The 430,667-nt window shown below is 40.2% G+C and overlaps 2 protein-coding genes across 3 annotated transcripts; both read right to left on the bottom strand.

Annotated features, from left to right (window-relative positions):
- Positions 1–52,904: 52,904 nt before the first annotated feature.
- On the bottom strand, positions 52,905–364,348 carry SRGAP1 (SLIT-ROBO Rho GTPase activating protein 1). Of its 2 annotated transcripts, none has more exons than XM_070370528.1 (22): positions 363,388–364,348; positions 211,033–211,228; positions 201,807–201,969; positions 177,775–177,837; positions 149,367–149,549; positions 148,765–148,893; positions 128,497–128,718; positions 126,436–126,537; positions 109,364–109,561; positions 108,827–108,911; positions 101,345–101,372; positions 95,936–95,969; positions 92,816–92,876; positions 92,586–92,663; positions 90,387–90,521; positions 79,637–79,742; positions 76,695–76,919; positions 74,101–74,180; positions 66,803–66,983; positions 65,621–65,755; positions 65,172–65,511; positions 52,905–57,989 (listed from the first exon to the last, which is right to left on the bottom strand). In XM_070370528.1, the coding sequence occupies exons 1-22, from the start codon at positions 363,452–363,454 to the stop codon at positions 57,612–57,614; spliced, it is 3,189 nt and encodes a 1,062-aa protein (XP_070226629.1). In that variant the 5' UTR covers positions 363,455–364,348; the 3' UTR covers positions 52,905–57,611. The 2 variants fall into 2 exon arrangements, with proteins under 2 accessions (XP_070226629.1, XP_005902595.1); XM_005902533.3 differs by lacking the exon at positions 95,936–95,969 and adding an exon at positions 96,479–96,581 and having other exon boundaries at positions 363,388–364,347.
- Positions 364,349–392,734: 28,386 nt separating this feature from the next.
- Positions 392,735–420,035, bottom strand: RXYLT1 (ribitol xylosyltransferase 1). The gene is made up of 6 exons (XM_005902534.3): positions 419,726–420,035; positions 418,195–418,350; positions 412,243–412,345; positions 401,609–401,923; positions 398,644–398,814; positions 392,735–393,172 (listed from the first exon to the last, which is right to left on the bottom strand). Exons 1-6 carry the CDS (start codon positions 419,892–419,894, stop codon positions 392,755–392,757), a joined length of 1,332 nt encoding a protein of 443 aa, XP_005902596.1. The 5' UTR covers positions 419,895–420,035; the 3' UTR covers positions 392,735–392,754.
- Between the last annotated feature and the right edge of the window lie 10,632 nt (positions 420,036–430,667).

Raw genomic sequence — 430,667 nt, 5'->3', positions numbered from 1 at the left:
GAGGCAGGTCAGGTGGTCTGGTATTCCCATCTCTTTCAGAATTTTCCACAGTTTATTGTGATCCACACAGTCAAAGGCTTTGGCATAGTCAATAAAGCAGAAATAGATGTTTTTCTGGAACTCTCTTGCTTTTTTGATGATCCAGTGGATGTTAGCAATTTGATCTATGGTTCCTCTGCCTTTTCTAAAACCAGCTTGAACATCTGGAAGTTCAGGGTTCACGTATTGCTAAAGCCTGGCTTGGAGAATTTTGAGCATTTCTTTACTAGCGTGTGAGATGAGTGCAATTGTGCGGTAGTTTGAGCATTCTTTGGCATTGCCTTTCTTTGGGATTGGAATGAAAACTGACCTTTTCCAGTCCTGTGGCCACTGCTGAGTTTTCCAAATTTGCTGGTATATTGAGTGCAGCACTTTCACAGCATCATCTTTCAGGATTTGAAATAGCTCCACTGGAATTCCATCACCTCGACTAGCTTTGTTTGTAGTGATGCTTTCTAAGGCCCACTTGACTTCACATTCCAGGATGTCTGGCTTTAGGTGAGTAATCACACCATTGTGACTATCTGGGTTGTGAAGCTCTTTTTTGTACAGTTCTTCTGTGTATTCTTGCCACCTCTTCTTAATATCTTCTGCTTCTGTTAGGTCCATACCATTTCTGTCCTTTATCGAGCCCCTCTTTGCATGAAATGTTCCCTTGGTATCTCTAATTATCTTGAAGAGATCTCTAGTCTTTCCCATTCTATTGTTTTCCTCTATTTCTTCGCCTTGATCACTGAGGAAGGCTTTCTTATCTCTCCTTGCTATTCTTTGGAACTCTGCATTCAGATGCTTATATCTTTCCTTTTCTCCTTTGCTTTTTGCTTCCCTTCTTTTCACAGCTATTTGTAAGACCTCCTCAGATAGCCATTTTGCTTTTTTGCATTTCTTTTCCATGGGGATGGTCTTGATTCCTGTCTCTTGTACAGTGTCACGAACCTCTGTCCATAGTTCATCAGGCACTCTATCAATCAGATCTAGGCCCTTAAATCTATTTCTCACTTCCACTGTATAATCATAAGGGATTTGATTTAGGTCATACCTGAATGGTCTAGTGGTTTTCCCTACTTTCTTCAATTTAAGTCTGAATTTCACAATAAGGAGTTCATGATCTTAGGCACAGTCAGCTCCTGGTCTTGTTTTTGCTGACTGTATAGAGCTTCTCCATCTTTGGCTGCAAAGAATATAATCAATCTGATTTCGGTGTTGACCATCTGGTGATGTCCATGTGTAGAGTCTTCTCTTGTGTTGTTGGAAGAGGGTGTTTGCTATGACCAGTGTGTTATCTTGGCAAAACTCTATTAGCCTTTGCGCTGCTTCATTCCGTACTCCAAGGCCAAATTTGCCTCTTACTCCAGGAGTTTCTTGACTTCCTACTTTTGCATTCCAGTTGCCAACATCCGCTGGATCATGGAAAAAGCAAGAGAGTTCCAGAAAAGCATCTATTTCTGCTTTATTGACTATGCCAAAGCCTTTGACTGTGTGGATCACAATAAACTGGAAAATTCTGAAAGAGATGGGAATACCAGACCACCTGACCTGCCTCTTGAGAAACCTATATGCAGGTCAGGAAGCAACAGTTAGAACTGGACATGGAACAACAAACTGGTTCCAAATAGGAAAAGGAGTACGTCAAGGCTGTATATTGTCACATTGCTTATTTAACTTCTATGCAGAGTACATCATGAGAAATTCTGGGCTGGAAGAAGCACAAACTGGAATCAAGATTGCCAGGAGAAATATCAATAACCTCAGATATGCAGATGACACCACCCTTATGGCAGAAAGTGAAGAGGAACTCAAAAGCCTCTTGATGAAAGTGAAAGTGGAGAGTGAAAAAGTTGGCTTAAAGCTCAACATTCAGAAAACGAAGATCATGGCATCCGGTCCCACCACTTCATGGGAAACAGATGGGGAAACAGTGGAAACAGTGTCAGACTTTATTTTTCTGGGCTCCAAAATCACTACAGATGGTGACTGCAGCCATGAAATTAAAAGACGCTTACTCCGTGGAAGGAAAGTTATGACCAACCTAGATAGCATATTCAAAAGCAGAAACATTACTTTGCCAACAAAGGTTCATCTAGTCAAGGCTATGGTTTTTCCTGTGGTCATGTATAGATGTGAGAGTTGGACTGTGGAGAAGGCTGAGCGCCAAGGAATTGATGCTTTTGAACTGTGGTGTTGGAGAAGACTCTTCAGAGTCCCTTGGACTGCAAGGAGATCCAACCAGTCCATTCTGAAGGAGATCAGCCCTGGGATTTCTTTGGGAGGAATGATGCTACAGCTGAAACTCCAGTACTTTGGCCACCTCATGCAAAGAGTTGACTCATTGGGAAAGACTCTGATGCTGGGAGGGATTGGGGGCAAGAGGAGAAGGGGATGACAGAGGATGAGATGGCTGAATGGCATCACTGACTCGATGGACGTGAGTCTGAGTGAACTCCGGGAGTTGGTGATGGACAGGGAGGCCTGGCATGCTGCGATTCATGGGGTCGCAAATAGTCGGACACGACTGAGCGACTAATCTGATCTGATCTGATAATGAAAAAGACATCTTTTTTGGGTGTTAGTTCTAAAAGGTCTTGTAGGTCTTCATAGAACAGTTCAACTTCAGCTTCGTCAGCGTTACTGGTTGGGGCATAGCCTTGGATTACTGTGATATTGAATGGTTTGCCTTGGAAACGAACAGAGATTATTCTGTCATTTTTGAGATTGCATCCAAGTACTGCATTTTGGACTCTTTTGTTGGCCATGATGGCTACTCCATTTCTTCTAAGGGATTCCTGCCCACAGTAGTAGATATAATGGTCATCTGAATTAAATTTACCCATTCCAGTCCATTTTAGTTCACTGATTCCTAGAATGTTGACGTTCACTCTTGCCATCTCCTGTTTGACCACTTCCAATTTGCCTTGATTCATGGCCCTTACTCTTTACAGCATTGGACCTTGTTGGTACAAAATAAATCGTGGTTTCATACCATGAATTTTAAATGATTGTAACTAGATTCAAGCACATCTTTGTTAATCAAAATAGGAACCATTACAATCAACACATTTTTGCCGATGAGAAATAAATTTGTTTATTCCTGTACCAGAAAAAAAAAAAAATCCATGCTTTGGGATTCAAAGAACTCTTGGAAAGCACTTTCTCCCTTCTGCTGTTTGTAGAAGTGTTTTGCCTGCAAAAAGTTGAGACGCTTGAAGAAGTGGTAGTTGGTTGGTGAGAGGAAGGGTGAATATGGTGGATGAGCAAACTCCACCATCATAGCCCAATTAGTTCAACTTTTGAAGCTGCTGGTTGTACAGTGTGTGATCAAGCGTTGTCATGGAGAAGAACCGGGCCCTCTCTGTTGACCAGCGCCAGCTGTGGATGTTGCAGTTTTCTCAGCAAATCTCACTGATTTGCTGAGCATACTTCACAGATGTAATGGTTTTGCGGGTAGCAGACCACCAGTGACCATGACCTTTTTGTGGTGCAAGTTTGACTTTGAGAAGCACTCTGGAGATTTTTCTCGGTCCAGCCACTGACCTAGTTGTTGCCAATCATTGTATAAAATCCACTTTATGTAGCACATCACAATCTGAGTGAGAAATGGTTCATTATTGTTGCGTAGAATAAGAGAAGATGACACTGCAAAACAATGATTTGTTTAATTTTTGGTCAGCTCTTGAGGCACCCACTTACTGAACTTCTCCACCTTACTGATTTGCTTCTAAAGTCAAATGACCATAGACTGGTCAATGCTGAGTTCTTCGACAATGTCTGGTGTAGTTGTAAGAGGATCAGCTATGATATTGCTCTCAGTTGGTCATTGTCAACTTCCTATGGCCAGCCACTATGCTCCTTATCTTCAAGGCTCTTGTCCCCTCTGCAAAACTTTTTGAACCACCACTGCACTGTACATTCATTAGCAGTTCCTGGACCAAATGTGTTGTTGATATTGTGAGTTGTCTCTGCTGCTTTATGACCCATTTTGAACCCGAATAAAAAAATCACTCGAATTTGCTTTATGTCTAACATCAGTTCTATAGTCTAAAATAAACATGAAATTAACACAAAGTAATAAGTCATTAGCAAAAACATAAAGCAAGAAATGCTCATTAACATGATGTATAACATAACCACATTTATTTAAGAATGCATCCCAATATCAAATGGCAAAGTTCAACAGTGCAAAACTGCAATTACTTTTGCACCAATCTAATATGTAAAACTTCAGGAGTGCTGAGCTTATCATCTGTTCACTTCTGTGTCTCAAGATCTGGAAGAGTTCTGCCAGGTGGCAGGTGCTTTGAACTATTTGTTGAATTAATCAAGACTTCTTGAGAAGACCATTTTCATTGGTCTGTAACATTCAGTTGTGCATGTTCTGCAAACCCATTTTGGAGGCGAGTCCTCCTCCTCCCTTCCCCAATTCCCCATATTCCAACTGCATTGCACTTTCAGGCTCCTCCCTTTGCAACTCTGGTGTTGTCCACTGGTAGTTTCTCAATATTTATGAGATGTTTTCAGAGCTGGAAAACATCAAGGAAGTTTCCCAACAGTAAACAAAAGCCCGGACTAGCTAGAGAGGAGGGTAGGCTGGGGTTGGAATAGATTTCTCAAGGTATCTCTGCTTCCAAGAGCGTGCCAGGAAGGCTCATGAATACATAAGCAGTCTGCTTTGAGCAAGCACCAAGCAAGAATATCAGCTGGAAAATGTTTATCTTTTAAAAACTCAACAGCTTTTCGAAAGGACATTTTTAAAAACCATTTTTGTGTTGTAAATCGTAGTTTATGTGCATATATAAATAAGAGTGCCACCACTTGCATGAGTCCTTCCCCCTCAGCCTGTTATTTTACAGGAGTGGCACTCCCCAGCCTCAAATTTCCTTGTAGTTCAGCTTGTCAGTGACCTCGTCAAACAAAGAAGGCAGCTTGTTGTCACCAGTGACCAACATCTGGTTTAGATGTGGGCAGCGTGCCTTGTTGCTTCAGCAGAGGGAATGTTGTCTTTAAACTGTGAGGCATGGTGAAGGGAGTATCTGTCAGCTATTACCACATTTTGGAAAATGAGAAAACACATGGTCTCAAATGTAGCAGTGACATAGGGGAGTATAACTGATATACACTTCTTGAAATGGTCTCATTCCAAAAAAAATATTTGGTTTAGAGAAACCCATGGGAGAACTGAAACACATTGGAAGGCCAGAAGTGGGTTGATGTGATGGCAGAACACCCTTTTCAGCATCCTTGTGCGGCACCTAATGGCTTCCACTGGTCACCCAATCAGAGAGCATGTCTTTAGACTAATGCTATTCAGCTGGTTACTATGGCAATGATGGAATACTAGTTGTCATGACGATGAAATGGAAATTGAGGGGACCAATCCCTTTAGAGGAGGTGGATTCATTAAGCTCCATCTTTTCTTCTTTCCTTAAAACTTGACCATATTGTACCGTACTTGTAAGAGGGGTCCATTTTCAAACTCTGTACATACATTTCAAGATTTATATTTTCGTATTCTTAGTTACATGGCTTAAGTCTTTTCAACTCTATGTTGAGAACAGACATGCTACCCCCACTCCCACAGTATTTTATAGCTCATGTTAAAGAATGACACCACAGAAGCTAGGTTTCTTTTTATCACCCTCAAAGCATTTCTGCCAAACTCCACTGAATTCCTCCAAAGTTAATCTGGTGTGAAATAGAACAGGGTCAAAATCAATAAAGTGGACTATAAATTTTAAAAGATATTTTCTTCCAGATTTATTGCGGTATAATTGATGTAAAAATGTACATGTTTAAGGTGTACAATGCCATGTTTTACATAATTATCCACTGTGAAATGATTACCACAATCAAGCTAATTAACCCGTCTGTCATATCACAGAGTTTGCTTTTTGTGTGTGTGGTGAGGACACTTAAGATCGATTCTTTTAGCAGTTTTAGGTACATAATACGTTGTGTGCTCAGTTGTTTCAGTCGTGTCTGACTCTTTGTGACCCACCAGGTTCTTCTGTCCATGGGATTCTCCAGGCAAGAATACTGGAATGAGTTGCTATCTCCTCCTCTGGGGAATCTTCCTGATCCAGGGATCAGACCCGCGTCTCCTCTGTCTCCTGCATCGCAAGCAGATTCTTTACCACTGCATTACCTGTGATTAACTATAGTCACTATGCTGTACATTAGATCCCCAGAACTTACATTCATCTTATTTTTTTTAATTTTATTTATTTACCGTTTAATTTGGTCACACTAGGTCTTCGTTGCTGCGTGCAGGCTTTCTCTAGTTGAGTGAGCAGGGGCTACTCTCTCTAGGTGTGGTGCATGGGCTCTCTATTGTGGTGTTTCCTCTTGTTGTGGAACACAGGCGCCAGGCACGCAGGTTTCAATTGTTGTGGTGAATGGGCTTAGTTGCCCCATGGCATGTGGGATCTTCCCACATCAGGGATCAAATCTGTGTCCCCTGCATGAGTGGATTCTTCACCACTGGACCACCCGGGAAGTCCTTATATCCATCTTGTAACTGAAAATGTATACCCTTTGGCCAGCATCTCCACATTTCCCTGACCCCCAGCCCATGGCAATGACCATTCTACTCTTGTTTGTTGTGCAGTGCCTCTGTTGTGTCCAATTCTTTGTGACCCCATGGACTGCAGCTTGCCAGGCTTCCCTGTCCTGCAGTATCTCCCAGAGTTTGCTCAAACTTATGTCCATTGAGTTGATGATGCCATCCAACTATCTCATCTCCTGTAGTCCCCTTCTCCTCCTGCCTTCAATCTTGCCCAGTGTAAGGGTCTTTTCTAATGAGTTGGCTCTTTGCATCAGGTAACCAGAATATTGGAGCTTCAGCATCAGTCCTTCAGTTTATACTAAGGGATGATTTCATTAAGGTTTGACTGGTTTTATCTCCTTATTTTCCAAAGGACTCTCAAGAGTCTTCTCCAACACCAAATTTCAAAAGCATCAGCTGCTCAGCACTCAGCTTTCTTTATGGTCCAACTCTCACATCCATACATAGCTACTGGAAAAACCATAGCTTTGACTAGATGGACCGTTGTTGGAGTGTTTCTGCTTTTTAATGTGCTATCTAGGTTTGTCATAGCTTTTCTTCCAAGGAGCAGACATCTTTTAATTTCATGGCTGCAGTCACCATCTGCAGTGATTTTGGAGCCCCAAAAATAAAGTCTCCCACTGTTTCCATCATTTCCCCATGTATTTGCCATGAAGTGGTAGGGCCAGATGCCATGATCTTCGTCTATTGAATGCTGAGTTTTAAGCCAGCTTTTTCATTCTCCTCCTTCACCTTCATTAAGATGATTCACCTCCTTCCTTCACCTCTTCGCTTTCTGCCATTAGAGTGGTGTCATCTGCATATCTGAAGTTATTGATATTTCTTCTGGCAATCTTGATTCCAGCTTGTGCTTCATCCAGCCCAGTATTTCCCATGATGTAGTACATGTATTTAGCTTCTATGCAGACATAGAAGTTAAACGAGCAGGATGACAATATACATCCTTAATATACTCTTTTCCCAATTTTGAACCAGTCCATTTTTCCATGTCCAGTTCTAACTGTTGCTTCTTGAGCTGCATACAGGTTTCTCAGGAGACAGGTAATGTGGTCCAGTATTCCCATCTCTTTAAGAATCTTCCACAGTTTGTTGTGTCCACATAGTCAAAGGCTTTAGTGTAGTCAATGAAGCAGGAGTATATGTTTTTCTGGAATTCTCTTGCTTTTTCTGTGATTCAGTGGATGTTGGCAATTTGATTTCTGGTTCCTCTGCCTTTTCTAAACCCAGCTTGCATATATCTGGAAATTCTAGATTCATGTATTGTTGAAGCCCAGCTTGAAGGATTTTGAGCTTTACTTTGCTAGCATGTGAAATGAGTGCAATTGTACAGTAGTTTGAATATTTTTGGTATTGCCCTTCTTTGGGATTGGAATGAAAACTAACCATTTCCAGTTCTGAGGCCACTGCTGAGTTTTCCAAATTTGCTGATTTATTGAGTGCAGTACTTTGACAGTATCCTCTTTTAGGATTTGGAATAGATCAGCTAGAATTCCATCACCTCCACTAGCTTTGTTTGTAGTGACGCTTCCTAAGGCCCACTTGACTTTGCATTCAAAGATGGCTGGCTCTAGGTGAGTGATCACACCATCATGGTTATTTGGGTCATTAAGACCTTTTTTGCACAGTTCTTCTGTATATACTTGACACCTCTTAATCTCTTCTGCTTCTGTTAGGTCCACACAGTTTCTGTACTTTATCGAGCCCATCTTTTCATGAACTGTTCCCTTGGTATCTCTAATTTTCTTGAAGAGATATCTAGTCTTTCCCATTCTATTGTTTTCCTCTATTACTTTGCATTGATCACGGAGGAAGGCTTTCTTATCTCTCCTTGCTATTCTTTGGGACTCTGCTTTCAGATGGGTATATCTTTTCTCTTCTTCTTTGCCTTTCACTTCTCTCCTTTTCTCAGCTATTTGTAAGGTCTCCTCACACAACCATTTTGTGGTTTTGAATTTCTTTTTCTTGGGGATGGTTTTGATCACTGCCTCCTGTGCAATGTTACAAACTTCCGTCAGTAGTTCTTCAGGCACTCTGTCTATCAGATCTAATCCCTTGAATCTATTTGTCACTTTTGCTACATTATATAACCATAAAGGATTTGATTTGGGTCATACCTGAATGGAGCAGTGGTTTTCCCTACTTTCTTCAATTTAAGACTTGCAATAAGGAGCTCATGCTTGGAGCCACAGTCAGCTCCCGGTCTTATTTTTGCTGACTGTATAGAGCTTCTCCATCTTCGGCTGCAAAGAATATAATCAATCTGATTGTGGTATTGACCATCTGGTGATGTCCATGTGTAGAGTCATGTCTTGTGCTGGTGGAAGAGGGTGTTTGTTATGCTCAGTGCATTCTCTTGGAAACTTTGTTAGCCTTCACCCTGCTTCATTTTGTACTCCAAAGCCAAACTTGCCTGCTACTCCAGGTATCTCTTGACTTCCTACTTTTGCATTCCAGCCCCCTGTGATGAAAAGGACATATTTTTGGGGTGTTAGTTCTAGATGGTCTTATAGGTCTTCAGAGAACCATTCAACTTCAGCATTAATGCTTGGGGCATAGACTTGGATTACTGTGATATTGAATGGTTTGCTTTGGAAACGAACTGAGATAATTCTGTCATTTTTGAGATTGCACCCAAGTACTGCATTTTGGACTCTTGTTGACTATGAGGTCTATTCCATTTCTTCTAAGGAATTCTTGCTAAGAGTAATGGATTTAATGGTCATCTGAATTAAATTCCATTCCCATTCATTTTAATTCACTGATTCCTAAAGTGTCAATGTTCACTCTTGCCATCTCCTATTTGACCACTTCCTTATTTACCTTGATTCATGGACCTGACATTCCAGGTTCCTATGCAATATTGTTCTTTACAGTATCAGACTTTAGTTTCATCACCTCTCTACTTCTGTGAGTTCAACTTTTTTGACTCCATATATAGGGAACCTTTGCATTCAATCCAATCATGTATTTGTCACTGATGTATTTATTAGAATCATACATGGAAGCGAATCCTTTTGAGAAGCAGCAGAAGCCTGGCTCTTTTCCCCTCCTTATGTTGATGGTGGTTTCATTCCTCTTGGCTTAGAGTCTGCCGTACAGGATCAGTGGGAAATGTGTGTTTGTCCACATGTTGCAGAGATGTGATTGACCTCTTTCTTGAATGCTGCTAAGTGACTCATTTAGACATTTATTTAGGGGTTCTGGAAAAATTGATAATATTAACATTTGGCTCAATTTTACTCTCATTAGAGAATTTAGGGAAAGAACATTGGAACAAATCTGAATTCATGGACTTTTCCATTTTTCTGAAGTTACGTTTGGTATATGAACATGAACTCTGTGGGAAAAGATTTTTGGTATATTTTTATATTAAGAATTTGCTTCTATACAATTTTTTTCATGTTATTTATGACAGTAATTCTCAAATGATCACAGGAAAATCCCCTTGAGAGTGTGTGAAATGCAGGTCCTTTTTAAAAAATTTTCCAGATTAAAACAATTTAAATATAATTAACAATAACATTTTTTAGTTTCAGGTGGTCAAGATAACTATATATATATGCTGCTAAGTCGCTTCAGTCACGTCCGACTCTGTGCGACCCCATAGACGGCAGCCCACCAGGCTCCCCCGTCCTTGGGATTCTCCAGGCAAGAACACTGGAGTGGGCCGCCATTTCCTTCTCCAATGCATGAAAGTAAAAAGTGGAAGTGAAGTCGCTCAGTCGTGTCCGACCCTCAGCAACCCCATGGACTGCAGCCCACCAGGCTCCTCTATCCATGGGATTTTCCAGGCAAGGGTACTGGAGTGGGGTGCCATTGCCTTCTCCAATATGTATGTGTGTGTATGTATGTATGTATGTATATATATATATTGAAATGGCCACTACAATAAGCATTCCAGACCTATTGAATCAGATTTGGGGGGCTGAGGTCAGGAATTTTCATTTACATAAATATCCCAGATAATTCTGAGGAAGTATGTGGTCCACATGATCATTAACTAACTGAAGTGCGAGGGAAAATGTGTCTCAAGTGGAGGGTGTAGGATGCTGGATGTGGAGGGAATCCTCCTCCCTCTGTTGCTGCCTTCCTCAGCACATGCAGGAAGGTGAGAGGGTTGGTCAGTCTGGCCTGAGGACAGCACCTGAGCTTTCACCAACACCCACAAGGGTTCCTTCCTCTAAATAATGAACCCAAGTAGTATCTTTATGTTCTTTCTTCCCTTCAGCAGATGTTGCTGGTGATATTTTTCTGATAGATTTGTTTCTTACAGGTTCATTGGGAGCCCTAAATGTACCAAGTCAGCCTAACCAAGATGAATGGTTCTCATCTCGTTAGTACCCCTTCACTTCCTGCTGGGAACTTCTAGCATGGTGTCTTACAGCCAGCATTGGCTTCACCTCTTTGAGCTGAAGCCAGTCTGCTATACCTTCTTTGAAGGCAAAGAAAGCTATTTTGATAAATCCCAAGAAGATTAGTTGGGATACAAATTCATGTCCTATAATCAGAGGCCAAAATAGCAGTACCTTATTTCGGTAGAAATGGCTCCCCCTACCTTGTTGCTCTGTTATACTCAACAAATGGCTTCCATATTGTTTAAGATCCATATTCCTTCCTTTCCTGGTTCCCTCCCTCCCTCCATCCCTCCTTCCTTCTTTCCTAGTGCAGTGTTGGGAGGCTGTAGATATGAGCTCAGTGTCAGTGGAAGCAGCAGTGGTCTCTTGACCTAGTCATTTTTGTGGCATTACTCTGATGGAGTTCTTAGATAGTTAATCGTCAAACTGATTATCTGGACTTCCTAGAGGTTCTCCAAGCTAACTATTCACCTTTAAGTAAATTCCCCTTTTGCTTATGTCATCCAGAGTGTTTCTTTTGCTTGTGATGATGAACTCTTAACAGATATCCTTTGTGCTCGGCACAGACTTATTGATCACTGAAAAGAAGTACTTGGGCTGGGGGTAGGAAAATCCCATGGACGGAGGAGCCTGGTGGGCTGCATTCCATGGGGTCGCTAAGAGTCGGACACAACTGAGCGACTTCACTTTCACTTTTCACTTTCATGCATTGGAGAAGGAAATGGCAACCCACTCCGGTGTTCTTACCTGGAGAATCCCAGGGATGGTGGAGCCTAATGGGCTGCCGTCCATGGGGTCGCACAGAGTTGGGTACGACTGAAGTGACTTAGCAGCAGCAGCAGCAGTGGCAGTGTCACAAGCCTAGGAAACTTGATATCCAAATTTCCAGAAAGATCCAGACCATATCTTAAGGAACCCTAGAGGATTCAGTCCCAAGATTAATTCCATCACTCTTCTTGGTAATAGCATCACTTCCTTGACTGAGGAGCCAGGGTTTTTCCTTAAAGTGAACAACTCCCTCCAACAGCAAGTGAAGCCCATTTCCCTTTGTTCTTTATACTTGGAACATGCTCACCATGGAGTTTCTGGCCATGAATGTCCAAGGTCTTATCAATAGCCTTTTCTTCTTTTTTCTGTAAGTAAGTATAAGAATCTTTTCAGGAAAGAAAAGAATTTCTCATGTTTCACACTTTTCTCTTGCAAAGAAAAATATAGCACCAACATCAGATTTAACTGGAGTACATTTATGGTCCATGCAGAAATAGAAGTCATTCTGAAAAATTATAGACATGCAGAGACTTTTAGAAATCATCAGTGCTGTTCCTGTATTGCTGGATTTTAAAAGTAGACTGTGCAAGTAACATGAGTTGGGGTAGGGGGTGTGGCACACAGAAGAACCCTATTATTGAAGTAGGGAATTGGAGACTGCCAGTGAGGGTCTATCTGTTGATTCTACAACCCCAAAGACATTCTGACTCTCCCCTCCATTCATTAAGTAATCCTTTAATTTTTCTTTTATTGAAAAGCTAGTAAATTTGTCAGTACTGAAAAACAAAGCCATGTAAGCAGAAAAGGAAAAGAAACAATAACCCATAGTCTCACCACTGAAGAGAATTACTGTTAATGATTTGGTGTCTGTACTAATCTGAATTCTAACTAATGAGAGAAACTCAACTCAAACTACTGAGAACGACAGAAACCCAACTCGGTAATGACAGAAATCTAACTCAAACTAGTGAGAATGACAGAAACCCAACTCAAACTATTGAATTAAATTAAAAAAAAAAAAAAAATATATCAGTTTTCAAAGCTGATAAATCCAGGGTTATATATTTAGGCTCACCACATTCAAGGGCTCACAATATGTCATTAAAATTTGGTTCCTCTGTCACTTTTTCTTTCCCTCCTGTGTCTATTTTCCTTGGTATTGGTGTCATTGTCAGATAGGGCTCCCTGAGGTTGGTGGCCCTTACATTCTGTTGGCCTAGCAACTGCAGGGGAAAAGAGGGCAACTGTTTAACAGAAGTGAAACCCACATCCCCAAACTGATCCTAATTTGGCCCAGTTTGGGCAATGTGCTGCTGCTGCTGCTGCTAAGTTGCTTCAGTCGTGTCCGACTCTGTGCGACCCCATAGACGGCAGCCCACCAGGCTCCCCCGTCCTTGGGATTCTCCAGGCAAGAACACTGGAGTGGGCCGCCATTTCCTTCTCCAGTGCATGAAAGTGAAAAGTGAAAGTGAAGTCGCTCAGTCATGTCCGACTCTTAGCGACCCCATGGAATGCAGCCCACCAGGCTCCTCCATCCATGGGATTCTCCAGGCAAGAGTACTGGAGTACCCACCCTCAAATCATTTAATGTGTGAGAGGGATAGAAAATTGTGATTGGGTAGGATTAGGTCCTGTACCATTACACATTCAGCTTATGTTGGGTCACCTTTCCTGCCCTCTATAAATCTTCCATCCCCCTTAGAAGAGAAACCAAACTCCTCACTGCAGTCTGCAAGGGCCCCCATGTCTGGTTCTTGTCTCACTTTCCAGCTTCATGATCTCCACTTGTGCCTTCCTACTCTGTCCAGTCAAGTTGGGTTCTTGCCGTTTTGCCGACCTCTCAGGCATGCCCCCTGTTCAGGAAACTCTGTTGTTAGTTCTCTCTGATTTGGAAAACCTTAGAAATTGCTTAGATATCAGTGTGATTTGTCTTCTTACCTCACTAGGGTTGTTTCCTCAGACAGGCTTCTCCTGATCCCCTGCCTAAAACAGTGCCCCTTGCCACCTGCTTTATTCTCTGTCATGGTGATTATTCTGGTTATTACTAGGTAAGGAAAATCCTGTGATCCCTTTCAGTTACAAACAGTCTTGATTCAGTCATTTCTAGTGTTTAGTCCCTGATAAGTAATATCAACTCCAAATTTATTTTGAATTAAACATTCTCTTTTCCAGCTCCAGCTGGGGTCAGCTGCAGAAGGGGGAGCTAGATCAAGTGGAGCAGTCAGGCAGGAGGAGAAAGGCAGCAGGAAGGTTCTTACTTGATGGGTACCATTTGCTTAAACTGGCTTTGTGCTTAAGGCACAGATTGAAATAAAATCTTTCCTTAGATAAGTGCTTTGAGTTTTCAGAGACTCCAACCCCATCATTTCTGTAGGATCTCTCCCAGAAATCCCCTCAATACGTCTCTCTTTCTAGCTCTTTGCTTACTACTTCCTTAGCACTCAGGAATCCAGCTCCATTCAGCTCCATTCTATTCTTTCCAGGCAGTCTTTAGACCAAGACATAGGATACCACTGATGCAGTTTTCTTCTGTATCCAGTTTGGCCCACCTCATACACACCTGACACATTCTGAAAGTGCAGGCAGTCTGTGCTGCTGCCTCTCCTTCACCTCTTCCATCAGCACATGTCCTTCAGCTGCAGGAGATATATACCACACTTTTTGGGAATTCCTATCGATGCCTTTCTCTTGAGGGTCGAGGTGAAGACCAGGCAATCCCCCCACTCTTCTCCTATGAGGGGAGCTCACGGCACATTCATGCTTCTCTCTCAAAATCTTCATACATCATTCTCCAATGGCAGCCCACTCCAGTACTCTTGCTTGGAAAATCCCATGGATGGAAAAGCCTGGTAGGTTCAGTCCATGGGGCTGCTAAGAGTCAGACATGACTGAGCGACTTCACGTCACTTATTATCCATAGTCTCTATCACTAAACGAGAGTGAGGCATTCACGAGCTTTTAGTGAAATCCTTTAAAAACTTGCATGTTGATTTGGTCTCATGCAATAGAATCTCAGGTACTTGGTGGAACTTCCATTTTATATCCTGTTATATAGGAGTAGGGGCTTCCGGGTGGCTCAGTGGTGAAGCATCTACCTGCCAAGCAGGAGACACAGGTTTGACGCCTGGGTCAGGAATATCCCCTGGAGGAGGAAATGGCAACCCACTCCAGTATTCTTGCCTGGGAAATCCCAATGACAGAGGAGCCTCAGTTCAGTTCAGTTCAGTCGCTCAGTCGGACTCTTTGCGACCCGATGAATCGCAGCATGCCAGGCCTCCCTGTCCATCACCAACTCCCAGAGTTCACTGAGACTCACGTCCATCGAGTCAGTGATGCCATCCAGCCATCTCATCCTCTGTCGTCCCCTTCTCCTCCTGCCTCCAATCCCTCCTAGCATCAGAGTCTTTTCCAATGAGTCAACTCTTCACATGAGGTGGCCAAAGTACTGGAGTTTCAGCTTTAGCATCATTCCTTCCAAAGAAATCCCAGGGCTGATCTCCTTCAGAATGGACTGGTTGGATTTCCTTGCAGTCCAAGAGACTCTCAAGAGTCTTCTCCAACACCACAGTTCAAAAGCATCAATTCTTCAGTGCTCAGCTTTCTTCACAGTCCAACTCTCACATCCATACATGACCACAGGAAAAACCATAGCCTTGACTAGACGAACCTTTGTTGGCAAAGTAATGTCTCTGCTTTTGAATATGCTATCTAGGTTGGTCATAACTTTCCTTCCAAGGAGTAAGAGTCTTTCAATTTCATGGCTGCAGTCACAATCTGCAGTGATTTTGGAGCCCAGAAAAATAAAGTCTGACACTGTTTCCACTGTTTCCCCATCTATTTCCCATGAAGTGATGGGACCAGATGCCGTGATCTTCGTTTTCTGAATGTTGAGCTTTAAGCCAACTTTTTCACTCTCCACTTTCACTTTCATCAAGAGGCTTTTCAGTTCCTCTTCACTTTCTGCCATAAGGATGGTGTCATCTGCATATCTGAGGTTATTGATATTTCTCCTGGCAATCTTGATTCCAGCTTGTGCTTCCTCCAGCCCAGTGTATCTCATGATATACTCTGCATACAAGTTAAATAAGCGGGGTGACAATATACAGCCTTGACGAACTCCTTTTCCTATTTGGAACCATTCTGTTGTTTGATGTCCAGTTCTAACTGTTGCTTCCTGACCTGCATACAGATTTCTCAAGAGGCAGATCAGGTGGTCTGGTATGCCTATCTCTTTCAGAATTTTCCACAGTTTATTGTGATCCACACAGTCAAAGGCTTTGGCATAGTCAATAAAGCAGAAATAGATGTTTTTCTGGAACTCTCTTGCTTTTTTGATGATCCAGTGGATGTTAGCAATTTGATCTATGGTTCCTCTGCCTTTTCTAAAACCAGCTTGAACATCAGGAAGTTCACGGTTCACACATTGCTGAAGCCTGGCTTGGAGAATTTTGAGCATTACTTTACTAGCATGTGAGATGAGTGCAATTGTGCGGTAGTTTGAGCATTCTTTGGCATTGCCTTTCTTTGAGATTGGAATGAAAACTGACCTTTTCCAGTCCTGTGGCCACTGCTGAGTTTTCCAAATTTGCTGGCATATTGAGTGCAGCACTTTCACAGCATTAGAGGGCGTTGTCCATGGGCGTGTAAAAGAGTTGGACATGACTTAGTGACTAAACAACAGCAGCAGCATAGCAGTAAATGCTATGGAGAAAAGAAAGCAGGAATTCCAATATATGTTATGTGCAGACAAATACTGTTTAATTTCACCTATATGAGGTACCTAGAACAGTTAAATTCATTGTCAGAAAGTACATCAAGAGATGCCGGGGGTTGGGGATGGAGGAGGGGAGGGGGAGTTAGTGTTCAATGAGGTCAGAGTTTCAGTTTAAGAAGGTGAAAAATCCAAGAGATGGATAGTGGTAAGAGTTGTACAACAATGTGAATTTACTTAGTATCACTGAACTGTATAGTGAAATATGGTTAAAACTTTAAAAAACAAAACAAAGCAGGGTAATTTGTGACAACATGGATGGACCTTGAGGGTTTTCTGCTAAATGAAATAAGTCAGAAAAGAAAGAAGATAAATACCATACAGTTTCATTTATACACAGAATCTAAAAACAGAAACCCACACCAGAAAACTGAGCAGATGTTTATAGAGAACAGATTGGTGGTCACCTGAGGTGGGGGGGGGATTGTGGGCAAAATGGGGGGAGGGGCCAACAGGTACAAATTTCCAGTTATGAAATGAATAAGTCATGGAGACGTAATGTACAGCATGGCAACTATAGCTAATGATTACTATACTGCATATTTGAAAGTAGCTAGGAGAGTAGATCTTGAAAATTCTCATCATAAGAAAAACCTTTTGTAGCTATGTAAGGGGTTGGATCTTAACTGTGCTTATTGTGGTGATCATTTTGCAATATACTCATATCAAATCATCATATTCCATACCTGAAAGCAATATAATGTTATGTCAAATAAGTCCCAATTAAAAATTTTTTACTTTGTTTTTGGTTACACTGGGTCTTCATTCCTGTGCTTGGGCTTTCTCTAATTGCGGCAAAAAAGGGCTACTCTCTACGTGTGATGCATCAGCTTCTCATTGCAGAGGAACCGAGAAATAAAAAGGAAATAAAGAATCATGGAATACAGGGAACTGGGAACTAGTTTTGTTTTATCGCAAAGTAAAAACCATTTAAAATTAATTTGGAAAGGTCACATGAGTCAGAATACAGTCACATGAATCAGACATAAAAATGTTCAGAAAGTCTTCTTCACATCTCTGTCCACCATCCACCTATTTTTCCCCACTCATTCCACCTAGGTAACCTCTGTAAATATGCTTTGTGTGTTTTCTTACAGAGTTTCTTTATATAAACAAGCAAATGTTGGGCTGAACAAAAAGTTTGTTTGGGGTTTTTCCAGAACATATTACAGAAAAACCCACATGAACTTTTGGCCAACCCCATACAAGCATATAATGTTATTTTAACTGCTCTTGACACAAGTGGTAGCATATACCACATACACCATTTTGCATTTACTGCTGTACAAAAATCATATGTTTTGGAGAGCTTCTCATATCAGTACTTGCAGATCTTCCTCTTCTTTGCAACCAAAAAGTAAGTAGCCCATTGTGTGAATGTTCTCTATTTAACCTGTGCCTTATTGATGAACATTTAGGTTGTTTGCAATCTTCTGTTATTCCAGATGATGTTGCAGTGAATAACCTTATTCATATATCATTTCCCATGTATATGAATTTACCTGTAGGATAAATTTCTAAAGCTGGAATTACAGGGACAAAGGGGATATGTGTTTGTGATTTTGATTATTGTTGTCAAATTGCCCTGCAAAGGGACAGAACAAATGCACATCCATCAACCTGTATCTAGGCTGTTAATTTAGTAGGGTTGGCGTTGCTTCTCTCTAGAGTTGACATTTGTGCAGTACTCTGATTGTCAAAAAGGAAAACCTAAGGGAGGATCATCCTAGGTAAAGGGGGCTAGAGTAAAGGTCTGAGGCAGGGACTTCCCTGGTGGTCAGAGGTTAAGACTCTGTGCTTCCCCTGCAGGGGGCATGGGTTCAAAGATTGAGTGTGTTAGAGGAACAGCAAAACTGCCAGTTTGGTAAATGTGTCATGAATAGGAGGGGGCACTGAGCACAATACAAGGTGAGAGGCCATGGCAAAAGCAGGAGCTGGATCATGTGGACTCAGGTTGAGAGTTTGCATTTTATTCTAGGTGGCATGGAAAGTCATTGTAAGGGGTGTAAGTGGGAAATGAGGTGATATGTTTTCTATTTTAGAAGAGTATATTAACTGCTTTAAAAAAAAGTCTTTAACTGTTCATCTTGTTTGTCAGAGGAGACCAAGTTCTTAAGTGCAACATAAATGTTCATTCTAAAAGCCTCTTCTCAGCAAAGATCTAAGAAAACTGTAGATACACAGAGAATTAAAGACAAGCAGATCCGGATGAGGTGCTATTCTGGCCTGGAGAATTCCATGGACTGTATAGTCCATGGGGTCGCAAAGAGTCAGATACAACTGAGCGACTTTCTCTCACACACACGCTAAGAGCTATGTCACGCTGTAGATCCCAACTACATAACTTAAAAAAGGTGGGGGAGGGCTTCCCTAGTGGCTCAGTGGTAAAGAATTAGCCCACCAGTGCAGGAGACATGGTTTCGATCCCTGATCCACATGCTTTGGATCAAATAAGCCTGTGTGCCACAATGACCAAGCTTGTGCTCCAAGAGCCCAGGAACCCCAACTACTGAAGCTGAGTGCCCTAGAGTCCGTGCTCAGCAACCAGAGAAGCCACTGCAGTGAGAAGCCTGTGCACCACAACTAGAGAGCTGCCCCTGCTCACTGCAACTAGAGAAAGCCTGTGCAGCAGCAAAGACAAAGCACAGCCAAATATAAAGAAATAAAGAATTTTTCAAAAAAGGAAAAGGATGGCCCCATGAATAGTGAAGACCTAGAACCATTATGAACCCGGCCTGCTTCCAACTGCACATAGAAATGTGACCTAAATGTTTTTTTATCATTTATTCCCTGGGTACTTGATTCCTTAACTGAAGGCAGAGATTCAGTAGTTCAGGGGAGGGCTTGACTGGAGCATACCTGATTCTTCCTCTTATTTTCTGTATCTATAATAAAATGACAAAAGGACAAACAGAAAACTTCCTTATTAATAAGTTAACTTTCTATATCTTGCATCATTTAAAACAACATTAAATTTTAGTTTAGGACTTTCCCCTAGAATAGCTGCAATAAGTATCGTGCATCATTTAAAACAGCATTAAATTTTAGCTTAGGACTTATCCCTAGATTAGCTGAAAATAAAATGATTTCTTCTGTGGTGTTGGTTGGATAAATTAGCAAATAATCACCAGCAAGTAACTGCTGAGGGAATAAGGACTTTGTTCACCCAAAAGGTCCAGTTAAGGACCTTTTTGTCTAGGTCCTTAACTTGTCAGTAGCTTGAGGTGTCCAAGCTACTTTACTCAAAGAGTAAATAAGCCCTTCAGTAAAAAGAGATGCCAAAGGTAATATATGTCAATGCTATGCTATGCTAAGTCACTTCAGTCGTGTCCGACTCTGTGTGACCCCATAGATGTTGGCAATTTGATCTCTGGTTCCTTTGTCTTTTCTAAAACCAGCTTGAACATCTGGAAGTTCACAGTTCACATATTGCTGAAGCCTGGCTTGGAGAATTCTGAGCATTACTTTACTAGCGTGTGAGATGAGTGCAATTGTGCGGTAGTTTGAGCATTCTTTGGCATTGCCTTTCTTTGGGATTGGAATGAAAACTGACCTTTTCCAGTCCTGTGGCCACTGCTGAGTTTTCCAAATTTGCTGGCATATTGAGTGCAGAACTTTCACAGCATCATCTTTCAGGATTTGAAATAGCTCCACTGGAATTCCATCACCTCCACTAGCTTTGTTCGTAGTGATGCTTTCTAAGGCCCACTTGACTTCACATTCCAGGATGTCTGGCTCTAGGTGAGTGATCACACCATCGTGATTATCTTGGTCGTGAAGATCTTTTTTGTACAGTTCTTCTGTGTATTCTTGCCACCTCTTCTTAATATCTTCTGCTTCTGCTAGGTCCCTACCATTTCTGTCCTTTATCGAGCTCATCTTTGCATGAAATATTCCTTTGGTATCTCTGATTTTCTTGAAGAGATCCCTAGTCTTTCCCATTCTGTTGTTTTCCTCTATTTCTTTGCATTGATCGCTGAAGAAGCCTTTCTTATCTCTTCTTGCTATTCTTTGGAACTCTGCATTCAGATGTTTATATCTTTCCTTTTCTCCTTTGCTTTTCACTTCTCTTCTTTTCACAGCTATTTGTAAGGCCTCCCCAGACAGCCATTTTGCTTTTTTGCATTTCTTTTCCATGGGGATGGTCTTGATCCCTGTCTCCTGTACAATGTCACGAACCTCAGTCCATAGTTCATCAGGCACTCTATCAGATCTAGGCCCTTAAATCTATTTCTCACTTCCACTGTATAATCATAAGGGATTTGATTTAGGTCATACCTGAATGGTCTAGTGGTTTTCCCTACTTTCTTCAATTTAAGTCTGAATTTGGCAATAAGAAGTTCATGGTCTGAGCCACAGTCAGCTTCTGGTCTTGTTTTTGCTGACTGTATAGAGCTTCTCCATCTTTGGCTGCAAAGAATATAATCAATCTGATTTCAGTGTTGACCATCTGGTGATGTCCATGTATAGAGTCTTCTCTTGTGTTGTTGGAAGAGGGTGTTTGCTATGACCAGTGCATTTTCTTGGCAAAACTCTATTAGTCTTTGCCCTGCTTCATTCCGTATTGAAAATGTTAGTCACTCAGTCATGTCTGACTCTTTGAGATCCCATGGACTGTAGCCCACCAGGCTCCTCTGTCCATGGAATTCTTCAGGCAAGAATACCGGAGTGGATTGCCATTTCCTTCTCTAGGGGATCTTCCCGACCCAGGGATCGAACCTGGAACCTGAGTCTCCGTATTGCAGGCAGATTCTTATGATCTAAGCCACCAGGGAAGCCCCAAATGACAATGAAGGACATTTTAAAAATGACATAACCCCCCAACTACAGAGTCTAAGAGAGATAACAACAGTAACAAAGTTTTGGAAAACAGAAAGGAAACAGAGTAACATTTAGCATCTGGAAAAAGTTGAATCCTAACCTGGAAAACTTACTTGCACTAAAGAAACTTCTTGATTGTACTTGTTATTTCTGAGGTGAGGCTCTATCAGGGAGATCTGTGGATACAAGAAGCAGTTAGGTCCTACTGTTTTCCCAGCCCCACATGCTCCTTCCTGCGTCAGCAGAAGATTTATTACTGTCATGAGGGAGGAAGGCAGAGTGCATTAGTCAGAACAAAGTGAGGCTGCTGTGACAGAGCTGAGAATGATTCAGTGGCTTAAAGGAGCTATCTGTTTACTTCTTGTAAAACAGAGATTTCAACTGGCTTGTGGGGGGTTATGGCTTAATTGAGATATAATTCACATGTCATATAAGTCACCACTTTAATGAGTATTGTTCAGTGGTTTTTTAGTATACTCAGAGTTGTGCAACCATCACCAAAATTAAATTTAGAGCATTTAATCACCTCTCCCAAACATCCCACATCCCTTAGGAGTCACTCTCCTCCAACTCCTGTCCTCTAATCTCTAGGCAACTGTGAATCTATTTTCAGTCTCTCTAGATTTGGCTATCTTGAATTTCATATAACTAGAATTGTATTTTAAAAGTTCATCCATGTGGTAACAAGTATCAGTACTTCATTTCTTTTTATTGCTGAATACTATTCCATTGTATGGTTATACCACGTTATAATGTTTAAAAATCTTATTGAAGTATAGTTAATTACAATGTGTTAATTTCTATTGTACAGCAAAATGACTCAGTTTTATATATACACACACACACACATATATATTTCTTTTTCATATTCTTTTCCATTATGGTTTATCACAGGGTATTGAATATAGTTCCCTGTGCTATGTAGTAGGTCTTTATTGTTTAAATGATGCTGAAGCTGAAACTCCAGTACTTTGGCCACCTTATGTGAAGAGTTGACTCATTGGAAAAGACTCTGATGCTAGGAGGGATTGGGGGCAGGAGGAGAAGGGGACGACAGAGGATGAGATGGCTGGATGGCATCACTGACTCGATGGATGTGAGTCTCAGTGAACTCCGGGAGTTGGTGATGGACAGGGAGGCCTGGCCTGCTGCGATTCATGGGGTCGCAAAGAGTCGGACACGACTGAGTGACTGAACTGAACTGAACTGATCCTATGTATCATAGTTGGGCTTTCCTGGTGGCTCAGATGGTAAAGAATCCACCTGCAATGCAGGAGACCTGGGTCCAATCCCTGGGTTGGGAAGATTCCCTGGAGGAGATCATGACAACCCACTCCAGTATTCTTGCCTGGAGAATCCCCATGGACAGAGGAGCCTGGTGGGCTGCAGTCCATGGGGTCACAGAGTCAGACATGAGTGAACGACTAAGCACATAGCACACACATATATCATAGCTTGCATCTGCTAATCCCAAACTCCCAATACTTCCTTCCTTCACTCCCCTCTCCCTTGGCAGCCGTGAGTCTGTTCTCTATGTCTGTGAGTCCGTTTCCTAGATATGGTCATTTATGTTGTCCTTAAGTTTCCACATGGAAGTGATACATATGGTATTTGTCTTTCTCTTTTTGACTTACTTGGCTTAGTGATGACCTCTAGGTCCATCTATGTTGCTGCAGATGGCATATTTTCATTCTTTTTAATGGCTAGGAAATATTCCATTGTATACATGTACCACATCTTCTCTATTCATCTGTCAGTGGACATTTTGGTTGTTCCCATGTTGTGGCTACTGTAAATAGTGCTGCTATAAACATATGGGGTGCATGTATCTTTTCACATTGTAATTTTGTCTGGATATATGCCCAGGAGTAGAACTGCTGAATCATATGGCAACTCTCTTTTTAGTTTTTTTAAAAGTAATTTTATGTATTTGTTTTTTGGCTGTGCTAGGTCTTTGCTGCTGCATGCGGGCTTTCTCCAGTTGCAGAGGTGGGGGCTGCTCTCTAGGTGTGGTGTGCAGGCTTCTCACTGCCACGGCCTCTCTTGTTGCATAACACAGGCTCTAGAGCACTCAGGCTTCAGTGGTTGCGGCACGTGGCCTCAGTAGTCGTGACTCCTGGGCTCGAGAGTATAGGGTCAGTAGTTGTGGCCCATGGGCTTTGTTGCCTTGCAGCCTGTGGGATCCTCTTGGATCAGGGATTGAACCTATGTCTCCTGTGTTGGCAGGCGAAGTCTTGGCCACTGAGCCACCGGGGAAGTCCCGTTCCTAGTTTTTTGAGAAACCTCTATGTTGTTTTCCATGGTGGCTGCACCAATTCATGTTCCCACCAACACTGTACAAGGGTTCCCTTCTCTCCATCCTCTCTAGCATTTATTATTTGTAAATTTTTAAATGATGGCCATTCTGCCAGGTGTGAGGTGATATCTCGTCACTTAATTTGCATTTCTCTAATACTTAGCCATGATATGTATCTTTTCATGTGCATATTGGCCATTGGTATATTTTCTTTAGAGAAATGTCTATTAGATCTTCTGCCCATTTTTTGACTGGACTGTTTTTTGTTATTGAATTGTATGCACTGTTGGTATATTTTAGAAATTAAGCCCTTATGGGTTGCATCATTTGCAAATAATTTCTTCTGGCTATAGGTTGTCTTTTCATTTTGCTTATGGTTTCATTTGCTGTACAAAATATTATAAGCTTGATTAGGTCCCATTTGTCTATTTTTGCTTTTATTTCTATTGCCTTGGGAGACTGAACTAAGAAAATATTGGTATGATTTATGTCAGAGAATGTCTTGCCTATTTTCTCTTCTAGGAATTTCATGATATCTTGCCTTATATTTAAGTCTTTAAGCAATTTTGAGTTTATTTTTGTGTATGGTATAAGGGTGTATTCTAATTTCATTGATTTACATGTAACTGTCCAACTTTCCCAATACCACTTGCTGAAAAGACCGTCTTTTCCCTATTATATAGTATTGCCTCCTTTATTGAAGATTAATTGTCCATAGGTGTATGGGTTTACTTCTGGGATTTCTATTTCATTAATCCATATGTCTGTTTTGGTGCCAATACCATGCTATTTTGATTACTGTAGCTTTGTAGTATAGTCTGAAGTCTGGGAGGGCTATGCCTTCTACTTTGTTCTTTTTCCCCAGGATTGCTTTGGCAATTCTGGTCTTCTATGTTTTCATATAAATTTTGGGGTTATTTGTTGTAGTTCTGTAAAAAAAAAAAATGCCATGGGTAATTTTGATAGGGATTACAATAAATCCATAGTACTTTAAGTACTATGAGTACTATGGCCATTTTAATAATATCAATTCTTTCAGTCCAAGAGCATGGGATATCTTTCTATTTGCTTGAATCATCTTCAGTTTCCTTTATTCATGTTTTTATAGTTGTCAGCCTGTGTCTTTCACCTTCTTGGTGAGATTTATTCTGAAGTTTTTTAAATTTAATTTTTATATTAGAGTTGATTTACAGTGTTGTTAATTTCAGTGTGTACAGCAAGGTGATTCAGTTAAATGAATACATATATCCATTCTTTTTTCAGATTATTTTTCCCATATAAATTGTTGCAAATTATTGAGTAGAACTACCTGTGCTATACAGAAGGTCATTGTTGATTTCCTATTTTATATGAAGTGGTATGTATATGTTCGTTCCAAAGCCCTAATTTATCTTTACCCCCATCTTTTGTCTTTGGTAACCACAAGTTTGTTTTTGAAGTCTATGAGCCTCTTTCTCTTTTGTAAATAAGTTCATTTGTATCATCTTTTCAGATTCTATATGTAAGTGATATCTATGATATGTCTTCTCTGTTTCTGTCTGACTTACTTAGTATGATAATCTCTAGGTATATCCATGTTGCTACAAATGGTATTATTTCATTCTATTTTATGGCTGAGTAATAATCCCTTGTATACCACATCTTCTTTATTCATTCCTCTGGATGTCCATTCCGTGAATGGACATTTAGGTTATTTCCATGTCTTGGCTTAATAGTGCTACAATGCAAATTGGGGTGCATGTATCTTTTCAAATTATGGTTTTATTCAGATATACATCCAGGAGTGGGATTGCCAGATCATAGGTAGTTCCATGTTTAGTGCTTTAAGGAACCTCCATGCTGTTCTCCATAGTGATTGTACCAATTTACATTCCCACTAACAGTGTCGAAGGGTTCCTATTTCTCTCAACCCTCTCCAGCACTTATTATTTGTAGACTTTGTTGATGGCCATTCTGACTGGTGTGAGGTGATACCTCATTGCGGTTTTGATTTGAATGTCTCAAATAATGAGCAATGTCGAGCATCTTTTCATGTGCTTTTTGGCTGTCTATAGGTCTTCTTTGGAGAAATACCTGTTTAGATCTTCTGCCTATTTTTTTATTAGGTTTTTTGTTTTTTGATATTGAGCTGCATGAGCTGTTTGTATATTTTGGGGATTACTCCTTTATTGGTCACATTGTTTGCAAATATATTCTCCCATTCTGTAGGTTGTCTTTTCATTTTGTTTATGGTTTCCTTTGCTGTGCAAAAAGGTTTTAGGTTTGGGACATCCCTGGTTGTCCGTTGACTAAGACTCTGTGCTCCCAACACAGGGGCCTGGGTACAATCCCTAGTTAGGGAACTAGATCCCACATGCTGCAAATCTCACATGCAGCAATGAAGACTATACAAGCAGCAAGTATGACCCAGTGTAGCCAAATAAATATTTTTTAAAAATCTCTTAGGTTTATTGGATCCTGTGTGCTTATTTTTGTTTCTATTTTCATTACTCTAGGAGGTGGAACCAAAAAGATATTGCTGCGATTTGTGTCAAAAGGTGTTCTACCTATGTTTTCCTCTAAGAGTTTTGTAATAGTATCTGGTCTTACATTTAGGTTTTTAAATCATTTTGGGTTTATTTTTGTGTATGGCGTTAGAAAATGTTTTAGTTTCATTCTTTTACATATAGCTGGCCAATTTTCCCAGCACCACTTATTGAAGAGATTGCCTTTTGTCTACTGTATATTCTTGCCTCCTATGTCATAGATTAATCGACCATAAGAGCACAGGTTTATTTCTGGGCTCTCTATTCTGTTACAGTGATTGATGTGTATGTTTTTCTGCTAATGCTATACTATTTTGTACTGTAGCATTACAGTATAGTGGAGAGTCAAGGGGCATGACACCTCCAACCCTGTTCTTTCTCAATCAAGATCGCTTTGGCTATTCAAGGTTTTGTGTTTTCATACAAATTTCAAAATTAATCTAGTTTTGTTAAAAAAAAGCCGTTGGTATAATATTTTGACAGGGATTGCAGTGAATCTGTAGATGGCCTTGGATAATACGGTCATTTTTAACAGTATTAATTATTCCCATTTAAGAACATGGTCTGTCTTCCCAGTTGTTTGTGTTGTGTTCAGTTTCTGTTATCAGTGTCTCATACTTTCCCGAGTATAGGTCTTTTACCTCTTTAAGTAGGTTTATGACTAGCTATTTTATTCCTTTTGATGAGATGGTAAATGAGATTACTTTATTAATTCTTTCCTGATAGTTCATTGTTAGTATGTAGAAATACAACAGATTTATGTATATTAGTATGTATATTAGTTTTGTATCCTATACCTTTACAAAATTTGTTAATGAGCTCTAATAGCCTTCTGGTGCTGTCTTTAGGATTTTCTATGTATAGTATCATGTAATCTGCAAACAATGGCAGTTTTACTTGCTCCTTTCCAGTCTGGGTTACTTTTATTTCTTTTTTTTTATGATTGCTGTGGCTAGGACTTCAAAAACTGTTGAATGAAAGTGATGAGTAAAAGGTGGGCATTGTTCCTGATCTTGTTCCTGATCTTAGAGGAAATGCTTTCAACTTTTCACTTTTGAATATGATAGCTGTGGTTTTGACATATGTGGTCTTTATTAATATTTAGGTATATACCCTCTATGCCTACTTTCTGGAGTTTTTATCATAAATGGATGTTGAACCTTATGAAAAACTTTTATGCATCTATTGAGACGATCATATAGTTTTTTTCCTCAATTTGTTGATGTGGTATGTTACACTGATTTTGTAAGTATCAAAAAAACTTTTTGATAAATAAAATCAAAAATAAAAAAGTATCAACAATACTTTTACTGTATTGTTGGATTTGGTTTGCTGGTATGTGTTGAAGATTTTTGCATCTATGTTCATCAGTGATAGTGCCATATAATTCTCTTTTTGTGATATCTTTGTTTGGTTTTGGTATCAGGCTATGATGGCGTCATATAATGAGTTTGAAAGTGTTTCTTCCTCTGCAATTTTTTGGAATAATTTCAGAAGGATAGGTGTTTACTCTTAGTTTGGTATAATTCACCTATAAAACCATCTGGTCCTGGAGTTTTTTTTGTTGGGAATTTTAAAAATTACTGATTGAATTTCATTACTGGTAATTAGTTTTTTCATATTTTCTATTTTTTCCTGGTTCAGTCTTGGGAGATTGTACCTTTCTAAGAATCTGTCCATTTTTTCTTTGGTTGTCCTTTTTATTGGCATATAATTTTTCATAGTAGTGTCTTTTGATCCTTTATATTTCTGTAATGTTGATTGTAACTTCTTTTACATTTCTAATTTTACTGATCTGGATCATCTCCCTTTTTCTCATGCTGAGTCTGCCTAAAGGTTTATTAATTTTGTGTATCTTTTCAAAGAATCAGATTTTAGTTTCACTGATCTTTTCTCTTATTTTCAGCCTAATTTCACTTAATTCTGCTCTGATCTCCATTATTTCTTTCCTTCTACTAATTTTAGGTTTTGTTTGTTCTTTTTTACTTCCTTTAGGTATAAGGTTCAGTTCAGTCGCTCAGTCGTGTCTGACTCTTTGTGACCCCATGAATCGCAGCACGACAGGCCTCCCTGTCCATCACTAACTCCCGGAGTTCACTCAGACTCACGTCCATCAAGTCGGTGATGACATCCAGCCATCTCATCCTCTGTCGTCCCCTTCTCCTCCTGCCCCCAATCCTTCCCAGCAGGTATAAGTTTAGGTTGCTTATTTGAGGTTTTTCTTGATTCCTGGGGTAAGCTTCAGTTCAGTTCAGTCGCTAAGTTGTGTCTGACTCTTTGCGACCCCATGCACTGGAGCACACCAGGCTTCCCTGTCCATCACCAATTCCCGGAGCTTACTCAAGCTCATGTCTATAGAGTCGGTGATGCCATCCAATCATCTCATCCTCTGTGGTCCCCTTCTCCTCCTGCCTTCAATCTTTGCCAGCATCAGGGTCTTTTCCAATGAGTCAGTTCTTAGCATCAGGTGGACAAAGTATTGGAGTTTCAGCCTCAGGCTCAGCATCAGTTCTTCCAATGAATATTCAGGACTGATTTCCTTTAGGATTGACTAGTTTAACCTCCTTGCAGTCCAAAGGACTCTTAAGAGTCTTCTCAGCACCACAGTTCATAAGCATCAGTTCTTCAGCGCTCAGCTTTCTTTATAGTTCAACTCTCACATGCATACATGACTACTGGAAAAACCATAGCTTTGACTAGATGGACATTTGTTGGCAAAGTAATGTCTCTGCTTTTACTCTAAACTTGCCTCTTAGAACTGTTTTTGCTGCTGCCCCATAGGTTTTGTATTGTGTTTTTGTTTTCACTTACTTCAGGTATATTTTAATGTCTTCTTTGATTTCTTCAGTTATCCATTGAGTATTTAGTAGCATATTGTTTAGCCTCTACTGTGTTCTGGGGTTTTTTTTTGCAGTTTTTTTTTTTCTTTAGTTGATTTCTAGTCTCATATTGTGTGATAGGAAAAATGCTTATATCATTTCAACTTTTAAAAATTTACCAAGGATTATTTTGTTATCCAGCATATGATCCATCCTGGGAATGTTCCATGAATACTTGAGAAGAATGAGTATTCTGCTGCTTTTGGATGGAATGCTTTCTATATGTTAAGTCCATTTGGTCTAATGTGTCATTTAAGGCTCATGTTTCTTTATCAATTTTATATCTGGATGATCTATCCATTGGTGTAAGTGAGGTGCTTAGGTTCTCGACTATGATTATGTTCCTGTCAATTTCTCCTTTTGTGTCCATTAATATCTGCTTTATACACTTAGGTGCTTCTATATTGGTGCATATATATTTATAATTGTTATATCTTCTTCTTGGATTGACCCCTTGATTATTATGTAGTGTCCTTATTTGTCTCTTGTAATAGTGTTTATTTTAAAATCTATTTAGTCTGATGTAAGTAGTGTTACTTTTTCTTGTGATTTCCTTCTGTTTGGAATACATTTTTCCATCCCCTCACTTTCAGTCTATGTGGTTCTCTAGATCTGAAGTGAATCTGTTATTGTTGTTCAGTTGCTCAGTCATGTCCGACTCTTTGTGACCCCATGGACTGCAGCACGCCAGGCTTCCCTGTCCTTAACCATCTCCTTGAGTTTGCTCAAACTCATGTCCATTGAGTCAGTGATGCGATCCAACCAGCTCATCCTATGTCGTCCCCCTCTCTTGCCTTCAACCTTTCCCAACATCAGGGTCTTTTCCAATGAGTAGGCTCTTCGCATCAGGAGGCCAAAGTATTCAAGTTTCAGCTTTAGCATTAGTCCTTCCAATGAATTTTCAGGATTGATTTCCTTTAGGATTGACTGGTTTGATCTCTTTGCAGTCCAGGGGACTCTCAAGAATCTTCTCCAACACCACAGTTCAAAAGCACCAATTCTTTGGCACTCAGCCTTTTTTATTGTCCAACTCTCACATCCATACATGACTGCTGGAAAAACCATAGTCTTGACTAGATGGACCTTTGTTGGCAAAGTAATGTGCTTTTTATTATACTGTTTAGGTTTGTCATAGCTTTCCTTCCAAGGAGCAAATGTCTTTCAATTTCATGGCTGTAGTCATCATCCACATTGATTTTGGAGTCCAAGAAAATAAAATGAAAGTCACTCAGTCGTGTTTGACTCTTTGCGAGTCCTGGAGTGGGTAGCCTTTCCCTTCTCTAGGGGATCTTCCCAACCCAGGGATGAAACCCAGATCTCCCACATTGCAGGTGCATTCTTTACCAGCTGAGCCACAAGGGAAGCCCAAGAATACTGGAGTGGGTAGCCTAACCCTTCTCCAGGGTATCTTCCTGACCCAGGAATTGAACAGGGGTCTCCTGCATTGCAAGCAAATTCTTTACTAACTGAGGGAAACCCACAAGAAAATAAAGTATCTCACTGTTTCCATTCCCCCCCTCCAACTATTTGCCATGAAATGATGGGACCAGATGCCTTGATTTTAGTTTTTTGAATGTTGAGTTTTAAGCCAGTTTTTCACTCTCCTCTTTCACCTTCCTCAAGAGGCCCTTTAGTTCCTCTTCACTTTCTTCCATAAGGGTGGTGTTGTCTGCATCTCTGAGATTATTGATATTTCTCTGAGGAAACTTGATTGCAGCTTGTGCTTCATCCAGCCCAGCATTTCACGTGATGTATTCTGCATATAAGTTAAATAAGCAAGGGGATGATAAACAGCCTTGACGTACTCATTTCCCAATTTGGAACCAATCCATTGTTCTATGTTAGTTCTAACTGTTGCTTCGTGACCTGTGTTCAGGTTTCTCAGAAGGTAGATAAGGTGGTCTAGTATCCCCATCTCTTTCAGAATTTTTCACAGTTTGTTGTGATCCATCCACACAGTCAAAGGCTTTAGCATAGTCAGTGAAGCAGAAAGAGATGTTTTTCTGGAATTCTCTAGCTCTTTCTATGATACAACTGATGTTGGCAATTTGATCTCTGGTTCCTCTGCCTTTTCTAAACCCAGCTTGTACATCTGGAAGTTCTCGATTCACAGACTGTTGAAGCCTAGCTTGAAGGATTTTGAGCTTTACCTTGGTAGAATGTGAAATGAGTACAATAGTGTGGTAGTTTGAACATTCTTTGGCATTGTTCTTCTTTGCAATTGGAATGAAAACTGATCTTTTCCAGTTCTTGTGGCCACTGCTGAGTTTTCCAAATTTCCTGGCATATTGCCTGCAGCATTTTAACAGTATCATCTTTTAGGATTTGAAATAACTCAGCTGGAATTCCATCACCTCCACTAGCTTTGTTTGTAGTGATGCTTCCTAAGTCCCAGATGACTTCATACTCCAGGATGTCTGGCTCTAGATGAATAATCTCACCATCATGGTTATCTGGATCATTATGATCTTTTTTGTCTCGTTCTTCTGTGTATTCTTGCCACCTCTTCTTAATACTTTTTGCTTCTGTCCTTTAGGACAGAAATTGTGCCCATCTTTTCATGAAACATTCTCTTGGTATCTGTAATTTTCTTCAAGACATCTCTAGTCTTTCCCATTCTATTGTTTTCCTCTGTTTCTTTGCGTTGGTCATTTAGGAAGGCTTTCTTATCTTTCCTTGCTATTCTTTGGAACTCTGCATTCAGATGGGTATATCTTTCCTTTTCTCCTTTGCCTTTCACTTCTTTTCTCAGCTATTTGTAAGGCCTCCTCAGACAACCATTTTGCCTTGTTGAATTTCTTTTTCTTGGGGATGGTTTTGATCACTGTCTCCTGTACAAGTAACAACCTCCATCCATACTTATTCAGGAACTCTGTCTACCAGATCTAATCCCTTGAAATTGTTTATCACTTCCACTGTATCATCATAAAGGATTTGATTTAGGTCATACCCAAATGGCCTAGTGGTTTTTCCTACTTTCTTCAATTTAAGTCTGAATTTTGTAAAAGGAGTTGATGATCTGAGCCACAGTCAGCTCCCGGTCTGTATAGAGCTTCTCCATCTTCAGCTACAAAGAATATAATCAATTTGATTTCAGTATTGGCCATCTGGTGATGTCCTTCTGTAGAGTTGTCTCTTATGTTGTTGGAAGAGGGTGTTTGTTATGATCAGTGCATTCTTTTGGCAAAACTCTGTTAGCCTTTGCCCTGCTTCATGTGTACTATAAGGCCAAACTTGCCTGTTACTCCAGGTATCTCTTGACTTCCTACTTTTGCATTCCAGTCCCCTATGATGAAAAGGACATCTTTTTTTGATGTTATTTCTAGGTCTTGTAGGTCTTCATAGAACTGTTCAACTTCATCTTCTTCAGCATTAAGTGCTTGGAGCATAGACTTGGGTTACTATCATATTGAATGGTTTGCCTTGAAAACGAATCAAGATCATTCTGTTGTTTTTGAGATTGCACCCAAGTACTGCATTTCGGACTCTTTTTGACTATGAGGGCTACACCACTTCTTCTAAGGGATTCTTGCCCATAGTAGTAGATATAATGGTCATCTGAATTAAATTTGCCCATACCTGTCCATTTTAGTTCACTGATTCCTAAAATGTTGATGCTCGCTCTTGGTATCTTCTGTTTGACCACTTAGAATTTTCCTTGATTCTTGGACGTAACATTCCAGGTTCCCATGTAATATTATTCTTTACAGCATCAGACTTTACTTTCACCACCAGATACATTCACAACGGGGTGGTGTTTTTGCTTTGGCTCAGCCTCTTCATTCTTTCTGGAATTATTTCTCTGCTATTCTCCAGTAGGACGTTGGGCACTTACCAACTTGGGGAGTTCATCTTTCAGTGTCATGAGTTCATCTTTTTGCCTTTTCATACTGTTCATGGGGTTCTCAAGGCAAGAATGTTGAAGCGATTTGCCATTCCCTTCTCCAATGGACCACATTTTGTCAGAACTCTCCACTATAACTTGTCCATCTTGGGTGCCCCTACATGGCATCTCTCATAATTTCATTGAGTTAGACAAGGCTGTTATCCATGTAATCAGTTTGTTTTCTGTGATTGTGGTTTTCCTTTTGTATATATAGATCTTGTTTTTGTATGCATTCAGCCGCTCTGTATCTTTTGGTTGGAACATTTAGTCCATTTACATTTAAGGTAATTATTGTTATGTATGGTCTTGGAGAAGGCAATGGCACCCCACTCCAGTACTCTTGCCTGGAAAATCCCATGGATGAAGGAGCCTGGTGGGCTGCAGTCCATGGGGTCTTGAAGAGTTGGACATGACTGAGCAACTTCACTTTCACTTTTCACTTTCATGCATTGGAGAAGGAAATGGCAACCCACTCCAGTGTTCTTGCCTGGAGAATCCCAGGGTCGGGGGAGCCTGGTGGGCTGCCGTCTATGGGGTCAACACAGAGTCGGACACGACTGAAGTGACTTAGCATGGTTTTATTGCCATTTTGTTAATTGCTTTGGGTTTGTTTTTGGAGGTATTTTTTTTCTTTTCCTTTCTTGTTCTCTTATGATTTGACTATATATTTTTTGAAATTTTGTTGGTTGACAATGTTAATTTTTGCTGTACAACAAAATGACTCGGTTATATCTGTATTTTTTTCCATTATGCTTTATCATAGGATATTGAATATAGTTTTCTATGCTATAGAGTAGGACCTTGTTATTTACCCATTCTATATATAATAATTTGTATCTGCTAATCCCAAACCCCCAATCCTTCCCTCTCCCATCCCCTTACCCCTTTGGAGCCACACATCTGTTTTCTATGTTTATGAATCTGTTGCTGTCTTGTAGGTATGTTGATTTGTGTCATCTTTTAGTTTATACATTTAAGTCATATGTATGGTATTTTTCTTTGTCTTTCTGATTGACTTTACTTAGTGGGATAATCTCTAGGTCCATCCATGTTACTGCAAATGGCATTATTTCATGCTTTTTTTTTTTTTATAGCTGAGTACTATTCCACTGTATATAGGTACCATATCGTCTTTATCTATTCATCAATCCATGGAAATTTAGGTTGTTTGTATGTCTTAGCTATTGTAAATAGTGCTGTAATGAACATAGGTGCATGCATCTTTTCAAATTATAGTTTTATCTGAGTATATGCCTAGGAATGGGATTGCTGGATCATGTGGTAATTCTATTTTTAGTGTTTTGAGAAACTTCCATATTGCTTTCCATAATGGCCACACCAGCTTACATTCCCTACCAACAATATAAGAAGGTTCCCCTTTTCTCTTTACTGTCTCCAGCATCTATGATTTGTAGACATTTTAATAATGGTCATTCTGACTGGTGTGAGGTGGTACATCATTGTAGTTTTATTTGTATTTCTCTAACAATTAGCGATGTTAAATATCTTTACATATGCTCTTTGGCAATCTGTATGTCTTCTTTGGGGAAATACCTATTTAGATCTTCTGCACACTTTTGACTGAAGCTGGTTTTTGGTTATTGAAACGTATATTTTGTATATTTGTATGTTTTGAAAATTAAGTCCTTGTTGGTTGCATCATTTGCAAATATTTTCTCCCAATCCATAGGTAGTCTTTTTGTTTTCTTAATGGTTACTTTCCTTTGCTCTGCAAAAATTATAAGCTTAATTAGTTCCATTTGTTTATTTTTGCTTTTTTCCCCTCTATTGTTTTGGGAGACTGACCTAAGAAAACATTGGTACTATTTATGTCAGAGAATGTTTTACCTATGTTTTCTTCTAGGAGTTTTATTTTGTCTTGTCTTATATTTAAATATTTAAGCCATTTTGAGTTTACTTTTGTTAGTGGCACAAAGATGTGTTCTAACTTCATTAATTTGAAGGCGACTAGCCAGTTTCCCAACAGCATTTGCTGAAGAGACTGTCTTTTCCCCATTCTTACCACCTTTGTCAAAGATTAATTGACCATAAGTATGTGGGTTTATTTCTGGGCTCTCTATTGTGTTCCACTGATCCATGTCGGCTTTTATGCCAATACCATGCTGTTTTAATTACTATTTGTTGTAGTTCATTTGCCCAGTCATGTCTGACTCTTTGTGACCCCCTGCACTGCAGCATGCCAGACTTCCCCATCCTCACTATCTCCCAGGGTTTGCTCAAACGCATGTCCATCAAGTCAATGATGCCATCCAACTATCTCATTCTCTGTTGTCCCCTTCTCCTGCCTTCAATATTTCCCAGCATCAGGGTCTTTTCCAAAGATTTTGCTGCTTTCATCAGGTAGCCAAAGTATGGGAGCTTCAGCATTAGTCCTTCCAATGAATATTCAGGGTTGATTTCCTTTAGGATTGACTGGTTTGATCTCCTTGTTGTCCAAGGGACTCTTGAGAGTCTTCTCCATTACCACAGTTGAAAAGCATCAATTCTTTGGCACTCAGCTTTCCTTATGACTACTGGAAAAACTATGGTTTTGACTAGACGGACCTTTGTTGGCAAGGTGATGTCTCTGCTTTTTAATATGCTGTCTAGGTTTGCCATAGCTTTCCTTCCATGAGGCAAGTGTCTTTCAATTTCATGGCTGCAGTCACCATGTACAGTGATTTTGAAGCCCAAGGAAACAAAATCTGTCACTGTTTCCATGATTCTCCATCTATTTTCCATGAAGTAATGAGACCAGATGCCATGATCTTAGTTTTCTGAATGTTGAGTTTTAAGCCAGTTTTTCACTTTCCTCTTTTACCTTCATCAAGAGGCTCTTTAGTTCCTTTTCACATTCTGCCATAAGGGTGGTATCATCTTGATATCTAAGGTTATTGATATTTCTCTCAGCAATCTTGATTCCAGCTTGAGCTTCATCTAGCCCAGCATTTCACATGATGTACTCTGCATATAAGTTAAATAAGCAGTGTTACAGTATACAGCCTTAACATACTCCTTTCCCAATTTGGAACCAGTCCATTGTTCCATGTCTGGTTCTAACTATTGCTTCTTGACCTGCATACAGGTTTCTCGGGAGGCAGGAAAGGGGTTCTAAGATCCCCATCTCTTTAAGAATTTTCCACAGTTTGTTATGATCCATAGAGTCAAAGGCTTTAGCATAGTCAATGAAGCAGAAGTAGATGTTTTTCTGGAATTCTCTTGCTTTTTCTAAGATCCAATGGATGTTGGCAATTTGACCTCTGGTTCCTCTGTTTTCTAAACCCAGTTTGTACATCTGGAAGTTCTAAATTCATGTACTGTTGAAGACTAGCTTGAAGGATTTTGAGCATTACCTTGGTAGCATGTGAAATGAGTGGAATTGTGTGGTAGTTTGCACATACTTTGGCATAGCCCTTCTTTGGGATTGGAATGAAAACTGAACTTTCTAGTCCTGTGGCCACTGCTGAGTTTTCCAAATTTGCTGGCATATTGACTTTAGCATTTTAACAGCATTCTCTTTTAGGATTTGAAATAACCCAGCTGGAATTCCATAACCTCCACTAGCTTTGTTTGTAGTGATGCTTCCTAAGTCCTAATTGACTTCACACTCCAGGATGTCTGGCTCTTGGTGAGTGACCACACCATTGTGGTTATCTGGGTCATTATGACCTTTTTTGTATAGTTCTTCTGTGTGTTCTTGCCCACTTCGTGTTGATCTCTTCTGCTTCTGTTACATCCTTACCATTTCTGTCCTTTATTGTGCTCATCTGTGCATGAAATATTCCCTTGGTATCTCTAATTTTCTTGAAGAAGTCTCTAGTCTTTCCCATTCTATTGTTTTCCTCTGTTTTTTGCATTGTTTACTTATGAAGGCTTTCTCATCTCTCCTTGCTGTTCTTTGGAACTTTGCGTTCAGTTGGGTATATCTTACCCTTTCTCCTTTGCCTTTCATTTCTCTTCTTTTCTCAGCTGTTTGTAAGGCCTCCTCAGACAAGCATTCTGCCTTGTTGCATTTCTTTTTCATGGGGATGGTTTTGGTCACCACCTCCTGTACAGTGTTATGAACCTTCATCCATAGTTCTTCAGGCACTCTATCAGATCTAATCCTCCAAGATGGCGGAGCAGAAGGATGTACGCTCATCTTCTCCTGTGAGAACACCAAAATCACAAGTAGCTGCTGAACAACCATTGACAGGAGAATGTTGGACAACCCCTCCAAAGGGTAACCTATGTCCAAGGACAAAGGATAAGCCACAACAAGATTGTAGGAGGGGCACAGTCATGTTAAAATCAAACCCTGTACCCACCAGAGATTCTTGGAGGGCACAAACAAAGCCTTGTGCATGCCAGGACCCATGGGAAAGGAGCAGTGACCCCACAAACACTGATCCAGACTTGCCTGTGAGTGTTTGGGAGTCCCAGGTGGAGGTATGGGTCAACAGTGGCCTGCTGCAGGCTCAGGGGCACTGGCAGCAGCAGTCCTGGGAGGTGGGGTGTGTTGGGATAAGTCCTCTTGGAGGAGGGCGCCGCTAGCCCTACCACAGGGACTACAGACTCCAGGACTAGGCCGTCTCAGGCCAAACTACAGGGAGGGAGTGCAGCCCCACTCATCAGCAGAAAATTGATTGAGGGCATGAGGAGAAGGGGATGGATGGATCCATCCAACAGAGGATGGATGGCATCATCAACTCCAAGGACATGAGTTTGAGCAAACTCTGGGAGATAGTGAAGGACAGGGAAGCCTGGAGTGCTGCAGTCCATGGGGTCACAAAGAGTCAGACATGACTGAGCAACTGAATAACAACAAAATAGCTTTGTATTATTGTCTGAAGTCTGGGAGGGTTATGCCTTCTGCTTTATTCTTTTCTCTCAGGATTGCTTTGGCAATTCTGAGGATGACTGTCTTCAATGTTATGTCTGGATTTATTTTTCTTTTTGTGTGTATAGTATAGATTTTTGGTTTGCAGTTACCATGAGGTTTTTATCTAGCACTCTCTATGTATGTGTGTGCACACGTGTGTATGTGATTAACTTGCTGATCTATTAATTTCAAGTGTGGTTTTAAAAACCCTACATTTGTACTCTCTTCCCCGCAAGATTACTGGTTTGAAATCATATTTTCCAGGTAGGTGTTTTGTGTATCCCTTAACTGCTTGATGAAAGTGAAGGAGAAGAGTGAAAAAGTTGGCTTAAAGCTCAACATTCAGAAAACTAAGATTGTGGCATCTGGTCCCATTACTTCATGGCAAATAGATGGGGAAAGAGTGGAAACAGTGTCAGACTTTATTTTTCTGGGCTCCAAAATCACTGCAGATGGTGATTGTAGCCATGAAATTAAAAGACGCTTACTCCTGGAAAGTTATGACCAATCTAAACAGCATATTAAAAAGCAGAGACATTACTTTGCCAACAAAGGTCCGTCTAGTCAAGGCTATGGTTTTTCCAGTGGTCATGTATGAATGTGAGAGTTGGACTGTGAAGAAAGCTGAGTGCTGAAGAATTGATGCTTTTGAACTGTGGTGTTGGTGAAGACTCTTGAGAGTCCCTTGGACTGCAAGGAGATCCAACCAGTCCATTCTGAAGGAGATCAGTCCTGGGTGTTCTTTGGAAGGAATGATGCTAATGCTGAAACTCCAGTACTTTGGCCACCTCATGTGAAGAGTTGACTCATTGCAAAAGACTCTGATGCTGGGAGGGATTGAGGGCAGGAAGAGAGGGGGATGACAGAGGATGAGATGGCTGGATGGCATCACGGACTCGATGGACATGAGTTTGAGTGAACTCTGGGAGATGGTGATGGACAGGGAGGCCTGGCGTGCTGCGATTCATGGGGTCGCAAAGAGTTGGACACAACTGAGTGACTGAACTGAACTGAACTAACTGCTTACTGTGGATATAGGTAATTTTACTAACTTTGTCTTTTAACCTGCCTACTAGCTTTGTGTTTGGATGATTTCCTGCCTTTTTTTGTATGTTTCCCTTTAGTGGTGAGCTTTTTTCATAATTCTCTTATTTCTAATTGTGGTCTTTTCTTTTCCACCTAGAGAAGTACATATATATGTGTGTGTGTGTGTGTGTGTGTGTGTGCAGTTATCAGCACCTGGAATTGTTTTACCAAAATAGTTTGTTGGCATGTTCAGTGCTTGTTACCTAACTGAACACTACACTTCACGAGACCAGGAAGCCTAGCTGTCGTGTTACGGCCATATGTCCAGAAGTGAGCCTGATTAAATGAGTGAAGGAATGCGGTAGAAATGGAGAATGGAGCGGTAAACACAAGCCAAGAGATATAAGGTGTAATATTTTAGTCGTGTTTTCAAGGATAAATGGTTTCATCAGGTAGATGTAAATGAGATAGGGGACATGCTGGGCTTCCCTGGTAGCTCAGCTGGTAAGAATCTGCCTGCAATGTAGGAGACCTGGGTTTGATCCCTGAGTTGGGAAGATCCTCTGGAGAAGAGAATGGAACCCACTCCAGTATTCTGGCTTGGAGAATTCCATGGACAGAGGAGCCTGGCAGGCTATAGTACATAGGGTCACAAAGAGTCGGACACGACTGAGTCACTTTAACAGAAGACATGCTGGGCTTAGGAATGGCCTAAACTATGGAGAGGAAGTTGTAGCCCAGCCTACTCAGGGAAAGTAGCCGGTTACAGCAGAACATAAAGGTTCTTGAGAGGAAGTGGTAGGCAGTAAGGCTGAAATGGCAGACTGCAAAGGTGGCAAATACTGCATTCATTTCAGTTTCATTACTTGGTTAATGACTTGTTAGGTTTGAAGATGCAAAGGTGAATGAGACATAGTTTTGGGTCTGTAATGGGGAGCAACATATGGTTTTGGAGCAGAGGAATGACTTGAGCATTGTACAGGGGTCAGAATGCAGCAGTGATCATAAGCAGAATCTCTGGGACCAGGTGGCTCAGAATCAAATTCTGGCTCTACCATTGGCTAGCTCTATGACCCAGGCAAGTTCTTAACCCCTTGTGGCTTAATTTTCTCATCTGTAAGGATGATAATAATTGTAGCTCCTGCTTGGCTGTCTTGTAAGGATCAAATGAATGAATGTATAATGAATGTATAAGTTGACACTTAGTACAAATTAGCTATTTTTATATGTGCACTCAGTTGCTTAGTCATGTCTGACTCTTTGCAACCCTTTGGATTGCAGCCTGCCAGGCTCCTCTGTCCATGGAATTTTTCAGGCAAGAATACTGGAGTGGGATGCTATTTCTTCTTCCAAGGGATCTTCCCCACCTAGGGATTGAACCCATGTCTCCTACATTGCTCTTTACCGCTGAGCCATCATTGAAGTTTATTTCTATCAAACAATGTCTAGTAGATAGTGAGTCTTCTGTGCTTGCTTGCGTGTTAGTTTTTTTACTCACTAGTTCGTTAGATTGTTAGTTTGTATTTTTTAAGAAAGATGATTAGCAGGAGTGTATAATCCTTGCAAAAGGGAGACAATGCACCCAGGAAAACTATGTGGAAAGATACTATAATAGTTATAGCAAAAAGGAATGAAGCCCAGAACTAGGTTAAAGCTGAGATAAAAATTAGTAGAACACTGAATACTGGGGAGAGGGGTGGAATATGTTTTGGAATACAAGAAAGTAGATTTAGTTTTTGGGTCTCCTGAGTTTAACATGTCTAAGGGAAAAATCTCTGTCTGCTGATGTTCAGCTGAAATGATAGGGAGGGAGAAATCTGAGACTGAGGACAAAGAGGTGAGTAACACAGGGGTTTCCACTCTGGAAATGAGGATGTGCACTTTAATAAATACTGAAGAATTTAGATCAAAATTTTAATTTACCTATTACATTGGTGGTGGCGCAGTTGGTAAAGAATCCTCCTGCCAATGCAGGAGACAGTGGTTCAATCCCTGGTCAGGAAGATCCCCTGGAAGAAGAAATGGCAACCCACTCTTGTATTCTTGCCTGGAAAATTCCATGGACAGGGGAGCCCTGCAGGTTACAGTCCACGGAGTCACAAAGAGTCAGATATGACTGAGCAAGTGCCTTTGGCAAAGGAACAAATGACATGATTGTAAGCTTGTGTTCTGTACTCTTATACTTTGCTGGCAGTAGTATAAATTTGTGCAGTCTTTCTAGAAAATAGGTTGGCAACATTTATCATGAGCCTTAGTGATGCTTATACCCTTGACCTAGTTATTTCCCATTTTGGAATCAGTGCCAAATTAATGATTCAAAATGCAGACAGTGATTATGTACAGAGCTGCTTACTTTGCAGAACATTCAATTAAAAAAACCTGCAAACAAGTGATAGGAAATGATTAAATTATGGTACATTTGTATGCTAAAATACTATGCAGCCCTTAAAAAATCATGTTTACGGAGACTTGTAATATGAACTGATTTGAGGGAGATAAACCTGATGCTGTGGCTGCTGCTGCTAAGTCGCTTCAGTCGTGTCCGACTCTGTGCGACCCCACAGACAGCAGCCCATCAGGCTCCCCAGTCCCTGGGATTCTCCAGGCAAGAACCCTGGAGTGGGTTGCCATTTCCTTCTCCAATGCTTGAAAGTGAAAAGTGAAAGTGAAGTTGCTCAGTCGTTCCTGACTCTTAGCGACCCCATGGACTGCAGCCTACCAGGCTCCTCTGTCCATGGGATTTTCCAGTCAAGAGTGCTGGAGTGGGGTGCCATTGCCTTCTCCGAAACCTGATGAGGATACACAATTATATGTAGAATACAAAGTCAACTCTGCTAAAAATAAGCATAGTGTAAGGATTAGAGAACATTGTACTAAAATGCTGCTGGGGAGTATTTCTGACTGGGAAATTGAGGCATGGGTTGATGATTTGTAGAATTCCAGTAACAGTGTGAATTGGGATCAGATAATAGATTTTTATCTTATTAAAAAATTTCCCTCTTCTTTTACTGTATATGCTAATATTCAGTTACTAATGTAATCATCTTTGGCTCACAAACCATACCTTCTATTATAAAACCTGACCATGTTGCCTTAAAAAAAAAAGGATGCAGTCCATCCACCAAAGAGTTAGAACCTCAAATCTCATTTTCAAATTAGTTAATATATCATTTATGATTTAGAATACTTCACCAACTATTGATGATGCTTCCCTCTCCCCTTGCAGACATGATTGTTCACTTTCATTTAGAGGGTCATGGACTTTTATACCAGAGATTCCCTGGATATATGAAAGACAAAAAGATTAGTACAATGCATCATCATTGGGAGGATAATTCATCAGTAGTTCTTCCTTCAGCTGCACACCCAAACCGCTAAAAGAGAGCCTATCACCCCAGGAGTACATTGGACAGAGAGCTGATGGTAAGAAGGGGGCACCCACTAGTTGCCAGAACTAGATGGCAAATATCTTGACCTTCTTCAAGATGTTAACACCGTGTACAGAATGTTGTCTCAGGGCTCCAGGACGACTGGTCTCTCTCTCTTAAAGACGCAGACAGTCATTTAGATATTCAACCTGGTCCCAGCTCTCTAGCCACTCCTGCTAAGGAGTTAGGTTCAGTTGTCGCTCAGTCACGTCCGACTCTTTGCAACCTCATGAATCGCAGCATGCCAGGCCTCCGTATCCATCACCAACTCCTGGAATTCACCCAAACCATGTCCATTGAGTCGGTGATGCCATCTAACCATCTCATTCTCTGTCGTCCCCTTCTCCTCCTGCCCTCAATCTTTCACAGCATCAGGGTCTTTTCAAATGAGTCAGCTTTTCACATCAGGTGGCCAAAGTATTGGAGTTTCAGCTTCAACATCAGTCCTTCCAATGAATACCCAGGACTGATCTCCTTTAGGATGGACTGGTTGGATCTCCTTGCAGTCCAAGGGACTTTCAAGAATCTTCAACACCACAGTTCAAAAGTATAAATTCTTTGGCGCTCAGCTTTCTTTATAGTCCAACTCTCACGTCCATACATGACTACTGGAAAAACCATAGCCTTGACTAGACAGACCTTTGTTGGCAAAGTAATGTCTCTGCTTTTTAATATACTGTTTAGGTTGGTTATAAGTTTCCTTCCAAGGAGTAAGTGTCTTTTAATTTCATGGCTGCAATCACCATCTGCAGTGATTTTGGAGCCCAGAAAAAGAAAGTCAGCCACTGTTTCCCCATCTATTTGCCACGAAGTGATGGGACTGGATGCCATGATCTTAGTTTTCTGAATGTTAAGCTTTAAGCCAACTTTTTCACTCTTCTCTTTCATTTTCATCAAGAGGCTCTTTAGTTCTTCTTCACTTTCTGCCATAAGAGTGGTGTCATCTGCGTATCTGAGGTTATTGATATTTCTCCTGGCAATCTTGATTCCAGCTTGTGCTTCCTCCAGCCCAGCGTTTCTCATGATGTACTCTGCATAGAAGTAAAATAAGCAGGGTGACAATACACAGACTTGATGTACTCCTTTTCCTATTTGGAACCAGTCTGTTGTTCCATGTCCAGTTCTAACTGTTGCTTCCTGACCTGCATACAGGTGTCTCAAGAGGCAGATCAGGTGGTCTGGTATTCCCATCTCTTTCAGAATTTTCCACAGTTTATTGTGATCCACACAGTCAAATGCTTTGGCATAGTCAGTAAAGCAGAAATAGATGTTTTTCTGAAACTCTCTTGCTTTTTCGATGATCCAGAGGATGTTGGCAATTTGGTCTCTGGTTCCTCTGCCTTTTCTAAAACCAGCTTGAACATATGGAAGTTCACAGTTCATGTATTGCTGAAGCTTGGCTTGGAGAATTTTAAGCATTACTTTAGTAGCGTGTGAGATGAGTGCAATTGTGCGGTAGTTTGAGCATTCTTTGGCGTTGCCTTTCTTTGGGATTGGAATGAAAACTGACCTTTTCCAGTCCTGTGGCCACTGCTGAGTTTTCCAAATTTGCTGGCATATTGAGTGCAGCACTTTCACAGCATCATCTTTCAGGATTTGAAAGAGCTCAACTGGAGTTCCATCACCTCCACTAGCTTTGTTCGTAGTGATGCTTCCTAACGCCCACTTGACTTCACATTCCAGGATGTCTGGCTCTAGGTGAGTGATCACACTGTTGTGATTATCTTGGTCGTGAAGATCTTTTTTGTACAGTTCTTCTGTGTATTCTTGCCACCTCTTCTTAATATCTTCTGCTTCTGTTAGGTCCCTACCATTTCTGTCCTTTATTGAGCCTGTCTTTGCATGAAATGTTCCCTTGGTATCTCTAATTTTCTTGAAGAGATCTCTAGTCTTTCCCATTCTATTGTTTTCCTCTATTTCTTTACATTGATCACTGAGGAAGGCTTTCTTATCTCTCCTTGCTATTCTTTGGAACTCTTATTCAGATGCTTAATATCTTGCCTTTTCTCCTTTGCTTTTCGCTTTTCTTCTTTTCACAGCTATTGGTAAGACCTCCTCAGATAGCCATTTTGCTTTTTTGCATTTCTTTTTCTTGGGGATGGTCTTGATTCCTCTCTCCTGTACAATGTCATGAACCTCCATTCATAGTTCATCAGGCACTCTGTCTAGCAGATCTAGTCCATTAAACCTATTTCTCACTTCCACTGTATAGTCATAACGAATTTGATTTAGGTCATACCTGAATGGTCTAGTGGTTTTCCCTACTTTCTTCAATTTAAGTCTGAATTTGGCAATAAGGAGTTCACGATCTGAGCCACAGTCAGCTTCTGGTCTTGTTTTTGCTGACTGTATAGAGCTTCTCCATCTTCGGCTGCAAAGAATGTAATCAATCTGATTTCGGTGTCGACCATCTGGTGATGTCCATCTGTAGAGTCTTCTCTTGTGTTGTTGGAAGAGGGTGTTTGCTATGACCAGTGTGTTCTCTTGGCAGAACTCTTAGCCTTTGCCCTGCTTCATTCTGTACTCCAAGGCCAAATTTGCCTGTTACTCCAGGTGTTTCTTGACTTCCTACTTTTGCATTCCAGTCCCCTATAATGAAAAGGACATCTTTTTGGGGTGTTAGTTCTAGAAGGTCTTGTAGGTCTTCATGGAACTGTTCAACTTCAGCTTCGTCAGCATTACTGGTTGGGGCATAGACTTGGATTACTGTGATATTGAATGGTTTACCTTGGAAACGAACAGAGATCATTCTGTCATTTTTGAGATTGCATCCAAGTACTGCATTTCGGACTCTTTTGTTAAGCATGATGGTTACTCCATTTCTTCTAAGGGATTCTTGCCTACAGTAGTAGATATAATGGTCATCTGAATTAAATTCACCCATTCCAGTCCATCTTAGTTCACTGATTCCTAGAATGTGAATGTTCACTCTTGTCATCTCCTGTTTGAGCACTTTCAATTTGCCCTGATTCATGGACCTAACATTCCAGGAGTAACTAAGGAGTAATCTTAATAAAAATCACCATTTTTCACTGTAGAAGGCAAGTTTTCTATCCACTGTAGAGATAAAGTCTACTGAAGAATGATGAACCTCACCGTGATTAATTTCCCAAAGGGATCATAACCCTATTTTCTAAAATCCAAAAGGGGATTTATGACCCGTGGAATGGACTTTGCCATAATTTTTGGCTTCCAGGAACTTTTGGGCATTTCAGATCAAGCTTGGGAACTTTCTGCTTGAGTCCCAACTACTCAAGGTAGGATCCAGAAAATTTCCTTTCCCTTCCTTCCTAATATTCTTACGAGATGCTGGCATATGAACAGTGGGAGGTGACAACCAGACATCCCCACGTGGAACTCTAATTCAGGAGGGAGGGGTGCAGGCACAGATTGGGAGGGTTGTGGCTGGTCGAGGCTCATGGATTGGAGGATAGTAGTGAAGGGTAAGCAGGACAGTGGGGCTTTTCTGGAACAATCCTATAGTCTGATTTGGGCATTTGTTCCTGTGGCGTGCATGTGTGCTCAGTCATTTCAGCTGTGTCCGACTCTTTGCTATCCTATGGACTGTAGCTTGTCAGGCTCCTCTGTCCATGGGATTCTCCAGGCATGAATACTGGAGTAGGTTGCCATGCCCTCCTCCAGGGGATCTTCCTGACCTAGGGATCAAACTCAGGTCTCCTGCATTGGCAGGTGGGTTCTTTACTACTGGTGCTACCTGGAAAGTCCTTGTTCTGTGGATCAGCCTCTAAATCCAACTCTCAGGTCCTAAAGTGGTACATACCTGCTTTCAGATAGGTGTTCCATTTAATGGCTAAGTTCAAAGTCATTCTATTATGTTTGGGGAAACATTTTCTTTAAATAGGTGGTCTTCCTTTCTTTTTTCATAAATTTGTCCATGTTTAGAGATTTCTGCATATCATTCCAAAAGTTTAATCAGGAAGTACTGAAGTATAACAGTAAGCATATTCATATAGAATTCTATACAGCCCAGAAATGGAGAAAACTACAGTTATATTTATAATGTTATGTTTATATTTATTGTTGTTGTTCAGTCCCAAAGTGAGTCTGATTCTTTGAGAACCCATGAACTGCAGCAGGCCAGGCTTCCTTGTCCTTCCCTATCTCCTGGAGCTTGCTCAAACTCACGTCCATTGAGTTGATGAAGCCATCCAACCATCTCATCCTCTGTTGTCCCCTTCTCCTCCTGCCCTCATCTTTCCCAACTTCAGGGTCTTTTCCAGTGATTTGAATCTTCACATCAGGTGGCCAAAGTATTGGAGCTTCAGTTTCTGCATCGGTCCTTCCAATGAATATTCAGGGTTGATTTCTTTTAGGATTGACTGTTTTGATCTCCTTGTTGTCCAAAGGACTCTCAAGAGTCTTCTCTAGCACCACAGTTCAAAAGCATCAATTTGTTGGTGCTCAGCCTTTTTTATGGTTCAATGCTTACACCCATAAATGACTAAGGGAAAAGCCATAGTTCTGACTATACAGACCTTTGTTGGCAAAGTGATGTCTCTCTTAATACACTGTTTAGGTTTGCCATAGTTTTTCTTCCAAGGAGCAAGCATCTTTTAATTTCATGGCTGCAGTCACTGTCCGCAGTGAGTCAAATGCTTTGGCATAGTCAATAAAGCAGAAATAGATGTTTTTCTGAAACTCTCTTGCTTTTTCGATGATCCAGAGGATGTTGGCACTTTGATCTCTGGTTCCTCTGCCTTTTCTAAAACCAGCTTGAACATCTGGAAGTTCACAGTTCATGTATTGCTGAAGCCTGGCTTGGAGAATTTTAAGCATTACTTTAGTAGCGTGTGAGATGAGTGCAATTGTGCAGTAGTTTAAGCATTCTTTGGCATTGCCTTTCTTTGGGATTAGAATGAAAACTGACCTTTTCCAGTCCTGTGGCCACTGCTGAGTTTTCCAAATTTGCTGGCATATTGAGTGCAGCACTTTCACAGCATCATCTTTCAGGATTTGAAAGAGCTCAACTGGAGTTCCATCACCTCCACTAGCTTTGTTTGTAGTGATGCTTCCTAACGCCCACTTGACTTCACATTCCAGGATGTCTGGCTCTAGGTGAGTGATCACACTGTTGTGATTATCTTGGTCGTGAAGATCTTTTTGTACAGTTCTTCTGTGTATTCTTGCCACCTCTTCTTAATATCTTCTGCTTCTGTTAGGTCCCTACCATTTCTGTCCTTTATTGAGCCTGTCTTTGCATGAAATGTTCCCTTGGTATCTCTAATTTTCTTGAAGAGATCTCTAGTCTTTCCCATTCTATTGTTTTCCTCTATTTCTTTACATTGATCACTGAGGAAGGCTTTCTTATCTCTCCTTGCTATTCTTTGGAACTCTTATTCAGATGCTTAATATCTTGCCTTTTCTCCTTTGCTTTTCGCTTTTCTTCTTTTCACAGCTATTGGTAAGACCTCCTCAGATAGCCATTTTGCTTTTTTGCATTTCTTTTTCTTGGGGATGGTCTTGATTCCTCTCTCCTGTACAATGTCATGAACCTCCATTCATAGTTCATCAGGCACTCTGTCTAGCAGATCTAGTCCATTAAACCTATTTCTCACTTCCACTGTATAGTCATAACGAATTTGATTTAGGTCATACCTGAATGGTCTAGTGGTTTTCCTACTTTCTTCAATTTAAGTCTGAATTTGGCAATAAGGAGTTCACGATCTGAGCCACAGTCAGCTTCTGGTCTTGTTTTTGCTGACTGTATAGAGCTTCTCCATCTTCGGCTGCAAAGAATGTAATCAATCTGATTTCGGTGTCGACCATCTGGTGATGTCCATCTGTAGAGTCTTCTCTTGTGTTGTTGGAAGAGGGTGTTTGCTATGACCAGTGTGTTCTCTTGGCAGAACTCTTAGCCTTTGCCCTGCTTCATTCTGTACTCCAAGGCCAAATTTGCCTGTTACTCCAGGTGTTTCTTGACTTCCTACTTTTGCATTCCAGTCCCCTATAATGAAAAGGACATCTTTTTGGGGTGTTAGTTCTAGAAGGTCTTGTAGGTCTTCATGGAACTGTTCAACTTCAGCTTCGTCAGCATTACTGGTTGGGGCATAGACTTGGATTACTGTGATATTGAATGGTTTACCTTGGAAACGAACAGAGATCATTCTGTCATTTTGAGATTGCATCCAAGTACTGCATTTCGGACTCTTTTGTTAAGCATGATGGTTACTCCATTTCTTCTAAGGGATTCTTGCCTACAGTAGTAGATATAATGGTCATCTGAATTAAATTCACCCATTCCAGTCCATCTTAGTTCACTGATTCCTAGAATGTGAATGTTCACTCTTGTCATCTCCTGTTTGAGCACTTTCAATTTGCCCTGATTCATGGACCTAACATTCCAGGAGTAACTAAGGAGTAATCTTAATAAAAATCACCATTTTTCACTGTAGAAGGCAAGTTTTCTATCCACTGTAGAGATAAAGTCTACTGAAGAATGATGAACCTCACCGTGATTAATTTCCCAAAGGGATCATAACCCTATTTTCTAAAATCCAAAAGGGATTTATGACCCGTGGAATGGACTTTGCCATAATTTTTGGCTTCCAGGAACTTTTGGGCATTTCAGATCAAGCTTGGGAACTTTCTGCTTGAGTCCCAACTACTCAAGGTAGGATCCAGAAAATTTCCTTTCCTTCCTTCCTAATATTCTTACGAGATGCTGGCATATGAACAGTGGGAGGTGACAACCAGACATCCCCACGTGGAACTCTAATTCAGGAGGGAGGGGTGCAGGCACAGATTGGGAGGGGTTGTGGCTGGTCGAGGCTCATGGATTGGAGGATAGTAGTGAAGGGTAAGCAGGACAGTGGGGCTTTTCTGGAACAATCCTATAGTCTGATTTGGGCATTTGTTCCTGTGGCGTGCATGTGTGCTCAGTCATTTCAGCTGTGTCCAACTCTTTGCTATCCTATGGACTGTAGCTTGTCAGGCTCCTCTGTCCATGGGATTCTCCAGGCATGAATACTGGAGTAGGTTGCCATGCCCTCCTCCAGGGATCTTCCTGACCTAGGGATCAAACTCAGGTCTCCTGCATTGGCAGGTGGGTTCTTTACTACTGGTGCTACCTGGAAAGTCCTTGTTCTGTGGATCAGCCTCTAAATCCAACTCTCAGGTCCTAAAGTGGTACATACCTGCTTTCAGATAGGTGTTCCATTTAATGGCTAAGTTCAAAGTCATTCTATTATGTTTGGGGAAACATTTTCTTTAAATAGGTGGTCTTCCTTTCTTTTTTCATAAATTTGTCCATGTTTAGAGATTTCTGCATATCATTCCAAAAGTTTAATCAGGAAGTACTGAAGTATAACAGTAAGCATATTCATATAGAATTCTATACAGCCCAGAAATGGAGAAAACTACAGTTATATTTATAATGTTATGTTTATATTTATTGTTGTTGTTCAGTCCCAAAGTGAGTCTGATTCTTTGAGAACCCATGAACTGCAGCAGGCCAGGCTTCCCTTGTCCTTCCCTATCTCCTGGAGCTTGCTCAAACTCACGTCCATTGAGTTGATGAAGCCATCCAACCATCTCATCCTCTGTTGTCCCCTTCTCCTCCTGCCCTCATCTTTCCCAACTTCAGGGTCTTTTCCAGTGATTTGAATCTTCACATCAGGTGGCCAAAGTATTGGAGCTTCAGTTTCTGCATCGGTCCTTCCAATGAATATTCAGGGTTGATTTCTTTTAGGATTGACTGTTTTGATCTCCTTGTTGTCCAAAGGACTCTCAAGAGTCTTCTCTAGCACCACAGTTCAAAAGCATCAATTTGTTGGTGCTCAGCCTTTTTTATGGTTCAATGCTTACACCCATAAATGACTAAGGAAAAGCCATAGTTCTGACTATACAGACCTTTGTTGGCAAAGTGATGTCTCTCTTAATACACTGTTTAGGTTTGCCATAGTTTTTCTTCCAAGGAGCAAGCATCTTTTAATTTCATGGCTGCAGTCACTGTCCGCAGTGATTTTGGAGCCCAGGAAAATAAAATCTGTCACTGATTCCACTTTTCCCCCATATATTCCCCATGGAATGATGGACCTGGATGCCATGATCTTAGCGTTTTGAATGTTGAATTTTAAGCCAGCTTTTTCACTCTACTCTTTCTCTCCTCAAGAGGCTCTTTAGAATTGTATCATCTGCATATCTGAGGTTATTGCTATTTCTCCAAGGCAATCTTGATTCCAGTTTGTGAGTGGTCCAGTCCTGGCATTTCACATGATGTACTCTGCATATACATTAAATAAACAGGGTGACAATACATAGTCTTGATGTACTCCTTTTCCAATTTGGAACCAGTCTGTTGTTTCATGTCGGTTCTGTTGCTTCTTGACCTGCATATAGATTTCTCAGGAGGCAGGTAAGGTGGTCTGGTATTCCCATGTCTTGAAGAATTTCCCAGTTTGTTGTGATCCACAGAGTCAAAGGCTTTAGCATAGTCAATGAAGCAGATGTTTTTTGGAATTCCCTTGCTTTCTCCATGATCCAACAAATGTTGGCAATTTGATCTCTGGTTCCTCTGCCTTTTCTAAACCCAGCTTGTACATCTGAAGTCTTCAGTTCACGTACTATTGAAGCCTGCCTTGAAGGATTTTGAGTATTACCTTGCTAGCCTGTGAAATGAGTGCAATTGTACGGTAGTTTGAACACTGAAATGAAAATTGAACTTTACCAGTCCTGCGGCCACTGTTGAGTTTTCCAAATTTGCTGGCATATTGAGTGCAGTCCTTTAACAGCATCATCTTTTAGGATTTTAAAAAGCTCAGCTGGAATTCTGTCACCTCCACTAGCTTTGTTCACAGCAATGCTTCTTAAAGCCCACTTGACTTCACACGCCAGGATGTCTGGCTCCAGGTGAGTGACTACGCCATTGTGGTTATCTGGATCATTAAGACCTTTTTTGTATAGTTCTTCTGTGTATTCTTGCCACTTTGTCTTAGTCTCTTCTGCTTGTTAGGTCCTTGCTGTTTCTGTCCTTTATTGTGCCCATCTTTGCATGAAATGTTCCCTCGGTATCTCCAGTTTTCTTGATGAGCTCTCTAGTCTTTCCCATTCTCTTGTTTTCCACGTTTTCTTTGCCTTGTTCACTTAAGAAGCCTTTCTTATCTCTTCTTACTGTTCTTTGGAATTCTGCATTCAGTTTGGTATATCTTTCTCCTTTGCCTTTTGTATTTCTTCTCTTCTCAGCTATTTATGAGGTCTCCTAAGACAACCACTTTGTCTTATTGCATTTATTTCCCTTGGGTTTGTTTTGGTCACCACCTCTTGTACAATGTTACAAACCTCTGTCCATAGGTTTTCAGGCACTCTGTCTACCAGATCTAACCCCTTGAATCTATTTGTCACCTCTACTGTATAACCATAAGGGATTTGATTTAGGTCATACCTGAATGGCCTAGTGGTTTTCCCTACTTTCTTCAGTTTAACCCTGAACTTTGCAATAAGGAACTCATGATATGAGCCACAGTCAGCTCCAGGTCTTGTTTTTGTTGACTGTATAGAGCTTCTCCATCTTCGGCTGCAAAGAACCTAATCAATCTGATTTCCGTATTGGCCATTTGGTGCCATTATAGGGCTTCCCAAGTGGCACTAGTGGTAAAGAATCCACCTGCCCATGCAGGAGATGCAAGACATGGCAGTTCAATCTCTGGGTTGGGAAGATCCCTTGGAGTAGTTAATGGTACCTAACTCCAGTATTCTTGCCTAAAAAATCTCATGGTCAGAGGAGCCTGGCAGGCTACGGTCCATGGAGTCACACCAGATTTGGACATGACTGAGCACACACAGTTATATTTAGCAACATGGACTCTCCTGAACATAAAATGTCAAGAAAAGAAGCCAGAGAAAATCTAAATATTGCAAGTCCATTTGTAGAAAAACAACAGACAAAACCAAACTCTGGTGTTACTCGTCAGGATGTTGATTAACTTTGGAGAGGCACAAGCCTAGCTTCTCGGAGGCTGTTACAATGCTGCTTCTTGATCTGGGGGTGGATGCAATAGGGCATCACTTTGTGAAAACTCTTATGCTAATGATTTCTATACTTTTCTCTCTATTTTATGCTTCAATAAAAGTTTATTCCCCTCCATTTATGTCATTTTTTTTTTACATCTCATGACTGTTCCAATCTGACATTTTGCTGATACAATCTGCACATTGCTGATACAGTTTTACAAAGCTATATTATGTATTGGTAGTCCTCAAGAATTCGGGGCAAAAAAAGGTAAGACTGAAGGTAAAATATCTATACGTGGGGGAACTCTAAACATAGTCTAAACCTGAGGATTGCATTTCTGCATATTCAAATGAATCCCAAAGTCAGCTTGACAAGGTTGACCATGTCAAAACTTCCTTCTAAAGGAGAAAATTCAATCTAGAATGTTTAGGACTGCTTTCTCAGCTGCTTAAGATCCTCCTGACCTGTTCTCTCACTACACAGGGGTCTCCAAACTATTCTAAAAAACCCTGGCTTCACAGACAAAGCCCTGTGAATGAGGCGCCATTTTCAAATTCACAAACAAAAATGAAAGTGAGGTGAAAAACATTAAAAAGAAAGGTAGTTTCACGTGATTTAACAATTCAAGGCAACTCAGCTCTCTAAAGGGTTAATAGTGACAAGAAAAAAAGAAATGGAAAAGTGCAGAGAATCAGACCCGACTGGAAGCAGACAAAGGCAGCCAGCACTATCTTATTTATTATAAAGGTACACCGTGGAGAACAGACCTGACTGGATACCAAAGCCTGGAATGGTACATGCGAAAATGTACAGTACTATACAGAAAAGTGCATTGTCACAACAGATTAACAAAACATTTGTTTTCCCTTCCAGAACTAGAAAAGCATCCCCCTTTACTTTCACCTCAGAGACAAGGAAATGTCATGGTAAGAGGCAGTACAGAGCCGAGGAGGACAGGATGGCCATCAGCAGCTCGTGAGCGGGAGAGGTGTCGGGGACCCAGAGAGTGACTGTAGGGAGGGAAAGGCACAGTCACGGCTAAGGGGAAAACGATGTCTGATGACCATGACCTGACCATGACGGACGAGGATGCAAGACTGGACAATACTGAGCACCGAGGCATAGAAAGGTGGGCATGGCGAAGAAGCTGGGAGAGAGTGGAGTTAAGTTTCAAAACACTCAAGTGGGCGAGGAATTGGGTGTCAGGGAGAAGTGTGTGGGGCAACAGTAAAGAGCAAGGCTAAGACTCCTCTAAAATAGAAAGGCACTTTCACATGTACATACTACAGATGTACATTGACACGATTAGGTAACAGTCACAAGCAGGAAGCCACCAGTACTGCAACTGATCAAACCAACAGGAAAGGACAATACTGATTTAATTACGTGGGCAGGAGTTAACTCTTAAGTCAGTAGGTAAATAGCAGTCTCTCCTGTCACACAGCCACTTACTATACTTTAAACGTCTATAATAACCATCACACTATACATTGAACTTGGAAGAATGTTCTAAAGGGGGGCATTCACAAATGCACGGTTTATATATTTTCTTTTACTAAACAGTTTCTAAGATAAGCATTATGGAACCCAGTACAATTATTTAAACATACAAAATTCCCTACGTAATTTTAAGATACAGGTACCATTTTGATTATAATACAGACTATTTTTTTTTTAAAAGAAAGTATACTAGGGTGGGTAAGTGAAAGCTCAATTTCCAGTTTGTTTTATTGATTTGAACAAAGCTGTGCCAGAGTCACCCTGCTCCATGCCTGACACCCCAGCCCAGCTGGAGGTTGGCTTTTAGTTCAGGTGCTAGCCTCCATTAGGGAGCTCTGTGGGAAGAGTCTCCACTTCTAAGCTGCCCCACAGTTCCAAGTCTCCATGGGAAGTAACTCAGAGCCGAGACTCAGCCCCCAGCGCACTTCCTGCATTCATGGCCTCTCATTACTGTGGTCAGGAATGACATCCCAAATCTGAAGTCTTCCAAACCCAACAGAACCATAGGCTCTTAAACTTTGGATTTCAGAGACTATAATTACCAAACTAAAGTTTCTTTAGTTTATAGACCCTAGAGGCTATGTCTCATTCCCAAATACTAAGGAGGCCTCCATGTCCCTGGTTTTTTTTTTTTTTTCCTTTTTCTTAAATTATGAACCCATTTTTGGGAATGGCAAAAGAACAAAGACAGAAAACTCATACAATTTGACCCTTGGTGCTCTATATCCATTGATCACTGCTTATATTCATTTCAGTAGATTAAGTGGGATCCTGCTATACATTATTCTATGGATTGCTCAAGGGGCATCAAAAGATTACATTGTGTGAAAACGTGCAAAATCGTTAAACAATGGCATTTATGCCCAACTTGAACATGGAGCTCTACAAAGGGCCATTCAACAAACTGAAATAATTTTCAGAACACTCATCAGAAAATATGTTTTAAGAACAGTTCACTCTATGCTAATGATTCACTGCAAGCATCCTCACCCAAACCCAAAGGCCAATTTGGTAAATCTACTTAAGTGAGTTCTATGGATGGGATGTGAACATTCAGTTATATCAGCTGTGAATACATATTCTTGTGTAAGTGGAGTCAGGTAATCTTTGTAGAACTATCATTTACCCATCACCAAAATGACTCACTTCCCAAACTGCACATGAGGATCTATGATAAGATTCTTAAAACTGGGGTATAATCTTTTAGGAACTTATTTTCTTTCTTCTCTTCCCATTCCTTGAGGGCTACACTTTGGCTGTCAAGAGGACCACTTGCAGGTAAACCCTCGAAGGAACTCATTGGGTGTTTTTTTTTGATCCTTTGTGAAGGGGCCACCTTGTCTTATCCTTGGAATCTTAGACTTTTACTAAACAAAGTAAGGATAAGTGAGTCCTTATTGAGTCCTTACTCACTCTGAGGTCACATCCTTTCCTGGGAATTGAAGGGGAAAAAAAGCCTCAGGTGACAACAGAGTAATAGCGAAGACGGAGACAGGTAAAGAAAGGGAGTGATGGGAGAGGGTTAGGAGCTGTTTCCTGGAAGAAGGCACAGCCTCTGAGGCTCTGAGGTCTGGAGCAGCGTGTCCTCTGCCTTCCAAGGCAGCAGAGTCCTGATGTGGAGGGTGGAAAGGCAGTCCTCATCCCATCACAGGTGTCAACACCAAAGGGACGAGACGCTGGGGAAGGTTACCAGGGAGAACTCTGAAGAAATGGCGTTGCACGAGTAAGATCTGGAACACTTAAAGCTTGTACAAGCACCCTCCCCAAATGAGTAAGTTCAAAACACCTCTTCTCTTTTGATGCCTCTTCCATCAAATAAGGAAGTGGCTTTATAAGAACCTTCTTTAATTTCTAAAAGATTTAAAGTTTCCTCCACCATTACTTCCACCCCTTTCTCTGTTTCTGTTTCCCTATTGGACAACAGAGAATTAAGAGAGCAAAGTGGAATCGAGAAAGAACTGGGAGATTATTCTTAAAAGTTTCGATGTTCCAGACATTTGGGAAGATTGTCCAGAAGGCTTGGTGCTACTCGGAGCTCAGTCCTGGCTGGGTTTCCACGGTTTCCAAAGGTGCTGAAAGGCTAATAAAGCTCAAGGAAAAGGTTGGGAGGGTTGCGCAAGATGCTGGGCTGGGCCTCTTTATCAAAATGGGTAAAAAGGATGGTTGCAAAAATTCAGAGGTTTACAATACCTGGAAATACCTGAAGTAATTTGTTTCACTATTTAGTCCATTTGTGAAATCAGGCTGCAGTCAAGCAACCAGCAGTGTGATTTTCAAAGGTAACAATACCTCATAAATGAAACCTCTCTTTGCATTAGAATGATCAGACTGGCAAACTGAGGTAGAGATCAAAGTAACGATCTTGATTTTAGTACAGATCCCCATTTTTTTCCACACTGATGCATTCCCCACTGAGCTGAGAAATCAAAGTCCATACTGTAACTCTTAGGTGGGCATGCGATTGGCTGCCAGTTTGAAATCAAAGTGTTCCAGAGGGATTAGTTCTGGCTATCCATTTTTAGGGGGGGGAACCCCAAAAGCAAACCAACCAACCCTCTTCATCAGTAAGTTCAGTGACAGAGTAGATACAATGCTTACAGATGGCATAAGTGGCTGCTGATAGAACAGCGGTGATCTGTACCTTAGGAAAAAAACAGAGTTCAAGGTATTCTTTTTAAGATAGAGGGGAAACCGAGCATAAATATGGGCTAAAGAAAGACTATGGGTGAGGATGTCAGAGAAAGGGGATCCCGATGGACTGGAGCTGACTATGTGAGTGATGTAGAGACCAGTTGGGAAAAAACAAAGCAAGCCCTGGTTCCAGGCTGAACAACTGGGAGATCATGCTGGAACCATGGGGTCGTCTTCCCGCGTTGGTCTGGCTCTTACCAGACCACAGCTCGAAGAGACAGCTGGCAAGGGAAGCTGGGGATTCAATTTAGGATCAAGAGGCCTCTGCAGCATGTTTAGGGGAACCCAGATCCTCTAGTCAGGGGAAGAGAAGGCCAGGTGAACCAAGCACTTTCTCCATTGCTGAAGAGGAAAAACACAGGGCTTCACGGGAGCTGGAAGTTATTTTCTAGGCAACAACAGATCTCTGAAGGAGTGGACAGAATAGGGTAACCAGAAAGTCTTGAAAATTAGACTGTTCTGGTCTGTGCTGAATGCAGCGGATGGACTTGGAAACCCTCCCGGGGCCTGATCAGGCTCAGGGGAAGAGTCCAGCAGGAGCTCTGGAGGACTGTCCCCCTCTCCTTTCCCAGATTTAGCTGGTGCAGTAACTGCAGAGGTTCTAGCGCCCCTTGCTAAGATTTGACCTGGGCCCAGGGAAACGACTGTTAGGAAAAAGACAATCCTACTCATTTGGGCAGTGTGCTGCAAATCCCACTGGGAACAGCCCACTGTGACAACAGCAAGTACGCAGCCTGGGCTGGTCTCAGCCCTGCTTCATGAGATCAGAGGTACTCACTGTCAGCTACTAAACAATACCATTGTCACCTTTCAGCATCACCCCAAGTGCCACCGACCAACACTGGTTACACTCCAGGGCCTGGCACTGAGATTCTCCTGCCTTGAGATGCCGGCGTTTCTGACTCACCGGCTACACTAAGCCTGAAGCGCTGTGCAATGTGCAGGGCAGAGCGGTGCTGTGTTCATTACAAACGGTGCAGCATTGGATTTTCAAGTAAGTCTAAGTGTTTCTATTGTCTTTAAAATGGCATATGTCCAGTTATTTAAAAAAAATTACAAAATACAAATGCCCGTGTTATTTAGCTAATCTCAGACATTACATTCGAGAACATAGAAAAGCCAAAAGATCTCCAGTTATAAGCACACGACTAACGCAAGTTATGGATCTATGACTTTTGTCACTAATCCGTCTTCTCTTTTTAATCATCACCCCAGATGACCATGCTCAGGTGGGTGTTACATTGTGCAGGACTTGTCTGCTGGACCTTGGGAAGGCGGGGCGGGCCCCACGGTCGGGTTTGTTTTTGGAAGAACAGCAGGTTTCGGCCGAAGGGCTGGGGGCTTCAGCTGCACGCCCATTCTGGGTGCCACTGCAGGCTTGAAAGTACTCAACGTGTCACTGGAGGAGCTAGTGCTCCGACGAATCTGAGGCTCTGAGCTCCTGAGAGCAACGCTGTGCAAAGGGCTGAGCGATTCCGTGGAGGTGGCGGGGGTGGGAGAGTTTTTCACTTGTTCTAAGGTATCCAGCACCACGTCGGGGGCATGCTTTGCTGTACTCTGTCTCTCCAGTTCTCGGAGTTCATTCAAAGCAGTGTTCATCGTCTCTTCAATATCCTGTTGAAAAACAAATGACAGATGGTAACCCAGACTTATCATGGCAATCATTTTGAAATGTACAGAAATGTGGAATCACTAGATCGTGTTATCCCTGGAGAAGGAAATGGCAGCCCATCCAGTATTCTTGCCTGGAAAATTCCATGGACAGAGGAACCTGGCAGGCTACAGTCCATGGGGTCGCAAAAAGTCAGCCATGACTGAGAACATCAGCACAGATTGTGTTATAGGAATTAGCGTTGCAGGTCAAGTATACTTCAAAAACAAACTCATAGAGAAAGGAATCAGATTTGTGGTTTCCAGAGGCAGGGGGGATGGGGCAACTGGATGAAGGCAGTTGAAAGAAATGAACTTCCAGTTATAAGATGAATAAGTACTATGGATGAATGTACAACATGATAAACATAATTGATACTGTTGTAGGTTATATATGACAGTGGTTAAGAGGGTAAATCCTAATGGTTCTCATCATAAGGAAACATGTTTTTTTCTTCTGTTTTTTAATTTTACATCTCTATGAGATGATGGATGTTCACTAAACCCTCTGTGTTAATCATTTTATAATGTGTATAAGTCAAATCAGTATGCTATACACTTTAAACTTATGTACAGTATTGTGTGTCAATAACTCAATTAACTGGAAAAAAGTAATCAGAGAGACAGATGAAGTTGATAATTAATGGTAATGTACAGAACCCATATTGTTGTTGTTGTTCAGTTGCTAAGTTGTGTCTGGCTCTATGGAACCTCATGGACTAGCATGACAGGCTCCTCTGTCCTCCACTATCCATACATGATCGCTGGAAAAACCATAGCTTTGATTATACGGACCTTTGCTGGCAAAGTAATGTCTCTGCTTTTTAATACGCTATCTAGGCTTGTCATAGCTTTCCTTTCAAGGAGCAAGCATCTTTTAATTTCATGGCTGCAATCACTGTCTGTAGTCATTTTGGAACCCAAGAAAATAAAGTCTGTCATTGTTTCCATTGTTTCCCCATCTATTTGCATGAAGTGATGGAACCAGATGCCATGATCTTAGTTTTCTGAATGCTGAGTTTTAAGCCAGCATTTTCACTCTCCTCTTTCACCCTTATCAAGGGGCTCTTTAGTTCCTCTTCACTCTCTGCCATAGAGTGATATCATATGCATATCTGAGGTTGTTGATATTTCTCCTGGCAACCTTGATTCCAACCTGTGAATCATCCAGCCCAGCATTTCACATGATGTACTCTGCATATAAGTTAAATAAGCAGGGTGACAAAATACAGCTTTGTCGTACTCCTTTCCCAATTTTAAACTAGTCTGTTGTTCCATATCCAGTTTTAACTGTTGGTTCTTGACCTGCATACACGTTTCTCAGGAGGCAGGTCAGGTGGTCTAGTATTTCCATCTCTTTAAGAATTTTCCACAGTTTGTTGTGATCCACATAAAAGTATAGTCAATGAAGCAGAAATAAATGTTTTTTTCTGGAATGTCCTTGCTTTCTACATGATCCAAGAAATATTGGCAATTTGATCTTTGGTTCCTCTGGCTTTTCCAAATCTAGCTTGTACATGTGGAATTTTTCAGTTTACATACTGCTGAAATCCACCTTGAAGGATTTTGAGCATTACCTTGCTAGAATGTGAAATGAGCCTAAGTGTATAGTAGTGTGGATATTCTTTGGCCTTGCCCTTCTTTGGAATTGGAATGAAAACTGACCTTTTCCAGTCTTGCGGCCACTGCTGAGTTTTCCAAATTTGCTGGCATATTGAGTGCAACACTTTAACAGCATCATCTTTTAGTATTTGAAATAGCTTAGCTGGCATTCCATAACCTCCACTATCTTTATTTGTAGTAATGCTTTCTAAGTCCCACTTGACTTCAGGATGTCGGGCTTTAGGTGAGTGACCACACCATCATGATTATCCGGGTTGTAAAGATCTTTTTTTGTACCGTTCTTCTATATATTCTTGCCACCTTTTCTTAATCTTTTCTGTTTCTGTTAGGTCCTTACCATTTCTGTCCTTTATTGTGCCCATCTTTGCACGAATGTTTCCTTTATCTCCAATTTTCTTGATCTCTAGTCTTTCTTTCCCATTCTATTGTTTTCCTCTATTTCTTTGCATTGTTCATTTAAGAAGGCTTTCTTATCTCTCCTTGCTAGTCTCTGGAACTCTGCATTCAGTTGGGTATATCTTTCCCTCTCTCCTTTGCCTTACACTTCTCTTTTCCTCAGCTGTTTGTAAAGTCTCCTCAGGCAACCACTTTGCCTTCTCGCATTTCTTTTTCTTGGCGATGGTTTTGGTCACTGCCTTCTGTACAACCTTACGAGCCTCCATCCATACTTCTTCAGGCACTCTGTCTACTAGGTCTAATCCCTTTAATCTGTCACATCCACTGTACAATCATAAGGGATTTGATTTAGGTCATATCTGAATGGTCTAGTGGTTTTCCCTACTTTCTTCATTTTAAGCCTCACAGAAACTCACATACTTCAAAGCAAGCAGACTAGCAAAAAGCATGACTGTTTTAACAGCAATGTGTAATGTGTATAAACTCAATGCTATTTCACATAACTACTGTGACTCTGAAGGTGCAGGAGACAGATGAAATGGCTCCAATAGCTCATGGAGCCACAGAGCAAGCACTGGCCATTCTGAGGCACTTGGCAGTCTTCTGGTGGTTTTGACCTTACATGCTGACATCTTATATAGAATTCTATCTCAGTCTATGGTAAAAGGTGGCTTAAATTTAGACCAGCAATTTCTTAAGAAAAGTGAATAGGCATGAAAAATCAGATTTTTTTGCATTCATTCAACAAATAATTTTTGAGCACTTCTTATATACTTGGCTAACTTCTATCAGTTCTTCAAAATTCACTTCAAGCCTTCCCTGATGCTTCTGTTCAGTAGGTGTCAATAGTAGTGGTACTGCTCCATAGAGAGCATTTCTGTAATATGGTCTGTTGTGTATTTTTAAATGTCCAAATAACTGGATAGCATTTTGTGAGCAGAGATATTGGATGTCTTAGATAATTTACATGCAATGAATTGCCCCAGATCTTGTTCAACTTTTTAATATCCTCCAGACATTTATGTAGGTGAAATTTTTTTTATAATAATCTGAGTCTAGAACTTAACTCTTTCTTATCTATCTTACATATCTTAACTCTTTTCTTATATATATATATTTATATATATATATATACATACACACATATATATTTATATAGTGTTGAGTTTTCTAAGAATGAAACCATCATGTAAATTTTACTCTGCTTTGGTTAGAACTGTATGACCACTAGTGGTAAAGAACCTGCCTGCCAATACAGTAGACGAAAGAGTCACACGTTCAATCCCTGGGTAGGGAAGATCCCCTGGAGGAGAGCAGGGTAACCCACTTCAGTATTCTTGCTGGAGAAACCCATGGACAGAGGCGATTGGCAGGCTACGTTCCATAGGGTCGCAAAGAGCTGGGATACAACTGAAGCAACTTAGCATGTCTGACAGAGGGTGGTCCACCACTTTAAAAAATCATATCACTCATGGGAACACCATTATGGAAACTGAGTTGAGACTAGTTACTACTCATTTCAATGTACATTAAAAAATTTTTTAATTCATTTACATATGGCTGTTCTGGGTCTTCATTGCTCCTTGAGCTTTTCTCTATTTCTGGTGTGCCAGCTTCTCATTGCAGTGGCTTCTCGTGTTGTGGGGCACAGGCTCTAGAGCATGCAGGCTTCAACAGTTGTAGCACATGGCTCACTAACTGCAGCGTGTGGGCTCTGGAGCAGTGGTTCAATAGTAGTGGTGCACAGGCTTAGTTGTTCCACAGCATGTGGGATCTTCTTGGATCAGGGATCAAACCCACGTCTTCTGCACTGGCAGGCAGATTCTTTACTACTGAGCCACCAAGGAAGCCCCTCAATATTCATTTTTAATTGTATTTATGGTAAGTCTACATGTAAGTGAAAGCATCTCACTATTTCATTTGTCTTCTAGTGTGCATGTGTGCTAAAGTCGCTTCAGTTGTGTCTGACCCTATGGATTGTAGCCCTCCAGGCTCCTCTGTCCATGGGATTCTCCAGGCAAGAATACTGGACTGGGTTGCCGTGCCTTCCTCCAGGGGATCTTCATGACCCAGGGACTGAATCTGTATCTCTCATATCTTTTGCATTTGCAGGTGGGTTCTCTACCACCAGTACCACCTGGGAAGCCCATCTTCTAGTTTAGTTAATCATTAACTGAAATACATTTGTTTTACTATTTCTATTTTTCCTTTTTATTGTATTTAGGGCTTTATATGTTTTTTTATATTCCATATAAATGGAATAAGCCAGTCACAAAAAGACAAACACTGCATGATTCCACTTATATGAGGTAGTTAAATTCATAGAAGGAAAAAGTAGAATAGTCATGGCTAGGACCTGGGCGGGTGGGAGGGGAAGATAGGCATTGTTCTCAAATGGGTACAGAGTTTCAGTTTTGCAGGATGAAAAAGTTCTGGAGATCTCTTACGCAGCAATGTGAATAGTTTACTGACCTGTACACTTAGAAAGGCTGGATGGCATCACCGACTCGATGGACGTGAGTCTGAGTGAACTCCGGGAATTGGTGATGGACAGGGAGGCCTGGCGTGCTGCAATTCATGGGGTCGCAAAGAGTCGGACATGACTGAGTGACTGAACTGAACACTTAGAAAAGGTGAAGGTGAGAACCTACTGTGTAGCACAGGGAGCTCTACTCAATGCTCACTGGTGACAAAGAGGGGATTTCTGTATATGTGCAGCTAATTCACTTTGCTATATGGCAGAAACTAACACAACACTGTAAAGCAACTAAATTCCAAAAAAAAAAAAAGTTAAGAGGATCTGTTGTACATTGTTTATTCACACACACACACGAGTATTGTGTGAGGTAGGTAGAGGGCCATTGCACTAGTGTGATTGAAATGCCTCTTCTCTACATTTTTAGGACTTCCACTCACCTCGAGCATTAGCTTGCGGCTCTGGAGAGCAGGAATTGATTTCCACACCCACCTCCCTCACTGATTTACAAGTACCTTCATGCAGCGACTGACCACTGATTTAACTCTGTCTATAACGTTTATCATGGGAGCTGCCATACAGTAAGTGCTCAATAAAGACTTGCTAAATGAATAAACAAAGATCCAGTGATCACATAAGGATAAGTCGCATTTTTAAAAAAGCTCTATCAGGGGTTCCACTTATTTACTGAAAGAATTTGCATGTTTTTGGTATGAATACCATGATGGCAGGCTCACTTATCCTCATGGGAAAATCTGAAGATGAGAGATGGAAAGATAAATAAAGGATACAGCTGGAAGCCATTTTGTGAGGATGACATCACTTTACAAGTGATTATTTTCATATGTGATTTCCATTTGGTGCTAAATATATGGATTTGTTTTTTACAAGTATTAGCCCCAGAGAAAACATGCAGAGCCTGGTTTATCTGTTGAGTTTTTGTTTTTATGATTTACAGTTAAAAGATTTCCTGGTTCTAGAAGCAAAAGGGTTAAAGTAGACCTTATTATGCCTTTCCATTACTAAGCTCCTAATTCCATGTCTCTCTTAGCAATGATGTTATGGATTTTTCAAATCATTAAATTCAATTATAGTCAAATATCACTGGTTCTAAATACACCTCAAATGACTCTGCATTGCCTTCTAAAATAGACAAAAACCCAAAAAGGTCAAAAGCCTTTTTGATTTTTGCTGAAAAATTATTGTGCACTTAAAATTGGATTAATTTTGTAAAAACACATTAAACTCTCCATGTAATCTAATTGCTTTCCAAAATTCTTTTTTAGTTAGGACAATTGAAAATAGCTTGGAAATTTGTCATATCAAAATGCAGCTTTCCTGGAGTGTTCTTTGTTAAAAATGACCCATCTTTAATACTTCCCCATGTTTGTTTCATTAATTTCTCACTCACTTTTTTAAGCTTCAGTGGTAGCTAGAAGGCACTTTAAGATTACTAAAATGGCGAACCCTGAATCTATTTCACCTCCTTTTTCACTGGCCATACATACATTTTCTTTTCTTTCTTTTCATTGAAGAATACTTGATTTACAATATTGTGTTAGTTTCAGATGTACAGGATAGTGATTCAGTTTTTTGTTTGTTTTTCTGTCATACGTATATTTTCTGATGGCTTGTGCTTTAAAAAGAGCCAGAGGAAAAAAATGGTAGAATGATGGAAAAATTTGTTAATATTATTTTACTTATACTTTGTCAATTGTAATCATTAGAAAAAAAACTACAAAGCCCTTCTCTGCAGTCATTTTTGGGAAGTGAAGATACATGTGCATTCAGGAGTGACATAGTAGCTGGACTTGGTGTTCTTCAAACAGCCAACCATTATTTTTCACTTCCTTTACTGACTAATCCTTCATTTCCTAAATTGAAAGTGTCACCTTTATCATACACTAAAAATGCTCTGTTTCAGGGTTCTTGATTCTGTTCCCTTGATTTGTCTGTTTTACTAGCTCAAGCATACGTTCAAGATCTGGGAGGGCTAGTCTTTCCTCATTCTTTTTTTCTGAATCTTTCTGGCCATTTAGGAGTGATGGGTTTGACTGTCCTCGGTCTTACATTTCTGCCATGTCTCTGTTTAAATCACTATGATACCTTGAGCTGGCCAAAAACCTCATTCTGATATTATGGAAAAACTACAATGAACTTTTTGGCCAACCCAATATCTGGGCCCTTCTTGTAACAAATGGCCTCAGTTCAGTTCAGTTGCTCAGTTGTGTCCGACTCTTTGCAACCCCATGAACCGAAGCATGCCAGGCCTCCCTGTCCATCACCAACTCCCAGAGTTCACCCAAACCCATGTCCATTGAGTCGGTGATACCATCCAACCATCTCATCCTCTGTCGTCCCCTTCTCCTCCTGCCCTCAATCTTTCCCAGCATTAGGGTCTTTTAAAATAAGTCAGCTCTTCGCACGAGGTGGCCAAAGTATTGGAGTTTCAGCTTCAGCATCAGTCCTTCTAATGAATATTTAGGACTTATTTCCTTTAGGATGAACAAATGGCCTCAAAGAATGAGCTAATTCCTGTTTTCTTTAGTTGGTTCTATACAAAAGATATGGCTCTAGAAAGTAACTCCTATAATGCCACCTTCATCATACCCTGGTACTTAGCATGCAATATTCTCTTCAAAGCAGCCTACCTGAGCGATTGTTTCTGGGTCCAGCGGCTTGTGGTCGTTGAAGCCTGAGTATTGCCCTGATGATGTGGACCTTCTAATAGGAGGGCTGTCGATCTTCTTGAGGGAGTCATGGCGGCTGATGTTGGTCAGGCTGCCGTGGCCTGGCCGACGCCTCCTCTCAGGACTGTCGTTGTTGAGGCCACGGTTCTGCAGCAGGCCCCGGGGATGACTGCCCAGGCTTGGGGACCCCAGGTCAATTGAGGAGTTGGAAAGACCATGTGGGGGATGGAGGGGGCAATGGCCATCACTGGTCCTGCCAGGACGCCTTGCTGGAGGGGGTGGCTCTCCCCTTTTTCTTTGTCTAGACAGAGAGAATAGCAGAGGTTGTCACACTAGGTAATTCTGCAAGGCTGTGGATGCCACAGCTCCTCAGAACCCCTGGAGAAGTGGAGGCTTGGGAGTCCACCTACCTGGCTAAATAGCCATCAGGATGTCGGTCTGTTGGGGAGTTCATGTCCTTGGATGAAGACTTGTCTTCAGTTACCGGCCCACTGCTGGCCTCGCTGTCAGCTTTCTGGCTCAGAGTGTCTGAAAATGTATCATCCCTGAGACAGTAAGAATCAAGAGTGAGGGTCTTTTGCTTGATGAATGGGGACAAAAGAATAAGTGATGGCATTTCTGTATGTAAATCTTTCTCTTACTAACATAACTTGTTTCTTTTCACTAGAAATATAGCATCATTTCATGGCAGGTAAATTGGAAAATTCAGATGACAAATCATCCATAATATAACATCCAGAGACAACCACTGTTTGAATTCTAGAAAATGTCTTTCTCAGCTTTTCTCCTCTGCCTGGCATACCTATCTATAAGAATGTCCACATGTATGTATAGTATTTACTGTATATATTTATATATTTCTGTACTTTAGGACTGTATGTTTGCATAACACACACACACATAATATTTCTTGGATTCTGAGAGACATTTTAACAGTTTAAAATTAGGCTGAATCAATCACTGTATCCATTTTATGTGGTATTTTTCTCTTTACCTCGAAAAGCTGTTCATAAATTGGTGCTGCATTGTGAAATACCATAGTCACAAAATTAAGATTATACTGTACATGTTATTTTGTATCTTGTTTCTTTCACTTAATATTAAGACCAGATGGGAAGATACCACTTTGAGTATTTTTGAAAGTAGAGCTTTCTCATAAGCAAAATTAAAAAAGAAGCCTGGAGATGATTCTCTTTAGACCTGAAGTCAGTAGCCTCTCTTTGGGGAATTTGGAATTAAAACAGACACCAAGGGAAGAGGCAGCACTGTTTTAGGAATTAGCCGTGCCACTTCAGCTCCTAAAACTAGCCTTTGCACAGGGTACTTTTCTAAGAACCTGAAAGCTTCAAAAGGTATCTCTCACTAGTCCTTGCTCCAGATCTGCTGGGAGAGCATGGGTCCTCGCTAACAGTACTTTCCGGCCAACAGGTTTTCATTTTCCATCAGCATGGTGAAGAACTGAGCCCAGCTCAGAAGTTTTTGCTCTGTAATCCCTTCTCTTTTCTCACAAGACCAAGGTGAGAACAATGTAAGAACAACAGCTGGAGTCTTCTCTTGGGAGCGCTCAGGTGACGGAAGCTGGCACTACTCACATATCCTGCACCACGATGTACTGGTGGGGCACAAGCCCGTCAACCCCGTTGTGCCTTCCTTCCCACCAGTCCTCCGACGCGCGGTGGTACAGCAGGAGAGAAGCACCCTTCTTGAAGGACAATTCTCTGGCAGACCGCCCAACGTAGTCAAACTTGGCTATCGCTTCTATTGGCTCACATTCTACAAAGAACACACCAGAAAACAGTGTCAGCAGGGTTGTCAGGAGGCGTGATACACTAACTGAAGGGTCTATATGAGGCTTTAGAAAGAAACAAGGTCGTTTTAATAACCAGACAGAACAAGGTAACAAATCAAGACAGTGAGAAAATGATGCTGTTAAAAGGGATAAAGAAAGGCATTCTCTTTCTGTCATCAGTTTCTCAGGCAAAGAAAAATTGAAAATTCGATCTTAATTTCTACAGCCTTGTACTAGAGAGATCATGACAGTCTAAGAAAAATATTTAAAACTTTGTAATATATAAAATCTCTCCTTGGGTTGTAATGTTCTCTGCAATAGCTCCAATATTACTTTGACATTGATGAAGTTTCCAGGCAACATGTTAATACTATTTATAACATGTAAGAGTCACTATTTCAGAACACCAAAAGTTTATGCTTTATTTGCCAATTTTAAAAACAAGTTTACAGATATCACCACATTAAATGTTGTTTGAATACATTTAATTTCCTTAGGTATTTTTTGGGCACTATCAAATCTTATCACCAAGTGTAAAGACAACTTCATTTTTTCTAGTATCAAAACCAAATTCTAGATATCGCTTGTGAAACAAGCATACCTACTTAAGATTCAAAAATGTCTTCTAGGATCAAAAGGTACTGAAAGGAATAATGGTGAGTGAGAAAAAGTTACATGTTGCACAAGGCCATTCATATGACATACTTGAAATGACCTAATAACTGAGATGGAGGATAGATTAGTGATCGCCAGAGGCTAGGGTGGGCGGGAAGCCATGGAAGGAAATGGCTTTGGCTAGGAAAGGGTAGCACAAAGGGGTCCCTATGATGCAACTGTTCTTGATTTTGACTGCGGTCACACAAATCTACTTGTGTGATAAAACTGTGTAGAACTAAGTAAACAACACAGGTGAGTCATGTAAAACTGGTGAAATGTGGATACAGTGGATGGAGTGTGTCAGTGTCCTCGTGATAGGAGCAACAGGGACGTAAGATGTTCGTTACTACTGGGGGGAAATGGGGAGCGGGGAGGTGTATGGCATCTCTCTGTAGCGTTTCTTACAGCTGCATATGAATCTACAGTGATCTCAAAATCAAAAGTTGAAAAGAGATATCAAACTCTGGGCCTAGAATTGGAATTTCAGCTCTATTTTAATTCTGACCACAACTATTGAAGGCAAATACGAGGACAAACCACTCAAAACAACTACAAGAGTTGCTTTTTGTGATTCAGGTTACTGCAAAAAGCCCAGCACTGGTGGCTCTGTGGTCTTTCCTCTCCTCTCTCACCATCACCCCATCCTTATCCCTGCTACCAACAACAGGTGAGTCAACTTCTAATCAATAAGAAACAGAACTAAAAAGGGTCAGTACAAGTGGTATTATCTTAGAGAACTCTCTGCAGTGAGCAGCCTCGTTTGTTAAAAACTGAACATGTATGCTGTTACTTTAGAAATGCTTTAGAACATAGGTACACATAATAGATTAAAAACTGTCAAATATTTTGTCAGGAACTTATTATTTTCTATTTCCCTTGGTGACAAACCTTTTCATTTAAAAGAGTTAATCTCTTCCCAAAGTTTAATGCAATAGCTTCAATATCTGTTATATGAAATAACTACAAATGAACTCTCTGGATAGTCAGCTAAGCTTCTTTCTCACTTGAAAAATGCAAACATTCTCTGGGACAGCATGAACATAAAAATCAACAAACATATTGAAAAAGCTTAGGATTTATCTTCTATGAAGGACCGGGGTGAATTTCTGCTATATATTTAAAATAAAGAGAAAAAAAGTCCCATCCTTTGCTAGTAGATAAGTAGATGCTTAAGTAAATAATAATTCATATGGAAGAATCAAACACTATAATCTGTACATGGTATACTTCTCAACAAGGTAGGTGTAAAAATAATTTTAAAACAATACTTTAAGTGTTTTAACAACTGACAATAACTTTTAGATCATATGTTAACACTCCATTATTCCATCCTAAAATATTTTAACATAAATAGCAGTTTTATTAAATATCCACAAGTCTGGTCATAGAGGAGGAAACAGAACTCTTTATTCAAGGGGACTGACTTTATACTTTGTTCTAAACTTGCACATAAAAAGTAAATCCTGCTTGAACCGAGATGACAGATACCAAATTTTTTACCCAGGTCTCCCTGAGGGACAGAAATAAACATGTCTGTGGTGTAAGGGACACAAATAAACATTCATGGAGGAATGAAGGCATGCCAATTGATTAAAAAGAGCGTCATGATATGCAGTCTGCACATTCTTATGTGCTACACCCATACGTTTAAACTGTTTTACTGAAAAAATGGAAATATAATAGCATAACAAAGTATACAACTCATGTACCTGTCAAAGTGAAGAGAGAGCTATTCATGTTCTTTAATGCCATTGGTCATCACTGGCCAAGGGCCATTTAAGACTGTTTAATAGATATGTACATATTTTATCATAATTTCATCATCATGCCATCTATGCTCACTACCTCTTTTTTGAAACAACTAGCAGCCAGATGATCAGACTTTGTTTATTTAGTTCAAAGGTACAGACATTATGAACGAATGACTGGATGAATCAGAAGTATATATATCAGAAGTATACTTCACTGGTGATCTTACTACATCAACTAGTAATTCTGAGCAATTTCATTATTTTGACTTCTTTCTACTCCCATGAGAGAAATTTCACAGTCAAGTGTCAATCAATAAGCTATTTATACACATCTCAGTCTAGTCATTGCAGAGCAAATCGATCTCAGGGCATGGCGATGCACCACACCCCTTTCATGTAGGGTCACACAGCCCTCTAAAGCCCTGCAGAGGCTTAGTAGAATGCTACTGCTACCAATAACAACAATGAGGGTGAACGTGATAACTTCATTTTCCTACGTGGCTATTATAATTTTGTGCAAGAGAAGGAACATTCAACAGAGCTGATTTTCTGACTGCCTGGTGCTATCAAGTCTTATATTTCCATTTTTTGTAATTTTATACAAAGTGCTAGTATATCACGCTATCCCTTTGGTACCTTGCTGTCCCTGACACTTTCTCTCCTACATCTGTTACCCCTGCCCTTGCAGATGATGATTTTGTTCTGTGACAGCCTCTCTTTTGGAAACAAAGGTTACTCTCTTTAGTGATACCATGACAGAGGGAAGAAAATGCAATACCTGGGTGATCAAAGAGACAGATCAATACTCGGGTTAATTTAGTTATAGGAAGAGTCTGGCTGCAGGCAAGAACATCTGTTCTTTGTAAGCAATGCTTTTCTCTCCAGCACTATCAGGTGAGCAAGATCAAAATGTTATCTCAAATACAGAGCTCTCAGCAAAGCTTCTCTTTTGTAGCCAAGAGGTAAGAACAGGTAAGAACTGACAGATGGTACAGTGGTGAGACTGAGGTTTGGGAAGAGAGATGGCTGGGGCTCTGTCGTGGGCTTTTCCTGCCACTGGAACAAGCAAGGAAACACTTAGAAAAGTCACCAGTGAAAAAAGAATGAATTATAGAGAAATGAAACTCAAGACAAAAGAAAGGAGAGAAGAATGTCAGAGGGTGGGCTCAGAGACTTTCAAAAGCAATCCCACAGAAATAGAAGTTGTCACTTTAAAGAGTTTCTTCCAACTTAAGTTTCTGAAAATGTCAATTTTTTTTTTTAAAGCAGAGGGTGGACTCTAGACACCTTGATAACCTTCCTGCTGAAATCAACTAAAAATGCTGGATTAAAAAAAACAAAAACAAAAAACTTCATAAGCGCATTAATCATGACAGTGAGGAATACTATACTTGATGAATGAAGGAACCTATGGACTTAAACAGGTCACCAGAATTATGAACACTAGAATATGTAAGTCAGAGTTTGCCTTGACAGCATTTTCCCCTGCCTGGTTAAGTTTATTTTAAACAAAAGACTAGGTCCAGGGGCTGCCCAGTATGGAGACTCTAAGCTCTACCAAAGTATCAAACTCTCAGTGTCACAGTGGGTTTCTAGTTCTGAAATTCTCCTCCCTTCTCACTCTCCACACTTCTCCATAGATGTAACCACTCTGACCTTGAATTTAAGGAAACAAATCTATCTGAAGGCTTGGGAAAAAAAAAATCACCTCAGAATCCCAACCACATTCTAGCCCTCAGGCAGGTTTGCATTTTAAGTTGATACTACCTGGGTGGCCTGAAAAAACCTCAAACTAAAAATCTATTGTGGTTCCAAGCTGGTTACGCCCCAGGCAGAAGTAAATGAAAACCTTCTCTGGAGGGACATACCTTTACCTCAACGTAAATGAATTCCATAAAGTTCTAAGAAATATGTAAAAAAATATATAAAACACATTGGAAATAAGACTCAGATGAGCAAAAGCCAACAAAAACAAATCTAGGAAGACTTCAGCTTTTTAGAATAATTAGACACATAATCTAAAACAATAGAAAGGATTAGTATTGTGAGTAAAGAGCAAATGACCAAGCAGATATGAAAGTGAACTGAATTTGGGAGAAAAATCAAAAATAAAACTGAATAAGTTTAAAGCAGGTTAGTCATAGTTAAAGAGGGAATAAGAGGATTATGCATATAGCTAAAGAGGTATTAAGAAAAAACTGACAGCTTTATATGTTCATATTAATAATGTCAAAAAGTAATGTTAAACATTAAACTTAAGAAGTTAGAGAAAAAAATGATTCCTACAGAGAAACGTATAAAAGTTTGTTGGGTGACATTAAGTAACTAGAAAGATGTTTGTGGACTATATATTATAAAAATATCAATTCTTTCCATATTAACATATGTAGAATCAGTGCAACTGCAATCTAAACCTCAACAGGTTTTTAGCTTTTTCTTGTTTGTTTCTAAGAACTTGAAAAACTGAATTTGAAATTTAAGTGAAATTGCAAAAGGTGAAGAACTGTTAAGAGGAACAAAGTCAGAAGTCTTGATTTGACAAACACTGAGATTTATTAAAAGGTATCAAAATGAAGACAGCAGTGTAGGGATAAACAAGTAGACCCATGGAAAAGAACAGAGACCAGAAATGGACTCACACAGAGAGGATACTTGATTTATGATAAAGGTGCGGGGCAGTAGAGAAAGGACAATTAAGGCTGGGACAGTGGAGACAGCTGTGCATCCATATGGAGAAAAGAGGAACAGATCCCTACCTCACACCATACCTCCAAATGAATTCCTGGTAGAATTAAGCCCTATGTGTGAAAAACAAAACCTGAAAGGATTTAAAAGAGACTATAGAAGAACTTCTACACTAACTTCAAGGCACAGAAGGATAAGGATCTCTTAAAGGAGACACAAAGTGAAACAACCATGAAGGAAAAGATGGGTAAATTCAGCTCCTTTAAAATTAAGATCCTTTGTTTGGCAAAAGACATAATAGGCACATGAAAGACAGGCTACAGAGCAGAAAATATTTGCAAAGCATATACTCAATAAAGGATTTGATCCAGCCTCATGAACTTTTACAAGGAACAACCAAAGCCAAACCAAACTAAACTAAACCAAGCAAAAAAAGCCCAGAGAAACTAACAGTGGGCAAACAGGCCCTCAGTTGGAAAAACATTTGATAGGAATTTTGCAAAAATAAATCTAAACATACAAAAATTAGTGTATCTGTAATAACCATGTTTTTCATTTTCTATAGTATGACCTCTGGGGCTTTGCTCGCTCCCTGGAGGGACTGTCCCTTCCAGGGTTGGCAAATGCCTAGTAAACAACTCATCTGGAATGTTCTTTTCAAATGCAAACCAACCAATCCAGGGCCCATACTCCAGCCACTTCCTTTCTGGGGCTCCCATACTTTAGGCCACTATCTCCCTGCTCCAATCACTTCATGGCCAGGTACCAACCAGAGACAGTCACAGAGCCCTCTGAAATTATTAAAACTAGGCAATCCTAACCCTGCTTACCCTGCCTTGCTTGTTCCTTCCTGTGGAAACCACCATAAAAATTCTTGGCCAATTGTCCTCCTGCCCGTCTGACTCTGGTGTTTTCCCTGGCCCCCTGAGGTGTGACGTGTCCCCTCCTCTTAGGAAATGTGAGCATCAGATTATCTTTTCAATGGCGATCATCTCCTGATCTGTTGGCCTTACCATACCCCCTTACCATACCATAAGTTTTCTATTAATATACTATGTTTTAAAACGTCTTCATCAGTAAGCAGAGAAATGCACATTAAAATCACAATGAGATACCATTAAACACTTGACAGTATTGGCAAAGACAATATTTGATAAACTCGAGTGTTGATGACTACATACAACTGAAAGGCTGAGACACTGTTGGTGGGAGTGGGTAGTCTTACAACCATTTTCTTATTTTTTGGCTGCTTCTTGTGATAGGTGGGATCTTAGTTCCCTGACCAGGGATTGAACCCATGCCTCCTGAAGTGGAAGCATGGGCTCTTAACCACTGGACTGCCAGGGAAGTCCCCTTACAACATTTTCAAAAATAGTTTGGCAGTATGTAGCAAGGTTGAAGACATGCTCACTCCTAGGTGTGTATATCTGAGAGAAACTCCTGTACACCTGCAGCAAGGTACATGTTCAAAATATTCATACCTGAACTGTTTTTTAATGGCGAAAAACAGAAAACACCTCATGTATTCACCAATTAAAAAAAAATACAATGGAATACTATACAGTGGTAAATAAATTATTCTAATTCCATTTAACGATGGGGATGACTTCAGCAATATAATACTGAATAGAAAACAGTGAAAGTATATATAGTATAATTCCATTTATAAAAAGTTCGAGAAAACGGAAAATGAAACAATAATCCATTTAAAAGCACAAACACAGAGCTTACCTTGAGGGGTATGGAAGACAATGGGTTCAGGAAAGTAAAACGGTAATGATACCTTTTTCTTAAATTTGGTGGTGGTTTCACAGGTGTTCCCTGCAGTAGTATTCTTTGTAGTTTACACGTATTTAGTAAATATTATTTTGTATCTACTGAATTCTTAATACAAGCAATTCTTGGTATACATGCTGCCAAAGCGAGTACAATATCAGTAATTCTTTAAAATGGTTATAAAAATAGCTATAAAGACTAGTTTTATAATAGCATGAGCATGAGGGCATACCGTCTTCACTGGTGTGCGGCTCTGTACCAGCGTCCTGATCCACTTCCTCCAGCGTACCGTGCTCACTGTACGGGCTGTCGCTGAGGAGCAGAAGTAGAAATCATATGAAGCCAAAGTGAATTTCAAAACTGAACAACTGCTACTATAAGGAAAAACAGAAGACTTCGGAATGGCAAAGGAGACCCTGGATAGCCTTTCAGTGGAATGCTGGAGCCTCCAGGACTGTGTAATCCTATAGGACTTTTTGTCCCTTCATCTTTGACATATTACAACTCTGTAAAGACGAAACTGACGTGTAGGAAACTGATAGTATTACAAATGATTCTTATGTGTAAAAATGAAAATTTGTTGAATTCTAGCGGAATATGATTATCACCCTCTAGATACACCAATTTTTGCAAATTCATTTCAGTATCCCCTACTGCATAAAAATGGATGGCTCTTTGATTTCCGCTTTGAACTGGCTATAGTATCTTTTTCAACTTTTCTTGACACATGTTCATTTTTATATCTGAGAGTTAATTTTATCCTTTAACATTACCACTATTACTTCTCAAATGTATGCTGATAAATGGAATGCATTGGTTACAAATACAAACCTGACATTGTTGTAAAAGCCCATTTGTATTGCTGGCATTGGGGGATGAGGATGATTACTATAATACTGACTTTCTGTTTAAAACAAGTGATGTCTACAGAGAATACCATGTGTGGGAGAAGACATAATCAAGCACACGTTACTGACTTCAAGACTCTTTATTATGGGGATTTTACCCTGTTTGTAAAAAAGGAGCAACCACAAAAAGTCTTAGAACACAAAACATTAAATAATATCCACCAGACATCCATATATTTCCTCTCTAATAAAGTGAATAAGACAGCACAACTTACTGATAGAGCCCTGTTGCTGCTGCTAAGTCACTTCAGTCATGTCCGACTCTGTGCGATCCCATAGACGGCAGCCCACCAGTCTCCTCCGTCCCTGGGATTCTCCAGGCAAGAACACTGGAGTGGGTTGCCATTTCCTTCTCCAATGCATGAAAGTGAAAAGTGAAAATGAAGTCGCTCAGTCGTGTCCGACCCTCAGCGACCCCATGGACTGCAGCCTTCCAGGCTCCTCTGTCCATGGATTTTCCAGGCAAGAGTACTGGAGTAGGATGCCATTGCCTTCTCCGATAGAGCCCTGAATATCTGTAAATACTAAACATGACTGACACTGGCCCTGAAACAAATACAGCTAGGAAAATAAAATTCTGAATTCTGAAAATAAAATTCTGAAAAACTCACCAGGACTGAGTTTTATTTGTTTATCTTTCCAGAGCCAAGCTGATGTCAGTATGTGCATATAGTAAGTATTTTAAAAATATGTAGCCCTAGTGGGCTACAGTCCATGGGGTTGCAGAGAGTCAGACACAATTGAGCGACTCACACACACATAGAATCTATCATGCTTTGTTGTTAATTTAGAAAGCAGTACTTCTGGAAATGGTCAATTCTGAATTTTCTTAATGGCATAAGAGCATTTGTGGTTTAAATTATACTGTGGTTTAAGTTAAAAAAAAAAAGTGTGCTTTCAGTTATTTAGATTTTTCAGCTACTTGTTCTACTTCTACTTAATCCCCATTAAGGCAGTGGGAAACAAAGTATCCTGCAGAGTCCAGAATGAAGGGCTTAGGCAAATCTATTTCCAGCTGCTCCTGAATCTGAGCTGCACAGGGCTGTTTTCGAGGGAGGCTGGGAGACAACTGCTGAGTGGGAAGACTTGTGTGGACTTAGGAATCAGACAGACTTGGGCTGCCTCCAGAAACCACTAGTCATTGGCCGGGCTCCTTGGCCTCTCTTAACTTACTTGGTAGAGTGGGACTAGAAGAGATCATATGCACCGGGAAGCTGGCACACAGGAGGACCTCAACGAATTAAAACCAGTTTTACTGTATATGATTTCTTAGAAGCTGGAACTCATATATCAAATAGTGAACATAAACATTTTGGGGTTTCCTTATCTTTGGATTATACATTTTTATCCTTCATTGGAAGGTGACTATATTGTCTTATTAAATATTTTGTATCCCAACAATATAATAATGTAATAACTTTGTTCAAAGTGACCATGACTTGTGTAATTGATTAGGACAATATTAGTAAGAATGGAAATGAAAGTAAGAATGAAAACATTTAGTTGACAGCTGCTCCTTTAAAATGAAATTTTTGAAATACTTTCCATAGAATCAAAACTATTTAGGAATGAAAATGAAGTCTGTTAATTCAGTTATCTTTTCTTGATATAACAGTAAAAATGTATACAGCTCTCTATTTAAAAACCATTCTCTACAAAAGTCATGATGGGGTAGGTGTATCTAAAAAGATGCCGTGCTCAGGGAAAAGAGAAATGAATATGAATTTCCATAAGAAGAAGCCAGTGCTGTCATGGGATTTAATATTCTAATTTATCTCAAGTGTTCCTGCTGCTTCTTTTTTTTAATTGGGAGCACTGGCATCTTATAGTCAGTTATTTTTTTAAAAATTAAGTTGATATCTGTACTTGTATAATTTTTTCCAGGAGGAGAAGGAAGGACTAAAATTCTTGGACTTACCAATACTCGTCTCCAGCCATACATTTTTCATAAACAGGGCCATCCAGCTCTTTAGCATCTGGGAAAATAGTCTCATGGTGGATGATGATGGTTTTGACAATCTCATTCACATGAGCCTGGCAGGACACTTGATCCTGTATCTCTGGGACAGGCATCAACGTAGGGCCAAAACAGATGGCCAGGTTATAAGGGTCCATCATGTTTTCATCACTGTACTGTGAAAGACTACGAAAGAAAGAAAGACAGGAGTTATAAAAGAACAGGGGGCGGGGGGAAAGAAAACACTTCATAGGATACTTCCTATTCTGAAAAGGAGTTTTCTTATTAGAATAAAATATTTCATCCTACTTTAAGGTGGCTCAGCAAATTCCAAAGAAAGTAAAGCAACTTATAACCTTTCCACTAGGTAGACATGGAAAAAGGAATATAAATCCTGTTTGCTTAATTCAGTGGCGTTTTTTTAAAGTCACAAGGGAGTTTAAGATAATCTCTAACACAATGGAGACCAGGATCAAGTAAAAGAGTTTCATCTGCAAACAGTATGATCATCTTTAAAACTGTCCTCCAACTAACCAAATACGTTTCAGCTTTTCCCATAAATCTTGAGGGGAGTCCTCAAGAAAAACAAAAGCACCTTTTCTTTGTACCCACTGAAAGAAAGCAAGCAACTCCAGGCTTTGTAATTTGCTTTTGGGCAAGATGATTAATATAAGGTGACAACTGGTGTCACAAAAGACAGTTACAAGGGCAAGTGCAGGGAAGAATCCTCAACTCTCACACTCCATTTAAAGCTGGTAAACTACAAACTTTGGGGAGATTTCCAGTTGTCTAGTACTAATTGTAAAATTCAATGGCTGTTGGTGACATATTTTCCACAGCGGACTGAGAACAAGAAGTTCTTTATGCTATGCCTCTAACACATGGGCAAGGTGCTGTTTCAGGGAGAATCTAGAGAATCTATCTTTCAGTGTATAGAATGTCAACCTTGAAAGGAAATGTAAAATCCAGGTGAACAGATGACAAACGGAAGGAGAGAAAAAGAGACTCAGCTACATTTGTGAGATGTTGACAGACACAAAGAAGCTGAGATACCGTGTGACAAGATACTTTACCCGGTGTTGGAAATAAGATAGCTGAGAAAGTAGAAAATACAAAAGTATAATTCTCACAGGCAACATATGTCTTTCCTTTCTGCCATTTCTCAAACATAAAATCTGAAAACAGTTCACAAATGACAGCCAATGATCATGTTACAGATCACCTTCAACATGAATGCAGGAAGGAAAAGTGAGATTCAGAGTAAGAATGATCTCATGTTCAAAAGACACACTTAAGCTCAATGGGGAGAGTCAGTCTTTCTGGGTCTTTAGTTAGTGCTGGCTTGAAGAGCAAACAGCGGATATAAAATTTTTGATTTTACAATGAAAAGAGAATAGCTTCTTTCTCTTTCCAAAAGTCCTGTTCCACATATCCTACTCCAGAGACTGGGCCTGGCCTCTGCACGAAGGCAGGTGCAGGAACCAGGGGACATCTCTGGGCAGAAATGCTGGAAGCAATCCTGATGTCTGGCTCATGCACAGTTGCTAGTCTGCTGAGATCCACCGTCAGTTAGATTCACCCTTTGAGAGCTTTCTTGATTCATGGTCAGTTTGCTTCCCTAGTCCACTGTGGTTGATTGGTTCACAGTGGGTTTCACTTAGGCGTGTCAAGAATATTTGGTAAGGACATCATGTAGAGCCCAGCAGGAATGCGAGGTGGTCCATGTTGGGGAAGGAGAGGCACGTGCAATTGGCAAACCTTCAGATTTTTACAACTACCTCGTGACTAGGCTTATTTAAAGATAAAAGTTTAAGGTATCATTTAACCTAAAAGAGTTTGCACCCATCTCTCTTGGTACTGCTTATTTCCAGGGGTGACTTCCATGCTTGTGTCATCTGTAGATGCTTTAGCTCCATTCTGCATGGGTCCCCTGCCAGCATTTCCCTATTGTAGGATACTTGGCTTGGGGGCTGGGGGTGTGTGGTCAGTCTGAATGGTATGATTTCAGGAAGAGGCAGTAGGGTTGTAGTGAATCCCCACGGCTTTTAAGAACTTAACACTCCTGGTGAAACAGAAGAAAAAATTTTCTAATTTTAAGAAGGGAGAGCTCATGCTTGAGTAAGAAAGCATTTCCTGAAGTTTACTCCACCTTTTTAAATTTAATTAAAAATATAATTTTTTAATTAAAAAAACAAAACAAAACAAAACCTGCTTAATTGAAATGTTAAAGAGCAAGGGGACTCAGAGCAGGGGAAGATGTTCTTATCATGGAGCCATGCACCTACAAGTGACACAACTGAAATCAATTTCCCTAAATTAAAAGAGTCAAGTTTTCTTGAAAATAATGCAGTGATTTTTAAGATTTCTGTGACATTGTTTTAAAGATCGCTTTAGAAATATCATCTTTTTGACAAGGTCTCATTATACTCAATTTGCAGACAATTCTTTTTTGGATCTGTGTACAAGTCTCACCTACAATTCCCTTCCTTCCCTGACTATAACATTAAAAATCACAGAAATTTTCTGCAGTGAGCAGGCGGTTTACATCATTTTGACAAAAACATTTATGACATTGGCTTTGGATGGAAGTTGGAAAAAAGCACATATTTCACTGAAAAGTGTTCTTTTTAGTAATATTTGTGCATTTCTGCATTTATGGCCAGTTTCTACATCTGGTGATGAGGTTTATTTAGGTCATTGTGTGACCTTATAAGGTAGGTCACACATGATGACTTTGATCTGCTGAGGAAAACTGCACCTTCAGTCTCTATTCAATAATCTTCTCTTCGACTCCACTAATAAAAGGAACCCAATGTACATTTTACAGAATCCAAGAACAAAGAATTCAGAGTGGTACACAGGGAATTAAAATGAGCATTTTGGCAAAGAATTGTGGTACTTACTGATTGAGGAAGGCAAAGAGGTACCTCATCACTATAAGGACCGACCTGGGCAAGGTCAGGAGCAGTTTGCGGATGTGAAGCGCCCTCTCATAGAGATTATCTATTCCTACAGACAGAAGAGGACATGGTTAGGATCCTTTTACCAGCCACATTTAAAGCAGAACATTGTAGCACCCAAATTCAGTACCTATCTGAACATAAGCAACACTTTGCCTTTAGGTGAGATGTAGTCGTAACCAATAAAGCAAATCAGTGAGTGATCTGCTTGGGTGTACTCGAGGACCTCTCTTCTGACTCATCACTGTTTTCTCTGATTTCCATGGGCTTGGCTTTGAGCAGCTTAGAGTCTTCTAAATTTAAAAATCATTTTCAGTTGTTGCTGTTTCCACATTTTGCATCTGATATGGTTTAAACTCCTTTTCGCTGCACATTAACTAAAGTAACTTTTGGGGATAGGATACCTCTCCCTTTGCATGACTCATTAATTCTTCACATATGTATTTGTTAATTACTGTGACTCAAGAGTCTCAGTAGGATCAAAGGACTCAATAATCAAGTCATCAACATTTCTACCTAACTCAGTCTCAAGAGTCCCAGAGCAATTGGTTTGTCTTTCATGACAACTTCACAAGACACTTGGAAAACCCACACTATACAGAGAGGGAAGATGGAATACCTAGAGATGATTCGCAAGGCACTGAGAGTTCGGTGTGGTGAATTTTGCATCTATAAATGCAAAAGGAACCACATTTAATATAGTATTGATCTTTAATGTTTGTCAAATTCCATAGGGGGCCTGTCATCTTTAGGTTAGAAGAATATACAGGTATTACTTCCAAGAGGCTTCATCTTAATTCAAAATCCTCTTGCCTCTAATTTCTGAGTTCTAAACTCAATTCCCTACTCCTTAAGGGTAGATTCAAAATTTTATTTAAAAAGAATTGGAACAGGTATTTACATATTAGTTTCACACTAGCATAATGCCTAATAGCCAATAGGTAGAAACGTCCATTGATAGATGAGTGGATAAACAAAATGTAGTATATATTCACAATGAAATATTATTCAGCCCTATAAAGGAACAGAATTCTAATACATGCTACAACAAGGATGAACCTTGAAGGCCCTATGCTAAGTGAAATAAGTCAGACACAAAAAGCCATACACTAATGTTATATAATTCCACTTATATGAGGTATTTAGAGTAGTCCATTTCACAGAGACAGGAAGTAGAGTGGTGACTGTCAGAACTCGAGGGAGGGGAATGGGGAGTTACTGTTTAATGGGCAGAGTTTCAGTACAGCATGAAAAAAAGAGTTCTGGAGACAATGGTAATAGCTGCAAAACAATGTGAATGAACTTAATGCCATTGAATTGTACATTAAAAAAAGATTAAAATGGCCAATTTTATGTCTTTTACTGCAATAAAAAAAAAAAATGGGGGAGGGGGTGCCCCGTGAGATGCCAAATAAAGATTTTAGGGGAGAAAAGCAACAGGAGTGTAAAAAAGTGACACCAAGAAGACCGGATAAAATTATGTGAGGTTGGCACTCCCTGCAGCTACAGTGAACATACACCAAAGCAAAACAGAAAGGCTGGCACTCCTGGAATAGAGCAAACGGATGTGTCCCAAAGGCCAGACCACGATATTACCTGGTTGGCAGCATGCATCCTACAAGAGTCTTGCTCTGGTACAAATGACTCATTTACTCTCCAGAGTCCAGTTAGCGTGTCAAAATTTATGTTTGCTATGGACACTCTAATGTGCATTTCTAGCTGGCTTTGAGTGTGGCAATTCATAATCTTTCAGAATTTTATACTGCGTGAAAAGACGAGTGTGTGTGTGTGCTCAGTCATGTCCAACTCTTCGTGAACCCTATGGACTGTAGTCTGCCAGGCTCCTCTGTCCATGGAATTTTCCAGGCAAGAATATTGGAGCGAGTTGCCATTTCCTATGTCAGATCATCTTCCTGACCCAGGGAATAAACCTGGGTCTCTCATTTCCTGCATTGGCAGGTGGGTTTCTTTATCAGTGTACCACCTGGTAGCCAGGAGGAGATTGTTAGTAGCATCGCTGACTCAATGGACATGAATTTGAGCAAACTCCAAGATAGTGGGCCAGAGGAGCCTGGCGTGCTGAAGTCCATGGGGTCACAAAGAATCAGACATGACTTAGCAAGTGAACAACCACAACATGAAAAGATCTTTTCCTCAGACAAGTTGTCAGTGAGGAAGATCATATTTCACCTGGATTTCTTTTATGCTGGGATTCTTTTTCATCAGCATCTAATGTAATTAGGTAAAAGTGGGATTTGCCCAATCTCAGTCACATGCTCAGAGCTCCCTTGGCTAATTTACGTTCCTTCCCTAGCACTGCAAGATTCCCATGTCAGCATACCAACTTCACAGCATGGAAGTTTGACAGCTCCATGTAAATGTGTGTGAAAAATTCACCACCAAACAGAAGTGAATTCAGAAAATGGCCAAAAGTTCAAATGGCCATTCCTCTGAAAATATCAGCTCTTCTGTGGCACTGTTTGTAAAGGTGTTTGTCAGAAAACAAATAAGAAAACATAAGATGCAGATTTATCCTTAAGGAGGAAGAAAGGGAAGGAAATTCCTTGGTAGTCACATGCAGAAATGGCTTATGTAAGAGCAGGCAAATATTTCTGAACTCCATAGCCCAACAAGCAATAATCAAGGGGAATTTAAAGGCGCTGGTGGTAAAGAACCTGCCTGCCAACGCAGGAGACTTAAAAGATGAGGGTTTGATCCCTCATCTGAGGGTTGGGAAGATCCCCTAGAGGAGGAAATGGCAACCCACTCCAGTATTCTTGCCTAGAGAATCCCATGTACAGAGGAGCCTGGAGGGCTACAGTCCATAGGGTCACAAAGAGTTGGACACGACTGAAGCAACTTATCATAGCATGCAGGATAGTTTTAGGTTCAGTGTTAGGTTTTAATAATGTCAAAGTATCAATCAGTTGTATGTGTAATAGTATATGTGTGTGAATGAAAAGGAAAGAGAAAAAGAGACCTTTTAACATATTGAATAAATCTTAGCCCTGAGATGATTTACCAGCTGTTCTTCTAGGTAAGAAATGAACTGCTTATAAATCTTTCTAATTAACCATTAATAGATCTACATACATTTAGGTAAATACACAGAGATACGAAGTAGATTAGTGGTTGTCTAGGGCTGAGGGTGATGGTGGTTTGAGTGTTTGCTAACTGGGGTTTCTTTCTGGAGTTCTATGAATTAAGCAATTGAGTTCTTTCCTAGTTAACAAGCAACATTATAGATATAAATATATAAATAATGTCTCTCCTTCTGCTGAATTATCAAATAGAAATTAGTAAAGAAACTAAATCTTAGCCTAAGGAGCCTTATCTGTTTCAATACTAAGCCTACTAATCATTTTTGCAGAGAAAAGGAATCTTTGAGAAAATCATTGTAAGGCAGCAAACAGAAATTTTGAGCTCAGAGAGAAAACTACTGTGTATGGCAATAAAGCTGAAGAATTTTTAGCAACAAAAACATACATTGGAACACCAGGAAAAGAGTTCAAAAGCTTTTTCCATAAAACCATCAGATATAGGAAACAGATTTATGTACCAAGAAGCTCATCATGGTATTTTTGTATAACTGCAAAATCACTTTTGGAAACAATCTAATTTTCTAAAACTAGGGAATTTGTTAAATAGAATAAAAAACATTATATGGACACTAAAAACTATATTTTGAAAAATAACTTAGTAATGTGAGAAAGTGTTAATAACATTAAATTTTAAAAATAGTTTATAAAGAGAAAATAGGGTATGATAATTTTTAATAAATTTTAAGATTTATTGAGATATAATTTATGTATTTTAAGTATACAATTTTATGGTTTTTAGTACATTTGGAATTGAGCAACCACAACTTCAGTCCATTATAGAACATTTTCATCATGTCTAAAAGAAATCTTATATCCACTAGCAGTCATTCGGCATGATGCAGCTTTTTTTTTTTTTAATCAAAAGTATGTAGTTATGGTATAGCCACATAATGGAATATTATTTGGCAATTTAAAACAAGTACTGACATACGCTACAACACAAATAAACCTTGAAAACATGCTAAATGAATTAAGCCCATCAAAAAAGACCATATATTGTATAATTTCATTTATATGAAATAGGCAGAATAGGTAAATACACAGAGATACAAAGTAGATTAGTGGTTGTCTAGGGCTGAGGGTGATGGTGGTTATGAGTGTTTGCTAACTGAGATTTCTTTTTGGAGTCATGAAAATGTTCTAAAATTGATTTTGGTGACTTTCCTAATCCTGTGATCATACTAAAACCCACTGATTTGTACATGTTAATGGATAAATTGATGGTATGAGAATTGTCTCTCAATAAGCTGCTTTTAAAATACATAGGAAAATGTGCTATTTGCAGAGACGTGAATGGACTAAAGACTGTCATACAAAATGAAGAAAGAGAAAAACAAATACTGTATATTAATGCATATATGTAGAATCTATAAAAACGGTACTGGTGAACCTATATGCAAAGCAGAAATAGAGACACAGATGTAGAGAACAAAAGTATGGATGCCACGGGGGGAAGAGGGGATGAGATGGATTGGGAGATTAGGACCGACATACATACACTGCTAGGTATAAAAGAGATAACTGATGAGAACTACTGCACAGCACAGGGAACTCTACCCAGTACCCTTTGGTGGCCTAAATGGGAAGAGAGTCCAAAAAAAGAGCGGATGCATGTGTATGTATGGCTGATTTGCTTTGTTGTACAGCAGAAACCACCACCACGCTGTAAAGCAGCTATGCGTGCATGTGTGCTCAGTCGGCTCTGACTCTTTGCAACTCTTTTCGATTGCAGCCCGCCAGGCTCCTCTGTCCACGGGACTCTCCAGGCAAGAATACTGGAGTGGGCTGCCATTTCTTCCTCCAGGGGATCTTCCTGACCCAGGGATTGAACTCATGTGGCCTGCATCTCCTGCACTTCAGGCAGATTCTTTACCACTGAGCTATTTTGGGAAAGCCTCAAAGCAACTATATTCCAATTAAAAAAATTTTAAGAAATACATAGGTGTATATATATGATCTAGCTGGGAAAATATTAAAAAAGTTAATATTATCTTTGTGCATAAGAATTCTAGATTTGTTTTACTTATTTTCTAATTTTTCTATAGTAATCACATGTTAGTTGCATATTAAGCAATTATTTTTAAAAAGCAGTGCTTGGCTATTGGATGATTTTAAGGAATTATTTTTTTTTAAGGTATGAAAATGGTTTTGTGCCTATGTTGTATAAAAAAAAAGAAGCATCATCTCCCAGAGATACACACACCCAGATGAAACGATCTGATGTCAGAGGGATGATAAAGCAATGTATGTGGGACAAATCTGGCTAACACATAGAAACTGTTAAAGCAAGGCAATTATATTATTTATATGTAAATATATCTTTATGTATCCTCTTGTAGACATCTGAAATTTCCTACAATAAATAAGTAAAAAAGAAGGTAGGTTACAAATGGGACAGTATAGTTCCACTTCGGCTTTTTAAAAACAGTGTGTGTGCATATGACTATACACAGGGATCAGAATGTGTACACACACACCACTGATTCTCTTTGGGTAGTGGCATTATGGGAGAAGTATTCTATGTGCTTTTTTTAAATACTATGTTTTCTATAATGACTAAATGTTGCTTTCGTTGTTGTTGTTCAGTTGCTAAGTCATGTCTGACTCTTTGTGACCCCATGGACTGCAGCACACCAGGTTTCCCTGTCCTTCACTATCTTCTGGAGGTTGCTCAAACTCATGTCCATAGAGGCGATGATGCCATCTAATCGTCTTATCCTCTGTTGCCCCATAGGTAAAAAAACAAAACAAAACACCCTCCTAAAAAAAGATGTTGCCTTTTGTAAAACCAGTCCCCTAAATAACAGCACATAACAAAGTACAAACGCTTCTTCTGGGCTCACAGCCCTGAAGCAGCCAGGAAAGACCGTGAATTGCTTGAGCTGCTCTACTAGAGCAAGTCGCTTGGATCTGTGCCCTGGGGAGCCTCAGAGCCATAGTACACGGACATTCCAGAAGCTGCCCGGACTGTGTGGGTATGATCTGGAGCAGTCACAAAACCATTCACAAAGTGGATGGTTGTTTAAAAACAAACAAACAAAAAAACCCTTGGGTGAGAAATGGAGACGCTATCAAGTTTATTTCAAATTTAGATTGCCTTTGATGTCTTTATCCAGATAATTTTTAAAAAGAAACTTGTAGTGAATTGGGGATGAACAGTGCACATTGGAAAAAAAAAGAGAGAGAGAGAATGCTAAGACAAATTTTCTTTTACTACATTTACAAGTTTCCAGAGAATATGGTATTTAGAGGCATATGAATAGCACAATAACTCACCCCCCACACACAGTCTTTCCAGAAACAATTCAAAAACAGGTAAGCAAAAGGTAGCAGGTGTTCCAGAGACTTATCTAAACTCTTAGAAAAGATGAAAAGGGAAAAACTCCTAGAATAAAAGATGAAAAGGGAAGTTTTTCTATACAAATATCACATGAAATTACCTTAATAGAGAAAATCAAATCCAATGAAGGCGATACTAGGAGATGACATGGACAACAGCAATCTATCTCCATGAGATCTCTCTCCACTAACATTCCTAAGTCTTTTGCTTCTATCACAAACTTAGACTGAATTTATTTGTAAATAAATATCTTATCTCTTCTAGTATATTTTAAACCTCCTGAATGCAAAAGTCAAGTCTTTGAATCCTGAGAAAGTTTTGCAACACTGTAGGCAATAATCATCAAAAGTCTGTAATATTAATGGAAGGATATAATAATGAATGACATACCATGTTCAAATTTATTGAAAATCCAGGAAAAATACAGATATATCAATCATGGTCACACTGGTAAGAGAAAATGCTTACCTAAAGGTAAATCAATAATAACCAGGAATTCCCTTTTAAATAGATTAGATGTTGGAAGAAATGGGGTTGCTATTCATGGTGCCATTAAGTGTTTTTGAAAAACATTCCATTCTGCAAAATTATGCACTAAAAACAACAGGACTTATGGGCAAACCACTGCACAACATCTAAGAATCTGTAACTAGAGAACTAACAAAAACATTAACAACACTACTTAAATTACTGGCATAGTTAAATCTACTGGTGTGTGCACCTAGCAACCGTAGCAGCCTTAGTCGCCAGGGGCTCCCACTTCTTTGAGATGTTGGTCCTGTGGGTATTCATTGCCAACAGAGACTATTTTCATACTAATTAGCCCAAAGATTATTAATCCATTTTTCATTAATTCATTGTTTAAATACAGGGGGAAATGTCTTTGCAGCTTCTTTATGTGCCCCTGTAGCATTTCATGTAAGGCATTCTTTGCAATAAAAGATATTTCTGTAGATTTTCCATTTTTTTCTTTATGATCTTCTTATTTTGCTTCACATCTACTTGTAAGAAAGCTTGTCTTTGATTGTAACACATTTACTGTGCTGGGAAAAGTCATTTCGGAACCAACACAATGTGTGGGTTAAACTAACATCATTTCTAAATGCTTGTGAAATAATTATAGCAAAGAAATACATATTTTGAACAGGTTAAGACTGGCAAATGGCTAACCCAGGTATTGGCATATGTGACCTGAGTTTGCAGTAGGAGTAACTGTGACAGTTGTAATAATGACAACATATACTGCAATATGTGTTGCGAGCAACATGTACTGAGGCTCGTTGTGTGCCAGGCATGATGCTACAAACACTTAGTATGGATTGTCTCCTTTTGCTTCACACAGACTCTATGAAGTAGATAAAGAAATATATATTTAAAAAGATTAAATATTGATCTCTGCCCAAGGTTACAAAGCTGCTAAGTGGTGAAGCTAGGATTTGAATCTAGATCTTTCTGCCTCCAAGGCTTCAGCTTTTAATAATCATAATGAAATAGTATTTCTCATTCATGAAAGTGTGATGTGAATCTGCAATAGTAACTGACAATGGAGCCCAGTAGTCTTTACCCAGCTGGTATGTGTAAACGTAAGTGTGGACGATCTATGTATGCAGAAAACCACTGAACATTAGACAGTGCTTATCATTTTTTGCAGATATAAACTTTCTGGCTAGGCTGGTGAGGAAAATCTTTGCACATGGCCAAAGGGGAATTCCAGAAGTGTGACAGCTTCTTCTCAGTTCTTTCCAGCTGGGTCAGAAGCTGCTGTGATGACTCAAGCTACGCGGGGGCCATCGAATGGACACACAGGCGCACTTCTGAATTCCACACAAGCATCAGACTGTACAGGGTGGGGGTGGAGGTAATTATGATTGGGGAATTCCTATTCAGTGAGATCTAGGACTCTAGGCATGGTTGCCAACAAAATGATTTTGGGGGAGGGGACCTCCCCGGTGGTCTAGTGGTTAAGAATCTGCCTTCCAATGCAAGGGACACCGGTTAGACAGCTGGTCAGGGAACTGAGATCTCAAATGCCTCGGAGCAAGAAAGTCAACACTCCATAACTAAAGAGTCCGTGTGCCACGACCACAGGGCCCATGTGCTCTGTGTACCATAACTAGAGAACCCGTGGCACCACAACTAGAGGGAGACAGCCATGCTTTGCAATCGAAGAGCCCGCACACTACAATAAAAGATCCCATAAGCCACAACTAAGACCTGATACAGGCAAAAATACAGACGGATATTTAAAAGCGATTTTGGTGGAATGTTGACTCCTAATTTAAATTCTATTTAACTATGCATTATGCCCTCATCATATGTCTGGCATTAACTATGCCAAGTGTTTGGGCTACAGAACATAATAGTCCATCACGACCTCACACGCCCGTGGAGCTAAAGGTAGGCATTGCCTTGAACAGATTCCACGCCAGGCGCTCTTCTTGGCATTTCATAACCCTATGATATATAGACTGATGTTCTCCTGATTTTATAGATGATGAAACTGAGGTACAGAGAGGTTAAAAAACTTGCTGGTGAGCAACGTGGACCTAGGATATGGACCTAGGCTGTTGGAATCTAGAACCTCTGTTCTTAGCCTCTTCTTACTAGCCTTCTTCCTCTTACTAGTTCTTCCTCTTCTTACTATCCTCTTCTCTGGTAGAAGGAGACAGAGTGGTTAAAAAATTGTAATGTGGGGCTTTAAGAAAAATTACAGACACAGGTACACAATGGAACATTAGTAGAGGAGAAAGTGACTAACGCTGCCTCAGGTGCGAGGGTGGATGGCAGTTTGGGAGGAGTGCCAGTTCAGCACATCCTTCCCTGTGGATGTCAAATGGTCACGAGGGGCAGCAGATACAGCAGCACCAGCAAAGGCACGGAGGTGGGAAATGGTCCAGCACGTCTGCAGGTTGCTATCATTGCAACAAAGTCAACCGAGCAGGTGGTAGGAGATGAGTGCACAAAAGGAGAGAGATCAGATGCAGGAAGAAATCTATACTATGAACGGGCCATACCAAGGAGTCTGTTTTCAGGTGGAAAATAATGAAATAGATTTTAAATGGGTGGGGAGAGGTGGGAGGTGGTGACGGAAATATAAAACTCAATCTGCCCTTCTGAACCTAGGCTTTTGACTCCAACAGCTTAGGTCCAAATCCTAGGTCCGCCTTGCTCACCAGAAAGTTTCTTAACCTCTCCGCACCTCAGTTTCATCACCTAGAAAATCAGGAGAACATCAATCCATCAATCATAGGGCTGTGAGAATGAAATGAGTTCATACATGTAAAGTGCCAAGACGAGTGCCTGGCATGAAGCATGTTAAGGAAAGAGGGCAAAACGTAGGAGTAGGATCTCCCAGTGAGAAACCAAAGCACTGGCGATGGGAAAGGGGAAGGGGGGGTGAGTGGAGAGATTTTCTGAGGTCATTCGGACTTGCTGATCCAGGTGGGTAGTGGGGGAGATGGGGGAGGAGGTTTGTTCGTTAGAGTAAAGTTTGTTCGTTAGAGTAAAGTTTGTTCATTAGAGTAAAGCTTGATTTTCACAAAAGCCCTCACTGTGTAATTTAAGTTAGTTCAACAGCCTTGCCTGGGAACATGGACTTAAAGGGACACTGAGTTTATAGACATATGGGATGTGGCTCATTCCCAGTATTATTTTCACCTTCTTTCCTATAGTGTCAAGAGTCCCCCACCCCCTGAAGAAAAAGCAATGGTTTGCTCTGCTGATTATGGGTTTCATAATACATCATACATGCTCCCAGAGCCACTCTGCCTATTATATTAGCTGGGGATGCCCACTGACAGATAATTACCACCTACTGTTCCTGTACTGTAATAATGATCATTTATCTCCTTTTACCTTTTTTTCCAAGTAACAAAGATGGTGGAAAAGACCAAGAGCCAAAAGCCAAAAAACAGTTAACATTTCCATGCTTACAGCTTCCTCCTTGCCTTCAGTGAGCTGGCATCTGTTTCTCTGCTCTGTCCCAGCTACTAAGTGGGAAGCTCTTGGGCTCTATGGAACCTGGGTAGTGTTCAGAAGCACAGCCCACTCAGCGAAGGGCGAGGCCACAGCTGGGTGGATGAGTCATGCTGGATCTAAGACAAGTGGTCTCAGAAATTTGGTGGTGATGGGGTAATGGTTGGGGAGGAAGATACGGGGCTGCTGCCTTTTCCAGGGAATTGGTTAGTCAAATAATTCTGGTGGGGAAAGAATTGAGGGAAAAAAAAAACAAACAATAACACAGCCCACTTACTGACACAAGAAATCAGATCATTAAATCTTTCCTTAGGAAAGAGGGGGTTTTCCAGCCCACGGAAGTAGAGCTTTAGAACGCCAGCAACTGAGTTAATATCACGGTTACTCTGATCATCAGCCAAAGGGTTTTCACCTAAAAAAAAAAACCAGCAAATTAGTTACATGCACATTGCTTCTCTTTTTATTTCTGAACAAAAATATGTTTCTATACTCACACACATTTCTATATATACATGTATCTTTTAATTACATACTACTAAAAGATTACATGCTACTAAAATTAAAATAATTGGTTTAGATATTCTACCCCATGATTAACCTAAAAATAGTTGGCCAAAATAAAGCTTTTTTTCTATCATATGCTACCAAATAATCCCTTACAAATTACCTAAAAACTTAAAATAAAATATTGTGGGATTTATAATTGGACCTAACTTTTTTTTTTTTAAAGCTAAAATCTGTAATCTTAGTTTGACATGAATTCAAATACTACATTCTGTGTCTTGCATCCTACTGGGGAAAAAGAAACAACATAGGTCTGTCTCGCTATGCGGTATGGATCAGGAAAATTTATCAGAAATATTATAGGACTCAACTAATTGTGAATACCATTAAATACCATTAAATAAGTGTTTCTCAAAGTGAATGGTGGTGTTTATAGCACATTTGAAAGTTGACTTCAGCAGTAGGAAATTTTGAAATCAGACAGGAATTTGAAAACGTACCCTTAACAATACCAAAGAATGTGTATAAAAAGTGGGAAATTTATATATCACAAACATAAAATCACATTATTCTTTATGGTGGGTGCTTTTAAAATATTAGGTCACGTTCCTGAGAACTAAACTGAAATAAAATTCTTAAGAAGTTCAACATAATGTGCAGCCTTAAATCAAACTCCGTTTTTTATTCATAGGTCTGCTCTTCTAAAGTTCACAAAAATTGTACATTGCATTTTAACTTTTCTTTGCCTCTTGGGGCAGTTTATTTTCAGGGACTTGTGGTTCCTTTTTCTCTGCTTCTAGGGCAGGAAATCACTGAACATGAATTCACCAAAACAAATTTTTTTTGCCCACTGTGAGAAAGCCTCACCCAAAGAGATCACAAACAAACAACAAATACCAGGGGAATGTCCAAGGAAAAGTAAGAAAACCATTTCTGCCTACAACGGTTGGCACAGGAACCTGATGCCGTACTATATTTCAATTTATCTTGAATATGGTCCATGTAAGAGACTTAGACACTTAAGCTCTTGAGGGGAGACTCCTCTGCTCTATACATCATATCACTCAGAGGATTTGGAAGAGGAAAAACAATCTGGCTCCAAGTTGACTTCTTCAACCACGGTTTCAAACTTGGCTTTGTACCAAGTCTGAGTCAGGACAAATAGGACCAAGAGAGGTGGCCCTGTCTCCAAGCCATGATGTCCCTCCCTCTGCATCCTTGGCTTGACTTTCAGGCAAGGGCAGGAAGGTGCAGATGTATCCAAAAGCAGACATAAGACAAATCATTTTAATAGGAGAGCATTATGAGCTAAGAGCCACCACTTAAGAGTTAAGCACTTTCATGGCTTATATCTATTTCTCACACTAATCCTAGAATTTTGCAGTTGAGGAAACTGAGGCCAAAGTAAGAGATTAGTCACTTGACCCAAATCACACAATTAGTAAATGCAGAAGTGTGATTTGATTCTAGGTCTGCCTGATACTCATCATAATGTGCGAATGAACAGTTCAGCAGGACTTATTTGACAGTCAATTGGGATCAAGAATAAGGCACCAACTAAGGTCACAGGGATGGAGTCTAGAGATGTCAATGAGAGGAAGAAGAGCTCCTGACAAAGGGAGTAGACATGAAGCTTGGATGAGTCACCTCAAACACTTGCTATGCAGGCCACAGCTGTTCTTGCCACTTTTCTAGAAGCCTTTCATGAGCCACCTTTGATAGCGTGCTGAGGATTACCAATGCTGGTCCTAAACCAAGGATACAAAACCCATATGCTTTTCTAGACTTGATAACAAAGCCTTATGAGTTTGGCTTCATTTCTCAGCTATTCTAAATAGATTCTTAATTCAACATCCAAAAAGAAAGAAATGCAGAGAAGGGTTTTAAAGACATATAGGATAAGTATGCCACTTTTCTCTACAGAAAATGATGATTTTTAACAGTTTGCTTATAGGTACAGATGTGCAATTACCTCTCTCAAATGAATTTTTAATATCATTGACTTCCACCTGGGAACCAGACACTCTGAAAATCCCCTGATGCTGAAGACCTAAAGAGAACAGAAGGGAAAGAGCATGAGAGATTCCATCACATCCTCCAGGTTCCCTTTTTCCCAACCATTAAGTATTAAAAGGAAAGACACATTTACTGCAAGATTCCTAGTAATTGTTTAAGGTAAGAACACTGCAGTTTAGGGCTTACCATAGAGATTTATGAACCGAATACAGCTTTCCACAATGAGGGGGATGATCTGTCCTGAGTCCTGGGTCAAGAGATGGAAACCAGTTAACAGCAGAGCAGAGGCACAAATCACACATAACAATAAAGCTTACAGTTAACCCTAATTAAGGAATGCATTTCATTCATTTAGATGATCATTTCCAAACACACTCCCACTAAAATATTCTTCAAGGGCCAAATATAGAATTATATATGACCAAAGGTATATTTCAGTTCTGAGGCAAACCAAATTAAATACGTTGAAGGCAATTCTGTTTCAACTCACTCTGCTATGCCTAAGGATGCCATAGCTAATTCACCTTTTCTAGTTGCATGTAGGCTCACATACCAAAATGAATTATGTAAATCACTTAATATTTAAAAAGGTTACTTACACAAGTATTAATCTAATGGACCTAAAAAGAGCTGAGTATATTCTAACCGTAGCATCTTAGGACTGACTGACTGTACTAGTCAACAAACACAACTGTTCAGCCATCTAAGGATCCTCTCTGTAGCACCCCCGAGAGTCCACCATCTAGATGATGACAGTTATAAAGGGTCTCTGTGTTTCCAGATGCATAACATGAGAAGTGCTTTATAGCTGCTCATAATGTGTCATGTATTTATTTAGTTTGCATCAGATCTGACTCACCCTCTAAAGATTTTTCATTGCTATATTTTCATGTTTTAAGGATGGAGAAAAAAAATGGCACCAATGTGCACCCCATTAGATCTTGTTTTCTTAGAAGGGACATTTCTCAGCCTTCTTTCTCTACATCTTGTAATACAGGCATCACACTCTACTGAACAAATGTGAATTCTGCAAATGTATTAAGACATGTATAGGATGACAAATGAGATGAAGGAGCTGCTGAGGTCACAATTAAATACGTGTCAATGCCATGCACTCCATGTAGTTAAAGAAGGTTACTGACTACGGAGTTATTTTTCATCTACTTTTCAGATTCTGCTCTTTCAGGAATTAGAGCTTTAAAGAAAGTATGAAGGTTTCAAACTTTAGCTGAAATTAGGCACTAATTCATGGGGAATTTTATTCTGCGACACAAGAAGAATTTGGTTGTCTCAATATGTTAGAACAATTACGAATCCACTGACCTTTCCAATTAAGAAAAGTGGAAGGAGTGGAAATAGACTGTAGTCCAGCAATCTAACTTTTTACTGTTCCTAGAATGGGTAATATACTTCTTGAGGGAGAGTTTCATTTTCAGTTTTAGGACAATATAAACAGTGTATAAACCAGTTAATGGCTCAATTACTTCTGGAGCCTGCATTAAGTTTCTCTAATTAGGCAATCTGTTTCAGGAGCATAAACTTTATTCATTTCTTAAAGAAGATCCTGAAGAATAACAATGCTTTTTTAATGTGAACTAGCTGGCTCAAGAATGGCCATATTATTTTATCAAAACTTACTAACTATGAGAGGGGATATTTTCTTTAGGATACAAGTTTGTTTCAGGTAATGTAACCTTTATATGAACAATTCCTATAACACTGTAATCTAGAAGAGCAACAAATATTTAAATGTAAATGATGAAAGGAGACTATTAGTTGGCAACCTGGCTGAACTTAGTATTAAAACAAAAAGGGAAACCAAGAATAAAAGGTTATTAAAAGAAAAATGTTTGCACTAAGAAAGTTCTAAATAGAAATGTCTTAGGTTTTCATATTATTTTAAAAATATTTTCATCTTTACTCAGCTAATTGCTAATCCTTCAGCTATCATTAGTATTTCATTTCATATAATGAATTTTGGAGCCAAGAAATAATGAATGTGCATGTTTTAATTTAATTTCACGGATGCCAGATGCTTTGGTAGAAAATATTTTACAGGAAGTGAAGCAATGGGCTATGCTCCACTGACCATTCAAACAAATCCCTTTGTGTCTCAGTTTCCCCATGGGAAATAGAGGAAAAATAGCTTTTTCCTTGTTGTGTTACAGTGATATTGTGGGGATCTCAACTGACGGAGCACTTTTCAAAAGTGTAGAGATCACGATACCTGTTGTTTCACTGTTGGGCCAAAGATTCTTTAACACTCTATCTGGAACCGAGAGGAGCTTACAGAAGTTAAGTTTTCCCTGCTAGGAGTTTGCTCCTCCTTTCATGCCTAAATTTGGTTTCCTTTAACTATTCTTAATGAAAAATCTTTCAAAAACATAATATGTGCCTTTCTATGATCTTAAGCAGTCATTCTTATACTGTGTTATCAAATATAATGGAATCATACGTCTACCTCTTCGAGCTGTTCTATATTCTCCTTCTCTGCCAGGCCATCAGCTGCACATCTCAGCGCTTTCATTTGATCGTTCCCTTCTCTCTACCTAATTTGCCCCTGTTTGTAAGCCCTGGGCTGGGAAACCAGATAATCAAATTTGACAATAATTTTATATTAAATTAGAGCCAATAAGGCTCTTCTGGGTTTAAGGCTAATAGCAACAGACTCGTGATTGCTCTTTAGGTTGTCCAGTGGCTTTCACTCAGTTCCAGGGTTAGGATTCATTTTTAAAGGTTGCCGGAGGCTTTAAATTTCTTCATGTATGTATGTTTGTATGGGTCTATCTATCCATATTCATGCACACACACATATTTTGTAATCATTAGTGTACATATTCAATAAAAGATATGTCTTTAAAGAAAGTAAGACACCGTAACATAGTATTAAGGGAGGTTACCAATGATGTAGTTTCCTATATAAATTCAGTCATCGGAAACATTGCATCCTAGGTCGTTGTTCTCTATTTTGTATAATTTACATGAGAGTCCAATATCCAGTATTAAATGTGCACTTGGTATTTAATATTGACTCTCTTATCAAATATATACAAAATTTGGTATATTTGCCAAATACATAATGTAAAACCTAAGCATTTATCCAGTTTTAGTAGAGGACTACTCCCCTTAAAATCAGTGTTTGATTTATATAATTCTTTTCTAAGTAAAACCGGTCTAATTTCCAACTGCAAACACTTTTCTTTTAAAGACCTTAAAAAATCCAGTTAAAGCCAAGCATGACTGTGATTTGAAAATGGTATCAAGAGTGAAAGAGGCTGTGCCCGCGACTTCCCTCGAGCACAGTACCTGATGTCTCGCGTGTGAATTCCTTCGTCCTCGGCTAGAAGCATTATCAGAAATACAGGGTGAAAAAGAAGACAGAGTAAACACAGCAGAGCTCCAGATACAGACCACACGGCCTTACAATTTGTCCAATATAATGAATTCCTCAAGTCATGGGAAATCGAAACTTGCTGTGCTTCAAAGCTAGCCTAACAATGGACTTTCAGATATATTTTGTGCCGTCTCATTTGCATGAGTAGAACTAAAGCATTTTATCAGGTAGCTCTTTTCCTTTTTGTACAAATTATGGCTTTTTTTTTTTTTTTTTAAGAAGAGGGCTTTCTCTTTTGCCAGTATAATAATACCCATGTTTATTCCCTCTTCTGAAGGCACTCAAACCAAACAGTCTTTCCTCTCTGACTTCAGGAAATATTATATTGATTTTCTGGGAAAGCAAAGAGCCCCAGGACAGACTTGGACATAATGACCTGCCTCCTTTTATGAGAGGCTGAGACCATTATAGTAAGAAGCGTGGAGATCAGCCACCCAGATGGCTGGTGCCAGTACCTTGATGAATGTTTCCAAATCCCCATTAAACAACTTAGCATTATACTGTGAGCGGGGTCTGGACTTCCTGTGTTTCTGGGGCTTAGGGGGAACATTTGGAGGCCTAAGGGAGGGAATATAATTACTGAGCATGGCAGAAATCAAACAACAAATGAAACACCCATAGGTCACATCAAAATTACAGGACACAGGAATTCTTGTGTTCCTTCCCCACCCCCACTCCCACCCACGGAGGAGAACAGTCCTTTCCCTTTCCCATTTATTTACTTTGATGGCAACCCCGCTCCAGTACTATTGCCTGAAAAATCCCATGGACAGAGGAGCCTGGTAGGCTATAGTCCATGGGGTCGCAAAGAGTCGGACACGACTGAGCGACTTCACTTTCCTTTCCTTTATGCATCAAAACCCATACCAGCTATTTAGTCACAGTATTCTTTTCTTGTAACTGACATTTGTTTGTTTGTTTTAAAAATGGTAAGCATCACCGAATGAAACTGCAAGCTCTTTGGCCAAGTGTTAGAAACCAACATCTGTGTTATTCGACTTGTAGGTCACACAAAAGACACAACATGTCGTAAAAATGCAGACTCTGAAAGATCCCAGTATGAGAAATTAAATGCAATATTTTTACTTACAACGTAATTCTTCAAGGCAAATAACATTACATCTATTTGATATTCCTCAGGTAGTTAATAGGATTTTATTTTATGTAAAATAAGCTATTAATGGGTCACAAGTGAAAAACAGAGTTTCGTTTCAAAGCTACTTCTAGGGGTAGTAGGTCCAGGCTCACATGAATTATTATTTCTTTAAAACAAACTAGTTCATCACCTAACTATCTGGAGAGAATTATGATGCACCTATTTATTCTGTTCTGAACTCTCTCCATCCCCAGTCTGCTTGCTGTGACAGACAAGTCAGTCTCTCTGGCATAGGCACATCCAGGGTACCATGTACGATATTTAGAAACCATGCACCATCTTGCTTTGTAACTGGAAAGAGGGAAACTTCTGTCCTCTCCCTTTAGAACAAAGAGATCCAGGATCACATGACTCAACTTCTACAACTCTCTTGCAAGGAATACATGGAAGAAGAGACTGAAGACCTTTCTTTGGACATTTCGATTTGAACTCCTTACTTAGAAGGCAGATATGAGGTTACATGGGCTTCCCTGGTGGCTCAGATGGTTAAGAATATGCCTGCAATGCAGGAGGCCTGGTTTCGATCCCTGCGTTGAGAAGATCCTCTGGAGAAGGGAATGGCAACCCATTCCAGTATTTCTGCCTGGAGAATTCCACGGACAGAGGAGACTGGTGGGCTACAGTCCACGGGATTGCAAAGAGTCAGACACAACTGAGTGACTAACACTTTCACTTTCGTGAGGGTATATACCACATTTGGAAATCAGGTAAAGCCCCTTATTAAGCTGCAAACTGTCTAGGAAGAACTTCCTTTTCAGTTCATTAAAGTTCAAAAAGACCAGTTTAAAAACAAAGACCCAAGAGTTTATGCGGAAGCCTGGCTACCTTCCTAAGATATCACTACAGCAATTGTGACAGCCAGGGGAACAAACTTGCTGATAACTGCCTTCCACAGCCAAATTTTAAGACTTTCCAACAGGTGGGCTCATATAACTGATAGGGTGTACAGCAAGCAATGCCTGAAGCTCCATGGTGCTTGAGAGGCTGAAAGGAGCCTTTGCAAGTGTCTAGACGCAAATATGGAAAATTCCACCAAGTAGAAAGTCATAAATTACCATTGCTGAAATTTCTGAAACTTCGTTTATACACTGAATTCTGTGCCATTCACTGAAGAAAGGATCTGGTGGGTATAAACAAACAAAACAACTGCCTCCCAATGAATTTAACCATATGTGGTTGACTTCATCCACTCTTTTCCTTATTTTATAAGTATTTTAAAATGCATAGCTTATTTTTATTCAAGTATGGTAAGGCCAACATATCGGAAGACAACTGTCATTGGAAAGATTGTTTCTTACTCACAGTTCCCAAGAGGTAGGGGCATGCTGCTGCATGGGGGTGAGGGGAACACGGGGAAATATCAGTCAGGAGGAAGAAACAGTGAGGGAAAATGTGAGCCTTTGCTGTGGTTCCCATGGGAAGGAACAGGCAAGGCAGGGTAAGCAGGCTAGTCCTTGAATGCAAGGAGATCAAACCAGTCCATCGTATAGGAAATCAACCCTGAATATTCACTAGAAGGACTGATGCTGAAGCTCAAGCTCCAATATTTCGGCCACTTGATGCGAAGAGCCAACTCACTGAAGAAGACCCTAGTACTGGGAAAGACTGAGGGCAGGAGGAGAAGGGAGGGAGAGAGGATGAGATGACTGGATGGCATCATCAGTTCAATGGATATGAGTTTGAGCAAATTTCATAAAATAGTGAAAGCCAGGGAAGCCTGATGTGTTGTAGTCCATGGGGTCACAAAGAGCCAGACACAACTGAGTGACTGAATGACAAGGCCTTGAATACTTTCAGTGGGCTCTGGGGGATGGGAGCTGTCCCTAGTTGTCTGGCAAACTGGCCTTCGGGTGACTGGGGAAGGTAAATAGCGGCCCTACGTATAAAGGCTTGAAAAAAGAGGTGGTTGAGGGTATGGGCTCTGGACTGGTTGCTTTATATACAAAAGGCACACTCGTAAGAAAGCCCTTTACTATCTCTAGGAACTGACTAACTGTTAGAGGGACAGTCCCTCCAGGGTCAGCAAGGCCCCAGGAAGACAAAGCATCAAATACAGAAACTAGAAAAATGTGGTTATTATGACAAGGTCCAACAGAACTTCACATCTGGTGCTATCTGGAGCAGGTGATGAAGCTAAACCCCACTCCAGTACTCTTGCCTGGAAAATCCCATGGACGGAGGAGCCTGGGAGGCTGCAGTCCATGGGGTCGCTAAGAGTCGGACACGACTGAGCGACTTCACTTTCTCTTTTCACTTTCATGCATTGGAGAAGGAAATGGCAACCCACTCCAGTGTTCTTGCCTGGAGAATCCCAGGGATGGGGAAGCCTGGTGGGCTGCCGTCTATGAGGTCACATAGAGTCAGACACGACTGAAGTGACTTAGCATAGCATAGCATAGCATAGCATAGCAAGGGAATAGGAACACAAGCTCATTCTGTTTGGTTACTTATTTGTGGGACAAGCAAATACTGCAGCTGGAGGCAAAGCCCTGGAGAATTATTCCCGCATAGCTGAGAGATGCAGAGCACCTTCTGGCTGAGGCTAACAGAGGAATGTCTTGAGTCTTCTACCAGAAGTCTGAGAAGTGCCTCTCTTGATGACTCTAAAGTATGAAGCAAATGTGAAAATACTAAAGCTGGGAGAGGGACCTGAGGTTAGAATAAACCGTCTGAGAGCTCATCAAGGTACTTCCCATGGCAGAGTTGGTTTGGCAGGCAGACTGGTGTACTGATGGTTCTGGCTCTACTATGTACACGCCAGGTGGACGCCAGACTCTACGTTCATTCAACATTTGAATTGGATGACTCGTTCTGGTCCTGTACCTGCCACACAATTTCTGGATAATCTGGCTTTCCATGTAGAATGCCCATGTGGATGAGAGGAAGTACCAGTCAGAAGAATGTGAACATTAAGTCTGCTGTGGTGGTTTAGTCGCTAAGTTGTGTCCAACTCTTGCAACTCCATGGACTGTAGCCCACCAGGCTCCTCTGTCCATGGTTTTCTCCAGGCAAGAATACTGGAGTGGGTTGCCATTTTCTTCTCCAGGGGATCTTCCAGTCTGCTGAGCAATTATATTAATAGCAGTCATTGAGAATTTACATATTTGTACTCCTGCCTTTAAAAAAATCTTTTAAAGGGGTACCTTATATGAATTATAATTTATAAACAGGTAAAAGAGTTGATACTGTAAAGGAGACATTAACTGTGATACAAGTGATATATAACATGCAGGAGTAATATGCCTCTTTGTTACTGACATAGGGAAGAAAAACCAGTATTTTCATAAAGTTTAGGTAAGTCAGTGGCTATATCTTTCTAGTTGGTTCACCAAGATATAAGAGGGGTTTCCTTTTGAATAAACTACCTAGCAAGAACATCACAGAATCTGAAAATCAACCTGACCATTACTGCAACAGACATACCAGTGTTCCAAATGCCTCCTACCTCAAAGAGAACTCAACTTTAAAAGTGCAATGTCTTGTTATGTCAATTAGAAGAATTTCTGGCTGTTGCACAAATGTTGGCAGAGAAAAAGAAAAGTTGCCATAAACTTTCCCGAACCCAAATCAGAATCTGCTTCCAAAAAGGCTTTTCCTTCTCAGCAGTAGCTTCAAAATCCTTCCAAGAATTTATAAAAGGGGGAAAAAAAGGAAGAACAAAAGGAAGTGCAATACTGTACTAGGCATTAAAAGTTAAAATTTTAAAGCAAACCGAACAGGGACTGAGCTAAAATCCAAGAATATTCAACACAGCTCTAGTTTTTATGACATACAGAAGCAAGAAGTAACTAGCCAGACACTGTACATATGCACATAATATTGCTTGTTAATTAAATTACCAAAAGTCTTATCAGACTCTTTTTAGAAACTTAAAGTGCTTTGGATTAGATAAATCAAAGCCATTCAATTTCTATCCTTTTTTTTTTTTTTTAAACTGATGCTACTCATTACAGAGCTTTACAATTCCAGTGGGAAACCCTCAGATCTGCCAGGGCAAATCTGGTTTCATGAGAACCCCAAACACTTCCTGTTACTGTCTTGTCAAGCCCAAACTATCCTCCAAGTTCATTAACAAAATATGTTCATTCTTGCAACATTTAATTGGTTGCTGGTTAAAAGAGAGAAGAGAGTGAGACACAATGAATATGTTAAAATATTTTCCTACCTTGTAGTCATATATTCAGCTCTATGACCTGCAGGAAAAAAAAATAAGTCAACTGAATGGAATCAGTGGAATGCATTTGGTAATCTTTTATATCATCTGTCCCTTGATTTATGATGCTGAGTTTATAATAACTCACACATTTTACGGTGGACAGCATGAAGACAGCATATAAAGACAGACAAAAAATTCAAAGTAAGTATTTCATGAAATCTATACATAAAACTTAATAAATTCCATAGATTAAAGAAATGTTTCACTTGGCAATTTGAGGCAGGGAGCTTTAGTTATTATTATTATTTTTTAAACAAGAAATAGCTGCTTGATCTTAACTGTAAGGTCAAAGATGAAATACAAATAAAACACAACCAAGATTTCAACGTTAGTTATTCCCTCTGTCTGGACTGATAACTGTGAGAGAGAAGCAAGGGGTCACATAGGGTTAGGAGAACTCAATTTCTTTTAAATTGGCATTCTTTCGAGAATATGAAATCAGGCAGAGAGGTTGTACTTTACAATCAGAAATGACATTTGCAGATATGAAAGTACAAGGACATTAAATTATGCTACATTATACCAACTAGTAAGCTAAAAGCCTTTCACAGAATTCCCTGTCATTTAAAACACGAGGTTCTTATGCATTCAGGCTTCTTGGTTTGTTTTAAGCAGCTCTCTTTTTGTGGTGCTGTTAACAATCTGAGCTAACTTCAAGCCTAAATATGTCTATGATGGCTGTCTGTTCTTTCTTATATTTAGGGTGGAGTAGTGGGAAGGGGTGTGGGAGAGTTGAACCATTCAACTGCTTTGTTTGCAAAATGATGATATGGTCTTGAAAGTGCTTGAAAATACAGCTGGCAGAGAAGTGTCATGTTGCAGCACCAACAGGTGAGGCCAGCCCATCAGATCAATGATTCAGGCTTCTAGGGCAAGGCCAATACAACAATGGTAAGAGAGTACTGGCTAGCTGGGAACTGTGAATGAATACTCCCAGGCTGCAACAGAATCTTTTACCCTACATCTGCTTTTGAATAACAAGTAACATAAAGTATTTGGTTAATATCTATTTATTAAATAGGAGGCACCAGTTCATATCAGAGCAAACCTGTCTCAACACAGATGCAGGCTACTGTAAATCTTGGTAGAATCTATCTTTGGCCAAGACTTGGGGTTAGGGAGTGGGAAAGGGAGATAAATCTGATTTTTTTCCTCCACTATCCAGTTCTACCTATCATTTAACTATAAGTTCCTTCCTTTTGCTGGCTTTCTGCTACTTTAAAAAGAAAAGATAGACACAGAACTCCAGAAGAATTTATAATAGTTATTTCTAAATGGATGGGAGAGAAGGTCTATGGGCAAGTGGAGAGAGCAGACAGTGAGCTGAATGTGATGTCCTAGAGGACGGCCTTCAGCAGGAAGTTGGCTGTACAGGGTTAATGCACAGTGAGAAGACAGGGCTGGAGGTTAATATTTAAGAGCTGCTACTCTTTGGATTGTGTTGGGGCCATGAGAGTGAGCTGAGATCACTGAGGGTCAGTCAGTAGAATGAACAAAGGATTGAGAGCCAAGGAAATAGCTGACTTATACTGTACTGATTGTCATGTTGCATACTTTATTACAACATAAAAGTATGACATAAAATACATGTATTAGTAACAACAAAAACAGCAATGATGTCTAACATTTATTGACACTGTTCTAAGCACTTTCTGTAGAGTAACACAATTTTTATAACTTTATGAAGTAGGTACTATAATATCGCTAGACTGAGCCCATAGAAGACAAGTGACTCGTCCAAGGTCGCATGGTCAGTATGTGGTGGGTCTGGCACTAACGCCCAGGTTTTTTTTAATTCTAGACCCAAGCTCCCACATATATTGTAAAATGTAAATCTTTTTCTCCCCAGCAAATACTCAGAAAAACCCTAGAAGGCAGGTAGAGATATCTGTCTGCCTCATACGGATAAAGCCAAATACAAAATACTGAAGATTTAATAAATTAAATACATTTTAAAAACAACTTTAATACCTATCAAATTAAAGAGAACCACAGAGGTTAATAACTTCCAAGTGATTCAAAAAGATGTTAATGATAATTCCTTAGAAACTAAATGCTTTTACAATGTTGAAATTTTACTACTTTTGTTAAAGTATCCTAACTGAATAGTCTCTAGATTTAGAAAATGATCATATATAAAATGGCTTAAAATCATTTTGTTCCATCCATCCATGGTTAATAGTATTTGATAAAAAATTAAAAACCTATAAGATACATTTTGATTAATGAATCAAGAGCGAGCTTTGTGAGAACCATCACTCACAGTATAAGCACCACCACCACATCCATTGTTTTTTTCTGCTAATAGTACTCAGTGTGTCCTAACTGATGAATGAGGTTTTATTTTTTAATCAGTATCATCATTAATAGATCAATAACACACAAGCTTAGAAGAAATCTGCTTCCCAGAGAAATGTGAAAGCTTCCAGTGGTCTGAGGATTAGATTTCAATCACTTTCTTTGGAAGGCTACTTAATTATTAAAAACAACAGACAACTCCTTCTTCTACCCCAATACAAGCCATTTGGAGGAAAAAAAAAAATGATCCAGGATTATCTTGTTCTTGGTACAAATAGCTACTTCGACTACTTTTAAAATTTACTCGAGAATTAGGAAGTGAATTATTTTTCAAGCCCAAATGTATTTTATGTCCACAGAGTAAAAGTGAAAAGCAAAATATAATTTGGTGGCAATCTGAGTCCCCAAACTAGATAAAATATTTAAAACGCACGCAGCTCGCACTGAATGGAGGCATCCTGGATTTTGTCCCTAATGAATGATTGATAAGGACTTGTGGCGTTACTTTCCAGCCCTTTATCTTCCTTAAAAGTACAACTACTGCAGTACCTTTCTAAAAAATATAATTATTCACAATCAGCTTTTCTTTCAAAAGTATATTTGTACTTTGACTCAAAGACAAAGGAGTGAGTGATGATAGTCTATTTAATTCCTATGTCCAGGGCTAAAAACAATATAACATGGAACTCAGGTTTCAGTGTTTGATTATCTGTGTTTAGCAAAAATTACACGGATGTTTACAACCCGTTAACTCCAAATGCTACACTCAAAGAAGCCATGTGAACACCAAGGCTCATTACTAAAATAGAACAAAATTTCTGTGCCTCAGTTTTACAGACATATAGCTCATTTTCCATGCTCGATTTAACATCTATTTCCCTAACCCTAACCCTAATCTGACCAGCCTAGATAGCATATTCAAAAGCAGAGACATTACTTTGCCAACAAAGGTCCCTCTAGTCAAGGCTATGGTTTTTCCTGTGGTCATGTATGGATGTGAGAGTTGGACTGTGAAGAAGGCTGAGCGCCAAAGAATTGATGCTTTTGAACTGTGGTGTTGAAGATTCTTGAGAGTCCCTTGGACTGCAAGGAAATCCAACCAGTCCATTCTGAAGGAGATCAGCCCTGGGATTTCTTTGAAGGAATGATGCTAATGCTGAAACTCCAGTACTTTGGCCACCTCATGTGAAGAGTTGACTCATTGGAAAAGACTCTGATGCTGGGAGGGATTGGGGGCAAGAGGAGAAGGGGACAGAGGATGAGATGGCTGGATGGCATCACTGACTCGATGGACGTGAGTCTGTGTGAACTCTGGGAGCTGGTGATGGACAGGGAGGCCTGGCGTGCTGCGATTCATGGGGTCGCAAAGAGTCAGACATGACTGAGCGACTGATCTGATCTGATCTGATCTTATTTAAAAACAAAGACATCACAAAATGATATAATGGTGTTGCTGAAGGATGAAGAAGATGATGATGACGCCTTTGGCCTTAACTCTTCGTGTGTTTTTTCTTTTCTATTTCAGTTGTTTTCAAAGATTTGGAATTCTGATATTTGACAGTGCCACTTTAAGAGCCCAATCTAGTTGCTCTGCAATGTTGTAAATCAAAGGACTTACTGGGTCACTGGTAGCCTGCCAAAAGCGAGCAGTAAGACAGGCCAAACACATGTCTGTAGTTACAGTTTCAGCTGTGTACGATCAACTGCTAAATCCCTGAGTTAGGCTCTATTTGTTTTACTATGAGGGCAGTTTTTGCAGCAATGAGCCTAGTATAACTCAGAGATGTGGTTTCTATATAAAAAGTCAAGACTGTCCCCAAACGCACTGTTTAAATCTGACCTTCTAACCTTAGTTAACCAACCCCAGAGTTGGAGCCCTTCTTAAGGGCTCGCCATTGGATAATCTCACTGTGGGACAGGCACCATTAACTTTCCTGGTCGCCCCTTGGTGTAAGCCTATTAATGTGAACAGGGCTTGTGTGGAAAGCTGAAGGGCTCACAAGAGCTGAAAGATGGGGCATGTCCTCCACGCTCAGTCTTTCGCTGGGCAAAGCTGCTAGCATCAAGGCCGGGCTGTGACCAATAGCTAGAGTGCTGCCAAGTCTGCACGTGGGCAGGGCTGGGGAGCAGAGAGGTCTGCAGCCAGTGTGTCTGCTGGCCCCGGATGAGAACAATCCAGTTTCTTGTGCAGAAAAAATCCAATTCAGTGAACATCTGGAATACCTGAACACAGCTTGTGTCACTAGGACACTGGAAACCACTGAAAGAAATTACAAGAGGAGAAATCCTGGCACAGAGTTCACCAGGCATGATATAGTTTTATACAATTCAGCAGCTAAAGACAGAATCTGGCTAAAATATAGCCTTAGCCAATAATGGCATATAAAATCATATCAACCAGTGGGGCTTCCTCTCCAGGAGACAGAAGGGAATCTATGTAGAATGAGTACCATAAAGGTTTCAGAATGTGATCAGAGTATTAACACATGTCTGCCTGCAGCGCCAAGAATGAATTCACCCACTACTTCATTCCCTGCAACTCACAATTTCTGAAGTGGTGTCTCCAGTTCTGTAAGTATTCAGCTGCACTTAAGATAATTTATGCTTTGGGATGGGCAATGACCTTGGGGCATCACTGAAATATAAGGCATTTGTGAAAAATGGAAAAAAAGAAAAAGACTTCACATGTTATGAGGAGAAAAACAAGAAAAAGACACAGTAGCTGAGGTAAGACAATTATTCAAAGAAAAAAAGGGCTTTTTCTAAGGTTCAAACTTCTGTTACAGAAAAACTGAAAGACTGGTACAGGGAACATTCTTATACCTTCACATAGATTTCCCAACTGGTAACATTTTACAATAATGACTTTATCTCCTCCTCTCTCCCTCATTCTTACATATGTCTTTTTTCCTGAACCATCTGAAAGTAAGTTGCAGAATTAGGACACTTAGCAAGCATTTCTTAATAATAAGAATATTCTCCTTCATAAGTTTATCATATCTAGGAAAATGAAAAATTCATTCAATAATACCATATAATATAGTCTATATTTAAATTTCCCCAAATATCACTAAAACATCTTTTATAACTTTTGATTTTTGATTCATAATCTAATGAATATTCACATATTATATTTAGTTACTTGATTTTTTGGTCACCTGACATGAAGAGCTGATTTACTGGAAAAGCCCCCTGATGCTGGGAAAGATTGAGTGCAGGAGGAGAAGGGGATGACAGAGGGTGAGATGGCTGGATGGCATCACCGACTCAATGGACATGAGTTTGAGCAAACTCTGGGAGATATTGGAAGGACAGGGAAGCCTGGCGTGCTGCATGCAGTCCATTGGGTTGCAGAGTCAGACATGACTTAGCAACAATAATTTTTTAAGACACTTTTTAGTACTTTAAGTGTTTTTTTTTTCTAAGTAAAATTGGCCTTTTATCTTAGAGTCTGGCATTCTAACTGCAATTCATGGTATTTCAGGTTATGAAGACCTTTCTACATGTGGACATTCCCTGAGGATAATGAGTCCTTTGGAGGAGACCAGGAGATAAGGTGATGGAAACACCTTGTTTTCTGGGCAGGAAAGTTCTAAAACTGGTCAACTCTTTTTAGCTTGAGTTGTTCACACAACTCGCTCCCTGATTTCCCTCTCCCATCTGTATTGTCTTTCACTTTTTATAACTTCCAGCAAGATCTAGTGTGAAAAATAAGAATTAAACGTGTTACCGACTGGTACTGAGGTACTGAGGACAGGGACCTGGTGGCTTTTTTCTCCTCTTTTTAAATTTCACAAAGATGAAAAGAGAAAAACATCTACACTATCCCCTTTGCTTGTAATCCTTTCTCTCTCCTCAGTTTTCCCATCTGTGAAAAATGGGGAAATTAACAGTGCTCAGTTAAATATACAGCTCAGAACAATGCCTGGCACACAGAGAGCTTTCTATAAGTGGTTGCTATTGTTTTTTTGTTTTTACTAGATATACTAATAGAATGAAACTATTTCTCAACTAAGACCAATCTTACTGGGGGGGGTTGGGGGGAGGGCACCCAAACTGGTTTAACTGGTTTCTAGAGTCCGATGGACATGGCAACCCACTCCTGTACTCTTGCCTGAAAAATCCAATGGATGGAGTGGCCTGGTAGGCTATAGTCCATGAGATCTCGAAGTTAGACATGACTGAGCGACTTCACTTTCACTTTTCACTTTCATGCATTGGAGCAGGAAATGGCAACCCACTCCAGTGTTCTTGCCTGGAGAATCCCAGGGACGGGGGAGCCTGGTGGGCTGCCATCTATGGGGTCGCACAGAGTCGGACGCGACTGAAGTGACTTAGCACTAGCAGAGTCCAAAAAGGCAATAGATGGGACAACAAATACCAGCCCATTTAAACAAAAGGGGTGGGACTGGAAGGGTGGGGAAAGTACACCAAGGACAGGAAGAAGTGGCTGGGGCAGAGGAGGGGGCTGTCAGCAGGTGGGAGCAGGCACAGTTCCTTACACTTCTGTACTCCTAGAAGCACTGGGGCTCTGAAGACCCTTCTTTGCAGCTCTGTGTTGGTTTTTCAGCCCTAGATTTCACTGCTCTGCCTCCAAGTTAGCATAAAGTTTATAGGGAAAATAATTTCGGAGAATTCCCTGGTAGTCCAGTGGTTGGCACTCTGCCCCCCTTACTGATGGGAGCCTGGTTCCATCCCTGATTGGGGAACTAAATCCCATAAGTTGGTGGTGTTGTTTAGTCACTCAGTCATGTCTGAGTCTTCTGCAATCACATGGACCCAACCCGCCAGGCTCCTCTGTCAATGGGATTTTCCAGGCAAGAATACTGGAGTGGGTTGCCATTTCCTTCTCCAGGGGATCTTTACAACCCAGGGATTGAACCCACGTCTCCTGCTTGGCATGAAGAACCACTGAGCTACCTGGGAAGTGTGGCACAGCCTCCAAAAGAAAAAAGGATAAAAGGAAATAGTTCCAGGGAAAATTTGATTCTTAAACAGATAAAGCCAAATCTAAACATACGCTGTTCTCTGCTTCTTCCAGAACAAATTCACACGGTTCATATTCTTCATGGAACACATACACAACACAAGATATAATCCAGGTCATCTCCCCAACTCTTTCAGATAACTGACCTTCTCCAAGCGTCCTCTGCAACAAGTCATGCTTGGCTTGAAGTTTTGTGATGAGATTACTACCCTCCAAATATTCTCTGAGTTTCTGCAAAAGGAAAGATACATTTTTAACTTTAAAAGAAACTATTTGATGTCAAGGAACTTCCTACAGGATATCTAAAAATCCAGCCATTCTTACCTCCTAGATCCTAGAATCTTGCTATGCAAAGTATGGTTCTGATGCAGACCACGGCATCAGCCTATTAGAGGTGTGAACTCTCAGTTACCCCCACGCCAGGACTATTGGCATCAGAACCTGCATTTTAACAAGCTCTCGTGGTGACATGTATGTTCATGAGATCCTTTAAAAGTTCTGTTTTAGAGCAGCCCTTTTTAACTTTGTCTGCATATCAGCACTATCTCCCATATCCCAGAATTGCTGAATTGGGAACTCTGGTCTTAATAAAGAATGCTAGATGATTCTGATGCAATTCCAAAAGCAGAGCTGGGGGACCCCAGATTGGAGACCCCAAGAGGTTGGGGAAGCAGCAGGCGTACCATGAAGTAGAACTGCTCGGTCTCCTGCTGGTTGGCTCTTCTCTTGGCGATGCTGGGCTTACTCAGATAGGTTTCAGAGACCGTGGACTTCACAGACTCTGTGGAGCGACTGTGCTGGAAGCACTCAGAAACATCGTAGTCCTCGATAGTGACCATATCCTGTATTGTCTGCAGGGTGGCCTCAGTCGTTTTCTTAACCTGGGAACAGGAGTACATCTCTCCAGTGAGTACCTTATTTCATGAATCCCACACTCAGTGAGAAACCACTCTGTCAGTCAGAAATGGGGGCACAGGCCCTCCCGTCCAAAGTTCAGAGTCCACTGGGGGAACAACAAGAGATCAAACCAGTCAATCCTAAAGGAAATCAACACTGATTACTCATTGAAAGGGCTGATGCTGAAACTCCAATACTTTGGCCAGCTGATACAAAGAGCTGACTTATTGAAGAAGACCCTGATGCTGGGCGAGACTGAGGGCAAGGGGAGAAGGGGGCGACAGGATGAGATGGTTGGATGGCATCACCAACTCAATGGACATGAGTTTGAGCAAGCTTGGGGAGAAGGTAAAGGACAGGGAAGCCTGGTGTGCTGCAGTTCATGGGGTCTCAAAGAGTTGGACACAACTTAGCGAATGAACAGTATCAACAGGGGAGAGAGACAGGTAAACAATACCTCATGTCACAAATATGAGAGGCTTTCTTCCAAATTATCCTAAGGAGGACGTCATTCATATATGAGTTCTTGTAAATCTCATGTATCACCGGGTACTCTCTCAATTACATTTTGTTTTAAAGAACCTTCAGTTTAACTGAAGTGAAATTACACACAGAAAGATGCATGAACAATAAGTATGACTTTATGAATTATCACTGACTGAACACATTCATGTGATTACCACTCAGATAAAGAAATCTAGTACATTATGAGTGCCCTCTGCTTCTCCCAATCACCACACATGCTTTTCTCCTCCCCAAAGGTAGTTACTAAGTACTATAGTATGTAGGATTTTTGTCTTGCTTCTTTTGCTCAACTTTATATAGTAAGATTTATTCATTTCTTATGAGTATCCTATTTCACTGCTGAATATTCATTGTAAGAATACATTGGAATTCATCCCTTTTACTGTTGATAGATGACTTATTTCTGACTTGGGGCCACTATGAATAATATTGCTATGAACACATTTTTGTTGGGCCACACATACGTGAGTAGACTTACTGCTTATTGGGTATTCCAGACTGTTTGCAAAGTTATTATTCTCATTTGTATTCCCACCAACACAGGAGGAGAATTCCTATTACTCCACATCCTCAACAATTGGTACTGCTAAGTCGCTTCAGTCGTGTCCGACTCTGTGTGACCCCATAGATGGCAGCCCACCAGGCTCCCCTGTCCCTGGGATTCTCTAGGCAAGAACACTGGGTGGGTTGCCATTTCCTTCTCCAATGCATGAAAGTGAAAAGTGAAAGTGAAGTCGCTCAGTCGTGTCCGACTCTTCACGACCCCATGGACTGCAGCCTCCCAGGCTCCTCCGTCCATGGGATTTTCCAGGCAAGAGTACTGGAGTGGGCTGCCATTGCCTTCTCCAAACAATTGGTACTGTCAGCTTTAAAAAATTAAACCATTGTGTTGATGGAACTTCCCTGGCAGTTCAGTGGTGAAGATTCTGCACTCCCACTGCTGGGTGCATGGGTTTGTCCCTGGTTGGGGAACTAGGATCCCACATGCCTTGTGGCATGGCCAAAAGAAAAAACAAAAACCAAATAAATCATTACACTGGTTGTGTAACTGTATCACATTGTGGTTTTAACATGCATTTCTCTGATGGTTGAGATTGAGCACATCATCACATGTTTAAGGCAATTTAGATTCTCTCTCTTGGACACAGTTTGTTAAATCTCCTGCTCAATCTTATAGTGGGTGATGAGCCTTTGTCTTACTGATCTGTAACAAGTATATGAGTTTTTTGTTAGCTATATGTGATGCAAATATCTTTTCCTACTCTATACTGTGGCTTTCTATAGTATTTAGACAAACAGTCTCTAGTTTTAATGTAATCAATTTACCAATCCTTTCCTTTGAAATCAGGGCTTTTTGTGCCCTATTTAAGAAATATTTTCCCATCTCATAAGTAGTCATAAGTGGCATACTATTTTATGCTATCTTCTGGGAGCTTTTCAATTTATCTTCCACAATTAGGCTGTACTCCACCTTTGCTTATCAGAATCTTCATAAATTGATAACTTTATCCTCTTCCCAGACAATGTACAGAGTTTGTTGTTGTTGTTTAGTTGCTAAGTCACGTCTGACTGTCACTTTTATGACCCCATGGACTGTAGCCTTCTAGGTCCTCTCCATAGGATTTCCTAGGCGAGAATACTGGAGTGGGTTGCCATTTCCTTCTCCAGAGGATCTTCCTGGCCCAGGGATTGAACTCGTATCTCCTGCATTGGCAGGTGGATTCCCTACCACTGAGCCACCAGGGAAGCCTGTAGAGAGTTTAGAACATCTTAAAACCATTCACTTTTCCTGAATTATATGCTTTTTTTGGTAATGTTTCATAACATGATATATATGTAAATATTTGTATACATTTATATATAAGACATTATTGTGATCTAGGCAGCATTCATTTAACTTTATCCATATAATTATTACATTCTTTGATTTCTATCTCTTACATTTTTAAGAACACATTTTAGAAGTTCTTTTTTTAAGAAAAATATAGTTGACTTACAATATTATGTTAGTTTCAGGTGTATAACAAAGTAATTCAGTTATATATATATACACACACATAGTTTTTTAGATTCTTTTCCATTATAGGCTATTACAAGATATTAAACATAGTTCTCTGTGCTATACAGTAAATTCTTATTGCTGCATCTGTATAACAATAAAGGAGAGGGAGTGACAGAAGATGAGATGGTTGGATGGGATCACTGACTCAATGGACATGAGTTTCAGCAAGCTTCGGCACATGGTGAAGGGCAGGGAAGCCCGGTGTACTGCTGTCCATGGGGTTGCAAAGAGACACAACTTAGTGACTGAATGATGAATATCTATTTTATACAGAGTAATGTGTATCTGTTAATCCCATACTCCTAATTTATCCTTCTTCTTTCCTTTTGGTAACCATAAATTTGTTTTCTATGAAGAAATTCTTTTTAGCATGAATCTTCTGGCAGTGAACTCAGTCTTTATTGATTTAAAAACGTCTTTTATTTCACCTTCTATTATGAAATATATCTTTTTTCCCCTGGTGGGCAGTTACTTTCCTTTAGTACATTTAAGATATCACTGTACTTTCTTGTGGTTTTCATGTTCCTGTTGAGTGAGAAGTTTATTGTCAGTTTATTGTACTTTGAAAGAACTCTGCTTTCTTTCTCCAGCTGCTTTTAAAGTTTTTTACAGTTTAACTATAATGCGTCTAGGTAAGGATTTTAAAAGCTTATTCTAAATATATTCAGACTTCTTGAATTGTGTGGTATTTTTCCAAAGCTATGATAAAACTTCAGATAAAATTACCTTTGCAAATATCAACTCTACTTTCTTCTCTTTCATTTTTTTCTGGGAGTTTAATTATGTCCTCTGTAGCTTACCATTCTCTTCATATTTTCTATCCTTTTGTTTTTCCGTGCTGCATTTCAATTACTTTCTTCTAATTTTTCTTTCATTTTGATAATTCACTCTTCAGCTGTGTCTAATCTGATGTTAAACCATGCACCAATTTATTAGTTTGGATTTTTCTGTATTTTGGTATTTCTGTACTTTGGTATTTTTTGGTATTTTGGTATTTCTATATTTCTCAACTCTAGAATTTCTGTGGTTTATTTTCAAACTATTTCACTGTTTAGAGGTTATAATAGTGCCCTGCTGAAATCTAAGCTTGGCTTTTATCTCCTTAAACACAGTATAGAGATCTTTTACAGTTTCTGATAATTTATTTCTATTGTCTATTATGTCTTCTGGCTACCACTCATTACATCTTGTCTCCTTATGTACCTAGTTATCTTTGCTGGACATTTTTGGTAGAATTATTTGAGCTCTAAGGTGAGATTATCATCCTGAGAGAATATTCGTTTATTTTTCCAAGTCATTAGGGGCACTAATAGTTCAAAATCACTAGATTTTATTTCTGTTCAAAATAATCTGATGCTCTTCCTTTTGGGAACATATGGTTCCTTACGTCATGGATTTCAGGCTCGGCTATGTACCTTGCCCTGGAGAGTGAAATGTTGAAAGAATCAGCTGAGTGACTCAGTCCATCGTTACAGAAAGTAGAAATATGTTCAATTTTTAAACAATATGTTTAGTGCAATATGTTTCTGAAATATGTTCAACTTTTAGTTGTTTATTTGAACAACAAAATATTGTTTAGAGAAGAAACACTAGCTATCAGTGCTATTTCAGAGGCTTAGAGAGGTCATGAGACAAAGTAAATTTTAAAAGGAGGCAAAAAATTTAACAGACTTAGTCATTATTCCTGAGGATATACACAATGCAAAGGATACTGGGAAAAAAGAATACTAATGATGACTTTAAAAATAACATTAGAAGTAGTTACTTTAAGTCATGATTATATATCTACAGGCTGAAGTAGAAGACTCACCATCTTGTAGGTGATGTCAGTGAGATGGTAGAATAAGCGGTCTATTATTCACATACCCCCACAGAAACAATACTCTGGCAGCCATCCATGGAGCTTTGGGGTCTAGGTGGGAGCTTGTAAAACCTCACTGGAGCCCACGGCTGACGAGGACTGACATGAGGAAGCTGTTGGCAGGCTTGCTAACCTTGGTCCTAGCAAGAGGACCTGGAAATAGCTCCGTTCCCTTGTAGACTCAGCTACAATCCTGTTTGGCATTGGTCCTGCCACCAGCACTATCTGCTAAGGGACCCAGGAGGGGTCAAGCCCACCTGTGCCCCAAATAACTTTGCTGATCCTGGCTTTAGCTGTGGACCGTAGAACAGCTCATGATGCAGTTGCAGTTCCTCCCAGCCTTGGTCTGAGAGCAGTCCTATTGCCCAGGGACCTGCCAAGAGGCACACCTGTGTACTGGGAGCAGGCCCGCCAACCTCAGTCCAACTGTGAATAATACAGTAGCCCTGTAACTTGGTTCCAATACCTATCAGCAATGGCCTATGAATAATTATAGCTACCCTAGGGACTCAACAAGAAATAAGCCCATTTGTGTTTCCAGAGGCAGGCCCACCAAACTCTGTCCAACTTTGGATCTTGAAGCAGCCCTATAACTTGAATCCAGTTCCTCTCAGTAGTGATCCAAGAGCAGTCCTGCCTACCTAGGAACCAGGAGAGAGACATGCCCATCTGTGCCCCCAGAGGCTGGCCTGCATGCAGACCTTGGTGCCAACTATGGACCCTATAGTGGACCTGTGACTCAGATCTAGCTATGGTCAGCTGCAGTCTGGGGCCAAGCCCTTGGGAACAGACCCAGAGACTATGGCCCATACTGTGGACCAGCAGTAGTCATGTGATTCCTTGTCAACCTCAACAAAACTATTTTTCTTTTAACTTCTTTCTGAGAAGTGTCAAGGTTAAATTTGGAACTGTCAGGAAGAATAAAGGATGTGACAGAAGCCATCAGACACAGTGGCTGGGACTATATATTATCCCATGGGATGTTCCTGATGAAGAACACTGGCTTCTGACACACACAGGCCATAAGTCACAGGGGAGAACATAATGAGACAAATATGAAACAGCTAACAAGAGGCTTGTAATGACTCCCCATCAGTAGCAGGCAGATGCAACTGGGTTTGGTAGAGGAAAAGCCAAAAACACGACAAGGAATTATGAAAAATCCTGAAGAACGTGAGGCACCAGGGGACTGTCCAGGTGGCCTGGACTCTTGAGATGCAGATCCAAATGAACGATGGGGGAGAGAATGTGGGCTTCTGTAGATGGGCACTTTGGCCTTTCTTCCCCAGGACATTACAATTATTAGAGAAAACAAGGAGTTCCCTTTTCTGAACACAGTGGTTTAGTTTTCTAGCACTGCTGTAATACAGTGCCACATACTGTGTGGCTTAAATAACTGAAACCTATTGCCTCATAGTTTTGGAGGCCAGAAGCCTGAGATCAAGGTGTGGGCAGGGCTGGCGCCTTCTGAGGCTGTGAGGAAGGAGCTGTCGCAGCCCTGCCTTCTTGGCGTATACATGGTCATCATCTTTGTCTTCTCTCCATCTGTGTTTCTGTGTTCAAATTTCCCCTTAATATAAGGACATCAGTCACACTGGTTAGGTTCACCCTAATGATGGCACTTTAACCTGACTGTTGTTTTGGTCGCTAAGTCGTATCCAACTCTTTTGGGACCCCATGCTCCCTGTCCATGGGATTTCCCACAGGCAAGAATATGGGAGTGGGTTGCTATTTCCTTCTCCAGGGGATCTTCCTGACTCGGGGATCAAACTCACATCTCCTGCATTGGGAGTGGATTCTTTACCACTTTACCACTGAGTCACCTTAACTTGATTACCTCTGTGACAACACCATATCTTCAAATAAGGTCGCCTTCTGAAGTACTGGGGGTCAGCAATTCAACATATGCATTTGGGGAGCGTATACAATTCAACCCCTAAACAGACATTATTTTATGGCACTGTGCCTGGTGTCTTGCACCTGCAGCAGGCCTATTCGTCCTTTAAGCCTTGTCGCTCCATTGGTAAAGGTAACTTCTGAGCCCTGTCCTACCTCCTCACTTAACTACTCCCTCCTTGCCAACACTGACCTTGAAAGTATTTCAATTACAGCACTGTATCATTTCAGATGTAGCAAAAGTTAGAAGAAAGAGACCACATACATCCACCCACACATATGAATTGGATTAATGCCATAGTTAATCGACCAAGGGTACAGAAACTTACTGCTGGCACAGGCCATATAAGGCAGGCACAGCGGCAGCATATTTCCTTTGCCCCTGGTACCTCAACAGGGGGCACAGATGCAGGTGACCTTATCAGTGCTGGGTAAGGTGTGGCCAGATTTGAAAAAGCAGTCCAACTTTTGCTACCCTTCCCCTTGGATAGGGAAAGGGTCACATTACCATTCCAGATGAATTCACACTAGCAATCTACCCACTTGCATTTAAGATGCAAGTTTAAAATCTACATGCTTGCATTTGAGACGCCTGTTTACAAATACCAGACTCTCCTGACTTCTGAGAACAAAATTTTCTGAGCAGAATTTATTCTCAGAAATGATACAACTTAATCTAAAGATGAGAACATCATCATTGCCTAGAGCTCTCTGAACAATGTCTCTGAGTCAGCCGCATCTGAGAAAGCCTGCTTTCCTACGGCTGCTAGACTCTGATTTAATGACCCATCTGGGTGGACCTTTTACCAACAGTGGTCTGATGAGCATGATCTCAAATCCATTTCTCATGAGCACCCATACCACACTGTATAGAAGGCCTCTGTCTTCTGTCTCCAGCGGGAGCACCTTGAGGTCAGGGACAGCTTATTAACCAGCACAGTGTCTAGAACACAGCAGATTCTCCAGACAGCAGTGAAAATGAACTGAATGGATGGTGGATGCTGAAGTCTTCCTCCTTCCAAATCGACAGACTCCAGAGGAATGCTTGGCAGACACCAATAACGCAGGGTCTCCTTACTGACAGTCATCCTGGGCTCTGACACTTTCTTCTGGATGTCCTAGACTGCTGATCACTTTTAGACCATTTGCAGAAACTCTTCTCATTCTGCTTGGTATTCTCCTGGATCGGGGCCCTCCCTCCAATAAAGTTAAAGCTTATTTGAAACAAAATACATACACACACACACACAGACCCCTTCTAAAAATACATGTTTACACACAAACACACACACACACCACAGACCCCTTCTAAAAATACATGTTTTCATTGAAAAAGTTGATCCTCTTTTCAATTTTGGGCAAGATGATGTTATCATTTAAAGGACAAATGGCAGTTAGCTTTTACTTGGGCTTTTATTGTCAAACTCATCAGTAGAAGGTTTTAGGCAAGTAAGAATCACTTAAATAAAGAAAAATGAAGCTAAAGCCACAGAGACCATCAGACACAGCAATCACGATTAAGTGGTTATCAAGCTTTACATCTTATACCAAGTCTTAGAAGAATCTGACAACTGCCCTTAAGAGTCTGATCAGTGATGGACATGACTTGGGATTCTGCTGCAGTCACTGGTATTAGGGGAAATGTGGGAGGGAGATGTGATTCTTCTACCACAGATAGAAATGTAAAGCAGATAGGTTAGGGGGTCCCCAGAGAAACACAACCAGGAATGAATGGCTTTCTTGACATAAGAGGAGCCACTGTAGCCTCAGCTATTTTGTGATCTAAGCCCAACGCTTGCCCTTGAACAGGTCTCAGTAATCCATGATCTCAAGGGAACACAGAAAAGTTTGTCAAACAGTAGTTCAGTGATAAGGCAGAGTTCTAGTCCTCCCTCAAGGAATACACATAATAATGTATCTTTGAGTTCTTCAGGAACTCAAAGGCTCCCACCCAGGTAAAGGACGGAATGAAGATATTGACCCTCCTGATCTCAATCAACTAAAGCTTGGATTCTGCTGACCTTTGCCCCCAAGTCTATGCTGAAATTCTCCTCTGCTTAAACCCCTTCACAATATGCATGTGCCTTTAGGCTTAAAATTCTCCAATTCTTGCTGTTGAGTAGACACTGTTTTGGGAAAGATTCTCAATGTTCTTACTTGCTGCAAGAAATAATAAATCTTCCTGTGCTTTGGTTTGGAAGTCTTTTGACATCCACCAAGAGGCAAATGCCAATTTTGGGGTAACAGAAAGTATAACTGGTAATAGAAGGTATAACCAAATTATCTCTTACTTTCCCCCTCAATTACCCATGCCATGAAAATTATCTCATGTGTTTGCTTAAAATACTATTCATTTTTCTTGAAAATATCCTATATAAAGACTGTATTTTGCGAATAGTCTGTGAAATAAACCTTCGTGAACTGTTGATGAAAGACTTTAAGCAGTGCAGCAAAATTTATATGTTCGTTAAACACTGATGCAATTTAACTGAAGAATTCATTATAGACTATTCTCTTTTCTATTCCCTTCAGGGGGCTAAATCTACTATAACTTAAGAGAGACTAGATGTTTTCGTATGTGTGACAGTTTTACTCATGGCATAGAAGTGCCACGCTTGTGAAAGCTATATTTACTGAACCAATATTGGTACAAATGGTCTGAAAAGGGGGCCAACAAGTTAAAAAAAAGGAAGACCTAATTGCTTTACTTATGCAATTCATTTCCCATTTCTTTGGCTTTGATAAATGTGAGACAGGAGGGAAGAGGGAATTGCACAACCATTCAAAGAATGACACAGCCATTGAAGATCCAACAAAAACCCAAACAATTGGGCCCAAGATGGCAGAAGATTCAACTCCCAGTACACCTTGAGCCTCATTATACACTCATTGTAATACATCCGGTTTGTTTCATTTCAGTCCCTCAGTTGCTTCCGACTCTTTGCGACCCCATGGACTGCAGCACACCAGGCTTCCCTGCTTATCAACAACTCCCAGAGCTTACTCAAACTCATGTCCATCAAGTCTTTGATGCCATCCAACCATCTCATCCTCTGTCATCTCCTCCTCCTCCAGCCTTCAATCTTTCCTAGCATCAAGGTCTTTTCTAATGAGTCAGTGCATCAGATGGCCAAAGAATTGGAGTTTCAGCTTCAGCATCAGTCCATTCAATGAATAGTCAGGACTGATTTCCTTTAGGATTGACTGGTCGGATCTCCTTGCACTCCAAGGGATTCTCAAGAGTCCTCTCCAACACGACAGTACAAAAGCATCAATTCTTCGGTGCTCAGCTTTCTTTATAGTCCAGCTCTCACATCCGAAGAAGCAAGAGAATTCCAGAAAAACATCTACTTCTGCTTTATTGACTACACCAAAGCCTTTGATTGTGTGGATCACAACAAACTGTAGAAAATTCTTCAAGAGATGGGCATACCAGACCACCTGACCTGTCTCTTGAGAAATCTGTATGCAGATCAGGAAGCAACAGTTAGAACTGGACATGGAACAACAGACTGGTTCCAAATAGGAAAAGGAGTATGTCAAGGCTGTATATTTTCATTCTGCTTATTTAACTTATGCAGAGTACATCATGTGAAATGCTGGGCTAGATGAAGTACAAGCTAGAATCAAGATTTATGGGAGAAATATCTATAACCTCAGATATGCAGATGACACCACCCTTATGGCAGAAAGCAGAGAAGCCTGTTGATGAAAGTGAAAGAAGAGAGTGAAAAAGTTGGCTTAAGACTCAACATTCAGAAAAGGAAAATCATGGCATCCGGACCCATCACTTCATGGCAAATCGATGGGGAAACAATGGAAACAGTGAGAGACCTTATTTTGGGAGGCTCCAAAATCACTGTAAACGGTGATTGCAGCCATGAAATTAAAAGACGCTTGCTCCTTTGAAGAAAAGCTATGATCAACTTAGACAGCATGTTAAAAAGCAGAGACGTTACTTTGCTAACAAAGGTTCGTCTAGTCAAAGCTATGGTGTTTCCGGTAGTCTTGTATGGATGTGAAAGCTAGACTATAAAGAAAGCTGAGCACCGAATTAATGCTTTTGAACTGTCGTGTTGGAGAGGACTCTTGAGAATCTCTTGGGAGTGCAAGGAGATCTGACCAGTCAATCCTAAAGGATATCAGTCCTGACTATTCATTGGAAGGACTGATGCTGAAGCTGAAACTCCAATACTTTGGCCACCTGATGCGAAGAACTGACTCATTGGAAAAGACCCTCCTGATGCTGGGAAAGATTGAAGGCAGGAGGAGAAGGGGATGACAGAGGATGAGATGGTTGGATGGCATCACCGACTCTATGGACATGAGTTTGAGTAAGCTCCGGGTGTTGGTGATGGACAAGGAAGCTTGGCGTGCTGCAGTCCATGGGGTTGCAAAGCGTCAGACATGACTGAGTGACTGAACTGAACCTAACAGTCAAAGGCTTTGGTGTAGTCGATAAAGCAGAAGTTTTTCTGGAACTCTCTTGCTTTTTCAATGATACAACGGATGCTGGCAATTTGATCTCTGGTTCCTCTGCCTTTTCTAAATTCAGCTTGAACACCTGGAAGCTCACGGTTCACATACTGTTGAAGCCTGGCTTGGAGAATTTTGAGCATTACTTTGCTAGTGTGTGAGATGAGTGCAATCGTGCAGTAGTTTGAACATTCTTTGGCATTTCCTTTTCTTTGGGATTGGAATGAAGACTGACCTTTTCCAGTCCTGTGGCCACTGCTGAGTTTTCCAAATTTGCTGGTATATTGAGTGCAGCACTTTGACAGCATCATCTTTTAGGATTTGAAATAGCTCAACTGGAATTCTATCACCTCCACTAGCTTTGTTCATAGTGATGCTTCCTAAGGCCCACTTGACTTCACATTCCAGGATGTCTGGCTCTAGGTGAGGGATCACACCATCTTGCTTATCTGGGTCCATCTCTGCATGAAATGTTCGCTTGGTATATCTAATTTGCTTGAAGAGATGTCTTTTCCATTCTATTGTTTTCCTCTGTTTCTCTGCATTGATCACTGAGGAAGGCTTTCTTATCTCTCCTTGCTATTCTTTGGATCTCTGCATTCAAATGGGTATATCTTTCCTTTTCTCTTTTGCCTTTAGCTTCTCTTCTTTTCTCAGCTATTTGTAAGGCCTCCTCAGACAACCATTGTGCCTTTTTGCATTTCTTTTTCTTGGGGATGGTCTTGATCACTGCCTCCTGTACAATGTCACGAACCTCCGTCCATAGTTCTTCAGGTACTCTGTCTGTCAGAATAATCCCTGGATCTATTTCTCACTTCCACTGTATAATCGTTAAGGGTTTTAATTTAGGTCATACCTGAATGGTCTAGTGGTTTTCCCTACTTTCTTCAATTTAAGTCTGAACTTTGCAGTAAGGATCTGAGCCACAGTCAGCTCTTGGTCTTGTTTTTGCTGACTGTATACAGCTTCTCCATCTTTGGCTAATTAGCATATGCGAATATGCAATACATTAGCATATGCTAAAGGACACATTCACAAGAACTGTGACCATTCTGAGGCCCAATTCCTGGAAATCCCTGCCCTTTGTCCCAAATAGAATACTCTTCCCACTTGTTAGCTATGAAATTATCCAGCCCATAAAAACTAATCATCCTGGGCTGCTTCTGCGACAACTGCATTCTGCCTATGGAATGTTTATCTCTGTAAATAAACTCTCTTTGACGTTACCTTTCCTCACTCTTGAATTCTTTCCTGTGTGAAGCCAAGGACCCTCACTTGGTGGCCCATTCTAGGAACTCGCCTGAAACCTGGGACATGACCATCCTCTCACATCCCATTTCCTGCAACAAAGGGAGAAATGAGGAACTCTAAGGAAGGGGAAATGTGATCTACTGGAAATTCCTCCAGAGGCTAGCTTTGAAACAAAGAAGCCTAAGCTGAAATGCCTATGACAAAGCCTAAAAGTAAACTTTTTCTTTCCCTTCCCTTTTCTTCCTTTTTTCTTTCTTTTTCCTTCTAGTTGAGATATAATTGGCATATATCACTGCATATGTTTAAAATACAGAGCATAATGATTTGACTTAACATACATCATGAAATGATTATCACAATAAGTTCAGTGAACAGGCATCATCTCACTGATACAAAAAAAAAGAGTTACTCTCTTAACAAATTTCATATATAACACACAGCAGTGTTAATTATATCAATCATGTTGTACATTACACCCCTAGTATTAAATAATAATTTATCTTATAACTTAGAAGTTTGTACCTTTTGATGACCTTCATCTAATTCCCCCTCCCCTCCACTCCCTTCTCTTTTTGTCTGTTTTTGAAGTATAATTGACCTACAGCATCATATTGGTTCTGGTGTACAACAGTGATTTGACATTTCCATACATTACAAAATGATCACCATCTTAAGCCTAGTTACCATCTGTCACATATCACAAAGATATCACATAGCTGTTGACTATATTCCTCATTCTGTACATTTCATCCCTTTGACTCATTTATTTTGTAATTGGAAGTCTGTACCTCTGAATCTCCCTATTTCACTTGAGCTGTAAACGTTTAGAAAGCGGACAAAGCTGTGTAACATTAGGTTGGAAAGAGTGTGGAAAATGTTTATAGTGAGAATGGTATAAATGATCATTTAGATTTAGGTTTCTTTCAAAGTGTTGCCTTTAATAGTAATGTTTATTAATATTTCACTTTAAAGTTTTAATAAAAAGTTATACATTTAAGTTAAAAAAAAAGAAGAAAAAATTGGGAGCTATATGGGCAGCAGGCCCTGCTTAATTCTATAGGCACAATAAATGGTGGACACTAACAAATATTTGTGGATTGGCTGACTAGAAGCTGGAATCATAAGACTAAGGAACAAGTTTACAGCATAATGAAATTACAAGCTCATTTAAAAAGGTTTAACAGGCAAATGTAAAGTTGTATATGAAGTCATTTCACAAATGCGTACTGCTCTTTTCTCTTTGTTTTAAGACAAGTGCTGAAAATTCAGATGTCTTTCAGGATGAGTTGAATAATGAAAATAGACAAATGGGCTGAGTGGTGAGCACGGCAAGTCGGAAGCATGAGTTCTATGTCTAAGGGGAATATATACTATTTAGCCCAAGTCAGTTACCATCCTACAGAAATGAAAGTCTAGTAATGTTAAGATCTCATTTTTACAAGCTGAAAAATCTATATTTTTAGGCAAAACTTCCAATTTTTAAATGACAGTAACAATTAAAAAAAAAAAAATCAAGCACTGTATAGCAAATAAAATTTGTGACCAGACATGGTCTGTGGGCTCTCCCTTTTAAGATGGTCTCCTATAGTTCCAAGGGGTGCCCTGTATTTATGGCTGTCTAAGATTGGGTACTTCACTTTCACTTTTCACTTTCATGCATTGGAGAAGGAAATGGCTACCCACTCCAGGGTTCTTGCCTGGAGAATCCCAGGGACAGGGGAGCCTGGTGGGCTGCCCTCTATGGGGTCGCACAGAGTCGGACACGACTGAAGCGACTTAGCAGCAGCAGCAGCAGCAAGATTGGGTAAAAAGAGTCATATTCTATCTAGCTCCCCTATCTAAGCTTTATAAGAGTGGGTGAAATTCTCCCTCAATTTTGATCTTTTCACTGGGCAGTCATATTATTTTTAATTAAACTCTTTCCAATGAATTTTAGACTTTATGAGTATATATATATAAGTTTGTACAGAGGCATAAAATTATACAGAATTATGCATGTGTTTCTTGTATATTTTGGTCTGTTGCTAAGGTGTCGGTTTTCTGTCCTTCTATCAGTGGAAGGTCAGAGGCAAATTTCTTATTCATGGTGGAGAAAAGTGCTGCACAGGGCCTTCAAACCAACAATGATTGCTGTGTTGTTCCCAAGTTAGTTCTCTTACGTTTCACATTGTATACATGACTTGTTATAGACTGCTTCTTCCGCTAGATACAAGCTAACTGTAACTTATTCATCTCTGTACTTTCCACACCTGGCAAAATATGTGGAAAGTAAAAGTCACTCAATAAATATTTATTGTACTGAAATGAACTGACCCACAGCATTAAAACTTCTTAAGTTGGCTCTCAATGCTTCTTGTTACATGATTTCAACTTCACCTTCAGTTTATCTCCCAAGGAAAGGCTGGGTGACAACTTAGACTAACAAAGTTAGTCTCCAACTTTGAAATATATTGAAACCTCTTTCGCTCTTTCTATACCTAAGGACATCTGCTGGTTGTCATAAATCCAATTTAAATCTTACTTTCCTTGGGGATTCCATTCTACTACAGTCTGTTCCAGATCCAGCCATCATAAACTACTTGTCATGCCCACAAGAAACTTCAGGACAATCTAATTCACTTGTTTCTACAGTAAATTAAAAAAAAAAAAAAAAAAAATCAGCCCTCAGAAAGCACTGTCTACTCTTATTAGTTTATAAAGATATTGTGCTTCTCCACTTTATGCCCATAGGAGAAGACCAGGGTCACAAACTCAAAGGGTTGCAGAGGCCAGACAGATAATGCAAATGGACTAGTCGAGTGGAAGAAAATCAGGAGCTGAATGACTACGGCCAAGAGGAATTCAAGTACCCCAGCCTTTCCCTTCTTGAGGCAGCACCGGGCCAGAGTTGCCACACTTTCCCATTTTTAATAGGTCTAAACTGTGGGAGCCAAACAAAACAGGTCTGTGCACTGCCAGTGTTGACCTTGTGTATAACACACTGTTTTCCTAGAGTTTAGAGGCTGTTTCCAAATAAAACCACCAGAGCATATGCATGAAAAAAAAAATTGGAAGTCTCTATGCATATAAACCCTAGGCCTAATAGGACCCAGTAAACTGCTATTAGGTGAGTATTTTGTGATGCCAAGCCAAAACCCTAAGCTCTAACAACACCTCAAGGAGAGCAACAGTTCTCCTTTGGAAAAGCTCATTAGTGGGACTTTACACAGAGACTGAAGTCTTAATCACACTGGCTGCACCTTAAATACCCATGTTTGAATAAGGGGTGGTTTTGGTTCTTTCAAAAAGAACAGAAGCCAAAAAAGGCTGCAATGGGTTTTGACCAAACTATTCTGGTGTAGAAACATGGTCCTCTTTCTTAACAGAAACAAATATACATTCACATATTCAAATTCACATGTTCAAAACATCTCAGTGAAATTAAAATAAAAGAGGGGCACTAAAGTGAATTTTGATTATTTTATCAAGGGCAAATTCTTGTTTGTTTTTTTTTCCCCTTTTTTGTACCATATCCCTTCCTTTTGGAAACTGCTTACCTCTAGAAATACATATTTCTGCTGGGGCTGTCAATCAAATGGTTCTATGAATGGGCACAAAAACTAGGCTGGCCAATGAGAGAAACCTATTTCCTGGATGTAACAGTTGAACCAAAAGTATGCATGACTTAGGTCAGGCCAATGGAAGATCCTACTTCGGAGACAAGGATGTTGGGAAGGGGTGAGATGGTAAACTGTAGGGACTATGTGGTCCTGGATCTCCCAGTACAGGACATGGAGAAAGACTTCCTACCAATACACATGAAGGATCCAATCACCAGTGAGGCCACTGTAAACACTGACCAATAAGTAAGCTGTGAGATTGGACTAAGTTTGATTTGGGTTCCTGTAAGTTACAAGTGAGTACCTTGACTAACACAAGAAACATTTTGGTTCCTATCTTTATTTAAGGAGAATGTGGATTCAATTAAATTAATTTCAGAAACAGGCTTTCTGGTTCAACATGTATTTATAATTCACATTTTATGTTCTATCCATTTAAGTCCACTAATGTCCACAAATAAACAGTTTTATACTCCCATTCAAATAGTTTTTTTTTTAACTTTTAATTGGAGGATAACTGTTTTACCACAAGTACTATTTTAAAATACTACTTTGTACTAATTGTATCAGTAATGCCATGTTCCGTATCAAAAATCTAAAGATATAAAAAAAGCATAAAAAAGTACTAATTAAAAAAATTAGGATTAAATTAATATATCAGGCATTTCTTTCCACATATTCATGTAGACTCTTGAAACATATGTTGGATTTGATAATCTATTGGGAATTATCTTCAGTATTTAAGAAGAAAAGGTGTGTTATGTAGATGTAGTTGAGTCCCTGGTAAAGTAGTCATCCATGGTCTTCCCTGGTGGCTCAGATGCTAAAGAGGTAGCCTGTAATGCTGGAGACCCGGTTTGATCTCTGGGTCAGGAAGATACCCTGGAGAAGGTAATGGTAACCCACTCTAGTATTCCTGCCTGGGAAATCCCATGGACAAAAGAGCCTGGTGAGCTACCGTCTATGGGGTCACACAGAGTTGGACATAACTGAGTGACTAATACTTTCATGGTGAAATACAGAACCTTTGCATTTATCCTCTATAAGGAGTATTTTAGGAACCCTGTTTTAGCTGAAAATGCATGATGAAGAGATTGCAGTTACACCGTTAAATGCCTAGGTCAAGTGAAACCGTCTTCCAATTTACATTGGAATTAGATTACTTGTGGGGGCAGAAAGCATGCTTACCTCCTCGTTCTCGATCTTGAGTGTGGCCAGGCGGGACTGCAGCTGTTGGTACCTGAGCATGAGCTCTGCTTGGACTGGCTGCTGGGCACTGACCTGACACACCTATCGGGGAATCAGAGACCACAGTTACAACAGGGCACCCTGCAGCCAGGCTCCCGAGGCACAGTTCTCCCATGTCAAGGCTGCAAGAATCGCGGATCCCCTCAAGATTCCAATTACATATTTTAACAGCCACCTCAACACTTCAGTGTTAAATATGAACTTGTTATATAAGTGGCGAGAGTGGGATGCAGCTGCTTGGCCTGGATAAGCCTGGGAAAAGAGCAGCTGTAGGAAGCCTCCCTTGAAGAACGTGGCAGCTGCTGGAGATGGAGCTCTGATGCTGACGCCTATCTTGTGGAATAAGTACCTGGCAGAGTGTGAAGGATGATCCAAACGCATGGTCATGCAGGCAAAGCAGGGCAGGCGGCAGAGCCTACCAATTATAGTCAGCTGGGTGACTGTGGTAAATTACTAAACCTCAGTTTCCTTGTCTGTAAAATGGGGACAGTGGAGTACCTGTGCCATAGGGTTGTGGCGGGGATGAAACAGGATGATGTTCATAAAGCACTTACAGCACTGCTTGGCACACACTGAAAACTCAGAAAAAGTGATATTTTTTGTATCTTTCATCCATGGCTTTTCTTGCCAATTATTAGCCAAATCATGAAACTGAAAAAGTCACCAGTCTTAGGCTTTGGTAGAAAGACATTTTGGCCACAATCTCAATTAGGGTAAAAAATAGAGCCTTTAATTATAGTAGAATCAGATTAGAAACAATTTCTTCTCATCTTTCTGGTCACAGAAATGGTCTTGGCAGATGAGGGTTTCCTTTTATGGAGTCTCTAAGACATCATAGACACTATCGCTCACAGGCAGAACGGGCCCTAAAAAAAGGGCAAGAGGCTTACTATATTAAAATAATAATAGCTGTTTAAAAAAAGTAAAAACGCCGAACCCAACTGAAATCACTTGCCTGTGACATTTTATCATTCTGTGTTTAACATATCCACCCATAACCAAAAGATTGAAACAGTAACCAACTGGTTTTAGAAACAAAACTCTGGGTGGGATAAGCCACTCGCCCATAAGCCACTCGCCCGTAAAGCTCATGTGCTATTGGCATAAAAACTGCTTACCACTTTTAATCAAGTAATTCACTCTATCAAGCAAAATAAAATTAGATTAGAAATATATCAGGTAAATACATACATATCTTTTAAATTTTAACATTAGGTGTTTCAAAGAAATTATGGCATTAAAGAAGAAATCTGCCATGGAAATTATAATTAACATCTATTTTTAAAAACATACTGTCACCACAATAAGCTAAAATTGAGTTTTTAATCTATGAGTATTGTTTTGCACAGCTGGGACACCGAGTGCTATATAGCATGCTCCAATAATTGGTTTTTCTTGTTTCCTCCTGTTCACAGACGATAAATATACCACTGTAACTCATAAATGGTTTAAATGGATTCTCTCCTTGCACAGAATAAGACAAAGCTAAATTCATATGAAGAACCTAAAGATAATACATCGTTTCTAATGCTCATTTTAACAGTCTGGAGATAACTTGAGTCTTAAAAAAATGTTTTGTATCTTTTTTTCCTCTCTTTCATTTTCCTGCCATTTGTAATTATTTTTCTTTATGGGGATCTTTAAATCAGGATTATAAGAAGTCTTCAGATAGCTTCTATTAGGCCAACAAAATGTTTTGTTTTAAACTTATATTTGAATATCTTGAGGGAAAGGAAGAACTCATTAATTATCCTTTAACAGTTTAGTGCTCACATGCAAGCCAGTTTGCACCTCCATCTCTTTGGCCTCTGGAGGCACTGGAGTGTTTGACCCTTGCTTTAAGAAGTGACAGCGGCTGATCACAGAGTATTATGCTAAGACCCCATGCAGAGGCAGGAGTGAGAAATCAATTGAGAATCCTTACAACTGCTGGGTACAGCAGGGAAAGAGTAACGTATGTTTAGAGAAAAGTCATTATTTTTAAAATACTCAAATACTGACCTCATCACCCATGTGAGACTGAAACTCAAACTTCATTGGTGGACAGAACGCAGCAGGGTACATCTCCATGAATCTCTGCTTATCACTCCTGGGCTCCAAATTGTCAACGGCATTCTCAATAATGTCTAAGCCCTCATGTCTGGAGGTTTCAAGGTTATACTCCGCAGAGAGATATGTTCTCAGGGCTCTGTTTAGGCTTGCATGGTAGCCAAGATCACAGCACTTAAAAAAATAAAAGGAAATCATATACAAAAATTAACTAAAAATGGATCAAAGACCACAATGTGACAGCTAGAAAACTATAAAATCCTTAGGAGTAAACGTTTCATTACCTTTCAACTGGCATTGGTTTCTTGGATCAGTATCAAAACACAATCAACAAAAGAAAAAATAAATTGGGTTTCATCATATTTGAAGGCTTTGCTTCAAAGGGCACTATCAAGTTAAAAGAAAACCCACAGAATGGGAAAAATATTTTTCTCATTATGTTATAAGAATTGGTATCTAGATAATACAAAGACCTCTGACGACTCAATAATAAAAAGACAACCCAACTAAGAAATGGGCAATGAATCTGCTAGCTATTTCCCAAAAAAGAAAAAAATATATATAAATGGTCAATAAACATGTGAAAAGACACTCAACATGATAAGTAATCAGGGAAATACAAGTCAAAACAACACTGAGATACCACTAAGAGGGCTATGATCAAAAAGACAGATAATAACAGGATTGGGGAGGATGTAGAGAAACTGGGATCCTCATACATTGCTGATGGGAGTGTAAAGCATCACAGCCACTTTGGAAAAGAGTCTGACAGATCAAAAGGTTCATAAACACAGAGTTAACATATGACTTGGTAATTCCACTCTTAGGTATATACACAAGACAAATACAAATATACTTTCACACAAAAATTTGTACATGAATGTTTATAGGAGCATTATTAACAACTGAATGGAAATAACCTAGATGCCCATCAACAAATTAATAAACAAAAGGAAGTATCATTGTTCAGTGGCTCAGTTGTGTCCAACCCTTTATCTAACCCTATGGATGGCAGCATACAAGTCTCCTCTGTCCATGGGATTCTCCAGGCAAGAATACTGAAGTCGGTTGCCATTTCCTTCTCCAAATGAAATATTATACAGCCATAAAAAGGAATGAAGTATTGATAACACGCTAGAACATGGATCAGCCTTGAAATAGTATACTAAGTGAAAGGAGCCAGACACAGGAGACCACACATCATATGGCTCCATTTATACGATGTCCAGAAGAGGCAAATTTATAGAGACAGAAAGTAAATTAGTGGTTGCTCAGAGACAGAAGATAAATTAGGGGATAAAGGATTTAGGAAGTGATGGCTAAGGAGTACAGGACTTTTTGGAGTAATGAAAATGTTCTAAAATTGTTTTGTGGCAATATACACACAAGTCTGTGAATATAATAAAAGCCAATTGTGGATTTTTAATGAGTTAACTGTAGGGTATGTGAATTATATCTCAATAAAGCTATTAAAAATACAAGAAGCAAAATCAAATATTGAAAGGAAATAATAAAAAAATAGCATTCAAGTTTGTTCATGTATACTGAAATTGATACAGTGATTTTCTGAAATCCTTCTAGGATGCAAACATACTAACTGTAACATTTTGATATCTGTATAATTTACTGAAGAAATATTAAAGTATACTCTTTCAGAAATGGGAAGAACAGGTTTGAAGCTGCCTAAACACCCCAGGAGTGCCTTCTTTCTTATCTCCAGAATAAAATTTTTAAATAAGAAATGATTGTCAAAGTCCTTTTACTGGAGATAGAATTTTGTTTAATATTCCTAGGCATACCAGGGCTTTGGCTTCTTGAATCTTCACTACCTTTGATTTATATTTATTTTTTCATGCTGCATTTTAAGGGTATACTTTTAAAATGAAAACAAGTCTGAATATTGATCAATTATAAATTACTGACAGGGTATTAAATCTGTACATAAAAGCAATACAAATATAAAACTAGTGGTTTTAAATATACAAAAGCAGGTCATCTTTATATAGTTCTAATGAAATTCAATCAATTCAATTTGATTCAATTCAGCTCAGCTCACTAATTGGCCATCTATAGATTCCTGGGCATTTGCTAGGCTTTAACTTATATGCAGAGTACATCATGAGAAACGCTGGACTGGAGGAAGCACAAGCTGGGATCAAGATTGCCGGGAGAAATATCAATCACCTCAGATATGCAGATGACACCACCCTTATGGCAGAAAGTGAAGAGGAACTCAAAAGCCTCTTGATGAAAGTGAAAGTGGAGAGTGAAAAAGTTGGCTTAAAGCTCAACATTCAGAAAACGAAGATCACGGCATCTGGTCCCATCACTTCATGGGAAATAGATGGGGAAACAGTGGCAACAGTGGCTGACTTTATTTTTCTGGGCTCCAAAATCACTGCAGATGGTGACTGCAGCCATGAAATTAAAAGACACTTACTCCTTGGAAGGAAAGTTATGATCAACCTAGATAGCATATTCAAAAGCAGAGACTTTACTTTGCCAACAAAGGTCCATCTAGTCCAGGCTATGGTTTTTCCTGTGGTCATGTATGGATGTGAGAGTTGGACTGTTAAGAAAGCTGAGCTCTGAAGAATTGATGCTTTTGAACTGTGGTGTTGGAGAAGACTCTTGAGAGTCCCTTGGACTGCAAGGAGATTCAACCAGTCTATTCTGAAGGAGATCAGTCCTGGGTGTTCGTTGGAAGGAATGATGCTGAAGCTGAAACTCCAGTACTTTGGCCACCTCATGTGAAGAGTTGACTCATTGGAAAAGACTCTGATGCTGGGAGGGATTGGGGGCAGGAGGAGAAGGGGACGACAGAGGATGAGATGGCTGGATGGCATCACGGACTCGATGGACATGGGTTTGGGTGAACTCCAGCAGTTGGTGATGGACAGGGAGGCCTGGCGTGCTGCAATTCGCAAAGAGTCGGACACGACTGAGCGACTGAATTGAACTGAACGGAGGAATATGAAGACTAAAAACAGGGGCCCCCAGGATCTAATGCCTGATGATCTGAGGTTGAGCTGATGTAACCATAACAGGAAAAAAGTACACAGTAAACATACTGAGCTTGAATCATCCTGAAACCATCCCCCGCTCAAGTCTGTGGAAAAATTTTGTCTTCCATGAAACCGGTTCCCGGTGCCAAAAAGGCTGGGGACCACTGGACTAGAACTCAGTAAAATATAATCTGCACTGTCAAGGGATTCAAGTTGTTCATTTGTTACTAAAAGAGTGTCAGTACTTGACCCTTAGTTAACACACAACTTGTTTCATGTTTTATGAAGGTACAGATTTAATCACTGGCCTGTCCTTGTTGATGTGTTAAGTCCCTTCAGTCGTATCTGACTCTTTGCGACCCTATGGACTGTTAGCTACCAGGCTCCTCCGTCCATGGGATTCTCTTGGCAAGAATACTGGAGTGGGTTGCCATGCCCTTCTCCAGGGGATCTTCCTGACCTAGAATTTAATCAATGGCCCGTCCTTAGACGTGCTAACACACTTGATTCCATACTCCCCCTCCAATTTTAGAATGCTTCAACTTGGAATTTTTACATAAACATATTCTAAAGTCTTGCTTTTCAAAGTGTGGTCTGTGGCCCAGCAGCATTAGCATCGCCTGGAGCTTGTTAGAAATGCAGACTCTTGGGCCCACCCCTGATAGACTGAATTAGAATCTAAAGTTTAAAAAGATCCACATGTTGATTTATACACACAGCAAATTTGAGAAGCACTGGACTAAAATAATCAAGGGTCTTGAACTCTGTCCTTTGGGGGTGCCATTTCTCCAGGTCAGAGAATCGACTTGATTAAAAATTTCTTGATGTAAAAAAGCAGACAGTAGTTGCCACATCACAATTACAAATGAAAGTAAAATACAGTTGTGAAATGCGACAATCAGCCTCTGCATTAATATATTTCCAGTGGAATCAGCTGCTCTCAAATATAGAGACTGATTTTCAGTTGATTAAAAAATTCTAGCCTTGGATGATCAAGTCCTCTTTTATTCCTCTTATTCCTCAAAAATACATAATGGTTCTGTGTAGCAGTTTTATATGCATCAGAGGGACTGAAAATTATTTTTTCAATAACACTTCATCTTAGGAAAACATGAATTTGTAAAGAAAATGGCCTCATTTCTTTGAGATATTCTAGTGCTTCAACATACCCTACCATTCTAAAAGAGTCAGATTCAACTTGATTTTAATGAAGCAGATCGTACAAGCTGTTTTATTTTATGAGGACTGATCCCAATGGAACTTAATATAAAATTGATAATGAGAGGAAATAAACAATCCAGAGAAAAAAGTTTTTTCCTCCTCTCCAAAAAAACTAACTCTCTTTTCACATAAAAGAGAAAGGAAAAAACAGGAGAATGAAGGAAAAAGAGGAAGAAGGAAATTCAACTCCAGCTATCTACTTGAATTACAGCTCTGAAAAATACATACCAAATTTTCATTATTTCCAGATTTAGTTCACTCCTCAAATTTCTAAGTGTGGTTTCTTTGGGGAGTAAATGTCAAGATTCTAGAAGTACCAGGGCCTGTTTCTACATCCAGTTCAGCCAGGCAAATCTGGTGGGTCTGGTCCCAGTAAGAGACCTTTGAATTCACTGCTGCTGCTGCTGCAGCGACTCTATACGACCCCATAGATGGCCCCCATCCCTGGGATTCTCCAGGTAAGAACAATGGAGTGGGTTGCCATTTCTACAGTTTCCTAATAATCTAGGGAGAAGCATGCATGCGGTTTAGTAACTGACCCAGGGGCCTCCCTGGGTGCCTCCGGGACTTTGAGAACAACACTTAGATTTCTGTGACGAACTTTGATGGAAAATTTCCTTCTCTGACCTTTACCGATACTTTTTGGTCTGTGAGGTCATGAAAGTGGCATGATTTTGTTACTTGTAATATGCAACATCTTCTATACTCCAGGTTTTTAAAGCATCCTGAACTTTAAAAGAAACAAGAAACAGGAATAAAATTCTTCTTCAAGGTCTCCTGAGACAGCAAGGCCTGTCACAATCATTTTTTTTTTTTTCCTAAATTGGAAGCGAAAATGACACTGGATATATTAAGATTCAAGATACTTGGTTAAAAGGCCTAAAGTAATTCTATGGAGCTTATGAATTATTAATAACAATATGAAAAGCCAGTTTTTGAACAAAGAGTTGAATTATAACCCAAGTGCATTTAATGATGAAAATACATAAGAAACCAATAAAATGTTTCATGAAAACAAAATAGTGTTGTTTGATGGATGAAAACCTCTGAATGGATATATTAAATTATGGATTAAAGCTGGGGAAAGAAAGACTGTTGGAAGTTGAAGGGTGTATTTTTTTTTTTTTTCCACATCCTATGAGCTGCCAAGACAGATTCCACTAGGCATTAGTCTAAATCACCACAGTAAGGCTAATTGCCTTAGGCAAAAGGGTTGCAAATAGGATAAAAAACGAAGATAAAATTTAGGTATTATGGCCTGTGACAAATACTTTCTCTTACCCCAAAGGTTGAGAGATCAATTGAAGTATATACTTGGTGGGTATAATGTCAGAATGTTAGGTATAACTGGATCACAGCTGTTGAGGGAGATAAATTTTTGGGGGGGGAAATAAACTCCATGACATGAGGAACCCTAGTGGGGTAGAAGTCTGGACTTAGACGGGATTACCATAATGGAACTTCATGGGAAATAAGTCCCACATGCTGCCAGAACAGTAATGGCCAATGTCATTTGCAAAGCAGCCTCCAGCCTGTGATTCCAAAATTAAGTGGTTGTCATGAGAATGGAGAGGGAAGCAACTCGTGCAGACGTATTCTATCTTAACATTATCACTCCTTTTAATAAGCTTGGCTTTGACCATTCCAGAACCATGGATATTGGGTAAGGACTTGGTCTACCCTGTCTTTTGAGTCTCTGAAAAATAGTGCAACCCAAGCAAACTGAACTTCAAAACACAGCTTTCACATGATGATGGGTAGTTTTCCAAGGACCGGAAATAAGACATGCCCAGCGCTTTTACAGTAGATGCCAAATGAAGAAAGTTGAGTTCTTCTTTGTCTTTCACTAATCTCTCCTCTAGCTTTCACCCCAGATACCACCAACACATTCTGTGACAGAGAGGCATCTTGTGGGGTTGAACTGGATGTCTAAACTACAAGCAACTTTTACAAACCTGCTTTCATGTCTGGGTACCCGACAACCCAGAGCTGACAATTTAATTCTTGTTCCAGCTCTAACAACTGCAGCCCAACATTTAGCAAAACTTGTTTGGAATTTCTCTTGAGCAAGGAAAAGGTCAAGATGGTACATCTGTGTGACAGGAATGGATACAAAGTAGGAAACAGGAGAAGGAGAACTGATATTGCATATGCTGGAGCCCAGGAGTAGACTGAAAAATCTTTTGCTGCCTAATACAGCTCACACCCATAGGGGCAATCATCTCCTTTAGAGAAGCTGTACTGGACTCATTTTTGCCCAGGCCAAACCTCTGTAACTACCCTGAGTCAAATCACAAGAGAGGAGAGAGAACAAATCAAACAAGTCCCAATAAATACAGGTCAGGTTAAACATGCCATGAAGAAAAAAGTCAGAGGAACAGGGAGTGCTGGGGGAAAGGGTGCTGCTATACAGGGCAGCTGGGTGCCACATGAAGGAAAAGAAGGAATCAGTCTTGGAAAGCTCTGAAACAAAGAGTGCTCTAGACAAAAAAGCGAGAAAGGCCCAGGCAAGAAAAAACTGAGTGTGTGTGGCTAACAGAAATGCCTGAAGCTCGGGGACTAAGGAGTGCTGGAAGAGATGACACGGAGTGGAAGGTCAGTGCCAGTTCACATAGGCTCTTGGTGAATAGCTTGAATTTTATTCTAATGAAGAGTTTTTAAATAGGGGTTACAGGTCTCATTTATCTTTTTAGTACTTTGGTTTCTTGGAAAGAGAATGAACTACTGATTGGAAGGTCTTAGTGAAGCTGGATGTCTTTCCTAAGGGCAGGTAAGAGATGAAGAGGCTTTGTTTAGGAGACTGAGAATGCAGGGAGTGAGAAATACCAAGGTTTGGGATATTTTGGATGTAGAGATGATATGATTATTTTACACGTGGGGAATGAGAGAACTGAGTTTTGGGCCTGGGCAAGTGAGTGGAATGTGGTATCATTTTCTGAGATGTAAAGTAAGAAAAAGTTATGTGTGCAAAGGATGATGATAACAGGGATAAACGTTCACGGTTAGAGATGTCCGGGGGCAGTGGATAAGCAAATATGAAGCCCAGAAAGATGATCAAGGCTGGTAGTAAAAATAAGATACCATAGGACCATAAGATAGTATTGAGGCAAGGGACCAAGAGAAAAAACACCCAAGGATCACGTCTTAGGCAACTTTGAACACTCAGAGGTACAGCCAAGATGGAAAAGCGAGCGCTGGAGTCTGAGAAATGGCAGCCTCTGATGCAGTGGGACCAGGTGGATGCAATTCTTTAACAAAGGCCCGTGCACCTGCCTTGGAAGGAATGTTTAAGGCCATCCACTTCGGTCACCCAACTCATTTCAGATACCCTTTCTTCTACGAAGGGATAAAAACATGCATACATCAATTTACATGATAACTACACTGGCCTAACCCATTTAACATGATCTCTTTATAATTTTTCTAATAAGAGTTCAGGCCTAATGGGGACTGCAATGTTAAAATGTGGCAGGTTTTCACAGATAAATCTTAATACTATTATGTAGTGGGGGAAAAGTCAAACTAATTAAGGAAAATCTGAACTCTGTGAATAAGTTGCTTTTTAATTAAATGTATGTGTGAGGATAAAAGTTTTAGGACAGCTGATGATTTAGAAATGATAAAAATAAACATGGCATGCAAAATATATAATCTGATTTCAATCTTCTTCTGTACAAATGGCTACGAAAACACACGACAGAAATCTCCACCAAGAAAACGAGCTGGAGTAGGGGGATTCTGGAACAGTAAGATTTATCCTTCAAGCTTCAGTGATCGCAAACTTTTATAGGGAGTAACTGGAGACTGTGAAACTGTACTGAAAGGATGACAAATATTTTATTATTACAGGGCAGGTGCTTGGGGACAAAGCATTAATAGAATCTTACTGTTGAGGATTTTGTTTCTCTGACTGCCTTTTGAGGGTGGGTAGGTATAGAACTGGACTGAGAGAGGTTACATTATCAGTTCTGCAATCTTAAAACCAGTTGTTTTAAGAATTTGAGATATACAGAGTGGTGAACGTGATTGCAGATCAGAGATTCCTAGCATTAAGACTTGTACTCTTGTACTCTCTTTTCCCTTAGCAAATCACAATCACTTAAAAATTTTAGCATCAATCAAAAATATTTGCTGCTTGTATGGTTTTTCTTCTGGTTGTAATACATTCTAATTTTTAAAGAATAATTAGCTATGGTCTCTTCTGCACTTAATGTTGGAGATATTTAAGGATAACAGACACAAAACCTATTATTTTTGAAACTACAATCTATTTTACTCTATGCCTTTAAACTCCCAAATCAATTAAATTTCCTTTGCCCTTGCAAATCATATTAATTTTTTAGAATTACATAATAAAAACCTGACTATAAACTTAACTTTGTTCATTTCCCAACTGATGCCAAAATAAGATACTGTTAACTCTACAAACTAAAATTTACTTAGAACTTTCTAGACAGAGGAATCTTAACAGTCTTCTGCTTAAGTGACCCTCTGGATTAACTAACCTTCAGTTCATTCTATAAAGCAGAGGTCAGCCAACTGGCCTATAAGCAAAATCCAGCCCATGACCTGACATAATTAATGAAGTTTGATTGCAACACAACCACGTCCATGTGCTTACTTACTATCTGTGCCTACTTCCGCACTAGAGTTCAGTAGGGACAGAGACTGTAAGGTTCACAAAGTCTAAAATATTTACTACTTGACCCCTTACAGAGAGTTTGTGAACTCCGTCTCTAAAGCATAGTGACAAATGCCAAAGCACTGTGAACATGTAGAGAACAGCTAACAGGCTCTCTCTAATGTGCTATGCTTAGTCACTCAGTCGTGTCTGATTCTTTGTGACCCCATAGATTGTAGACCCCAGGCTCCTCTGTCCATGGGGATTGTCCAGGCAAAAATACTGGAATGGGTTGCCATGCCTTCCCCCAGGGGATCTTCCCAACACAGCAATTGAACCCAGGTCTCCCGCATTGCAGGAGATTCATTGCTCAGATTCATTACCATCTGAGCCACCAGGTAATATTTTTGCTCAATTAGTCTAGGCTTTCAAGAGCTGACTTCACAGTATTTGTACCATTTTATTTATTATAATTAAATATTGAATGGATAAAATAGTTGAGAAAAGAGTTGTTGAAAGATAAGAGTAACAAAACTGTTATCAAATTAGTTATCAATTGCCAACTATAGAAGATTGTGAAAACATTGTAAATACGCACAATATTTTTTCTTGTATGATAAAAAACTCAAAAGTAGAAATCACAGATAATACACAATGGGAGTTGGTGTACAAAGGAAGACTATTTAAAACTCTGTCCAAAAAGATAAATCATAATTTAAAAACTGGCAAGTTCAAGTACATTGGTGTACTTTAAAATACTTAAGGCTGGTTTTTATGATGTTTTCTAACTCTCTGCTTTGTCTGTTTCTAACGCCCAAGGTAAGAGAAACCCAAGTAAGACGGTTGGTGTTGCAAGACGGCATCAGAGGGCAGACACACTGAAACCATACTCACAGAAAACTAGTCAATCTAATCACACTAGGACCACAGCCTTGTCTAACTCAATGAAACTAAGCCATGCCCGTGGGGCAACCCAAGATGGGCGGGTGTTGGTGGAGAGATCTGACAGAATGTGGTCCACTGGAGAAGGGAATGGCAAACCACTCCAGTATTCTTGCCTTGAGAATCCCATGAACAGTATGAAAAGGTAAAATGATAGGATACTGAAAGAGGAACTCCCCAGGTCAGTAGGTGCCCAATATGCTACTGGAGATCAGTGGAGAAATAACTCCAGAAAGAATGAAGGGATGGAGCCAAAGCAAAAACAATACCCAGCTGTGGATGGGACTGGTGATAGAAGTGAGGTCCGATGCTGTAAAGAGCAATATTGCATAGGAACCTGGAATGTCAGGTCCATGAATCAAGGCAAATTGGAAGTGGTCACACAAGAGATGGCAAGAGTGAATGTCGACATTCTAGGAATCAGTGAACTGAAATGGACTGGAATGGGTGAATTTAACTCAGATGACCATTATATCTGCTTCTGTGGGCAAGAATCCTTTAGAAGAAATGGAGTAGCCATCATGGTCAACAAGAGTCCGAAATGCAGTACTTGGATGCAATCTCAAAAACGACAGAATGATCTCTGTTCGTTTCCAAGGCAAACCATTCAATATCACAGTAATCCAAGTCTATGCCCCAACCAGTAACACTGAAGAAGCTGAAGTTAAACAGTTCTATGAAGACCTACAAGACCTTTTAGAACTAACACCCCAAAAAGATGTCCTTTTCATTATAGGGGACTGGAATGCAAAAGTAGGAAGTCAAGGAACACCTGGAGTAACAGGCAAATTTGGCCTTGGAATACGGAATGAAGCAGGGCAAAGGCTAATAGAGTTTTGCCAAGAAAATGCACTGGTCATAACAAACACCCTCTTCCAACAACACAAGAGAAGATTCTATACATGGACATCACCAGATGGTCAACACCGAAATCAGACTGATTATATTCTTTGCAGCCAAAGATGGAGAAGCTCTATACAGTCAGCAAAAACAAGACCAGGAGCTGACTGTGGCTCAGACCATGAACTCCTTATTGCCAAATTCAGACTGAAATTGAAGAAAGTAGGGAAAACCACTAGACCATTCAGGTATGACCTAAATCAAATCCCTTATGATTATACAGTGGAAGTGAAAAATAGATTTAAGGGCCTAGATCTGATAGATAGAGTGCCTGATGAACTATGGAATGAGGTTTGTGACACTGTACAGGAGATAGGGATCAAGACCATCCCCATGGAAAAGAAATGCAAAAAAGCAAAATGGCTGTCTGGGGAGGCCTTACAAATAGCTGTGAAAAGAAGAGAAGTGAAAAGCAAAGGAGAAAAGGAAAGATATAAACATCTGAATGCAGAGTTCCAAAGAATAGCAAGAAGAGATAAGAAAGCCTTCTTCAGCGATCAACGCAAAGAAATAGAGGAAAACAACAGAATGGGAAACACTAGGGATCTCTTCAAGAAAATCAGAGATACCAAAGGAATATTTCATGCAAAGATGGGCTCGATAAAGGACAGAAATGGTATGGACCTAACAGAAGCAGAAGATATTAAGAAGAGATGGCAAGAATACACAGAACTGTACAAAAAAGATCTTCACGACCCAGATAATCACAATGGTATGATCACTGACCTAGAGCCAGACATCCTGGAATGTGAAGTCAAGTGGGCCTTAGAAAGCATCACTACGAACAAAGCTAGTGGAAGTGATGAATTCCAGTTGAGCTAATCCAATTCCTGAAAGATGATGCTGTAAAAGTGCTGCACTCAATATGCCAGCAAATTTGGAAAACTCAGCAATGGCCACAGGACTGGAAAAGGTCAGTTTTCATTCCAATCCCAAAAAAAGGCAATGCCAAAGAATGCTCAAACTACTGCACAACTGCACTCATCTCACACGCTAGTAAAGTAATGCTCAGAATTCTCCAAGCCAGGCTTTAGCAATATGTGAACCGTGAAATTCCTGATGTTCAAGCTGGTTTTAGAAAAGGCAGAGGAACCAGAGATCAAATTGCCAACATCTGCTGGATCATGGAAAAAGCAAGAGAGTTCCAGAAAAACATCTATTTCTGCCTTACTGACTATGCCAAAGCTTTTGACTGTGTGGATCGCAAGAAACTGTGGAAAATTCTGAAAAAGACAGGAATACCAGACCATCTGATCTGCCTCTTGAGAAATTTGTATGCAGGTCAGGAAGCAACAGTTAGAACTGGACATGGAACAACAGACTGGTTCCAAATAGGAAAAGGAGTTCATTAAGGCTGTATATTGTCACCCTGTTTACTTAACTTATATGCAGAGTACATCATGAGAAACGCTGGACTGGAAGAAACACAAACTGGAATCAAGATTGCCGGGAGAAATATCAATCACCTCAGATATGCAGATGACAGCACCCTTATGGCAGAAAGTGAAGAGGAACTCAAAAGCCTCTTGATGAAAGTGAAAGAGGAGAGTGAAAAAGTTGGCTTAAAGCTCAACATTCAGAAAACGAAGATCATGGCATCCGGTCCCACCACTTCATGGGAAACAGATGGGGTAACAGTGGAAACAGTGTCAGACTTTATTTTTCTGGGCTCCAAAATCACTACAGATGGTGACTGCAGCCACGAATTAAAAGATGCTTACTCCTTGGAAGGAAAGTTATGACCAACCTAGATAGCATATTCAAAAGCAGAGACGTTACTTTGCCAACAAAGGTCCGTCTAGTCAAGGCTATGGTTTTTCCTGTGGTCATGTATGGATGTGCGAGATGGACTGTGAAGAAGGCTGAGCGCTGAAGAATTGATGCTTCTGAACTGTGGTGTTGGAGAAGACTCTTGAGAGTCCCTTGGACTGCAAGGAGATCCAACCAGTCCATTCTGAAGGAGATCAGCCCCGGGATTTCTTTGGAAGGAATGATGCTAAAGCTGAAACTCCAGTACTTTGGCCACCTCATGCGAAGAGTTGACTCATTGGAAAAGACTCTGATGCTGGGAGGGATTGGGGGCAAGAGGAGAAGGGGATGACAGAGGATGAGATGGCTGGACAGCATCACTGACTTGATGGATGTGAGTCTCAGTGAACTCCAGGAGCTGGTGATGGACAGGGAGGCCTGGCGTGCTGCGATTCATGGGGTCGCAAAGAGTCGGACACGACTGAGCGACTGATCTGATCTGATCTGATCTGAAATATAAAACACGGAGAAGGCAATGGCAACCCACGCCAGTACTGTTGCCTGGAAAATCCCATGGATGGAGGAGCCTGGAAGGCTGCCTTCCGTGGGGTCGCACAGAGTCGGACACGACTGAAGCGACTTAGTAGCAGCAAATATAAAACATGCCATATTTTCAGATAAGTGCCAAACATATGCAGTAGGCTCTCCATATCTGTAGGTGTCATATCCACGGATATCAAGGGCTGACTAACTGTAATGGATTTGAGAATCTTTGGAGTTTGATATCCACAGGGGGTCCTGGAACCAATTTCCCATGGAAACAAAGGGCAACTGCATTCTTTCAAATAAATAAAGCATTAGAGATATTTCATAATTCCTATGCCTCCCCTCTCCCCCAATGCAAACCCTTCCCACCTCCCTAAAGATAACACAGTATCTGGAGTATCCAAATTTAACATTGATAGGTAAAGGTGAAGTTCAACTAAAACAGAGAAAATTTGAATTATTAAATTAAAATAAAAACATTAGATCACCTCCATGTCTATAGGAAAGACTTGAAATTTACTATCAAAGTGCTGAATTATTAAAGTTTTTAGACCTGTAGGATTCTATTAAATAAGGTGACAAAGATATATAAGTTACAGGAAGCTTGGGGCTGGTGCACTGGGATGACCCAGAGGGATGGTATGGGGAGGGAGGTGGGGGGGGTTCAGGATGGGGAACATGTGTACACCTGTGACGGATGCATGTTGATATATGGCAAAACCAATACAATATTGTAAAGTAAAAAAAAAATAATAATAATAATTAAAAATAAGGTGACAAAGAAATATAAGTTAATAGTCTGAAGTACCTGAAAATATTTTCTTAAATTGTCATTATTAATTTATACTTTTCCCAAGGAGCAAGCTAAGATCATGGCACCCAGTCCCATCACTTCATGGCAGGTAGATGGGGAAACAATGGAAACACTGAGAGACTTTATTTTTTTTGGCTCCAAATCACTGCAGATGGTGACTTAAGCCATGAAATTAAAAGACGTTTGCTCCTCGGAAGAAAAGCTATGACCAACTTAGACAGCATATTAAAAACCAGAGACATTACTTTGCCAACAAAAGTCCACCTAGTCAAAGCTATGGTGTTTCCAGTAGTCTTGTATGGATGTGAAAGTTGAACTATAAAGCTGAGCACAGAAGAATTGATGCTTTTGAACTGTGGTGTTGGAGAAGACTCTTGAGAATCCCTTGGGGTGCAAGGAGATCCAACCAGTCCATCCTAAAGGAAATCAGTCCTGAATATTCATTGTAAGGACTGATGTTGAAGCTGAAACTCCAATACTTTGGCCACCTGATGCAAAGAACTGACTCACTGGAAAAGACCCTGATGCTGGGAAAGATTGAAAGCGGGAGAAGGGATGAGATGGTTGGATGGAATGAGATGAATGGATGAGATGGTTGGATGGAATCACTGACTCGATGGACATGAGTCTGAGTGAACTCCGGGAGTTGGTGATGAACAGGAAAGCCTGGTGTGCTGCAGTCCATAGGGTCACAAAGAGTTGGATAAAACTGAGCGACTGAAGTGAAATGAAGAAGCAAGCATCTTAATTTCATGGCTGCAGTCACTGCCCACAGTGATTTTTGGAGCTTGCTCCTCAGAAGAAAAGCTATGACAAACCTACAGAGCATATTAAAAAGCAGAGACTAGATGGACTTTTGCTGACAAAAGTCCATCTAGTCAAAGCTATGGTTTTTCCAGGAGTCTTGTATAGATGTGAGAGTTGGACTACAAAGAAAGCTGAGCACTGAAGAATTGATGGTTTCGAACTGTGGCACTAGAGGAGACTCTTGAGAGTCCCTTGGACAGCAAGGAGATCAAACCAGTCAATCCTAAAGGAAATCAATCTGAATTTTCACTGGAAGGACTGAGGCTGAAGCTGAAGTTCCAATACTTTGGCTACCTGATGTGAAGAACTGACTCACTGGAAAGGACCCTGATGCTGGGAAAGATCGAGGGCAGGAGAAGGGGACGACAGAGGATGAGACCATTGTATGGCATCACTGACTCAATGGACATGAGTTTGAGCAAGCTTTGGGAGACAGTGAAAGACAGGGAAGCCTGGTGTGCTTCCCTGGCCATGGGGTGGCAAAGAGTCGGATATGACTGAGTGACTGAACAATTTGTGCTCTTAAGAAAGCATTTCATTGACCAAGAGTAAATTATTGCTCAGATGTTGCTGAGTACCAAATTAGTAGATTCCCCTGAAGAAGGAAATGGCAACCCACTCCAGTATTCTTGCCTGGAAAATTCCATCAACAGAGGAACTTGACAGGCTACAGACCATGGGGTTGCAAAGAGTTGGCCACGACTGAGCACATCAGCAATTTAATAAAGTCCAAATTCAAAAGGTTTTAGAATACCCATAGTCTGTTGCAAGGAAAAAAAAACTAAACTATATGAAGCAGGAATCAGAGATATACCACCGTAAGCTACTGATCAGTTTCAATATTACTACTGGTGGGTTAAACTTATGTTGTTACATATCTACTTAAGATGCAGCAACACCACCCATGATGTATTCCGTTGCAAAGTGCTTAACTTGAATCCATAAAGTCTATGGATGTGTTTGCTTTGTAGGAAATATAGGGGATACAGACATGGGCTAAATAACGTCACAACAACTTATCACACAAATTGAGAGGCTGAAACTTTCTCTGAAACTACTATCTCCTCAACAACTGTCTCTTCAACAAGGGACTTGGCTGGATAAAAACAGACTGAAGGGACACATCACACAGATGCAATGTGTGATCCTAAACTGGATCTGGTCTTAACATACCAGCTGAGAAACATTTTTGGGAGTCACAAGTGAGAATATAGTCTGGTTATTAGATGAGATAGAAATTTTCTGAAATGGAAGGGTGGAGATCAATGACTAGACAAAGTGAGTTATAAAGCTGTATGTAAAATGTGATTTCCTACTCTCTGTATGATCTAAAAATGTATGCGTGGACACAGAAAAAGTCTACATTTTAATAGTGACCATTTTGGGCAGTAAGTATGTAATCATTTTATTTTTGCTTATCGTATTTCCTAGATTTCTATAATAATGTACTGTTTCTATAATAATACAAAGACTAACTTTAAAATATAAATTCTATGGAAAATTTATATGACTTTTTAAATATCAATCCATCATCATCTATCATAGAAAATGTATGAGACGGATACAGACTTGAGCAGAAGCCTAGAGAGACTGGAGGTTTGTATAAAAAAGGTGTCAACTTGAGTTCTTTGACTATGTATAATGCTTTGATCAAATCAAGATATTTAGTATCTTCTGTGTCCTTTCACATACATTAAATACATTTAAAGTGCATTAAAAACATTGTCTTAACTTTTTCTCACTAGAGTTAATAACGGCCCTTCTAATAATTATTAGAGAGCTCAGTATAAAAGGCGTTTTGCTAAATAGGCTCATAAAGCATAAAAGATTCTAGTTGCCTTTGCATTATAATCAGTTTCTTTTCCACCATGAAAGGTCAAGCTTAATGATTTTTAGGATTACCACTATATATGCAAATTGGAGTCCTAGAAAACAAGCAGCCACTTTAGAAAGTACAGAGCACACTCTGATAGCCTTAAAAGTGAGTCAACGAACAGGAATTACAATGTTCACCAAGAGTACTCAGTTTCTTTTGAATATGACAATATATTAATATCAATTTCATATCATCTTTTAAAATTCATAATTAAGTTGTATCACTTGAGAACTGTTCACATTTTAAATTTAAGGCTGATCCTTAAAAAAAAATTCAGCTATTTGAAAATAGCTGGCATATTTAACTATTATTTATTTAAAACAGAATTATTCCAACCTAGAGGTTAAAGTCTGAGTTTGAAATCCAACAATAGCTGTGTAACATTTGGGAAGTTACCCAGGGCAGCTAAGCCTCAGCCAGTTCTCTGAATCTATAAAACCGAGAAAATAGTATTTACCTCACAAAGTTATGATGATTAGAGGAGATTATGCTTAGAAACCTAGGTGCCTGTCACATAGGAAGAGGTCAATAAATGTCTACAAACACGATGGTGACTCATATAGACATGACATGTTCTTACCGTACATCTCCATATGGATGCCCCATAGGTATCTCAACCTTACCATCCATAGATGTAGCAGAATTACTGCTCCTTTCCAGGGTCCCCATCTCAGCAAAGGGTATTATCATTAACCTAGTTATTCAAGACCTGAGCTAGGAGTCATTTTTATCCTTTTTAAAAAACAAACAAACAAAACCCCCACCACTCTAATTTTCTCTTAGTTCTATTTTCAATACATTTTTAATCCAAACCTTCTCGCAGGTCTATCAGTATCATGCCAGTCCAAGCCAGCATCATCTGAAAAGCACAAAAGACTCTTGATATAGCTTGCTTTTTTCACACTTGTCCTCCTCACCCACCTTAGCCTATTTTCCAGAAGGCAGAGTGAGTCTTTCAAATGTAAACCAGGTGATGTCACTTCCTTGCTTAAAACCCTTCAATGGCTTCACCTCAAACTTAGAACAAAATCTAACCTATGTTCCTTGCCCCAAGGCCCCTAAATGATTGGGCTTCTGCCTCCCGTCTCTCCCAGCACCTTCTCCTCACTCGCTCCACTCCAGCCATCCTGGTCTCCTTTGCTATTCCTCAAGCACCTTGAACTTGCCAAACACACCTCCAACTCTATACCTGTAGCCTTGTCCAGTCTTTCTGTATGAGGGATTTCTTCCCTGTTGGCACTAAAGCTTGCAGCTCACTTTTCTGCTCAAACATCAGGCTTTTCTGACTACATCATCAAAAAAAGCACCCCCATGGCTCTATTTTATTTTTCTTCATGGCTGTTACTACAGTGTTACTGTTACTACTACAATGTACTATAATAAGTATTAATTTACATAGATATTAAATATAAATATTTCATATATGCCCATATTATACACATATCACATACAGATAATATATATGTGTACATTTTTTACGGCTTGTCTCCCCAGCTAAACACCACGGAGGTGAGGACACTGTTTTGTTTATTGCTGGATCCCCATTATCAAGAACAGTGCTTGGCACCTTGTAGGTATTAAAGAAGTACTTTTCAAGATCAGGGACTTCCCTGGTGGCTGAGATGGTAAAGAATCTGCTTGCAATGCAGAAGACCTGGGTTTTATCTCTGGATAGGGAAAACCCGCTGGAGAAGGGAATGGGAACCCACTCCAGTATTCTTGCCTTGGAGAATCACATGGATAGAAGAGCCCGGCGGGCTACAGTCCATAGGGTCACAAAGAGTCAGACACAACTGAGGGACTGACACTTTCACACTTCCTTTCAAGATTAACTTATCCTCGTATTAAATTGGCTTGGGTTTAGCCAAATACTCCAATCACTAAAATAAGCCCTAAACAAAGCAAGCAAGCCGAGTTGTTACACAGAATTAGTTCTCTATATTCCATCTATTTTGCAGAATCCTTAGAGATCTAAGTTTGAAAACAGGGGTCAGAATTTTTTTTTTAATTTTTATTCAGGAAAACTAATAGCAGTCTAGCAGAAAAACATTATTTCATCAGAGGGCTAGAAGAAAAAAAAATTTTTTTTAAGCTTCTGTATTTAAAATATTTAAGTGCAACTAAGACCTGATGCAGTCAAGTAAGTAAATATTTAATAAATAACAGCTAAATATGTGGACTTACTACAAAAATAGTTGCCTTAACCTACTATGTCTAAACTATGACACACTATAAGCCACAGAAAATAATTTTATATTATCATCACTGAATTCAATCACTGCAAAGCAGAATATGAGTAAAATTCCAGCAGATAACTCTGTACTTCTATCACTTTATCTGTTTTCCTTATGACACATCACTGTTTATCTTTTATTTGCAGATACTGGTGTTTTTGGACACAGGATTTTTGTCTATTTCATCTTTGCATCTCCTACAGTGTTAGCACAATGATTGGGCTCCTCAGTGGACAATTTCTGATTGAAAGGATGAATGATGCTGAGGGCGAGTTGGCAGTAAACATTATACAAATATAATAATCGTTAAATACTTGAAAAGTGAAAGTGTTGGTCACTCAGTTGTGTTTGCCTCTTTGTGACCCATTGTAGGCCTCTAGGTTCCTCTGTCCATGGAATTCTCCAGGCAAGAATCCTGGAGTGGGTAGCCATTCCTACTTGCAGATTTCTAAGTGAGCCCAATTAGTGTTTTTATATCATATTCTGTTAGATAATAAACGTGGTTTCTATGTATTCAATTTGCTTCACAGTATTTATCACCACTGTCATAAAGCAATCATTTGCATAGCCATTTGCTTCACACCTGGCTTTTCCACTTTAAATTCCAAGGAGTGAGAACTGTACATTTAGGGACTTTCCGGGTGATCCAGTGGCTAAGACTCTGAGCTCCCAACGCCGGGGGCCGGGGTTTGATCCCAGGTCCGGGAACTAGATTCCACATGCTGCAACTGAGAGTTCTGCATGCTGCAACTAAAAGACCCAGTGCAGCCAAATAAAGTAAAAAAAAAAAAAAAGAGAACTGTACATCTATAGCTTTTCAGAGCCTTAGCACCTCATAATAGTAGGGGCTCAATAAATATATTTTGAATCAATGAATGAAGTTAGGGCTGTGCTACTGAATCATTTGAAAATGCCTGGAGTCCCTTCCCAGCTAGTTTTCTGGATACTGACAGCTTCACAGAGCTCCCTGGTTTATTTTTCAGTGGTTTTAGTGTTTCACATGCATCTTAAAATTTGTAGTATCTTAGTGCATACAAGGAGATCAAACCAGTCAATCCTAAAGGAAATCAACTCTGAATATTCATTGGAAGGCATGATGCTAAAGCTCCAATACTTTGGCAACCTGATGTGAAGAGCCAACTCACTGGAAAAGACCCTGATGCTGGGAAAGATTGAAGGCAGGTGGAGAAGGAGATGAAAGAAGATGAGATGGTTGGATAGCATCATCACTGACTCAATGGACATGAGTTTGAACGAACTCTGGGAGATGATAAAGGACAGGGAAACCTGGTGTGCTGCAATACATGGGGTCACAAAGAGTTGGACACAACTTAGCGACCGAACAACCATAACAAATCCTATGTAGTATAATTTGCAGCATTTCCCCCCTGAGAATTACATAAAATAACATTGTTTTAAAAAATGATGGTATTTTAGAATCAAGGAAATAGGGTTATTGCTAACTCCACCTTGATGTGAAAAATATAAAAACTTCAAGTACTTACATCAATTAAATCTGAAAGATCATGAATATAATACTTGAAAACTGAGGCATTGGTTGCTTCAAGGGTTAGGAGATATTCATTCCGTGCCTTAATCGATTTAAGCTTGTTTTCCGAATATTTTGCTTGTCTCTGGAAATGAAGAAGATCCAGGAATTGGAAAAAACAATAGTCATTTTAAAACCAGACAGGGAAACATACATAAATTTCTATTCATCTAAACAATTTACTCTACATATACAAACGACCTTCCAAGTCCTTTGAGAAAAGTACAATTTGAATCTGATTTAAATAAATGAAAATTGCCCAGAGACGGAGAATAGCAACAATGTATTTGGGTGTCAGGCCCACTTGCAATGAAATCTGTTTTGTTAATATTCAAAATTCTCTACATTGTGTACTAGATACTTGGCATTTACCACTAAACAACGTCCAGCTGTTATTACATGATTTTTATGTTACTTAAACATTTTTCATCCCCACGGGAGGAAACGCATGTCATTTCACAGTAATTTACAACGTGTGTCCATCAGCTGTTATTCCACTGTTCTAGGTCTGTCACCTCCAGGGAGGGCAGAAGGGCTCTGCAGTCTAGTTTTACTTACTTTTTCCTTCATTTTTTCAATTTTTTTCACCGAGCTTCGCCGCTGATGTCTCTCTTCCAGTCTAATGTGGAAGACTGGATCACCAGACCTGCCAATTTGCTTCTCTTCTTGTTTCTCAGCCTCCTTCAGTTTGCTCTCTGCGCTGATGCTCTCGGCGTGATACATATGGTATGTTTTCATCACCTGTGAAAATGTGACCCAAACTGTTAAAAGATGTTTTTCTGAAATTAGGGAATGGAAACCAGTATATGACGTGTATGTTAAAGATATCACCTTCCAACTGGCAGAGGGAAAGCCAGATTGTTAGTAAAATAGATAACAGATATACTATTCCTTTTACATAAAGCAAACAGAAATATGCAAATTCACCTGCCAGGAAGAGGCATTTAGGAACAGACTGTGATGAAAAAATGATTGACAGGGTCTTGTGTGTGCTTTCAGTGTACTTAAAAAGTTCCTTCAAGCTTAAAAGTGTTTCTCTAAAATCTCCTCTGAATTATTGATTTGCAGAATAAACCATCATGGGTAAATTTTAGCTAAACTTCGGAATTACAAAAAACTCCAAATAAGTATAGCCCTTACTAAAAGGACTATATTGCTTAAAATCTACTTGTCAAAATATAAAACGTAAATGTAAGGTTCGTATATGGTTTTAGGGAAAAAAACTTTTCATGAGCACAAAGTAATATTTTATGTTCAATGTAGAAAACATGACAAAAAAAAGAAAGTAAAATAAAAAGTTAAAAATAAAAAAGCATATGATTTTGGTATACAGCTATCCAGCCTTTTTTCTATAAAAATACACACACACACACAGACACACACACAGACACACACTCTTCTTCATTTTAAAATGACATATATCACTTCTTCTTCAAAAAAACCTGGATCATACTGTATTTATAATTTTTAGTCTCTTATATCCTTTTCCACTTAAAAATATCAACATTTTTCTATGCCACAAAATATTCCTCTAAAAGAGCTGTATAATATTTCCTTATACCAATTCTCTATTATTGAACATTTTAGAATATTTCACTTCTTGCCTTTAATAAATAAAATTGTGTTGAAAACCCTTCATATATAGTGTATCTTATTTCTTCTCTTAGAAATGGTACATGTAATTTGCATTTTAATAGATTTAGGAATATACAGGAGATGAAATTTTATAATGTATTCTTCCCATGTATATTATATATAATTAACCCTAATTTAAATTCTTTTAATTAAAAAAATTTAAAGGTATGGTGATTCCAATGCAACTAATGTCTCAAAGAATATCTGAAAATTCAGCAACCAAGTAATCGGTGCAAGCACATTCTCAAAAATGATGTCAAATTCTCCTCCACATAAAACAGACTTTATTTCATCTGTAAATAACTGTAAGTTATCCAGAGCTAACTTTATAACTAAGGTATAATTGTGTTCAAGAAATTGATGTAATGTTTTAAAGTAAGGAACTTGATTTTTCTCATTTCAAAATATGAGCTTTAAAATAGTTTGAGGGCTGGAAGCATCACCAGAATAAATATATTTATTTAGGTGGAACCCAATTGCTTTTTTTTTGTAGGTTACATGTAAAAGGTAGAAAATCAGCACTTAGGGTTCAACTTAATGCACATCCTCCAGATGACTATTTGAAGAGTAAAATTTGGGGTTAATGAGGAGCCTTTCCTTGTTCTCATAAAATCTGATAAAATCTCATAAAATCATAAGCTAGCAAATTACGTCAAAGGCACTGCTGGACAAGAACAAAGTGTGGATTAAATCACAGAGTCAGGGCAACTTCTCTTAGCTGGGTGTAACTACAAAGTTGTCTGTTTTTAGTTAATTATCAAATCTGTCCGTAGAGGGGGAGTTTGGTTGGCTACTCCAGTTTGAAAGAAAAATAAGATAGCATTAGGAAGCAGCTGGGGAATGAAAAGGGAGTCACCCTGCAGCTGGGCAAACAGCAAGGTCAATGAATCTATTACAAACCTTGCATTTCTAGGCTTGGCTCTGTTTATATTCCCCGCCTGAAGCAAACCCACATGCCATTTGGGTCTTGGTTCCAGTTACATCTTTAAATGAGAGGGTGAAAAAAACCCATCTCACACACACACCCCCCACTCCCCTCCCCCCCACATGCAGTTGCTCAGCTGTCTTCTTGCTACTAGACAGAAAGGAAGAAATGAGAACACATAACTACCATCAAAGATGGATGAAAAGGCATCTCAGACAGACCAGGGTAACTGAGAAATCTTGATTTTAAATACTTTCTGAGGAAGAGACCTGAACTCCAGACTCTTGCAGAGGCTACTGTAAACAGGTAATTGGCACTAACTAAACTTTAGGGCTTCCCTGATAGCTCAGTTGGTAAAGAATCTGCCTGCAATGCAGGAGACCTCGGTTTGATTCCTGGGTCGGGAAGATCCCATGGAGAAGGGATAGGCTACCTACTCCAGTATTCCTGGGCTTCCCTTGTGGTTCAGCTGGTAAAGAATCCACCTACAATGTGGGAGACCTGGGTCTGACCCCTGGGTTAGGGAGGGAACAGTTACCCACCCCAGTATTCTGGCCTGGAGAATTCCACGGATTGTATAGTACATGGGGTTCACAAAGGGTTGGACATGACTGAGCGACTTTCACTTTCACATTTTATGAACTAAGGAACCCAAGCAGCCAGCTAGCATGGCGTTTGCTTAACTAGCCTGTGTTAGAAGGAAAATGTTTGAGTCTGACAACACGACTAGCAAGCAGAGGGTGTAAATATCATAATGTGGTTCAGCACAATAGCTGAGGATTCTCCACCCAATTCAATGGTAATTTCCAGAAAGGTAATCTCTTTGTTCCACTTTCCCAATTTGACTTAGGGTTTCCACTGTTCTCAAAAATGTCAACAGTTACAATGAATGAATTTTAAAAGTTGGGGAGAAAAACACTAAAAGCTTCTAGAGAACTCTAATTGCAGATAATGAATGCCAGTAAAAACTTCATTATTTAAAATGTAAGCTGTTGACAAAAGTTAAATGTGGTTTGTATTTAAAATAAAATAAAAGACAGTTCTCTCTTTTTCAGAGAAGTAAAAGAAAATGTTTGAATATATGCTGCAAAGAAAATAGCAGCTTCTCCATCAGCTTAATGCAAACACAAGCCTTTGCATATCAAATAACAGGACGGGCATATATTCATTTAAATGTACTCCAATAGCGTATTTTCCCAATTGAATACTTTTCTACCAAAACCTCATGCATAATTCTCCATTGAAAATACTCAATTTATCTTCCCTGCAAGAAGAATATAGTCAAGTAGAAAGTGACCACATCATACATTTCTTTGTGAGACTGTGAAATCCTGCACAAAAATTTTGGACAGAAACTTAGTATTTTTTTTCCTTACTGACAGACCTATACAATGGACCTGACATTGCTCTTGTACTTTAAATCAAAATAATTAAAATATCTGAAGTAAATTTCAATATTCAGTGTAAAGAAATCATGCTATATCTGAAAACTATCCATGCATTGGAGATGAATGGATTATGGGTATAAATTCTACTTTTTGACTTCCGGCTCAGAAGATAGAAGACATGGTCCCCAGAATGGATCTACCAGGTGTGAGGTGTGGACAGTTATTTAACACTTCTGCTTACCTTACGAGGTTGTTGCGAATACCCAGTTGTATGTGGCCCCTGTGTGTGGGTACAGTTGAAACCATACTGAGTATTTACTACATATGTATGTATATATTTATGTATACAGTCTATACCACTAATACATACGTGTACATATATATAATATATATTTAGCTAAACAAGCATTATATAATGCCTACTACATGCCAGACATTGTTCTAAGCATTTTCCAAATAATAGCTTCTTTAATCTTTCTGATGACATCACTGACTCAATGGACATGAATCTGAGCAAACTTGGGATATCGTGAGGACAGGGAAGCCTGGGTTGCTGCAGTCCATGGGGTGGCAGAGAGTCGGACATGACTTAGCAACTAAGCAACAATCCTTCTAAAAATGCTTATTAGGTACATACCTTTATTCACCTCATATTACAAATGAGAAAAGTGAGGCACAGAGAGGTTAAGTAATTTCCTCAAGGTCACACAGCTGGTAATTGGCAGAGCAACGGTTGGTACCCTAGCAGTTTGGCTCCAGATTCAGTGTTCTGGACTACTGTGCCACAATCTTTGGAAATTCGAAAGCACTGTACCAACAGAAAGCCTCTTTATCTGGGGGATATAGTTACTCTTGGTCATATTCAGAAATGGAGGAAAAAAAGGAATGAAAGATAAGTATTTATTCATCCCACTTTTGTAATGAAGACTTGGTTTCCAGGGTTCAGTTCAGTCGCTCAGTCATGTCTGACTCTTTGCGACCCCATGAACCGCAGCACGCCAGGCCTCCCTGTCCATCACCAACTTCTGGAGTCCATCCAAACCCATGTCCATCGAGTTGGTGATGCCATCCAACCATCTCATCCTCTGTCGTCCCCTTCTCCCGCCCCCAATCCCTCCCAGCATCAGGGTCTTTTCCAATGAGTCAGCTTTTTGCATCAGGTGGCCAGAGTACTGGAGTTTCAGCTTCAACATCAGTCCTTCCAATGAACACCCAGGACTGATCTCCTTTAGGATGGACTGGTTGGATCTCCTTGCAGTCCAAGGGACTCTCAAGAGTCTTCTCCAACACCACAGTTCAAAAGCACAATTATTCTGTGCTCAGCTTTCTTTATAGTCCAACTCTCACATCCATACATGACCACTGGAAAAACCATAGCCTTGACTACATGGACCTTTGTTGGCAAAGTAATGTCTCTGCTTTTTAATATGCTGTCTAGGTTGGTCATAACTTTCCTTCCAAGGAGTAAGTGTCTTTTAATTTCATGGCTTGCAATCACCATCTGCAGTAATTTTGGAGCCCAGAAAAATAAAGTCAGCCACTGTTTCCACTGTTTCCCCATCTATTTGCCATGAAGTCATGGGACCGGATGCCATGATCTTAGTTAGTGGATGGATAATTGAGTTGAAGAATAAGACTAGAGAAGTTAGCATGAACCAGATGAGAAGAGCCTTGATATCCCAACTACTTAAGCAGTATAGAATTTATTCTGTAGGTGCTGGTGAATCTACAGAAATGTAAACAGCATGGTCAAAGCAGTACCTTAGCAGTAATTCAGGGAAGACAGGCAGGATCGTTTAGAGTGTGAAGTGACTTCACTTAGCATGAAGACGAGGGAGTGGAAAGGAGGAAAGAGAATTCAGAATGGCAGCTACAGGGCTTTTTCTCTGTTCTCACTCTCTGATCTTTGCTTAAACTTGACTTGATGCCCTGCACCATGGAGTTCAAATGCTCTTACACTGTAGCTCTAACACCAGCCCAAGCAGCACCCTTGGGCTGGTGTTGGAACACAAGTGATCTGAGTCGATCACTTAACTTCTGCCTCAGAACACTTCGCTGCCTCAGTGGCCCTTCCGCCAGACAACCCAACCTTACTGCCTGGAATTCCCTTCCCCAGCATCCCTTCCTGGTACCATTTTGACTCATTCTCCAAGTCAAGGTCAAAGACCAACCTACTGCTAAGTGTTCCCTGGTTTCCCAGTCAGAGTGATCTTGTTCTTCTGACCTCCGAGACCTACTTCCTGACACCACCTGAGAATCTGCCATGTGTTACAGATGTGTGTGTACCATTCAGTATCATGGACTGTCCTGTAAATTCAGTGAACCCACTAACAGGATCTTGCATGCTAAGTCACTTTAGTCGTGTTTGACTCTTTTCAACCTTATGTACCGTAGCCCGCCAGGCTCCTCCATCCATGGGATTCTCCAGGCAAGAATACTGGAGTGGGCTGCCATTCCCTTCCAGGGGATTTTCCTGACCCAGGGATAGAATCTGCATCTCTTAGTCTCCTGCATTGGCAGGTGGGTTCTTTACCACTAGCACCACCTAGGAAGCCCCAGGTATCTTAGGCACCTCCAGGTTCTTAATACTACTTTACATACAGGAGGAATAAAATACGGATCTGGTGAGAAACAAATGAAGGACAGGAATCCTTTTATATTCAGCTGTCTATTCACTTAACAAAAATTATGTGACTGGCATTGTTCCTCTTCATCCCTGGTATCCAAAACAGTACCACCAGTAAATACCCAGGGCTGGCCTGATGGGATGGCAAGTAGTTCTAACTCATTTGTGAAATACACTTAGCATTAGAATTTACAGCATTTCAAAAAAAAAAAGAAAAGATGTTGCGGTTGGGGTTGGGGGGTGCTGGTGAAAAGCAGTATGCTAGTGACAGTATTTCCCAATTCCATCCATACGTGTGCAGGCTGTCACTCTCGTGTCCAACTCTTTGCCACTTCATGGACTGTAGCTGCAAGGCTCCTCTGTTAATGTGATTGTTCAGGCAAAAATATTGGAGTGGGTTGCCATTTCCTACTCCAGGGGATCTTCCTGACCCAGGGATTAAACTCGCGTCTCTTACATCTCCTGCATTGGCAAGCGGGTTCTTTACCATTAGTGCTACCTGGGAAGCCCAATTCCATACTCTGTCTATTGTTCTACTAAATCTATCAATCACAGAAAGCTCTTCATAAAAACGACACTCTTTAAATATCAACAACCAAAGGTAAAGATCCCTTTTCTATCAATATAATCAATACATGACTGGGCTCTAACTGTAACTGAGTTTCTGCCAGTGCCAGATTAACAAAACCATCAGTGTAGGACCATCACTTTGGAAGTCCATTCTCAGGAAGATCTCAGGTTCACGGGGAAGGCAGGGCTTCTGGTCAACCCTAGGCTGCGCTGCAGGCTGGCTCCTCCAGGGTCTCACAGAACCCCAGTTCCTCTGTCTAGGCTGAGGGCTCTGCTGAGCCAAGCTGTGTCTCTGGAGCTTAGTTTAGACAGGGGTGGTGGGCACAAACTACCTTTAGGAGAGCATCCTAACACTGCAGGCTGGGATCTTTATACCTACAACCTTATGCTTTCCTGCCCTGTAGCCAATCCTGGAGATAAACATAGAGCCAGGCAGACCTGGATCTGAGTTCTTGTGCTACTGGTTATCAGCTGGGCAAGTTTGTTAATTTTCTTGAGCTCCAGTTTCTCCAAGGCAAAATGGAGATTAAGTGATACAACGCATGGGAAGCACGTAACAGGGTGAGCAGTTCTTTCTTGACAGTTTCTAAGGTATGGTGTAGAAGCAGCACGCAGCCTCTGAGATCAGACTAATTGGCTTCAGATCCTGGCTCTAAGCAGAGAGCTGCAGGTCACTGCCCCTCACAAAGACAAAGCAGCTAGAGAACTAAGAACAACAAAAGCAGACCGGATGGAGGCGTCTCCTGCTGTTTCATATCGCAACTTGGCCTAGCCAAAACCTCTTAAAAACTCATGTACCAGTGATGAGTACCCCAGAGTTGATGGCACAGGTCCTTGCATGTTCATAACACATACCACCTGAAATCACACTTAGAAAGGCTTCTAGCCTCTTTGCAATGTCCCCTCATCATGTTGTTGCCATTGTTAGTCTCTCAGTCGTGTTGGACTCTTTGCCACCCCATGGACTGCAGCATGCCAGGCCTCTCTGTCCCTTACCATCTCCCAGAGTTTGCTCAAACTCAAGTCCATTAAGTCTGTGATACTATCCAACTATCTCATCCTCTGTCATCCCCTTCTCCTCCTGCCTCAATCTTTCCCAGCATCAGGGTCTTTTCCAATAAGGTGGCTCTTTGCATCAGGTAGCCAAAGTATTGAAGCTTCAGCTTCAGCATCAGTCCAGTGAATATTCAGGGTTGATTTCCTTTATGATTGACTGGTTTGATCTCCTTGCTTTCCAAGGGACTCTCAAGAGCCTCCAGCACCACAGTTCGAAGGCATCAATTCTTCGGCACTCAGCCTTTTCCATTGTCCAGCTTTCACATCCATACATGCCTACTAGAAAAACCACAGCTTTGATTATAGCTTTGATTGTGACCTTTGTAGGCAAAGCAATGTCTTTGCTTTTTAACACGCTCCCTAAGTTTGTCATTGCTTTTCTTCCAGGGAGCAAGAGTCTTTCAATTTCATCATGAGGACCCCCCTTTTTCTGTAAGCTGATAGTTACTGTAAAATTAAGGGTAATTTACTGGAAAATTACCCAGGTTTCAGAGAGCAGTGTATACTGATCTGTGTTTATTCATCCACCAAACAGCTACTGAGTATCCATAAACCAGGCATTGTCCAAGAGATGAAAGACATAATGCCTAACCAGTAAAGACACAGAGACAGGCCTACTCTGACTGAAGACAGATAGGAGGTAGGGAGGGAGGAGGTGGTGGACTTCCAGGTAGGCTGAGTGGGAGTCAAGTGGAGAAGGAATTCTAGGCTTCTTTTTAATCAGCTTATATTTAAGTCCAGGAGCTCAACTGGAGAAAAAGGTGGGGTGGCAGGGGCGTATATTTATATAAAGAATGGAAAGACAGGAGAAGCCCACCCAAAATGAATGTTAGTCAATGCCTAAAATGGGTCTCAGTTCCCATCCCAATGCCCTATCTCCCACTTAAGTCCTGTGAGTGACACTTAAAAATATTTTTTATCCTCATTTGTGGCATCAGGGATGGAAAGGCTGCTGATCCTGAAGGTAATGAGTTGTCAGTAGGACTGTTATGATGATGGACTTTTCCACCTTCTCTCCCCAGGCTGGTACAGCTGTCTATAAGTCAATGAAAGCAGAATTTACAAAACATAATTATATTTGAAAAGTAACATTTACAGGAGAACTCACTTTGAGAGCTAGTATACTGGTGGTTAAGGGCTTACATTCACCAAACAAGCCTCTTGGGCTCAATTGCCTTACTCTGTGATTTTGAGCAAGTAACTTAACCTTTCAGTGCCACCATTTCTTTACTGTGTTAATAGGCATAACATTATCACTGCATGCACAGGGTAGCTGGAAAGATAAGATATGTCAAGATATAAAGAGCACAGAAAGAAAAGCTTGACATATAATAAATGCATGGTGTCAGCCATCGATGTTTGAAAAAGAATTACCATAAAATATTTCATTGTAATAAATAGGTAATGATTTCTCCATGACTGAAAAGATTTTCACTTCCAACTAGTAAAGAGAAGGAAACAAGTGATAATTCCATTTATGTATACAGTAAGAATTTAAGCAAAGTGCTTTAGAAATGAGCAAATAGCTCAAGATGAACAATTAAATAGCATGCGGTCCTGTCTTTATAGGTAGTTTATCAAAGAAAATGAGAAGTATGTTGTGGATCCACTGAAATGAAATCAGTGTAACAGTCTAAATTTATCATCAAATTATATTTATAATCCAAACAAATGCTCTGGACAGAAGGCATTGTCTGGGACTCTGGACCCTACTGTGTGGGGACTGCCAACCAACCAAATGCCAGGGCAACAGAGATACAAGAATAAACAAAACAAATGGAAAAATACAGAACATATATGCAAAGGGAGGAAGTAAGGTATAGAGTAGTAAGGGAGATACAAGAATAAACAAAACAAATGGAAAAATAGAGAACATATATACAAAGGGAGGAAGTAAGGTATAAAGTCACATATAAGGTATAAATTCTGTTCTATTCAGCATGGTGTACAAGATTTTGTTTCAAGAGTGGAATGTTAATGGAAAGAGCTTAGGTCTATAAAATAGACCTGGATTTTGGTCCTAGCTTTAGCTGCAAAATACTTTTGCAACCTCAATCTTTCTGACCCTCAGTATGACCTTCAGCTAGTAGAGAGGACAATATGAGGCCTCCGGACAGGATCAAAATTAAGGGGCCAATCAAATTAAACTATGACCCTCAAATACTTTGAAAAGTGTGAAATGAGAGAAGTACAAACTAAAGGCTTATCACAGAAAGAAAACTGATTGTTGAACTAGAAGGCTTTTTTCTGTGAGAATTTGAATATATCCCCTGAAAAGGAGACTATTTGACAATGCTCAGAGGAAGTAACATGGGATGGCATCTAATCAGATCAGATCAGGTCAGATCAGTCGCTCAGTCATGTCTGACTCTTTGCGACCCCATGAATTGCAGCACGCCAGGCCTCCCTGTCCATCACCAACTCCCGGAGTTCACTGAGATGTCCATCGGGTCAGTGATGCCATCCAGCCATCTCACCCGCTGTCGTCCCCTTCTCCTCTTGCCCCCAATCCCTCCCGGCATCAGAGTCTTTTCCAATGAGTCAACTCTTCGCATGAGGTGGCCAAAGTACTGGAGTTGCAGCTTTAGCATCATTCCTTCCAAAGAAATCCCAGGGCTGATCTCCTTCAGAATGGACTGGTTGGATCTCCTTGCAGTCCAAGGGACTCTCAAGAGTCTTCTCCAACACCACACTTCAAAAGCATCAATTCTTCGGCAGTCAGCCTTCTTCACAGTCCAACTCTCACATCCATACATGACCACAGGAAAAACCATAGCCTTGACTAGATGGACCTTTGTTGGCAAAGTAATGTCTCTGCTTTTGAATATGCTATCTAGGTTGGTCATAACTTTCCTTCCAAGGAGTAAGCGTCTTTTAATTTCATGGCTGCAGTCACCATCTGCAGTGATTTTAGAGCCCAGAAAAATAAAGTCTGACACTGTTTCCACTGTTTCCCCATCTATTTGCCATGAAGTGATGGGACCGGATGCCATGATCTTCGTTTTCTGAATGTTGAGCTTTAAGCCCACTTTTTCACTCTTACTTTCACTTTCATCAAGAGGCTTTTGAGTTCCTCTTCACTTTCTGCCATAAGGGTGGTGTCATCTGCATATCTGAGGTGATTGATATTTCTCCCGGCAATCTTGATTCCAGTTTGTGTTTCTTCCAGTCCAGCGTTTCTCATGATATACTCTGCATATAAGTTAAATAAACAGGGTGACAATATACAGTCTTGACGAACTCCTTTTCCTATTTGGAACCAGTCTGTTGCATCTAATAGTCTATAAAAAAAGAGGATCCAGACTGTTATTCATGTTTTACTTTCCGTTGAAGATTTACTGTTCCCTTTCCATCTTCTACAAGAGCCTTCCAAGAGCCAGTGTTAGTGGAAGGAACTTCATATGCTACATATCCAAGGGTGTGTACCCTTGGTCTGATGTGTCCTGACTGTGACCTTGCAGCAAGGCTCCTTCTAACCCTGCTGGCCCACAGCATTCTCACCTATAAATCATGTCCTTGGATCGCTCAGGCCTTTTCCAGCTCTAAAATTCTATGAGTTCATGATTTCATTTATTTATCTTACAACTAAACAACACCATTAGAATTTATTATTTGGGGAAATACATATATCTCAAATATACTTCTCAATTGCTAAAGAGGTTGCCATAGGTAGATGGAAAATAAATTTTAATCAAAAGGAGAAACTAGTATAACAACAAATTATACTAATTATCTCTTGCTTCTGTTGACTGAGGCAGCAAAATAGTGCACCATGATATGCCAAGGATGTAAGATTCCTCCTAGAATTCTCCATGGGCTCTGAGGTCATAACTCATCTGCTTTGCTGCACAGAAAATGTCTAGAAATGAACAATGCCTGTATAGTCTAATGTACTATTGTATTGATGAATCTTAAACCGGGGTATCCATTACTCTAGTAACTTTAATTAGCTCTCAAACTGATTAGTGATCAATCATCAAGTGCTCATTAAGGAGAAATAATTTCTGAATTATCTGGTAGGTACAGGGTTGATACACAGATTTGCTATGTGCTTTTATCTTTGACTGTTATAATTTAGTTAAAGCAGGGTGTTAGTCTTCTTTTTCAAAGTGCTAAATTTAACAATATTTTTTACATGGCAATATAAATTACAATTAGTTTCACCAGATTTTGTTACTTTAATAAAAATATTTATGAAAAAGACTCACTTATCCTAAAGAGGATAGACTGTTTTCTGCCTTCTTAGCAAGAATATGTTTCTGTTTGTAAGAAGAGCAACCTATATTTATTAATCTTAACCTGGGCTATTTCTGTTTCCAGGAGTCACTAGAGGCAGCTTCTAATTCAAGTCTTTGAGTCATAAGCAGGGGTTATTAGTTTTGTATAGCTCAAATGAGCCCTTGAAGAACACTCACATTCAGCAAAAATTTCTTGAGTCCCATACGATGTACCACAAACAGGCACTGTTCTATTTGATTTCTTCACATTCTATTATTAGAAATCCAATCATATTTTATTCTCTATTGATTTATACTAGGTTCAAAAGGATAATTCTTCATGAGAGCAATGAACAATTTGGTATAAGATCTGCCCACTTCACAATGATCAGAGATTGTTAACATAAAATAAATGTGATTTTATCTAGGAACCTCTAATTTTGCAGTATATTTTCCTGTCTCATCTTTCAAGCACTTCATTTGTAGTAGGGTAAAGACAGAGTGGTAAGGACAGAGCTGAAGAAAGTCCAGATTAATACTCTTTTTATTCTGACATCAATGATTTGCTAATATTTGGGTAATATTTAAGTGGATGGAGTTCACTGCATAGGCAATGTGGTTTCATGTATCTGTGCTTTTGCTTATATGTAAATTGCTTTTTGTTTGTTTTTTGTTGGGGATGTTCTTCATTTTTTGACTACACTGCATGGCATGGGGGGATCTTAGTTCCCTGACTAGGGATCAAACCTGAGCCCCTTTCAATGGAACCATGGAGTCTTAACCACGGTTAAGTCCTTATGGTTAAGGACTTAATGTCCTCATGGTTAAGTCCAATGGACCACCAGGGAAGTCCCACAAATTTCTTTTCTGGAAGGCCCTTCCCACCCTTCCTTTTGTCACTAAAATTAGGTGTCATCTTCTCCAGGAAGCCCTTGGAGTGGCTCTGTGCTTACACAAAGCTGTGGAGACCTATCTCTAGCCCAGCACCCAATACCATATATGGAAATATCTCCCTAGTCTAGCTCATTGATGACAGGGCTGTTTGTCATCAATATGCTCTGGGACCTATAAATTTGTTGAAAGGCCTCTCCCAGCTACTCAGTGTGTATCACCTGGATGTAATAGAGATGATCCTCTAACAATTTTAGAGCTGAGGTGACTGTGCTTTTAGTACTTTCCATTCTACTGACTTAAAGAGACAGGGAACAGATTCTAAGATTTGGGACCAATACTGAATATTGTATTCCATAAACTCTAGAACTTGGAAATCATAAACCCACTCCACACACAGGCTGGGTAGCCAGCCTCCAAAGGAGGAGAGTACTGTCTTAAACCATTCCATTCCTCAACACCTCTAATGGTTAAATTCAGGAATCAGACTGCCTGGGTGCAGATCCTTGTTTTGTCTTGTCCCACAATTCTCTCACTGGTTATTGGGAACAAGAATCATGCCTCTAAGATTGTTGAGATAAAAAGAATTAATACACGCCAAACACTTGCAGCTCACACTGACACAGTGTTAAATGGCTGCTACAGAAATGAATAAAAATATCCCCCCTTCTATCATATCTTTGAAGCCCACAATAGGCTCAGCCAGTGCTTAGAATCAGCGCTCACCTGCTTACCCTCACACACCTGAAGGCTGAGAGCAGAGGGATGGTCTTTGTTCTATGGATCAAAGAAACTGAGCTGCAAAGAGACTTAATCCTTGCCCAACAAGTCAACAGAGAAAGTCAGAGATAGAGAAGGTCGTTCAAAAAGTCCTTGTTTCGTAAAGGGTTTTCATACAAAGTCTTCAGAGGCCCTGAAATACAAGTTTAAGCTACTGAAAAAAATAATGCCCTTGAATTGGCACTTGGAATACATATTAACTAGGGCCACAGTGAGCACAGTGGCAGCAGGAAGCAACAAAGGGAGGGTTTTGAACAGTTGGCAACGTTGAGGGGGAAAGTACATGTATAATGAAAGGCGAACTCATTTCCTAGAATTTCAAAGTCACCTGCAATTTTAAATAATTAATTCTTTTCAGGGAAATGCTTCACATGTCTTCAACATTATATGTGTGTATTAGACATTTAAGTTATAAACTTTAGTATATGAAATATTTAAGCTGAGGACACAAGACACTTGGAATTTTAAAATCATAAAAACCTTGAAACCTTTGGAATTGTGGCATCAGCTAAAATGGAAAGAATGATTTAGAGTCCTTTTCTTTTAATGAAAAATGGTTTCGAATTTGACACATAAATCTGTTTCTCAAATCTAATACTTCTCACTCCATTTATTAAAAAGAGGAGAGAAAAAGAGAAGAAAGGTGAGAGATCTTTGTTAATCTATGTAAGAAAGCTTTCTGGGTTTTCAAATTGCTTTTGACCAGATGTCTAACCATGTTATTGGTGCCCATGTTCTTTATAGGGCTTCCCTCGTAGCTCCCTGGATATAGACTCTGCCTGCTATGCAGGAGACCTGGTTTCGATCCCTTGGTCGGGAAGATCCCCTGGAGAAGGAAATGCAACCCACTCCAGTATTCTTGCCTGGAGAATCCCATGGACAGAGGAGCCTGGCAGGCTGCAGTCCATGGGGTCGCAAGAGTCAGACATGGCTTAGCCATTACACTACCACTACTATGTTCTTACAAACTCCTTTGGTACTCTCCTGAAATCTTCCAACTTCTGACGTTTTCCCTTTCTCTCTGCCTGTGGCTCCAGAAGGAAATTCTACGAATATGCCGCGTGTTTGTCCTAACTGTATGCGTTGGTTCACATCACTCCTTTTGCCTTAAAAACCTTCCCCAACTTTTCTCCATCTCTCCTCCTACTAGAATCCTGTCCATTTCCAGACCCTCTCCTCTTTGAATTTTTCTTAATCCTTGGTGTAGAGCTTTCTCTTTGGGTCTCCAAAGCCCTCTGCCTGAACCTTTCCGTTGGTATGCAATGGTCTGCCTTAAGTTAACAATCACCATTAAAATGGGAGTACAGTGTGGGAGCTGAGCCTTTTGACTCAGCTTGGTCCGAGACTTCTTAGCTGTGTGACCTTGGGCAAAGTATACTTAACCCTTCTGTGCCTCACTACTCCATAGGATTTAAGAGGCTGATTATATAAACTCCTCAAAATATTACCTGACAAAGATTAGCTGTTACTATTTAGTCATTGCATAGCTTTAATTCGCTAGACTTCAGGCCTCTTGGACTGGTAAAGCTCCCACCACAGCAGCGCATTCACAGTAGGACCTAACTGCTAATTTGAATTAGAATAAAACCGGGGTTATAGTTCCAACCTGGGACTCAAATTACTTAATTTGACTCTCTGTGAAGTTCTCCCTAAATGGGGTTAATTTGATCATTTCTAAAGGCCCATTCAGTGCTAAAATTCTATCAGATAATCATGTGAGTTAAGATACACTGAAACGGTTCACTCAGTTCAACAGATTTAGATCTTCACTCCTTTCACATGGCTTTTACATTTCTACTGGCCAATATTTCTAGTCCATTTTGAGACAATAAATCTAAGGAAAATATCTATGATTTACTCTACATGCAAGTATTATATATTTTGTTTTGATGAAAAATGATAAAGCTAAGTACCTTAATTACCCCAAAAAAATGAAACATTCTGATTAAGATGTCTGTTATGAAAGCATTCTAATCATTAAAAGTCATACTACTATATTTCAGGATGTAATAGTTGGGATAAAGTACTCTTTGACAAAGATTCTTGATAAGAAACATTCTTTAGGAATGTTTTGTTTTTACTAAACTATACTTTCTAACACTTTCTTTTCCATTTCTAAGCTGAATAACTGTTTCTGGTTCATATTGCTCACTTTTTTAAAAAGACAGTTTTATTTGTAGTTCATAACAACCAACCATAACTAATCTCAAATCTCAGAGAGAAAATAATTCCAAGCAGAAGTAGCTAGCATTTCACCTCAGGAATTAGCAGGGTATCCTAAAATATATTTACATATAAAGTTCTTATCAAACAGATGTCTGGGGTGGGGCGGGGCAGGGACAAATTAGGAGTTTCGATGGACATATATACATTACTAACAGATAACCAACAGGGATCCCATTGTACAGCACAGGGAACTATATTCAGTGTCTTGTAACAATCTATAATGGAAGACTGTAAAAAAAAAGTATATAAATATATGTATATCTCTGAATCTCTCTGTTGTATACCTGAAACTAACACATAAATCAACAATATTTCACTAACATTTTTTTAAAAAATAAAAAAAGACAGGTATCCTTAGAGAGTCTTCCAATGGAAGTTTTACTAAGTGCAATTGAGTTGGCAGGAAAATAAATACAAGTTCAACTACTGAACCTGGTCTCTAAAGCCCGTCTGTGTCATGGCCAAGATTAGAATTCGGAAGTTGGCAAGGAGTCATGTGATCCCAACACCTCTCTTTCTTTCCATCTAAGTGTCTAGTAATAAAGCCAGGGAAAAGATATATGGAAACACTTTGTCAGCCCAAGATCTCGAAATAGACTGCTTCTAAAAAAAAGTTTTCCAGGTGGCATCACGGAGACTGCGGTATTCCAGAGAGAGTCTCATCTGGGGGAACCTCGTGCATGTATGTCCTTTACACCGTATTCTTCTTTCTTCTGTGTTTTGTGCTGAGACCCAGACCTCTTTGTAGTCCCTCTCAAAGGAATGAATTTTCATTTTCACTGCAGAAATATATATTTCAAATACTTTAAATGCCCTTGAGCAAAAATAAATACTTAGCCAAAAAAAAACCCTCTTTGAGGCACAGAGAAAAATCTTCCCAAGGATCTCTTTCGAAATGACTTTTCAACCTTGCCTGGGGCACATTTCTTCACTCTAGAAGAATGCATTAACTCCTGGTTCAAGGGCGGCTCAGGGAGCCTGCAGTTCCTTGAGGCGGAGTTTTCAAGGAAGGGCTTGAAATAATAAACAGTGTCTTCCTTTGCATCTCCTCTAAAAAATAATTAGTTTCTTATTTTAACATTTTAAGGTGGTTCAAAGATCTGATGTGAAGAGCCAACTCATTGGAAAAGACCTTGATGCTAGGAAAGATTGAAGGGCAGGATGAGAAGCGCCAGAGAGGATGAGATGGTTAGACATCATCACCGACTCAATGGAGAGGAATTTGAGCAAACCCTGGGAGTTGGTGATGGACAGGGAAGCCTGGCATGCTACAGTCCATGGGTCGCAACGATCAGACATGACTGAGCGCTTGAACAACAAAGATGTGTAAAAGCCAGAAAGAATATCTGTGTACATTCAGGGATCTTATTTTCCAAATAACTCCAGTACAAGAGGTTCAGCATACTTGTGTTTGTACTGGGACAGCTTCTATCCTCTATTTACATTTGTCAGGCAAATGAGAGTTAGGGCTCCAAAAGAAGAAAACAAAGGTGTGTGGACTATCCAGTAACAGCTACTTAGCACCAATCCCTGTGTGTGAACACACAGCTGAACAGGTAGCGTTGACACATACAACACTGAAGCTATAGGAAAAGCTATGTTGTAAAAAGGCCCCCACCCCCCAAATGAACACATGATAATACTAAAGCTGGCGGTGCAAAGCAGTTTGGGTTTGCCACTTTTGTAACTGGCATCAACAATTTGCAAAGCTCTACTGGTGGCTCAGTTGGTAAAGAATCTGTCTGCAGTGCAGGAAACCCATTCAATCCTTGGGTTGGAAAGACAACCTGGGAGAGGGTATGGCGACCCATTTCAGTATTCTTGCCTGGAGGATTCCATGGACAAAGGAGCCTGGCAGGTCACAGTCCACAGAGTGTCAAAGAGTCAGACACTAACACATATCAAGTTTTTAAGGGCTTCCCAAGGGGCTCAGTGATAAAGAATTCACCTACCAATGCAGTAGACATAAAAGAGGCATGCCTTCAATCCCTGGGTTGGAAAGATCCCCTGGAGAAGGAAGTAGCAACCCACTCCAGTATTCTTGCCTGAAAAAACCCATGGACAGAGAAGCCTGGCAAGCTACAGTCCACAGGGCCTCAAAGAGTCAGACACGACTGAGCACACACACAAATCAAGTTTTTACAAGTGGCAATCAGAGTGTACAGTGTAAGAGTTCCAGCTCTGAGTTTTACCTATGAGATCAGGTTCCACCCTTTCTCTCTCCACCTGCCCTGCCCATCCTTCCCTAAGGCAGCTGTCCAGTGGGGAATTAATGGACCTTGGGGACAGAACTGGGCTGAAGTTTTGGAGCATTCATTTGCCATGTGAACCTGAGCTAATTATGTGGAGCCCAGGTTCCCATTAGTAACCTTGGGATCCCAAATATCTGGATCACTGGACTGCTGTGAGAAATGAATGGGATCCTGCATGTGCTTTATAGTAAGAGTTGGATAAATCTTCATTTTCTCAGTTCTTTCCTCTTAATTTAATGGAACTTGAGGATGGCTCTTGAGCCATGTCTTGAGTCTGGCTATGTGTGTCACTGATGTATGGAGAGAGTGAGCATCAATATACATAATTAACAATTTCTTATGGATTTATCATGACATCTGTGTTAATCTCCATTAGAATTTGCTTACTGAAGACAGTAAGTTCCTTGTGTTTTTTAAAAACACTGAGTATAATGCTGCAAAACCTACACAAAATAAAGAAATATTAACACAGGACAAATGATTGTTTTTCTCCTAAAATATACTATAACCTTTTGAGATTTTTTTATGAGGGGACACGTGTAACACTTCAAATCACCGTTTTATGACAAGCCCTTTACCACACTGTTGCAGTAAAAAAAATTTTGTTTTGAATATTCCTTTTAAGCTTTTGTGTCACCATTTTTCTGTTTTTGCCTCTTCACTTCTCCATTAACCCAGTCATAGTCCTGTTCATATTTACTATTGATTTGGTTTTCTTATAGAAGTTACCTTCCTTTTTCTTTATGTACAAAATACATACTCTTTATAAAGAAAAATTATATGTATGTGTGTGTGTGTGTGTGTATATATATATATATATATAGTTGTTTAGTCACTAAGGTGTGTCCTACTCTTTTATGACCTCCATGTAGCATGCCAGGCTCCTTGGTCCATGGGATTTCCCAGGCAAGAATACTGAGTGGGCTGACATTTCCTTCTCCAGGGAATCTTCCCAACCCAAGGATCAAACCCATGTCTCCTGTACTGGCAGACAGTTTCTTTACCACCGAGTCACCAGGAAAGTCCATGTGTAAATACATAGCTATGCCATTTGTGCTGCTGCTGCTGCTGCTAAGTCGCTTCAGTCGTGTCCGACTCTGTGCGATCCCATAGATGGCTGCCCACCAGGCTCCCCCATCCCTGGGATTCTCCAGGCAAGAACACTGGAGTGGGTTGCCATTTCCTTCTCCAATGCATGAAAGTGAAAAGTGAAAGGAAAGTTGCTCAGCTGTGTCCGACTCTTAGCGACCCCATGGACTGCAGCCCACCAGGCTCCTCCGTCCATGGGATTTTCCAGGCAAGAATACTGGAGTGGGGTGCCACTGCCTTCTCCTATGCCATCTATAATTACTGTTAAACATTACCATTGCTCTCCACCTTTACTCAGAGGCAGACAAGAAGCTGTTGCCATCCTCATGTCACCAATGATGGGGAGGGTGATACTGATGCTGAGGATGACGCTAACTATGTACATTCATTAGGCATCTGCCATTTGCCACGCACTGTTCTCGATGCTTCATCTGTATTAACGCAGCTTTATTTTTTTCTCCTAGCAGTTACACATGCCATACTATATATTTGTTTATTGTCTGCTTCTCCTTCCTAGAATATAAATACCTTGCGAGGAAGAAACATGGTCTGTTTTTATTTACATCCATATTGCCAGAGGATGAGATGGTTAGATAGCATCACTGACTCAACAGACATGAATTTGAGCAAACTCCAGGAGAAAGTGAAGGACAGGGGAGCCTGACATGCTCCAGTCCATGGGATTGCAGAGTTGGGCACAACTTAGTGACTGAACAACAACATGTCTTCAGTACATCTACAATTAGCTGGTTCGGTAGGAGGCATTAAAAAACTGTGGAATAAATAAACTAGCTTTCCTAATAGTGTGGGTGAGCCTCATCCAATCCAATGAGGGCCTGAACAGACTGAATAAGAGAGAATTTGCCCTCTGCCTGTCTTCGAGGTGAGACATGATCTGCTCCTGCTTTGGATCTGAACTTGGGCTGGAACTTACACCATCAGCTCTCCTGGTTCTCAGGCCTTTGGACTCGAACTGGAACTATATCCTGTCTCTCCAGGTTGCTGCCTGCTGATTTTGGGACTTCTTGCCTCCACACTGCATGAATCAATTCCTCTCTCATATAAATATATATCATCTCCTATTGGTTCTGTTTCTTCTAGACTAATACAGATGTTCAGATCAGTTAACTGAGCTGAGATTCAAGTACAAGTTCACTGCCAGTCCAGTCCATTTTGTTTCCTTAAAGCAGAGCACTGTCCTTGCTTCTTAACCCCACTTGAGTTCTCTTTCACATGTTAAGCCCAAAAGTAAGTTAGCTGGTAAATTAGAAAGGGAATCTGAGGATACTGATTCACTCATTTTTTAGCTGAATGAGTCCCATCTGTTAGACCTTTTTTTTTAAATTTTAATTTTTTAGTTTATTCGTTGTTTCTGTTTTTTCTTTTTCTTTCTGTTTGATCACAAGTTAACATTTCTAAGAAGTACAGGTTGTTATTGAGGCACATGTTCAATTTTTCACTTATGTTTTTATTAAAGCAACATTAATGCCTGTGCTGTGCTAAGACCTTCAATCATGTCTGACTCTTTCTGACCTTATGGACTATAGCCTTATGGACTGTAACCAGGAAAGTCCATGTGTAAATGGACAGGCTCTTACGTCCATGGGGATTCTCCAGGTGAGAATACTGGAGCGGGTTGCCATGGCCTTCTCTGGGATGATCGCACGGTCTGTGATCATCTCCTGCATTGGCAGGCAGGTTCTTTACGACTAGTGTCATTGACTTTAAAAAATATAAAGGTGATAAATGACTTAAGTGCTTTGTGTTGTTCTATTCAGTTCAGTTCAGTTCAGTTGCTCAGTCGTGTCCGACTCTTTGTGACCCCGTGAATTGCAGCACGCCAGGCCTCCCTGTCCATCACCAACTCCCGGAGTTCACTGAGACTCACGTCCATTGAGTCAGTGATGCCATCCAGCCATGTCCTTCTCCTCCTGCCTCTAATCCCTCCCAGCATCAGAGTCTTTCCCAATGAGTCAACTCTTCGCATGAGGTGGCCAAAGTACTGGAGTTTCAGCTTTAGCATCATTCCTTCCAAAGAAATCCCAGGGCTGATCTCCTTCAGAATGGACTGGTTGGATCTCCTTGCAGTCCAAGGGACTCTCAAGAGTCTTCTCCAACACCACAGTTCAAAAGCATCAATTCTTCGGCGCTCAGCCTTCTTCACAGTCCAACTCTTACATCCATACATGACCACAGGAAAAACCATAGCCTTGACCAGACGGACCTTTGTTGGCAAAGTAATGTCTCTGGTTTTCAATATGCTATCTGGTTGGTCATAACTTTCCTTCCAAGGAGTAAGTGTCTTTTAATTTCATGGCTGCAGTCACCATCTGCAGTGATTTTGGAGCCCAGAAAAATAAAGTCTGACAGTGTTTCCACTGTTTCCCCATCTATTTCCCATGAAGTGATGGGACCAGATGCCATGATCTTAGTTTTCTGAATGTTGAGCTTTAAGCCACATTTTTCACTCTCCTCTTTCACTTTCATCAAGAGGCTTTTGTGTTGTTAGGCAGCCATTAACATTTAGAGATGTTAGAGAATGGCTTCCCCAGATGATGGCCAACAGAGACAAAATGACACACCTGCAGAGGCTCTGGCACCAGAGCTGAACTTGAGCTCCCACTCTACTATTTATTGTGCAACCTTGGCAAGCCTCTCTGAGCCTTAGTTTCCTCATCTGTGAAAAGGAGATAATGACAGTAACTGCATCATAGAGACACTACGAGGATTACCTAAAAAAATGCAAGTAGTGTGCTTAGCACAACAACTAACCATATAATATAAGCATACAGTAAATGTTAGCTACTTTGAAAGGCATGACTAGTAACCTAAAAATATCTCCTCTTCTCTCTCAAATTGACAAAATCCCTAAATTTTAACTGGCTGCCAACAAGTCAGCCTATAATGCGGAGACTTCCCTGCAGCCTGGTGAAAGTGTCTTTCTAGAGTTTCCTCACTGATCAATGCAAAGAAATAGAGGGAAACAATAGAATGGGAAAGATTACAGATCTCTTCAAAAAAATTCGAGATTCCAAGGGATCTTTTCATGCAAAGATGGGCTCAATAAAAGGCAGAAATGGTAAGGACCTAACAGAAGCAGAAGATATTAAGAAGAGGTGGCAAGAATACACAGAAAAACTATACAAAAGAGAATTTCATGACCCAGATAAGCATGATGGTGTGATCACTCAACTAGAGCCAGACATCCTGGAATGTAACATCAAGTGGGCCTCAGAAAGCATCACTATGAACAAAGCTAGTGGAGGTGATGGAATTCCAGTTGAGCTATTTAACATCCTAAAAGATGATGCTGTGAAAGTGCTGTATTCAATATGCCAGCAAATCTGGAAAACTCAGCAGTGGCCACAGGACTGGAAAAGGTCAGTTTTGACTCCAATCCTAAAGAAAGGCAATGCCAAAGAATGCTCAAACTACCACACAACTGCACTCATCTCACACGCTAGCAAAGTAATGTTCAAAATTCTCCAAGGCAGGCTTCAACAGTATGTGAACCGTGAACTTCCAGATGTTCAAGCTGGATTTAGAAAAGGTAGAGGAACCAGAAATCAAATTGCCAACATCCGTTGGATCATCGAAAAAGCAAGAGTTTCAGAAAAACATCTACTTCTGCTTTATTGAGTATGTCAAACCCTTTAACTGTGTGATCACAACAAACTGCGGAAAATTCTTCAAGAGATGGGAACACCAGACCACCTGATCTGCCTCTGGAGAAATCTGTATGCAAGTCAAGATGCAACGGTTAGAACTGGACATAGAACAACAGACTGGTTCCAAATAGGAGAAGGAGTATGTCAAGGCTGTATATTGTCACCCTGCTTATTTAACATATGTGCAGAGTACATTATGAGAAACGCTGGGCTGGATGAAGCACAAGCTGGAATCAAGACTGCTGGGAGAAATATCAATCACCTCAGACATGCAGATGACACCACCCTTATGGCAGAAAGTGAAGATAAAGAGCCTCTTGATGAAAGTGAAAGAGGAGAGTGAAAAAGTTGGCTGAAAGCTCAACATTCAGAAACTAAGATCATGGCATCTGGTCCCATCACTTCATGGGAAATAGATGAGGAAACAGTGGAAACAGTGGCTGACTTTATTTTTTGGGGCTCCAAAATCACTGCAGATGGTGACTGCAGCCATGAAATTAAAAGATACTCCGTAGAAGGAAAGTTATGACCAACCCAGACAGCATATTGAAAAGCAGAGACATTACTTTGCCAACAAAGGTCCATCTAGTCAAGGCTATGGTTTTTCCTGTGGTCATGTATGGATGTGAGAGTTGGACTATAAAGAAAGCTGAGCACCGAAGAATTGATGCTTTTGAACTGTGGTGTTGGAGAAGACTCTTGAGAGTCCCTTGGACTGCAAGGAGATCCAACCAGTCCATTCTGAAGGAGATCAGCCCTGGGATTTCTTTGGAAGGAATGATGCTAAAGCTGAAACTCCAGTACTTTGGCCACCTGATGTGAAGAGCTGACTCATTTGAAAAGACCCTGATGCTGGGAAAGACTGAAAGCAGGAGCAGAAGGGGACGACAGAGGATGAGATGGCTGGATGGCATCACTGACTCAATGGACATGAGTTTGAGTACACTCTGGGAGTTGGTGATGGACAGGGAGGCCTGGCGTGCTGTAGTCCATGGAGTCGCAAAGAGTCAGACACAACTGAGCGACTGAACCGAAACTGAAACTGAAAGTTCTGGCCAATGAGATGTAGGTGAAAGTGTGATATGGAACCTTCATTAAGTCTTCGTAAGAGACAGAGGGCCTGCCCTTCTTTCCTTTCTCCTTCCTATTGGAGTCTTCTCTCTCCGTTTCAGAAATGCAGATGTAACAGCTGCAGCTTTAGCAACTACCTTGAAATATAAGGACAAAGATACAGATAGGTTTCTCTGAACAGTGTATTAGGAGTAGCCTGATTCTTCTATGGCTATATGTAACCTACATACCAGTCCTGGGCTGCCAATCTCTGAAATTCTTCTATGTGACAGAGATAATAGATGTCTGTCTTATTTATATCATTATTCCCTGGCATGATAGAGTACCTGTTAAAGGTCCAACTAATTCTAACTACTGTGGCTGGCTCAAAACCATTTTGAGGTCCCATTTCTATAAACAAAGGCCAGGTTGAGGCAAAATTATAGAAAAGGGGTCATTTCTTCACGGCCTTTCCTCTCCTTCCAGATAGCACTTGGATGCCACCATCTTCTCTCTCCTGCTCAGAGGTCCAGGTCTTCATGCCAGATGGATATAATCTGTTCTCAAAGGATCTGATAAAACCCAATTCAATTAAAATGTAAAATGATCATATGGTGTTTTTTTCTATTTGTCTTGGGCATTCGTATCTTATTTAAGACAAAGGTTTCTGATAGAATTATTAACAGACCTATTTGAGAATTACTTTTGGGCAGGGAAGCCCACACATAAGGTTACTACCCACTGCTAAGGCTGACTGTGTTGTAATATAAAGCAGCCCACTAGTTTAAGGCAGCTGCTGGTGCTGCTGCTAAGTCGCTTCAGTCATGTCTGACTCTTTGCAACCCCATAGACGGCAGCCCACCAGGCTCCCCGTCCCTGGGATTCTCCAGGCAAGAACACTGGAGTGGGTTGCCATTTCCTTCTCCAATGCATGAAAGTGAAAAGTGAAAGGGAAGTTGCTCAGTCGTGTCCGACTCTTAGCGACCCCATGGACTGCAGCCTACCAGGCTCCTCTGTCCATGGGATTTTCCATGCAAGAGTACTGGAGTGGGGTGCCATCGCCTTATCCCTGTCCATCATCAACTCAGTCGTCCCCGACTCCTGGCGACCTCATGGACTGCAGCCTACCAGGCTCCTCCGTCCATGGGATTTTCCAGGCAAGAGTACTGGAGTGGGGTGCCATCGCCTTTTCCGTTAAGGCAGCTAATGCACCTCAAAAAAGGAGTTCACCTTCAACTCCTAAGGAGTATCAAGGGTTAAGAGAAAGGGAGGAAACTAAAACAATACTGTAAAGTTTAAAAATAAAATAAAATTAAAAAAAAAGAGAAAGGGAGGAGGGAATTTGTTTGAAAAGGCAATTAATAGCATTCTCAGTTTCCTGAAGCTACATATTTTACACAAATTACTTAAACAATCATTATTACATCATCAGTTGTACAAGATTCTACGCATGTGGCTTTGCTGGTGGCTCAGTGGTAAAAAATCCGCCTGCCAGTGCAGAAGACACAGGTTCGATCCCTGGTCCAGGAAGAACCCACATATCGAGGAGCAACTAAGCCTGTGCACCGTAACTATTGAGCCTGTGCTTTAAAGCCCAGGAGCCACAACTACTGAAGCCTGAGCGCCCTGAAGTCCATGCTCTGCAACAAGGGAAGTCACTGCAATGGGAAGTCTTCACGCTGCAACTAGAGAGTAGCCTCTACTCTTCAGTTCAGTTCAGTTCAGTTGCTCAGTCATGTTCAACTCTTTGCAACCCCATGAACCGCAGCACACCAGGCCTCCCTGCTGCTACTGCTGCTAAGTCGCTTTAGTCGTGTCTGACTCTGTGCGACCCCATCAACGGCAGCCCACCAGGCTACCCCGTCCCTGGGATTCTCCAGGCAAGAACACTGGAGTGGGTTGCCATTTCCTTCTCCAATGCATGAAAGTGAAAAGTGAAAGGGAAGTTGCTCAGTCGTGTCCGACTCTTAGCGACCCCATGGATTGCAGCCTACCAGGCTCCTCCGTCCATGGGATTTTCCATGCAAAAGTACTGGAGTGGGGTGCCATCGCCTTATCCCTGTCCATCATCAACTCCCAGAGTTTACTCAAACTCATGTCCATTGAGTCGGTGATGCCATCTAACCATCTCATCCTTTATCATCCCCTTCTCCTCCTGCCTTCAATCTTTCCCAACATCAGGGTCTTTTCAAATGAGTCAGCTCTTTGCATCAGGTGGCCAAAATACTGGAGTTTCAGCTTTAACATCAGTCTTAGGAACTAGAAAGAAGCCCACAGCAATGAAGACCCAGCACAGCCAATTATAAAATCAATCTATCAATAAAATTATAAAAAAATTCTATGCATGATGCAACTCAGAGGGTAATTTATTTGTGACCAGTCAGTGGTTGAATAAAGAACCTAAACCACATTGCCCTAACCTCTGGTCCTCTGTTCAAATACCCACCTTTTCTTCTTTACTGAATGTAAACTGATTATGAATAATGGATAGATTTCATTTAAACAAGACAGAATGTATCTATCTGAACTTAAACAACAAGAGAGACAAAACAATCATTTATTAGAGTAAAAAGTTTGTGTGTGTGTAATAAGTTTTTCCCAAAGGAACATGACCTCTGACTGCGAATGTGCATGCTCTCTGGTTTGGTTAAAGTAAAATTTTCTTCCAAGAGCTCAGTGATCTACAGACTACCTAATGAAAACCTCACTGCCTGTCTCTTCTGTGCGTTGATTCCCCAACTGATTCAAAGATCAAATGACTGACAGGGTTATTTAAATGAAACTCTTGTGGCCTTTTCTAGAATCTGGCTCCTTTAGGCTTTCAGACTGATCCTGATGACAGGTCTGAGGAAATATCAACTTACTTAATTTAACTATAGTCTCCTAAATGTCTAATTGCACTTGATAGGCTGAATCCAGGAGAAATTTCTCTAGACACATCCCCATTGAGGTAACATTTTCATGACACTCTACTGACTTTTCTAATATTCAAGAATCAAGCTTATCTTTGCCACTTTTGCTTTGACTAGCACTGCTAGTTCCAGACCATAAACAACAGGCTCTTGTTTATGATGCCATGACAACCAGTAAATTTTTTAAAGTTTTAGAAACTGACTTATATTTTTAGGTAAAACAATGAGCAAGCAAAGGAAACCACAAGAAAAGTACCACAAAGCCCTCATCTGAAAACAGTTCAATACAAGAAGACAGAATTTCTTCTTCGTAAGTCTCAGAGGTACAATGCTCATTTAACTTTTAAATTCTATGTCCAGGATTTCTAGAAATGCTTGATACCTTTGGTTATCCGAAATTAACAAATGGCTTTTATCATCAAAAACTCAAACTCATTCAGATCAGATCAGTTGCTCAGTCATATCCGACTCTTTGCGACCCCATGAATCGCAGCATGCCAGGCTTCCCTGTCCATCACCAACTCCCGGAATTCACTCAGACTCATGTTCATCGAGTCAGTGATGCCATCCAGCCATCTCATCCTCTGTCGTCCCCTTCTCCTCCTGTCCCCAATCCCTCCCAGCATCAGAGTCTTTTCCAATGAGTCAACTCTTCACATGAGGTGGCCTGGAGTTTCAGCTTTAGCATCATTCCTTCCAAAGAAATCCCATTTATACGAGTACAACTTTATAACATGGTTTTTGCATGTGAAGTTAAAAGTTTCTAAAGAAAGCAGCAGCAATTAGAAGCTGTAAATTTAATGCAAAGCACAGGTGTAGCAAATATGCTGCATAAAAACAAATTTATCACACACAGAGAAAAACTGGAATGTGAGTTTTATAAAAATATCACTCCTTTTAAACTATAAAACTACAAGTTCTTTTAATTAGCAAGTATCAATGGAGCATTAAATGCAATTTAAAAACATAAAACTGCATTTTACACACTTGCTTTTTAGGAACAAATAAAATAATAAATCAAGAAACATTTTAATAGTAAGTCTCAGGTTTAATTTGCCTATAAAGGAAAATTCAAATTATCTTTTGTAATGAAAACACAAATATCTTTAGTCAGAACAAATTAATATTACTCAACTCTCAATATGCTGTTCTCTTATAAAAACTCATCAAGTTCCTTCAGAAGAAATTTGTATTTGATAATATGATCACTAAGTGTAAAACAAAATTTACATAGGCATATGACTAATCATTGATTTTTTAAAAATATTTAATAATTTAATTTCTTCTGCTTATATGCATTAACTTGAATAAAATTTATATTCAGAAAAGCAAATGATTGCCAAGAAGGAAAAAGAGATTACCCACCTCCACATATTCTGGGGTAGAATAAACAAACAGAGCACATATAATCCAACCATTTAAAAACATTCCTTTGGGGACAACTGTAGTCCCATTTCTTGAAGTGTTCTGACTGCATATATGTATTTACTTGAATACAGCCTCTTCAAATTGGCAGACAGCAGAAAAAGAATATCGTAGCGCACATGTCAGTAGGTTCCACATTGCAACCAGACAAGCATTCATCAACGCTCTAATTGGAATGAGTTCTAATAACAGAAGCGTTTGCACAAACCAGAATTCTAAACCAAAGATTTTTCCTAAAGAAAGATTATGCGCTCACCGTATAGAGCTCATTGAGAACCTTCATCAAATCCTCATGAAGCTGGAACGCAATCTCTTTGCTCTGTAATAAGAAGAAATTCAGAGTATTAAAAAATGTTACAGAAACTTGTTTCTTGGTGATTTACATCTTAAGAAGCTCAGACTGAAAATAGAAGAATGTCTGTAACGCAATGGAAGGCCAGCATGGCCCTGATATAATAAATATCTCCGACTAAATGGCCCGTTCTAGCTACTCAGTGTATGCACCCAAGATCACTGTAGGTTGGACAGAAGCAAACACGTGGACAGGGTGAGTGGCTCTCCCACCATCCAAATCAGACTTTATCAAGAAAGGAGGGAAAAAGTAAGTAAGGTGAAGCACCGGGCTTGCTCAGAAGTTGAGTGGCAGAACTTAAAAGTCAGAAGATGATTTCTAGCTCCTAGTCTCCCATCTCAGTATCATCACAAGGGAATTATGCAGTGTGAATCCTAAAAAGTTAAGTCAGAAACCAAAAAGGAAATTAACTCTCCCTTTCCAAAATAAATATTTGACTGACTACGAATATTTTTTTAACTGAAGCACAGTTGATTAACAATGTTGTGTTAGTTTCTGGTATATAGCAAAGTGATTCAGTTACACACATATATAATATACACTTTTTCAGATTCTTTTCCTTTACAGTTTATTGCAAGATATTGAATATACTTCCCTGTGCTATACAGCAGGATCTTGTTGTCTATTTTATATGTAGTAGTTTGTGTCTGCTAGTCCCAAACTTCTAATTTATCCCTCCTGACCGCTTTCCCCTTTGGTAAGCATACATTTGTTTTCTATGTCTGTGAGACTGTTTCTGTTTCATAATTAAGTTCATTTATATCATTTTTAAAGGTTCTACATATAAGTGATAGCATACGATACCTGTCTTTCCCTTTGACTGACAACAATTTTAATTTTAAGAAAAAACTTTCAAAGTAGTGAATTGGTAAGGCCACTTATGATCCACATATGTTTTGCTCTGCATTTATTATTGTTATCTTTTCATTAAGACAAAAAAGAGAGTTTCACTCTTTCACTCAGTTGGTCAATGACAGCATTAAAGATATTTTTCCCTGGGTTAATTCCGAGGGTTTCACAGAGAAGTATTTTGATTTTTTTTTTTCCAGGAAAATCTGTAAGCTACTTTAAAGGAAATCATATATCCAAATTACTTTTCTTGTTTTGAGCTCCTTTAGTCAGCTACAGAGAATGAAAAAAAAAAATGTGTAGCATGGTTTAATCTACGGTTTGAGATAATAACAACAATATCCATGGTTGACTGATGTGTCTCCAACAGACTGCCGGATATGATAAAAGGCTGTATCTTTAGCAGTTCTGTGATCCTGGGGTCCTGTACAGTGCGTGGGCTCAAGGCCAGAACTAGGTGAGGCAAGTGAGGTGATGAGGGTATGGAATTTAAGGAGACCCTAGGCCAGGTTCTGCTTCAGCACACAGAAAGCTTCCCATCAACACTTGCTAAAAGAATCTGTACGTTGACATACTGTTTGTGTAACTGCTGAAGTGGTTACTACCTTTGCTGAAGGCTGGTCACTCCTAAGAAGGCAGAAAACAAGGACCTGCAGACCACCCTTAATAAAGTAATAGGACCTAGATGAAACAGCCCATCTGTAAACACATGGTCATTGGGATAGGCCTCCCTTAAGAAAGGCCAAATGAGATGAAGCAAAAATTCGCGAACATAAAATACTGTGGGAAGGTGAGAGCAGAGGTTACACTTTGAGAAATTCCAATTCAGTAGCAGCATTTGTCTCGAGTTTTCCTGGAGTGATAAGGATGCTGTTTATCAGACTCTGAGAGTTTAAAAATCTCTACACTGGAGTTAAGAGAGTTTGTGTTTTGCTGTGCTCCTGCTATGTGAAGAGGTGGGTTAGGAATCACTGAAGAGTGAAAGGAAAGGCACAAACTGAGCAAATGAAGCCAACTGAAACTCATTCTATTTGCCTTAAATCCTGGCTATTCTGACTGTATACGTTACACTGCAATCTCCTAGGACCTCAGTTTGGTGTTATTTTAATATCATATTTCATTTAAGGATCTGAGCTGCCAATTGAGAACTCTCGAATGGGATCAAAGGCCACCAAGTAACTCTGCTTGACTGCCTACATTTCAGGTAGCAAGTCTGAAAAGAAAATATTTCTTGGCTAAGGCTTTAGAACAATAACAGAAAAAAATCCCTCAGGTCCAATTAATCCCAAGCCAAGAAAATTTAGGATCAGAAGTCAAGTATCCAAGTATTCAAGTCAAGTATCTTTGGAACAGCAAAAAGATTCTTTGCATATCTCATATTTTACAAGATTTCAGGTAACAAGGTAGAAGAAATTTGGCATTACATACATACTGTCACATTTTTCCTTGTTTACCTTTGCTCAGAGGCCCTGAAATTAAAAAAAAAATTTTTTATCTGGGAGGCAGTATAGAATAATGCTTAAAAGCAAGGACTCTGGAATCAATGCTGGGATCAAAAGCTGAAAGGCTTTGAATCCCCTTGTGCCTCAGTTTCCAAACCTATTAAAGGAATGCAGTCCTTGTACCTATGTCATAGGCTTGATCACAGCATCAGTCCAATGACAGACATTGCACTCAGAACGGTACCTATCACATAGTAAACATCCCATAAATGTTTAATTATTTAATTCTTTCCTAAACACTATAATGCTAACTCCCTTGAGGGAAAAGGCCACGTTGTATTTTTCCTTCTTTTGGTCTCTGTGGATACTTATTCCATTGACTTTCACGTAGAAAGTGCTTGGCAGATCCTGGCTGAAATGAATTTGATGTCCCCCTCCCCCACCCCACGCCCTGGCCTGGCCTTTAGATCCATCTAAGTGACCCCTGATTCAGAAGGACCTCAAGCACTGTGCTCTAGCCCCTGAACCCTTCTTACCCTTGCCATACGTGTTCACTGAACTTACCTATGTTTCATTTTCATGGAGGTCCTATTACTACTGGTATCAGATGAATTAATCAAACATCCACTAAGAAATGGATAAGCCAATGCAGTAAGATATATACGACTCATGAAAGAGGCCCTCAAAGGGCCAGGCTCCAGTGTGAACTTTAAATTTTGTGAAAAGTTGGTGGAAAATTATTTTCAGGTAGGAAGACCCCCCTGATTACAACACATCACATCACCGAAGTTTCCACCTACTTGTTTGCTTTGAATGACAATTTAAACCCCCCATGATATAACTAGTAACCTCGAAATTAACCATTTTCTCCCCACCACCAGAGATGGTAGGGAGATGGTTGCTTGCACAGATGCTTAAAGAATTTTGCTGTGTGTGAAACCCTAGACCATGTGACTAAAGAGTGAAACATGAATTTGCACACCCTTTTGTTCACAGACATTTGGCTGGACAATATCAAGACTGAGTCTGAGTGCTGGGGGCTTGGTCACTGTTCTTACGGCATGTAAAAAAGTGAAAGTCACTCAGTTGTGTCCAACTCTGTGAACTCACGGACTGTAGCCCGCCAGGCTCCTCTGTCCATGGAATATTCCAAGCAAGAATACTGGAGTGGGTTGCCATTCTCTTCTCTCATGACACAACAAAAGATCGCTTCATGTTGTCCCCTCCCTCAACTTTAAATGCTATTCAATTTATTACAGTAACAGAGAAAAGGGAGCGTTTCTTCTAAATATGACTCTGGACCCAAAAATCTTAAACCAAAACACATTTGCTGCGGCACACAGTATGCTGACCTACTCAACTAATGCACTGAAGTCCTTTAATTAGAAAGTATCTGGATTATCAGAGTCCATCAAAATTCAATAGGTTAAGTACACCTCTGGATTCTCTTTCATTAAAAATTTGAAAACCAAGAGAACAGACCCTTGACCAAGAGCTGCTAGGTAAGAAAAATGATATGAGTATTCAGGAAAGCAATCAATGTTCCCTTTGTACAAGAGGAAAAAATAACTTTATGAAACGCTATATGTGTGAAACAAAGTTTTTTCTATGTTATTTGAGACTGAGTGATTACTTTTGCACAGGGAAGGTGAGTTCTCTCCAACTGCTTCAAGTATGAAGTTGGAAAAGCAGAGTTTCTCCCCCATTCTGTGGGCCTACATAAGTTCAGATGATGGTAAAACTTCTAATGCATTGCAATAGGATTCTAAGATTCTAACCAAAGGGGACGGAAAACTGATTAGAGCTTCCATTCAGTTGACATTTATTTAATGTCTACAATGTCTAAACCCTGACTTGAATACTAAGTCAATTTTTAATTGTTTCCTATTTATTGTCACTCAAACTTGTCCAAAAGGTACAGTCCCAAAGTGTCTACCTTCTTCCGTTATGAAAACAAATTAAGTATATTGAAGAACATTGGAAAAGTAGAGAACAAAAGGATAAAATGGCTCAGATGGGAAAGAATCTGCCTGCAGGACACCTGGGTTTGATCCCTGAGCTGGGAAGATCCCCTGGAAAAGGGAATGGCAACCCACTCCAGCATGCTTGCCTGGAGAATCCCATGGATAGAAAAGCCTGGTGGGCTTCAGTCCATGGGGTCGCAAAGACATGACAGAGTGATTTTCACTTTTACCACCATTATAATTTGATCAGTATATTTCCTTCAAGTTTGTTTATCTACACATAGGTCTCAGTTGTAATCATTCTATAGTAATAAAGTATCTATTTTACTCTGCTTTTTTTCAGTTATCAAACACTTTTCTATGTGCTTATATAATTTTCTGAACATTACTTTTGATTTATAACTAGCCAGTGAAGGTATGTTAACCATTTTTCTATTATGGTTTCCATTATTTCCACTATTTTCCACTATCCAATTCCTTACTTATTCATTTAACTTCACCAATATATTTTACGCACTCTGAACTATCATGAAAGCTGTTCTGAATGCATTCTTGCATTTTATGTTGTTTCTTTGATATGAATTCCCATACGTGAAATTAAGACCCTTGATTCATATCAGAAGAGTACTTTCTAAAAGGGTTATAATGAACTTATAATGCTTCAGGACAATAGGGTCACTCATGTCAGAATCTGGGGTTTATCCAAGACTTGAATCGTCTCTTTTGAAAGAGAAGCCACCAATCCCATCTATTCTGATTGATGTGTTTTTCTGTATGTCATTAGAATTTCTTTTTAAGATAAAGATCTAACTATGTCCTTCCTCTGATTAAAACCCATCAAATGCTTGTTATAATATTTTCAGGATGGAGTTCCAATTTCTTAAATCACTCATAACCTCCTCTGTCAAATCAGTCTACCTTTCCTTCCACAAATCTCAAACCACATCCTTCACACTGTTCATGAACTGCTCATTCCCAGGTCCTGCATTCACATCTCTGCTTTTCCCACGCTGCCCCCCGTGCCTGACCTCCCCTTCCTTCTCTGGCCTGCTACAGTCTTACATGTGACTACTCTGTGAAGACTTACTGTACTTTACCACGTCCTTCAAATAAAGAAACTAGACCCTCCCTTCTCTATGACTTTATAATACATTCATTTGTCATCAATAGATGGGTAAACAGTGCAAACAGTGTCAAACTTTATTTTTCTGGGCTCCAAAATCACTGCAGATGGAGACTGCAGCCATGAAATTAAAAGACGCTTCCTCCTTGGAAGGAAAATCATGACCAACCTAGATAGCATATTCAAAAGCAGAGACATTACTTTGCCAACAAAGGTCCGTCTAGTCAAGGCTATGGTTTTTCCAGCGGTCATGTATGGATGTGAGAGTTGGACTGTGAAGAAAGCTGAGCGCCGAAGAATTGATGCTTTTGAACTGTGGTGTTGGAGAAGACTCTTGAGAGTCCCTTGGACTGCAAGGAGATCCAACCAGTCCATTCTGAAGATTAGCCCTGGGTGTTCTTTGGAAGGAATGATGCTAAAGCTGAAACTCCAGTACTTTGGCCACCTCATGCGAAGAGTTGACTCATTGGAAAAGACTCTGATGCTGGGAGGGATTGGGGGCAGGAGGAGAAGGGGACCGACAGAGGATGACATGGCTGGATGGCATCACCGACTGATGGATGTGAGTCTGAGTGAACTCCGGGAGTTGGTGATGGACAGGGAGGCCTGGCGTGCTGCGATTCATGGGGTCGCAAAGAGTCGGACACAACTGAGCGACTGAACTGTACTGATGTGCTGTATGATTTAGTGGTTAAATGTTCAAACTATAAAACTGAACACCTGTTTTCAAACTCTTGTCTAGGCATAAATTAATTTTTTGAGTTTCCTCAATGGCAAAACAGAGATGCCAATAGTCTCTACATCATGGGGTTTTATTCAGATGGTTCTCATTTTATTAAAGTTTTTTTGATATGGACTATTTTTAAAGTCTTTATTTGTTACAATATCGCTTCCATGCTTTGGTTTTTTGGCCAAGAAGCATGTGGGATCTTAGCTCTCCAACCAGGGATTGAACCTGTACCCCCTGAGCTGAAAGGTAAAGTCTCCACCACTGGACTGCCAGGGATGTCCCCGTGATGGTCCATATTAAACACCTGACACAAAACCCAGCATTCAGTAAGCATTAAACTGATGCCGCCTATTATTATTACACTCATCATGTTTCTATTTTTCTTCATAAACAGAGGTTTTTTTTTTTTTTGAAAGCAGGGATTCCTAGGGACTGCTCTGGTGCCTGGCACACTAGGTACTTGATAAACTTTGGATGAATGAACGGGACCCAGAGCTGAGTAAGTATGGCTTCTGCCCTCCAGAGTTCATAGTCTCATGGAGGAGGTAGATGGGCCCAAGGCTTCCTGTATGGAGCCCTGTGATAAGTGCTATGCTGGGTGGATCCTGGCCAGATCACTATTCCTAGAACTGCAGGCTTTTTCCCTGGAACCTCCCGGAAAGGAGAGAAAGGAGGGCAGAAGAAAGAGCATAATTAAAACAACAATAATTAAGTACATTGAGCAATCAATCAAGTAATCCACATGGTTGTATTAAATGACCAATTCAGAGGGCCTCTGGCCTCTCATGGAGTTATTTTATAAAGTAAATCTATTGTGATGACCAGTCAAGAAATCCTAACCTTATGCTGAGTCAGAGTTAGGCTGAGAGAGAAAGAGAAAAATCAGATTAAATATTTAATAAGAGGGCTGCATATGATTTTAGTGTCTTACGCTTGGTTGAGTTTTGGATGTGAACTCTGGTTAAAAGGGTCAGGCCGTACTTCCACAGTGTGTGTGCTTTTACATTTCCAAAAGCTCGTGTTCATGTGCTCTTATAATAATAGGATCTCTTAATTCTTGTAAACTCTAAAGACAGCAGCAATAGCATCCTCCCAAATGCCTAATGGAAAAAGTTGGGTTGGGCTTAATGGCCTGAAGCAAACTTCGGGATCATATTAATAGCATTTCTGCACATTTCCTTTTTATTTGTCAAGGGACATCATTTTGTACTTGTTAAAGTGACAACTAAATATCACTACATGGAATCAGCCTCACGATCTACTTCATTTCCAAGAAGAAAAATAATAAACATTCTTTTAGATAAAATTCCATGTCACTAGAAAATGTGGGAAAACTAGGAAAAGCAATAGTAGATATAGGGGAAAGGGTGAGTTGCTCAGTTGTGTCCGACTCTTTGTGATCCCATGGACTGTAACCCACCAGGCTCCTCTGTCCATAGAATTGTCCAGGAAAGAATAGTGGAATGGGTTACCATTCCCTTCTCTGGGGATCTTCCCAACTCAGGGATCAAACCCAGGTTTTCTGCATTGCAGGCAGATTCTTTACCATCTGTGCCACCGGGGAAGCCCAGTTATAGGGGAACCACAGCTTAATTTTGAAATAAGACAAAACTTCACCTTACAGGAACTATCTGGGGTATCTCCTAGAATGTTTACTGATGTAATTGCTGGCCAATGAGGCATTGCCTGTGAGCAGGCAAAGGTGCAAAGTCAGGTACACAGTGTCACTCATAACTGCGCAGGTACAAAGAGTACTTGAACAGATTAAGCAGTAAGTCAAGACTGAAATTTTAAATCCTACAGGGAATAAAGTAAATGAAATAACTATTTTCATGTTCAGCTTGTATTACTTTAACTCTTCAAGAAGCACAATGTTTCATGCTAGAAATATTTCTCCACTCAAAATGGTGATACACTGGAAACAGCACTTTAGTGTCACTAAATGAAGAGACATTCAAGCACAAACTCTCAAGAGCTGATGTAAATAAGCCAACCTAACTAAAATTAGAATGTGTCATGAACTCCAGTCGAGACTGTAATAATTAACTAAAAAAAATCAGGGACATATTTCCAGGCCACTTTTAAATATGCTGAACCTTACAAAAACATAATAGTTCAGTTTTATTATTCCATAAGCCTCTTGTCCTTCTCCATCAGAGGGCAGAGAGACTGAAAACCACAATCACAGAAAACTAACCAGTCTGAACACATGGACCACAGCCTTGTCCAACTCAATGAAACTATGAGCCATGCTGTGTAGGGCCACCCACGATGGCTGGGTCATGGTGGAGAGTTCTGACAAAAAGTGGTCCAATGGAGAAGGGAATGGCAAACCGCTTCAGTATTCTTCCCTTGAGAATCCCATGAACAGTATGAAAAGGCAAAAAGATAGGACACTGAAAGATGAACTCCCCAGGTCGGTAGGTGCCCAATAACTGGAGGTATGTGGAGAAGTAACTCCAGAAAGAACGAAGAGATGGAGCCAAAGCAAAAACAACACCCCACTGTGAATGTGACAGGTGATGGAAGTAAAGTCTGATGCTGTAAAGAGCAATATTGTATAGGAACCTGGAATGTTAGGTCCATGATTCAACGTAAATTGGAAGTGGTCAAACAGGAGATGGCAAGAGTGAACACTGACATTTAGGAATCAGTGAACTAAGATGGACTGGAATGGGTGAATTTAACTCAGATGACCATTATATCTGCTTCTGTGGGCAAGAATTCCTTAGAAGAAATGGAGTAGCCGTCATGGTCAACAAGAGAGTCCAAAATGCAGTACTTGGGTGCAATCTCAAAAACGACAGAATGATTTCTGTTCGTTTCCAAGGCAAACCATTCAATATCACAGTAATCCAAGTCTATGCACTGAAAAGTAATGATGAAGCAGAAGTTGAATGGTTCTATGAAGATCTACAAGACCTTCTAGAACACCCAAAAAAGATGTCCTTTTCATTATAGGGAACTGGAATGCCAAAGTAGGAAGTCAAGAAAAACTGGAGTAACAGGCAAATTTGGTCTAGGAGTATAGAATGAAGCAGGGCAAAGGCTAATACAGTTTTGCCAAGAGAACGCACTGGGAATAGCAAACACCCTCTTCCAACAACACAAGAGAAGACTACACATGGACATCACCAGATGGTCAACACTGAAATCAGACTGATTATATTCTTTGCAGCCAAAGAAGGAGAAGCTCTATACAGGCAGCAAAAACAAGACCGGGAGATGACTGTGGCTCAGACCATGAACTCCTTATTGCCAAATTCAGACTTAAATTGAAGAAAGTAGTGAAAACCACTAGACCGTTCAGGAATGACCTAAATCAAATTCCTTATGATTATACAGTGGAAGTGAGAAATAGATTTAAGGGACTAGATCTGCCAGACAGAGTGCCTGAAGAACTATGGATGGAGGTTCATGACATTGTACAGGAGACAGGGATCAAGACCATTCCCATAGAAAAGAAATGCAAAAAAGCTAAATGGTTGTCTGAGGAGGCCTTACAAATAGCTGAGAAAAGAGAAGGAAAAGGCAGAGAAGAAAAAGAAAGATACACCCATTCGAATGCAGAATTGCAAAGAATAGTAAAGAGAGATAAGAAAGCCTTCCTCAGTGATCAGTGCAGAAAAATAGATGAAAACAATAGAATGGGAAAGACTAGAGATCTCTTCAAGAAAATCTGAGATACCAAGGGAACTTTTCCTGCAAAGATGGGCTCAATAAAGGGCAGAAATGGTACGGACCTAACAGAAGCAGAAGATATTAAGAAGAGGTGGCAAGAATACACAGAAGAACTATACAAAAGAGAACTTCATGACCCAGATAAACACCATGGTATGATCACTCACCTAGAGCCAGACATCCTGGAATGCAAAGTCAAGTGGGCCTTAGGAAGCATCACTACGAACAAATCTAGTGGAGGTGATGGAATTCCAGTTGAGCTATTTAACAGTTTGTGAACCCTGAACTTTCAGATGTTCAAGCTGGATTTAGAAAAGGTAGAGGAACCAGAGATCAAATTGCCAACATAATCAAAAAAGCGAGAGAGTTCCAGAAAGACATCTACCACAGCTTTATTGACTATGCTAAAGCTTTTGACTGTGTGAATCACAATAAACTAGAAAATTCTTCAACAGATGGGAATACCAGACCACCTGACCTGCTCCCTAGAAATCTGTATGCAGGCCAATAAGCAAGAGTTAGAATGCGAGATTGAACAACAGACTGGTTGCAAATCAGGAAAGGAGTTATGTCAAGGCTGTATATTGTCACCCAGCTTATTTAATTTATATGGAGAGTACATCATGAGAAATGCTGGACTGGATGAAGCACAAGCTGGAATTAAGATTGCTGGGAGAAATATCAATAACCTCAGATATGCAGATGATACCACCCTTATGGCAGAAAGTGAAGAGGAACTCAAAAGCCTCTTGATGAAAGTGAAAGATCAGAGTGAAAAAGCTGGCTTAAAACTCAACATTCAGAAAACGAAGATCATGGCATCCAGTCCCATCACTTCATGGCAAATAGATGGGAACCAGTGGAAACAGTGGCAGACTTTATTTTTTGGGGCTCCAAAATCACTGCAGATGGTGACTGCAGCCATGAAATTAAAAGATGCTTGCTCCTTGGAAGAAAACCTATGACCAACCTAGACAGCATAATAAGAAACAGAGGCACTACTTTGTTGACAAAGGTCCATCTAGTTAAAGCTATGGTTTTTCCAGCAGTCATGTGTGGATGTTAGTATTGGACCATAAAGAAGGCTGAGTACGAAGAATTGATGCTTTTGAATTGTGGTGCTGGAGAAGACTCTTGAGAGTCCCTTGAACAGCAAGGACGTCAAACAAGTCAGTCCTAAAGGAAATCAACCCTGAATATTCATTGGAAGGACTAATGCTAAAGCTCCAAAACTTTGGGCACCTGATGTGAGGAGCCAACGCATTAGAAAAGACCCTGCCACTGGGAAAGATTGAGGGCAGGAGAAGGAGGGGACAACAGAGGACAAGATGGTCGGACAGCATCACCGACTCAATGGACATGAGTTTGAGCAAACTCTGGGAGATGGTGCAGGACAGGGAAGCCTGGTGTGCTGCAGTCCATGGGGTCGCAAAGAGTCAGACACGCCTGAGCGACTGAACAACAACTGCGATAGTTGTTCGCTGTCTTGCAGCTAGTAGTATGGAGGACACTTTGTTTATAACACTTCCAGAGCTGGAAGCTAAGATCTTGGGAGGACTAGGAGACAACATACACCTCTCAGTGACCTGCATTGCTTGCAATCACGCTGTTTTGTAGAGATGGTCCAAACCCACATTTGCATAGTTAACATAAGCCTAAGAATCTTGGAATTATGGTTAGATTTTTTTTTCCCCTCTAACAGGCTAAAGAGCCATCAGATAAAGGAGTAGAAGCTTTTAAATCTGATTAGGATGGACTGAAAAACAATGTCCTGGTTTTAAATTTCCATCAGACCTTTCATAAAATAACAACAAAAAGCCATTTGATTCATTCTGGATCTACATGAATGAGAACTTTTAGAAGACAATATTGTAAGTATGGAAATACTCTCTGGCCATAACTTATGACAGAGCAAAAACCATCACCCACATTACTCATGCACCAGCTCACTAACTAGTTTCCCCAAGACTGTTTTTTTTTTTCCTCATTCCAATATATTCCTTACACTGCTCTCCAAAAACAAAACTGATGATGTCACACCCTGATGCAAAATCTCTCTTTGCTTCCTTTGTTGCTTAGATGTGTGTGTGTGCTCAGTTGCTTCATTTGTGTCTGCCTCATTGCGACCCTATGGACTGTAGCCTGCCAGGCTCTTTCAGTCCACAGGATTCTTCAGGCAAGAATACTGGAGTGGGTTGCCATGTCCTCCTCCAGGGGATCTTCCTGACTCAGGGATCGAACCTGCCTCTCCTGCGGCTCCTGCATTGCAGGCAGATTCTTCACTGCTGAGCAAGTGGGGAAACCCCTCTAGTTGCGTAGATGACAACAACATACCAACTGCTCACACTGGGAATCAAAATTTTTGCACGCCTGCAGCCTTCACCCCCATCAGCCATTTCTAGAGCTCAGATAGGTGCTACTCCACTATGTACGCTTTGCCACGTTACAGGCTACACTCCTAATCCCAGCCAGCTGTGTAACTGATACGAGCTTTAGGTTCAAGCCAAAAAGAGGTGGCCTACAATGACAACTGTAGTCCATGGAATTCTCTAGGCCAGGATACTGAAGTGGGCAGCCTATTCCTTCTCCAGGGGATCTTCCCAACCCAGGGATCGAACCCAGGTTTCCTGCATTGCTGGTGGATTCTTTACCAGCTGGGCCACAGGGGAAGCTCAAGAATACTGGAATGGGTAGCCTATCCCTTCTCCAGGGGATCTTCCCGACCTGGGAACTGAACTGGCATCTTCTGCATTGCAGGTGTATTCTTTATCAACTGAGCTATCAGAGAAGCCCAAGAAATGAAATTTTAATGGGAATGTTTATTCAAGTCAATGCATTAGACAATTATGGTTCTGTGTTCCACTGGACACTACCAAAGTTTAAAAAGTGACAGTGATGCTTGTATTTATTCACTATCAATTACTGAATATTATGGAATTTTCTCAATTTATATAGTTCACATATCCAGTGTCAAATGTTGTTTTACTTTTTAAGTTTCTAGGTTGATCTGACAAAGTATTTTGTTGGTAAAATTTCTGCTTATTTCTATGTAATTGCTTCTCTAATAATGAGAAAAGCTTTTTTTTCCCCTATGAGATTTAAAAGGTACTGAAATCAATCTGTCAGCCACATTCAATATCTCTTTGTAACTGCATATTCTGGGTTCGATCCCTGAGTTGGGAAGATCCCTTGGAGAAGGAAATGGCAACCCACTCCAGTGTTCTTGCCTGGGAAATTCCATGGACAGAGGAGCCTGGCGGACTACAGTCTATGGGCTCACAAAAGAGTTGGACACAACTTAGTGACTAAAGTACAGTAATAACAAATAAACTGGAACTGAATATGTATGTGTGTGTGTGTGTGTGTATAGTATGCATTACTATTATACATACATTTATTCTTTTTTCAAAAGTCTCTTGATAGGAGATAAGAGATTGAGAGTCTTTACCCTACTCATATTTGCTAATTTAATCAAGAGTTATAAATCAGGTAATTGAAAAGCAAACCAAACTGGAAAATTTCTTTTAAACAATGTTTGGAAAAATGGAAAACTCAAGTTGGATTAATGGTTCTTGACTTCTCCCCCAGGGGACATGTGGTAACCTCTGAAGGTATTTTTAGTTGTCACAACCAATAAGGTGCTACTGGCATTTAGCAGGTAGAGAAACCCACGGTCATCCAATTGTTCTTCCATCAGTAATGTGTCATTTTTCTCCAATTGCTTTCAATATTTTTTTTGGTTAGCTTTTTCTTGATTATGATGTATGCAGGTATGGACTTCTTTGGATTCCGCTAGCTTGGGTTTTGCTGGCTTCTTGAATGGGTAGGTTTATCTCATTTGCCAAATTTGAGAAGCTTTCCTGCAATTATTTTTTGAAATATTTTTTCTACCTACTCTTTTTCTCCTCTTCTTCGGAGACTCTGCTAAAATGAATTATCAGACCTCTTGGTGTTGTCCCAAAGCTCCCAGAGGCACCGATTATTTTTTTCCCAATCTTTTTTTCTCTCTGTTGTTCAAATTAGATAGTTTCTACTAACCTACCTTCAAGATGAACAGAAACTAATCTCTTTGTCTGTTATCCTTATTCTTCTATTGAAACCCATGTAGTGAGTTTTTAGTTTTGATTACAGCAAGGAGATCAAAATGAGTCAATCCTAAAGGAAATCAACCCTGAATATTCACTGGAAGGACTGACGCTGAAGCTAAAGCTCCAATACTCTGGCCACTTGATGCAAAGAGCCAACTCATTGGAAAACACCCTGATGCTGAGAAACATTGAGAGCTGGACAAGAAGAGGTGACAGAGAATGAGATGGTTGGATGGCATCACCAAATCAATGGAGATGAGTTTGAGCAAACCCTGAGAGACAGTGAAGGACAGGGAAGCCTGGCGTGTTGCAGTCCATGGGTTTGCAAAGAGTTGGAAATGATTTAGTGACTGAACAACTACATTTTTCAATTCTAAAATTTCAATTTGGTTATTTCTGTTAATATTTTTTTTTTCCTGCTGAGACGTTATCTTTCCATTCATCTCAACAGTATTTGCTCTCACTTTTCGGAACATTTTTATCATGGTTGCTCTACAAGTCTTTGTTAGATAATTCCACCATTTGTATCATTTATTGTCTTTTCCCCTGCCAGTTGGGGTTTTCCTGGTTCTCTGTATGCTGAGTAATTTGGATTGTACTCTGGATATTTTGAATATTATGTTATGAGACTCGGTCTTATTTAAACCACATGTAGAATGTTAATATTTTTGTCTTATCAGGAAATCAACCTAGTTGAATTCAGGATAGTGGTTTGTTTCAGTATCTGTTCTAACACCTTTGTAGCACTATTTGGATCTGACCTGTGCATGCAGCGTCCAGTGGCGAGTCTGGAGCCCAGGCAGCAGTCTATCCCCTAGTTCAGCTCCCAAAGTCTTTGGGAGGTATACTGCTGAAGATCAGACCCGAGCATGTGCAAGTCAGAGCAAGCGCAGGAGTTCATAAAGAACTTTATGAGATAGCTTTTTAAATCTACACCCTAGGACTTTTTGGTTCTTTTGCCACCCCCTTTCAGTCTGCAGCTCAGAAAGCTGGAGGTTTAGCTATTCTATCATGTCACGAACTTGTCATGACTCATTTCTCCTCTAATTCTCTTAGGAAGTAGACAGCATGTGATAGTGTTACGCAAATACAGCCCCATCAATATGGGGTCTTGCTGAAATGCCTTGAAATTTCTGTTATGTGGATGACACTCATCTCTGGCTTCTAATACAGATGTTAAGTGTTGATTATTTAGTCATTCAATAAATATTTACAGAGTAACTACTATGTGCTAGTCACTGTTTCAGTGAAAAATACAAGGTTCCTTCCTCTCAGAAACTTACATTTAAATCGAGGCGAGACAGAAAGTGAATAAACAATAAGCAAATACGTAACATGTCAAAAAGGGGTAAGTGCCAGAGAGAAAAATACAGTTAGGGAAGGGAAGTGGGGGTACAGCCTTCTATTTAGAGTTAGGTGTGAGTCCATAGAGTGAGCAGAGTAATGGGATCTGCTTGAAGGTAAAAGGATTGTGCCACTCTTTCCTGTTTATACATTTCATTAGTCATGGCAAAGAGATCTTGCGAGGTAAGGAGGCTGCAGGCCTGGGGCATGCTGCGATCTTGCTCGGTCGGTCCCTGATTTCATGTCTTTTCATTTTAAGCATCCTAACGCTGTATAGCCAAAGCACAGTTTTCATGTGTACCTAGAGAATAGGCTAATTCTCCATTAACAAATAGCATCAGGTCTGAATTAGTTACTGGATATTGCTCCCCATTCCTCTGTGGTAAACACTGGTGTACTTGGGGCCAAGTTTCTTTAAGGCTTTAGTTTACAATAAATGTTTGTTTTCTTTGGGCCTTATACAACATGTTTATTGTACAAAAACCAGAAATTATGGGCAAGCAAACAGAAGAAAATAAAAGTAACTTAGAGATACCCATTTAAAATAATTTTGTTCTATACACTTCTAGATTTCTTTTTTTTTTTTACCATAAATAAGTTTCAAGTGCTTTTTGAAAATTATTCTCAATGCAATTATGGGTTCAACTACTATAGACAAAATGTACAGTTTATCTGACCTCGGGTTTTTTAAGATTATGTCACTTTCCAAGGAGAGAGACACATAACATCTGCTTAATGTTCTAGTTAAAAGTCTTTAACGGGGACTTCCCTGGCAATCCAGTGGTTAAGACTGCTTCCTCTGCAGGGGGCTGGTCAGGGAACTAAGTTCCCACATGCCCTGTGGTGTGGACAAAAAAAAAGTCTTTAATAAAGCTTGTAAACTGATGGTGAATGCTCTTATATAATAACTCACCTGCTAAATTTATGGCTAGGTCAATCACATATGTCTTAGGGGAGATATGTACACATATAGCTGATTCATGTTGTTGTACAGCAGAAATTAACAACATTGTAAAGCAATTATACTCCAATTAAAAATATTAGAAAAATCATTATGGCCTGTTGTCACTAGGTAATAAAAGGCAATAACATAAATGCAGGAACAGCAGCACTAACAACTGCCACTTACTAAGCACTTAATATGTGCCAGCTATCCTGTTAAGCAATTTATAAATACAAATTAAAAAGTTTCTAAAATATTTCAAAAAGTGCATCACTGTAAGAAACCATAGCTTGATTTTGATTTATTTCTAGAAAAATGAGCTAACTGTAGAGCTGGTAAAACTCAGGAGAACCAGCTGGTAGTGTTAGCCTGAACTATACTCACTTATTTATCCAGGCCTCATCAATAATTAAGCTGTCCCCTGAGGTCACCAGAATACCATTTAATTCTTCTGCTACACTGCACTGAAATGCTTTGAAAACGTTCCTCTTGTTATATTATTTACCACTGATGCAACAGCATGCTAAATCACACTGGTACTTCTCTGCTAATAACATAGTCAATTTATTTTGCAGAGGCTAGATTACTCTTCAGTAAATCACAGCCATGACCATCTTTACTCTAGAAAGGCAAAAAGTAAGAATTTCATCCAAAGCATGAAATTCTAATACCATTCTCTGACCTAATAATTCTGTTTCAGTGATATAAGAAAAATATCAAAGATGTGTGAAAGATTTAAATGTCCAATAACAGGAAAAGAACATGGCTGTACTGACAGTGAAACATTATGCAGGCACCAAGTATCCTGTTTTAAAAGATTATGTTAGGGCTTCCCTGGTGGTTCAGTGGTTAAGAATCTGCTGTCAATGCAGAAGACATGGGTTTGAACCCTCGCCCAAGACAATCCAACATGCTGTGGGGCAACTAAGCCTGTGCCCACAAACTGCTGAGTCTGCCTCCTCTGCAACATGAGAGTAGCCCCACTGGCCTCAACTAGAGGAAGCCCGTGTTCAGCAATGAAGACCCAGCACGGTAAATAAATACAATTACATTGAAAGAAAAGATTTCTTCCACACATAGGAAATGCTAACAATATTTTCCATGAAAAGGGCAGGTTCCCAGGCTATCTGCAATGAAATTTCAATTTTGTAAAATACATATATATTAATATGCATATGTTTGTCTAGTATACATATGAATACAGAAAAGATACAGTCAGGAATACTAGCAGTAGGTAGTATTAATATGGGTAACTCTTATTTCCAGTTTTATATCTTTTGGTGTTTTCTAAATTTTTACAATGAGTATATATTTTTACATTCAAACAGAAATAAGACTCATTTATATATAGATTTGCAGGTTTCAGATTTTTTTAAACTTACGAACTTTTTCTTCAAAACAAGGTTAGAGCCTTAGAGATCTGTACTAGATTAGTAACATTTATTAACTTAAACCATCTGTGTGAATATTAACTTATTTTAAATAAGTCTAATTGAAAACACCGGTCCCACCTCCCCACATGAAATATCTTTCTACTAAAGTATTTCTACTTTCTACTAAGGTATTTAAATAAAATAGGATTTTCTTTCTACTAAGAAAATTTAAATAGAATAAGATTGGCTTGATCATAATTTTAAAATGACTAGAAATTTCCAAATCTTACTAGTACTCTCCCCTTCCTTTCAGATTATGCCACAAAATCAATGATACCAAAAGCGGGTTAATTTCATTCCTGTGAGTCTCAATCTGATAATCTAAGGCATTGAGGCCAAAGTGAGGTAATTCTCAGTGGCTTGCAGCCAGTCTCTGCTGCTTTGAACTTCTGTCTATAACTCGGATGACTGACAGATTTTGCTGCCTCATCCAGGACTATCTTTCTTCAGGATTTTCATTAGAAAGGAATAGGGCCAGGAACCACAGTGTTCCAGTTCTCGGAAGTTTCTATCCTGTGCATTCTGTAACGTCTCAAATGACCACTGAAAAACACCAACAAAGTTACAGTAACTATGAACTATCTAAGACCCACAGACAAAGACAAGAAAACATATGAGCGAGCCAGGCTCTGCAAGTTATAGCTGAGTCTTTTGCTTCCTCATCCCTGAAATGTGACTAATAATCCCTGTTCTCTGGGCAACTGTGAGGGTGCATGAGTTAATGTGTGGAAAATGCAGGGCACAGAGTGAAAATTCAGTAAAGTGGTAGCTAGAGTACTTTATGTCATTACTATCGGTGAAGAAACAAAATAAATTATACCAGTACACATATCTATGCAAAGTAAGGATAAAAACATTAATAACTTGAAAACAATCCATGGGGAAATGATAGGCTTCCTTGATGGCTCAGATGGTAAAGAATCTGCCTGCAATGCAGAAGACCTGGGTTTGATCCCTGGGTTGGGAGGATGCCCTGGAGGAGGAAATGGCAACCCACTCCAGTGTTCTTGCCTGGGAAATCCCATAGACAGAGGAGCCTGATGGGCTACTGTCCATGGGATCACAGAATCAGACACGATTGAGTGGGTAACACTTTCACAGATAATTTAACATATTTGAATGCTACTTTTTAAAGTTTCTTGGCCACATGGCATGTGAGATCTTGGTTCCCCAACCAGGGATCGAACTCAGGCCCCCCGCACTGGGAGCACACAGTCTTAACCACTGGTTTAGTCGCCAAGTCGTGTCCAACTCTTGAGACCCCATGGGCTGTAGCCCCCAAGCTCCTCTGTCCATGGCAAGAATACTGGAAAGGGTTGCCATTTCCTTCTCCAGGGGATCTTCCCCACCCAGGGATCAAACTCGGGTCTCCTGCACTGCAGGCAGATTCTTTACTGACTGAGCTATGAGGGAAGCCCACTGGGCCACTGGGGAAGTCCTCAAAGGCTACCATTTTATGGGGCTCCCTTCTAAACTACACACTTGTATTAAACATTCTTAGTGTTGATAATGAAGATCATGTGATAAAGTGCATAAATAAAGTGATTACTGCATGTTAGCTGTGGTCTTTGCTATCACAATGGTGAACTGCTGACATTAATTACATTTTTATGTGTAGCATACAAACTGCACATTTTCTGGCTGCAGCACCAACCCAGATGCTGACCACTCTTCAGTCATGAGTAATGGAAAGAAGGCAGCAGAATCTCATCCTTCCAGGAGGCAGGGCTGGAGCACAGGGCAGGAGGCACCTCACCACCCCTTGTTCTTCAGGGAAGAAGTGAGGACTGGTCAGGCTTCAGGGCAACTAATCCCCAGCACCACAACCAACTAACTCCTCCCCCCAACCAACCGCTCTAGGGTCTGAATGCTGCAACAAAAGTTTCTATTTGGCACAACTAAGATTCAAGACCTGAGGCAGCCAAATACACAAATATGGGAAAAAAAAAAAAAAAAAAAGACTGCCCAAGTGAAATAGCAGTCGGGGACTTGAGAGGCACAGAGGAGCTCTCCAACACAGGTATTCACTGGGTTATCCCTAACTTCCCATTAACTGTTGAAATGCAAGGACCAAAATTTTAATTCAGCTACAAGAAAGGATATTGGAGCATTTCTCAGTCTGCTTAGAAATATGTTTTGGAACTTGATAAAAAGTGATACACAAATAACATGTGATGATCTGGATGTGGTCTTCACAGTTGTGTTACATAGTCTCTTTAAAATGAGGACATATTTAGGATAATGTCTGGTGTAAGCTCATATTACATAATTATTGTAGGTGTAGGAAATAAGTGTTTACAATAAAGATAATAACAAAGATAACAGCTAAAAACTAGTTAGACTGTATTAGTATTAAATTCAGACGCTGGGGTAAGTAGCTTTCCATGCACAAGTCATGAGTTTTCCATACAAGTATCTGAAATAAGTGACTATATGTACTTTACAGACTTATAAACTGAGATTTAAGAGGTTTACCAACACTTCCAGGTCCACATAGATAACAAGAGAGACAAAATCAACATTCATACCCAAAATATCTGATGTTAGAGCCTTACAAATGAATCAGTATGTTATTCTGATCAACCATACAGCTGTGTAAGAGGTTGCATCTGTCAAGCGCTTAGCATCTATCTGGATCTTCATATAGATGTGGGGTTATTTTTGAAAAATGAGGAAGTCGCAAAATCCCCTGAAAGAAGAACAAGCATTATGCTAAGGACTTCACAGAAGTTCTAAAGGTTATTTCAGACTGGTTCTAATCACTTCCTTCTATTTTGACAAAAAAGTATGCTTCTGGAACCACAGTAATAGAAGAGCTGGAGAAGGAGATGGCTTGGCAATTTTAAAAAAGCAGAAAACACTAGTCTTGGTTTTTAACCTAAAGGGATATGAAGTTCTCTAGACTTGACAGATATGGGTCTTGGCTTCCTACCTTCCTACATTTGCAGATGACAAATGTGTCCTAGTGGGCTGATCTGGCTCCTCAAGACTTTCCAGTCTCTCACTCTCTTGTTCTTAATTTTTTCAGCAACAATATACATGAAATGGTGAGGTATGTCATCTGCTGGGTTTGCTTGAGGTGCTAGAATTTGATACCTGTCATTGTAATGACCGTTAACTTTCCAGCTGATCGGCAATAGAGGTGAGAACACTGTTCACTCTACTAAATGCTGAAGCAACCAGGAGTCTGCTATAAATAGGCAGCTTCTAAGGAGATGAGTCCCAGAAAATCTGGATAAGACGACGACTTCTAGGCAGCAAACAGGCAGGCATGGTGTGTGTGTGTGTTTACCGTACATTCCTCAGGCCCTCTCTCAAGAGCTATATTTCCCCAGCTACTGGGAATATTGGCTGCTGGCTGATGAAACTCACAGCTGATCTCGCTCTTGGAATCTCTGTTGGGAATTACCCTCCAGCAGTGGGAGCTGCCTCACCCCCAAGATTACTTAGCCCCTCCCCAAGGGCAGCTCAGATGTAATGTCTGCAAAACAAACATAAGGCCTCCTTGGTGACAAACTCCAAAGGGCCATCCCAACCTCTGAGCACCCATTGGCTTACCTTCCCCTTCTGCCAGTCCCTAGCCCTCCCTCCCCACTCCTGGAGATAGAGGAGTGTACTTTCTTAAATCATCTCCCAAGATCACAAAAGCACAAAAGTTGGGATTCAAGTCCAAATCCATTTGACTCTCAGCTCTAAGTTTCCATCAACTTTAAGAAGCCCTTGACTTTGATTTACAAAACACAAATCCTTATAGCTTAGCAAGACATGCAAAGTGGAGCTAGTGGTAAAGAACGCGCCTGCCAATGTGAGAGATGTAAGAGACCTGGATTCAATCCCTGGGTCGGGAAGATCCCCTGGGGGAGGGCAGGGAAACCCACTTCAGTATTCTTGCCTGGAGAATCCAGGGACAGGAGCCTGGGGGGCTATGGTCCATAGAGTCACAAAGAGTCGGATGTGACAGAAGCGACTTGGCACGCACGCACGTCCTTTCTAGCCTCACACTCCATCACTCAATCCCATACAATCTCTCACCAAACTCACACCAAACTCTTTCCTCTTCCTGAACACGTCATGCTTCTCCTTTCCCTGGAACAGTTCACTGTCCTCATCTGCTTGATGACCATCTCCTTCTCCCACCGGTTTGTCTGTAGGTGTTTCCTCCACTGGGAAGAATTTCTTGGCCCCTCAGGAAGGTTAGGGATTCCCAGGTGGCTCAGTGGTAAAGAGTCCTCGTGCAACCCTGGAGATGCAAGAGATGTGGGTTCGACCCCTGCGTTGGGAAGATCCCCTGGAGAAGGGAATGGCAACCGACTTCGGTATTCCTGCCTGGAGAATTCCATCGACAGAGGAGCCTGGCCGGCTATATTCCATAGGGTTGCAAATAGTAGGATACAATCGAGCAAGCGCGTGCGCATGCACGCACACACACACACACACACACACACACACACACACAGAGTGTAAAGCAGAGGAGCCTGGCCGGCTATATTCCACGGGGTCGCAAATAGTAGGATACAATCGAGCACCTGCGTGCGCACGCACACACGCGCACACACACACACACACACACAAAGAGTAAGGTTAAGATCTCCATCCCTCAAGTTTCTAGAGCAGGTTGTATGTTCCCTAATCGTAGTGACTGTTAACTTTTTAAGTGATTCTGTGCAGGCAGGAATGTCTTTTAACTCTGCTTCCCAGCCTGGCATTTAAAGATGCTTTGTTGAATGGATGAATAAATGAACTCAGCTGAGTTGCTGGTCCCGGAGGCCCAGACTGAAAGGTTGCCAGCATCCCTGTGACTTGGAAGCATTATATATATAGCATCATACAAATTTGGATAAACTACAACCTCCTTGAGCATGAGGACTAGTTTTTCTTTATTGAAGTAGCCTTTCCAAGACCTGACACCATCTCCCACTCATAGATGATAAGATCCAAAAAGTCCACTGAACCAAATGAAGACTTAATAGAAAGGACTGACATCTGAGAAAATTACTTCACTTTCCTAGGTCAGTCTAAACTATTAAGATACACAAGATATTTCTCTGTTTTCTTAATATGCTCTTATGTCCAAATTTTTAAAAAATTTCTCCTTTGTTTGAAACATGCTTCCCTCTATTTAACAGAACAAAAGACAACTTCAAGTTTGCTAAATTCCAGTTCTAGGTCGGGGATCAAATCTAATGTGGAGATATCAAACATGACTAAGAAGTTTCCCAGCTGGCCTGCACAGCGCCATATTGTTGTCCCTTTGAGACATAAATATACTTTTAATCTACAAGGGGCTTTCCTCCCAACTTTCTGAAACTAAGACTTACTGACTAGAGGTACAGATATTAGTACAGACACCAAACACCCCAAGTATGATGCTTAGGATGTGGGGGAGAACCACTGTCCTATAAACATAAAAACTGAAAGCCAGTTTTACTGGGCAAGTAGCTGCCTTCTCTACACAGGAAATGGTCCAATTTTGTTATTGCTCTCAACAAAGATGTCCAAACAACAACAACCTGCTGAGAGTTGGCTGAGACGGGTAACAATGATAAGAAGTCTTAAAAACCCGGCTCCTTTGTTTTTTAAGTGGATTTGGGAAGGAGGAACCTCTCTGGCATGTAAGGGACTGAATTTCCGTGCCCCGTGGGATTTTTTTTCTCGTCAGTCTCTCACAGCCTCCATTGCTAGTCTGGTGGGAATGAGAAAAACCGTGATAACATTTTCCCAAGAGAGCACCACATCTGGTTATCTTCTTCACAAGTCTCTGATCATGTGTGAGCCTAAAACACAGTTCTTAAGGCTTCTCCTCTCTGGTCTGTTTTTTTTAATAACCTCAGGAAGTCTATTTCTAAGGACAGAGGTGCAATTTGCAAGTATACCTCATTTCAAAATCCTGCTCACATCATTCAGGTCACAGATTCGGTGTTCTACAACTCTACGAGTGTGCCTGCTCAACTTTTTATTGTGTCTTTAAGATATCTGGTGTGTGTGTGTGTGTGTGTTAGTTGCTCAGTCATGTCTGACCCTTTATGACCCCATGGACTGTAGCCCTCCAGGCTCCTCTGTCCATGGACTTCTCCAGGCAAGAATACTGGAGTAGGTTGCCATGCCCTCCTCCAGGGGATCTTCCCAATCCAGTGATCAAAGCCAGGTCTTCCGCACTGCAGTCAGATTCTTTACCGTCTGAGCCACCAGGGAAGCCCAAAATATGTTCGCTTATTTATTTTTTGAATGTAATCTCTATTAAATACCACTAAGTATTTAAGGCACCGGACCCTTCCCAGTCTTGGTTACAGGCTCAGTGGGTATAGGGAAGCAATCTCTGGTGGGACAGATGGAAGATACCTTTTTAAACATCCTGGTGGAATCCTCACTTATCTGCATGAACCGCATAATCACGTTGTTCAGATAGATGTCACTCAAGGTGGCGTGGTCTTTGCTTTCTCGCCTCACTTGGTTCAGGAGCAAATACCAGCAGTTCACTGGAGACAATAAGTTCTGGTCTTTCCTAAGAAGTGAAGAAAAGAGAATTAGCATCAAGTTCAAAGCTGATCCAAGCAGCTGAGGGACGTCACAGAGGCAAAACCAGGAGCCACAACACATGGGCGGCTCTTATTTCTTCTCCTCTGGGCATAGCTCTTAGCAAGACACTCAACAGCACTGGGCTTGGAAAAAAATACTTGGACCAAGAACACCAGTCAAAACCTATAATCCTGACAAGGGCCCAGAACCTGAACACACACACACTCACACACACTACTCAGGCAGGCCTTCAGCTTTAATCACCTCATTGAAGAAAGCAGTTTATGTTTACATAAAAATCTATTGACTACTATCTCACAGACAGACTGTGGTTTGCCACTGAACACAAAGCCTGCTTTGAATGTCCAGTATGCTGCTGGAAGAGATTTGGCTAGGTATACTTTCCATGGGACATAAATGTAAGGATGATTTACTAATCCCCTGATACTTAACCTCCAGCCTCCCAAAAAGTGTTCCTGGGAAGCAGAACTTTATAGCATTGTCTCAAGACTCATGAATAGAACCAAGAGGTTCACTGGCTTATGACCTGTCACATGTCCTTTTTAAGCTCACTGAGCTGTTTCCTTATTTTATTCCAGGTAATAAAGTGAAAAGTGACTATAAACCACAAAAGGCAACTTGCAAAAAATCTTACCAAAAAACTCCAAAGAAAAGCAATGACTAATAGAGACATTACTGTTTTAAAAATATATATATGATATTTGTTTTTGCTTTTTACTTAAAAAATCTAACTATTGGAATTTCCCTGAGTGTCCAGTGGTTAAGACTCTGCATTTCCAAAGCAGGGATTGTGGGTTTGATCCCAGGTCAGGGAACTAAGATCCTACATGACATGTGGCATGGCCAAAATTTTTTAAAAATTATATTAAAAAAATAATAAAAAACTAACTCTAAAATGGCAAAATGGCACAGAATGTTTTTCTCCTAACTTAGAGACACTAGTGCAATTTTCTAAGACATGTTATCCTCCTACTAGTCATGATGATTCATGATTCTGAATATTAACTAAATTAGAAAACAAACGATTAAATAGGTCTTTCAGTCCTTACGTCCCTCAGAGTCAGGATTTAAGAGCGCATCAAGTCACGGACGGAGGAGCCTGGTGGGCTGCAGTCCATGCGGTCGCGAAGAGTCAGACACGACTGAGCGACTTCACTTTCACTTTTCACTTTCATGCACTGGAGAAGGAAATGCCAACCCACTCCAGTGTTCTTGCCTGGAGAATCCCAGGGACGGGGGAGCCTGATGCGCTGCCGTATATGGGGTCGCACAGAGCTGGACTCGACTGAAGCGACTTAGCAGCAGCAGCAAGTCAAAACGCTCTTCAGAAGAAAAGAGGAAGTAGGAATGGGTATAAGGGTAAAAACCCCTGATCTAGGGTCCTAACACTTATAACCACAAGACAAGACTTCCATTCTTCCAGCTGAAGTAATAAGAATTACACCCCAACCCAGAGAACCTTCTTTTCCTTTCAAAGCCATTGGGCATGGGGCAGTGGTTTCATGGCAGAATACTGAATTCTTTGTACTCACATTCTCTGCCACCCAGCCCAAAACGTAAATGCTACCTTACATTAACTTACCTATATACTCTTTGTGCTGAAGTAAACCATACATTCTTTGAGAATGTGGCATACTTTTTTTGTATCCTCATGGCCCTGCCCATGTTCAGCATTAAATACATGTTTTTTCATTCACTGAATAAACATTTTTTATTGTCCTAATATTACGTAATAACAGTATTGACAACAACAATAATAACAAAGATGGCTAAGTTATCATTTACTGAGCATCTACTGAGTACACAGGTTAAGTTCATAGAATATGGATCCACACCATCTCCACTTAAATTCCAAAATCATTACGCACTAGCTAGGAGATCGTGGCCAAGTTATTTAAACTTCTCTGTGCCTCTGTTGCTTCATTTATAAGATGGGTAAAGTAGCAGTACTGATTTTATAAGATTATGAGGATTTTTGAGTTAATATATATATTTTAATATTTACTAGAATGCCTTAGATTCATAGCAAGTGTTATATAAAGCTGGGATCTTCCTGATGGCTCAGATGGTAAAGAATCTGCCTGCAGTGCAGAAGACCTGAGTTTGATCCCTGTGTAGGGAAGATACACTAGAGAAGAGAATGGCTACCCACTCCAGTATTCTTGCCTGGAAAATTCCATGGACAGAGGAGCCTCATGGGCTATAGTCCATGGGGTCGCAAAGAGTCGAACACAACTGAGCAACGAACACTACACTATATAAAGTTAGTGATTTTTATCTAGCAGTTGGTCTAAAACCTACACATATCAACTACTTAATTCTATAATTTAAGGCAGAGATATTTAGATAGATCCCCTCTATCAATGATGGAACTTAAGCTTTAGCAAGGCACAATGATTTGTTCTAGAACAAAACTAGTATCGGAGAAAGTCTTTGAGTCCAGGGAGGCTGATCCAAGCCTTGGTATTTCCACCATGCAGCGGTCAGTTCAGGCCAAGGATTATCCTACAGGACAAGCATCCCAAAACTGAGGCCTAGCTTAAATGACTGGTAAAGTAACAGTGCCAAAGACGTAACATTTTTGTCGTGAGGAGAAGGAATACTGAACGTGTACCCGATGTCAGCTCTCAGTTGCATCAAGGATTTGTCATGTTTCTCATTTGATGGTCACAAAATCTCATTTTACAAGTTAGGAAACCAAGGCTCAGAAATACTGACTCTACTGACCAAGGTCACACAGCAGAGCTAGTATTCAAGCCAGGTCTGTTTGACTCTTAAAGCTTGTCTTTGGTTTTTGTCCCCCAAACATGGTTTGCCCTTTCTGTAGACTTATTATCTTATCTGCAGTCCCATAGTCAATAATAAACTTAAGGAAAATTCCAAGCTACGTACCTTTTTAACAAAACTAGTGAACCAGCCAGGAGAAAGAAAAAGTGGCAGCTGCTGCACTCAGGGATCAGACTAAAGTGCATGCGCCCATGGATGTTTTCAGTTCACAAGTGATTCCCAAGTACAGAACACACAAGGAGACACTCAAAAATATTTACTGTATAAACCAATGGGCTGTCTTCTTATTTGCAATTACTTTTAAAAAGGGACAGTTTCTATAAATGCAGATCTAGCACTGGCTCCAGTCTCTGTCAAGCACGTGTGACATCTGCTCACCCTGGGAACCATCACCAAAATTTATTTCTATGCCGGACCAACACTACAGGTTAAAGTGCGCCCAAAATAAAAACGAAAAAAGGTATTCTGCAAAAGAACCCCTACTCTCTTTTTTTTCTGCAAAGTTCCTACTTTTTTTTTTTTCTTATGATGAGAAGAGTTAAAAAAGTTTTTTTTATGGACATAGAGTTGATGTGCAATATGTAAGTTACAGGTATACACTTACAATATTATGTAAGTTACAGGTGTACATTAGTGATTCACAATTTTTAAAGGTTATACTCCATTTATCAGATCACATTAGTCGCTCAGTTGTGTCCAACTCTTTTCGACCCCATGAATTGCAGCACGCCAGTGAAAGGTTGTTGTTGAATCACGTGAATACACCGGGATTCTTGGCCCCCGGAGGAGAAGAATTCAATCCGGGGCCAGAGACGAGGCTTGATCACTCAGAGCTTTTGTGTAATAAAGTTTTATTAAAGTATAAAGGAGATAGAGAAAGCTTCTGACATAGGCATCAGAAGGGGGCAGAAAGAGTACCCCCCTGCTAGTCTTCGGCCTCCCTGTCCATCACCAACTCCTGGAGTTCACTCAGACTCACGTCCATCAAGTCAGTGATGCCATCCAGCCATCTCATCCTCTGTCGTCCCCTTATCCTCCTGCCCCCAATCCCTCCCAGCATTAGAGTCTTTTCCAATGAGTCAACTCTTCGCATGAGGTGGCCAAAGTACTGGAGTTTCAGCTTTAGCATCATTCCTTCCAAAGAAATCCCAGGGCTGATCTCCTTCAGAATGGACTGGTTGGATCTCCTTGCAGTCCAAGGGACTCACAGGAGTCTTCTCCAACACCACAGTTCAGAAGCATCAATTCTTCGGCGCTCAGCCTTCTTCACAGTCCAACTCTCACATCCATACATGACCACAGGAAAAACCATAGCCTTGACTAGACGAACCTTTGTTGGAAAAGTAATGTCTCTGCTTTTGAATATGCTATCTAGGTTGGTCATAACTTTTCTTCCAAGGAGTAAGCGTCTTTCAATTTCATGGCTGCAGTCACCATCTGTAGTGATTTTGGAGCCCAGAAAAATAAAGTCTGACACTGTTTCCCCATCTATTTCCCATGAAGTGATGGGACCGGATGCCATGATCTTCGTTTTCTGAATGTTGAGCTTTAAGCCAACTTTTTCACTCTCCTCTTTCACTTTCATCAAGAGGCTTTTGAGTTCCTCTTCACTTTCTGCCATAAGGGTGGTGTCATCTGAATATCTGAGGTGATTGATATTTCTCCTGGCAATCTTGATTCCAGCTTGTGTTTCTTCCAGTCCAGTGTTTCTCATGATGTACTCTGCATATAAGTTAAATAAACAGGGTGACAATATACAGCCTTGACGAACTCCTTTTCCTATTTGGAACCAGTCTGTTGTTTCATGTCCAGTTCTAACTGTTGCTTCCTGACCTGCATACAAATTTCTCAAGAGGCAGATCAGGTGGTCTGGTATTCCCATCTCTTGAAGAAATTTTCCACAGTTTATTGTGATCCACACAGTCAAAGGCTTTGGCATAGTCAATAAAGCAGAAATATATGCTTTTCTGGAATTCTCTTGCTTTTTCCATGATCCAGCAGATGTTGGCAATTTGATCTCTGGTTCCTCTTCCTTTTCTAAAACCAGCTTGAACATCTGGAAGTTCACCATTCACATATTGCTGAAGCCTGGCTTGGAGAATTTTGAGCATTACTTTACTGGTGTGTGAGATGAGTGCAATTGTGCGGTAGTTTGAGCATTCTTTGGCATTGCCTTTCTTTGGGATTGGAATGAAAACTGACCTTTTCCAGTCCTGTGGCCACTGCTGAGTTTTCCAAATTTGCTGGCATATTGAGTGCAGCACTTCCACAGCATCATCTTTCAGGATTTGGAATAGGTCAACTGGAATTCCATCACCTCCACTAGCTTTGTTCATAGTGATGCTTTCTAAGGCCCACTTGACTTCACATTCCAGGATGTCTGGCTCTAGGTCAGTGATCACACCATTGTGATTATCTGGGTCGTGAAGATCTTTTTTGTACAGTTCTTCTGTGTATTCTTGCCATCTCTTCTTAATATCTTCTGCTTCTGTTAGGTCCATTTATAGTTACTATACTATATTTATACTTATATAAATATAATATATAGTAAATATATATATTTATAGTAACATAAATATATATATTTATAGTAAATATATATATAGTAAGTATAAATATATAGTATAAATATATAAATATAAATATTATATATAGTATAAATATATATATATATTTCAAATGGAAACATTTCATTCTTTTTTTATGACTGAGTAGTGTCCCATTGTGCGTCTATATCACAGCTTCTGTATCCATTCATGGACACTTAGGTTGTTTCCATTCCTTGGCAGTTGTAAATAATTGGGATGCATGTATCTTTTCAAATTAGTGTTTCGTTTTTTTGGGTATATACCCAAGAGAACAATTGCCAAAGAAGACACACAGATGGCCAACAGGCACATGAAAAGATGCTCAACAGCATTCAGTTCAGTTCAGGCGCTCAGTCGTGTCCAACTCTCTGCGACCCCATGAACTGCAGCACGCCAGGCCTCCCTGTCCATCACCAACTCCTGGAGTTCACCCAAACTCATGTCCATCGAGTCGGTGATGCCATCCAGCCATCTCATCCTCTGTCGTCCCCTCCTCCTCCAGCCCCCAATCCCTCCCAGCATCAGTCTTTTCCAATGAGTCAACCCTTTGCATGAGGTGGCCAAAGTACTAGAGTTTCAGCTTTAGCATCATTCCTTCCAAAGAACACCCAGAACTGATCTCCTTTAGAATGGACTGGCTGGATCTCCTTGGGGAAATGCAAATCAAAACCACAATGAGATATATCACCTCACGCTTACCATGATGGCCATCATCAAAAAGAACACAAATAGCAAATATTAGAATGGATGTAGAGAAGAGGGAACCCTCCCACACTGTCAGTGGGAATATAAATTGGTGTAGCCACTGTGAAAAACAGTATGGAGGGTTTTTTGTTTTTGTTTTTTTTTAAGAAACTATCCTACTTTTTATGTAGGAGCCAAGGCCACAGAAAGGTATAAAATAAAACTGCAAAGTCAATGGTGAAGACTGATATGTGCTTTTCTGCAACCTCCTACCATTTGGAGCCCAGGAGCATTTGGCCTTCCTTATTGTCCCGTGTGTGTGTCGGGGTGGTGGGGTGGGTGGAGGCAGGTGTGAGTGATTTTCTTTTTTAGAAAAAATTTTTTTCTTGAGGTATAGCCAATTAACAATGTTGTGACAGTTTCAGGTGAACAGCAAAGGGACTCAGCCATAGAAACACATGTATCCATTCCCCCTCAAACTCCCCTCCCATCCAGACTGCTATATAAAATTGGGCAGAGTTCCCTGTGCTCTACAATAGGTCCTTACTACTGGTTATCCATTTTAAGTATAGCAGTGTGTACACGTCCATCCCAGACTCCCTAACTATCTGTTCGCCTCATCCGTGTGATGTTCTGCTCTACTGTTTCACAGAGACAGCAGTTCTGCTGCCCCTGAATTTGGGCTGGGATGCTGTGCTATAGGATGGTGATGAGCAAGTCCTCACATCCAGCTCCCTACCCTACACAGGCCTCCTCTTCTGTCCCCACGTGGGATACAATCACCACTCAAGTTTTCAGTTCCCTTTTCCTTTCTAGGCCACTGGAAATTTCCCCTACTTTCCTGTGAGTTCAGTTATAGATTTACAATGATGTCTATTATATTTTTGTCAGCATTTCCAGGAGTTTTGTAGCAGAAATATTTCTCATATTATCTAGTTGTTGAAAGACTGGGTTGCCTTTTTAACATCTCCTAAACGATTCTATTTCTACCTGCCATGTGGCTAGTTCATGCCATCATGGTGAAGGCCTTCTGCCTGGTCTCCCTCCAGACTCTGCCCATGTCCTCCTCCAGCCCACAATCCTGTCTACAGTTTTCATTTCAAGATGCAGGTCTGAGCTGGTCATCCTTCAACTTAAAAGCCTCTACAAAGGCTTCTCAAGCCCCGAGGATAAAGTCCAGACTTCCTGGTATGGTCTACGGGCCTCTGTGATCAGGCACAACACACATGGGGAGCCACAGAGCTCACGACCTCATTACTCACTCCCACTGGATTACCTCCTGCTCTGCAAAGCTGCCCTGCTCCCCTTCCCTCTGGCCCCTTCTGCACGATGTTCCCTTTGCTTGAATGTCCTGCTCTGGGCCCTCACCTGGCTAACAAGTCCTTCAGGGCTTCACTTATGTATTTCTTCCAGGACCTTACCTGGACCTTCCCGACCCCACCTCCACTACAGAATGGATTTCCATCAGGTCTCCCTGGTAGCTTGCACTGACATCTTTCAGACTGCCTATATACTCTATTGGAGTTGCTTGCCTACTTGTCTCCCAGATTTAAATTCTAAAGTAAATCTGAATATCGAAAAACTTGCATGTATTTTGTTTAAACAAATGAAGTACAGCTGAACCCTGAACAACTAGGGTTCGAACTGTGCAGGTCTACTTACACACAGATTTTTTTCAATAAATGTAATAGCTGTATTTTCATTTTACATATCTTTAAATTAACTAGGTACAGGGAATAGTTTCTGTTCAATTAGAGATCACAATATGTAGAACTTGGGTCTGAGCCCTGATTCTATCCACAACTGTTCAGCTTCCTGCCTTTGGGCGAGTCATGTACCAATTCCTTTGTTTTCGAGGCAGAGATAACAGTAAACCGACTTGGACGGCGCAGGGGGTTGGCAACCTAACCCTTGTGGTTGTTCAAGGGTCAACTATCAGTTAATTAAGCTAGATCATAAGCATTTTATCAAAGGCCCTTGTTTTAAGTCAGTCTCTACTGCAACAACCACAAATACTACTGGGGCAGAGTATGGGAGTGCAAATTTAAGCGGCCCTCATTGATTATTTTCATGTAAGATCACTGCAAAAATCCTGAGCTCTCTGCATGAAGAATCAGCTATTTAAAATTTGCCTATCCAAATATCTATCTGCCAGTTTTAGAGTGAAGTTAGGAAAAGAAAAACAAATGTCATACATTAACACATATATGTGGAATCTAGAAAAATGCTGCAGATGAACTTATTCTCAAAGCAGAATTAGAGTCACAGATGTAGAGAACAAACATATGGAGGCCAAGGGGGAAGAGGGTGTGGGATGGATTGGGAGACTGGGATTGGCGTATATACACTAGTGATACTATGTATGAAATAGATTCCAACAAGAACCTACTGTATAGCACAGGGAACTCGACTCAGTGCTCTCTGGTGACCTAAATGGGAAGGACATTCAAAGAAGAGGGGATATATGTATATGGATGGCCGATTTATTTTACTGTATAGAAGAAACTACCACAATATCGTAAAGCATCTATACTCCAATTAGAAAAAAATTGGCTTGAATCACAAAAACAAACAAAACCAAATATCTACTTGTGTTAGACATCAACTCCTAGTGTATTTATCAGAAAGAGAAACACATCAAGAGAATACTATTAGTTTAATATGTAATACATTTATGCTCATAAATTATAAATGCAGAAGGTTGTTTTTATTTATGGGGATATATCAATCAACAATGTTTCAGACAAAAAATGGAAAATTCTAAAACCAATAAAGGGCTTCCCTTGTGGTTCAGCTGGTAAAGAATCTACCTGCAGTCCAGGAGACATGGGTTCAATCCCTGGGTTGGGAAGATCCCCTGGAGAAGGGAAAGGCTACCCACTCCAGTATTCTGGCCTAGAGAATTCCATGACTGTACAGAAGACAGGATATTCTCTTGGAAAGATGAATTTGAGTCAAGCCTCTCTTACTTGTACTGTTGATGATCCTTAGTGCTTCTTGTTTTAGCCATGAATCTTTCTGCTAACTTTTCTAAGTTCCGAGAATAATCCGTCTCAATTTCGGCTTTTTTCCGGAAGAAATCTTGCAGGTCCTGCAGAAGCTGAACTCTCATCTCTGTCTGCTGCTCCAGGCATTTCTGTTGTTCTACCAGTTGAGCTCGAATTTCTAAGGAGAGAAGAAGAGAACCCATTTGATGATTTCATGAAAATAACTGAAGTGCTCTGGTATGTGCAAGATAAAAATACTGAATCCTATCATACATTTAGCTCTGCACTGGACCTTTACGAGGCTGCTGTGTTCAGGCTGGGTTTTTAAATAAAGATATCTGCTTACGAATCTATGGTTGCCAGGGGGGAAAGATCAGGGGAAGGGATAGGGAGTTTGTGATGGACATGTACACACAGCTATATTTAAAATGGATAACTAATAAGGACCTACTAGAGAGCACATGGAACTCTGCTCAATGTTTTGTGGCAGCCTGAATGGGAGGGGAGTTGGAGGATGGATATACGTATATGATTGGTTGAGTCCCTTTGCCCTTCGCCTTAAAATATCATAACACTGTTGATCGGCTAAGTGCTTAGTCGCTCAGCCATGTCTGATTCTTTGTAACCCTAGGGACTGTAGCCTGCCAGGCTCCTCTGTCCATGGAATTTCCCAGGCAAGAATACTGGAGTGGGCTGTCATGCCCTCCTCCAGGAGATCTTCCCAACACTGGGATTGAACCCAGGACTCCTGCATTGCAGGCGGATTCTTTACAGTCTGAGTCACTGGGGAAGCCCGTTAATCGTCTATATCCCAATACAAAATAAAAAAATTAAAAAAAAAGAGATATCTGCTGACCCTTTAAAAGAATGAGCTAAGCCTCAGGAAAGAATGTAATAAATTAGATTAGAAACATGGATTACATTTGCAACACCACAAACATGCACGGAGTCATGAGGGGGGAAAAAGTAAAGGCTTTCAGATAACAATTTGTAACATATGACATCTTTGGGTAGCTGAGGACACTGTAGTTTTTTAAATAGCGTTTTACCTCAACTATCTTTTTTGAGTTTGAATGGCAGAGAAGTGAGCACCATTTCTTCCAGAATTCTGAACCTTCTCAACTTCTTTGCCAGCTGGCACATACAAACACTGACATCTGGTAATTTTTATTTAGTGCATAAATTTCTAGTTTGTAAAACACATAGCTGTAGGGTTTATAGGAATGCCACGCCTAAAAATAATTTCTTTCTACATCCAAATAATCTACTCATTATGGGGTAATCCCTGGATTCTGCTTTATTATTTTGATCACAAGATCAAGAGTTCTTCAATTGGGCTTTTCACATTTTCCACATTGTCCCAACTAACTAAGCTTTATCACATATATAATCCTGAAAAGAATCCTTTGACAATTTTAACATATTAGGAACACGAACGTTAGTCATGTAGTGATTTAGTAGAAACACAAAAGCAAAAATGTGTCATGCAAAACTATCTGCAAATGACTGTAACAATGAACCATGTGTGTTTTGGAAAAGGAGATACAGTAACTAATAACTACTGACTTGTTTTTGTTCTGAGACTCAGGGCTAACCTCCAAAGACAAGAATATTCACACTGGAAAACTTTATTTCATCTTTCCCAGTGTCAGTGCATATTCCCTAAAAGTAAGGGCTGAATCTAACTCAGTGGATTTAGTAGAAATTGTGTCCAAATAACACCTCCTCAATTGCATCCTACTCTTCAGTAACTGAGCTGACAATACATACCCACATACTTGACCACGTGTAATCAGGGTCATTAACAGCAGGGCAATCCAGTTCTGAATGAGGAGTCAGGAAATTTACTCAACTTCATAATAGCTAATAATAATTGAATACTTGCTGTTCTACACTCTACTGAAGTAGGTACTAATATTATCCTCATTTTGCAAAGAAGAAACTGAGGTTTAATGAGATAACATCCTTCATCTAGAGACTTCAGCTAGAAAGGACCACCCTCAGGAGGTCTAACCCAGGTCTGTCCATCAGATTAATCTTGATAGAATGCTTCTGCCTGCCTTTCATCCATGCAACATGTTTTAAGAGCGTATAGTGTGCCAGGCCAATATCCTGGCAAAGAAGATACAGCAACTATGATCCTGCTGCTGCTAAGTCACTTCAGTCGTGTCTGACTCTGTGTGACCCCATAGATGGCAGCCCACCAGGCTCCCCCGTCCCTGGGATTCTCCAGGCAATAACACTGGAGTGGGTTGCCATTTCCTTCTCCAATGCATGAAAGTGAAAAGTAAAAGTGAAGTCGCTCAGTCATGTCCGACCCTCAGTGACCCATGGACTGCAGCCTTCCAGGCTCCTCCATCCATGGGATTTTCCAGGCAAGAGTACTGGAGTGGGGTGCTATCCTGGCAAAAAAGATACAGTAACTATGAAACAAGTTCTCAGCTCTCAATCAGGTCATATCCCAGCAGCCCGGTTTTGGAGGAGTCCCAGGAGAAGATAGGAAAGCATTTCTCAAGTGTCCTCTCTTGGTTTTTCCACTTGGAGATTGGGGGACTCTGTTACTCATCTCACAGAAGTGTGGTGAACACCAAAATGAAGACAGATTACAGGTTTTTAACTACCACAAACAGCAGCTGAATTTTAGTCAATCAAAGAAAAGTGTTTTTCAATACAGTATTATAATCAGCATGTCTGCTAAACTCTTTCCTCCACAAATACAGACCTAGTTTTATTTCATAAAGAAAAAAAATCAAGGGAGGGGTATTTCTCATTCAAGAATCCTAGCAAGTCTTTTATGATGAAGTAATTTTAGCTCATCTTGCTGTGCTAGCTGAAAAAAAAAAAAATCAATCATCTTAAGCTGTCAACTAGTTCTGTTTTGTTTTTTAAAGCTGTCTTGGTGCCAAAAAAGAAATAAAAGTAGGTGAGAGTACGAATCTCACCAGAAGCACACAAAAATTACGCGGGCTTCCTTCTTGGATCTCATTCTTAGATTTTTCTCTTGTTTGTTTCCTTCAGGGTTTAAAATCAAGAGTAAGGGAATTTTGAGAAGGACGATCCTATTTTAAACAGTTAAAATCCCAACCTCATTTTGCAGGGAGTAACAGTTACTTTACATTATCTGTCATTTTCTGGTCACTATAGTACACTGGCAACATTTTCAATACCAAAAAACTGGAAGGACAGAAACTAGAGAAAAAGTACGTGCCAAAAATTAGAGAAGAAGAACATGACTGATTACTTTTAATTTAGAAAAGTTTGACAAATGAGGAAAAGGTCACAAGGGAAAAAAAATCATGATATAAGTACTAACATAAGAACTCTCCATTTAGGAAGGGAAAACCTTTGGATACCTCATATCACATCAGAGTTGTTAAGCAGCACAATTCAGCAGGTCACCTTCCTGCATATATGCTGTGCCTCTATTAACACGACTTTATCAGATTTGAGCTCACTGAGTACAGCACCATATTTTAAAGATTTTTAAACAAATGAATAAAACAAATGCTGGTCATATTAATCTTAGTTCACTGATTAGAACAGATCAAAGAAGCCTGTGGAGCACTGGGGCCTGAAGTGAAGTATTAGTCGCTCAGTCGAGTCTGACTCTCTGCAACCCCATGGACTTTAGCCTGCCAGGCTCCTCTGTTCGTGGAATTCTCCAGGCAAGAATAGTGGAGTGGGTAGCCATTCCCTTCTCCAGGGCATCTTTCTGACCCAGGGGTCAAACCCTGGGTCTCGTGCATTGCAGGCAGATAGATTCTTTGCAGTCCAAGCTACCAGGGAAGCCCTACACTGTACCAATCCTGTGATGAGAGCACAAGTGGCTATTAGCTTTCTTGAATTAGTACTGACTGGATTTTTCCCCCTCAGGTCCAAGCCTCATGTTAATTTATTATAGTTGACCAAGCTTTTACTGAGCTCCTATTTTGTGTAAGGCAGGGTCCTAGGCTGGACCCTGGAATTACAAAAACGTGTTTAATGCAGCTTCTTTGGGTAGAGAAGGAAATCCTAAAATGAGAGTATCAATATACCGTGCTCAGCGCTCATAATAAAGGAATGGAAAGAGGAGCTGACTCAGATGGTAAAAGAGCCTAGAAGATGTCACAACCTTAAGAATAAGAAGGTTTTAAGACAGACAGCTATAACTACAGAGAATGGGAGAAAATGTTTGCAAATCATATACTTAATAAGAAAGGGCTTTCCTGGTGGCTCAGTTGGTAAAGAATCCACCTGCAATGCAGGAGATCCAAATTTGATCCTTGGGTCAGGAAGACCCCCTGGAGAAGCAAATGGCAATGCCGCTCCAATATTCTTGCCTGGGAAATCCGATGGACAGAGGAGTCTGACAGGCTACAATCCAATGGGTCACAAAGTCACACACCAGTGACTACACCACCACCACCACCAAATAACTAACTTGTATATAGAATATATAGTAACTCTTAGAACTCAATAATAAAAACAGAAATAATCCAATTTAAAAATGGGCACCAGATCTCAATAGACATTACCCAAAAGAGGATATACAAATGGCTAACAGCACACGAAACGGGATTCAAAGTCAATCGCCATCAGGAAGATGCGAATCAAAAGCACGATGAGATATGACTTCACACTCACTAAGATGGCAATCATCAAAGACACCACAAGTGCTGGTGGGGGCTGGAGAAGCTGGAACCCTCACACACTGCTGGTAGAAATGTAAAATTGTACAGCCATTTTGGAACAAATCTGGCAGTTCCTCAATGTTTGACATAGACTGAGCAAATCTCCTCCTACATATATACCCAAGAGAAAACATATTTCCACACAAAAATGTATAGACAAACGGTTGTGGCAGTATGACTCATAACAGCTGAAACGTGGAAATAACCTAAATGTCCTTCAGTGGAACAGAAAAATAAAATGAGGTATGGCTGCAAACTGGGGTGTTATTCATTCATAAACAGGAATGAAGTAAAGATTCATGCTTACACTGAAAATATAAGCTTAGTGAACAAAACTAGTCACAAATGGAAAGTGTGATTACATTAATGTGAAATGTCCAAAAGAGACTACTCCATAGAAACGGAAAGTAGATTAATCGTTGACTAGACAGCTGGAGGTGCTGGAGGAAATGGGAAGTGATGGCTAAGGGGTGCAGGATTTTTTTTTTTGGGGGGGGTGATGAAAATGTTGTAAAAGTGACTGTAGTGACAGTTACAAAACAGTGAATATACTAAAAAGCAATTGTACACTCTAAATGGATATACTGAATGAAATAAGACATAGTTCAATACAGCTGTTACATTAAAAAAGAGACTGCCATATCGCAACTCCATGAAATTATGGTTGAGACATCTCTGAGAACGATAACAGCAGTAACAACAAGATGACTCCTATTTTCACAAGTAGGACTTTTTAGTGGTTTATCAAATTAGACAACATGGGGCAAGCACGTTAAAATGATGTCTTCATAAAACGACTCTTGCTTCAGTATTTTCACTTCATCTCAACTTATCTATGATCCAGAATGGTACAGAAAAGATTAACCTAATACAACACTGAGAGCTTTATCACCATGGCTCCCAGACAGCTGCACAGAACAGTACAAACTCTTTCAGGCAGAAAAAGGCCACCTCAGAGGAGTCTCCAAGCAGCCATTATTTAAATCTAGGGCAGGACCTACTAAATACTAATAATGGCCATTTTAACGGAGCTAAAATTTACTTTTTTTTTTTTAATGACTGTTATTTCATTCCTGTTCTACTAGCACATCACCACAGAATGAATCAACATCAGTAAGCCAATAAGAATAATACACAAAAAGATGATGCTTTCAAACTACTCAGTTTGGGGAAAAAAAAAAAAAGGTTGAAATAGTTCCTCTCTTAGCTATAAAAATCTGCTGACTAACACTTACCAAATAAAATGGAACTGCCTAGGAAAGGAGGAAAGAGAGGCATTTCTTGCTATTGCCCTGATAAAGGGAAGTCCTAACCCTTAAAATAAATTTGTGTGAGACCACAAAGTATGATGCATATTTCATGGAAAGATTGAGGCCAGACTGGGCTGTTTTGCTAATATGTTACTGACTGATTAGGACTAGGACATAAAACTGATAGACTGGGTGTGAAACTTGTGATCATACAGCAAAAAATAAAAACACAGTAACACTTCTAAAGCATCACAAACCATCTCAATTATTTCATAGTGTCCTTTGGTCAGATCTTCCTTATAATGTCAACAAAATACATATCGTGTGTAAATTTATCAGTACATTTATCCAAAGGATATAAGGAACTTCCCCAAATGATAGATGAGAACCCCTGGAATGTCTTGAAAGAGAAGAACCCAATGAGATTCTAACTGGTTCCCTTAATTTTTCACATAGTCACGTGAATATGTATACAACCTAGCAGCTACTGCTTAGCTGAACACTAGGTACAAACTCGTGAAATAATGCTGAAAAGCCTAAAAAAGCTAGAAATTTGGAGCAAAAGATCCATGTGAACTTTATTTTGTGTGTATGTGTGAATAAGCAAAGGCCATTTCCTCACTAGAAATCTGAACCCAAGATTTAAGCTTCTTTTGCACCCTGCACCTTGTGGACTTGTATTGGCGTTACCGTGTCACTTATTACAAGTCACGTGACATGGGCCAAGCTGCTTAACATCTTGAAAAATAGGAGTTCCACCTCACGAGATTGTGGTGAGACTTAGACGATGCAAGCGAAAAGCATGCTGCAATCTGCAAATCACTATGAAACAGATGGAGATGTTATTATTACTGGTATCATCAGGCTTTCATGAGAAAAATATTTATTGACTATTACCGTGTGCCAGATTCCCTTTGACTCATTGGAAAAGACGCTGATGCTGGGAGGGATTGGGGGCAGGAGGAAAAGGGGACGACAGAGGATGAATGGCTGGATGGCATCACTGACTCGATGGACGTTGAGTCTGAGTGAACTCCGGGAGTTGGTGATGGACAGGGAGGCCTGGCGCGCTGCGATTCATGGGGTTGCAAAGAGTCGGACACGACTGAGCGACTGAACTGAACTGAACTGAACTAACAGACTACAAAGGACAAGCCCCATTCTCAGTGAGGAGACAGCCCAGGCCAACAGATGGTGAGAGTGAGTGACCTCCAGGGCTTCGAGTCACCAACGTCAAGGAGCAATGTAAAGTGTGGGGAGGAAGTGTGTGTGCCCCGGCAAACAGGCCAGCACTGAGGAGGTGGTCCTGAGGCTACCTTGGCAGTAGGCTGGCAGACAGAGGGGAAGGGCATCCCAGGCTGAACGAAGCTTACGCACAGGCGTGAAGAGAACCTGGCCAAATACTTCTCTGCGCTACAATCTAACTCTACTTGGTAGCAGGCCTAGTCACAGGCTAGGTCAGAAAGGACCCCACATGGTAGGCTAAGGAGTAAAATTTTATCTTTTAGGCCAGTTTTCCCAACTGGCCTGATGGTAAGAGCCACCAGGCGAGCTTACTAAAAATACCTATCTGATTCTTTTGGTCTGACAGGACCAGGAACAGAGGATATCCAAGTACCCAGGGTGAATCTTATCACTGGGCAACCTTAGGAAACACCAGTGGGGAGGAACTGAACAATTCTGAACAAGGAAGACACATAGTCCGATTTGCATTTCAGAAAATAGCACGCATAAATGAATAAATGAAACAAAGGCTAAATATCTGATAAATATGAAATATTTTCATACTACTGAAATATTTCAGAGAAGGCAATGGCACCCCACTCCAGTACTCTTGCCTGGAAAATCCCATGGATGGAGGAGCCTGGTAGGCTGCAGTCCATGGGGTCGCTAGGAGTCGGACATGACTGAGTGACTTCACGTTCAATTTTCACTTTCATGCATTGGAGGAAGAAATGGCAACCCACTCTAGTACTCTTGCCTGGAAAATCCCAGGGATGGGGGAGCCTGGTGGGCTTCCGTCTATGGGGTTGCACAGAGTTGGACACAACTGAAGCGACTTAGCAGCAGCAGCAGCAGCATTGAAATATTTTCAAACTATTTATGACATAGTTTCTTTTCTAAGCTACGTGGGTGTGTGTGTGCGTGTGTGTCCCACTTAGTCGTGTCCCACTCTTTGTGACCCCATGGACTGTGGCCTGCCAGGCTCTTGTGTCCATGGGATTCTCAGGCAAGAATACTGTAGTAGGTTGCCATGCCCTCCTCCAAGGGATCTTCCCAACCCAGAGACTGAATCCGTGTCTCTTACGTCTCCTGCATTGGCAGGTGGGTTCTTTACCATTAGTGCTACCCGGGAAACCCAAAATTCTGTATCACTGCAGCCTGCCAGGCTCCTCTGTCAATGAGATTCTCTAGGCAAGAATACTGGAGTGGGTTGCCATGCCCTCCTCCAGAGGATCTTCCTGACTCAGGGATCGAATAGGGGTCTTCATTTGAATTATGAATTATTGGGCAAAACAAACCACCACCACTGACAAAAACCCTCATAAGAATGAATGGTATCCATATTTTTCTGTGCCTAAGCTTATTATTTTAATTAGTTATGAATCACCCATTTCCGTCATCTGGTGTGGAAGTAATGAGTATTTCCCTGTCATCTGTTATCAGAGAGGAGAAGCTGATTGTCAACCACACTGGAGAAAAAGCTTTAGAGCTGTGCTGTCCAATGCAGCCATGTGTCACACTGAGCACTTGAAACGTAGCTGGTCCAAACTGAGATGTGCAAGTGTAAAATACACAGAGGATTTCAAAATCCTAGTGTGTGTGGAAAAAAAGAACATAAAAGCATCTTATTAATATTTTTATATTAATGCTAGAATTAAGCATTTTAGACATACTCAGTTATAAAGATATTAAAATTAATGTCACCTGTTTTTTTAACGTGACTGTTAAAGAACATTTAAAATTGGAAATGTAGCTCATCTATAGGACAATTCTCTAGTGATGAAGTTTCTGATAAGTGGAATCTGAAAAGTTCTGTAAGTGGAGTCAGAAAAGGTCTTTGAAGAGTTGGCTGACTTGATCGGAAGCTACGATTTATACACAAGGCAAATATGGGCTAGAATACAGAGTATCAGGACACTGGTTCCAGTTACAGAAATACGACCTTGGAATAGTAATCATCTCTGTGGAACTTATATTTCCTCAACTGCAAAATGATCACTGATCATAACTGCTATATTCCCCTCCCAAAGGCAATGGAAGGCTTCAATGAGATGAGATATACAAAGACTTCTTCATCATGTCAAACACTGTAACGGCCAATTATCATATGATGTGGACTGAGAAAAGAAAAAAATTTAGGTTCTAGATTTGATGGTGTCAATTATTCACACTAAAGGACTTTCAGAAAAGACTACAGGCAACTGGAGTCAGTAGTGACAGCTTCAGCGGTTGGCCCCACATTGACTTTAAAGGATATGTAACATATGGAAGGCTCTGGAAACCTGGCAGAATGAAAAGTAGTTCCTTAAATAAATAAACTAAAAATAATAATTCTTGATACCCTGGCCCAGAAGAGTAACATTCTGAAGAAGGAAGCTTAGGGTGGTTGGATCAAATAGACTCTTTCAGGTTACTGCTTCACGAAATACATAACTCCCTAAAGTCTATTTCTGGCATCAGGAAAAGACCCTGATGCTAGGCAAGATTGAAGGCAGGCGGAGAAGGGGATGACAGAGGACGAGACGGTTGGGTGGCATCACTGAGTCAATGGTCATGAGTTTGAGCAAGCTCCAGGAGACGGTGAAGGACAGGGAAGCCTGGCGTGCTGTAGCCCATGGGGCTGCCAAGAGTCGAGCACAACTGGACAACTGACCAAGAACACCAAAGTCTTTTCTACTTCTGACTTGTGAAATCACCAACTACTTAAGCAAAATAAATAGCACAGACATATATGAAATTGGGTTGCCTCCATTCTAAGCTCAAAGCGTGGATTCCTCCTAGTGCGCCAAGAGATAATTTGAATATCTGGGTGGGGGGGGGAGGAGAGTTATAATGAATCCTTTAGAAACAAAATAAGAAAGTGTCCTCTCAGCGCAGTTAATCCTCACTCCATGGATATGAAAGTAAAGTCAGTATCACAACATTTCCTACACTTACAGACTGTGTTTATTTTTCTAAGTTCTCATAATATCTTCATTTGAAATGACATTTACCTCAGTATTATCAGGACTTCCCTGGTGGCTCAGATGGTAAAGCGTCTGTCTACAATGTGGGAGACCTGGGTTTGATCCCTGGGTGAGGGAGATCCCCTGGAGAAGGAAATGGCAATCCACTCCAGTACTATTGCCTGGAAAATCCCATGGACAGAGGAGCCTGGTAGGCTACAGTCCACGGGGTCGCAAAGAGTCGGACACGACTGAGCGAAGGCAATCAATCTAATCAGTATTATCTCAGAATAAGCTCACTACAAAAGTTTTCATAACTTTTGACAGCCAAATATTATATTCTGGCCCAGATAACATTTTAATGTAAAGTATAGAAACCAAATTTGCACTTATTTTTTTTTTTTTCAGATGAGAGCTAGCCAGGATGAAAGCCAATAAATTCAGGTGGTCAATTATTGCAGTTTAACTACATTGTTGGAAAGGCCAGTTTAAGGAAGTACAGATCTGAATGATTCAATTTAGTGCTTTTATTTAGAATGCGCAAGAGGCAGAACTTCATTAACTTCCCCATAATTAAGCAAGGACATTTAAAACCATATTAGTAGATTGATTTTTATTACCAGAAAAAGACAGTGTATGGAAATCACTGATCTGTAGAGTCCAGAGATTTACATTTTGGAATGGCTGTGTCACTGACAAAAGTTCAAGGCATTCTTTAAACGGTGACTTTCTTTGCTGAAATAATTCAACATGAAGTCTCATGGCATAAACATGTTCCACATATGTTTTTCTCTAACTAAGTTTGAAGAATGAAAAACTTTTAACTAGTTTAAATCTTTTGTACAGAATTAATCGCAAATTGAGTCTTTTTAAAATTAAGGTTATTTCCCAAACAGTAATTACAATTTTAAAGCATCTACTAGAACACACTTTAACTTCCCAAGCAATTTACCATTTACATTGAACACGAGACTATTTATTGAATTCTTACTATGTTCCAGATCCTGTGATAAGTACTTGATGTAGTTTAGCTCATTTAATTCTCACAGCAATCCCATTATGTAATGCTTCCATTCCATACATGAAGAAATCAAAGCAAGAGATTAAGTACTTTGTCCAAAGTCATACAATGAATAAGTACTAGAGCTTAGATTCCCATTCAGGCTTGTCTAACTCCAAAGTTCATGATGCAAATTTATAACATTCCACAGTTACACACAATGTGCAATTATACAAAGCAAGTCCAAGTGATCCAGGCCAAGCCTTAGTGATAATTTATAGAATGTATACAGATGCTGTATATAACTATTAATGCATCAAATAAAAGTTTAAGTGCAAAGTGTCTACAGCATCATTTAGAAAAGCAACAAAAATTTCATGTCTATCATTGATATTTAAAAACCTAATATTTTACAAAAACTAGCTCAGCAGCCAACGCTAATTCTCTAGTACTTCTAAATGTCCTGGTTTTATGGGAAACTATGTATTTAAGTCAATTACTTTTGTTTTAAATCATTATTGTTACTGCTATTATGTTCCAATTACTGTAGAGTTTTGAACTATACAGATTATTAATCTGATTACCAATATCATGTCTCTAAATTTCCATACAGCACATAATAGATTCTCAATAACTATCTCTGATGAATGTTTGCTTCTGTAAAGATAGTTAGTTTCTAAAATGCTTCATTCTGCACATTTGGATGTAGGACTCAAATTCTGCTAATTCATGAAATGGGTTTCCTGTCTCCTCTCTCTGCAACCCTCCACCCAAGCCACGGTACCTCTTCATTCTTTGCTCCACGTGGCCCTGCTGGTATCCAGCCCTACAAGGTTTCCTCCATAAACAATGCTCTACTCAGTCAACAGTAGAAAAAACTCCAGTTAAATCTACTGAAAATCACGTTTTAAACATCTCTCGATTAAAGAGATCTTTTATGTGTCTATTTCCACTGTAAGAGAACACCTTCATCTAGGAAAATAACAAAGGAAACACTAATCATTTCATTTAAGTTTCCTTAGACTTCTATTAGAGACTTTGATGGGATTGCTATCGGCAACTTCATAGTCAATAACCTCTGGCTCCAAGTGAACCACCTGAACTCTGATTCAGGAGCTGACACAAGGAAACCAGAAAGTAGCCTGGTTACTTGGGCTTCCTTAACATTCATTTCACAGCTGGAGGTCACAATTCTGGATTACAGAATAAATATCTTTCAACCCTAGCCTACAAAATTCTTAAAAAGAGATGGCATTAAAAAAAATCTTATCGCTATATGTATATATACACACACTCCTGACACCCGACACTTGGGCTTCCCAAGTGGCTCAGTGGTAAAGAATCCACCTGCCAATGCAGTAGATGTGGGTTCAATCCCTGGGTAGGGGAGATCTCCTGGAGGAGGACATGGCAACCCACACTAGTATTCTTGCCTGGAAAAATCCCACGGACAGAGGAGCCTGATGGGTTATACATAGTCCATGGGGTTGCAAAGAGTTGTATATGACTTACTGACTGAGCACACACAGCATATATTTTATATATGTGCATATCTTTTAAGGTTTTTCAGGCCTAAGCAAATACTGAACATCAGTCAGCTTGTTGAAATGGCAGAACTACTCATTCCCTTCTTGGGATGTCCTTGGTGGTCCAGTGGTTAGGACTCTGTTTCCATTGCAGGGAGCACAGGTTTGATCCCTGATCAGGGAATTAAGACCCTTAAGCTGAGAGGCACAGCCAAATAAACAAAAATCCTCTTCATTTCATCCTTCAAAATATCAAAGAAAATGTCCAATTTGAGAGAAAAACCTATGTATAATCATAATATTCTTCTATTTTATCCTCTTATAAAAGCCAAATCCTATAGTAAAAGTTATTTTTGGTCCTGTACAAACATTCAACCTTTACCCACATAATCTGCAGAAACTGATTCAACAACATTCTCTCGTTGTCTGCTCAACCGGCAAAGGATTACAAAAATGCTTGCGTTTCTCATCTGACAAACACTGAGTACCTTTCAGATGCTGTGCCCTCAAGAAAGAAAGATAAACCCATTGCTTTTTGCCCCCAAGGCCTCCCAAGGTAGCTCCTGGTCTACAGACATGTAAAAATAACTTGTTTTTTAATGTTTCTTTTTTGTGTGTGTGTGCTGGGGCTTCCCAGGTGGTGCTAGTGGTAAAGAACCCACCTGCCAGTGCAGGAGACACAAAAGATGCGGGTTCAGTCCCTGGGTCAGCAAGATCCCCTGGAGGAGGGCATGGCAACCCACTCCAGTATTCTTGCCTGGAAAATCACATGGACAGAGGAGCTTGGTGGGCTATAATCCATGGAGCTGCAAAGAGTCAAACACGACTGAAGTGACTTAGCATATACTGCACCTTATGGCCTGTAGCCTGCCAGGCTCCTCTGTCCATGGGATTCTCCAGGCAGGAATACTGGAGTGGGTTGCCATGTATTTCTCTAGGAGATCTTCCCAACCCAGAGACTGAACCCATATCTCTCTATCTCCTGCACTGGCAGGTGGATTCTTTATCACTGTGTCACCTGGGAAGCCAGGGCAGTATTGTAAATCCTGCAATGGAAGCATGAAGAGAGTGCTGAGAGGACAGAGGCAGGAACAGTAAGTTCTTCCCAGGTCAATCAGGGAAGGCTCTGATATGACACAGGAGCCAGTACAGTAGCTAAGTAGAAGGATGTCAGTTGAGGATGTGTGTGAGAAGGGTATTATGGGTAAAAGGAGTAGCCTATGCAAAGGCCCCAGGGTATGACTATCTGGAGAGTTCAGGGAGTTTACCAGAATGGCAGTTTGTTACATACTTCAGGGTCATAAGGTAGACAGGGGCTGGACCAATTATTAGGGGATTTAAAAGTAAATATTCTATAATGATATGGAGTGTTATCTTTACTCAGCTCTCATTATTGAGAATGCTTCAATTTATTTATTTAACAAGTTAAAAACAAGTGCATATCCTCCCCTCCCACCTGGGAATGTAATGTACAGCACAGTGAACATGTCAATAATACTATAATAACTTTGTATGGTGACAGACGGGTACTAGACTTATCTACTGTGGTGATTTTTTGGTAATGCATAAAAATATCGAATCACTGTTGTACATCTAAACTAATATTTTAAGTCCATTGTATAATTTATAAAAAGAAAAAATGCATATTAATCACATTTAGAAAAGATAGCTGTAAAAATATAACTGATTATCGGAAAACATTTCCTGCCAAATATTTGACAAGCTTTTTTTAAGTGTTTAATACTAATTTAGATAAGAGAAGATAGTATCAGCTGCATTTAGTAGAATACTGAGGATATGGAACGGAAGGATTTATAAGTACCATAAGGTGATGAGATTGCCTTTCATTTCACTATAACTGGACTTATATCTAATTCTGAATTAAAGTAGTTTAAAATGGACTTCCCTGGTGCTCCTGTGGTTAAGAAGGACCAATGCAGGGGATACAGATTAGATGTGTGGTCCAGGAAGATGCCTTGGGGCAACTGTGCCTGTTCACCACAACTACTGAGCCCACCTGTCACAACTGCTGAAGCCCATGTGCCCTAGAGCCTGTGCTCGGCAACAAGAGAAGCCACCGCAATGAGAAGCCCGCACACCGCAACCAGCGAGTAACCTGCACGCAGCAGTGAAGACTCACTGCAGCCAAAATCAGTGCAGCCTAAAGCAAGTAGTTTAAAATATTTAAAACACCTATATTTTACCTTTCTTACAAACTCCGTGGTCCACTGTCTTGCAATTTACTTTGGAAAGTATACCTTGTAAAAGATACTGTATCACTGAATCTTTACAAAGCAGCCGTCTAAAAAGGTAAAAATGCTAGCTAGCATTTTCTCATCTTGCTGCTGCTGCTGCTAAGTCGCTTCAGTCGTGCCTGACTCCGTGCGACCCCATAGACAGCAGCCCACCAGGCTCCCCCATCCCTGGGATTCTCCAGGCAAGAACACTGGAGTGGGTTGCCATTTCTCATCTTACACCTCTCTATAAGCACTTGGCCATGCGTGTGTGCTCAGCCGTGTCTGACTCTCTGCGATCCTATGGACTGTAGCTCACCAGGCTCCTCTGTCTATGGAATTTTCCAGACAAGAATACTGGAGCAGGTTGCCATTTCCTTCTCCAGGGCATCTTCCCAACCCAGGGATCAAACCTGTGTCTCCTGCATTGACAGGTGGGTTCTTTACCACCTGAGCCACCAGGAAGCCCTATTATAAGCTCTTTACAGGATTTCAAACACAATATTAGCTTTACAGCCTCTGCCACATCCACTCTTTCTTAGCTGCTCTAACCTGGAAGAGATTCATTTTTAAACAAGATCAGATGCACGAACAGCTCTGAGCGCATTACTGAGAAACAGTAATCCTGCTCCCTTCAACACCCAGGATCAGCTGGTTTCTGCCTACTGTCCCCCTCATCACGCATCTACAATCTACATGTTGCTTTTGACTGAAACTTCCTTCCCAGATCCTTGCTCACACTGTGTATCCCCCTCTCTGTTAAGTTTCCCCAGGGTTTCGGTAAGAAGTGGAAGTACTAAAAGGTGAAGACAGAAGACAATGGGCTGATGGGCTGAGGGAAAGAAAGCAGGTAGGAGTAGGAGAAGGATAAGGGGAAACAGCTTACTGAGAAAACAAAAGAGAAAAGAATCAAGCAGAGAAGAGAGATAAGAGAGGAGCAAAGGGGGACCGCCCTGGAGGTCCAATGGTTACGACTTCACCTTACAATGCTGGTGGTGTGGGTTTGATCCCTGGTCAGGGAGCTAGGAGCCCACATGCCTTAAGGCCAAAAAACAAAACAAAACATTAAAAGCAATATTGTGACAATTTGATAAAGACTTTCAAAATGGTTCATATTAAAAAATGTTTAAAAAAAAAAAGAGAGAGAGAGAGAGAGAAAGGAGGAAGGTAGGTGAGGGAGGCAAGGGAGCAGGTGAAGAAAATGAAACAAGTGTCAAAGGCCTTCGGATTCACAAATCAGACTTGGGCACCAGAGGAACTTGGAGAGGCTTTGGTCTCCTCAAGCCTGTCTTCACGCTGTCAGATTTTTGAAGAGCACATCTGCCTTTAATAATGCCAGATATCAGAATTCTGTCGTGGGCCAGCATAAGAACAAAATTTCAAGGTCAAACAAAGCAAAATTCTTTCCTTATGAGAACCAAAGTATATGTTGCCTCAGATTTGTAAGATCCCCTCCCACCCCAAAACACACCCCTTTAAGCCTTTTAGAAAGCCAAGTGAAATCACAGTTGGTTATGAATGTGTGTGCTCAGTCGTGTCCAACTCTCTGTGACCCCATGGACTGTAGCTCTCACCAGGCTCCTCACCATGGAATTTTCCAGGCAGGAATACTGGAGTGGGTTGCCATTTCCTTCTCCAGAGGGATTTCCTGACCCAGGGATCGAACCTGCATCTCTTGAGTCTCTTGCTTTGGCAGGTGGATTCCTTGCCACTGCTCCACCTGGGAAGCCCCTTGTTACCACTGTCACCATCCTAATTTTGGCCTCAAGGCTACAGAGAGCTGATATCAGAGAGAAGGAAATGGCAACCCACTCCAGTATTCTTGCCTGAAAAATCCCATGGATGGAGGAGCCTGGTGGGCTCCATAGGGTCGAAAAGAGTCACGACTGAGCGACTTCACTTTCTCTCACTGCAGAGAGCTGAAGATGATAGAAGCTTTGCTGCATTTTATTCTGTAGTCCCATTGTGACTCCCTGATACAGCATCTGGTGATAAGCATTTTACATGTGTTTACTGAACAATCAGATGAACATAACATTTAATGGAAAACCCTGAAAAGCTGGTAGAGTCCCTCAGAATTCTTTGCACCATCTTCCTTCTCTGTAAACATGAGCCCGATTCAGTAAGACCATAAGCTTTCTGCATCGACCCACAGTACAATTTTATTTTCCTTTGAAGTTTAGATGTTTCTGGCGAGAACCCACACTACTCACAGGCACAGCTGATGTTCTCTTGGCTGCCGGCATTCAGAAAGCTGTCTGAATGCATGGCACAGAGCCGTCTGCCACTCCACTGGATCCGTCTCCGGCACAGGTGCCAAGTCACCCTAGCTTAGACCAGCCCCAGTCTGCAGGGCACTTCAGGCCCTGTCGCCTAGCCTGTGGCTCTCCTGAATGCCAGCAGTCCAGTACAGGATGAATACATTATTTCTTCTTCCCTCTGGTTACAGGGTTGGCTGGCCGGGATCCTCCCAGAGGCAGAGCACTCTGCCCAAACCCAATGAAACACTTCAGATTATTCTGCAGTCCCTTCCTGAGGTTGAAATAAAGAGCTCATTACAGTCTTCAGACCTGTGCGTGAGCATTACTTATAGAGGAAGGGTCACAAACTTATCACCTTCAAGGCCAGACCAGTCCCATAAATGAGTGAATCAAGCTGGGTATGTAAACACCAAGGAAAGATAAGGATTGCTTAAGCAGGAATACATCTCATCCAGCCACCAAACTCCAGGTAATGACTGCTGTATAGGATGCCTAATGCAGTTATATGCCAAATCTGACCTTTTTAGAGAGAAGCAAGAAATCTGATTTGGGGGGTAAAATCACCAAATTTTAGAATATCAGCAACTAATGAAAACAAAACAAAACTCTGTCCAAACCATTGAAAATCCATCCTTGTGCCAGATTTTGCCTCTGGAATACCATTTTGTGATCACTGACAGAAATTCTAAGCTTTGTAGATAAAATTAATACCTTCCCCAGTTGTCAGAAATTGAAGAGAAACAAGATTCAGATTAATGATAACTTTTGGGCCCTCACGAGTGAGGCAACAATGTAAATGATACATGGAAAACCAATCAAAATCATTTAAGGTGGCATATTTAGTGAATAATATTTTTTCCTGGCTTTTTGTAACCTGGATGTGAAGTGGGACTTCTTCTAAAACTCTCATACTCATTTTTTCGGAATTGAGAAAATTCTCTCCTGGGGCTCAGCCTAAATCTGGAAGATGGTCTGAAGTCTAATCTTATTGGAACAGTTTCTCAAGATGAGAACTGTCCATGCTGACACTGGGAATCAGAGAAAAGCACAATTGCTCCCGGTGCTGGTACAAATCCCATTAACCATCACTGCTATCAATGGCTCTAGTGGACAATATGCAATTCCCATTTATATTTTGTTTCTCTCCTCTTTGGACACGTGTTAGACAAAAAGAAGAATTACAGAATCTCAAAGGTACAATAAGCTTAGAAATCACTGAGTCTAGTGATCAAACTCCCCCCGAATCCAAGCCTGCCCAGAATTTACTATCTCTTTCCCAAGAACAGTGTGTGCTACTGTCGGGCAACTCCAACCCTTAGAGAAGTCTCCTTGAACTGAAACAAGAACCCCTCCACTGGTTCAACAAAAAACATATCAAATGCCAACAATATGACTCATGCTAGTTGCTTTTATATAAAGATGAATAAACTGGGGCACCCTACCCCCTCTGCAAAGAACTCACAGAAATACTTTTCCAAATTAAATATCAAACTTCCAAAGATACTGTGTACGAGTAAGCGCACTTAAGAGACAAGGCAAAGTTAACCAATTAAAAAGTTCAGTATGTAAGACAACTCATGAGAAATGAATACTTAAAGGAAAAGAAAAGTTTAACAGTTATGGGGAAATGGTTATGAATACTCATATGAAACTTCTTTCAAAAACCATCTTTTTCTAATCACTCTGGAAACCAAAGGCTAAAAGGAAGACTACTGCCAAGTTCATTACCTACTACAACAGGAGCAGATTTACTCACCCATAACCTCTGTACTTGAATCTCTGTACAAATCCAGATCTCAGTATCACCACCTTTTTTCACTTAACAAACCTTTCCTTTCATTAACATCTGTAACCTTGTTCTGCAATGCTCTCCCTTAAGCTTAAATCAAGTAAAAGATATTCAGTCAACATCCTACCCACTTCTCTAAAATCTCAAATTGCCCAATTAAGAGAAAATCAAGAAAAAAAATTTAGTATATGGTAAAGTTCACATGACAGTTAGCTGCTGAGAAGAGTTGGTCCAATATAAACTTGGTCATAAATTTGGCAGAAAGCTTTATTTCTCCCACTGAGCATAAGTGAAAATTTCCTCTGTTACTAGGATCATGCTACTATGATTTGTTTTTCCTTTGAAAGGCAAGTTCAATTCTGAGTCTTGACCTTAGGTAATTTACATAATCTTATTTCTCAATTAAATCCAATTTCATAGGGTTGTGATGAAGATTAAAGTAGCTAATGCATGGGAAAAAAAAGCTTCCCATAGAAAACTCTCCACAAATGGTACCTATGATTATTGATATTATTATTACAACTGTTGGTCACAAAACATCTTCACACGTTTCTCAAGAATACATATTTTTGTGAGTTCTAACACACTGTATACTCCATTTAGGGGGTGGTGATCATGCCTATTAAAAATCTACTTTTATTTTCTCCATCATTCATGTAAAATGTACTCATTTTACAAGATTATAAAAGTAGAAAGAAGGAGGGAAATTACCCATCTTGTGAATACAGCTGTTAATATGGCAAAATTACTTTCGTGCTTTTTAAAAATAGACGTGCTATGTTCTAAGTTGTTCCAGTCATGTCTGACTCTCTGCAACCCTATGGACTAAAGCCCTCCAGGCTCCTCTGTCCATGGGATTCTCCAGGCAAGAGTACTGGAGTGACTGTCATGCCTCTCTCCATTAAATTATACAGATGATTCTTTTAACTTAAAAACAATTGTTTATTACAACAAAAGCAGACACATAAATTGCAGTATGTTAGAAAATGTAATTTTAAAAACCTACTTAATTTTCTATCCCCAAGAGATAAATGTTTATAGCACTTTGTTGCATACTCTTCCAAATATTTTCTTATATGTAAAGCTCTAGGTTATGTTCATTTTGATTTTCCAACCCCTAGTGATTTCTTCACACATGTTTTTTGGTGTAGAAGACAATACAATTCCACCTGTACACAGGTAAACATTTGACAGCATCTCTAACAATCATCACTGGTCCCCTCCAAAGGGCTGGCCTCTTTATTATATTACTTCTAATCCTTACAATAGCCCTGCAAAATATATTCCAATATCCTTATTCTGCAGGGCTAGGCTTCAATCCATCTTTGACTCCTATATTTTCTCTCCTTGTAATAGTATAAAGTTAAAGGAGATTACATATTCTATATCTGAAAACAACTAAATAAACTCGGTTGATCCAAATCCTTATTAGGGGAGCAGAGAAAATAATAATGGTTCTCATTTTACAAAATTTTACAAAGTTACATAGTAAAGATGTATAGGGTTGAGTCTTAAAAAGTTAAGTGTGTTGAGGACACCACCATTTTAACGCAGAGATAACCCTCTGCTGAGAAATATTTAGAGTTGGGATTTTACATAAAATAAAAACACCCCCAAGCCTTCTGCAAGCAATCACTGGTGAGTTGTTCCTGCAGTTTATTTCAAAGAGAAAACTCATAATGTAACTAGGGAGTTTCAGAGCCTCAGTGTATAATCAGTGTAACTTCCCCTGGGGTTTAAAAGCCCTGCTTATCAGGCTATTGGGAAAGATAAACTGGTAATCAATCCATTGACCTGGATGAGAATCCCAGTTTTGTCACTAAATTCCTCCATGACCTTGGGCAAGTGCCTCACCCTCTTCTGGGCTCAAGTGACTTTATCATGAAAACAGGGTATAAAAAAATACCCATCTTCATTTCAGTTCAGTCAGTTGTATCCAACTCTTTGTGATCTCATGGACTGCAGCATGCCAGGCCTTCCTGTCTATTACCAACTCCCGGAGTTCACTCAAACTCATGTCCATTGAGTTGGTGATGCCATCCAACCATCTCATCATCTGTCGTCCCCTTTTCCTCCTGCCTTCAATCTTGCTCAGCATCACGGTCTTTTCCAATCAGTTGGCTCTTTGCATCAGGTGGCCAATGTATTAAAGCTTCAGCTTCAGCATCAGTCCTTCCACTGAATATTCAGGACTGAGTTCCTTTAGGATGGACTGGTTGGATCTCCTTGCAGTCCAAGGGACTCTCAAGAGTCTTCTCCAACACCACAGTTCAAAAGCATCAATTCTTTGGCATGCAGCTTTCCTAATGGTCCAACTCTCACGTCCATACATGACTACTGGAAAAACCATAGCTTTGACTAGATGGACCTTTGTTCGTAAAGTAATGTCTCTGCTTTTTAATATGCTGTCTAGGTTTGTCATAGCTTTTCTACCAAGGAGCAAGCATCTTCTAATTTCATGGCTGCAGGTACCATCAGCTGTAATTTTGGAGGCCAAGAAAATACTCACACTATTGTCAGAAGGATGAAGTTACGAGTGACAAACAGCTTAGAAAATTTAATTTTCTATTCATATGTAAGATATCTAATAAAAGTAATGACAACTATAATAATAATGTATTACCATAGTGAAACATTTGGAGAAGGCAATTGCAACCCACTCTAGTACTCTTGCCTGAGAAATCCCATGGACAGCAGAGCCTGTTGGGCTATACAGTCCGTGGGGTTGCAGAGTCGGACACGACTGAGCAGTTACCCATAGCCATATAGTGAAACACGGTTGAGTGAATATTATGTCAAGCATTAATCTATTTTACATGAATTAACTCATTTAATTCTCATACCAATTCTAGTAAGTAGTATTATTACCACAACTGTAAAATTAGTTTATTTGTTTATGTTTGGCTGCACTGGGCCTCCCCTGCTCCTTGCATCGCGCAGGCTTTCTCTGGTTGTGGCACACAGGGTCCATCCTTCGTTCTGGTGCACGGGCTTCTCACTGTGGTGGCTTCTCCTGTTACAGAGCACAGACTCTAGGTGCTTGGGCTTCAGTGGTTGTGGTGTATGCGCATAGCTGCTTCAAGGCACGTAGAATCTTCCTGGACCAGGAATCAGACTTGTGTGCCCTGCACTGGTAGGTGGATTCTAATCCACTCTGCCACCAGGTAAGTCCTATTACCTCAGTTTTACAGAGGAGTAAACTGAGGCAACTTGCCCATGGTCACTTGGCCAGCAGGCAAAGCTGAGTTCTGAATCTAGGCTACCTGACTCTTCAATTATATGCTTTTAATTATATGAAAAGGAGATTCCTAGCATTTTCTTTTTATTTATTTTGTCAAAGTATAGTTGATTTACAAAGTTGTGTTAATTTCTGCTGCAGCAGAATTTTTTACTTCCTCTTTTCCCACTTCTAACAGCCCCTGTGCCAGCCCCCCAGGGAAAAAAATAATACCAAAATATATCCTATTGCTTTGGCAACTTTTGGTGTTTCTAATTATATAATTTTCTTTATAAAACAAATAAAACAAGAAAATAATCTTGAAGCTATCCTGACAAATCTGTTGATTAAAACAAAACTGATATGTCTTTTCCAGTGCTATTATATTTAGGCACACCAGGTAATATTATTAAAAAATTTTTTTAAGGATTAAAACTCTTTCAAATACTAAATACTATTTTAAAGATGGTTTTCATTAAAATCTCTCCCCAATGATCCTGAAAAATTACCCACTGCTCTAAAAGGGATGACACTATCTTAAATTTTCAGTTCTGGGAAAATCCTGAAAAGAGGCAAAGTATGCAATAAAGTTCTAAAACAGATAACAGTCACATTTCAAAGAACTCATTAATCTACTGAAAAGCGTCATCTACAGTCTTTTAACTAGTGGTTCCTGTGTAGTTAAATATTATATGAGCTAGACACTGGTCTGTGGTTATCAGTGAATATATTCCTTGTCCACATTCTTACTCTCTCCCCAAGGCATCACAGCCAAATGATATGCTCAACGGCAGACAAGCACCCTCAGAAAGTAAGCAAGTAAAAACAGAAAATGAACTACAAATGTAGGCCACATATGTGATTTTAAATTTTCTGGTAGCTACATTGAAGAAAATAAAAGTAACTGATGAAGTTAATTTTAAAATATATTGTATTTAATCCAACATATCAATATATTGCAATTTCAACATACAATCAATACAAAAGTTAATAATGAGATATTTTGAAATTTCTTGTATTAAACCTCCCAAATCATGTGTGTATTTTAATTTTATAAGATAGGATCAGATCAGCCGCTCAGTCGTGTCCGACTCTTTGCGACCCCATGAATTGAAGCACGCTAGGCCTCCCTGTCCATCACCAACTCCCGGAGTTCACTCAGACTCACGTCCATCGAGTCAGTGATGCCATCCAGCCATCTCATCCTCTGTCGTCCCCTTCTCCTCCTGCCTCCAATACCTCCCAGCATCAGAGTCTTTTCCAATGAGTCAACTCTTCGCATGAGGTGGCCAAAGTACTGGAGTTTCAGCTTTAGCATCATTCCTTCCAAAGAAATCCCAGGGCTGATCTCCTTCAGAATGGATTGGTTGGATCTCCTTGCAGTCCAAGGGACTCTCAAGAGCCTTCTCCAACACCACAGTTCAAAAGCATCAATTCTTCAGCACTCAGCCTTCTTCACAGTCCAACTCTCACATCCATACATGACCACAGGAAAAACCATAGCCTTGACTAGACGAACCTTTGTTGGCAAAGTAATGTCTCTGCTTTTCAATATGCTATCTAGGTTGGTCATAACTTTTCTTCCAAGGAGTAAACGTCTTTTAATTTCATGGCTGCAGTCACCATCTGTAGTGATTTTGGAGCCCAGAAAAATAAAGTCTGACACTGTTTCCACTGTTTCCCCATCTATTTCCTGTGAAGTGGTGGGACCGGATGCCATGATCTTCGTTTTCTGAATGTTGAGCTTTAAGCCAACTTTTTCACTCTCATCAAGAGGCTTTTGAGTTCCTCTTCACTTTCTGCCATAAGGGTGGTGTCATCTGAATATCTGAGGTGATTGATATTTCTCCCAGCAATCTTGATTCCAGCTTGTGTTTCTTCCAGCCCAGCGTTTCTCACGATGTACTCTGCATATAAGTTAATTAAACAGGGTGACAATATACAGCCTTGATGAACTCCTTTTCCTATTTGGAACCAGTCTGTTGTTCCATGTCCAGTTCTAACTGTTGCTTCCTGACCTGCATACAGATTTCTCAAGAGGCAGGTCAGGTGGTCTGGTATGCCCATCTCTTGAAGAGATTTTCCAGTTTCTTGTGATCCACACAGTCAAAGGCTTTGGTGTAATCAATAAAGCAGAAGCAGATGCTTTTCTGGAACTCTCTTGCTTTTTCCATGATACAGAGGATGTTGGCAATTTGATCTCTGGTTCCTCTGCCTTTTCTAAAACCAGCTTGAACATCAGGAAGTTCACGGTTCACATATTGCTGAAGCCTGGCTTGGAGAATTTTGAGCATTACTTTACTAGCATGTGAGATGAGTGCAACTGTGCAGTAGTTTGAGGATTCTTTGGCATTGCCTTTCTTTGGGATTGGAATGAAAACTGACCTTTTCCAGTCCTGTGGCCAATGCTGAGTTTTCCAAATTTGCTGGCATATTGAGTGCAGCACTTTCATAGCATCATCTTTCAGGATTTGGAATAGCTCTACTGGAATTCCATCACCTCCACTAGCTTTGTTCATAGTCATGCTTTCTAAGGCCCACTTGACTTCACATTCCAGGATGTCTGGCTCTAGGTCAGTGATCACACCATTGTGATTTCTGGGTCATGAAGATCTTTTTTGTACAGTTCTTCTGTGTATTCTTGCCATCTCTTCTTAATATCTTCTGCTTCTGTTAGGTCCATACCATTTCTGTCCTTTATTGAGCTCATCTTTGCATGAAATGTTCCTTTGGTATCTCTGATTTTCTTGAAGAGATCCCTAGTCTTTCCCATTCTGTTGTTTTCCTCTATTTCTTTGCATTGATCGCTGAAGAAGGCTTTCTTATCTCTTCTTGCTATTCTTTGGAACTCTGCATTCAGACATTTATATCTTTCCTTTTCTCCTTTGGTTTTCGCTTCTCTTCTTTTCACAGCTATTTGTAAGGTCTCCCCAGACAGCCATTTTGCTTTTTTGCATTTCTTTTCCATGGGAATGGTCTTGATCCCTGTCTCCTGTACAATGTCACGAACCTCATTCCATAGTTTATCAGGCACTCTATCTATCAGACCTAGGCCCTTAAATCTATTTCTCACTTCCACTGTATAATCATAAGGGATTTGATTTAGGTCATACCTGAATGGTCTAGTGGTTTTCCCTACTTTCTTCAATTTAAGTCTGAATTTGGCAATAAGGAGTTCATGGTCTGAGCCACAGTCAGCTCCTGGTCTTGTTTTTGCTGACTGTATAGAGCTTCTCCATCTTTGGCTGCAAAGAATATAATCAATCTGATTTCGGTGTTGACCATTGGTGATGTCCATGTATAGAGTCTTCTCTTGTGTTGTTGGAAGAGGGTGTTTGTTATGACCAGTGCATTTTCTTGGCAAAACTCTCACCCACTGCATTCCATTTCAGTTCGGTGATTCCTAGAATGTAGACATTCACTCTTGCCATCTCGTTTGACCACTTCCAATTTGCCTTGATTCATGGACCTGACATTCCAGGTTCCTATGCAATATTGCTCTTTACAGCATCAGACCTTGCTTCTATCACCAGTCACATCCATAGCTGGGTATTCTTTTTGCTTTGGCTCCATGCCTTCATTCTTTCTGGAGTTATTTCTCCACTGACCTCCAGTAGCATACTGGGCACCTACTACCTGGGGAGTTTCTCTTTCAGTATCCTATCATTTTGCCTTTTCATACTGTTCATGGGGTTCTCAAGGCAAGAATTCTGAAGTGGTTTGCCATTCCCTTCTCCAGTGGACCACATTCTGTCAAATCTCTCCACCATGACCCGCCTGTCTTGGGTTGCCCCACGGGCATGGCTTAGTTTCATTGAGTTAGACAAGGCTGTGGTCCTAGTGCAATTAGATTGACCTTATAGCACACTGCAATAAGAACTAGCCACCTCTGAGGGTTGATTAGCCACATATGGCTAGTGGCTGCCATGTGGGACAGTAAAGTTCTACAGAGTACTTTTAAGAGCATAACAAGGATTAGAGATTCAGCCAGTTTCTTACTCCCAGTCAGCAATGCATAGGTTAAGGAGAAAAGTTACAAAAGATTGATAACTGTTTAAGACATACATGGTGTTTTAGTGTAAATGTCCTCTTCAACTAGAACTTAAAAAGCTCAGATTGTAAGTATGTGTGTGTTCATATACACAAACACACAGTATTAGTATCTAAGTAATAATCAGATAATAAAATCATGGCCAGTATGGACACCCAGTGTGACTATACAAAGGGAAGTAATGGGAAAGAATGAAAGAATGCAGGCATTGTACTTTTGGGGGACATGCTCTTAATGATAGTGATTAAAACTGTACCCCATATTAAGAAACAAAAAGATACATGCACTCCAGTGCTCACAGAGGCACTATTTACAATAGCCACGACATGGAAACAACCTAAACATCCATTGAGAGATGAATGGATACATATTCCAATATTCCACACAAAACAAAATACTGGAATATTACTCAGTCATCAAAAGAAATTCTGCCATTTGTAGCAACATGGATGGACCCAGAGATTATCATACTGAGATTATCATACTAAACTTATTATACTAATAAGTTTGACATATTAAGTAAGTCAAAGACAAATACTATATGATTTACTTATATGTGAAAACTCAAAAAAAAGGTACAAATGAACTTATTTAGAAAACAGACTCACAGACATAGAAAACAAACTTATGGTTACCAAAGAATTTATATATATCCTATTGCTGCTGTAACAAAGTACCACAAATTCAATGGCCGAGCAGCACAGATTTATTCTACTACTGTTCTAGAGGTTAGAAGTCCAAAACAGTCTTTAGGAGCTAACATCAAGGTGTTGGGAGGGCTAGCTCCTTCTAGAAGCTCTATAGGAGTATCCATCCCATGCCTCTTCCAGCTTCTAGAGGCTGCCAACATTCTTAGCATTCCTTGGACCTGCACTGGAAACAGGCTCCCATCTCTGCTTCTGTTGTCACATCGCCATGCTCTCTCCAGTTAACCCTCTTGCTTCCCTCTTGTGATTTCACCTGGTGATCTCACAGTGAGTCCATCTGGATAATCCAGGATAACCTTTCCCATTTCAAGATCCTTAACTTAGTCACATCTGCAGAGTCCTTCTTACCATATTGGGGAACACTCACAGGCTCTGGTGATGTGGATATTTTTGGAAGAGCATTATTCAGCCTACCTGGATTACTGAGTGCTATAGGAGATTAGGAGACTGAAAGAGCAGAAGAGAACCAGAGAAGGCCTTTCATCAGGAGAGGCTTTTCACACGAAAAAGATCACTCTGGCGGCAAAATGACTGGAGAGACGTCAGACTGAGGGCAGGGAGGCCAATGAAGACACTGGACGGAAAGAGTATAGGTGAAAGAGAAGCTCAGAGCCAGTTAGGAACGGTAGGCAAGGAGAAGAAAGTAAGAGGGTGAGAAGTATTAAGGAACAACACTCCAGAATCCCCAGAGGGAAATCCTGGCCCAAGGGGAGGTCGGCAGGAAGGACAAAGTGAGAGAATTTTAATGCTAACCTCTAGGAATTTCAGTTGAGGATTTAGAATGTTTGTGTCGTTTTCCTGTCTTATCAGTGTTGCCTTAAACTCATTCCACTAACAGACCAAGATATGAAGGCATTTCCTATTATATGAAGTGTTTAAAAAAAGCATCATGTAAGAATTTTCATCAGATGTTCAAAGATGTGGACGCACATTGAGTCCGTTTGAACTTCAGAAGGGTTTTGGTCATTTCAGCTTAATGCCAAGGCATAGTCATCAGGACATAAGAGTGTTTTAAAAGGTGTAGTATAGAGTTTCAAAGCCAGAAAATAAACCTACTGGGATCATGTGAATACTGGAGAGAGAGTAAGCCTGTGTGTGGGCTTTGATATCTCACAAAGCTGGGTTCAAAATCTGTCTTTACCACAATATTACCTTTGTGGAACCTACTTAACCCTCTGAACACTATTTTCTTCATCTTTAAAAGGAGAGAAAATAATGCATATTATCCTATTTCACGTCCAACACAGTTTAGGTAATCAATGTGTGTGTGTGCTTAGTCGCTCGGTCATATCTAACTCTTTGCAACCCCAGGGACTGTAGCCTGCCAAGCTCCTCTGTCCATGGGATTCTTCAGGCAAGAATATTGGAGTGGGTTGCCATGAGCTCCTCCAGTGTATCTTCCCAACTCTGGGATGGAAACCAGGTGTCCCACATTGCAGGTGGGTTCTTTACTGTCTGAGCCACCAGGGAAGCCGAAGAATACTGCTGGGGGTAGCTTATCCCTTCTCCAGGGCATCTTCTCGACCCAGGAATCGAACTGGAGTTTTCTGCATTGAGGGCAGATTCTTTACAAGCTGAGCTACCAGGGAAGCCCCTAGGTAATCAATAAAGGTAATTATTCTTTATTAACTGATAGCCCTGTTTGAAACAATCATCAGAAAAACACATTGTTTCTTACTAATAAATCTAGTAAGGCTCTCCTAAACAGTAAAAACAAAACAAAAAGCAACCAAACAAAAAACTCACACAGAAAGAAATTTCAAATCTGGAAAGAAAGCACAGAAGTAAATCCTCATGAAATAACTACGGATAATCTAATGACATGGTTTTAAAGCTTCAGGATAAATGCCAGCTGAACTGAATTTTTTAGTTTCTATCCCAGCTTTAAATGATCCATCAGGCTTCACTAGTGTTTTAAGGAACACAGTAAAACTCACCACAAGTTAACCAGCATCAATACATTAAGAGAAAAATTAAACATACAAGTACTCTTAATTTGCGGCCTAGCTATGTCCCTGAGAAAAAATATATATCCTGCAAAGTAGATCTCAGTGATCAGAACTTACTTCCTCAGGTTTCCCTGGTGGCTCAGTAGTAAAGAACCTGCCTACCAATGCAGGAGACTTGGGTTCAATCCCTGATCCACGAAGATCTCACATGCCACAGAGCAACTCAGCCTGTGTGCCACAACTATTGAGCCTGTGCTCTAGAGCCCGGAGCCACAGCTATTGAGGCCACATACCATAAATACTGAAGTTCGAGTGTCCTCAACCCTCTGCTCCACAGCAAGAGAAGCCACCGCAATGAGAAGCCCCGGTACTGTAACTAGAGAGTGGCCCTCACTCTCCACAACTAAAGAAAAGCTTGTGCAGCCATGGAGACCCATCACAGACAAAAACACACAAATAAAATTATAAAAAGAAACTTATTTTCCCAATGAAATTTCAGAAACTTACTTCTCTGGAAATATGCAGTAACATTTTTTGGGGAAGCAGCCATAGGATTAGGATAGGTGGTATTTGTTTTTCTAGCATGAGTGAAATTAAACAGATTGTGCCACATTAAATTTTGGGTCTTGCCAGGGTCACATTTTGACTGAAGTGGCAAAACAATCTTCACCTCCTGGTCATGAAAAAAAATCCCACCTTGTCTCTGACAAACCGGAGGATGGTCTACCTAAAGTATATGTATTTACATTACCTTCCTGGGGCAAGACATTTCATTTACAATGAAGACAGCAGTTCCCCTTCTTCAATAAATGTTTTAGCTAAATGGGGCAACTTCATGAGCTGATGAACAGACACACTGTTAATCTGAAACACAGGGACAAAAAAGACTGGGAAGGGGATAATGGAGCTTAAATATTAGAAATTATAAATTCAGCATTCTGTTGATGAAGCCTATAGTAGGGTGTGGTGTATGCTTTTTTAGGACTGAATTCAAATGCATAGTTGTGTTTTTAAAAATAAGGTAATAACTATTGAAAGAAAAAAAAAACTTAAGATACAGCCTGCCAAAGGAACAGAATTTGCCCCAACAGCCTTCTATTTGCAAACTCTATAATTACCAAAGGACAGTGAATTAAATGCTCACCTTCACTAACCACAAACAATATTTTTTCACGATATCCTCTGGACCCCACTTTACCTTATTAAACACTCAGTGAAGTTTCTCACAAAGTCAAGTCATTCAACAAGGACGATCAATCACAGTTAATGGTCACTATGAAAACCAGCCTGCAACTCTTACAAGACAATTTCGCAATTAGGAGCAAGCGTGGGATGCAGCCTTCTGATGAAGAGTCTTCTGGGGAGTGAGAAGGGAGTGATGAGGAGTAAGCAGAGGGATCGCTCAAGACAACAAAGTGTGCCTGGGAAGCATGGGGGTGGGAGGTGGCCCTGAGCAGGACAGGCAAGCAGAAGACTTTCCAGGGCTCTTCAAAGTTTCTGAAAAGGAACCCAAGGGCCACAGTGACTGTACTGGGTGCCGGGGTGTTTTCTTGCAGCTGCCACTCATCCAATCCCTACCAAGCTTGTTCTGAACCATTTCACAGTGACACTTGGGCAAACTCAGCCCCTGCATTTGCCTAGCATAAATTCGGGGTCAGAAAGAAGGTAAGCTCAGAAGATCTCAAATAGGGACTCAGAGACTGTTCTGCATCCTCCTCCACCCCCGAAACTGCACCCTCATTGCTGTGGGGAGCAGCTTCTGATGGCCACTCTCTTTGTCCTCTTGGGGGTTCACAGTGGCCACTGCACTTAGCCTTTTCCAAGACTCAGCGCCCACTGAGCCATGGAGAATGGAGATGCAGTGCCAACCAAGAGACCACTTCTGGGGATTTTTTAATACTGCATGTCTCATTCAAGACTAAATCATGCAGAGGCCAAAAAAACAAGTCAAGCTTCTAAGAAGAAAATTGATGAGACGAAAAAGAGCACATTAAGAAGTCGGCAGACGAGTAACAAAGACAAGCAGACGGGTACTGCAGCCCCGTCTCTCTCTGCCTGTATGTTTTACCTCACACCCATATGCTCGCTCTCAGTTCCCATATGGTTTATCTTTCTCAGTATGAAGTGGGGGGTGGGGGTGGGGGGACGGTGAAGGCAGGGCAGGAACAAGTGCACATCTACTTTGTTTCGACAAAAGTTACCAGACGCCAGGAGAACACCACAGACAGAAAAGCCCAGTGAAGTGAAGGACCCCTGCCAGGCTGTGTGATGCCCATGACTCTGCTCCTGCTCGCTGTACTTGCTCAAGGTCAGGTACAGAAGATACCCTATCATGGGCAGAGTTACAGGCTGTGGACGGTGCTCCTATTCTGAGGCCTGAGCAGCTGACTGATGAACGTGAATTGACCAAGAAGGAAAAAGCCCAGAAAAGTCACCAGTGTAAAGTGGCCTGATGTCCTGCTCCGTAGCTGAACCAGGTAGGGTAACGGTGAGGACCTCCGACCTCTCGTTCCAACAGCGGTAAGAGCCTGTGGTTCATAATCCTGATGATAATGTGACCTGACAAAGTATTGTGCCTTCAAGTGTTCACAGCAGCATTATTTATAATAACCAAAAAGTGAAAACAACCCAAATGTCCACCAGCTGATGAATGGATACATACAATGCTGTGCATGCATACAGTGAAATACTGCTTAGAAATAAAAAGGAAAGAAGGACTGGTATATGCTACAACATGGAGAAACTTTGAAAACATCATGGTAAGTTAAAAAAAAAAAAAAGGCACAAAAGGTCAAATATTATATGATTCCATTTATATGAAGTATCCAGAATAGGCAAATCTATAAAGACAGAAGGTAGATTACTGGTGGTCTAGCGCTGGGGGGCAGGGAACAGGATGGGGAATGATGGCTAATGATCAGGTTGTCACTGTTGTTTAGTCACTAAGTCGCGTCAGACTCTCTTGTGACCCCATGGACTGTAGCCCACTGGGCTCCTCTGTCCATGGAATTTCCCAGGCAAGAATACTGGAGTGGGTAGCCATTTCTTTCTCCAGGGGATCTTCCGGACCCAGGGACTGAACCCGGGTCTCCTCTGTCTTTTGCACTGTGGTCAGATTCCTTACTGCTGATGTTAACATCTACATAATGAATCAAGTTTTTTTAATAGCTTTTTATATTGGGAAAAATGTCTTAATGCTTTGCTACATGAAGATCTGCAAATGCCACACTAGAGTAGATGTTTATTTGTCACCTAAGATCTTCCCAGTTTGGATAATGTGTCTGTGTGATTTTCCCATTAACCTTCATTTGGATCTCCATGAGGCCCACACTGAACCCACTGTGGGTTGAAGTGAGTGTGTGTATCTCCTCTTGAGAAGTCCAAGCTCCACAAAGACAAGAACTATATTGCAATCATATATGTATCTTCCTTATCCAGCACATGGCCCACACATTGCTATAATCCAGTAAATGTTTGCCACTGTAGTTCATGAGTAATGTGCATACTGCTTAAAAAATAATTTTAAAAAAACTTAAAAAATAAGTTCTTTTAATCTATTAATTGTGGAACTGTCACTGACTAAACCAAATAAACAAAATACCTTCAATTTTATTTTTTAGCACTTCATTTTTAGAAATGATAAATCTGAATTTCAGAAACTGGTGAAATTTCATTCAAAAGGAAACCTTTCAGGAAGTCCTGTAGTCAGCCACACTCAACTAGCTACACTCAAATCTTCTCCATCTGTCATATTCATGAATATCTTCAGATGTCAATATAAAAACTTGAACAAACAAATGCCTGGTTAACACTGGGGTCAGACTGATTACAAGGTACTGCAATTAAAAAAAAATCCACTTAATCTATTTTACAAGGACACTTCACTGAAACAATTTACTGTTACCACTATAACTGTATTTAGTAAAGTAGGAAAGGGTCCCCTCTCTAGTCTTTGCTCTACAGAATTCATTTTAAACACAAAATCTAAAGCTATCTTTTCAAACAGAAAATAAGATCATGTCACTTCTCTTTTGAAAATACACACCATTCTGGGTGAAAGTCGAGATTTGCCTCATCCACCATTCTAATGCAGGATTTCCATGCGGCTCTTTCTCTGGAGCTCTCCATCCCCGTTCCCTACACTCCAGAAAGGCCAGGCATGTGCTATGACCTTTGTACTGGTCATTCCCTCCTCACCTGGAAGGCTTCTCCTCAATCTCCCAGAGGCTTGCTTCTCACTTTATTGACATCTCAGCTCAAACTTTACCTTCTCAGTGGGATCTTAATTGATCCTCATATCCCAAAATGCAACAACATGCTTGCCCAAAGGAACTCCTTCAGTTCAGTTGCTTAGTCGTGTCCAACTCTTTGCGACCCCATGAATCGCAGCACTCCAGGCCTCCCTGTCCATCACCAACTCCCGGAGTTCACTCAGACTCATGTCCATCGAGTCAGTGATGCCATCCAGCCATCTCATCTTTTGTCGTCCCCTTTTCCTCCTGCTCCCAGTCCCTCCCAGCATCAGAGTCTTTTCCAATGAGTCAGCTTTTCGCATGAGGTGGCCAAAGTACTGGAGTTTCAGCTTCAGCATCATTCCTTCCAAAGAAATCCCAGGGCTGATCTCCTTCAGAATGGACTGGTTGGATCTCCTTGCAGTCCAAGGGACTCACAGGAGTCTTCTCCAACACCACAGTTCAGAAGCATCAATTCTTCGGCACTCAGCCTTCTTCACAGTCCAACTCTCACATCCATACATGACTACTGGAAAAACCATAGCCTTGACTAGACGGACCTTCGTTGGCAAAGTAATGTCTCTGCTTTTCAATATGCTATCTAGGTTGGTCATAACTTTCCTTCCAAGGAGTAAGCGTCTTTTAATTTCATGGCTGCAGTCACCATCTGCAGTGATTTTGGAGCTCAGAAAAATAAAGTCTGACATTGTTTCACTGTTTCCCTATCTATTTCCCATCAAGTGATGGGACCAGATGCCATGATCTTCATTTTCTGAATGTTGAACTTTAAGCCAACTTTTTCACTCTCCACTCTTACTTTCATCAAGAGGCTTTTGAGTTCCTCTTCACTTTCTGACATAAAGGTGGTGTCATCTGCATATCTGAGGTTATTGATATTTCTCCCGGCAATCTTGATTCCAGCTTGTGCTTCTTCCAGTCCAGAGTTTCTCACGATGTACTCTGCATATAAGTTAAATAAGCAGGGTGACAATATACAGCCTTGACGAACTCCTTTTCCTATTTGGAACCAGTCTGTTGTTCCATGTCCAGTTCTAACTGTTGTTTCCTGACCTGCATACAGATTTCTCAAGAGGCAGGTCAGGTAGTCTGGTATTCCCATCTCTTGAAGAATTTTCCACAGTTTATTGTGATCCACACAGTCAAAGGCTTTGTCACGGTCAATAAAGCAGAAATAGATGCTTTTCTGGAACTCTCTTGCTTTTTCCATGATCCAGCAGATGTTGGCAATTTGGTCTCTGGTTCCTCTGCCTTTTCTAAAACCAGCTTGAACATCAGGAAGTTCACGGTTCACGTATTGCTGAAGCCTGGCTTGCAGAATTTTGAGCATTACTTTACTAGCATGTGAGATGAGTGCAATTGTGCAGTAGTTTGAGCATTCTTTGGCATTGCCTTTCTTTGGGATTGGAATGAAAACTGACTTTTTCCAGTCTTGTGCCCACTGCTGAGTTTTCCAAATTTGCTGGCATATTGCGTGCAGCACTTTCACAGCATCATCTTTCAGGATTTGGAATAGGTCAACTGGAATTCCATCACCTCCACTAGCTTTGTTTGTAGTGATGCTTTCTAAGGCCCACTTGACTTCACATTCCAGAATGTCTGGCTCTAGATGCATGATCACACCATCGTGATTATCTGGGTTGTGAAGATCTTTTTTGTACAGTTCTTCTGTGTATTCTTGCCACCTCTTCTTAATATCTTCTGCTTCTGTTAGGTCCATACCATTCCTGTCCTTTATTGAGCCCATCTTTGCATGAAATGTTCCCTTGGTATCTCTAATTTTCTTGAAGAGATCCCTAGTCTTTCCCGTTCTGTTGTTTTCCTCTGTTTCTTTGCATTGATCGCTGAGGAAGGCTTTCTTATCTCTTGCTATTCTTTGGAACTCTGCATTCAGATGCTTATATCTTTCCTATTCTCCTTTGCTTTTTGCTTCTCTTCTTTTCACAGCTATTTGTAAGGCCTCTCCAGACAGCCATTTTGCTTTTTTGCATTTCTTTTCCATGGGGATGGTCTTGATCCCTGTCTCCTGTACAATGTCACGAACCTCATTCCATAGTTCATCAGGCACTCTATCTATCAGATCTAGGCCCTTAAATCTATTTCTCATTTCTAGTGTATAATCATAAGGGATTTGATTTAGGTCATACCTGAATGGTCTAGTGGTTTTCCCTACTTTCTTCATTCTCCACAGCACTTACCACCATCTGACACACCATGCAGTTTACTTATTTAACTATTTATTTTCTGTCCTTCCTCCTCTGGACTATAACCCCACGAGGGCAGGAATATGTGTCCTAACACATGAAACAATTTATATAAAAATTTCAACAACCAAAGTTTTCTGGTATTCAAGAGAGATTTCTGGTTAATCTCCTGGTCTATAATTAAACATTATTATCAAAATTTTCAAACATATCACCCGTTTGCGAAATAGCATACCATTTTTAGTGGTTCCCATCCCTTACAGACCTAGGTTGCCTAAGAATATGAATCATTCCTATGTCATGCAAATGGGGCTAACAACATCAGTAACTTGTCAAAGTCATATTACACAATCCGTGGCTCAACCATAACAAACTCTGAAGTACATGTTCCCGTCTTGGGGTCTTTTTAAAGAGGCCCACTATCTTGGCTAGGCCTCTGATTTCTTTAGATGGAGAACACAAAGTTCTTTTAGGGCAGTGATTTGTAATCAGACCTGTACATTTTCAAGTGATTTTAAATAAATTGGTTCAAGCAAACTAATACTTACTAAAAAAAAAAAAAAAAAATTTGCTTGCTACTATTCTTAGTTTGTTTTACTTTTTTGTTTTTCCTTATCCCAAACTGAAATGTCCATGAGCAGTTCATTATTTCAATTCAAAGAAAACTCAGTTTCAGGTACCTCTTTAAAAAAATTAAAAAAACAAAAAGTGGGACTGTCATCTTTTCTACCATCTGATTTTATATTTCAGTGTGTTTCTCAAAGTTATATTTTAACTTGTCCAATTTAGTAGGTATTTATTAAGCCTTACGAACAGCTGTACATAGGAGTCAAATATTTAGAAAGAAGGTGAAAGGGAAGGAGGAAAAAGTACTAATACTCTTGATATTTGGGCGTAGGTCACCTCACTTACTCTTTTTTTTTCCTCATTTACTCTTTTAAACAGCCTTGAAGGTAATTCCTATGCTCATTTTAGAGTTAAAAAAATCCTAAGGATCTAAGAGGGTACGTGACTTGCTTCAGGTCCCCACAAATTAGAAAGCAGCAGAGCTGGGGTTCAAGTCTACATCTGTGTAGTTTGAAAAATCTTTCCATGACAACAAATTGTCTCTACTAACACTGAATATTGTTTTTCTCTTTAATGAGAAAGATAAGGGCAAACTCCATCAAAATAAAGCAAAAAAGAAAAGTAAAAAAAATTGCTGGTCCAAGAAAAGTTTTTCTGGAAAAGCAATTAAATAAACAACAAGCAAATACATTAAATTTCCTGTGACACTAATATGTTGACCTACTAAGACTTCTTCCTAATAGAAATATATAGCACTACCTCCTTTTTTCCTAGGCGGGGGTTTGGGGGGGCGGACATATAATTTGGAGCTACTCTCAAAGCACACCTTAATCAACAAAATAATACAGGAAAAAATTTTTTGCAAAATTTTATAGATCATTCAGACATGATATATGTCATGGTCTGTGCTAGCAAGAAGACACGTTTGTAATATACTGAAAAGAATTAGTGAAATGTCTTATATAACAAAAATGGTTGACAATGAAGAAAATAGAATTTCTCCCATATTCATTTATGGGAAAGAATGGTCATTGACATAGCTTAGGGCTCAGAAGGAGACCAGTGAAAAAGCCCCCAAATGTATTCATGCAGTTAACAGCAGCAGCACTGCTGGAAATGGTGACACAAAGCTAGGTTCATGTTATTTTAAATAAATGCTAGGATGGTGGCTGTAAGGATGAAAGTCTTAGAGGGACAGGTTCTCTTTAACTTCATGTGGAAGAGTATAAACCAAATCAATCTTTACAAAGTGATAAGGCATCTTCTCCTTTTCAAAGACTGTAAGTTTAAAGAGAGAACATATAATGTCAAATCCTCTGCCTATGGTTCACCCTCAGTCTCAAGCCCTGGGGCACACATCACTAACTGATTAAGGCATCCTTTCTGTGTACTTTCTGATCTAGTCTTAACACACTATAAATAGCTGCCAACCATAAACCTTAGGCAATCTGGTGTAACGGAAGAAAAGGCTTTGCACCCAGGGAGATGTTGGTTTGAACCCCACCCCTGCCACTGACCATGTAATTTCAGGCAAATTACCTATCCTGTTTGTGTCTGAGTTTTTCTTCTGGAAAATGGGAACAATATCTGCTACAAAGGTTGTTTTAAAGATTAAATGAGATAAATATGCAAAGTGTTTTTTAAAATATTAGCACCTTTATCTCCTTTTCCTTCTCCACTTACCCCATGTTAAACAATTTAGCTTTACTCAATACCCCCGTAACTCTCTGTAAAGGCTTAATCAATATATTTCTATCTCCAAAGAGAGAGAAGACAAACTGATCAACCTGGGGCTTACTTCCATTTGATGCTCCAAATGTATTACGTGTTTTTTTCTCATCTAGAAATCACAAGGCAGGCTCAGTAGTGTGGATTTTATTTATTTATCCCAATTCACAACATTTGGTTCACAAGGACAATAGAAAGCAGAATTGTGTGTGTGTGTGTGTGTGTGTGTGTGTGTGTATGCACGTGTGTTGGGTATAAGAGGAAAAAAAGAGTGTGTGTTTAAAGTCAAGAGGACACAGATCCTAAAATTGTGACTTGTCCTAGATGATAAAGCTGTCCGTTCTCTCTAAGAGCTATAGGATACTAGCTGTCCCCTTCCTACTCCCAGTTACATGTAGTAAAGTTGGCCACATATAACTTACCAAAGGACAAATAAAAGTAGGATCTACTGAACATCTCTGAGAGATAAAATGTTTTTAAAATTTCTATAAATAGGCACATATGTTTATCAGTTACTATTAATAAGTTAAAAAAACAAAACAAAACACAGATTCCTCTCCCCTCTCCCAACAACAGTCTTTAAATGAGAAAATACACAGCATGCCTGCAGAACTCAAGTGTATATAAAAAAAGTTCATCTTCATACCATAAACATTAACATTTTGAAAGTCAGCTTAAAAAATAAATTAAAATTCGGATAAAAATGAAGAGCCACAGTGGAAGAAGCTTTCTGTTTAAGTTTAATCAGTTTTTTGTAAATAAGATGTATAACACTTAAAGATATCTGCCCAAATTTTTCATTTTAAGAATGCTATATGAATTTAATAAACATAATTATATTTTGCAGACAAGGTTCACTGTTGTGGCTGCTGGAACACATTATTAACCACGCATATAAGGTGAGGTCAGTAGTTAAACTAGTTCTAAATGTATGGACTGGTCCACTGACAAACATGGATTAAACACCTACCATGTGTCAGATACTTGGGTAAGATACCTGAGATAGGAAGAATGGTGAACGGCTCCTCTCTGACCTCTAGGAACTCCGTTAATTAAAAGACATCACCATGCAAATCAAAACCACTATGAGGTACCATTTCACACCAGTCAGAATGGCTGCGATCCAAAAGTCTACAAATAATAAATGCTGGAGAGGGTGTGGAGAAAAGGGAACCCTCTTACACTGTTGGTGGGAATGCAAATTAGTACAGCCACTATGGAGAACAGTGTGGAGATTCCTTAAAAACTGGAAATAGAACTGCCTTATGATCCAGCAATCCCACTGCTGGGCATACACACTGAGGAAACCAGAAGGGAAAGAGACACGTGTACCCCAATGTTCATCGCAGCACTGTTTATAATAGCCAGGACATGGAAGCAACCTAGATGTCCATCAGCAGATGAATGGATAAGAAAGCTGTGGTACATATACACAATGGAGTATTACTCAGCCATTAAAAAGAATACATTTGAATCAGTTCTAATGAGGTGGATGAAACTGGAGCCTATTATACAGAGTGAAGTAAGCCAGAAGGAAAAACATAAATACAGTATACTAACGCATGTATATGGAATTTAGAAAGATGGTAACGATAACCCTGTATGCGAGACAGCAAAAGAGACACTGATGTATAGAACAGTCTTATGGACTCTGTGGAGAGGGTGGGAAGATTTGGGAGAATGTCATTGAAACATGTGAAATGTCATGTATGAAACGAGATGCCAGTCCAGGTTCAGTGCACGATGCTGGATGCTTGGGGCTGGTGCGCTGGGAAGGCCCAGGGGATGGTATGGGGAGGTTGGGAGGAGGAGGGTTCAGGATGGGAGCATGTTTTTTTTTTAAAATAAAATTAAAAAAAAAAATAAAAAAAAAAATAAAAAAAAAAAAAAAAAAAAAAAAAAAAAAAAAAGACATCACCAGACAACAGGGTAAATATGACAGCAACAGGCAGAAAAGGGTAAGAAAACACAGATGCAAGACGTGTAACACAGTAGGGAGGGATGGGGGCTGAAGGACAGGCAGGCGGGTCATGTTAGAGATGAGCCATATAACGAACATTAAAGAATGGTTCAGTGCTTGAAAGAATAAATCCTAAACAAGGTTTCCAAAACACCTCAAATGTCTCTGCTACATTGCTGGAATGTAAAAAAAAAGCCCTCTAAGGAATGTTAAGGCTTGTACAGCCTTTATCACTACCTCATTTAAACTCAAAGACTGTGGTGAAGACGGTGAGCGCCAGGGTGAAGCGAGAGCACGGGGTGGGAGTGAGATGACAGAAAGGTGTGAGCCTCTGGAAACTAACAGAGAACACTGCCCCAAAGAACCGCAGTGGGAGAGACCACACGCACGTTGTGAGCCAGTGAGCCGGGCCCCTCGAGCACGCATGCACCGTGTGCGGAACCAGAGATGGGACCGAATAAAAGTCAAAGAGAAACAGCTGAGTCGCACAAAGCACAAAGGCTTTCAGGATTCACACATGTCCTTAAAGAAGGAGAAGTCAGAAAGAAAACCACACTCCTTGGTGCGGGGATTTCACAAAGAATCAATCTCTCAAGTTGAATCTTACAAAAGAGCTATTTTCCTGAGTTGCTGAAAACATCCCTCTTTGACACTTGAAGATGCTCTCAGAAAAGGTAAGTAGAGGCTCGGGGGGCAGGCAGACAGCAAGGAGGACATTAGTAGGTTGAGGACTTTATTCATCTCCTTCTTTGAGAAGATATGTCTCTCTTTCAGTAAGAAGTTTATTCACATTCTAGCCAGCTGCAAAACACAGTTGAGAGCCAAGTTCCCATTGCCAAAGTTCACTCTTCAAACCGGCAGCCTGAGGTCTGATAACCAGTTAAAATGCTCAACACAATCACTGTCTTTTGATGGAAAACAGAGGCTCCATTGTTTAGAGATACATTTTCAAGTTTAACTTTTCTAGAATTATGAAATTCAAAACAAGAGCTATTAAGGTCAATCAGTATCAGAATGAAGGGAATTTTTTGTGTATTGTGGTTCGGGTTCCTTTCTTCTTTTTGTCTGCCCCAAAGAATAATTGGAATACTCTGATAATAAATTATAAAATAAATTGTCACTAACTATGAATACTCAACAAACTGAAAAGCTGCTTCTAAGTAAAATTCTATGTATCGGATCCATCACATTTTAGAATATGTTATATCCTTTAAAATAAAGACCTCTAATCCAAGACTCTAGGTTTCCTAAAAACCAATGGCAAAAAACCCCAAACCAAAACAACAACAAAAAAACCTATTGACACACCAGCTATTATAGGATTGTTCTTGTTGTTTAGTCATTAAATCGTGTCAAACTCTTTAAGACCCCATGGACCTCAGTCCACCAGCCTTCTCTGTCCATGGGATTTCTAGACAAGAGAACTAGAGTGGGTTGCCGTTTCCTGCTCCAGGGGATCTTTCCGACCCAGGGATTGAACGCATGTCTTGTGCATTGGCACACGGATTCTTTAACACTGAACTACCAGGGAAGACTATTATAGAATTAAAGAACATTTATGAAAGTGGCAGTAAGAACATATTCTCCATTTGTATTAAAGATATATTATTTAGTATTAAATATGTATTTATGGAAACTCAATGTTACCATCTACTCATTCAATAAACACATGTAAAGTGCTCGTCACAAGCACTATGTTAGTGAGACACTATGGGAATACAAAAATAAATGCAACAAAGGTTGTATCTTCAGCTTTCTACAATCTTGGGGAAAACACGAAATATAAACAGACATAGGAAAAAAGTGTGATAAGTGTCCTACGGTATAAGGACACAGATATGGGAAATGACCATATTCAGACAGGATCAAGAAAGGTGGGAATGGGCTTTCCTTAGACAGAGATGCATTGTGGGAAATGCATCTGCTACTGAGCAGATGAACCTTATCCTGAGGGTAATAAGGAGCCAGTGATGGTGTCTGATATGAGAACAACTAACACCATGACCAAAGGTGTTCTTTAGAAAGGTTTTTCTCTCATCAAGACAGGAAGGGAGAGAGCCTAAGTGGGAAAAAGGTCAAGAAGCTAGACTATCCATCCAAATTAGATGTTATTAAGGCCAAAATTAAGATGGTGACAATGGTAACCAAAGGAGAAAATGGAAGCTAGGTCTTAATCATTTTGTTACTTATTCCTGGCTTTACAGTAAGAAAAATTCCATTTCATTATGTCATTTAGGACAAAAGAAATTAGGTGGAATCTTCAGTTGAAATGATGTGTTATATTGACAAGGTGATGTCTACAGAATAAGGTAGAAAAACTACATGATCATTAGTAGATGAAGGGGAAAAAATTGTTTGACAAAATTTAAATCCATTTACGGAGAAGGAAATGGCAACCCACTCCAGTATTCTTGCCTGGAGAATCCCATGGGCAGAGGAGTCTGGCAGGCTACAGTCCATGGGGTCGCAAGAGTCGGACATGACTTAAGTGACTAAACCAACCAACCAACCAATGAAAAGAACTCTTAGCAAACTAGGAATAAAAGAAAACTTCTTCATCCTGATGAAGCATCAATGAAAAATTTACAGCTTAAACTACATTTAGTGGTAAAAAAGACTGCAAGCGTATTCCCTAAGGTTAGGACCTCTTCACTCATTGTTTCTAGTCAGCATTGAACTGGAGATTCTGGCCAGGGCAATAAGCTGATTCTGAAACTAATGGAGAAAAATAAAGGAACTAGAATAGCCAAAACAATCTGAAAAAAGGAAATAACCAAAGTTGAAGGACTTACACTCCCTGATTTCAGGACAACATATAGTTACAGTAATCTGAAGTGTGGTATCAGCATTTAAATGTAAAGATCAATGAAACAGAATACAGTCAGAGGTAGACCCACACATACATAGTCAATTCATTTTTTATAAAGGTTCAATAGGTAAAGAAAAATCTTTTCAACAAACAGTGCTGGAACAAAAGGTATCCACATATTAAAAAAATTAAACCCTCACCTAATACCATAAATCAAATTAACTCAAATGTATCATAGACCTAAGTGTAAAAGCTAGAAAACATATAACTTTTAAAAGAAAACATATGAGAAAAAAAAATGTAGTGACCTTGGGTCTAAGGAAATGACAGTTGAAACCACAGTGAGGTATCATGACAGACTTATCAGACTGGTACAAATTTAAAAGGCTCACACTACTAAGCGTTGATGATATGGAACAAATGTAACTCTTCTAGGGCTAGTGAGATTGTAAAATGGGACTAACACTCTGGAAAACAGTTTGGCAGTTTCTTTTAAGTTAAACATAGCCCTACCATGTGATCCAGCCATTCTACTCCTAAAGTGCCCAGGTGACACTGGATGTTCACATAATGACTTGCATACACATGTTCACAGCACCTTTATAGGTAGTAGTCTAAAGAAGAAACAATTTAAACGTCTGTCAACCAGGCTTCCTTAGTGGCTCAGATGGTAAAGAATCTGCCTGCAATGCAGGAGACCCAGTTTGACCCCTGGGTTGGGAAGATACCCTGGAGAAGGAAATGGCTACCCACTCCAGTATTCTTGCCTGGAGAATCCCACGGTCAGAGGAGCCTGGCGGGCTACAGTTCATAGGTTCGCAAAGAGTTGGACATGACTGAAACACACACACACACAACTTGGTCAATGGAAAAACAACTTGTGGTATATCTACGCAATGGAATACTGGATATAACAACATGAATGAATCTCAAAATAATTATGCCAAGTAAAAGAACCCAGAGTCTTTACTCAAAAAAGTAATAATAATAAAAAACCCTACATGATTCTATTTATATAAAACTACAGAACAGAAACGTAGTGACAAAAGCAGATCAGTGGTTGCTTACAGTTAGTAGAACCATGAGAGAGACCAAAGGGAGACTTACAAAGGGGCAGGACAGGGACTTCTTTGGCAGTCCAGTGGCTAAGACTCTGTGCTCCCAATGCAGGGGGCCCAAGTTTGATCCCTGTTCAGGAAACTAGATCCTATGTGCTGCAACTAAAGACCTTGCCTACTGCAACTAAGATCCAGCACAGTCAAATAAGTAAATATAAACAAAGCAAAACAAAGGGGCATGATAAAATTTAGGGCTGGCAGTGATAGAAATGTTCACTCTCTTAATGGTTTCTTAGGTGTGTGCATATGTCAGAACTAAAACTGTACATTTTAAATATGTATAGCTTACTGTATGCCAATTATATCTCAATAAAACTGCAAAAAAAAAGTTTTTTTTAAAAGAAGGTGGTAGAGGGAGAAGCCAGTCCATGAATCCCAAGAGAGGCAGTGAAGGCCAAAATTAGGATGGTGACAATGCTAGTTATAAAGGAGAAAATGGAAACCAGATCTTCCCCCATTATTATGTTGACTTGTTTCTATTGTTCATTACAAAGACTTCCAGTTCATAATGCAGTTTAAGGTAAAAGAAGATAGGTATTTTTAGTTGAAAAGACTCCTTATTTTGCCAAGATAATTTCTACAAAAAAGACGTCAGCACTTGAGGAGATCAGGGTGCGGTGACCTGACAGAAGCAGAGGATTGCTGTAATTCTGCCCAGATCTCAACTACTGGCTGAAGCTCTCACCTTCTACCCCCTCTACCTCCCCCACTCTCGGCTGCCAGGAGTGTTGGCTGTGGATGCTCACAGCTGAGTCCCTCCCCAGTCACTGTTCACTGTCGTTGGCTAAAGGGAGCCACCCTGCCCAAGAGGCCACCCCTCCCGACAGCCATCCCAGCTCCTGAATTCCTTATAGGATCATTAGGTGCCGATTCCCAAAGCACCACACAATAAACTACCTGCACACAAATCTCTACCTGTTTCCCAGGGAGCTATACCTCAGACAGCTCCCCAAAGTGGCATGGAAAACAGCTGACATATGGGCGAGGGTGAAAGAATTTTTTTCAGTTGGTCAGAGAAAAGGAAAAGCATCCCAGACAGCACCCTTTTCAACAGAGAATATGAATGATCCTTATTATCATTGACAGACGATAAAAACAAAATGCACAAAACAGGACATACGTGTACTACAGTGACAATGTTCTTCAACAAGCAGACATGCCTAGAGTCATGACGAGGGCAACAACACTGTGCAGATGGTGGGACCATATGCTGAGTCAGCAGAGACGTGGGGCAGGAAGAGTCTGGGGAGAACACGGCTATTAGGAACTCAGTTGAACACCAGAGGGCTTCCCAGGCGGTGCTAGTGGTAAAGAATCCTCCTGCCAATGCAGGATCCCTGGGTTGGGAAGATCCCCTAGAGGAGGAAATGGCAATCCACTCCAGTATTCTTGCCTGGAGAATCCCATGGACAGAGGAGCCTGGAGGGCTACAGTCCATGAGGTCGCAAAGAGTCAAACATGACTGAGCAACTGAGCGCGTGCACGCACACACTGAATACCAGAGATAATAAGTGAGGAAGCGGGGAGGGAGAGAAGCCTGTGGCCTCCAAGAAGAATCCCCAATTACTATTAATGGCAATAAAGAGTTAAAGTCAAAGTGCTGAATCCAAATTTCTGCTGTCTGTCTTGAGGGGAAGGGGTGGTCAGAAAGAGGATGTCAAAATAGGGGAATAGGAAGAGCTGTGTTTGTTTTGTTTCCTGGGGCTGGGGGGGTTGGGGCACTTCCTGAGGGCTCTGCCAGGAAGTCATCCTTTCTGCCTGAGAAACTGGGAAGCTGATCAGCGGTCCTCCCATGTCACTGCGCAGTCAGGGAAGGTTAGAGGCAGCCTGCCTAGGGAACAGCGCTCACTGCCTGGGTAGGAGGAGAGCAGCCTGAGGGCAGGTGAAGGAGCTGGGGTGCTTTGTTGTCGCTCACCCAGCAAGCACCCGGTCTCCTGCCCTGCTCCACAACTATGGCTGTTCTTGGGTTCGTTCATGAGTATCACGGGATGCTGGTAACACTAGTCCTCAAACTGTTCTCCGATGGGCTATTCCTTCCATGTACTCCTAAAGGCAACCAGAGTCTTCAGCTGCTTAGTCTGGTTGTATGCTTGTGAGAAGAACCACACTTGTTTCTCCAGTAGAGCTTCCACACCCATCGCTGCTCCTGTGACTCCACTCTGTGCTGGAGAGGCAGAAGCACAGGGCAGAAAACACAAGGGCTTGGCTTTAAACCCCAACTCTGCCACTTCCTACTTGGCAGTCTTGGCACATCACTTAATTTTCTGAGACTCAGTTTCCTCAACTGTAAAACGGGAATAATAGCACCTTCCTGGAAAGAGTTGGGAGACCCAAGATGACGTGTGCCCCCAGCACATCACTGACTATTATAAAATGAGAAAAATGCTCATTACCACTCATATCTTCCTTTATGCATGTGTGTGCTCAGTCAAGTCCAACTCTGTGTGCCCTGTGGATGTAGCCCGTCAGGCTCCTAGGTTCATGGGATTTCCCAAATAAAAATACTGGAGTGGATTGCTACTTTCTTCTCCAGGGGATCTTCCCGACCCAGGGATCGAACCTGCCTCTCCTGTGTTTCTTGCACTGGCAAGCAGATTCTTTACCACTTCCTAGGGCCACCTAGGAAGCCCCAAATTAGCTGAGCTCAATTCTAACATCTAATATGTATACCAACATCCAACTGCCAGAGGGTTACAGATCTTCACCTATACTATATGAACTTCCAGTGGTGATATCTTTACCGAACTATAATTTAATATACATCCTGGAACTTTGTTTTTGAAAGTAGACTTTTTAAATGTATTCATCTCATACATTTCATAGACTTTCTCCTTATGGCTTCTTATACCAACCATGTGCTGCTAGCACTTAAAAAAATTGCCTTAGTGTTGGCCTAGATCTCGCTGTATACCCCACAGGCATCTACATTTTTGATACTGTCAGGCAACGCAGATGCAACATATTCCAAACCAATCATCTCTACCTACCTCCAGTCCCCACAAATCTGTTCCTCTTCTCTTTCTTATACCCCGAGAGGCACTACAGAATAGCTGCTGAAAGTGTGGGCTCAGGAGCCAGTCAGCCTTACATGGGTTTAAATCCTGGCTTTTATTACTTACAGGCTATAGAATCCTGGGGAAATTATTTAACTTCTCTTAGCCTCAGTTTCTTCCTCTGTGAAATGGAGAAATAGTATGAACTGGATAAGAATTAACATGCTAATACATATATATACTCATGTTCCTGGCACACAGCTCACAGTTCAATGAATGTTAATTATTATTACTATTAACTCACTCTGTGGGGTACGATAAAAGACTTTTCTTTGATGGCAGAGACCATGTATTTCTTATTCACCTTTGTATGATCAGTTCCAGCACTGAACCTTGCACATATTCCACGCTCAATTCATTTTTTTTAAACCGAGAAAAAAACTTCCGCAGCTTACTGTAAATTACTATGACACTGTCAATTACTTTGTTGAAGGGACAACCATATATACAGAAACAAGTTTTCAGGAAAAAAAAAAAATTGTTCCTCCTGGAGCACTGGCATGCTTCCTTCCACGAGATGAGGGATGATCAATTCACTGTGCCTCCCTTTCTGAAACATTCAGGAAGCACAGAGTTAAAAAATCTGGGACTCATTTGCAGTAACTAGATTTAGTCTAGATTTCCTGGTACCTATAATCTCCCAGTTACTTTGCAGGGCTCCTTTTCTTTTTTTCTTATTTTAATGTTTTTATTGGAAGCTTGCTAAAATAATTTTTGGGTGTATTCATTCATTAAGAAACAAATCTATCCTTCCAGCTATCTAACAAGCACTTTTACATGTCAGGCATTGTGCTAAAAACAAAACAAATGGGTGAACAATGAAAAAAGTGCATGCTGGGAGGTGGCACAAGAGAAAGGACAGATGGAAGGCAGTGCAGAGCAGTACAGAGGAGGGGAGAGAGGACAGGCTTACAGGAGGAGAGCCCACAAGCCGAAGGCACTAACAATGCTCAGGGGCAAGCTTTCAGTGATGGTAATGATGGTTCATTTAGATGTTTGCTCAAGCAGTTAGGGAGTAACTATGACACTCACTACGAAGAGGGAAAAGGTCTACTGAAGATGCAGCCCAGCTGACCCTCACCGGCAAAATCACCATGGCTTAATTAGGAATGAAAAAGAACTATAGCACCTGGCCAGAAATCTGAAGCAAAGAACAGAAAAAAATTCCCCCTTGCCTAGTGACCCCGAAACAACATTGGCTTGCACTTTGCGGGTGTACCTGTACATATATATATATTTTTTTTTCCAGTAGTAAATACTACAGTGCTGCATGATCCATGGTTGCTTGATACAGAGGTTCAGTTCAGTCGCTCAGTCGTGTCCAACTCTTTGCGATCCCATGGACTATAGCACACCAGGCTTCCCTATCCATCACCAACTCCCAAAGCTTACTCAAACTCATGTTTATCTAGCCAGTCATGCCATCCAACCATCTCATCCTCTGTCGGCCCCTTCTCCTCCTGCCTTCAATCTTTCCCAGCATCAGGGTCTTTTCAAATGAGCCAGTTTGTCACATCAGGTGGCCAAAGTACTGGAGTTTCAGCTTCAGCATCAGTCCTTCCAATGAATATTCAGGACTGATCTCCTTTAGAATAGACTGGTTGGATCTCCTTGCAGTCTAAGGATTCTCAAGAGTCTTCTCCAACACCACAGATCAAAAGTATCAATTCTTCGGCGCTCAGCTTTCTTTATAGTCGAACTCTCACGTCTATACATGACTACTGGAAAAACCATAGCTTTCACTAGATGGACCTTTGAATATGCTATCTAGGTTGGTCATAGCTTTTCTTCCAAGGAGCAAGCATCTTTTAATTTCATGGCTGCAGTCACCATCTACAGTGATTTTGGAGGCCAAAAAAATAAAGTCTACAACTGTTTCCACTGTTTCCCTATCTACTTGCCATGAAGTGATGGGACCGGATGCCATGATCTTAGTTTTCTGAATGTTGAGTTTTAAGGCAACTTTTTCACTCTCCTCTTTCACTTTCATCAAGAGGCTCTTTAGTTCTTCTTTGCTTTCTGCCATAAGGGAGGTCTCATCTGCATATCTGAGGTCATCGATATTTCTCCCGGAAACCTTGATTCCATCTTGTGCTTCATCCAGCCTGGCATTTTGCATGATGTACTCTGTATATAAGTTAAGTAAGCAGGGTGACAACGTATAGCCTTAATGTACTCTTTTCCTGATTTGGAACCAGTCTGTTGTTCCATGTCCAGTTCTAACTGCAGCTTTTTGACCTGCATACAGATTTCTCAGGAGGCAGGTCAGGCGGTCTGGTATTCCCATCTCTTTCAGAATTTTCCACAGTTTGTTGTGATCCACACGGTCAAAGGCTTTGGTGTAATCAATAAAGCAGAAGCAGATGTCTCTCTGGAACTCTCTTGCTTTTTCAATGATCCAACGGATGCTGGCAATTTGATCTCTGGTTCCTCTGCCTTTTCTAAATCCAGCTTGAACTTCTGGAAGTTCATGGTTCACATACTGTTGAAGTCTGGCTTGGAGAATTTTGAGCATTACTTTGCTAGCGTGTGAGATGAGTGCAATTGTGCAGTAGTTTGAACATTCTTTGGCATTGCCTTTCTTTGGGATTGGAATGAAAACTGACCTTTTCCAGTCTTGTGACCACTGCTGAGTTTTCCAAATTTGCTGACACATTGAGTACAGCACTTTCACAGGATCATCTTCTAGGATTTGAAATAGCTCAACTGGAATTCCATCACCTCCATTAGCTTTGTTTGTAGTGATGCTTCCTAAGGCCCACTGGACTTTGCATTCCAGGATGTCTGGCTCTAGGTGAGGGATTACACCACCATGGCTATCTGGGTCATGAAGATCTTCTTTGTATATATCTTCTGTGTATTCTTGCCACCTCTTCTTAATATCTTCTGCTTCTATTAGGTCCATACAATTTCTGTCCTTTATTGAGCCCATCTTTGTTCGAAATGTTCCCTTGGTATCTCTAATTTTCTTGAAGAGATCACTAGACTTTCCCATGCTATTGTTTTCCTCTATTTCTTTGCACTGATCACTGAGGAAGGCTTTCTTATCTCTCCTTGCTATTCTTTGGAACTCTACATTCAAATTGGTATAACTTTCCTTTTCTCCTTTGCCTTTACCTTCTCTTCTTTTCTCAGCTATTTGTAAGGCCACTTCAGACAACCATTGTGCCTTTTTGCATTTCTTTTTCTTGGGGATGGTCTTGATCATTGCCTCCTGTACAATGTCACAAACCTCCGTCCATAGTTCTTCAGTCACTCTATCAGATCTAATCCTTTGAATCTTTTGGTCACTTCCACTGTATAATCATAAGGGATTTGATTTAGGTCATACCTGAATGGTCTAGTGGTTTTCCCTACTTTCTTCAATTTAAGTCTGAATTTGGCAATAAGGAGCTCATGATCTGAGCCACAGTCAGCTCCTGGTCTTGTTTTTGCTGACTGTATAGAGCTTTTCCATCTTTGTCTACAAAGAATATAGTCAATCTGATTTCGGTGTTGACCACCTGGTGATGTCCATGTGTAGAGTCTTCTCTCGTGTTGTTGGAAGAGGGTGTTTGCTAAGACCAGTGCGTTCTCTTGGCAAAACTCTATTAGCCTTTGCCCTGCTTCATTCTGTACTCCTAGGCCAAAGTTGCCTGTTACTCCAGGTATCTCTTCTTACATTTGCCTTCCAGTCCCCTATAATGAAAACGACATCTTTTTGGGGTGTTAGTTCTAGAAGGTCTTGTAGGTCTTCATAGAACCGTTCAACTTCCGCTTCTTCAGCATTACTGATCAGGGCATAGACTTGGATTATTGTGATATTGAATGGATTGCCTTGGAAATGAATAGATATCATTCTGTTGTTTTTAAGATTGCATCCAAGTACTGCATTTCAGACTCTTTTGCTGACTATGATGGCTACTCCATTTCTTCTAAGGGATTCTTGTCCACAGTAGTAGATATAATGGTCATCTGAATTAAATTCACCCATTCCAGTCCATTTTAGTTTGCTGATTCCTAAAATGTCAATGTTCACTCTTGACCACTTCCAACTTACCTTGATTCATGCACCTAACATCCCAGGTTCCTATGCAATATTGCTCTTTACAGCATCGGACTTTACTTCCATCATCAGTCACATCCACAACTGGGTGTTGTTTTTGCTTTGGCTCCGTCTCTTCATTCTTTCTGGAGTTATTTCCCCACCAATCTCCAGTAGCATCCTGGGCACCTACAGACCTGCAGAGCTCATCTTTCAGTGTCCTATCTTTTTGCTTTTCCATACAGTTCATGGGAATTCTCAAGTCAAGAATTCTGATAAATAGGATGGGCTATAAATTATACATAGATTTTTAACTGCACAGAGGGGCCAGTGCTTTTAAACTCCTGCCCCTGATATTTAAGAGTCAACTGTATTACTAAATCTTCCAAATAATTTGAGATTACTTACAATAAAAAGCAATTAACATTTAATTTACAATGATATACTTTATATGTATGTCATGAGTTTGGAAAGACTATATAAAGTCATATTGTATATAGTTAGTCTCAAGTATGTCTTCTCTAATTAAAGAACTATGGTGAGGTGGCTTTTTGTTGTTCTTGTTTTAGTGTAAATGACAGTCTTAAGGACTCTTAGATTTCTCTGGTCATTATATTGATTCCTATAAAAATCTTTCCAACAAGCCTAATTTCAATCCTTTCTCACTTGAGTGTGTTAGGGAGTTGATAAGTAGAGAGATTTTGCAGAATTGATGGAGTATGTTGTAAATGCAGAGAATTGCAGATTCTTTATTCAAAGGAGTTCCCATGGGCTTATTATGAACATATGCTTATTCTTATTTTATGGAGTCCTAACACACTCAGAGATCTGATTTACAAACCTGTAATGGAAGCAGTAAGTTAATGGAGGAAAGAATTAAGAAGTGCCAATATGGAAAGATAACATAGTAATACGTTTCGTAAGAGAAGCAGATAGAAAAGCTTAGAAATCATAGGCAGGTCAGGTCATTCCATTCAGCAAGATCTGGACTCACTGGCATCACTAGAGAATAGTTATTGGTCAGTTATTTTCAGCAAAACTTAAAATATTATGCAAGAAAATGGCTAATATGCTAGCAAGGAAGCCCAAATCTTTTTCTTTTTTTAAATGAAATATAAGTAAAGTTCTGAAATAAAATTCCAATTATAATAGGAAATCATATGCTTCATCCTTATCTATTTAGCTAATTAGTATTAAGTATAGATACACAGTAAATTATAACAAATTACTAGTGCAGCTGACAGTCAACGGATCTGCCTTATATTTTTCAACCCTCTCACCCACATCTCCAGTTTAAAAAGAGTAATTACTTCATTTTTAGCATGGCGATAAGAACTACCTTCCACTCCTTTTTAATTCAAATGGGAGGACAAAGGATAATAGTTAATGTGGGCAGATGTGCCAAAACGCCCAAGTGCAGACAGTGGGGAAAAAAGGTGTTTGAGGGAAAGAAAGCTGAGTAACTTGATGTGTAGTTATCAAGCATGAACTCGACCTCAAATATCTTATTTCCTACAATGAACTTATCATTTACAGACCAGAAACTCTACATGATATGAAAGCCTCACTGCCATGCAGAAAGCCATGAAGGTTCTGACCGTTTCCAGAGAAAATCCGGAGGGGGAAACAAACCAGCCCCCTGAAGCAGAAAACTGCCCTTCATTGGGTCACAGGCAAGGAGCACAACTGTGGCCAGGATAACATTGGGGTTGCCTCCTTAGGAATCCCCACTCTCCACACATGACTGTATAATTGTTTGGGGACACCACATGCTGTCTGAAGCAGGTGCCCTTGTGAGCCTTCATGCTGACTCTTTGAGGCACACTGCCTCCAACTATGAAAATACTGGGATGCATAAGAAGACCACGGAGGCACAAACGACTTCCCTAAACACCGTTTTTAAGCTGATACTGTAGTTAGTGGTCAGCGGGACACAGAAGAATACAATCAAGAACAATTAACCATTCAGCACGCTACCAGAGACGGCTCCTCGTGGCCTCTATTTTAACAAAAAGCGGAGCTTCCAAGTGCAATACTCAGCCATCCTGCAAGTGAAGGAAGTATGAACATCGCTTCCTGTTTCCTGCCTGACCTCAATTCCAGACACTGACATATGGCTCACCCTGTTCCTCCCTGGACATATAACATTCTGTGGTCATAACTCTTCTGCTCAGTTTTTGTGGGTTTTTATTTCCAGTAGGGAAACCAGATAAGCAGCTGTCAAGAAGACAAGTTTGATAGACTATCAGGCTGGGCAACAGCAAAAGGAGAGAGCTGGAGAGGAGGACTGAAGCACAGGGTAAGTTCAGTAGGAAGACATGGGAGAAAGAAGAAGAAAGTTTCTAAAACAAAACTGATCAGGCGTAAAGACAGCATCAGGACTTCCCTGGCGGCTCAGACGGTAAAGAATCTGCCTGCAGTGCAGGAGAACTGGTTTCAATCCCTAGGTTGAGAAGATTCCCTGGAGAAAAGAATGGCAACCCTCTCCAGTATTCTTGCCTGGTGGGCCCTATTCCATGGGGTCGCAAAGAGTCAGACTTGATTGAGTGACTAACACTTTCACTTCACTTTCAAAGAGAACATATTCTTTGGAGTTGAGAGTTGCAGAGACTTGGCAGAGTTCAATCTTGCCACTTTACTGAAAGGAAATGGAAGTGGAGAGCCATTCAGCTACCTTTGCAGGGTCATGTTGTCAGGCAGTTTACCATAATTAGAGCTCTTCTAAGTACCAGCACCCTTGGGAGAAAAATGCTATCTTAACACGGAATCATTATTCTTCTCCTAAGAAACAACATGTTTTTCACTTCATAGTTGTTGCGAATTGTTTAACAGACCAGGTTTCCCTGTTCACTGGAGGAAACCAACCTTTATGGGAAGCCTGGGGCCTGCTCATTCATCAAGCATTCCAGGCAGTATGGACATTTTTCTTAACTCATTTCTAATTGCCTTTTTTCCTCCTTTCTTCCTGGCCTTCCACTAAATACCTTTGTTCTCTTGTACTTTATAGGTCCTTGCAAACTCCCTTTTTGTTCTAGAACAAAAAAAGCATATTATAAATATCTTATATAAGGAATCTGGTGTGTATCACAGCATGTGTTCATAATGGAGGAAGGTTGAGTATTACTGTTCCACTTCCCATGGCTTCATCCAGAGTCTGAGATCAGTCTTATAATAGGCACTCTCATACTTATTCTCTTAAAATATACAGATGACCTTTTCACAATGCAGGGGTTAGGGCCACCAACCTTCCCAGCAGTGGAAAAATCCACCTTTAACTTACATTTGGCCCCTGCATCCACACTTCTCCACATCTGCAGTTTTGAATCCTCAGATTGTGCAGTTTAAACCAGGGGTTCCCAACCTAGGAACCACGCCTCACAGCTGAAGGTGAGCGGCAGGCAAGTGAGCCAAGCTTCATCTGTATTTATAGCCTCTCTCCATCACTAGCAGTACTGCCTGAGCTCAGCCTTTTGCCAGATCAGTGGCAGCATTAGATTCTCATAGGAGAGTGAACCCTACTGTGAGCTGCACATGCAAGGGATCTAGGCTGCATTCTCTTTATGAGAATCATCTTGAAGCCATCCCCTCCCCACCACTGTCCGTGAAAATACTGCCTTCCACAAAACAGGTCCCTCGTGCCAAAAAGGTTGGGGACCAGTGGTATGAATTATTGGGAAAATCCATGTATAAGTGAACTTGCACAGTTTAAATCCATATTGTTCAATCATCAAATGTAATTTCTCTGGAGTAAGAATTATTGGTATACTTACTGAAAACTCAGCTCCTATTTTATATACATATATTTAAAGTTTATCACATTTTACTTGGATTAAATTGAGAAGTACATTAGCAAACTTGATGTCTTTTAAGGCACATTTTCACTCAAAGACATCAGGCTGAAAAGAATATACATTTCTAAAGGAATCTCACAAATAGTATCAGAAGGTGCCAAGGTGTTGAAAATTACTATTTTGCTTCACTTCCATACATTCACAAATAGATCATAATATACAGTGAAGGACAGGGAAGCCTGGCATGTTGCAGTCCATGGGGTCACAAAGAGTCGGACACGACTGAGTGGTTGAACAACAATATACCACCTTCCATCTATGCAGTTACCTGGGCCATCATTTCATTTGGACAATATCACCTGGGGAGGAAAAATAAGATAGAATAGAGAAAGTAACCAAATGTTGTTCTCTCCACCATTGCTTGGGACTGCATATGAGAGTCTCTCTCAGGCTTCAGGACACAAGTAACCAAAGATTAAGAACACTATAGCTCATCAGTAATAGGTGACTGGTGAACACAACCAGACATCCTTCCAAGCCTGGATGACTCCACCAAGAAGGAGCGTGGCACTTGTTCTTCCACACCTACACGGGCTCTAAAAGGGCCCCACATTATTTATGTGGTTTGAGTAGAAGTGAAACGTGAGCTAACTAAAATGTAAGAATTCAGCAGCAGAGGAGGCACCAAACCAGGTTTAGACATGTAAATACGTATTAAAGGCCAGGCCTCCATGAGGCCCTGCAGCTCTCACCGCTCATCTCCTGTGCATCTCCACTGTTCTGGTTCCTTTAAGAAGGCTGTCTTCCAGGAACTATGGAGAACAGTGGAGAGATTCCTTAAAATACCAAGAATAGAACTGCCATACAACCAGCAATCCCACTGCTGGGCATACACCCCAAGGAAACCAGAATTCAAAGACACATATGTACCCCAATGTTCACTGCAGCACTGTTTACAATAGCTAGTACACGGAAGCAACCTAGATGCCCATCCACAGATGAATGGATAAGGAAGTTGTGGTACATATACACAATGGAATATTACTCAGCTATAAAAAGGAACACATTTGAGTCAGTTCTAATAAAGTGGATGAACCTAGAGCCTATTATACAGACTAAAGTAAGTCAGAAAGAGAAAGACAAATACTATATATTAATGCATATATATATGGAATTTAGAAAGATCCTACATGCACGACAGCAAAGGAGATGCAAACGTAAAGAACAGACTTTTGGACTCAGTGGGAGAAGGTGAGGGTGAAATGATTTAAGAGAATAGCATTGAAACATATACATTACCATATGTAAAACAGGTGACCAGTCCAAGTTTGATGCATGAAGCAGGGCATCCAAGGCTGGTGCTCTGGGACAACCCAGAGGGATGGGGTGGGGAGGCAGGTGGGAGGGGGGATTCAGGATGGGGGGACACATGAATACATATATACATACTCACACTCATGTATGGCAAAAACCATCACAATATTGTAAAGTAATTATCCTCCAATTAAATACATTAAAAAAAAAGAATAAGAAGGCTGCCTTTCCAGGCCACATGGCTAGTTTTTGGTCCTCCCAGTGCACTCATCTCATTAGAGCACGCCCAGCATCTCTTTCTGGAGACTATTATACATTGCCCAATTCACATGTGTGTGTGCTGTGTTCAGTTCAGTCGCTCAGTTGTGTCCAACTCTTTGCGACCCCGTGAATCCCAGCACGCCAGGCCTCCTGTCCATCACCAACTCCCAGAGTTCACTCAGACTCACGTCCATCGAGTCAGTGATGCCATCCAGCCATCTCATCCTCTGTCGTCCCCTTCTCCTCCTGCCTCCAATCCCTCCCAGCATCAGAGTCTTTTCCAGTGAGTCAAAGTACTGGAGTTTCAGCTTTAGCATCATTCCCTCCAAAGAACACCTGTGTGCTAATGTGCAAAATACTCATCTTACTTTTTGTCTGACCTGGTAATCCAGGGAAGCCTGCTGTTGTGTGGGGAGCACTAGAGACTCCGAGGTAAATTGTGCCAAGGGTGCCTCCGGAACTAGTGTACTGCTTCTACACACTGAGGGGGATTTAATACCAGGCGAAACTGAGGCTGCTGCTTGTGGGTGAAAAAAGAAACAGGATGGTTTTCCACTTTGCACTCATTTTACTAGTTATTAGTGAGGAAGAACAGTTCCAGACAATCTCCTGGCTGTTCCTATAGCACATTACATCTCTCATTAAGAATTATTGTTATTATACTTGCAACTAAAAGATGCTTAAATACAATCATAGAGGGAATTTAAGTATTAAGCAATTTGTCATGCAAAATTGGGGAGACAGCAAACCATTTTCAAAAATCTTTGTAAATGGATAAATTGCCAATAAAACCTATGAAAAATGAAAAAAAGAAGCTGCAAGTTCCTATCTATTGTTCTATGTTAAAGGTCTCGTACACAGAGAAATCGAAACCAGTATTTTCCTCTCTCGGTCTTAAGGGAAGTCAGTCAGTCTTCGAAGAGGATATCAAACTATCCAAATTCAGTATCGTTGCTTTAATTAATCTACTATGTGGGGTCCAGATGTCATAGATAAGTTTGATTTGAACTAAGCAATTCATAAAATATTAATAAATTGAAAGTATGGATAATTCTAAAACTACCTATATCCCAAAAGAGCATTCTTGATGGTTTCTAGATTTTCTTCAAGTTCTATGGCAAATTATACATAAAATTATATGCAACAACTTAGAAATTGTCACCAAAAGGACTTAAAAAAATTTTTTTATTGATTTATTCACTTGTCTGCATCGGGTCTTAGTTACAGCATATGGGATCTACTTCCCCAATCAGGGGTTGAACTCGGGCCCCCTGCATTGGGAGCCTAGAGTCCTAGCTACTGGGCCACTAGAAAGTCCTTAAAAAGTCCTCCTCTCTTTTTTGGTTCTACACGATTCTGCTATCATCAATATCACAGTTTTTCCACTATAAAAAAGATGATCAACTAGAACTTTATTAAACCAGATTATCATAATAATGAATAATTAACATGTTTTACAGGTTTAAAAAAGTACATCATATGCATAAAGCTAAAATTCTTATCTATTGCATCCAATCACAACAGCCTCCCTCTAAAACAAAAGAGAGGTTATCAATCACTTATATCATTATAATGTATTTGCTTTTGGGTGTTCTTCTCTATAAATAATGCAGAAAAAAATTCTTAAAGAAAATTTACTCTTTGGCCTGCAATCCTTAGGTCCTCACAGTCTAGTACCAACTTAACTTTTGGATCCAGGAATCACTAAGCACCAACATGCAATACCCACTAAAGTCAATACAAGACTTTATGAGCCAAATACTGAGCACATTCTCATTCTTTACTGATTGTCTTTTCCTCCCCCTCCTTCACTTTGAAATCCTGGCTTCTAGAACACTGCTTGGTGCAGAGCAGCCATTCAATCCATAACTAATGGATTATAAGCACCACATCTCTTACTCACATGAAGACACTTTTCCATTTGAAAGAGCATAAAGAGGGTAGAAAGATTTAAAATTGCTAAAGTTGGATTTGAACTCTTAGGCAAGTTGCATCCTCTTTAGCTTCATCATCAATATATGGGAATAATAATGGTTAATTCTATGTGTCAACTTGGCTGGTCCATAGTGCCCAAGTATTTGATCAAATACTATTTTGAATGTTTGTTTGAAAGTGTTTTTTGGATGAAATTAACATTTATATCCATGGATTATGAGTAAAGGAGATTACACTCCATAGTGTTGGGTGGGCCTCATCCAATCAGTTGAAGGCTAACAGAACAAAGACTGACCTCCTTCAAGCAAGAAGGAATTCTGCCACAGACTTCCTCAGGACACAAACTTCAACTATTTCCTCAGCCTAACAGCCTATTTCCTACCCCCTCTGATTTTGTACTCTCTAAGCATCCACAATCACATGAGCCAATTCCTTATAATCAACCTTTGTCTCTCTATATATATCTACACACACACACACACACACACACGTGTACACACACCCTGTGGGTTCTGTTTCTGTCAAAAATCCTAATACATTGACTTACCCACTTCACAGAGTTGTTGTTCAAATAAATATCAATATTGATACGAACAGGTTAATAAGTTGTAGAACTATATCTGTGAGGATGCTTTGTCCAATCCAAATTGACTTTAAAAAATGGAGAAATTACTTAAGTTATAAACCCTAAGTAGAGAAGAAACTAGTTCACCCAAGGCTCAGTGACTGAGTAATAGGATTCATGGTTCCTTATCCTTCTATATCCCACTGTCCTGAATCTGGTTTCTCTTGTGGATGCAAAGAGGTTCTTCTTATGCAGCAGCTCCAGGTATCATATCACACCAGGTAATGTCTACAGGCAACAATGGATCATCTTTTTCAGTGTCTGAAGAAACTTTCCCAGAAGCACCTGAGCACACCTTCCTCACCATCTCATTGGCCAAAACTGGGCCACATGACCAATTTTGAACCAACCAATCCCTGACAACTAGAAAAAAGCCATCACAAGTGAAAAAACTGGGACTCTTTCAAGAAAGAAAGAGAGACTGTCAACTGAGGAGGCAACCAGTCTGATCTAAAAGTAGCACAAAAGTTCAAGATTCATGATTATTACAGTATTACCTACTCTTAAGACCAGCTCAGGCCCAACTCTTCCATGTACCCACTATACAAGCTCAAGGAAGTTCTCTCCTCACCCCTTCTATTCATATCTCTCATTTCAATCACTGCATGTTGTTGCGCAATTTCTTTTTAAAATAATTTTTAAAAACGATAACCAGTAATATATGTTCACAAAAGAAAATTCAGAAATATACAAATAAAACATACTCCCAGTCTCATCAAGGGAGAGAATCATTATGAATGTTTCAGAATGTTTTTCTTCCACTCTTTTTCCTAGTAGGATGTGTTTAAATGTCTTTTTTTTTTTTTTTTTTGTATAACTGTTTCTGGCTTCCCAATTAAAATTTAAACTTACTGAGGGCTGTGATTCTCTGTGTTTCTTTCCATCCTCCATATAGTTATAGGATCTTAAAAGACAGTTACTGATTCAGATTCTACAGATCATACAAAAAAGTTTGAATAAGCTGTTCTTTTTCTCTGGAGGATTAAGGAGGATGATTTAATAAGACATTCCAAAACGTGTACACTAATTTCTCAGATGCTCTTTTTTTTCACCAAGATACATAAGTAGCTTATTAAACTTTCTGGCAATAAGATCTCTGGCAATAAATATCTAACAATAAAATATACTGTTTTCTGCGAGTAAATGTCTTTAGACCAGAAAATATCGGGTCATTTCCCTGATGTTTAGTAATTTCCTTCATACTCACAATTAAGCTGCTTCCCTTGTGGCTCAGTTGTAAAGAATCCACCTGCAATGTGGGAGGCCTGGGTTCAATCCTTGGGTTGGGAAGATCCCCTGGAGAAGGGAAAGGCTACCCACTCTAGTATTCTGGGCCTGGAGAATTCCATGGACTGTATACTCCACGGGGTCTCAAAGAGTCGGACATGACTGAGCGACTTTCACTTTTCACTTAAAGATATGACACCAAAGTAGCAGGATACATATAATTTTAGGAAGCATGATTTTCAGATAATTCACTTCATAAGATCACTAACACTTTTGTGTAAAGCAGTGTTTCTATACATAAATCATATTTTCAAAGCATTGGAGTAAATGGCTATTTGAAGGAAACATAGCATAAATATATAAATATTATTAAAATAATCTACTAATTTATCTGCTTTTTGGTCTCTGATTTTGTCAAAGGATTTTTAAAAATTGAGACACAATTCTATGTGGCAAAAGACCCATATGATAAAACTTCCATTGCTCAAACCTTCCATAGGAGTTTATGGTCCTGTTTTTATTTAAGAAGTATTTATTTACTGAACATCTACGGTGGGCCAGGCCATGTGCCAGGCACTGGTGATTGAGTGGTGTGACAAAACAAAGGCATATCCTGCTCTCATGGTGCTCACAGGATGGTGGAGAGCCAAGGACCCTGCTGAAAGGGTTTACAGGAAATTTAAGTGTTTTTGTCCCAGTAACCATTCCCATGACAAAGCATCTGATCTTACCATCTTCTCTTTGCCTTTCTATTCCACATCTTCACTCATTTAACTAGAGCAAGCAGACAAGTCTGAACTAAAACACAAGGAATCTAGATGAAAATAGTTACTGGGGAAAAGTGGAGGCGAGGTGGATAAGTTAAAAATGCTTGGGGGTGGTGTAGGACCTCCTCGGGAAATGTATGGAGATATGTGGAACAACCTGAAAGTCCAGGAGGAAAGGGACCTGCAGTGGCCAAGATAATCCCTCAAGTTCCCTTTGATCCTTGTCAGTTAACTTACTGCTGTTAGAATCTTCAAGGTATCCAAAGAACTTGTCAGCCTACAGATACTAATTGAAGACAGGGAGCAGTCTGTGCTCAGATCATGGAAGAGTCACAGATTATAAAGCACCAAAGGGCAACAAAAGTTTCCATCATAATGCATGGGAACAGACAAGAATATAAATTACAATGAGGTGTGTCAAGAGCTACAGAAAATGGAAGAGTAAAGAGGTCTATGAGTTCAGAAGAAGGACGGACTCTAGTGGGCCAGTTTATATTCCAAGGACCTCATGAACATGGTGGGAGAGGTGCTGGGCTTTCTGGTAATGGGGTAGAACGGAGGCAGCAGAGAGATGGGAGAAGCCACTCCAAAGAGATGAAATGTCCTTGGAAAGCCCACCCATTGGAATGGACTCAAAAGCGGCTGGCAAGACAGGGGCCGAATTCAGTCAAGAGGTGTGGGTTGACTGACTGAAGAGTCATGGGCAGATGGGACTTCTCTGGTGGTCTAGTGGTTAAGACTTCGCACTCTCAATGCAGGAGACTTGGGTTTGATCCTTGGTCAGGGAACTAGATACCACACAGCAACTAAAAGATTCTGCATACCACAGTGAAGATGGAAGATCCCAAGTGCAGCCACATAAATACTTTAAAAAAAAAAAAAAAGTCATGGGCAGAGAGTTGACGGGATGACAGCTGAGCAGCACAATGGCTGGACTCCCTGAGAGAGTTTATATGCCTTGACAAGCACAGAACTTCCATGAAAGCAAAAATTAACTGACAGAAGTGGAACAAGTCTCCTTCCCATCTTTTCAGGTTAAAATTTCTACCCTCATGTGGGTTGTATCCTAGGGCAGAAAGACAATATTTCTAAGAGCTTAGGACACAACTTCTCTACCTTAAGCTTTACTTTTGCATAAAAAGGTTATTTAAAGTGACAGTGATGGTTTTTTCCTTGGGTGCCTTCCCACATACGCCAGAATTACTTATATTTACAGTACATGGTGTGTCTTTTTCTTAACATTGTTGTGACACCACTGATTTCCATTTTATCCTTGGTAACATTAAGACCTTCCACGAAATTACCACTGATTCACTTAAAATGGCAAGACTCCCTCTCCAAACCTGGTTATTAAAGTTTTATAAGCTCCATGAGTTTTCTCACATTAGATTCAAGCTCTAACTATTCAAGCTTTTTGTTCTAAGTGGTTTATTTTTAGTGTACTTTGCATCCTTTTTAACAAGGCATGGAAGAAAAAGATGGCTCTTTCTACAGAGTCTTAGATAGAGACCTAAGGTATGGCAGAACGTTGTCTTCTTTACTCAATCCGTCAATAGCAGTCAATAGCACTGACTAGATGGGATATTCTCAGCACTAGTTGCTTCCCTGGTGGCTCAACAGTAGAGAATCCACCTGCAGTACAGGAGGTGTGGGTTCAAACCCTGCATCAGGAAGGTCCCCTGAAGAAGGAAATGGCTACCCATTCCAGTGTTCTTATCCAGGAAATCCCATGCATAGAGGAGCCCTGAGAGCTATAGTTCATGGGGTTGCAAAAGTTGGACAAGACTTAGCGATTAAACCACCAGTACTAGTTAACTACCTTTTTGTTTCTGCATGCTTTTGACCTCAGTTACAGATCGAGTTCATAGATGTGGATATGTCTCCAATGTACTGAATGGAAAATGGTCTCCTTTTCCACACCCCTTTCCCTTCTCTAACACTTATAATGTAGGTATGTGTCAGTATCTGTATAGTCCCTTTACTTATACATTCTTTGGGTGCCAATGAACAAGCCCCTCTTCCAAAATATGGTCTCCCAAGAAAAGCAAAACTACTGTCTACAAGTAAGCATGCTTCTTTCTAGCAATAACAAAGGCACATAGCTGGCTGCTAGGTCATTATCCACTTCTACCAGGCTCATATCAGAATGAATGAGAAAATGCAAAAGGACCCAGGGAAGTGAATGGGGGCCAAGAATGCAGACTGTTTTCCCTTGCACACCCAAAAAAGCACAGTAAAAGTCCAATCTTCAACACTATCAACTTGCTTGGGTCTTTTGCTGGCTACTACACTATTAAAATTCAATGTTGGGTCCATATGAGCATATTCCAAGGACTTTGGAACACAATTTAAAAGATTCATCAAAAGAATTTTATTTGTTTTGTTTTATTGAAAGGATTCATGATAAATGTTTCTTGGTATGACCACCATAAGTACCAGCAAAAACTTGAAATTTAAATTTGCATAAGACATGAATATGAAAATATTCTTATCTGCATTATGTTAATCTTTGTATGGGCTTTTGATAAATCTAGAAAAAAACTTAAAGGAGCTAAAGAGAGATCTCACAACTACATATACTTAGAATAGAGCATGTGTCTGATTTGACACAGTTGACTATTTTTAAACTCACAACTTAAGAATTTTTCTTAACATTTGCTTGTACATGTCCCAGTGCCTTCATTTAAATCTCATATGGACAGATAGATATTTATCCAGACTCTTTGGATTGACAACATTCAAGGCATTCAATAGCCTGGCCTCTTATTTTCTAACTTAACCCTCCATTTTGTGTGTGTGTGTGTGTGTGTGTATACACTCTATCAATGTATATTCTAACTTCCAATCAAGCTATATCTTCTGATCAGGGCCTTGTTTTCCAGCCCTCATTCATTTGCTTACACTATTCCTTCTTCCCAGAAGGTACCCTCTATAGCCCTGAAAAGGGCATTGTGTCGTGTTAGTTGCTTTAGTCATGTCCAGCTCTTTGTGACCCCACGATCTGTAGCCCACAGGCTCCTCTGTCCATGAGATTTCTCAGGCAAGAATACTAGAGTAGGTTGTCATTCCCTTCTCCAAAGGATCTTCCCGACCCAGGGATCGAACCTGTGTCTTCTGCATTGGCAGGTGGATTCTTTACCACTGAACCATGAGAGAAGCTCCTCTATAGGACTAGGGTTCTTTCTTACTTAAAAACAAAAGGTCAGGGAGGGTGAAAATACACTGCCTATGTAAACGCAGTGGGATTAATTTAGAATCATAAACCAGTCCATTGGCAACTGATTATCAGTAAGAAGCATGCAAGTATAAACAAAAAGCATTTCATAAAGAGAACAAATTAGAGACTTATGCAAAAACCCAGCTGGTTATATTCATCTTCAAAGGTAAAAAATAGCACTACAATGCCTGAAAGTGCTTGTCTATTAGCCTAGTGCCATATGTGGCTTTTTCATTGGTGATACACTTGACACTTCCTGAATTTTTCCCTTCTTATCTCAAGGACTGTAATCATTTTTTCCATGAATGCAATCCCAAACCATTTGTTCAGTCACTTCCAACAAAAGTAAGGTACTTTGATTTCTTTCTTCAGTGACACTAACAAGTTAGTAACCTATTTCCTCATATTAATCAGAGACTCTTATCCTTCCAGTCCTACCCGCATTCACAACTAAAAAGAGAGAAAAGTGACATCTAACATTTATAGAGCTCTGAACAGAAGGGCGAAGACCTCATAATTTGCATTTTGGGTGTTCTGAAGTGCCCATGCCTCGTCATCTCAACTTGGAGGATTGCTCTTTCCCCTCAAGCACTTCAGATATTTAACATTTTACTCAGAAAAAGAAAAAAATGATTCGAATAAAAACAGGAGGGGCTTCAGGACCTCCCACCCCAGCTTGAATGATAGGATTTTCTGTCATTTCTCCATGGAAGTATAATGAACTGGTCAATAATTATTATGGAAGTTCATTATTAAATTGATCTTTTTAACAATGCTATTGGAAATGAAGCAAATAAGTCCTCCTGTTACACTGTGCCAAAGCTGTTGAAAATTGGGACTACTGCTATAACAGATAGCATTCCTCAAGATATGGTTTTTGTTTTTTGCTGCTGCTGTTGTTTTTTGGCTGCTCCAGGTCTTAGCTGTCACATGCAGGACCTTCGAACTTCATTGTGGCACGCAAATTCTTAGCTGATCAAACCCAGGCCCCTGGCATTGGGGCTGTGGAGTCTTAGCCACTGGACCACCAGCGAAGTCCCAAGATACAGTTAAAAAAAAAAAGAAGATGGAGAAGGAAATGGCAACCTACTCCAGTATTCTTGCCTAGAAAATTCCATAGACAGAGGAATCCATGTGGTCACAAAGAGAATACGACTGAGCTGCTGACCATAGGGGTAAGAATGGGAATCATCACTAACTGTTAATTAGTAAGAGGAATCTTATTGGGGAGATAAAAATGTTACAGAACTTGACTGTGGTGATGGTTGCACAACTAGGTAAGTTTAATGAAGGTCATAGGAGTGATCCTCAATTCCATTCCGGTGTAAGCATCTGAGTTCCCTGCCATGACGTCTATCGCCACCCATATCTAGAATGAAGTGTTGTTGTGGAGCCTGCTGTACATTTAAAAATAAACTTTTTTTTAAAAGGTCACTGAACTGTACAATTTAGATATGGAACCTAAATTATACCTCAATAAACTTGTTTCTTTTTCAGAGTTTAAAAAAAAAAAAGAAAGAAACTAATGGACTGCTATGGTTTTCACTTAGTGTCCTTCAGGAAGAGCAAGAGCAATGTTCATAGTGCAGTCATCCAGAAGAAGGGGAAGTTCGGAATTTGACAATGATTCACCTGAGGAGGGGAGGGGAGGAAGGAAGAAACTCTACAATGCCCAGACCCCACCCTAGACCAATTATAGCAGAATCCTTGGGAACAAAGCCCAGGTATTTTATTTTTGGAAATCTTCCCAGGTGATTCTCATGTGCAACTAGGCATTAGATTGTAAGGGGGTACTGTCATGAAGGTCAGAGTAGATAATTTTTAAGTTTCATTTAACAAAAACTTAAAGAGCAATGGCAAACAATCTAACTCATTTGATTCTCATTACAATTTTATACAGTAGATCCAAATTTTGATCACATTTGACAGACGAGGAAACTGAAGCAGACACTGAGGCAATTCATCAAAGATCCCAGAAGCAACGATAATGGTAGAATCAGGATTTGCATCCATGTCGTCTGGAATGGCACCCCACTCCAGTACTCTTGCCTGGAAAATCCCATGGATGGAGGAGCCTGGTGGGCTGCAGTTCATGGGGTCACTAAGAGTCAGACACGACTTAGCGACTTCACTTTCACTTTTCACTTCCATGCATTGGGGAAGGAAATGGCAACCCACTCCAGTGTTCTTGCCTGGAGAATCCCAGGGACGGGGGAGCCTGGTGGGCTGCCGTCTATGGGGTCGCACAGAGTTGGACATGACTGAAGTGACTTAGCAGCTTAGCATCTGGCTCCTAAGCCCAGGCTCTTAACTGCTGTGCTGGCCTGATTCTCCCAGAGATAATTCAACTACAGTAAAATGCACAGACCTGAGGTATTCAGTTCAATGAGTTTTGACAACTGTATACACCCATGTAACCACCACCCCAAATAAGATTTCAAACACTTTCATGGTTTTGAGATTCATCCTTGTTGCATTATGAGTAGTTCTGTCTCTCTCTGTCTCAGAAGATCATGGTAGAATGAATACACTAAAATTTGTTTATACACCAGTCACCTGGTTCATGAACATTTTATATTCACTGTTTATATTTCTTGGCTATTATGAATAAGGCTGCTATGAATACCCTTGATCCAGTCTGAGAATCTATTGTTTTCTACTGGTTAAATGTATTGAAATGAAATTGCTCAATCATATGGTAGATAAACATTTAACTTTATCAGAAAAATGTTAAACTATTTTCCAAAGTGGTTGTACCATTGCATACTCCCATCAGCAATGAATATCCTAGAGGGCCTCATATGAAAAGCAGGCTGCAGTTTTCATAGTATAGTCATCCAGAAGAAGGGGAAGTTTGGAATTTGACAATGATTCACTGTTTGACCAGAAAGAAAGGAAAAGAAAAACAGAACCTAAACACCACCACAGGTATTCATCCTATGGGAGCACGTTTACAGGTAGGCACTTGAAAAGACTGGTTCTGCTGGACATCAAGGCAGACAAAACAAAGAGGGGAGAAAGCCCACTATACACACAGCATACTCTGCACTGGAAGATTCACAGTGAACCTCAGAATATTACATACTCACTGGCTCTGGGAAGTCCAGTAATAAATTAACAGTCAGGAAATCAGTAAACTGAATAGTCATGCTAAACCCAGCTGATCAAGGGTCCTCCAGTTCTTTAAGAAATACAAAGAAAATTATGGTGTTCCCAACATTCTTGTGTTTGGGAGACACAGTTCAAAGCATTACCTCTGTCTGAAAACACTGGGTCTGAGTTCATGGAGGAGATAATGTATTATGCAGGTCTTGCCAGATAGTAAGGTTTTAGACTTCTAGGAATGGATGGGGAGAGCAGAAAGACTCTCATTCTGGGCTGAGGATGGAATATAAACCAAGGAACAAGTAAGAAGTATGAAGGGTATAAATGAAAATTATGTCAAGAAGACTACTGGGTCACTCTGGCTGACTTACGATATAGTGGGGTCAGACACACGGAATCTGCAGTTTCCCATGTAAACACGAGGATGTGGTCTATATACGCTGGATGCCCAGCCTGCTGGTGGGCCAACAGTATAAGGGTGGCAATCAGTCTGCCAACAAACATTTACCAAGTCCCTAATCTGGGCCAGCCAGGGACCGCACTAGGCATCAGGGTATAGTGATAATCTGCCAGACAGCATCTGCTCTCATGGACCCTGCATTTCGGAAGGGGTGTGTAGCTCCTTACAAAGACCAAATTCTAGAACTCTAGAATAAAAATGGATGACCATCCAAAGTCCCCTGAGCCTAAGAGCAGAATCTATTTAAGAATTTCAGAAGGAAATAATAACCGAGATATAGAAATGAAATATGTACATATTTAGTTATCGATAGCTCGTCTATGCCCCAACCAGTAACGCTGAAGAAGCTGAAGTTGAACGGTTCTATGAAGACCTACAAGACCTTTTAGAACTAACACCCAAAAAAGATGTCTTTTCATTATAGGGAACTGGAATGCAAAAGTAGGAAGTCAAGAAACACCTGGAGTAACAGGCAAATTTGGCCTTGGAATACGGAATGAAGCAGGGCAAAGACTAATAGAGTTTTGCCAAGAAAATGCACTGGTCATAACAAACACCCTCTTCCAATAACACAAGAGAAGACTCTATACATGGACATCACCAGATGGTCAACACTGAAATCAGACTGATTATATTCTTTGCAGCCAAAGATGGAGCAGCTCTATACAGTCAGCAAAAACAAGACCCGGAGCTGACTGTGGCTCAGACCATGAACTCCTTATTGCCAAATTCAGACTTAAACTGAAGAAAGTAGGGAAAACCACTAGACCATTCAGGTATGGCCTAAATCAAATCCCTTATGATTATACAGTGGAAGTGAGAAATAGATTTAAGGGCCTAGATCTGATAGAGTGCCTGATGAACTATGGACTGAGGTTCGTGACACTGTACAGGAGACAGGGATCAAGACCATTCCCATGGAAAAGAAATGCAAAAAAGCAAAATGGCTGTCTGGGGAGGCCTTACAAATAGCTGTGAAAAGAAGAGAAGTGAAAAGCAAAGGAGAAAAGGAAAGATATAAACACCTGAATGCAGAGTTCCAAAGAATAGCAAGAAGAGAAAAGAAAGCCTTCTTCAGCAATCAGTGCAAAGAAATAGAGGAAAACAACAGAATGGGAAAGACTAGGGATCTCTTCAAGAAAATTAGAGATACCAAAGGAACATTTCATGCAAACATGGGCTCAATAAAGGACAGAAATGGTATGGACCTAACAGAAGCAGAAGATATTAAGAGGTGGCGGCAAGAATACACAGAAGAACTACAAAAAAGATCTTCACGATCCAGATAATCACGATGGTGTGATCACTGGCCTAGAGCCAGACATCGTGGAATGTGAAGTCAACTGGGCCTTAGAAAGCATTACTATGAACAAAGCTAGTGGAGGTGATGGAATTCCAGTGGAGCTATTTCAAATCCTAGAAGATGATGCTGTGAAAGTGCTGCACTCAATATGCCAGCAAATTTGGAAAACTCAGCATTGGCCACAGGACTGGAAAAGGTCAGTTTTCATTCCAATCCCAAAGAAAGGCAATGCCAAAGAATGCTCAAACTACCACACAACTGCACTCATTTCACACACTAGTAAAGGAATGCTCAAAATTCTCCAAGCCAGGCTTCAGCAATATGTGAACCATGAACTTCCTGATGTTCAAACTGGTTTTAGAAAAGGCAGAGGAACCAGAGATCAAATTGCCAACATCCGCTGGATCATCGAAAAAGCAAGAGAGTTCCAGAAAAACATCTATTTCTGCTTTATTGACCATGCCAAAGCCTTTGACTGTGTGGATCACAAGAAACTGTAGAAAATTCTGAAAGAGATGGGAATACTAGACCACCTGATCTCCCTCTTGAGAAATTTGTATGCAGGTCAGGAAGCAACAGTTAGAACTGGACATGGAACAACAGATTGGTTCCAAATAGGAAAAGGAGTACATCAAGGCTGTATATTGTCACCCTGCTTATTTAACTTATATGCAGAGTACATCATGAGAAATGCTGGACTGGAAGAAACACAAGCTGGAATCAAGACTGCCGGGAGAAATATCAATAACCCCAGATATGCAGATGACACCACCCTTATGGCAGAAAGTGAAGAGGAACTCAAAAGCCTCTTGATGAAAGTGAGAGTGGAGAGTGAAAAAGTTGGCTTAAAGCTCAACATTCAGAAAACAAAGATCATGGCATCCGGTCCCATCACTTCATGGGAAATAGATGGGGAAACAGGGGAAACAGTGTCAGACTTTATTTTTCTGGGCTCCAAAATCACTACAGATGGTGACTGCAGGCATGAAATTAAAAGACGTTTACTCCTTGGAAGGAAAGTTATGACCAACCTAGGTAGCATATTCAAAAGCAGAGACATTACTTTGCCAACAAAGGTCCATCTAGTCAAGGCTATGGTTTTTCCTGTGGTCATGTATGGATGTGAGAGTTGGACTGTGAAGAAGGTTGAGCTCCAAAGAATTGATGCTTTTGAAGTGTGGTGTTGGAGAAGACTCTTGAGAGTCCCTTGGACTGCAAGGAGATCCAACCAGTCCATTCTGAAGGAGATCAGCCCTGGGATTTCTTTGAAAGGAATGATGCTAAAGCTGAAACTCCAGTACTTTGGCCACCTCATTCGAAGAGTTGACTCATTGGAAAAGACTCTGATGCTGGGAGGGATTGGGGGCAGGAGGAGAAGGGGACGACAGAGGATGAGATGGCTGGATGGCATCATTGACTCGATGGACGTGAGTCTGAGTGAACTCCGGGAGTTGGTGATGGACAGGGAGGCCTGGCGTGCCGTGATTCATGGGGTCGCAAAGAGTCGGTCGCAGAGTTGGACTGAGAGACTCATCTTACCTCTTTACTACATATTTGGTGCAGGGAGAGTAGGGTGTGATGAGAGGAAGAGTCTGAAGTATTGGAAAACATATCCCTGTAGAGATCCTCGGGAAACAGGATCAAGTTTTAGACGAGAAATTTGGGCTCATTCAAATGCAATATGACAAATGGAATAACTTCAATTTTGACATCTCTTTTATTTAAATCAGATGAAAACCATGATGTGAGCCTCTGTAAACAAATAAAGACATAGGCTTTACCAGCGAAGAACGCAGAGCTCAGTCTCAGGAGGTGGACAAAGTTGGTCTAAATCCCAGCTGGACCACTTGCAACCTGGGTGACCTGGACCAAAGAATTTAATCTTGCTCTGAGCCTCACTCTTTCTCATGTGTAAAACTGGGATAACTATACTTACATCCCCCTCCCAGGGAAGGTATGAAGTCTGAATGACATCAAATGGCCCAGTGCCCAACACACAGCTCCAGCTCAGCAACCCTTAGCCATGATTACTATTGTTTTTACCCCCCAAATCCACATAACTTGCTAAGAGATTAAATTAGAAGGGTTTTTGAACATCAAAAAGGTCTACATAATTGATGATGTGAAGAAAAGAGAATTACAGTCCTTAAAACCACTGGTACAATATCCAAGGACTGTAAATATACTTTATCCAATACTTTTTAGAATATGAAATAAAATTGGATTAGAGGAGAGAACAAAGAGATATCCTTTGGAAACTCAGGCCCAGCTGCGGCCCTCCTCGTCCAAACTGATTTTTCACTTGCCACCAGGCGCCATCTTACCAGTGCATCTTGTACTTCATATAAAAATTATTTTTACTCCTTTCCTTCCTCCTTAACTGTCCTCCATTCTCTTTTCTCCCTTGCTTGGATTTCTCTGCTTTGGAAACTAACATGCTGGTGACTGTGAAAAGTCAGCAACATAAATTCTCAGTAAATGTTAGCACTTTGCTCAGTTTTTCTTTTGCTGTAACACTTCCTTGGAAAATTTGAATTCTAGGACAGAGTGACATGGTGATGTCACTTATACATTTAAATTTCAGCACTGCAGGGATATCCTAAGTGGCATAATTTTAATAATGAAGCCTTTTAATGTATGCAAATATCTGCAATTTTTCTTCCTCTAATTTAACGTAAAGCTCATCAAAATGTAGATGCTATACATCTCACTTATTTTCCCAGATGACCATGAAATAAAAACATAAAGGCCTAGCATTCAACTGCCCTGGTGAGAGATGAAGTCGTTGATTTGCTGTTGTTGTTCAGTTGCTACGTTGTGTCTGACTCTTTTGTGATCTCATGCACTGTAGATCATCAGGCTCCTCTGTCCAAGGGATTTCCCAGACAAGAATACTGAAGTGCAATGACATTTCCTTCTCCAGGGGATCTTTCTGATGCGGGTATCGAACCCACATCTCCTGCATTGGCAGGCAGATTCTTCACTGCTAAGCCACCAGGGAAACCCTGGTCATTGATACTGGAAGCCAACAGTTCATAATAAAGAATGGTGTCATCAACAGATGCACCTTGAATATGAATGCTGGTATGATACGCATCTAAAGCAGTCTATCTTTGATTCTATGCTAGGGAAAGCGGGCCGTTTAATCATGCAAGAGCTTCTGGGGCTAAATCAAGATTCAGGCAAGAATCACACCTACTTCAAATCATCTGTTCCTGTAAGCATTATGGACACACAGGATAACATCAAGCGCGGTGACAGTCACCCCTCCTATACCATGTCAAACTGATACTATTTAAGAGCTATAAATAGCCTTCAGCCAGATGGCATGGCTTGGCTCAAGTTCTTAACTCATTTTTTTTAAACAAAAGTTTTAAAATAAATCATTCTTTATTTCAATCACTCATTTAGCAAAGGTTTATCACCCCAGTACTATGTGCCAGGCACTTGGAAGGGTTGTGCCTAAAGGTGAGAGATCTCTTAAAGACCTTTGTACATTTTATAAGCTGGTTCTCAAGGAGCAAGCTACAAAACAACCAAATGACCCTCAAGAGGATGATCCTCCTGGGACTTCTCCAGAGTGCTCCCTCCTCAATAAGGGGTGGCACCATCCAAAAAATAAAGTAAAGAAAGCTCCTAGTCATTCAAATGATAAAGGTCCTTAAGGCAGGAATCTGCTCAGTCCTGTAATCTTTGGTTATCAGAATGACTGTAAATATTCCTTCTGAAAATCATACAATACATCAGCTATTGCTTCTCCAAAAAAAAAAACTGTTCATGTGACACCTAACTTAGAGGATCTACTAAAATATGGAGGCAGGGAACACAGCATAATCATGAAAAGTTATACAGAGCATCTATTTGTAATCTGCCTAACTCTTGATCAAATGCAGTACACAGTTGGGGTTGGCAGTGTCTTATATTCAATAGAAACCCAAGTCATCTATAACTCAGACCAAAACAAAGATGACACCCACTTTCTCCGAGGCTTAATCAGAAGAATCTAATCAACTGAAGAACCTCAGAAGTAACATTTACATGGCAACAAAAAACTCTCAAGACAAAGGAGCTCATACTGTTATAGAGCTCACATCTTTTTTTTTGGCAACATATTAAAGTTGCATAAATGTTTGAGTATTCAAATCACCAATTAGTTCAGTTCCTTAAGAGTCAATGGTATATATTGTAGTCTTTTCTTAAGTGACTTCCTGCTGAAATGAATAAAATTTTGACAGCCATCTTGTATACTTGTATAAAATGAAAAAACTCAAAGGAGACTATTATCAAACTGTCTTACTTAGTCTAATAAGGGAGGAAATTATCTTGATGATATTATGCAATAAAGATTGGTATTTGGAGGCAGATAATTTTGATTAGAGAGACAGAATGAGGCCAGCTACTAAATACCATCTTAATTATGTACAAAAGAAGCTATAATCTCAAATTTTTCTTTCCTATATAAACTCATGTGAAATTTCTTTGATACAACTGGATAAAAATATGAAGAGAGAACTATCTCCTTAAACATTCCTTATATTTAAAAATACCAAATTAAAATACAGAACTATGAAGAAATCTTTAGAAGCCTTTATAATAAGATGTTGTAAGCATGGGAGAATACATAGTAACATGAATAAGATATATAAATATACCTCTATCTATCTGCCTATATTATATATAAAGAGAATAAAGTATGTTACCAAAAAAGTGGCACTGTTTGATCCACCTTAGGAGAATGATACTTATTGGCACAAGTGAAAGACAGATAGGGTATTAGAAAAAGTTAAGTGTTTACCTCTGAGTGATAGATTAGCATTTTAGTTTATGAATTTATGAACTTCAGACTTGAGTAGGTGAGCCTTCAAGAAGGGTAACAGCAAATGCAATGCAGACCAAGGCCCTAGAGCAGACGTCATCCAGTGTTCTAATACTGATCACCTGTTACCCTGTGGGTTGCCCGAGGTGATCTGTTTTCTAAACAGTAACTCACTGAAGTCTATCTACTCCCACAACCCAGATCAGAGGTTAACCTCAATGACATCAATGAGAGGAGTAGATACTGTGTGCTCAATTGCTCAGTTATGTTGGACTCTGTGACACCATGGACTATAGCCTGCTAGGCTCCTCTGTTCATGGGATTCTCCAGGCAAGAACTTTGGAGGGGGTTGCCATTTCCTTCTCCAGGGGATCTTCCCGACCCAGGGATCAAACCCAGGTCTCCTGCATTGCAGGTGGATTCTTTACCTGCTGAGTCACTGGGGAAGCCCTGGAGTAGACACAGACAGATTAGAATACAGAGGAAGTTCTAGATGATCAGTGATGTATCAATCAGGTGGCTAATCTTACAGTACATGCCTCCATTTAGTCATTACACAGATCTACTCCTGTGACTGACTACAAGGCTGTTCATTCATTCATCAAGCACTGACTGAGTCCCTACCAAGCTCTGTACTACTGGGGCTGAGTATAAATAAGAAGTGATGGTGTTTCTTCCCTCCAAGAACTTGTGGTGCATTAGAGAGACAAGTTAACAGAGTCTGCCATGCAACACATGCCCAGAGTACTTCAGAAACACAGAGAAGGGGCACCTAACAAGAGTCTGATGTTGCTGGAAGGTGAAGGATAACTTGAGAAGTGGTGATAGCTGATCCTGGAAAAGTAGGTTGGGTAGGATCCTGGAGGCCTAGTCCACTCTGATAAAGAACTCAGACTTTAATTGTGTAGATAGATAATGGAGAGTATTTGAAAGATTTTTGTGGTGAAGTAACATGCTATGCAAAGAGAAACTTCATTCACTTCTTGGCATCTCTAATGCAAAAACACTTTGTAACCCATAATGCTACTGAAATACTTATTGTTTACTATTTCTTGTTACTACTATTGTTAGTACTTATTGATACTACTATCCTCTTTTATTCCCTGGGCATTTGCTCCAGGATGATGAACAGAATATTATCAGTTAAAATTCTCCCACAAATTCTTTATTCTAAATTAGAGATCAAGTTTCTTAGATTAGAATAATCAATTTTTAATTTCATCGATAGTACACAGTGAATGAAAGGTTGCAACTTGCTAAAGAAGTCTATAACAAAGCTAAGATATTCCCAAGCAAGTATGAAAGAGTCTATCTATCATAACCAAGAATGTTATTTCTCTTAGAAAGGCCTATAAAAAGCAGAGGTGCAATGTCTGATGAATGCAGCAGATGAATCAGAGGGACTTCCCAGGTGGTCCAATGGTTAAGACTTTGCCTTCTAACGCAGGGGGTGTGGGTTTGATCCCTGGTCGAGGAGCTAAGATCCCACATGCCTCAAGGCCTCAAAACCAAAACATAAAACAGAAGCAATACTGAAACGAATAAAATAAAAATTTTAAAAATGTGAAGTGTTAGCCACTCAGTCATGTCTGACTCTTAGCGATCCCATCCATAAGCAGCCAGGCTCCTCTGTCCATGGAATTCCCAAGGCAAGAATACTGGAGTGGGTAGCCATTCCCTTCTCCAAGGGATCTTCCCAACCCAGGGATCGAACCTAGGTCTCCTGCATTGGAGGTAGATTCTTTACCATCTGAACTACCAGGGAAGCTCTGAAAAATGGTCCTCATTAAAAAAAATAAAAATAAATTCAAATACTGAGCAAGGCTTCTTCCTTCAACGATTTGCTGATGTTCATTAAATGCTTTCTATATACCAGGCACCATGCTAGATGGTGTACAAAATAGTTTTATGGGCCTCACAGAGTTTACATTCCAGGAAAAAGAGAAAGATATTAACACCTATGCAAATATATAAATAAATACTGTATAAGTGCTATGAAGGAAAAGCAAGGAATTATATTCTTTAAGAACATATAATATGGAAATCTAAGTTTGTTTTAGCAGGGGTGTGTGTGTCTGTGTGTGGATGAGCGGAGGGGGAGTACACACAGCTTCTTTAAGGAAGTATCATTTGAAAAATCTGAATGACATTATGTGGGGCAAGAGGAGGTAGTATTTCATGAACAGCCTGTGCAAAGGCCCAGAAAGGGAAGGAAACAGGAATTAAATTCCATCTTCAAGGAATTAAAAGATGCCCATGGGGATGGGGCGGAGAGAGAAAGTTAGAGATGGGACTAGAGATGCGAGCAAGGCCCGCGCCTTCATGTCCTTTGGTCATACTACAGGTTTATCCTAAAGCAATGATCATTTTAAAGAGAGGTTTTGAAGGGTTTTAAACTTGAGGGTTCCAAGTCAGCTGGTTGCAGTGGATGGCGAACTGGAGGAGGACCAGAACCAATGCACTGAGGAGGCTATGACAAGACTCAAGGAGAAAACTGCTGGTAACCACGACTGGGGTGGTTGTGATGGAGATGGAGAGAACTGAATGGACTCCAGAGATATTTCAGAGGTAAAGCTGGTAGGCCGTGGAGGTGGAGTGGTCACGGTGGTAAACCAGAGGGAGGTGTCAAAGGTGACTCCCAATTTCTGGCTTGTCCAACCAGACAGACGGACCACCACTCAGTGAGACAGGGAAGAGGTCTGAGTGTGGGAGGAAACAGCACCTGTCCATGTGTTACTGGAGGCACTTCTGAGACACCAGCAGATGACACAGCAAGCAGGTGCCCACCTATGTAAGAGTTGTTCTGCGTAGTAAATTTTACTTTCACGCCAGTGCTGCTCCTCTTCACAATGTCTTTCCCATTTCAGTTAATGGACTTACATTCTCTGTTACTCAATCTGAAATCAAGATATCATCCATAATTCCTCTCTTCCTAACACCTCCATGCAGCCCTCAGCAGTTCTCGCCCAGCCTTCACTTCAAAATATGTCCTGAATTCAACTTCTCACTATCTTCTCCACCAACACCCCGGTCGAAGCCAGATCCATCTCTTAGCTTCTGGAAGCTTCTAACTCATCTCTATGCCTCTGTTCTCATCACTTCCCCAGAGTCTATTCACACAAAAGCCAGAGGGATCTTTTAAAAGCATCAATCAAGTTGTGTTCACCCCCTAACCGCCCTCCTATGCCTTCCCATAACTCTTAGTGTAAGTATTCTAAAGTCCTGTGCATACTCGTGGGTTTTCAGGCCATGGGAGTCATAGCCCCTGCCTTCCTTATCTCATCAAAACCTCTATTGCTGCTTCATGGACACTCCAAAATAGTCTCTGCCTCTGGAACACTGCCTTGGAAAGTTCCATACAGTTTTGCATGGATTGGTCCTTCACTCCCTTCAGCTTTCTGCTCAAAAATTACCCTCTTAAAGACTCAATCTCGTTGCTTATTAAGGAAATGTCAATAAAGACCACAACAGACTGCCCCCAAATTAAGATGTCTTATAAAACCAAGTGGATCAACTCAATCACTTCTGGGTGGGAATGTAAACTATTATCACACCTTTGGAAAACAATTTGGTATTATCATGTGAAGCTGAATGCTGATTGGCACAGGAATGTCACGGAAAAACTCCTATACATGTGCATTAAAAGGCACACACAAGGATGTTTATCTGCACTGTTCAAAGAGTAAAAGGTTGGAAACAATCCAAATGTCCATCCACCAGGCAATGAATCAACTGGTTTTGCACGTTCACCCAACAACCACAATTCAGCTGTTAAAAATGAATGAACGGCTGCTACATGCAGTGTGGAACAATGATAGGGCAAAAAGAATAAGCAAAGTCAAATACTATGGTACTAACGGATATAACTGTAAGTGATGAGCCTTTTTTTAAAGGCAAGAAAAACTTGTTTTAAAATTTAAGAAGTGGGCACTTCAAAAGACAGGAAGGTAGATGAGTTAGGACAGAGCACAGGAAGATGAACAGAATTGGTAACAGTTCTTAGATTAGAAGGTAGGGTCACAGGTGTTATGTTGTTGTGCCTTGTAACTTACAAACATGTTAGCAGGTATATACTAAGTATCAGGCAGTTTAAATTAAAATACAAAGTAATAACTGAAACAAAAGGGCAAAGTTACTATTTTAGGTAACTTCTTAGTTTCTTTTTTCCACACCATGTAAAATGGCTACTTGCACCTCTTTTCTGGATTTTATTTGCCTTCATAGCACACATCATTCTCAAAGGTATACATGTGTATATACATACACACCACCCACATTCACTTTCTTGCTTATTTTAAGCCTCTCCCACTAGAATGCAAGTTTCATAACTGGAATCTTGGACGTTCTTGCCCACCACAAGATCACCAAGACCTAGAAGGGTGCTTGGCACACACTATAAATATTTAAGAAAGAAATGGCAAATGGATGAACAAATGGCCTAGATAGCACAAACAGAGCAATAGGCATAAAAGATTTAAAGCATGGACTCGGCAGTCAGACACCGCTAGGCTAAAATCCAAGCTCTACTTAGTTTTAGCTGAGTGACCTTGAGTGGGTTACTTTACTGGGTTTCAGTATCCTCACCTATAGGACCTACAGTGGGGATGGTTCGGATGACTAAAGCAAGAATTGAGCACTTTGTCCAGCAGAAAATTATTACTCTTACACAGTTAACAATGTAACTTACCCATAAAAGATGTCCCTCTTGGTGGTTGCAAAGCAATTTGAATTCTTTAGGCAATTTTTCTATGACCAATTTCCTCCACACCCCATTTTAAACTACGGACCACTTTGGAATCCTCTAGTTATTTCTGTGTTTGGTCAAACTAAAGAGATGTGCCAGGGAAATCTTATAACCACCAAACCTCCAGTGAAGGCAGCACAATATAATCTTGCATTTGCCCTAGCCACCAGCTCAGAGATCAGCCAGATGTGAAGAGGAAAAAGAACACCCACTGTTTATTGGGGGTTCCTCTGTGAACAACTCAGACACCTCATCTGGCCCATTCTCCACAACTAGCTTGGGAAGTTGGTTAGGTACAGGAATGCCAGAAAGTAGGCATGTTGGTAACTGTCTTCAATTTTAGGCATGAGGAGGTTCTGAAGTGGATGATATTCAGACAGTAATTCACTGTTCTTGGGCTATCTGCTGTAATACATCTTTTTAAAACTAAGCTAAAGCTTCTTGAGAGTCCCTTGGACTGCAAGGAAATCCAACCAGTCCATTCTGAAGGAGATCAGCCCTGGGCTTTCTTTGGAAGGAATGATGTTAAAGCTGAAACTCCAGTACTTTGGCGACCTCATGCAAAGAGTTGACCCATTGGAAAAGACTCTGATGCTGGGAGGGATTGGGGGCAGGAGGAGAAGGGACGACAGAGGATGAGATGGCTGGATGGCATCAGTGACTCGATGGACATGAGTCTGAGTGAACTCCGGGAGTTGGTGATGGACAGGGAGGCCTGGCGTGCTGCAATTCATGGGGTCGAAAAGAGGTGGACAGGACTGAGCGACTGAACTGAACTCAACTGACTGAAAGCACATTTGACAGCCTAAATTATATCTTATTTTATAGTAGTAAAGAATCCAGATTTTATATGGGTTTTTATACACAGAGTACATCATGAGAAACGCTGGACTGGAAGAAACACAAGCTGGAATCAACATTGCCGGGAGAAATATCAATCACCTCAGATATGCAGATGACACCACCCTTATGGCAGAAAGTGAAGAAGAACTCAAAAGTCTCTTGATGAAAGTGAAAGAGGAGAGTGAAAAAGTTGGCTTACAGTTCAGCATTCAGAAAACTAAGATCATGTCATCTGGTCCCATCAATGCATGGCAAATAGATGGGGAAACAGTGGAAACAGTGGCTGACTGTATCTTTGGGGGCTCCAAAATCACTGCAGTTGGTGACCGCAGCCATGAAATTAAAAGACGCTTACTCCTTGGAAGGAAAGTTATGACCAGCCTAGACAGCATATTAAAAAGCAGAAACATTACTTTGCCAACAAAGGTCCACCTAGTCAAGGCTATGGTTTTTCCAGTAGTTATGTATGGATATGAGAGTTGGACTATAAAGAAAACTGAGTGCTGAAGAATTGATGCCTCTGAATTGCGGTGTTGGAGAAGACTCTTGAGAGTCCCCTGGACTGCAAGGAGATCCAACCAGTCCTTCCTAAAGGAAATCAGTCCTGGGTGTTCATTGGAAGGACTGATGTTGAAGCTGAAACTCCAATACTTTCGCCACCTGATGTGAAGAGCTGACTCATTCGAAAAGACCCTGATGCTGGGAAAGATTGAAGGCGAGAGAAGAAGGGGACGACAGGATGAGATGGTTGGATGGCATCACCGACTCAATGGACGTGAGTTTGAGTAAATTCCAGGAGTTGATGATGGACAGGGAGGGCTGGGATGCTGCAGTCCATGGGGTCGCTAAGAGTCGGACACGACTGAGCAAGTGATCTGATCTGATTGGTTCACAGCTCTCTGGCACACACACGAAACTTTCAGTGAAGAGACCCACATTTTCTATCTGGATTTGAGCCAAGGACCAAGGGCATCCTTCTCCTTAGAAGAACCAAACCCTTGTGGAGAGCATCCTTCTGGGAAATTTGCTCCAGCCCAGTTCAGGCTACAGATCTAGGGCACACTCCAGGGGTTCCAGTGGACTGGGAGAACTGTATATAAATAATAATGACTCATAGAGACTTCCCTGGCAGTCCAGTGGTCAAGAATCCACCTTGCAATGCCGGGGATGTGGGTTCCATCTCTGGGCGAGGAGCTAAGACCCCACATGCCATGGAGCAACTAACCCTGTGTGCTGCAACTATCGAGCCTGTGTGCTTGGAGCTCGTGAGCCACAACTGGAGAGCCCATGTGCTGCAACGAAAGATCCTGCATGATGCAACGAAGATCTTGCATGCCAAAACTGAAGACTGACGCAAAAAAATTAAAAAATTTTAAAAATGACTCATAAAAATAACAACCCTTTATCCAGCACTTACTGTGGATCAGACAGTATTTACCCAAAGAGTTCTGCATATATTTGTTCATTTATCTGAAGGGTTTTACATATATTTTTACATAACTAATCCATAGCATGGGTATAAAGCTTGTAATCTAGCTAAATTCATTAAGTGAGACCAGAAAGTGAACCCAGAGCAGAGATCCCAAATAGTCCCCAGTAGTAAGAGACAGCAGCTCCCAATGACCTGATCTCCTGGTTTGACCAATGGGGATGCCCCCACTCCAACATTAAATGCTATTTCTGCAGAATTAACCAAATAGCAATAAATGAGAAGCAGGGGGAAAGAGAGCATACTTAATTTTTGTCCCATCCCACACCTTACTTCTCATCAAGTGTATGGACTTGCACACAATTCCCAGACCCATGTCACATCCCATGACCTTGACATCATCCTGGGTACCTTACCCTCCTTCTTGGCTTTCAACACAACACAAACCTGTTCTTGAAATTTCTTCCTAACTCAAACGTCTCCCTGTCAACTTCCTCTTGTCACTCTCTGCTAATAACACTTGGTACATGTTTCCTATAACTGCAATTACTGGTATCATTTTTATTTTATTTTGATCATCTTCCCTTTAAATTTCTAGCATCTTGAGACCACAGATGACGTCTGCTTTCCCCGTTTCTATTAGAGGGCCAGTTGGGCTGCTGCAGACAAGGGGTAAATGTTTACTGACTGAACGAACTACGAAAACCATTGCTCCCAGTGAACAGCACATATGTCTAAACAATGCCCTTGCAGGACCAGTGGGATGGAAGGATTAGAAAACGGAGGAGTCCCTGCACATGTGGGGAGCTGCCTGATTAGTAATGAAGGACTTAGAAGAGACCCCTTTCTGGGAGCTTTGTTTCCAGCCCTAGAATTGAAACTTGCATTTTATTCAATGAAACAATAACCATCGCGACCACCTATGACCAAGACTTGTATTTAATCCTCGGGACTTCTCACTTCATTAATATCCAAGTTTCTGAAAAGCTTTTGAAGCTTAATGAAAAGCTGCTCTGAACGTTCTTAGCAGAGTTTCTGTTCTGAGAGTTACTTTTTCTCTGCAGGGCAAATCACATGTGGTTTTCCTTTATCCTTCTGATAAATGCTGTTTAAAAGGCTGGAGGCATGGAAGGTGAACAGAAAAAGATACATCAAGAAGTTCTTCATCAATATGGAATTTCTCTGCTCGCTTGTGTGACCTCAGCGTTTTTCACATTTCCACAGGTCTCCTTGGAGATGGTTGCTATGATCACTCAGTGTCCCCGGCAAAAAATCTTCAAAATGTGGAAGGCTGCTTTTATTCTCTCTCTCATTGCCTCTTTATTAGCTGTTTTTCCTTCACACATAGTTTATTTCTTCATGAATGCAATCTGCTCATCATTTTTTTTATCGTACAATATTCCACACAAACAGAATACCCCCATTCTTTTGGTTCCTCTGGAAATGTCTTTGATTTGGATTATAATATTTGGCAGTCCATTAGGAATGCCATTTATACTTTTATGTTTCTTGATTCCCTGAAAATAAATGAATCATATGGCAGCCCCTACCTCCTCTTTTCTCAGAAATACTGATCTGCACTGGAAGAAACTGAACACCGTTAGTAAAAACACCCAACCTGCCGGTTCTTCTCATGTTACTTACTTAACAAGCTCTTGGCTTGGAATATCTCAAGATTCATTTTAGAGTGGATGCAATTTTTCTATTTCCTCCTTCAACTAAAGTTAATGTAAATACACTTTTATTTGATTATACACACATTATTCATATTTCAAATTCCTAAAGGATTTCATGATGGCTGCTTCTTACATACATATTAGAGGAAAAAGAACTTGGAATGCCGAGTAAACGGAAACAAAACCTAAGTACTGCACAAAGTATCCTGATAACTGGAGAAAGCTAAAATACAACATCAACATCTAAAAACAATCTCAGCATTCTCCAAGCAAGGTTAGCTGCCTTGCTGAAATCTAGACTTGCAACGTAAGTTATACAATAGACACTTCAGGGGCTTTCCAAAATCCTAATTAGGTAAACCTGCAGAGAAGGGAACACATGGACAGAGAAATATACACGCGCGTGCATACACACATGTAAATGGATCAAAGGGAATGGTTTCTCAGCAGGAACCTAGAGAATTTTTTTTTTTTTGATGTGGACAATTATCAAAGTATTTATTGAATTTGTTACAATATTGTTTCTGTTTTGGTTTTTTAGCCACTGGGCATGTGGGCTCTTAGCTCCCCCGCCAAGGACTGAACCTACACCCTCTGCATTGGAAGGTTTTGAAATGTTAACCACTGGATCACCAGGGAAGTCCCTTGAAACCTGGAGAATTTTACTTTGCAACTCAAGGACCAAGCCAGGCTTCAGCAATACATGAACCATGAACTTCCTGATATTCAAGCTGGTTTTAGAACAGGCAGAGGAACCAGAGATCAAATTGCCAACATTCGCTGGATCATCGAAAAAGCAAGAGAGTTCCAGAAAAACATCTATTTCTGCTTTACTGACTATGCCAAAGCCTTTGACTGTGTGGATCACAAGAAACTGTAGAAAATTCTGAAAGAGATGGGAATACCAGACCACCTGATCTCCCTCTTGAGAAATTTGTATGCAGGTCAGGAAGCAACAGTTAGAACTGGACATGGAACAACAGACCGGTTCCAAATAGGAAAAGGAGTACATCAAGGCTGTATATTGTCACCCTGCTTATTTAACTTATATGCAGAGTACATCATGAGAAACACTGGACTGGAAGAAACACAAGCTGGAATCAAGATTGCCAGGAGAAATATCAATCACCTCAGATATGCAGATGACACCACCCTTATGGCAGAAAGTGAAGAGGAACTAAAAAGCCTCTTGATGAAAGTTAAAGTGGAGAGTGCGAAAGTTGGCTTAAAGCTCAACATTCAGAAAACGAAGATCATGGCATCCAGTCCCATCACTTCATGGGAAATAGATGGGGAAACAGTAGAAACAGTGTCAGACTTTCTTTATTGGGGCTCCAAAATCACTACAGATGGTGACTGCAAGCATGAAATTAAAAGACGTTTACTCCTTGGAAGGAAAGTTATGACCAACCTAGATAGCATATTCAAAAGCAGAGACATTACTTTGCCAACAAAGGTCCATCTAGTCCAGGCTATGGTTTTTCCTGTGGTCATGTATGGATGTGAGAGTTGGACTGTGAAGAAGGTTGAGCGCCAAAGAATTGATGCTTTTGAAGTGTGGTGTTGGAGAAGACTCTTGAGAGTCCCTTGGACTGCAAGGAGATCCAACCAGTCCATTCTGAAGGAGATCAGCCCCGGGCTTTCTTTGGAAGGAATGATGCTAAAGCTGAAACTCCAGTACTTTGGCCACCTCATGCCAAAGAGGTGGCCAAAGTCAGTCTGAAGAGTTGACTCATTGGAAAAGACTCTGATGCTGGGAGGGATTGGGGGCAGGAGGAGAAGGGACGACAGAGGATGAGATGGCTGGATGGCATCACTGACTCGATGGACGTCAGTCTGAGTGAACTCCGGGAGTTGGTGATGGACAGGGAGGCGTGGCGTGCTGCGATTCATGGGGTCGCAAAGAGTCGGACACGACTGAGCGACTGAACTGAACCGAACTCAAGGGCAAGGACAAAAATTCAGAGGAGCAGATGTCTGAGCAGCAGGATTACAATCATGTGAATCTGTGGTAGTGTGACACAGAGGCCTTTTATTAGCACAAGTTTTAAATGTAAATCTCATTTCATGAGAGAAAAAAATAGTGCTACTTAAATTTAGGCTAGTAATTTTTAACAATATTATAGAAGCAGATTTTACGCATGGTTAAACACTAGAAATTAATTCCTTTGAATCTGTTTTAGACAATTTTCTTAAGATACAGGTTAAATCATGAGGAAATCTGCAGAGCCTGTGAGTTTATGAATCAAGTGAGGTCACTGAAAACAAATAGCTAGAACTCAGTAGATCATTCAATCAGGAATGCTTTTTTGAACATTTACTCACTGAACACTATGGCTGGCACTGGGGACACAGAAGTGATTAAGACCTGGTCTTAATTATCTTTAAGGATTTGGTGGGAAACAAAGAACCATAAACAGATAATTACAATGTGATATAAGTACAATGATGGGCAGAAAACAGCATAATTCAGTCTTTAAAAAGGAACAAGTCTCTTGTATGAAAAATCATTTTATGAGAACTGCACTTTCATTGCTTCAGGTACCAAATACATTACTATTGACACAAAATGCTGTTTATATAAAAATGAACCTTCTAGCACAGGGGACAGGTCAGGAAAAAAAATGACAACTACTAATTTTCAAACTGTCATGGTGAAAGACCATTTTTTTTTTTTTACTTGAATCTGTAACAGACTGACACTTCTGTAAAAACAAAGAAAGAAAAAACTAGAAAAATAAAATAAAAATTCTAAATGCTAACTTTTAATTTTTGGCTTGTTCCATGAAGGAGCAGTAACACATTTCAGTACATGGACAAGCACCGCAATGAAATATTACAGGTCCTAAGAGTACATATGGACATGAGTTTGAGCACATTCCGGGAGCTGGTGGACAGGGAAGCCTGGCGTGCTGCAGTCCATGAGGTCATGGTCACACAGAGTCGGACATGAGCATCTGAACTGAAGAGTAAATAAGTTGCTGTCACATAGAAAGAAGTGATGGTTATCAGTTTATGGGGAGAGGATACAGCTAATCTAACAAAAAATTTAGAAGATGTGAGCCTTCAATTGGGTCTTAGAAAAATGGAGTAGGATTTGCCAGTAAAATGCAGTAAGGGGAGGAAAAAATGGCATTGCAGGTAGAAAGAGAAATACACAGAGAAAGGAAAAGCAAGAATGTCTATATAATTGTGTAATGAGGGAAGGGAAAGCCCAGTCAGGAAGGATCTTATAAACTGAAGATCAGCTTTATGAATGCGGAAGACTGAAAAAAAAAAAAAAAAAGTTGATTCTCTTCCTAAGTATTTAAAACACAGCCACAAAACAATAATAACTCCAGAGACAGTCACAAGTGAAGTTAATCCCTCTGAGTGGGCTTTATTTAAGATCACCCTGTATTTATATGACCTCTTTCTTTAGAGCTAGTATGCAGCTAATAAACCCTTGTCATAGTGTCTAAAATTGGAGACTACTGGAGAAAAATTCCCATCATGCCAGACCCAGAGCACTCTCAGAGGCGAGAGGTAGAGTTTATATTCCTCCTACTGGTTTTTCGTTTCATTCTGTTTTTGTTTCACCATCTCTCCTTGCAGTTCCAACTGTGAAAGAGGGACATGGCAGTCCTACTCCACAGGGTTATCGTACTGTGAGGACTGGATGAGCTCATACAACTAAAGCACACACGAGTGCCTGACAAACTGCGGGTGATCAATGAGTGTCACTGAGTTATTAACATTATTACAAATAAACGGAAATGGATGGGTAGATGATATCCCTCTTCTTCCAACTCCAGCAGTGTCAGTCACACCAGCTTCCAAAAGTAGGATGAAGTAGGTTCCCTAAATTCTAACCCTGTACATCACCCACTATTTCCCCAACTTCACTGTACACCTAAACATGTATTACAGGTGGAGAAAATAGAGCTAATTATAGGTCTCTGGGGTAAAATGACTAAGGAAAAATCAATAGAGAAGAGCTTATTTTCTGTCCTGATCCTACCTTAGTTATCCCTAAAATTAGAAGCCAGTAGTTTGGGGTTATTGAAAGATACTTCCTCTGTGAGAGGAAACCGGAATGAGACCAGACGGTTTAGGCAGGCTTTATTTAAGACATTTAGCACCTCTTAGCAATGTAAAGCAATGAGGGCGATGCTTAAATATTTTAACATCTGAGATGGCTGTCCAGAGTTCACGGAGTCTGACAACTGGAGACTATGGAATCAGCACTGTGGTGCCTCTTCACGCAGAGGCTTAGCAAGGGGATGCAGCAATTTTGGGTCAGGAATGTAAGTTTATCTTAATTTAGAAGCTGTAGAGTTAGTAGCAGCCAAATCAAGTGGAGCCTTTTCAGGGAGATCAGCCTAAGGCACAGCTGTCTAGACAAAACACCACCACTACACGGAGGGGCGCAGAGGTCCCCGCCTCCTGTATCAGCACAAACTCCAGAGATAGCACCAAGGCTGTCTCAGATGCTGCATGCACATCAGCAGAAACACGAAAGAATCTAGAGGCCAAAGTGTTCTGGGGGCCTCCTGAAGGATGCTAAGGGCACCTGTGCAGTCATTCAGTAGGCTTTCAGTTTCTCAGATACAGTTAAACTTTTTTCCCCTTACATTTCAAATTGATTGCCAAGTGTACTGTTTTTGAGATCTATTCCTTTCTCCTCTGTGCTCCAAACACTTCCACATCTTCACCTGGTAGCTCAGGACAAACGGAAGACCTCTTTCACATTGGAGGAGGCCCTTTAAGACCAGGATGGATTGACTCCATTACTACTTCCACCCGCCAAAAGGCTGACCTACAGGAACTTAGTGTAAACACTGTCTCTTAAAAGCAAAATATTATTTTAGCTTTAACATCACTTGAAGAGAGACATTATAATAGCTCAAGAGAGAATAGTATTATGGAATCTATAACCCACAACCTCTCGACCCTACATCTGCCTTCACTATGTTTTAACCTCTTAATTCTGCTTTGCCTCCATGTCCTACAGCCACTGGGGGGCTTGCCAGGTGGCGCAGTAGCAAAGAATCCACCTGCCGGCCGCCAGAGATTGAAGACAACTTCCTGCTCATATCTGACAATACAAGACACCCATTAAGCAGCAATAATCTTACCAAGATTACAACAGGCCATTCTTCAAATTGGATTTTGGACTTAACACTGTTCATGTCATTCAATCATCCAATCCAGCATTTTTAAAGCATCTACTGATTATTAGCATTGCACTTGACTCTCTAAGTAAAAGATAAACAGAAGACACAAACACTTTCCCATAGAGATTTTATACTCTGATGATTAATCTTATGTGTCAACTTGGGTAGGCTAATGACAACTAGTAATTTAATCAGACACTAATCCAGGTGTTGCTGAGAAGGTCTTTTGAGCAACATCAATACAACCAGTTAACATCAGTATATTCAGTTGGCTTTAATGCGGTTCAGACTCAATCGCTTAAAAGGTCTCAAGTGCAAAAACTAAAGTCTCTCAGAGAGAAGGAGGACTTCTGCTTCAACACTGCAGCATCAATTCCAGCCTGTGTTTCCAGCCTGTCCGCCTGCTTTACAGATTTTGGATCACAGATAAATGAACTATATACAGTTGGTTCCATTTCTCTGGATAACTCTCACACACACCCTTATAAGCGATTCTCAGCAAACAGTAAGTGGGAAGAACACCAAGTACAAAAGATGGTAGCAACATAGGAGTGTCTATATTTGCCTAGGGAAATCAGAGAGAGTTAAAAATATCTGAGATTTGAGAGAAGGATATAAAAGGAATTTGTTACAGGAGAAGGGAAAAATATACAATTGAAAAGAGACAGAGTATGTCTGTTGGTGCATGTGTGCCCAGTCACGTCAAACTCTTTGCAACCCCATGGACTACAGCCCTAAGGGTCCCTGTCCATGGGATTTTCCAGGCAAGAATGCTGGAATGGGCTGCCATTTCCTCCTCCAGGAGATCTTCCCAACCCAGGGACAGAACCCACGTCTCTTGAGTCTCCTGCATTGGCAGGTGGATATTTTACCACTGAGCCACCTGTTGGACCATAAAGTAAAAAGACAAGATGGAGGTCAGGAGATAGAGCAAGTGATGTGGCAGGAAATGAAGTGGGCTGCAAATGGAGGACCATGTCTACAGTGATAAAGATAAGATCCTAGAGGACAAGGCTCAAATCAACGTATACCCTCATAAATTTCATAGCTGTTCAAGTAATTTCATTGGCTTTATAAATGCTCTTGGATTGGCATCATTGCTACTACTGTAAAGCTATGGAGTTAAGAGAAGTAGAGCAAGTTCAGTAATATGACAGGATAAAGATCAATGGACTAGAATCTATTTTTATATACTACTAATGAACAATCTCTGGAGAAGGCAATGGCACCCCACTCCAGTACTCTTGCCTAGAAAATCTCATGGACGGAGGAGCCGGGTAGGGTGCAGTCCACGGGGTCGCTAAGAGTCGGACACGACTGAGCGACTTTCCTTTCACTTTTCACTTTCATGCACTGGGGAAGGAAATGGCAACCCACTCCAGTGTTCTTGCCTGGAGAATCCCAGGGATGGGGGAGCCTCATGAGCTGCCGTCTCTGGGGTCGCACAGAGTCGGACACGACTGAAGCAACTTAGCCGCAGCAGCAGTAGCAATGAACAATCTCAAAAAAAAAATTAACAATCCCATTTGCAATGTGATGAAGCAAAAAGAATATAATATTTAGGCAAAGCTTTAGCAAAACAAGTACAACACTTATACAGTAAAAACTATAAAACATTTTTGAGTTATTGAAGATATACATGGGATAATATCTCATATTCATAGATCCAAAGACTTAATACTATTAAGAAGGTAAAAATCTCCAAGTTTACCTATAAATTCAATGCATCCCCTATTAAAGTCTCAGCTAGTTTGCTTTTTGGCAAAAACTGACAATCCTACAATTTATATAAAAATGGAAACAACCAGTATAACAACAAGAAAACCTGAACAAAGATGGAGGATTCATGCTTTAAAAATTACCACAAAACTACAAAGGTAAAGAATCCACTTGCCCTGGTGCTGGGAAAAGTGGCCAACCACTGTAAAAGAATGAAACCAGAACACTTTCTAACATCATACAAAAATATAAACTCAAAATGCAACAAAGATCTAAACATAAGACCAGAAACTATAAAACTTGTAGAGGAAAACATAGGCAAAACACTCTCTGACATAAATCGCAGCAGGATCCTCTATGACCCACCTCCCAGAGTAATGCAAGTAAAAGCAAAAATAAACAAATGGGACCCAATTAAACTTAAAAGCTTTCGCACAACGAAGGAAACTATAAGCAAGGTGAAAAGACAGCCTTCAGAATGGGAGAAAATAATAGCAAACGAAGCAACTGACAAAGAATTAATCTCAAAAATATACAAGCAGCTCCTGCAGCTCAATTCCAGAAAAACAAATGATCCAATCAAAGAATGGGCCAAAGAACTAAACAGACATTTCTCCAAAGAAGACATACAGATGGCTAACAAACACAGGAAAAGATGCTCAACATCACTCATTATCAGAGAAATGCAAATCAAAACCACCATGAGGTACCATCTCATGCCAGTCAGAATGGCTGCTATCAAAAAGTCTACAAACAATAAAAGCTGGATAGGGTGTGGAGAAAAAGGAACCCTTTTACACTGTTGGTGGGAATGCAAAGTAATACAGCCACTATGGAGAACAATGTGGAGATTCCTTAAAAAATTGGAAAAGAACTGTCATACGACCCAGCAATCCCACTGCTGGGCATACACACCGAGGAAATCAGAATTGAAGAGACATGTGTACCACAATGTTCATCACAGCACTGTTTATAATAGCCAGGACATGGAAGCAATTATCTAGATGTCTATCAGCAGATGAATGGATAAGAAAACTGTGGTACATATACATGATGGAATATTACTCAGCCATTAAAGAGAATGCATTTGAACCAGTTCTAATGAGATGGATGAAACTGGAGCCTATTATACAGAGTGAAGTAATTCAGAAAGAAAAATACCAATACAGTATACTAATGCGCATACATATGGAATTTAGAAAGATGGTAACGATGACCCTATATGCGAGACAGCAAAAGAGACACAGATGTAAAGAAGAGACTTTTGGATTCTGTGGGAGAAGGCGAGGGTGGGATGATTTGAGAGAATAGCATTGAAACATGTATATTATCATATGTGAAACAGATCGCCAGTCCAGGTTCGATGCATGAGACAGGGTGCTCAGGGCTGGTGAACAGGGATGACCCTGAGGGATGGGACAGGGAGGGAGGTGGGAGGGGAGGTTGAGGATGGGGAACACATGTACACCCATGGCTGATTCATGTCAATGTATGGCAAAAACCACTACTATATTGTAAAGTAATTAGCCTACAATTAAAATAAATTAATTAATTTAAAAAAAAAAGAAAAAAAAATGGGATGACCACTGGGGGGGAAAAAAAGAAAAAGAATCCACTTGCCAATGCAGCAGATGCAAGAGACAGAGGTTTGATCCGTGGGTAGGGAGGATTGCTAGAGTAGGAAATGGCAACCCACTCCAGTATTCTTGCCTGAGGAATCCCATGGACAGAGGAGCCTGATGGGCTACAGTCCATGGGGTTGCACAGAGTCTGACATGACTGGGCATATGCACATACATGTATGTGCGTGTATGCACGTGTGCACACACACACACTGGCATAAGTATATACATATATATCATCGGAACAGACCTGAGAATCCAGAGGTAAATCCACACATTTACAGTTAGCTAATTTTCAACAGGAATGACAAAAAAAAGGTTAGTGAGAGGGCTTCCCCTGTGGTCCAGTGGTTAAGAATCTGCCTTACAATGCAGGGGATTCCGGTTCAATCCCTGGTCTGGGAAGATCCCGCATACTGCAGGGCAAATGAGCTGGTGTGCCACAACTACTGAAGCCCACGCACCCTAGAGCTTATGCTCCACAAGAGAAACCACCGCAGTGAGAAGCCTATATACCACAACTAGAGAGTTTCTCCTGCTTATTACAACTGGAGAAAGCCCACACACAGCAATGAAGACCCGGAGGAGCCAAAAAGGAAAAATAAATAAAATTTTTAAAAAAGTTAATGGGAAAAATAGTCTTTTTTTTTTTTTTTTTTTTTCAAATAGTGCTGGGCAATTGGATATCCACATGTAAAAGGATACATTTGGACCTCTACCTCACACCTTATGCAGAAATTAACATAAAATAGATCATAGGCCTAAATGTAAGACCTAAAACCCTAAAACTCCTAGAAGAAAATATACAAGTAAATATTTATGATCCTGGGTTAAAGCAATGCCAAATATGGCACCAAAACCACAGGTGACAGATGAAAAAAACAGGTGAGTTGGACTTCATGAAAATTTAAAACTTTTATGTCTCATAGAGTACCAAGAAAAAAAATGAAAAGACAGACCACAGAAAGGGAGCACGTATTTGTAAGATGCATATTTTACAAGGATTTGTATCCAGAATATACAAAGCACTCTTACAACTCAACAAAAAAGACAAATAGCTCAATTTGAAAAATGGGCAAAGAATTTGAATGAACATCTCTCCAATGAAGATATACAAAGGCATTAAGCACATGAAAAGATGCTCAACGTCATTAGCCATCAGAGATGCAAATCAAAATCACAATGAGATACCACTTCATACTCACTTGGATGGCTAAAATACAAAAGTCAGATAATAAGTGTTTTGAGGATGTGAAGAAAATTAACACTCTCATATACTGCTGTTGGGAACATAAAACAGAGCAGCCACTTTGGAAAACAATTTGCCAATTCCTCAAAATGCTAAACATAGAGTTACTGTATGACTTAGCAATTCCACTCCTAGACATATGTCCAAGAGATCTGACAATAGATATCCATACAAAATCTTACACACAAACCTTTACAGCCGTATCATTCATAAGAGTGAGAAAATAAAGTAAAAAGAACCACCCAAATGTCCATCCACTGATGATGAGTGGATAAACAAAACTGGTATACAACGGATATTATTCAGGCACAAAAAGAAATGAAGGGCTGATGCATGCTACAACATGGGTGGACCTTGTAAACACATGCTGAGGGAATGAAGCTAGTCACAAAAGGCCACATTTGTATAATTCTATGTATGTGAAATTCCAGTATAGACTAATCCATAAGAACAGAAAAAGGATTAATGCGTGCCTGTGGCTGGGGTGGAGACAGAGTGACAGGGAGGAGAGGAGGAATCAGGGTGACTGCTAATGGGTTAGGAGGTTCTTTCTGGGGTATGGAAAAATGTTCTGAACTTAGATTGTGATGACAGTTGCACAGTATATACTAAAAACCACTGAATCTCTTTACCTGTGTGAATATTATGGAATCAGGAACACATCTCAACAAAGCTGTAAAAAGGCAAAGTTGGATAATCAAACTAGCTTAAGTAAAGAACCTTACCAAAATACACAAGATATAAGGTAAGGTGACCCAAGAAAAAGAGAAGTACTCTGTGGGAGCTTGATGTTTCCTAAAGGTGGGTCTCTTGTGGCGTTGCCCCATGCTACACCCCTCAAGAGTAAACAGGTAACTCAGCCTCCTGGGAATTTGATTTTGAGAAGACTCACACAGGGACTGACGGCCTTTGGAGTTCAATTATTTGAATGTCAGCTCTCTACCTGAATTCTTATAACTTTGGTCGCAAGAGCTACCCTGGATCCTGATTGTTGAGCTCTCCTTCAGTTCTGTCTTTCATTATTAGAATTAATTCCAATATATGTCCCCTTTCCTAAGCTATCCCAAATTAGTTTCTGTTGGGAAGATATCAGTTTTTTTTTTTGATATTCAGGGAAGGTCAGAGGATAAGTACAAGGACCATGAGATTTACTGAGGCAAAGGACAGGATATAAACTAATTTCCCTTGAAGAATTCCTGACACAGAACAAATATTCCTATAAGGATCCACCTAATATTATTCATAAGCTACTCTAACAAATTTTAGTTCAAACTTCAGGAAGAACTTCACTGGCGGCTCAGTGGTAAAGAATCTGCCTGCCAATGCAAGAGACGAGGGTTTGATCCCTTGGCTGGGAAGATCCCCTGGAGAATGAAATGGCAACCCACTCCAGTATTTTTTTCTGGAGAATCTTATGGATAGAGGAGCCTGGTGGGTTTCAGTGTATGGGATCACAAAGGAGTCGAATATGACTCAGCACCTACACAACTACTACTGCTTCAGGAAGCAGAGATCAAGGATATTTCAGTGACATAGTGTTCACCATGCAGTTAAGCAAACCATATAGAGAAACATAAGTACTGTAAATCTAACACTTTAAAAGAGAAAGAAGTCTATCACTAGGATACGGCTCATAGATCTGATATATCTAAACAGTGTTTCTCAAATTTGAATAATGAAGGGACCCTTTGAATACCAGAGTCCTAAAAATACCTAAAATTCTCAAATGTAGAAACCCTATATCATGAGTTTTAGCTTCATGATGGTTATTTGGTACCAGTTTAATTGTAAACATAAGTGAATGCAACTGGAAACAATCCAATGCCCATAGCAGGGTGAATGAATAAACCATTAGTGGATTCCATACAGGGCTTCCCTTGTGGCTCAGCTGGTAAAGAATCCACCTGCAACGCTGGAGACCTGGGTTTGGTCCCTGGGTTGGCACGATCCCCTGGAAAGGGGGAAGGCTACCCACTCCAGTATTCTGGCCTGGAGAATTTCATGGACTATATAGTCCATGGGGTCACAAAGAGTCGGACAATGGAATACTACTCAGCAAGGGAAAGGGATCAGCCGCTGACATGTGCTACGAAGTGATGAGCCTCAAGAACATCATGCTAAGTGAAAGAAACCAGACACAGATACTACGTATTGTTTGATGCCATTTATATGAAGTGTCTAGAGAAAGGCAAATTTACAGAGACAGAGAGAGCACATTAGACTATCTCAGGGTAGCAGTGGAGATAGAAATTCACAGCACAAAACCTGAGGGAATAACTTTCTGGGGTAATGGGAACATTTTAAACCTACACTGCAGTGATGGCTGTGTAACTATAAATTTACTAAAGTCACTGAAACACACGCCTACAGCAAGTGAGTTTTATGGAATGTAAATTATACCTGAATAAAGCTAGTTTCTAAAAAAAAATGTGAGGTAAGAATCTGAAAGCAGGTGATCATCATATAATCCAAAATATGTCTTTTTAGGATCACAAGAAGATGTTTAAAGTATTTAAATTAAAAGTTCCATAGAATTCAGGGACTTTTGAGAACGTTCTCATAGATCCCTAGGTTATTATTAAGAAAATCTGCTCCAAGGGAATAAGATATTCTTGACAAAGTTTCCTGCAGAACCTAAATATTCTTACCCTTTTTTTCACGTACACAAGTAGGCAAAACAAACAGAAATGTCTTCTACTCACTCATTTTGATGACAATCTTTCTAGAATGCCTTAAAGTTCTATGCCTTTTCTGTTTTCAGTTATCCTCATATGTCCTTATCATTTTAAAAAGAAAATAAAAACACATGTTTTGAAAAGTAATCTACAATTCTACACCTTTGCACAAATTTTTCTTTTCCTTTACCCTACCAGCTGCATGAACTCTCATCTCTCTTTTAATAAAAACTTTGGACTCCCTCTCTAGGTTATAATATTAACCCCCTTTGTCTGATATAAACAGTAAAACTAGTTTCTCCAGTTCGTTGTTTTCCTTAGTTTTGTGTGTGTGTGTGTGTAGAGTTATTAACTTTGCCATAGTTGCAGCTGGCAGTCCTCCTGGTTGTCTATTGTTTAGTTTCAAAGCTGTAGGTTATCGTTCCTTCATGGGTCTGAGTCAATTACCTAACCTTTTAAAACGCAGTGTGCTGGACACCCGGTCTTGATGTGATGACTCAGGCTTATCTCCATAAACACTAAGTGTTGCGCTTCTCTGCCTCCAGTTCCAACTAAAGGACTAAAGGACTCAAGGAGGTATGTGGGCGTGTCTGTCCCTCCACTGAATGGCCTCAGGCTGCTGTGGCTTAAGTCCTTCCTGTGTTGTCATCCTGTCTGCTGTTATTTCTTGATTCTGTCTGCAGGCCTGCTTATATATAAATAAGTCCCCTTTCCCTGCTTTGCCATGTATGACTCCTTTGTTCTATGAATTAGGAAGCAGACTTACTAAGCTTGTTAGTTTACAGATGTGTATAAACGGAAGCTAGGGTTTGAGAGTCCCCCCTTTTTTTTTTTCAATTACAATATAGTTTATTTACAATGTATTAGGTATTCAGCCAAGTGATTCAGTTTTATATATATTCTTTTAAAATTATTTTCCATTAAAGGTTATTACAAGATATTGAATATAGTTCTCTGTGCCAGACTGGTGTTTGACGTTTTGAGTTTAGATTTTAGGCTCCCCAGTATGTCAAGCACATGAGTTTTGGTGCAAGCACTTTCCTTTCTTTTTTTTTAAAGTTGGTGCTTTACCAAGATGGCTTCCCTGGTGTCTCAGATGGTAAAGAATCTGCCTGGGCAATGCAGGAGACCCAGGTTCCATCCCTGGGTCAGGAAGATCCTCTGGAGAAGGAAATGGCTACCCACTCCAGTATTCTTGCCATGGACAGAGGAGTCTGGTGGGCTACAGTTCATGGGGTCACAAAGAGTTGGACACAACTGAACGACTAACACCAAGATAGTTGAACTGTAACCCACTGTTACCATGTTGGGACTCCTATTTGCTCAGCTCTCATCATCGACTCAACTCTTTAAAAAAAATATTTACTTATTTATTTGGCTGTTGTGCTATGCTTAGTTACTCAGTCACGGCCAACTCTTTGTGACTTCGTGGACTGTAGCCGACTAGGCTTCTCGGTCCATGGGGATTCTCCAGGCAAGAATACTGGAAGGGGTTGCCATGCCCTCCTCCAGGGGATCCTCCCAACACCAGGTCTTAGTTACAGCATGTGAACTCTTAGCTGTGCATGTGGAATCTAGTTTCCCAGCCAGGGACTGAACCCAGGCCCCCTGCATTGGGAGCATGAAGTCTCAGCCACTGGACCACCAGGAAGTCCCTTGACTCAACTCTTAGGGAAATCAAAGAGCTTAACCTGCACATGCAGCTACTATGCTCAGACTCGGATAAACACTCATAATGTTGGTTGTTGTTGTTTTTTTTGGTTTGGCTGCCTCAGGTCTTAGTTGCAGCATAAAGGATCTTTCATTGCAGTGTGTGGGACGCCTGCTTGGTTGCCCTGAAGTATGTGGGATCTTAATTCCCTTAATAGGGATCAAACCCATGTCCCCTGCATTGCGAGGCAGATCCTTAACCACTGGACTATCAGGGAAGTCAAATAACATTTTGTTTTTTAATTAAACATGGCACATTCAGAATTCTTTCACATCCCTTAAGTAAGATACTAACAGTATTAGATTGTCACTTAAGGTAAAACCCAGAACCACGGTCCAAAGCAGAGGTCCTCAGACACTTCTTGTCTAGTTAGGAACTGTAGCTATTTCCAAATTTTTATAATTGAATCATATTTAAAATACATAGTACTACACAGATTTTCCTGGAAGGATGTAAAAGAAAATGGTGCTGTTTGCTTTGGAGGGAGGGTGGCAGGAGTGAAAGAGACATTTTTCCACTCTATAGTTTACTACTTATGTATGGATTTTGAATATGTGGCTGTACTAGCTTGTAAAATCCTTGTTAAAACTACAGAAGGAAAATTCCCCAGGGCCTATTCAAAGTCAAATGAACAGGGAAGTGTGGTGCACAGCCTACTCTGGGCTGGGAAGAACAAAACCTACTTCTTTCACCGTTTTGCTTTCTGTTCTCAACACCTGGATTCTGTCTCAAGGTCTCTAAGATGCTGCTTCAATTCCTGCCATCAAGTCTACATTCTAAGCAATAAAAAGGGTGGGGCAGGGAAGGTAGGGAGAAAAAAGCACAGTCTGAGACACAACACAGAAGCTGAACAGATCATTTCTGTTCACACCACAGTGGTCAGAACTTAGTCCCATGACATAAGTAACTGAAGGGGAACATGGGAAATAGCCTTTAGAAGGCATGAAGTGAAGTGAAGTCACTCAGTCGTGTCCGACTCTTTGCGACCCCATGGACTGTAGCCCACCAGGCTCCTCCATCCATGGAATTTTCTGGGCAAGAGTACTGGGAAGGCATATACTCAGCTAAAACATGGGAAGCTGTATTACTAAAAGAGAAGGAAGCACAGGTGTTGATGCAGAAATAACCAAGGCATTTCAGACACAAATGATTAACACAAAATTCAGTATAGGAGTTATCTCTGGTGGGGAGGGAAAAAAGAATGCATTCCAGGGGCTTCAAGGGTAATAATAACATTTCTTAAGTTGGGTGATTACAACATGGGGTTCAAGTTTTCTTTGTTATTTCTTTTATATGTGTATCTATATATATAACATATATATAGTAGCAGAACATTCATTATGTATATTTCACAATTTACATAAAAAAACATATTAAGGGACTAGTGGCTAAGACTCTGAGTTCCCAGTGTAGGGGGCCCATGTTCAATCCCTGATCAGAACCAGATCCCACATGCCACAAGTAAGAATTTGCATGCTGCAACTAAACATCGTATATGCCACAACAGAAGATGGAAGACCAGGTGTAGCCAAATAAATATTAAAAAAAAACAACATTAAGTTGTTGAAGCTGGATATGGGTGCAGGAGGATTTATCACAATCCTCTCAACTTTTAAGCATACTTGAAAAATTCTGGAATAAAAAGTTTACACATATACATATTTTATATCTTTATATACATACACTTTTATACCCTCTCAGATACACGGTACTTATTAAAAACCTACTTTGTAAAAAGTACTGACCTAAAGGTTGTGTTACATACACATACTATGTGTATATAAGAAATAAAGGACTATGCTATCCTTAAAATGTTTATCATCTAATTAGGATGTTGAGACTAAAATAATACAGGTTGTGATGGAGTGACCAAATGAGGGGTAGGGACAGAATCCATAGAGAAAGATCAGTTTGGTTTTAGGAAGAATGAGGTTGCCATAACCCCCGGAATTGAGCAAATGTGACAAATATAGTAATCAATAATAAAAACGATAATTAACATGCAAACTAATTTTAAGCAATCAGATTCCTGCAGGTCCTTTCATGCAGCTGCCATTTTGTTTCAAAGTTTAGAATCAAGTTAAACAAGAAACCTAAGGAAATAGAAAAATAAACTGCTGTTCCTCTTTCCCACATTATAACCAACTCTGTTACTTTACAACCCAACTAAGGGAATGATTTAGGGCAGACCTTTCAGCAGGTGCCTTCAGTCTTTGGAAGAGGCAGTAAAGCACACATCTATAATCTGCCTGCATAGGTGTGGGTCTCTCGGCTGCTTTTTGCAAGCTGTAGGACCCTGGAAAAGGTTATTTAACCTCTTTGTGCCTCAGTTTCCTCATCTGTAAAATGGAGATAATGATAGTATCAACTCACTAGAGACACTGTGAGTTCATACTGTCCTTGGAACAGTGCCTGGCTCAGAGTGAACACCCAATACATGGCTGCTCTTTGTGTTGTTACCTTGCCATGACTATAAAAATGACCTCATTTATTTAGTTTCCCCTAGAGTTCACTAGGGTGGGAGAGGTTATTTCAGACAAACTAGAAATCTCAATTTTTGTAAGATTTCCTTTTTTCAAACACCATGAAGGCCAAACAAGGCAGCTTGGCAAACTGTATCTAGTGAACCACCAATCCCCAATTCAAATGTTTATAGAGAACAATGTTACGTAACTTACTGCATACGGATGCTATGAAAATAAATTCAAGCAAGTTACAAGGTTTAAATAATTCTAATTTAAAATTCTAATTGAGAATTGGTTATCCCTCATATGGATTACATTCCTTGATGATAATACAGTTAATTTTTAATCTTGGGCTTTCTCTTGTCCCTCCTCAGAATTTCAATTCCAGCTTTCTCCTAAAGCAGCCAGAAATCCAAGATGTGTTTAGGAACAGCTCCCAGCAAAACCCAGACAATAAAGTTGAGGATGTGTGATCAAAACTCCATTGTGCAAACCAACATGCATTAAGTCCTAAACTGTGAGATGCCAACTGTGGACAGTCTGGAAAAAAAACAGCCTTGTACAGACAAAGGAAGATTTGGCTCAGTCTTAAAGCACAGGTACAATACAGTCAGAGGGGGAAAGGGGCAAGCTGTCATAAAGACAGAAAGACAGGGAGATGCGACCAGGCCAGGTAACTCAACAGAAGAGTGGATATTGTGGAGAACCGGGGGGAATAAATTTACAGAGCCTGAACTATGAATGGTTCACTTTTTCTTTAAGAATGTGTGCCCACTATTGGAATTATTTGCCGTAGGGTTCCTCATTGCTTAGTGTGGAGAAGAAAGAACCAACCATGTTAGGAATTGTGCTTCTGAAGAACTACGAGATTTCTCCAGGACAAAGGCTTTCATTGTGTTCCTCTGGGATTCTTAGCACCTAGGAAAGTAACTGGCATGTAGTAAGTTTTCTAAAAATGCCTGGCAAATAAGTGATTGAACAACAGACTCTTAGCAACAGCCTAAACCAGCAGGTCATGACTGTCTCTAACAACAACAAAAGGTACATGAATCTGCTTGAGAGTTCACAATCTATAAACACCATCACGTAGATGTGTTTATCACCTCTACCTTGCACTCCTGTTACCTTTAAGCCTCCTCATTTACTATGCATGATTTCTTGTTTAAGCTCAATGGTGCAAAATTCTAAATAATTACTCATCCTTTTAATTTGGTTTTTAGTTATTTTTAAAAGGCCAAATGGAGATTCAAAACGACAGAGATCTGTTCCCATCAGCATTACCTATTTACCAAACAAGGAGAACATTCCATTGGAGGTAACCAAGAATCCTTTGGTAAATCACTTTAGACTATTACTTATTACATTTTTTTCCCCCAACCTGTCTCTCAATACTCAAAATAAACCAGCCCTGTTAAGAACACTATTGAGACTCTAGAAAGTCCTTTAACACTAGCACGCCCCCAGCACTGAGTTCAATACCTCACATTTGAGTTCTTCCTAAAGTCTAATAGATTGGAATAAAGATGGTTTAAATGTATTATATAAGGAGATACTTCATAGCAACAATTATTTAGATACCTATAACACTGAATAGCAGAGAAGGCAAGGGCACCCCACTCCAGTACTCTTGCATGGAAAATACCATGGACGGAGGAGCCTGGTAGGCTGCAGTCCATGGGGTCGCTAAGAGTCGGGCACGACTGAGCAACTTCACTTTCACTTTCATGCATTGGAGAAGGAAATGGCAACCCACTCCAGTGTTCTTGCCTGGAAAATCCCAGGGACGGGGGAGTCTGGTGGGCTGCCGTCTGTGGGGTCACAGAGTCGGACATGACTGAAGTGACTTAGCAGCAGCAACACTGAATAGAGATGAAGAAAAATCACGTACACACAACAATAAAAATATGACTTGTGATTTTTCCTATTATATAGCAAACCTGGTCCTATTTTGGAAAAGGTGAACTTCATTCTTGAGGAAGTTTAGGTTAAGTGTTAGTCGCTCAGTTGTGTCCAATTGCAACCTCACGGACTATAGCCTGCCAAGCTCCTCTAGGAAATTCTTCCTATGGAGAATTTTCATAGGAAATGCCCATAGGAAATTCTCCAGGCAAGAATACTGGAGCGGATTGCCATTCGCTTCTCCAGGGGATCTTCCCAACGCTGGGATCGAACCCGGGCCTCCTGCATTGCAAGCAGATTCTTCATCATCTGAGCCACCACAGAAGCCCCATACATTATACACAGCTGGTTCTAAAGAAGTTGGCAGGGACATACCTGGTACTCCAGTGGCTAAGACTCTGCTCCCAATACAGAGGGCCTGAGTTCAATCCGTGTTGAGGGAACTAGATCCTACATGATGCAACTAAAAGATCCCAGCACAACCAAATAAATAAATAAGTTAGTAAAAAACAATAGTGTAACTTTACCACCGACGTGTGGTCAATGAGGAAAGAAATGAAATACATATAGAAAATTTCTTCTAACTAAACTGGTCCAGTCTGAAGCAAGTGAGTCAAGTGGGTGAGGCTTCCTTAGTATTTAAACTTACTTAGATACTTTCCTCTTAAAAAATAATACCTAACAATGGTAAATATGAAGATTACAAGAAATTTAAATGAATAGTATCAATATACATTTACCAGCTCATAACTATTGCTCTGAGTCTTGATATATACTATTCGTTCAAGAAACTCTGATTGAATGATGTTCCTTAGTGTCTACTTCAATTCTATAATTATATAATATTCATGAAAGAGACACGTGTACCCCAATGTTCATCGCAGCACTGTTTATAATAGCCAGGACATGGAAGCAACCTAGATGTCCATCAGCAGATGAATGGATAAGAAAGCTGTGGTACATATACACAATGGAGTATTACGCAGCCATTAAAAAGAATACATTTGAATCAGTTCTAATGAGGTGGATGAAACTGAAGCCTATTATACAGAGTGAAGTAAGTCAGAAAGAAAAACACCAATACAGTATACTAACGCATATATATATATATATATATATATATATATATGGAATTTACAAAGATGGTAATGATAACCCTGTATGCGAGACAGCAAAAGAGACACAGATGTATAGAACAGTCTTTTGGACTCTGTGGGAGAGGGAGAGGGTGGGATGATTTGGGAGAATGGCATTGAAACTTGTATAATATCATATATGAAACAAATCGCCAGTCCAGGTTCGATGCAGGATACAGGATGCTCTTGGCTGGTGCACTGGGATGACCCAGAGGGATGGTATGGCCGGGGTGGGGAGGTGGGAGCAGGGTTCAGGATTGGGAACACGTGTACACCCGTGGTGGATTCATGTTGATGTATGGCAAAACCAATACAATATTGTAAAGTAATTAACCTCCAATTAAAATAAATAAATTTATATTTAAAAAATAAAATGAAAAAAATTATTTATCTATCTAAAAACAAACAAAAAAAAAGTGTTAGCAACACATTTGGTTTAAAACTCAACATGATTTAAATTTTAATTAGAGGAAATTTTCCATATTAAAACAGAGACTAAAGTACCCATTGAAGCGTCCATTACATATGGCAGAACTACAGTTTTGAATTATCAAAAAGGAATCCACGAAATGTTCAAGGAAAAAGTTCCCATCCAAGATAACATCATGACTGTTCAGTATAAATAATTTTCTTATAAATTAGAAATGGGATGTACTGGGCTGAGTGTATTATATCAGATTAGCTCCTGTAACTGCAAAACCAAGCTCTTAACAGCCATGCTGGTCTCTGCATTTCTGAATGAATTAAAAGGTTTCCACCAAGCTTCCTTTCCAGCACAGGAAATCCTGTTGGAGTCCCCCCTACAAGGATGCGTCATGCTCACAGCTTTTCATTTTGTGACCTTTAGAAGGCCAGCATTAGCTGCATTTTACAGGAAGTTCTTCCTTTATTCCCCCAATAGCCTGCAGGGTAAACTTTGGTTAGATACAAGGTCAGCATAAACTGAACTCTGCTTTCTTATCAGAGTGAAGCAGCTGTGCTGAGGGACAGACATCCTCTCTCAACCCCCTGCATCCAAACCTTCCTTTTTTCCCAATGTCTGAAATGTATTCAGCCTCAGGTGAGGGGGCAGTCCATGCCCTCTTGTTTCTCAGATTTCTCTATTAATATCTAGAAATACCTTTGAAAAATATCAATGTAAAAAAATCAATTTCTTTCTCCCCAATTCAAATGCTAACCAAAATGAAATCCCCAGAAAGATTTGTATTAGTTAACTGCCACTCCCAAATTGAATTTGAGGCTCAGAATAAAGACACATGAAAGTGGAATTAAATGAAATTTAATGCAGAAACACTTTACTAACTGGAGAACACCACAATTTCAATAGGACTATGGGAAAATTATGCTATTTTTAAGACACATTTGAAATAGCAGGTAAGGTAAAATGAGGTTGGTACCCAAGGAATTCTTGACAGCATGTTCAAGAGATACTGCCTAAGGAGAAAGCTCACTGATTTCCTTCTGGATGAACTTTTTTCACTCCATCCATAGACAGTACGCAGATTTCCTTGATGAGAATGAAAATATCCCTTTGTTCCAAATAACCAAGCCATTAAAATAAAGTAGTAGCAGGAAAGTTGAGAGCACAGTTGCCGTGTCCAAATGTGATTCTCCTAGGCGTTCCTTCGGTTGCCTTGGTTCATACCCTATTATCTTCCCCAAATTTGACTGCACAAATCATTATGGAACATATCAGCCTAATTCCCAAACAAAAATAATCTTCTCAATTTTATTCCTATAGCAAACACATCAAAATAGCATGTATGTTCTAGTAATAGCCTTTAGGGTGATAACATCTTTTATTTAAAAACAGAAAATCTAACCCAATTCAAGGATTCCATTAGTAACACGGTAATGATTTATTTCTCATTGTTAATTAAGATTCTATTTACATCTATTGTCTAAAGGGAGGTTCACCAGTCCGGCCCACCCTTACCACCATTCTCCAGAATACCGCCACCCATACTGTGTTCTTCATTCCCCCAACAGTCTGCAGGGTAAACAGGGGGAACAGGGTTCTCTGATCAAATATGTTTAGGGAATCAAATCCAGAGTGAAGCACGTTCTCAACATTTTTTGTCCCAGAACCAAGGTTGCTAATGCTAAGTCACTTCAGTCGTGTCCGACTCTGTGCGACCCCATAGACGGCAGCCCACCAGGCTCCCCCGTCCCTGGGATTCCCCAGGCAAGAACACTGGAGTGGGTTGCCATTTACTTCTACAATGCATGAAAGTGAAAAGTGAAAGTGAAGCCGCTCAGTCGTGTCCGACTCTTAGCAACCCCATGGATTGCAGCCTAACAGGCTCCTCCGTCCATGGGATTTTCCAAGCAAGAGTACTGGAGTGGGGTGCCATTGCCTTCTCCGAGAACCAAGGGTAACCAAAGTTATTTGACTACAAGATCTTCTTTTCAAGTGTAATTCCAAATTTAATAGCTCATCAGACTTAGCACTCTTGGGAAGACATTAGGAAAGTTTTTTTGAAAAGATCATAAACTAGTGGTCCTTGGGCCAATTTCTATCCAAGGATATATCCTATCTACTATGTATAAAGTTGTAAAAAAAAACTTCGCCAATGGTGGAAACTTGGAGATTTCATATAAACATCTAGATTTAGCAACACTCCATTCCTGCATGGCAATACTGGCTGAGGCTTAGCAGTGGACTGAGACCCTTTAGACAACACATTCTTCAGTTTGATAAAATCCTTTTCATTCCCTCCAGTTCCCTCCAATTAGAATTCTTCTAATTCACAGCCTGCTTTACCCATGGGCATCACCTGCCAGCTGCTCCCAGGCATTTATCTGCCTTGGAGACTCCATGAAGAAGAAAGGGGAACATGAGGAAGGTGCCGGAAGCCTGCTCCCTTCAGTTCATCAACTACAGGTAAAGTGAGAAAGCTCTTCTCTTGTACACTTCAAAATTTTTAATATCACACCTTCTCTCCTCCAGTGCTCAAGACCTATATCTAGACTTTGTACTCACACCAGATAATTCAACCAGAATCTCTTGCAATATATTTTCTATACTAAATTATCAAGTGTCATCATCCTATTATTACCAAGAACAAATTATTGAGCACTGAGTTCCAGACACTGGGTTAATAACCTAGTACTGTATCATTTAACTCCCACAGCAACTCTGTGGCTTGAGTCCTTTTATCATCCCCCTATTTACTGATGGGAAAACAAGGTTAGACTTGACAAGGTCACACAGAGTATGCGGCAGAGCTGGCTGAGCAGGACAACTGTTTCCGGAGCTCTTGGTCTTAACCATTACACAACACTGAGCCTTATTTTCAAAACTGCGGCTGGTGAAGAGTAGACCGGAGGAAGAGGTCTGGCAGGAGGCAATGCCTTGAGATAGACCAGGGGTCCCCAACCTCCAGGCTGTGGACGGGGACCTTCCATCATATCAGCAGTGGCATTAGATTAGAAATAAACTGCATAATAAATGTAATGCTTTTGAATCGTCTCAAAACCATCCCCCACCTCTGGTCCATGGAAAAAACTGTCTTTCATGAAACTGGTCCCTAGTGCCAAAAGGGTTAGGGCCTACTGTGAAAGACCCAGGAATCAAGGATACAGTCATCTGCTATAGCAGGGTCAGAATTCACCCACAGAGCAGATGAATCCAAGACACCACACATACCCTAAATTCCCCATGAAGCAAGTAAAGAGGCAACACCTTCAACTGCAAGGAATTGTCGGTGGTAACCAAGGGACACTGAATATTCATTGGAAGGACTGAAGCTCCAATACTTTGGCCACATGATTCAAGGAGCTGACTCATTGGAGATGCTGGGAAAGACTGAAGGCAGGATAAGGGGGCAACAGAGCATGAGATGATTGGATGGCATCACTGACTCAATGGACGTTGAGTTTGAGCAAACTCCAGGAGATAGTGAAGGACAGGGAGGCCTGGCCTGCTGCAGTCCAAGGGATGGCAAAGAGTCGAACATGATTTAGAGACTGAACAACCACCATGTGAACAAGTTAACAACTTTTAACTTTACATGAACTCTTAGTACAATGTGTAATAAGGTATAACATGAAACAATTCACAGACGAAGTAGGATATGTAACCTCATTTTAAACAAAATGAAACCAGAGCTCTGTTCAGATTAAAGTGCCTTTCTGAGACTTTACAGCTTGTGTAACAGGGTGAATGGTGAACGTGGGGTGCAAGTTCAGCCTTCTGGATTCCAGATCTAGATTTGTTTTAATAGTAAATGATTCTGGCACGGAAAGGGATAGAAAAGCATTGTCCAATAGACCTTCCCACGATGATGGGAATATTCTATGTCTATGCTGTCCAATTCCTATCCAAATGTGCTTGTGTGACTGAGAAACTGAATTTTTAAGTATACTTATTTTTAAATAATTTTTATTTAAATTTTAATAGTCAATTATCTATCAAGAGATAGCATCAGACCCTACAGGTTAAGTAAGGGCTGGGTCCTACAAGACTGCCCCGCATCAGATACCAATTGCAAATCCAGGTTATTACTGAGCTTCTGACTGACCAGCTGTAAATAGGAGACTTCCAAGACTCCTATATGTTTAAATTTAAATACTGACAAGTTGCTACTTGTGATACTGTGATTTATAATAATATATTTTGGTTTATTTAAGTATATTTGGTATACTTAAATAATATATTTTGGTCCTTGTCCATGATTCCTGACACAGAGATCCTAAAACTCTAGGAATTTTTTAAGTGATAAGAGCAATAAAATGAAAGGAATGTCTCTTGTTATTCATAAGCCCTTTCATCCACACCTAAGTTTATATTAATGAGGTGACTCGGAATGCTCCCATGGTTGGGACTGGTAGCAGGGGAACCAACGCTGTGATGGTTTTTCCAGAGTCATGTATGGATGTGAGAGATGGAGCATAAACAAAGCTGAGTGCCAAAGAATTGATGCTTTTGAACTGTGGTGTTGGAGAAGACTCTTGAGAATCTCTTGGACTGCAAGGAGATCCAACCAGTCCATCCTAAAAGAGATCAGTTCTGAATATTCATTGGAAGGACTGATGCTGAAGCTCCAGTACTTTGGCCACCTGATGCGAAGAAGTGATTGATTGGAAAAGACCCTGATGCTGGGCAAGATTGAAGGCAGGAGGAGAAGGGGACGACAAATGAGGTGGTTGGATGGCATCACCGACTAGATGGACTTGAGTTTGAGAAAGCTCCAGGAGTTGGTGATAGGGAAGCTTGGCATCCTGCAGTCCATGCGGTCGCAAAGAGTCAGACACGACTGAGTGACTGAACTGAACTGAACTCTGTGATAAGAGGGCTGGAAGTTGCAATCCCACTCCCCTCCTCACCTCTAGAGGAGGAGAGAAATGGAGGTTAAATCAATCATTGGCATCTGGAAGAACCACCAGCTTGGACATTTTATACAATAATCTAACAGCGGAATGTTATTAGGAGTTAAGGTCATCTCCTCTCCTTATGTTTGTTTTACAACAAGGGCTAAATTCTTCCCCTCTTTTGGATATGAGAGAAGTACCTGAGAAAAGCCAATTGTTAAGTAACTTTTAAAGGACAAATTAAACACTGTTTATAAGTTAAATAATGGTATGGGATGAACACAACAACAACAAAAAGGACAATTTAATCAATTGTGCCTGTGTATTTGATAATAAAGCCTCCATAGAACCCAAAAGGTTGGGATTTGGAGAGCTTCCAGGTTGGGGAACACATGAAGGTGCTGAAGGCGGGGGTGGCTCACCTGGAATGGGCTTGTAAAGGTCACACTCCATTCCCCTTATCTTGCCCTCTGCATCTCCTCCACCTGGCTGTTCCTAAGTTGTATCCTTCTACAATAAACCAGTCATCTAGTAGGTAAACAGTTTCCTGAATTCTGTCATTGTGGCAAATGGTTAAACCTAAAGAGGCAGTTCAATGGAACCTCCAATTTCTCACTGGCTGGTCTGAGCCCAGGTGACTTGGAACTGGCATCTGAAGTGGGACAGGGCAGTCTGAGCTCTTCACCTGCAGGATCTGAGGTTATCTCCAGGTAGTGCCAGAATCGAGTTAAATTGTAGGACACCTAGCTGGCATCTGAGAATTGCTTGGTGTAGGAAAAACCTCCACACATTTGGTGACGAGAAGTATAGTGAGTGGAGTGCAGAACAGAGGAGAAAAACAGAATTTCTCTTACATTACTGTACTGGATAACAGAGGGCTTAAAGTTCCATAAATCTTTTTAACCACACTTACTTCTGTGTGTGTGTACCATGAAATATATTTTCATGGAGGCTCAATACCTCCCGTATCAGATAAGTATATGATCAGAAGGAGCCAGAGAAACGCTCTAATCTTGGTTTGAACCTCTAACTTTTACATTATGCTAACAAGCCATACCTTAAAAAGCAAGAGTGCTTTGAACACTGTAAGTGTTCAATAAACGTTTCCTTCAGTAAACAAATTAAGCCTTTTGTTTCCTGGTGCACAAAGGACTAAAAATATCCAGTGTAGCTACAGTAAAAGTTCTATATTAAAATACATTGAAATTTTCAAAGCCAATAAAAATTAAATGTAGCAGACTTACATGGGGATTTGTCCAAGGTCAGTTGGCAAGGGACTTGATAGACAAGAGTTTGTTTTCTCTTCTGTAGAATGAGGGCGTTGGCCCATTGATTCTTGGTCATTTCCAGCTGTCAAATTCTGTCATGGGCACCCAGTAAACCTTGCCTATTTAATAAGTGTAGCTGAGTACACGGCCTAACGTGATAAAATCAGATCTATAACCATATTTTATTCTTTTTACTGAAACCCTATGCCACCTTGCAGAGGTATTAATACAGAAAAGTACGTTCTGATCTCTTCTTAGCCAGAGATGCCCTCTTTCCCACCCGCTACCCTGCTACCATACATATAATGACTTCAAAGCCCAATATTTGCAAAGCCTTATTTTCTTATGATAATGGGCCCAGCACTATTCTTTTCAGATCTTCAATTTCCTTATTCATTCAATTCAGCTTAAAATAAAAGCCTCCTCCGTTTAAGCCCCAAAATGACACCCTGTTTTGAGCTGACATATACAACACGTATTTTCCAATAAACTGAACAATGTCTGATTGGGGAATGGGCCGGGAAAGCAGAATAATCACAGTCTAAATAACTACAGTGGCAAAAGATTGGATTTACTTAGCAATAGCTTGGATGTATAGCACAGGACTCCAAAGATCCTAATTTTGTACTTGGGTTTACTATGTTGCTCTTCTTCTAAATGCCTACATAACTGAACAGCCCAGCTTAATCTCAGATGGCATGCAATCAAGGAAAATAATGGGCCATAGCACAAACAACTTCAAAGCCTTGGCACCACTTAGGTTAATAATATATAATTGCTACAATTTCCTTTAGTATGGTACTTTTAATTAAATGCGCTAAAGACTACCAACTTATTTTCAACATAAGCAGCCATTTTGCACTCAGAAATGAAGCATCTACAGCATACCTTTTTTCAAAGAGTATTCTTTTCATAATGCTTCCTGTAACACTGGCTGGAAGGTACAAACAGACTCTAAGCTGAGACAGCATTCAAAGACAGAATAAGCTGTAGCTTTAAAGAGCCACACAAAGCCCCTCATCAAGGTTTTGTAAATCAGGTGCTATAAACTTCCATACTGTATCCCTATGTGATTAAAAAAAAAAGCAATGGTCACAAGAGGCAAAAAAAAAAAAACATGGAAAAGAAAAAAGGTCGGGAAAACATCACTTTTAGTCTCTGAAAATATACAAAAACTGTACAAAACATACCCCTCAAACACCAAAAAACCTATTCCATTCCGAACACTAAACAGAAAAGTGAGAGGTGACCACATTGATTCCATAGCACCATGACTTAAAGGCATTTGTCTAGAATGTTTTTCAATAATTTTCATAATGCAATTGGTAATGATGATTCAGTGTGAACAATAATTCAGTGTTACACAGTCTAGGGCTTCAAGGCTGTTTTTCACTATCCCTATCTGACATTAAACCGTAGGCTTTAGAAACATGGCAGTAATCACCAGATAAACTAAAAACTGAACATTTAAAAATCACTGAGCCTGTAGTTCAAGACTGGAGGAGGTGGGGCGAGAATGGCTAGGATTTTCATTCTAAGCTGGTTTGTTCTTTTTCATTTTTTAATTATGTGCATATAATATATTGATAATAGTTTGGGGGGGTGTTTTTAAGTTATAAGACAAAATTTTGGAAAAGAGACTCTACAAGAGAGCTTCTGGAATAATTTTTCCCCTTCATCTTCGTAGCTATACCATACTCTTTTGAGGCAGATTTACCTCCTTTAATCAATACTTTTTCCTGAATATACTAATATCTTTCAAATGTAAACAACCCATCAATAACTTCAACTAGCTCCACAACATTCCCTCTACTTCAGCTCTCGGTGAAGAGATGAACCAGGTGTTAGGGAACCAACGATCATTAGAGCAGAGTCCCACCCAGCCAAAAGCTCTTGCCCAGAGTAAGGGAAATGCGGGTCGGACGCAGAAGGGGTACAGAGGAGGGGGTGAGCAGCTTCGATGGGGGTCAAATCAAACTTCAGAGAAAGGGGTGAGCTGAAGACCATGCAGTGTGGAGACGAGGGAAAGAACAGTGAGGTATCCAGTGGCTGGGCGCGTCTGTCTCCCGCTGGGAGCGAGCAAGCAACAGCACCAGGAGGACAGAAGGACAGCAAGGGAGCAGTCACCTGTCAGCAGAGGAGTGCCCTCTCGTTAACAGCTCTCGGGTGTGAGGGGAAGGCCCCTGGATGTGGGCAGTGAGGACGTCTAGAGGGGTACTGAAGGCCTCTGTGACTATGCGGGAGAGGCTCAGAGCCAGTACAGGAGAGTCCCACGAACTGAGGGAGGGCAAGGTTCAGCAAGCAGTCTGGACCTGGGAAAGAGGGAGGCCTCAGGCACCAAAAACGTAAGAAGGAGTCTGAAATCAGCGGAGAAGCCAGGTAGGGCCTTGCCCTCCTCCCAGCCTGAGAGAGTGCACAGCTCCCTCTAGAAAATGCCCCAGAGAATGTGTTATCCTTGGAGACGAAAGGAGGTGGTAGAAACAAAGTCTGGGAACAGAAAGCCTAAAGAGGTCTCGAGGCTGGGGCATTTACTTACAGTGCAACTGCAGCCAGGTTTCCACAGGGCCCAGGAGCAGAGGATGAGAGCAGAGAGTCAGGCTAGGAGGGCAGCATCCTGCCTTCTGGCTGAGAAGAAAACTAACTGACCACGTGGCCCTGCAGTAACCCAGGTGAAGAGCAGGCTGGTCTTGCAGGAGCGCAGGTGGTGCTACTTAGGTCTGGTCCACCCTCCTGCCTGATCCTGGACGCAGCTGAGCATTGTAGAGGCAGGAAGTGAGTGGCGGGGTGTGGGGGCAGAGGCCTCTCCCCAGTTTCACCTACACTGTTCACACCACCGTCCTCTGGAGAGTTCCAACGTCAATGGTCAGCCACTCTCACAACTTCTCACGATCAGAAAACGTAAACTTTTGCACTGTTGTTCAGTCGCCCAGCAGTGTCCAACTCTTCACGACCCCATGGATTGTAGCACGCCAGGCCTCTCTGTCCCTCACCATCTCCCTAAGTTTGCCTAAGTTCATGTCCATTGCATTGGTGATGCTGTCCAGCCATCTCATCCTCTGACATCTTCTTCTCCTTCTGCCCTCAGTCTTTCCCAGCATCAGGGTCTTCTTCAATGAGTCGACTCTTCGCATCAGGTGGCCAAAGTATTGGAGCTTCAGCCTCAGCATCAATCCTTTTAATGGATATTCAGGGTTGATTTCCTTTAGGATTGACTGGTTTGATTTCCTTGCAGTCCATGGGATTCTCCAGAGTCCTCTCTAGCACAATTCTAAAGTATCAATTCTTCAGCATTCAGCCTTTTTTATGGTCCAACTCTCACATCCATAAATGACTACTAGAAAAGTCACAGCTTTGACTAGACGGACCTTTGTCGGCAAAGTGATGCTCCTGCTTCTTAATATACTGTCAAGGTTTTTTATAGCTGTCCTTCCAAGGAGGAGTATCTTTTAATTTCAATGCTGCAGTCACCATCTGCAATGATTTTGGAGCACAAGAAAATAAAATCTGTCACTGCTTCCCCTTTTTCTCCATTTATTTGCCATGAAGTGATGGGACTGGATGCCATGATCTTAGTTTTTTGAATGTTGAATTTTAAGACAACTTTTTCACTCTCCTTTTTCACCCTCATTAAGAGGCTCTTTAGTTCCTCTTGCCTTTCTGCCATTAGATGGTATCATCTGCATATATGGGGTTACTGATATTTCTCCTGGCAATCTTGATTCCAGCCTGTGATTCATCTAGCCTGGCATTTTGCATGATGTACTGTGCATATTAAGTTAAATAAGCAGGGAGACAATATATAGCCTTGTTATATTTCTTTCCCAATTTTGAACAAGTCCATGTCCAGTTTTAACTTGCTTCTTGACCTGCACACAGGCTTCTCAGGATACAGGTAAGGTGGTCTGGTATTCCTGTCTCTTTAAAAATTATCCACAGTTTGCTGTGATGCACACAGTCAAAGGCTTTCATGTAGCCAATGAAGCAGAAGTAGATGTTTTTCTGGAATTCTCTTGCTTTTTCTAAGATTCAATGATTCTTGGCAATTTGATGTCTGGTTCCTCTGTTTTTTCCTAAACCCAGCTTAGACCAGTACAGCTGGAAGTTCTTGGTTCACATATAGCTGAAGCCTAGCTTGAAGGATTTTGAGCATAACCTTATTAGCATGTGAAATAAGTGCAACTGTACGGTAGTCTTTGGGATTGGAAGGAAAACTGACCTTTTCTAGTCCTGTGGCCACTGCTGAGTTTTCCAAATTCTAATGACAGAGAAGCCTTAAATCAATGATTAGCTCATGGGAGATGCACAGTAACCATCAGACATTCTTGCACACTTTATTTTAGCAATCTGTAACTCAGTAGTGTTTAGTATTTACCATATTAGTTCATCCAACAAACATATATTACAGCCTACTGGGTGCAAGCTACAAGTTATGTGCTTGGGCTAAGACACAACTACTTGGTATGACACGGGTATGATGACTACGAGGCTTCGGGCCACTTGGAGGGAAAAATCAGTCTGGTTGTTAGCTGTGCACTCCCCACACTCCCCACACACTCCCAAATAACAAAGATCTTCAAAATAGAAACCAAGAACTCTGAGCCCACTGGGATTCTCTACACAAGTTCCAGCATTGCATTCCACTATTTTTACAGAGCAAATCTCTGGCAAGTTGCATGGCAATGCTTTTCTTACTAGTATTTGCAGCTGCTGTGGGTCTATTTGATGGGGCAATTTGCACATGACAGGCTGTTTGAAAACCTACTTGAGAAGAGGGCTGTGAGGAAGGAGATCAGGGGGCCAGGCCAGAACTGCCACCACCTCCTCTTCCCTCTGCTTCCAGGTCTGGAATTCTGAAAGGAGTTTAAAGTGCTCCTGCAAGAAGAGCCCTCTGCTGAATCGGAAAGGCATTATGTGTGAATCTTCAGGGATGGCTCTGTAATTCCCCCACTGACTCCTTCATTCCTTCCACAAACTCCTTTATTCCTGTGTGGAGCACTGAGCACCCACTCTGAGTCTGGCCCTGCCCTGGGCACTTGGGTCACGGGGGCGAGGAAGTTATAAGATGGATGTTGTTCCCATGCACACAGGGAGGTGAAGGGCTTTCAAGGCAGAGAGAACATCAAATGTAGAGGATGGGGAGAGGCCTGTGTGGCCACAGGAAGCAAAGTTTAAGGAAAGAAAAAAAGGTGCAGTGGGGGTGTGTGGTTTTTTTTGGACCAGTCCTGTACCTCACTGGCCTTCTCCACCCATGGTCCATCTTGGTTACCAGGTACAAGCTTGGTTCCAAGCAGAATCCTGCCTGATGTTCACCAGGGCTTGCAGCGGTTCAGCTGCCCATCCAGGACCACAGGCCACTGGGTGGGAGGTTGGGGTAAATGGAGGAGCTTTGCTCTGTTGTACTTTTGGCCAAAATGTGAGCTGCTGCAGTGTTTTGCGGCAGGATTACCCAACAACATGAGCCAGTCTCATCCTTATAGGGTAAAAACAGAAGACAGAGATATATGTCTGGATAACTGTAATTGTCAGTTCTCAGTTTTGACTGAGAATTTTTCAGTCAATGAAAAAAAGCCTTTCTATACAGAGAGACGTCCCTGGTGGCTCAGACGGTAAAGAATCTGTCTGCAATGTGGGAGACCCCGGTTCAATCTCTGGGTCTGGAAGATCTCCTGGAGAAGGGAATGGCTATCCACCCCAGTATTCTTGCCTTGTTCATGGAGAATTCCATGAACAGAGGAGCCTGGAGGGCTACAGTCCATGGGATTGCAAAGAGTTGGACACGACTAAGTGACTAACACTTCCACTTTCATACAGAGAAACAAGGAAAATGCCATTAAAAGCTCAGCGCTAGCTCTAGAAAAATGTCAAGGAGCAGTGGGCAGGGTTGAGGGTATGTTTATTTTGGACCAGTCTTGCACGTCCACTGGCCTTCTCCATTTATGATGCATCCCAGCTGCCAGATGCAGGCTTGGATCCAGGCTGACCCCTGCCCTGTGTTCACCACAGTTTTACCCTGAGGCAGAAGAAGATGAAAGCCCAGAAACGCCTGAAGCCTTGGACATGCTAACCCTGTAATTTGGTTCATCTTGTGCTTTAGAGCAAATCAACTTGAAAAAGAAAAATCTGCACGTTCCAAACAAGATGAGTCAATGCCTGCTCCTGCAAGAGCCAGTCTCTATAAACAAAAACTAACCCCAAAAGGACACATGGAAAAAGCTACCACAAACGCAACAGTATTCAGGGCAACAGATAAAAACTGCAGCATCTCCACACAGGGCTCTAGAGTCTTTGTTGAAATTCAGATCAAGGCTGGATGAATGTGTGTGAAAGGTCAAACAGCCAGCAGCTGCCCTAGGAAAAGTCAGAGGAACTGGGAGACAGAGATGATGGCAATGACCAGGCAAGAGGAGCCAGGAGCTGACTGATGTTGCAAAGCTAAGCGTGCATTTCAACACCCAGAACACAGAGAAAAATCAATTGTACACCAACGTTTCTGAAAAAAGAGGACACAACGCAGACTTGACAGATCGTCTTAAAAGCCTCAACTGAAAGTCCAGTTTGAAATCTTTCAGAGAGGAGAAAGGAAAAGGCTGAACTTTGTGAAGGACAAACAGAGCTTTTCAGGCTCCTACCTTCAAGACATCGTGAATTAGAGCAAGAGAGGGAAGTTCTGGAGCAGATGACAAGGTGAGCAGATGACAAGATGAGCCATGTGGATAATGAGCTGAAAACCTTAAAAAGTCATTCAAACATCTTGAAGAAAGGTGGAAAAAAAATCATTTCTTCTTCTCAAAACAGACTCTGTTCCTTGAACTAAAAGCTCATGATCATGAGTGAGAGTGTGGGAAGACCTACTCATTTCAAGACAGGAGGCTGCAGACCTGAGACAACTCAACAGAAGCCTGAGCTTCTAAAGTGGCTCCCCATGCACCTGATGGGCTCATCTGCTCCCGTCCCTGGGCACTGGCTGCTACTCCCTTTGAGACAGGAAGGTCTCACAACCTTCCTCTCAGTCTCTCTTTGGATGCCAAGGCTTTTGCTTCCTCCTTGCCAAATCCAAAGTTTTCAATGGATCCAAAGGGGGCATTTATGGCAAGAGGATTTCCTCTTTCTCTCCTTCCTCCAGAAAGCATGGATAACCCCGGTCCACCACCCTGCCACCCTCCACAAGCACAAGCTGGCTTTCTATCAAGGGGCTCTTCTTCTTGCCCTCCCTGGTGGGCAGAGGCACCTAAAAGCAAAATTGGAAGTTAGTTACCTTTGAAGGGGCAGTCACCAAGCTTCCATATGACTCCACTGGTCAAAATTGTGACACACAAGTCTTTAAGTCATTCTGCATCTTTTTCTTCTGATGTATTATTTTTTTTTAAACTCAGTTTCTAAATTTTTTTTCCAAAAAATTTTACTTAATTTGTTTTGGCTGCCCTGGGTCTTCATTGCTGTGGGCTATTCTGTGTGACAGTATGCAGGCTTCTCACTGTGGTGGCTCCTTTTGCCTCATGGTATGTGGCATCTTCCCAGACGAGGGATTGAACCCATGTCCCCTGCATTGGCAGGTGGATTCTTAACCACTGGACCACCAGGGAAGTCTTCTTCTGACCTACTTATTGAAGTATTTACATCAAGTAAAAACAAAACAAAACAAAACTTTTTCATTGGGTCGGCCTAAAAATTTGTTTGGATTTTTCCATAACATCTTACAGAAAAAGATCAAACAAACTTTTGGGTCAACCCAATACACAGTGCAATCGGATATAAAGTTATATTTTTGCGAATTTGCAATCTCATATAAAGTTTACACAGTTTTTGGTGAAAAGAGATAGTTTAAATTATTCTCATTATTATACATTCTAGAAAATATAAAACAGCAAAACTGAATCTGACGAACCATTCCCTAATGATATGATGTCCCCAAGCAGTTCAGCTACCAGGGACATCTGACATAAAAAAGTGCTTCTCTTCCTGTCAGTAGCTCTACGGGGCACAGTAGTGAGAAGAAGGTCAAAAGCAGTTGGGCTCCATAAACTCTAGTTGCTTAAAAAAAAAATCTACTCAAATAATGTAGGAGTCAAACTTAACAACGACGTTCAAATACTATGAGTAAAAATCTCAGTGACTAATGCTCTCCATACCTTTTGTTGAATGCATTCAAAAGAATTTCCCTTTAAAGGAAATGTTAAAATAGAAGAATGTCTTGCTGAACGGTGAGCAAGCCCCGGGTAGGGCTGTCAGCATGAAGACATATTCTGGCACTAGAGGCATTTATACACGTTCAGCAATTGTGTATATGCAAAATGTCATCTACTTTTAGTCAGAATCTATATATTTTTAAGCTTTCATTTTAGGAAGATGTTTGGTCATAAGAACAAGAGTATTTGCAATGAGATATGTGTCAGAACCTACCATGTGGAACACTTCGAATGGCAGACAATAAGAAACCAAGTTTCCCTTCAACTTTCAGTTATAAGACATACTTTCTAAATTACCTTTGCCACCATAAAAGTGTGTTCTCCTTCAAGAGATGCTTTGGGAATAGCCTGGGATGGACAGAGGGCAGGTCCATTTGTGACCAAGAAACAGTCCTATTAACTTAATAAACATTATAAACATTTTCATGATGTTTTCTAATATTGTATTCCCCTGCTAATTCAGTGGATTAGTTTAATATGGTTTGCTTATTATTTTTGCTAGAGTTAGTAATTTATTTCAAGAAGCTGTAAGTTATCTCTCAATGTTAAGTATTAAAAAGTCAAAAATAACTTTTATTTCAAGAAGAATTAGGTTAAAGAGCTAGGTTCAATCACACCACCATTTGCCCTGCTGAGTCTCATTCTGCTTTGAAAACTTCATGAAAATGAAGACATTCGGGCTCAACAGGAAAGATCCCTGCTGGCCTAACCCTAAATGGGGATAATGGTGTTGGCAGGTGGCCTACATGCCCGGCTACACAGATGTCAGTTTGGCAGCCTGTGGCCCTGACCAGGAAGGCTAACTCTCAAATCGCACAAAGAGCCAGACCTGTACTTTCCCTGGGTTGTAACTGGATATCCCCACACATGCTTCAGGAACCAGCCATGGTCTCTGGGGAGCCCTCTAACAGAGCACAGAAGTTTCTGCTGCTGACTGCTCACTGGCCTTGAAAAAGTTCCTCTATGAAATGTCTACCAAATGTCATGGACTAAGAGTTTTGAGAGAATTGTTCTCGGTCTGGTGTAGCCATGCAGTTAATATTTGGGTACCTAAGTTAAACAAAACCAAGACACCCTGTTTGTTTTTAGACACCCAGGAAGTTACTTTGAAAGCAGTTACTTGATTCCAGCAAACATTCTGTAAATAAATTCAATAAATTTGCTAGCTATAGCAAAAGACTTAGATTCAATATGAATATTGAATATGTCATTTTGAGCAATTAAGAGTGAGTAACAGATGTTTGGTCTTTTAAAATTTTACATGATAAAAACCTTTCAGTGGAAAACAGACTCATAGATAGAGAAGACACAGCAGTGGTTTCCAGTGGGGTGAAGGGAGTGGGGAGAGGCAGGAGAGGAGTAAGGAGCTAAAAGGTACAAGTGAAGTGAAAGTTGCTCAGTTATGTCTGACTCTTTGCGACCCCATGGACTGTATAGGAATTCTCCAGGCCAGAATACTGGAGTGGGTAGCCTTTCCCTTTTCCAGGGGATCTTCCCAACCCAGGGATCAAACCCAGGTCTCCTGTACTGCAGGAAGATTCTTTACCAGCTGAGCCACAAGGGAAACCCAAGAGGTACAAATTATTATGTATAAAATAAGCTACAAGGATATATTGTAAAATACAGGGAACACAGACAATATTTTATAGTAACTATACATGGAGTATAACCTTTAAAAGTTGTGAGTCACTATGCTGTGCATCTGTAACTAATATCATATTGTATGTAACTATACCTCAATTAAAAAATAAATTAAGAAAACAAATAAATACCTTTTAACAACATCATAAGCACTGGAAAGTGAAGGGAAAAAAGTTACCCTTAATCCAAATACTAAAACATAGCTATTATTTATTCATTTCAAAATGTGTAATTTACTTAATTTTATGTTTTATTATGTTATATAAATTATATCCATGCTGTACATACAACTTTTTATTCTATTTTTCCATTTATTTTCTCTATTGCTAGTTTTCATGATGTTTTCTAATACTATATCCCACTGCTAATTCAGTAGATTAATATGGTTTGCTTATTATTTTTGCTATTTTTTGAACAATTTATTTTAATAAGCTATAAGTCACCTCCCAATGTTAAGTGTTAAGAAGTCAAAAATAACTTATTTCAAGAAGTCCAGAAGCATAAACATATATAAAATAGTTAAGAAAGGCAGAAATATGTTAAATTAGTATTCTGCACATATAAGTAGTTTTCAAATACAACTGTTTTTGATACTCTGAAGGCTGCCATTTCTTTTCAAAAGTGTTATTACCCCAATAAATAATCCATACAGACAAGTGGTAATAATGAATGCTGAAGAAATACTGGTATCACTAAGCATTTTACATGAATTGTCACATTTAATCTTCACAGTCATCTATGCCCTTGTACTATTATTACCCCATTTTACAGATAAGAAAAAGTGAGGCTCAAAGAGGGTAAGTAACTTGAATAAGGTCATAGAGTTAAGACAGGAATTCAAGATCCTCATTCAAAGCCAGCATTTAGTTAAACATGCTATTAACTTAACCAGTTCCCCCAAGAAAAAGATAACCGCCAGAAACCTAACCTATTACTATAAGCTATCAACTGATTTTTAAGTTCTTTTTCCTTGAAAATAACTGTAGCATACAAATGACTGATACTCTTTCCCATCCCCAACATACAGTGATATTACTCTATATACATATACATATCTATATACATAAGAAAGACCCATAAACGCTCTACTGTAAAGCATCAATGATCTGTAATATCCCATGCAAGCACTGTGATACAGTCCAGCCTGGTCACATGTTCGCACACCATTGTATCTACTCCAGAAAATCACTATCTGTAATCTCAAGAGCTCAATGCCATTGAGTTTCATCTAAGGTAAGGTGTGGCCCTGACAGTTTCCAGAAGGCCACTGTGACAGTTTGGAAGCTGGCAGCACTGCTATTGGCTGCTTTCCTACAACACTGTTACACGATCGGCACCAAAAATTGAGGAATGAGAAAAACACAACTTCCCAAAACACACAGTCCATGTTCTTTCAGGTTATGGGCATTGAAAATGTGTTGACAGCTATGTGTCGCTCTGGAGTGACCCCCCTTCTCCTCCACCCTTTCCAATCTGGTTAAATTTCTGAGAGGAACCCTAGCAAAGTGAAGAGCCTGAAGATAAAGGATGTCAGTCTGGTGAGAGGCCTGGACAGCATTGCCTACTCATTCATTCGCACATCAGAACATTTTCAAGGTACGGCTAGAGTGTGCCAGGAGCCAGGGAGCCAAAAAGAAAATAAAATTAGGCCCTATTGTTATAAAGCCCATGGTTCTGGCCGTGGAGGTGGGGTAGGGGTGGGGAAGTCAGAGAAGATAATGGAAATATTAATGAAATGTGGTTTAACAGAAGTAATGGGAGGTGCTGTCAGATCATTGAGGATGGAAGGGAAAGTGAGGACCTGAGATTCCTATACCCATGCTCCTCGAGGTCTAGGCTCTCAAGATCAGCACTGGACCCACTGGGACCCCCCTGTGCAGCCAGACACTCCAAGGGAAGTCATGCTGATCTAGAGCAAACCATCAAGGCTTATTCCCTGATGAGAATCTCTAGGTACCTCAAATCAAACTATTTGCATGGGCAGTGGAGAGGGGTGGGGTTGAATGAACAAAGGCTTGGGCAATAAATAACATTCACTTGCAGTTGGTGACTACCTTTTAAGAAGAAGGGGAAAACTCACTCTCTACTTAGTGGCTAATTCTGTTCAAGAGTGACTGATATGGGGACTTCCCTGGTGGTCCAGTGGCTAAGACTCTATGCTGCCTATGCAGAGGGCGCAGGCTCGATCCCTGGTCAGGGAACTACATGACACATGCCCCAACTAAGACTTTGCATGTTGCAACTAAAGATCCTGCATGCCTCAACTAAGACCTGCTGCTGCTGCTGCTAAGTCGCCTCAGTCGTGTCCGACTCTGCACGACCCCATAGACAGCAGCCCACCAGGCTCCCCCGTCCCTGGGATTCTCCAGGCAAGAACACTGGAGTGGGTTGCCATTTCCTTCTCCAATGCATGAAAGTGAAAAGTGAAAGTGAAGCCGCTCAGTCGTGTCTGACCCTCAGCAACCCCATGGACTGCAGCCTTCCAGGCTCCTCCATCCATAGGATTTTCCAGGCAAGAGTACTGGAGTGGGGTGCCATTTCCTTCTCCACAACTAAGACCTAGTGAAGCAAAATAAATACCTATATGTCTTTTTAAAAAAGAATGACTGGTATGAGTATTTTAAAAGAATTTCCATGAACTGGCTCCCCTCAAACCAGTGCTCCTAAAAGTACAGTCAATATAGATTTAAAAATCATTTACTACCAGGCCCCAGAGAAATAAGCAGGCAAAGTAAACACTTAGAAACTTTAGGTATTTGTTGGATCTCATTAAAAGAAAAAACAGGATTTTGTATGTGTTCTGTTTGTATTTATTTCATTTTTGTAATAAATTCCTTTTATTGTATTTTATGAAAGCATTGGTTCATGACAGATAAAAAGTCTTTCAGCACAAATAATTTGAAATATGTGCATGCTCAGTTGTGTCTCTTTGCGACCCCATAGACTATAGCCCACCAGGCTCCTCTGTCCATGGAATGTTCCAGGTGAGAATACTGGAGTGGGTTGCCATGCCCTCCTCTAGGGGATCTTCCCGACCCAGGGATGGAACCTGGGTCTCCTGCACTGGCAGGCGGCTTCCTTACCATTAAGTCACCTGGGAAGCCTAGTATGAAAGACATGGCTCCAAGGCCCCAAATACCTTTGAGGGCTTAAGTACACAGAAATGTATTTTTCCCCTTTTAAGAAGAATAAGGAATGTAAAATAACAATGAAGTTTTTTTTTTTTTTTTTTAAAGCATGTAGACTTCAAGATATGGTTCTCACCCAAGTTTTTAAGAGCTGTTGTTTATTTGGTTTATCTTTCTCAGGCACTGGGCCCCCACACTTTAAATTCATGGGCACATCAATCTTCAGAGCAACCTAACAAGGTAAGAATTATCATTATTTTACCAATGAGTAAACTGAGCCTTAAGAAAGCTACATCACAAGCCAATGACTTGCAGCTAGGAGGGAGCAAAGCACCAAGATGAACCTACCCAGTTGCAAAGCCAAACCTGATACTGTCCAGCAGAATTCAAAATCTACTCAGTTATGAATAAAGCGGTGTAATGTCTAATCTCTTTAGACAATCAAGGCATTCCCCATCACCCCACCTGTACCTAGGGATGTGAGAGAACTAACTAGAAAACTCAATTGTCATATAGCTTCAGAGACCAAGAGTTGACAGTTTATCCTTTTAGGATAAAACTATAAGCAAAAAGAATAGAAAATTACAGTGTTTATTTTTTTGGCCACACCGGTCGGCTTGCAATATCTTAGATCCCAACCAGGAATAAACCCAGGCCCCTGAAATGGAAGCACAGAGTCCTAACTGCTAGACCACCAGGGAATTCCCTATAATGTTGATTTATATGTGTTTAAACTAAATAATGAACAACTACAACTCTGAAGGCAAGAATTTATCTCTGATTTTAAGAAAAGAGACACCAACATACTCTCAACTACCTGCGCCCAGAGGTTGGCAAACTACAGTCCACGGTCCAAATCCAACACACAGGCTGTTCTTAAAAATACATTTTTATTGGAATACAGCCATGCCTGTCAATTACAGTACTGCAAAAGGTTGGTCTTGGCTAAAACGGCAGAGTAGAATAGTTGTGACAGAGACTATAAAACCTACGAAGCCTAACACGTGTACTTGCTGGCTTTTAACAGAAAACGTTTGTCTACTCGTGCTCTCTGCCAGTAAGACAGGCAACAGCGCAGAGCACGAATCAGTGGCCTAAGGCCCCCATCTCATCTTCTGCATTCGGATCAAGAGTCTGAAACGTCAAAACTCCTCCCACATTGTTATTAGGCATAGAAAGCTGACTTGCATTCTGGATATTTTTCCTTTGTCATCTTATTAAAGGAGAGTGAGTGTACCCACTAGCTAATCCTCCCAAATAAGGATGGTGGAAAGGCAAAGGGTTTTAAGAGATCCTCAACATAGAAAGGCTCTATCAGCAACTGGGTAATAGCAGTGTATGAGGACCACCACTGACTCCAGACACACATTCTTAGCACTTTCCATATATTTGTGAGCATTTCAGGTAATTCTCCCGACAAACCCATGAAGGTGCGCCCACCGAAGCCCAGCGAGATTCAGAACCTGATCAGAATGATGGTGACTAAGCTACATGAGCGCCTGCCTGACCAAGAGTTTGATCTCAACAGAAATCTGTGACTCCAAAGTTCACCCTCAGAACCACTTCTCTGTAATGTCCGCCAGGCCAGCAACACATGAATTAACCTAAATTAATCTAATGTGTGTGTGTATGTGTGTGCTCAGTCACTCAGTCATGTCTGACTCTTGTACAACTCCATGGACCGTAGCCCACCAGGCTCCTCTATCCATGGGATTCTCCAGGCAAGAATACTGGAGTGGGTTGCCATTCCCTCCTTCAGGGGAACTTCTGGACCCAGGGATCGAATCCAAGTCTCCTGAATTGACAGGTGGATTCTTTACCACTGTAATACCTAGAAAACAAATTAAATTCACCTCAAAATGTAAAGTAATTAGTATATCCAAATTTTATAAGATGAGAATTTCTAAATATTTTAGACAATCATAATGAAGTAAACAGATATTTGTAATCATCACTTGTGAAAATAAAGGCTTTACCCATCGACAATTTTATTTACTTAAATGAATCCATTTCTGCTTTAACAAAGAACAGGGGGGGAAAATGTGACCGAGACATATCTTAATTACAGGTTTTTTTGGTTCTAATATGAACTGTATCTTTCTATTAGATTATACTTTCCCAAAGAACAATGCATTTAAATACTTCGGAAGGGAAAAATAAAGTCACTTTGCAGTGACTTTATGGTTGCAAAGAAGTAAGAAAGCATTGGCAATAAATAAGAGAGTCAAGTTTTCCCAAAATACACACACACCAAATGAGTACAGATTATAAAACTAAAGAGGCATTTCCATCCATTATTTTCAATAATACTGCTACTTTAGAAGGAGTTGTCCAATTCCAAAGCCTGGTTCATAAAAAAAGATTCATTAATAACTTCCAAACAGAGATGGATGCTGTCAACCAAAATATAAACCATAGTGAGAAAATAAATTGTACTTAATCCTAGAAACTTAAAATACTTCAGCTGATCATTTATTTCTCATAGATGATAAATTAACAGAATCATCTGTGTCTTCAAAGTCAATTTTGACATATATCATTCTGTTTATCACAGAATTTTAGTAAGAAATACTTGTCCCATAGCATACAGACAACTGCTAAATGGCAAAAACATCTTGAATTTTGTAGTATTTAAAGATAATTCTTCTCCATCAAAGGGTTATATGCTTTTTGGAATTTGAGTTTCATAAATACTGTAATTTCACTGTTAAACATATTTACAGAGTCATAAATATTCAAATTATGTAATAAAGATAGCGCAAGCAGCTGATAAAATGTGATTAACATTCATTTACAGTAGCTTAGCTGGCTTTGCCAAATGCTACTTCCCATAAGAGGCTATGAGGTTCTGATTGCATTAAGCTTCCTGATTATCTTTCTCTATCCTATGGTATTACACCACTATTTCTGAGATTCCAAAAATCATCATCAAGTGAATTTCAAGGTTTTTTGAAGTTCACAAGGTCTATAGTTCAAGATATTAAGATTTCCCCAAGTGCCTATGTTTTCTGAGCTCATACTTCTGATTTCTGTGTCCAAAAACAATAGCTGCTTTCCAAATCTGCCATTTTTCCAGTTTAACTCTATAAAACAGACCTCTAGCAAAGTGTTTTTGAAGCTTGGTTTCATGTAAATAAGAGCACATTTTTTTTTAAAGCACATTACTCTCAATGTTCTCTTGTCTATGTATGATATATTCTGTCTCTGAGAGATACAATAAACATGATTATTATGTTCTAAACAGTAAACACTTCTGTCAGCACATTACTTTCATTAAGTGAATTCTATCATTTGGTTTCATAAACAGCAGCTGGTAATTCTTGCTGAGTTTCATTACTTCTTCAGAGTGATCAGCCAGCCTTGGGAAGTGACTAGTTACATACAATTAAGAAACTTTGTATATTACAGAGACCTCTAAACTTGTAATCAACTACAGATTCAAATTATGTCCTTTTATAGAATCACAGATTTTTGTATAACCAAATATACTTCTATTGTCCCACCAAAATACCTTCCAGGCTATTAAAAAAATATGCCTATTCTTGCTTAAACTTGTAACTTTACAGCCAGTCTAAAGGGATGTCTGAGGTAGCTCAGTCATATCTTGAGTTCTTTGTGTTCTAAAATTTGAAAACAATTTTTGAAAAAAATGATAAATAAATCCTAGTGCCAATTTATCCATAAAATATGCCAATAAACATATTTCTGGTTCAACAACATACTGTCTAGCATAGTGCAATTTTCCTTATTTACATACATTTCACAATTCCTAAGAATATAAAAATTCTCAGTTGGGAACAGCTAATATTTTAAAGCTTTCATAGTGGTGACCTTCTGTTAGGAAACTGAAATAAAAGAAAGTGTTTTAAAAAACTGATTTTTGAGGCATCATTCTAGTCTTTTATACAAATTCATTCATTTAATCATCAATGTAATACATACATATAGAAAATTTGGAAACCACAGAAAGATTTTTAAGTTGTCTGTCCCATTTACTCAGAAATAACAATGGCAATATTTTGAGGTAAGTATATCATATTTTGGGCTTCCCTGGTGGCTCAGCAGTAAAGAACCCGCCTGCAATGTAGGAGCCATAGGAGATGCGGGTTCGATTCCTAGGTGGGGAAGATCCCCTGGAGGAGGGCATGGTAACCCACTCCAGTATTCTTGCCTGGAGAATCCCATGGACAGAGGAGCCCGGAGGGCTACAATCCATGGGGTCACAAAGAGTCAAACACGACTGAAGCGACTTAGCAGCAGCAGCAGCACACACACATATCATATTTTATTCACCACAGTTTTTTATTTCTCTACTTAATGATATGTCTTTAAACACTTTTCAGAGTCATAATATTAGTGCTTCCATAACATTCTAATACTTGTATATACCATAATCGATTTGTTTCTTGACTCTTAGATATTCATGGGGCTTATAATTTTTTTTAAAAAAATATTTGGTTGCAATGGCTCTCAGTTGCAGCACGCAGTTTGTTTGTTTTAGTTGCAGCATGGGAAATCTTTTAGTTGGAGCATATGGGGTCTAGTTCTCTGCATAGGGATCAAAACTGGCCCTGTGCACTGGAAGTATGGAGTCTTAGCCACTGCCCCACCAGGGGAGTCCTGTGGCTTATAATTTTCATTAAAAAACAAAAAACAACTATGATGAACATTCTTATCTCTGATTATTTCCTTTGGATAGATTTCTAAAAGTGAGATCACAGGGTCCAATTATACTCCAGAAAGAGTGTATCAATTTACATTCCCTAGTGAGGAATTCCCTGGACTTCCCTGGTGGCTCAGATGGTAAAAGCGTCTGGCTACAATGCAGGAGAACTGGGTTCGATCCCTGGGTTGGGAAGATCCCCTGGAGAAGGAAATGGCAACGCACTCCAGTACTCTTGCCTGGAAAATCCCATGGATGGAGGAGCCTGGTGGGCTGCACTCCATGGGGTCGCAAAGAGTCGGACATGACTGAGCAAATTTACTTCAGTGAGGAATTATGTTTATCATGCCACACCCCAAATATTATCCTAAAAATTTTTTTCTGACTAAAAAGGAAAATCACACCTCATTTTTGTATGGTCAACCTGTGTAGCAAACATTCCTCAGCTATGGTGACATGTAACTTTTTCTCTAAATAGACAATTTAATCATATAATAGCATTAATATTTAGAACACCTCACGTGACAAACATCACACACACATTTTCCTAGAAGTCAAGGAAAAGTCAGTAAAACTAGAGTTCCCTCGGGTAAATATTTCCTACCAGAAGTCAGGACATTAGGATTTTTTTCTCAGATTAAATTCATGTTGAGGCATCTAAATGCCAAAATGGTAGAAGCAAAGAACAGAATATACTGATTTAGAAACAGTGACTAAAATAAAATATAATGAAGAGTGAAGCATTTACCACAGAGAAATGGCCGTAACAAAAATGAGCCACACAAGCAACGGCACCATGGAGAGAATACACAGAATGCATAACGCGTCATTCCCGAATGACTCATTACAACTTTTGGAAAAAAGCCCAAGTCCTAGCTGGAGATACCCTCACCCACACTGTATCTGACCCTGAATTCTTTTCTGTTTAATATCCCTCAAGAGCCCAGGAAGCTGTTAGAAAATGGATACAACAGATAACAAACTCCGAGCACAGATGAACTTACTGGGGAAATGAAAAACGAGATGGGGAAAGATTTCCTCTTTGTAGAAATGTACTGCTGGACAAAATTTGTAGAGGAGATACAAAAAGAGCTTTAAAAAATAAAAAAAAAAAAGAAACACAGAGCTGCTCATTGTTGGCTAAAAGTGGCCTGCAGACTAGAATTCTGGACGGGAGACATCTCATACGTACCCCGAATTGAGTAAATTCAGTTAGTGCCCAAGGCACCACCCCCATCTCTAGCGTGTTAGGAGACAAATGAAAACACGCATTCTTCGAGCAGAAGATTCTAGGGAGGTCCAAACAACAATCAGCATTGACAACAAGTAGACTGCTAGTTGCCAAGAGGGAGGGGGAGTAGGGGAGGGATGGATTGGAAGTTTGGGATAAGCAGATGCAAACTATTACATACAGAATACATAAAAAACAAGGTCCTAGTGTAGAGCACAGGGAATTATATTCAATATTTTCTGAAAAACCATAATGGAAAAAAATATAAAAAAGGAATGTATACATATGTATAACTGAATCACTCCTGTATAGTAGAAATTTATACAATGCAAATCGAGTACATTTCACTAAAATAAATTTTTAAAAATATTGGTAACAATGTATTTCTAACATTTCTACTAACAGATTATTGTAATTCTATGTATTTGTGAACAAAACTCTTTTTCATGAACTTACTTTATCTGGTGTACATTTTGAACTAAAAGATATGGCTGTAAACTCCTAGGATGTATTAATAACTCTGAATTGACTAAGTTTCAACAGATAAAGGAATGAGTAATGGTTCACTCGGTCAGTAAATAGCTTTCTAAGTCATTCTTAGTGCCAGGCACTGCGCTAATGTGCCAGTAACAGCAAAAAGTTCTCACTGGATCCTAGTCCTCAGAAAGCTCCCAGGTTGGCAGGCTAAATACACACTTAAACCTTTGAGAGGAGTTGTCAAAGGGCTTTCACACCATCAAAATTAAAGTCCCCCAAAGTGGCAGAATTCTCAGGATGAAAATAAAAATCACCATTTTTTCCCTTAAGACAGAACATGAGAAGAAGAAAGGGATAAAAGAGAGTCCAATAGAACTGACTAAAACTGACTGATCCTTCCTTTTCAAATACTTAATTCCAAACACATACTTCTGCATTTATCACATGACTCCATGAAGGAAAAATTCCAAAGTATAAAGAAAGCCTACTCTCATCCCTTCCCATTCAGTACCATGTGGCTACAGGGTAGTAAGGCTTCCCAGGTGGCTCAGAAGAATTCTCCTGCAATGCAGGAGATCCGGGTTCAGCTCCTGGATCGAGAAGATCCCCTGAAGGAGGGAATGGCAACCCACTCCAGTATTCTTGCCTGGAAAATCCCATGGACAGAGGAGCGGGGCAGGCTATACAGTCCATGGGGTCGCAATGAGTCAGACACGACTGACTGACACTTTCATAGTGTAGTAAGGTGATCCATTAGATGTCATATAAAATTAAATGTTTTTAAAAGCATCAATGCAAGTTTAACTTTTTTCTCCAAAACAAAAATAGCCTAAATTTATTTCTAAAAATGCATCTTTTCATGACTTTTGAAATAAACATTAAGATAACACTAATGATTATTATGAAACAACTAAGAAGACAAATGTCAGGATTAAGTTCCAAAGTAACCTTCATTAATTCCTGAAAAAATTAAATCTAGAATTACCATACAATCTGGCAAAGCCAAAAGAAATGAAATCCCTATTTCAAAGTGATGTCTTTGTTCACTGCAGCATTATTCACAACAGTCAAGTCATAAATATGCTCTTCTGTCCATGGGATTTCCCAGGACAGCATACTGGAGTGAGTTGCCATTTCCTTCTCCAGGGGATCTTCCTGACTCAGGAATCGAACCTGTGTCTCCTGTATTGGTAGGCGGATTCTTTAACACTGAGCCATCAGGTAAGTCCATAAAGAATATTACTCAGCCATAGAAAAAGAAGGCAGTTCTGCCACTTGTAACAACATGGATGAACCTTAAGGACACTATGCTAGGTGAAATAAGTTAGAGTTAGACGAATACCATATGATTTCATTCACATGTGAACTCAAAAAAAGTTGAAGTTATAGAAACAGAATGGCAGTTGCCAGGGGCTGGGAGGTAAGAAAATGGAGAGATATTGGTCAAACAGTACAAATTTCCATTTATAAGATGAGTAAGTTCTGGACATCTAATGTACAGCATGAAAGTGAAAGCATTAGCCGGTCAATCATGTCTGACTCTTTGCAACCCCATGGACTATCGCTAGGCTCCTCTGTGCATGGAATTCTCTAGGCAAGAATACTGGAGTGGATAGTTGGCCTGCCATGCTCCTCTGTCCATTCCCTTCTCCAGGGATTGAACCCATGTCTCCTGCATTGCAGACAGATTCTTTATCAGCATGGTGACTAGTTAATAATTCTGTATTATTGATATATACTTAAAAGTTGTTGCAAGAGCAAATCTTAAATGTTTATACCACACACACACAAATTCATAACTATGTGAGGTGATTGATGGATTAACTAACTTTAATGATGTGATAATTATTTCCCAGTATACACATACCTTAAATGTACAAATGTCATATGTCAACCAGAGAAGGCAATGGCACCCCACTCCAGTACTCTTGCAGGGAAAATCCCATGGATGGAGGAGCCTGGTAGGCCGCAGTCCATGGGGTCGCTAAGAGTCGGACATGACTGAGTGACTTCACTTTCACTTTTCACTCTCATGCATTGGAGAAGGAAATGGCAACCCACTCCAGTGTTCTTGCCTGGAGAATCCCAGAGATGACGGAGCCTGGTGGGCTGCCATCTATGGGGTGGCACAGAGTCGGACACGACAGAAGCAACAGCAGCAGCATATGTCAACTACATCTCAATAAAGCTGGGGTAAAAAAGTAAATAGAGTAACCTCCATTAGCTGATACAATGGAATTATATACATATATATATATATATATATAATATTCAACATAGATGGGAAAAACAAGTATATTCACATCTGTTGCACAGCTAACTCTAAGCCAAGCTTTTATAATAGCTTTACAAGAGTCATTTAATTTCATTTTCCCAGCAGTGCTTATCCTTATTTTATAGACAAGAGAAATGAAGCTCAGAAAGGCAACATAATTTGCTAAAGGTCTTGTTCTTAGAAAGTGATAGAACCAGAACTGAAACCCAGGTCAGATGGCTCCTGGTACTTCAATGCCTCCTATACAAATATGCACATCAGGCATGACAAATGATTACAGGAAAAAATAACTAGGATGTTTTTCCATGGCACTACAATCTCAACTGCCTCAATTCTTCAATCAGAACAAACACATACCTGTCTACTCCACAGAAGAATTGTGAGCATTAGGTGTGACTGTGCACGTATGTTCGCTTGGTAACCTGCAAAGCACCTTGCTATTGGCTTTGTAACTATTTTAAAGGCAGGGAAAGGACCAATGGGTAGAAGGTGCATATGGGAAAGTGCACTGCAACTTGGAAGAGGAAGAACTTTCCTCCAATTACGTCTGCCCAAACTTCCTTCTGAAGGATTGAGTTGCCCACCTCCCAAAGGGTTCAAACACAAACCCAGTGACTACTTGTTTGACATTGTGGATTGGGGGGAAGAAGTTGGATTAGACGACCTTAATATGCATTCACTTCTTAAATTCTTTAATACCTAAAATGTCTTTAATGTCTTAGAACAGAATTCTTCCCATAGGAAAGTTATACCCTTCCCTCTTTAGCACCTTTATCCTGATTATTCTGAAATGGAGATTATTATCCTGGAGATTATTCTGAAATGCAAAAGACAAATGGCTACAAAAGAAAGAAAAAACTTCAAATGATCACCTGCAGAAGTAAAAGTATAGGGGCTTCTCTGGTGGTCCGGTGGTTAAGAATCCACCTTGCAATGCAGGGGATGTGGGTTCGATCCCTGGTTGGGAAACAAAGACCCCACGTACTGCGGAGCAACGAAGCCTGCCCACTGCAACTACTGAGCCCCCACACTCTGGAGCCCATGGGCCACAACAAAAGATCCTGCGTGACACAACTTAGACTCAATGCAGCCAAATAAATAAAGAAGTAAAAGTACAGGTAGCCATCTTTTCGCCACACCTATTCATTCCTTCTTGCTCCAGTAGCTGGCTTACCTCTGGATGGTGCTCTTTTGGATATATCTGGATTAGTAGCTTTCAAACTTTTTTGATGGTACATCCATAGAGGAAAAAAATGAGCATACTCTCAACATGCTTCCATTTCTACATTTCTACATTATGTGCATGTACAGTTAATATATATCGGATAATACAAAAATACAAAACCAAAGAAATACAAGGTCTAAAAGAAGACAAAAAACATACAGCATTTTCTCCCAGGCCATCACCATATACCTTGTTCTCCCCTTTGTAAGCCTGATCACACATGTCTTTCTCCCAAGGGTCATCAAGTCTTTTTGATTCCACCTCTCTTGTCTCCTTCATCTCTTATAGTTTCTACCCCCAAGGTCAAGGTCAGAACTGAAGCCTTCAATATGCCACCGTAGAGTACAAGAAAACTTTTAAACTGGCCTCCTTCGACTCAGAGTTTTTCATCCTCACATCTGATCACATCATCCTAAATGGCTCCCCACTGTCCACACAGTCTAAGCTGCTTGAATAACCTAAGAACATATAACGTAATGATCGTCATCTCACTATGTCATTTCTCACAAGACAAACTTTCCTCAATTTCTAATCTGGAAAATGATATTAGTAGAATGTACGTCACGGGTTTCTTGTGAGATTAAAACAAAATAATATGTGAAAAGTATACTTACATTGCCAGGCGCATAATATACACTCAATAGCTGTAAGCTATTAACAGCATTACCTTCCTATTCTCATCTTGTTACTCTGCTCTAAGTATTTAAAACATTAAGCTAATGATTCCTCAAAAGAAAAAATACAGAATCTTTGCAGGAGACTTTCCTTTACCTGGAATGCCCTTCCTTTCCTGGAGAACTCCTACTCATCCATCAAACCTAGCTCAAACGTCTCTCCCATGCTGCTGCTGCTAAGTTGCTTCAGTCATGTCTGACTCTGTGCAACCCCATTGACAGCAGCCCACCAGGCTCCCCCGTCCCTGGGAGCCTGTATTAAAACTCTCCCAGGCAGAACTAATTTCTTCCTGTATAAAGTTCCCATAAATTTAAAACACCTCTAACACACTATGTAGAAAATCTGTTTATTTCTCCATCTCTAATTCTAGGACACAATCCATAAAAACACATGGGATGTGTTTTACTAGTTATCAATGCAACGAACACCACTGAGCAACTACCATAATGCAAGACAGTTGTCTTAATTAGGGAAAAAAAAGACCTCCCCTTGGAGAGTCTACAGTTTGATTAAGGAGATACTCAATAGCTGTTTGTTGAATGAATGAAAGATATTTAATTCCAGTATGACTGTAAAAGAATTTAAATCAGAGACCCAGAATCAAAAGTTTCAATTATCTTAACATATAATGCAGTCACATTGTAAGTACATTCATTACGATTTAACTCCATGTCCATCTTTTCTAGGACAAGTCCAAGGGAGGGAAGGAAAATCTTATCTTTCCTCACCATCCTTTCAGTCTTTCAACTAGACTTTGGCTACGTGTATGTGTGAGGCCACAATCTATGAGCAATGAGACACAGAAGTTAATTTCTGCCTTCTGAGTTTTCACGGATGCAGTTCTTGGTAACGTAGTGACTCAAGGATTTTCAAGAGTAATTCTGTTTAGTTTTTCTCCTTATGGTTTGAGTTGAGATCCTAACTTACAGCAAAAATTGTGATTGTCTTGTAACCACTGCTATAGCAACGTCATGAATTGTCAGTGAACCTAGGATTTTTAAAAAATCAACCAAAAACTCTCAGGAAACATAATAAAATTTCCTATTTATAGAAAAAACTCCCATCCTTACAGTAACTTGAATTAACCACAGTCGGAAAAACAACAAGCACTTCACTTGCTCCATCCAGGGTTAGATGTCAAGTCTCCTGACTGTCCTGAGTCAGCAGTGATTGTGGAAAATGGAAAGGTGCTATATAATATGCTATCTAGGTTGGTCATAACTTTCCTTCGTCATGTATGGATGTGAGAGTTGGACTGTGAAGAAGGCTGAGCAGCGAAGAATTGATGCTTTTGAACTGTGGTGTTGGAGAAGACTCTCGAGAGTCCCTTGGACTGCAAGGAGATCCAACCAGTCCATTCTGAAGATCAGCCCTGGGATTTCTTTGGACGGACTGATGCTAAAGCTGAAACTCCAGTACTTTGGCCACCTCATGCGAAGAGTTGACTCATTGGAAAAGACTCTGATGCTGGGAGGCATTGGGGGCAGGAGGAGAAGGGGACGACAGAGGATGAGATGGCTGGATGGCATCACCGACTTGATGGATGTGAGTCTGAGTGAACTCCAGGAGTTGGTGATGGACAGGGAGGCCTGGCGTGCTGCGATTCATGGGGTCGCAAAGAGTCGGACAGGACTGAGCGACTGATCTGATCTGATAGGAGGTCTTAAAAAGGCCACCTGCCTCCTGTTCTTTTTCCTTAATTCAAAAGCACATGCAGATGTGCAGGGGAAATTGAGGCTTTATTCCTCAGGGGCTCATCATGTTCCCACTTTAGTTTTCAATTTACCCAGGTGTGATGTGAAAAGACTCTTTACAATCTGAGAAACTAACAAATGACAAAGATTGGCGGGGGCGGTAGAACCAGAGGAGGAAGCTGAGGGCTACATGCATTATCTATACTCTTAGCTTAAATTGCCATGATTTGATGTCCATTTACAGGAACTGAGAGCAGTTATAAGAAAGGTAAAGATTTTAGGGAAATTGGGAGGAAATTAGCATCCAAATAGGCTAATCTAAAGAAGTTACAAAATTGCTTTGACTTTTCCAGAGATGGGTCACAAAGTGTGGTCGCCATTCCAAAGCCTCAACACCCCCTGGGACCTTGTTAGAAAGGCAAATACTAGGGCTTGGGGTGGGGCCCAGCAAACTGCTGCAACAAGCCCTCCAGGTGATTCTGATACAGGCTCAGTGGTTCTACCAGAAGTCCTAACACCTCAAAAAGGAGCAACAGCAACAAACCTTAAGTAAATTTAGAGAACCAGCTTAAAGAGATACAATTTCTTTCCCAGCAGAAAATAAGACAAGGCAGGGCGTCTTTGTTGGGGAAGGAGCAGGGTGGGAGTAACAGGAGTTGAAGCAGCAATTTCTTATTCCCAAGAACAGAGCACTAAATATAGCAAGAGTATTCCAAATTAGGACATTTAAAATTCTTCTCCCCACGAATGCCTTTTCTATTGCATTCAAAGAGGCAGTTCCACCATGACTTTTCTTATCAAGTTATCCACTGAGATAATACGGTAACAGTTTAACCTTAGTATATAATCCTGCCTGCTCAGTCATGTCTGATTCTCTGCGACCCCACAGCTTAGCCCACCAAGCTCCTCCATCCATGGGATTTTCCAGGCAAGAATACTGGAGTGGGTTGCCATTTCGTCCTCCAGGGGATCTTCTCCACCCAGGGATCGAACCCACGTCTCCTGTGGCTCCTGCACTGGCAGGTGGGTTCTATACCACTGAGCCACCTAGGAAGCCCCTAGTACATAATCGTTGAACAACAAATACAGCCTTTTATTTTGATTAATACAAACTCTATTTATTAAGACAAAGATAGTAATCATTCTTCCTGGCTCTCTGGAAATTTCAAGAGTGTGAATGGCATGAAATCTAAGCATTTCATCTTTATAAGGCAGTGTCCTTAGGCAGCTCTCTACAGAATTAGAACAGAGGTTTGAACCCTGGTGGCTCTATCATTTAGTAGCTGTGTGATCTTAGGGAAACTATTTCAAGTTTCTAAGTATTGAGTTTCGTCTTCCCCACCTGTAAGGTGACACTGATATGACCTCCCTCAAAAGGAACACACTGTAGATGTTAGCCGCTAGCACTGTAGGCACGAACAATATTAACTACAGGCAGTGTTTATACAGTAAGTCCCCAACATACGAACAAGGTCTGTTGGGAAAGCATATTTACAAGTCCAATTTATCTGCAGGTCCAACAAAGTTAGCCTACGTACCCAACTAACACAGCAGACGATATAGTACTGTCCTGTAATAGGTTTATAATCCTTTTCACACAAATAATACATTAAAAAAAACACACAAAAATGTATTTTTAATCTTACAGTACAGCACCTTGAAATGTAGAATAGTAGAGTACAACAGGTGGCATACAGAGGCTGGCTTCAAGTGAACAGGCAAGAAGAGTTACTGACTGGAAGAGGGACAAGTGGGAGGTGGCAGAGCTGAAGGGTCATCAGCAATAGGAGACCGAAGGCAAGCAGAAGTTTCACTCATGCCTGATGTTGAAGGCACAGGTTCTGGTTCCTTGCTGGAACCAGATACCCATTTGCATCTTTGAAAGTTCACAACTTAAAAGTTCGTGTGTAGGGGACTCACCGTACTGTAACCAGGCACTTTGCATCAGGAAACAAGCAAAACTCCAGACCCAGGCCCTTTTCTGATTCATTATGAAAGGAGTCTAGATCTTAGCTCAAAACAATCAAATGATAAAAGACTTGAAAGGCACAGTGAACAGATGTTGGTGAACACAGAGAAGAAATCAGACTGAAGTTGTCAAAGATATAAACTGCTGACGAGGGACATGAGATGAGTCTCTATCTTAGGTGTCTTGAGCAAGGGTGCTGCTCTGCTTAAAGAGAGGAGAGAAACAGACACACATATACACACTTTATCAACATATCCCATCTGGAAGAAAGTGAGAGGAGTATGCCTTTGACAGCAACTAGAAAAACTATGGTTCTCTCCATTTGTTTGGCAGATTTATTTTTGGCAACCCTTAATGAACAAGGAGAACAGGTTAAAGGCAGAGCAACCTACATCTCTAGCTGCAATCATACTCATGAAGAAAACAGAGTTCATTATCTCTCAAGGTTTTCAAACAGTGATGATACAAGGAATTATAACAAAGTGCCTCTTTGTAGGTAACGGTCCTAGAAAGCCTATAAAAACAATTCTTTTAAGATTGGGTCCAGTATAGCTTCTGGTGATTGGCTAAATATCTCTCATTGCTTTTCTAAAGAACCATTAAAATCCCCAGTTTTTAGTGTTTGCTTTGTAAAACTGAAGTCTGTTTAGTGATTTTAATCTCTCTGGAGATGAATGAGTTTTAAATTATTTAAGGAAAAAATCTGCCACTAATAAAGACAACAGCTTCGGGTATAGCAGTAGTAAATAACAGTCATTATTATAGTAGCTCATTTTTACTGAGCCCTTACTAACTGCCAAGAGCAGTGCTAAACTCAATATGTATGCACTGCTATATTTAAAATGGATTGCTGACAAGGACCTACTGTATAGCACAGGGAACTCTATTCAATGCTATGCGGCAGCCTGAATGGGAGGGGGCTTTGGGTGAGAATGGATACATGTATACGCATGGCTGAGTCCCTTTGCTGTCCACCTGAAACTATCACAACAACATCAACTGTCTATACTGCAATATAAAGTAAAAAATTTAAAAATAAAAAAAAGAGCAGTGCTAACTTCTTTTCAGGTACAATTTTATTTAATCCTCAAAACAATGCTTATAAAATAAATGTAATCATTATACTCATTTCCAAGTTAGAAAACTGAGGTTCCAGAAGAACCGTAATTTGAACTGCACTTATCCAAGGTATTAACCTCTCCACTGTGCTGTCTTTCTTAAAGGAAGCCCAATCACTGAAATTGATGAAGATTAAAAGTACAGAGGTGGCCACTGGTAAATGTCACCACTGTCCCATTCGAAGGGCAATCTTGTCTCTAAATCAACAAAGAACAACAAGTAACAGTAAAAGCCATTAAAGGGAAAAGACAGCTCTCTATACACTTCTATGGAATGGTGCCGACCAACATTACTCACACACAGGCCAGAGAACTGTCGGCTGCAGATCCACAATGAGATAAAGAGCTTGTGCCAAAACCTAAATCAACACATCACTAAGCACTGTTTAGTTTAGCTGACATTTGTGTGGAGCAAGACTTGCTGGATAAAGGAAGCAGGGCCATGATTTACCATATCTCCTCATGGACCACTAATAAATGGATCTGACCAGCCCTGGTCTACGGACCAACTCTGAGCAGCAACAATCTATTGTTGAATAAAAAGCAAGTCTACAGTAACTATCCTGCAAATGACCACATTTGTTCACTCAATAGGTAGGTAGGTAAATACTATGAACACAAATGCCAGTGATGCCACTGGAAGGGTAAACTGCAAATGATTTGAGAACTGCCATTTTTTGCCTTATCAGTTCTGTAGTTCAGCCAAAAACAAATTTTTATAACCATGAAAGTTATTTTTTTTTACAAGAGTAACTGTTTTCTTTGTCTATTCTTACTAAGTATTTTTAAAAATTAACTAAAGCCCCTGGTGGCTCAGAGGTTAAAGCGTCTGCCTGCAATGCAGTTCGATCCCTGGGTCAGGAAGATTCCCTGGAGAAGGAAATGGCAACCCACTCCAGTATTCTTGCCTGGAGAATCCGATGGACAGAGGAGCCTGGTGGGCTACAGTCCACGGGGTTGCAAAGAGTCGGACACGACTGAGCGACTTCACTCACTTACTCACTCAACTAAAGTCCATACTTTATTTGGGATTCCCTTAGTTTTTAACTAATGGCCTTTTCCCGCTGCAGAATCCCATCTAGGATTTGGTCCTCAGGTCTCCTTAGGCTCTTCTTGTCTACTAAATCTTTTACAATCTAAAGTTGATTACTATTGCTTCCAGAGCCAGAGTCCATAAAAATGGCAATACACCAACACTTTTTAAGCACTTACTATGTGCCGATCAGTTTGTCTGTTCAATACTCTACTTGTTTTACCAATGCTCTGAGTGAAGTACTATTATTTCTATTTTATAGGCAAGGAAAGTAAGGCAGGATGAGAGGAAGTTATCTGCTCACAATCCAATAGCTGGAGAGTGGTTGAGGCAGGATTTGGACCCCAGGTCAGCAGTCTGATTTCTGAGGCTATGCTACAAACTACTATGCTATACAGAATACTTATAAATTTATGCAGGTATGTTTATTTCAGAGTGTTACGGTATCTGAAAATGGGACATTAGGAGACTGTCAGAAACTGCCAGAAGATGACTGATCACAAAGACAATAAAAGTCATTTTTATTGCGTTTGACAGTGCACAGGGATTTCTGTACATTATTTCACAATGTAATACCAAGACCAATGGAGGAAAAGAGATACCTAACAGAAAAGTGACTAAAAATGTTAACCTGACTAGGATGTAGAGTTCCCAGTCCCCAAAAAAGATATATTTATTTGTAGATTAGGTATTTGGAGAATATAGGAAAAATGTGTATCACTAAAACTCTGAATTTTATAAAAATACAGTCTGGAAATTTCTCAAACATGCACTTTTGGTGACACATTTGAGAGTTCCCATTAACATTTTTAAAACAATCGTAACTGAAGGTCAGTTAGAAATGGAGTGGCCATTTGAAAAAGCATTCACTAACACACTCTCTTTGTAGTAGTATACTCAGCAAACTTTTCTAAGGGACATGAAATCTAACAAATTCTCCTTTCTAAAGTCTCACAATTCACCAGCTTTCTGTGCCATATTTTCACTAGGGAATGCATCCACTGTCTGTAATGATGAAAAGAAAGGTGAAAGCTGAGCACAGCACAGAAATGAGAGCAAATTATTCAAGTCAGGAGTCAGCCCAGAAAACATCCCACTTTTCTAGGGCTGCTTAAGGAGCCTTCTAAAGAGCTGCTCTCTTCACCCACCTGTCCTTCTCTCTCTGTCCCCTAAAGACAGGGAGCAGGCAGCTCACTGCAGCAACGGCCACACCTTTGGCTCTGAGTTCCAGAATTACTGCTGGTGTTTGTGGGTTATAATTTGACTGAACTGTTGTACATCATCAATATGTGCACAAGGAAAAGCCATCACTGATCCTCAAAGAGAACTGTTCATCGGACACTGACAAGAAATCAAAATATGCCACAAAGCCATGACATATGGAAAATAAGATGAGTAGAATGACTTCTTTCTCCTCTCTCTTCTTTGGTAAATAACATTGGCAGTCGTTGGCGGCTTACTTCCATTTTTCAAATATGCTACATTCACAGCCAGACTAAAATCTGGACGTCCTCAGAGGTCAAAAATTCCTAACTTATATAAGATAAGCAGACACCTATTGTTCTATCTTAACTGCTGGAGGTCTGAGGGAGAGAACTGTTTTTGTAAGCTGCGCCTTCAGAATAATAAAAGCAAATAACATAAGGACAAAAGTCCAAAGAAAGGTCTTCCACAGATCAACTGAGAAGGAGTTAGAAATGACAGCCCAGAAACTGGGATACCAAGCACTTTAAGAACTGCTGGACTCTGTGGGAGAGGGAGAGGGTGGGAAGATTTGGGAGAATGGCATTGAAACATGTAAAATATCATGTATGAAACGAGATGCCATTCCAGGTTTGATACACGATACTTGATGCATGGGGCTAGTGCACTGGGACGACCCAGAGGGATGGTATGGGGAGGGAGGAGGGAGGAGGGTACAGGATGGGGAGCACATGTATACCTGTGATGGATTCATTTTGATATTTGGCAAAACTAATACAATTATGTAAAGTTTAAAAATAAAATTAAAAAAAAAAAAAAAAAAAAGAACTGCTGGGACTTTGTAAACGCTCCTTATGCTACATTGGCTATTCTGCTGTGATGCCAAGAAGGCTAGAGGGTGCTACCTTTTCTAGGAGGCCTGAATTATTACAGGTCACTGCAGCCAGCTCTAGACTAGAACTCCAAGGGATAAAATGGTAGAAGTAGCTCTGAAAGAAAAGGAAAGCTGTTACCTGCAAACTCCAGGAATGAAAGACCAGACTCTGCATGATTAACAACAGAAGCAAGAGCCCAGTTTTCCAGCAGCATCTCAAGATTATTCAGAAAAATGTGGATGTTTTCATGTGCAGCCCATATCAAAGCCTTTCATTGATCCTCACTACACATTTTCATCCCTAAAATCCACATATCCTGGATTTTTCCATGTGCAGACATATACTTATACATGAAGACCTTGAAAGTGTTAGGATAACATTATTTGCTCTCCTCTTCAGTGTATGGATCTTGGGTTATAAGCATCATTCTAGAGGGCAGGGATTAAACCCCTATAATTCTCTTTAGGAAAAAACAGACTGAGTCTTCCCAGTAACTTGACCTATATATATTTTTGGGTTCTCTTCCTAAAACAGAACTTGATATTGAATGAATTAAAAATAACTGTATGAAAGTTACTGAGAGTAGATTTAAAAGTTTTCATCACAAGAAAAAATATTCTATGTGTGGTGATATACTTACTGTAGTGCTCATTTGGCAATATTTACAACTATAGAATCATTATGTTGTACACCTGAAACTGTGCTGTGCTTAGTCGCTCAGTTGTGTCTGAGTCTTTGAGACCCCATGGGCTGTAGCCCTCCAGGCTCCTCTGTCCATGGGATTCTCCAGGCAAGAATACTGGAGTGGGTTGGCATGCCCTCCTCCACACCTGAAACTAATATACTATTATATAATGTTATAATATCATAATGTCAATATTAATATAATGCCAATTATATCTCAATAAAAAATGTAATAAATTGATGGGTTTGGAATTCCCCTGGTGGTCCAATGGTTAAGAATCTACCTGCCAATGCAGGGGACCTGGGTTTGATTCCTGGTGCAGGAAGATTCCACATGCCACGGGGCAACTAAGCTCGTGCGCTCCAACTACTGGAGCCTGTGCTCAGTAACAAGAAAAGCCATCACCATGAGAAGCCTGAGCACCGCAACTAGAGGATAGGCCATGTGCAGCAACAGAGACCCAGAGCAGCAAGAACAAATTAATTTTTAAAAACCGATGGGCTCAAAAAAAAAAAAAAAAAACTATTGAATAATTGACTTCTGCTTCCTACAGTATACTGTAAATTTAGATAGATAGCCCTGACTCTTCTGATTGAAATTAAAACACTAGATAAGATATTTTTAAAATATGATTTTAACCACATCACCAGTTTTCATGTAAGTAAGGAATTTTAAAAGCCCCCAACAAGATGAAGTCAGTATAAATCAGGTCAAATGATAACAAGTGCTATGGAGAGAGAGAACACAAGAGAAGGAAGATGGGAAGAGCCACAGGAGGTTGAGGCTTCTGATCTTAAACAGCATGGTCAAGAAAAATATTTCAAAAGATCAGTATAATCAGACCATGTTCTATAATGACAATGCAATTAAGTTAGAAATTAGTAACAAAATGATAAATGAAATAACTTTGTATCTGAAAAATTTAAAACACTTTTAAACAGACTATGAGTCACAGAAAAAAATCACAATGGAAATTAGAAAGTACACAAAACCGAAAGATAAGAAAAACACTACATGTAAAATTTTTAGAGATATACATTCAGTTCAGCTCAGTTCAGTCACTCAGTCATGTCCAACTCTTTGTGACCCAATGGACTGCATGCCAGGCCTCCCTGTCCATCACCAACTCCCAGAGTTTACTCAAACTCATGTCCATTGAGTCGGTGATGCCATCCAACCATCTCATCCTCTGTCGTCCCCTTCTCCTCCCGCCTTCAATCTTTCCCAGCATCAGGGTTTTTTCAGACAAGTCAGCTCTTCGCATCAGGTGGCCAAAGTATTGGAGTTTCAGCTTTAACGTGAGTCCTTCCAATGAACACCCAGGACTGATCTCCTTTAGGATGGACTGGTTGGATCTCCTTGCAGTCCAAGGGACTCTCAAGAGTCTTCTCCAACACCACAGTTCAAAAGCATCAATTCTTCTGTGCTCAGTTTTCTTTATCGTCCAACTCTCACATTACTACATATAAAATACCAATAAGTAAACAAGGACCTACTGTATAGCACAGGGAACTATATACAGTATTTTATAATCTAAAATGGAAAAGGATCTAAAAAAGAAAAAATATATATTTTTATATATTTAACATATATATTCAGTTTTTATATAACTGAATCATTTTGCTATACATCTGAAACTACCACAACACTGTATATCAACTATACTTTAAAAAAAAAAAGAAAAGCTACATATGCTATCCTCTTAAATTGAACAATAAACATGGAAAAATAATCTTAGAGGAAATTTTATTACCTTACATGTTTACATTATAAAAAGTAACAACTTGGAAAATAAATAAGAATTTTAAAAAGGATCAGCAAATAATGCTCACAAAAAAAGTAAAAGGAAGGGAATCATAGGGAGGAAACATACTAACAAAATAGAAAACAAATATACAATACAGTAAATCAAAGAAGTATAAAACTAGTTCTTTGGAAAGACTAATAAACACACCTCTGGCAAGGTCAATCATGGAAAAAAGGGAGAAGACACACATATAAACAATTGTTATCAACAGAAAAGAAGTATAACTGCAGACGCTGCAGAGATTAAAAAGGTATGAGAATACAATAAACAATTTTATGTCAATAAATTAGAAAATCTGTAAATTCAAAAGCAATGGCGTTTTTTTTCCTTGATGAAAATACTAGACCTAGATGACTTTAGTAAATATTTAAGAGTCACATAGTTCCAGTCTTACATGAATTCCTCCAGAGAACAGTAAAAGGAAATGATCTGCAGCTAATTTCAAACACTTCAAAAAAATAAATTACTCTCAGAAATTACTCAGACTGCAATGCAGTAATTATATTTTTTAAAAAAGATATAAATAGCCTCACTTTTTTTTTAATGTAAAGTCATACTTGTTTATACCTCATAGGTAAGAAGGAACCATTGTAACAAATTCAGAATACTCAGAACATAATTTTAATAAACTCCACAAAATCAAAATTTGCTAGATGAAGCAAAAACAGTATTTTAAGGGAAATTATCATAAATATTTATTAGGGGAGAAGAACAGATGCCTTTCTTAGGAATAACACTTTTGTTAGAAATAACATTTACATTAGAAAAAAAATGCATTGTCTTAAATGCTTATAATAGCAAAGAAGGATAGAAACAATGAGCTTGAAAGCTACTAGGAATAAAACTACCAAATGACTCAACAATCCCACTACTGGGCATATACTGTGAGGAAATCATAATTGAAAAAGATACATATACCCCAGTGTTCATTGCAGCACTATTTACCATAGCTAGGACATGGAAGCAACCCAGATGTCCATCAACAGATGAATGGATAAAGAAGTTTTGGTTCATACATGCAATGGAATATTACTAAGCCATAAAAAGGAACACATCTGACTCAGTTCTAAAGAGGTGGATGAACCTAGATCCTATTATATAGAGTGAAGTAAGTCAGAAAGAGAAAAGAGAAGAGAAAAGAAAAAAACATTGTATATTAATGCATATATATGGAATCTAGAAAGATGGTACTGATGAACCTATTTAGAGAACAGATCTGTAGATACAGTGGGAGAAGGAGAGGGTAGGACAAATAGAGAGGAGCACTGAATGAATCTGCTGAATGACACAGAGACCTCAAATCTGGTGCCTCTTGACTACCTAGAGGGGTGGGATGGGGTGGGAGGTGGAAGGGAGGTTTAAGAGGGAGGGGAAATGTGTATACCTATGGCTGATTCACCTTGATATAAGGCAGAAACCAACACAATCTGCTGCTGCTGCTACTGCTAAGTTGCTTCAGTCGTGTCCGACTCTGTGCAACCCCATAGACAGCAGCTCACCAGGCTCCCCAGTCCCTGGGATTCTCAAGGCAAGAACACTGGAGTGGGTTGCCATTTCCTTCTCAATGCATGAAAGTGAAGAGTGAAAGTGAAGTCGCTCAGTCCTGTCCGACTCTTAGCAGCCCCACGGACTGCAGCCTACCAGGCTCCTGCATCCATGGGATTTTCCAGGCAAGAGTACTGGAGTGGGATGCCAATTGTAAAGCAATTATCCCCCAATTAAAAATAAATTTTAAAAAATTAAAAACAAATGAGATGTATGTCCAACTGAAAAAAACAGATAAAGAACAGAATAAATCTGAAAAAAATTTAAAGGATGATAATAAAGATAAGAGTAGAAATCAATATGAGAAAAGAAAAAACAACAAAAATAGACAACCCCCTTTCAAGATTCAGCGAAGAGATGAGATAAAAATAAATATTTTAAAATAATATTTTATTTTTATTTATTTATTTAAAAGTTTTATTTGTTAGCCATACCACATGGCTTGTGGGATCTTAGTTCCCTGAACAGAGATTGAACGTGGGCCCTCACAGTGAAAGCTTCAAGTCCTAACCACTGGACTGCCAGGGAATTCCCTAAAATGGTATTTTAAATTAAATAGAAATCGGCCCTTATTTCAAAAATATACTATCATCAACATTATGTCAATGTATCTGAAAACATACAGAAAATGGAGACGTCTTTAGAAAAATATAACTTATCAAAACTGACTTCAGAAGGAATAAAAAGAATAAATAATCCTATCACTAATAAAACTAAAGCTTAACTGCTGGTAAGCAGTTAAAAGTTCTTCACACAAAGAAAATAACTAGACTCAAATAAGCAGTTTTACGGACCTTTCAAGAGAAGGAATATTCCAAAATTTCAAAATCTTCCACAAAATAGAGAAGCAATACTCTCCAACGCATTCTGTGAGTATAAGTGGAACAAGAACCCGATAAGGACAGTGTCCGAAAGCAAAGCCATGGGTCTATTTTGTTTCAGGATTTAGAGACAAAAACCAACCAACCAAGCAAAAAACAATAAAAAAAAACACTTCCTCCTAAAAACCTAAACTAAATACTGGCAAACTGAATGCAACTATTTACATATATAATACAATGCTGAAGACAGGTTTAATTCTGGAATACAGAGATGACTTAATATTAAAAACTCTATAAAGATTTCTCATTACATTAACTGATTAAAGAACAAAAAATAATATCAATAAATGCAAAAAGAAAAAAGGTAACTTTCAACCAACTATTAATGATTAAAACTTCAAGTAAACAGAGAATATGTGAGATCTTACCTAACCTGATGAGAATATCTATAACAAAACGAAAACAATCATTATCCTTTATGGGGGAAAAAAGGCTTGAAAACACTCCCTTTAAATCCAGGACAAGAAAAGAATGCCAATTCACTACATTTATCAACTTCATACTCAAAATTCTGCCTAGGGCAAAAACAGAAGAATAAATTAAAGCCAAAAGGATTGGGAAGGAGGAAATGTAATTGTCTTCATTTGCAAATAATAAGATTTTGTAACCAAAATATGAACAAATTATTTGTAATAATAATAAACTAGTAAGGCGGCTGGATATAAGACTTTTATACAGAGGTAAATGGCATTTCTGCACACTGAACTGAACTGAAATGGCATTTCTGCACACCAGAAACAGTTAAAAAACAATTTTAAAAGAGACATCATATACAGTAAGAAAAGTGAAATAAATCTAGCAAAAGACATAGAAGATATAAAACTTTATAGTAAGATATTTAAAAATAACTAAATAAATGCAGAAATATTCATATTCATGTGTAAGTAGAATTTATAATCTAATATAAAGATGCCCGTTCTCTGCTAATTGCTCTATAATTTCACAGTTTTAATCAAACTGCCAATGGACTTCCCATGGAAGGAAAACTGATTCTAAAATGCACATGAAAGAGAAAGGATCAAGATCACCAAGATACGTTTGAAACGGTATAAGGAAGGAGAATTCGGCCTACCAGACATAATATAAATTATTCACTAAATTGTAAATAATTATTAGAAAATATTTCTCCATACCATAAAATGTTCTTCAAACACCTGTGTTAATGACTTCACGTGTGTAAATTAGCTAATCACTCCCAAGTAGAATTTAGTTAACTATTCTCCACTGTTGGACATTTAGATTGTTTCCAGCTTTGCGACCTTTCTAAAGATGTTACATTTGAGTTCAATTTAATTTTGTGATAATACTTGATTGTCAGACACCCTAGATAATTCTATGATGAACATGTTGGTTATACTATAAAGGAATAATAATTCAAAATGATTACTTTATTCATTCAATTAATGTTTAACGAAGCTCTATTGGAGATGTGGGAGATAATAGACAATAATTTTTAATATCAAACTGTTCTCTGTTATGTCGGTTCTATCGCAATAAAGCTGGAAAAAGCAGAGTGCTCTCATAAGCAAAAGCAAATGAACAGTTATATGCAAAAAAACTCATTTCTACATTGATTTTATTTATTTATTTGGCTGAGCTAGGTCTTGTTGCAGCTTGCAAGATCGTTGGGGCATGCAAACTCAGCTGCAGCATTTGGTATCTAGTTCCCTGACCAAGGATGGAACCTAGACTCCCTGCATTGGGAGCATGGAGTCTTAACCACTGGACAACCAGGGAAGACCCTCCATAATGATTTTAAAACAAAATATTTTGCTATGAAATTAAGTCAGAGACTTTATTGGACATTATAAGAATGCTTTTTGTCACAGGACTACAGTTTTCATTTTCCATTTGGCATCATTAAGCTGGGTGCAAGCTCAGTCATATGGGACTCTGTAACCCAATGGACTGTAGCCCACCAGGCTCCTCTGTCCATGGGATTTCCCAGGCAAAAATACTGGAGTGGGTTGCCATTTCCTCCTCTAGGGGATCTTCCCGACCCAGGGATCGAACCCACCTCTCCCGTGTCTCCCGCGTTCCAGGAGGATTCTTTACTGCTTGAGTAATCAGGGAAGCTCATTTGGTATCATTAAAGGAAGAGAATATTTTAAACAAAAGTTGTAAGTAAACACATGGCAGCCTAGGGAATGTGCTTCTCGGCTCCGTTATATGTACTTGGATAAAAAGCAATGGCACAATAAAAAAAAAGAAATCCACCTTAGAAGGAGCTGGGCATCCCTCTGGTTTGCCTAGTACATATCCCTTTTTAATTTCACCATGAAACTCACTCTATTCTAAGTGTACAGAGCACTTTATTAGAATGGCTTATAATCGCCCACTTTGGGATCTATTTAGGCAGCAGATTGGTGATTATGTATTTGAATTTCAAAAAGCGTATCCAACTCAGAATGTAAAAAGAAGCAGTTGAAACTAAAGAAAATAAAAGTTAAACAGATAACAAAGCCTAATTTTTAAAGACTATTCATTAGTGCCAAGTCTGTAATAAAGGCTTTCTACAAATCACCTCACAGAAGCCTCACAAAGGTAAGGAAGTAAGTACTACTATCAATATTATCCCCATTTTACAGATGAAGAAATCGACTAATAGTGGTCAAGTGTATCATTAGTGGCAGGACTGAGTGGCTAACACCAAAGTTTCTGCTCTTTGCATGTTCTGTTTCTTCCCATCCTGAGGTATCAGCACATGAGCACAAATATGCTGTTAGTAACCTAGAAGGTAACTTGGGACCAACAAATAAAAACACCTTCAAGTAACAAAAATGTCTTCAAGGAACTGTCTCTAATATCAGTTTCTGACTTCAAACCACTAAAACAAAAAGAGACGGAGTGATTAGACATACAGTCTACTCGGCTTTTGTTCTTTTAATCTTAATTCTCAGTGGTATAATTTGAAATAAAAACAAGTAGCATAAAAAAGGGTTTGGTCAGTCCACAAAGTAGACTCTCAACTGGACCAGAGCTGAGGATGTAGGGGTTCCTGACCTATTTATCTCAGCTTATATAATGGTTTCAATATAATGGTTAGAGCTCAGATTTATCATCCCATAGCATATGCCAACCCTCACTGTATTTCAGAAGAACATGCTTTGCTTAAAAATTTCTCCAGAACTATTCAAGATATTTTCAAATTCATGAAACTAATCAAGTTTTCTGGACAATCTAAGAGGTCTTATTGCAATGGCTGCAATTAGCATGACCAAAATTTTAAATGTGTTACAATTGTACATATTCACCTATTTTTTCCCCTTGATCTCAAAGGCATGATGTGAAGCTACCGCCTGGGCACTGTGGTTTCTTGAAATGATCTTGGTGAAAAAAAATTTTTTTTAGTTGCTGTTAATCACTTGAATTAACTCCTCCTGTTAATAGATAAAAGAGTTGTTCTCTCTTTCATCTAGCTATGATTTCTTCAACGGATGTAAAGTCTAAATAGGTAAGTGTTCTATCTCCTACTCTACTTTGTGAGGAATCTAAAAGCAAACCAAAACTTGGTTTGGTTTGCTACTGAAAAGCCGAGGACCTGGGTTCCATCCCACGTATATTATGATTAATTGTGCAACTGACATTATGCCTCCTTATACTGTATAAGTAGGCTGGACAGGAAATGTTTAAAGTCCTTCCCAGCTATAAAATTTTAATTCACAATTTAAACTGGTATTTTCTATTGCAAGCTAAAGGAAAGAACAGTAGACGTAGACACAAGTTCCGTATGAGTGACAGAACCACTTTTAATTTCCCCACTGAAACCTATCACATGATGTGAGGTCCTATCAAATTGAATTGGCAATTTCTTATGCTCCATCTGCCACCAAAATGTACTATTTGTAGTTCAGGCAGCAGGGTGGTTAAAGAACCACAGATTTTCTTGGCACTTCCTGCACATATGGCATGTAGATGAGAGTACGAGATTATCCCTTGGAAAATACTGCAAATAATAGCTGTCAATTCTTAGCAACGAACAACACGCATTATTAAAAACAAACACAACTTCCCATCCATGAGTTCCACCTCATAAAATGTGTCTTTTGATTCTTCTGACTCCCATAGGTGAACCCATATTTTTTATACGGACTCTATAATATTTCTGCTGCAGAATTCAAAAATTACTATATCTCTGAAATCCACAGATAATCCTCAACCTTCTGCTAGCCACTGGTGATCTTTTCCACTGCTAAGTTTTTTGCCAGAGATGCTAAAAGTAGTGTAGTCGACCGGTTTGAGTTTCATATATTTTTCCAGACAAACTTGCTTTTTAAGGCCCCACACAAACAAGAGATTAATTTCTCTGGATTCTAAGTCTTTGGGAAATTGACCAACATGCATGAAATAATCCTTCTCCTCCTAACACATGCAAATTATTGCTTGGGGTCCTTTGGTCCTTGATTTACACCTATCTATTCCTCTAACTCATAATCTCCAATTCTTCCCCCTCTTACAATCCTGTGCTCTACTTTTCTGAACGTGATTTTATTATTTTTTCTGTATTCTCTATGTGAATGAATACATGAGTGCTCAGTCATGTCTGACAGCCTGCCAGGTTCCTCTGCCATACAATTTTCCAGGCAAGAATACTGGAGCGGGTTGCCACCTCCTACTCCAGGGGATCTTCCTGACCCAGGGATCGAACCCACCTCTTCTGTGTTTTCAGCACTGGCAGGTGGATTCTTTACTACCACTCTACCTGGGTATTACACTTTAATTCCCTGAGAACTCAGATACGAATTCATTACGAAAAAAGTTAAAGCAAAGGTGACTCTCCCATACATGGAAGTCATCCAGAGAGTTCAATATATGTGGCTTTATTCGGAAGAGACCTGTTAAGAGTCTTCTCTTAATGAGGCCAATACAGCTAGATTTTCCTCCAGCGATAGAATGAGCCATCTGTCTTTTGTTTACCATCAGATGAAATACCTGCTAGAACTGAGGGAGTTGGTTGTTCCCAATCCACCTATCTTTAACTAGTGGACTAGCATTCTGCCAGGGTGAGACCCTCAACCTTAAAGAGGGACTCAGGAAAAGAAACGGAAAACCAGGATCCTACCTCTGAAACTATTCTTAATGAGGGACCTATTCTCACTTCACAGACAGCAGGCCTCAGGCACTATTTAACTCTCATTTCTCTCTCACTGTCTTCTTGATGTTGCCTAGTAAGTTCAGGCGAATTTGTGCCATTCAAAGTGCGTATGGTCCAATTCCATTGTATTTCCCTATTCCCATATTTACATACGGATATAAGGAGCTGGTATTAGGGGCAACGAGATCAAACCAGTCAGTCCTAAAGGAAATCAACCCTGAATATTCACTGGATGGACTGTAGGGGAAGCTTCAATACTTTTGCCACGTGATGCAAAGAGCTGACTAATTGGAAAAGACTCTGATGTTGGGAAAGGTTGACTGCAAAAGGAGAAGGGGGAGGCAGAGGATGACGCGGTTAGATTATGTCACCAACTCAATGGATAGGAATTTGAGCAAACTCTGGGAGATAGTTAAGGACAGAGGAGCCGGGTGTGCTGCAGTCCACGGGTGGGAAACAACTTGGCACCTGAACAACAACAATCAATAGAATACAGCAACAGTGATTCTGGAACTTCTGGGGCCAGGTGGTGAGAAGCTTTGCGGCGTCCCCCTGGGTATCTCAGACCCAGTTATCATAAGAAGTGCAGTTGTCCTGATAATGGTGTGTGTGAAAAGCGGAAGATAACAGTTCAGCCCATGGGGTCATAAAGAGCTGGATATGACTTAGCGACTGAACAACAACAGTAAGGATCTGGGTTAGACACAGGATGTGTAAGTACTGCAGAGGAAGTAGATGAACTCTGGACACGGGCCCTGATGAGAAAGGTAGTTCAGGTGTAGAAAGCAGTCATAAAGCTGTCTGAGGACTCACAGGTGATTGAGGAGGGTTGAAGGGAATAGAGAGATCACTTTTTATGGGTCGCAATTTGTTCCAAAAATAATTTTCACCATGTTCATAATTTTTCCTTGGATTTGATGGACACATTTTAAACACAGGAACATATCCTGTTTTATTGATTTTTAAACCAATGTTGAGGGCCTAAACTCTCAAAGTATATAAGTAACCATGTAACTATAGAATTTATTAATCATGAGAATATTTTTCAGATAAGAACTTGATCATGAACAAACAACCTTGGAGCAGAAATAAAGAAACCAATTCTTAGAAGTACATGCTGCCAGTCAGCGCTGCAGATAGCACAAAATCCAGACTGCCACCCCTTGAAGACTTGCCACAAAGAGCCATGCGGAAAAACTGTACAGAGAAATGGTGATTGTGAACAGGAGTTCTACCTGAGAAAGGCTGTTGGATTTGTTAAGAAAAGAAAGGTTATGCTCATTAGAAAGTTTATCTGTCTCTAAGCAAATAATTACTTCTCTGCTAAAATAACTTCCATGTCAATGTAACCAGTTCCTACAAGCATACATTATCTTAACTGCAAGCAGATAAAAATCTGTGTTTCCTGAAGAGTGTTCATCTTAACTCCATTACTGGAGTCAACCTAAAGGAAATATAAGTCCCTGGGCTTGCATATTGTGTTTGCCTCTAGTCATAAGTTGGTCCAGATTCTCCTGATTGACAGAGGGTTTCCCTTCCAGGTCCTTTCACTGGACTCCAGGCATTTTCACAACTTGACCACACAAAAGAACTCCCAGGCTGCTCCTGCCTTTCCCAAGACAAGTACAGGAATGCCTTTCTCTGCAGCCCTTTCATAAGATTGTGTCTGTACAAACACAGGTGTCTACAAAGCAATTTTTATCAACTTTGCATTGAATATTCCAAAGAACAGCAGTAATCTCAACACTCCATCCATTGTCTCAATGGATGGTAAAAGCTACCAGTGATAGAGGAAGAGGAAAAAATAAACAACAAATAAATGTTTATTAAACACTTCATCAGCAACACAAAATACTTGTACCAGAGAGAAAATATATATTTTAAACCGCAATACACATTAAGTAAAAATGCCATAATCAACCATAACTAGATTCCTTCATTAGGTGACCATGTAAATGGTCAAACTACTACTCAAACATTCAAACCTTCATTTTACATGCAAGTGGCCTCCAGCAAATGATAAAGCAATATTCCCGTGTGAGTGTGAAAGATGGCACTGAATTCCGGCCCATTATAGAGGAAGAGTCAGATTCCACTAGTCCTTTCTTGGTTTAACTGCCAGGCTTTTAGGGAGCTGTTTTATAGAAGGGAGACTCGCCCTGATAAATGAGTGATTAGTGCAAATGTCGCCAATTTCCTGCACTCAAGGAAGCTCTAGACCACTAAGGGTCCAGACTTCAGAAAAATGACTCCTTAAAAGAAAAAAAAAAAAAAATACATGACAATGTATCAATGGCTGTGACAATGGTATATTCTTAAAAAAAAAAAAAAAAAAAGATGCTGGTGATGATAACTGGGGGGAACCTCTGCTGCTGCCTACCTCCTATGTAAGTTGCCGGCTGAAGGTGGTTAATTTAAACCCAGTTCTCCCCTATTGGAGGTGGCGAGCGGGCAGCGGGGGAGAGCCACCGGGTTTCCAGCTCCCCGTGGACCTGACGGGACTGGGACTGAGACTGGCTTGCACGAAGCCCCGGATGGCTCAACCAGGCGCTCCAGTTGTCTCTCACCACCCTCCTCCAACGCAGACCCCCAAGTTAGAAAACGCAACTCCCGGAGCACAATGACAAGAAAGCACACAAAAGGAGCAAGGCAGCCGCTCCCATCCGTACCTTTGACTTGACTTTCATACTCGGCGATGATCTCTTTGTCCTTTTTGAATCTGCTCGGAGTGGACATTATCCAGCTGTTCTGGGTTTGCTTTCAATGGGCAAGTTCTGTAAGGGGTCACCGACCAGTCAGTCTCCTCGGAGAAGCAGAGAGTTGTACTCCCAAATGCCGGGAACCCAGAAGCAGCACCGACGGGAGGGAGAGGAGGAGGAGGAGGAGGGGAAAAAAAGGAGCGAGCCGAGAACTAGATTAACCCGGGCGCTGGCACCATACTCTCGGGATCGAGCTGCCGTCGGCGATGCGGAGGGGAGCCCAGGGCTCGGGGCCGGAGAGGCCCGGCGCGCCGGCGAACTCCAGCGGGCGAGTGGCGGGGGGCGTCTCCCTGCCCACCCCACCCGGAGCCCGGCCACTTCCTCTACAGCCGCTGGGCGGACGCGGGGACAGCGCCGGCACTCCGCACCATTGTTAGCCACCCGCACGGGGAGCGTGGGGCAGGGCCAGCCGGGGAGGGCGGGCGCCGCGACCCTCCCTTCCTGCTCAGCCGCCCGCTCCGGCGCTCAAGGGTCCCGCCCGGGCTGGGGATGCTGCTGCCGCTCCTCCGTCTGCACACACGGCTGCTACTGCCCCGGGCAGGGTAGAGGAATCGCGATCCTAAAACGAGTCCCGGGCGGCCGCCGCGAGGGCGGCTAACGCGCTGTAAGAACGCGTCCTGGGCGCAGCCCCGGCGGAGTTTAGGTTTCCACCGCCGGCGCCTCGCGGGGCCTCCGCCTCCTGGGCCACGGTGCACCGAGACTGCCTCTTTCTCCCGGTCCCCCTTGCAGCTGCTGCCCCCAGGAGGCCGCAGCCTACCGGCACACCCTCACGCGCCCCTGGAGGAGCCGCGCCCCTGGCGGCCGCAAAGTTGCAGGCGCGCTCACGGCCCGCGGCTCCCCGGCGTCTGGGGAGCGAGCTGCGGGCGGCAGCGGCCCGGGCGGCCGCGCCGGGCTCGGCGAGGCGGGGCAGGGCTCGCGGGAGGGGCCCGACCGACCTCTCTTCTCCACCCTCGCCCCGCTCCTCCCCACCGGCGCGGTAAGCAAGCGCGGCGCTTCTCCAGGAAGATGGATGCCTCTTGTGGCCAACCGCAGCCCGACCCTGCGTGCCGAGCCCGGCGGCCGTGGGCGACGCCCCCAGCGCCTCCCCGGCTTGCGCTGCCCCAGCCGCTGGAAAACCCCACCCGACCGGTGGGCAGTCTTCGACCCGGGGTGAGCGCTGTGGTGGGGCTCTTTTGAGTCCAGTGGGGAAAATCAGACTTTGGATGTCTCCATGAACGAATGGGATATTACTCCCAACCCCAGTAGGAACACTGGAGTCTGAATTGTCTTGGATGTTAAGAATCAAAAAAAAAAAAAAAAAAGCGAAGCTATTCGTTCAGGCAGAGAAACATATCCATCTTGAGCACCATATTCTCCCCATCCTAAAAGTAGCTAGAGAACGTCAGCATGGTGGGAAAGGCGTGGTGGGGAAACAGGTAGTACTTAAGATGTCTCTAGGTTTTGGCGGACACATTTAGCGTTTGGGACCTTCTCCACTTCCCAGGGGCTCAGGGGTAAAGAATCCGCCTGTCTATGCAGGAGATGAGGGTTCGATCCCTGAGTCGGAAAGATCTGGAGGAGGAAATGACAACCCACTCCAGTATTCTTGCCTCGAAAATTTAATGGACAGAGGAGCCTGGTGGGGTACAGTCAACAGCATGGCAAAGAATTCGATATGACTGAGCACGCACGCACACCGTCCTTCTCCAGTATTATAGGCCTGATTTATCAAAGTGATTTGTCCAAAGGCGTGTCCATATCAAATGGTGCTAGATCTAAAGAGAGTAGGGACTTTGAGACTTTATTCATTCTTGTATCCAGTGATAAGATTTCTTACTGTGGGCCAACCACCAAATAAGAACTAGGGACTCAGACAGTAGAATTCTGCCCTAAAAGGTCTCAAGATCTATTGTTGTATAAATAAGTAATTACAGGCAGTACTGTAGAGCTGTAAGAGAGCTACTCCCTCTTTGGGAGCCTTGAGGAAAGAAAAATGCACCGAATAAAAGGCTGGGGGAGAAAGTCTTCCCAGAGAAGAGATATTTGAACTGGATTTAAAGGGTGAGTAGTAAGTAGTTTGCCACCTTAGAGAGAGAAAGTGTTGCATTTCAGGGAGAAGGAAAATCCTACTCTGGGGGAACTGCAAATGAGATACAGGATGCCCTCCTCTGAAATACCAGATCTTTGACAGTAGGCGAAAATTATTAAAAAAAAAAAAAGTAAAACATGTGTTTCAAGTGAGTGCGTGCACATTGTTTTTAGTTATATAGCTTTTTTAAATTTAATTTTTAGGCAAATCTTTTTACATTATAACAACAGAATAGAATGTAAGGAAAAAGTGAAAAAAATCTATTCTTTCCATTTTGCGACACAGGAGGTTAACTATGGAATCCCTGACTGCCCTAGTTTCATGTGTGGCTGTTTTATGTAAGAGTGTTGGGTGAAGAGCCAGATATCCAAAGCAGAGGTGAGAAGGAAGGTCAGGGCCAACTGGGAGAGGCCTCCTGTGCCGAGCTCTTGGACACAGTTCTGCAGACAGCAGTGAGCCTTTTAAGTAGAGAAGTGTCATGATCACATACATGTTTTATAAGGGTAACTGTTGGCAGCGTGGAAGGATCAGTTGGCCAGGAGGGTAGAGAGACCAGAGGCAAGAAGTATACTTTGGCAGTCAGTTCAGTTCAGTCGCTCACTTGTGTCCGACTCTTTGCCACCCCATGGACAGCAGCATGTCAAGGCTTCCCTGTCCATCACCAACTCCTGGAGCGTACTCAAGCTCATGTCCATTGAGTCGGTGATGCCATCCAACCATCTCATCCTCTGTTATCCCCTTCTCCTCACACTTTCAATCTTTCCCAGCATCAGGGTCTATTCAAATGAGTCAGCTCTTCACATCAGGTGGCCAAAGTATTGCCACCATGAGGTGGCAGCATCAGTCCTGCCAATGAATACTCAGGATTGATCTCCTTTAGGATGGACAGGTTGAATTGCCCTGCTGGCCAAGGTATGCTCAAGAGTCTTCTCCAACACCACACTTCAAAAGCATCAATTCTTCGGCACAGCTTTCTTTATAGTCCAACTTTGTGGAGCCTGGTGGGCTGCTGTCTATGGGGTCGCACAGAGTCGGACACGACTGAAGTGACTTAGCAGCAGCAGCAGCACATCCATACATGACCACTGGAAAAACCATAGCTTTGACTAGACGGACCTTTGTTGGTAAAGTAATGACTCTGCTTTTTAATATGCTATCTACCTAGATAGCTTTACTTCCAAAGAGCAAGCATCTTTTTGATGGCTGCAGTCACCATCTGCAGTGATTTTGGAGCCCCCCCAAAATAAAGTCTCTCACTGTTTCCCCACCTATTTGCCATGAAGTGATGGGACAGATGCCATGATCTTCGTTTTCTGAATGTTGAGCTTTAAGCCAACTTTTTCACTCACCTCTTTCACTTTCATCAAGAGGCTCTTTAGTTCTTCACTTTCTGCCATAAGTGTGGTGTCATCTGCATATCTGAGGTTATTGATATTTCTCCCGGCAATCTTGATCACAGCTTGTGCTTCATCCAGCCTGGCATTTCGCATGATGTACTCTGTATGTAAGTTAAATAAGCAGGGTGACGATTTACAGCCTTGACGTACTCCTTTCCTGATTTGGAACCAGTCCGTTGTTCCATGTCCAGTTCTAACTGTTGCTTCTTAACCTGCATACAGATTTCTCAGTTACTTTGGCAGTAACTGTAGTCAAATCCAAATATATTCATATCATTCACCCATGGAGCCACTGAGATTTATTTCATATTTGCACCTGGGAAACATAACACAGCAGCAGAGAGTGCAGCCACTGGAAATGAACTGTTGGCTGAGTCTAGACCTTGTAACCTTTAGGTGGTTATAAGCCCAAAGACAGGGTACCCAGAGGTGAATACTAGCTCTGCTGCTTCCCAAGGGAGCTGATAAAAACTACTGCATCTCCTGGGGCCTCAGTCTCCTCATCTGAAAAATGGGTAAATGCCTCATTCCTGGGACCGCTATAAGCACTTACTGAGACAATCCTTAAAAAGTACTTCTAAGAACTCCAGACCTTTGTACCTACCCAGTGAGTATTAGTTATCTTTGTTATCTCAGCTGTAATCTGACAGAAAGCAATTTAAACATTGGAGACAGTATCTTAATCATTTTTGAGTTTATCATGGTGCCCAATAAACTGTCAATAAACTTTTTTTTTAAATGTCCATGTCTTAATATTAGTAAGCCACCATTTTATTGCTGTAGAAGGTAGGGTCACAAATACAAAACAAATCATTTTGCATACATTCTTATAAGAAGCTTACAAGGTGATTACTATTGTCGTTGTTTTACAGAGAGAACCTGGAAAGTCCAATAACTGCAAAGGCCAGCATTCCAGCCCATATCTGCTTTCCTCTAAAGTGAGTTTTCCTGGTTTGTCACTCTTCTGCCTATGAACTTACAGTTCCTATACACTTGTGATGGGGTCTTCCCTGTAGCTCAAACGGTAAAGAATCTGCCTGCAACGCAGGAGTCCCGGGTTTGATCCCTGGGTCTGGAAGATCCTCTGGAGAAGGGAATGGCAATTCATTCCAGTATTCTTGCCTGGAGAATCCCATGGACAGAGGAGCCTGGCAGGCTACAGTCCATGGGATCGCAAAGAGTCAGAAACGACTGAGCGACTAACGCTACTAAACACTTGTGAAGGAGGTTCACGTGTAGTGACCTGCGTCTGACTGACTGATGGTTTTCCCTTGGCGGATCTCTTCTGATCCAGCCATTCAGAGTGATTCACAAGTCACTTCTTAATCTCTTCAAGTTCTCCTCAACTTTCCCATATTTTGCCTCGCAAACCTTATCCTGAGAATGCCTATGACACAAAATCCAGAAAGCTAGGGTCAGTCAAATTGGGAGACAGTCAACTGTGACTCTAATTCTGTGACTTTGCTCCCCCTTGTGGTACCTGTTTTCTTAGTTTTGCAACAGAGATGGCTGCACTTTGCCCCTAAAACCTGCCCCTCCCCGCTCACATTCTCATTCTTTAGGGGCAAGCAGTGAGAAATCTGGGGTGCCTGAAAGTGGGATCCATACTACAAATTAAGCCACTCTGTTATCTAATATTTTCATTTTAGGACCACTCCAAATTTCCAGAAGTAAATTCATTATTTGATCAGTAACCCTGGAAATAGGTAGGAGAATATACCTGGTTCCTCGCAGCCACAAAATACACCATGCACTTTATTGCAGCATCACTTTGTCCTAGTAGCAGATAATTTCAGTCATTTAAAAGTTAAATATAAACACATTAAGGAGTCAATACCAAATTCACAGAATTTTTTTTATAGTTTTAGTGTATAAGAATTTCACGTCTAAGGTAGACCAGTCTGCTACTACTCTTCACATCAGGGATACAGTCTACTCTGCCCGCTGGGATGAAAAAGCTGATGAAGCCCTGCCAGTATTCTAGGTTATATTATTGGATCCAGCTAGAGTATCAGACGGAGAAGGCAATGACACCCTACTCCAGTACTCTTCCCTGGAAAATCCCATGGACAGAGGAGCCTGGAAGGCTGCAGTCCATGGGGTCGCTGAGGGTCTGACATGACTGAGCGACTTCACTTTCACTTTTCACTTTCATGCATTGGAGAAGGAAATGGCAACCCACTCCAGTGTTCTTGCCTGGAGAATCCCAGGGATAGGGGAGCCTGGTGGACTGCCGTCTATGGGGTCGCACAGAGTCAGACACGACTGAGGCGACTTAGCAGCAGAGTATCAGAACACCAATTGTTGTGCATCCATATCTTATATTGTCTTGACTCTGTGGACACCCCTCTTGGCATCTCAAATTCTTGCAGCAGAGCTTTCCAAAGATTACATTCCGAAGATTATCATGTCCTGGGGCAGGGTTTTATAAAGTATGATCTTACCATTGACCACCTATATCAGAATCACCTTGGGGGTCTGTTTAGAATTCATGCACATGGGAGCTCTTCTGTACTTAAAGCCACACTTCTTGACTTCAGTGTGCATACAAATCACCTGTGCATATTTAACCTTGTTAAAATACTGTTGTACTGGAGTGAGGCCTGAGATCCTGCACTTCTAATAAGCTCCTAAGCATGTCAGTAATGCTGCCTTGAAGACCACCGTTGGAGGACCAAAGACAAATAGGGTCCAAATTTTGGGTTAGGGGAAAGTCTCCCAGTGATTCTTACTGCTTGAGAATCTTGGCCCAAGGGCTATTAAAAGCGTATCCCTATAAAAGATTTGCCACATTTACTCAAGTGAGACTGATGATATGGTTAAGATTTTTTTTCAATTTAATGTATATCTAAGAAACTGGACTGTTTTCACCTTTAAGATAATAAAATTTAACTTTTTTCATTTATAAAAGGAGGATAATAATTTCCCTAATAACTTTGTGGTAGGGCTTAAATGCAAAATGTATATAAAACACACACCAAGCCAGGCACATAATGTTGGCTGTTCTTGCATTGCTGTTATGGTTTTGGTGCAGAAAGTTAACTTCCAAGTGTATAGCAAAACTGTTGCAATTGCGGAGGACCTTATAGGGTGTTCATCTCTTATTTACTTCCTTGTCTAAACTTCCTGTGTTAGTTGAGAATTTCTTTATTCTTAATGGTTTTGTTTTGTAGTTTATTGGTTTATGGTGTGTCTGTATTTCCAGTACACTACCTTACATCTTTTATAGAATGATTTGATAGTCTATTCAGTCCTAATCAACACATAATTATTGTCTATGAAGTTGAATCATATGACAATGCTGATATTTGACCATTTTTGATATAATAGATAGCAATGCCATATGATTCAACCCAATACCATCAGGCTGAATTAGTGTAAACAAAATTCGATAATAAAAACCCACTTCCGAATATCCAAGTGAAGGCTCTATTGAACCCTGCCCAGATCTAGGGAAATCCCAGTTGCTCCTAGGTTGGATTGGCCCCATGCAGTCTGCCAGGTAGTCAATCAAGAAATATTAATCACTGTAGTAAAAGAACTTGGCCCATAATTTAACAGCAGCTTGTGGAAATGGACCATATAAATAGCCATTTTCCCTTTCCTGGCAACAGAGGAGTAAAGACAAGCTGTCAAAAGATCTTGCCAGTTTCATTCTGATGCACTTTCCCTGGCAGGGATGAGGGCAGAATGTTACAATAAAGATGAGTATAGATAACACCCTGAGGGGGTCGGTGCAGGAGATACTAAGGACAGAGGGTAGGAGAGGAAGGATGAGAAAGGAAGAGGTACAGACATTAGTCACAGGGAGAGAAGCAGCAAAAGAGAACAATAAAATGAATGATTCTTCTCAAATGTTCATTTGTGTAATTCAACTCCCCTCCCCACCAAAAAATTCTTCTCCAATTTTCAAGAAAACTAAAGCTAAAATAAATCGGGGTTTTTAAATATCTGTAATTTTCTTTGAATAAAAGTGCTTTAGAATATTTTTAACCATCTGCCCAAAATCACATTTCCATTTTGCACAAATCATTAAAATAGAATTTGCTTGTTTAATCTCATATTCATAACTTCCAAACACCCACACATAACAGTCTTCTCATCAGAGTTACTATTTTCTGCTTTGAAATCCTACTACGACTTCCCATGTGGCTGCCGCACAATATAAGCAGAATATGAATAGTCAATGAACCCATCCTGATGAAAGTATTAAAACCCATTACTTATAAATAAAAAAAAAAAGATATGATTACTCAGAGGAAAACAGCCAAAGAAAGTTAGGCTAGAAATGGCAGTTTCAATTCAGCTGTCAGAATCCAGAGATGGATTAGTATGCAGTGCAAACACTCACAAAAAGTTTAATTATTCCAAGAAATACATGCATCTCGAATGCTTATAATTTAGGAAATGAATGACATACCCCTCCTTTTCTTGTCGTTATACTTTGGCAGCAGACATTTTAAAACTGCCTAATTTTGTCACCTCTTCTACAGAGAGACAAGTCTGCACAGTTACTCCTCATTTTAGACACAGAAATGTTCCTGGTGAGTATACCAGGGAAGTGGAAGGTTTGGAAAACAATTATCATCTGTGTTTTTTTTTTAATATACATCGAATTTTTATGTAGTAGGTCTTTCTTTAAAGCAGCGGTTCTTAAGCCAATCAGAACCAGTGTTGCCTTAAATTTTAAAAAATTTCTTTGTTTTTTGAGCAGTGTTAGGGCCACAGGGAAGAGAGAGCACAGGTACACTCCCTCGCTCCTGACACTTCCCCTTTATTAACATTTTCCTTGTTAATATTTTGCTTTCTTGAGGTACCTTTGTTACCACTGATGAGTCAAAATTGATATATTATTATTCGCTGAAATCCATAGTTTATATCAGGGTTCACTCTTTGTGCCATATATTCTATGGGTTTTGACAAGTGTATAATGACCTGCATTCACTAATACAGTAGTATGAAGAATAGTCACTACCCTAACTACCACTTTTTATAATAAATGATTTTGTAACACCCAACTTGCTATCCTAAAAGAAAATGTATAGAAAGTAACATTTACCTGTACTCATATTTTTCTTTATGCAATCAATATAATATCCTACCTGCAAAATGAAGACCAAAAAAACCAAAGTAAGTAATGAAGTGATATAAATTTCAGTATGTAAACACTCAGACCCAACTCAGTAGAAGGCTTGAAGTAGTCAGATAAATTTAAATAAGAGCGAAGTAATAAGACCAGAAGATATTCCATACAGGATGCACAAATTTTATATGTCAATTGTACCTCATTAAAGCTGTGGGAAAAAAGAAAAAAATAAATGTACAGGTCAATGAGTGCAAGTCAAAGGTATGCATGAATGTTAGAATAAAACCAGCATGCTAATATGTATCAAAACTACTGTGCGTTTAACAAGTTAATTGGAGTAAGACTAAAGCTTCATATAATTTAAACGAATATTTCACATATATGAATGGCTGGTGGGACAATTCTTGATTAATAGGAGACTGACCTGGGTGTTGCAGGACATCCAGCCTTGGACCTGTTCCCTGAATGCTAACATCACTCCTCTCTGAATATGGAGACAAGTCAACTTCTGACATGGTCAAAAGTTTCCTAAGAAACAATTCAGTTTCTAAGAGAACCACTCTCTTAAAAGTCTAATAGAGACTGGTGTCACTATTATCTCCTGGGGGCTTTTTTTCTGGACAATTTTTCCTGCCTCATCTTCTGAATTTTCCTTGGAAGAACTCGGAGTTAGATCTGTATCTCATTTCATATGCTGAAGGTAGGCATTCCCAACAGAAAGGAACTTTTGCCCCAAGAGGTGTAAGATTATGGGGTTTGGAAAGACATTATAATATCCATATTCTTTTTTAACTTCCTTTTTTGTACATGCTATATTTTGTAAACAGTCTTACAGGAGTAAGACATATGAAACTATAGTTTACGTATGTACTTTATTAAAAAATAAACAGATACTGAGGATGAATGCTCAGATCTTTTTTTTTTTTTTTGAGTATTTTTTTTTAATTTTATTTTTAAACTCGCTCCGGCCATATCAGATCTTTTTTATTGATGGGGTTAGTCATAATAAAAGTTATAGATAGGGCCCTGTCTATAAATACAGTCTGACGCAGAATAGCAGATAGACTTTGGCCATATCTGACATCCTTTCAGAATCCTCAAGTACTAATGGTGATCCTTACCTATTATTTGATTAAGGTACATTTGTGACAGTCCTCGGCGCCTTCATGATTGACCGTCACAGCAACACGGCTTCATTTCTTTCCACACCCACACTCTCCCTTGCTTCAGCCGCACTCCATCTCTCATTGTGCTTTGGATGCATCGTGCCGCTCCCTCACACCCTCACACTTTTGCAAGGGCTATTCCTCTACTTGGAACTGTTGGCGAGGAAGACTTTTCTCTACCCTCTTTGGTTCAGTTTTTTAGGGCCTGTGAATTAAATTGACAAGAGACAGATTAGTAGAAAAAAAGGTATTTGTATGCATACCAATGCTAACAAAAAAAATAGCTAGCTTGCTAAATGGTTAAAGGCTTATATACCTAACTATTAAAGAAGGGGGAAGAACAGGCTTCTCTAGAAAGAACAAAGAAATGTCTTAAGGAAAGACAAATGGGTTTTTAGAGCCACAAACAAGAGATGAGAAAGTCTGTAATAATGTTTGATTAGGCAGGTGAGAGTGGTCTTTCCAGCTTCTTCATGGCCATGAAACCTCCTGGAGAGGGGATTTATGGTAGCCTCGTTTCCCAGAAGTTGCTGCTTTTAGTCAGATAAGTGAAGCTCCAAGAAGGCTTTTTTCTGTCTCTTTGGAATATCAAATGTTTTCAGCCTAAAATAATCTTCATACCAATTCAGGGGTTCTGGGTGAGTCCCCGTAGAATGCACACACTTATACACACGAGCACACTGTAACTGCCCACTCCCATCCTCTGCCTGCCTAATGTCTCGGCATTTATAACTTACCTAGACCATCATCCTGGAAACACGTTCCCTGAACACCCTCCCCCAGGCCACATTAAATCCCTTTCTCATGCCCTCTCACCCCCACCCTGGCCCAGCACTTTATGCTTCCTTTCAGCAGAGCACTTACCACTCTATGTTCTTAGTTTTCTATTTCTCTGATCCTCTTCTGATCTGTCTGGTGATGGAGCATGCTTGACTACTGTTCCTGGCGTATAGCAGATGCTCAATAACTGTCTAGTTGAAAATCATGAATGAATGATGATGTCATATGACAGACTGCATAATTTGGATATTGTATTGCTCTTCAGTGGAAATTCTTTGTATTTGAGGATCATGTTTAATTTCGATGAGGTTAAATTATCAAAAGAAGCATAATGAATGAAAATAAAAGCGCTATAACACTAAGAACGCAGGTAAGAGGACTGTGGTTAGCTGAGGCACCCTCAAGTGGAGTCTCTGAGAGTAAGATCTGTTAAGAGTGAGGTGACTGAGATGGAATGGAAAGAGCCTTGGGTTTAGAGGAAAGCTGGGCTTTGGTTCCAGTTTTGTTGCTTTGGCCTCTTTGATCTTTTGTTTTCTTGCTTATGAAACAGTGGAATGAATGTGTAATTTAAGAGCTGGAATCAGAGAGAAAATGTATTTGAAACGGCATCATAAACTCTAGAGCTCTGTAGTCTAGGAGTGCAGCTTAGGAGAACATGATTTCATCAGAGACAGAGATTTCAGTGTGTTCAGAATGGCAGGAGCATCTACTGTGAGGTACGTGGAGGAACATCAGACTCTCCAGCTGTACACCTGGGAATGAACTCTTCAAATTCAAACTGGGTTCACTGGCTTACTGGAAACCCAGGGCAGGTGATCTGGGTGGAAAGGAGGTCCCCAGATCCATTTGTTAATCCAGTTTGGGCACAGTCATAAGCTGTGGGTTAGTGCCAGAGGTCACAGTAGGGTAAAGAGGCAGAGCAAGAAACTGCCCACATGAGGTGACTCAGGGCCCCCCAACAAGCTCTTTGGCCAAAATGTCTCCCTTATTGGCCTTTCCCCAGTGCTGGAAATTCCTATGTTATTCCATCTCTTTGATGAGGTCTAGCATCCAATTTGGAATAAGAAGACTGCAAATACTGTTATTATTACCTAAGATTCCACAAAGGTATTTATTTTCCTTCCCAGAACAACATCAACAATACTAACAACAAAGAACACTCATTTAGATGTGCAGCTCCAACCACTTTACCTGCATATCTCATTTAATCCTCATCACAGCCCTATGGGTTTGGTGCTATCAGTATCAGCCCCATTTTATAGATGACAACATTAAGACACAGAAAGTGACAAGTCTTTCCCAAGGACGATGTATAGCTAGCAAGCAGCAAAGCTGGAATCAGAACCAGGGAAGTCTGGGTCCAGAGTCTAATACTTAACCACTAAGCTGTTACCTCTATATTTGTGGCACTGGAACAGACTATGCAACAGTCTCCTAATTCCCAGGTAACAGTTGGTCCCCACCCCCCTTTTATTGGACAGATTGTGTTTACTTTCTTTTTATTATAGAATAGGGAGAAATACCCCTCCCTTCAGTGCTCCCAGGGGAATGGTGATTAGCTGTCACGATTTAGCCCATGAAGTCTTCTCTGAAGAAAGCAAAAAAAGACGTCTGAACATCTCCTCCTCCTTCCCCTCAAAACCCTTTTCCCTCTTTTGAGTGGTCACCCATTTGTGTGGACAGTGGCTCAGGGGCAGGTAGAAGATGGCTCCTCTCTCATCTGCCCCCAAAGACCCGTGAATGGAGCCAGTTCTGAGCCCTTGGCCATCTATATGTCACTGAAGACAGAGGGCAGGGGAAGAGCCAGGAATACCTAAGATTCTTGGTGGTCTTGTTTCAAGAAATAAAAGGAGGCTGAGGACTTTGGGTTAGTCTCTGCCTTTTGTGTCCCATAATAGGTATCTTTTAATGCATATCCTTTGGTCCTGCTTCTTTGGAGAACCCTAACTAATACAGGGATTAAGTATTTCAGAATCTGCCAGGTTTAGGCGTGCCTTCCCACACAAAGCCAGACTTGATTTCCAAATGGAAATCACCAAAGGATATGCATTAAAAGATACCTATTATGAGGGATCAGGTCATGTGAGTATGAAGGCTGAGAAGGCCCATGATCTTCTGTCTGCAAGGTGGAGACGCACAAACATCATGGTATGGTTCTAGTCCAAACCCAATGGCCTGAGGACCAAGGAAGTGACTGGTTTAAGTCTCAATCTAACTCCAAAGATCTGAGACCAAGAGTGCCAACTTCTGAGAGCAGAAGAGGGATGTCCCAATTAAACACAGGGCACAAACTCAACATTCCAACTCCCGATTTTGGGCACAGCCCTTTGCCTGGGAGAGCGGCTATGACTAGACTCTGGGTTGTGATGTAGATTTCCATTGCGTGTGCTCTGTGCTGCTGACTGCTTATCAAAATTATGTCTGTGAAATGCAGTCATGTTGTTGCAGGTCCCAGCAGTTTGTGCAGTTTCATTAGTTTTCTGAGTGACTACACCATAATTTATTTCTCTGTTCTCCAGAGATCAAATTGCCAACATCCGCTGGATCATCGAAAAAACAAGAGAGTTCCAGAGAAACATCTATTTCTGCTTTATTGACTATGCCAAAGCCTTTGACTGTGTGGATCACAAGAAACTGTGGAAAATTCTGAAAGAGATGGGAATACCAGACCACCTGACCTGCCTCTTAAGAAACTTGTATGCAGGTCAGAAAGCAACAGTTAGAACTGGACATAGAACAACAGACCGGTTCCAGATAGGAAAAGGAATACGTCAAGGCTGTATACTGTCACCCTGTTTATTTAACTTATATGCAGAGTACATCATAAGAAACGCTGGGCTGGAAGAAGCACAAGCTGGAATCAAGATTGCCGGGAAAAATATCAGTAACCTCAGATATGCAGATGACACCACCCTTATGGCAGAAAGTGAAGAACTAAAGAGCCTCTTGATGAAAGTGAAAGAGGAGAGTGAAAAAGTTGGCTTAAAGCTCAACATTCAGAAAACGAAGATCGTGGCATCTGGTCCCATCACTTCATGGCAAATAGATGGGGAAACAGTGGAAACAGTGTCAGACTTTATTTTTCTGGGCTCCAAAATCACTGCAGATGGTGACTGTGACCATGAAATTAAAAGACATTTACTCCTTGGAAGGAAAGTTATGACCAACCTAGATAGCATATTGAAAAGCAGAGATATTACTTTGCCAACAAACGTCCATCTAGTCAAGGCTATGGTTTTTCCAGGGGTCATGTATGGATGTGAGAGTTGGACTATAAAGAAAGCTGAGTGCCAAAGAATTGATGCTTTTGAAGTGTGGTGTTGGAGAAGACTCTTGAGAGTCCCTTGGACTGCAGGAGCTCCAACCAGTCCATCCTAAAGGAGATCAGTCCTGGGTGTTCATTGGAAGGACTGATGCTAAAGCTGAAACTCCAGTACTTTGGCCACCTGATGCAAAGAGCTTACTCATTTGAAAAGACCCTGATGCTGGGAAAGATTGAGGGCAGGAGGAGAAGTGGACGATAGAGGATAAGATGGTTGGATGGCATCAACAGCTCGATGGACATGGGTTTGGGTGGACTCTGGGAGTTGGTGATGGACAGGGAGGCCTGGCATGCTGCAGTTCATGGGGTTGCAAAGAGTCGGACACGACTGAGTGACTGAACTGAACTGAAGTCCAGCTAATGGACATGTATGCTGTTGGACAATTCTTTTGTGGTTATAAACAATGTTGCTAAGAATATTTTTGAATTTGTTTCTAGATGCACACATGCAAGAGTTTCTTATAGGGTGATGGGGTGATAGCCCACTGGGATAATGAGTTTAAATGTGCAGCCATGTTTCCAACTTAAGGGGAGCAGAACTACTGGACTGCAGGGTATATGCATCATTAACTTTATTACACATACCAAATTGCTCTCTAGTGTGGTTGTGCCAATTTAAACTCTTCCAGCAGCGTGTGGAGGTGCCCATTTTCCAACAAACTCAAATCTGGCTTCAAAATTTTTGCCTGTACAATGAATCTAAAATGGTATCTCCTTTTGATTTCGATTTGCATTTCCCTGATTACTGGCAAGGATGAACATGTTTACACGTTTATCGGTCGTTTGTCTTTGCTCTTCCTTGAATTGTCTGGAGAATGTGAAACAATATAGGAGACAGTCCCCATGCACACAGGACATGCCGTATGTGAAAACATAACTGGACCTCTCTAGGCCATGGTGGTTAGTTAAGTAGGCCCGTTTTCAATTTAAGTAAACTTGAGCCTGGTGGGCTGTTGTCTATGGGGTCACACAGAGTCAGACACAATTGAAGTGACTTAGCAGCAACAGCAGCAAGTGAAATTTACATGAGAAACTAATAAATCTATTACATCTCATAAAATATAAGTAATCATATTTGTCTTTTCATGTTAAAAAGAACAAAAGACTACTAAAGTTCTGAGAAACTTGAACAACCTATCTTTTGAAAAACTTCCTACTTTTTAGATTTCTGATTGTGCAATAGGTCTTCACTAACACAAACCTGTTTTTCATTAAACAGTGAACACATTCTACATTCTAATCATTTCATGCTAAAGCTGAAACTCCAGTACTTTGGCCACCTCATGCAAAGAGTTGACTCATTGGAAAAGACTGATGCTGGGAGGGATTGGGGGCAGTAGGAGAAGGGGACGACAGAGAATGAGATGGCTGGATGGCATCACTGACTCTATGGACGTGAGTCTGGGTGAACTCTGGGAGTTGGTGATGGACAGGGAGGCCTGGCGTGCTGCGATTCACGGATTCGCAAAGAGTCGGACACGACTGAGCAACTGAACTGAACTGAATCATTTCATGTAAAAAGAATAGGAAGCTTCTAACAATAAGGATATAATATTAATTCTTAGGTTGTAAAGGGAAGCCTGCATGCTGCAGTCCATGGGGTCGCAGAGTCAGACACGACTGAGTGACTGAACAACAAAAAGGAAAGGGACAGAAAATCATGCCTGAGCACCGGTGGCTGGGTGTTCTACTCAACAGTTTCAAAGCTGCAGTTTTGCAGACAGTTGCTAGCTCCAAAGACTTATTTGTCCAAATGCCAATAGGCTTCCTTTCCCCAGCCCCAGGCTCTTTTATGGCTCCTCAGTTCAGAAATATCAGAAGCAAAATCAGGAAACCATTATGCTATTTGTAGTTTCACATCGCCCTCTTCAGGCCAAAGGCCTAAACTTGCACAGTGAAAAGTTATTCACTTTCTATTCATATTATGATTGCGATGTTTCTCTGTTTCTACTTTGGGCTTCCCTGGTGCCTCAGTGGTAAAGAATCCACCTGCTAAGCAGGAGACGCTGGTTCTATCCCTGGGTTGAGAAGATCCCCTACAGAAGGAAATGGAAACCCACCCCAGTATTCTTGCCCGGGATAGCCCATGGACTGAGGAGTAGGGTTGCAAAAATGACTTAATGATTAAACAACAACCACCTAAACTTCCTCAATATATACATGTAAAGATTAAAAATAAATATATTTTACCTATTTTCTTATCCACCATCCAATCCAACTCTCACAGGCAGATAGATATATCTTCCTTCTCTCTTTTCTCCTAAGTCTTTGTGGTGTGGGAATCTTCTCAATAAGGTATTTTAAAGTGTTATCAATTGATAATTTACCCTTGATGCCTTTCCTTATATTGCATTTATTCTGTATCTTTTAATCCTGATATTTATCTAGTTTTCTGATGTGATTTTTTTCCTCCTGAAAAATGAAGCTGACTCAGCCCAAATCACAAACTTTAGTATACCTGCTCATGTTTCTTTCCTTTCCTTTCTATTTCTCTCTCTCCTCCTTCCTATCATTCCTCCTTTCTTCTGTCCTTAAAAAACAAACAAACAAACAAACAAACTTATTTATGACTGCTTAAATGAATTTTAGTGCAATGCAAGGAATATTGGGGAACTCCAATATGGGGAAGATGGTAGTCATATATAATATATTCAGAGGGTTTCTCTATTAGATTTTAATAACCATTAAAAAATTAAAATATAGTTAATTTACAATATTGGATTAGTTTCAGGTATACAGCAAAGTGATTCAGAGATATATATATATATCCTTTTTCAGGTTATTTTCCATTATAAGTTACTAGAAGATATTGACTATAATTCTCTGTGCTATACAGTAGGTCCTTGTTTATCTATTTTATATATAGTACTGTGAATATGTTAATCCCACCTTTAATGACAGTCACTTGGACTAGTATGAGGTGATATCTCACTCTAGTTTTGATTTGCATTTCTCTCATGATCAATGATTTTGAGCATCTTTTCTTGTGCCTGTGGCCACCTATATGTCTTCTTTGGAGAAATGTCTATTTAGATCTTCTGCCCATTTTTTGATTTTTTAAAATATTAAGCTGTATGAGCCATTTGTACATTTTAGAAAGTAAGCCTTTGTTGGTAGCATCATTTACAAATATTTCCTTCTAGTCTATAGGTTATAATTTCATTTTGTTTATGACTTCCTTTCTGTGTGAAGGATTTTAAGTTTAATAAGCTCTAATTTGCTTTTTATTTTGTTTCCTTTGCTTTAGGACAGGGATACAAAAAAAAATATTGCTGAGATTTCTGTCAAAGAGTGTTCTGCCCATGCTTTCCTCTAGGAATTTTATAGTATCTGGTCTCATATTTAAAGTTTTAATCCATTTTGAATTTATTTTTGTATGTAGTGTTAGAGAAAGTTCTAATTTCATTCTGTTCCCAGCACCACTTATTGAAGAGACTGTCTCTCCTCCATTGTATATTCTTGCCTCCTTTGTCATACACTAATTTACCATAAGCACATGAGTTTATTTCTGGGCCTTTTATTCTATTCCATTGATCTATATGTTTGTTTTTGTGCCAGTATCACGCTATTTTGCTTACTGAAGCTTTGTAGTAAGGGCCAGGGAGCATGATTCCTCTATTATTTTTGTTACTCATTAAGTTGAGCCAAGATTTTATTGGATTTACTTTAAATTAATTAATGTATTCATTTGTAAATAATTGCATATGATGCAAAATTTATTCAGTACCAAATGTATTCAGTGAGAAATACATTTATCAGCTCCCCTCATAGGGGAACAATCTCTAGTGTCAATTTCTTAACACATATATTTTATGAGAATCCTCTGCACATGCTTAATAAAATAAAGAGGAATTTCAGAGTGATGACATATTACTGTCCTCAGTTAGTAAGAGAAAAATGTATATACCCTCAAATGCCCTTATGGCATTTTCTACTAATCCTTTCTAAATACACGTTGAATGATTTCTCCAAGTGAGTAGGTCACCAGTAATCACATCATCTGGGAAACTGTTAGAAATGTGAATTTTCAGCCCAGTCCTAGACCTAGGGAATCAGAAACTCTGGGGGTATTCTCCCAAACTCTTTAGGTGATTCTTATGTTTGCTAAGGGCTCCCTGATAGCACAGTTGGTAAAGAATCTGCCTCCAATGCAGGAGACCCTAGTTCAATTCCTGGGTTGGGAAGATCTGCTGGAGAAGGAATAGGCTACCCATTCCAGCATTCTTGGGCTTCCCTTGTGGCTCAGCTGGTAAATCTGCTTGCAATGCAGGCATCTGGGTTTGATACGGGTTGAATCTGCTTGCAATGCAGGCATCTTGGTTTGATACCTGGGTTGGGACAATCCCCTGGAGAAGGGACAGGCTACCCACACCAGTATTCTGGTCTGGAGAATTCCATGGACTGTACAGTCCATGGGGTTGCAAAGAGTCAGACAGGACTGAATGACTTTTACTTTCAAAGTCTGAGAATCATGGCATTAGAATATCAATGTCTGAGCCCCACCCCAGACTAATGAACAGAATCACAAACGTGGGTAGTTTAAATTTTTCTCAGGTAGTTCTAATGGACAGCTAGCATTAAGAACCTGGGCTGGGGATTTCCCTGGTGGTCCAGTGGATAAGACTCTGAGCTCCCAAAGCAGGGCACCTGGGTTCGATCCCTGGTCAGGGAATGAGATCTCACATGCTGCAAGGAAGACTGAGCATGCCACTTCTAAGACTCAAACAGTGAAATAAATAATGATTAAAAAAAAAAGAAACTGGGCTGGCCTCACTGAAGAATATCATGAGTTTTACCTCACCTCAAGCTTTTTGGACTCTTTACCTTTTCACGTTGTCTTCATCTGTCTTGAGTGTCCAATATGCACTCCCATTTTACAGATAAGAAAGCTAAGGTTCAAAGAGACTGAGTTACTTATTCCAGAAAAGTAACTAGATTGGTGGGGCTAGGTCTCAAAATCAATGTCCTTGGAGTCCCTTGTCAGCACATTTTCTGTTTGCCATGCTGCCACTTCTAGTTAAGAGTATACATATTTTCTAAGAGGCTGTAAGCATGAAATGACTTACAAACGTCAGTTAGGAGATGATGTCTAAATATAGGGCAAATGAAAGAGTGAATGAATACAGGCCCCCTGCTGCGTCAAGTGTGTAAGAGTTAAACCATTTATCATAGAAGGGAAAGTTTCACTCTGTCAAACACTGAGCAACTAAACAAAGGAAACCAAAGCTACCAAGTATCCAGAAGAGATGGGGTTAATGGACTTGACATAGAATTACAACATCTGGCATTTTGCACTTTTAAAAGTGCATCTGAATCTCTAACACTATGGTGTTTGTAAGAGACTTCTCATAATTACCTGTAGGTGCTGTCAGTTTTAATTGTGTCCACACTGGGTCTTGCTGCCAATTGCTTTCAATTTTTATCTATAAAAGAGAATAACCGGTCCTGTTTTTATTTGCATCAAAAACTTGATTTTGGGTGTGATCCCATGCATCTAATACATTCATAGTGTTGTACAACCAGCTCTCCTCTATCTACTCATCACCTGAAAGGAGACCCATTCCCATTAACAGTCAACTTTTCTTTTCTCCTCCACCCTCCAGCTCCTGGATCTATCTGTGGATTTGCCTATTTAGGACGTATCATATAAGTGGAATCATATGTGACCTTTTGTGTCCAGCTCCTTTCACTTGGCATAGTGTTTTCAAAGTTTGTTCATGTTGTAGCATGTATCAGTGCTTCATTCCTTTTTATAACCCAATCATTTCTTATTATGGATACACTTCATTTATCTATTCATCTGTTAATGGATAATCAGATTATTTCCCAAGGATAATGCCACAACAAAGAGTTGAGTACAAGTTTTTGTTTGAACACCTGGTTTTCAGTTCTTTTGGGTACATACCTAGGCATGGGATGGCTGGGTCATATGGTAGTTCTAGGTTTAATTTATTGAGGAAACACCAGACTATTTTCCACAGTGGCTGCACCATGTTATGTTCCTAACAGCAGCATATAAGGTTCTAATTACCTAATATCCTCACCAACACTTGTTATTTTCCATTGTCTTATATTCTTGCCATCCTAGTTGGTGTGAAGTGGTATCATATTGTGGCACTGATTTGCATTTTCCTAGTGATTGATGATGCTGAGCATCTTTCCATGTGCTTGTTAGTAAAATAGCATTTTTTAAAAAGGATATTACATGTAGTACATGCTGCTATATTTAAAATGGATAACCAACAAGGACCTACTGTATAGCACATGGAACTCTGCTCGGTTATATGGCAGCCCAGATGGGAGGGAAGTTTGAGGGGAGAGTAAATACATGTATACATATGGCTGAGTCCCTTTGCTGTTCACCTGAAATTATCACAGTATTGTTAGTTGGCTATACCCCATTACAAAATTAATAGTTTAAAAAAAAAAAAGGAAAAGAAGGCACAACCTCCCTCACAAAAGGAGATTACATGTAGATATTCAGATGTAAAGTCAAATTTTTACTGGTATAAGGATTATACATACATTTACAATTTGGCAGTACATGTGAAAGAATACATGACTTTGACATATTTGGATTATGGATACGATTTTTATTTCTTACTTTTCCTTATTTGTATTTTCTTCTATGATGAGGTATCATTTGGGATAAAAGAAAAACATTTAAAATAAGAACTCTGAAGGTGAAGGAAAACAAATGTGATTTTCAGCTTAGAACACACATTTACTCATTAAAAAGCAAAACAAAACAAAACAACCAAAACCAAATAAACAAAAAAACAAAGACATGACCTTGGGATGAAGGAAAACTCCTCTAAACATGTAAAATTTACTCTTCAACTCCCTTTTACACTTCTGGAAAAAGAAGACATGTGGAGCCCAGCTGAGCAGAGCCTAGCTGAGTCCATCAAAGTTGCAGCTGACCTGTCACCCCAAAGAAATATGAGAAAGAAATAAATATTTTTGTTCTTGTAAGTCACTAAGATTTGGGGTTTGGTTGTTAGTTATCTAGGGTGATGGGTGTGAGGCACTCTCCTTGAGGGCAAAATTCACAGGATTTCAAACAACTCAGGAATCAAGATGAGTGAAATTTTATGCAATGTTTTTAGAAAGGTCACAATTAATGCAAAAAGAATCCATGATGAACAAAACATCACAAGTTTGAATACAGACAAAACCAGCAGTATAACCTAGCCAAAGCTGACTGAAGGGAAGAGCTTTGATGCAAAGAAAATAAATCCCTGGTGGAGTTCCAGTAAATGGTAACAGACAGAAAACATCATGAATAAATGTCAACATTGGTTAGAAACATGCTTCTCAGTTAATGATCCATTATCACATTTCCTGCTTTGCTTCTAGTAGTTTTTAAAAGCTTTAAACAAACCTTTCAAACAACAGATTTCAAGAGAAGAGCAATCAAAAAGAAAAACAAACAAGGGACATATTAGAAATCTAGGCCCAACTCTACCTTCCTGGAAAGGATTAAGAGCCACTTTGGGGGGTTTAGGTAGTATAAGGAGGCCTCCTTCAGCCCAGCAGGGGATTCCTCTTATGCTATATGGTTTTCAAAAACAAGGATTCTGGACAAGAATATAATTCAAAAAGATACATGCACCCCTATGTTCACAGCAGCATTATTCATAATAGCCAAGAAGTGGGAGGAACCTAAAAGTTCACTGACAGATGAATGGATAAAGAAGATGTGGTACATATATACAACGGAATACTACTCAGCCATAAAAAGAATGAAAAACAACATTTTGCAACAACACTGAGATTATCATACTAAGTGAAGTAAGTCAGAAAGAGAAAGACAAATACCTTATGATATCACTTACAGGTGGAATCTAAAACACAACACAAATGAACATATCATTTCCTCCACCATAGTTTGGGCTCAGGTCAAACAACAGGGAGGGAACACAGCCCTGCCCATCAACAGAAAATTGGATTAAAGATTTAATGAACATGGCACTGCCCATCAGAACAAGACCCAGTTTCCCCCTTAGTCAGTTTCTCCCATCAGGAAGCTTCCAAAAGCCTCTTATCCTTATCCATCAGAGGACAGACAGAATGAAAAACCACACAGAAAACTAAACAAACTGATCACATGGACCACAGCCTTGTCTAACTCAATGAAACCATGAGCCATGCCATGTAGGACCACCCAAGATGGACAGGTCATGGTAGAGAGTTCTGACAAAACGTGGTCCACTGGAGAAGGCAATGGCAAATCACTTCAGTATTCTTGCCCTGAGAACCCCATGAACAGTATGAAAAGGCAAAAAGATAGGACACTGAAAGATGAACTCCCTAGTTTGGCAGGTGCCCAATATGCTACAGGAGATCGGCAGAGAAATAACTCCAGAAAGAATGAAAAGATGGAGCCAAAGCAAAAACAACACCCAGTTGTGGATGTGACTGGTGATGGAAGTAAAGTCCGATGCTGTAAAGAACAATTTTGCATAGGAACCTGGAATGTTAGGCCCATGAATCAAGGCAAATTGGAAGTTATCAAACAGGAGATGGTTTAAGAGTGAACACTGACATTTTAGGAATCAGTGAACTAAAATGCACTGGAACAGATGAATTTAACTCAGATGACCATTATATCTACTACTGTGGACAAGAATCCCTTAGAAGAAATGGAGGAGTCATCATAGTTAACAAGAGTCCGAAATGCAGTACTTGGATGCGATCTTAAAACCAACAGAATAATCTCTATTCGTTTCAAAGGCAAACCATTCAATATCACAGTAATCCAAGTCTTTGCCCCTACCAGTAATGCTGAAGAAGCTGAAATTGAACGGTTCTATGAAGACCTATCGGAGAAGGCAATGGCACCCCACTCCAGTACTCTTGTCTGGAAAATCCCATGGATGGAGGAGCCTGGTAGGCTGCAGTCCACAGGGTCGCTAAGGGTCAGACACGACTGAGCGACTTCACTTTTACGTTTCACTTTCATGCATTGGAGAAGGAAATGGCAACCCACTCCAGTGTTCTTGCCTGGAGAATCCCAGGGACGGGGGAGCCTGGTGGGCTGCCGTCTATGGGGTCGCACAGAGTCGGACACGACTGAAGCGACTCAGCAGCAGCAGCATGAAGACCTATAAGACCTTCTAGAACTAACATCCAAAAAAGATGTCCTTATCATTATAGGGGACTGGAATGCAAAAGTAGGAAGTCAAGAGATACGTGGAATAACAGGCAAATTTGACCTTGTGGTGCAAAACGAAGCAGGTCAAAGGCTAACAGAATTTTGCCAAAAGAATGCACTGGTCATAGCAAACACCCTCTTTCAACAACACAAGAGAAGACTCTACACATGGACATTACCAGATGGTCAATACCGAAATCAGACTGATTATATTCTTTGCAGCCAAAGATGGAGAAGCTCTATACAGTCAGCAAAAACAAGACTGGGAGCTGACTGTGGCTCAGATCATGAACTTCTTATTGCCAAATTCAGACATAAATTGAAGAAGGTAGGGAAAACCACTAGACTATTCAGGTATGACCTAAATCAAATCCCTTATGATTATACAGTGGAAGTGAGAAACAGATTCAAGGGATTAGATCTGATAGAGTGCCTGAGGAACTATGGATGTGACACTGTAAAGAGGCAGTGATCAAGACCATCCCCAAGAAAAAGAAATGCAAAAAGGCAAAATGGTTGTCTGAGGAGGCCTCACAAATAGCTGAGAAAAGAAGAGAAGCTAAAGGCAAAGGAGAAAAGGAAAGATATACTCATCTGAATGCAGAGTTCTAAAGAATAGCAAGGAGAGATAAGAAAGCCTTCCTCAGTGATCAATGCAAAGAAATAGAGGAAAACAACAGAATGGGAAAGACTAGAGATCTCTTCAAGAAAATTAGATACCAAGGGAACATTTCATGCAAAGATGAGCACAATAAAGGACAGAAATGGTATGGACCTAACAGAAGCAGAAGATATTAAGAAGAGGTGGCAAGAATATACAAAAGAACCATACAAAAAAGATCTTCATGACCAAGATAACCACGATGGTGTGATCCCTCGCCTAGAGCCAGACATCCTGGAATGTGAAGTCAAGTGGGCCTTATGAAGCATCACTGTGAACAAAGCTAGTGGAGGTGATGGAATTTGATTGAGCTATTTCAAATCCTAAAAGATGATGCTATGAAAGTCAATATGCTCGCAAATTTGGAAAACTCAGCAGTGGCCACAGGACTGGAAAAGGTCAGTTTTCATTCCAATCCCAAAGAAAGGCAATGCCAAAGAATGCTCAAACTACTGCACAATTGCACTCATCTCACACGCTAGTAAAGTAATGCTCAAAATTCTCCAAGCCAGACTTCAACAGTATGTGAACCATGAACTTCCAGATGTTCAAGCTGGTTCTAGAAAAGGCAGAGGAACCAGAGATCAAATTGCCAGCATCCCTGGATCATCAAAAAAGCAAGACAGTTCCAGAAAAACACCTATTTCTGCTTTATTGATTACGCCAAAGCCTTTGACTGTGTGGATCACAACAAACTGTGGAAAATTCTTCAAGAGATGGGAACACCAGACCACCTGACCTGCCTCCTGAGAAATCTGTATGCAGGTCATGAAACAGCAGTTAGAACTGGACATGGAACAACAGACTGATTCCAAATCAGGAAAGGAGTACGTCAAGGCTGTATATTGTCAGCCTGCTTGTTTAACTTATATGCAGAGTGCATCATGCAAAATGTCGGGCTGGATGAAGCACAAGTGGCATCAAGATTGCTGGAAGAAATATAAGTAACCTCAGATATGTAGATGACACCACCCTTATGGCAGAAAGTGAAGAAGAACTAAAGAGCCTCTTAATGAAAGTTAAAGAGGAGAGTGAAAAAGTTGGCTTGAAGCTCAGCATTTAGAAAACGAAGATCATGGCATCTGGTCCAATCACTTCATGGCAAATAGAATGGTAAAGAATGGAAAGTGAGATTTTATTTTGGGGGGCTCCAAAATCACCACAGATGGTGATTGCAGCCATGAAATTAAAAGATGCTTACTCCTTGGAAGAAAAGCTATGACCAACCTAGACAGCATATTAAAAATCAGAGACATACGTTGCCAACAAAGGTCCATCTATGAAAGCTATGGTTTTTCTTGTAGTCATGTATGGATGTGAGATTTGGAGTATAAACAAAGCTTAGCACCTAAGAATTGATGTCTTTGAACTGTGGTGTTGGAGAAAACTCTTGAGAATCCCTTGGACTACACGGAGATCCAACCAGTCAATCCTAAGGGAAATCAACTCTGAATATTCATTGGAAGGACTGATGTTGAAGCTGAAACTCCAATACTTTGGCCACCTGATGTGAAGAACTGACTCATTTGAAAAGACCCTTGTGCTAGGAAAGATTGACGGCAGGAGGAGAAGGGGACAACAGAGGATGAGATGGTTGGATGGCATCACCGACTTGATGGACATGAGTTTATGAGTAAACTCCGGGTTTGGTGATGGACAGGGAAGCCTGGCGTGCTGCAGTCCATAGGGTCGCAAAGAGTCTGACATGACTGAGTGACTGAACTCAACTGAACAAAAAGAAACAGACTCCCAGACACAGAGAACAAATTTGTGGTTACCAGTGGGGAGGGTAGGTGAGAGAGGGATGGAGTGGGAATTTAGGGTTGGCAGATATAAACTATTATATGCAGAAAGGATAAACAACAAGGTCCTACTGTACAGGATAGAGAAGTATACTCAATATTCTATGATAAGCTGTAATGAAAAAAACATATATATGAAAAGAACATATATATGTATGTATACTGAATCACCATGGTGTACAGCAGAAATTAACACAACATGTAACTCAACTGTATTTCAATAAAAAATTTAAAAAACAAACCAGAAAACAGCTTTTCTGTAGGTGTACTCAGGAAAGAAAGTTACAACAACTGTATTTTCCATTTCCATTTCAGAAAGGTAAATAATAAAATACACTTCAGTCAGTTCAGTTCAGTTGTTGCTCAGTTGTGTCCGACTCTTTGAGATCCCATGAATCGCAGCACGCCAGGTCTCCCTGTCCATCACCAACTCCTGGAGTTCACTCAGACTCACGTCCATCAAGTCGGTGATGCCATCCAGCCATCTCATCCTCTGTCGTCCCCTTTTCCTCCTGCCCCCAATCCCTCAGCATCAGAGTCTTTTCCAATGAATCAACTCTTCTCATGAGGTGGCCAAAGTACTGGAGTTGCAGCTTTAGCATCATTCCTTCCAAAGAAATTCCAGGGCTGATCTCCTTCAGAATGGACTGGTTGGATCTCCTTGCAGTCCATGGGACTCTCAAGAGTCTTCTCCAACACCACAGTTCAAAAGCATCAATTCTTCAGTGCTTAGCTTTCTTCACAGTCCAACTGTCACATCCATACATGACTACTGGAAAAACCATAGCCTTGACTAGATGAACATTTGTTCACAAAGTAATGTCTCTGCTTTTGAATATGCTATCTAGGTCATAACTTTCCTTCCAAGGAGTAAGCGTCTTTTAATTTCATGGCTGCAGTTACCATCTGTGGTGATTTTGGAGCCCCCAGAAAGAAAGTCTGACACTGTTTCCACTGTTTCCCCATCTATTTCCCATGAAGTGATGGGACCAGATGCCATGATCTTCATTTTCTGAATGTTGAGCTTTAAGCCAACTTTTTCACTCTCCTCTTTCACTTTCATCAAGAGGCTTTTGAGTTCCTCTTCACTTTCTGCCATAAGGGTGGTGTCATCTGCATATTTGAGGTGATTGATATTTCTCCGAGCAATCTTGATGATTCCAGCTTGAGTCTCTCATTTGCATTGGGACTGGTAAAACGTATAATCACTGTTATAACGAAAGAGACAAATATGTTCTCTAGAAAACAAATAGAAGATAACATGGCACCATGATGTGGCACGCACCATGGTGATTTTCCAATGTCATGCAAAGATAAGATCCTTTTTCTTGAAGTTTCCAGAACTTCTGATAATGTGAATACTTCTGTGGGAGCTCTGGCTATAAGAAACTGTGGGTATTTACACTTGTCCAGTATCTATGGCTGTTCATACAAAAAGGAGACAAAAAACTCCTAGAAGGAATGTTAATTGCTTGGTTTCACAAGAGTCAAGGAATAGGATTTCTGAGAAAATAAAAAGCCAGGCAAAGCAACTGATTGAGCCCAAGGTCCCCTGCATCCTTTCAGAAGCCCAAAGACCCTACGATACAAGAGCGCTCTCTTAGCCTTAATCAAAGCCACTGCTCTCTGAGGACATCAGACAGTGTTGCACAAAGCACTCTTCTTTGAGTTGCCCTGTCTTACTCCACGCTTCAGTGACAACTCTTGTTGAGTTTAGATGTTAATTTTCTCACTCTGATTGCCCCCAGTCCACGTTTTGCATAGATTATGACCAAATTCTGTTTCTAGGCATCTACCTCAACCTTTGTGATCCAACAAAACTTGAGTAATCTAAAATTCTAAGTCCACTGAAGTCAGACAGAGAAGGAGAAATATTGTATGACATCTCATAGATGCAGAATCTAAAAAGAAATAATACAAAATGAACTTATTTACAAGACATAAACAGACATACAAGTCTTAGGGAACCAACTATGGTTGCTGGGAGGGGATGTGGGGGACACGAGGAAGGGGGAAAGGATAGCTCAGGAGTTGGGGATTGACATGTGTGCAGTGCTATATTTAACATGGATAACCAACAAGGACTTACTGTAGAGCACAGGAACTCTGCTCAATGTTATGTGGCAGCCTGTGTGGGAGGGGAGTTTGGTGGACAATGGATACATGTATACGTATGGCTGAGTCCCTCTGCTGTCCACCTGAAACTATCACATTGTTAATCAGCTATATTTCAATATAAAATAAAGTTTTAAAAAAGCCTTAATGTGTGTACACATTTTGGCCCAGTGATTTCACTTTTAGGAAATTATGTAAAAAAACAGATTTATATAAAAAGCATCAACTTTTATCAACTCTGTAACTAACAACAACAACAAAATAGGTATAGAACTTGAATAGATATTTATCCACACAAGACATATGCTCATTATCAGTAATCACTAGGGAAATGCAAGTCAAAAACTATAATCACATACCACCTCACACCTGTTAGGATGGCTATTATCAAAATATCAGAAAATAACAAGTGTTGGCAAGGAAGTGGAGAAATTAGAATGTTTGTACACTGTTGGTGAGAATCTGAAATGGTACAGCTACTCTGCAAAACAGGATGAAGGTATCTCATAAAATTAAAAACCAAATTACCCTATAATCCAGCAATTCCATTTCTGGGTATACCTAAAAGAACTGAAGACAGGATCACAAAGAGATATTTGTATATTCCTGCTTATCACATCACTATTCACAATAGCCAAAAAGTGGAGACAATCCAAGTGGCCACTGATAGAAGAATGAGTAAATAAAATGTGGTATATACATACAGTGGAGCACTATTTAGCTTTAAAAAGAAGGAAATTCTGACATATGCTACAACATAGATGAACCCTGAGGACATTATGCTAAGTAAAACAAGTCAGTCACAAAAAGAGAAACACTGTATGATTCCACTTTAAGGTACGTGTAATAGTCAAAATCGTAGAAACAGAAAGTAGAGCGGTGGTTGCCAGGACCTGGAACAAGGCAAAAAGGGAGAGTGGTTGTTAAATGGGTATAGAGTTTCAGTTCTTCTACAAGATGGAAAAACCTATGGAAACGGATAGTGATGATGGTTGTAAAACATTATAACTGTATATAATACCATTGAACTGTACACTTGGAAATCTTAAAGATGGTAAATTTTGTTATGTGTACTTCAGCACAATAAAAAGACTTAAGAAATATAATAACCAAAAAATAACATATAAATAAATAAAGTCTAACTCTTTAAGATTTGTCCACATACATTCCCAACATGACATATGATTACTCTCAAATTATGGAAATGATTGTGTGTTAAAATATTTAAATTTAACCCTATTATTAACTAGTAAGGAATGAAAAATGAATTAGAGATTATTTCAATTGTTGAGTCCTTTATATATTATTTCGTTTCATATTTACAATCAGCTCTATGAGGTACCATCATCTCCGTTCTACATGGAAAGGAACAATGAGGTGGCTGGCCCAAGGTCCCCAGACAGTAGGTGCAGCAGTGAGGTTCTAACCCAGGCTTGGTCTGACTCCACAACCCAGTCTCTCCACGAAACCATGCTGCTTTCCTTGAGCAGATTTATCGAGTGAGAAGAGTTGATAAATGTTGAATCACTCAACTTTGTACCAATGAGTCTATTTTAACTTTATTTTCAGGAGTGGTCCAGTAAGGCTGTACTTGGTCAATACTACAGACATAATCTAGAGTCTACTGGGTACCTTAAAGAACATTTCTAAATACACACACATACACACAGCATTAGAAATGATTTAAAAACCCAGACCTTGGCTTGAAAACAATGAATTACAGTTAATTTTTATTGTTCTTTAAAAATGAACTTTCTAAAATATTAGTAAACCTCATTTTTAGCTCTGTTTTGAAGTGTTGATACCAGTGAAGTAATCTTTTTCTTCTTTGAATCTTTTCCTCTAAATTTATAGTCTTCTCTTTTTCTAAGATAGCAGGAAGTTCCTTCCAGTTCTTAATAAAGATGAAAGGAGCGTTCATGGACTTGAGCAACTGCAGAGGAGCATTAAGGTACACAGATGAATTTCCACAGCTGCCAGCTGTCATTACATCTTCCACCACAGGAACAGAGCCATAGGAGCAAGCCTCATATATTCTGTAACACTCCGTGTTTACTCCTGCTGGGCACAAGGTGAGATCACTCTGAAGCAGAGCATCTTGATAATTCTTAAGGCTTTCATTTGTTTCTTGAGGCTGCCACCTAGAAAATCAGAAAAATAACTGTAGTTTTCACTTTACTAAGCATATCTTTGTGGAAGAAAATATTTTATCTTTTAATGTTGGTTACAGGAAATGGTAAACACACTATAGAGATGGCAGGCAGAAAAGATGAGTCAAGTCTTGCCCAAACAGATTTCTTGAAAATAGTTAAGAATTTGAGAAGTTTGCAGTTGTACACTTAAAATCTAGTGATCATACAGTTTCTGAATGAATGTTATACCAGCCAAAATTTTGTGAGTGCTAGGTCTTCTCTCTCTACCTCACCCTCCAAATTCCTGCCCTTATGGAGCTTATATCTCAGTTCAAGTGGTGGAGACAGATAGTAACCAGGTCAAGCCAATTATTTAGAAGGTGTTAAGTACTGTGTGGAAAACCAGAGCAGAGAAGTGAGGAGGGAGTTTCTGGTAGGGTACTACTGCAAGTGTAAATAGGTGATCAGGGAGCGTCTCACTCAGGGGCATCCGAATGTGGAGCCAGAGATGAGGGAGCAAACCACGCAGGTATCTGGGGAGAGAATAGAAGGTAGAGCAGGCATAAAGGCCACGAGATGGTACATGCCTGGCATTTTCAAGGGACAGCAAGGAAGCCTGGGTGGCTGAAGGGGAGAGGTGCAGAAAATGGAGTCAGAGTACCCTATCACACAGTTTCAATCAGAGGGGTAACTGACCTCATCTATGTTTGAGCAAAATCAGTTTGGCTACTGTGTTGAGAACAGACTACATGGGGCAAGGGTAGAAACTGAGAGAAAGCTAGATGTTTTCTCCTATTTTCTCAGGGAAATAAACAATAGGGTTATAAGGTAAGAGCAGCTGGGTAGAGAAAAGAGGGTATGAAACGGTCTTCCAGGAAAGTGGGAGAACACATGGAAAACAGAAATGGATGACTGCCAGACATTCAAGGTCAGATACTTCAAGTGAGATCAGTCAGCACCTTTCTCCAAGTGTGGCTGCACAGGTGGAGGTATGGAGCAAGCAAAGAGCTGGATTTAACCAGTTAGGATTTGCCAGATTAAGAAACGAAGAAGCTGAATGTATTTGCAGTCATGATTGATTACGAAGTATAAGTGGGGTCAATAAGAAAGTAAAGATTAGGTGAGTGAAGGACAACGGAAAGGTAGTAGGAACAAGGACGTGTAAGTCCCAGCTAAATTGCTGAAATCAGATTATTACAGGGAATGAGTGGGAATGTCAGAAAAAGATGGTTACAGAGAGAATCGCTGGAACTTGAGATCATGCAGTATGTGTAATCATGAGGTCTAGAAAATGACCATGACAGTGAATGACCGAAGTGGAGACCCAAATCACTGGAGGAGAGGAAGTAAAGGAAGTGCAGGACCAAGGCTATGCAAAGACCATCCATGTGGATTTGGGGATCACTAAGAATGAGGCTGGAGAAATGTTGGAGAGAATGAGAGTGTATCAGGAACTAGACTCCTAAAGAATTAAGGAGATAAACCCAAGGTTTATATGATTTCTTTATAAAGGAGCTATTTTTTAAAATTAATTTTTATTGGAATATTGTTGATTTACAATGTTAATTTCTGCTATATGGCAATAAGTCATTTATACATAAACATATATCCACTCTTTTTTAGATTCTTTTCTCATATAGGTCATTATAGAGTACTGGTTAGAGTTCCGTGTGCTATATAGTAGACTCTTATTAGTTATCTATTTTATTCATGGTAGGGTGTATAAGTCAATCTCCCAATTTATTTCTCTCCATTATGATTTCAAAGAGAAAGAGTAGTGAATACTTTCGTCTGCTGGTATGAGATTCAAAACTGATATTGTTTTAGGGAGGGAAAAGGGAAAGAGGTCTGGAAGCAGCAATGAGAAGCAAGGAGGACTGCTACTCTACCTCCTTGGTTTAATGGTAGTAAAGGAATATCAAGAGTAAGCCTGTTTGTACAATCAACTTTCATATTTTTCCCTCACTCCTTCCATTCCAGGCACAGTGTCCCTTGTTCCTCACACATGTGGCATTGATTTGCATTTCCCTGATGTATCCATGTTAAGCGTACTTTCATGTGCCTGTTGGCCACCTGCATTTCCTCTTTGGAAAAATGTCTTTTTAGTTCTTCTGCCCATTTTTTTAACTTGGCCATTTGCTTTCTTTGGTGTTGAGTTGGATGAGCTATTTATATATATATATATATATATATATATATATATATATATATATATGATATTAACCTGTTAGGTTTTGTTGTTGTTGTTGTTGTTGTTTTATTGATGGTTTCCTTTGCTGTGCAAAAAAGCTTTTAAGTTTAATTAGGTAAACTTAAGTTTAATTTAATTTAAACAAAATTTAAAATTTAAAATAAAGTTTGTTTAATTTGCTTATTTTTGTTTTCTTTGCTTTAGAAAACAGATCTAAAAAAAAAATTGCTGTTATTTATGTCAAAGAGAATTCTACCTATGTTTTCTTCTAGTTTTATAGTATCTGTTCTTTATATTTAGGTCTTTAATCCATTTTGAGTTTATTTTTTTATATTGTGTTAGAGAATTTCTAATTTCATTCTTTTACATGCACCTGTCCAATTTTCCCAGCATCACTTACTGAAGAAACTGTCTTTTCTCCATTGTATATTCTCGCCTCCTTTGTCACAGCTTAATTGACCATAGTGTGTGGATTTATTTCTGAGCTCTGTACTCTGCTCCACTGATCTTCGTGTCTGTTTTGTGCCAGTATCACACTGTATTGATGACTGTAGCTTTGTAGTGCAGTCTGAAGTTAGGGAGCATGATTCCTCCAAATCATTCTTCTTTCTTAAGATTTTTTTTTCTTTGGCTATTTGGGGTTTTTGTGTTTCCAAACAATTTAAAATGATTTGTTCTAATTCTGTGAAAAATGCCATTGGTATTTTGATAGGGATTGCCTTGAATCCATAGATTGCCTTGGGTAGTATGGTCACCTTAATAGTATTCTTTTATTGTGAGAACAAGATGAACAAGATATATCTTTCCCTCTGTTTATGTTGCCTTCAATTTCTTTCATCAGTGTTTTATAGCTTTCTGAGCATAGGTCTTTTCCCTTCTTAGGTAGGTTTATTCCCAGGTAGTTTATTTGATAAGATGGTAACTTCTCTTTCTGATAGTACACTAATCGTTAGTATACAGAAATGTAACCAATTTCTATATGCTAATTCTGTGTCCTGCAACTTTACCAAACTCACTGATGAGCTCTAGTAGTTTTCTGGTGGTGTCTTTAGGATTTTCTGTGTATAGTATCACGTCATCTGAAAACAGTGACAGTTTTCCTTCTTCCTTTCCAATCTGGATTCCATTTCTTTTTCTTCTCTGATTGCTGTGGCCAAGACTTCTGAAACTGTGCTGAATAAAAGTGGTGAGCGTGGGCATCCTTGTCTTGTTCCTGTTTTGTTGTATATGGCCTTTATTATGTTGAGGCAAGTTCCCTCTATGCCCACTTTCTGGAGAGTTTTTATCATAAATGAATGTTGAACGTTATCAAAAGTTTTTTCTGTGTCTATGGAGAAGATCACATGGTTTTTATTCTTCACTTTGCTAATGTGGTGTATCACATAGGGTGATGATAGCCTTGTAGAATGAGTTTGAAAGTGTTTTTTCCTCTGCAATTTTTAAAAAATAGTTTGAGGATAGATGTCAACTCTTCCTTAAATGTTTGGTAGAATTTACCTGTGAAGCCATCTGGTGCTGGACTTCTGTTTGTTGGAAGTGTTTAAATTACTGATTCAATTTCATTATTGGTAATCAGTTTGTTCATATTTTCTGTTTCTTTCTGGTTCAGTTTTGGGAGATTCTACCTTTCTAAGAATTTGTCCACGTCCCCTAGGTTGTCCATTGTATTTGCATATAGTTGTACATAGTAGTCTCTTATGATCCCTTGTATTTTTGTAATATTGGCTGTAACTTTTTCTTTTTCATTTCTGATTTTATTGATTTGGGTGCTCTTCATTTTTTTTTTTTTTTTTTCTTTAAGAGTCTTATTAAAGGTTTATACATTTGGGTTTATCTTTTCAAAGAACCACCTTTTTCTATCACTTTAAGTTGCTGATGTCTTACCTTCAAATGAATTTTAAAACCCCTGCATTTGTACTCTTCTCCCCTCATAATTAGTTTTTGATATCATATTTTGCATCTAATTGTTTTGTATATCCCTTAAATGCTTATTATGGATATAGATGACTTTACTACTTTTTTCTTTTGTCCCTACTGGCTTCATGTGTGGATGGTTTCCCACCTTCACTGTACGTTTGTCTTTACTTTTTCACTTTGTAAGTTGCTTCTTTCTTGTGGCCTTTTCTTTTCTCACCTAGAGAAGCTCTTTTAACATTTGTTTTAAGGCTAGTTTGGTGGTGCTATACTCTTTTAGCTTTTGCTTCTCAGTAAAACTTTTGATCACTCCATCAAATCTGAATGAGAACTTTACTGGGTAGAGTATTCTTGGTTGTAGTAGAGTCATGTTTTCTAGAATACAGTATCTGCTCCAATTAATGTATTTCTAGATGTAAAAGGACATTTTTTTAAAAGGCATTACTTCTCTGATGACACTGCTTTACATGAAACTCTGTTTATTTAAAAATAAAATACTGCTACTGCTGCTAAGTTGCTTCAGTTGTATCCAACTCTGTGCGACCCCATAGACGGCAGCCCACCAGGCTCCCCCGTCCCTGGGATTCTCCAGGCAAGAACATTGGAGTGGGTTGCCATTTCCTTCTCCAATGCATGAAAGTGAAAAGTGAAAGGGAAGTCGCTCAGTCATGTCCGACTCCTAGCGACGCCATGGACTGCAGCCTACCAGGCTCCTCCGTCCATGGGATTTTCCAGGCAAGAGTACTGGAGTGGGGTGCCATTGCCTTCTCCGAAAATAAAATAAGTGATCTCCAAATTTCTTCCTTCAGTCCATGAACACCTGTTTCATGATTACCATGTAAAAGATGGAAGAAAGTTAACCCTATTAAATCCATCCATCCATCCATCCATTCCCCACTTGTCCTGGCCTACTTTATGCAAGGTCCTATGTTAGATCTCGGGGTTCAAAGAATGGCCTCTGTCCTCAGGGTGATGCCAGGTTCCTGAAGCTGTGAGGCATACGGCATGCCAGTCTTGGAACACTGAACTGGTTTGCTGAACATCTCAGAGATGAACCTAAGATTCTTACTGTCATCCACAATCTCCTGTGTTCAAGTCTGACTAACAAATATTATTGAGGAAACCTAACAATTGACATGTGCATATGATAGTTACCAATGTTTGTCTTCAAGATGGACTATGGGAGATGCTCTCTATTTTTAATGTATACAACACTGTTTCATCACAGCTTTAATTATTAATGTATCTTCTGGGGAAAGACTGGTATTAATGGAGTTAAAAATGTCTGTGGAAATCTGTAGGGTCACATAAAGCCTGGAAACATGTTTCACAGATTGGAAACATGCTGGATGAATCAAGTAAACATAGAACTTACTGTTCTCTTGCTGAAACCCAACAAAGCTTATCATTCCCATCCTGTTTCAAAATTTTCATTAGTGCTTGTCTGGATGAATTTTCATAAACGGTTCCTACAAAATTACACAAGTATGGCCTTTCATTATGTAGCATTGACCAGTTCACCTCCACCACAGGAAAATTCCTGTATCTGTAAAAGTAAGTACATGTGAGTTAATATATGACAAGAGGATTAGCAAAATTTGCATAATCTAACATCTTAGGTAGCATGATGATGTAGAAAAGAGAGATTTAAAATAAGATTCTTTAAATCTCAAGTTAAATTTTCCATGCTTACTTTGGAAAAGTTCCTGAATCTACTCACTTAAAAAAAACATTCTCACTTTGACATCCTTTACAAGGTTGCTACAGAAATTATGCACCTAAAATGCTTTGCTTTTTTATATTCAACTTCTATTACTGATCTGAAGTTATAAGACAGGAAGAACTTAAGATCTTCAAAGTATAAAGAATCTTCTACATTCGTAATAATCATGATTTTTTAAAAAAAATTATTGGAGTATAGTTGCTTTACAATGTTTTGTTAGTTTCTGTTGTACAGCAAAGTGAATCAGCCATACGAATACATAAGTCTTCCTTCCTATTTAGGTCACCACAAAGTACTGAGTAGAGTTCCCTGTGCTGCACGTTAGGGTCCCATTAGTTATCTATTTTATACAGTGAATATATGTCAATCCTAATCTTCCATTCATCCTACCCCTCCTTCCCCCTTCATATCCATAAGTTACCCATATGTCTGTTCTCTACATCTGTGTCTCTATTTCTGCTTTGCAAGTAAGTTCATCTGTACTATGTTTCTAGGTTCCACATATAAGCAATATTATATGATATTTGTTTTTCTCTTTCTGACTTCACTCCATATGACAGTCTCTAGATCATTCATGTCTCTGCAAATGACACTATTTTGTTTCTTTTTATTGCTATAACAAAGAATTCCAATTCCAAAAGCTTTTCAAGTAGATTTTTAAAAAACCCAAAATCTTATATCCCACACAGAAGAGGCCTGTTGCAATCGGCTCATTCTTATGGGCATTTGGGAATAAGAGGCAACAAATTACGTGCCTGAACTACAACCTTCACGTAAGAGCAAAGCTTAACGTAACAGTTAGGGCTATAATGGCTTCCTCAATCTCAGCATTACTGCCCTTTGGGCGGGATAATTCTTCGCTGTGGAGGCTATCCTCTATACTGTAAGATATTGAACAGCACCCCTGGCCTCTATTCACCAGATGCCAGTATCGCCTCCTCTCTCCACTTGTAACAATCAAATGTATCTCCAGACATTGCCAAATGTCTCCTAGGGGGAGGGCAAAACTGCACCTGGTTGAGAACCACTGGTCTATAAGAAAGATATTTGTCCAACAGTACCAGAATTATGATGAGTTTCCCTCCTATACTGTATGAATAGGTGATGTAGTACACTATAAAGAAATAATTATTTTATTTCAAACATTCTACTCAAAGGCTAGATTTTTCAGAGCATCTTAAACCTGGCTATACCTAGCAAACCTTTTGTCTGCTTCTTCCCTACCCTAAACCTGTTGAGTCAGAATCTGGACATGGAAGGCCAGAGACTATGTTTTGTCAATGTGCTTCCCTGGTGACAGTCAAAGGTCACATCTTGTAACCCGTGATAAAATAATAGAAAATGAATATCTGATTCAAGTACCACATTAGTTAGCTATTTCATAACTCATCCATTTGACATATATTTGTTGAGTGCCTAATCTGTGTATGTACTGTTTTAGGCTCTACAGATAAAGTAGTGCAAAAAGGAGACAAAAATCCCTGCTATCAGGAAGTTTATGTACTAGTGGCAACTTGAAGTCAACTTATTGTTACTCAAAGGCCCTGTATTAACAGAATGATAAAAAAATAAGTTTCCAATTTTAAAGAAAGGCCTCATATATATTACATATTATTTAACTAACCTTCCTTTTAATAGAAAGATAGACTGGTAGCTCAGTGGTAAAGAATCTTCCTGCCAATGCAGGAGACGTGAGTTCAATCCCTAATTTGGGAATATAGCCTGGAGAAGGAAATGGAACCCATTCCAGTCTTCTTGCCTGGGAAATCCTACAGACAGAGAAGTCTGGTAGGCTACAGTAAATGGGGTCACAAAAGAGTCAGACACAATTTAGTGACTAAACAACAACAACAAGATAGACAAAAAGACCCCAAAATAATATATAAATTAATTTGGGGGAGAGGGCTTCCAAGGTGGGGAAGTGGTAAAGAATTCGCCTGCCAATGCAGGAGGTTCTAGAGATGTGTGTTTGATCCCTGGGTCAGGAAGATTCCCCTGGAGTAGGAATGGCAACCCACTCTAGTATTCTTGCCTGGAAAATTCCATGGACACAGGAGCCTGGTGGGATACAGTACAGGGAGTTGCAAAGTGTCAGACATGACTGAGCACATGCAAGAGATCTGTGCAAACTCAACCAATCTCAGTGTCAGATCTGAGTATATTATAATCCTCCCAAACCGAAGGGTCAGGGTGCTCTTGATGTAATACTTGATCTAAAGTAGGGATTTAAGAAAACTAAGTATCTATATAATAGTTATATAGATATAGATGAAGAGATTCTGTAATTGTTTTTAGAAAATCTGTCTCTCTGCCATCCACTGCTAAATATCTCTTTAAGGCACTACTGATCAATTTGAAAATTTACTATGCCTTGGGGTTCTAAAATACAAAAATGTAACTTATCTGGTCTCCTCATCAAAGTCTAAAATACCCTAAAAATATCAACTATTATTACCAAAGCATGAGGCCAAACCACATTTCTGCCCATAGAAAAGGTGGCACATGGCCTCAAGGAGCTCAGAAGAACTACATTTATCACAAATCTAAAACACAATCCTCCTGGTACAGAGATTCAGGTCTTAGAGCCTAGAAACATGTAAAAATAATTTGTACTTACGTTGCTACTCCTAAAGGCCACTGAAAAACATCCATGTCATTAATCCAGGGGCTGTCATATATTATGAAAAGTCGTTCCACAGAGCCTCCATTTCTTTTGAGGAATTGGTTTATCCATTCATTATTACAATGTTCATTTCCTAGCAAAACAACAGCAAGATGCTGGAGTTTTTGAGTTTGCACTAAATTCTGTGCATAAAGTAACCACTGGGTGGCATAAAAGACCTTCGCCTTTTCTCTTCCATTTAGAACCAGGACCACATTGTTCACATCAACAGAGAAGTACCCTGGGACCACAGCCGGACCAGTGATGAAGCTGTTAAAAACAAAAGAAAAACAAGAGACAAACAAGAAGAGAACAAAATCGTTTGGTACCAGAAGTTCTATGTCATTTTATGTAAAATATACAATGAGACTTAATCCATATACTTCCTAGAAACAATTTCTATAATACTTTTTTTGAACAAGTTTGGATGGTGGGACAGAGATGTAGATTAATGGGAAGTTTTGGTTGTAGACAGATTAATTATATGCAAATTTGAAAATACCACAGGAAAAAAATTTATGCTTATATATCTAGTAAAAGTGTAAATATAAAAATTTGAATGGGAAGATATATAACCATTTCACGATAGTGATTGAGGAGGAAGGAAGAGGAAAGGACATGAGGAACAATATGAAGACAGCATGTAATGCCTTTATTGGAAATATTTAATTCTTTTAAGAGGAAAGTTATATATCTGAAGCAAATATGACCGAGAGCCAGAACCTGTTCGTTCTGTGTGTGGGTGTGCTGTCGTGTCCAACTCTGTGACCCATAGACTGGAGCCCGCTAGGCTCCTCTGTCCATGGAATCTTCCAGGCAGGAATACTGGAGAGGGTTGCCATTTCCTTCTTCAGGGGATCTTTCCTATCCAGGGATTGAAAATGTATCTCTATTGTCTCCTGCACTGGATTCTTTACCACTGTGCCACCTGGTTCCAGGTGGTGGAGAAATGGGAATCTATTGTAAAACTCCCTATTCTTTAAAGTATTTAAAAATATCATAAAAGGAGTAGATACATTTCATAACTCCCATTTTCATATCATGTGCTGCTTTGAACAACCAGTACCACTGAAATATTTTAAATGAATATGTATTAAATATAAAAAGTACCATTTAACCTATGGTAAAAGTAGATGGTCCTGGATTCTTTGCAACCTGCTCAACCATTTTTTAATAACTTGCTAGAGTCTTTAAATATTTAGTACAAATATGTTGAAATCCTGCTTTTATTGCTTATTATTGTTTGGGATAAAAAACTAACATTTATTAAATGCCTTTTATATACATGGTACATAGGCACTCTGCACAGGTTCTCCTTTAACCTCTACAGCAACTCTGCAGAGGACATTAGGCCCCCATTTTGCATTTGGGAAATAAGGCTGAAGTTACACAGCCTGTGATGGCAGCATTGAGATTTGAATCAAGATCTAACTTGAGAGCTTGAATTTTTCCCAAGACACTATGGTTAGCTCAAATTAGTATGTTAGCTCAAATTAGTATAAATATGTATTTATATTTTGTTTATGTACTGTGTGATTTTTATGACATTGTTCTACAGTGATGATAAGCTATGGGAACAAAACTGTGTTTTTTGAATTTGCCTTGGACAGGAAGATGCCAAATGATTCAGTGATCATTTAGTCATTTAGGAGAATCTGCAGAGTCTGAGGGGCTAGAAAGCACTTTAGAGATGATGAGGATAGTTATGGTAAATTTAAAATAGTTATTATTGGTAGCACATGAACATTTCTGTCTCCTTTAAAGCTATAAGCTGGAGAAGGAAATGGCAATCCACTCCAGTATTCTTGCCTGGAGAATTCCATGCACAGAGCAGCCTGGAGGGCTACAGTCCATGGGGTTGCAAAGAGTCAGACACAATTTAGTGACTAAACCACAAAAGTTATAGGCAGGGGGACTTCCCTGGTGGTCCAGTGGTTAAGAATCCATCTTGCAACAGAGGGGATGCAGGTCTGATCCCTGGTCAAGGAACTAAGATTCCCACAGGCAGCGGAGCAACTAAGTCAGCATGTCACCACTACTGAGCCCATGAGCCACAACTAGAGAGTCCACATGCCACAGTGAAAGATCCCGAATGATGCAGTGAAGATCCCAAAATGAAGGGATAGGGAGGAATACTTCTGATTTTATTGATCCATGCAAATTAACAAAAGCATGATTTGTTCAGGGCACATCTGACCCGTTGTGGAGTCTCTACAGCTCCCTTTTTGTAGGAGGCTCTCAAATTCCAGCAAGCAGGCATGTCACCCCTCACGCGCTGACCAACCGGTTTTCCAGACCTCGAGGCCATGTTCAAGTAAAGGTGAAAGCCCTGGGGTCAATGCTGCGGAGTCAAGGTATAGATCAGAAGTTCCCCAATTTTTTTGGTTCCCAGGAAACTTTCAGTGTTTTGGTAATTTTTTCATAGTATCTACCAAACCAAAAATAATGAGTAATGGTTCATGAGCAATGTTTTTTAAATTGTTAGATTCAAATAACTTGTTAAGTATTTCTGTCCAAGAGCTTAGAAGCCACTTAAAAAATAACATGCATACACTGAAGAAAAAAGTAATATTCCTATTTCAGTTCAGTTCAGTCACTCAGCCGTATCTGACTCTTTGCTCTTAACTAACTACACATGCTTAATAATGGGATGTGTGTACCTACGGAGCACTACACAACTTCTCAAACCTTGGAATCAGAGAGGACACTGCCTTAGTCACTGCTTATTCCACTTCGATTTCTGAGTGGTACCTCGATTTGATCACAGCAATCATGAGAAACTCAGCTCCACAAACGCGTAACATCTCTGAAGTGGATGCAGGGTGATCTAATGTTGAAATGTGAACTACCTCAAACTAGTAATTTGCATGGTGTTTGACAGATGTGAAGTGTAACTGTCATTCCCACAAATATTAATAATATTTTGTGGTGCCCCAGGGTACCTTAGTACATAATTTGGGAAACATGGATTTAGATAAAGAAACTTTAGGGGTAAAAAAAAATTCCCTTACGATTCAGATAGTTATGTGTATGTGTGTGTTGGGAGGTGTGCTAGTCAAACTACAATGAGTTGAGACGTGAATGAGAAGTAAGGGGACAGTAAGAAGTTCAGTGAGGAGAAGTGCAACTCAAAATTCATAAAAGTCAGAACGGCCACCATTAAAAAGTCTACAAATTAACAAATGCTGAAGAGGGTGTGGAGAAAAGGGAGCCTCCCTTCACTGTTGGTGGGAATGTAAGTTGGTAGAGCCACTATGGAAAGCAGTATGAAAGTTCCTCAAAAAACTAAAAATAGAGTTAAAAATAGAGTTGCCATATGATCTAGCAATCTCACTTCTGAGCATATATTCAAATAAAACTGTAATTCAAAAAGATACAAGGACTCCTATGTCCATGGTAGCGCTATTCACAGCAGCCAAGATGTAGAAGCAACCTAAATGCTCACTGACAGATGAATGGATAAAGATGTGCTATATATACACAATGGAATACTACTCGGCCGTAAAAAAGAAGGAAACAATGCCATTTGCAGCTATATGGGTGGACCTAGACATTATCATACTAAGTGAACTAAGTCATAAAAAGACAAAACCCATATGATATCATTTACATGTGGAATCTAACATATGACACAAATGAATCTATCCATGAAACAGAATCACAGGCATAGAGAGCAGACTTGTGGTTGCCAAGGGGGACGGGGAGTAGGGAAGATGGACTGGAAGTCTGAGTTAGCAGATGTAAACAATTATATATAGAATGGATAAACAACAAGGAACTATATTGAACATCCTGTGATAAACCCAAATGGAAAAAGAGTATGAAAAAGAATGTCTGTGTATAAATGTCTGTGTGTGTGTTTAACTGAATCACTCTGCTATACTGAAATTAATACAACATTATAAATCAACTATACTTAAAACACGGAGAAGGCAATGGCACCCCACTCCAGTACTCTTGCCTGGAAAATCCCATGGACGGAGGAGCCTGGTAGGCTGTGGTCCTTGGGGTTGCTAAGAGTTGGACATGACTGAGCGACTTCACTTTCACTTTTCACTTTCATGCATTAGAGAAGGAAATGGCAACCCACTCCAGTGTTCTTGCCTGGAGAATCCCAGGGACGGGGGAGCTTGGTGAGCTGCCGTCTATGGGGTCGCACAGAGTCGGACACGACTGAAGCGACTTAGCAGCAGCAGCAGCAGCAACAGCATACTTAAATAAATTTACAATAAAAGTAAGTGGGGACAGTAAGCACAGACAACTCTTCTCAAAGTGTGGAGGAGAAGGCAAGAAAGTAATAAATGAAAGGCTGAAGATGAGGCGAGCAAGGAAGTAACCAATGGAGCAAGGTCTTGCAGTATGTAGAAAGGATGCACAGGTAGAGGAAGTTAATACTGAGCTAGGGAATCACCTCACCGTCTGCGAGCTAAGAAAAAGAGAAGGTTAGGTGAGGGATCACTTAGAGATCATGTACATAAATGTTAGAGGAGCTAGTTAAGGGCGACAGTTATGGGTATTCTTGAGGAAATAGGCAGGATTGTCTGCTGTGAAAAAGGGGGTTAGGCTGGTGCTGAGTAGTGGGCTAGAGAAGAGTGGAAAATCTGCTTTTATTCTTCCTGTACTTTCTATGTTGAATGCATACTAGCTATCTTGTCATGCAAGCTAGCAACCAGGGAACTGTCACATTTGATTCTTGCTCTCATCTAATAATCCTTAAATTCTGATAGTTTTGCCCCTAAGTTTCTCAAATTCCTGACTCTGTCAGAATACCACTTCCCAATTTCATCCCTTATTTATATCTCGGCAGGATACTTAAGAGTTTTCTAATGCAAAGATGTGGCCTACCTGATTTCAGTTGTCTCCTTCAAATCATTTTTCCACACAGCTACTAGAGACATCAACACCAAAAACGTATGACAATACCACACTATCTAGCTTAATCATCCTCAACTGCTTTTCACTGAACAAGAACAAAGTCCAAGAGCTTTAATGTGGCACGTTACAAGGCCCGCCATGATCTGGCCCTTGCCCTCCACTTCCAATCTCAGCTACTCTACTCCACCTTCATGTTCTGGGGGTTCTGAATGGCCTGAAATTTTGTGCACAAACCAAGCTGTGTATCAGTTCTGATACTGCCTCTGCTGGGAATATAATCACTCCTCTTGGTGCCTTTCTAAATTCTACTAATCTTTTAAGACTCAGCTCAGCTATCACCTCCTCTAGGAAGCCTTTCTTGATAGATGCCATACCCCCAACTCTACTTACAGTGACTTAGTGACCCTCCCTCTATATTTCCCTAACAACTAAGGAGTATACACGTCTTTATCATTATGCTCTGTATACAGATTCAAAGTTATTAATGTATTTATCTCAGCCTCTAGTGTGTGAACTCCCTGAGGGAAAAGTATTTTATTCATTTTGAGATCTTCAGAACCTATTGTGAACCAACTAGCAGGCAACTCAGTAAACGTCGAATAAGTAAGCCGTAATTCTCTTTAAGAGAGTTATTTTGCTCTACCGATTTATTTAAGTTATCCTACTGCATTTAAAATATGAATCAAATTACAAAATTCAATTTAGTAATAAATTTCCAGCTATACAGTATGCCATATGTGGGCTTCCCCAGTGGCTCAGCGCCAAAGAATCCACCTGCAATGTAGGAGTCGAAGGAGACGTGGGTTCAATCCCTGGGTTGGGAAGATCCCCTGCAGGAGGGGGTTTGGCAACCCCCTCCAGTATTCTTCCTGAAGAAGCCCATGGACAGAGGAGCCTGGCGGGCTACAGTCCATAGAGTCACAAAGAGTCAGACACGACTGAAAAGACTGAGCATTCAGTGTGCATGCATGCATGCTCAGGCATATGTATAAGATATTATAGTATATTTACTCATGATGAAACATTGTGTTTTTGTTTCCTAAAGTTACGAATCATGCATCAGTCATAAATATCCATTAACTGAAAAATGAACATATTTATGGAGCTATACATGGAATTTTGAAACAGTGACTTCCTCTTCTAGATTTCTTAGCATATATTTAATAGTCAGAACTTCTATTCTTCAATATTTGTACTTTTTCTGCTGCTGCTGCTAAGTCACTTCAGTTGTGTCCGACCTGTGTGACCCCAGAGACGGCAGCCCACCAGGCTCCCCCATCCCTGGGATTCTCCAGGCAAGAACACTGGAGTGGGTTGCCATTTCCTTCTCCAGAGCATGAAAGTGAAAAGTGAAAGTGAAGTCGCTCAGTCATGTCCGACTCTTAGCGACCCCAAGGACTGCAGCCTACCAGGCTCCTCTGTCCATGGAATTTTCCAGGCAAGAGTACTGGAGTGGGGTGCCATTGCCTTCTCCTGCTGCTGCTGCTGCTAAGTCGCTTCAGTCGTGTCCGACTCTGTGCGACCCCATAGACAGCAGCCCACCAGGCTCCCCCGTCCCTGGGATTCTCCAGGCAAGAACACTGGAGTGGGTTGCCATTTCCTTCTCCATTGCCTTCTCCTAGATTCAGTTAAAAACTTTGCTCCCAATAAGTACTTTTGATACTTAGATAGTCCAGAGAAATAATCTGAATATTGAATTCTAAGCTGAACGTGAGCAAAACATATTTTTTAGAATCCAGTGTAAATAGTTTCATTTTTCCTAAATTCAGTAAGTGCTACCGAAAAAATGCTGTATGTTATTATATTAAGTGAGTTACTGATAAGATTAATAATTTGCCAGCCAAGAGACTGGCAAATGCCTTGATCAATAATAAGTACACAAACTAAACCATCCACATAGCTCTCAGCCATTGATTTTACATCGTTTTTGACTGACAGTTTTAGAAAATTCAGTTTTATAAAATAGGTATGCTGAATTCATGAATGGCCCTTACTTTTGAATAGCTGCTGCAATTCACCCCATTCTCACGGCCAGTATCACTGCCATGACTCCATGCCTTCCTAATTCAATGTTTATGCTGAAACACTCCCACCCTCTTATTAGTCTGGCTGGAGAGGGAGAATGAGCATTATGAAAAATTAACTATAGTATCTTTGGTTACCAATGAAAAGTTTATTTGAGATCTGTATTGATCTATGATCCAGTATATGACTTAAATATAGTATAACCATTAATATTATCTATAAATGCTTTCACTCATTGTAATGAATAGTGAGTTCATTAACTCCTTATAATAGTAATACCTGGAAATTCTAAAAATAGGATCAGACATATTTTATTCTATCATGATATTTAAAGAACGTTGACCTTTTTCATAAGGATCAGATGCTCACTGAAAATACCATAATTGAATTTAGACAATAATGAATTAAGCAACTTAGCATCTAACTTTTGTTTTATCAAATGGGTAGGCATTTATATATCTTATGATAATGCCTGCACAGGGACATTACAGAATTCTGAAGGCAGTCTTCTGGGAATAAAGCAAATGCCATGATGAATAGAAGATTCCTCCTAAGAAATTAAAAATAAGTTTCCCTATGAAATTAAACTATAAATGAACAACATATGATGGATGTGAGTAGAGACAGGCAAAGTTTCTTCAAGAGATGAATGGGTTCCATGCTAGCTTGTAACATAACTGAACACATTAACATAAAAATGTATCAATAAGGTGCTTGTTGGGAAGCCATGTGATGGAGAGATAATAGACAATGATGGAAACATAGAAAAAGGAGAACTGAAAGATAGAGAGATGGTGCAATACCTATTTAAGTAGAGTAAATATAATAAAACTAGTAACAAGACTTTTACAGTGACTACTATGTGCCTGATACTAGTCTAAGCACTATATACCTATTATGCTTTTGATTTTCAAAAGAATACTGTAAAATAGAAACTATTATTTGCCTTATTTTAAATTCAAGGAAATCCAGGCACAGAGATGTTAAGAAATTTGCCCAAGGTCAGACAACTAATGAGAGGTAAAGCTGGAACTGGAACTCAGATATTCTGGCTCTGGAGTCTGTGCTCATAACTCAGTCACACTGCTACCCTGTCCAGAGATGACAGGACTTCACCAGGCTGAATCACAGGTTCAGTCTGCCCCACATGTGTTCAACTACTCACATCCTCAGCACAGACTATATATGGTATGGACTCAGTGGTGAACACGAGTCATTTCATTTCTTTCCTTCTGAAACATGAAGTGCTACATATAGCTATATTGCACATTTAATTCCATATTTAATCAAACAACTCCCAAATATTTAGGTATCACTTATAGCCTGCCTTTAAGGAAGTAAGGAGCTGGTCAGGCCAATAAAGGCACAGGGACTGTCTGATAGCTGTATTTCCATTCTGAATTATTTACCTGGTACCTTGGATTACATCACTTGGGCCTATGAATTAAGAATAAGCATTCAGGAGCCTGATTTACCCTGGAACACTGATGATATCCTTTTTATTTTCTGCCTCAGAACTGTTGTGAAATTAAAATTAAATAATATAAATTCTTTGCAAACTTAAAGGTTTAAATAGAATGTATTTTTGCTTATTTAAAGGATCTTGATAGTATTCAGAAACTCTTTCTGTATCTTCAAGATGAGCCACTACTTCCAACTTTGGGGAAAGTAAAAAACGAATGTGTCAAAACATTTTAGTTAGTACCCATGAAGCCTGATTCAACTCAAAACTGCAATTTAATAGAAGATTATTAATTTTGGATAAATTATATATGCTACTTTCCATGAGCCTAAACCTTTAGTAGAAGAAGGCAATGGCACCCCACTCCAGCACTCTTGCCTGGAAAATCCCATGGACGGAGGCCACAGTCCATGGGGTCGCTAAGAGTCGGACACGACTGAGCGACTTCATTTTCACTTTTCACTTTCATGCACTGGAGAAGGAAATGGCAACCCACTCCAGTGTTCTTGCCTGGAGAATCCCAGGGACGGGGGTGCCTCATGGGCTGCCGTCTTTGGGGTCGCATGGAGTCGGACACGACTGAAGCAACTTAGCAGCAGCAGCAGCAGCAAACCTTTAGTAACTTGTTTACAAAAATCAGCTATAACAGTGAACTTCCCTGAATACACAGTTCTCTTGAAATCTAAAAGGAAATAGTGTTGATATTTAATCATAATATAAAATCTCAGGTAAGTATTTCAGAAGGAAACAGGAAGTGAGTTTTTCTTTTTGGAGTTAAGACTATTTGCTCAAAATCTTTGCTATCAATATAATAACACTGTATGTTAACTTCTCAATAAATTTTAAATAATTCTTTTGGAAATTCTATATGTTGTAGGTAGATCTATTAGACTAATACTCATAACATATGCTTACATTTAAAACAGCAAAACGTTAGATTTATATGTAAAACACACATCTACTTTCAGACACCTGAATCCAACAATTTTAGTTTAGAATTATGTATAAACTCTTCAGTGGGATTACATCTATAATCCCATCTATGAGCCTGGAGATAAAAGGAAAAATAATCATTACCAATGATGATTTAAAAGTCTGTTTGCTTTTCAAGAATGATTTCTTTGAAAAGATACATGCAATGAAATTGATTTCCAAGTGAGTATACAGTAAATAAAGAATTAAAAGAAAATTCAAATGAAACTCATATTCAGTTCAGTTCAGTCGCGTCCGACTCTTTGCTACCCCATTAACTGCAGCACGCCAGGCCTCCCTGTCCATCACCAACTCCCAGAGTCCACCCAAACCCATATCCATCGAGTCGGTGATGCCATCCAACCATCTCATCCTCTGTCGTCCCCTTCTCCTCCTGCCCTCAATCTTTTCCAGCATCATATTAACCATAGCCTTTCCTCTTAATCTCTGTGGGAAATAAATAGAATCCTAATGAAAGCCATAATTGTTAGTTCACATTTTTTCCCCCTGAATAATATAACTGTTAAATGAAATAAGCATTTAAAATAATTATTTTTGGTTTTTATTTCAATTGGAAGGCAAAATCTAATAGAAAACAATATTATTTCATTGCCACAATTTTTCTAAATAAAATTCTTAATGCTGTTTAAAAACCTTCAGAAAATATGCAATCACAGTTATAAAAATAAGAATGCAAAAAAAATCTTCATAAAACATTGGTTTTATTCAATCTAAAAAAAGATTTCTGAATATTGCAGTAAAATGGTAATCTATACTATCAAATCATGATAGAACTCATATATGAAATGTTTTAATGGATAAAAATTTCAGAACTAATAGCAGTAGCTTTAGCTACCATGTGAGTATTATAAAAATATGTGACTCTATTACATGAAAGAGAAAAATAAAAACCTTGTTTATGTATCATTCCCCCAAGATAGAATGTTAAATATTTATTAATAACCAAATGTTACAAAATTTAGAGCATGGACTTTTCCATATAATCAGAAATGTTTTGATTAAAATAAAACATATATAGAATTCCAAAAAAAGCAGAATTTTGTAATATCCAATTTTATAAGAAAATGTTTAAGGTAAGCTATAACTACAAATATATATTCATGAGATTCTCCATTCTTCACAAGTTAAAGTGGAAATATTTTCTATGAACATATTTTCCTCTGAGTTTTCTTCTGGTATTGATATAAAACATTGTACAGCACCGTATCAAAGGTTAATACTGCACAGTTAATACCTGTAATGTGTTCTTCCAACAACTGAATTTCCTTCTCTCCACTGAGCAGTCACATCAGTGGGTTCAAGTAAACCTTCGAAAATGTGCTCCCAGAGATACAAACCTGATAATTAAAAAAACAAAAAATGAAAGCATTTACCATCTGGTTTACTCTATTGTGTGAGATGACTTTATGTTCTGCTCTTTCATATTATTTGATCAGAAATCAGATTCTATTCCTCTTTGGGCTCAAAATCATCAATATGGCAGCTAATGTACAAGAGACTAACTCAGATGTTGTCAGTGTAAAATGTGGCAAATGTGGGATATACTAAAGATAATAAACTCTATGATTCTAAATTTGAGAAACCCCTATCATTGGACTACCTATCTTATCCTGAAATGTGTTATATTACAGTATAAGTTACCTTAGATTAGAACTGTTTCTATACTCTAACAAGCTGGGGATGGATTTACCATCTTATGCCAAATAGAACCAGAGGGTCTCATGTATGCATATACATTCAGTATATCAAGGAGATATTACCTCCTTCCCAATTGAGCACACATCCTTCACTACATGATGCCATCTGCAGACAAATGCCACTGCATCCTATCTCTTTAGGCCAGCCCCTATGTTTTATTATGATTTCATCTATATGAAAGCTCTGAGAGTAGAGGAGAGCAGTGTCACACAATAAGGTATTCTGGAGACGATGAGGTCTGGAGACGATGAGGTAATTGGGGAGCCCAGTTACCTAAATGTAACTAAAAAGTTACATTGGAAGATGTGTTTTGTTACATTCTCATCACACTAAAAGACATGTACAAAAAACCCATGTTAAAAGACTAGGCTAATCAGATAAAGCTTTCCAAATACAGTAGGTTTAGTAATGTTTTCTCCCAACCCAAGATGGCCAAAGATGAAATCTCTAGGACCTGTAAATACATTACCTTTAGAAAGCAAAAGAGGCTTTCTAAATGTGATTAAGATAAGGATGCTAAGGTGTAGAGATTATGCTGGATTATCTAGGTGTTGATGTTGTTCAGTGCTAGATTATCTGGGTGTTGTTGCTGTTGTTCAATCCTTAAGTCATGTCCGACTCTTTGTGACCCCATGGACTGTGGCACGCCAGTCTTCCCTGTCCTTCACTATCTCCCAGAGTCTGCTCAAACTCATGTCCGTTTAGTTGATGATGCCATCCTATCATCTTATCCTCTGTCGCCCCCATTTCCTCCTGCCCTCAATCTTTCCCAGCATCAGGGTCTGTTCCAATGAGTTGGCTCTTCACATCAGGTGGCCAAAGTACTGGAGTTTCAGCTTCAGCGTCAGTCCTTCCAAAGAGTATTCAGGGTTGATTTCTTTAAGATTGACTGATTTGATATCCTTGCTGTGCAAGGGACTCTCAAGATCTTCTCTAGAATCACAGTTTAAAAGCATCAATTCTTCAGCGCTTAGCTTTTAATACGTTCTCTAGGCCCATCACTTCACGGCAAATAGTTGGGGAAACAATGGAAACCACAAGAGATTTTATTTTGGGGGGCTCCAAAATCACTACAGATGGTGACTGCAGCCATGAAATTAAAAGACACTTGCTCCTTGGAAGAAAAGCTAGACAGTATATTAAAAAGCAGACATTATTTTGGCAACAAAAGTCCATCTAGTCAAAGCTATGGTTTTTCCAGTAGTCATGTATGGATGTGAGAGTTGGACTACAAGAAAGCTGAGCACCAAAGAAGTGATGCTTTTGAAGTGTGGTGTTGGAGAAGACTCGAGAGTCCCTTGGACTGCAAGGAGATCCAACCAGTCCATCCTAAAGGAAATCAGTCCTGAATATTCATTGGAAAGACTGATGTTGAAGCTGAAACTCTAATACTTTGGTCACCCGATGAGAAGAACTGACTCATTTGAAAAGACCCTGATGCTGGGAAAGATGGAAGGCAGGAGGAGAAGGGGACAATAGAGGATGAGATGGTTGGCATCATCGACTCAATGGACATGAGTTTGAGCAAGCTCTGGAAGTTGGTGATGGACAGGGAAGCTTGGCATGCTGCAGTCCATGGAGTTGCAGACTGAGTGACTGAACTGAACTGAACTGAGGTTTGTCGTAGCTTTTCTTCTAATGAGCAAGCATCTTTTAATTTTGTGGCTGTGGTCACTGTCCATAGTGATTTTGGAGTCCAAGAAAATAAAATCTGCCACTGTTTTCACTTTTTCTCCATCTATTTGCCATGAAGTGACGGGACCAGATGCCATGATCTTAGTTTTCTGAATAAGTTTTAAGTCAGCCTTTTCACTCTCCTCTTTCACCTTCATCAAGAGACTCCTTAATTCCTTTGCTTTCTGCCATTAGAGTGGTATCATCTGCATATCTGAGGTTCTTGATATTTCTCCTGGCAATCTTGATTCCACTTATGATTCAGCCAGCCTAGCATTTCACATGATGTACTCTACATATAAGCTAAATAAGCAAGGTGACAATATACAGCTTTGACATACTCCTTTCCCAATTTTGAACCAGTCTGTTCTGGGTGGGTCCTATATAATCACAAGGATCCTCAGGAGAGGGAGCCAGGAGTGTCAAAATGAGGGAAAGAGGTTTGAGGAAGAAGGAGAAGTCAGGAAGAGGTGGGGCTATGGGTCAAGGAATGAAAGCAGTTACTAGAAGGCAGTAAAAAGCAAGGAAACAGATGCTTCTCTAGAGCATCCAAATGGAATAGCCCGAGGCACACTTTAGATTTCTGCCTTCAGAAACGTAATATAATAAATTAATGGTGACCAAAGTTAATAATGCTGTATTTGCATATTTGAAAGTTGCTAAGAGAGTAGATCATAAAGTTCACATCACAAGAAAAAAGTTTTAACTATGTGAGGTGATGGATGTTCACTAGACTTACTGTATTGATCCTTTCACAATATACACCTATATCAAATCATTATGTAGTACACTTGAAACTTATAATTATAGATTAAAAAATATATGTTGTTTTTATATACAATGGAATGTTGCTCAGCCATGGTAGTGGCTGGTGGTTTAGTTGCTAAGTTGTGTCCAACTCTTAGCACCATGGACTGTAGCCTGCCAGGCTTGTTTATCCATGGGATTTCCCAGGCAAGTATACCAAAGTGGGTTGCCATTTCCTTCTCCAGGGGATCTTCCCAACCCAGGGGCAGAATCCAGGTCTCCTGCATTGCAGGCAGTCTCCTGCACTGCAGGTGGTCTCCTGACTTGTGGACACAGCAGGGGAAGGAGAGAGTGGGGTAAATTGAAAGAGCAGCACTGAAACATATACATTTCAATGTGTAAAATAAATAGCTAGTGGGAAGTTGCTATATAACACAGGGAGCTCAGCCTGGTGCTCTGTGATGACCTAAAGGGGTGGGATGGAGGGTGGGGTGGGAGAGGTTCAAGAGGGAGGGCTATATGTATACTTATGGCTGGTTCACACTGTTGTACACCAGAAATCAATACAACATTGTAAAGCAATTATCTTCCAATTAAAAATAATTAAATTTAAATAAAAAATATGTTTTAAGCCACTAACTTTTTGGTAATTGGTTATAGCAGCTAAAGGAAACTACATATTATGTAGCTATAGAAATGGGGTGCTGCTGTAACAAATACTTAAAAATCTGGAAGTGGCTTTGGAATTGGGTAATGGGGAAAGGTTGAAAAAATTTTGAGAACAATGATTAAAAAACACTTAGATTAGACTGACTTAAACAGACTGTAGGTAGAAATATGGATGTTAGTGACTCAGCTGGTGAAAACTCGGGAGAAAGTTAGGAGAACAGTAGGAAAAAACTTGTATCATTTTAGAGAATATCAAAATCATCATAAACCGATTTTTAGAAGAAATAGGCACATTAAAAGTGCTGTTGATGAGGGCTCAAAGGAAGTGAGGAACATGTTATTAGAGTTTGGAGTAAAGAAGATCCTTGTTATAAACAGAAGTAGAAAGTTCAGCTGAATTGTTTCCTGCACTTATGTGCAAAGCAGAACTTGTAAATGATAAACTTGGATAGTTAGTTGAAGAAATTTCTAAGTAAAGTGTTGTAGCTGTGGCCTCATTTCTTCTCGCTGATTACAATAAGATATGAGTTGAAAAGAGAGACTTAGAAAAACATTAAGCAAAAAGGAATCATGACTTGATGATTTTGAAAATTCTTAGCCTCTTCAGATTGCAAAAGAGAGGAAAAATTAGGGGATTCACTGTCAAGAAAGCATGCTAACCTTCCTGAAAATGGAAGACTAAAGATGTAGCTGACATCCTTTTGCTAATGTCTGGTCAGAATATTCAATCACGTAGAGGGGTTTGTTTTGTTTTGTTTTTAGTATTAGGTGTTGATTTGTGAATCTTCTTAGCCATTATCAGCAGAAGCTAGAAATAGAGATGGGGTTATCCAGGAAACACCTGTGGAGGAACTCTTGTCTAATAAAGCGAATCTTTATGTCATACATATGGGAGACTGACATGGTTCTTGAGAACGTTATATTAATAGAAACACTGCCAACTTGGACTAAAAGGGACAGAGAGAGAGTTGAAATGAAACAAGCTTATTGGAAAATCCTAACAGCAGGAAACAGGCTGATAAAGCTACTGAGCTGCAAACACATGCTAACCTTCCTGAAAATGGAACGATGACTTCTCAAGCACGGAGCTGAAAAATCCAAAAGAACATTTGAGCCATAGATTACTCACTCCCAGGGCTTGAAACCTAATGGAGTCTGCGTGGTTGGATATCAAAGATGCTTAAACCTGTGACTCCATTCTTATTCCATTTTCTCCCTTTTGAATGGGAATTTCTGTAACTGGTATCCTATGACTGTGCCTGGGGAACAGGCTGATGAATGCAATGCTTGATAAATCTCATCTGACCAGTTTGTACCTATTAGATTGAAATCAGAAAAGTCTAGAATAATGAAAACTGTTAAGAAGTATATTTAATTAAAGACTAGAATGAGGAAGTGCAAATTTAAAGAAACAAATTAATATGACAGGTTCTAATAGAGAAAAAAATTGCTAGAACTTGATGATTAGAGGTCTGGGTCTGGGTACTTGAACTTTAGAGATCAGTAATTTTCAAGGCAGTATATATGTATGCAAATGTTTATGAATTTATGAAACATTATGGGTCAGGTACTACTATTCTGTTTACTTTCCTTTCACCTGGTACCTTTTATCCATATCCCTTACTGTATATATATTTAACGCATGTTTAATGGCCAAAAAACTCACTTCTAATTGACTAAGTTCTTTCTGACTCTTTTGTCATTGAGGGTGGGTGAGTGAGTGAGTGAGTGAAGTCGCTCAGTTGTGTCCAACTCTTTGAGACCCCATGGACTGTAGCCTACCAGGCTCCTCCCTCCATGGGATTCTCCAGGCAAGAGTACTGGAGTGGGTTGCCATTTTCTCTAATTGAGCATATTGTATAATTTGGAACACTATACTCTCATGATACTCAGAGCAAAATTGCTTTAGTGGGCAACCAAGTTTAATCAACTACATACTATATCCCTTTCTGAGGCATTCATGATGAACACTGGCATATTAAAACCTCTGACAAAGTTTCTGCAACAAAGAACCTTGTTTAACTTTGTTTAGTTCAATGTTTCCTAAACTTGTTTGGCCATTAAGGTCAGAGGCCACATCTTACACTCTGCATCAAGTGTCTAATAAACACATAGTTCCATGAAAATTCAGCTGACATAGGCATTTTAATATAATGATGTTCACACAACCTGCTCTTTGTGTCTACAGATAAAGCTGTGCTCTGCTAAAGACAGGTGCACATGCATATGTTTGTGTGTGTTTACACAGATGTTGTCTAATAAAAATAGAAATGGTATACTGAAAAAAAGTGAAAAAAATGTATTATGTATCTTAACAAATGATGAAATGGACTTTAAATGTATTAATAGTGCTTTTATATGATGCTTTTACATATCTTAGCTTTAAACATTAACTTACCAATGGCAGCTTTGCCCCAGATTTGTACATGGAAGAGTTTTTTCTCTTTTGTGGACTTATTTACTATCTGAAGGCTAGTTTTAAGTCTGTGTTGTTGTTCTTTTTTTTCATCTTCTTCCCAAGGATTCCATTCTTCACTTCTCAAAGTAGATTGTTCTGTGTTATAAAAAGAGTACCAAGTGTTATCAATAAGGCAGAGCATCAGTTATAGATAAATTCAAGCCATTTAAATTAGATGTTGTTGTTTAGTCGCTAAGTAGTGTACGACTCTTTTGCATCCCCATGGACTATAGCCTGCCAGGCTTCTCTGTCCATGCATTTTCCAGGTGAGAATACTGTAGTGGCTGCTACTTTTTTTTTCTCTAGGGGATCTTTCCTATTCAGGGTTCCAACCCACATCTCCTGCATTGGCAGGTGGATCCTTCACCACTCAGCCACCTGGAAAGTCAGGGAGTTTTACCTGCATCCTAACTTCAATTTTTCAAAGAGATTAAGCAAGAGAATTTGAACAGGTTAAACACACAATAAAAATTTTAAAAAGGAAATCAGAACTTAATTTTGATTGAACCATTACCCCAAAAGAACTTGAAATAAAATGTTAACAAAATGTTAGGCTCCCCAAAAAAGCCTTCTAAAATAACTGGGTACAGTAATATGTATTATTACAAGCTTAACTTTTGCCAATTCTATATAGATTGTATATACGTTACGCAAACTATACATAAAACTTGACTTCAACATGAAAAGTGTCCAACAGTTTCAGATACTATTGTGCAAAATTCTGAAATAAATAAGCCTGAGTCCGAACCTGACATGGGTCAACAAAATACAAAAAAGGGATCAAAACTTGGAGATAAAACACTCTAGTCTTCCGAAGTCACCGCAGGATTAGAGAAGGCTCTTTGTTTCAATAGGCTTCTCTGGTGGCTCAGACGGTAACGCGTCTGCCTACAATGAGGGAGATTGGGGTTCGATCCCTGGGTCGGGAAGATTCTCTGGAAAAGGAAATGGCAACCCACTCCAGGGTCGGGAAGGAAATGGCAACCCACTCCAGGGTCAGGTAGATTCTCTGGAGAAGGAAATGGCAACCCACTCCAGTACTCTTGCCTGGAAAATCCCATGGACGGAGGACCGTGGTAGGCTACAGTCCATGGGGTCGCAAAGAGTCGGACACGATTGAGCGACTTCATTTTTCACTTTCTTTTGTTTCAATATGGGAATAGATGTCTTTAAGCCAGCGGCATTCCAGAGAATCTGGCATTTTGTGACAACGTCTTGGATATTCAAGATGTGTTTTTAAAAGTGTGTGCACCTGTTAGCCCCAGGGGTGGGGAGTGGCGACAGCATGTGAGATTTCCCGAGGCCTGGGGTGGCTACCGAGAGCTGGAAGGGGAGAAGTGCGCCCCGGAGCCATCCTGGACCCGAGAGCCGGATTGGTGGCAGCGTGGCTCAGCTATCCCGGCCCCTACCATCCCTCAGCCCCGCGACCCGGCGCGCAGCCGAGAAGAGAGGCCGCGGTCCGGTATCCTACCTCGGCCGCGCCTCTCCCGCACCGGGACAACCCCCTTCCTGAGGCCCCGCAAAGGCACGTCCGGCGTCCGGCGGCGGCGCCCGAAGAAGACGTGGTAGGCGGCGTAGAGCGAGAAGAGGCAGTACACGGCGATAAAAATCGAGCAGAGACGCTTCCGCGTCAGCCGCATCCCACTTAGGCTTCCGCTCAGGTCACCACCAACATGGAGGTGGGCCAGGGACTAGACTGCCTTTCTGCGCCGCGGTCCTGCTGGCTTCGGGAGCAGGCCTAAGCGCGGCGGGAGGGAGTCACCAGAAACAGACCCGCCCATGGCTTATCCGCCCCGCCCATCGCCCAGCTCAGGCCCCGCCCTTGACCCCGCCCAACCTCTGTGGCTTCTCTGTCCCGCCCTGCCGTAGGCTCCGCCCCCTCGGGGAGTGCTGTAATCCTCCCTGCCGTGGAGCCTGGAATTGGGCTCTGGAAGATCTCACCTTCTCTCGTGCTGCTCCCTGACCTCTGCAGGGTATCCAAGGCCCTTTTCAATCCTGCTTACCTTCCGGTGTACAGAAAGACTTTATACCTTATTTGACTGCAAAGAAAAAAAACCAAAACAGCACCTTGGTTCCTGAAGGCCAGATGAAAGTATGAACTAGGAAAATTTCTGTTCAACATGTGATCCCCAGCCCCAGCCGGCTGTACTGAAAAACGAATGAACATAAATTTCCATTAAAAAAAATTAAGTGGTGGTAATGGCAACCCGGAGAAGGCAATGGCACCCCACTCCAGTACTCTCGCCTGGAAAATCCCATGGACGGAGGAGCCTGGTAGGCTGTAGTCCATGGGGTCGCTAAGAGTCGGACAAGACTGAGCGACTTCACTTTCACTTTTCACTTTCATGCATTGGAGAAGGAAATGGCAACCCACTCCAGCGATCTTGCCTGGAGAATCCCAGGGACAGGGGAGCCTGGTGGGCTGCCGTCTATGGGGTCGCACAGAGTCGGACACGACTGAAGCGACTTAGCAGCAGCAATGGCAACCCAATCCAGTACTCTTGCCTGGAGAATCCCAGGGACAGAGGAGCCTGGTGGGCTGCCGTCTATGGGGTCGCACAGAGTCGGACACGACTGAAGTGACTTAGCAGCAGCAGCCGCAGCGGCACAACATTGTGAATGTGATTCCCACTCATACATTAAGAAATGTTTGAAAGTGAAAGTGCAAGTCCCTCAGTCGTGTCCGACTCTTTGCAACCCCATGGACTGTATAGTTCATGGAATTCTCCAGGCTAGAATACTGGAGTGGGTAGTCTTTCCCTTCTCCAGGGGATCTTCCCAACCCAGGGATTGAACCCAGGTCTCCTGCATTGCAGGCGGATTCTTTATCCGTTGAGCCACAAGGGAAGCCTAAGAATGCTGGAGTGGGTAGGGTAGCCTATTCCTTCTCCAGCACATCTTCCTGACCCAGGAATCGAGCTGGGGTCTCCTGCATTGCAGACGGATTCTTTACCAACTGAGCTATCAGGGAAGCCCCAAAGAATGGCAAATGTCATATATGTGCATCCGTGCACATTCGCTCAGTTGTGTCCCATTCTTTGTGACTCTTAGGGACTGTAGCCCCCCAGGCTTCTCTGTCCACAGGATTCTCCAGGCAAGAATACTGGAGTGGGTTGCCATACCCTCCTCTAGGGGATCTCCCTGACCCAGGGATTGAATCCTGGTTTCCTACATTGCAGGCAGATTCTTTACTGTCTGAGCCACCAGGGAAGCCCACTTCCTATTATATATACCTTGCCACAATAAAAATATGAAAAAATTAAGTTTAATTGCAATGATGTGACTTGAATACACACAGGCATGTGGGATTTTCAAGCTAAAATTGGGAAAGTCCAGGGAAACCAAGGACGAATTAGTCACCGTACCACCAACTCTGAACTATTGTGTCAGAAATTCTGCCCAATCCCCCAAACAAAAGTTCTCTGCTTTGCAAGAGCTATCCGAAGCCATTTGTACTCAGACTCCCATATCCTATGAACATCACCTTCTGTTCTCCTTCTAAGGCTATTAAGCCTTTGTCAAAGTGTTGCTATCCTGTATTGTGGTAGATGTACTAAACTTTGTATTTCTTAATCATCAGATTATTCTGGTGATCTCTTGGAAATATGGCAGTTGCTTTACATACAATTTGTTTGGCCCATCTTTTCTGTGGGAAAAACAATCATTTAAAGATAGGAAGAATTTATTTTATAATTAAGTAAAACATCCAGTGTAAAATATACTAATGGTTTTACTATTCAGAACAGTATAAAAGATATAGCTAATATGGAGTTGAACTTTTGTTGAGTAGAGAGGATGAGCAGACAAATGAAAGTGTTGTTTTACTTCAAACTACCAATGACTGTATAATTTGATTATGTTTTTGTTCTGTATTTAGGTTACAAATGAAGGAAGCTTTTAATTGATCTAAGTATAGCAGTATTCATTTTATTTTCTCTTTGTTTTTAGTAGTTGAGCTGTAGCTGAGGACTACTTTTTGTGAATTTCTGTAATTCCTTAGGTTGGGATTGGTAGATGGAGAAAGAGAGAGGGAAAGAGAAAGAAAGAAAAGAAAGAGAAGTGATAGAGAGAGAAGAGAAAAGGTAAATATCTTCTGAGATTGGAAGCTCCAGGTATAGGGAACCAGATCTGGGAAGAAAAAATATGGGAGGGAGGGTATAAAGGAACATGAGACGAATTAAACTAAATAAAGTGTAAAAACTATTTGATGAAATTTTCTTTTCTGTTTGCAAAAGGAAGAGCCATTAATCAACAAATAGTAAATTAGCTCTACAGCCCTAATACCTTCTACTAACTACCCAAGAAATAGTACATGTTCATTTTTAGACGGTCACAAATACAAATTTCTTGTGATACCTGACCAGAATTCTCCAAGTTTATCAAGATTTCAGGAATACTTAGTTCAGTTCAGTTCAGTTCAGTCGCTCAGTCGTGTTTGACTCTTTGGGACCCCATGGACTGCAGCACGCCAGGCCTCCCTGTTCATCACCAACTCCTGGAGTTTACTCAAATTCATGTACATCGAGTTGGTGATGCCATCCAACTGTCTCATTCTCGGTCTCCTTCTCCTCCTGCCTTCCATCTTTCCCAGCATCAGAGTCTTTTCAAATGAGTCAGTTCTTTGCATCAGGAGGCCAAAGTATTAGAGTTTCCGCCTCAGCATCAGTCCTTCCAATGAAATTTCAGGACTGATTTCCTTTAGGATGGACTGGTTGGATCTCCTTGCAGTGAAAGGGACTCTCAAGAGTCTTCTCCAGTTCCAAATCATCAATTCTTCAGTGCTCAGCTTTCTTTATAGTCCAACTCTCACATATATGACTACTGGAAAAACCATAGCTTTCACTAGACGGATCTTTGTTGGCAAAGTAATGACTCTGCTTTTTAATATACTGTCTAGGTTGGTCATAACTTTTCTTCCAGGGAGCAAGCATCTTTTAATTTCATGGCTGCAGTCACCATCTGCGGTGATTTTGGAGCCCCCCAAAATAAAGTCTGTCACTGTTTCCATTGTTTCCCCCTCTATTTGCCATGAAGTGGTGGGACCAGATGCTATGATCTTAGTTTTCTGAATGTTGAGTTTTAAGCCAACTTTTTCACTTTCATCAAGAGGTTCTTTAGTTCCTCTTCACTTTATGCTATAAGGGTGGTATCATCTGCATATCTGAGGTTATTGGTATTTCTCCTGGCAATCCTGATTCCAGCTTGTGCTTCATCCAGCCTGGAGTTTCTCATGATGTACTCTGCATATAAGTTAAATAAGCAGGGTGACAATATACAGACTTAATGTACTCCTTTCCTGATTTGGAAGCAGTCTGTTGTTCCGTGTCCAGTTATAACTGTTGCTTCTTGACCTGCATACAGATTTCTCAAGAGGCAGCTCAGGTGGTCTGGTATTCCCATCTCTTTCAGAATTTTCCACAATTTATTGTGATCCACACAGTCAAAGGCTTTGGCGTAATGAATAAAGCAGAAGTAGATATTTTTCTAGAATGCTCTTGCTTTTTTGATGATCCAGCAGATGCTGGCAATTTGATCTCTGGTTCCTCTGCCTTTTCTAAATCCAGCTTGAACATCTGGAAGTTCACGGTTCATATACTGTTGAAGTCTGGCTTGGAGAATTTTGAGTATTACTTTGCTAACATGTGAGATGAGTGCAATTGTGCAGTAGTTTGAACATTCTTTGGCATTGCCTTTTTTTTCGATTGGAATGAAAACTGACCTTTTCCAGTCCTGTGGCCACTGCTGGACTTTCCAAATTTGCTGGCATATTGAGTGCAGCACTTTAAAAGCATCATCTTTTAGGATTTGAAATAGCTCAACTGGAATTCCATCACTTCCCCTACCTTTGTTTGTAGTGATGCTTCCTAAGGCCCACTTGACTTCACATTCCAGGATGTCTGGCTCTAGGTGAGAGAGCATACCATCATGGTTATCTGGGTCATGAAGATCTTTTTTGTATAACTCCTCTGTGTATTCTTGCTACCTCTTCTTAATATCTTCTGCTTCTGTTAGGTCCATACCATTTCTGTCCTTTATTGAGCCCATGTTTGCATGAAATGTTCCCTTGGTATCTCTAATTTTCTTGAAGAGATCTCTAGTCTTTCCCATTCTGTTGTTTTCCTCTATTTCTTTGCATTGATCACTGAGGAAGGTTTTCTTATCTCTCCTTGCCATTCTTTGGAACTCTGCATTCAAATGGGTATATCTTTCCTTTTCTCCTTTGCTTTTTGCTTCTCTTCTTTTCACAGCTATTTGTAAGACCACCTCAGACAACCATTTTGCCTTTTTGCCTTTCTTTTTCTTGGGGATGGTCTTGATCACTGCTTCCTGTACAATGTCATGAACCTCCATCCATAGTTCTTCAGGTACTCTGTCATTCAGATCTAAACCCTTGAATCTATTTCTCACTTCCACTGTATAATCGTAAGGGATTTAATTTAGGTCATACCTGAATAGTCTAGTGGTTTTCCCTACTTTCTTCAATTTAAGTCTGAATTTGGCAATAAGGAGTTCATGAACTGAGCCACAGTCAGCTCCCGGTCTTATTTTTGCTGACTGCATAGAGCTTCTCCATCCTTGGGTGCAAAGAATATAATCAGTCTGATTTTGGTATTGACCATCTGGTGATGTCCATGTGTAGAGTCTTCTCTTGTGTTGTTGGAAGAGGGTGTTTGCTATGACCAGTGCATTCTTTTGGCAAAACTGTTAGCCTTTGACCTGCTTCATTTTGTATTCCAAGGCCAAATTTGCCTGTTACTCCAGGTATTTCTTGACTTCTGACTTTGCATTCCAGTTCCCTATAATGAAAAGGACATCTTTTTTGGGTGTTAGTTCTAGGTCTTGTAGGTCTTCATAGAACCATTCAACTTCAACTTCTTCAGCGTTACTGGTCAGGGCATAGACTTGGATTCTGTGGTATTGAATGGTTTGCCTTGGAAATGAACAAAGATCATTCTGTTGTTATTGAGATTGCATCCAAGTATTGCATTTCGGACTCTTTTGTTGACTGTAATGGCTACGCCATTTCTTCTAAGGGATTCTTGCCTATATATATATATATATATATATATATATATATATGTACACACACACACATATACTTTTCATATTCTTTTCCATTCTAGTTTATCACAGGATACTGAATATAGTTTGTCTAGTCAAAGCTATGGTTTTCCAGTAGTCATGTGAGTTGGACCATATGGCAAGGCAGAGTGCCTAAGAGTTGATACTTTCAAACTGTGGTGCTGGAGAAGAAGACTCTTGAGAGCTCCTTGGACTGCAAGGAGATCAAACCAATCAATCCTAAAGGAAATTGACCCTGAATATTCTTTGGAAGGACTGATGCTGAAGCTGAAGCTGCAATACTTTGGTCACCTGATGCAAAGAGCCGACTCATAGGAAAAGACCCTGATTCTGGGAAAGATTGAAGACAGGAGGAAAAGGGAGCCACAGAGGATGAGATGGTTGGATGGCATCACCGAGTCAATGGACATGAGTTTAAGCAAACTCCTGGAGATAGTGAAGGTGGGGAAGTCTGGTATGCTGCAGTCCATGGGGTCGCAAAGAGTCAGACAGGACTGAATAACTGAACAACAGTCCTGTGCTACACAGTAGGCTCTTGTTGATCCATTCTATATATACTAGTTTGTATCTGCTAATCCCAAGCTCCCAGTCCATCCCTCTCCCACCTCCCCCTTCCCCTTGGCAACCACAGGTGCCTTTTCTGTCTGTCATTACAAAGGCTTGATAGCTTATACATATTTTCTTAAATTCATCAACTTCACACATTTGTATGTCTATTAACACACCCTGAACTTTTCCAACAGGATAGACACTTTAAATTAATACTGCACATTCAGGAGTTTGAGGTTTATTTTTAGAAACTACGCTATGTTTACTTTACATTAAGGTTATTGCTAGGTGCTACTTCAAATGGGTTAGAAAGCAGTTCAGCTTTTCTTGAGCATAAGTAACATAGGTAATACTGGTCCTTGCCAGTTTGACTGCACTTTCAGTAATATTTATTGCCCCAGATCTATTTTTGAAGGTGATTTTAAATAATATTTCATTGGTTTATTCATATTTTTAACAATTCTTGAGTCTGTTCTGGAAATCTGAATTTTCTGAGAGAACATTTTATCTCAGTGGTATTCAAAAATTTTCAGATATATCCCTTCTCTCATTCCCAGTTTCATGTTTTTGTTTTTTCTACTGCATTAGGTTTTTAAAGTTTTTATATTTGATTTTATTATTTTACTGTTTGCTTTCCCTTCCCTTCCCTACCATTTGGATGTGTTTATCAGCTCTGTTTTTCTATTTTGCAATTACTAGATTGTGCATTTAAAAATTATTTTCTTCCTTCTATTATCCTACTTGTTGACCTTTTTTTCTTTCTTCAGTTGAAAAGCTGGTTTAAAATTTTTATCATTCCTTCTTAATAATAAAACCATGGAAATATATTAATTTTCATCTACAACACTGGTCATACTTTGAAAGCATACTGTTTTTACTCTTTGCCATTTAGGCTTTTTACTTAATTTAGTAGTGGTTATAGGAGAGAGTGTGCATGGAATTTTAATTACCAAGTGGTAAAGATTTGATTTGGCTCTTAAAATTTTACCTATGTAATGGTTAAAATGAAATTCTGCTGTTTTAATTATTGTTTCCCTGGTTAATAGTGAGGGTAAGATATATTTCAATGTATTTACTGCTTTTTTGTGTGTTCCTCTTCTGTAAATTGTCCATATTTGTTATAGTTTTCTATTCATTGTTTATCTTTTACTTTTGATTATAAGACTTTTTAGTTTACATAGCAATCATTCTATTTTTTGGCTGGTTTACTAATTTTATTTATATTATCTTCTCTTGTAAAGACATCCTAAATTTTAGTAGAGCTAAATTTATAAATCATTTTTATAGTTTGGTGTGTGTATTGGTATGTGTGCATGAATGTATTCTTTAAGAAAAATTTACTTGGATAATCCTGTTGGAACCAGTTAAAAGTATATGAATCTATAGAATAAGTAGGAAGGATATGTTACAATTTGAGACTTCCCACCAGTGTGTGCATAGTAAGTTGCTTCAGTCATGTCTGCTCTTTGCGACCCTATGGACTGTAGCCTGCCAGGCTCCACTGTCCATGGGATTCTCCAGGCAAGAATACTGGAGTGGATTGGCATGCCCTCCTCCAGGGGATCTTCCTGCCCCACCTGTACATGTTACAGATTATCCCATTAACAATTATTGTTAGATCTTTATTTAATGACTAATCTGCAATGCCTCTTCTTCCAAGATCAGACTTTATGTGTGGATCTAGTTCTTATTTCTTGCCTTTCCTGTGTCATTTAATAAAACTGTAACTTTCATAGTTAGCATTCACTGTGTCAGTTCTAAAGATTTATAATATGCCTTCATATTTAGAAAGAGAAGTCTCCCTAACTTGTTCTTTTCTTTTTGAAAAAACCACTGACTTGGCTATTCTTGGCCCTTGCTTTTCCCTGTACATTATAATTAATTTGTTAATTGCACTAAAAACTCTTTTTGAATTTGAATTGGAATTTTATTGTATTTATAGAATAATTTGGGGATAATTAACTTTTAAAATATTGAATCTTTTAATCTATTTATGGGCATTCAAGTTGTGTCTAGTTTAATTCTATACAAGTAAGGAACACGCTGTGTTTGTCTCCTGTGGCCATGTGTGATATCCTCTACGGCACAGGTTCCAAAAAACACTTGTCAATGGAAAAATGTAAAAAAACCATTGAGTGACAAAAACAAAACATAGATGACAATGGGTTGTAAAATACCACTGAGGTCTGACTTAATGTCTTTCAATAAAGCCTTATATAATTTGACCCATAATGTTTGCAAATATTTTATTGGATTTTCTGTAAAGGTTAGGTTTGGCTACATGTAGCAGAGACTCAAAATAACAGTTACTTAAGAGAAAAAATTATTTTATGCTGGGCTAAAGTTTTGAATGAACCAAATTCTTCACTTGTCTACACAATCCAGAAGAGGAGGAAGAAACAATTGATGAAAGTTTCTATTACAAGAATAATCTGTACTTTAATCAGAGATTTTCTCAACAAGAATATAAATTTGACACAATTGAAAGTGATGAAAATGAAAATGGCTTATTTATCAAGAACTAGCTTTAAGACTTAGTTTCTTTGTGTTCATTAACCCAAAACGATTAAGTCATAAACTTTACCCAATCCCAACCAGTTCCCTGCCCTCCAAGACTCATTTTAAAACCACCTAGCTCGGGCCCTAAAATCCTATATTTATCTTGTCTTGATTTTCTTCTTCTGAGTAATCACTCAGACTGTCCAGTTTGTGTCTTTCCTTACCAGAGTAACTCTAGTAAACTTAGATTTTCATCAATTAATAGGCTTTTATGGTATTCTATTTGGGAAATGGAAACTTATGTTTACCATATACTGTTATCAATACAACAGTTGGTATTGATCATATCTGAATGTTTTTAATTTTTTCCTTGTGAGTTTATCAGGTGCCGTTTATTTCCTGAGGGAGTTTCATTTGTCCTGGGTAGAGGATAAATGAAAAATCTCTCTGAGTTGGGTGGTGAAAATGTCTCTAGAGAGTGGGATCGGTTTTTCATTGAGTTTCAACAGATGAGGACACATTTTCCTTTCTTTTCATTGAAGTCTAATGTATAATGAAGATAATGAAGTATAAAATGTAATATCCATTAGAAAAGGGCAATATCACAAGTATATGGCTTAATACATTTTCACAAAGAGAATACTTTTCTGAAACTCACACCCAGATTGAAAACCAACATTACAAGCAGCTCAGAAGCCAGCCCATCAGTCAATATTACCTCCATCCTCCACAAGATAATCCCCTTTTTTTCATTGTCACTTGAGTCTGATTGTATTTAAACTTTATGTAGTTTTCTGAATAGATTTTTTCATTGAACGTACTTGTGAGGTTTGTGCATATTTGTATGTGGTGGTATTGATCATCTTTGCTGCACAGCACTGCAATGTGGGAAGATACTGCAATTGACTAACATGAACTACTTTTAAGTATTATCTTAACCTTTTGTTCTTGTCTAAGAATATTTTCCTCTTCCTGGATCACAACACTGTCATGATGAAGGGGTTTATATTACTCAATGAAGAAGCTATGAGCCATGTCGTGCAGAGTCACCCAAGACAGACGGGTCACAGTGAAGAGTTCTGACAAAACGTGGTTCACTGGAGGAGGAAATGGCAACTTACTCCAGTATTCTTGTCTGGAGAATACCATGAACACTATGAAAAGGCAAAAAGATACGACACTGAAAGATGAGTTGCCCCCAGGTTGGAAGGTGTCTAAATATGTTACTGGGGAAGAGTGGATGGCAATTACTAACAGCTCCAGAAAGAATGAAGTGCTTGGGCAAAAGCAGAAATGACGTTGAGTTGTGGATATTGTCTGGTGATGAAAGTAGTCTATTCCAGTAAAACCTGGAATATTAGACCCATGAATCAAGGTAAGTTGGTCATAGTCAAGCAGGAGATGGCAAGACTGAACATTGAGATCTTGGGAATGAAAATGAACAGTAATGGGTGAATTTAATTCAGATGACCATTAGATCTATTACAGTGGGCAAGAATCACTTGGAAGAAATGGAGTAGTCCTCACAGTCAACAACAGAGTCTGAAATGCAGTACTTGGGTGCAATCTCAAAAACTATGATCTTGATTCATTTTCAGGGCAAATTATTCAATATTACAGTAACTCAAGTCTATGCTCCAACCACTAATGATGAAGAAGCTGAAATTGACCGATTCTATGAAGAGCTATGACACCTTCTAGAACTAACACCAAAAAAAGATGTCCTTCTCATCACAGGGGATTGGAATGCAAAGTAAAAAGTCAAGAGATACCCAGAATAACAGGTAAGTTAGGCTCTGGAGTACAAATAAAGCAGGGCAAAGGCTAACAGAGTTTTGCTAAGAGAATGCACTGGTCATAGCAAACACCCTCTTCCAACAACACAAGAGATGACTCTACACATGGACATCACCAGATGGTTAATACTGAAATTGGATCGATTATGTTTCTTGCACCCAAGGATGGAGAAGCTCTATATAGTCAGTAAAACCAAGACCTGGAGCTGACTGTGGCTCAGATCATGAGTTCCTTACTGCAAAATTCAGACTTAAACTGAAAAAAGTAGGGGAAACCACTAGACTATTCAGGTATGACCTACATCAAATCCCTTATGATTATACACTGGAAGTGACAAATAGATTCAAGAGATTAGATTTGATAGAGTATCTGAAGAACTATGAATGAAGGTTTACAACATTGTACAGGAGGTAGTGACCAAAACCATCCTCAAGAAAAAGAAATGTAAGGAGACAAAGTGGTTGTCTGAGGAGGCTTTACAAATA

The sequence above is a fragment of the Bos mutus genome, chromosome 5 (assembly GCF_027580195.1).
Source record: "Bos mutus isolate GX-2022 chromosome 5, NWIPB_WYAK_1.1, whole genome shotgun sequence".
Taxonomy (NCBI): Eukaryota; Metazoa; Chordata; class Mammalia; order Artiodactyla; family Bovidae; genus Bos; species Bos mutus.
The sequence above is the reverse complement of the archived record's forward strand: the minus strand, read 5'-3'. Positions and strand labels throughout refer to the sequence as shown.

What these genes read in the sequence shown, in the direction of transcription:
- SRGAP1 (XM_005902533.3), bottom strand. Translation starts at nt 363,454, where the DNA reads ATGTCCACTCCGAGCAGATTCAAAAAGGACAAAGAGATCATCGCCGAG. An exon ending in TTGAAAAAATGAAGGAAAAA is followed by an intron (nt 148,894 to 149,366) that starts GTAAGTAAAACT and finishes CTTCATTTCCAG; the next exon opens with AGACAAGCAAAATATTCGGA. An exon ending in ACCCAGAAACAATCGCTCAG is followed by an intron (nt 57,990 to 65,171) that starts GTAGGCTGCTTT and finishes GTTTTTCAACAG; the next exon opens with GATATTGAAGAGACGATGAA.
- RXYLT1 (XM_005902534.3), bottom strand. Translation starts at nt 419,894, where the DNA reads ATGCGGCTGACGCGGAAGCGTCTCTGCTCGATTTTTATCGCCGTGTAC. An exon ending in GCGGGAGAGGCGCGGCCGAG is followed by an intron (nt 418,351 to 419,725) that starts GTAGGATACCGG and finishes TTTATAACACAG; the next exon opens with AACAATCTACTTTGAGAAGT. An exon ending in TGGGTTTCAGCAAGAGAACA is followed by an intron (nt 393,173 to 398,643) that starts GTAAGTTCTATG and finishes CTGATTTTCTAG; the next exon opens with GTGGCAGCCTCAAGAAACAA.